This window comes from Momordica charantia, assembly GCF_013281855.1.
Source record: "Momordica charantia cultivar OHB3-1 chromosome 4 unlocalized genomic scaffold, Mcharantia_2.0 BLBB01000004.1, whole genome shotgun sequence".
Lineage (NCBI taxonomy): Eukaryota > Viridiplantae > Streptophyta > Magnoliopsida > Cucurbitales > Cucurbitaceae > Momordica > Momordica charantia.
Window position 1 is genome coordinate 786,967 of NW_028275162.1, and position 494,594 is coordinate 1,281,560.

At 35.1% G+C, this 494,594-nt stretch overlaps 78 protein-coding genes, 2 long non-coding RNA genes, 4 other non-coding genes and 4 pseudogenes across 140 annotated transcripts; 41 read left to right on the forward strand and 47 right to left on the reverse strand.

Moving 5' to 3' along the window:
• The first annotated feature begins 2,362 nt into the window (after nucleotides 1-2,362).
• LOC111016777 (protein LIGHT-DEPENDENT SHORT HYPOCOTYLS 10) lies at nucleotides 2,363-4,840 on the forward strand. The gene is made up of 2 exons (XM_022292291.2): nucleotides 2,363-3,139; nucleotides 4,460-4,840. The coding sequence occupies exon 1, from the start codon at nucleotides 2,561-2,563 to the stop codon at nucleotides 3,098-3,100; it is 540 nt and encodes a 179-aa protein (XP_022147983.1). The 5' UTR covers nucleotides 2,363-2,560; the 3' UTR covers nucleotides 3,101-3,139; nucleotides 4,460-4,840.
• Nucleotides 4,841-7,544: 2,704 nt separating this feature from the next.
• LOC111016844 (trihelix transcription factor ENAP1) lies at nucleotides 7,545-11,163 on the reverse strand. 3 transcript variants are annotated; one of them, XM_022292384.2, is made up of 3 exons: nucleotides 10,077-11,162; nucleotides 8,062-8,240; nucleotides 7,545-7,873 (listed from the first exon to the last, which is right to left on the reverse strand). In XM_022292384.2, exons 1-2 carry the CDS (start codon nucleotides 10,876-10,878, stop codon nucleotides 8,200-8,202), a joined length of 843 nt encoding a protein of 280 aa, XP_022148076.1. In that variant the 5' UTR covers nucleotides 10,879-11,162; the 3' UTR covers nucleotides 7,545-7,873; nucleotides 8,062-8,199. The 3 variants fall into 3 exon arrangements, with proteins under 3 accessions (XP_022148076.1, XP_022148077.1, XP_022148079.1); XM_022292385.2 differs by having other exon boundaries at nucleotides 8,062-8,484; nucleotides 10,077-11,160; XM_022292387.2 differs by lacking the exon at nucleotides 8,062-8,240 and having other exon boundaries at nucleotides 10,077-11,163.
• Nucleotides 11,164-12,761: 1,598 nt separating this feature from the next.
• LOC111016765 (uncharacterized) lies at nucleotides 12,762-16,764 on the reverse strand. Its single transcript, XM_022292274.2, has 5 exons — nucleotides 16,614-16,764; nucleotides 16,348-16,504; nucleotides 14,914-15,847; nucleotides 13,538-14,824; nucleotides 12,762-13,074 (listed from the first exon to the last, which is right to left on the reverse strand). Exons 3-5 carry the CDS (start codon nucleotides 15,835-15,837, stop codon nucleotides 13,045-13,047), a joined length of 2,241 nt encoding a protein of 746 aa, XP_022147966.1. The 5' UTR covers nucleotides 15,838-15,847; nucleotides 16,348-16,504; nucleotides 16,614-16,764; the 3' UTR covers nucleotides 12,762-13,044.
• A 1,181-nt stretch (nucleotides 16,765-17,945) lies between these two features.
• LOC148211613 (uncharacterized) lies at nucleotides 17,946-19,142 on the forward strand. The gene is made up of 2 exons (XR_015790224.1): nucleotides 17,946-18,314; nucleotides 18,880-19,142. It is a non-coding gene; the product is annotated as an uncharacterized LOC148211613 (long non-coding RNA).
• A 1,722-nt stretch (nucleotides 19,143-20,864) lies between these two features.
• MAX2 (RNI-like superfamily protein) lies at nucleotides 20,865-23,529 on the reverse strand. The gene has a single exon (XM_022292267.2). It carries the CDS (start codon nucleotides 23,277-23,279, stop codon nucleotides 21,129-21,131), a length of 2,151 nt encoding a protein of 716 aa, XP_022147959.2. The 5' UTR covers nucleotides 23,280-23,529; the 3' UTR covers nucleotides 20,865-21,128.
• Nucleotides 23,530-30,627: 7,098 nt separating this feature from the next.
• On the forward strand, nucleotides 30,628-33,498 carry MBF1A (multiprotein bridging factor 1A). The gene is made up of 4 exons (XM_022292377.2): nucleotides 30,628-30,894; nucleotides 31,850-31,933; nucleotides 32,937-33,019; nucleotides 33,193-33,498. Exons 1-4 carry the CDS (start codon nucleotides 30,753-30,755, stop codon nucleotides 33,310-33,312), a joined length of 429 nt encoding a protein of 142 aa, XP_022148069.1. The 5' UTR covers nucleotides 30,628-30,752; the 3' UTR covers nucleotides 33,313-33,498.
• Nucleotides 33,499-34,976: 1,478 nt separating this feature from the next.
• LOC111016742 (vesicle docking protein) lies at nucleotides 34,977-40,543 on the forward strand. Of its 4 annotated transcripts, none has more exons than XM_022292240.2 (8): nucleotides 34,977-35,131; nucleotides 35,523-35,726; nucleotides 36,198-36,341; nucleotides 36,605-36,748; nucleotides 36,920-37,450; nucleotides 38,246-39,772; nucleotides 39,851-39,919; nucleotides 40,268-40,543. In XM_022292240.2, the coding sequence occupies exons 2-8, from the start codon at nucleotides 35,679-35,681 to the stop codon at nucleotides 40,394-40,396; spliced, it is 2,592 nt and encodes an 863-aa protein (XP_022147932.1). In that variant the 5' UTR covers nucleotides 34,977-35,131; nucleotides 35,523-35,678; the 3' UTR covers nucleotides 40,397-40,543. The 4 variants fall into 4 exon arrangements, with proteins under 4 accessions (XP_022147932.1, XP_087978848.1, XP_022147933.1 ...); XM_022292241.2 differs by having other exon boundaries at nucleotides 34,981-35,131; nucleotides 35,506-35,726; XM_088122721.1 differs by lacking the exon at nucleotides 34,977-35,131 and adding an exon at nucleotides 35,153-35,265.
• A 615-nt stretch (nucleotides 40,544-41,158) lies between these two features.
• LOC111016831 (Protein kinase superfamily protein) lies at nucleotides 41,159-44,528 on the forward strand. 2 transcript variants are annotated; one of them, XM_088122723.1, is made up of 7 exons: nucleotides 41,159-41,492; nucleotides 42,318-42,559; nucleotides 42,744-42,879; nucleotides 43,092-43,350; nucleotides 43,523-43,655; nucleotides 43,840-44,141; nucleotides 44,241-44,528. In XM_088122723.1, the coding sequence occupies exons 1-6, from the start codon at nucleotides 41,339-41,341 to the stop codon at nucleotides 44,113-44,115; spliced, it is 1,200 nt and encodes a 399-aa protein (XP_087978849.1). In that variant the 5' UTR covers nucleotides 41,159-41,338; the 3' UTR covers nucleotides 44,116-44,141; nucleotides 44,241-44,528. The 2 variants fall into 2 exon arrangements, with proteins under 2 accessions (XP_087978849.1, XP_022148050.1); XM_022292358.2 differs by having other exon boundaries at nucleotides 41,160-41,492; nucleotides 43,840-44,528.
• A 9,109-nt stretch (nucleotides 44,529-53,637) lies between these two features.
• On the forward strand, nucleotides 53,638-56,239 carry LOC111016753 (peroxidase P7). The gene is made up of 3 exons (XM_022292260.2): nucleotides 53,638-53,910; nucleotides 54,586-54,777; nucleotides 55,427-56,239. Exons 1-3 carry the CDS (start codon nucleotides 53,710-53,712, stop codon nucleotides 55,973-55,975), a joined length of 942 nt encoding a protein of 313 aa, XP_022147952.1. The 5' UTR covers nucleotides 53,638-53,709; the 3' UTR covers nucleotides 55,976-56,239.
• Nucleotides 56,240-58,221: 1,982 nt separating this feature from the next.
• LOC111016752 (shaggy-related protein kinase zeta) lies at nucleotides 58,222-63,519 on the forward strand. Its single transcript, XM_022292259.2, has 12 exons — nucleotides 58,222-58,521; nucleotides 59,965-60,057; nucleotides 60,309-60,368; nucleotides 60,452-60,724; nucleotides 60,818-60,892; nucleotides 61,021-61,077; nucleotides 61,273-61,413; nucleotides 61,507-61,557; nucleotides 61,657-61,752; nucleotides 61,925-62,008; nucleotides 62,470-62,571; nucleotides 63,105-63,519. The coding sequence occupies exons 1-12, from the start codon at nucleotides 58,507-58,509 to the stop codon at nucleotides 63,198-63,200; spliced, it is 1,143 nt and encodes a 380-aa protein (XP_022147951.1). The 5' UTR covers nucleotides 58,222-58,506; the 3' UTR covers nucleotides 63,201-63,519.
• Nucleotides 63,520-65,122: 1,603 nt separating this feature from the next.
• ASP1 (aspartate aminotransferase 1) lies at nucleotides 65,123-70,439 on the reverse strand. The gene is made up of 10 exons (XM_022292248.2): nucleotides 70,066-70,439; nucleotides 69,400-69,485; nucleotides 67,991-68,197; nucleotides 67,798-67,903; nucleotides 67,558-67,662; nucleotides 67,302-67,474; nucleotides 66,723-66,882; nucleotides 66,148-66,243; nucleotides 65,939-66,033; nucleotides 65,123-65,528 (listed from the first exon to the last, which is right to left on the reverse strand). Exons 1-10 carry the CDS (start codon nucleotides 70,246-70,248, stop codon nucleotides 65,456-65,458), a joined length of 1,284 nt encoding a protein of 427 aa, XP_022147940.1. The 5' UTR covers nucleotides 70,249-70,439; the 3' UTR covers nucleotides 65,123-65,455.
• Nucleotides 70,440-73,566: 3,127 nt separating this feature from the next.
• On the reverse strand, nucleotides 73,567-79,058 carry LOC111016743 (Pentatricopeptide repeat (PPR-like) superfamily protein). Of its 7 annotated transcripts, none has more exons than XM_088122691.1 (3): nucleotides 76,521-79,058; nucleotides 73,978-75,349; nucleotides 73,567-73,855 (listed from the first exon to the last, which is right to left on the reverse strand). In XM_088122691.1, exon 1 carries the CDS (start codon nucleotides 78,259-78,261, stop codon nucleotides 76,891-76,893), a length of 1,371 nt encoding a protein of 456 aa, XP_087978817.1. In that variant the 5' UTR covers nucleotides 78,262-79,058; the 3' UTR covers nucleotides 73,567-73,855; nucleotides 73,978-75,349; nucleotides 76,521-76,890. The 7 variants fall into 7 exon arrangements, with proteins under 7 accessions (XP_087978817.1, XP_087978816.1, XP_022147936.1 ...); XM_088122690.1 differs by having other exon boundaries at nucleotides 73,567-73,874; XM_022292244.2 differs by lacking the exon at nucleotides 73,567-73,855 and having other exon boundaries at nucleotides 73,869-75,349; nucleotides 76,521-78,292; nucleotides 78,775-79,058.
• LOC111016745 (uncharacterized) lies at nucleotides 74,552-75,273 on the forward strand. Its single transcript, XM_022292247.2, has 2 exons — nucleotides 74,552-74,934; nucleotides 75,036-75,273. Exons 1-2 carry the CDS (start codon nucleotides 74,552-74,554, stop codon nucleotides 75,271-75,273), a joined length of 621 nt encoding a protein of 206 aa, XP_022147939.1.
• A 513-nt stretch (nucleotides 79,059-79,571) lies between the features above and the next one.
• LOC111016813 (large ribosomal subunit protein uL5) lies at nucleotides 79,572-81,443 on the forward strand. Of its 2 annotated transcripts, XM_022292334.2 has the most exons (5): nucleotides 79,572-79,730; nucleotides 79,837-79,944; nucleotides 80,038-80,080; nucleotides 80,358-80,553; nucleotides 81,005-81,443. In XM_022292334.2, exons 1-5 carry the CDS (start codon nucleotides 79,728-79,730, stop codon nucleotides 81,201-81,203), a joined length of 549 nt encoding a protein of 182 aa, XP_022148026.1. In that variant the 5' UTR covers nucleotides 79,572-79,727; the 3' UTR covers nucleotides 81,204-81,443. The 2 variants fall into 2 exon arrangements, with proteins under 2 accessions (XP_022148026.1, XP_022148025.1); XM_022292333.2 differs by lacking the exon at nucleotides 79,572-79,730 and having other exon boundaries at nucleotides 79,828-79,944.
• A 1,201-nt stretch (nucleotides 81,444-82,644) lies between these two features.
• Nucleotides 82,645-87,042, forward strand: LOC111016684 (DNAJ heat shock N-terminal domain-containing protein). Its single transcript, XM_022292151.2, has 9 exons — nucleotides 82,645-82,943; nucleotides 83,324-83,452; nucleotides 83,774-83,903; nucleotides 84,523-84,643; nucleotides 85,123-85,204; nucleotides 85,456-85,509; nucleotides 85,707-85,745; nucleotides 85,824-85,923; nucleotides 86,634-87,042. Exons 1-9 carry the CDS (start codon nucleotides 82,719-82,721, stop codon nucleotides 86,762-86,764), a joined length of 1,011 nt encoding a protein of 336 aa, XP_022147843.1. The 5' UTR covers nucleotides 82,645-82,718; the 3' UTR covers nucleotides 86,765-87,042.
• A 1,816-nt stretch (nucleotides 87,043-88,858) lies between these two features.
• On the reverse strand, nucleotides 88,859-90,085 carry LOC111016778 (DUF1685 family protein). Its single transcript, XM_022292292.2, has one exon. The coding sequence runs from the start codon at nucleotides 89,845-89,847 to the stop codon at nucleotides 89,125-89,127; it is 723 nt and encodes a 240-aa protein (XP_022147984.1). The 5' UTR covers nucleotides 89,848-90,085; the 3' UTR covers nucleotides 88,859-89,124.
• Nucleotides 90,086-97,038: 6,953 nt separating this feature from the next.
• Nucleotides 97,039-99,494, forward strand: LOC111016715 (putative WRKY transcription factor 69). Of its 2 annotated transcripts, none has more exons than XM_022292198.2 (3): nucleotides 97,039-97,386; nucleotides 97,496-97,639; nucleotides 98,595-99,494. In XM_022292198.2, exons 1-3 carry the CDS (start codon nucleotides 97,247-97,249, stop codon nucleotides 99,211-99,213), a joined length of 903 nt encoding a protein of 300 aa, XP_022147890.1. In that variant the 5' UTR covers nucleotides 97,039-97,246; the 3' UTR covers nucleotides 99,214-99,494. The 2 variants fall into 2 exon arrangements, with proteins under 2 accessions (XP_022147890.1, XP_022147889.1); XM_022292197.2 differs by having other exon boundaries at nucleotides 97,040-97,386; nucleotides 97,493-97,639.
• Nucleotides 99,495-99,611: 117 nt separating this feature from the next.
• LOC111016716 (ras-related protein Rab11D) lies at nucleotides 99,612-102,583 on the reverse strand. Its single transcript, XM_022292199.2, has 2 exons — nucleotides 102,137-102,583; nucleotides 99,612-100,233 (listed from the first exon to the last, which is right to left on the reverse strand). Exons 1-2 carry the CDS (start codon nucleotides 102,355-102,357, stop codon nucleotides 99,798-99,800), a joined length of 657 nt encoding a protein of 218 aa, XP_022147891.1. The 5' UTR covers nucleotides 102,358-102,583; the 3' UTR covers nucleotides 99,612-99,797.
• A 184-nt stretch (nucleotides 102,584-102,767) lies between these two features.
• Nucleotides 102,768-102,918, forward strand: LOC148211614 (U4 spliceosomal RNA). Its single transcript, XR_015790617.1, has one exon. It is a non-coding gene; the product is annotated as a U4 spliceosomal RNA (small nuclear RNA).
• Nucleotides 102,919-103,470: 552 nt separating this feature from the next.
• Nucleotides 103,471-108,286, forward strand: LOC111016713 (putative alpha,alpha-trehalose-phosphate synthase [UDP-forming] 7). 3 transcript variants are annotated; one of them, XM_022292193.2, is made up of 4 exons: nucleotides 103,575-103,931; nucleotides 104,401-106,446; nucleotides 106,929-107,202; nucleotides 107,391-108,286. In XM_022292193.2, the coding sequence occupies exons 2-4, from the start codon at nucleotides 104,465-104,467 to the stop codon at nucleotides 107,703-107,705; spliced, it is 2,571 nt and encodes an 856-aa protein (XP_022147885.1). In that variant the 5' UTR covers nucleotides 103,575-103,931; nucleotides 104,401-104,464; the 3' UTR covers nucleotides 107,706-108,286. The 3 variants fall into 3 exon arrangements, with proteins under 3 accessions (XP_087978458.1, XP_022147885.1, XP_022147884.1); XM_022292192.2 differs by having other exon boundaries at nucleotides 103,576-103,931; nucleotides 104,385-106,446; XM_088122332.1 differs by lacking the exon at nucleotides 107,391-108,286 and having other exon boundaries at nucleotides 103,471-103,931; nucleotides 104,385-106,552; nucleotides 106,929-107,068.
• Nucleotides 108,287-108,420: 134 nt separating this feature from the next.
• Nucleotides 108,421-111,078, reverse strand: LOC111016714 (pentatricopeptide (PPR) repeat protein). The gene has a single exon (XM_022292194.2). The coding sequence runs from the start codon at nucleotides 110,766-110,768 to the stop codon at nucleotides 108,774-108,776; it is 1,995 nt and encodes a 664-aa protein (XP_022147886.1). The 5' UTR covers nucleotides 110,769-111,078; the 3' UTR covers nucleotides 108,421-108,773.
• A 710-nt stretch (nucleotides 111,079-111,788) lies between these two features.
• LOC111016750 (ATP-dependent zinc metalloprotease FTSH 2, chloroplastic) lies at nucleotides 111,789-116,106 on the reverse strand. Of its 3 annotated transcripts, none has more exons than XM_022292257.2 (5): nucleotides 115,914-116,106; nucleotides 114,157-115,352; nucleotides 113,734-114,047; nucleotides 112,953-113,193; nucleotides 111,789-112,276 (listed from the first exon to the last, which is right to left on the reverse strand). In XM_022292257.2, exons 2-5 carry the CDS (start codon nucleotides 115,348-115,350, stop codon nucleotides 111,935-111,937), a joined length of 2,091 nt encoding a protein of 696 aa, XP_022147949.1. In that variant the 5' UTR covers nucleotides 115,351-115,352; nucleotides 115,914-116,106; the 3' UTR covers nucleotides 111,789-111,934. The 3 variants fall into 3 exon arrangements, with proteins under 3 accessions (XP_022147949.1, XP_022147950.1, XP_087978459.1); XM_022292258.2 differs by having other exon boundaries at nucleotides 115,906-116,106; XM_088122333.1 differs by lacking the exon at nucleotides 115,914-116,106 and having other exon boundaries at nucleotides 114,157-115,368.
• A 1,383-nt stretch (nucleotides 116,107-117,489) lies between these two features.
• Nucleotides 117,490-119,386, reverse strand: LOC111016663 (uncharacterized). Of its 2 annotated transcripts, none has more exons than XM_022292125.2 (3): nucleotides 119,199-119,386; nucleotides 118,919-118,998; nucleotides 117,490-118,297 (listed from the first exon to the last, which is right to left on the reverse strand). In XM_022292125.2, exons 1-3 carry the CDS (start codon nucleotides 119,325-119,327, stop codon nucleotides 117,733-117,735), a joined length of 774 nt encoding a protein of 257 aa, XP_022147817.1. In that variant the 5' UTR covers nucleotides 119,328-119,386; the 3' UTR covers nucleotides 117,490-117,732. The 2 variants fall into 2 exon arrangements, with proteins under 2 accessions (XP_022147817.1, XP_022147818.1); XM_022292126.2 differs by having other exon boundaries at nucleotides 118,919-119,068; nucleotides 119,199-119,341.
• Nucleotides 119,387-119,513: 127 nt separating this feature from the next.
• LOC111016664 (uncharacterized) lies at nucleotides 119,514-121,463 on the forward strand. Its single transcript, XR_015790496.1, has 2 exons — nucleotides 119,514-120,064; nucleotides 120,935-121,463. It is a non-coding gene; the product is annotated as an uncharacterized LOC111016664 (long non-coding RNA).
• A 4,970-nt stretch (nucleotides 121,464-126,433) lies between these two features.
• On the forward strand, nucleotides 126,434-127,486 carry LOC148211615 (ethylene-responsive transcription factor 9-like). The gene has a single exon (XM_088123480.1). The coding sequence runs from the start codon at nucleotides 126,541-126,543 to the stop codon at nucleotides 127,228-127,230; it is 690 nt and encodes a 229-aa protein (XP_087979606.1). The 5' UTR covers nucleotides 126,434-126,540; the 3' UTR covers nucleotides 127,231-127,486.
• Nucleotides 127,487-133,663: 6,177 nt separating this feature from the next.
• Nucleotides 133,664-143,988, forward strand: ALA2 (aminophospholipid ATPase 2). Of its 2 annotated transcripts, XM_022292234.2 has the most exons (26): nucleotides 133,664-133,803; nucleotides 133,884-133,967; nucleotides 134,771-135,000; nucleotides 135,378-135,591; nucleotides 135,937-136,053; nucleotides 136,392-136,484; nucleotides 136,616-136,790; nucleotides 137,208-137,374; nucleotides 137,575-137,679; nucleotides 137,981-138,078; nucleotides 138,196-138,338; nucleotides 138,475-138,571; nucleotides 138,724-138,833; nucleotides 138,915-139,079; nucleotides 139,511-139,665; nucleotides 139,764-139,844; nucleotides 139,989-140,109; nucleotides 140,281-140,387; nucleotides 140,497-140,628; nucleotides 140,726-140,879; nucleotides 141,982-142,099; nucleotides 142,210-142,383; nucleotides 142,521-142,572; nucleotides 142,892-143,019; nucleotides 143,153-143,303; nucleotides 143,399-143,988. In XM_022292234.2, exons 3-26 carry the CDS (start codon nucleotides 134,873-134,875, stop codon nucleotides 143,711-143,713), a joined length of 3,300 nt encoding a protein of 1,099 aa, XP_022147926.1. In that variant the 5' UTR covers nucleotides 133,664-133,803; nucleotides 133,884-133,967; nucleotides 134,771-134,872; the 3' UTR covers nucleotides 143,714-143,988. The 2 variants fall into 2 exon arrangements, with proteins under 2 accessions (XP_022147926.1, XP_022147927.1); XM_022292235.2 differs by lacking the exon at nucleotides 133,664-133,803 and having other exon boundaries at nucleotides 133,823-133,967.
• Nucleotides 143,989-148,865: 4,877 nt separating this feature from the next.
• Nucleotides 148,866-150,484, reverse strand: LOC148211616 (zinc finger CCCH domain-containing protein 2 pseudogene; annotated as a pseudogene).
• Nucleotides 150,485-152,347: 1,863 nt separating this feature from the next.
• LOC111016687 (putative protein phosphatase 2C 58) lies at nucleotides 152,348-153,928 on the reverse strand. Its single transcript, XM_022292158.2, has 5 exons — nucleotides 153,777-153,928; nucleotides 153,412-153,675; nucleotides 153,060-153,336; nucleotides 152,799-152,953; nucleotides 152,348-152,681 (listed from the first exon to the last, which is right to left on the reverse strand). Exons 1-5 carry the CDS (start codon nucleotides 153,810-153,812, stop codon nucleotides 152,544-152,546), a joined length of 870 nt encoding a protein of 289 aa, XP_022147850.1. The 5' UTR covers nucleotides 153,813-153,928; the 3' UTR covers nucleotides 152,348-152,543.
• A 9,831-nt stretch (nucleotides 153,929-163,759) lies between these two features.
• Nucleotides 163,760-165,783, forward strand: LOC148211617 (serine/threonine-protein phosphatase 7 long form homolog; annotated as a pseudogene).
• A 2,053-nt stretch (nucleotides 165,784-167,836) lies between these two features.
• On the forward strand, nucleotides 167,837-172,631 carry LOC111016793 (protein TPX2). Its single transcript, XM_022292312.2, has 19 exons — nucleotides 167,837-168,147; nucleotides 168,685-168,764; nucleotides 168,865-168,984; nucleotides 169,069-169,136; nucleotides 169,218-169,472; nucleotides 169,545-169,641; nucleotides 169,752-169,976; nucleotides 170,052-170,225; nucleotides 170,326-170,388; nucleotides 170,471-170,551; nucleotides 170,642-170,797; nucleotides 170,882-171,013; nucleotides 171,134-171,214; nucleotides 171,299-171,418; nucleotides 171,511-171,677; nucleotides 171,803-171,911; nucleotides 171,999-172,058; nucleotides 172,147-172,241; nucleotides 172,334-172,631. Exons 1-19 carry the CDS (start codon nucleotides 167,985-167,987, stop codon nucleotides 172,449-172,451), a joined length of 2,364 nt encoding a protein of 787 aa, XP_022148004.1. The 5' UTR covers nucleotides 167,837-167,984; the 3' UTR covers nucleotides 172,452-172,631.
• Nucleotides 172,632-172,956: 325 nt separating this feature from the next.
• Nucleotides 172,957-174,901, reverse strand: LOC148211618 (squamosa promoter-binding-like protein 4). Its single transcript, XM_088123154.1, has 2 exons — nucleotides 173,800-174,901; nucleotides 172,957-173,431 (listed from the first exon to the last, which is right to left on the reverse strand). Exons 1-2 carry the CDS (start codon nucleotides 174,144-174,146, stop codon nucleotides 173,191-173,193), a joined length of 588 nt encoding a protein of 195 aa, XP_087979280.1. The 5' UTR covers nucleotides 174,147-174,901; the 3' UTR covers nucleotides 172,957-173,190.
• Nucleotides 174,902-176,668: 1,767 nt separating this feature from the next.
• LOC111016707 (protein kinase and Mad3-BUB1-I domain-containing protein) lies at nucleotides 176,669-184,338 on the forward strand. 6 transcript variants are annotated; one of them, XM_088123457.1, is made up of 17 exons: nucleotides 176,702-176,841; nucleotides 178,160-179,182; nucleotides 179,334-179,439; nucleotides 180,634-180,782; nucleotides 180,883-181,030; nucleotides 181,401-181,558; nucleotides 181,653-181,743; nucleotides 181,838-181,948; nucleotides 182,059-182,146; nucleotides 182,331-182,434; nucleotides 182,552-182,623; nucleotides 182,717-182,806; nucleotides 182,885-183,042; nucleotides 183,235-183,289; nucleotides 183,375-183,509; nucleotides 183,611-183,732; nucleotides 183,841-184,338. In XM_088123457.1, the coding sequence occupies exons 2-17, from the start codon at nucleotides 178,974-178,976 to the stop codon at nucleotides 184,028-184,030; spliced, it is 1,986 nt and encodes a 661-aa protein (XP_087979583.1). In that variant the 5' UTR covers nucleotides 176,702-176,841; nucleotides 178,160-178,973; the 3' UTR covers nucleotides 184,031-184,338. The 6 variants fall into 6 exon arrangements, with proteins under 6 accessions (XP_087979584.1, XP_087979587.1, XP_087979583.1 ...); XM_088123458.1 differs by lacking the exon at nucleotides 178,160-179,182 and having other exon boundaries at nucleotides 176,669-176,841; XM_088123459.1 differs by having other exon boundaries at nucleotides 178,160-179,479.
• Nucleotides 184,339-185,311: 973 nt separating this feature from the next.
• Nucleotides 185,312-188,647, forward strand: AAC3 (ADP/ATP carrier 3). Its single transcript, XM_088123463.1, has 4 exons — nucleotides 185,312-185,470; nucleotides 186,561-187,049; nucleotides 187,448-187,819; nucleotides 188,012-188,647. Exons 2-4 carry the CDS (start codon nucleotides 186,582-186,584, stop codon nucleotides 188,309-188,311), a joined length of 1,140 nt encoding a protein of 379 aa, XP_087979589.1. The 5' UTR covers nucleotides 185,312-185,470; nucleotides 186,561-186,581; the 3' UTR covers nucleotides 188,312-188,647.
• Nucleotides 188,648-189,453: 806 nt separating this feature from the next.
• On the forward strand, nucleotides 189,454-190,900 carry LOC111016708 (leucine-rich repeat extensin-like protein 4 pseudogene; annotated as a pseudogene).
• Nucleotides 190,901-193,892: 2,992 nt separating this feature from the next.
• On the forward strand, nucleotides 193,893-195,906 carry LOC111016710 (wax ester synthase/diacylglycerol acyltransferase 3-like; annotated as a pseudogene). The gene is made up of 3 exons (XR_015790371.1): nucleotides 193,893-193,976; nucleotides 194,353-194,928; nucleotides 195,743-195,906. The product of XR_015790371.1 is annotated as a wax ester synthase/diacylglycerol acyltransferase 3-like (transcript).
• Nucleotides 195,907-198,497: 2,591 nt separating this feature from the next.
• LOC111016711 (wax ester synthase/diacylglycerol acyltransferase 5) lies at nucleotides 198,498-201,569 on the reverse strand. Its single transcript, XM_022292190.2, has 6 exons — nucleotides 201,425-201,569; nucleotides 201,119-201,329; nucleotides 200,455-201,030; nucleotides 199,391-199,747; nucleotides 199,135-199,272; nucleotides 198,498-198,813 (listed from the first exon to the last, which is right to left on the reverse strand). The coding sequence occupies exons 2-6, from the start codon at nucleotides 201,299-201,301 to the stop codon at nucleotides 198,661-198,663; spliced, it is 1,407 nt and encodes a 468-aa protein (XP_022147882.1). The 5' UTR covers nucleotides 201,302-201,329; nucleotides 201,425-201,569; the 3' UTR covers nucleotides 198,498-198,660.
• Nucleotides 201,570-214,380: 12,811 nt separating this feature from the next.
• LOC111016789 (transcription factor bHLH162) lies at nucleotides 214,381-216,019 on the reverse strand. 2 transcript variants are annotated; one of them, XM_022292307.2, is made up of 3 exons: nucleotides 215,797-216,019; nucleotides 215,322-215,660; nucleotides 214,381-214,738 (listed from the first exon to the last, which is right to left on the reverse strand). In XM_022292307.2, exons 1-3 carry the CDS (start codon nucleotides 215,935-215,937, stop codon nucleotides 214,586-214,588), a joined length of 633 nt encoding a protein of 210 aa, XP_022147999.1. In that variant the 5' UTR covers nucleotides 215,938-216,019; the 3' UTR covers nucleotides 214,381-214,585. The 2 variants fall into 2 exon arrangements, with proteins under 2 accessions (XP_022147999.1, XP_022147998.1); XM_022292306.2 differs by having other exon boundaries at nucleotides 215,322-215,663.
• A 16,262-nt stretch (nucleotides 216,020-232,281) lies between these two features.
• Nucleotides 232,282-233,138, forward strand: LOC148211619 (uncharacterized). Its single transcript, XM_088122498.1, has 2 exons — nucleotides 232,282-232,542; nucleotides 232,612-233,138. Exons 1-2 carry the CDS (start codon nucleotides 232,282-232,284, stop codon nucleotides 233,038-233,040), a joined length of 690 nt encoding a protein of 229 aa, XP_087978624.1. The 3' UTR covers nucleotides 233,041-233,138.
• Nucleotides 233,139-237,698: 4,560 nt separating this feature from the next.
• Nucleotides 237,699-239,161, reverse strand: LOC111016692 (uncharacterized). The gene is made up of 3 exons (XM_022292161.2): nucleotides 238,698-239,161; nucleotides 238,325-238,550; nucleotides 237,699-238,235 (listed from the first exon to the last, which is right to left on the reverse strand). The coding sequence occupies exons 1-3, from the start codon at nucleotides 238,899-238,901 to the stop codon at nucleotides 237,808-237,810; spliced, it is 858 nt and encodes a 285-aa protein (XP_022147853.1). The 5' UTR covers nucleotides 238,902-239,161; the 3' UTR covers nucleotides 237,699-237,807.
• Nucleotides 239,162-244,252: 5,091 nt separating this feature from the next.
• TRNAF-GAA (transfer RNA phenylalanine (anticodon GAA)) lies at nucleotides 244,253-244,325 on the reverse strand. The gene has a single exon. It is a non-coding gene; the product is annotated as a tRNA-Phe (tRNA).
• Nucleotides 244,326-244,508: 183 nt separating this feature from the next.
• On the reverse strand, nucleotides 244,509-246,985 carry LOC111016666 (putative L-type lectin-domain containing receptor kinase VII.2). Its single transcript, XM_022292129.2, has one exon. The coding sequence runs from the start codon at nucleotides 246,767-246,769 to the stop codon at nucleotides 244,625-244,627; it is 2,145 nt and encodes a 714-aa protein (XP_022147821.2). The 5' UTR covers nucleotides 246,770-246,985; the 3' UTR covers nucleotides 244,509-244,624.
• A 2,154-nt stretch (nucleotides 246,986-249,139) lies between these two features.
• Nucleotides 249,140-250,115, forward strand: LOC111016811 (uncharacterized). Its single transcript, XM_022292331.2, has one exon. The coding sequence runs from the start codon at nucleotides 249,392-249,394 to the stop codon at nucleotides 249,884-249,886; it is 495 nt and encodes a 164-aa protein (XP_022148023.1). The 5' UTR covers nucleotides 249,140-249,391; the 3' UTR covers nucleotides 249,887-250,115.
• A 676-nt stretch (nucleotides 250,116-250,791) lies between these two features.
• LOC111016810 (microtubule-associated protein) lies at nucleotides 250,792-251,822 on the reverse strand. Its single transcript, XM_022292330.2, has one exon. It carries the CDS (start codon nucleotides 251,656-251,658, stop codon nucleotides 250,936-250,938), a length of 723 nt encoding a protein of 240 aa, XP_022148022.1. The 5' UTR covers nucleotides 251,659-251,822; the 3' UTR covers nucleotides 250,792-250,935.
• A 1,030-nt stretch (nucleotides 251,823-252,852) lies between these two features.
• LOC111016704 (MLP-like protein 423) lies at nucleotides 252,853-254,131 on the reverse strand. Its single transcript, XM_022292178.2, has 2 exons — nucleotides 253,687-254,131; nucleotides 252,853-253,345 (listed from the first exon to the last, which is right to left on the reverse strand). The coding sequence occupies exons 1-2, from the start codon at nucleotides 253,856-253,858 to the stop codon at nucleotides 253,062-253,064; spliced, it is 456 nt and encodes a 151-aa protein (XP_022147870.1). The 5' UTR covers nucleotides 253,859-254,131; the 3' UTR covers nucleotides 252,853-253,061.
• A 138-nt stretch (nucleotides 254,132-254,269) lies between these two features.
• TPC1 (two-pore channel 1) lies at nucleotides 254,270-272,721 on the reverse strand. 4 transcript variants are annotated; one of them, XM_022292176.2, is made up of 25 exons: nucleotides 272,573-272,721; nucleotides 272,259-272,434; nucleotides 271,011-271,154; nucleotides 270,813-270,920; nucleotides 270,027-270,122; nucleotides 269,234-269,364; nucleotides 267,925-267,985; nucleotides 267,550-267,716; nucleotides 267,090-267,195; nucleotides 266,793-266,870; nucleotides 265,573-265,634; nucleotides 264,265-264,337; nucleotides 263,624-263,689; nucleotides 263,374-263,517; nucleotides 262,897-262,954; nucleotides 261,993-262,100; nucleotides 261,803-261,866; nucleotides 259,668-259,836; nucleotides 259,171-259,235; nucleotides 258,488-258,578; nucleotides 256,434-256,520; nucleotides 255,862-255,939; nucleotides 255,458-255,495; nucleotides 255,265-255,369; nucleotides 254,270-254,757 (listed from the first exon to the last, which is right to left on the reverse strand). In XM_022292176.2, exons 2-24 carry the CDS (start codon nucleotides 272,397-272,399, stop codon nucleotides 255,282-255,284), a joined length of 2,223 nt encoding a protein of 740 aa, XP_022147868.1. In that variant the 5' UTR covers nucleotides 272,400-272,434; nucleotides 272,573-272,721; the 3' UTR covers nucleotides 254,270-254,757; nucleotides 255,265-255,281. The 4 variants fall into 4 exon arrangements, with proteins under 4 accessions (XP_022147868.1, XP_087978676.1, XP_022147869.1 ...); XM_088122550.1 differs by having other exon boundaries at nucleotides 272,259-272,422; nucleotides 272,573-272,713; XM_022292177.2 differs by lacking the exon at nucleotides 272,573-272,721 and having other exon boundaries at nucleotides 254,270-254,678; nucleotides 272,259-272,504.
• A 392-nt stretch (nucleotides 272,722-273,113) lies between these two features.
• On the reverse strand, nucleotides 273,114-276,363 carry LOC111016658 (uncharacterized). 2 transcript variants are annotated; one of them, XM_088122551.1, is made up of 3 exons: nucleotides 276,067-276,363; nucleotides 274,868-275,149; nucleotides 273,114-274,455 (listed from the first exon to the last, which is right to left on the reverse strand). In XM_088122551.1, the coding sequence occupies exons 1-3, from the start codon at nucleotides 276,211-276,213 to the stop codon at nucleotides 273,295-273,297; spliced, it is 1,590 nt and encodes a 529-aa protein (XP_087978677.1). In that variant the 5' UTR covers nucleotides 276,214-276,363; the 3' UTR covers nucleotides 273,114-273,294. The 2 variants fall into 2 exon arrangements, with proteins under 2 accessions (XP_087978677.1, XP_022147811.1); XM_022292119.2 differs by having other exon boundaries at nucleotides 274,868-275,152.
• A 1,014-nt stretch (nucleotides 276,364-277,377) lies between these two features.
• LOC111016754 (uncharacterized) lies at nucleotides 277,378-280,976 on the reverse strand. Of its 2 annotated transcripts, none has more exons than XM_022292261.2 (3): nucleotides 280,664-280,976; nucleotides 279,323-279,607; nucleotides 277,378-278,816 (listed from the first exon to the last, which is right to left on the reverse strand). In XM_022292261.2, the coding sequence occupies exons 1-3, from the start codon at nucleotides 280,811-280,813 to the stop codon at nucleotides 277,650-277,652; spliced, it is 1,602 nt and encodes a 533-aa protein (XP_022147953.1). In that variant the 5' UTR covers nucleotides 280,814-280,976; the 3' UTR covers nucleotides 277,378-277,649. The 2 variants fall into 2 exon arrangements, with proteins under 2 accessions (XP_022147953.1, XP_022147954.1); XM_022292262.2 differs by having other exon boundaries at nucleotides 279,323-279,604; nucleotides 280,664-280,974.
• A 1,758-nt stretch (nucleotides 280,977-282,734) lies between these two features.
• LOC111016698 (CASP-like protein 1C1) lies at nucleotides 282,735-284,054 on the reverse strand. Its single transcript, XM_022292169.2, has 3 exons — nucleotides 283,523-284,054; nucleotides 283,324-283,426; nucleotides 282,735-283,235 (listed from the first exon to the last, which is right to left on the reverse strand). The coding sequence occupies exons 1-3, from the start codon at nucleotides 283,783-283,785 to the stop codon at nucleotides 283,002-283,004; spliced, it is 600 nt and encodes a 199-aa protein (XP_022147861.1). The 5' UTR covers nucleotides 283,786-284,054; the 3' UTR covers nucleotides 282,735-283,001.
• Nucleotides 284,055-286,483: 2,429 nt separating this feature from the next.
• LOC148211620 (uncharacterized) lies at nucleotides 286,484-287,217 on the forward strand. Its single transcript, XM_088122442.1, has 2 exons — nucleotides 286,484-286,671; nucleotides 286,748-287,217. Exons 1-2 carry the CDS (start codon nucleotides 286,573-286,575, stop codon nucleotides 286,856-286,858), a joined length of 210 nt encoding a protein of 69 aa, XP_087978568.1. The 5' UTR covers nucleotides 286,484-286,572; the 3' UTR covers nucleotides 286,859-287,217.
• Nucleotides 287,218-288,528: 1,311 nt separating this feature from the next.
• Nucleotides 288,529-290,094, reverse strand: LOC111016805 (GPI-anchored protein LLG1-like). The gene is made up of 3 exons (XM_022292326.2): nucleotides 289,784-290,094; nucleotides 289,613-289,681; nucleotides 288,529-289,003 (listed from the first exon to the last, which is right to left on the reverse strand). The coding sequence occupies exons 1-3, from the start codon at nucleotides 289,887-289,889 to the stop codon at nucleotides 288,627-288,629; spliced, it is 552 nt and encodes a 183-aa protein (XP_022148018.1). The 5' UTR covers nucleotides 289,890-290,094; the 3' UTR covers nucleotides 288,529-288,626.
• An 8,750-nt stretch (nucleotides 290,095-298,844) lies between these two features.
• On the forward strand, nucleotides 298,845-299,729 carry LOC111016683 (E3 ubiquitin-protein ligase RMA1H1). The gene has a single exon (XM_022292149.2). The coding sequence runs from the start codon at nucleotides 298,845-298,847 to the stop codon at nucleotides 299,544-299,546; it is 702 nt and encodes a 233-aa protein (XP_022147841.1). The 3' UTR covers nucleotides 299,547-299,729.
• On the reverse strand, nucleotides 299,549-302,567 carry LOC111016662 (pentatricopeptide repeat-containing protein At2g20710, mitochondrial). Of its 2 annotated transcripts, XM_088123306.1 has the most exons (3): nucleotides 302,215-302,567; nucleotides 300,358-301,590; nucleotides 299,549-299,685 (listed from the first exon to the last, which is right to left on the reverse strand). In XM_088123306.1, the coding sequence occupies exons 1-3, from the start codon at nucleotides 302,482-302,484 to the stop codon at nucleotides 299,659-299,661; spliced, it is 1,530 nt and encodes a 509-aa protein (XP_087979432.1). In that variant the 5' UTR covers nucleotides 302,485-302,567; the 3' UTR covers nucleotides 299,549-299,658. The 2 variants fall into 2 exon arrangements, with proteins under 2 accessions (XP_087979432.1, XP_022147816.1); XM_022292124.2 differs by lacking the exon at nucleotides 299,549-299,685 and having other exon boundaries at nucleotides 300,033-301,590; nucleotides 302,215-302,566.
• A 1,652-nt stretch (nucleotides 302,568-304,219) lies between these two features.
• LOC111016808 (pentatricopeptide repeat-containing protein At2g20710, mitochondrial) lies at nucleotides 304,220-307,157 on the reverse strand. Its single transcript, XM_022292328.2, has 2 exons — nucleotides 306,123-307,157; nucleotides 304,220-305,662 (listed from the first exon to the last, which is right to left on the reverse strand). Exons 1-2 carry the CDS (start codon nucleotides 306,420-306,422, stop codon nucleotides 304,427-304,429), a joined length of 1,536 nt encoding a protein of 511 aa, XP_022148020.2. The 5' UTR covers nucleotides 306,423-307,157; the 3' UTR covers nucleotides 304,220-304,426.
• Nucleotides 307,158-310,207: 3,050 nt separating this feature from the next.
• Nucleotides 310,208-312,003, reverse strand: LOC111016695 (CAAX amino terminal protease family protein). Its single transcript, XM_022292166.2, has 4 exons — nucleotides 311,765-312,003; nucleotides 311,380-311,538; nucleotides 310,927-311,145; nucleotides 310,208-310,576 (listed from the first exon to the last, which is right to left on the reverse strand). The coding sequence occupies exons 1-4, from the start codon at nucleotides 311,951-311,953 to the stop codon at nucleotides 310,235-310,237; spliced, it is 909 nt and encodes a 302-aa protein (XP_022147858.1). The 5' UTR covers nucleotides 311,954-312,003; the 3' UTR covers nucleotides 310,208-310,234.
• A 2,433-nt stretch (nucleotides 312,004-314,436) lies between these two features.
• LOC111016782 (expansin-B3) lies at nucleotides 314,437-317,201 on the forward strand. The gene is made up of 4 exons (XM_022292295.2): nucleotides 314,437-314,749; nucleotides 315,624-315,930; nucleotides 316,269-316,398; nucleotides 316,835-317,201. Exons 1-4 carry the CDS (start codon nucleotides 314,566-314,568, stop codon nucleotides 317,027-317,029), a joined length of 816 nt encoding a protein of 271 aa, XP_022147987.1. The 5' UTR covers nucleotides 314,437-314,565; the 3' UTR covers nucleotides 317,030-317,201.
• Nucleotides 317,202-319,927: 2,726 nt separating this feature from the next.
• LOC111016697 (ethylene-responsive transcription factor ERF053) lies at nucleotides 319,928-321,972 on the reverse strand. The gene has a single exon (XM_022292168.2). It carries the CDS (start codon nucleotides 321,642-321,644, stop codon nucleotides 320,502-320,504), a length of 1,143 nt encoding a protein of 380 aa, XP_022147860.1. The 5' UTR covers nucleotides 321,645-321,972; the 3' UTR covers nucleotides 319,928-320,501.
• A 2,726-nt stretch (nucleotides 321,973-324,698) lies between these two features.
• On the reverse strand, nucleotides 324,699-326,989 carry LOC111016673 (uncharacterized). The gene is made up of 6 exons (XM_022292137.2): nucleotides 326,949-326,989; nucleotides 326,738-326,870; nucleotides 326,544-326,647; nucleotides 326,313-326,484; nucleotides 326,086-326,217; nucleotides 324,699-325,972 (listed from the first exon to the last, which is right to left on the reverse strand). Exons 1-6 carry the CDS (start codon nucleotides 326,987-326,989, stop codon nucleotides 325,016-325,018), a joined length of 1,539 nt encoding a protein of 512 aa, XP_022147829.2. The 3' UTR covers nucleotides 324,699-325,015.
• Nucleotides 326,990-327,509: 520 nt separating this feature from the next.
• On the reverse strand, nucleotides 327,510-329,016 carry LOC111016797 (NDR1/HIN1-like protein 13). Its single transcript, XM_022292318.2, has one exon. The coding sequence runs from the start codon at nucleotides 328,445-328,447 to the stop codon at nucleotides 327,746-327,748; it is 702 nt and encodes a 233-aa protein (XP_022148010.1). The 5' UTR covers nucleotides 328,448-329,016; the 3' UTR covers nucleotides 327,510-327,745.
• A 1,349-nt stretch (nucleotides 329,017-330,365) lies between these two features.
• On the forward strand, nucleotides 330,366-330,923 carry EPF1 (epidermal patterning factor 1). The gene is made up of 2 exons (XM_022292341.2): nucleotides 330,366-330,501; nucleotides 330,590-330,923. The coding sequence occupies exons 1-2, from the start codon at nucleotides 330,405-330,407 to the stop codon at nucleotides 330,784-330,786; spliced, it is 294 nt and encodes a 97-aa protein (XP_022148033.1). The 5' UTR covers nucleotides 330,366-330,404; the 3' UTR covers nucleotides 330,787-330,923.
• Nucleotides 330,924-334,150: 3,227 nt separating this feature from the next.
• On the reverse strand, nucleotides 334,151-337,111 carry LOC111016657 (uncharacterized). The gene is made up of 6 exons (XM_022292118.2): nucleotides 336,233-337,111; nucleotides 335,942-336,144; nucleotides 335,621-335,846; nucleotides 335,313-335,398; nucleotides 335,135-335,226; nucleotides 334,151-334,680 (listed from the first exon to the last, which is right to left on the reverse strand). Exons 1-6 carry the CDS (start codon nucleotides 336,299-336,301, stop codon nucleotides 334,421-334,423), a joined length of 936 nt encoding a protein of 311 aa, XP_022147810.1. The 5' UTR covers nucleotides 336,302-337,111; the 3' UTR covers nucleotides 334,151-334,420.
• A 4,300-nt stretch (nucleotides 337,112-341,411) lies between these two features.
• PSB27 (photosystem II family protein) lies at nucleotides 341,412-342,430 on the reverse strand. The gene is made up of 2 exons (XM_088122367.1): nucleotides 341,863-342,430; nucleotides 341,412-341,551 (listed from the first exon to the last, which is right to left on the reverse strand). Exon 1 carries the CDS (start codon nucleotides 342,386-342,388, stop codon nucleotides 341,864-341,866), a length of 525 nt encoding a protein of 174 aa, XP_087978493.1. The 5' UTR covers nucleotides 342,389-342,430; the 3' UTR covers nucleotides 341,412-341,551; nucleotide 341,863.
• A 4,866-nt stretch (nucleotides 342,431-347,296) lies between these two features.
• Nucleotides 347,297-351,049, forward strand: LOC111016748 (putative protein phosphatase 2C 52). Of its 6 annotated transcripts, none has more exons than XM_088122408.1 (7): nucleotides 347,297-347,540; nucleotides 348,618-348,740; nucleotides 348,881-349,166; nucleotides 349,259-349,609; nucleotides 349,689-349,806; nucleotides 349,895-350,118; nucleotides 350,363-351,049. In XM_088122408.1, exons 3-7 carry the CDS (start codon nucleotides 348,906-348,908, stop codon nucleotides 350,831-350,833), a joined length of 1,425 nt encoding a protein of 474 aa, XP_087978534.1. In that variant the 5' UTR covers nucleotides 347,297-347,540; nucleotides 348,618-348,740; nucleotides 348,881-348,905; the 3' UTR covers nucleotides 350,834-351,049. The 6 variants fall into 6 exon arrangements, with proteins under 6 accessions (XP_087978534.1, XP_022147944.1, XP_087978535.1 ...); XM_022292252.2 differs by having other exon boundaries at nucleotides 347,298-347,540; nucleotides 348,618-348,718; XM_088122409.1 differs by lacking the exon at nucleotides 347,297-347,540 and adding an exon at nucleotides 347,558-347,716.
• A 698-nt stretch (nucleotides 351,050-351,747) lies between these two features.
• On the reverse strand, nucleotides 351,748-354,303 carry LOC111016678 (uncharacterized). 2 transcript variants are annotated; one of them, XM_022292143.2, is made up of 7 exons: nucleotides 353,504-354,299; nucleotides 352,938-353,078; nucleotides 352,750-352,863; nucleotides 352,494-352,667; nucleotides 352,181-352,296; nucleotides 352,021-352,105; nucleotides 351,748-351,924 (listed from the first exon to the last, which is right to left on the reverse strand). In XM_022292143.2, exons 1-7 carry the CDS (start codon nucleotides 353,918-353,920, stop codon nucleotides 351,913-351,915), a joined length of 1,059 nt encoding a protein of 352 aa, XP_022147835.1. In that variant the 5' UTR covers nucleotides 353,921-354,299; the 3' UTR covers nucleotides 351,748-351,912. The 2 variants fall into 2 exon arrangements, with proteins under 2 accessions (XP_022147835.1, XP_087978536.1); XM_088122410.1 differs by lacking the exons at nucleotides 351,748-351,924; nucleotides 352,021-352,105 and having other exon boundaries at nucleotides 352,197-352,338; nucleotides 353,504-354,303.
• Nucleotides 354,304-354,384: 81 nt separating this feature from the next.
• TRNAQ-CUG (transfer RNA glutamine (anticodon CUG)) lies at nucleotides 354,385-354,456 on the reverse strand. The gene has a single exon. It is a non-coding gene; the product is annotated as a tRNA-Gln (tRNA).
• Nucleotides 354,457-354,525: 69 nt separating this feature from the next.
• Nucleotides 354,526-356,606, forward strand: LOC111016800 (Pentatricopeptide repeat (PPR-like) superfamily protein). Its single transcript, XM_022292322.2, has one exon. It carries the CDS (start codon nucleotides 354,551-354,553, stop codon nucleotides 356,522-356,524), a length of 1,974 nt encoding a protein of 657 aa, XP_022148014.1. The 5' UTR covers nucleotides 354,526-354,550; the 3' UTR covers nucleotides 356,525-356,606.
• Nucleotides 356,607-356,747: 141 nt separating this feature from the next.
• On the forward strand, nucleotides 356,748-358,487 carry LOC148211622 (F-box/kelch-repeat protein At1g16250-like). The gene has a single exon (XM_088122411.1). The coding sequence runs from the start codon at nucleotides 357,290-357,292 to the stop codon at nucleotides 358,346-358,348; it is 1,059 nt and encodes a 352-aa protein (XP_087978537.1). The 5' UTR covers nucleotides 356,748-357,289; the 3' UTR covers nucleotides 358,349-358,487.
• A 2,330-nt stretch (nucleotides 358,488-360,817) lies between these two features.
• Nucleotides 360,818-363,776, forward strand: LOC111016735 (uncharacterized). Its single transcript, XM_022292231.2, has 2 exons — nucleotides 360,818-361,422; nucleotides 363,311-363,776. The coding sequence occupies exons 1-2, from the start codon at nucleotides 361,144-361,146 to the stop codon at nucleotides 363,482-363,484; spliced, it is 453 nt and encodes a 150-aa protein (XP_022147923.1). The 5' UTR covers nucleotides 360,818-361,143; the 3' UTR covers nucleotides 363,485-363,776.
• Nucleotides 363,777-364,527: 751 nt separating this feature from the next.
• LOC111016674 (uncharacterized) lies at nucleotides 364,528-365,530 on the reverse strand. The gene has a single exon (XM_088122826.1). The coding sequence runs from the start codon at nucleotides 365,528-365,530 to the stop codon at nucleotides 364,661-364,663; it is 870 nt and encodes a 289-aa protein (XP_087978952.1). The 3' UTR covers nucleotides 364,528-364,660.
• On the reverse strand, nucleotides 365,373-368,607 carry LOC111016734 (lipoic acid synthase 1). 6 transcript variants are annotated; one of them, XR_015790288.1, is made up of 6 exons: nucleotides 368,083-368,607; nucleotides 367,547-367,758; nucleotides 366,900-367,279; nucleotides 365,952-366,045; nucleotides 365,812-365,862; nucleotides 365,381-365,510 (listed from the first exon to the last, which is right to left on the reverse strand). XR_015790288.1 is itself a non-coding variant. In XM_088122825.1 (5 exons), the coding sequence occupies exons 1-4, from the start codon at nucleotides 368,511-368,513 to the stop codon at nucleotides 365,995-365,997; spliced, it is 1,074 nt and encodes a 357-aa protein (XP_087978951.1). In that variant the 5' UTR covers nucleotides 368,514-368,607; the 3' UTR covers nucleotides 365,373-365,510; nucleotides 365,952-365,994. The 6 variants fall into 6 exon arrangements, 4 of the variants coding, with proteins under 4 accessions (XP_087978951.1, XP_087978948.1, XP_087978949.1 ...); XR_015790287.1 differs by lacking the exon at nucleotides 365,381-365,510 and adding an exon at nucleotides 365,585-365,721; XM_088122825.1 differs by lacking the exon at nucleotides 365,812-365,862 and having other exon boundaries at nucleotides 365,373-365,510.
• An 8,104-nt stretch (nucleotides 368,608-376,711) lies between these two features.
• LOC111016772 (protein STRUBBELIG-RECEPTOR FAMILY 3) lies at nucleotides 376,712-384,914 on the forward strand. Of its 3 annotated transcripts, none has more exons than XM_022292283.2 (17): nucleotides 376,712-376,895; nucleotides 377,327-377,506; nucleotides 378,027-378,153; nucleotides 378,223-378,294; nucleotides 378,722-378,787; nucleotides 378,877-378,948; nucleotides 379,090-379,161; nucleotides 379,236-379,307; nucleotides 379,382-379,447; nucleotides 379,594-379,659; nucleotides 380,067-380,488; nucleotides 380,589-381,001; nucleotides 381,654-381,925; nucleotides 383,273-383,411; nucleotides 383,865-384,001; nucleotides 384,083-384,239; nucleotides 384,449-384,914. In XM_022292283.2, exons 2-17 carry the CDS (start codon nucleotides 377,392-377,394, stop codon nucleotides 384,545-384,547), a joined length of 2,367 nt encoding a protein of 788 aa, XP_022147975.1. In that variant the 5' UTR covers nucleotides 376,712-376,895; nucleotides 377,327-377,391; the 3' UTR covers nucleotides 384,548-384,914. The 3 variants fall into 3 exon arrangements, with proteins under 3 accessions (XP_022147975.1, XP_022147976.1, XP_087978423.1); XM_022292284.2 differs by lacking the exon at nucleotides 376,712-376,895 and adding an exon at nucleotides 377,063-377,232; XM_088122297.1 differs by lacking the exons at nucleotides 376,712-376,895; nucleotides 377,327-377,506 and having other exon boundaries at nucleotides 378,084-378,153; nucleotides 378,888-378,948.
• An 878-nt stretch (nucleotides 384,915-385,792) lies between these two features.
• LOC111016773 (secretory carrier-associated membrane protein 1) lies at nucleotides 385,793-390,825 on the forward strand. The gene is made up of 12 exons (XM_022292287.2): nucleotides 385,793-386,089; nucleotides 386,745-386,852; nucleotides 386,932-386,994; nucleotides 387,339-387,372; nucleotides 387,462-387,584; nucleotides 388,531-388,593; nucleotides 388,682-388,775; nucleotides 389,826-389,871; nucleotides 389,959-390,026; nucleotides 390,139-390,187; nucleotides 390,346-390,411; nucleotides 390,501-390,825. Exons 1-12 carry the CDS (start codon nucleotides 386,039-386,041, stop codon nucleotides 390,585-390,587), a joined length of 852 nt encoding a protein of 283 aa, XP_022147979.1. The 5' UTR covers nucleotides 385,793-386,038; the 3' UTR covers nucleotides 390,588-390,825.
• A 436-nt stretch (nucleotides 390,826-391,261) lies between these two features.
• Nucleotides 391,262-393,680, reverse strand: LOC111016671 (Pentatricopeptide repeat (PPR-like) superfamily protein). The gene has a single exon (XM_022292135.2). It carries the CDS (start codon nucleotides 393,505-393,507, stop codon nucleotides 391,696-391,698), a length of 1,812 nt encoding a protein of 603 aa, XP_022147827.1. The 5' UTR covers nucleotides 393,508-393,680; the 3' UTR covers nucleotides 391,262-391,695.
• A 4,464-nt stretch (nucleotides 393,681-398,144) lies between these two features.
• Nucleotides 398,145-398,677, forward strand: LOC148211623 (uncharacterized). The gene has a single exon (XM_088123173.1). It carries the CDS (start codon nucleotides 398,225-398,227, stop codon nucleotides 398,429-398,431), a length of 207 nt encoding a protein of 68 aa, XP_087979299.1. The 5' UTR covers nucleotides 398,145-398,224; the 3' UTR covers nucleotides 398,432-398,677.
• A 1,172-nt stretch (nucleotides 398,678-399,849) lies between these two features.
• On the reverse strand, nucleotides 399,850-402,353 carry LOC111016806 (protein ULTRAPETALA 1). The gene is made up of 3 exons (XM_022292327.2): nucleotides 401,754-402,353; nucleotides 400,282-400,606; nucleotides 399,850-400,145 (listed from the first exon to the last, which is right to left on the reverse strand). The coding sequence occupies exons 1-3, from the start codon at nucleotides 401,959-401,961 to the stop codon at nucleotides 399,971-399,973; spliced, it is 708 nt and encodes a 235-aa protein (XP_022148019.1). The 5' UTR covers nucleotides 401,962-402,353; the 3' UTR covers nucleotides 399,850-399,970.
• A 3,836-nt stretch (nucleotides 402,354-406,189) lies between these two features.
• LOC111016785 (beta-glucuronosyltransferase GlcAT14B) lies at nucleotides 406,190-409,044 on the forward strand. Of its 3 annotated transcripts, none has more exons than XM_022292301.2 (5): nucleotides 406,190-406,431; nucleotides 406,851-407,561; nucleotides 407,648-407,723; nucleotides 407,819-407,934; nucleotides 408,434-409,044. In XM_022292301.2, exons 2-5 carry the CDS (start codon nucleotides 406,910-406,912, stop codon nucleotides 408,940-408,942), a joined length of 1,353 nt encoding a protein of 450 aa, XP_022147993.1. In that variant the 5' UTR covers nucleotides 406,190-406,431; nucleotides 406,851-406,909; the 3' UTR covers nucleotides 408,943-409,044. The 3 variants fall into 3 exon arrangements, with proteins under 3 accessions (XP_022147993.1, XP_022147994.1, XP_022147992.1); XM_022292302.2 differs by having other exon boundaries at nucleotides 406,854-407,561; XM_022292300.2 differs by having other exon boundaries at nucleotides 406,190-407,561.
• A 463-nt stretch (nucleotides 409,045-409,507) lies between these two features.
• On the reverse strand, nucleotides 409,508-409,579 carry TRNAD-GUC (transfer RNA aspartic acid (anticodon GUC)). Its single transcript has one exon. It is a non-coding gene; the product is annotated as a tRNA-Asp (tRNA).
• An 809-nt stretch (nucleotides 409,580-410,388) lies between these two features.
• LOC111016667 (protein TIC 20-IV, chloroplastic) lies at nucleotides 410,389-413,037 on the reverse strand. The gene is made up of 3 exons (XM_022292130.2): nucleotides 412,459-413,037; nucleotides 411,840-412,000; nucleotides 410,389-411,398 (listed from the first exon to the last, which is right to left on the reverse strand). Exons 1-3 carry the CDS (start codon nucleotides 412,548-412,550, stop codon nucleotides 410,740-410,742), a joined length of 912 nt encoding a protein of 303 aa, XP_022147822.1. The 5' UTR covers nucleotides 412,551-413,037; the 3' UTR covers nucleotides 410,389-410,739.
• Nucleotides 413,038-417,022: 3,985 nt separating this feature from the next.
• On the forward strand, nucleotides 417,023-419,059 carry EMB1923 (embryo defective 1923). The gene is made up of 2 exons (XM_022292117.2): nucleotides 417,023-417,472; nucleotides 418,215-419,059. The coding sequence occupies exons 1-2, from the start codon at nucleotides 417,106-417,108 to the stop codon at nucleotides 418,922-418,924; spliced, it is 1,077 nt and encodes a 358-aa protein (XP_022147809.1). The 5' UTR covers nucleotides 417,023-417,105; the 3' UTR covers nucleotides 418,925-419,059.
• A 3,234-nt stretch (nucleotides 419,060-422,293) lies between these two features.
• NDB1 (NAD(P)H dehydrogenase B1) lies at nucleotides 422,294-427,120 on the forward strand. Of its 3 annotated transcripts, none has more exons than XM_022292388.2 (10): nucleotides 422,294-422,478; nucleotides 423,035-423,296; nucleotides 423,459-423,665; nucleotides 423,826-424,076; nucleotides 424,328-424,547; nucleotides 424,743-424,847; nucleotides 425,163-425,423; nucleotides 425,541-425,662; nucleotides 426,545-426,664; nucleotides 426,764-427,120. In XM_022292388.2, exons 1-10 carry the CDS (start codon nucleotides 422,390-422,392, stop codon nucleotides 426,849-426,851), a joined length of 1,725 nt encoding a protein of 574 aa, XP_022148080.1. In that variant the 5' UTR covers nucleotides 422,294-422,389; the 3' UTR covers nucleotides 426,852-427,120. The 3 variants fall into 3 exon arrangements, with proteins under 3 accessions (XP_022148080.1, XP_087979550.1, XP_022148081.1); XM_088123424.1 differs by having other exon boundaries at nucleotides 426,771-427,120; XM_022292389.2 differs by lacking the exon at nucleotides 422,294-422,478 and adding an exon at nucleotides 422,595-422,750.
• A 2,093-nt stretch (nucleotides 427,121-429,213) lies between these two features.
• On the reverse strand, nucleotides 429,214-432,350 carry LOC111016680 (Tetratricopeptide repeat (TPR)-like superfamily protein). 5 transcript variants are annotated; one of them, XR_002602208.2, is made up of 3 exons: nucleotides 431,964-432,349; nucleotides 429,934-431,079; nucleotides 429,214-429,594 (listed from the first exon to the last, which is right to left on the reverse strand). XR_002602208.2 is itself a non-coding variant. In XM_088122391.1 (3 exons), the coding sequence occupies exons 1-3, from the start codon at nucleotides 432,120-432,122 to the stop codon at nucleotides 430,191-430,193; spliced, it is 957 nt and encodes a 318-aa protein (XP_087978517.1). In that variant the 5' UTR covers nucleotides 432,123-432,350; the 3' UTR covers nucleotides 430,046-430,190. The 5 variants fall into 5 exon arrangements, 3 of the variants coding, with proteins under 3 accessions (XP_022147839.1, XP_022147838.1, XP_087978517.1); XR_002602207.2 differs by having other exon boundaries at nucleotides 429,214-429,693; XM_088122391.1 differs by lacking the exon at nucleotides 429,214-429,594 and having other exon boundaries at nucleotides 430,046-430,247; nucleotides 430,339-431,079; nucleotides 431,964-432,350.
• A 759-nt stretch (nucleotides 432,351-433,109) lies between these two features.
• On the forward strand, nucleotides 433,110-448,602 carry LOC111016841 (zinc ion binding protein). Of its 3 annotated transcripts, none has more exons than XM_022292379.2 (23): nucleotides 433,113-433,438; nucleotides 434,007-434,219; nucleotides 434,319-434,458; nucleotides 434,847-434,942; nucleotides 435,812-435,879; nucleotides 436,057-436,158; nucleotides 436,600-436,744; nucleotides 437,597-437,740; nucleotides 437,819-437,938; nucleotides 438,119-438,175; nucleotides 438,880-438,939; nucleotides 439,484-439,591; nucleotides 439,850-439,992; nucleotides 440,180-440,258; nucleotides 441,954-442,016; nucleotides 442,123-442,253; nucleotides 443,546-443,651; nucleotides 444,187-444,375; nucleotides 445,058-445,285; nucleotides 446,226-446,381; nucleotides 447,043-447,204; nucleotides 447,607-447,723; nucleotides 448,200-448,602. In XM_022292379.2, the coding sequence occupies exons 1-23, from the start codon at nucleotides 433,276-433,278 to the stop codon at nucleotides 448,374-448,376; spliced, it is 2,967 nt and encodes a 988-aa protein (XP_022148071.1). In that variant the 5' UTR covers nucleotides 433,113-433,275; the 3' UTR covers nucleotides 448,377-448,602. The 3 variants fall into 3 exon arrangements, with proteins under 3 accessions (XP_087978837.1, XP_022148071.1, XP_087978835.1); XM_088122709.1 differs by lacking the exon at nucleotides 433,113-433,438 and adding an exon at nucleotides 433,514-433,649; XM_088122711.1 differs by lacking the exons at nucleotides 447,607-447,723; nucleotides 448,200-448,602 and having other exon boundaries at nucleotides 433,110-433,438; nucleotides 446,226-446,428; nucleotides 447,043-447,183.
• Nucleotides 448,603-456,432: 7,830 nt separating this feature from the next.
• LOC148211624 (uncharacterized) lies at nucleotides 456,433-457,138 on the reverse strand. Its single transcript, XM_088123152.1, has one exon. It carries the CDS (start codon nucleotides 456,792-456,794, stop codon nucleotides 456,522-456,524), a length of 273 nt encoding a protein of 90 aa, XP_087979278.1. The 5' UTR covers nucleotides 456,795-457,138; the 3' UTR covers nucleotides 456,433-456,521.
• A 2,272-nt stretch (nucleotides 457,139-459,410) lies between these two features.
• LOC111016790 (uncharacterized) lies at nucleotides 459,411-459,981 on the reverse strand. Its single transcript, XM_022292308.2, has one exon. It carries the CDS (start codon nucleotides 459,887-459,889, stop codon nucleotides 459,626-459,628), a length of 264 nt encoding a protein of 87 aa, XP_022148000.1. The 5' UTR covers nucleotides 459,890-459,981; the 3' UTR covers nucleotides 459,411-459,625.
• An 11,088-nt stretch (nucleotides 459,982-471,069) lies between these two features.
• LOC111007826 (uncharacterized) lies at nucleotides 471,070-471,720 on the reverse strand. Its single transcript, XM_022280345.2, has one exon. The coding sequence runs from the start codon at nucleotides 471,535-471,537 to the stop codon at nucleotides 471,286-471,288; it is 252 nt and encodes an 83-aa protein (XP_022136037.1). The 5' UTR covers nucleotides 471,538-471,720; the 3' UTR covers nucleotides 471,070-471,285.
• Nucleotides 471,721-473,528: 1,808 nt separating this feature from the next.
• LOC111007896 (uncharacterized) lies at nucleotides 473,529-474,132 on the reverse strand. Its single transcript, XM_022280435.2, has one exon. It carries the CDS (start codon nucleotides 473,997-473,999, stop codon nucleotides 473,745-473,747), a length of 255 nt encoding a protein of 84 aa, XP_022136127.1. The 5' UTR covers nucleotides 474,000-474,132; the 3' UTR covers nucleotides 473,529-473,744.
• A 1,308-nt stretch (nucleotides 474,133-475,440) lies between these two features.
• Nucleotides 475,441-475,994, reverse strand: LOC111007890 (uncharacterized). The gene has a single exon (XM_022280429.2). It carries the CDS (start codon nucleotides 475,856-475,858, stop codon nucleotides 475,604-475,606), a length of 255 nt encoding a protein of 84 aa, XP_022136121.1. The 5' UTR covers nucleotides 475,859-475,994; the 3' UTR covers nucleotides 475,441-475,603.
• A 6,315-nt stretch (nucleotides 475,995-482,309) lies between these two features.
• Nucleotides 482,310-485,283, forward strand: PSB29 (photosystem II reaction center PSB29 protein). Its single transcript, XM_022280543.2, has 5 exons — nucleotides 482,310-482,656; nucleotides 482,957-483,224; nucleotides 483,660-483,876; nucleotides 484,483-484,598; nucleotides 484,945-485,283. Exons 1-5 carry the CDS (start codon nucleotides 482,458-482,460, stop codon nucleotides 485,039-485,041), a joined length of 897 nt encoding a protein of 298 aa, XP_022136235.1. The 5' UTR covers nucleotides 482,310-482,457; the 3' UTR covers nucleotides 485,042-485,283.
• Nucleotides 485,284-492,328: 7,045 nt separating this feature from the next.
• On the forward strand, nucleotides 492,329-493,831 carry MYB41 (myb domain protein 41). The gene is made up of 3 exons (XM_022280401.2): nucleotides 492,329-492,582; nucleotides 492,700-492,829; nucleotides 492,960-493,831. The coding sequence occupies exons 1-3, from the start codon at nucleotides 492,450-492,452 to the stop codon at nucleotides 493,708-493,710; spliced, it is 1,014 nt and encodes a 337-aa protein (XP_022136093.1). The 5' UTR covers nucleotides 492,329-492,449; the 3' UTR covers nucleotides 493,711-493,831.
• The last annotated feature ends 763 nt before the right edge of the window (nucleotides 493,832-494,594 follow it).

Below are 494,594 nucleotides of genomic sequence, written 5' to 3' on the forward strand. Positions count from 1 at the left end.
AATAAAAAATAAAAAAATTTGGTGGGAAAGAAAATTAATGAAAACTTCTCTCTCAGATGTTTGGTAATCTTTCAGTCATGAATTCCCTCAAAAGAAAGATTTGGATTAATTTTGGCTACTCTAGGTTTTGGGCATCTTTTATAAAAGATTAAATTATAAATTTCATTATGATTCTTATATTTGATAAGTTGTCAAATTTTAATAAGTATTTAATAAGTTCTTAAACATCTATTGGATTACCTAATAAATTTTTTTTGAACTTTTAATTTGTGTCTGGTTAGATATTAGACTAAAAGTTTAAAGATCTATTAAATATAGAATTGAAAGTTTATGATATATTAAATATTTTTTAAAATTTAGGAATATATTATAATACGACATTGAAAATTTAAGAATTTATCAGATATTTTTTAAAGTTCAAAGAACTTATTAAACATAATTCTAAAAATTTAAGGCCCATGGGATAAAATTTCTTTCTTATTTCTCGTTCTTTTTTTTCAATAAATAAAAATATAACTCTTTTTTAATAATTATTTCTTGTTTCTAGTTTTTTATTTTATTTTATTGGAAAACAAAAGAAAACATGTTTTAAATCAAAATTGTTATATGAAATTTAATATTTTTAGAAAACTAAGTATTACAATATTAGAATGTTTTATGTTATATTTATTTTTTAAACATGTATTTTATAAGTCAAGAATAATAAAATAATACTTTTTATTTCTTGTTTTTGTTATTTACAAAATTTCTACGCAATTTTGAAAACGTTTCTTAAAATGAGAAGCAAGAAAGAAGAAAATAGTTATCAAATAATGTTTATGATTTTTCAAAAACTAGAAACAGTAAAAATATGACTCTGGTTTGGTAATGTCCCTTTTTTTTCCTTGGGTACAACATATAGGAGTGGAGATCAAACTCACAATCTCTTGATTAGAGATATATGTCAATTATCGTTGAACTATGCTTACTGTAGTTAACGTTCTTGTTTCTTGTTTCTGTCTCTTCATTTTTAGTAAATAAAAATAGAATTGCATGGGCTCAACACCCATGAATTCAAGGTTGGTCAAACAATGTTTATATTTATGTTTGGTAACAAAATGGAAATCAAAACAACAAACAAAAAAATTGTTTCGATTGTTTTCAAAATTTCTCTGTATATTTGAAAATATTTCCAACGGAACATAACTAATTGCAAAACACTCAAAATTTTTGATAAAATTGAAAACGAAATACAAGAAACTAGAACATTAACCACAAACGCTATAGCACGTTTTAGAAAGCATATGTTTTTAACCATTATTGCAGCAGTCATTTAATGGAAGGCGCAGCTATTTTTGATGGTTTGGGGCCAAACAGAAAGAAAAACAAGAGAAGAGAGAGAGATGATTGATGATTGGCCAAAAACTACAACACGACAACCTCAATATTTGTTTCTTGTTCCTCCCATAATTATTGCCATGGACCTTCCTCTCTTCTTCACCCAAATAATACTCTTTTTGAGCTCTTCTCCCCCCTCCCCAATTCCATTCTAGGATTCCCTTTACCAAAATCATGACATTTTGATCCATCCACTTAAGTTTTTCACTTTCTATTCAATTTTGTAGTTACATTTCCTACGTTGGTTTGAAATATTATTACTCGAAGGTTTAGCAACATCTCGATATGCTCTTTGACATTGCTAATGAGGTTGAAGAACTATTCGTGAATCTTTTGTTATACTGATTGGAGAAGCGAACACAAATCTCAAATCGATTAGAAGTAGGAAAAAAATATCGTGATGTACCAATAAGGACAACATTTAATTTTCATAAGTCGGAGGTATATATATTTTTGTTTTTTTGACAGAGTTATTGTAGATATATATGAACAATATATTCATTGCCTTTTACTATTATTATTAAAAATGTATGTCTAAAATTTATCATTAGATAGAACTGAGAAAATGGTTCTATAATCTTAAAAGGGAACTTAAATTAGATTATTCCCTATATTTTATGTTATCAATTAACCCGTAGATTTTAATCGTTAACGAAATATTGAAAAATTAAAATTAATGATAAACATATAATTGAAATTAATAATATATATAGATATATAAAATACAGTTCACTTGTGTTGACTAGTCTCTTTAATGATGTGTCTTGATGTCATTAATTTTCTCCGATCAATAATCTATATATTTAAGAAAATAAATAAAACATTTGATTTAATTTAAGTTGGTTTGGTTCCAAATTAAATTAATTGAATGTCACATTCTTTTGTAGGAAAATGGCCCCTAGTCTCTGTATTTACTAATATTTATTTTACATGTGATATGATAAGATGACAAAGCTTCTCAAAATAAAATAAAGTATAACTCAAAAGAGGGGGAGAAAGCAAGTAATGTGGCCCATAACATGTCTTTTCAATAGCTCCATGATTTGATTTGCATCTTCCCTTCCCTTCCCACTCCCACTCTACTCCTATTCATTTTTCTCCAAGGGTTTTGCCTTATTTAGCAAAATTAGGTAGCCTCATTGATCCATATCTCTCCTTTCATCGCCAACATAACGATCTAGAAATGTCTATTGAAGGCAGAGAAGGAGGAGGAAAAGATTTTTCTGAAGGATCTTCATCGGCGCAACCAGTTGGATCAACCCCAAGTCGATATGAATCACAGAAACGTAGAGATTGGAACACATTTTGTCAATATTTGAAGAATCAAAGGCCCTCAGTCCCACTTTCTAACTGCAGCTGCAATCATGTTCTGGAATTCCTCCGCTATCTTGATCAGTTCGGAAAAACAAAAGTTCATCATCATGGTTGCATGTTTTATGGACATCCCGAGCCACCAGCGCCATGTACTTGTCCACTTAGGCAAGCTTGGGGGAGTTTGGATGCTCTTATCGGGAGATTGAGAGCTGCCTATGAGGAAAATGGTGGATCGCCAGAAACAAATCCTTTTGCTAGTGGTGCGATTAGGGTTTATCTCAGGGATGTGAGAGAGTGTCAAGCGAAAGCAAGAGGAATTCCTTACAAAAAGAACAAGAAGAAGAAGCCAGTTCAAAACAATGAAACCGAAGAATCAAGCTCTATGACGATGTTGCACTTTGCCCCTTGACCATCTTTTAAGCTCTCTATCTCTCGAAATTACAATATGGTAATTAATTAACTTGCTTTAGATTATTGAAGGAAAATGATTGAGGTAAATTTCATGTCTTTCCCAATATATTTGCCATAGTTTAATAAATTTTCATGCTTTTCTTTTTGTAGCTCTTTCTTATCTAATTACTAGAATGTAATCTCTTTGATCTCTTCAATTATAAAAGCTAATGTATGATCACAACCAAATCTCGCATATTATATGAGAGACAGACACTCACACACACAATGCTATCTATAATTATTTTATTATTTAATTAATGACCAACCTTTTTTCCTTTTTTTTTTTTTTGGTCTTCTTCAGAAGACCCACAAAAGTTATTTTTATTTTTATTTTTTCTTGTAATTTTACCTTCGTACTATCTCAAGATTTGCTTCTTGTCCAATATTAGATTTTGTGGGACACTGAATTATATTCCATCATGCAAATGTTTGGACTTGAAAGCCTTTTGATATTCCTTCTTCTTTCCCTCTTGTTTTTTTTTTTTAAATTAATGAACTCCTAAAGTTTGCTTAAATATAATTAATGTTCTTGCTACGTTATACGATGAGTATGTAAAAAAAACTAGTGTTTTCTTTAATTTAATTGAATCAAACCCATTAATGATATATCTCATTGGCTGACGGAATTCATATTAATTAGTTTACTTAAGATTTTTAACTTTTTTTTATCTTTTTTTAAGTACAACATGTAGAGTGAGAGACCGAACTTACAACCTCTTAGTTAAAGATAATTAAAGATATATGTTAATTTTATCTGAATTTGAGCATATGTTATAAAGAAATATTAACTCTTAAGTGAACTGTATGTTTTTTAAATTCATGGTGGAGAGTTGGTTTATTTACGAATCAAATATTTTAATTTAAGTTTACATGGCAGCATTATTAAACACAATAAAGAGAGATAATTAAATTCACAAAGATCAATGAATATGATTAAGTTTACCATTCACTTTCACTTGGGTTATTTCTCCAAAATTTTAGTTGTTTAATATGTTTGTTGGAAATAGTAATTCATTATCTATTTGAATAAACAGTCAGCAGCAAAAAAATTTCCTCTAATATTTACCTATGAAATTTTAGTTAGATAATTTCACCAAAGTCCTAGGGTTGGTGTCTTTTGCTTCAATGTGTAATGGTTTTCAGCATATATTTCATCTATAATTGACATTTTCTATGTAATTTTTCTTAAGGTTCAAATTTGCGGAGTCAATCGTGTATATATGCCAATTACTACTAAGCTATGTTTGTTTTAGTCGATGATGTCTTTTTTTTAATTACTATTTAATTGCTCGATCTATTATGATGTATTTGACAGGACTAATAGAGAAGCATTAAGGAAGACGTGAAGTGATCATCGACCGAATCAATCCTTCGATTGAACTTATTTTTATCATTTCAAGAATCAATCGTCTTTCTTTTTCTTCTCTGGAAAAGTTATATATGTGTCGAGAAGATAGAATCTCTATTTTATATTAATATAGATTTATATTTTCCATTAAAGCCAATAGTACTTGTGAATCAGAGAGTTTTCATTTCCTCTTGGCTTTTGAAAATTTCAGCTTTTTAAGCCTTTGGTATCACAAAACTCCCAAATGTACGTAATTTGTCTGAGCTTTGTAATATGTGTGCATGCCTGATTTGTACTATGGTTATATGCTTCAATATAACATATGGGCTTTGTCTCCCTCTTTCTATATATACTCAACTTGCAATACACTATATATCAGATGTTTAATTAGCATTAATTCGAACTATATTAAGTAATCCTAAAAATCTATATATTTTTTGTGTTGTTTTTTTATGCATGTTTGCTTTTATATGGATAAAAAAGATGTAGGGTCATTTGTCTTCTTGACTATTTGGATATAGACCGGTTCATAGATTTTTGGGTTTGATTATCAAGAAAAATAGAGGGTCCAAATTTAGTGTCGGCCTAGGGTTCTTTGTACGTTGTATTTAGTACGAGAGCATATGCTTCAGGAACAGGTTGTTCAGGTCATGTAGCTTAAGGTGTATTAGATCCTACATACTTGTCACAGTGACGAATGCAAAATTGGAAAACAAATTATAACTTCAACTACTTCCATGTCCCAAGATCACGTGTGTTCTTATTGAACAGCAAGGTAAAATGTGAGTTTGCAAGCCCCTCATATACGAGTCAGGTGGGGTACCTAATGGATACCTGAGACTTAACTTAGCTAGCACATACTCGCTAATGACCTTTCATTGAGTCATCTTAAATTGCATTGATCTATCCTAAAGAGATTTCATTTCAAAAGAAATTTGGTTATTCACCCTAAACAAAGATCTCCACTAAACATCTATTGATATGTCTCAACTTGAGTTGGCCATGTTCCCTTTTGAAATATAGCAAATGTAATGAAATGACTAATTTTTCTTATTAATGTTAACGCCAAAATTCCATCATGTCAAGGATTTGGAATTGTCTGATCTATTGAGAAAATGTAGAAGCTATAAGCGTTAATCAAGCTAGACTTTTTCGTGAATTAAAACAGACAAATAATGATTTTGTTTTTAATTTTTTATTAAATATAAGATAATTTATTAATACTCACTTTGTTTTATTTACTTAGCAAAAATTTAAATTTAAAAATGTTGAAAAAAAGCCAATTTCTTTAAGCTATTCTTTTAAAACAATTTGAATGAGATGGTAAACACAATTACTGACATCTATTTCTACCTTAGAGTTGGAGTTAGTTTTATTTATGGGAATATTTTTTATTTTTTATTTTATTTTTATTTTAGAGTTCAAGGGGTAAGGATTCGATCACCTGAACTTTAGTACAAATTTATACTATGGAGAGATTATTAATAAATAGCTTGATTTTTAAAAACAAAATCGTCATCTAAGTCTAATGCAGTGACATAACAACCAAATCAGCTGATATGTGTTGAAATTTTGCTTAAAAAGAATATGAATATGATACAAAAATAATGCTGCTGTCTCTCTGTCTCCCATAAAGCTTTGTGGAAAAGAGATAGAGGCCTATGGAAAACAACAATTTGGACTTTGTAGCCTATAGCATTTTAGGCTTTTATTTGAAAACGACTCCTTAATTACACGCCAATCCACTCTCATTAATTGGATATTCCACCTAAATCATTCATAAACTTTTGTCTGCCGATCTAAAATTGCCATCATTCAAGTGTATTCGTAAGTTACTTGAATTTGTACATCTCAACTAAGTTTGTAAATTCTACCCATCTCAATATAACTCAACAAAAATTGACATATATTTCTTCTTTCAAGATTGATGGTTTGATTCTGATATCCCCAAACTGTTATTTTCAAACTCCACGAGCACCAAGCCCCACCTGTTCGCAAGCCACGCCCCACCTACACCCCCTTGCACGCAAGCCATGCTCACTGCCCCCATGCGCGCTAAGCCCACCAGCCTCATTGTGCACACCACGCACCCCACGCCTGAGTTATAAATTCAAACTTTTCGATCCTAAACTTAATCATGAACCAAACACTATTTCTCTTGCTCCACCAGCCTCATTGTGCACACCACGCACCCCACGCCTGAGTTATAAATTCAAACTTTTCGATCCTAAACTTAATCATGAACCAAACACTATTTCTCTTGCTCCGACCTTGTGTTCAAATTGCCTTAAATTTATCTCAACTAAACAGCTTAAAGGGATTCTTTAAGTAAAGGAAGAGTATGGGGGGACAAAAAAAGTGAAGAGAATAGCTTCAAAGAGATTAAAACAATTTTTCCAGGCATAGTTACTTAAATCAGAATAAAGGCGTGAGATTTTATTTTAAGAAACTACTTTCAAAATAGTTTTTATTTTCTAGAATAAATATACAGTAAAAAGATATTCAAAATAACATTTTTAAAAGTTCAGATAAGGCAATTCACTTGGATATCACTGAGACACCATACTTTCAACTTATTCTAACTAATGGCCTATTTCCCTAAAAACAACTCAATTTACTTTACCTTCTAAAACCATATACTTGTAGAAAGTAATTCATCAAACTATGATAACTTAAAATTACAATTTTAAGAACCAAAAAAAAAAAAAGAATTATCTTAAAAACATTATCCCAACCAACCCTTTAAAATATTATTTAATGGTATGCTTTGTTTTTAAACTGAAAACTGTAAAGGACCGGGAACCTGGATGCATGATTTCTGTCACTATACCAACAAAATGTTTCAAAGGAACAATATATAGTGGTCTCTTTTTCGCATGCATGCACATGTCAAAAGCAAACGATAACACGTGCTTTCTTCCCACGTGAGAATATTTCCAGCATTTACAATTATACCTATTTGCACGCGTAAACAGGAGGCTATATCCGTACTTTTCAGTTTTCACCTCCAAGGAAATAAATATATTAAAAAAAATAAATATGGCCAGAAAACTTATTGGGAGAAGTATTGTATACTCGCTACCAAATAAAACACTATATATTTCAGATGACCAAAATAACAGGTGATTACTGATTATATTGATTGTTACTACCCTCAAAAAACAAAAACAAAACAAAAGATTGATTGTTACTCACAAAAAGGAAGGAGATGCTGGTCAATCCCAGCTTCAAGTTTCAAGCAGCTCCACCAAAAAATCCTCCGGCCAAAACAAGCTCAAAGTCTGGAGTTTATAACCAGCATCGAGGGCGTGTATGTGTGCCTTTCAAAAAAGAGATAAACTTTTCCTAGTCCTTCCTACTTTGTTGGCTACGAGTAACAATCTGTTACAAAATGAAGGATGAACACAAGATTAGTTATGATATAAAGTAAATTATGCAACCAGAACATGATGTGTAGCCAAAACTCAGAAGTCAGATTCAACAAAGAGGGAAAAAAGAACTGGGTCGATTGAAATCTATACAGTTGGCATTGAGCAATGAATTTGAGTTGTCATGGGATGAGAAATTACTATATATGTGCAGCCTATTGTGTTCTCTTTTCTTTTTTTCATTTCAATCCACAGAGAAGCAATCAACTGTCTCACATCCCTTGTCACCAGTACTATAGCCATCTTGCACAATTTTTTTCAGTAGAAAACAAACAGCCCCTATTGAGAATGAACTCGTCCAGAATCTTCTTCCTTTTCTTCTGTCCAGAGATAGAGATGCAATATAGACAATGTTAAACATCAAAATATTTCATCTTGACAACTAATTATTTTGCATTTTTGCTGTTAACTCATGCTCCATGTTAATTTGGATTTAATCTCAAGGAATAACCAGTCGTCCATGGGAACATTAACTTAGCTCAGTGGTTCATTGACACCTATCTCTGATCAATAGGTTGTGAGTTCGAATCCCCACCCCAACTTGTACTTAAAACCACCAATTGTCTGTGATGGAAAAAAGAAAAATATTTTACCTGGTATCAGATTGACAGAAAATAAAATCTACGAATTAGGACTAAACTTGTATAATTTTAACTTGCAGAAATAAGATTATCTGAAGCATCAAGCAACTGATGCTCCTTAAAGTGCCTACGTTTAGCAGTGAGGATTTAACAATAAAGGTTCATAATCGATAGACTCAACTTTTTCCTTACTAGTTTCTTGTGAGTCTTTGATATGCTTGATGCAGACTCATGTCTGTAATGTAAGAACAGCACATAACACTTGAAATGTAATGGTTTCTCTCTTGTTTTCATCATAAAGGCCCAAACTTACGAGCCAGATGACAAATTTCATTCAGATCAAAACCAAGAACATCTCTTCCTTCTAGGTCTTCTCAAAGTCAGGGTAGATAAAAAAAACCCAGCATATGTCTAGAGACACTTAAACGACATAATTGACATAATTAACTTCAATTCGAACAGCAGAATTCTGATTTGTAGAGGTGAATATCTCCGCTTCCTACTAGCTCTCACTTTCTCTTTTTGGCAGTCACAGGAGAAGGAAAGTTCAATTAATACTGAGAAAGATGGTTGTATTTTCGTATACTCTATCTTTCCATACTCACTTTCTTTCTTAACCAAATAGACTTATAAGAATTCCCACTCCCTCTAGCAGCCTTGAATTCCGAGCAGCTAAGTTCCCATGACAGCCACATGGAAAGGGAAAGCATTGATTTCATGGGTGCACCCTAATGTATGGGGTATCACAAGAATCCCCGTATATAGCTTTCATAAGACACCTTCATTCTCCTAAATACAAATGAAAAGGCGGATGGGAGACCTTTGAAGTTTAGATCTATTAAATCCTGTTTCAATCCTTTTAACTTTCACACTTTTTCTACTCACAAATGTTTTACTTTGGACCACCAATTTTACATGTAGAACTACTTTGGTTGCTGCCATTAAGTTTATAATATGCACCAAACAAAAACTTGACATGACAATTTTAAAAGCAACAATGAAATTAACTCTCTTACTTTACGTGATACAATTAAAAAGCAACAATCAAAGTAAATTTTTATGGAAGTTTAAGAACCAAACCAAGATAATTTACCGTATGAGACCCATGATGAAATGAGTGTAGAATTTAAAGACAATTTCTTCAACTCTTAACAGAGAACAAACTTCAACATACTCCTAGAAAGCTAAGCGGTTCCATTCTTTTCTATGGATTTATTACACTGCCAAACTCAAATTTTATGAACACTGAGCAGCAAGTGATTTCAAATTTTGACTCGATTTTTCCCAATAACCAATTGCATGTATAACACGATACTATTCTGAAATTTCGATTAAAATGGGTTCCCAATAAAGTCAAGGATTCATCCAATCCACCCAAAAATATGCTGAAAAAACATACCGCTCTTCCATCCGAAGATATCTGCAGCAGGCATCTATTTATAATCTAATGCAACCTAGCAATTGTAAGAGAATATCCAGACACAATGAAACACCATCTCAAACCTAAAGTTCCCTCTCACTATAACAACTAAAGCGACGAGGGACAGAGAAAGTAGTTAGAAGCTAAAGGCTCACCGGTTCCTGAATCTCGCCTGGCGCGCTTGATCTTTTGAATCTGAAGTTGCATCTCCATAAGAAGTTGCATTCTCTGATACTCCAATTCTTTAACAAACTGCATCCGTTGAATCTCCAATTCTACCATGTGCCTCTGTTTTGCTACCTCCACTCTCTCGTATATATCAGCAATCGTCCCTATTGCCCGAGCCAGTTTTCTATACCCTACCTCTCTGTCGTTGAACCTTGGACTCGACAATGACCTCGAATCCTCGGAATCCGTACCGTACTTTCCTTCATCCTCTTTCGAATTTACATCCCGGCGAAGGTACGAGTCGCAAAAACTCCTATAGACGTGAGTCGAACGACGTTTCTTAGTTCCGGATCGAAGCCCAACCGGAACATTCGAGAACAGTGAAAAACCTGGAGTCGTTACTGGAGCGGTTTTCCAATTAGATACGGCGGCCGGCGTCGAAGGCTTGTGGCTGTTGCCAATAAGATCGTCGAGGCAGGAGAAGAATGGCCAAGCACAGACGTACGAACCACCGGATTCTAGACTTCTCGCCTTCTCGATCTTGTACTTCTTCTTAAGCGTATCGATACGGTTTTGGCACTGAATATTGGTACGAAGGGACTTCCGGTCATGACCATGCCGGGAGTTGACAGCTTCGGCGACCTCTTGCCAGTGTTTGTGGCGAAGGTTGCCGCGGTTCAAGTCGAGATGACGCTCTCCCCAGGCCTCGATGAGAGTCAAAGTATCGTCCTCGGTCCAACAGTCGTCGCGAACCGGTAACGTAGACGGCGAAGGCTGTGACAGAGGCATTACGGGCGGCGGAGCACGGCGGATGAGTCGGCGGACGGTTACCGGCGGCGAGTCCGTTCAGTGGGAGGGGTTTAGAATGGAGTTCGGCGACTGGGTATGCATGCGCGAGGCGGGGCGAGGCAGTGCAGTGGGTGGAGAAAGGAAAGCGGTGAGCAGTGGTGGAAATTGGAATGGAAGGCGAACGTGTCCAAGGATTTGCTTTAAGCGGCACTTGGATCCATTGGCGCGCGACCTCCCTTCCGCATGCTGTGTTTCGTTTTTGGGCCTCCGGCGCGCTACAATTAATGTTTGAATTCTACACATTCCACTCCCTTCAAAACGGGTTAAATTAATTCTATCAAGGAGTGAATTGAGATTCTGTTTCTTGTTTTTCAAATTTATTGAATCTATAGATTCTTTGGTAGATTTATTTTTTTTAATTTGTTTCAGATACCGTATTCAAATAGTGATTTTTTTTTTAAATTATGTTTTTCAATTTTGAATTTAAAACTTTAACAGGGAGAATTACATTAAACAAATATAATAATTTCGATAAATATATTATTTTATGTTATAAATTTATTTAATTTTTGTTAAAATTAGTATGTGTAAAATATAATATATTATAAATTATATAATATTGTAAAATAATCATTCTACAAAATTTGTGGCAAAAATATCAATAAATTAATTAATATAATTTTAGATTCAACTAAATATTTAGTTGGTAACTATCCCTACTCTACATATATATTATTAAATATAAGTTGAACAATTTTTTAAATTGATGTTCAATTTTAAAATTTGCTATTAAATGCTTAAAAGTAGAAATACAAGTTTTTTTTTTTTCCATTGAATCCCTTGTTTATATATTTATGCTTTTAGATCAATCAAAGTCTATGTGAGATATCAAATGTTGTAGAAGATGATTTATAAGATTCTGCACATCGAGTTTAGTGTTCCTAGTTCAAGAAATTTATAATAGATTCTACTACTTATCTTTTTTTTAATTAAATCTCGTTTCTGTTTTCAGATCAATCAAAGTTGAGGTGAGATATCAAATGTTGTAGAAGATAATTTATAAAATTTTGTAAGTCTTAGTTTTGTGTTCATAGTTCAAAAAATTCATAATAGATAGTAAACTTTTTTATTTTTAATATGAGCATATTTATGTAAATAAGACATCGATAGGAAGTTGTGAGTTTGGTCTCCCACCCCATGTTATATTCAAAGGAAAAAAAAGTTTATTCCATTTTTTTTAATGATTTTAACAATTTTGTTATTGTATTTTAAAATTTTAAATTTAAATAATATAGGTCATGTATGGCACCAGTAAAAAATGTTTCAACATGGGCCGGTTGAATTGGGACTATGCTGGGCTTGGCCCAACCTATGAGTCGCTAGTCATTTGGTAAGGTTGAATTTCGTTGTAATACTACATCAAACAAATTTATTATTTTTAACATCAGTAATTAACTGTAATGATTTGTTTTTTTATTTGAGATAATAATTGTAATCGTTAGAATTTAGAAATTAAACTACATAGATGAACTAAACTTATTTTCAAGTTAAAAACAAACAATTTGCACTATATAAACAAAATTAATACATATAAGTAGCCAAAAAAATATGTTAAAAAAAAGGGCTAAAATAAGCCTAGTTTAGCGTTAAGGCACATTACTCTATCTCTTTAGGTTTGAGGTTCAACATATATCTTACTCCCATCTGTAACTGATACGAAATTCTATTTGCACCTTAAAAGATTTATCCTATTCGTTGATGAGTCAGGACCCATGAATGAATTTGGAGAAACAAGGTTCTGAAAAACACAGGTTGAGACAGCAGCACATGAACAAGAACAAGCAGGTCCACAAATAATTATTGTTTCATAAAATATTTCGTACTATAGTGTAAAAGTATCGTATGCTTCCTTTATTCTCCATGTAAATTTATGGATCATCATTGTTTCTTTACAGTACAATTTACAACAGGAACATTATCAAATTTTGCCTAACAGTACAAATGCCCATTTACAGTTATTTTTTACACTGTTTCTAAAGCAAGCAAAAGGGAAAAAAAGTATAAGACTCAAAGTGAGAGATTCTGGAACATTGAAACCCATAAAACCAAGGGGAAAGTAGCATACTCACAGCCAAATGAAATTTGGAGCAGGCTTCTTCCCTTGATCTAAACTTCAGGTATAGATGACAGCAGTTCCTGATGCAAAAAATTGTGAACATTATATCTTACAACTCTAATAGGAATGGCTGTTGGGATGAATTAGGAATATTACTGAGACATTAAAAGGTATATTAGTAATTAGCAAAGAAAGTTGGTAGTAGGCATTTTATTGTTTTTTTAGTACCGTAGAGATTTGTTATAAATAGCGTGGTTAAGACTGGACTATTCAAGAAAGGCTAATATGAGGATAGCTAAGCGGTCTAAGACGCCTTGCTCCTTCCACATAAGACGGAAGTTCAACCCTCAATCCCTACATTTGTTGAACTAAAAAAAAACTTGAGAAAGAAGAAGGTCCAACTTCAATTACCTCGAATTACTTGGGAGTTATTATAACTCTTCTATTTTTTATATTTCAATACTGAGTTCTACCCTATCTCTTGGGAAGTTGAAGTTAACTAACAACGTGTTCAAAACATCAAAGGGAGGGTTACTCCATTACCTTTGGAAACTGCAGATGCTGATGATTTGTATCGGAGCTTTTAACAATCGACTCTGACTTGGGATCAGGCAACGTGGTTATTGAGACAGGGTTTGCTCGCATTGCAAGAGAAGACTGCAAAAACGAAGAGTTTCTCGAAGTCGGTAAAGTACGCTTTAGCCAAGAGTCTGATGGAGATTTTGGTGGAGGTGGAGCAAAAGACAGCCGTGAGTAACCACACCGAGAACTGCCTTCATTGCCTTCCCTCTTGAGAATTTTATTTTTTGAATCTCTGTTTCCATTAGTGGCATCTTCTGAAGTTCTCAGGTCAGGAGAGTCCTCAGCAGGACTATGGAAACTTTCTTGAATGCCAGTTTCCATAAGCATTTTGCCGTCCGACTCAAGCTTCTTGCCATAGTCTGGAATAATAAGGTTATTCCCTTCATAACTTGATTTCTCAGGTTGTTTCCTGTCTATAATCTTCTCATTGTGAGTTCCATCTGAGCTTACCAATGCAGGGGTATCACTAGCAATACAATTAGAATCGACTCGGTTGTTTGGTTTTAAGGGAAACTGATTTTCCAAATCAAACTTCTTGTTCTTGTTCTGAGCAAATTGCAAACTTGTCAACTTCACAGCATCCTGATTTTGTCCCAGTTTGAATCTGGAGTAATTTGAATCCACTTTTACCTCAAAAAATGTTCTATCTGAGGAGGTGGGCAAGTGGGAACCCACAGATACCAAACTATCAGGTTTCAGATTTGTTTTCTCATCTGCAGCGTTCAACTTCTTGATATCTTGGGTGGCAGAATCAAGTAGATATGGTTCTTTCATTTCAGTACTTTTCATGGAAGCATCATCGATCATATCTGAACTGAAACTTATGCCCTTCATATCCCAAGAATTTGAACTTGAATTGGGAGATCTAATCTTATGTACAGAGTCTATGTAGAGAGTTTTCTCAACAGCAGGACTAGCTGAACCCGATTCGTCGTCACCCAGTAATGCTTGGAAGCTACTTAGGCTTCTTCTATGTGGTTCATCATATTCATTTGTTGCTGAATTGGTAGCATTTTCAGTCCAACCAAGATAAGGATTTACATTTGTATGAACAGCTCGGGAAAGTTCATATGGGTAGTTGGATATGCCCTCACCCTGCAAATTCCTGTATAAAGAAAATGTATCTCGCTCCTGATTAAAAGTTTTGCCGTTGCTTTTGCTGGACTTACTTGCATCTTCTTCCATCTGCAGCCGAGTTATTCCCTGACCATTACTCACTCGTCTCTCATTTGCAGCGTCTTTGGGATTCTGTAGATATTGAATGGTACAGATTCAACAGTTAGACTTTTTGACATAGTCACAAGGCAAATTAAAATAATTAGAGAAGAAGACGGTACCCCAATTGAGCTATTCCGAATTTTACGTACTGAAGTGCCCTGCATTCTCAATCCAGGTACTGGATTCAAAAGGACAAATGAACCTTTTAAGCAAAACCGAGGAAGCAAACCACAGCCCCGAGCAGAAGCATATCCAGACCCATAATAGACATCATCTTCATCATCACTTTCTTCCCTGCATATTTCTTGAACATGATGTGTCTGAAGGTGCAGGTTTGGCCGACTCTGCCTACCCCCATTTGTCACCATCTTTATTTCCCTTGGTCGCTCAACGGTAGTAGTTTGTTTTCTGGTAGTATGTGGAGGTGTTTCCGAAGCCATTGCCTTTGCTGCAGGCAGAAATCGATCAATCATGAAATTCCGAGCCTGTGGATCCATGGAAGAAGCCCCTGATGGTTTAATTTCTGAACCTTCCAATCCACTCACTCCACTAATACTACAGTTGAAGAAGAAGGATTCGGATCGAGAAAATCTATCATTTGCATCCCTGAAAACCTCATCATCGTCTTCTTCTTCTTCTTCAATCCCTGACTCACAAATGGCCTTATCTTCTCCTGCCTCTCTGGCATTTTCATCTGATGAAGCATTCATAGAAATAGGAACTTCTTGCTTAACATTTGGGACCCTTCCGGGTGGGAGTTTCGGAACAAGGGGAGGCTGTGTCAAAATCCGAGTTTTTCTTGTGCTTTCATCCTTGGGTTTACCTGGAGTCTGCTCCCATACAAAAGGAACGGTTCCAGGATTCCTCACCGGACCAGATTTCAACTCTGATTTATATACAGGAAGAGGAGGAATTTTGGGTTCAGTGCTGGTTTTTTCTTTAGTCTCTGATGGAGTTCCTGTAGATGAAAAACGCCTCACGGAAAGAAGAGGCTGATTAAAATCCAGTTGGTTGTCTTCCATCAAATTCCTTAATGAAGTCATGTGGTAGTTCCTGCAGAAGACCACGGTCATATTAAAATGCTACACAGAGTAGCAAAGCTGTTCGAAGGTGCTAAAAAACAACCGCAGCTAAGATCTTAGGTTGATCTACTGATCAATGTGACAGAAGAATGTAAAAAATCTTTTTTTGGAATTATAAACAAATTTTACACAATGTTTGAAATTTGTATGACGCACTAGCTCGAAATCCATTTAAAAAAAAAAAAAAAAAAAACCACTTCGAATGAAGCTTGGAACTCAGTGAATCGTTTCAGCAAACACCTTATATTCATTATGGACGCACCCTTCAATCAACTTACTTCGATCAAAAGAATACTCATCCAGAAAATGAGATTGGAATTAAGTATCAGATACAACAATTTGAATTCGATATTTGATCCAGATTGCACAAGAACATCAACATCAACCCAATAATGTCATTTAACAAACAAGTCCCACTCTCTGTTCATATATTTCGAATTAAATGAGCTATGGAACAGCAAACATACTAACCGCAATTACAGATTAAAAGATAAAGCCTTCTTTGAAGTCGGCACCGACCCAGAAACCAGCTCGATCTACTCCTCGCAGACAACAGCAGAAGAAAACAAGCTGTATTTGCAAAAGAAAGGAGACGAGAGAGAGAGAGAGAGAGGTTTTGTCCAAGAATCTGAACCAACCCATGCATGAATTTTTAAAAAAAATCAGAGAGACAATAATAAAGGCAAAGGGACAGATGGGAGAGAGAGAATTAATCAGTGGGTCAGAGTGTAACTTACAGAGGATGGCCATGGGAGAGTTGAATTTACCAATCTTTAATGGAAGAAAACAATTTGTTCTTAAAAAATCAGAAACTAATGTGTGGGGGAAAGTCCTCTTTTTCAATGTGAAGTGCAAATTTTGGTAAATATAAAATGTCGGTCTATAAAGTATTTTAAGAGCAAGTTGCTCAGTATCATGTGATGACACTTAATTCGTACAATATGGAAAGAAACGCGTCAATGGGGTTCTCTCACGTGCTACCATTGGTATGTGCTCGTGTGAATTTTGAACGAAGACGAAGAACTCGAAAGTCAAGGCCCGCATTATTTTATATTTGAAAAATTAAATTAAATAATAACATTTTTGTTAGACATAGAAATAAAAGATAAAAAATGTGTTTCGACCCATAAAATTTTGTCAAACAAGTGAATATTTTTTATGTTTTTCAAAATATTAAATAGTACTCTAAATTCAAGTATTAATTAACTCATCTTCTAGGATGGTATTGTTAATATCTATCATATCTAATTATTACACAAATTGGCCTTGTTCGATGCATAGCTTTTGAACATTTGGATATTCATATATGTGAAGAGATCTCTTGTGGTATTTTATTTTTTGCATATTGCGAACACTGTCCTACAGGCCAACACGAGTCAAAACACTCAATTTTAGAGTTTTTATGATCGAGCCATTGAAAATCAAAAGTACACCTTATTGATATACGCACTAACTATCGATTCATTTAAGCATTTTTTATCATATTCTCATGATTTTAAGATCTCTCTTATTTGGATGTGGTACCGATTCATCAATGTACCCCTCATATATTCTCGAGCATCACAGTTATGGATTCTTCATATCTCGTCCTGTTGTTTTTTCTTAATGTTGTTGGCTTTTGCCCAAAAAATAAAAAAACAACATGTAGAGGGGGTCGATAATATTATCTTAATAATTTTAACAAACAACATAAATGAATAAAAAAACACTTGAATTTAGTCTTTTTGAATATGAACATAGTTTAATTTTGCCCTTACGGTATTAAAAGTTGCAAATTAATGCATATGATTTGGGGCTTAATTGCCACTATGAGTTTAGCTTTGTAATTGACACACTCTTCCAATCAAAAGATCAAAGTTTGAATCCCTCCCCCCATTTCATATATTCCAAAAGAAAAAAAGAAAAAAAATGGGGCTTAGTTTCATGATTATCCTCGTGCTTTAACGTGATTGGGCGAAGCCCACAGACCATGTGTCTTTAGGAACCGCGGCCACGTGGCATATAAGAATTTACCCATAACAATTCGGATTAGGTTTTTGCAGATTAAATTGATACTTCTAAAACTCAAATTTATAATTTAACGTTGCGACTCTAGAACGCGGAAGAAAAGAGCGCGAAGCTACCAAAATAAAAGATGATTTTTAGTTCTTCGCGGGGGAAGTTAACGATGGATTCCGCGCACGACTCTAAGATCTGCCTCTCTCTGCGAGTAAAAGCATTGCAATATTCGTCGATCAGCTACTTCGTCCTCGTTTCAGTCGCCGGTGGTCTGAAAGAAACGACGATACCGACGAGGCTGTGGATGCACGAGGGTTAATGTCTTGATCAATTCACCTTTTGCATTGAGGAGAGAATCGGGATTTACAATTGTCGATCTGTTGGTGCCTGGCGGCAAACTCTAGCACTGCGCAGAAACAGAAACTCAAATATATCTTGAGGTATGAGTTTGGAATTTGTTACTTCAGAGTCAAATCGTCTTGTTTAATATTGGTTGGGAGAAGAAACTAAGAATTTCGGCGTTCGAGGATTGAAGGTGATGCCCAGGTAGTCAGTTTGGCAATCGAGAAGCTTCCACAAAATTTTATGTGATCGGAGTTTATCGACATTCATATTTTTGTTTGCATATTGGCGAGTGTCACTGTTTATTACAGTATATATCCAAGAGGATAGGAATAACAGGTCCACCATAGTTATACTCACCGAGGACCAAGATGTCTATGGTTAATTCTTTCTAAACGAAGCATATGTGATTAACAATTTGAAATTGTCTGTACGCTTGGAACTTGATCTTTATTGGTTGTCTACTACTTTCAGATCGCTTATTAAGATCACTCTTCCCAATGGGTAATATTATAGAACTTCCAGTCTTAAACCCCCGGATCACTACTTAAAATGTGATAACCGATTTCTCTGAATTGACTGGGGGAGTTTGCATCCTCATTCGTTTGACGTATTCTAGACCTTTGATGAATAACTTTGTACTATGTTTACCTCGAACAACAGGCACAGATGTTGGAACTTCGAAGATGTTTTTCCTTCAAGAGTTTTTGAAGAGTTTTGTGATACCACTTCCATTTAGAGGTATGTCTTCCATCTAGAGACTCTGGACGTCTGTCTTTTGGTATCTTCACTTTTTCAATCGGTGTAAGTTTCTGATTTGGTGCTTTATGCGTGTTGCTCCTGGGCATGTATTTCACTCTGATGGTGAGTTCCCTCACCCGAAATTGTATCTATTTTCTTCAATATATTTTTGTATAGTTGCTTAATTAATGGTTTCCCTGCAACTTCTGAATGATGTATTTAACAAGAGCTGAGTTCTACTTCTAGGAATGAATCATAGCTTCGATGCCATAGATTGAACTTAAAAATTTTCGTCCTGTTTAAATCGGTAACTGATTCATTGTGCTTTCTTAGTTAATTTTTATCTTAGGCGTGCACGAAGAAGCTATTATTGTAATTGGTTCTCGAGTGCGTAAAATCAACTCCCTGTATTTACTAGTTCATTTCATCAGCTAAAAAGTGAGGCATAGTGATGACAGTATATGTTGGCACGCTCTATACAACCACAACACATGAGGATTTTCTCCTCTCCTTATTTTGCATAGCATCTGTTTTTTTAAGTTGGAGCTTGTCTTTTATTTAATTTGTGCCACCTGTCTTTTCGAAAAAGACCATTTAACTGCTCTAGTGGCCTTGATAATCATGTCCATAAAACAAGATGATAAATGACCGCACCAATGGCTCACAGTTTCGATCTCCACCTTTACCAAATCATACTTGGTAGATAGCATGAACAATTGATTGGAAAATGATAAGAGATCTGGCACGAGTATCCGGTTCTTTTGAACATCTGGAACTTGAAATATTAATGAATACAAAGATATAAATTTAAGTTTATAAATTTGTAGGTAAGATTTTTTTATTTTTGTCAGTTGGTAGAGACTTGGAAGTTTAACCCACTGTATTCTGGCCCTTGCAAAGATGAAGAAAGGTTGGATTCCTACTCCCTCGTAAATGGTATTTGCTACCCATGTTTTAAGTCATATGTTTTTATTGGTTGATTTTTATTATATTAAAAAGAAAAGTATATATTACTGAAATGACAAATCATATCAAAAACTCTTGTCAAAGTATAACTCAACTAGTTAAGACATGTATTTTCGTCGAAGAAGTTGAAGATTGTTTACACTCCAACATGTTGTCGAACTCAAAAAAAAAACATCAAAAGACTCAAAAAACAATTATATGTTATTCTTTTATATTTGGTCCTGTTGCTACTTGTTTGTTTTTTTCAATTGTATTTAGTAGAACTCAGTCCTTCAATTAAACATTAGTAATTTACCTAAAAATCAGTGGCAGTAACATAGAAGCATTGCATACATGACTAAGAATATTTCCCACGTTTCGACAGTTCACATATTTTTCCTCCCTTTACCTGACTACTATCTGTACTGTGGAACAACAGCATTCAGAATCGACATGCACACATAGCAGATAGAGGAGGTTTAGTTGGCTTTCCATAGTGTCGATTGCTCGGCCCCTAAAAGAATGATGGGGAGTCATCCGTATATCGGATCTTTGAGTTGTTTTTCGGTCGAGGACAAATACTTCTCTAGAATATGGGAGATTATCCGTAGCTGGGAATATATAAGTGGCTACTCTGGGCTCTTATGTGCGAAGAGAGAGCAGGTTTGCGTTAGAGTACTCAACCTCAAAGGTTAGGCTAAGGTCAGGTTGTACAATGAAACCTTGATTAATGCTAGTATATAGGGGTATGAAAACTTCGACCTGGTCTTACATTTATAGCATATCTAGCTATAAATTCATCCTTTCCTTGATCACATATCAACTATCATTTAGCAGGACAATCTCATAGATAGATGAAGGTGATTAGATATTCTCGTTTAGACTCCCATGCTGGATTTGTTTTACAGATATTATTGAGGAGGATTTAAGATTAAACTAGTTCGGTTCTTGAAATTGTTGCATCGTTTCTTAACTATCTTGGTATCTTTCTTCATTAGTGCAGAGTTAAAAAGCCCACATCTTCTGACTAAATCGTTTCACACATCTACATTAGTACTAATTTTGATGGATTCCTCCCATGAAAGTGTCAGAAATCACAAGTGATACAGCTAATCTCAAAGTTACTAGTGATGAGAAAGAAATTACGTGTCTTGATTCCTAACCAGGGAGAAGCCATATGGTTGCCTTCTCTTCTAACTAGCACAAGCATCAGACACTTGTTGATCTCAATCTGGGATTTGGCGGCTGTTAAGTGCAGCTTCAAAGCGACTGCAGGAGCCGGCTCTCATCTCTGTACTCATATCATTCTCTGGTGCTGGGTAGTAATCCAACCTTAGTTGTACGTCCCGCAGATATGGAATATTAAGCAGAAAATTCATGAAGTGTTCATAAGCTGTTCCGTGTATAAATAACTTCCTCAGAGTGAGACACTCTGCTAACAACCCAGCGGCGGTATGTGATAGGCTCCTCTGGTTGAAATTCCGGTCCTGTGGTGGCCAATAATCAAGCTCATCAAGTCCTAGACTACCAACTCCATTCAGAAAGAATCTCTCCCACAAGGTGAGATCCATCTGGCCTGGTGGGCAGGTTAGCGCATAGCCTATTGTGTCACTGCAATCCAACTTCATCTTCGATAGCTGAGGATATTGCCCAAGGATGCTTAACCCAAATGTATCCATTGGTTTGTGCCGCCCCCTACAGTCTCCCTCGACTTTGATCCGAATTTCTTCCAAAACAGGGCAATCCTCAAGACCGGAGGATTGCAATGGACTCAGAAAATCACCAACTCCAATCCAAAGAGACAGGTACTCCAAACTATCCCATCTCTCGCCCCACAAATCACTAACATTGCACTGCATAGAGAGGGAACAATCAGCGCCTGCGGAGTATCTGGATCTCTTCCTCTTCCTTGTATATCCACCATTGTTTTCACCTTCAAAGAGACCATCCGTGGAATAGCTAGTATCAGCACTGTGGCTTGGCATGGGAAGTTCGTCAACTTCGTTGAGATCGAAGTTCCAACCACTCATAGCTTCGTTTTCAAGTTCGTAGTCTTCTCCAGAGCCTTCCCACACACAATCGACATGAAGACGGCGTATCCGATCTCGAATTGGGTCTAGGGCTCGCAAAGACGCTCTGGTATGAAGATTCACACAGCAAGAAATTTTGACATCCACGAGAGTCCTCTTGAGCAAACTCACCATTGTCCTCAAACCCTTCACTGTGATTCTCTTACATCCCTCCACTTCAAACTTGGATAACTTCACACATCCCCTACCAATTTCTATTAAACCCATATCAGTCAAATCCGTGCAGTTCTTGATCGACAGCGACTCAAGCCCTTGACATAAGGCTATCCCATCGAGCTGCGAGCCGACCGCCATACAGATCCCGTGGAACTGCCCAAGCTTAAGAGTCCTCAATTTCCGGCACTTAGTGTTAAGTACCTCTAGTGCCGGTCCACTATCCCTAACATTCTTAGCAACATCCAGAACCAAGTCCTCGAGCAATGGCAACCCGGAGAACAGCTCAATTAGAGTAGTTGTACAAATCCTCGCGTCTTCTGACGTGAAGCCATCGGCGGAAGGGTCCCCTCGGGAACTCGCCAATGTCGAGGTGTCGGCAAGGTGAAGAAGGTTAAGTCTTGGACAGTTAGTAGCTATAACGGACAGAGTTTCATCTCCTACAAACCCGAAATACCTGGGATCAAACGTGCACGCCATTAGAAGCTGCCTGAGGTTGGGGCAAGCCTCGGTTATGGTTTGTATATCCGTCGATTTGAAACCATCAGTGAACGACGTCGTCATCAAATTTAGCTTTGAAATTGATTTGGCTGTCAGAGGGTTGGCTAGGAGAACCGGAGGAAGGTCCTCGATCCAGTAGTAGAATTCCGATAGGTCCAGTGTGGATAGAGATCGACAATGTTCGAATACGGGGGCGAGGTCCTCCCCGGGCGCGGATTGCGGCCGTTGATGCCATCGAACCAGCTTAACATGGCGCAATCCAGGCCATTGACGGGCGAGAATTTGAAGGGTAGTTGGGGATCGCGCATATACGGTGAGAGAGGTGACTAATGGGAAGAGGCCGCGGAGGCGGTGGGCGAGGAGATGGGGATCAGGCGACGTGCAGAGGAACGCGTGTCCCCACGGCGAGAGAAGCGAGAGGTCCAAGTGCGTTACAGATCTGAAGCACGTCGGGATCCCGTAGAGGTCGCGAGCGTTGCCCCTCAGCGTGAGTGAAAAGCGCGTTGCCCTCTCCAAAGACAAGAATTTCCGGCATACAAGAGATAGTGAGTTCCTGGTCCGAGTGTCAGTGACCAACGCCAGTATGTTCGATAAGATAACGTCCGGCAAGTCATTTATCGAAGCTCCGGCCATTTCGGTCGGTCGTATGCTTTGACTCACTCGCTGATATGGCTGCAGCTCGTTTATCAAAGCATCCCTCTTGATTGGTAACTCTCTTCTTTACTGGCGATTTTCCGCACCTTCCCCCTTTTTCTCACCTTCGTGGGGAAGGAGAGACTAGGGGAGAAACAGTAATCGAAGCTGGTGGATTTGTCTTGCAATGGAAACTGGAAAGCCACGTGAATACGATGTATCTGGATCAGGAAATGGTTCTTCACGGACTTCCCTGGCGCGTGCGTGAACTATGGAGGGTAAATTCGTCCAGTTGGACACTTTATATCTTGTTTGCCTTGCCTCCCCTGTCTCCAGGTATGGATGGGACCTCCCTGTCACCGACTCTCCCGAGCCAGACCCACCCAGAAGCTTCAAAGGAAATAATAGTTTTAAATTTTATTTTTGAAAATCTCCCTTTTTATTTTTTTTCAGCATCCGATTTTTTTGGTATAATATATAGGACAGAGAATCAAACTTACCGTCTTTGGTTGGAGATATATGTCAATTGCAAAATTTGTGGTGGAATTGGAGTTTTTTTCTTCTTAAAAATTTGTCTTTTTTAAGACCAAGAGTAATTTCTTAGACTTGAGATGACGTAGGATGAGAGTTCAATATTTTTATTTAGTTAAATGGTTAATTTTAATTAACTAGTTTTTATTAACTTGTTACTTAGTATTTTGTATTCAATTACTTATCTCATTTTCTTGCCATTTGAAATGTAATAAAAAACTTTCAAATGTTATTTATTGAAATGGATTTAGAGAAGTTTTCTCTCAAAATTTTGGGACTTTTCACTTTGTTTGGCGGTGGATTTGGTACAAAAAATCCACTGCATCATGAAAACTAAATCTTTTAGTCAATTTGAATTATGCCTGTTGCTGTAAACTCTCCATCAACAGCAACTTAAATTCCAATGATCCTTTAACAGTCAGGATCGCCCACTTTCATCCAATTCCCTCTTTTTGGTTTTGCTAGTGCCCAAAAATATACTTGCATAATTTGATATTGCACTTCCAATTTCTCATTCTATTCCTTGCCAGGAACTTTGAATCCTACTGTTGCTTTCAACTACTACTTTTGAATTTGATACTTATTCTTTTTTCCTGATTTTCATTCTTTTTTACTAGATTTCATTAATAAACACACCAGGGGGACTCGTCTGCACAATCACGATGATTGCAAGTTGGCTATTGCCTTCTGGGATTTGGATTGTTCTCCTGCTACTGACCAATAGTGTGGTACAGGCAACAGGCAGCAAGCATCTGATATTGAAATAGAAAATCCTTGCAACCTGGTAACATCTCAAGTCCCAATATACTTTTCGCTTGAAAGTTACGGTGCATTTAAATTTTACATGCGTACTTCAGCAAGCGTGTGAATGAGGGAACCTACCTAACTGCTACCACTATCAGTTGAAACTTGAAAGTTCACTTAGAAACCCTATAATTCTTCAGAATTTCATTTCCATTTTCCAACACTAATTTATTCCGTATGTGTTAGTCAACCAAGTACAGGAGCAGCACCTGTGCCCAACTGCTGTTGGTATGTCACTTGGGCTCTTTTTGACGCCCCTGGACTGCATAACCATGTAAATTGTCCCCCTCAATTTCTTTTTCTGTTATGTTTACGTCATTGGAGAGCATCTCACATTTAGTATCTCAAGAACAAATTAAGTTTTGGTTGATTTTTTAGAAAAGAAGAAACGGAAAGTATTTTTTATATAGTTGTATAGTTGTTCTCTGTTCGACAAATGAATAATTGTTTTACACTTAATGACAAGTAGAAATTTAATGGCTAGAGGACAAAATCAAGCAGCAAATATTCTTGCCTATTTAGCACAAAAAATTGTTAGTAACTTGGTACGTACGAAATGTTTCAACTCTTAGGAATATATAGTTATTGGTGATTTTAGACTTTACAGATTAGCATTTGTTCGATAAGAATATAATAGACTTTAAATCATCAATTACCTTTAAATATACGCACGCATTTATCATACTTCAGCCCTATTCCTATGTTGGGCCTGGTTCACTTGGATACGCATCTTGTTTGACATACGGACATATAGTGATATATTGATATATATGTATGTTTTATTATACGTGTTGTATAAAGGTCATGGACTAAAGGTACTTTCTTTGCCTCAATTCTTTTGGCCTGGGAGGAGCAGAGCATCTAAAGCTCCCTTTATAAAGCATCAAATAAATCATAATGAATTCTATACTCATCCATAACAGGGAAAAGTTATTTGAATGATTGGCTTTTGGTGTAGACTAAATTGGGACGGTCATTCGAATAAATCTCATGTTGGGTGGTCATTGCTGGATTCTTAATATTATTTTATGTTATCCAATTGATAGTATGTGGTATATGTGTGTGATTTGTGGGCATCCTCATTGCTTCGAAAATTGACTACTTAAGTTGATTATGTGCTTCTCCAAATAAAGGTGTGGGGCTTACATATCTTTATGTGGATTGGATTATTATCCATTTTTATGCTGGTCAGCTTGCCCCTACATTTGATACTTTTTTTATATGTAAAACATATCTTCTTGACGAATGACTCATCCCTATCAAAACATCACTGCAAGTGACATGATTACTTTCTCCATTGTCAAATCGCAGGTCCCTTCTGTATTTTTACTGCACAGGAAACTTGATTTACCTCATTCTTTAGAAAAGTGCTTTTACACTTGATGTTCTCGGTACGTAGCTTTTGGGTGAATTTAACTGCTTACGAGCTGCGACCAGCACCATTAAGTTATCATTTTCCAATGATTTAGTCAATTTTGATAATTGAGTGAGGGGATTGTTTGGACTCCGTTTTGCAAATAGTATTTCGTTTTATTTACAGAAACAAACCTGTGATCAGTCTGGAAACTGGAAATTAGATTTTCCTTTTTGTCGATGTTTAGTGAGATAGGATAGGACACAATGATAAATATATACAGCATCATTATATCCAGTCCCCATCTTGCTTATAGGACCCAACTTGGTGATATGTACTTACACTGTTCAGCTCGAGTCATGGTTTAGTGATGTTTTTTTTCCGTACAACAAGTAGAGGTGAAGTTTCAAACTCAAGATCCTTTGGATGAAGATAAATGTCTTAACTTGTTGAACTCAAGTTGACGTTTAATGATGCAAGTGACTTAATTATTATTATAATTTTGTGCAAATTTAATAATGATTACATTCGACCATATAGACTTGACATATTAATCATTGTTTTATATGATCTTATGGGTAACTGTTAAATTGGTACATTGATAATTGATCTAACGTGTATATTTTCTTTGTCAACTTGAAGTGGTACTGGTAAATATTCTTCACCTTCCCGGAGTTGGAGATTTGACCAGCGATTGACTTCTCTCCCTTTTGCTGTGAATGAATGTGCCAGATTATTTTAAGGTAATTATTCTTTTATTCTTCCTTCACACCGTAGCCTGCTGTTGTACTTATCCAATCTGATATATATCATCTCGTGACACGTGGCCCAATAAATAGGGCAGAAATCTGATAGAAAAAAATGACACTCATTGATTCGCTTTGAAAGCACTACTTTGAATGGGTAGTTGGAAGGAAAGTTTTGCAACCTTATCCTAAGGAGAGGAGCGTGGGATTCTATATTGGGATTAGGTTCTTGGCGTTGTTGGGGACCCGAAACGGATTGGTATAGTATAGGTGTAGATATGATGTTTTGGATTTTGGTGGTGGCAGAAACTAGGAAGAATGTATATTCGGGTAAAACGACATATTTGTTTATTGGTAAATTAGGATGGGCGACAGAACTAAGTGTCACACATCAACTACTACTCCACAGCCACTCCCCACCTGTTTGTCGAAATATATTTAGGTGCTGTGTGTTTATTTCTTACTGACTACCATTAGATTTTTTTTTATATATAAATTGGATAGAAGACTAGCCTCATTAGACCGTACATCTTTCTTGGTATATCCAGATAATAGGTAGGAGCATAAACTGAAACATTCTGGAGCTACAAAGATAGTTATTAAATCATTAGCACCGCATAAAAACATTCCTCCTAGAGTAGCTGTTAATACGAATAACAGAAACTCTGTTATAGCCATTTCTGTACATTCAATGTACTCTACGGATAGAGGAATACATAGAGTTGAACATAGTAAAATAAGAAATTGAAAGATTTCGTTGAAATTGTTCGTTTGGAAATTTCCCGAAAAGCTAATCATAGGTTCTTCTCTCCATCAGAACAATAGGGCCGTTATGCTCGGTAAAAAAGACCTATCTTGTTTATTTTCTTAAAAAATTATGATTTGTTTGGTATGCAATCTAGATTAGTTGTTTTAAGATTCACTGAATCTAATGGATCGTGTTTTGTAGATTTGTTTTAAAAAATTGTTTTCAGCGTAACAGTGGAAATTATGAACATAGTTTTTTAGTATTTTATGTTTTTAGATTATGAATTTGAAACTTTAAAATACAGAAAAATATAAAAACTTTGTGTTTTTTTTTAAGGAAAAATTTCTGTGTTTTTTAGGGTCAGCAAAAATGTAAACAGGGAGTATTTTTTTTTTAGGAAAGAAAAGTAGGGAGTATTATTCATCCTTTAAATAACTTTCTTGCTCTCTCAAGTCCCAACTGCCACATATTTTTGCCTCGCGTGGCATACGGATTGGCTCAAATAAAGTTGCTTTTGTTCTTGGGCCTCGATGTCAATTCGGCTGGACTTGGACCTTAAGAAGACACCATAAATTATGGAGTTAATCTTCGTAGGACTGTTTTATAAAGTTATTTTTACAAATATTAAAGTTTTCTAAATTTTACTTTTTTCTGCATGTAGTATTTTTTTATAATACGCCCATACCAATTTTCAACCGTAATCCCTTAATTCATTCATAAATTTTCTTATCATGATTTCTTCTCAAGATTTTGCAGTATTAATTACGACCCACGATTTACCAATATTAATTACAAAAAGATACAAATTTTGTTAGTTGCATAAGGAAATTTGAGAAAGAAGTAAAATTCAATAATCAAATTCATTAGTTGCATGTAATTGTTTTGGCTGGGGATTAGAAATTGGAAAGGAGAGGGTGGTAGACAGCATTAGGGTTTTAGCAATTGCATGTAAGAATTTCGGTTGCTGCTTAATAATATGGCTTCTTCTTTAATTTTTTTTGTGTGAAGAATATTCTTCCATATGCTTTCCTTTGATTGTAGAATATAGAAGCATTGATTTAGTAAAAGTTTGGTACTTTACTTTCAAATGTTTTTATTTTAACATGTTCAACATAAACCAATCTTTTGCTTCCTTTGCATTAGTGAAAATAAGCAGACAGATATATTATGAAGTATAACATCACAAGCTTTCAGCTGCAATAGAATTGGATTATATTTTTCAATTTGATACTTAATAATAGATATAAAATACATCTGGATATAAACTTATTTGGTGACATTAACATAGGAAATGCAATCAAATACAATTAAAAATAAACCTATAATATAAATATAAAATATATCCTGTTGATATTCAAAAGTAGAAAAAGGTTTTTCCACTCCACTCTAATAAGTTTCCATAAACATTTTCATTGATGTTTTTATGAATAAATCAACCAGCCAATTAGTTCGATAGTCTAACTATTATTCTCATGGAATAACAACATTAATGACCTTGTGAGATCACAAGTTCTATATCTGCAAAATTATGAAGTTTTAACCATGGTGAAAGCAAATCTCTTTAACTATTCCTTCTATACTAATTGGATATTTGAGGTTATGTTTTCAACTTTTGCTCATCTCCATTATGTGTAAGATACTGTTTATATTTTATTATCCGAATATAATCTTTTACTATTGCATATGAAATATAGCTCAAGTAACAAACAAAACTCAAAAGACTATCAAATATACCTCAAGAATTGACCAAAATATTCTACACATGCATCAGAGTACAAGACAAAATCGAAGACACCTAATATTGAAGGTATACAAGAAATCACGTAACTACTTAAACAAGAAATATAAAATATATCCGACTAACATATTGTGATTACTTAGTTGTAGATATATATTGCATCCCCATATATACAATCTGGTACCAAAATAATTAATCTAAAGGGTTACACCGTAAAAAAAAGTAGAGGGAAACAAAAACCAGTACCAAAATAGAGGGAATATTGTTCAAAACAACACACAAAATCAGAAATTGAAAATACCCATTGAATATATACCGGTATTAAAAATATACCATTATGAAATCAACTAATACTTTTGAACGGAGTAAAGGAAATCCAAGACAAAACAAACATTCACTTTATTATAATGGTGAGAAGGTTGACAAGCAGCCGACGAACACACGACGAATACAGATGGTCTTCTATGAACTGCTACATGCGACAGCTGACAATGATAACTAAGGAGCCTTCACGCAATGAACTACTACGGGTGAATGAATGCAGCAAACGAACGAAAAAAATGGAGGTTGGGGAAGAAACGGCCCGCAACGAGAATGTGGCGGAAGAAGAAATGTTTGTAGAAGGAATTTGGGTGGGATTAAGAAACGGAAAGAGGATTTTTTGGGATCGCCGACTCAAAAAAGAAAGAAAAGATTTTTTGGGATTTGGGTGGGATTATTTGGATATTTTTTAATTTTGGAAAGTTTAAATCAACCTAAAATAAGGGATTTAAATGGTAACTTACCAACTAGACCATTTTGAATTTCATAAATCATAAAAAAAAGGATATAATGGTAAATTGTTCGCATATTCAAGTGGAATGTGATTCTCTTGCACCAATTCGTGTAATTCTATGTGAGATCACAATTTTAAGAGATGAGTTAAATTGGTTGCTTGAAGTGAGGAATCATCCCCAACCTTTACCTCCATCTCTTTCGCTCATGTTTCGCTCATGTTCTTTGCAACAAACTCGTTCATATACGCTGGAAAATTTTGAGTTTCATCTTTAGTCGTATTTCTTAGCTTTCTTATTTCTCTCAGGCTTTCACATATATTAAAGGGAGATCTCCCCTCAACGGTTGTCCAAATGACTCTAATTTAATACACTTTTTTTTTCAAAAAAAGAAAAAGAAAAAAGAAAAAAAGGTCTCACCTAGGCTTAAATATATAAGTAAACCTATAACTTCTTTCTATTAATAAACACTAATCTATTGTTTTACGGAATTATTCCATTGTAATTTTTTACTACATTAAATGTGAAACTAATAACTAACCATTTTAAAAGAACCCTTTGATTTTTGTTTATCTTTGTCAGATAGATATTTTTAGGCTTTTTAATTTTCTGAAAATGAGGGAAAAAATCCATGTGGATATTTATATATATTTCTACCGCTGCCGCCGAGGCGTGGGAGAATATCAGCGTTTTTCATTTCTAGGCACGTATCTTCGAACCCTAAGCCACCGCGGAAAATCGTTATCGACAGCAGAGAGTTGCAGGAAGAGGAGAGGGAAATGTCTGGGATTGGACCGATTTCACAGGATTGGGAACCCGTTGTCATCAGGAAGAAGGCACCCAACGCCGCCGCCAAGAAGGACGAGAAAGCCGTAAACGCTGCTCGCCGCTCCGGCGCCGAGATCGAAACCTTAAAGAAATGTTTGCTCCTATTTCTGTCTCTCACTTCTGTTTACTTTCTCACATTGATGAGTTATGAACAACCTTAATCCTGCAATAGTATTCTTTTTCTTCTTTTTTTTGTTTTTTGTTTTCCTTGTTTCTGGCATGGTTCCTGATCTTAAATTTGAGATGTTATGGGGTTTTTATTTTTAGACTGAAAAGGTGTTCGATTGTGATTGAAGAGTGGATAGGATTTAATAGTGCCGCACATGTGAATGTTTGACGTTTTAATTGTGTGATGTAGCTATATGACATCTCAATAAATCCAAATGGGCATTTGTTTATTGTATTTTGAAGTTTGCTTGAATTGATAGATGGCGAATCAACGCGTCATGGACTGAATGTAGAACTTAGATTTAGACGTATTTTTATGCTGTTTTCATTATTTGTAGGTTGTCTACGTAATTTTCTTATACTTGAATTCTAATAGGCCAGTTAACTCGTCCGATGATGAATGTTGTCTTATCTTTGACAAGTGACAGCGAACTCGTACCATGTTGATTTGTTTGTTGAACTGGAAATTTGATGTTGTCTTCGTTGTTTGAGTAATGACTATATTTTGAGTTATTCTTTTGGTCTATATCTGTGTGTTGCTGATGTACTTTAATTGACTAATTATTTAATTCTTGCATTCACAAGTCTCGACCTTCTTCCCTCTTCATTAGGCCTCAATGTTAATTTGTTATAAAGCTTCTTATCGAAGTTAATATTAGAAATATTCCAGAATACATTCATTTCATATATGTTCTAAAAAGAACAGAACAAAGAAAAGAAAAGCAAAGAAAATCAGTTCACTTATTTCATAATGGGATCTGTTACCTTATTGTCTTCAAAGGTCATAGGAGGTCAAGTACGATGTGTTTTACTATCATCTTGTAACTTCATCAATCATAAGTTTAATATGTCTTTGGATATCTTGTGATTTTTTTTGCAGCTAATGCTGGGACAAACAAAGCTGCTTCAAGCAGTACTAGTTTGAATACCAGGAAGTTGGATGATGAGACAGAAAATCTTACTCGTGAGTAAATTAGATCCTAATGCCTTGTAGAGATTAATGTAGGTGGTGTTTAAATGGCAAATGATGAATCGACCTTGAAACTTGCGGTTTATTCTTTGCTCCCTCCTTACCATACTATACTATTTCTTGCTAGTGTTCAGACTTTTTTTGTTCTCATTGTTTATTGAGTACATTATGCATGTTGGTGTCTTCCGAAGAATATTTAATATGTGCCTAGAGAGCAGTATGTGAATTACAAACTGCAAATTATGTTATGTTAATTTTCAATTTTCACGTTTTCTTGGCATAAATTTTAGTTTTCTGACATGGGATATCTGCAAATTATGTAATTTTGAGATCTGGAAAGTATCTTTACTTGGAAATTTTGGGGCTTGCACTGTTATCTTTTCACATTTGAACTTTATAGTTCTTGGTGGTATTTTCTGACCATACTTATTTGTTTAGCTCTGGGAGTTGATAAATGAATCCTAGTCGTACATGAGGATAGAGGATGAAAAATTGGATAATGTATAGGTTTTATCTAAACAAAAAGGAAAGTAAATATATCGATAACTTGGAAATTAAGTTTTGTAAAAAAAAGAAAAATATTTTTTGAATTTATGGTCAACTCCCCATAACCCTTTTTACTATGTCTATTAGATGCAGCAGCTGTATTTTACCCCTAGTGGTATAAGAACAATCTACCATCATAATCTTTTCACTGTGTTTATGAAAAGACTTCGTTTCTATATATAGAACAAAAAATTAAAAGGTATAATTGAATTGGATCTAAGTTGGCTGAGACAGGGGTGGGATTCCCCTTACGCTTGGATGAATCGGCCAAATCAGTTAATTATACTGAGATAACTTTGAATCAGGGAATGCACAGCATTCTTCTCTTTTATAGTTTCCCATTGCCAAATATGTCATTTCTTAATTATAATAAAATAACAAGGAGCTAAGTTGATGTTATTTCTTTAGTTTTTTTTTTTTTAAATTTATTTCTCGTCTACTTCAACCGCAGATGATCGGGTACCAACTGAGCTGAAGAAGGCAATTATGCAGGCCCGTACCGACAAGAAGCTTACGCAGTCTCAGCTTGCTCAAGTATGTATCTTCGTTTTACATGTTTTTGTGCACCCTTTCACAGTTGTAATTGTAACTTTATTAGTATTTACTCTATGAACCTTACCTATTCCCCCTGCCCTGCTCGCGCTCAGGGGCTTACTGCATATTCTTCTTATGGAGACGTGACTGACATTTTTGTTTTTGTCGAGTAGTTGATTAATGAGAAGCCACAAGTGATTCAGGAGTACGAGTCTGGGAAAGCCATTCCAAATCAACAAATAATTACCAAGCTTGAGAGAGCTCTTGGAACTAAACTTCGTGGAAAAAAGTAGGAAGACCTCCTTTGGGTAGTGTAAGTGGTGAATTTGGCCCAAGAGCTTTGGCTTGAGACAATGACTTATATTGTGTAGTTGCTCTTCGCTGATCTTGAGTGTGTAGTGTGAATGAATTTAGCCTATTTGTCTCTTGTATCTACTTTGACTTCTAATGAATGTCGGGTCGTCCTTTCGGATTGCACACTCCATGGTTTTTCATATTTTTCCCCATCTCGTGCTGTCATGTCTCGCTAAGTTGCCTCTTAATCGAAAATTCGAAATGGAACCATTCTAGGTGATGATTTTCACTCAGTCATTGCTGTTGCTCTCTCTTTTCTCTTGCTCAGTTTAATATCATGCATAATGAATTATTGGAATATCCTTTGAATGTAGTTCCTTCTGATCGCCCTCAGGTGGGTAATCTTCTTCGCTCTTCTTTTTTTAATGAGTAGATTTCTTTAGGAAAATTACTCATTGGCCGTGTAGAAATTCAGTTTCATGTTATTTTGTAACATAATAGGTCTTCAATAAACTTGACTCTCTGACGTTGCATCGGGGTTATGCACAATACTTTCCAAAGAAAAGAAAAAGGATGTCATAGGTTTCATTTTGTAGCTATAACAATTCATGAAAAAAAAAAATTAATACATACAACCTCTTAATTGGAGGTATGGGTCAATCCTATCCATTAATTGATGGTAATATGATGAGAATTAAAATGCATGTAAATCGAACTTTGTTTTTTTAGTAAATGTAAATCAAATATTACTAATAGTTGATGGTAATATGATGAGAATTAAAATGCATGTAAATCGAACTTTGTTTTTTTAGTAAATGTAAATCAAATATTACTAATAGTTTACCTGAACCTTCGTTTAGGTATATGTAGCCGTCAATAACTATTACGATTCTTTTTTCGGAAATATATAATAGAGTTATTCATATTTAGTCTTATATTTTAAAAATTTTTGAATGAAAATTTGAACTTTGATTTTACTTTTTAAACTTCCTTTCTAGAGGAGGTAGGTCTTTGTATTCCTTATATAATATTTTCGACAAAAGAAAAGGGAAGATAAATAAATATGTCTAATCTAATGTACTTTAAAGATATTGTTAATAAATAAATTATATAATTATTAATTTTATGACAAGTAACAAATGGAAAAAAAAACAAATTTTACTCTTAATTTTAATGAAAACTAAGTTTGACATAAAATTAAGTTAAATGAAGGTGCAAAATTTTAAATTTTATCGATCAAAATTCACAATTAAAAAAAAACTACTCTAGTGTTATTTTTCTCTAAAATTATATCCCAGTGATACATTTTTTAAAAATCGATCGGAAGCAATACTCATTCAAATTTAAAATAAAGATTGCAACAATTTTTTTAAAATTTAAAATAAAGATTGTAATATATATATATTTTTTTTTTCTTTTTTTAGTACAACATAAAAGGGTGAGAGATGAAACTCACAAATGGAGATATATGTCAATTCTATATTGGTTTCGACGATTGTACATGTATTCAAAATTTAAGGTGTAATATGACCAAATTAAAAGTTTACAGTAAAAAATGGATATATTTGGGCAGGATTAATTTTTTCATTTTTTTTAAAGAGGAGTAAATTTCAATTGGTTATTCAAAAAAGAAAAAAATAATAATCGAGCTCCTTTGCTGGGAAAAAAAAAATTAATCGAGCTATTCAAAGCATATATTTTCACCCGGGTAACCGGAAGAGTGAGGTACGGATCCTCGGTCCACTTCTAAGTTCTAACCACAGAGGCTTCAGCTGGGTTTTCTTCTTTCCGTTTCCGATCGGAAAAACGAAATTGCAGGTAAAATTCGATTGTTCTTCCGGCGTTAAATTCTGTTATATTTGCCATTTGGGTAAGGCTTTGTTCAGTTTCATATTCTACGATGTATTCAACGAAAACGGAACAAGAATGATTGAAGTTTTTGGATCCTTCAGGTTGTAAAATCTTCTCTTGCTTGAATCTGCAGAAGTTCCATATCTCTTTCTAACGTTTGTAGGTCTAAGCTGTGCTCAATTCCAATGGAAAATTCGAAATAATTTTTTAATGTACTGCTTAATGACGTATATATTCTTCTAAATTTTACCTTTTCAATGTAGGGATAGCCCCATCGATGAATTAGTTCTTTTAACTCTGTAATTTTGTTCCAGTAGAACTAACTTTAAGCTCATTTTTAGGCGATTTTGATGTGCAGGGTTATATCTGATTGAAAATCAACATTCGATGCATTAAGCAGTCGGAAGACAGGTCCTTGTCTTCTGTTCCGTTCGCACGTCTATTAGCTAAATATTAGTAGACTTCTTTAGGTCTGTGGTTTTGCATCCTCTGCTGAGGAGTTTCAGCCTAACGCATGGCTTTGCTTGATGTCACAAGGTCATGCCTTGACTCCATTAACCAGGTAAGTCTATTAATAATAATTGTGGGTACCTTCTCTTTAATTTTGAACTTCAGCAAACCGTTCTTTTTTCTTTTTCTTTTTCTTTTTTTTTTCTTTGAAATCTTTTAGTCATTGATGCTGTTTCAGCTCCCCTCATTTCTGGTCGAGTTTGTGTTTTGGAAGTTTGCATTTTTCCATCTATCCAATGAAGGAGTTTTGTGTTTATTTTTATGAATTGGTTTTATAATCATACTTAAGACGTTTTGCTCAAAGGAGAAGTATGGCTGGTTCTAACAGTAAATTTCATGTTTTTTGTGGATATTTGATTATAATCCTTGCATCCTGGATGCCCATGCTAATTCATCGAAAGTGGTACTTTTTGGTACTGACACTTTAGGATTATTTGCCTTCACGCGCTGATTGTTAGGATGTGAAAGCTCGATGGTGTTCTATCTATCCGGTTTATATAATGTTATCTCACTGTTTTGGCAGATATCAGATCACATTGAGGGCTCAATACTTTATCTCGATGCTGGGTGTGTGGAGAGTTTCCAAACTCTTGGGGGATTCCCGTTATTACTGGACCATGGTGTCCATGTTGTCTGTAGCTTGGAAAATCTGACTTCTCTTGATGCTGTAAGATAGTTGTTCTTGAGGTTTTACAGAAGGTTAAATGTTTCTCATCCTGCGTTTATATTGGAGTTTTTTTATTTTTTATTACCACCCCAAAAATTAAAGGGTAGAAATAAAACTTTTAAGTTCAATAATTTGACGAACTGAAACTTAGTGGTTGATTCACATAAACTATCCATGATTTAGTGGGTCGCATCTATTAGATTGTGTAAAATCTTCTGATTTACCAATGTTGTTTTATCATAAATTGTGGAAACCTCTTTTAGGTGGTTGATTGGAACCCAGCTTCTGCAAAGAAACTTGTGGTGATTACATCCCGTCTTCTAAGTGATGCACATCGTTATATTTTACGCTGCCTGACTGCGCATCAAGGTGTTCATCATTGTACCATATTTACATCTATCTCAGAGGTACTTCTTTTAAACTGTTTATTGTGCTTCATTTCCCTTGCATCTTGTATTTGCTTTGAATACGAGGTAGAACTAGGGTGCTATAACTGTGAAGACTTTAAACTTAAGCAATTAGATCCAAATAAGTAAATTTGATTAATAGCTTCTTCACTGCAATCAAATACTTTGCAGATTGCTCACTCTGCATACCCTGATTCACCTCTGGGACCAGATGCATACCATGAGTATGAATCTTTACTTATCCAAGATTATGAGGAGCTTGTTAAAAAAGGTGAAAAAAAAGCTGTACAGTCAGAAGACAGGAACTTGGAAAAGTATATATCCTCGGAAGATGAAGGATGGTCACGACTCACTTCTAGTGAAGAGGACATCACTCACCTGGAAGCTAGTTCAAGTGGAAGAGATTCGTATGAAGATATTCTGACGAGTCACCGAGAAGATGTAGGGCAAAAGCTCGTTGTTTCCGTGCATCACTTCCCCATGATTTTGTGTCCATTTTCACCAAGAGTTTTTGTGTTGCCTTCAGAGGGATTAATTGCTGAAGCATGCTTGTCAGCAGAAAGTGAGAATTCCCTTAGTCCTGGTTTGCCTCCCTTATACACTGGGTTGCCTCCCTTATACACTGGGTTGCCTCCTGATGGTGATGACGTTCCTCCTGGGGCAACTCTTACTGCACATTTTCTTTACCATTTTGCTGCCAAGGTAATACCTCTGCACATGGTTAAGTCAAAATGTTTCCTATACTTGTTCCTTTTCATGGTTTTTATGTCCCGAGCTTCTATGGAAGTATGTTCTCTCTGTTTTTCGCTGAACAACATGAAAAAGGCTGAACCATAAGTTACTATTGAAGCTGAAGAAAGAAAAATCTTGTTAATACATCCATTGCCGAACTTTTTGTTTCTTTACTAAATTGCGTCTAAACTTTTGAAAACTAAAAATTGGTGTCTGTCTCATATACATGTTAATTCTTACATATATAAATATATTTCCTAAAAACCAGTAGAATGACTTTTACTAGACTTTTGTTAGAAGTCTAAGATCTGTTTTGTTTAGAATATGTAGCCTATTAGTTCTTTCCTATCATTACATGTTTTTGGTCTTTGAATGAATAGAGTAAAATCATTGATTTCAGATTTCACGAGTTCCAATTTCCATTTTCGTTTGGCCCTTTTTTCCAAGTTAAGAAATTTTTTTATCATGGGTTTCCATCTTGATAATTCTCTTCAATGCATTAAATTAAGTCTAGTGATTTAAACACCTCCTAGAGACCTTGCAAAGTCGATGCCCATTTCAGCAACAAAAAAAAAAAAAAGTCGACTTTGACGTATCTATAATTGATTTATTTTTATTATTTTTTAAATGTATGAAATCTATAATAGAAATTCAACACATCTATACTAGATGAAAATAAAATGGTTATTTATTATGTAGACTTGGATGAAAAGTTCATTTTTTCCTTGTAATATTGGCCATAATTATTCTTTCTCAATAATGTAGATGGACTTGAAGATGGAAATATTTTCCATTGGTGATCTGTCAAAAACTGTTGGAAAGATTTTGACAGATATGTCTAGTCTTTATGATGTAGGCCGACGCAAGAAATCAGCTGGTCTTTTACTAGTCGACCGCACTCTTGATCTTCTTACTCCATGTTGTCATGGCGACTCGCTTGTAGATCGCATGTTTTTGTCACTGCCTCGTAGAAAAAGAATGGCACCCTTTACCCATGTAAAAGGTCCAGAAACTTCCCTCAAACATGGTCCACCTATCTGTAGACGAGCGCCTCTTGATGTTCGGATACCATTAGCAGAAATTCTTACTGAAGATGGAAGTAAAGCTGATAAATTTCGGCTTGGAGAGAGAATTGAAGTTTTCCTGTCTGGATGGAATTCTGGAAACTCAACTTCCCAAAATATTGACAAGAGTGGTGAAAGCAACAGAGATCAAAATGGTCAATCACTATTTTATGACCCCGAGATACTTAGTGGCTGTTTTGTCTCTTCCGAGAATTTTCGAGGAACTCCATACTTGGAAGCAATACTAGATAGGAAAACAAAAGATGGAGCTGTGCTGATAAAGAAGTGGCTGCAAGAAACTATGCGTAAGGAAAGCGTAGTTGTGAATGGGAAAATTCGACCTGGGGTTCCTTCCAAATTGGAGTTGGAATCTATTATCAAGGCACTGGCTAAAAGCCAGAGTTGTTTGTTGAAAAATAGAGGAATTCTTCAGCTAGCTGCTGCTGCAACAGTTGCACTCGAGGAATTAAACAGCACTCGATGGGACGCCTTTCTTAGTGCAGAAAAAACATTGCGTGCAAGTGCTGAAGACACTACCCAGGGTCTGGCTGCACAAATTGTTGATCTTATAAACAAAAGTGTCTTGGTCGGTAAATTAGAATCTTCAAAGGGTGTCCTTTCATTTCAAGATTCTTTGCTCCTTACAATTACTGGTTATATATTGGCTGGTGATAATTTCCCAACATCTGGGCCCGATGGTCCGTTCTCTTGGCAAGAGGAGCATTTCATGAAAGAAGCTATTATAGATGCTATTTTAGAAAATCCAGTGGATGAAAGGTTGAAGTTTCTCCATGGTTTAATAGAAGAGCTTGAGACGAACCGAGAAAGGATCAGACTGAAGGGATCAAAAGAGACGTCATCGAGCAAATTAAAAGAGGACGACTTTGACGATCAGTGGGAGAGCTGGGGTGATGAAGATGCTGATATTAACACTAATAATGAGGAAGTATATGATGACATGCAGCTGAAGTTGGAGTTGCGGGATCGGGTGGATAGTCTTTTCAAGACACTTCACAAGTTGTCCAGTTCAAAGACGAGGAATTTACTGTTGAAGGAGACGTTAAATTCGGAAAATATGCTTCATGGTGATCAGTATGCAAATAAAGGAGTACTTTACAAGCTTCTGGCTAGAATCTTAAACAAGCATGATTTACCCAGTTTAGAATATCATTCCTCCACTATGGGGCGACTTTTCAAAAGCGGGTTTGGAAGATTTGGTCTTGGACAAGTAAGTTTTAATTCACGTAAGTGTTAAAACTAGATCTTTCTTATTCAAATGGTCTAAATTTTGGAGTTTGTTTTTCAGGCAAAACCTAGCCTTGCTGACCAAAATGTCATTCTAGTTTTTGTTCTGGGAGGCATCAATGGCCTTGAGGTATCTCTTTTACAAGAAAATGTAGCTAGCACTTTTATACACTTGATCTGTGAGAGAAATTAAAAATCTCTCTTTTTCAAAACACGCACCCACTTAGTCTTTCTCTTTCGAGAAATTATTTAAAGGGTTGGAACAATGCAGCTGACACTTCATACTATTAGAGAAAAATTGAAACTTGTGTTCTGATTCTGCATTCGGTTCAATAGTCACATTGAATAATTTTTCTTCTCTTAACACGCACTTTTTCTCACTCACACACGCGCACATAAAATGCCATTCAAGTTGGTCGACAGATGGTCTCGAGTTGAAACATTCAAGCAAAACATGATGGTTATACTTATTTGCCAGGTTCGTGAAGCTCAGGAGGCATTGTCTGAGAATGGAAGACCAGATATAGAACTGATTATTGGTGGAACAACCTTCCTCACTCCTGATGCCATGTTTGATCTATTGCTTGGGGATTCAGCCTACGTTTGATCCCTTTTGAATTCGACTTTTCCAACCTTCCTGTTTAATCCTTGTGTTAATCATACTCTTTTTTACTAAACATTGTACACATGATTCTCACCCAGCATTACTTTTTATCCTTTGAACCAATTAATTAGAATTTATCATCTCATTTGAGTCTGTTGTTGAAACCAATGTGTTGTATAGTTTTTTTTAGCACGGGAGTGGAGATCTAAACTCATGACTTTTTAGTCAAAAACAGGTATCTTAATCGGTTGAGTTATGATATTTTTTTAGCACATGTGGGGTGGAGATTTGAACTAGTAAAAAACAGATACCTTAACCAGTTGAGCTATGTTCATATTGATTGTTGTATATTTTTTTAAGTTATATTTTTACATTATTTTTTAAATTGGTTAAAAATTGGGAGAGCCACCAAGGGGTAGTCCAGTTGACAAGGACTTGGAAGTTCTCTTTGTTCATGAACTGGCTTAGAAGTCTAAGTTTTTGAACTTTCAGACGAACTTAATACCAAAAACTCTTGATGTCTCTCGGGTCTAGACTTTGGGGCGTCTCTCGGGTCTAGATTTTGGGGCGAGTGCGGGTGCTCTGAATATAGAGGAGTAAAGTTCCGACTTCTGGTTATAAGATAAAAAATATATATATGTTCAAAATTGGGAGAGAGTGAAATATAAACCTGAAGGAGAGGGGTTGGCGGTAATATGATAAGAAAACAGGGACTAAAGTGCAAAGACTTCTCCACTTTACCATTCTCCGCGCCATAAGATAAAAGACGACCACAAAAGGGCACGGAAACAGAGAGAGTGGAGTAGGGAGTGTGTGTTTGTCAGTACTACTCAGCGCTCACGACTGAGCCACTGCTCGCACTCCTCCTCCGCTCTCTCTCTCTCTCTAATTCTAAATCTCAGTTCCTCGTGGCTGGGCTAGGGTTCGCTGTTTGGATCTGCAGCAATGGAGCTGGAAGACGAGTACCGAAGAAAAGAGCAGCTCGTGCTTGTGGCAATTGTGGTCCTCGCCTCCCTCGCTCTCGTTTCTTTGCTCGTTGCTTTCAGCTATTACTGCTACATCAGCAATAAGGTCTCGAAGCGCCTCAAGATCCGCAAAAGTACGCCTCATTTGGTACCATTTTTTTCTTTCCCTTCATTTATGCTTTTCGCTGCTCAGCTTTAGACAACGCTTCGAAAATGGAAGGAAATGCATTATTTCATTTCAATTCTCTCTTCTCGATTGTCTTCTTGAATAGGTAAACGACGAGTATTTCATGCTGTATGTATGTAATAAGAACTATGGGGATTAAGGGTTGAACAAAACTTGTCGGCTCAACGGTGTGGTCCAGTCTATTGGAGCTTCTTCTTATTGTTGTGTAATGTAATTAATGCATTTATTCAAATGATCAGTTGGCATATCAGTGTCACGCCAGTTGTATATTTCCTTAAGCGCAATTCATTAATAGCTAAAATAGAATAATGAAATTGAAACTTTTTGGAAGTACGTAGATGAATATGACACAATCTTAGAAGTATGAATACGAAAGGTGTAATTTAATCTTATTTTTGGAAATGCCTTGAGATACAAATTTTAGAAGTTTACCCATTTTTTTTGCTATCCGTTAACGTTTGAAAAACTCTTAAATTACCTTACGTTTCTTTTTCTCTTCTTGGTAAGTGGTCATTTTCTTTATTGGGCTGGGTCAAGAAATCGTGATTCAGTCCAGGAACTAAACATACACGCATGTTAGATAATGCACTTGAACGACATGCCATCCCAGTCAGTCCAGAACTCTGAAATACTTCGAAATGACATCGTTTATGTCGCCTGTTATTGGTTCCTAGATGAACTTGGTTTTCGCTTTTAAACTTTAATTTTTCTGCATATATCAGCAAACTGATGAGGCATTAGTTGACGTGTGCTGGTAATTCAATTCTTGAAGGGGGTGATTTTGAAGATGGAGGTAGTTTTGCAAATGTTAAAGAATTTTCCACTGAGAAAGGGCTCCAATTGTTCACCTTCAAGCAGCTACACTCAGCAACCGGTGGTTTTAGCAAGTCAAATGTAGTCGGGCACGGTAGCTTCGGTCATGTATATCGAGGAGTCCTCAATGATGGGAGGAAGGTTGCAATTAAGCTTATGGATCAAGGGGGGAAGCAGGGAGAGGACGAATTTAAAGTGGAGGTATTTCCTATGGACTCATTTTGCATACTTTGGCTCTTTTTATTTTGAAGAAATGGGCTCCTTCCGCATAAAAAGCTGTTGAGCTTATTTTGGACACTAATATAATACTCAGTTCCTTTTAAATTTTGATAATTGGGTGATTGTTAATTCAGTTTATGTGATCAGTTGTTAACCTTATGAATAGGTGGAATTGTTAAGTCGGCTTCATTCGCCATATTTGTTGGCATTGCTTGGGTATTGCTCAGATCACAATCACAAATTGCTGGTATATGAATTCATGGCAAATGGCGGTCTTCAAGAACATCTATACCCTGTTAGCAGTAAGTATAGACATTTCTGACTATTTGATGCTTTTAATAGAATAAGCTCATTTTAACGGGACCTTCAATCCACTAGTTGTCCCGCACCCGCATCTTCAAAATGAAGGGAAAACCTCTTTTAAAGTTGAGGCACATCGACCTTGGATTTACAACCGTAGGCGACTAAATTATTAGTTTATTTTTTGTTTTCATTCGTGAAATTTTACGTCCAGGTTCACATTCTGTTAGCGTTAAGTTGGACTGGGAAACAAGGCTGAGAGTTGCTCTTGAAGCTGCCAAAGGTTTGGAGTATTTACACGAACACGTAAGTCCCCCAGTAATTCATAGGGATTTCAAGAGCAGCAATGTCCTGTTGGACAAAAGCCTCCATGCCAAGGTTTCTGATTTTGGATTGGCAAAGATTGGCTCAGATAAAGCCGGGGGGCATGTCTCCACTCGAGTCCTGGGGACACAGGGATACGTCGCCCCTGAGTAAGAACCTCTTATCCCACCTGTGAAATCCTTCAATCGATGAATTTTTCCTGATTGTTGTTGTTTTGTCATGTCACTGTCGTGAAACCTTTGATACTTTTTGGTTTGTGTAATTGAATTTCCTTCTGTACTATAGCTTTTAAGTATAAGGTCACTTTTTTTTTTTCTGCAGGTATGCGCTAACAGGGCATTTAACAACCAAGTCAGATGTCTATAGTTATGGGGTTGTCCTCTTGGAGCTGCTTACAGGCAGAGTTCCAGTTGATATGAAGAGAACTCCTGGGGAAGCTTCCATTGTTTCTTGGGTAGGCTTCTTAACCACTTCAATTTTTGAAAATTTCTTGTGATGAAAAATGATGCTCTATGACCAAAGAAGTTGTAAATGTTGTACCCAATTTTCAACCTACCATCGATGACTCGGAACTTTGATTTCTAGTTTCTTAAACTAAATACTAATTTCTCGTTACATTCGAATGATTGGTGTGTCAGGCTTTGCCAAGGCTGACCGATAGGGAGAAGGTGATGGATATAATGGATCCTTCACTGGAGGGTCAGTACTCCATGAAGGATGTGGTTCAAGTAGCAGCAATTGCAGCCATGTGTGTTCAACCGGAGGCGGACTACAGGCCGCTGATGGCTGATGTTGTCCAATCACTGGTTCCACTGGTGAAAAATTTTAGGACAACTTCAAAGATCGGTAGCAGTTCTAGTTCCAGCGCTACCAAGTCACCTACACCACACGACAATGCCAGTTCAGGAGACTGAATCAAAGTGCAAGTTGTCTCTCGACGGTCGTTTCTTGTTAGCTAATGTAGATTTTAGACTATTTTGAGCTGTTGTAAGAAATCTATATCTGTATGCTAACCGTTTATTGTTTTCGCTGAAGGCAGTTACCGACCACGTCGGTGTCTCGTGGAAGGATCCGAATTCATAGAATGTGCAGTTGATCCCCCATTAGTTGTAATGTAATTAACGTTGGAAATGGGGAAGGCTTTTTTTAGATTGTAGGCTACCTGACCCTTATTTTCAAAATACAAAAGCTTGTATTTGTATTTGAATTCATAGATTGTAGGCTTTAAGTGTAATTGATGGCTCTGTAAAATAACTGTGTTGAACTGATTGTTTGGACCATATAGTTGTTTTTTGTCAAATAATCTTTAAGAATTGTTATTGAATGACGTAGAAATGATCTAAGTTATCATACAACTATTTATTCAAGAAGTTGTTTTAAGAAATGGGTCATATATGAGTGAATATAAGTTATGAACAAATAAGGAAAAGATAAAATTTGAAAAGTAATTAATCAAACTTATTTTGCTTTACTTTTACTATAATTTTTTTTGTTGTTAAAAAATTCGTACACAACTTATTCTTTTGTACTTGTCTCCTTCTAAAGATGGATTCATTTCTCGTTGGTGAGCAAGTTAAAAAAAAAAACATGAGTTTGATTTTCTGATTTGAGCATGATTTTGATTTCTTTGATACTAATTTTTACCTCTAATTTCTTCATCTATTAAATCAGGCATTACTTCGCTCTTGGCCGAACTTTTTTTTTTTTTTTGCAGTCAAAGCACGTGATGGAATGATCATTTAACACTAAATGATGAGGCCGTTGGATCACGTGCCTTAACAGTAGTAAAAACCTTCTGCCAAGGCTAGAGTTTTGGTAATGTTCTATTAAAAACATGTTTGAGAGTGATTTTGACTCTAGCTAAAATCATTTGTGCTATCTTATAAAATCACTTATATAAAATGTATTATAAATTATATAATATTATAAATAGTAATTATATAAAATTTATAATAAAAATGTTAATAAATTAATTAATATTATTTTAGATTCAACTAAATATTTAGTTAATAACTACCACTAGTTTACAAATACATTATTAAACACATCTTGAACAATTTTTTGAATTAAGATTCAATTTCTAAATCTGAAAAAAAAAATACAACTCTGTTCTTTTTAATGAATTCTGTACCATTATCTTCTCTCACCCTTCCTATATTTCTCCCTCCTACTAATTAAAGTCAACATAAGTATTAGAAAAAAATTATAGTACTATAGGAGTATCCCTTTGTTCACACTATTTTTTTCTCTATAAATAACTATTTAATATTGTCGGACACTATTTTTAAATATTATTGACTTAGATGACAATGTACATGAATAGCATGTTTTTGTAGTACTAGAAATTTTTTCGTAAGTATTATCCTCATACGAAACTCATCAAATTCATAAATAAATATTTATTAGTAAATTCAAGTATAACTTAATTAGTTACGACATATTTTTTTGGATAAAAAGGTAGATATCTGAATCCCCACTCCAACCGTGTTCAACTCAAGAAAAGTATATTATTTTTTTAAATTATTTAGAGGAAGAAAAAATATATATATAAAATTGAAAATAACAATACTAGTGGAGACCACCCACGATCTACCTCGCTGTGGAAGTCAAAGTCAGCCGCTATCATCATCCGGCCGTAAAACAGACGAGCAAAAGTTGGAAGGTCGGCGATTTTCGGTCAATACGACCACTTTGCTTACCTGTGAAGCCGGTTCCCGGTAGCAACAAAACAATTACAGCACACATGGCTCGAACTTTTTCGGCCAGCAAATCATATAAATAAAATAGCAATAAAATTTGATCATATAACTTTTAGATCCATCTGCATTGACAGTACAAAATAGAAAGTTAAATCCAACTATGATATATATCTCCGATCAAGAATATGTAGATTTAATAATTCATCCCACGACAAAATAAAATTATATTAATTGATATTTTTATTATATTTAAGAAATATCTGGTTGATTTCTCAATATCCATATCTAACTCTTTTATAATGTGGATCGAAATATCTAAAAAAAAAAATGTGGATCGAACAATTCAATACAATATTTAGTGAATGGGTCAAACTTCTATGTCCATAAACATTCAAGCATATATATCTTGAACCGGGATTTTCGGCTTCATGCCTTCTGTTTTGTTGAATCCAAATTGGAAACTCTCTCTTATTATATTCTCTAAATTTGCCAATTGGGTTTTGGATTTTAACGATTCCAGCTTGCATCAAATGATAAAGTTGAAGGACAAAATCACAAATAAAGTAAAATAAAAGTAATTACCCACTTGATTGAAAACTAGAAAAACAGGGCCACCTTTCTTACCATTTGGAGTTTTAATCTTAGGTTTTTTCCGTGATTGTTGAAGTCAATTTGTGCGTATCTCAGCCAAAAAATTTTGTAAGGATAAAATTTAAAAAAAAGAATTCCTTTTTTTCTTTTTCTCTTAACTTTGTTTGTAACTATTTTAAAATTTTAGGGGATGAATTAGAGGAAATTTTTTTAAAATTAAATTTTTTTTTTTATAATTTTTAATCTACAAATTGGTTAGGTCAAACACATAAAGCTGATTAATTCTTTCATATTTGTCAGTTTCCAGTTTCCATAAACGAAATGGAAGACTTGGTTAGATCATTCCCAGAAGAATGACACATTACAGCTCACTCTATATTGGATATCTTTGAATAAAACTTGCAAATTTAAGGCTTTTTCCCTTTTTGGGCCCACTGTTATCCAATTTTTGGATGCATAAAAATTGTCAATTGTATTATTTATTTATGTACAAAGTCTTTGCCTCTTTGCCTCCCCCAATCAATGAAGAGAAATTTTCTTCCCATTGACTGTAGCAACCATGGCACACGTTTTGGTTCTAAAGATTTTCGACTCAATTTTTTTTTCTTTTTAAAAAGGTGAAAATTTGGTTTTGTACAACCAGACATATGGTGTGTATTTAAACTTTCGACTTCGAAAAAATTACATTTACTATTGAGTTATGTTCATGATAACTTGTGAGATGAGAATTAAAATTTTCAACCAGAGAAGGACTAAAATATTAATTTATTACCTTCCATATTTGGTTTTTAAATATAAACGTGTAACTTAATTTAAATATTAGCTTAAAAAATATAATTTATAGTTGAGTGAGAATTAACAAATCTATAACCTAGACAGATAAATTCCCATATTATACCAAATGTACACTTCATCTCATAATCTCAAGATATAGAAATCTAATATGTGAGTTTTAAAGTATTTCTACTTTATTGATTTAATTTGTATATATATAATATTTTAATGCAGAAAAGCAAAAAGAAGTTTACAAAATTAAGTACATCTAGTTAAGTTTTAAATAATAACGATAATAATTATAATAATAATAACAACCTTTCAAGTTTAATCACACATAAAATTGAAATTATATCATTGACATAAATTTTTTAGTTCAACAACATGTGAGGTAGAAAGTCGACATCTTCCAACTTTTTAGTCGAGAAATATATATGACTAATTGAGATTAACCACTTAGCTAAGTTATCCTTAAAATTGATTGATTCGATAAGATGGCCATCTTGATTTTTGTGTTCATTTTTAATACTATTTGTTAATATTTACCCAGCCGTCAAGAAAGACTGTTTAAAGTTTTTTTTTTTTTTAAATACGTCAAAATCATTTTCGAGATATAGAAAAGTTATATATATCACTACCAGAATATAATGGAGTGTGGAGTATAGTTATTACGAATAAAAATATAAAAAATAAGTCAATGGCTAATTTCTAATACACATGCTTAATTGCATGGTACTATATTTTAGTACAATTGAAATTGAATGGTAATTAAACAAGTCGTAGAAACTAATGGAAGGAAACTCTAATTATAACGGGATAAAACATCTAAATTGACTAATCATTTGATGATGTGTGGGCAAAATGATCAAGCAAAATACAGATATAGATCAATTAATTAAGGTATCCATTCATACAAAAAATATTTTAAAATATTATTATCTAAATAAAGAGCGTAAATTAAAGTTTAGTCTAAATTATATCTATTGCTTAATTATATCAATATTTTAATCCCAACGTTGCCTGTTTTTTAATCTAGTCCCTATTGTTTAGAAAATTATAATTTAATAATCCTTTATGTTTTAACTTTTTTAATTTGGTCGCTGATGGTTAGTAATAAATTTGAATTTATACTAAATTCATAAATCGGTAAAAATATCACATAAGAGGAGACAATTTCTAATTCTTCCTCCAAAATTCTAAAAAGATGGTAGAAATTTTTAATTTTCATATTATATTTTTTCTTCAATAAATTTTCTATTTCACCAAATATTATGTCAGAAAAGTTTATTATCGATTCTTCAATCATTTATTAACAGCGAATGACTAAATTAAAAGATATAAAAATATAAAGAACTAAATTGAAACTCGAAGCACACTTGAAAAAATATATATGTTCCTTTTATTTGATAACTTGCAACGAGTGGGGTCTCGTTTATTTCATTTTTCCAAAGGACGGTCCAATTTGTCAAAATATAGAGATAAAACGAAAAGTAATTTAAAAGTATTGTTTTTCTCCAAATTGACAACACGGATAAGCTCATATAGTAAAGTTTTCTGATGAATTCTCGAACGAATCCTCTTTTTTTTTTCTTTATTTATTATTATTATTTTGAAAATTAGGAATCAAAACTTTGCTCTTTCATATCTAGGAGATATCTAAGTTCATTTGAAGGTTTGAACTTAAAATCTCTCGGTCGATATCATGAGGAGACCCACAAAGATTTAAATTTCAAAACATCATATTCTTAGACGATATAAATTTATTTGTAGATTAAAAAATTTAAACTAACAAAGTGTAATAACTTAATACATTTTATCAGCCATCTTTCTCAAAAAAAAAAAATACTTTTTGTTATGGAGAACAAAACGACCCGAAACGGGATAAGGAGTTGAAGTCTGAGATCATTGATTGGGGGAGACCGGCCCGTGACGTAACGGGCCAGCCCAAAGAACGACCTATTGCCGGGGCAAAGAGCGAGGAAAGCGACTGGCAGAGAACTAACCAGGCCGAGAGGGCTCGTTCCCGACCCGGGGCTCGGCCCCGACCCGGTGCTCGGTCCCGACCCGGTGCTCGGCCCCGACCCGGTGCTCGGCCCCGACCCGGGCCTCGGCCCACGGCCCAGCCAACGATCCCCCATCTTCGATCGACGATTCCACCCAGGCCCTGCAACGGTGAATTAGGGTTAGCTATGGAAAGTTCTGGAACAACTCCACGCTATAAGTAGCGATCCGACCTTAGAAGTAGGGGGAGGCGAAGAAGTGACTACATTTACCTTGTTCTCTTACTAACTTAAGCATCGGAGCACGTGTGACTAGAGTCACACCGGTTTAGCTCAATTTGGTTTTGCAGGTACTAGACCCGGATCAACAAGTTTGATGGGTGCGAGGAGGAGAACCGGAGGACCGAAATCCACGCATCAACACTTTTTTTCAGCCATCTTCAAACAAAATATCTATGAATTCTCATCAACACTGGCATGCTAGTAAACAAAGTTTATATTATTAATGTTTCTTAAAGAAAAAACTTGAATAATCCTCCAAGTGTTTCATCATAATTAACAAAATAATCTCTATAACATTTTTTATACAAACAATTGATTTGACATTATTAATTAGATTTGCTTTTCTAAGACCATATGCTTTGAACATAATTAATTGTAAAACACATCATAATCATCTTTTTGACACGGTCACAATTTTGTTCTTATATCTTCATCTTATATTTGAAAGACAAGAAATTTGATGCAATTTATAAATTTAGACATGCTTAAAAAAAGGGAAAAAAGAAACTTATTTAGTCAGAAACAATAATTCCACAAATTCGACTCATCTCCTTGATATAAGGTATTTATTTGTCCCTACATATATTTGGAGTGCCCCCTTCTTTGATACTTAATTTGTTATTTTGCATGAAAAAAGTCAACACAAGTAACTAACCCAATTAAATTCTCTCTCTCTGTCTCTCTCTCTCTAGAGAATTCTTTGCTGTTAATCATTAAGGATAAAAGTATTCTCTAATTAATTTGTTTCAATTTTTTTTTATATGAAAATGTGGGTCGACATTATATTGATTGATATCTCTGTGATAGGATTTTGAAAGAAAAAAATGTCAATAAAATATTTGGTATTACCGAAAAAGTTTCTTAAATTCAAAATAGAAAAAAGAAAAAAAAAGCATATGTTATATTAATTAAAGATATATATTGAATCAATCATCTAAAGCCTCTCTTGGTGTTTTAAGCTACAAACTAAAAAATATGTTATTGGTGTTAGATATAAAAATAAAAACAAAATATTTAACTACAATAACCTATATGAATATATATATAATTTTGAACCTAAAATAAAATATTAAGTATAGAATCAAAAAGAAAATAAGTAAAGAGTGTGTTTAGAAAATTTATTTTGAATCAATATTCTGCTTCATTTTCGAAACTACTCTAAAAAATTTGGATTATATTGAAATGGTTGACTTTTTAATTCTTAATTTCAATCAATTAATATTTTCATAACAATGAATATGTTTTATTAATTAAATTTTTTATTATTTTAAGATTTGACTTGCAAAGCAGCAGTACATAATATCAAAGTCAAACTGTTTCTTAATTCCGGAGATCAAACACTCTTTACTTGACTAACTATAAACTTTATAACATTTTTTTTAAAGAAAAAATAAAGAAAAATCGATCCCAGGATAAAAACTAATTAATGTCACGAGGATACATATTCTAATAATCATTGAACTATGTTTAGATTAACAGTTTTTTTTGAATGAACATATGAATAAAGTTAAATAAATATTTAGGAATACCACATATTTTTTAAGAGTACATTTTAGTGTAGCTTTGGTCTAACGGCAGCTATCCACAATTATTGTATAAATTTAATCCGTTGAGCTAATACAATGATAGAAATGTTGGTGAAGATATATGCTTTAATTCATTGAGGTAGGTTAAGATTGACAAATTTTTTTTATATAAATATATGAAAAAAGTGAATATGTAGGAATACTTATTAGGAGTAAGGTTTATACCATTAGACTTTATGATGAGTGACATCTTCATGGTTACTCGGATCTCATGGGGTTCGAATTCATTCCCTTTCTATTCACCCTAGTCTCTTTGGACCAATGACCATTCATGAGTATTATTATGGAAAAAGAAAAAAGATCCACGAAAGAATGATGAATCTTGAAACTAATATTTGTCGTTAGATGATATATACTCTGATACTGTATTAATATCTTGAAGTATGAATGATAGAGATGATAAATACAATGGGAAGAAATGAATTCTCAATCATATCTAATAATGAACAATATAGAGGTATTATAGAGGCAACAGAGGCTTTAGGAAAATACATAAGTATAATTTTTAAAACATAAAACTAAAACTAAAATAGTTATAAAACCATATCGTAATTTTTAAAAATTTATTTTTATGTTCTATATTTGACTAATAATTTTTTAAAAATTTATTTTTATTTTTTATATTTGACTAATAATTTAAATGTTCTTTCAACCGAGGAAAAACTTGTCAAACATAAATTTAATTGAACAATAATTAACATCTATTTCTAATTAATCTTTCTATCCCACCCCTTTCCGTCAATTTGAAGGCTCTTATTATTGGTGGGAGATTTTCTTACCAATCTCATAGCTTAGATCGTAATCCAAGAAAATTAATGACATTTTAACACGTGTACTAGTAATAACATTAACATTAGCGGTGTAATGTAGGTTGCCAGACTTTAATAAATTTCGTGTCGTTTCTCCAACCTCTCATATTTAACCGTTACATTCATTTTTGGTTATTATTTATTTCACAAAATTAATTATTAGAATTTATTGGTACTTTTAATTGATATTTTTTGTTTTTCTCAAACGCTATACATTTAGGGGTGTAGAATTTAATTGTTACGTTTATTACCTATCATCATTAATTTTTTTCTAGAATATAACATTATAATTTTATTAAAGATTCCAACATTTAACTTGAAAGATTAAAGCAAAGCATAAATCAATTGGTTTAAATATTCTAGCTAAAAAAATTATTTGTTATGATTTGTTTAAAATTATATCAATTTGTTCAATTTGGTTTAAATTTTTTTTTTTTTGACAGATGTGTTAAATTGGTTTCAACCAAAAAAAATTGAAGTTTGTTTCATTTTACTTTAAGGTCTATTTTAGTCCATTTAGATTTTTCTATTTTGGTCCATCAATTTTTAAATTGTCTATTTTAGTCCCTATAAATTTGTAGTAGTATTGCAGTTATTTTATTGTTAATGTTAGGATGAATGAATAACATGAATTTCATGTGTGTTAGTGCATCATAGACGTGTATTTCAAAGTCACATAGATTGATTGATGCACGTATTTGTCGAGCATGCATCAAATGAAAAAAATAATAGTAAGAACTGAAAATTTGTATACTTTTTAAAGTCCAACGCCTAAAATTAACATTTAAAAATTCCAAAGACCAGTTATTTTGAAAAAGATCCTAAAAAATATTATAAAACTGGAAAAAAAATATCATTCAATTTACAAAATTCCTAGGTACAATTTTCCATCCAATAATTCAAGAATGAATCGTAACTTTGTTTTTTAAACTTGAACATAGCTCAATCGATCGATTTAAGTGTCAAGGATCCCATATTGAAAAAATAGGTACTTACAAAAGTTTGTAATAGATATGGACTATTTCTCTTATACTCAAACAAGCATTCGACTAAGATCGATCAGTCAGAAAAGCCACGATCTTGAGGAGCATGTGAAAGATGACACATTGATAAAGAAATAGAATTATTACCAATTGATTTTGAGATTGTATATATATACAGTACATCATGTGGAGGTGGGGGATCGAACTCAAGACCTCATTGTTGGAGATAAGCTCTTTGACAAATTGAAACATATTAATAGATTCAAGTTGCAGTACTAAAAAAAAATTATTTTTTTCAACTTTTAAAATAAAGTCTGAAATTTAAATCAATCATATTTTTGACTTAACAAAAATACAGTTAGGTTTCTACACGTACGATTGAGCAATAGGGCTCTTCTACAAAATTTTACTTTGTAAGATAAAAATAAATAAATAAAAAAAATAGAAATCAAGTCAACTTGGTTTTCCGTTGGCTGATCATTTCAGTTCCCCGTGATTGAAAGATTCTCTCTTGCTTGCTGCACCTCGGTCTGGGAAGCAAACAAATCTCCAAAGTGGAGAACCGCGTTTCAGCAGCAAACTTTGAATTTTATACCCAAACAGCCCCACGTCTTTGTCACATGCCCCATTTTAATATTTTTATCATTTTTTAAAAATTTATTTAGAAAACCTTTCTAATACTTCTCGTCCTCTATAAATAAATCAACTAATCACCCAAGCTTCACTCATCACACCAAAGAAAAAGCTCATTCTGATATAGCTTTCTCTTCTTCTTTTCTCTCTAATGGCTTCAATTTCTCATCTCTTCATAGTTCTCTCCCTCTTAACCTTCTCGGCCAATGCCCAGCTCTCCCCCACCTTCTACTCGAAAACCTGTCCAAACCTCCAACGGATCGTTCGTTCGGGTATGACCAAAGCTATTAACAAAGAACCTCGCATGGGGGCTTCCATCCTTCGCTTGTTCTTCCACGATTGCTTCGTAAATGTACGAACCAAAACGAATCGTTTCTTACATCTATCTATCTCTCTACGGTTTTTTTTTTTGAATAATTCTTACCTCATGATTGGTCGACCATCGTTATGTTTTTTATTTTTTAATTAGAAAAATAGATGATTGTCATATTTTTAGTGGTTGGTCGGCAATAAGATTATTATTGACTAATCAGGAAGTAAGTATTATTCTTCATCTAAAATAACGATAAGAAATTTTTTTAATTACTCTACTAAAAATTTGACAATCGTTTATTTTTGTTCCCTCTCTCCTTTTTGCATTTTCTTTCCCTCCATACGAGAAACAATCGTGTTAGTATCTTATCTTTGGCTGACTACCACTAGACTCTTGAAAGGTGGAGGAGAGAAATGTAGAGAAAATTTCTTTATGTTTTTTTTCTCTAAAAAAACTGTTAATTATTTTGAAATTCTTTCATGGTAACCGCCATCGTAATTATGATTATCAAAAAAAAATTTGACAGTTTTTAGTTTTTTGAATAACAAGAAAAATATCTTTTTATGTATTTTTTATCTCTTACCGATAATGGTAGTATATTGACCAATATTTTCGACAAATTTATAATGGTGGTAAGCGTTCTTCATATATAGGAGAATTGATCCGATGACTATTATGGGTTTTTGATGAAGCGGTTTAATTTAAATAATGCAGGGCTGTGATGGTTCTATACTGCTGGATGCCTCTTCAAGCTTTACCAGCGAAAAGAATGCGTTTCCCAACAGAGACTCGGCCAGAGGCTTCGAAGTGATTGACGACATTAAAACTAGTGTCGAAGCTGCTTGCAAAGGTGTCGTTTCATGCGCTGATATCCTTGCTCTTGCCACTCGCGAAGGGGTCAATTTGGTAATTTCCTCCTTTTAATTTCTTGCTTATACATCCCTGGCTATCTCTGCCCTTTTTTTCCATTTTTCCTTTTTATTTTTTGAGTTTTAACTTTTACGTAGGATCAAGATTACAGCTATTTTCCCCATAATTTATTATATATTATTATATTGTACGTCGTAATCATATTTTTAACAATATAGGATAACCTTTTCCTATCTTTGTCTATACCGCGTCATCACAGGACAATTTTTTTAAGTCGTGGAATTCAATTAATCATCTTATTTGCGTTCTTTTCCCCTTAAATATTTAACTTCTTGTTGACTTTTTGCTGCATGATATGATTTTACATGCAATACGTAAAAAATAAGATAGATAAAATTAGATAAAAACTTATATGCTGAATTTCGGTAAGCATATAAAACTATACATATACGTACTGAGAAGTTATATTACTAGCGTTTTTCTTAAATGTTTATAGAATAAGTGTTCAACTAAAAGTTTTTCCAAATTATTTTAAATTCAAATAACATTTAAAAATTCACAGCTATTTATTCTCCACTTGGTATGCATCATGATCTGTGTTGGTTGTCATTTTTGCTTAATGAGGTATATATTTATTGGCAAATATCTAAAACTTTTGCTTCGTTTGATTTTTTTTAATTGATAGCTTGGAGGGCCTAGTTGGACACTACCGCTTGGTCGGAAGGACTCGAGGACCGCGAGCGAGAGTGGAGCAAACAACAACCTACCAGGGCCAGGCTCGGACCTATCGACGCTGATCTCGATGTTCAGCGCGCAGGGGCTAAACGCCCGTGAGATGACCGCGCTCTCGGGCGCCCACACCATCGGCATGGCCAATTGTGCCTTCTTCCGAACCCGCATCTACAACGAGTCGAACATCGACCCCACATTCGCCGCCCAGCGGAGAGCCAACTGCCCGTTCACCGGCGGCGACACCAACTTGGCCCCACTCGACGGAACGCCCAATAAGTTCGACAACACGTATTACCGGGACTTGATTAATAAGCGTGGCCTGTTCCATTCCGACCAGCAGCTCTTCAACGGCGGTTCTCAAGACCCGCTGGTTCGGACTTACAGCACAAGCCCGGCCATCTTCACGAGGGACTTTTCGAATGCGATGATAAAGATGGGGAATCTCGGCCCGCCGGCTGGGGCGCCAACTGAGATCAGATTAAATTGCAGGGTAGTTAATTAATTAATAATTATTAAATTTCCCCTGCCGGATCGAGCAACTATATATAATTAGGAACAATATTTATAGTTTATATAATATAATATTTAGCTATACGAATAAGAAAGATATGCTTGCCCACTGCCAAATGTATGGATAAATTAGTTGTTATTTCTCTAATTTTTCTGTTTCTCTACTTGGTTTCTTTTCTTTCTACGTGTTGTAGAATATTTCTGGCTATCAAAGGAATTAATGCCATTTAATGAAATTTAAATTAGCTTTATAGTATCCTTTCGTCCCTCTTTAATTACTCTGACTTTTTTTTTTTCTTTTTGAAGAAGAATTTCTCTGACTTTTTAGTTTCGTACGTTAATCGAGAACCATTCAAAGTAACATAATTATGCTCTCGCTTGTTAAAAGACATTTGTAATTTTTTTTAAAACTTTTTTTTTTTTTTTTATGGATTGTGGTATTTGGATCTTCAACGGCGATAAATAATCTAAAAAGTATATGCATTTGACTACTTTGGTAATTTTACATTTTCAGCTTTTGTTTAATTTTATTTCTATTTTTCTTTTTTCTTTGTTTTAACATATAGTTACAACTTTTTGTCTATTTTCGTTTTGTCCATATTCAATAAATTTTATACATATCTCTTTTGCTCGCACATGTAGAATGTTTTATGTAGTTTTTTCCTCTTCTTACATAGCCAAATGATTATAAAATTGACAAGCATTTGTTTAAATAATTTATGTTATATCGATGACAAATTCATGAGCTGGAAAGTTTTTTTGTGTTGGAACATGAGCATAATTGCACATGAGAAAGATATATTTAAATAAATAAGCCAAATTTTAAAGTGGAGTTAAAATTAAAATTGGAATATTGCATTTCATAGATTTTTTTTAAGTACAATATGGGAGTAGGGGTTCGAACTCATGACCTTTTGATCAGATATAGATGCCTTAACCATTTGAGTTATACTCAATTTGACATTTCATTTCATAGATTTAAGTAAAACGTATTCATAAACATTGGAAAGATACAAGTTTTTTTTTTTAAGATTTAATTGATCAAAATAAAATTTATTAATAAATTGTATATATTATGTTCCACCTATTAAAATAGTTAGTTAATCGTTTGAGTTATAATTTAGAAATACTTAATTATGATATATAATATTGTAATACAAATTGCATGTATAGTAAAACTAATTGCATTACAACATATGTGTATCTTTCCTATTTTAATAAATAATATTTATTAAAGAAACTATATACATGTGCGAGGAATGATCACTATAGTGGTAGGAAAAAATATTTATTTTTACCGTAGGAATAAGTAGAAAATAACTAAGAAATTAAAAATTAATAACAACAGTATCGAGAACACACTCCCATAATTTTCTATCCGACTCAGGCCAATTTCTCAAAATAATTAAATATTACAATAGTGTTAACTAGTATATAAAGACTTAAATACCTACCATAATTTTTCGACGTAGACAACTTCTATTATAATATTTTGCCAAAAATTCTACACATGAATGTTATGGCTAAAAATCATTGAACAGTATAACAATATATTCCTAGACCAGCCTTTTCAAATTTGCCTTTCGGCCCATAGTTTCTGCAAAATTATTTCGAATCTTTGACAATTTAAACTAATCTTCATTATGGTCTAAACTTTTATAACAGGTTTAAATTATCTCTCTCTCTTTAAACGACTCTCATGCTTTTATCATATTTTTCCTTTAAAGTAATCTTAGGCACACCTTTTCTAACTTAACTATATCTTTGTAAAAAATTTGATAAGTTTTTTATCTTTTGAAAAACAAAAAAGTATTTCCTTTCCTACGTTTATTTTCTTTAATCGTAAAAAATTTAATGGTTGTAAAAAAAAAAGTGTTGATCATAAACACTAAGTATTTTTCTAATAACTTTTATACAATTTTTATTTCCTCTAATTTAGTAAAAAATTGGTAAGTCCATTAAAAAAAAGGGTACAATCATAATTTGTACTGAGTTTTTTTTTTCAATTTTAAATTGGCAATACATTATACTATACGGACATAATTAATGTTTAACAATAAGTGATAAAATAGGAATTTGCTCTAAAAAGATGAATCATTGGGTTCCCTTCATGTGACCCTTGTCGAATCTGTCGCCTAGGCCGCAGGTTTACGTTAGTTACCATGTGCCCGCCCGCACAGAACCACCGGCACTGACTCCGGACGTAGATAAGATCATAAGATACCAATTCCATAAAGCTCTCGTTCTGACTGGACCATGCGCCACTCTCTTAATCGAGTGGGTCTACCATTCTCTCTCTCTCTCTCTTCCAAATCTCTCTCACTGTCAAGAGGATGAACAGACCGAGAAATTATATGTAGAAATTGAAATGGCGATGTCACGGTGTTTTCTCGTTCTCGCATTTCCTCCTGGTTCGTAGGGATTCGCTATTCATTGTCGGTTACCGAAGTTTCTGCCGCGACGGACTTTGCTTGGGAATGATCCTCTGAAGCTCTACACAGACTACACTTTCGTGCTTCTGGAATGGACTCCGATAAGGTAATTTTCGTTTTCTTTATTTTGTTTCAAGATTTCTCTGCATCGTGTATGTATGGTTTGATTGGCGGTGGTTGTCGAATCGCGTTCGATTCTCCTCTTATGTTCGGCTACGAACAATTCGAGAGCGATCTAGTTGCTCTTTTAGAATGCTTACGCTCTCTGATCGGAGGATTACGCTGGATGCTCTTGCGGTGTATTTTCTGAATGAGTATGCGATCGGAGAGGTTTTGTGGATCGAGTTCTTGAACTACTTTTTATGTTTCTTTGAAACTGTATGTTATTGCTGCTGCATTATCCTGTTTTGGAACGTTTGACTGAGATCATGATCCTGTTTACTGGCTTAATTTTCTCAGGTCCTTTTAGTTTGACTACTAAAATTAAGAGTAAATAAAACGCGTATTATCTTGTTAGCTCGTTTCGTTTCTCTCGACCTCATAAAGAAAACAGTGAATGCAGTACGGATCTCTTTGCATGATTTTCCCTTCAAATCTTATCTTCTTAGTTGCCAAGCATCAAATGAAGATGCTTCTCGTTCTCTCTCCGCTCCTCGATTTTGCATTGTTGTGACAGCTCAATTTGACTTAGACCTGCGATTACTTGGTTTGAGTCGTTTGACTGAGTTTTAAGCTTGAATTCCGTTGATAGGTTTGATTGCTTCAAAGACGTTATATAATTGCTTCATGGATGATAAGTCCCTGATGCTTAAATATATATACGCACATATCGGTTTGAGTACTGTACTATATTTTTGTTCTCAGATTTTCATTCTTCTTTATATAAGTGAGGTACAATATATGTAATATTTCAACTATTTGAGCCTTTTACCTTTTTGTTGCTTGTGTTTTAAACGCTTGCAGTTTGCTTGAGGATGTTGGTGATACTTGATTCCATATACTTTAGTCTTTTGGAATATTGCTCGGAGTCCGGACACGCAATATTTTTTTTTCCTACTCTTCTTTGTGGAGGAGGGGGTCCTAGTGCGTTTCTTAAGATATTTGTGTTTCAGCTTTTAATTATTATATATTTTGAAGACGTTGAGCTTTTTCTTCAACTTGCTTCTCATTTTTCATGCATTTCCTGACACATCCTAATATAATCAAGCATTCCAAATACTAGCATTGACTGACGCAGATACTTCCCAATCCTTGTCATTGATTATTCGTGTATTTTAGTAAAACTTTATTATATATGGCACGAATCAGAAATCATTTCACTGTGAAATAGAGAACTCATATGTATCAATGAAACATGATCAGCGAAATAGTTAGTTTAATGTTCAAGAGGCATTGTAGATGTCTTTTGCGTTTTTATCAATGCCATTCAAGGGTAACTAATATCAATTTTATGTTTGGAGGTGTTATTTGCCAAGTATTCAAAATTCTGGTCATCCATATAGTTTAGGAACTTGCTCATCTTTTGTTATATGTTGCTTCAAAATTGCAGGAAATGACATCAACTATTGTAGAAAGCAAGGATACAGTAACTGGTCACATAATCTCCACTACTATTGGAGGGAAAAATGGCGAGCCAAAACAGGTTATAATTTTCTTTCTGACTTATTAACTTACGCATGTGTTGAATTTATCAATTGCGAAGATTTACTTTATTTTTTTCCTACTTAGTTGTTATAATAAAATAATATTAGTTGGCCATTTTTGCTCTTCTTGTACGAAAATCAAGATCTGCAACTTGGTCCTCAGACTCACTACTAGCATTTTAATGTTCTCTAAGGTTTTGAGTTGCTAAACTGCTTATTTTTTGTTTCCTTGATTTTCACACTGCTCTAGACTATTAGCTATATGGCGGAACGTGTTGTTGGTTCCGGATCGTTTGGAATTGTTTTCCAGGTAAATAAAAAAAATTAATTAATAATCTGTCAAATTTATCTTTCCATTCTTCTATTTCAAAATTTCGTCTATACTCTCCTTAGGCAAAGTGCTTGGAAACTGGGGAAACTGTTGCAATAAAGAAAGTCTTACAGGACAGACGTTATAAAAATCGTGAGCTGCAGTTGATGCGCTTGATGGATCATCCAAATGTTGTTTCCTTAAAGCATTGTTTCTTTTCTACAACTAGTAAAGACGAGCTCTTCTTAAATCTGGTTATGGAATACGTTCCTGAGACTATGTATCGAGTACTGAAACACTACTGCAGTATGAACCAGAGGATGCCGCTCATCTATGTGAAACTTTACACTTATCAAGTATGAACTGACACGCCCAGATACTTTGTATTCAACAAGGTTCCTTTGTCCTTTTCCATCTTTATTCCGAAACTAAATAATTTTTTTTATTAGATCTTCAGGGGGCTGGCTTATATACACACTGTTCCTGGGGTTTGCCATCGAGATGTAAAGCCTCATAATCTTTTGGTATGTAATCTATATGTCTCTTATTATTTGTGAGCTAAAATTAGTTTTGTACTTAATCTAATAGATTAGCCTCTTTTAATTTGCATGTTAATTATAGTTTCCTTCTAAACCGAAACAAAACTTTACAGGTCGATCCTCTCACGCATCAGGTCAAACTTTGTGATTTTGGAAGTGCAAAAGCTTTGGTATAATTTTCGTTATTCCTATCTTATTTATTTATGTTCCCAACTTGGCCAAATGACTTTATTTGTTAGAATAAAAGAATGCATAATATTTGCTTAAGCTATCAAGTTAGAGTATTGACAATATGTTTAAAGAGTAATTTATAACACATATACCTTCATCTGTAAACAATTTATTTATAATAATTCTTCCGTCAGGTTAAAGGTGAAGCAAACATCTCTTACATATGCTCCCGTTACTATCGAGCTCCAGAGCTCATATTTGGTGCAACAGAGTATTCTACATCCATTGACATATGGTCGGCTGGTTGTGTTCTGGCCGAGCTGCTTCTAGGACAGGTTGACAACTTGTGGCAGTTTCTGATTATTTACTTGCTATGAGCAAGAGGTTATGAAATTCATTCAATTTAGTTTTCTGTTATCTCTTTGTAGCCACTGTTTCCTGGGGAAAATGCAGTAGATCAACTGGTTGAGATAATCAAGGTGAAGCCTAATTTATGGTTCAATTAAAATATGTCTCATGGCCATGGAAGTATGATTATTACAAATTTTTTTATTATTTTTCTTTTCTTAAAATTTCAGGTTCTTGGCACTCCAACTCGAGAAGAAATTCGATGCATGAATCCAAATTATACTGATTTTAGGTTTCCTCAGATCAAAGCCCACCCGTGGCACAAGGTACAGGATGCAGCATATTTCGAATATATATCACTCATGCATCATCTTCCCCTTGTCTCGCTTATTTAAAGCGGCACAAATTTGTCTGATTGAATCTGTTCGTGATATGTTGTCTCATCTGTGCAATGTTCTCTGCTTCTATAATTAACATATTTACATAATATCCATGTAGGTCTTCCATAAACGAATGCCACCTGAAGCTATTGATCTTGCTTCAAGGCTTCTTCAATATTCACCCGGTCTCCGGTGCACTGCTGTGAGTTCAAACTTTTCATACTCTACTGTTGATATCTAATAATATATCTTAATGACCTACTTTAATTGGTTATCTACTTGCTCATATCCATGAAATTTTTCACCATGTTGGTATCTTTGGCCATGCTATAGGCTGCATTCTTGAATTCCTGCCATCTATTTGTGCGTTATATAGTTTGTTAGAGAGATAAATGTTGTTTTCTTTTTGGGACATTTGGAACCTTGTCAGATTTAATACCTTTTCATAGGTATCGGTTTCTAACGATTTTTGTAATTACGTTGGGTATCATCTTTTTGGATTGGAGTTCCTACTTGTGGGGGTTTCTTTTCCTTTTTTGGGCTTGTTCTTTTTACAGCCTTCGTATGTTCTTTCATTTTTTTCAAATGAAAGTTCGGTTTCTCATAAAGAAAAAAAGAAAATTAAATGTTGTTTTTCTGACCAACTACTTCCCTCCCGGGCAGCTTGAAGCATGTGCGCACCCCTTCTTTGATGAGCTTCGGGAACCAAACGCCCGCCTCCCCAATGGTCGTCAGTTGCCACCACTCTTCAACTTTAAACAGGAAGTATGTCTGTAGACTCTGTACTTCATTTACGTTTCTTTCCCTACTACTAGCCAATTAAAGCAAATAAGATATTACGCTATCCATATGATATAGCTGCATCTGAGTAATACTTCACATCAAGTAAAGGACAAAGACAACCTCATAGCTTACAATTTGTGTACAAAATGAGTTTTGAGCTGTTTAAGAGTTATCCCGTCCAAGGGCGCTACTTGAGGGAAAAAAAAGTTCGTACAGAAAAATCACAACAACATGCTGTTATTTCTTTAGACATATTTTTTATTTTTTTAAAAGAAACTTTGAGAATATATTGAACAGAAGTGGGAGGGGAACAGCCTAAAGGCCGGGTAGAAAGAACTAAACTAAAAAGGCATTTTAGTTATGACATTCGGAATACACACAATCAATTCACCAACTTCCGTAAGGTTATCATCCATGTAACCATTTGAGGAACTTGAGAACATTCATCCACCTCAAGAATCATTTCTCTGCGTATTTTGATTGATTATTTTTCCATAATTTAATTTACTTTACAGCTATCCGGAGCATCCACTGAATTAGTAAAGAGGCTCATACCGGAGCATGTTCGGCGGCAGATGGGACTGTCATTCCCACATCAAGCAGGTACGTAGATTAACTCGAAAAGAGGGACACGCTCTTCTTCCAGCAAAAAGTCGTGAGGCGAAAGCAACCATTCTGGAGAACTATACATATTGCCCGTCCAGCGCCATCCTTGAATGGTAAAATATCAACTACTTTTGCTTTAGCTAATATGATGGTATATTTGCTACGTCTGTACATTATTTTTACCGCAAAAATTTTATATAGCTAGGTGTATAGAAAGGGTAATTGTATTGTATATCACGTCTTGGCTAGGTAATCCCATTACAAGCTCAAGTGGTTTACTGTAGATTGTAATTCTGTTAGCTTATAATCATCACCGTTATCTCATTTGTGTTGTTATGCTCTTCGTTTGTATTTATTTAGATTAGGAGAATTATTATTTCTTCTCGTTGTTGATTACTGTTATATCATAATGTAGTGTGTGCCTTTAAGCTTTTGAATGTAGATTCGTTGCCGGAGGGGGAAAATGCCAAAATGGAAAAAGAATAAGCAATCAAATGATTGATCTCCAGACGAACCAATGATGCCAAGCATGAAAAGTTGGCGGGCGACGTTAGCGTAAGAATTTGTTTGGTAATTTTGCCATTTTTAATCTAATTTTCGCGGTTTGCCATCAACGTCTGGATTTTACTGAGGGTGTGGCCGTCGAGTGGATTTGTTTTCGGATTTTTTTTTTCTTTTCCCCTCGTTGTCCCTTTTTCACCAGGGTTTTTAAAGTTGTCTAGATTTTGTTGGATGACTATTTAGAATTTTTTTTTCCATTTTGAAAACAAAATTATTTGATAGTTCATCCAATTTTCTGAATTTTGAATTTTAAAAAACTTCAAAATTGCAAGTCAACTTTATAAACAAGAAATACAAATTCTTAAAAATATATTTTTGTTTTTAAAAAATTTACTCCTTTTTTCGCGTCCACTCGCTAACTGGATGTTTCTCTCAAAATTTAATAAAATTTAGTCCTATAACTTTCTTCCCTCTGCATAACTCTCTACAAAAAAAATTTCTTACCAACTTCACCGCCCTCAAAAATTTCTTTATAACGTCTATTTCAGAACCATATTTCTCAATTATAAATATAATGTAAATTTTTAAAACAACTATACTTCCATAACGAAAATAAGATCATAACAATAATTGTATGGTCGTTTAACATTATTCTGACTTTTTTATTAAAAAAACAAAGCTTTATAAAACATGTTTCGCTTTTTTTCTTTTCCAATACGATAAAATTAAGGCTATGTTTGAAATCATTGTTTTTTGTTTTTCCAGTTTGGTTTTTGGTTTCTTAAGGAAAAAAAAAAACATGATTTGCATAATTACTTTTAGTTTTTTGCGTTTCAAACTGGAAAAAAAAAGTTTGATTTTCTTTTTTCAATATTTAAACAAGAAACTAAAATTTTTCTTAAAAATTAAAGTTAAAAATAATACTTTTATTTATGTATTTCTTTAGTTTGTAATTAATATTTCACAATCAAAGTCAAATTTAAAAATTAAAAAAATTGTTTTTTTAGCAGTGAAATGAGATCATTTTGTAAAATGTGAAAAACATGTTAAAGAAATTATGAGAAAGCAAGCATAATATATATATAAAAAATAAAATGGTTACCAATATGTTTTTACTTTTATTACCAATACGTCTTTTACTTTTAGAAAGTAGGAAATCAAAAATATATACATAAAGTAGGAAATCAAAAATATATATATATATATTAAGAATAATTAATTTAGTAATAAATTTAATTTAAACATTTTAAGTAATTAAGTCAAATAAAATAAAGTAAATAATTACATTAAAAAAATACAAAATCCATGGACAAACTCAAGGGATTTTCCCTTATCTATGAGAATAAGTTTTTTCTCGGATTTTTCTCGGAAAAGTTCTTAAATCTGTGCAACTAAACTCAAGACATTAACAAACCCTCCATAGAAGTTAACGAAAGCAAATGGATCAATGATGAATTATTTGGCAATGGAAAACAAAATGTATCCTAAGACAAATTTGACAATGCAAACATGTCATACTTCATGACTTATGAATACAAGATAAATTACATCTTGAAATTCCAATTCCTCTAAAAATGCTCGAGAAAAAAGGGGAACAAAAATTTACGACAAAAATGAATGTTTTAATCTGTGTAGTGTAGCTCCTTGCCTAATTCGTAAAAGGGAGGATGGAAGAAATTTTTTAACAGTTTGTAACAATACCTTTATTCACCAAGCAGAGACTCTCCAGTAGTATCATTAGAAGTTTTGTAAGTAGCAATCAAGAAGATTTTGTCACCTCATGAATAGCGTTTGCCAGATACGGTACATTCCCGGTTGTAACACCTGCCATGCTGTTGTACAAATTGATTTTGTCAGCAAACAGATCACCAAGGTTATGTTTGATAATATTTTGATAGTGTACTTTTAGCTGGGAACATTTTAATATAAAATTATTGTTATATTTCAAGAAATATATTGAATGTAACGATGAGTTGAAATTGTGATAGAAAAAATAAGTACAGAGACCAAAATGAATAAAAACTGAAAGTCCAAGAGACTAGCATTTTAACCTATTTTTAATTTTCTGTTTTTGAAAAATTTTGAAAATTATACTTTATTTTCCGACAATTTCTTTGCATGTTAGTAACCTTTTTTAAAAATACATTTTTGAATACTTAGTCAACTTTTAAAACACAAACAAAGTTTGTAAAAGTAAAGTAATGTTTTATAAAGCACAGAAAACTAAAAAGAAAATGGTTACCTTATGCGGCCATTTCGAGTCATGTAGATGTGATATTCATTGGTCAAACGATCGACCTGTTCAGGGCTCATTCCACTGTAACAGAACATGCCAATCTGTTGCCATTGAACCAGCAAAACTAATAAGATTAGCAAATGGAATATAAAGTAGGATAAAATTGACGAAGCCAAACAAGAGATTAGTATTGGAAAATTGAGATTTGTAAGTACCTGTTTAGTTATATGTTCCCACGATAATGGTGATCCCAGCTTTTCAAGGTTTTCTCGTAGAGCAGTTCGCATACCGATGATTCGATCTGCCATGACCTGAAGAGAGAAAACAAGATGACAATAATTGTAGAATTGAATATTAAGATACGTAAGTTTCACCTGAATGTAAATCTTCCCCATCTGAAGATTTGTCAAAATCATTATTAAAGTTTGCCCGTCAAATTTGTTCTCAAGGAAAAATGAACATATTTCCCAAACTGATGGAAAAATTTTTAAAAAAATGATATGCTGTAATTTTCTAGAGTTCGAAATCCGAAGTGTCAAAAAATATCAAATTATAAAATGTCTTGTGAAATTTATAGATGGCAAAAACTTCTCCACATATGTTAAAACATTTCCAACATTTGGAAAGTGAGACGTGTAAAAACACAAATCAACACTTCATGAATTTCTTAACTTACAAGCAGATGTGCACTCTGATTTTAATTTGGTGATGAAATCGAGGTAGAATACAGAGAAGTTCTGAGATGGTACGGCGTATAAACATATGGATATTGTCAATCAATCACAGTTACCTTGACTTCCTTCAGCCATAACTTCTTCAAATCTGGATCCCCAAGGATGATTGAAACAACTAGTGCTCCATGAACAGGTGGATTACTGTACATGGGTCGGGCAAGCTGCTGCAGCTGACTTTTCACAGCAACTGCTTGTTTTTCATCTTCGCAGAGTACACTGCAATCAATTCAATAAAGCATTTTTAATGTCAGAAAATACTGAAGGAATCCTTGAGCTTAAAATATAAAGTAGAGCTAAATGCATAGTAAAGAGAAGCCGACATAATAGCAATTTATCAACTTAAAGACTTAATTGATTAAAGAAGGAATTCTATATGAACTGAAGTTGTCACACATGCTTGCCTTCTAATGACATCTTATGGGCAATGGGCATCTTCTAATCTGTGATGGGTAACCATAAGACCTAATGAGCACTACATCTGGCCAAGGAAACTAATATCTGACTGGTGATCAATATCACATCAAAGTTGACAACTTAGGAAAAATGAACCAGATGTATATATCACTAGGAGATAGCAGGTTTGTACACCGAAGAAAAGGTGGAAGCGGAATTGTGATGTTCAGAGGGGCACATACCTAAGACATCCTACTCTCTGGCCATAGAGTCCCATATTTTTAGCGTATGACTGAGCAATTCCAATTAGATGACCATCCTCGAGAAAGATCCTGATGGACTTTGCATCTCTTTCTGGATCACCACTAGCAAAACCTTGGTATGCCATGTCAAAAAAGGCAAAATGACCTTTTGCCTGAAAAAATCGATGCTCAATATCTGGCAAAGAAGAAGTGACAACCAGATAAGATACGAACCAATCATCTCCAAAATTCTAACCTTGAACTGGGATGATATTTCTCTCCATTGTTCCTCCGAGGGATCCACTCCAGTAGGATTGTGAGCACATGCGTGAAGTAGAAAGAATGAGCCATTTGGAGCATTCTAAACAGGGTCATGCAAATAAAACAAAAAAGAGCATCAGCAGAATGCAGTGTGCCCATGAGGCATTATTAACATGAATATTAGTGTTAGATAAGCTAGATAAGCCAGCATGGAAATATCAACATGCTTTAGTACCCTAATGTCATCCATAAATGCTGCAAAGTCTAATCCCCTAGATTCTGGATGGTAGTAATGGTATGTCCTTTGAGGAACTTGTGCATCTCTCCAGATGTTATGGTGGCTGTCGAAAATCTTCAAGTAAGGAACAGCATACTAATGAAGTATCTTATAATTTAAATGATTTGTGTACAGATCTAACTATGCTTACTTGGACCATGTAGGGACTGGTATATAGATTTGGGAGTCGGGAAGGAAACGCTTTTGAAAGTCAGCAAACAGACGACATGCTCCAGTTCCAGAGAGAGATTGTACAGCTGCTATCCTCTTATCTTTGATTAAATCAGAATTCTCTCCATAAGCCAGCTTCAGTGTTTCTTCCACCATCTTTATACTCCCTCCCATTGGAAGATACTCCCTGGTAGAACAGACAAGATGTGGCCATTCTTTTCAAAGACTCAAAATAAAAAATTAATTTCATGAGTGTGGACAATCAAGCAGGTGAGATGCATTACTTGTAGTTTAGATGTGTGCATTAAAAAGTAATCGAACACTAAAATGAACTATTGTTCATATAAAAACAAGTTGGCAGTTGCCATAAATGGTAAAATCTCTGCTGCTATGATGTAATGTGCAAGAAAATCCATGGTGACATACACCAACGGAAGTTCTGTTCAGGTGAATAAGCAGAGCTTCAGCTTTGTCAGTGACCGTACTCGATTCAATAGTCTTTATTTTCCTAAACAGAAGAGAATAAAGAGCACTCAATTTTTAATGTAAAAGGGAATGCTCAATTCTTATGCCAATAGGTTCCTCCTCGAATTCTGTTACTCTGTAATCCAGAATAATTGGCTCTTATATTATTGTATCATGGATCTACAGGGCACAATATTTTATCCCAAGGCAACTGGGATAAAATAATCAAGAAGGACAACAGAACGCCACAACCACAACAAAATTAAATTAGTAGATTGAATATCCACTGTTCCTTTTGATTATTCTCACACTTAGACACACCACCAAATAACATCAAGTTCCGTGGAAATGCCAATTACCTTCAAATTGTATTCTGCAGAATCTACAGAATCGTTAGGTAAGGAAATAATTAAAAACCTACGTAGTTATGTTATCTTAAATTACTAAAGAAACATGATGTCAATTCACAAGTATACTATCATCACTTCAGTTTCCAAGTGCCAAACTAATCCAACAGTCGTAAATTTAATGATGCAGGACGAGATGAATTTCAACAGTTATTTGTGAGAATCCAAATTCATGCAGTTTATAGTCAACATTTAAGCACATCTCAACTCTACGGACATCGAAATGTCAAAATCTGAATCAACTTTAAAATAGGGGAAATGAAAAACGAATGTTAACAAAGGCAAATATTCCAGAAAGTATGTACTGTGGTCCAGTTCCACGGAATAAAAAAAGAAGTTGATCTAGTTGGTGAGAGTAGAAAAATAAACTTGGTAAGACGACGATAAAAAGCTGGAATCAGAGCAGCAAGTGGTAAATTAAATAATAACATGAAAATACGGTTATATATTCTATTGGAACTACGATAAAGGAAACTGCTCTCTCTCTCCCTCGGTGAGATATGAGACACCGTCTTACATGTTCAGGTTTCCTGCGATCCTCCGTTCAGCTTCTCTCACACATTCCAGGACCACTGGCTTTCCGTTATCATCTCGATATGCACCCTGAAGGTGAGAGAAAACGTAAAGATAAATGTAAAGATTCCACTGAAAAAAGTCACCACGAGATCAAAAGAGACAATGCTTTGCCTGTATAATAAAAAATATATAGAAGGAACTTTTCGATCAGTGATTTTGAAGAATGTTTTTAATGAATTATTGAACTAATCAAGATGGCCATCGAATTTCTGAACTAATATCATAGGCAGAAAAATTATTAAAATAGTAGCTCATAAAGACAAATCTCCTGTTTGTAGATCCAACGATCAAACTTAAACAGGTCACGCACATGGAATCTCCCAATAATCAACTACTTGACGAAATAAAAGCTTTATTCGGAAGCTAATCGCATGCGCGCGCAGAGAACAGCACGGCTCAAATGACAATTCAATAAATATACGGAATACGGATGAAAATTTTGCATCAGTCGCATCGGTAACTTCGATTTTTCAATCCAAGCTTAATCTCAGTAATAAAAAACGCAAGAGAAGCATAACAAACAGAAATTATAAAGACTATACCAGCAATCGGACTGTAAACGAAGCAAAATCCAAGGCGTACAAGGCAAGAGGAAGAAGAAACTCACGACTCCAACATTGACTTTGCTCGGACTCGGATCGGCAAGAAAAGCTTCAGTAACGCCGAGAATCGGATCTTTAGGAGCCGGTTCCACGCTCTTCCACCAAGAAGACATGGATCTAGTTCCTATACCGAAGCAGCTCAAGCTGCGGCTTAACACCTTCCTCGAGATCGCCGCTTGCAACGCCATGAACGCTACTGCACTGCTATCTCTCTCTACTCTACAGCTTACTCCGACGGAAATGCGAGAGGAGATGGAGAAGTGGCGGAGATTTTGTGGAGGCGCGAAAGGAAGTGGTCCTCGGCTCCGATTCCGACTGAATAAATAGACATGAGAACCTCGAAATGCGCACCCGTTCTTTAAATATTCAGCTAATATCTCACCACTGACATTTACTTAAGTGCGCGTCCTTTTAATTTCTTCGTTTTGGCTAAATATGTGCGGCCATTCTTTCGGTTTAGTTTATATTATTTAAGAAGTTTGTCTTTTACATTTTTATGATTTTTCCAATAAAATTATAATTGACGATGACATGTGATTTAATAAGTTTTACCACAAAAATAATAATAATAAATATGTAAGAAAGTTTCCAATTTCTACTCCCAAGTTTCAAAAAATAAAAAATGGCAAAATTTGTAATTTATTTCCCATCTAAATTTGTATCGATCCACTAAATATTTTAGTGTAAATTTATTGTCTAACTAAATTTAAGATTCGCGAATAAAAGAAGTATAATAAATAAAGTGCTAAAACATAAGATAAATAATTTAAAACTTTTTAAATAATAGAGACAAATTTATATATAATATATATCTTTAACGTTCAACTTGTTATGGGTGTCAATTTTAACTTTAAACTTTTAAATGTGTTGCAATCCTTATCCGTTGATAGGTTCTCATTTGAAATTTGTTGAAAATGCATTTTCATATTTGTCAAATAAATTACAAAATATATATTTGGTATGAAATTATTAGGATTCGTAAAAAACAAATGATATTATAGTGTGTTTGATCATGATTTTGACCAACTATGCAAAGCTTGGGCTCAGGTAGGGCCAACGAACAAAGAGACAGACACATAAAGAGTAAACAACTTCAACATTTAAATCAATCTCGATCTGATATAAACTTAATTTGATAATAGTTTTGCGTACTTTAAGAATGAGACATAACTCTCTATTTATAGAAATTAAGTGTCTGACGATATTAAAAGACACGTCAAGCCACATAAATCATAATATCACATAAGTAGTTGTTGGTTAAAGTTTTTCACATCATTTTTTTATTTTTTTAATTAGTTGATGAATTAGAGAAATTTTGAATAATGGGTAAAAGTGTAATACTTATGTAGGTTTAAGTTTAACTTAGTAAAATTAAAATTTTTAGGATGAAAATTAATTCAACCTAAACAAATAATTAGCATGATGGAAGAACCAAAAAAGCGCGAAATGTCAGTTTGCCAAAATAGCGTTTTCGATAAACACTTTCTTTAAATTTTATCCACTTATTTAGACTAATCTTTGAGTTTAAAATATTTAGGATTATTTGGTTGGTAATTGAGAATCTGTTTATTATTTTTTAAATTCATTGAATCAAATAGATGAAATGAATATGCATTCGGTAAATTTATCTTTTAAAATTATTTTTGAATTTTATGATTTAAAGGTGAAAATTCTGAAACAATATTTATGTTTGCAATATTTCGAATTTGAAATTTGAATTTTTAAAGTGCATATTTATATTAAAAAATGATAAAAACTTTAAATATGTTATTTCATATTATAAAGTTAACGTTAAAACGTATAAAATATAATATATTATAAAGTATATAATATCGTAGGATAATAATTATACAAAATTTATTACAAAAATGCTAATAAATCCATTAATATTATTTTCGACTTAATTAAATATTTATTTAATAAATATCATTGGATTATAAATATATTTTTCAATACATATTGAATACTTTTTTAATTGAGATTCAATTTTAAAATATGCTATCAACGCTTAAAACAAATAATACTAACTATGTTTTTCAATCAATTGTTTCATATCACCAAGTAAACATACCCTTATTTATTATTCTTTGAACTTCTGTTATTGATTTCTTTTTAATTTTAATTATTATGTATTTTATCTAATACGAAATTCAAGTCACTTATATTTCAGAAAATATAAAATGTAAATATATGTGCCACAGCATGAAATTTCCATTAACTGCACCGTAAATTTTCAATTGTAAATAATAATGCAACCTAGGAGAGGATAAATAAAAATATCATGTACAATTCCCCACCAATTGCTATTGTCAAGAATATATTAAGATGCAAATAAGAACATTTATATATATTTTTTTAGTAGTTATAATTTGATTGATTAAACAATTGCTAGATCAAACGATAAATGGTACCAATTTGGCAGTGATAGCTACAAAAATCATATTTGGCAGTTGTTTGTTTGTTTTTTTTTTTTTTGGAGATGATATATCTGAAAAACAATTAATCTAGTTACAAATACAACAGGTATATTTATATCTATTTGTTTGGACAATTTTGTCTAGTACAATACAACATAGGTGAGTTACATATATAGATGTGAAGATTTGAAATCACAACATTTTAATCAGAGATAAATGCGTTAACTAATTAAGTATGCTCAAGTTGGTATCAAATATTAAACTTACGACCTAAAAAAATGTAATAAGAGTTTTGATCATTTATAAGCTATTATTAGTTATCCAATATATTAATTATATAGAGAAACGATGGAGTGTCAATGTGACCTAGAAACTTGGTTGATGTATTTTCAATTTTTGTTCATTAAAAAGGGATCATGGTTACTTTATGTTATTTATTGTCTAACTTTTTTCTAATCACAAATTCAATATAATTTTTTTATTGCAATTTCAACGCAACATTACACCCAATAAAATGTAATTCTAATTTGTCTTAAAAGGCTCCCATTGTGTATAGAAATGTCTTAAAAGATTGCAATAATGACGAAAATGGTACTTTTTTAAAACTATAAGGACAAAAGCAGAAGTTTTGAAATTACAACGACCATGACATTTTAAAATTACAATAATCAAAATTAACCTTTTTTAAAAGTACGGGTAAAAGTACTTAAACCTATTTTGTATTTAATTAGTGGAATTGAGTCAATTGACCGCACAAGTAAATTAACTGTTCATATCTAACTTCAATTAATCAAATTCGCGTTTAGTTAAGGTTTTCATTCAAATTTACATCTGTCGATATCCTTGAAATTATTATTAAAAAAATAAATTGATTTCCAACAAAAAAGAAAAAAAAAGGAAAAGAAAAGAAAAAGATATTCGATGTGAAAAGAAAATGGGGAGTATCAGGATTCGATCCTCTCCTCATTCGGCAGCTGTCTTCGGCATAGGTCCTAAAGTGATTATTCTATATCCTTTAATTTATTCCAATCAATAATCATATACCAATATTTTACTTTTATCAACAAAATACGCTACTTCATTGTATGGTTAGGCACAAACATAGAATTCCAACTTTGCATTTTTAACATATATATACACAAATATTACATATTCCAAGAGTTTCCACACAATAAAGTTATTTCTAAAAAATGATTTTAATTTACTAAAAAGAAATTTCAAACCATCAAATTATACCTTCAAAAGCTTCCAAAATATCCTTTTAAAAACATAAAAATTCTAAAAACAATCTCCAGCTCCATCTTGCTCCAAGTTTTGATCTTCTCCTTCAACTTTTTTTTTCAAAACGTGTGCTCCACAGTAAAAGTTGTTACAAAATCTGAAACCGTGTAGAAGTTCTAAAGCAATTTTATGGCATTTCAACATCAATCAATCAAGTAACTGATAAACATCCAAAGAAATTTGATTCAAAACAACTTTCATAAGAGTAAGAAAGCTTACGAGTCTTGGGGTCCTATAAGTTTGGATTGCTTAAGGTAGGAGCAAAAATTTTGCATTTTCTGTTTGTTCCCATTGCTTTTTCTTCTCTGGTTTTGTCTGTTTCATATTCAGTCCACTTTTTTGACAACATTATGTAGGACTTGTGATGGGGGTGTGCCTCATTGGATAATCGCCCTCTTTTCACAAATTCTTGGCTTCTCTGAACAACCAACAGAGGAGAAGCTTATTTGAGACAGTAAGTTTAAATTCCGTGCAGTTGTCAGTTTCCCTTGCTTCATACTAAAGAAAGATAACAAACAATCTTATATCTCTCGGATTCTCGCCCATTTATTCTGACAACTTTGTGTCATTCATTTCGTACTTGTTTCTTTAGAACCGAGCTGAAATTCATGGGATGCTGCTGAATTTTGCAACCTGGAGCAGACTGAAGCATTTGTAACAGCCTTGGGTTTCCTTCTTTAATTCCGGGAAGTTCATCCACCTGTCACCGTTTTGCTTCAGTAGTATGGTGTCTCGAAATTCTGGGATGCCTGCCTCTGAAATGTAAACTCGTTCTTCGAGACGAAACATCGATATGATCAAACAAGATGAAGGATCAAGCGGGACACCAAATCGAGATGAATCTGTGACAGTTCTTGCATTGCCACCGAGACCTCAAGAAGCAAAAGAAGTAACCGGAGGGGTGGTGCAGAACCACAATGAGAATGAGGCTGGCAAGAGGCATGGAGAGGAATCGAAAGAGAGCCACCATAACTGCATCATTGATATAAAAAGCAGTGGTGAGTCAGTGGATGGTGAAGATTCTAGTGAAGAAAAAGTTTGCAGGATATGCCATTTGAGTTCTGAACATCAGTCAATAGCTTCAGATCTCATACAACTCGGATGTCGCTGCAAAGATGAGCTCGGAATTTCCCACCGTGACTGTGCTGAGATTTGGTTTATGCATAGAGGCAACAGGTAAAATTTCTATGATCTATATCTTCTTCTCTCTTCACCATTCTCACAACAGTTTATGATGACTTCAACTCCAATCCAATTTCATCCCTTTCTCATGATAGACAGTGTGAAATCTGTGGTCAGACTGCAACAAACGTAAGGGGAATCAGGAGCGGCGGTTTCATGATACAGCGGAATGAAAGGAGGTTGGTAGCAAGCTCAACAGTCTCCACAGTGTCCTTGGACAGCGACGATTCACTATCATGTTGCTGGGGGCAGCGCTTCTGTAATTTCTTATTAACATGCACAGTTCTAGCCTTCCTCCTCCCATGGTTCTTTCGTCTAGATTTCTTTGGATGATGAGTGATGACTTTTCTCGGACATCCCATCATCAAATAAACCAGAAATGAAGTGCCTGACCCATGCTACTGAGGACCTGGGAATAAGGAAAAACAACAGTTTCACACGGAGGAATTGACAGATATATATGTAGTTCTCGCATACTGTCTCTAAATAAATCAGCAGAAGAGAGATCAAAGCCAAACAAACTAGTTCTATAGAAAAGTATAAATGAGAAACGACATTCAGAACCATACAGGCCTGAATGACATGTAATATTCATTTTTCACTAGAAAATTTCACAAATGCAATCTTTACAGGTTGGTGGCTGACATGACATTCACGTTCCTCACAAACAATGCAAGCAAAATGAGAATAATTGGCTAGTACTCCTGAGAGAGAGATCACAATGCAAAATAAATAAATGGTTTTAATTCACTAAGCTAATTACTTTTTCCACATTAAAAATTTACTATTCTAAGGAACGTCTTAGTCGAGTTCTCGAACAAATAAGACGTGCACCAAGTGTAGAGACCACTAGGAAAACCTTGACAAAGTGGATCCAGCTTTCAAGCTTCTACCCATAGTTACCTTGCATCCTAATGAATATTTATATTACAATTCAATAAGTTAGTCAGTTTCAGAATAATTGAAATTTTTGTTGCACTCACGATGTTTTTCTAGAATATTGCTAAAGAGGAAAAAAGTAAGAAGTTAAAGACAAATAAAAGAATATACAATACTCCTGTCTGATTCACAAAATCGCATATATGATCTCAGAAATTAAATGAAGATGTTATGCTGAAGCCTGCAATAACTAAAGAATAAGATTGTAAATTATGAAAGGTATTGTTTAACATTTTTCTTTTATAGAATATAATAGCAAGCATAGTATTTCAAGTCGAGAAAATATACCAAACTCTAGAAATTTCCCCTATTCACGTCCTCCTTGATATAAATAGCATTGACAATGAGCAAACAATACTCGTGTCTGATTTAAAAAGAATGATGATAAATAAAAGCAAAAATGTAAATACATGTGCGTAAACAGAAAAGTTCTCAATCTGAATTTGTAAGAGGAGCTGGAGGCCATAAGATTATCCACAAACCACTCTCAAGAACATGCTGAAATTTTTGCAGTATGATGTGATAAAATAAACCTGCTGACACAAAAGCAAAATTCAACCACTTGTCCACAGGTGGGATCCTTGACTTTCCAAAATAACATACAAATAAAAGAAGTAGAATCACATATGACATTGCTTTACCTGGATGTCCAACCAAAGCAACTAAGGACTTGTAGTCAGCTTTGAACAAGGTCAACAGGACCGACATGCCCTTCCAGAAACTGCATCAGTTTAATTGTTTGATAAAGGCAGAGTCCACCAATCAAACACATCCCATATAATTTTCAAATACATAACTCAGTTTCCATGATACCATTTTCGGTGATAGCCAATCAATGTCCTGAGATCTTCAAAACATTCGTAGTGTTAAAGTTAAATATCTTAACAGTGAAGCATGCAGCTGAAGGGCGAACTAATGGCACTTGATGCTTGCATTACCCTTGAACCAAATCATTTGGTTTCCAAAGTTAAAGCCATTTTTGGATCTGGTATAGCATTCAAATTCAGGCAGTCAATGAAAGAGCCGAGCCAGATGTAACTTTGATTTAAGCTTCCTCGCTTCACTTGTAAATCCTGAAGAACAAAGACCATCAATAACTGCTCGTTGTGTGGACTTAAGAACTTTCATGCCACCTCTTATACACGAAAGCAATAACTTTGATGCACAACGGAATCTCCTCGCCTTGCAAAGATTGTGCACCAAAGAGGTGTAGGTAAAAGAATCCCTTGTTTCCATTGATTCAAACAATTTCATTGCATGGTCAATTTGTCCAGCCTTACACAACCGGTCAATTAGACAATTTAAGGGTACCAAGTTTGAAGCTAAGCCTGTTGTATACATGTAATTCAAATGTCGCCGGGCCCCATCAATATTGCCAGCCCGGCACAGCCCATCAGTTATTATAGTATGTGTGTAGTTGTCAAATTCTAGTCCCCGTGACTCAATCTCATCCAACAACTTATATGCTGCATCCAACTTACCCTCTTTACAGTACAAATGAATAAATGTGTTATAAAAAACTAAATCAATCCCCATGCGATTCCTTATCATTTGTTCCATGCAAACATTTGCCTCTTCGAACCTACCCAACTTTAAAAAAGCACCAATAACCGTGCAGTAAGCAAAGCCATCAAAAGCATATCCTTTGTTCTTCATCTCAAAGAAAATCTCAAATCCATGTTTATATTGCCTAGATCTAAGGCAGCTTTTCATTAATGTAGTGTATGTTATAGCATCAGGCTCAAGACCCGAATCCCTGGCCTCATTGAGCATCCTTCTAGCAGCCTTCAACCTACCCACCTTGCAAAGACCATTAATAAGAATATTATATGTAACTAATTGAGGAACAAATCCATGGCGTTGTAAATTTCTGAACAACATTATGGCATTGCTTGTATATCCATATTTACAAAGGCCATTAATCATTGTATTAAACGTAACCGGATGAGGAGAGAGGTCTTTAAGTATAATATCCTTGAAAACTCTATTGGCTTCGTCCGGCTTTCCTAATCTGAAGAAACAATGCATCAAAGTGTTGTAACTCCATATATCAGGAGTGATACCTGATTGAAGCATTTCTTCGAACAGATCAAGGGACTGTTCCAATGAGCAATTCCTGGTTGCCCCAGCTATCAAAGAATTGTAAGTAATGACATCTGGGCTTATACCAGCTTCTCTCATTCTATAAATAACAGAATAAGCCGCATCCATGCCGATAAACCGACAATATCCATCAAGCAACGTATTGTAAGTCACTACATCCGGGAGAACTCCTAAACGTATACCATCTATTATGACAGCTTCAGCTTTCTGCATTTGCCGAGATTTACAATATGAGGCGACACAAATATTCAAAAACTTTGTGGAGAATTTACAGACCATTCTTCAAACTGCCCTTGGGATTTTAAAAAACCTGCCAATCCAGTAAGTCAACAAGAGAATAATCATTTTGCACATAAAAATATGAAAACGCTTAAATAAGACCATTGAAGCAAAGAAACAGTTATATCGAAGCGATAATGTGAAAGGCAATCCTAACCGGAAAAACAACCAGAAACTTCAATAACTCATGATAATCATGGTGAGACCTCAAAAGACATGGAAGTTCAGGAAGACGAAATCCAGCTTGACTCTAATCCGGAAAAATGAGCATTTTCACCAAATTAAATCAAACGATCGGTGCCTTAATTAAATTAAATGAAAACACAATCCACTTCCGCGAAATTATTACTGGGATTAGCAAATAACAGCAATAATACAAGAGAAAACTTACTCGTCGGGATTTACCAGTACGAAACGCAAGAAATTTCACTGTTCTTACGAATGCAATAAGTAATTGCCACCAAACCTTTGGAGAAATGTAGAAAAACAAGAGTATTCGGTGAAATATGTCACCTCTCGCAGCTTCTGCTCGTCGCTCAGATCATAAATGGAGTCGCAGATGGGCGTTTCCTACTTTCCTCCCACTTCTAGCGGATGGCTGATGACATTGGCAATGTACAAATTTCCATTCGCGAAGTAGCCAACAAGACTTGAATTGGATGGCGTCAGTGGAGAAATGGAATTCGGGAATCGAAGGCGATTTTGAAACAATTATTTAAAAGTTGATTGTTCTGGTCGTGCAGATTAAGTTAGAAATAAAAATCGAAGTATTATTTGTCCAAAAAACAATTAAAAAAAAAGAGAGAGAGAGAAAAGAGAACTCTTCTTTTTAAGATTTTCTAAGAAAATGGTCTGTGATATATATATTTTCTTAGATTAGCTCAAAAGTAATGGTATAATTGAGTTCAAATTTTTCCATCTCTAAATAAATATTTTTTTATTATTTTTTTAAATCTTGGACAAGTATTATCCACGGACATACGAATATTTTAAAAAGAAAAATGATAGTAAAAATGCAAGGTTTATTATCTTGACAGGTTACCTTTCAAAACAATTTGGGCATCATTATTTTTTAATAAACTTTTTTTCTTTGAACTTTGTTTTTGAATAAGTTTGGTCTTGATATTTTTTATTTAAAATTTATAACTAGTAATACTAGAAAAATTATACATTTTTGCCACCCGTTAAAAATTATAATTTCACAATTTTGACGATGTGGGCTATTTACGAAATTTCACAAATTTAATAGCAATCTTGTAGGCCCACAATTTAAGCCCATAACCTCCGAACTTGAAATCCTAGCTTCTTCTACTTTGGAGGCCCACAATTTAAGCCCATAACCTCCGAATTTGAAACCCTAGCTTCTTCTACTTCAACCCATATTAGGGTTTCTTCGCCCCTCCCTCGGATTGAGAAGCAGTAGCAGGAACAGCGCAACAGCCGCAGCCGCCCGCTAGGATTCCCCAATGGTGGTTTCTCCGATTCGTGTTTTTCTCTCCCATTAGATTGTTAAAACTTCTATAATTGTGTTTTATTCCTGCTCCCTAATCCTCTGCATCTGTTAATATGGCGCAGGCTTCGGAGAAGAAGTTATCGAACCCCATGAGGGACATTAAGGTGCAGAAGCTCGTCCTCAATATCTCAGTCGGCGAGAGCGGAGATCGGCTTACAAGAGCCGCAAAGGTAGTACAAACTTCACCGAGTTCTGTGCATTTTGTCTGCTGATTTGGTTGCTTCTAGTTTTTGTTTCCGCGATTTATAGTTCACTTTTCTTAGGTGCTCGAGCAACTCAGTGGACAGAGCCCCGTGTTCTCCAAAGGTACAACTTTTTTTTCCTCATCTCGTACCCGCTTGATTAAGACTACAAAATGGTTCGGATGAAAACGAGTAAATATATATTTGAAGAGAAATCTAGAGTCGCACCTTAGGGCTGATTAATCGTGGGATTTAGGTTTATGAGATGCAAAACTACTTATTTCGAGTTTATGATTTTATGATTCAGAACTGGAAATAAAGTTATCTTTGAAAGTCATATCACAATATTGGATCTGATAGAATAATTTGTTGGTGGGTTTTTTCTCTCTTGTGAACAATAGCGAGATACACTGTACGATCTTTTGGAATCAGGCGTAATGAGAAGATTGCTTGCTATGTCACCGTTAGAGGTGAGAAGGCGATGCAGCTTTTGGAAAGTGGGCTGAAGGTTAAGGAGTACGAGTTGTTGCGAAGGAACTTCAGTGACACTGGATGCTTTGGCTTTGGTATTCAGGAGCACATTGATCTTGGAATCAAGTAAGTTTAAGCCCAAACCCATCTGAATCTCCCTTCAATTATGTTCAAATTTTTTGTCTGAAACTTACTGCCATGTGATCAATTTCCTCAGAGATCTGTAGTCTAATTTGCTTAGGTGATTCTGTTTTGATTTGTATGCCAAAATAGTTATATTCAAATGCAACATTCATTGGGTTGAGGTATTTGTCAATGTTAAATATTTGATTAAGTATGACAACTTTTGCTGCCCAAAGGAGATGGTGATCGAAATTCCCGGTAGTTTTGGAAACAGGGAACAGGATCCCTAATCCCTGTCCTAACTGATGTGCTTGTCGGGATTGAAATGATCTGGAAGGACGGGAATAGGGGAGGGAGGGACATTCCTGACCCTTCATGAGTGATGACATCTCTATCTATGAAGTTTACCTTTAAACAATCTTGTTTGTTTATGTGCTATTGTATGACATTTCAGGTATGATCCCTCCACCGGTATCTATGGTATGGACTTCTTTGTTGTTTTGGAGCGACCGGGGTACCGTGTTGGCCGCCGTAGGAGGTGCAAGTCTCGCGTTGGGATCCAGCACAGAGTCACAAAGGAGGATGCCATGAAGTGGTTCCAGGTGAAATATGAGGGTGTGATTCTTAACAAGTCGCAGGCAATCACTGGTTAAGCCCTAGAGGGATTTCCCAAATAGTTTGAGAGCTATTTGTGTGCAAGTTATAAAATTTTGTGCTTTTGAAATTAGCCTGACTGAAGCTCCTTGTTTTCTTTTCTTGAATATTTTTGGGGTTTAATGGAGATTATTAGTTTCAATTTGGACAACTTTTTTTAAGCCGTCGGTAGTCATGTTTTAGTAATTATATCCTTCAATACTCTGAGATATCAATCTTCTTCGTTCTTATTCCTTAAAGCATCAGCTTCAAGCACCGTTTGTCTGTGACATTCTTATTGCTGATATTATTAATTGTGTTTCATTCTAGACGTAAATGGAAGATCGAACCATCGATACTTGATACTTTATTATTGAGTCAGTACATCGATCTTTGATCAACGTACCTACCATTAAAGGCTTTAGAAACAATTTGAAAACATCTATTTTATTGCTCGTACTGCTATATATTTGAATTATACAGAGGTTGATTTTGTAAATCAAATTTTTATTAAGAGAGGCAATGAATTTCATACATGGACTAGCATGTTCATTGCTTAGATATGTAAGAGGTCGTTTTCTCTCCTGTTTTGTGACGAAGCTGTTTTTCTTTAATACGATTCTACTTGATAGCTTTTGGTTTTCAGTTCCTCGTAATTTCTGAAAATCATTATTCTAAGTTTTCAAGGTATGTGTTTTCATCAAATAAACTAGGTTTTTGACGTTGAACTACTAGATAAATTTGAAGTTATATACACACCACTTGAAGATATGTAATGAGGTTCAAGTTGACTATTTTCTTAATTATTTCAATCCAAATTTATATTATTTGATTGACTATAAAATGTTACTTATCCTACCAAACACAATCCTGATTTTCAAAAGATGATTAGGTCTCTTTTTTTAGAAAAATGTATTTAATTTTGTTTAATGAAAATTATATTGAATGTGGTACTAAAAGTAAACTAAATTTATAACAATAAAAATAAGCTTGACGGGTTAAGGCACATGGATCCAATAATGAGATTAAAAGTTAGAATATCCACCATCTTTTATGCCTAAAAAAAATAGTCGTGATAATTGACCTATATCTTTTATGTCAATGTTGTAGTAAAGGTAAAAAGAGAGAAAAAAAAGTTATTGTAAACAAACCGAAATATTTTAAGAAGAGCGAAGAGGAGTTGGTCCATACTCCATAGTTGGTCATTCGGACAAAACAGTAGTCTCTTGAGATCACTGGAAACGGCAGCCAGGCGCGTGAGGCAGCCATATTCCACAAGCCGACACGTGCCTTGCTTCTGCGTGATGTACACTTCCGCTTCTTCTCCCGCTAGATTTTTCTAATTCCGTCCAGATTCACAGGAGCCAAGTGGCTCAGAATTCGCCACGTCATCATCAACCCTTCCACGTCAAAATTTCTTCGTCCTCATAATTTTCAAATATTCGCTCAACGCCCCCCCAAAAAAATCCAAATTGTTTGCATTTTCACCCCCTCCTCCCCTGTTTTTTCCCACCAACTAGCCCAGTTACTCTCCAATGGTTCAGTTGCTCTCTCCCGTCTGCACAGAGACCATCAAACTCCAAAATCCGATTCTCGGTTCGTGCCCAAGAAGCTCGTGGCGCTCGTTTGCCAAGTCCGGCGGCTCTTCCGGTGCGATTGGGCGCGGCGTCGGGAGACGAAACAGCAGACTGAGGATCGCAGCAAGAGTTTCGGCCTCAACGGAGGCCGTTGCCGATGACTATTACGCCGTATTGGGACTCGTAAGCTGTTCCGATTCGATCTTGATTTTGTTTAGATTGAATATGAACGTTTAATAATGGCTAATCCCTGATCAGTTCGGTATTTTTATGTGCTTGTTTGGATTCTTTCTTCTATTGTTCATGATGAGTGTGGTACTACTTTTAAATTGTTCAATTGATGATGTGTGGTTTATGATTCGTAGAGTGAGTTTGATGAATTTTTGAATGGGAAGTCTTCTGTGTGTGTTTCTGATGTCACATTCTCATGGTGTTTGTTGTACTGACCTCGTTCTGGCAGATTATGCTCTCTTTCATTTTTTAGTGGCGAATTTTTGTTTCTGATCCAATTTGTTATTATTTGTGTAATGTGTCTAATGAACTTGTTCTATGCTTGTTCATAGCTTCCAGATGCCAGCCCGGAACAGATTAAGAAGGCCTATTATAATTGCATGAAAGAGTGCCATCCAGACTTGAGTGGCGATGATCCAGACACCACAAATTTCTGCATGTTCGTTAACGAAGTGTATGAGGTACGAGTTCAAATTCAAAGGATGCTAAATTCTGAGCTTCCTATTACTAAAGCGACAAATAAAGATGGATACATAAATTATGAATAGGGTAGAAGAATCTACTATATTATAACAGAAAATGGCTAGAAGAGTTTTCAATTACAAAGAAGTTGCCCCTCTTAGAAACTACTTAGGCCGATTGGCTACCACCATCAAATTTAGTTTTTTATGTCATTGGTGGGCTTCTCGAATCGAACTAAAAAGAATTTGGGTGATCCATATTTAACTCCTAGAGAAAATGTTGCTTCCAGACCTTTATCATAGATGGCTGCTAAATGGCAGGTGCTTAGTGACCCAGTGCAGCGGATGGTTTATGATGAAATTCATGGGTATGCTTTGACTGCAATCAACCCTTTTATGGATGATTCAAGCACAAAGGATCTTGCTTTTGTTGATGAATTCAGCTGTATAGGTACGTGAGAAAATCTCCCTGTTTTATTCTACCCACATACTTCTCTTGACAGATTCAGCTGTAACATTCTTGTTTCTTGTTACTAAATTGCAGGTGCTTAGTAAATTGCAGGTGCTTAGTAACATCATGTTTCTTGTTTCTCGTTTTCCGTTTTTGAGAAATATAATTGTTTGGTAACTATTTATACTTCTATTCTTTTTTCAAAATTGTATATAAATTTTGGAAACAACAAAATCAAGTTTTTGCTTCTCATTTAGAGCGAGAAATGAGAAACAGTTACCGAATATAGTTATCTTTTTATTTCTTCTAAAATAGAAAACAAGAAACAAGAAACAAGAGCATTACCGAACAGATCTTTAATTTTATTATAAAGTCCAATGGACTTGCTAGCATCAGGCAAAGAGAAAAGAAAACTGAAAGATCATAAATCAAATGTTGCTATCCAATATAGGTTTCTTGAAGGAGCATTATATTGCCAATGATTATTTAGTTTATTATGAGAAAAGTGAGGAATCATATCATTTGCCATCTGTTCGTGGTTACCTTACGGTTCTTCAGAAACTGTTGCTTATGATGAACTGACCGCAAATGATCTAAGATCTTCTTAACCTACTTCCAGGCTGCAAAAATTGTGCCAATGTAGCCCCTGATGTCTTTGGGATTGAAGAAGATTTCGGAAGAGCTCGTGTCTACAGCCAGTGTGGGAATGCTCAACGAGTTCAAGAAGCAATTGATAGTTGGTAAGCTCACTTTATGCTGATTGAATCTGAACTTAACTGCCTTTGTTTTTGGTCTCCAGTTCTTGTTGTTGGTAGCTTATGAGTATTTCTCGGTTCAAGACCGTTGTGTCTCAAGCATCATAGAAAATTCTTTTGTAATTATAGCATTTTGATGATTCAGTCAATTGGGAGGCTTTTTTTTTTTTTTTGTAAGGAGTTCAATTGTGGGGGGCCTTCTCGTCCCTCAGTCCATAGGATGTTCCTTACCATATCATAAAAAAATAAAATGATACTTGAAGAATGTGCTTGAGATCATATGCCTTGACCGATTTATTTCCTTGATTCTTCCCACCAGTTTGTGTCCAACAACTCATTTGAAATGTTTGCTTCTTTTATCGGGCATTCAGTGATCTATCTAATTTAAATATTGATTTTTCATATTCGGGATTATTTATTTGCCTAATGGTACCATGGACTAACGTCTTCTCCTCCCTTGCCAGCCCAGTCGATTGCATTCACTGGACTTCAGCTGCACAGTTATCTCTGCTTGAAGATGAAATGCGCAGGGTGGAAAGAATCAATGTATGCAATGCAGCAATAACCATAACTTTCTTTGTCCCAAATTTTCTATTTCTAATCCGAAAGGCCTCATTTGACAACATTTTTTATTTTTTGTTTTCTGGAAAATGAGCATTTAAACTTAATTTGTTTTGTTATATAGTTTTAATAAACATTCTCAAAATCTACGCCAAATTTTGAAGAAAAAATCTTAAAAGCTCTCAAACATGATCATGGCATGGCATAAGTGGGCTTTTGTTTTACATGATCACCAGGTCGCATTTATGCTCTCTGGAATGGGATCATCAGCTGTGGATGTTTTTAGACAGGTAAGAACATTTTAAATTGCTGTTCATTTTTTTTAACTTACCTTACATTGGAATACAAAGAAGAAAATGGAAAGAAGGTGTTTAATTTAACCATCCTTTTGCTGAGTACATGAATTATACTTCCCTTCCCTCGCTGCTACTAATAGTAATAGGAACTGCCCTTCTGATATTGAGTGTTGCGTTATCTAATTTTGCAGGCAAGTTCTCGATGGGAAAAGAGGCAAGCGAAAGTCTTGGTAGGCTCTTTATGCTGATGAGCGCTCGACTTTCTGTTTTCTAATATCTCAAGCTTTACAATCCTTATTCTTTTTCAGCAACAAGCAAAAGTGAGGATGACGAAGAAGAAAAGTTCCGATAGCAATGATTCATACTGGAGCAATCTTTGGGGCAGGCCTAAAGATCAACCAAATTCAGGTAATGAATACTATACTAAGCTTCATTCAACTTTAAAGTGCTTATGGCGGACTGAAAGTGTTTTTTGTTTAAAAGTTGGTAGTGCTTAGTTGAAATTTTAAGGAGTGCTTTTTAAAATTTACCGAAGTAGTTTGATAAATTCTCAGAACTGGTAGTATCTAATCAGTTTTCTGTGCTTACGAAATATACACTCCATCTATAAATGCAAAAAGAATACCATTTAGGTGCTTATCCAGTTAATAGGAGATGTTGACCATCATTAAATAAATTAACAGCTTGATGCATAAAAGAAAGAGATATAATAGATTTTTTATTTTTATAAAAAATAATAGTCGTAAATTTTTAACGATGGTAAGTAAGAAGATACCTATTGACTGGTAAGTACTTAAATATTATTCTTTCAATTCAAAAGATATCCTCGTCCTAATTGTATTTTATAGCTCTAATTTGTCTATTATTATTACCCTTGCATGGAACATACACTTGATGAAATACATTAAAAAAACATAAACTGTATTTGAGCCAATATTTTAAATTAGGTTAAAAATCCTTATTATAATGTATTTTGTTGATATTTTTGATATATTATTGAACTTTTATTCATCTCCTCAGGTCTATGCGGAATTTTGTTTTTAATTTCCAAAAATATTTACAATGGAGGTTTAATTTAATTCATAACATCAACTAAAACTGGTTTTAAATTTCTGCAGAAGAGGAAGTAAACGAACGGGCAAAACGGGCAGCAGCTGCCGCTCGACGATGGAGAGAGTACTCTAGACGGGGTGCTGACAAGCCTCCAACTTTCAAACTTCCAGAGTCAATCTCCAGCAACGAAAACTAACTAGGTAAATAAAATTAAATATAAAACAAAAATCCAATAGCTTTATTGTCGTACATAATTAATCCAATATCATTGCTGGAAAAAGTTAAAAAAATCCCATTACTTCCATCCTTCTTTGTAACTATGTAATTAAAAATAAAAATCAAATCATCACCAATTTATGTAATTATTGTAAGAACATCCAACGCGACGAACCGATTCATGGAACGAGTTGGGATTTATTTCAGATCTGGGATCAAAAATTGTTTTTATTTATATCTACTGAATAGTTCATGTTACTTTCTCCATTGTTTATAGGTGACTTGTAATTTTCCTTGCATGTTCTAAGCCAGTTTTTGGCATATTTTGTGTGTGGAAATCTTGCTTGTTCTGCGGCCTGCGATAATATTTTTTTAGGTAAAGTCAACTTAATGATTGATGAATGGAAATGGGTTATGATTATAGAGAGGAAAAATAGAAGTAATGATTTGATGGTTTCCATATGAAGTGTTTGATTGGATAAGTAAAGTATTGCAAATGGGACTTTTTTAGTGGAAAGAGTTTGGTTATGACTTATGAGTATGCATTAGAGATTTATAATGAAAAAAAAAAGTAGCTCAACAAAAGGGCCTCAAAATAAAGAACAGGTTTAAAGTAATTACAAAAGTCTTTAAAAGCCCAAACGTCTTCTCAAGATCTCTCAATCCCTCTCAAAATTTTGTTCTTTCCATCTGCAAAGTCTAATAAATAGCTAAAAAATTACTTGCCACGAAAGCCTAAATTGCTCTCCTGAAGGGTTGTGAAGAGCATCTTCCATCACCATAGTTTTAAATTTCCATCGACATGTCTATGTTTCCATAGATTCGACATCGACGTAAGGAGTGAATCGACATTTCCATCATAGCACAAGAAAATCGATAAAATATGAAAAATATAACAAAAAGTCACTAATATATATATATAATATAAATATTAATTATTTTTAACTAATTTAGAAATGTGAAAATGTTTATCGGTTAATTTAATTACTTTTTACAATTTTTTTTCTATCTTTTACATAAATATCCATCGACATCGATATTTTATCGATATTTTTATTGATATTTCCATGAAATTGAGATCTCGATATTTAAAATTTTGTCCATAACTACATTTTTCTGGTGCTGAGAAAGGTGAACTTTCAAAAATCTAAATAGGCAATTCAAGATCCTTAGCAGCATCCCTAAAAGAATACAGCACTGGCCCACTCCGAGAAGCCTCTTGTTTAATCAGTGCCCTGCTTTAGAATCCACTATTATGAAGTGCAGTTCATATTGTATTTCCACTTGCTGCAAAGACAGGGAAAGGAAATGCTGATTACAGGAAAGAAATTGCATTTATTATCGAGATTACTCACTATTCTGATTTAGTTTTTCTTAATACAGAGGTATCAATTAATTATATAGTGTTTGATCAAGGACTTCTAAAGTTTAATTTATGTTATTGTTATTAATTAATTTATTATTATTATATAATAAAAGTATGATACATCAACTACTTTGGTTGGAAGTTTGTCTTAATTGAAAAAAGGGTTTCATTTGTTTGAAAAAGAATTATCCTCCATTTATTTTTAACTCTCTTAATAAATATATATAACCAACTTGAATAATGCAATTAGTTAGCATATATATCTTTGATCCAAAAGTTAGAGGGTCGAGTTCGCACTCCTACATGTTCATTTAAGTACCACTCTGTCACGTAGAATTATATATATGTTTTTTTTTCTTTAACATTGAAATGTTGACCAATGATGAGAGGTAATAAAATATAAAAATAATATATTAACATTATGAATATAATACTAATAATGATAATTTGTAACTTCTAGCAAGTGTTATATCTTCATACTTTTCTTCAAATATCCTTCAACATTCACCTGTCGAAATTTCTATGAATTTAAAAAGTTGACCTTTTTTTTTTTTGTTTTTTGATTTATTGTCCTGATTTGACATAGCTAAATTATTTCTTTAATTTCAAGTTTAAATATTTAGCTGCATTCGTTGTATTGTACTAAAAAAACATTCTAACTCGTGTAAAATATAAGCAAATTTGCACTCAACAGGTAAACATCAAGAATTGGCTGAAAGAGAGGAATTTTCATAAATATTAACACTTTAAGCAAATTTACACTTATTTCCTGCCGCTAAGAACACACTATAGAACAAGTGAACATCCAATAATTTTTTGGAAAGGAAGTTCTTCATCTGTCTATTTATCTATCCATTCCACATAACATGACAACAGCCAAATTTTCAAAAACAACAATCAAAACCCACAAAATTGCACTCTAAAATGAGAAGTAAAAAAAAAAAAGGTTATGGTAAGTTTACAAAGATGGTGTGTTATCTCACAGTTGAAGCAACTGTATGAGCCCAAAACTTGAGATGATCTTTCATGTCCATTTCAGTGGCAGCACCCAAATCTGGAACTCTCCATTTCATCAGAATTCTCTTTTCATTTTCTTCATCATCAGCCTCCCATGCTTCAGACAAATATGGCCTCGAAACCCCAATTTCATTCCCTTTTTCCTCTCTTTTTTCCTCTTTTTCCTCTTCATTTTCCCCTGTTTTTCTCCCCAATCTCTGCAGCCCAGGAATTATGGAAGCCAAGCTTGAATTCTTATCTTCCTCGGAGAACACAAATCCCAAATCCATAAACCCCTTCAATTCCTCAAATTCAAGGTCCGACAAGCTCTTACTCAACCCCCTTCCTCTTCTCTTCCTTAATTTCTCTTCATTCCCTCCCAATTTCTTCTTCGCCGGCTTCCCCCCTCTTTCGCCGGAAAATTCTGTTACTTCGCCGGAAAGAATGGTTTGCAGTTTTCTATTGGTCGGAATCGAGCCGGTGGAGTAATAAGCGGTTTCGGGAGCTGGGAAGTCCGAGCCCAGAAGATACTCGCTCTGAGATCTCCCCTGAATCACTTGCATTATTGGACTCTCAGAGCTGTTTTCCGGCGCATTGGAGGGTTTTGTTGCACGTTGGGTCCGTAAAAGCGGTTTTCCGGCGAAAACTACGTGCTGAAACCAGAATTGGTCGAAAAGGGTGAGGATTTCTTCGGATGCCATTAGTGGTGGGAGAATTTGAGAGGCTTTGAGGAGAAACTTGAAGGTTTAAACAGTCTTATAGATAAGGAGGAAAAAAGAGAAAAATAAGAGGATGAATTAAAACAGTGAGATCGAAATTACGTTATTGCCCCTGGCTTTAAGCAAATAGTGCGGAAATAATAATGCAGCACGTTTCTTCAATTATTAATGTATTGTATTCAAAGCTACAATCATTGGAGGGCCTCATATGATATAATATATGGTTAAAGGAATTAACCATGAGGGAGTTAATGGTAATTATATGGCTTTTTTTCCAGCTTAAGTGGAATGATTATATATATATTTACTAGTCAAATGGCACGTGCTGGAATTTATTTGCCCCGTGAGAAACCGCGAGCTAGCATTTGGCAATTGGCAGTGCGTCATGCGTGCGATATAATGCCTTTAAATTTTCATGATTTATTCAAATTTTAAAATGAAAAAAAATTAAATTAAATTTGGTTCATGTAGTTTGGTCTTTTGCATTTTAGTTTCGTTTTCTATGCTTTTACGAGTTTCAACAGAGTCCATATTATTATGATTTAGTTTCAATTTTATCAATTTAGTTTCAATATGATTTTTTTTTCTAAATTTGTTTTTTACAATTTGATAACTCAAAAAATTTTCTCTTTTTTTACTTAAGCTTAAATCTTAATATACTCAACTACCAAATAAAAAAAAATACTATTTTATTCTTACGTACGACTTGTGAAATTTAACAAAATTATAAGGACTTTGAAAGTTCTAAAGTAATAATAAACAAATTGAAATTGAACTCAAATCATAAGGATCAAATTTGTAATTAGATATTTTTGTAACTTTTAATTGTGATTTTAGGTACTCATTGTCATTAATATAACTAATTAAATGATGATGTTACATGTCTATTAATAATCTTTTATTGATTTTGCCACAATATGATAGATAAAAGAAAAGTATGCAATAAACGAGATAAAGTAATTCATCCGAACATAATCTAAATAGATAAGACATTCATTATCATTCAAAAGTCGATTGATTCAACCTCTCAAACCATAGTTGTTGAACTCAAAAAATATAATAAAATAAAAATAAAGTGACATGTAGGATCGATTTATATATATCCCTCTATTTTGTTTAATTTTCCATTTTCTCATCATTTTTATTCCTTATTTGATAATAAAGTTACCTATCATTTAAAATTTTCTAGTTTCAATTATTCAGGGAAAAACTTTGTTCATCACATAATTTTATTAAAAATGTGGGCAACCAATGAGAAGGCATCAACCTTTTGTGGTGAATTTTGAGAGCGTTTGTAATTGGCCCACCACCCACTAATATTGAAGCGGGCACGTGATGCACACATTTTGCATATACAAAATAAAAAAATAAAAAAACTTTTTTTGAGACACGAAAATAATATTTAATCAAAGCAAACTAGTCCCCCAAAAATTAAATATATAAAGCAAACTTTAAATTTTACAGGTGCCTCGTGACGTGACAGGGAATCGGAAACAAACCCCAAGTGGACCCCACCGGAGACAACCCAGGGGTTGCGTTCTTCCAAGTCCAAGCAATTCTCATGGGTCTGAAATGTATTAGTGAAGTGTGAACCATATATCATGAATTTGTCTCGATTGTAATGGCAACTTTATTATATGGTCGAATATTTTTGCTTTTGTCTATTCTCGAAAAATAATAGTCACATGTTTTAAACTTTGTTTTTGTAGAATGTTACTTTATAATATTCTATTGGTACTTTCATTTTTTTTTAGAATATGGAAGATTTTGTCGAAATACTCGTAAATGAATTAAAAATTTACTCAATCTAACAACTTAAGTTTTTTATCGAGTGGTGGTTTATTCATCTTTAAACAAGTTTAAATTCAAATTTACAATTTTTTTATCGGAGACAAGTACTTTAACAAATTGAGCTTTTTTCATATTAGCTTTTTTCGGTACACTTATAATGTTATCTAGGTATATGAATGGTTAAAATCGTCATATGGATTATAGCTTGATTAATAAAAACATTAATAATTGAAGTCGAATGTTTTAAACTGCATGAGTTTGATAAACCAATTTATATGACAAATACGACATCTAAATTTGAACATACAATTTTTTATTGGAGATAAAAATGTCTTAATTGATTTTATACTCAAATACTAAATAACTACATTTATATCGTGTTGGACTATGAATATGTTTTTTCCTTTTTAGAACAAAGCATCAATAAATTAAAAAGGATTTTAACCTCCACTATTTGAGTGGAAGAGTCCATAAACTTAAAAGCTTAAGTTAATAAGTAATTTATAGAAAACGAAAATCTACCATTTTATTTTATTGATGAATAAAAATAAATTTTAAGAATTATATGTTGTACTTAAAAATATAATAATTATATTAAAAATAAATAAAATTTCAGAGGTCTAAACTATAATCCGACTTTATTATTTTGTATTTTCTTGTTGTGAAGTGTAACACGTTGGAACGTTAGATCCACGTTGAAGGGCTTGGGAAGTTAGTCATCCGACTTGTCGTTCAGCATGAGAAATCGAGAACGACAAGTGACCGGCATTGGTTTCGAAAAGTACCCTCCTTAAGCCCATTAAAAGCCCATTACACGCCGCGGCCACTTTATGGATGCTGGAAAGCCCATTCAGATTGGTCATGTTGGGGAGGACGATTTTTTTTTTAAATATTGATTAATTAATTGAGCTAACTCTCAAATTTTCATCCTTGTTTAGGAAAAAATTTTCCTCATTTAATTACTTATCTAATTAAAACACTTATAACTTTCGTTTTGGGCATAGCCACATCATATTATTCCCTTGTCAATATAGAATTTTGTTTGTATTTTTCTTACAAATCCAACAATTCTCCCTTCTGACAAAGTATCTCTAACGGTATGATATTGTCCGCTTTAAGTACATGACTTTTTTTTTAGTTTTACCCAAAATACCTCATAGCAATAGATATAATTCTCCTCATTTATATACCATTGATCATGCTATTTTCTGGACAATATAAAACTTTGTTTGCATTCCCCTTACAAATCCAACAATACACTTCATTGAAATATATATATTTCACATTATTATTTATACTAAAATTAAGTTTCAGTAATATTTCCTCTATATGCCATCAACCATGTGATTTGATTGAGACACAATATCGGGATGTTAGTTGATTAATTCAACTATTTTGATATTTTACAACTTGAGTAGATGAACAACAAAATTAATATTTATCATCTATAACTTAATTGAATCAAACAAAGTTTAGCAATGTCAAATAAAAAATTTTCACTAAAACTCAATTTGATGGCCATCGAAATATCATGGAAAATGATCTAAATTTCTAAATTCTTGCATCATTCTCAAAAACAAATAAAAAAAATAACAATAATACATTTTTTGTATTTTTTATAAACAGACATAAGCTTAAGCTGGACGCTAACCCATAGAAAAACTGATTATTCTAACCCAAATAACACCGAATATGTCAAAATAAAGCATAGTTTATAAATAGTCACTAGATTGGTTGGTTTTTTCAAACAGCTCAAATGTGAAAATGGCCTGGTCCTCTATCTAAAACAAAGAAGTTAACTTAATTTAAGAATCGGTCAACTTTTTCCTCTGACCAAAATATTAAATTAATATTAAGAAATTAAATTAACTTATCTCCACCATTTTTTATCATTTCCATTTGGATAGTAAATATCCATTCGATCTGTTGTAATTAATTAATATTATTTAATTGAATAATTGATGAGCGTTAAATAAGCCGCGGAAAGAGTCAGACAGATAAGGTTTTATTTTTCATAATATATTAAACAAAATAATATAATTCTTAAAAAACCCATCTTTTCTCCTCTACTTCATTTGTTTTCCTTTTTTTTTATAGTTTTTAATTTCATACTTTTCTACAATGCTTACGTTGATTGGGAATCTCTTGATTTGAACGACGTCATTTTGATAGAATCATATAGGGAAAAATAATTGGAAAGGGAAAACAAATACCCTCCAAATAAAGTTCAATTCCTTTAAATAATTGGTTTTATCTTGATTGGCAAATAATCACCCCGGGAATGGAAATAAATAACACGTATATTTAATATGAGCAATAACACTTGACTCTTTTTAACCAATAATCAAAATACTGTTCTTACTTCTCTTTATAATGTCAACAATCTCAGATTTGTAGGAATATTGGGGAAATATCCTGGAATTTTATTTTAAATGTCGGTTTGAAACTTCACTTCAAGGTTGAAGCTTCGTTAGTAAAAAATGATAGTATACTATTCTGATTGATTTTAATATAGGTTAATTTTAACTGGTTCCTTATAAGAATCTCACGTTAAAATGATAAGAGATCTAACGAGAGTTTTTTAATCACAGTTTATATTACAAGTGAGTTACTCCTCTTATTGTCAATTAATTTTGAGATGAAATTTAATGAATATAATATAGTATCATAGTTCAAAAATTAAAACGAATAATCAATCCAAAAAAGTGATATATCCAACCATGATTGGTGAAAAAAAACATCACCTTGAGGGGACATATTAAGAATAGTTTGAATAATTATGCATGACTATTTCACGTACTTGTTGTAATATTTTTAAAATTATAAATTTTTTTTTCTAATACGAACATTTATTTTAGTATGTGCAAGATAGTGTAAAGTGAGCTCACATGTACCGAAGAAGAAAGGCTCGAGAAAGTCTGAAGAGTAACACCTTGTTCTAGAAGTCCGAGGATTGTGCCTCAGACCTACTCAACATAACCTAAGATAATTAACGGTCAAATCCAAGCCAAGATGTTTATAAAAACGACCTACTGTAAATCGTTTCTCCACTCTTACAAACCTATGTTGGATTTATGTGATACTGTATGATGACCATTGGATGAACCCCACTTATCAATATTATAAATAAAGAAGTAGACTTCATACGTAGGTAAGTGCGTTCCTAATTGCTAGTCCAAAGAATATTGTGTACTTTCGATTTTACTAATTTGAGTGTCGGAGTTTTGCTTCTTCTTCTTTTACAAGTCTTACAATTACATTCACTCTCAAAGTGTTCACACAACAGTCATAATATTTTTTTTTTTACCACCAAATAATAATTGTAAATTTTAACAAGATTTTTCTTGTTTTACCGTTGCCTATCCGAAGAGAAAAATGCAAATTTCTTAACAGTTTCAATGTAATTTTATAATTATTTGAAAAGTATAAATACTTTCTAAAAAGTAGATTAGATAAATCGCAATAAATGTTGTAGTTCTACTGGCCAACCCCACTTGTCACTCCTACCAGACACTTGCGCTGGCTGCTTGGATTTCATTATTTGGAGTTTTAATTATATTAATATACGCGAATTAATGGTAACCCAATTATTAAGGAGAGAAAAAAAATTAAAATATTTATTTTAATTTATTTATTTTGATAAACAAAAAAAAAGTCAACACGTGCCAAGATTCCTCTGTCATTGGCCAACCATTCAAACGTAGTTTTGTAGAACATTAAGCAAAATTCTGCCAACTTGGTGGCGTCCGAAGCTAAATGACAAATTGCCATTTTTTCGTTGGTCGCCACCATTCAAGAATCAACTCTTTCCCTTCAAAATTTTCATTCATCAGTTTCTTTCTAAGTTAGGCATATTTGCATGCCGCTTGACTTAATAAAACCAATCCCAATGCCTATTCCATTCAACAATCTCAACAAATATATTTAAAGGTATTAGAGGAATTATTATAACTCAACGATGGCCACATCTTATGATATTGTCAATTTTAGATATAAGTTCTCGCGAATTTATTTTTCGTATTTCTAATATAATTATTATAATATATGATAGTTGTCATTGAATCGAATTGTTTGTTGGTTAGTTGTGGTTGGATGGTCTTAACAATCTCATCTTTGTTGATGTAGGATCTTTTTAACATTTCTTTTCAACTTCACACACTTTAACTACTAACCATGTTAGTAGACATTTTTGTGTTATAGTGAATCACGAAGTTATTAAACATCAATGCTTCCTTTCCCACGTAGGCTCTTCTTATTGAGAAAAAATCTACCACTACCGAAGTATAATTATAAATGTTACAGTTAGAAAAAAGCTCTAATTTCTCTAGTTTTAATTCCCTTAATCTAAAGAATTCGAATGGTCCTAGAAACTTGAATTCCCTTTATCTAAAAAATTCATCATGGTCTTAGATTTTTCTCCTATCTAGAGAAAAGATATTTATGGGTGACCCTAGTTTTCCCCCCTATAAATATAGAGAAAACATACTCATAATCAAGTTGACACTACTAAACTAAACTTTTTTGCTAATGCTTTACCTAAAACATCAATTATGACTTAAGCATGAGAGTGTGTGTGGCCAATACCACACATGTGTATAATTTTTTTATTTTACAGTTTCATCGAATATCCTTAGTTTAGAAGATCGGTTGAAATTTAGTAATTTCGATAGGTCAAATGTATGCCTCAATAATCAATACAATCGAGACTTTTTGAACTAAAGAAACTAAAAAAACATACTATTAAAAAAAAGATTTATTATCTTACTTTTATTTTTTATCCAATAAAAATAAATGATGTCTTCATCCTTATCGCTTTATCTTATTTTTTCTCTTTTAAAAGCCGAAGCAAACCTAAACCATTTTGGCTGTAATATCTTGGTTCCTGCATGCAGCAACAACGCCGCAAATCGGTGGTATCGCCCTCAAAGCTTGAACTAGTCTCTACATAAATAGATAAAACTTTTACCAAATAACAAGAAAAAACTATTAGCTATTAATCAAATCATAAAAATTTAATTATGCAAGCATTTATTCTAAAAATCAATATTGACATTATTTAAACATTTCTTTGCCACAGTGTGAACTGTGAGTGTGCAATCCGATTCCTATTAGGTTCAAACTGGAAAAAGGAAAATAACACAATACGACAACCAAGTTAAGTAGAGAGATGATAATATAATAATAATATTATTATTAATAAATTAATTAATACAAAAGCATTGGCTTTTGTTTGCGCTTGATTTTGATTGAAAAGTTAATCCATCTAATAATTCCACGGCTCCACAATACATTACGGTGCAGCTGACCGTACCCAAGTAAACCCCTCGCTCTTAATCCTCAACTAAAACATTATAATTTAGTGCGTATTTGCTCGCACGTCCCTAATAAACAAACATAGTTTGCCAATCTGTCACAATGAGCCCCCGTATTAAACCTCATCTAATTCTCTCACTCCTCCCTTCTCCCCATCTCTCCGGCCAATTCTTTCCCTTTTCTCTCTCTACCCTCCGCCGCACGATTGATCGTCATCCGAAACCCGCTGCCGCCGTAACTCTCTCTCTCTCGTCACCTTTTTGCCACAATTCCGGCCATGGACCGCCGTGTTCGTACAAACCCATTTGTCTCCGAGCAAGAAGATCCCGAACCCACGTCGGACGATGGCCTCCCGCTGGAGTCACCCTCCGACGGCAATGACTCCAAGCTCGCCGCCGGCCCCGCCCCCAAAAAGAGGTCAGTTTAATTTCATCACTTTTTATTTTTTCTTGATTTATAATTGAACTGTTTGGATGTGTAATAATTCAGTTTTTTAACGGTGTGGATTTTGTATGATGTGCAGTAGAAGGGGCGTGCAGAAGCGAGTGGTGTCAGTACCGATCGGCGACGTGGACGGTCCTAAGAGCAAAGGGGAAGCATATCCACCGTCGGATTCGTGGGCATGGAGGAAATACGGCCAAAAGCCCATCAAAGGTTCTCCTTATCCCAGGTACTAAATAATTGGGCATTTTTCGCAATTCTTTCTTGTTTTTTGGAAGCTTGATTTCCATTTATTTCCACTAATACAATATAATTGAGCTATAATTGATCCAAAAATTGCATTTATTTTGATGCATTTAGATAATAATTTGGGCTAATTATAGTCGAGTAATTGAAGAAACGCTTGAGATTTCGACTTTTCTTCGTGTTGTTACCGCCGGCCGCCTGTCTCTAACCAATAAAATATCTAAACCGCCGGCTGCTATAGGATCTGGATTGAGATTGGGCGCAATTTAGCACAAAGGCGGCTTTTGCTACTAAGCGCTGGTTTTTATTTTCCGTAGTTGGGAATCATACTCATTATCCAATCGCTCTCGCAAAGCGTGTACTGCACGCGCTCTTTTTGAATTTTGATTTTTTTTTTCCTCTTCTTTTACCTAATTATCGCCGTATTTGCGCCGAATTCCTGTTTTGAATTTTGATGAACATGGTTTCTCAATACTTGTTGTTTTTAAATATTTTTAAACAGTCTTCAAATTTTAATTTATTTTTGAACAGACGTAAATTACGAAATTATTTGAAAGATGCCTTTCACATCGAGGGCATACCGGTGAGTGGCGGCCAAACGATAGGACTTGAAATAAAAAAGTATTATTTATTGATTTTGGCCGGCATTTATAAATCAAATTGCCTAATTAATAATTATTTTTTCAGTTTTTAATAGAAAATTAATTAAATGAATTGAAAATAATTTTTAAATTATTGATGGAATATTGAATTAACGATTCTCAAGTAAAGAAATGATTGAAATTTTTAACTTTCGCATTCCTCTATGGGGACTTGTTTGGTTATTGGCTAATGGGCTTATCTTCTTTCCCGTTAACTTAACTCTTTTCTTTTGGAATATTTGTATTGAGAGCCCACGTTTTTTTAATTATTATTTAATTATTATTTTATATTTATAGGGGATATTACCGATGTAGTAGCTCCAAGGGCTGCCCCGCAAGAAAGCAAGTAGAGAGAAGCCGTGTGGACCCCACCAAGCTCGTTATCACCTACGCTTTCGACCACAACCACCAACTCCCGGCCGCCAAATCTCACCACCACCACCACCACCACCATTCTTCGCCGTCTCCCGCCGCGATCACCGCCGCTTCCGCCGCCGCCGACGACTCGTCCCCTGGGAGCACTACGACGTCGTCCTCCACGTCCTCCGGCGACCACACGAACATGACCCCCACGTCGCCGTCTCCGGCGGCCAAGTTCGAGGAGGCGGCGGCGGTCTTCGCGAGTCAGCCGGAGCTGGAACTCGGCGGCGACTCGCTGCTTATTAAACCCTGCCTCGGGGATTTCGGGTGGTTGGCTGACGTGGCGTACGATAGGATCCTCGAGGGCCCGATTTGCGGGGGAGGCGACATCTTCGACGACGCCGACGTCATGGTTTTGTCCACCAGAGTGGATGACGTGGACGAGTCGTTATTCGCGGATCTTGGGGAATTACCCGAAGGCTCCGTGATTTTCGGCCGGAGAGCGGTCCACACGGATGGACCGAACCGGACGCGTGGCAGAGTTTTAAACTGCTAGTTTTAGGCTTTGGTTCATTTGTTTACAGGAGGAACAGAACCGTACACTTTCTTTCGCTTTTTGGCTCCACTTTGCAATTGCCAATTGGTGATTACTTTGGGCACTTTACCAACGGAGAAAAGAGAGAAAGAGAGGATTTTTCTATAATATTTTACTTTTTTTTCCCTTTTTTTTTAATTTTTAAATTTAGTTTTGAAATGGATTCGATGGGTTTCTGTTGTACAGTGAAAACTAGTCAAGAATATTGAGAAATAATGAAATGCTGTTTCCTTTGGGGTTGAGCTTCTGGGCCTATCTGCTGCAGCAAAAATTTACAAATTTATCTCTGTTTTTGAGGTTTGATAGTAAGGAGTAAAGACTACAACAGTAAAATTTTTTTCTTAATGTTCCAAGAAAAATAAGAGCAAACTCCACAATATATGGAGAGACTATAATATGAAGAGAGGAAATTTTCCCTTTTAAAGAAGGGAGCCTTTCAAACAACCACCATCCACACATCCAAGCTCTTATTCTACAGGAAGAGATACAAATATACAGAAGAAATATCAGTTGCTCCATTTCTGAGTTGATGTTTGAAGCTTATCTTAGTTTGAGCAACACCCGATCCTCTTCAGAACCGACGAGTCATCCTTGACATCGATTGTCTGACCTTTTGGTGGAACGGTCGAAACATTTCCACTGTCGCCTGCCTCGACTGATCTCTTGCTCACGATTCGGTAGATTTGAGAGAGCACCTCTGTGAAAGCATTTTCAACATTTGTTGCATCCAGTGCTGAGGTCTCCATGAAGTACAAAGACTCCCTCTCTGCAAATGATTTTCCATCTTCTGTTGGAACTAGAATGAGGTGCTGTAAGTCGGATTTGTTGCCGATGAGCATCACTACCATGTTCGGGTCTGTGTGATCCCTCAATTCCTTTAACCATCTTGCAGCATTCTCAAATGTTGCACGTCGAGTGACATCGTACACGAGCAAAGCACCTACTGCTCCTCGGTAGTAAGCGCTGGTTATCGCCCGATACCTAAATAGAAAAAGGTTGATCTGAATTGAAGGAAGCAAAAAAGGAGCTTCTAAGTGGTAACTACAAATCCAAATAATTGCTAATACAAAGCTGTCAAAACAAAAAATAGCTACCAAACTACTCCTATATCATAATGTCCTCACCAACATCTAAAACAACTCCAACATCAACAACTTCTATATGAGTGTATAAATCCAAGCATTATGAAGTATGAACGTAGCCAGATGATTTATTCCCACAGAAAGTTTCAAAAATCAAATAATGTTGAAGAAAAAACTCCCATTGAATTTTCAACCACCTGCGAGTTAAATAGTAGGAAAAAGGGTACCAAGTAGAAGAGAAAAGGCTAAGGCTCAGTCAAGGTCCACTTTGGCTAGTTGAGCGACTAAAATTATAATGCAAATTACAAGTTGAAGTTGTTTAGTCATTCTGCAATGACAAGCGGACAGAGAACAATTCTGTATTTCTATTCATTTGCATACAACAAATTGGGCGACAGCGACAAGGTCCAGAATTATATTTTTCTAATCAACCCCCTAAGACTAGTAAACACGCCATCAGACTCGGCTTATGTCTTAAACAATAGGAAGTTAGACATAGTTGTGCACTAACTATGACAGAGCGAAAAAATAAAAGAAAGCGAAAAAAATTTGAACCCCAGCTAGGAAACGCGGAAACACAAAAGAAAAGAAACAAAAGGTTACTGGTTAGCCAGTGTCAAAAACTATCTGTTAAGGGCAGCGACAAATGTTCACAGTAAGAATCTCCTGTAGTTTATTCATATATCAGGCAAGTCACAAACACCCCAAACACAAACAACTACCTGAGCTCAATACTCCTACAGTGCCATGGGACCTTCATACAAATGTAACAACTAATTAGGTGCCAGTTTCAACACATATTTCAATACATGATCTCTGTTTCCAGTGACAATTCAGCTTTAGAATCATAAAACTTCAGTATTCTATGATTACACTAAAAAATTGTATGTGTTCTGACCCAGTGATCTAAACCTCCAACAAAGCACGTGAGAATAAACTGTATAACAACAAAGCATATAACTATATAAGGGAGCAGGTATGCATAACTTCAATGATCCTTTTTTCAAGGAAATAAAAGTAATCTACAGATTCATACAATCTGGACAATTATGACTTGTCAATATTAATCTAGAAGGAAATATGAAGAATTGCTTATTTCTATAGGATTATCCGAAAGGGTCACAAGTTTTCATGTAAGGATGCAGATTGATTATCACCACAAGTTTCTCCAGTAGGGAAGCAAACTAAAACTAGAACAAGTACTAACAAAACCAAGAAAGGCAATCGTTCCTAATGGGAATTTCAATCTCCAATAGCAAATATACAGTCCCTTGAAAAGATAAAACTAAAAATTTGAAGCCATCAGATTTCCAAGAATAAAAGACCCTTCAGATAAGATTTAAGAATCAAAGCAACATCAAACCAACCATATAAAGCTCCAGTAATTATCCTGCAAGCATAGTAACACGTTCGATACAATCAACTAATGGGGGAACTTCACTTATCATATGGATTCACCCTCCCTTTTTATAGAACCAGCTTTAACATGACCATCAGATTCTAGAGGATGAAAATAAAATCAGGGGAGGCCTTCCGTTGCCTCATATCTTATGATTTTGTCCAGAACTAATTCAACCCTCGTCCTTTCTTCAATCATTAAGCAAATTTCGAGTAACTGTAATATGTATTTGATATGATTCATATTCAATTGATATAGATAACATTCTGGCAGAGAAAAGATTGATTAGAAACAAACAAACCAAGCAACTGTAATCGGAATTTTGAGAGATACCCAAAAATTTAGTTTGACTTAAAACTAAAATCAATTAGAACTTCCAAAAAGAACAACGAAGAAACCAAACCTTTCTTGTCCAGCAGTGTCCCAAATCTGAGCCTTGATTACCTTCCCATCAATTTCCAAACTCTTGGTAGCAAACTCAACCCCAATAGTAGACTTCGATTCTAAATTAAATTGGTTCCTCGTAAACCTCGAAAGCAGGTTTGATTTTCCCACCCCAGAATCACCGATCAAAACCAACTTAAACAGGTAATCATATTCATCTTGACCTTTATAACCAGCCATATTACTCTTCCTCTAGACTTCCCTTTCTTCTTCGACGGAAAGAAATAAGAGTTCCCACAACCAGAGGATGCTAAAATATATAATATAAAAGCAAACTATTCTCTTCGTTTTAGTGGAGGTCTTTGTTCGGGAGCGATGAAAAGTAATACGCACAGAACAGTGAATTTAAATTTTGTACTAAACCTCAAGAACAAACTGCGTATTCTAATTTTTGATTAATAATCAATATTTTGAATCCCAAACTTTGTCTCAACTTTTAAAGTTCTCGATGACACTATTTTGACTCGTTTCTACTAAGTGAAGAAAGTGGCCACTGGCCAGCCACAACTAGGAAATCCCACATCGAAAAGGAACCAAAAGTAAGTTGTGATGGGCTAGTATAAAAGGAGAAGAAACAGATTGAAGCTTTCATCATTGCGCTTGGGGCAATGACGCAGCTAGTGAGGTTCTAACCGAGGCGCGTCAATTGCTGGTTGAAAACTATTTCCAAACCCCCTCTTAGGCCTGGGTTTGGCCCAGGCCCAAGAGAATTTCTGGAAGGGCTCCCTTCGGGGTATAGCCCTACATTTATAAAGCCCAAATTTTATACATCCCCTCCGGCCCATTGGGCTGGTTTAAGAAATCCCAAGCCCAGTGGGCCCATTGAACTGGTTCTCCAGATATGATGGCAATTCATTGATTATTTTTATGTTCAAGGTTAATTCAGTCTTTTGGGAACGCCTGAATACAAAAAAATGTATTTAGAAAATTACATTTCGTTAACTTCTAAGCACGTCTGGGGGAAATGCATCAGAGTCGTACACGTGTCCTAGTTGGGCCCCACAGCTATACGATAAAGGGTTGTAGGGAAATGGGGGGATGGGTCCGTGCGTCGTACAGAGTTTTTGGCAATAATAACGCGTGGTACGCGCGTGTCCTTGTGGCGAACGATGCCAGCTTCTGCTGATTCAGACTCCGGCTGGCTGAATCTTATCCAATTTCTTTAATGAATGTGATATTTTAACGTAACAGTGACAGACCTATGATATTATTGGGTGTGAATTTAACATGCTATAAGTCTACCCTGTAGGAGAGTTTCTTTTACCGACCCGGCACGTGCCAATGCTGGGTCTTATTGGTTAGTTTGGTAACTTTATCACCGGATGGTAAAGGTATCAAACTTCCTCGTTAATTTCACGCTATATTTTCCCCTCTGTATTAAAATATTATTTTACGTTTCTCTCGCTATTTCTTTCATTTTTTGTTTTCTTTTTAAATTTTAAAATTTTACGTTCCGTAGAAAAAGATTTATATTGCGTCGTGAGTCCAACGAACGCCACATTTTGCTCCTGGATCATACATTGTAGACGTTTGAGAAGGTCCTTAGCTAATATTTAAGCCGTTTCAGAATCCACTTTCACGAAGGATCGAAATTTTCATTTAGCTTAGAGGGAGGTCAGCTTCAAATCTTTAAATTTAACCCAATTCTTGCGCTCCGAAGTAATACGAGTTCTGCAGCATTTTTGTTTTCTGGATTTGGTTCATCATTGCTGTTGTTACCCATTCGGGATCTGGCCGCTGCTTAGATTTATCGGGTACGCCTCAAAATTCATTGGCTCAGATTTGTTCTTGTGTTTTCGATTGCCATTTGATCTTTCTTTCAATGTTGTACCGTGTCGGTTTCGACTAAAGAATGGATCTAATTCCGTAATTCTGGAAATGAGGGCATTGGTTGCTGTTGCTTTTTATAAGAGGTTGGATTCTACTATGGGTTAAAGAGAATCTTTTGAGGTTTTGCGCTCGGTAGGATTAGAATAATAGGAAAGATTTCATGTACATTGGATAGGAATCCGTTTTTCTTCGTGTTTCTCTTTAACCTGGGTTTTTTTTTTCTTTTTCTGTTTAATACCTCTGCCTAATTACTTGATTGGGTTATAACCTGCTATTTTATTAACAACCCGCATATTCGTTATGCTTTTTTGTAACTTTTTTGCGTTTTGGAACGTTTAGGGTTTTGATTGTTTTATTGCGTATTACGAAATTGTTAGGCGCTGCGCTTGTTAGGTTGTTCGAATTACCTCCGTGGTAGAAGAATAGGCGTTTCATCTGGCGGATAAAGGGGAGAAACATGATTTCGAGATCGTATACAAATCTTTTAGATTTGGCTTCTGGAAATTTTCCAGCAATGGAAGTGAAAAGGAAGCGGTTTCCACGAGTCATGACTGTTCCGGGTAATGTAGCTGAGCTTGATGACGATCAAGACTATAGTGTGACATCCGAAAACCCATCATCAATTTCCTCAGATCGGATGATAATTGTCGCCAACCAGCTTCCTTTAAGAGCAAAGCGAAGGGAAGATGATAATTCCTGGAGTTTCAGTTGGAACGAAGATTCACTGCTTTTACAGCTCAAGGATGGCTTACCAGAAGACATGGAGGTTCTTTATGTCGGTTCACTGAAAGTCGATATCCAACCAGACGAGCAAGATGAGGTCTCCCAGATTTTGTTGGAGAAATTTAAGTGTATTCCTACATTTTTGCCTCCTCATATTTTGGAAAAGTTTTATGATGGTTTCTGCAAGAGGCATTTGTGGCCTCTTTTTCATTATATGTTGCCATATTCTGCTGACCAGAAGGGTCGATTTGATCGCTCCATGTGGGAAGCCTATGTATCAGCAAATAAGTTATTTTTCCAGAAAGTAGTTGAGGTCATCAACCCAGATGATGACTATATCTGGATCCATGATTACCATTTGATGGTACTGCCCACTTTCTTGAGGAGGCGCTTTAACAGAGTTAAAATGGGATTTTTTCTTCATAGTCCATTTCCGTCATCTGAGATCTACCGCACGCTTCCTGTCAGAGAAGAGATTCTCAAGGCATTACTTAACTCTGATATCATTGGGTTTCACACTTTTGATTATGCTCGCCATTTTCTTTCTTGTTGTAGTCGAATGTTGGGTTTGGAATACCAGTCAAAGAGAGGCTATCTTGGATTGGAATACTATGGCAGGACGATTGGGATTAAGATAATGCCTGTCGGTATTCATATGAGTCGGATTGAATCCGTGATGAAACTGGCAGACGAGGATGCTAAGACTAGGGAGCTAACACAACAATTTGCAGGGAAGACGGTATTGCTTGGTGTTGATGATCTGGACATTTTCAAAGGCATAAACGTGAAATTGTTAGCGATGGAACAGCTACTTAAGCAACATCCAAAGTGGAAGGGAAAGGCTGTACTGATCCAAATTGTAAACCCTGCCCGAGGCAAGGGCAGAGATTTACAAGAAATAGAAGATGAAATAAAAGAAAGCTGCAGCAGGATCAACAAGGAATATGGGCATCCTGACTACGAGCCAATAGTACTTCTCGACAGGCATGTGCCAATTACAGAAAGGGTTGCTTATTATAGCATTGCTGAGTGCGTAGTTGTCACTGCTGTTAGAGATGGGATGAACCTTACTCCTTACGAGTACGTTGTCTGTAGACAAGGAATATCTACCTCCCAAAAATGTTTAAACTTCAGCGGACCAAGAAAGAGCATGCTTGTCATATCCGAATTTATTGGGTGTTCTCCGTCACTGAGTGGAGCATTTCGTGTCAACCCATGGAATGTTGAAAGGACAGCAGAGGCTCTGAATGAAGCTATCTCAATGGCTGATTCAGAGAAGCAGTTGCGACACGAGAAGCATTATCGTTATGTTGCCACCCACGACGTGGCTTATTGGTCTCGTAGTTTCTTGCAAGATATGGAGAGAACTTGCTCAGATCATTTCAGGAGACGATGTTGGGGAATTGGTTTTAGTTTTGGATTCAGGGTTGTAGCTCTTGATCCCAATTTCAGAAAACTTTCAATAGATGCCATTGTATCGGCTTACAGCAGGGCTGAAAGTCGGGCCATACTTTTGGACTACGATGGCACAGTGATGCCCCAAAACTCCATAAATAAGTCCCCAAGTGAGCAGGTTATCTCTATTCTTAACACGCTTTGTGCAGATGCCAAAAATGTAGTCTTCATTGTGAGTGGACGAGGGAGGGACAGCTTAAGCAAGTGGTTTCGCCCATGCAAGAAGCTTGGAATTGCAGCAGAACATGGATACTTTTTGAGGTTTGCTCCTATTATCTCTCTCATGGTTACTATCCTCTCCCCCACGTTAATGGTGGGTGATGCTATTTCATTGAGAATTATGTTGCGCGGTGAACTGTAAACATTGGTGAGTCTCTGCCGTGTAACTTGTTTCAAATGAACTTATAACTCTAGTTGTACCCATTTATATGGATTTCTATACTATATGATGAGGACTATATCTAAAGAATAAATACTTGTTTCAAATGAACTTAAAGTTGGATAATTTATACTGTCTGATATTTGATTATTTGGATTTGTATCAAGGGGAACAAGTGATTAAGAAATTTTGACGTCTGGATACTACACTGTAATTCAACTCGTTATAGTTAGGCTAGGTTATAAGAGATGCTGAACAATGGTTTTCAAAGGCCAAGATACTGCAGAGTTGTCATGTTTGGTCTTATTGCTAAACTATTTTCTTGTGTTCTAATTCTACCATCAACTCCGTTCAAAATGACCAGGCAATCACAGAATGAGGAGTGGAAGATATGTGGCCAAAGTTCTGATTTTGGATGGATGCAGATTGCCGAACCTGTTATGAAATTATACACCGAGGCTACTGATGGTTCTTCTATTGAAAGAAAGGAAAGTGCTTTGGTCTGGCAGTACCGAGATGCAGATCCTGGATTTGGATCTGCCCAGGCAAAGGAGATGTTGGATCATTTAGAGAGTGTTTTAGCAAATGAACCTGTTGCAGTCAAAAGCGGCCAGCTCATCGTTGAAGTGAAACCGCAGGTGTGTTACTGTTCATTTATCTACCTCCTGCAGACAGATATAAATGATAATCTTGATAGAGCATGTTGTTGATAAAACCTTAACGAGCATTCGACATATTTTCTCCTGCAATTTATATAACTGTACTCCGGGCTTCCAGCACCACTATAAACTGATTTTCCTTTCCTGCTTTCTTGTATTTGATCCAGGGGGTTAGTAAAGGCCTAGTTGCTGAAAAGATATTTTCATCAATGGCTGAGGATGGAAAACTTGCTGACTTTGTGTTGTGTATTGGCGACGACAGATCTGATGAGGACATGTTTGAAATAATTGGTAATGCATTGTCAAGTAATATTCTTTCTCCAACAACATCAGTTTTTGCCTGCACAGTTGGACAGAAGCCAAGCAAAGCCAAATATTATTTGGATGACACAGCTGACGTGATAAGCATGCTAGAATACCTGGCCGAGGCTTCTAGTCCATTGCCATCCTCTGACGACGAAAAAGGTGAAAATGCTTCTTGAAAGTTGAAACAAATCCCGTATCGCTGTTTTGGGACATGAAGATCGAAGATCAAGTGGGAATTTTTGTACAAGAAGCTGGGTCATGAATTGAGATAACACCCCTATTCCCCTGTCCTTTATTTACTTTTTATAGTTCATTCTCCTTTCAGCTTTCATGTTAGTTCTTAACTAAAAACGAAGAAATCATTGACCCTGGTTTCAAATCGACAAGCTTTTGAAGACAGTGGAGGAATTCTGTGGAAAGAAGTCAATCTGCGTGGCTCTGAACTTAAACTGCTGGAAGGGAAGAACTCGTCGGGTTGAAATGCTATGTTGACTGTACTGACATTGGAAATATTATGTGGATAGTTAAATGAGAGAGAATAAGTAGCTAATTTTGCTGCGTCATTGTGGTAGAATAGGTCATTTAGGCCGAGCTCACTCGGCTTATTTGAGAGGGTTTCTAATATGAAGAATATAATTTCATTTTGTACATGTTTTTCTTCCTAATGTTTGCTGGCTACAGTCATTCTTAAGTTCGTTTTCTAATGTAAACCTTGTCATCTGCTACAAAATAAGACAGCCCATTGTGTTTTTTCTGATTAGAAGATATTATATAACTGAGGATTATTGGAAAAAAGGGAAAAAGAATACATCAAGTTATTGTGCTATTTGAAGCAGAAAACCTTTCAGAAGCATGAACCAAATTGTGCAGGAATGGACCAAAGAATTCATGTCACAGTTGAATGTAAGCTTTACTGACAAGAGGGAAGTCCCAACACATACAATGGAGAAAGAAGTACTAGTAATCGTATGGTTAGAAATAGAAATATCCGTAAGGATACAATAGCGGAATTGACCTGAATATACTGATCCTTTGGGAGTTCTTCAAGCTTTAAGAGAGTACCAAACAACTTTTTATAGAAAATCTGACACTGGTATTTGTCCTACTGTCCTGCCTTATGAGCATACTCGTGTGTCTAGGCTCAAGTGAAATGTTGAATAAATGAATGCTTTCTGACTATAGTTACGTTCGGAAAAGAGACAAGAAATGGCCCCGACTTAGTTGAGGCAGCAGTAAAATTTTCCCTACCAATAATTACCACAAGAGCATTCACCGTCCCTGAAATGGTGAAATCTACTTGCATCTCTTACAATAATCTCTCTGTTTCTGATCTTTGAAATGCACTTAATGGCATCATGACAGTCACTGCAGACCCGCAAGTTCTTCATCACCCTTATCGGGGCACTCTCGGGAGTGTTCATCAATGCAAAAGCAATTGCTAACTTCTCGCTATGATGTGCCAGATTATACTCTTTTTCTTCGTTGTCCATGTCGTGCAAAACCGAGCCTATATCTGGCACGTACCCTTGCAGTTTCATTTCAGCCATTAGTTCTTTCAAATACAATTCGATCTCAAGATACTTTGGATGAGACTTGTCACTCATGTTGAATTGATGAACCGTACTTTTTAGTTCTAACCAACTTATGCCGGGCTCCTTCCTCACTTGTCTATCTCTCATGGCTTTCCTAATCTCTGAAACGTCGGGCCAATTACGAGCAGAAGCATGGATGTTTGAAAGCAGCACATAGGAAGCAGCATCCAGAGGATCAAGCTTAAGAATATCTTCAGAAATTCTTTTTGCCATTTCTGCTTTCTTGTGGATTTTGCAGGCCGATAATAAAGTCTTCCATATGATGCCATCTGCTTTTACAGGCATTGATCTTATTGTAGCCTCTGCTTCCTCCAAGCGGCCGGCCCGACCAAGCAGATCTACGACACATGTATAGTGTTCAATTCTAGGCTTGAGTTTATACTTCTTCACCATCAAATCTAAATACTCAGTCCCTTTCTCCTTCAATCCACAATGACTACAAGCATACAGCAAACTCAAGAAGGTCACTTCATTTGCCTCCATTTTCAACTCTTCCATTTGGTGAAACAGTTCAATAACTTCCTCTCCTCTCCCATGGAATCCATAAGCTGCAATCATAGCACTCCATAACACAACATCAGCATCTTCACGATCCAAAAACGCTTTCACAGAGTCGTCTAGACACCCAGACCGAGAATACATGCTAATCAATGAGCTGATAACTGCAACAACTGAACCAGCTCCGGCCTTGATTGCTTCAGCATGGATCTGCTGGCCTTGTCCCAGCGTCGCCAGTTCTGAACATGCACTTATTACGCTCACGAAAGTTATTTTATCCGGTCGAAAGCCAGCCATTTTCATCATGTTATACTGATTCAACACTTCTTCTGAACACCCATTTTGAGCTTTTCCAGCGATAAGCGTATTCCAAGCAACTACATTACGGGTTGGCATTGATTTAATTACCTTTTCTCCATCAGACAAACTACCAGACTTCATATACATATGAGCAACAGAGCTGCCCACCACCAAATTCAATTCAAATCCACATTTCATCAGACAGGCATGAACCTCTTGCCCTGCACGTATCGATCTTAAACCAGCGCAGCCTCTGAGTACACTGCCTAATGTGAACTCATCAGGCAAAAAACCCAATCCATACATTTCTCTAAACAAACTTAAAGCCTGCTCGTTAAATTCAAATTGGGTCAGACCCGTGATCATCGCATTCCATGTAGCAATGTTTCTTTCAGACATTTCATCAAACAGCTTCTGGGCGCTTTCCAAATCTCCAAGCTGCAAGTACCCATTGATCAAAATGTTATAAGACATGATATTTCTACGTGGCATATGACTAAACAGCACCAAAGAAGTCTTAAATTGTCCTAATTTGGAGTATAAATTCAGAAGGTGATTGGAAATGAACTTGTCCTGGGAACACCCAGATGTAATGACCAAAGAATGAAGCTGCTTCCCTCCAAAAATTGAGCCTATTTCTATGCAAGATTGGAGCAGATGGGAGAAGAGAGATGGGTCTGACCATATCTCGGATTTGAAGCTCTCATAGGCTTGTCTTATGCGTCCGCCATTGCATAGGTTGGTAAATTCTTGTAAATAAACAGAGGAAGTCTTTGTGGAGAGAAACCGCACGGCTGGTGCGTGTAAAGGGTTGAAGAGGGCATGGAAACTGAGAATCGGCTTGCCCATGCATAAGCCTGTCTTCAGTGGCTGATGGTTACGTTGAAACGAGGGGAAAAAACGAGAGAATTTATGGGTTTAAGTTGGGTGATTTTGAAGGCAATGGCAAAGAGCGATTCGATTGGCTTTAGCTCGCAACTCCTCGGTTTTAGTTCATATCCTCTGTTTCCTCCTGCGATTAACAATTGTTGATGCTCAGTGTCGCGGTTTCCACTACATTGTTGGTTCTAATTTCGTCACACCAACCCCTTTCCTTTTTAAGTACACAGGAAAGGAAATTCAAACTTACTGCTTTTTTTCGAAAATATATCCACACCAACTCCTTCATTTTTAAGTGCATGTGACAGTAGAAATTCAAACTTACTGCTTTTTGTCGAAAATATGTCCGCACCAACCCTTTCGTTTTGAAGTACATGTGACAATAGAAACTCAAACTTACTACTTTTTGCCAGAAATACGTCCTTTAACCCTATGTTCAAATTGCCAACACCACATCTATTTAAGAAATATAAAGAAATTATTGGTCCAAAGGAGTTACGGTAAAGTGAGAGGGAATGAATTCAAGTTTTCCTATATGTTTTTCAATACCAAATGTTATAGGATCGGACGGTTGTTTCGTGAGATTATGTAAGTTGGTCCGGACATTTACGAATATTATAAAAACATATATATATAAAGAAATTGCTAGCAAAACCAACAAAAAAATTTAACCAAATCAATTAAAATCGAAAAATCTATTCAAACCAAACCAACTAACCATGTGATGAATTTTCGTTATTTTTTCGACTTCAAACTCCCAATGAGTACAGTACACTCTCACATGATACTCTGAATTTCTATAATACATGTTTTCTTATCAGTTAAAATTAAAAAACAAAAACAAAAATCAAGATTATTGGCAAGCTGTTAGAGAGGTAGTATCCAGCCATTAGTTTGCATGAGAAATGTGTTACTTTGAAGCAAATTACTCAATCTAGAAAATATGGAGCAAAACATGTAACAAGTTTCGCAAGGGAAAACACCAAGGCGAGGCTTCAAATCTACTGATGTTTCCTAGAGATTAAATGACTATTTTAAACTCTCTTAATTACATGTCACCGAAAACTATATAGTACAGTTCAATACATACAATGACTTGTCAACGGTAATTAGATTACAGTATGTTTTCAAGTTGTTTATACAGTAACTGGTGTAGGTGCTGCAGCAGCAACCCTGTTTTGAGCTGGGATTTCAACAAATTCCGAGAGAATAGCCCGAAATTCGTCTCCTGATATTGTTTCCTTCTCGAGTAGGACTTCAACAATCTTGTCGATGGCCTCGCGGTTGTTCCTAATGTGAGCTAATGCAATTTCATAAGCTTCGTCGGATATTCTTTTGATGGCTGTATCGATATCCTCGGCGAGTTTTTCAGACATGGAGTTCCTGGCCATCATTCTCATGATAACATCACCACTCTGAGCTGCAGAGTCCATAAGGGACCATGGGCCTATATCAGACATCCCAAATGCTACAACCATCTGCAAAGAATCCAAGTGAAACCATCCCTCTCATTACATTTTTCAATGTAACAGACAACATTCAGAAACAGTTTGAAGGAAATGAATATGGGAACTGACATATAATGAACTGTTAACTGTTAGGCTCCAATACCGAAGGTTTATTTATGACGTTTAGACTTGACTGTTTTAATCAGTTTCTTTGTAAATATTGCAGTTTCTTTGTGAACTTTGTGTTAGGTAACTTATAACTCCCTTGGATAGGTGTGGCTTTTTTTTCCTTCCCTTGTTATTAATTTAATGAGAAACAAAGAGATTATATTCAAAATCCCAGAAATCCAAAAAAGGGAGACACAACCAGCGGAGGGTAGAGAGAACCCTCCCCTAAGGACTATACAATCGCAGCTTTTTAATTCTGTATAATCAAAAGAAGACCGTAGTTAAAAAAGAATTTAAAAAAAAAAAACTTTCTTGTGGATAGAAGTCCACCAAGAAGTCGTATACTTAATATTCACACAAAAAAAAAATCTACCCCTTTGGTAGTTGTGGCTTTTGTTTGTGTTTCTTTTATATGCTCTTTATCTTCAGTATTTTGGGTGTTTTCTTAAAAGAAGTATGGTTGATTTGTATTGTAGTTTCTAAGGTTATTCTTGATGGGTAATCCTATCATTAACATGGTGAACGTGTTCAAACTTGCCTGTTTGGCTAAGCCAGTGATCTGCTGCAGGTCACCTGCTGCACCAGTTGTCACCTCAGGCTCACCAAAGATCACTTCCTCCGCAGCCCTGCCGCCTAGTCCACCGACAATTCTGGCAAATAGTTGCTGCTTGGAGATCAGAGTTGGATCATCAGAAGGGATAAACCAGGTAAGGCCACGTGCCTGACCACGTGGAACTAAGGTCACCTTCTGAACAGGGTCGTGTCCTGGAGTCAAAGTACTGCATGGAACAGGTTATAAAAGTTTTAAGTAACTTTGCTGTTAGCTGACGGCGAGAAACTAAAGTAAATGTAATTGAAATCAAACAAGGGAAAAAAAAGTGAACGAGAGTAGGAAAGTAAAATAAGTGGGTGGAAAATTGTAGTTGCATGCAATCCAAGCACCAAGGGAACTAAGAATATTTGAAATCGTAGATTGGTGAGGATACTGAATGAAATACTAATTAATAAATTTTTGTGCAGAGTAGTAAAAATATGGAAGAACTAATCATCATAGGAACTCCATTTGGCTGTCTAAACATAAATAATAGCTAAAATTAAGCTTTGAACAGGTTTGTTCAAGTCACATGACATCTTAAAGCTAGCCCTCACGCTTTAAGATAGTGATTTTAATCAAAATAGTTTAACATCTTGAAGTCAAGTAGATAAAATTAAATGAAAGAGCATAATCATAATGTGCTTGTTACAAGTTACGGATGATCCACACTAACTGTACATAAAAAGCTGATTTCGTAATTGCAATGAAAAAAAGAATAACTTACCCACAAATCGCATGCCCAACTTCATGATATGCCACAAGGCTTTTGCTCTTCCCATCAGTCATTACTGTTCCTTCCATACCAGCCACAATCCGATCAATTGAATCATCGATCTCTTTGGATGAAATAGCAGTCTTACCGCGCCGTCCAGCCAATATGGCAGCCTCATTCAAGAGGTTTGCAAGATCAGCCCCACTAAAACCAGGTGTTCTCATGGCTATAACATCAAGAGAAACATCAGCATCAAACTTCTTGTTATTAGCATGAACCTTTAAAATTTCTGTCCTCCCCTTTACGTCAGGGACATCAACGGTTACCTGCATGCATTATAGTATTATACTCGGAGGTTTTTTTTTCTGGTAAGTACTAACTCAGCACGATCTTTAGTATAAGAAATATGCCTACAAATAATGGAATAGTTCTCACCTGTCTGTCAAAACGTCCAGGCCTCAATAAGGCAGAGTCAAGAATGTCTGCCCTGTTTGTGGCAGCAATTACAATAATGCCAGTGTTTCCCTCAAACCCATCCATTTCAGTTAGAAGCTGGTTGAGGGTCTGTTCTCTTTCATCATTCCCACCACCAATTCCAGTACCTCTTTGACGTCCAACAGCATCAATTTCATCAACAAACACAATGCAAGGAGCATTTTCCTTGGCCTTCTTGAAGAGATCACGAACACGAGAAGCACCAATACCGACAAACATCTCAACAAACTCGGAACCTGAAATGGAGAAAAATGGGACACCTGCTTCACCTGCAATGGCCTTGGCTAGCAGAGTCTTCCCAGTTCCTGGAGGACCAACGAGAAGAACACCTTTGGGAATGCGAGCCCCAACAGCAGTGAACCTCTCAGGCTTCTTTAGAAACTCCACCACCTCCATGAAATCCTGTTTAGCTTCATCTACTCCAGCAACATCATCAAAAGTCACACCAGTGTTTGGTTCCATTTGGAACTTTGCTTTAGATTGACCAAAGGCAAGAGGGAACCCAGGCCCTCCAGGACCACCCATCCCTCCAGATGAACGCCTTGATAGTAGGAATAGCCCTCCAATCAAGATTAGTGGGAAAGCTAGATTCCCAATCAAGTTGAATAACAGAGAGCCAGAATCCTCTTGAGCATTATGTGCAGCAAAGTCAATGTTTTTCTCCCTGAACTTTTGAAGAAGTTCCTGGCTCAGTCCCGGAAGCTGTACACGAACACGTTGCACCCGATTGCCCAATTCAGGAGAGATAGCCTCAACAATCGCTATAGTTCCATTTTCAAATAGATCTACTTTCTTCACTCTATCCTTGTCCAAATACTCCAAAAACCTAGAATATGACATCCTAGATGAAGAAACCCCTTGGTCATCAGCATTAGCCCTTCCACTTCCCAATAAAGCGGATGTACCAACTCCAACATTTCCAAGCAATAACTTTAGGAAGTCTCTTCTTCCTTCGTTTTCCCTTGGTTCCAGAGATGCCCTAACCACACCGGCCTTAGCCCTTTTACCCAGTGATTGGAGGCTTGTAGAAAGGACTAATCGCCTGCTGTGTAAAAACTTGCGTAGATTTGATTTAGCACAGTGAGTGGACATACCATTCCCCACAAGACATGCAGATGCAGAAGAGGCAGCCATCTCTGGAAACAGGAGAAAGACAGCATCATATCGTAAATCCCAAACAAAGATGTTTCGAGTAGAAACTCCCAACAAGTTTATGTATCACGATCTCTAGCTCGAGGCTATTCCCAAACTGAGCCATTTAAATCTCAAACAATGAATGAATTAACCATGATAACGCCTCCCCAGTGCTAATTATGAAATCAATAACATGGAGGTAGAAAATTTGCTCATGAAATATGATGATGCAAATATGACAGAGCTAGAAACAGCTAAAATAGGGACTGCACCTTCAAGCCATTATTTCTACGAGGTAGTATACAGTTCATTAGCTATAGAATCAAACGACTAAAATAGCACCGTACTAATGAATAACAACCATAAGCACCCATATCAATCAGTATTTCAATCATTACAATGATTTAAAGGTGAATTTTGAGAAAATTAAGTCGGCAAATTACTTTAGCTACCGCTAATTACCAAGTAAATGTCGGCACAGATTACAAAAACTTTCAGCTCCAGAGAGAATACAGCAAAACCATTAAAGGACGAAACTACAGAAAAGGAGCATACCTTGTTACCTCTAAGAGAGCAGAATTTCAGGAAAATTGAATAGTAGCTAAGAAGTATGAGTGAATCAATGCAATGGAGGCCACTGGGATTGAATGGCGGAGACCAGAGAGGATCCTGCGACTGGGATCCGACGGAAGATGACGCCGGAGTTCTTAAAGAGTGCAGATGTGGTTTGGGAAATGAATACGTGGTCTTCTTTTAGTGGTTGCTTCGTCGCCGTTCAATTACCCAGATTTTTGGGTATTTATTTATTTCTTTCTTAAAATTAAAAAAAAATATCTCGAACTAAGATTTTAAATTAGGGCATTAGTTGTGGTTGTCATAATTATTTTGATTTTATTGTCCGAGGTTGAGAAAATTTGAAATCATTTTTAAAAATATTCAAAAACATGTATTTTCATATAAACAATTATAAATATAGTATGAGTCTATCAATATGTATTACTTTCCAAAAAAAAATAATAAAAATAAAAATAAGATCTATTTCCGATCGAAAAGGCATGAATTCGAATCATCATTTCTACATGTTGTCCTAAAAAATTGATATGTATAAATATTTTTTATAACAATAATTATAAAGATTCCTACTTTGCACAAAGGAGGCTTGAGGGCTTGTTAAGGAAGATAGCAAAGACTGATGAAGGGAGGAAAACGAAAGGCGTTTTTCAATCCTCGAGCCTAGTGAGTGAACTTGTAAGTAAAATATTGTTTTAGTTATTAACATTAAGTTTTCATAAATAATTTAATAGGCAAGAGGGCAACCTATAGTTAAACTATATTGTTGAGAATTGCAAAGCATAAAAATTGTAAAGCTAGTGTATGGTTATTTGGAAATTAGATAACCAAATGGAGAAGTAAGAATGTAAGTGTATTGATTTACTTATGCACTTGATTGGACGATTACCAAAAGGCAATAGTGTTAGTTATATCGGAGTATTAGACGAAGGCCTCATCACCCACACTCTCACAATATTAGTAGTAGAGAGATAAACATATTGCTAACACATTATCTACGTAGATTGGTAAAGAGTGGAGTTGTCTTTATGAAGATCAAGTGACAAGGTCAACCGTTAGTTGAGAGTGGAGTTGTGTTTATGAAGATCAAGTGACAAGGTCTACCGAGTGATCAAGTAGCTAGTCTAGATAAGGTATAGGTTTTTTTTCCTACTGTTTAGTACAACTAAGGCAAAGTTTGAAAAAAATTATAGTGTTAAATATAGTAGCTATTTCTTCTATTTATATTAATATATCATTAAATAATATAGTACTTTATTTAATACACTCATATAGTTAAAACCTTATATACATAGAGAGAGAATTGAGGAGGTTCAAGGCGTAACATATATAATACGTTTTTTCATTCCACACGGCTATTTAAAATCAAATTGAGTAGTTCATCCATGGGATTGGAAAATGAATCGATATTTCTGAACAAATAACTAATAGGAAAATTAACATCAATAATTAAAATATTTGATTAGTAAAATTCGGAATTAAGATAAAATACCCCAAAGTTTCAAAATTCGTAACATTTAAAATTTCGATGAATAACACTGAGTAAGGTATAGAAATTAAGGCGCGAAGGATTTAATATTTTCTTTTAACCATAGCATGATTCGTGAATCGTGATCAGCAATTATACAAGTCTAGAAGACATTCAATCCATGGGCGAGAGGATGCTTCTGCGGGCACAACGAGCTCTATCGAGTCTCGAGTTATTTCATGTTCATAGCACAATAATATGTTTAGAGGTTGTGTTTCATCAATCATTTGTTGAGATTAAGGGCATTGTTCATGTCGATTTGGGGGGCAAATCGAGAGGACGCTTCATGCTCCCCAAAATCCGGCGAGATTTCGCAGCATCAGAGCTTCTTCCATGGCTCGTATTAAGTACACGATCTCATCGTCGGGTAGATTATTGGTCAGAACATTTGATGCAGTAGCGTTGTTGGATGAAGCCGCCCTTCGCCCTGTTCGCTCGAACAAAGCGAATCTGCAGACCGGACATTGGCCATTGCTCTTCACCCACGGCACGATGCATTCTTCGTGGAACATATGGTTGCAGGGCGTCGTCATCACCTCCTCTCTCGGCTGGAAATCTTCAAGGCAAACGGAGCATCTCTTGCCGTCTTCATCGCTCTCCCCGTTGCTCCTCTCCTTGTAATTTTCTCTGTAGTAGAAGTTAATTCTCTTACCTAGGTTCTTCGGAGGATCATAGATCTTTTTCTTGAGCTTATTCAGTGCCATATTTTGCTCTTCAGATGTTAGCGTCGAGTTCCCTTGGGATCTTGGAGTTGGCGTGTACAGTTCCGCAGGTCTTGGACTGGATTCGAGCTGTCCCGGTCTGGAGTGGGTAATGATTCTGACAATGGTAGGTGTTTCTTCCGGAGGGCTGGAAATTTCTCAAAAAATGAATGAAATATCAACACAGTTCGGAGGACATGGATTTTACTTACAGGTAATAAAAGCAATGTAAGTTGATTCTCTGAAACCAACCGGTATTCAAAGGGGATTAGTTTGTTATTGCAGAATTTGATGCTGCTCATGACAAAAATTGAGTGATGTTATATCATAAGCTATTCAATCAAATGAATGAGAACACATGTTTCTTTTTCCCTGCAACTTGTAAATAGAGGTGGTTCTTGAACAAATTTTTGCTTAATGAATTGTGTTGAATGTCGTTGAACTGTCTTGTGTTAACCAATCTCCAACTAAGAAGGAACTGGTGCTCAACCCCCATTTTTGAAACTTCATGGTTTGCATGATTTGTTTCCTCAAATTCTCCCATTAGTGAAATTCATGGACTTCTGATTGCTCTGTCGAGTTATCTCCCTGAGTTACATACTAGTTCATGTTTTGAGAAACATACAGCAAACTTAGATTGACCTCTAATTCTTATAATTTCAGATCATTTAAGAAATGAATCTGCAATATCCACTTCTATGGTATGCATATAACTCTTCCAAAACACTAAACAGCACATATAAAACTTCAAAGCTTTTGTGTTATTTACCTTCCAATGTCCAATATTCTTGCAAACATTGCCTCCCCTGCAGGCCGCCATGGAAATGGATCTCTCTCTATATAAGAATTCTGACAACACATGCATAATGAGTAATACGCTTGTTATCATCTCTTTAACTTCGGGACTACTAACATATTTCTGAGAAAAATTAGGAGAACTCTCATATTAATAAGGAATTAAAAGTGATCTGCAAATTCTGTTTTGCTGCCCGCAAATTCTGTTTGAATCCAGTTCGTTGCGGAACAATATAATTTGTTAACCTGCTGACCTGAAATGAATGGGAGTGTGGCGGCGTGGAGTTCACATGGTCTGAATAATTTATGTTATGTCTCTGGCGGCCATACTCCCTTCTAGCCTGCCAAATTCCTGGAGGAAAATTAGTAGAGCGTCTGCTCATCTCCCAAAAGTTTCTTCTCTCTTAATCTTTTAGATACTAATTTGTTGGTTTCAAGTATTTGGGATTTTATAGTTCTTTCACTGCATGAAGATGAATAGATAATCCGAGTGAATATATACTCCCCCATTCCATCATCTTTTATCCGTCCTTTTTTCTTCTTTTTGGCATGCTTTTTTCTTTGCTTGGTTATTGTATTCTCACGTAAAAGACTAAAGTCAGATTCCCACTCCATTAGAGATTTACTTTTTCCAGACGTAGGTGCTTGAAGTTTTTAAATTAGGGGAAAAAGTATTCATTTTTTATATTAAAGAAAGGAATCTTATTCTGCGGGAGCTTTCACTTTCATTCCTGATTTTTCACTATAAGATTATTGGGATATCTACATTCCCAAAAATCAATTGGCGTCTTTGTTTCTGTAGTAAAACCTCTCTCCATCTTTTAACTTTCTTCTCCTTCCTTCTCTTTTCTGTATGTTTTGGTGAGTAGTAATCAACCAGACAAATAGGCAACTTTTCTGGAAACATTCTAATGAAAAGTTAGTTATCTTTGCTCTGCAACGTCGAAGATGGGGCAATTTGCTCTCGACATGATTCTCTAAACTTTATTCGACAGCCTCAACGTATCAATATGTCGAGTTTTTCGGCTCATTTGCTTTATTCAAGCAAAAGATTCTCTATGCATTTTCTGTCTTCCATGCTTAGCTTAGCAGCATAACATTTTCAGCTGTATTCCACACCGTAAGTTTTGTTCATGTTTCTTAATCAATGCATTTTATGTACCCATAAGCAAGAAAACTAGCATGGCAGGGAGCTTTTAGCTAGACTCAAGTTTTGATCCATTGAAACCTACACATCATTTTCATTGTTTGGCCTGACTTCCCAATAAAAGTTTTACTGGAGATGGGATTAGCAAACATGAAATTTCTATCTTAAATTTCGATCAAATCCTAATATTGGCAAATTTGTGAGTACTGTCAGTTTCCCATTTGGATGCCTTTGGCGGAATGGATTAGCCTCCCAACAATATCGTTCAGAGACACATATCATACTTGAATCTACTTCTATTTCTTCCAAGGCATGAGAAGCAGATAGTTTATGTAGTAGTAATGTTAGAGACCAGAAAATTTGAATCAAATTTTATTTGATGAAATGCTGTAAATGATAAAACTTAGCCCCTTTTATGTACTTGTATAGTTTTATAGTGAACTCATTGCTTTGCTTGCACCAACAGACTTGCTGTAGATCTTTTTTCTTGGTTTTGGGGTTGTATCATCAGTTGGATTTGTTAGCTATTTTGTTTTTATTCCCCAGTTTTTAAAAAAATAGTTTTAGTCGAGGGGTGATCTTCATATCATCATATTGTCTCGCGACAATTTCATCGATCCATTTAGATTTATTTTTTTAGTTCAATAATATCAAGAGGAAGACTCAAACATCTAAGTTTTAGGAGGTTGCTACATTTGAATAAGAATTTCAACGTTTGATTAGGTGTCTTTTTTATTTATTGGTATTATATTAATCATATTTAAGTCAACAAATTCCTGCATAAATGACTGTATAACTTGTTAGATGTCTCAACAATCGGGCTGAAATTTGGGCCGTGTGTAGGTTTTGACGAAGCCCACAAATGAGCCCAATGGGAGGCAGCCCGGTTTGGAAACCCCAAAGTCCAAAGATACCCTCAAATTAGGGGCTATATTCTTATTGAGATTTGAGACTTTTGCTGGCCACGTGACCTATCATGGCAGACATGTGACATCTCCATCGGTTTCGTATTAAATTTGCTTAGCTGAATTGAATCTGCAAAAAAGGCAGTGAAAGGGCCAAGGGGTGGCGCCTAATAATGCCCACTTGTAGCCGACTACACCTAACTTGCGCAGCACAACTCCGGAGAAAAAGGCTTGTGAGTTGCGACTCCTCTTGCCTCTTTTTAGATTTACATATCTACAAAATTAATTATTACTAAAAAAATATGCTATTCAATTTTTCTTAAATTTTATTTGAATTCTTTCATGGTTTTAACTTAAAAAAATATATGTAACATTCTAAACTGGTGCAATATGTTAAGGATCCCACGCTGATAAAGGAAGAGACCTTACATCACTTTATAATAGACATGAACTACTCTTTCAATTGATTTTGAGATTGACTCCCGTGAATATTGATACAATAGGTAACTTCATCATATTAGTAGTAAAAAAACCATAATGATTTTACTAATCCACTAAAGTTTTCTAGAAACAATTTAACATGACTTTTTTTTTGAATGTTTTATTATTATATCTAACTGTAAGTTTCATTTGAATTGTAGTATTTTTGTAAAATTTTAGCTTTTCCTAATATATTTAAAAATAAATCTTTATTTTATGCTGTATTTGTGTAAAAACACGTCCATGTACAACCAGATAATTTAGCAAGATTTTGGATAATTTGCATTCAATAAAGTTGAGGAGTTTGAATTTGGCAATACTATCCTAGTGATTGGGGAGCAGCAGATAGAGAAATGTAGAGAGGAAGAGAAAAGAGTGATTTGTTATGTTTTCAAAATAGAATATAGGAAGGGAAAAGAGTGATGTGTTATTTTCTCAAATAGAATATACATGGGCAGCATTGTTCTTTCTCTAATATATATATTTTGATATGTGAACATGTGATTTATAGAAATTTAAACCATAGTTTTGATAAAACTTTCTACGTACTGATTATAAATCCAACTATTTTTTATTTAGTACACCATATCATGGTAGAAGATTCAAATTCATGATTTTCTAATCGAATATAGATATCTTAATTCGTCGAATTATGCTTATGGTAGAATAAATCCAACTATTGGTTACACCTCAAAAGAAATTGAATAGTAAAAATTAACTCAAAATTAAATTAATATGTATTTAAATACCGGTTACTAGGTACCTCAATTTCAAATTATATTATCAGCATCCTATTGCTTTTATTCAATACTTAAATCCAAAAAATATTTAATCTAAAGTAGGCAATATATAAATGAATAGACGTAGTCTACAATAACACTAAAAGATTTTGGAATAAAAAATTGATATATGAATTTAATTATTATATATATATATATATATATATATATATATAAAAATATGAAAGCGGCAAATGTTGTGAAATGGAGCGAGAATGGGGCAGTTAAGAAAGAAGAAGGCGTCAGCATCGCAAATCAGAAGCAGCGGGTGAGTACACGATATCTCACACGTTGACGCGACTAGAGAAAAAAGAATAGCGTGAGAAAGGGAACAAACGAAGAAGAAGGACAGAAGAATTTTAATTAATCAATTTATTTATTTATTTATTTTAAAAGAAAAAGAAAAAAAGGAAAAAAGAAATATAATGGATTCGAAACACAGACGTACTTAGGTGATTGCACCGAAACAAATAAATGTGGGCGCGTACGACACGGCTCGATCTTAAAGACGCGTAAAGAGGAGAAAGAGGACACGTGGCGGTGGCTTAATGGTGGGATTTGATACTGTTTACGAACTGTCGGTCTAACCGGCATTTCACAGAGAGAGAGAGAGAAAAGAATGCAGAGTGTGGTGACAGTTGTACAAAATCGGCAGCCGAACCACTGCTTTAAACCCAATATCCATTCATCGCGCGTAGGAACCACGTTCCTTATTTGTTTTTTTTCTTTTCTTTTCTCTTTCTTTTATTTGTAAATTGTTTATTTCTTGTATAATCATAAATGATTTAGGTAGGTGTATTAAATTTTTCAAAAAAAAAAAAAAGATCCAACTATTTAAACTCAATTTTTGTCTTCAAATTTCATCGTTTTTCCATTATTTTTCTAATTTAGTTTGAAATACTTTTTTTAAGTCCGTGTAGTTCCCATGGTTTTAACTTTTATTAATTTTCGTTTATATACATTTTGGTTTTTTATTTTTATCCATTATTTTAATAAAAAAAATTTTTGATCGTAATTTTAGCATGAATACTTCATCAACTAAATTTATTGAAATAGTCATAAACTTGTATTAATGTTTTCTAATGTGCATATTAATATTTTTGTAAACAATGACAAAAATAATCACTTTTTAAAAATAAATAAATCAAAATAGACATTTTGAAGACTAAAATAAACAATAATAAAAATATAGGAATCAAAATAAATATATTGAAAGTACGAAAGAACAAATTAATACTGAATTTTCTTTATTTTGGTATTGATATTTTCGATACCACTATTTTTTTTAACCATTATCCATTTAAACATTCAGTCATGTGGGTTTAATATATATGTCTAGGCCCTCCACTAGATTGTATGAGACAACCATTAAGTAAATAGATATAAGGTAATAGTAACAACGACCAAATTAATAATTGATCAGTATTCACATTTTATAGACCGTCATTAAATTTTTGACAAATAGAAGAAAGTAATGCATAAAATGATACATTTTTCTGTTACTTTTTTAAACGAACACCTGTTAAAATTTCAGTGGTGATCAAGAAGATGAATGTTGAGCACACAAGTATTCTTGTTAATAATTTTTAAAATATGATACATTTAACCATGATAATTAAGGAAATTTTATGAAGTTTGATTAAAAAGATTAAAAACCCAGTCTCTCAAATCATAGGGGTTAGATTAAAATTAGTCTCTAACTATCCATGTACAAAATGTAGATAATTCACAGTGGATCACAAATAAAAAATCAAGAAAATAAAACAATGAAAAATAAAATAAAATATAAAACAAAAAATTAGATTTGGGAGGGGTGGAAGGCACGGTCTGAGAGGAGAGCGTGAAGGGGGTGGGGCCAAAGAAAAAGGCGTAAATGTAATAACGGCTCGTTAGGCGATAAGCCGGCAGGCGGCAGGGAAAAGGAAAACAAAAACAAAACATAGAAACTGGAAGCAGTGAGCCTTGAAATTTCCGCGTGCCACGTTGTCATTGTTATTAGATTTAGGACAACATTATCCCCATTATATGTTGTTTCCTCGTCCTTTTCTCGTGCCCTGGGCGGCGCCCTTTCCCCTCGGTCAAATCTCTCGTTGACCCCACTACTTTTTTTTCTTTTTCTTTTTCTTTATTTAAGTTAATTTTTGCATATAGTAATCATAAAAAAAAGTTTAACTTAATTTTTGATAAATTATTTTTTTTAATGGTTGTTTATTTGGATCTCCATGCCTTTAATATAGTTACAATTTTATCAATATTTTTTTTAGTATCTGTTACAAAATTTTAACACTAATTTTATAAGCAACTAAATCCTTTGATACAAAACTATAACTCTATTTAACGAAATTTATTAAATTTAATATCATGTTGGATTGAAATTGTGATACATACAACTAAGATAAAAATAAAATAAAATAAAGGGACAAAAACTACCGTTTTTCAAACGTATAGATACCAAAGTAAATGTTTCAATATAGTGATCCAAATTGACAAAAGCTGATAGTATAAATACCACAATCTAAATTTTCAAAGTAAAGGACATCTCAAACAAAAAAATAAATAAATAAATGAACAACAAATCTAAATACAAAATAATACTTAACCTTAATAATAATAATAGATTAAAACTTCTTTACTTAGTTACACTTATTTCACTATGTTTTCTTTTCTCCTCATAATAAGTCTTCCTTAATTCATGGTTGATTATAATTTAGCTTTGTAATTCTGAAATTTTAATTTTGCTTCAATAGTTAAAGTTTTTTTTTTTTCAATTTGGCCTCAATTTTTTATACAATATTTTATTTTATCTCTAACCAAGAGGTTGTGAGTTTGATTTTCACCTTATATTTTACTAAAAGAGTACAATATTACCATCCCTTCAATAGGACAAAGTGAAAAAAAAATCATCACTTAAATAGCACAGGTCGCATATTTGATTTATTAATAACTCGGATGATTTTAAATTTTAATTAAAACCATAATCAAGTTAAAAATTTCAAGAAATAATAAATCGGAACTAAATTCAAATTGTATATTTTTTATTTCTACCGCTTGACCTGGTTAGTATCTCGTCGGACTTTGTTTTTGTTCAAATGAATCGTATTAAAACTATTTATATGATTTCAAAACACAAAATGTTTTAAAAACAAAATTAATATGAATACTTTATACCATAAATCCAAAATTATATATAAATTAGCTCGTTCCTTTCAGCATAAAATCTCGAATCTGCCAAAATTTGGAACAAATTTATATATTAATATACTTTTTATTAAAATTTTGAATTGCTTTTAGTATGATATTTTTCACTAGGCTACACAAATTGAGATAAATTTTTATTTATCGGGTACTTCTAAAAAACATTTTTGATATGATAAGTTAAATTTTATTTTATTTTTTGTATTTTACCATTTTCATGTATTATTTTGTAAATCTATGATGTATAATCATCATTTATAAAGTATACTGTATATATACATAATCATCAATTTTATTTTAAAAGTACTACATAATTGAATTTTAAAATAAAATTTCAACTGTTATAGCTGTGAAAATTAACAATTAAAAAACATAGAAAAAATAAAATAAAATGAATTTGCTGGTTTGAATTGCCATTTAATGGAATTCTCTTATTTAATTAATTTGAAAACACAAAATATTTTTCAAACAAAAAGATTGAAACGACAAAAATCAAAATCCCTAATATGATATTTTTTTAAATTTTGAATTGCCGATATTTTTCACTGAACTACGAAGATTGAAAATTTTTTTTAGGAAACTTCTAAAAAACAAGTTTGCTATGATAAGTTGAAAAAAAAAACAATAGAAAATAAATTTAATATTTTACCATTTTCATGTATTATTTTATACCATCCAAATTTCAGAAAATTTATAGTAAATAAATTAAATGAATAACATTTCCATGATTTGATTATGATATATATCCTTTTGGGTTAAACGGTGCTATAATAAAACTTAAACGTTATAGCAGAGCTGTGAAACACAACAATTAAAATAAAATAGAAAAAATAAAATAAAATGACTTTGCTTTTACCTTTTTATAGAATTCTCTTATTTAATTAATTTACGGTGCTCGTTTAAAAAAATGAAAAAAGAAAAAGAAAATGTGATCCAAGGATGGGCCCACCATCCGTCTGGTTCGCGGTGCTATAAAATAGCGTTCCACCGCACCAAAAATTATCCCCAATTCGGTGCAAACAAAACAACCCACAGATCCTCCGCCTCCAATCACTCTCGAATCTCGATCTGAAAAATTCTACCATCAGCCATGGTCGCCAGGGAGAAATCCACCGCCAAGAAACTCACGGCCACCTCCAACAATGGCAGAGAGCTTCATTTCAGAGGCGTCAGGAAGAGGCCATGGGGAAGATACGCCGCCGAAATCCGAGATCCCGGCAAAAAGACGCGTGTCTGGCTCGGAACCTTCGACACGGCGGAGGAGGCGGCGCGTGCCTACGACACCGCCGCCCGCCAGTTCCGCGGCGCCAAGGCCAAGACCAATTTCCCTCTCCCCGAAGAACTAATCGAAGTTTCTCCTCACAAGATCAACCACAGCCCCAGCGCCAGCAGCACCGTCGAGTCCTCCTCCTCCTCCAGCCAAGAAAAGTCGCCGTCGTCGGAGATCTTCCGCGGCTATGGCGGTGCTCTCAACGCCGGACGGACGTTTCCGTTTATTCAGCCGCAGTTTCAGCCTCAAGTAATGGTCGGTTGCAATGCCTCCGCCTCCGCCGCTGCCGCAAATGCCCGGCCAGTTTTATTCATGGACGCCTTCGGTAGACCGGAGTTTGTGGCTCACGGCTACCCCTTACGATTCGATCCGGCGACGGTGGATTTGACTGCGAGGTTCGCCGGCGGGATCCACCAGAGCGATTCAGACTCATCGTCGGTGGTGGACTGTCGTCCGGCGAAGGAAATCCTGAATCTCGATCTTAATCTCGCTCCGCCAGTGGACGCTTGATTTCTTCGCTTCCTTTTCTTTTATTGTTAATTAGAAAATTTTTATAATTTTGATTTCTCTTTAGTTAGACCTTTAGAACGTAAAAAAAGAAATTAACGTTTTGAGCTTCGAGATGATTCGTTGCTTCTTCTGTAAAGAGAGACCCAAAAAAAAAAAAAAAAAAAGAAAGAAATAGGTTCTGTTTTTTTTTTTCTTTTTTCTTTTGTGGCAGCTGAGAGATGTTGTAATCCAATGAAATCTCCTAGGTGTTGTAATATTTTGAAAGCCTGTAACCTTCAATTCTAAAGCTGGGACTAATCAAATGTTCCTTTTTACTCAAAAAATTGTTCATAAAATTCCCTGTTTAATTTAATCCTCCACGACCGGACAGCCTTTTTAACAGCGAACGGAAACGGTGAAAAGTCTTCATCTTGGAACTGCCACGTGTACGTCCGGTGGCGGGAATCTGGTGCTGGTGCAGCCCGGCGCCGACAAGGATGGTGGTTTTTTAATTTTTGTCCGGCCAAGGAATTCCGTGTTGGCGGTGCTATATGTCACGATCGGGGTGGACGGCACGTGTACTTCTTTTCTTTTCTTTTTTTAATTTAACTTCTGCCGTCCAAATTAAATAATTATATATTTTAAAAATTTTAAAAACATTGGAGAGCGAGAGGGATAGTGTTGTGTGGGTTCGAAGCAAGTGACGAGAAATTGTGGGTGGAGGCGGGGGAGGGGGCAGGAGGTGGTGGGGCCCAGCGTGGGGAGATTGAGACGGCAAAGGGAACCGCCTATTGAATTTTGTGACCGTGAGGTGGCGGTTTCAGGTGGTGGGGCCGGTGATATCTGCGTCGGCGGAATCTGTGGAGATGATTTCATTCTCTCTCTGTTTTTTTTTTCTTTCTTTTCTTGGAAACACGTAAATGCATCGGGATGCATGCATGATGAAAATATGGACTTTATTGCCATCATCATCATCAACATCCAACCCCTACTTTCTTTTTCCTTTCTCTCTCTTTTTGTTTTCTTCTTCGAAATTCTTCTCCCGTACGAAATTACGTTCATGTCCCTACCAAAAATGATCACATCCACAACCCTAAGTTTATTTTAGGAAAAAAAATATATATTTGTAACTATGGTTACTTGTGGATGGATCAAGGGTTAAATGAGGTTTTTGAGCGATCAATTCCTTACATCTACCAACTTTGTCATCGTGTCACTCTCAAGTTTTAATGCCCCTTTTCCCGGAAATCCATTTCCCTCTTATGGGAAACTATGGGGAATTTTTATGAAGTAGCTAGCACCTATAAATTATTGACTCGAGTTTAACAATATTTAAGAGTTAAGACATCAACAAACTTGTTTGAGTCGAAAATTTGAATTATCACCCAACAATAATACTATAATATTATATTTCAAATAACGAAGATATATTCATATAAATAAATAAATATATATATTTATATTTATATTTTAAAATAGCATACAAATACTCTTTTATATATTTATTTTTTATGTTCTCTCTTTTCAAAAGTGACACAAAAAATATCAAAAGTCGTTAAATCACAACACGATTATAAAGACGGGTGAGGCGACGCAGAGGAGGACCGGCTACGTACGGTAACGGCGTAGAGAGAAGCCGTGTGAGAAGTTGAGATCAGATGGTGAGAAGGCCAAAAACTCCGCCGCCACGGCGGCCGTATCAATTTATTCACTTGGATTATTGTGCCGGACCCACAACAAAAATAAATAAATAAATTCACACAGAATCGTTGACACGTGTCCCAGGTCATCTATCTAATCTATTCCCGGAACTTGTACTTGCGCCTCCTTTCTTATCTTTTCAGTATGAATGCAACTATTTATTAAATTTTGATTAAATATTTGTTTAATCTCATATATTTTAACATTTAAGTTATATTATCAAACCCAACGTAGCTCAAGTGGTTAAGGTACCTAATTCTAATTGGGAGGTCACTTTTCTACGTCATTTATATCTTTTTTTTTATCTTTTTAATTTGGTGTATGAAAAAAGAGTTTTCACACAAAATTTCACTTTTCTACGTCACGAGGTTGGAAATGGCATACAAACACCCCATCCATTTTTCATAACTTGGTATAGCAATAACAAAAAATCACATCAACTAAAATGTTGATATAAAAGTTTGATATGAATTTGAGGGATTAATCCATTTCATCTACCTTGAAACTATCAATCAATTATACAAAGGTTTAAAAAATTACAAACCACCTTAATTTGTAGTTATATTTTAGATTTCGTTTAACTTCAATAAATTGAGATGATCAAATCGAATCATAAATCCTAAAAAATATAACAAATAAAGAGACGACACACAAAATGTCATAAGCATGATAAGAGCTCAAATGTTAGACTACTTATCCATATATTAAATAGAGACAAGTAGGGGTGAGTAAGGGGATCTGAAAAATCGAGCCAACCGATCGAAATCGACCAAACCAATCGATTTGGTGGTTGGGCCTACTACTGGTGACCAGTGGATGATATATTATTCCCTCTTGGTTTCTCCCTCCCTCCCCCTCTCCTTTACCTTCTCTCTCTTTCCACCTCTCTTCCTCCTTTCCTTTCTCCCTCCCAATATTCAAATATCTTGTTTCAATGTTTTCCTTTTTAATACAACATGGGAGGATGATGATCGAATTTACACCTTTTTGGTTTGAGATATATGTCAATTACCGCTAAACTATATTCGTTTTGACTTGTTTCAATCTTATTAATTGTATTTAATTAGATAGATCTAATCGTTGTTGTTTGCTTATTTATAAGGCTTATATCTTTAGTTTTGGATGGGAAATATATACATACCTGTACATATCAATTGATGTCTATGATTATTGTTTACATGCCTTTCATATAGTTTATGTAGTGTCATGATGATTATTATTTACCTGCCTTCATATAGTCCATGTAGAATAAATTAGCACAAGGAAATAGACTCTTGAGTTAAAAAACTTTTATTTGAAAGGTACGAAATTGAGACTTTTCAAGATAAGACAAATTATCCTAGAAGCGTGAACAAATAATTCCTTATATTCTATATATTTCTCGTGTAAATGCAATACTATCTTAAAAGAACTATAAAATTCCTTGGAGTCCTAGAAATATTACTATGGATGGATCCTTTTAGAACTTTTCTTTATATATTTATTTACAATTTTCAAAAGATAAATCTATAAATAACTATAATTTTGCAAAGATACTACAAGAAACTTGTTTAAAATTAATTTTTGAGCCGCTCTAAATTTGCTATCAAAACAAATCTAACACCAAATATCAATGTATTTTTTTTCTTTTGTTTCGTGGGGTACAAGTTTGAATGCACGATTTTTTAGTTAGAGATACATTCTTTAACCAAATATCAATGTTATGTTTCATATTCTTACGCTTAAAAAAAGACCAATAAATATTGAATAATTTGATTAGTTAAGATATATAGTATTATTACTATTTTCGTAACAATATTAATATATATATATATATATATATTTTTTTTTTTTTTTTCATAAATGATTAGTAAAGGTTTGAAAAATATTATGATATTTCATGTTAGTTAGTAAATGTCATAAATAATGGAAAGGTTTGTAATTTTTTTCGCCAAAATCCTATCACCAAATAATAATTTTTTATCTGTAATTGAATCAATAATTTTTTTTTTCTCCTGAAGTATTTATGACAGTTAAATTAGTTATTAACTTGTAGGAAAACAGTGCTTCAAATTGACCCACTTTTATTTTAAGTACAGATTTACTCACTTAATTTTGCCTCAACCATTAATTTAAGATTATAATTGTATTTATAATACAACATTACACTGGTTGTAGGTTAGATACTGAAATATGTTATTAATTTTTTTTTTACAATATGTAGGGATAGAAAAGGTGATTCAAATCTGTTTATGTGCTATAATTATTAGTTATGTTTGTGTTAGTTTTAATGTAAGTGATTATTTAATTTATTATCAATGGCTTAAAACTTTTTACAAGAATGACTTATATTCTAAATTTATTATTATTATTATTATTTAATTAACTTAGATCCTACATTTTAACATTATAAAAAGAATTTTAATTTACAAATTTATCTTATTATTTATGTTTGAATTAAAATAGATCACGTTTAAAATTCAGGTGAATTTCTGAAACTGATACCAAAGCCCGTGAATGTAAAAAGTTGGGCCGGCCTCAGCTTCTGAACATGGCCAATTTCCTTTGTCCAGAAGTGATGGGCTTTTAGTTGGATTCGGATGACTTATTTGGGCTTTTTTGTGGACTTTTTCCGTATATACCCTAGAACTTACATTTTAAAAAATGCCCTTTATTTACATTTTTTTAATCGTTTTTGTCCCTCTAAATTGGGTATCCAAACAAATCTAATAACAAATATCAATGTTATGTTCTATTTTCTGAGGGTATAAAATATATATATATATATATATATGTTCTATTTTATAACATAATTTAATTAGTTAAAACATTTATCATAATAATATCAATAAATAGTAGATATTAAGAGCATGTATTATTGTCGGAGATCTCGAGGGTGTTGAAGCACGATTTTTTGGGAAGTTGTTATTAATGTTTGTTGCTGTTTTTCTGGGTTCCATTAAAATAAAAAAGAGAAGAAAATACAGAGCATGTATTATTGTTTTTATTTTTATGATTGAGCTAGGTTTATTCAAATTGGAGGTTGAAATCGACTGCCTACAGATTTGCCAACAAGCTGAAGCTAAGAAGTGCAAATGATTCTGATAGTGAATTAAAGATATTATCGAGTTAACAAATTACCTTAACTTTGTGAAGTTCTTCTGCTGTCCTCAAACATGTCATAAAATTGGGTAAAAATGACAAACAAAATTAAAATTAAAACTAACTCAAACTACAACGGTACGATAACAAATTAAAATTAAAACTGCAATTAAAATTTGAGCTAAAATGACATTTTTCTTACCAAACTACCAGTAACTTAAACATTTTACATTACTTAAAAAAAAAAAAAAAACTTCTACATTTTACATGAACCATCTTTTCATTTTTTCTTCTCATTTATCTATAAAATCATCTTTTAAGTTATATATTTACTATTATTTTTTTAATACAACAAATTGAAAATACATTAGTTTTTTTTTTCTGATGTGGGTTCAAACTTCTAACCTCAAAGAAAAAATCATGATAGATACTAATTACTGTTGAACCATATTTATGCACTAAGTGAATAATGATATACTTTTTTTTTTTAATAAGTGATATACTTCTTATAAACATTAAATTTTATTAAGTTTGCATCATGTTATTAATGCAATTAACCTTTTTATTTTATTTTGTTTAATGTGATGTGATTAGAGTTACTCTATAAAATAAAAAGTGAAGAGAACATTATTATAAAATATAATGGTCTCAGACCATCATGGACTTGTCGTCCTATTTTATGGACCATCCTGAAATGTTCCTACTGATCTTGGACATTCCATGGCCCCTCCTAGATTTTAGTATTCTATGGTTTATTCATTTTTTCCCTCAAAATTTTAATATTCTGGGAAAGTAATTAACAATAGTTATTATATTATATTTTAATAAGAAAAAATATTGTAGAAGGGAAAATTCAAATAAATAAAAATAAATGATACCCATAAACCTTGCCTTTTTTTTAAAGGATATTTCTATTTATTTCAAAACTTTCCTCTGTTAATATTTTAAAGAAAAAGCTTACGTATTAAAATTTGGAACAATGTAGTAATTAAAGTAGAAGTTTGTCTGAATATAAACAGAAAGAAGATCTGGAAGAATAAATTATGGCAAAATTTGATAGATAATAGAGGAGCCAACTCTACTGACAATGTAGAAAAAGCCTTTGGACAAAATTAGGACCTATAATACTACGTTAATTATCATATCGTTTTAAATTATGTTAAGTCAACTTTTCATTAAACAGTATAAACAAAAATTTGATCAAATTAGGACCTATAATACTACGTTAAGTATCATATCGTTTTAAATTATGCTAGGTCAACTTTTCACTAAACAGTATAAACAAAAATTTGATCAAATTATGTTTACTAAACATCATCATTGAAATTTTTGAAATAAGAGAGATTATTATAACAAAACGACAAAATTGAGGAGTATTATTTTTAATTTTTTTAATTTTGTAATTTAGCATGAAAAGAGAAAATAAAAGCATAGGTCGGATTTCCCGAAATGGGAAGTATATCATTCCAAATTCGGTCAGGATGGGAGAGAGAGAGGGGCATATTGGTCCATATGAGGGCAAAATTTGTGTAATTCTGGTAATTTCCACAATTTAATTTAATGTTTTTAAATGGCATATTTAGAAATTAGATCAGTGCGATCAGAGTCATCAATAAAATAAAATAAAATAAAATAAAATAAAAAGCTTGAAAACACAGCGCGAACTTGGAAGGGAAAACAGGAAAGAAAGGAAAAATCGACTGCAATGATACACCGAATTACAGTGTTCCTCTGATCTCTACCGTTGAATTGTTTAATCACGGAGTGGCAAGACAATCCAACGGTGCGTGATCCGCTCACACCGTTTCTCTGGTAAGATACATTTACCGAAACCGAAAAGAGTATATGTCAATGTTTATGTATGATCTTCCATGGACGTTCTTCAATCTCAGGCTGGTAAGAGAAATGAGTAATCAACGCGGCGACTAGAAGAACAGGATGTGTAAGAATTGAGTGAACAACACATGGCGATTGAGGTACGATATTGATGCTTTTTCTTTGAATCTGTAACCGAGACGATTCGCTTTTGTTTCCTTTAAATTATTCTCAAATTTGGATCGAATTTCATTTTTTTCCTGGGGGTTGCTGAGTTATCTTAATTTCAATGCGTCTCCGATGTTCGATTCGTATATTGGCATTGTCTATAGCGTAATACATCCATAGTTAAGGATACTATTCTTGGGTTCGTATTTTTTGATGTTCAGGAAGCTTTGTTATTAGGTAATTGGTAGTGGCGCTCTGCATTGTACCTTTTATCAGCCTCTGTCTGTTATTCTTGTAGGCTATTGTAATGATATTGATTAATTTCTGCTAGATGAGAGAGAACAACGTTAATGGTCTAGAGAGCTTGACTTGCCATTAGATGGAGGCAATGTTTATTCAGCTCAACTATAAGCTGTTTTCATCTCAATTGAAAAAGATTAGTACTTATTTTCGATTAGAATACTAGTTAAACTCATCCGTGAACTTGTTTGGTATATAGATAAAGCCATATCAAGTTTGATTGGAAGCATCGCCGTAGGTCTCCCTCTTTTTCTCTCATTCCTTTTTTGTTTTAAATTTTATTTCAACAATTTTAAATTCAATTTTCAAATATATGTAGATTTGGTGCATGTATATGTGAGAGAGACATGTTGCCGTGTGTGTATGCTAGTCTAGACATCCATGATTACACAGGGAGCAAAGTGCAATAGAAATGCTTGGTTATTCGTTTCATATTTGCATTTTAGGAATTACAACAGTATTTGAAATTGAAAATTTTACTCCCCCTCTCTCGCAGGATGCCAAATTCATAAATTACTGCAGCAGAGCTTATCGAAATAGATAAGGGCCGCATTGGACTTGTAACAATAATTGAACTTGATTGAAAGCTTCAAGATAAATGATGAAGCGTTATGTTTACATCAACGATGATGAATCATCAAATGATCTTTACCGTGATAACCGCATTTCAAATCGAAAATACACATTATTGAACTTTCTCCCCAAAAATTTATGGGAACAGTTCAGGTGATTTCCCATCATAGTAGTCCTTATTAGATCTTATCAGAATTTCTGTAGTTCCTGTAGAATTATATTCCGAAACTGATGTGACACATGATCTCAAGAATTACCCTACGCAATTGCTAGAGAGAGACCATGGATATTTCATTTTCTTTCAGACTGGCTCTATCTTTCCTCTTCATGAAGTTTTCCTTAATCTTCTAGAATTTCACTATTGATTCATTATGAAGTTACTTCATTTGTTCCTCCTCAAAAAATAAAAAAAAGTTACTTCATTTGTTCTCTTTTACACATTTGTATTATTTATAATACTTAGAGTAGATGCGTTAGAATTCTACATGCATTCCTCTTTCCTAACAAATTTCTATTTTGTTTTCTTTCAGCCGCTTCATGAATCAATACTTTTTGTTGATTGCTTGCCTACAGTTATGGCCGCTCATAACTCCAGTAAACCCCGCAAGTACATGGGGTCCTCTTATCTTCATTTTTGCAGTGTCTGCAACAAAAGAGGCATGGGATGATTACAATAGATATTTGTCAGACAAGAAAGCAAATGAGAAAGAAGTTTGGGTTGTGAGGCAGGGTACCAGAAAAATTGTAGGAACCTCTCTCAATATTTTGATAAGAGTGTGATTTTATTTTCATATTTGAAAAAGGGAGCATATTAATTTGCTGCATTTCTTCTAGTAGGTTGTTTAGTAACAGCAACTGATTTCTCAAAAAATCTTCAAATATATTTTCATATCATGTTAATCAGTAGTTGGATCATTTATGAAGCTAATGATATAGCAAATTGTTATATAACAGAGTTAGAATTCTACTCATAGTTTTTCAGGTTAATGTAATTTCTTAATTGTCAACTAGATTGATAATCTGTTTCTTCTGTTCCTCTGGTTAGCTTTGCTGTATTTTTTTCCTTGACTTCTTGGCTTTTACTTGCAGATTCAAGCACAAGATATTCATGTTGGTAATTTAGTATGGCTCAGGGAGAACGATGAAGTGCCTTGTGATCTTGTTTTGATTGGTACCTCCGATCCTCAAGGAATTTGCTATATAGAGGTCAGCATGTGTTTGCTGAATTAGTTTAAGTTTCTAATCACTTGTCTCATATGATATAGGATCCAAGAGCCATTTCAATACTTCCTTTATTTCTATTTTTTGTCTTTTGTCTTATTAAATGAAAAAAAATGGAATGTCAAATCCACGTTATCAAAAGACAAGGTCATTATTTCTATTTTTTAAATGTATTAGCAGAAATGAAAAACTATTGATTGATATGACAAGTTTAACAATAACAATAGTAGTTGATAGCCATTTTTAACTTCTTCAGAAATGATTATTTTACATGTGGCTTGTTTCTTATAAAAGTAAATAAATAAAAATTTGACATGTTGTAGACATCTGCCCTGGATGGGGAAACTGACTTGAAGACAAGGGTCATACCCTCAGCTTGCATGGGAATAGATTTTGATCTACTAAACAAGATCAAGGTTTGGGTTCTATCCAATTATCAATGTTTATGATCTGTAATAGGGTTTTAATTTGGTGGAAGCAGATGGTAGATTTGTAGGCATCTCCAGCGTGAAAATGACAATAATTTGTTTTTCACCTTCATTGGCAGGGTGTTATAGAGTGTCCAAGACCAGATAGGGATATTAGAAGATTTGATGCAAATGTTCGGTTATTTCCTCCTTTTATTGACAATGACGTGTGCCCTTTGACAATAAAAAACACAATTCTTCAGTCATGTTACTTGCGGAACACAGAGTGGGTCTGTGGAGTAGCCGTCTACACAGGCAAGTTTCTTTGCATGAGAGATTCCAAGTTTTATATAGACTACTATTCATTGAATAATTTTTGTTTCCTTCATGATGATTGATAAAAAGGTTAGAGAAGGATAACAAGCAGCAACTTTGCAGTTGATACCTTATCTATACAAATATGTTAGGAAGAAACTAGATGTTTATAATGCCGGGATTATAATTTACATAATGATAAGACTTGCTTAAAAGGTAGTTCAGCTTTGTTTGGTATCTTCAAACTTCTGTTGGAATTGATTATTTGCTAGTGTTTTTCCCTTCTTTTTTGGGTGGATTTGAGACGTAGTAATGGACAAATCTTTTGCAGAATTGCATAGATGTATGAGCCAAAATTTTTACATATGGCAATATCCAATTTTCTTGTAGTTTACTTTCTATGTTTGATTTTTTCAGGCAATGAAACCAAGCTTGGAATGAGCAGGGGTGTCCCAGAACCAAAACTTACAGCTATGGATGCAATGATTGACAAGTTAACTGGTGCTATATTTGTTTTTCAAATTGTAGTGGTTGTTGTTCTAGGTATTGCTGGTAATGTGTGGAAGGATTCTGAAGCCAGAAAGGTTTGCTACAATCTGTTTGTTTCCAAAGCTTTTGTGTGACATCTTGATTTTTGACTTTGAATTAACATGGAGCTGTCTGTTGTATGTTGCTACTGAGTTTATAATCTCTCTCTCTCCCATCTGAGTGAAGCCGTAGTATTAATTATATATATTCTTTAGTATTTCTGTCAATTGTAAGCTGATCTTTTGGTACTTTGTAGCTATGGTATGTGCAACATCCAGATGAAGGTCCGTGGTATGAGCTACTGGTCATCCCTCTTCGGTTTGAGCTTCTTTGTTCCATCATGATACCCATTTCAATTAAGGTATGCTGTGCTTACTGATAGACAATATTCCCCTACCCGTGTTTGCAGCTTATTGGCACAAAACAATAGTTAAATAGCTGCAATTTCACCATTGAATAATTGCTCAGGTTGATGGTCATATGATTCATCCAAGTCAAAGTTGGTTATTTAAATGATAAAGTTTATAGGAATTCACGTACATCATATTACTGCATATTTGCTTTAATTATTTGGTTAATCTTTATCTTCTTAAAGCAGTGGAAAAAAGTTGGGAAAAGTTGGCTGTAATATTGTTGTTGACTAAAATATTTACATTTGTCAGGTGTCTCTGGATCTTGTAAAGAGCTTATATGCAAAATTTATTGATTGGGACTATGAGATGATTGACCGTGAGACTGCCATTCCTTCCCATGCCACGAAGTAAGTTATAAGGAAGTTGGGACAAGAATGCGAAAAACTATTGTGGGTTCTGTGTAAGGACATTTAAATGTCAGATATCTTACATACTTTCTTAGAGGTGTATTTTACATGTGGCAGTACAGCAATAAGTGAGGATCTGGGACAAGTTGAATACATCTTGACAGATAAAACTGGTACCCTCACTGAAAATAAGATGATCTTCAGAAGATGCTGTATTAGTGGTATTTTTTATGGAAATGAAAGTGGAGATGCCTTGAAAGGTTTGGCTTACTGATTGTTGTCAAAAGCATCCTTCTCATTGCATTGTTTTCTATGACCTATATATAATTTATTTTTCACTTAATAGATTATAAGCGTTCATTGATCTGAACTGTTAATTTTTTCCATTGCGTGCAGATACAAAGTTGCTCAATGCTGTTGCAAGCAGCTCTCCAGATGTTATACGATTCCTCACAATTATGGCAATATGTAATACAGTGGTGCCTACAAGAAGGTGATTTTATGGTCAAAGTCTTTTAAGTGGAAGTGGGTTGGTTCTTAAAATTCACCTAAAATTTCTTGGTCAAGTCAGTTTATATATATGCCGTTGCATGTGCAGATTTCAGGTTTGAAATAAACGCTTCTAATCTCTCTGTTCTTTTTCAGTAAATGTGGAAATATCTTGTACAAGGCACAGTCACAGGATGAGGATGCTCTTGTGAATGCGGCTGCTTATTTGCATATGGTATTTGTCAATAAGAATGCTAATATTCTTGGTGAGAGTCATCTTTCTGAAGGCAAACTGGTTCAGATAGATGAACTGCTGGAATAATGCCCTTGTTTCATTGTGATTGCAGAAGTTCAATTTAACGGATTGCTACTTAGGTATGAGCTCCTGGATACTCTGGAGTTTACTTCTGAACGAAAAAGAATGTCTGTAGTTGTTAAAGATTGTCAGAATGGAAAGATTGTCCTCCTGTCTAAAGGAGCTGATGAAGCTATACTTCCTTATGCTTATGCTGGTAACCTTAAAATTTATTTGCATTTTGAAGATTGCATGAGAAAATTATTTTATTCATGTGTTTCTATTTTGAAGTTCCTTGTTTAGTAACTGTTGGTACTATTATCCAAAAATCTTCTTTTTCCTTTACCTCCCTAGCACTTTTTTCCCCTCAGGCGAGACTTAAGGAGATGAGTTGGCAATTTTACATTAATTTCCTGTATGCACAGTTTTTTAACAATTACATTGAGAAATGTCGTTGAACTGTATTTGATTAGAACACTTAATAGAAAAAACGTGAAATTGTTGCACCATTTACTTTTGGCTAAAAAAAATCTGCCTCCTGATTAGAGATTGATACCTCTTGATATTTAATGATGTCAAATTGGAGAATTCTATTACTTCCGTTTCACAAGTTACGTTGATGTGATTATTACTTAAATTTTACTTCAGGCCAGCAAACAAGAACATTTATTGAAGCCGTGGATCAATATGCACAACTGGGGCTCCGCACATTATGTATGGCTTGGCGTGAACTAGAGGAAGATGAGTATCGAGAATGGGCTTTTATGTTTAAGGAGGCTAATAGCTTATTGGTTGACAGGGAGGTAATTGGTACACCCATATTATGCTATTCTTTTTCCGTATGGACATCTTTTTCTGGATGTTGTATTTTTATGTGGCTTATCTACTTCCTATGTTGTAGTGGAGGCTAGCTGAAGTTTGCCAAAGGTTAGAGCGCAATTTGGAAATCCTTGGAGTTACTGCTATAGAAGATAGGCTACAGGTAAGTTGCAGTTATCCAATTTCTGAACTGTTGTAGGAAAAATAGTATTGAAAAATGATAACAACATGCACATGCTTATGGCAAAACATCATTGTGGAGATCAGAAACTGAAATGTCTACTCTTTATCATATAATACCTTTCAGGATGGAGTCCCAGAAACAATTGAAACATTGAGAAGAGCAGGAATAAATTTTTGGATGCTGACAGGAGACAAGCAGAATACTGCCATTCAGATAGCTCTTCTATGCAACTTTATTTCACCAGGTAGCCATATATGTGTCAAATTTATATTGTAGCATTGACTCTCTTTCGAAGAAGATGCATTTTTTAGTTTTTTGCCTCATCCCTCAGTATTATTATCATTATTTTTCCTTCCATAATTTTGCATGCAATTCCTATTCATCTTCTTTCTCCTTTGCATTTACTATGTCACAGAGCCCAAAGGACAATTACTGTTAATTGATGGAAAAACGGAGGATGAAGTTTGCAGAAGTTTGGAGAGAGTTGTTCTAACTATGAAGACAACAACTTCAGAACCCAAGGTAAAATTTCTGCGCATGTCCAATCATTTGATGTTGACTTCTTTTTAAAGGCCCATTGGTAATGCAAGAACACCTTTCATTTCTCCTTGTCGGCTTCTTTTCTCAACAGGATGTTGCTTTTGTCGTTGATGGCTGGGCTCTTGAAATTGCTCTAAAGAATTATCGAAGGGCTTTCACTGAGTTGGCAATATTATCAAGAACTGCAATATGTTGTCGTGTGACGCCATCACAGAAGGCTCAGGTGGTCCTCTAATTTCTATTTCTTTTATTTATCTGGTGGTCCATCGTTTTATTTTGTCCTGTGGGTCGTTGAGCATCACATAATTGGCATTTTGCAGCTTGTGGAACTCTTAAAATCCTGTGACTATAGAACACTGGCAATTGGCGATGGTGGGAATGATGTGAGGATGATACAACAAGCTGACATTGGTGTTGGCATTAGTGGAAGAGAAGGACTGCAGGCAGCTAGGGCAGCTGATTATAGTATTGGAAGTATGTATTACTGTTATTCACTCTACATTTGAAGATGATTTATTTTCTTTGAGAAACTCCAATGTTGAAATCTTGTTTGACAGTGCAGTTGACTGCTAGTTCTAATGTCAATCATGTTCTACAATTTTTTTATGCCCTTGTTTGAATGATGTATACTTCTTGTTACATCTTATATGAAAGAGATTTTGGAACCCCTAATGATCTCAACCTCTCTTTTTGATACCTTAATGTGTTGTCCGGAAATATTTAGGAAAAATAGAATTAAGCTATACGGTGCACCTTTTAGTGATTGAGGAGTTAATGACGACATATTTAGATTAATTGTTCTGAGAAACTACATCACATTTTGGCTTGCATATTTTATATATTTGTATTAGAATTAATTTCTTCTGAAAATATCTCTCTTTTAACCAAATGCTGCCTTGCTATGTAAGGGACTGATAACTGTGGCATCAAGATGGATTATTGATTCCTTAATGGTTACTTTTGCCATGTATAGTAAGAATTACTCTCTTATGTCAGAAAATACAGTACTTAAAGTATAATACTTCATGAGAGTTTGATTTTTATCGAAGATTTGTCCGGTAGACTTAGATAAAGTTCCATGATAACTAGCTTTGCAACATTTGTGAAATATAATCTTTTTATCCACTATACTGTCTAAATGATCGTCTTAATTTTTTGTTTGTATTATTCATTTCTTATTATTTGCAAAATTTGCAAACCCCCGAAGGGTATTTGTTGTTAGCTCTTTTTGCCTTTCCCATGTTTTAAAATCTACTTCTGCAGCAAGTAAAATGCCATCATCACATCATCTCGTAAGCTTTTGATTTAATAACCTGACTTGAATTTCATGTACTTGTAGTTATTAATCCTTTGCTTTAGGTATGTAATTCAATACCCTCATTTCTGCTGGAATGAACTCACCGTTTCATCTGTTTATTCACAATAACTCAGGATTCAATCCTACAGAGATGACAAATATTTTGCTTGTAAATTCAATGGGATGCATTGCGATGATATCAAATCGTATTAAAATATCATGAATTGATTTGTCTTCTTAGCTGACACCCAAGGTTCGTTGGCTTCTTTTGGTGTGCAGAGTTCAGGTTTCTGAAGAGATTGATTCTAGTTCATGGACGATACTCATATAACCGTACAGCATTTTTGTCACAATATTCATTCTATAAATCTTTATTGATATGTTTTATCCAAATCTCGTAAGTGTTTCTAAATTGATTGTGACACTTGAAAATAACAAATATGGATGTGATTTCTTAATTTTCTTGACAACCATGTACAAGAAGCACTGACTTTCGAATATGTTCAGTTTCTCTTTCATTTCAGGTGTATCTGGGACCAGTCTCTTTAATTCTGTTAGCTTGATGGCTTACAATGTTTTCTACACCAGCATTCCTGTTTTGGTTAGCGTCCTTGACAAAGATCTCAGTGAAGAAACAGTGATGCAACATCCCCAGATTTTATTTTACTGCCAAGCTGGGAGGTTAGGATTTCAAAATCTTTCTTGTTTCTTAAAACATTTTTTATGTCGGATATGTTCCTTAAGTTATTTGGGTTCTGTAATGCTACATTTACCGTATTTTAATGGTTATTAATCACACCTATTGTCATGTGAAACAGGCTTTTAAATCCCAGCACATTTGCTGGATGGTTTGGTCGATCTCTATTTCATGTAAGTGACTATATCCGAACACTGATTTGTTTTCGTGAAGTAATTTAAAATTTCAGTTCGAAGATGATCATTTCAATCCGTTTTGGATGATCCTTCAAAGATGGAATATCCTTCTTTTTTTTTCCGTGTTTAACCAATTTGAAGGAAGGTCGAAAAACCATGTAAAAGAGAAGTTCTGACGTTTTAATCATGGTTTCAATTGATAAAAATATAATTGCTTAGTAACAATGACTGAAATGTTTCCTTCAACAAGAAGTCATGTTTTATTTTTATCTTTTTTTAAAATGTCTCATCTCCCTTATGGGCTGATATTTTTCAGGCTGTTGTCGTGTTTGTAATTAGCATACATGCCTATGCTAATGAAAAGAGCGAAATGGTGGAGGTTTCAATGGTGGCACTCTCTGGGTGCATCTGGTTACAAGCTTTTGTAGTGACTTTAGAGACCAAGTAAGCTCCCCTCTTGTCGCTCATTTTGTTTCTCGCGAGTCTCGTATTATATCATCGACCAAGTCCAAAGATCATCGAGCCGAAATCTCATGCCTTCTTCCCGAACCATCTGAGATTTTATTGATTCTTGCAGTTCATTTACGATGCTGCAACATATTGCCATATGGGGGAATTTAGCTGCTTTCTATGTCATCAATTGGATCTTCAGTGGCATTCCTTCATCTGGGATGTATACTATAATGTTTCGATTATGTAGACAACCATCATATTGGATAACCATATTTGTAAGTCTACTCACTGGCCAATGTTCCTTTTCAGGACTTCAGAATCAAAATCTGGCCCTCTCCTTCCTTATTAATCTCCTGTTATATGTTCACAGTTGATAATAGGCGTGGGAATGGGCCCACTTCTGGCTATCAAGTACTTCAGATATACATACAGACCAAGCAAAATCAACACTCTTCAGCAGGCTGAACGATTGGGTGGGCCGATCATGTCGCTCAAAAACATCGAGCCTCAGCCTCGGCCCATTGAGAAAGAAGTTTCCCCGCTCTCAATAACTCAGCCCAAAAACAGAAACACAGTTTACGAGCCTCTACTTTCAGAGTCTCCAAGCGCCACTAGAAGGTCAGGAGCCTCATTTGATTTCTTTCAGATGCAGCCTAGTTATTCAAGAAATTGCAAGGATAACTGAGCTGTGTATAAATAAAAATCTGCTGGTATAAAAATTAAATTATGGGCTTTTAACTCAGCTCAGATTTTTTGGACCATTGAAGCTGAAGATAGGAGAGTTTTTTTTTGCAGTGGCACTCTTAATTTCTACACAATATTTTTGACAATCCCTGCAACAGTGCAGTCAATCTTCTCTTTCTCCTCCTTTTCCTTTCCTTTTTGGGTGTAAATAACTGTTGATTACCAACACATTGAGAGATAGATAATAAAAATTTGATTCCAACCATGAAGAAACAATTACAGCTCTCTTAATCACTCTATGTTCAAAGTTGTCACGGATTTTGGATCCTAGAAAGTGGGGCTAAAAGAAAAGAAAATGTACAGATTCTTTAGTTGTCAGGCATACCTTACAGAAGTATGGGGCTCTCGCTCCATAATTGTACACAACTTAAAACGCTTCCAATAAATGAGCTGAACCTGCAAAAGAAGAAAGAAAAAAGGAAAAAAGAAATGATAAGAAAGGGACCTCAAAAGTCAAGATGGTGGAGGGTGAGGGGCCCTTAAACCATATCAATGGTCAATTTTAGCATGGGCTGTTGCAGGCCCACGCCACCTAACCCTGCACTGAACCTAGCCTACAAAACCCTAACAATGGAGTTTAATTCCAGACATGGCCTAATGGCTAATGGGTCTTTTCCCCACCATCCTAGCTGTCTTTCAGATAAGTTTCCCTCCGAGGAAACAAATCATATTCCATAATTCAGCTGCTACACCATTCCTGTACCCTCTTCTATTGCCATTTCTTTTGCTTCCCCCTCCAATATCAATTTGTTTTCTCTCGAGGAAACTCATAAAAGTTTATAATATACGGAGACTACTTCTTTCATTGTTAATTGATTATGAGATAATTCATTAGGTTTTGACGAAATATTAAGATTGAAGTTTGTCCCACATTGGAAAGTACTCATAAAAGTATGAGGGAGTGTGCTCAAGTACTATAAAAGGACAAGCGGTATCTGCTTTGAGGGAGCTATGTGTAATTGGGGTCGGAGAGAAATTTGTGTGATTGTAAGTTTCCACAACCAGATCTCATTTTTTAAATAAGCTCATTGATCGTGAGAGGGCGTGTTTAACCTAATAATTGTTTATAATATAAGTGAGACTTCTCTTATTGTCAATTGATTTTGAAATAAAACTTCATGAATCTTGATACTTCCGAGTCATGATCAGCTTCGGAGAGCTCTTTCCTCGACATCTTTATTTGATTCTTTGTTTTTATTTCTTTCTCCGTCCTCCAACCCCTTTTCATTTTCCATTTTTTGGAGCTTTAGACTCCATAAATAAGGCGATGAAGCTTCAACAGGAAGAGATGTCACACGAATAATGTTATTCTGATTTACTAGATAGGAAAGAACGTCCATCTGTGTAAGTACATCTGCATTTTGGCAGAATCAAGGAGAGATGAACAATAAGATTCTTATTTGCTATAAATTGAATCTTTGTTTGAATAACCTTTTTTGGTAACTCTTTCAACATAATTTTCAGGTGAAGTGTATTTGGCACCGACAGAAAATGGTGCTTCACAATATGAACATTACTTAGGTGGAGTTGGACCAAAAAAAAAAAAGGAAAAGCTGGAAATATTATTTACAAGCAATTCCAAAAAACATTCTTAGTCAATGTAATTTCGTTAAAGTAACAATTTAGGGTTTTTTTTTAATATTGTTGTAAATGAAACTTATTTTAAAAATATAGTTGTTTAATTAAAAATATTATAGGTTTTGAAACTTTTTTTTACAAATATTGTAGTTTTAAAAAACAGAAGGTTGGTAGTCTCTTCAAGAGACGGACTATTTAGACAAGGCGCCATGTAAATTTTTTAGAACATGGTCGTCTAAAGAGACAACCATCCGGTCGGTTCATTTCTAGAAAAAAAAATATAATTTTTTATATTATATAGTATTTAGTGGTGTAGTGGGTGTATTACTACCCTAATATCTTTTCAAACTTAGAATGGAAGTGATATTAGGGTAACAGTATACCCACTACATCACTAAGAAGTTTTTTACATTAAAACTGCTAAATAATATATAATATAACAAATTTTATTTTTATTTTTTCCAAAAATGAACCAACCCACATGGTCGTCGACCACGTTCAAATTTTTTAAAAAAATTACGTGGCGCCACGTCTAAATGGTCGTCTCTCGCAATCTTTTGTTTTTTAAAAGTACAATATTTTTAAAATAAATTTCAAAATATAACATATTTTTAATTAAACAACTATATTTTTAAAATAAGTTTCATTTACAACAATATTAAAAAAAAACCCCAACAATTTAGTTCCTGAATTTTAGTTTGTAACGACTTAATTCTTGTACTTTCAAACTGGTAACAATTTAGTCCTTAAATTTTAGTATGTAACAATTTAATACTTATAATTTAAAATTGGTAACGATCTAATCATTATGTATAAATTGATAAACTAAAGAGGGACAAAATATATTTATGAATTAGGAATATTAAATTGTTATATGATAAAATTTGACACTTAATTTTAATAAAAGTTTTTACAACAGGGTTTAAAATTGAAAGGACTAAATTGTTACAAATTAAAGTTTAGGACTAAACTGTTACTTTAAAAAACGTGGAATAACTAAATCGTTACGAAGTAGGGACTAAATTGGAAATTAAAAAAATCTAGGGTGGATTGTGAACTTTTAAACTTGTTTTAACGAAGTCTGTAACGATCCTAATCTCTTGAACAGAACATTTTTAGCGATATTACCGAAGAATTAGGAAAGTTATTTAGAACAGTGTATCAAGACGATGAATGCATTTGGGATATCCACAACTGAAATATTTAAAAGGAAATCAAGTACAAAAAGTGGATAAAGTGCAAGAAAATCCACAAACCAAAAGTTCAGAGTATTGAATTAACCAATCTCGACAAAATTTCGAGAAAATCATGAAAGATGAACTAAAACTGATAGCACCGAGACAAATTGCTTGCATCAGTTGAGAAAAGTTGATTAAAAGAAGGCGGAGTTCTAAAAAATAATCAGCTAGTTGCTCCGATCCTCTAAAGATAATCGCAAGAGTTTTTGAGCGCCAAATCCGATCGAAAATGTTTCTAGCAGATGAGGATTCGAACTGGTGAAAGCAAAATTGGGGATCAATTTCAAGCTCCAGAAAACAGCAAGAACGAGAGAAGATAATGAGCAAAATGTTTGAGTTGAGAGGAAAACATTCAGCGGTTCTACAAATCAGAGAAAACGATCGTCATCGAAGAAAAGTATGAATAAGGAAATTTTTACCTTGATTGCGACTGAGAGGAGACAGAGAGCAAAATCAATTTAGGGCTGCATGCGAGGATGCGTGAGTTAAAATCTAAAATAAGGCATTAAATATAGTGTTTTTATAATGTATTTGATAACATATTTAGGAATTGAGTAATTATATGAGTGTCAACTTTTATTTGTTTGATTAAAGAAACACTCTATCAAGTAACAAAACCACTAAGATTACATCTGAAAAGTGGTATCCATTCATAAGCCATGATGGAAAATAGAAGTGTCAAAGGATAATTACACACTTGGCTAATAAATCTGCTTGCATGTTCAACGATTGGAGGATAGGAACGAATTTCAGTCCACTGAAAAATTGCAATCCAAATTGCTGGTTTAAATCTTCGCCCCCTTCACCAACTGCATTGCCGAAAGATAAGCTAAATATTTAATTTAATTTTAAATATTATAAACAAAATTTAGTAGCCGGTCGAGATTTTAATTAACATATATTTATTAATTTATAATATATTATGTCATACTGTTTTAATTTTAACCCAATGGAATTGAGTTTATAACATAAAATATAAAGTTTTTAATTTTTGTATTTTTAAATTTCAAATTTAAAAACTAAAAATATAATCCGTTCCATTTAATTTAGTAAGTCTAAATAAATTCCGAATGACTTACTTAACGTCCCTAAACTTTCATGAGAGTTTGAAAACACTAAAGTGTGTTTCCAAAGTAAAATTACAAGGAAAAAAATACAGCTTATCAAGTTTACAGTTAAAATTTATATTTTCTCTAAACTTAAACGTTAAATCAACAATTGCAAAAGTAGAGATCCAACCATGACTCAATAGTTAACAAATTTTTTATTTAGCTGCCAATAAACAAAATTCATATTTTTCTCTCTTATGTGAGTAGAATAACAATTTGTCAAGTATTAATAACCTCTTTAAAAGCTATAAGTTCGAATCTTTGTCTATATCTAAAATCTCCATTTCAATTAAGTATCAATAACCTCTTTAGAAGCTATTAAGTTCAGATGTTTGCGTAGGTTTGAAATCTCCATTTCAATTATGTCGACAAAATATTATGATCTACCTCATTGCACATGGCAAACTAGAGCAAAATAAGTTCCGTTTGGTACAAACAGTTCAAATTCCACCTCTATTAGAATTATATACCCATAAAAAAATTGGTTATATATATATATATATATATATATACACCATTCCATGAAGCATGAAAAAATTTCATGATTTAGACAAACAATAAGTTTCAAAAGATGCACGATTTATTTGTGTACAAAGCTTAGAAGAAAAAAAAAAAAAAGAACAATGAGATCTTTTTGGAGATAGAAATTTAGTACTAAAATGTGGAAGCGAGAATTCGCAATTTCTTTGTGTAAAAAGAAAAAAAGCAAAGAACATTGTTGTTGAGATCTTTTTGGAGATAGAAATTTAGTACTAAAATGTTGAAGTGAGAATTCGCAATTTCTTTATGTAAAAAACTTAAATAACAAAAGTGAGAATTCGAATTCTGGCCAGCATTTGTCCTAATCAAGGAATAGAGGCCTGAATTCGTCCCAGAAGAAATAGAGATTAAAAAAGGTGGCACAATTGTTTAGTTATAACAAAGGAATTGATCTTGTTCTTGTAGCCAAACCCCAAACCTACCACGTCACTACCAACAGAAAACGTGGCCTTTACGACTTGGCCATGGCCCCAACAGAATCCCAGAATATCAAAAGCATGATTTTCAAACCCCCACAATCTTTCTAATTAATTACCTAATATATAGTTTCTGATTCATTTTATTTAACCCATATCGTACTTTCATTCAACATATATTCAACCCAAAAAAAAAAAAAAACTTAGAAAAATAAGAAATGGTCAAGAAACTTCCATTAAAATACCTTGAGAAATTAGAATACACAACAAAAAGTACTGAAAATTTGCAAACCAGACCCTTACTATCTCAGTTCCTAATACAAACAACAAAACAAACACATAAATTCTGAAATGGAAAATCAGCAGGCAGCTTTTTCCCCCAACAATTTGCAAAACAATAATTCACAATGATTATTAATGACATTTTTTTTTACACCTTATCACCATATATATAATACTGCTATATATACGGACGGTGCAATATTTACAGTTCTCTCAAAAGTGTGTTGTTTTTTTTTTCCCTGATCTTCAGTCTCTTCTTCTCCGACGTCGCTTACATCAACAGCTCATTCACCCATCCCAGATCCGGCCCGGACGCGCCGCCCCACCCGTTGTCGGCGTTACCCCTATTCTCGCCGGAATGTGTCGCCGACGCGGCGGTGGAGATATTTGGGGTGGAAGGTGAGAGAATAAACTGCAGTTGATCTTCAGCGTTGAGGGAGGCAACATCGATCCAAGGGATCGTCGGCCTTGGGGGGGCGGCGGCGGCGGTGGGCAAAGTGGCATTAGCGTCGTCGATATTCATGGACTCGAAGGAACTCATGAGCTCGGTTAGTGCATCTTTATAGCTCAAAACTCCATTTAAATTACACTCAGGATTGTACCTTGAAATTGGGGAAAATCCGTTCAGTGACCGGGGCTTTCCCGGGGAGAGCGGCGGAGAGTGCGGCGGCGACAGATGAGACATTCCGAAAAGCGTCGACGTCGGCGAGGAGGTGGCTCCGCCGCAATGACAGAACATACAGCAGTGATTCGAACCGGCGGCCGAACCGAGAGGGCTCTTCTTGTTCGGCGGCGAACAAGAGCCGCTGCCTTGGTAATTGCCCACCGGCGGCAGAAGACGGAGCTGACGTGGCGTATGGGCGAAGAAACAAACCTTCCTCTTACAGTTCTTCCCATCTTTACACGCCTCAGTCCGGTACCTCGCCGGATGAAGCCAGCACTCAAAAACTCCGTGAGCGAACTCACATCCATCCCCACGGCTGCAACCGCCGCGGCGAAACTCCGGGCACATCGTGCCTGAGTAATGAAACCGGCGAGGATCCCGCCGCCGCGCCTTCTCGCCGGGATGCGCAAACGGACAGTCCGTCCAGTCATGGCTCCGGCTACGCGTACACCGCCGAACCTTAAACTCGTACATCCGAAAATGATCGGACGAATACGGATCGCCGTCGTCGTCCTCCGCCTCGTCCTCGCCGTTGAACGGCAGAAATTTCTGCAACAGAGAATCAACAGAGAACGAAAATCGCGGCGAATCGGAACACATCTCAGCGTTCTCAAGGCGAGCAAGAAGCTTCCTCGGCGGAACGTTAATGTCCTTCAGAAAGGGGATTTTCTGAGAAAGAAATTGCGAAGACGACGACAAAGAAGAAGAAGAAGGAAATTGAAATTGAAATTTCTGCTGCTCAGCACAAACACCGCTCATCGAAAAACTCTTGAACCAGAAGAAATTAGGGCAAGAAAAATTGGCGTAGAAGAAGAAGAAGAGAGAAACGGTATTTATATAAGGGGAGGAGAGAGAAAGAAATTGCAGGGGATGAGGGGGGCGGTATGGGGGAGAAGTTGCGTGGCTTCACTGCATTTGGGGTAAGCATGCAAATTTGGGTATGTGGCAGCACCATAGGGCTCAAACATTTATATTATTTTGTCTCTATTATAATATATGGTTTTTTGGATATTGTTTTTTAATTAATATTGTTAAAGTATTCATATGCTAATTTAATTATTGCAAACTATTTTCCGTCTTCTCGTCTGACCCAAGTTATTTTGGAATTTTGCTTGCTGTGTTAGGATGTGGTATTGGCACTACTCGTAATATCTCCGCAGCTTTCTTTAAATTAATGTGTGAAAAAGTATTTTTATTTTCAAACTTATCTAGGAGATAAATACGTTGGTAATATGGTAATTAACCCTCGAATTGTTTCTCGAATCCATAGTATAATTATATATAAAAAAAATGTTAAATTACAAATTCTGTCTGTATTGTAGATATAGACAATGTGGATTACTAAAAACTATATGTATCGATTGAAACATAACTTGATAACCATTACAAATTCTTACAACGTTTGTATAATTTGTTGTATTCAAATCAACGAAATGAAATAGGAAACAAATTTCTTTTATCTTTGTAAGTTTGTTATTTTTTGTTTTTTAAATTTGACAATAAATTTTATAGTTCAAGTTGTTAGATGGTTGAGAAATTAATTGAGGGTAAAAATTAAATAAGAAAATGTTGGATTTGATTTATCTATGTATGGCATTATATGGGCAAAGTATGGCTAGTGAAATAATTGGAGGATGCTTGTAATAAAAGCCAGTAATGATATTTCTCATTAGATTATGCTAGAAAAATTATAGGCTTGTAAATCTCTCTCTCTAGGCCTTCAATTGGCCCAACCATAAAAATTCTTCATTTAATGTAGCCAATTGTTATGTATTTCATTTTACCTTACTATATAGTAATGTAACAATGCTTTTTACTTGCCTAGTGCCTACGTTATCAAATTTCTTTCTACACCCCATGTCACGTACTTATTACACTTTTTTTTTTCTTTTTACCAAAAACTTATTAAACAATCTCTACTGTTCTCCCTTGTTAATTTAAATGGCTGAAAACTCTTTTTTTTTTCTTCCTAGAGGTAATTCTAAGCAGGAAAATATATTCTATTCAAGATAAAAATTCTAGAGGCTTCATTTTCCTATTACACCTCATTTCTAATTTTAAGCTTTTTTTTTTAAGGTGAACTTTTGTATCTTTGAAAGTTTTTTTTTCCATGTCTTTATAGCTGAATAACCTTAGAAAAATTGAAATAATCATATAATAAAGCCTTCAACATCGTGAAGGGTATGTTAAGATCATTGTCAATTAATTTTAAGATGGAACCTTGTGAATGTTGATAGGATCCAAATTTGGTCCAACGAAATAATATTAACTAAAATTGAGATGGTTTCTTTTTTTATAAATTTTCTATTTTGAAAAGTTAAAGCTTGTTAAATTACTCATATTTATTATGTTTTCTACACGAGAACAAATAGAAAATGAGTATAATTTTAAACTATAGAAAATTAAATCTGATACAAAAGGAGTTCTCAGACTTTTACTTGATTGGGCTTAGATTTCCCTCTCTCCCTCTCTAGGAGTGTGGGTAGATATGGTTATGGGACCAAGCTGCATGCTATTTCACTTTGATTTTCTAGGTTAGTTGTCTCACACTTATATTACATCAAATTTTAGAATGACTTTTATAAGTAATTTGCATTTAATTCCATTTCATCCCATTCCTATGGGCCCAACTGTTCGAGTCCAAACAAACTAAGCCTTACTTGAAGCCCACTGTGATCCAGGCCCATAATGTAACCAAAGAATCAAGCCCATAGCACGAACACGAAGAGTGCATGAGACATCAAAATGTACGGGCAAGCCAAATTTTATACTTGAAAAATAATATTTATAAGAGAAAATTATCTACTCAGGTAGCATCGAACCTTACAGACAGCAGCCAACTGGCAAAACAAATTTACTGTCGAATAATATCCACACTTTGATATTTAACACTCTATTTAAAAGGGAAAAAAAAACAAAAAGAAAAAGAAAAAGGAAAAATAAATCACTGAAACCTAACAACAATGCACGATATGTCGTCCTTGCTTTTTCTAGATACTGCTTCGTCGATGAGTCGTTTGGCCGCTAAGTTAGCGTCTTTTATGTGTCTAATAGATTCCACTGCCTCTCGATTAGTCATTACCTGTAATTATAAATAAAATTTTATTGAGTTCCGAAACAATTTTCAGAAAAATAGGAAAGGAAATAAATATTAGAGTTTTTTTTTCTTTTTTTAAAAATAAATTTGTAATTAAATTACCTTCCATATGCCATCACTAGCCAAAATCATGAACTCTGTAGTTTCATCCACCGTTTTCACTTCAACGTCAGGCTCTGAGCTGAGGTGGAGTTTTAAGCTCTTGTCCCCAAACGCTCTTGCCACGGCCAATTGCCCATCGACACGTGGAACATCTCCTGAAATAGTCAACATTTCACAGCTCAATTTAAAATCTTTTTTATTTAATAGGAATTGAAACATTTATTTTTGTTCAGAAAACGAAAGCAATAATGAAAATAAGACCTGGAATATTTGATACGAAACCACCGCGGCTCTCAATCTCCCTTTTTTCTTTGGAAGGTTCATGATCAACGGAAAGCTGTTCAGCGACACCATTTTTGCACAGAACAGCTCGAGAATCTCCGACGTTGGCAACCACAAGTTTTTGACCGTCGATTAAAATGGCAGTTACAGCCGTGGATCCCCCTTTTCCCAATTGCTTCACTTTATCCAATATTTCGTCGTCCGTTTTCTTGTAAGCTCTCTTTATGGCTTTTCTTGTTTCGCTCCAGAAGTCAGCCTAAGGAAAATTATTAAAATTAAATAATTTATTTTTGGTTTATAAAAATGAAATATTTATATGTAGTGTGTATACCTCTTTGAGAATATTGTCGAAGAGATTGTTTTGCAAGAAATTAGCGACATCGTGGCCCAAATGGCCATCGAAAATTGCAAATAAACCCAGGTCGTGTTCTTTGACACGCTTGAAATCGGAGACCAAATAATCTTCCATGGGGTGGTTGGTTTTGCCCTTCACCAAGTGACATCCATGAGTTATATTGCTACAATTCTTCGACGACGCTTTGGCTTTGCCTTTCCCAGCTGCATCGCCTGCCGAAGAACAAAATCCTGCCTTCACCTAAAATAACAAACAATTAATTAATCACCACAATAACAACATTGAAATTGTTGGAAAAGGCAGATAACGAATTATATAAGCAGAAATTAATTATTGGAGACCTTCATCTTGTGGAGGATTTCTCTTCCGGTGGTCATGGATTGGATTGGGTTTGTAATTTGGTTGAGAGAATTGTTCAGAGGAAAAGCGAGTTTTAGGGAGAGAGAGATAGAGGACAGGTGGATATAAATAGGTGGGTTTGACTTTTGGGCATTATCTTTTTTTTTTTTTAATATATTTTTTTTCCACTTTACAGACCGTGTTGGTGTTTCTTTGAAAATAAAAACGCGTGTACTTGCCGACGATTTTTCCTTCTTATCCTTTTCCTTACTTCCCTCCCAGTTCCCAGTTCCCACTACCAATTCGTAGCTAAAAATGCCTTTTATCAGTGGAACAAAATATATATTCGATCCTAAGTAAAATTCCTAAGTTTGTATTTAAAAAACCAAGTTCCTTCGTTCTTTCTGGTTCTCGTTCTCGTTCTTGTTTTCTTTTTTTTTTAAGGAAAAATAAATCTTTAATTTCTATATAATTTGTGTTATATGAGGCAAAGTACTCGAGGAGAACGCATGGTCCTCCCCCACTACGACATGTGTATATGAGTCTTGGTTTTCATATTTTGAAGACAAGAAGGGATGACTCATGTTATTGGAAGTAAAGCTCAATTGTACTCCAATCTGGCGAGAAATTTACTACATTCCAGATGATACAAAGTTCGTCGAATGATGGGTATGGCTGTTGTAGTGATAGAGTCACGATTCCTAACGTTGATTTCATATAAAAGATAGAGTCACACCTTCGAAAATGTCCGTAATCTATTGCGTTATACATAAGCTCAGGGTACACCAATTCATACAAGATTCTAACTTAAACTTAATAGAATAAGAAACTACTTACTTAATTTGTATTGAAGGTTATCTAAGGTGTTTAGTAATCTAATATAAGGACGAAACTTTCACCGAATGTCTATACTAATACAAATATTATATTATCAAATTTAAAAATAGGAGTTTGAAATTTTTCATAAATCTATTTATCCATATTTTAGTGAAAATTTAGATGTATTTATTTATTTTTAGTTACTAATGTCTTCCAATTTTGTATTTTATATATAGTTATATCTCTAACAACCTTTATTATTACTCTTCTTTATTTATATCCATTGGTGCCCTAACTGAAACAAATTAGATAAAGAATAAGACATATCTTCTATTTGTTGCATTTTGAATATATTGGTTTCATCCAAGATAAAAGGCACATGCATTAAAACTTTCAAATGAAGAGAGAAACCATAAAAAAAGAAAAGGATAGAGAAATAGGAAAGGACCACAAGACAACATCCACATGTTCGTCATTATAATAAGTGACAAATAACGTATACATTTAAACTTAGATTTGTGATCAAATTTAAGCAATATCGGCACAACTTAATGAATTAAAACATATATATACTCGACCAAAAGATCAGATGTTCAAACCTCAACGTACGCAATTTTGAACTAAAAAATAAATATCAATGATTTTTTTTCTTTTTTTTTCAACGATTTAGGAGGGATGGATCAAATTATTAATCTTTTAGATGGTAATAGATGTCTTATCTACTTAACTATGCTTTGGTTAGAAAAGCACGAATTTGTTAAATATGGGAGTTGAAAATATAGAAATTTCAATTTGAATAAAAAAATCAATATAAATGTTAACAAAATATCTTGGGAGTTTTTTTTTTTAATGAAAATGATTGCATTTGTAGGATGGGGTTTTAGATCTTGATATGTTGACAAAAATATGAAAGGTTTCAATTCTATGCAAATATGGATAAAAAAAATTATACAAATAAAAAATATTATTAAAAATTAGTCTTCCACTCTTTTGAAGTGAGTTAAAAATTTATACTAGTATTACTATTATGTTTATGTTAGGAGTCATTTTTTTAATTATTTTTTGTCTTATTGATTTTTCAACTTTTACGGTATAATAGAAATGTTGATTTATTTTATATGTCCATGTTGTGTATAATATGTGAAAATGTTGATATCGACGAAAATTTAATACCACTCCTATTCAAAAGAAAAAAAAAACATCAAAAAGACAGAAAAACATGAAAACTAAAAATTCATAATAAGTACATAAACTGATAATTTTTTTTTTTCAAATCCCAAACTCCCTAAATAAGTTATAAATTCCCCGCATTGGTACTTATATTTATATTTGCAATATTTTTGTCAACATTTTGATGGTCTTACGAAAATTTATATGCCAACATGAGTGTAGTTCGGTAATTGGCATATATCTCTGACCTAAAGATCATGAGTTCAAATTCTTATATATATATATATATATATATATATTTTATTATTCGGAGTCGGTGCTCGTTGGCCTTGGATATTCCTTGAAGCCTCAAGCCACTCAATCTATCTTGGGGACTGAAATATATAAATATTGGATATTTTTGTGTTTGATCCAAAAAATGGTCATGCTTAAAATCCAAAAAGCTCAAATGAGGGATGCTGACGTTCGAAGTACCTGCAAGCCAAGGTTAACACTTCGAAGAGTAAGTTAGTACTCAATCAATCTATTGCTCAAAGTGAGAATAGTTTCGCGTACCTTGCATGAGAGGTATTGAGATCTATATTTATAGAGATGAACTTCGTTACAGCTTCCGATAGCGTTCTAATGGCTCTCCAACACTCCGAAAAATACGATATGTTGTCGGAAAATATCTTTGTTGCCTTTGCACCCATTGGTGTTCTTCAAAGGTCGGCCGATAGGTAAAATAAGGTGGACTCGACTATTGTCAGCCGAGTTATCGAGACTTTGTTGAATCTCTTTATCATTATTATACGTAATAAAGCCCTTTAGATTACAAAATTCATATTTCTAATGAAATGTATAATTATCTTGCATGAACATAATTTAAGCCCAATAATTTACTCCCAATCACATTACTTTATATTTTTATTTTTTTTTGTGTGACAATCACATTCATTACTTTATCAAATATTAAACCAAATAAACTAATACGTGTGGGAATACAAAATTGGTAGGTGACACCAATCCCAATGCATTTCCTTTGACGTGGTCCACCAAAAGAGAGCCACTTGGCTTTTTAAAAAGAAAAAATAAATAAAACGAATAAAAACGACGAAACCAGAGATGTCACATTCCAAGTCAAATTATTAACGTGATCAAAAGAAAGCAATATCAATTCAATTTTTGTTGGTTTAAGGCTTAAGCATATATAAATAATAATATTCATAAAAAAAGCATATATAAATTATAAATTTATACATTACATAAATTGTTTTTATTTTTATTTCGGTGAGGTTTAAAGGTTGTGGTCATCCATTATTGGACCCTTTCTTTAACATTCCTCTATGTCGATGGACAATTTTGTACCTACTATTTTAACTTTTATGTAAATTAAATATGTTAATTAATGTTACCAAACCAATTTTTTCTTTTAATTTTCTTACTATGCAATTATGTAAGGTTTTTATTGTTTTGTTATGAATCAGCCGTAAATACTCTTTTTTAAGAAACAAATTAGTAGCTAACCAAAATATAGTCAACCATGAAATATATATGAGTATTTACAATTTTTTTAGTACAAACATGTAGGGTGGGAGTAGAACTCACAACCTCTTAATTGGAGATATATGTCAATTATCGTTAAGTTATGCTCGCTTTAACGGATATCTATACCTTATATATGTGATATACATATAGTATATTACTGATATGAATGTCTGATATACAATTGATATGAGTAAAAATTCTGACTATATTTGAAAATTAAAAAATAGATGACATATTTTGAAATACATAAAAGATTTTTGTTATCTACGTGCTAAAATTTCCCATATATATATACACACAATAAATCTAAAATAAATATTTGATCGTACAACTTTTTATAAAACAAATATAAAAGTTTGGACTAAAATTATAATATTGTTTTGGCCGTACCTAATTTGCCGGAGGCATTAAATTACGTGGACGTTAGAGTCAAACTTGGACGCCGGAAATATCTGCTAAATATTTATTACAATAATGACCCATCCTGCGATTTTCTGTTCATTTGACAGCGGTTGTTAATTTGCCATGGCTGCTTGGGAGTTTCTTTCAAAAATAATAAAAATTTTGTCGTGGACGTATTTTGATAATAGTATTCTATATTAAATACGGATTTTTTATTTATCAATTTTCTCTTTTTCTTTTTTTCTATAATTAAAGATAGATTTATAGATAACTATTTCGAAGCCACCAAGCAGCCAAACTAGTTTTTTTTTTTAACCTTTTGGATTTTCTCGTTTGCCCAAGTTTGATCCCTCCCTCCAAACTCTAATATAATATAATAAAATAAAATTGTTTTAAAAAAATTATTTAAACAATATAATCTTCACACTAGGTCACAAATAACAATTTATAAGAATTAAAATAAATTTATATCTTTTATCTTCCTACTTTAATTTTCAAAGAATTGAACAATACTATCGTCCAAGGATCAATAAACCATAATTTAGTGATTATTTATTATTTAGTGAAAAATATTCCTAATTTATTTTAGAGTCAAGTGGGTTGAAGATTTATTAGCCATATTTATCTCCGATAGAAATCTTATATTCACCATTTTTTGAGGTAGACCCCACTAAAACTATTGCAATTATTGTCAAAACGAGCATAGATCAGCGATCATTGGTATATACCCATCCCAACATGTACTAAAAAAACTATTACAATTATTTTAGGAGTTTTTATCTTACCGATTTAATTATTATAGTTCTACCATCTACTATAGTACTATTAGTATTTGTCTTTTCTTCAATTTGTAGAGGATGGCCATTTTTATTCTATGCTTTTTAAAGAGTGTCCATTCTTTTTAATATTAATAAAATATTCTTTTTTAATCGATAATCTTGAAAATATTTTGACTCAATGTAATTTAATACGGAGTACAACGAGAGAAGATAGACTAACTAGAAATGATAAGGGTCTCTTTGATAACGTTTATATTCTTATTTATTATTTTTCGTTTCCTATTTTTTGTTTCTTCTTTTCCAATCAACAAAACAGAAGTGCATGTATTTGATAGCTTTCTTATTGTTTTTCTTTTGTATTAATAAAAATAGAAACATATTTTATAACTATTTACTGTGTCTTAATTCTCTAAAATTTTAAATTAACAAAGCATATATTTTATATGATAATTATTTTTTTCAAATTAAATATTCAAATTTTTATGTTCTTTTTTTATATTTATTACACATTTTATGAGTAAAAAATGATAAAGTAATTTTTTTACTTACGTTTTGAAACAAAAAAACAAAAGACTTACAAAATTTATATATAAATTTTAGAAATATTTCTTAAAAACGAGAAAGATGAATCATCGTAAAAGATTAAAAAGAAAAAATAAACAAACAAAACAGACCAAACGAGTCATAAATTGTTTAATTGTCAGAATGTATAATTTCGATATATATTGTTCACATATAAATCAACTGAGTAGTTGTATACAAAATTATTAAAATTTAAAATTTGTTTAGACTATTCAAATAGAGAAAAAGATCACTCTAATAGTCAAAGGTGATCCACATGTTTTGTAATTTTCAAAAGAAGTTCGATTGACTGTCAATATTGATGTACGGTCCAAATTGCCCATGACTTATTTTTCGGATTTTTTTAAAATATTATTATGTATTAATTTTTTTTAAAAATATTGTTATTTAATTAAAAATATTTGAAACAGGTAGTTTATCAAACTTTTTTTAAAAATATGGTTGTTTTAAAAAACCAAAGAATGTCTTCCAGAGACGACCATTCCACGTGGTCGTCTCTCAAGAGACGACCATGCAACGTGGCGCCATGCAAGAGACGACCATGCAACGTGGCGCCACGTCGGATGCCACGTTGCATGTTGGTCTAATTTGACCAATTTTTGAATGTGGTCGTCTCTTGAAGAGACGACCATCTACCAAACCCTTTTTATAAAAAGCCTACCCCACCACCATTATTTTATTTCCCACTGCGGCCGCCGCTTCGCTGCTCCGTCGCCGAATCCCGTCTGCCCCGCCGCCGGCGTGCGGCCTCCTCCGCTCTTCCGTTGCCGCCGCCTCCTCCGGTGAGCGGCTGCCTCTTCCATTATTTTTTTTCCCTTTTTTTTTTGTTTTTTTGTTTGTTTTGTTTGTTTGTTGTTTTGTAATCTAGTTTTATTTGTTGTTTTGTTTGTTTGTTGTTTTGTAATCTAATTGTATTTGTCCTTTTTTTTGTTAGATTTGGGACCACTCTATTTTTTTTTTTTTGAATTATAAAGGATAAATGTACTTTTTCTTTGTTTTCTTTTATTATTATTATTCAATTTTATTTATTTATTTGTATTTTGTAATATATTTAATTGGTGAATGTATCTAGTATTGCAGTGTTAATAGTATTACAGTGTTAATAGTATTGCAGAACACGAGTCCATGTTGCGACCAGTGACAGTTGAAACTGATATGTTGTACAAGGGGTTCATGTGTAATGATAAAAGAACTATGCAACATATCGTCAAACGTTTTGCTGTAAAGAGTCACCATCCTTACGAAGTTGTAGAGTCGACACCATTTGTATGGACAATTAGATGTAAGAAGTGGCAAGATGAATGCAATTGGCGACTTCGTGCGATTCTTAAGAAAAGTACTAACTTATGGGAGATTACAAAGTACGTGGACCAACATTCCTGCGTATATTCAGAATTTAATCAAAGTCATTGTCAATTGGATTCAAATATGATAAGTAGAGAATTTTGTGATGCAGTGAGAGCTAATCCTTCTACGAGTATTGCGGCACTTCAAGATCTGATCAAGGAAAAATTTGGATATCATGTTCCTTATGGGAGGGTCTGGGAAAGAAAAACAAAAGTTTTGGCTCGTATTTTTTGTGACTGGGATGAGTCATATCAACTTTTGCCAAAGTGGATGTACATGCTGAAACACACTAATCCAGGAACAATCGTTGAATGGAAAATTAGAAACTATGGACAACCGGGTCATGACATTCTTCATTCTGTATTTTGGTCATTCGGTCCTTGCATTGCAGCCTTTTAGGAGTTTCACCTCGTGCTTCAAATAGATGGTACTCACCTTTACGGAAAGTATAAGGGGAAGCTATTGATAGCAACATCAGTCGATTCAAATGGACATTTGTTACCTCTTGCGTTTGCCATTATAGACGAAGAGAGTCGTCAGACCTGGGGATGGTTTTTAAAAAGCCTAAGAAAAGTTGTTACGCATGAAGAGATATGTTTAATTTCAGATCGACATAGTGGTATTATCTCTGCGGTTAATAATCCAGACAATGGTTGGACCGGACCTAAATCGCATCACAGATTCTGTCTACGACATGTTTCTAGCAACTTCAACAAAAAATACAATTGTAAAGAGTTGAAAGATTCGGTATATCGTGCCGGTGCTCAATTCCAAATTCGAAAGTATAACAAGGAGGTGGAAAATATTAAATTACTGAATAGTTCTTGTATGAATTTCTTCCGCAACATTGAGATTGAGAAGTGGAACCTATCACATGATGGTGGATATAGATATGGGTGGGCGACAACCAATCTTTCCGAATGCATAAATGGGGTGCTGAAAGGAGCTCGGATGTTACCTATCACTGCCTTGGTATAACTTACATTCTACCGATGCGTAAAATATTTCGAGAAGCGGAGGGAGGAGACAAGAGATGCTTTAAGTAGAAACGAAAAAATACACCAGGTATTTTTTAATGCGTTGTTTACTATCCTTGCATTATGTCAATTTTGTTAACTTACATTATCAAGCTTAATAGGTATGCTTACGATAAGCTTGTTAGATGGGCCGCGAGATCCAGCAAACACACTGTAGTTAGTTATGATCGAGTTGTAGGTGTGTTTCATGTGAAAACAGGGCTTCACTATTACAATTCGAAAGGAGGGAACACACAAATAGTGAGAATTACTGTCGAAGAACGTTCATGTACATGCAACAAGTGGCAAACGTATGGCATGCCATGTTTTCATGTAATGGCAGTTTGTTCACACTTAAACTTTAACTACGAGGACTACATTGAGGAGCCTTACAAGCTTTCGAGGAATGCTGAGTCTTACGCTCCTCAATTTTAGCCAATCCCGCATGAAGATTATTGGATCGCTCACCCAAACTTACCTATATTGCACCATGATCCAACATTATTGAGATTGCCTGGACGACCAAGGAGCTCGCGTATTGTTGGGATTTTCTCTACCTTTAAAAAAGATTAGAGACTCGTGTAAGCGCACACGGTCACAAGTAATACTCGGAAGTAATCCAAGGTCGAATCCTCAGGGACTTGTTGCTTTTCAAAATCAAGTAATGCAGTGAAATAGTTCAAATATGCAATTGTGATTTAGGAAGAAAATAATGGTGAAATGTTGTTGTTTGGGGTTTTAACTATAAGACAATTTAATGAAACTCAACCTCCTTGTCTCCTACCTTAGTTTTGATGCAAAACATGGAAAACACACTATGTTGGGAAAATGCACCAGGCGCAATTCCTGACTTTTCTTGGGATTTGAGTTCTACTCTTTCACTACCGCTTTTGGTTGCTGCAGAGACTAGGGTAACCTACAATCATATTCCTATGTGTGATTACAATCCTAGAGAATATCTACCAACTCATTTGCATTATGGGTCAGAGGGCCTATTCCTAGGACCATGTTTTATGCGCTTATTCCTAAGTCACATCCCATATTGGTTTCCTATTATTTTACCTAACTCACCTTTCTCAAGGTTGGGCTTTAGTGTATAAATCAAGTTCCCACCGGCCGAATGGAAAAAAGACGTAAAGAAAAGTTTTTAGAAACCAACCCAAAAAAGTGCCAGGCGCAATCTGGCCAAAATCCCGAGCGTGTTGAAAATCAAATCTTTTGACTAAGGCATTCCACAAGGAGGTTGATAACTAATTTAGAACATAATTAAATGAAAGTAAATGCACGAAAACATAAAGAAAGTATTTTTCATTGAATTTATATGATTAAATGAGCCGTACAAGGAGTTCTAGCTTAACCCTCTTCTCTCTCGAGCGTGAGGGGAGTTGAAACTCGCTAAAGAACTTTAAAAGAACAGAATGAACAAAGAACGGAAGTAAGAACTCGAATTAAAAGCACTACGAAAGGTAAAAGCGTGAAAAACAAAGAAATGAACAACTAGAACATGAACATAAACCCTAAAAACGTGTTCTACAACTAGAGAACATCTAAAAGAAGATGAAATGAAGCTTGGAAGAGATGATTTGCTGAGGGATGGATGGCTTCCTTTTATAGCACCATAGGTTGGTTGAAACTCCCCTCCATTTTAGGTGGAAAAGGGTTGAGATTCACCTAACCACCTCTCTTGGACTTGGACTCACGGTTTTGAACATGTGGGAAATGTCCTCCTTGCCCTTCATTAATCAAAACGTGCGTTTTGACAAATTGCCCTCCAAAAATGCGCCGGGCGCAAATCTGCAAAAGACAGAATTCTGTTATTTTCTTCCAACTTTGACCGCATTTATCTCATATTTTTCCTAAAATACCATAGTTTGACTTTTATGCATAAATAATCTATGTATGTTCTACTTTAATAATATGTGGTCTTTTTTGGCAAATAATAATGGGAAATGGGTAAAAAACGTGGTCAAACAGGGCTACCGACACATGTTTCTACAGTAAAAAGTCCACTCTAACACGTATTCATAACGAGATGGATTGGAGAGAACCAAGTGTTCAACAGAGATGCGGGCTTTGTAATCAACTTGGTCACAATCGAAGAAGTTGTCCCTCGAGACGACGGGAAACACCTTCTTAGATGTTGATGTAATTGAAAACTTTAGTCTGAATCATTTATGTTAGTTTAATTGTCGATGTGATTGTACTCTGTGTTAGTTTAATTGTCGATGTAATTGAAAACTCTATGTGATTGTACCTTTAGTTTAATTGACACTCTATGTTGTGACTATTGTTTTAAAATTTATATTTAATATTCCAACTAATGATTATCTATTGTATTAGATTATGAAATTAAACCCAGGTCCTATCGATCGATCTGTATTGTATGACCAAACTCGACATCGATCAGAGTTAGTGTGGCAAGGTCAGTGTAACGAGGAGTTGCACTGCCGACGTAGAGAGGCGGTATTTGATCGTACCATCCCATTGCATCCTTTAATTGAACCTGCATTACGTGCTTCTGGATTTTACGGATTCGCCAGATTGGGATTTATCCAATTAGATTGGCATTTCATTACTGCGCTTGTGGAACGGTGGAGGCCAGAGACTCATACATTCCACATGCCTGATGGAGAGTGTACTATCACTTTACAAGATGTAGCGGTGCAGCTTGGGTTACCAGTAGATGGCGAGCCTGTTACTGGTCGCGTTGATTATGATTGGAGAGGCACCTGTCAAGCATTACTTGGGGTGACTCCAGGTGCTGCGCACATCAGAGGCTCTAGGCTGAGTCTACCTTGGCTAGCTTCCCAATTTCGTAATCTAGCCGACGATGCTGATGAGGAAACCATTGCCAGATACGCTCGTGCCTATATTATGCAGCTTATCGGTGGTAGTCTATTCGCCGATGAGTCTAACAACTTGGTGCATTTAATGTTTCTCCCGCTATTAGCCGATTTCGAGGTAGCTGGACGTTTCAGTTGGGGTGAAGCGTTTCAGTTGGGGTGGAACATGTTTGGCGTGGTTGTATCGAAATCTGTGCAAAGCGTGTCGCTCTGACTCTCGTGACATTGCTGGTCCAATTATACTTCTACAAGTATGGGCTTGGGATCGATTCCCCACGATGGCTCCACAGCGTCATCACATCTCAGATCACGATCTCGTGGGTCGACCATTAGCTGCTCGATACGTCGATATAAATATTGTCCTATTTTTCTCTTAAAAATTTTTTACGCATTCAATTGTTGTACTAACCTATAATATTATTGTAGATGGAGAGATCAATTTTGTGTTACAGAAGTATCTACACATGTTTTGATACAGTACAGATACATGTTGGACCTCTTGCCACCAGCCTCGGTACGTTTTTTAAATGTTATAATGTAAAAATATATATTGATTTATAATTAATTACACGATTTTTTTATTACAATTTCAGATGATCTGGAAGCCATATGATAACGAATTTGCCAACCTACCCGACTTCTATATCAATGGACATAACATCTGGTGCACTGTGAGTCCACTCATATGCTTTCATATTGTGGAGTGGCATCATCCTGATAGAGTTACAAGACAATTTGGTATGAAACAAACAATTCCAGAGGTGCCATGCTGGGATAAGAAGATACATGACATCGACATTCGGGATAGCACCTGGCAGGATCAGATTGCACATTTTGTGGCGAGGTGGAACATACGTAGCCAATTTCTTGTTATCAATCCTCCAGTCGACAACGACGGTACTTGCGATCCAGGATACATGAGCTGGTATACGTTAATCACCAGACAATATATAACTCGAGAAGGAGCAGTATTTGGTGCTACGTTACAATCTTTTATTTCATTATAACAATTATTCAAATTAATAAATACATATTCATTAATTTTTTTTCATGTAGGCTGCGTGTTTCGAGCAAATCAATATTCTCTCATCATCAGACGAAATTAATAGGTTGTGCAACGTTGGCGGGAGGCATCTTCAGAGTCTTCATCAAATGTACAAAGTACCTACTCCTGCTCGTGGCCCTAGGCGTAGAGGACGACGTCAAGTAGATCAAGATGCTCCAGTAGGACTTGACGATCCCGTACCTGAAGTTATCTATCATAGGGTTGAAGACATTCCACCATTTACACAGACACAGGATGATGCTGGTCCGTCCACGCCTGTGGTCATGATACCGACTCCTGGTTCTAGTCAGTATCACACACCATCTTTGCCGCCACAGTATGGCTATGGAGGGGGCCATGGACATAGACGTGGAGAGCATGAACAATACTTCAACCCTACGGAAGATCGAGACCCTACAGAGAGTCAAGAGACACCAGCGGCACCACTAGTTCGTCGTCAGCCACATCGTAACCGGTGACGTCCCCATTGTGGAACGGATTAGATCGATAGACTGTAAATTGACGGACTACAAACATTGTTCTCTTATTTATAATATTAATTTCCAATTTTGAACTAACATGGATAACTTCATGATTATATAAGAAAATCATAAAATCATAATTTTTGTTTACACAGCATAATATAGATAATAATAAAACTTATTTTAAAAATATAGTTAATAATATATTTGAGAGGATTTTTTAATTAATATAGTTAATAATAACTAGAGATTAAAGTGAATTTTTTGTTAATAAATAAATATACCCAATCATTTGTATTTTATTTAAAAATATTTAAAATACTAAACAAAAAATAATGTGAAGAGACGACCACGATTAATAAAAAAAAATAAATGAGATGGTCGTCTCTAAATTGAAAACAAATTACGTGGCGTCCAGGGTGGCGCCACGTTGTATGGTCGTCTCTTGAAGAAACGACCATCCTACATGGTCGTCTGTTTAAGAGACGACCACCCCTCAATTTTTTAAAACCACTATATTTTTAAAAAAGGTTTCAAAACATACCATATTTTAAACAATTTTAATTAAAATACAATATTTTTAAAATAACTTTTATTATTAACATTATTAATTAAAAACACCCCTTATTTTCCAACTTTTCATGGGTCTCTTAATTTACCTTTTGAATGTGATATTTAAATAATGTTATTTTCATCTTCTTTTAACTTAACATTGATCATTTTCAAACATAATGATAAATTATCTAAGAAAATCGGTTTTGTTTTGTTTTATTTATTATTATTATTATTTTTATTTTTTTGCAAAGGCTAAGAAATAGTTATTAACAATGAAATATTACTTGTCTATAATTTTTTTAATAAGAAAAATCTAGAAAATTTATATTGTCGTGTTTTGACAATTGAAAATTGTTGAAATATTTGGTTGATGGTAACATGTGTCTGCAAGAGTGACTTTGATGATATGGACCGATTTTAATTGACACAAAATTCTTCCTCGAGGTAATATTATGGTTGATATAGCTTTTTTTTCATATTGATAGAAAGTTACCGCTGTGGGAAAAAAAAAAAAAACCCAAAAGTTGATGGACAATTAAATATTATTTATAATCAAGCACTACTTCAATTTTATAATTATATTAGGAAGCACAACAATTACATGTTAATAATTTGTTATTCATCAATTAAAATTAATAAAGAGCATTGAGTTTATATGATCCAGGGTATAGAAGTATCGATGTCTCATTTTTTCTTTATCGAACTGCTTCTTTTAACCATTTGATGTTACACGTGTCTTTTATTTTAAGAACATACATAGGCGTCCTCCTTCTTCAATATTAAAAAATACCATAAAGAATTGTTTATGATTTAGTTGGCTGGCCCTAGGAGAGTTTACTCGACCTATTCTCCTATCTCTCGTATAGTTCGAATATGTGTGCGGCTCTATATGAAGACATCTTTTCTTTTGCTGAATGATGGATACAAATTATAAATGATAATTATCTAAACCTCATCTATATTTTTTTATTATTTAAAAAAATGAATTTTTTTCTTCACTACAAACATTGGAATTTATCACAACTCACCCTAGTAAATAATATTCTTTTAAAAAGGTCTTCTATTGATATTTAAGAAATGTCATAACAAAGAACAATAAAATTTCTGATTTCTATTTGAATAAAGGCATAAACTTCAATTTTATTTCTGAACTAACCATTGTAAAAAGGTTGATTTGAGATTTTTTAAAATAAAAAATTAGATTTTGAAAATTATAAATTGAGGGCATACTTGTAAATATTCGGATAATTTGATATCAACCATGTGGACCGTTTCGTGTAGTTGGGCCTCTCTGAGCCCATTTTGTAGAACTAATTTATGCGAACGTCGTCGTATAATATTGAGCAGCAGACTGCAAAGAGTGAATATAGCCGTTAGAGAGCACAATGCATATGTTTCCAAAGAGCCCCCTAATATGGCCGTTGGAGCATTCCCAATATTTGAAATTTCCAACCGTTAGAGATGCCAACGAACGTTTATACTTCTCTCTTCTCCTCATTTATCACTTTCACTTGTGCTTCCCTAAGACAATAATTCCTCCTCCTCCTCATCTTTCTCCTCCAGACACGAGAATTTAATATTTTCTTCCAATTCTCCGGCTAGCTCCTAAATTATCTCTGTTCTGGAAGGAAAATTGGATATCGATGGCAACGGTTGATGATTCGAACAGCGATCTAGCGATCATGATCGACGAAACGTACGAGTTCTCTGCGCCTCGGTTCTTTGATTTCGTCCATGGCGAGTCCGAGGAGGATAAGCGCGAAGCTGAACTCTGGTTTGAGACCGCTCTCACCTATGCTCCTTCACGTATGTTTCTTTCTCTCGCTTCTTGCCTTTTTCTTCTTCTTCTTGCGTTTCGTTTTTCTACGATTCTTTTTGGTTTCTTGAAGTGGATTCAAACAATCGAGCGGATCATAGGGAACGCAATTTTCTTTTTTCGAAAAAATTATAGGCATCTGCAGGTTGCTGAGAGAGTGTGGGAATTATGTGTGATTATGATGAGATTCGATAAATTTTATTACAAGTGATGGTGGTTACGGTTTGAAGAAATCTTGGCCCAAAATGGATCATGGATGTGGTCTTTTGCGATGCGATACTCGGTTCTTCCCTCTTTGTTTGTTCAGTGTATACAATTGAGAGGGAAAGAAGTTCAATTGAGCTGCATATTTTAGTTTGAATTAGTAATAAAAAGGAAACATGCACAGAACTTGAAGCAATCAAAGCCAGCCCTAGGGTTCTGAATCTTCCAATCTCGTGACTTCAGTGAATCATGGTTATTTTGTCAATTAAACTGGATTTTCAATGAGTTTATGTTTATCTTTAACTATGGTCCATCTTTTACAGCTTGTATGCCAAAAATCAAGACTAGATCGGTTACGGTTGAGAACTTGTGCGATTTCGACCAAGCCGAAGAAATGGAGAAGGTAGCGATTTCTTCTATTCTGTTTGTCTCACGGCGTCACATGTGGACATATTTTTAAGGCTCTCTGATTTATATTTTTTTAATTTTAATTCCTCACGCAGAACTCAGATCAATCCGGTACAAATTCTGTTGATACCGTTGAACCAACCACATCTCAATCTGTAATCGTGCCAAGTAAAACCAACAGAGAGTTAAATCCTAACAAGCCCAGAGAAGAAAAGGTTTGAAGTCTTGTCATGGTAGTTAGAGTCATTGAGCAACTTGTTACTTGTTCTTCGGTTCTGAACATTTTTATATCTTTTCAGGAGTCTACCAAAAACGAAGTTACTGAAAAAGATAACCTGAACATGACTCGAACTTGTGAAGATGGAAGGTTCGTTTATTTGCTCGACGATTGGTTCCTTCATTCATGTCTCTGCTCGTTTCTTTTGGCTAATTTTTGTACTTCGTGTAGAGTGACTTCTTCTAATGAAGGAATCGAACGGAAGAAGAGTGATTTTGATTCTCAAAATCAAACCGATGCTTGTACTCCCCTTCCAACTTTAAGTACTTATAAGGGTGAAGTACGAACTAAAGTTGCCACTTCCAAGAAGCACGAGACAGCAAAAAAGATTGCCGGTATGGTAAAAAATCCTTCGGCTCTGAAAGCCAGAAGTCAATTGCAGTTATCACAACCCCCCAAAAACGTTAAACCAAATAGCGTGAAGAGGTAGATGTTTCTGTTCATCTTCTCTGATATTAGACTTTGATGGCAGTGGGTACTGAATAAACGATTCTACAGGGAAAATAACGTGAAAAACACAAGTGGAACTTCGTCTTTGGTTCAAGAGAATCAGGCAATTAAGCGGCAAAAGTTGGATGGCGGTTTGTCTAGACAGGTGAGTTCTGTTAACATAGTTTCTCTCCGTTTCTTAAATTGTGTGTGGTTTTTGGTATTTCATTGTGTTGGCGATTGATATATAATTTCCATAAACCATCTCTGTTTTAGATTCTCAATGTCAAACCCCATACTTTGCCCCACAAGTCAAAAACGGGTCTTAAAGTTGGCGCCTCCAACTTGAGTTCTTCAGTTGCTGTTAAAACTAACAAAGAAGAACGGAAGATTTATGTTCGAGAACCAGCACCATTTGTTTCGATGGCTGAAATGATGAGGAAGTTCCAGTCAAGTACCAGAGATTTATCATTGCCTCATGTCAATAGCTCTCAATCTCATGTAAATAACTTCAGTCCTATCTTTTCTCCTCTGATCTGACTTTCTTTGAGAATAATTGATCACTTTTCTTTTCAGGATGGTGGTGCTTTTACCCAGACAAAGGCCAAACTGACGTTGACTAGGCCAAAGGTTCCTGAATTTGAAACAGCTCAAAGAGTTCGCACAACCAAGGTGAAGAGTTCAGCTGAGCTCGAGGAGGAGATGATGGCTAAAATACCAAAGTTCAAAGCTAGACCACTAAACAAAAAAGTAATTACTGGGAACTTTTTCACGATTCCACTTATCTTTTTACTTGAGTTGATTGATGACAAACTGAATATGAGTTTCCTACTCGTTAATGCGTACATAGATCTTGGAAGCTCCCACATTACCTGCAGTACAGAGGAGCACACCCCAGCCTCCTGAATTCCAGGTGAGCTAACATTAGAAAGAGTGATGGCGAATTATAGAGTTTCACTTGGATTTTTTACTAATCGGCTACGTGATTCTTGCAGGAATTTCACCTTGAGACAATGTCTAGAGCTAACCACCATGCTGATTCAGCTTCAGTAATCTCTACAGAATCGTCTCGTCAGGTTTGGAGAAGTCCATTAGTGTATTTTCTTCCACCACCCACACCTTATTCACTCAACTGAATTTTAGAGGCTTTTCAATTTTCTGTTCAGAATAATCAATGGAAACCTCATCTTACCGAACCTAAGACCCCTGTTCTGAAAACATCGCTAAGGGCTCGTCCACCGCGGGCGAAGAGTTTCCTTGAAATTGAGCAGGAGGAATTAGAGAAAATTCCGAAGTTTAAAGCAAGGCCATTTGATAAGAAGGTGTGTGCTTGGGCTACGTAAAAATAGCACATTTTATTCTAATGTTCATAGGATTTACTTGTTTTGATTTTTAAATTGCTGCAGATACTTGAAAGTAAGGGAGAGTTGGGGGTGTTCTGTAACATGAAAAAACATGTAACTAAACCGCAAGAATTCCATTTTGCAACAAATGAGAGGATTCCACCACCAAGTGCTGTTGCTGATCTCTTCGACAAGGTAGTTGTTTAAATTTTCGAAGTTAGAAGTGATGGAATTATTAATATTTCAAACACATTATCATCTTTTGTTTTTACTAGCTTCAATTCCACTTGGTTCTTATTAGTTTTCCCCTTGCAGCTTTCAATAAGTTCTGAAACTCGCGGCGTGAATCCAATTCCAAGAAACACCAAGCCCAGTCCCTTTCATCTTTACACAGAGGTAAGTGCCATCCAATCTTACAATAAGCAGCAATAGCATAATTGGAGTTCGAATTTTTCACCTTTTGCTCCTTTATGGTATCAGGAAAGGGGGGCAAAGAAAGAAAGAAAATTCTTCGTGGAACTTGTGCACAAGCAATGGGAAGAGGAAAGAGCCGCCATTCCAAGGGCTAACCCATATCCTTATACCACCGATTATCCTGTGGTACGTATAGTAAGCCAAAAACTTCTTGTCAGAAATTATGCGTGCGTTCTATGGGAGATAGAATCATGCTAATGAATATTGTGTGTGAGCAGATTCCACCAAAACCAGAGCCCAAGCAGTGCACCAAACCGGAACCTTTCCAATTAGAAAGTCTGGTGAGGCACGAGGAAGAAATGCAGAGGGAAATGGAAGAACGACAGAGAAAAGAGGAAGAAGAAGCCAGAATGAGGAATTTTAAGGCTCAGCCGGTCCTCAAAGAGTAAGTAACACTTCGTTAGATATAGTGAAGAGTCTGTAAACACTTCATTACTTTCATATGAATTGTGAAGATACGAATTTAAAGCTCAGAATGAGGAAAATAAGTGCCTGCTACCAATTTTGCAGGGACCCAATTCCATTACCGGAGAAATCACGGAAGCCCCTCACACAAGTTCAAGAATTCAATCTTCATGTTGATAATCGAGCTGTGGATAGAGCAGAGTTTGATCAAAAGGTGGACATGGTTTGAATTTAGTGTCAAATTCTTCTTAATATTTCAAATATACTTTCTGTTTACTAAATTTTGAAAGACCCTTGACAGATCAAGGAGAAAGAAGTGATGTATAAGAGATACAGAGAAGAGAGTGACGCAGCAAGAATGGTTGGTTATCATTTATATTTTTTGCAATTTCCGTTGCAATATGTTATATCTGTTCCCAAGAAATGCTGAACAGTTGAAATGTTTCCAGGTGGAGGAAGAAAAAGCATTGAAACAACTGAGAAGAACATTGGTTCACCATGCTAAACCAGTGCCCAAATTTGACCATCCATTTCACCCCCAAAAGTAAGGAAACGAAAGCCAATAGATTCAAATTCTTGTGATTTCCCATTTCTTTTTGATGACTGATTTTGAGTTCATCTACGTAAAATTATTAGGTCTTTTAAGGAAACAACAAAGGCCAAGTCGCCAAACTTGCGAGTCCTTCAGAGAAGAAAGGAGAGGCAGAATTTGATTAAGGTTGCAATGTCCAGCCCCGCAGCTCAATTAAGGTGATCTATCCACCATAAGAGTCAGAAGAAGGTTCCAAGACTAATGTTCAAGAACTCTTGAACCCCCAGTTGACGAGATCGAGATTTATTATGATGTGTACTAATTTTCTATTCTTTTTTCGTAGTAACGTGTAAAGAATTAACTTTGGGAAATTAGAGGTAGAGAGATATATTCAATCTTCCATTTTCCTTGTCTGACGAAAAATACAAGTAACAGGGACCAGAAACCTGAAGTTGGTGAAATATGGACGAAATTCTTTTATAAATCATCTGGGGGGGAGCCCATTGTTTCTTTTTACAAAAAACCATGTGCAGATTTTTGTCAGCTAGCCGAATCTGGTTATATGGAACACGTGACATTGCAATTAGAAATTGAATTATAATCATCTCTCTCCAGTATTATTGAACGATCCTAGTTTGAGCAGTTAGAAGAAAATTACATGACACCATCATCTCAAAAGATCTGATTTTGTGGTTGTGTGAACTCTTAAGGTAACAATTTCAGCAGCTGACAAATAATAACCAAAGTTTCATAAAGCAGAAACAGAGCTAGCTCTTTACATTTTATGACAGATAATATTCAAAGTTTGGCATAATATGATCTTGAGAATGGCTAAATCCTCTAACAAGGCCATTTTTTTTTCATGTAGATGTTGTTGCTCAGGCCCAGGCTACACGATTTTGCACCCCTAGACCTGACAGAAGAGAGAGAGCATGCTGAACAGATACGTTATGTTTCTAACTTATCTGATCTGGAAGTGTTGTTTAACATATGCAGCATTTTCTTGAATAGCTATTTGAATTCTCCCCTTGTCATCAACTTGGCCATACACACTGTCCTTCATCTGTGATCCAGTCCCTTTGCGGATTGAGGAGCATTCAGCATTGGACTCAGCTGAGATCTTCCTTCGACGCTCGTTGTGGCCGGCCAGACGTCTCCGGCAACTCCTTTTCGTTTCGTCGAATTCCGACAGCTCGTGAAACCTATACCAAATTCCAAAAGTAAGAAACTTGTAGCTGTCTTACTGCAGGAATTTCAGGTGTTTGATTGAACCATCTTCCAAATGGAGATTTTATTGTGTCAAAATGGCAATACAATACAAGAGTGCAGAGTGTTCCCAAACGATGATGTGAAATCTAGGATGAAGAATCTGTGCACGAGTGTTCTTGTTTTGAAGGAATTGAACAAGAAAAACAAGAAGACAAGGCCAAAATGGAGAACCAACATGTTGGGGAGTTATGGAAACCTCAAAAAACAGAGAGATTTGATGTGAAAATCACGCACAACTGACAATACCAATATCAAACATAGATGAAAAAAAAAAAAAAAGCAGAGTTGTAATTGTTCCAACCTGCTGCATTGCTGACAAAACCTCTGCCTGAACCCACCCACAACCACAGCCTGAGATTTGGCATGAATCTCACAGACCTTGTGCCTCCTATGGTAAGGCTTGGCCTCACTCAGATCAGCCGTACACTTCTCAGCCTGACAACACCGCATCCCTCCGCCCCCACCGGCCGGCTTCTTCCCGGAGCCACCGCCACCGCCGCCACCACCACCCACGATTACACCCTTCCTCCTCTTGTCCTCATCATATTCCCCCTCTTCATCCCCCACCACAGCCTCCTTCTTCACCCTCTCCTTCTCCATCTCCCTCTGCTTCTGCTGATGGGTTGCTTCAATTTTACCAACATCCATCAAAGGAGGCCCCCCGAGAGAAGAAGAAGAACACACCGCGTGGTGGGAGTGGTAGAGCTAGACAAGATTCCAAAAGGGGTGTGAAGAATTATAGAAGAAAAAAGGGGGGAAAGCAAGGACCACAAGCACAGTTGCGCCTTTTATCTTTCTCTGGCTTTGTTTCCCTGAATCCGTGTCTGTATACGCAGCTGTTGGTAGCGTCGTACAAAGGGGGAGTCGATGAGGAATGTTCAAAAATCAAAACCCAATCTCTCTCTCTACACCTACACATACCTAATGTATGAATTATGATGCGTGAGCTTTCTCGTGAGTGGTGGGGGCCTGCTGCAACAGCGACTGAGGCTGTGGTGGTAGGTCCGAAGAGAAGAGGAGGGGTTCGGCGCTGTGATTGGGTCGGAGTCAAACTATGGAGCCTTGAAGCTTTTGGACCACTACAAACTCGATACGTTTGCCGGCGCATTGTGGATGATGGTGGTGCTCCGTTGAGCGTGTGATTCTTGGGCACAGTCCTGAGTCCTGTCCTGTCCATCGGAGCGTACGGGTTCCTTTGTTTTTTGTTTTTTTGTTTTTATCGCGGGCGGGAGGGACGCCCCCTTGACTCCACCATCGTGGACGCGTGTGTGACCCGACTTAAATGATGGCGTTACAGCCCAGATGGAATAATACAAGAAGAAATAATTTGGGTGCTTTGAGTCAGCCTCGTCGTCGGCCCAAATTTAGCCCAATCCCGAACCTAAATCTACCGGCTCGATATTTTCATAAAGGATCAGTATGCATGTAGACCATTTATAGAACCTGATTATATAAATGGTTAAATCTTTGTAAGTTACACTTTTACATATATGGCCTCTGTGTAGTCGTCCACACTATGCTTCATGGTTCCTACATGGACGTTGATAAGAAAACATCATCTAATGCTAGCTTTATTTATCTACCCAAAACATCTTTCAAGCGGTATAAATTACCATTCTGGCGTCTTTAATTGTCTGTGTTCTGGTTTTTCTGTGTCCTGCAAAATTGAAAAAATTATGTTGTGCTTAAATTCTGAATCACATTCAATAGGTATTGGAACATTGAACTGTGGAAGAATCTCTTCACAAAGTTGCTTAATATCACGCCAGGTGATTACAACCAAAAGTTGTTGCAGAGTATAAGGGTATCTTTCCAAGATTACATGTGCTCCAACCCTCACCTTATAAGGAAGTTAAAGGAATTACTTGTAAAACAAAGAGCTTCCTTGTGTACTGCTTAATCAAGAACACCCCCTCTGAGAGATGTAAATCCCCCCAGCTACAGGCAAATTTAAGGTAGTATAAATCAGTGCTTACATTCCAATTGGTATGGTTTCATGTTTGCCACTTGCAAACTTAGACTTCTCCTTTTGCTTTTGACGAAATGTTAGTATTTTCTCTCGCAAGTGTGTGTCAAAGCAAAGCCAAAGTTTTGAAGAGCTGTAATCTAAGTCTTGTAGGCTCCATTGTTGATCTGAGAGGTTCTGCTGTAATGCAGCAGGTTGCAGATTTATATGTTGCTTATTTGATTTCTTTGTGCTTTCTATAGAATTTTACTAGATCCAAATTTCGTTGAACTCATGCGAGTAGAGAATCATTTCATATAGGTTCGAATTGTTCGCTTCAATCAAAATAATCTTATTTAAGTCGTTTTATATTGAATGATTCTGATTGAAAGTAGATGTGTTTGATGGCAGTAAGAAATGAAACAAAAAGAATGATTAAATACTTATGTCCAAAAAAAGCAGGATTAAGTCTTGATGGTAATATGAAAATATAAACGAATTGTTCACGAGTATTTTTGCTTCTGTTTTATCAATCTTCCGAGTAAGTTGGGGCTTCTGACCGTCCCGTTTCTGGTCCATTTGACCAACAAATCCAAACGAATTTCAGCTCCAGAGTAAGTTTGGGCTTTCGACTGTCCTGTTTCTGGTCCATTGACCAACAAGCCCAAACAAATTTCAGATATGAAGTTTGAGCTTTTGAACGTCCCGTTCGGCCTATTTGACCAACAAGCCCAACCATCGAGGACCAACACTCTTCAGCTCCCAAGTAAGGGCTTTTGACCGTCCCATTTCTGGCCCATTTGACCAACAACCCAACTACCATGGACCAGCATATTTGGGGTAACGGAATGGCGAAAAAAAAAAGTTTTTTCTTAAAATGGCAAAAAAAGATTAAATATCACCGAAAGGGCCAATTGAATTTTTTTTTTCCGCAGAATCCAATAATTTATTTAGACAAATTTATCCCTCATATAGGGAAAAGATGACAATAAATAAAACAACCAACAAATCCAGAAAGTGTAAATGCGCTTGTGTATAATGAAGGGAAACAAAACAAATTTCAGCTCCCAAGTTTGGGCTTTTTAACGTTCGTTAGTGGCCAATTTGACGAGCCAAGCCCAACCTTCGGCCCACTATGGTACCGACCGTCGGCGCCGCCCCTTGGCTCCACTGTCCATTTAGTTACAGCTCGTTAATCATTTGAAACAACGAGTGGCATATTTGTCATTTCAGGCGCGAGGAAGGGCGAAAATGTCATTATGGTTGAAACCCTAATTTTCTCGAGCTCTCTGACTATATGCCGATGCTTCATTTCTGCATGAAATCGCATTCCGCGAGGCACCTACTTGGTGATCTCTCAACATTTCTGTCTCTTATCACTCTCGGCGGCCATTGCAGGTTGGAGTTTTTTCCTTTGATCTTGTGCAATGTTTCGTTCTTTTTCTGTCTAGACTTTCTCACACCATCTGTTTACTTACTGAGAATATCCTAGTTGACTGGCAAGAACTCTAGTTCCTTTTGCTACTTAACTCATGATGTGGTGATCTACGTTGTTATTCATGGAGACCATGGCGTAATTCTACTATCATGGTTATGTTGACCTTGTTCTGTCTCTGGCTTTACTGAGATTTGTTGTTGGCATAAGGTCCTTTATTTGTTATTGCAAATCATTGTTATTGCTTTATTAGTACCTTGTTTAGTCAGCTTCAGAAAGGTTTTGCGTGCTCTTAGTACTTCTGAAAAGTGGAATTTCTGCTTTCTCTTACCCCTTGGTTTTGTATAGAGAAATGAGAATAGGAAACCAAAAGTTAGTATTTTACATTTTTATGGTTTGACATATGTTGCATTTCTACTTCTACTCTGTTTTATATGATTCTTGGTATATTCCTTATCATAATTTTCTGTGCTAAATGTGGTTGGTGCTGAGTGAGGAATCTCAAAAGTCGACTCCTAATGGTGTGGTGGTTAGGTTCCATTTGTATGCTTTGGGAAATTTGGCATATCTTAACTGAAATGTTGGCATGGGTTTGAAAGTTACTAAATGAGCTTAAAACTCCCTTTATTGTTATTTTTTTTACCATGCTCCAATGCTACTGCCCTTAATTTAATTTGTAATTCTTCAGGTGTTTTGGTTTATATATTTTCTATTTTTTTAGTCAATATATTATTTAAATTTATCACATTAGTTTCTGTTTGGGGAAGCTTAATTGTGTTGCAGATTTGTTGTATTTTTTTGGTTATTGAGATCTTTTGTAAAGTTTAGGGCTTTTATGTAAATGTCTTAAATAGTTGTATCCTATAAATACTCTAGGATCCAAATGATTTTATGCGTGGAGAATCAATTAAAACTTCTGTGTAAATTTGTGAAATTTTAGCTTTTTCTCATCGTATCAGAGCACATGTGACCTGCGTCAGAAAAAGTTCTTGGGCTTTTCTTGTTTTTGGGCCCTGCACAAATGTTTCTCCACAAAATAGATTTCACATGCCTTTCTTGAGATCCTCATCATTGCCATGGATCCTTCGTTTTTCCTTGGTTCTTCAGCGTCTTCATCTTCTGTAACTCAAAAATCAGATCAAGAATTGTCTCATTCTCCGATCTTTCTCCTTTCGCACATCTGTACCTTAGTGTCCGTGCGTCTTGATTCATCCAATTATGTTCTTTGGCGTTTCCAAATCACGCCGATTCTGAAAGCTCACTCTCTTTTTGGCTTCATAGATGGATCATTTCCTTGTCCAGAACGGTCTCTCAAAGAAGACGATAAAATCGTTCCAAATCCGAAATTTATTCTTTGGAACGCTCAAGATCATGCGTTAATGACGCTTATCAATGCTACCTTATCACAAAAGGCATTATCCCTTGTCGTTGGATGTACGACTTCTCAACAAGTTTGGAAGTCACTAGAGCGGCGCTATTCTTCTTCAACCAGAGCTTGTATAATCGACCTCAAATCTGATTTACGGTGAATTTCAAAGAAGAGCGCAGAATCAATTGATGATTATATCCAGAGAATTAAAGGTATTCAAGACAAACTTGCTGCAGTTTGTGTTCATTTGGAAGATGAGGATGTCATGATCTACACATTGAATGGTCTCTCTTCTACTACAATGCCTTTCGAACTAGTTTACGGACGCGATCTTCCTCCATCTCTCTCGAAGAATTACATGTTCTGTTGAAAGCTTAAGAATCAGCCATTATTGCTCAAAACAACTCACAGGATCCTTTCTCTCAACAAATTGCTCTTATTGCTCAATCTCGTGCATTTTCTTCCAATAACAGAGGGAGAGGTGGTCGACTTTTTAGTCGCCACCATAGTGGCAAAAATTCATCTCCTGGATGTGGACATTTGTCTTCTGGTCGTGGTCATTCGGGAAGTTCTGGTTCTTCTTTTGGAAATTCATCCGATACTCTCCACTATTCAAATAAGACTTCTGGCTTTCAATCTACTGGTTTTGGTGATTTTTCTTCTAACAAGGTAGTGTGTCAAATATGTAAAAAATTTGGACACAATGCTTTGGACTGTTACAACCAGATGAATTATTCGTTTCAAGGTCACCATCCACCTCCTCAGTTAACTGCAATGGTAGCCTCTTCTAACTCTGTTTGGCTTACAGATAGTGGATGTAGCACACACTTAACACCAGATTTAGCCAATTTAACTATCTCTAATGACTACAATGGGGGAAGAAGGTATCACAGTAGGCAATGGTCAAAATCTCACGGTTTCTCACTCTGGTTCAGGCATGTTAACAACTCCCCATCAATCTTTTTCCTGAAATAATCTTCTCTGTGTCCATGATATTTCCACCAATCTTCTTTCTGTTCATCAATTCTGTGTTGATAATCATTGTTATTTTGTGTTCCATGCTGACTCGTTTTCTATCATTGACAGAAAATCCAACATAGTTCTTTTCAAGGGACCGTGTCTAAATGGTCTCTATCCTATTACTGCTACGTTGGATGCAAGAAAAGGATTTGTTGCACATCTAGTCGCTAAGGTGTCTCACCTTCTGTGGCATAATCGTCTTGGGCATCCTAGTAATAATGTTTTACATGCTCTTTGTAAACAGTCATGCATTTCTTTCAATTTTGCCTCTGATTCTTGCATTTGTTCTCATTGTTTACATGGTAAAATGTCTAAATTGCTTTTTTCTTTGTCTCGTTCTATTTGTGCTAAACCACTATCTTTGGGGACCGGCTCCTGATGTTTCTGTTCATGGTTATCGATATTATAATTCATTCATTGATGATATGTCTCGCTACACTTGGATCTTTCCTCTAGTAAATAAATCTGTTGCTTGCTCTGTGATTCGTAAGTTTAAACCATATGTTGAAACTCTTCTTGATCATCGTTTAAAAATTTTTCGTAGCGACGGGGGTGGTGAATTTGTTACTCGGTCTTTATCTTATTCTTTGGTGAGGAGGGTGTTTTTGACGAAGTGCTTGTAGCTTGCGGGTTGTTGAACCGTCTGACAACTGACCATACAGTTGAAACTAGGATGGGGATCTCTCAAACCATGATGGAGCAGGTTTGGGTACACTGCGTGTGGTAATTAAACTGCCATGGATTCCTGTACCATGACCACTATGGCGCCTCTTCTTGCAATGGATTGCAGAGTGAATTAGAGCCGTTGATTTGGTCTACTAGAATAGATGACATTTGGGTTTCGAAGGCATTTTCAATTGATTCCACTGTGGTGGTAACCATATGGGCCGTCGGGATGTTGCGATAGTTGGAGGTCGTCGCGATAAGGGGACAATCAGCGGTCGGGAACAAGGCGGCTGCTTGAGAAAAGAGAAAACAGTCGATCTAACTAATTATGTACCAATGACTTATCTTGAATAGAAGTATCGAAGAAGACCTTTTATGTACAAAAATTACCAAATATGCTGGAAACTTTATGCACTAATTGATTTGCCACACTCGAAAAGCTACATTTTTAACATATATAATTTTTTTTATAGTTTTCTTTAAGTACAAGGATGAAAATTCGATCACGACCTATTCTAAGTACCTTAGTCAATTAAACTATATTTCAGGTTGCAAAATTTTCTAATAGAGTAATGTTAGTTCAACTCGTTGGCATTGAACTTAACACATCTAGAATTATAACTTAACACATGTCTGCAAGCAATATCCCTATTATTTTTTAGTTTCCAAGTAAATAATTATAAAAATTTTGAATTTCAAGAAAGGCGCGTCTTCTTGGAGCAAATGTACAGTCCGGGTCGGCATCTTTCATTTCCCATTGTTCAAGCTACTTGCCATGGCGATAATCTTCCCCGATTCTCAAAATACATCTACAATATCCGCTCAGGACCCTTTGTTGCCTTGGCTCTGGTACTCCTCGCTTTCTTTTCTGTGACCGAGCTTATTGACAATCTTGTTCCAACATTCAGTTTCAGTAAAATTTTTTATGGCACTTTTGTTCCGATTGTAGGTCCATCAAGGATGCTCTTGAAAATTCGACATCAGGCAATGCTTCTGGGCCAGATCTCGCCAAGCTTCTCTCTGATTGCATTAAAAATTTCGGCGGCAATGTCAAGTACAAAAACGACATCAGATTTCTCAAGATTTGGTTTCTCTCTGTACGTAACTGTCTTGCCTTAACTGTTAACTTTGTGCATTTAAGAAATTTGTCATCTCTGTGTTATTGTAAAATGCGGTTGATTAAATAACTTGTATGTGTTATGCTTTTGATGGAATTATCTTTTGATGGTTTGTTTTGCCTGTGTTATGCCCACCCTTTACTTTCTATAGCCTTGCTCACTTAAGATTATTGATGCGTCTGTTTCGGTTCTTAATGAAATTGGTTCCTCCTCTAACTTATAAATTTGGATAATTTTGTTTTATGTGAGTGCCTGGATCTCTTTTAAAACTTCGCCATTGACAAATTTTTGATAATTGCTGTTTGTTGATTTTGAATGATAATTAAGGTTATGTTGTTCGTGTAAGTAGATTGGTTTAAGGGAGGATTTTGAAACCGGCTTCAAAGAATTGTTGGAGCAGGAGATATGCATTGGCAATTCTTTGCTTTATATTTGGTATGCAGCGTTCCTTGAATCCAAGGGGAAGTTACATGACGCTAACATGGTTTATGAGCTTGGCTTGCTGAGGTATCTCTCTCCCTCTCTCCCTCTCATGGTAATGTTTTTGATTCGGTTGAGTGTTCTGTGCTTTTTTGTTCCTTACATTTTTAAGTGATAATAGGAACGCTGAACCCTTTGAGTGGCTGAAGAAGGCAAAAACATTGTTTATTGACAGGATGTCCGAGTTAGTCAGTATTCACTCAACGCAAGTGGTGCGTGATCTTAACCACAGAGCAATTGAAGTTGATGTTCTAGTTCTAGTATATAGTGCAAGAATTTTGACACGTGTGGATTTTGTTTTTGCAGAATGATGGTGGCGAGTCCAATAAATTTGCAGAAACCTACGTTAATCCTTGGTCTCCTTCCATAATGAAAGATCTATTAAGCAAGATAAATCCAAAGATTTTGAAGTATGAGGTAAGACAGTGCAGTTTTCTTTCGATAAATGATGAGAGCAATCTGGCTATTATTTGTTTGAATAAATTACTCACTAACTACCTTGATTATGAATTTAATGCATGCTTCAGGGTTACCATTCAAGCAGTAAAGCTTACTCTAGAAAGATGGCTCTGAATTCGTTGCGGAATTCATCAAGGAATAAGACTATTGAGATTGGTAAATTTTATATTATTGATTATAGTCAGAATCTTCACCTAAATGTATAGAAGTAGAACTATCTTCACTCAATCCTTCAAAACAACGAGGTTTCTTGAAACGTTGAGAGTAAGAAATGTAGGAAAAAGTTTTCCCATTTCGCAAATTTTTTCTTTCATTATAATACCTTTGCCAATACTTGCAGGTGGCAAGAGGTACGAGATCAAAGGTTGTGCAGGTACAGGTGGTTTTGCTCAAGTATATAAAGCATATGTTGACGGTAACCCAGAAGATGTAGTAGCCCTAAAGGTAAGAAAAATACTCACTGATTGACATGCAACTGCATACGCTCTTCCAGCATTCCTCATAAGTCATACCTGAATGTGAACTAGTTGGATATTGTGATTCCCTTCAAATGCTTGTCAGATTCAAACACCTCCTTTTCCTTGGGAGTTCTATATGTATCGTCAACTTGATCAACATGTCACCATGAAGGAAGTATGTAGAGCCACCCTCTTTTTCAGTAAGCATTTTCACTTCTCAGTGTTAGCAGCTCAACTTAAACTCATTTTCTATCTCTCATAATGTCAGAGGTCAAGTTTTGGTTGTGCTCATGCGATGTATCACTATTCCGACTACAGCATACTTATTTGTGACTACTTGGCTCATGGCACATTACAGGTGAGTTTTCAGACTCTCAACCGTTATATACACTATGGTCCTTGAAAATACTCACTGTCCAGTTAAAACCTTGCGCAGGATGCCATAAATTTATATGTAGTCCTTGGGAAGACTATGGAAGAAGTTTTATGTATTTATTACACCATAGAGATGCTCTACATGCTTGAAACTTTGCATGGCTTTGGCATTATCCATGGTGATTTCAAACCTGACAATCTACTTATTCGTTATGCAAGGTAAAGATACTTTTGTTTTAAATCTTGATTGATGACATCCATATTTCTGAGAGTTGATTCATCAAATAGCTCACTCTAGTTGCCATTCAACACTTTGTTTGGCCAATCAATAATGATTAGCACCCGACTGGAAAATGTTCTACTTCAATTCATTAGTTCTGTACTAGTTGAATTTAGTTTACCGTTATGCAGAGACAACCTAACAGAAGATGGATTTCGGGAACGTAGTGGTCCTTGGCAAGATCAGGTATTTAGCTTCACTCCCTTGTGTTTGTTCCAGGGTATTACATTGGCTGAGAGCGGGCAAGATTACTTGTAGCTTTCTCTTGTAGGGGCTTTGCCTAGTTGATTGGGGAAGAGGTATAGATCTACACCTCTTTCCTGAAAATGTAGAATTTAAAGGAGACTGCCGAACTTCTGGCTTTCGCTGTACAGAAATGCTAGAGAATAAACCCTGGAAATATCAGGTTTGTCTCTTCTGAGTTTGGTTTTCTATAACAACTCAAGTGCAAACCCACTGTAAAAAAGAAGACAAAAGTGCTATCAGTAACTTTCTACCTTTGTACAGGTAGACATATATGGCCTCTGTGTAGTCGTCCACACTATGCTTCATGGTTCCTACATGGACGTTGATAAGAAAGCATCATCTAATGGTGGCTTTATTTATCTACCCAAAACATCTTTTAAGCGGTATGAGTTACCATTTTGATATCTTTAGTTGTCTGTGTTCTGGTTTTTCTGTGTCCTGCAAAATTGAAAAAATTATGTTGTGCTTAAATTCTGAATTATATTCAATAGGTATTGGAACATTGAACTGTGGAAGAATCTCTTCACAAAGTTGCTTAATATCACGCCAGGTGATTACAACCAGAAGTTGTTGCAGAGTATAAGGGTATCTTTCCAGGATTACATGTGCTCCAACCCTCACCTTATAAGGAAGTTAAAGGAATTACTTGTAAAACAAAGAGCTTCCTTGTGTACTGCTTAATCAAGAACACCCCCTCTGAGAGATGTAAATCCCCCCAGCTACAGGCAAATTTAAGGTAGTATAAATCAGTGCTTACATTCCAATTGGTATGGTTTCATGTTTGCCACTTGCAAACTTAGACTTCTCCTTTTGCTTTTGATGAAATGTTAGTATTTTCTCTCGCAAGTGTGTGTCAAAGCAAAGCCAAAGTTTTGAAGAGCTGTAATCTAAGTCTTGTAGGCTCCATTGTTGATCTGAGAGGTTCTGCTGTTACAGCAGGTTGCAGATTTATATGTTGCTTATTTGATTTCTTTGTGCTTTCTATAGAATTTTACTAGATCCGAATTTCGTTGAACTCATGCGAGTAGAGAATCATTTCATATAGGTTCGAATTGTTCGCTTCAATCAAAATAATCTTATTTAAGTCGTTTTATATTGAATGATTCTGATTGAAAGTAGATGTGTTTGATGGCAGTAAGAAATGAAACAAAAAGAATGATTAAATACTTATGTCCAAAAAAAGCAGGATTAAGTCTTGATGGTAATATGAAAATATAAACGAATTGTTCACGAGTATTTTTGCTTCTGTTTTATCAATCTTCCGAGTAAGTTGGGGCTTCTGACCGTCCCGTTCCTGGTCCATTTGACCAACAAACCCAAACGAATTTCAGCTCCAGAGTAAGTTTGGGCTTTCGACTGTCCTGTTTCTGGTCCATTGACCAACAAGCCCAAACAAATTTCAGCTATGAAGTTTGGGCTTTTGAACGTCCCGTTCGGCCTATTTGACCAACAAGCCCAACCATCGAGGACCAACACTCTTCAGCTCCCAAGTAAGGGCTTTTGACCGTCCCATTTCTGGCCCATTTGACCAACAACTCAACTACCAAGGACCAGCATATTTGGGGTAGCGGAATGGCGAAAAAAAAAAGTTTGTTTGAAAAATGGCAAAAAAAGATTAAATATCACCGAAAGGGCCAATTGATTTTTCTTTTCCGCAGAATCCAATAATTTATTTAGACAAATTTATCCCTCATATAGAGAAAAGATGACAATAAATAAAACAACCAACAAATCCAGAGAGTGTAAATGCGCTTGTGTATAAAGTAGGGAAACAAAACAAGTTTCAGCTCCCAAGTTTGGGCTTTTGAACGTTCGTTAGTGGCCAATTTGACGAGCCAAGCCCAACCTTCGGCCCACTATGGTACCGACCGTCGGCGCCGCCTCTTGGCTCCACTGTCCATTTAGTTACAGCTCGTTAATCATTTGAAACGACGAGTGGCATATTTGTCATTTCAGGCGCGAGGAAGGGCGAAAATGTCATTATGGTTGAAACCCTAATTTTCTCGAGCTCTCTGACTATATGCCGATGCTTCATTTCTGCATGAAATCGCATTCCGCGAGGCACCTACTTGGTGATCTCTCACCATTTCTGTCTCTTATCACTCTCGGCGGCCATTACAGGTTGGAGTTTTTTCCTTTGATCTTGTGCAACGTTTCGTTCTTTTTCTGTCTTGACTTTCTCACACCATCTGTTTACTTACTGAGAATATCCTAGTTGACTGGCAAGAACTCTAGTTCCTTTTGCTACTTAACTCATGATGTGGTGATCTACGTTGTTATTCATGGAGACCATGGCGTAATTCTACTATCATGGTTATGTTGACCGTGTTCTGTCTCTGGCTTTACTGAGATTTGTTGTTGGCATAAGGTCCTTTATTTGTTATTGCAAATCATTGTTATTGCTTTATTAGTACCTTGTTTAGTTAGCTTCAGAAAGGTTTTGCGTGCTCTTAGTACTTCTGAAAAGTGGAATTTCTGCTTTCTCTTACCCCTTGGTTTTGTATAGAGAAATGAGAATAGGAAACCAAAATTTAGTATTTTACATTTTTATGGTTTGACATATGTTGCATTTCTACTTCTACTCTGTTTTATATGCTTCTTGGTATATTCCTTATCATAATTTTCTGTGCTAAATGTGGTTGGTGCTGAGTGAGGAATCTCAAAAGTCGAATCCTAATGGTGTGGCGGTTAGGTTTCATTTGTATGCTTTCGGAAATTTGGCATATCTTAACTGAACTGTTGGCATGGGTTTGTTGTGTACTTGTATTATATGGTCTAGAGAACCCTTACATTAATTGTTTTTAAATGTTTAACTATATTTCTTGAGACATGAAGTAACAAATGTACTTTAGAATTCACAAGTTACATTAAATTTTCTGTTGCTTGTATTCATGTCCCCCGAGCAGTGGTTTTCAGTTCACACTTTATGGGGTGTGTGACTGGAATATAAGGCTTCGACTAGTTAGCTGTTCTTGCTTTTGATGTTTATATTAGATAAGTGAAAGTATTCCTGCTAGTTGCATGAATGCCTTCTGCGCTTAAAAAATTGTTTTTCAGTTGTATGGGTCATGCTTGAGTAGTCTAGTTTTTAATATATAAAACAAAGTTTTAAATGAATGTTTTTATTAATTCTTGTTTTCACTTTGTGTTATGTATAAATGGAGGGATATGTTAAGCATGTTTTTCTTACATTTATCTGGCACTTATGTAGGTCACCGTCTGAGTCACTACAATGGCAGATTCGTCACAACATCCATCAGTGTTTCAGAAGATATATGGTCGTTCTTACCTCACTTCTAGGCTTTCCCCTGGCTTTCAGACCAGGAATTACAGTACAACAGGTGTACATGTGAATGGAGGTCTGGTGAGTCCCTTACAGGCGGCTTATTATGGGACTGGCTTTGCTGGAGTTTCACCTACTCATTTTCTTGTACAAGCTCCTTCTGAAAAAGGTGCAGCCGGCTTTGCTGTGGATTTTCTAATGGGAGGAGTATCTGCTGCTGTATCCAAAACGGCTGCTGCTCCAATTGAGCGTGTCAAACTGCTGATTCAAAATCAGGATGAAATGATTAAGGCCGGTAGGCTATCTGAGCCATACAAAGGAATTACTGACTGCTTTGCCCGAACAATTAAAGATGAAGGAGTCATTGCCCTATGGAGGGGGAACACTGCAAACGTTATCAGATACTTCCCCACACAAGTCTGTTTCTTTTGTTTAGATAATTTCTCTTTTAAATATAAATCCTCATGTTTTTCTTGATTTTTTTGGTCTCTGTGTCACTACTGGTGCACTGATTGTCTATGAATTGCGCATCTGAAAGTGTTGATTCTTCTTTATTTTTAAGCTTGGATATCCTTCCCTAGAGATACGAGTAAATAATTTTGCCATTGCAGTGTACCCTTCTTCCCTAGTAGGGTAGTAGGATGGGAGTAGAAGTGCAATTGTGAAAAACTTTTTAACATGATTTTCCCCCTGTATTTCTCATTTAATCTCAGCTAATTGAAGTTCTGCACCTTGATTCTGTTTTTCTGATTTTTCTTCCCTTTTTTCTGTTAAAAGAATTATGCTGAAGCTTCTGGAAATTTCTGGTGCACCAGGCTTTGAATTTTGCCTTCAAGGATTACTTCAAGAGGTTGTTCAACTTCAAGAAAGACAGAGATGGTTACTGGAAATGGTTTGCTGGGAATTTGGCTTCTGGTGGTGCTGCTGGTGCATCATCTCTTTTATTTGTTTATTCCCTTGATTATGCTCGAACTCGTCTGGCTAATGATGCTAAGGCTGCTAAAAAAGGTGGTGAGAGGCAGTTTAACGGTCTTGTTGATGTTTACAAGAAAACCCTTAAATCTGATGGCATTGCTGGGCTGTATCGTGGATTTAACATCTCTTGTGTTGGAATTATTGTGTATCGTGGTCTATACTTTGGAATGTATGATTCTATGAAGCCTGTGGTTCTGGTTGGCGACTTGCAGGTTGGTAAATTTATTTCCCTTAGTTTTACTTGTTTTTTTAGATTTCTGTAGTGATTTTTAGACGTAACAATGACACTCAAATATAATATATTCTGCTTGTTGAAAAGATAACATCATAATTTTCTTCACTTGCTGTAATATCCGGAGTCATCCCTATGTGTGTATTAACATGGGTTTTGTTCAATTTGACAGGATAGTTTTCTCGCTAGTTTCTTGCTTGGATGGTGTATCACAATAGGAGCTGGTTTGGCCTCTTACCCCATTGATACCGTCCGAAGAAGAATGATGATGACCTCGGGAGAAGCCGTCAAGTACAGTAGCTCCTTGGACGCATTCAAACAAATCATCAAGAATGAGGGTACTAAATCTCTCTTCAAGGGTGCTGGAGCAAACATTTTGCGTGCCGTTGCCGGTGCTGGTGTGCTGGCTGGGTACGATAAGCTCCAGCTCATTGTTCTCGGCAAGAAATACGGTTCCGGTGGTGGCGGTTAAAAGAGCTTTTGAAAAGACTGCAGGGTGAGTAAAAATTGTGTAGTTTCTGAATAAGTTGTAATGAACGAATGTTTCCTTCAGCTTCTGTAGAGTCACTAGGAGGAATCCATTCTATCAAAGCATCGCCAAAATTCTGAATGTGTTTGTGCTTGAGCTTGAAGATGTAATTTTGGTCATCCGAGAATTCTTAGCCATAGTCATTGCCTCGAACCGAAATGTTTGTATTTCGAGCATTGCTCATTCGTTTGGCATATCGACACTCTGTTTTTAGCAGACTGTCAGTCTCAAACACTGTCTTGCTTAGCTTCTTCTATAATATTATTCAAGTTTGCTTTCTGCGAGCAGCAGTCAAACCCAAAACTAAACATTGAATATTGAATATAGCTCGTACATGCATTTACAATCCAACTTTTGGATCAATTTCTGCGATGATTTTATGAGGACGATGATGGTTTTAGAGATTCTCTGTTGAATTTGTTATCTTAAAATCCACGTTTAACTCTACAGGTGAACAGATGAGAGATACCTATGTATCATACATAAATTTTAACTTTGGATACAAATCTTTAGTGAACTAACTTGATCCTTAAGAAACATAAAATTTTCCTAACTGATATTCAAATAACAAAGTCTTGTAAATACAGAGCCATTAAAACAAAAGACAGCCATGATATAATTATCCCTTCAGTTCCAAGAAACCTCAAGAAATGAAGGAGAAGAGTCTGAAGAAGCCGTCTCTCTCGAGTTCCACTTCAAACAAACTGCGAAAACAACCGTGAGGAGCGAAGTCCTTATCAAGCTTTTTAAGCCATTTTGTTGCTCTCCCATAAACCATAGATCTTCAATGAAAACTTCACCTCATCAAACCCAATGTTCCCTCTTCTCTCAGCTTTCTTTAATACCCCATTCAAAATCTGTACTTTCAGGCCAATCGTAACGGTTAACTGTCGCTGTAATAAACATATGCCATTGGGAAAATACTTTCTTCCTCCATTATCATCTCCATAAGAAATTAAGCTTCTTATTGGACATAAACAGCATGATTAAGCATTGGACTGAATATTAAGCTGCAATATGCAGCTGCTTATATAAACCAAGAAGCTAACTAATCACTCCCACAAGACTTAAACCTGTTCCAAACAATGGCTTATCCATTCTCATCCTTCTCTGCCAAAGCCTTAATCTTGTTACTCCTCCAGTTATCTTCTCTATTTAACAGCCTAACCGCTAAACTTGAGGGCATCACAACCCATAACAGCCACCACCACCACCGTACCCGATCTTCGGACACGAACCCAAGACTCCATCAAGCTTTCCTTGCCCTCCAGGCGTGGAAACAAGTCATTTACTCCGACCCCAAAAACTACACCACCAACTGGGTGGGACCTTCAGTTTGCAGCTACTTTGGAATATACTGTGCCCCATCTCTCGACGACCCAAAACTTCAAGTCGTCGCCGGAATCGACCTGAACCACGGCGACATCGCCGGATTTCTCCCAAACGAACTCGGCCTTCTCACAGACCTTGCTCTGCTCCATCTCAACAGCAACCGTTTCTGTGGGATTTTGCCTCATTCTTTGGCCAATCTCTCACTTCTCTTCGAACTTGATCTAAGCAACAACAGATTCGTAGGCCCTTTTCCCTCAGTCGTCCTCCTCCTTCCCAAATTAAGCTTTCTCGACCTCCGTTTCAACGAATTTGAAGGGCCTATTCCCCCTCAACTTTTCAACAGAACCCTCGATGCCATTTTCATAAACAGCAACCGTTTCACCAGCATTATCCCTCAGAACATCGGCGGAAAATCGGCCTCCGTGATTGTGTTTGCGAATAACAATTTTGGGGGCTGCCTTCCGCCGACGATTGCGAGCTTCGCGAATAGTTTGGAAGAACTTCTGTTGATGAACACCAATTTATCGGGTTGTTTGCCGCAAGAAGTTGGGTTTTTGTACAAATTGAGGGTTTTGGATGTGAGTTTCAATAAATTAGTTGGGCCGCTGCCTTATAGTTTGGCTGGGCTGGCCCATTTGGAGCAGTTGAATTTGGCCCACAATTCGCTGAGTGGGAATTTATACGAAGGATTATGTAATCTTCCAAATTTGGATAATGTGACGGTTTCTTACAACTACTTCTGTGAGGAAGAGGGGATTTGCCGGAACTTGACGGTGAAGGGCGTGGCCGTTGATGATCGCCGGAACTGTTTGCCGGAGAAGCCGCTGCAGAGGAGCAAGAAGGAATGCAGTGCGGTGGTTGATAATCCGGTGGACTGTTTTGAGCATCCCTGCGGCGGCGGCGGTGGCGGTGGAGGTGGTTTTGGTGCTAGTATTGCTGCGGTTCCGGCGTCGGCGCCGATTTCTTCAACTTCTTCCGTTGTTGCCCCTACCCACTCGTGATTTGATGTTGTAATATAAGGGTTTGATAAGTCATTTTACAGCTATAATAAGGTCCATTGTTGGTTTGTATTAGAAATTATGTGAGTTTGTGAATATGCTTTGTGTGAGTTTTTTGTTGCATTGGTTGTGAGCAACTATGATAATACATAATGTAAATTTTTTATATAAAAGGATTTATTAAATATATAGATGAGATGTTTCTTTGACACGTTAATAAATTGTATGGTAAATAAAGACAAGGATAATCTTTATAAAAATTAAAAAAAAAAAGACTGTAAGGGCCACCCACAATATATACATACAAATAAATAAAGGATCCGTTTTGACATGACATGGATGTATTCATATATCTCCGATTTATTTTACAGTTCCATCTATCACTTTATTGTGAAAGACCAGATCAGTCCGTTTCGCCATACCCATACCAATAATCGGTTCATGTAAAAACGGATGTATTAGCTCACGTAAAAGTATGCGTAGAATACCAAAGGGCATTATTCAAGTTCAAGTAGAAAAATCATACCCAAACTATAATTTGTAAAAATTAAACCCCTGAACCTTCCTAATTGAAAAAAGTTGCACACTTAAAAATCCTAATTCAAAAAATTAAACCTAAAAATCTAATTTTAGTGGCCCTGTGACTAGTTCCTCTAATTTTTGCTCTCCGCAAAAATACTCATCAACGTTCGTGACTCTTTCCCAATTAGCTCACAAGGGGCATGTTAAGGAAAATAAAAGGGACTTGGTTTATAATATACATGGACTAATTCTTATCATTGGCAATTGGTTTCGAAATGGAACCTCACGAATATTGACATGTATCATAGTCCAAAACTTTAAAAATTAAAACACCAAAAAATGGCAAAAAAAGAAAGCATTCATTCCCCTTCTATATCTTGCATCTATAGTATTTTTGTTCCGGCGGATCACTCTTCCATTTAATAAAAACCTAGAATCTCGGTTACTAATGGGTGGAAAATACTAGACAATTGGATTTTTTTTAATGATATTCCAGAAAAGGGTATTACAAGAAACGCTAAGAATTAGATGAGCTTTTTCTCTTGGACGAAATGCTATACGAAATACTCAGAAACACATCTACAAAAGCATGTCTTGAAATCTACAGAGAAACTATCCAATTGATCAAGATGCACAATTAGGATCATATCCATAAGAATTTTGCACTTCTTGACAAATAATATAATTGTCCAATTGATCAAGATGCACAATTAGGATCATATCCATAAGAATTTTGCACTTCTTGACAAATAATATAATTTGTGTCGTTATTCTAAGCGGTTATTCTATTCTTAGTAACAATGAAGAACTTGTTATTACCCGAGAGTTCCTATACAACTTAACCGACACATGTGAGATCTTTTAACAGTTTCAATAGAATAAGAATCGCCGCGAGCTGGTTAGACACGTATAGGCACATGTTTTTGCTAATTTTTTCAAGAAACTAAACCCTATATACTACTCTCCTAATTGGCCCAATTTCTGCTATTATTCCAAGGGGAGAGTTCCTTCCTAATATGTAGGAGAACTCCAGCCATAAATAGTATGCATATAATGATTAATCAAAGAAATGAAAAAGAGAGTGTGGGTGAGAAGAAATATAGAATTGCACTACTTTCAAAAAGTAATTAATGATGTTTAAATTGAATAGGGATTGCTTTTATGGTAGAATAAGTTCCAAACTTTAATTTTTAGCCCCTTTTCTTGTGTTTAATTTGGAGATTTGGCAGGTACTCATGTGGGATGAGAAAGCCAACCTTTTTTTATGCAGGCATTTGCCTACTACTTTGCATTTTGTGTGAGGCATATTAAAATGTGCTACTTTATTCATTTGTTGCACCATTTACTTATATACTCTCTCTATCATTTAGCTTTGGAAAGGGAGAGATAACAGACCAGAACAAGAAGATTTCTTTAACTCTATTGTTTTAATTTTAAAAGGTTTTAGTTTAGTTTATGGTCACTACGATTCGGTTAAATCTCGTGAGTTGTCCTGCATAGTGACGTTTTTTTTTTAATTTATAGGGTAATAAAGCTAATTTTACTTTTCTAATTTCAGTAGCTAGTGTGTTAGGTAACTATATTAGAAGTTAGATTTGATTAAAAATTAGGAGGAAATGAATGGATTTTCGGTGGATTCGGTTTAAGTACCGTGCATGAGATTTAGCTAAATTATACCGTTCAAATTGAAACTTTAAAATCATATGAACAAAATTGAAACTTAATAAAACTTTTTTTTTGTCTGCATTTGACAGCAGTTTATTTTAGGGATTTCAAGTTTTTTAATATATATTTTTGACAAATGGGAAGAGAAGAGAGTGCATAAAATTTTCAACAATATTTAGGTGTTCTACTCTTCATTGTTAGTATTCATGGTGTGATATTGTCTGAGCTTAACCCTCACGACTTTACTTTTGATTTCAGGAGATCTCATACCAATGGAATAATTGTCCTCATCTAATATATCATGGATTTTCCTAGCCAAGATAGAACTTTGTTTGTATTCCTCTTACAAACCCAACAACAACAGAAATAGTCCATGTATTATAAATTTTTGACAAGTCGTTCCTCTATCTTTTTGATATAAGATTGAATTAAAATTGAAATACAGTTGAACCTTCTACTAGAGGTGTTCCATAAATAATGTCAGTAAACAAGTAGATAGCTCAACTAAGAAATGGACCAGATTCGATTAAAAAAAAGAAAGGTTTTGTACATGTTATACCTTTCGTCACCATCGTGGAAAATCTAGGTATGAATATGTCGTAGCCCACGTATATTATAATTTTTTTTTTTTTTTTGTTAAACTCATCTTTTCTCCTGCATCGATATTCTAAGGTCATTACTTATACACATATTTTTGGTATATTTCGAGTTCATTAGGTATCATGAGACTAAAGTTTTGAAGAATGATTGGTCCGTTAGAGAGGAAGGATCATGCGCGTACGTGTAGTGTAATACTAAACTAACACCTTTTTTTGGCCCTATAAAACGCCACTCTCACCGTAATATGAATTTGTCCTTAATTATAAACCATTATAATCTCTCTTCAAATATAATTCATTTTTGCAGGCATATGCAGATGGAGATTTTTGAAGATTGTTCAGTCCCCCCAATGAGCCCTATGAGCCAATACTTCAACACCTCACAAATGTCTGTTTCAATTTTGGGTGTTTTCGAACTCCAAACTTCAATCTCTCCATCCCAAGCCATTTCAATCATCACTGGTTCTCTCCTTCCCACCAACCAGCGCTATGGTTTGTTGAAATATCCATATAATTTTTTAGTACAACATGTGGGAGTGAGGGATCGAAACTCACAACTTCTTGATTAGAGATATATACCAGTTACCATCGAGCTGTGAGTTAAATTTATCCAACCCATCAACTTGAGCTTCTGGATTTAGTGGTTGTTTATTCATCTTTAGGATGATATCAAAGTGGGTGGTTCTGTATTTGAACCTTTGAAAATTGTTATTTCCTTCTCATTTATTATGATTTTCACTTGTTAGGTTTTGTTGCAATTTTTCAAGCCCACGACTAAGGAGGAATGTTGAAATATTTCGTATATGAATTAAATCAGAACTTTTAGATTGAGTGGTGATTTATACATAAAATTCGGGTTTTGAAACAGGTGAAAGATACAAACGGGGAGAGAAAATGGAAGAAAGTTGAAGTGGATCCAGAAGAGCATGTTTTCGTGCCAACTTTTCCATCAAATTGGTCGCTTGAATTTGAACTCTTTGATGCATATTTCGACGAGTATATGACAGATTTGGCTCTACAACAGCTACCCCAAAATAGACCATTGTGGGAAATTCATGTAATTCAGTATCCCTCGAGTAATGTAGCTGGAATCATAGTTTTCAAGTTTCACCACTCACTTGGCGATGGCTATTCTCTTATGAGTCTTCTGTTTACTTGCTTTAAAAGGACAGATGATCCTTCATTCCATTAACATTTCCTTCGAGGAAATTCTCTGAGAAATCATCAGGCCATATTCTAAATCGCATGTCTCGAATTTTGTCTTCGGCTATGAACAGCGTAACGGATTTTGGATGGAGCATAATCAAAAGCAGTGTTCTTGAAGATGACTTGACACCCATAAGATCGGGTGGTGATCATGGAGTGCAGTTTCGGCCAATTGCAATTTGGTCAATATCATTCTCTCTTCATCAACTCAAACAAATCAAATCCAAACTTAAAAGTGGTATGATTGCTGGTACTTGATTGCTTTCACCGTCGGTTTTGTCTTTAAAAGTAATCGTTTTTGTCCTTATTTACAAAATTTTAACGCAACAAAAACTTTTTATCACGCAGTTGTGCCAATATATCAAGCAAATTGTTGATGGTAAAGTTGAGTGTTTATCAAGATCCATCAGTTCCATCTCAAAATCAATTGACAATGGGAGCAGTAGTCCATGTATATTATAAATTTTGTTAAGTATCTTATCCTTAATCTACCCTCTCAAGATCGTTGCTCTTTTGACTTGTCGATCTTGGTCGGATTCCATTTTTGAACTGGATGCTTGTTTGAGTGTTTTGGACTATGATATTTCATGGGATGGTAAGTGTAAAGAGCCAACTGGTTTAGAAATAGAACTCATGAATATTAATATGGTATCAAACACCAAAAAAGTCAAACGAGTCCAAAAATGGGATCCGACACAAAATTGGTGAACCCAAAATAAGCACTATTTTGAAGGACATGTTAAGGATACCATATGATAATTATCATCTGATAAAGACCTAACCAGAGTTTATAAAAATAAAAATCATAACAAACATTTAAATTAACCAATAAATATTCCACTTTTTTTGGATGAGTTAAAAATTATAATATTAATATTTACATCTAGAATGATATTTTATTGATATTTTTTTATTTTATCTTTTTTTTTCAGTAAAATGTTGATTCACAGTTTCAACAATTTCACCTAAGTCATATTGACTTATATTGAATTGATAGATGTATAAAATTATCGATGAAAATATTGACATGTCCGCCCATTTGTTTGTTTTAGGAAAGGAGCCAAATATGCTACGAGACAATGAAAAATTCAAGCGTAATAATTTCAAATATGATTGGGCCAAATGAGAAAATGGCTTTGATGGGTCACTCTGTAGAAGGAATCTATTGTCTATGTGGCTGGCTTACCTCAGGTACTCTTAATATTTATTTTTCTTGTCATTAATTAAATATATACATGTATTTAAATATATCAAAGTTCAAATTACAAATTATAGATCTGGATCCTTAACATGTATCTTCAAGATCGTGGCTTTTTGACTTATCGATATTGGTTGGATCCCATTTTTGGACCAGATGTTCGTTTGAGCTTTTATACTCTGATATCATATTAATATTCATGAGTTCCATCTCAAAATCAATTGGCTATAAGAGGAGTAACTAGCTTTTATTATACATCTGGATCCTTAACATTCCTCTTCAAGATCGTGACTCTTTTGGCTCATCGATTTTGTTCCATTTTTTGGTCGAAGGCTCGTTTTGACCTTTTAAGCTTTAATACCATTCATGGGGTTCCATCTGATCAAAACCAATTAGCTATGAGAGAAGTAACCCACTTATATTATGAACCTAGATCCTTAACATGCATCTTCAAGATTGTGGCACTTTTTAGCTCATAGAATTTGGTCGGATCCTATTTTTGGACCAGATACTCATTTGAGCTTTTGAGCTCTAATACCATATTAATATTCATAGAGTTTCATCTCAAAACTAATCTCACTTATATTATAAACCTAAATTCTTAACATGCATCTTCAAGATCGTGACTCTTTTTGGCTCATCGATTTTGATTTAATCTCATTTTTGGACTAGATGTTCATTTGAACTTTTAGAATCTGATATCATATTAATATTTATAGAGTTTCATTTTAAAATTAATTGACTAGAAAAAAATAATCAACTTATATTATAAACTTATATCCATCAAATATTTTACTAGTATTTAACATCTCTCTTGTACGTACAACTTTGGGAGTAGAGCTCATATGAATGGGGAGATTTCTTGGACTCTAGTGTAATTGTACCACAACTGCTGTGGAGAGCAGAGGAAGCAGGTTTTTAATGTGAAAACGACGAAATCAACCATAGACCCGACATAAAAGGCAGTAGTTAGGTTCAAATTTCAATGTCGTTGGGAGTTCGAATTTTATGAAAATGTAAATGAAAATATTCATAATTCTTTTGAGAAAATTATAAAAATTAAATATTTAAATTAACAAGGAGGCTTTTCACAATGTCAAATTAATAAATATATGAAAAATATGATAGTAAAAATATTACTAAGATCCACATCGATAAAAGAAAAGACCTTATACAAGTTTATCTCATGGGGTGTTGAAATTTTATATATTGTTTGAGCAACCAGTCAAAAAATGGAATCCGGTCAAGATCAATGAGTCAAAAAGAACCACGATCTTTTTGGTTTTGAGATGGAACCCATGAATATTGATAAATATCAACATGTCGATGAAAATTTAATAAATTAGAACTTGATGATGATTCCTGTTTTTATTTTTTATTTTTTTATTTTAAAAAAAAGCAATCATATTTAATATATTAATATTCATTGGTTTTATCTCAAAACTAATTCGTTTTGAGACGAAACCTTATGAATATTGATATGATATCAAGGTCAAAAAAATTAAAATAATTATTCGATAAAAAGAAAATCCAATTAAAATTGATAACCCAAACGAAGCATCACGACATGTCTAAGAATCTCAATTTGAAAAAATAAAGTTTCATTATCAATTAATTTTGTCACAGACACCTCAAAAATATGGATACAGAATTTTAAAATCTTGTGATCTGACCCATATTTATTATACCGCATTATCAACTCCTTTGTTCCTGTCCGGTGTGCAAGTAAGTCAGTCCAATCCAATAATATTACTTTATTTCTGCTTCCTTTCTTGATGGAAATTCTCAAGGCTCTTTAATTATGATCCGGCTTATGTCAATTCAATCTGCCAAAACTGGAAAATTGAGACTTTTAACCGTTTTTTTTTTTTAATTATATTTGAAACTTTTGATCTATTTTCTTAAAAAATTTTACCTCTTTTTACTTTTTGCTTTTGTAGAATTATCAAAATATTTCCATTTTTCAAAAAAGCATGGCTCCTTTGATTCCCTCCACCAATCTAAATTTACATAATCCCGACATAATATTGCATATTTAATTTAAAAAAATCAAGATTTGATGAAACTCGAATAAAATTGCATAAGAACTCCCATTCCCCAAGAGGAGATTTTTTCTTTCCAACCCTGTTAACCTTCCACACCTTCTACTGCTAATTTTTAGCTTAATTGATTGATGTTTAGTAATTGATGGGACTTTTTCTTTTAATATATAATCTAGAATTGGTAGGTTTCTAGTTTTTAACACCTATCATCGGACACCTACGTCTATTCGGTCAAGACCCAAATTCAAGAGACATCAAAGATTTTTTTGTATTAAATTCACCAATAAATTTGAACACAAGATTTCATAGGTAAGTGATACCACAAGATTCATGTCTTGGGATTTAATTGATATGACTTTTAAAAATAAAAGTGAGTTAATCGGTATTTAGCAATCTAACCTAATCAAATTTTGACTTAATGGGCCAAAAATCGAACATAATTTAGCAGTGATTGACATATATTTCAAACTAATATGTTGAGTTCAATTCCTACCCTATATATTGTACTAAAAAGAAAAAATTCAACTTAATGGTTGATTTACCATAGCTAGTAATTGATTTATTAAGTTAAAAAAATTACCTATATAGAAATAGGTAAAAAATTATTACATTAACTTTGTAATTTAGTACTACAAACCAAATTGAACATAATGTCTCACAAGCACGCACTTTTGGTGGAATTGAAATACATAAATATCTGAGTAAAAACGTCTTGAAGCAGCTTCGAAAATTAGATCGAACTTCTTTTAGCAGCTTTCATCAGTGTCCTTTTGAAGGCATCCTCAATACATACTTTCAATTTCTGTTGATCTATGAAGCACTTCTCACCTCCAAATACAATCCTCAAGTCTCCCATGTAACTCACAATTGTTATAAGTAGACTCTACAAACAAATAAATCAGATACACGTTAAATATATACACACACGGTTAAGTATCTCACATTGAAAAAATAAGAGACCTAACAATAGTTTATAATAGACATGGACTACTCATCTTCTAGAAGGAACTCGATGAATATTAATATGGTATCAGAACCCAAAAGTTCAAACGAGTATCCGATCCCATGATCTTGAGAGGATTTGAAGGGAGTAGGTTTAGGATACTGTTGAAACCCATGAGTTTGTTTGATGAAAACGTGGAAATACAAATTCTTGCCCTTACACCCTCTTAAGCTTGGTGAGAAAATAGTTGTGATTGGATACCTGAGGCATGCCTGGGACAGTGAAGTATAAGCCTTTAACAGGACGATTGGCCAAAGCCATTTTCTCCAAAGGCCCAATCATACTTGATATCATGATGCTTGAATTCTTGAGCTTCCTTTTGAACAACTTTGCTCCAACCTAGCACACAGTTAATTAGCATTATATTATTGATATCATCATAATTAAATTGAATTACCATGTTTAATCAGCTGGAGATATTATAAGAAATTTGAAATGGGTTAAGTTAAATATTCACCTCAGGGCCTGTCACGTGGTTTACTATATCAAAAACTTTGGCAGCCATGAAAACGGAGAGAGTGTTTCTCTGCAACATGATTTTTTCTTTGGCTTCCTTGACAAATTCCAAAGGGTTATTTGAAAGGGTAGAATCAATTAGTTTAGGTATTGGGACTGGCAAGAAGGCGATTCGGTTTCCCCACGGCGCATCGGTGTCGGTTTCGAGCATCTCTTTAACTGATTTGTAAGCCTTAGCCTTCCTAGTATTGAGGAGAATCAATGCACTTGAATTTTTCTCACTTGACTGAGGGTTGTGTTCTTGCATGTATAGTCGAACTCCGATGAATATGATTCCGGTGAGGACATCATTAATACTCTGTTAAAAAACCAAAATTCCACACCAGGGTTAAAATATCGATGTGAATGGAGATCTATAGCTAGAACAAGTTTCATCAATCTTATGAAAATAAGTCATGAATCTACCAATTTGCAGTTCATATAATTTAATCAAACCTTAAAAATTATCTTTTTATTGCTACCATTTGTTTTAGTACAACATTGTGGGGGGAGGTTTGAATTTGTGACCTTTTAGTCAAAGATAGATGTCTTAACCACTTGAGCTAAACTCGATTTGGCTTTATTGTTACCATATTAAATAAGTGACATTTTTTATTTTATTTTCATATGACTATAAGTTAATGTTTTCAATAAAGAAAAAATTATTTGGTTTTTCAAGTGGATAAGAGATAATTTAATGATGATTCATGCATAGAAATCAAATTGAAACTCTGAAGACTATGTAGACTAAAATTAAGCTCAACCCATACGTACCCAATTAAATTTGAAATTTAACCATCTTATAATTGTTAGTATTTCTATTGGTAACTTTTTATTGATACTTTTTTTTTGTATGTTTTATTGATATTTACATGACACAAGTATTGGTTGATCATATCAAACTGTCAAATCAAAATATATATATCTCGATGGTATATTTTTAATCTTGATCCTATATTGATTATTAGAAAAAGATATCAAAATATATCACGACCTTATAAGTAAATAATTAAGTAATATATATACCACGTTAAGGTTGTTCTTGATTTGTTTGATTTGATCAAGGGAAAAGGTCATGGTGGATATGGCAATTGGCTTGACAAGCTGCATGCAATCTCCTTCTGGCTTGATGGGTGTTGGGTCGTCTTCAACAAAAGTGTTTTTCATCACACTCCATCCAAAGTTTGATACGACGGAGGAGATTCGACGAGGGAGATGGCTAAGGAGCCCAAAACGAGCATCGTTTTTGGGTTGTTTTGAGTGTTTTCGAGACGGGAACGTGAGAGGAAGAGAAGGATCGTCGGCTCTCTTAAGGCAAGATAAAAGAGTGTTCATAAGACAGAAGCCATCGGCTATAGAGTGATGAACCTTGAAAATTATACTACAAGCTGCATGGCTTGTAGGGTAGTTGAAAACGTGAATTTCCCACAAAGGAATGCTTTGGGAGAAGGGTTTAGTGGCTGTTTTCGTGGCATATTCGTCGAAGTAAGCATCGTATTCATAAGGCGAGAGGTCGTTTGGAAAAGTCGGTACGTAAATGTGGTCTCTTGGGTTAACTTCAGCTGTCTTCCACTTTCTTTCTCCCGTTGACTTCTCTTTTACCTGTTGATTGGAGAGAAAATGACATTACAGTAGTTTGAATGAGTAATTTTAACTTTTTATTCGTATTTTTAGAGCAGAGTGGAGGTACCATGATTGAAGTAAAGCGTGGGTTGGCAGGGAGGAGAACATCAGTTACAATTGAAATGGCGTCAGGGGGAGAGATCGGAGATTCGAGTTCGAGGACTCCCAAAACAGAAACACACATTTCAGAGGTGTTGAAGTATTGGCTCAAAGGGCTCATGGGAGTTGTTGAATCTTCAAGAATCTCCATTAATGAAAGATGTGTGTTGATTCAGTGCCTGCAAAAAGTAATTAGAAAAACAAAAGTTCTAAAAAATCAAAGAAATAACTGAAAGATGAAAAAAGAAAAAAGTTAAAAAGAGTTGAACATTACAAATGAGGGAGGTTCTTTGGAAGTTAGAACAAGGAAGGATTGATCTTGATGGTTTGTGAGCTACTGAATCTTCCCATTTTATAGTCGCAAAATCATCTGAAAATTGACAGAAAAAAATTTAATTAAATTAATGTATCTAAATTCTATCACACGTGCGTTTTTGAAACCCTTCAAAATCGACGTGTTCCTCCTTGTTTTTGGGAGAGTTTGAAAATTCAATTTTTTTTGTTTCTTTTTTGAGACACAAATTCCAAGAGTATATTTCTTTGGCTATTATCTTATTGTTTATTTTATGCCACTACATTTGTGTCAAATCAATCTAGGTCTAATTTAATAGCTTCGTCGCCAGCATTAATTCGTTGATAGAATTAAAGGACACGTAACTTATAAAATGGAGGCAAAATATATATGTGGTCCAGCTCTTTTAGATTTTTCTCAATTTAGTTATTTTATCGTTTAAAACTTTTGAATTTTATGTTTAATATGTTAACAATTTTATCGTTTAAAACTAGTTAATAAAAAATTTATGTGTCATTTAATGGTTGTTTTACTAACCTGACATGCGTGTCAACATACCAAATAAAAAAAAATAAAAAAAATGGTTCAAGACAATGACCCCGCTTTAGACATAACCCCATGTGGTTCTTTGGACTCATCAATCTTGTCTCCATCTCAAAACCAAATATATTATTAACTTTTGTTAGTTGACACCTCTCAAATAGTCATTCATCCGTCTAACAAAAGTAGATTTTGTCCACCATACATTGGTATATGATATTGTTCACTTTACGCATAAGTCCTTATAGCATGGTTTTGCTTTTAGTGTCACTCAAAACGCGCGTTTTACACCAATGGAGATGTTGTTCCTCACTCGTATACTAATGAGATCTTCGATCTTCTTATCTAACAAATGTGGGACTTTAATCACATTTGTTCAAGTGAGGCACCGCAGTCAAACTCTCTTCTTTCCTTTTTTTTATTTAAGCGCAAATGATGAAAACCAGATCCACCATCCCATTTCAACCAAAAAGACAACCCGGGTTAGGGTTTTATGTCTCAAAATCAGCATCCGAGTGGTCATAATAATAGATTCAAATATGTAAATAAAACAATAATTTAACTATACGGCCATCTTTTTTTCATGAAACCACCCCTGTACTTTTAGGGCCTTTTCTGTTAATAAAGTTTGATTGAATAGTCTGATTTGCAGAGACTAGCGTCCAAATTAAAAGAGACAAATTTGTTTTCAGTAATTAAGGATTCCACCATATATATCAGTACAGTTGAGGTGATGTATCAGCACAAAAACGATTAATTTGTTCTATGTTGAACCGCGCATTGAATTTGACTACACATCTATAACAATGCATGAATTGAAAATGGTTATATCTTTAGCCACAATTTAATTACTATTTGAAAACAAAATTTAACTTCACAAGATTTAAATGCTATGTATCTAGCTTATCTGGTATATATGTGGCTGTTACATATACATATCCAATGATATAAAATTAATTCTAGTAGGTGGATTAGTTCTATCTATTTATGAATCACCCAATCTATTCAAAACCACCCATCAAATAAGGTGTTCCATCAAATTCTCGTCAAAAAAAAAATAATAATGAATATATGACAATGTTTTGGTTATGCACATCAATCTTATAATTGATAAACGAAGGTTTCTATGATATGAAGGGTTTAACGAAGGCTTTTAATATTGCTAATTTCGACCCTGTTAGAAATAGTTACAATTCTTCAAGGAAAAGGGTGAAGATAATTAGACCTTTAAAAAAAAACCTATTAATGCTATTAGTTAGGTGTGAAAGAAAGCCAGTAGAAAATAGTACAACAAAACAGAATTAAAAACAAAACATAAAAGTAGCAAAATAAATGTTGTAGGTGGAATTGGAGCTGCCTGGTCAAACACGTGTTGCTTCAATTGGTGATGGACAAAACGGGCCAAGTCACCTCTGATTGACATAATGAAAGCTAAGCGCAGCAACGTAAGCTGGAAGAGAGGTTTCTAATTTAATCTCTTCTAAATTTTTAAGAAATCGGTAGAAATTATTCGTTTAAATTTATATGTCAATTTGCTAAAGTATCATATCATCTAACTTTCTAACCTTATTATTAGACAACTTCAACATTCATAACTGGAAATGGTGTAATTGAAAAGTGTTAAAAAACATAAGATAAAACCTTTTCATAAAACTAAGTTGAAAACTAAAATATATATATTTAGCCTAACCTATGTATATAATGTGGTCAAAAACTTTTACTGTTTTTCTAGCATGTGTATGCTATCTATTTCTTCATTTGCCTAGCTGTGAATAAAAATGTTGGAATAATGGCTATGTTTAACAGAGAGGAGCAAGGTTGTTGTTGAAGAGGAAGTTGGATAACTCAAGCATTTTATTTCATCTCAAATATGATTAGGCCTATTGAAAAAAGTGGCTTTTGCAATTAAAGGGTCTATATTTTAGAGGGTGTAGTATATCTACAACTATACTTTAATTCTTTCCATCAAGGAGAGACTGATCTCGACTGAAAAATGTTTACCAAATTTGTTAGCGTTGTAAGTTATACGGGAGATTCGAATCTTGTGATTGGAGTAGAACAATGCTTCGATTGATAATAAAAAAGGCTTAAATCATCGACTGCGATGCCTTTAATAACCCTTCAAAAAAGGAAAAAAAAAAGTACTTGTCTTTAACAAGATATCAAAGACTACAAATATTGGAAAAAAAAAATAAGGTTGAAATATTGGCAATTGAGGATGAACTCGTAAATAAGGTTGTCCCATTGGTGAAATCTATTGGCTCAGTTTCAATGAATCAATACAAAGGCTTAAAATATTGGCCATTAAATAGGGATCCAATTCATAAATAAGGTTGTTCCATTGGTGAAAATCTATTGGCTCAGCTTCAATTGATGAGTACAAATGCTTAAATCACCAATTGAAGATGCCTCTAACAACCTTTTCGAAAAAAATAAATAGTTGTCTTTAACAAGATATCAAAGGCTACAAATATTAAAAAAAAAAATTTGGTTAAAATATTGGCAATTGAATAAGGATCCAACTCATAAATAAAGTTGTCCCAGAAGTGAAAATCATATTGGCTCGGCTTCTCACTTTTTATTAAGGATGAATAAACCGCTACTCAATCTAAAAGCTCAAGTTGATAGATTGAATAAATTTAATTTATTTACATGGATTATCAATATTTCTCTTTTGAAGATTTCATATAGCAAGAAAATCAATGCTACGTTTAACAACATTCATCGATTTATGATTTCATTGAGCAAGAGAATCAATGCTACGTTAACGACATTCATCAATTTTCTACATTAGTTGGCCTATCTATGTACAGACAGCCAATCATTACAACAAAGAACAAATAAAAGACAAGACAATCAATATTGTAGTGCGGATTAATTAGGCTTGGTTTGGTGTAGCTTCGAGTAAAGAATCCAAGAGAATTGTGTTTAATATGAGGGTACGGTTTGATTTTTCTATATTCCAAGTTTGCCTAATCTTCTGGATTAACTTAAACCTATGTTACTTGAATCTTTTATTACAAATTTAACTTATAAAATTAATAATTAAACAAAATCTATCAAAATTCAAATTATTTAAATTTATAACTTGTTTTCTTCGTACAACTCAAACATAGATTTTACGATAACAGGGAGACATGTTAAATGTATGTATGTGTATATATCACTATCCTTTTAAACTTTTAGGTATAGAGAGAAGGTATATATCCGATCCATACACTCCCTTAGAAATTTAGGGAAAGATTTTAAGCATTTCAATTTATGGAGAGAAGCTTGTAAGTTCATAGACTAAATTTTTAGGGGACATTTGGGGCATAGATTTGGTATACTAATTCTAGGAATATTAAATTTAGAGGTTTGAAGGAAGGGTTTTATTATTATTATTATTATTATCACTCTCGTAGTTAGATGATATAATTCAAGGTTTTGTGGAGATCTTATCTATTTAAGTTGAAATTTGCCTTCTAAAAAAATGTGTTTTAAGTTTAAAATGTTGATTTCTACAGTGGAATAAAATCTCCAATTTTCCTTTTATGTCCAAGCAATTTATTGTGGGGATAAGAAAGTAACCATGTTAAGGATGAGTATAAACATGTGTTAGTATTTCCAATATTTTAAGAGTTATATTTGATGGTTAATTTTATTGTTGATTGTTAATTAATTAATAGTTGGAGTGAATGAATGTAAGCTGAAAAAAGCTCGTAGGGCTTAGTAGCTTAGTGATTAAACTAGTGGGTTAATAGTTGATTATTTATTTTCCTATAAATACAGAAAGGAAGAAGAAATTCGTATAATTTTTCTATTACTTCCACTCTTGAGAAATCGAGACCTAATCTTTGAATGAAGGGAATTTGAGATCATGAAAATATGATTAAGAATTTGATAGTAACTTATTTGTACATATTTTTTTTGTTTTTCATGACTCAATCATTAGAACTTCAACTTCAAGTTAAGCGTATTTTGGTTGAAGCAATCTTAAGTTAGCTAACTCCCTAAGCAACTTTAGTAAAATTTTATCAATTCTTAATTCTACGTTGGGATGAGAAAATTCCAACTATTTTTAGAAAGAACGTCAACTTGGTAATTACCAATAATTAATCACTAAATTTTTCTATACTTTCTCCCCTTAATTTTCTAAGGCAAATTTAATGCCTTTGTTGTACCCACGTTAAACATGTTCTCAAATAAGTGATGATAAGTCAATAATATTTATGACGTAAGATAATCTATGGTGGGCCAAATTAATATATGGGACTACGATATTTCTTGTTAGGTTTGGCTATATTATATGATGTTCAATTTTAGATGAATTGGAACCACACATTTTTTCCTCTTTGTCATTTAGTGAATGATTTGACATGGGTAACTGAAAACAAGGACATTAATTTGAATTCATAGTATATGATTATAATTATAGGATTGTGTCTGCACCTCAATTTATCACTTTATATATTATGTTATTGTAAATTAGCCAATATTAATATAAAATAATATATTTGACTAAAATATATTATATCATCATTTTAGTTATCGATGTTAAAAGATAAAAGTCATGCAAAATCACGATTTAAAATTCGAATACATGATTGAAACTGTTTAAAACATTTATAATTAAATAAACGCAACATCTAAAATGTAAGAACTCAATTATAATTTGTTTTTAAATAAAATTCAACCATGATATATCGATTAAAACTAATTTTGGATATGCTCAACCAACAAATAAAACAAAATGTCATCATGGTTAAAGAAACAATAGCTTGTACGTTAGAGATACCCACTCAACAAAAATAAAAAAGAAAATTATGTTTAATATAAATTTTAAATAGTCTAAGAAAATAACTATATACCAATCATATTCCGATAAAATTATATACTTTAATTTAGTGAGACATATTGTATTAAAGTGTTTGTGGATATATACGAAATGTATCTAGTTTATTAATAACATGTTAACGTGAAGATATATATGTCAATTATCGTTGAGCTATGCTCGTTTAATAAAAAGATTTTACCACCATTAAAATAAATTTTCATTCAAAATATCATATTTGAGATTAACTTAAAATTGCTTTAAAACATTAAAGCTCTGAGTGTTTCTAGTACAAATACTTCACAATATTTAAAAGCTTGATCCCAAATTCAAAATTAATGATAATAAGGTAACTTCAAATTCAACTACACAAATTTGTTAGTTAAATCAATAACCTCTTAAATTGTCGGACTGAATTATATAAATAATTAAAAAAAATTATTCTACAACTTCCTTGAAATCGAATACGAAATAATGCCTTTTAGAAAATCAATAGAGAGTAAATTTAATGAAATCGAATACAAAGTAATGCCTTTGAAAAAATCAATATAGTGAGTAAATTTAGTATAAATGTAAGAGAAATTATTTCGGGTCCTAATAGAAACTATATTTCACAAATAATTTGAGTTTTTAAATTTTTATATATATAGATTTCGAGATTTTAATTTTTTATTTATCCGTTCTCAATTATTACTATTTTATTTAATTGAAATTGCGTTTTATTGTTCTCAATTATTACTATTTTATTTAATTGAAATTGCGTTTTATTATTTTATTTTTTGACACGAAATTGTGTTTATTTTATTTAAATGATAAGATTTGATTTGTCCCTTATCAAATATTAAATAGAATATATTCAAATTTAGAAAAATCAATATTTTGGAGGTCCATCCAATTATTTATTCTCATATTCTTCTTCCTCCCATCCTTTCTTGTAGGGCAAAGCATTCAATTATTAGTAATTTATTTAATTTGATTTGTGTTTTATTAAAATTGTTAGATTTGATTTTTCATTAAAAGTTTTCATATTTGGTTTCCTTATTAAATACGATATATTCAATTTTTAGAAACCTAGTCCCATCCAATTTCTTCCCTTTTTTTTCCATTCAATAATAATTTCAAAATCCTTCTATTTATAACCAAAAAAAAAAAAAAAAATACTCAATACTCTTTTAATATTTTCAATTTTTATTGGTTGAATTTTTCGACATATATTATTTTTTATTCAATATTGCTTTTCCAACGTTTTTTTCCATAATTTTTTTTCAATAGTTAGATAAATATATATTCCTCCAAAATGTTATATAATATAACTTTTATTAATTTATACTAAACTATTAGATTCCAACGAAAATAGATTTTTCCTTTTAAGTTTCTAATATATAGTATGATAATATATACTCATCATTAAGGTTATATAATATATAATTTTTATCTAACTTACCATAATAATAGATCAAAATGGGTTATATAATATATACTGATATATACACTTTTATCTTCTCTGAGTCACATCTCTATTTCCAACACTGTGGGTGTTGCACCGATGTAGAGGTAGCTGTAGATCTAGTCCGAGTTTGTAGATGTTGCATCATCGTGGGTGTTGCCAACGTTGTTTTAGACGGAGGAGGGAGGAAGAGGGCAGCTGATTTTGGTAGGAGAGAAAGAGAGAGATTATGATTTTAGGACAAGGCGATTATCATTTTAAACAAAAGTATAAAATCTTAAAGATCAAATCATTTATGTAATCAGGTTGTTAAAAGATTATGTGTACCGATCCTTAAAATGTAAAAGTAAAATAAAATTCAGTAATTAAATCGTAATGACTATATAGCCAGCGCAGCTATGTCGCGGACAATTGGGCCTAGTTATCCATAGCAAATGGAATATGGGATCTGTTGAAGAAAACTCCAATGTGTTTTGGGCCATGGGCTTAAAGTTTAGGTGTTTGTGGCCCATTCGCTTTTGGGCTTCTGATACATTTGTTTGGGCCTCGGCCTCGGCCTTTAAAAATTTATTTTGTTTGCAAAGTTCTCATTTCATAACCATAGTGTTTCAAATCATGATCATAGTCTAGAAAGGGGCATTGACCTTGACTATTCGTACTTTTCTAAAACAACTTATTAAATAATTCTAAAAAATAATTAGCCACTAGTCTCAAATATATCTACGTGCATAAGACAAAAAGACAAAAAAAAAATAAAAATCAAATGTTACATATATATTGTAATATTAATCGAACTTCTTACTTTTTTTTTTCTCCATTTTAGTTTTTTTTACTATAAAAATATCTATTTTCGTAGGTATGCTTTTAGATAATTACTACTTCCAAACCTTTAATTTTCTTATTTATCTCAATTTTTTAATACAATTCCAAAACATAGCACTATGCTAAATAAATTTTATGAAATATTGCTACTAAATAGATCTTATGAAATATTGCTGTGGTACATATAGAATCCCCATAAAAAATTTGTAAATACCGAAAAAAATTAAAATATCATTTTAAAAAAATATAGATATCAAAATAGACATTTTATAAGTACATGTAAGATGAAAATAATATCGAAATTATTGAATACTATCATTTTTTTTACTTACTTTGGTATTGGTATTTCATATTGGACAATTGAATTACCTTTGTGAGTAAAAGATAGGAAAATACTTTCAATTCGATAAAAGATAGTTATATCATATTTAGACTATCTAGACGAGTTAAATCGAGGGTAACGTTGGATTTGATACTACTCCAATTCATAGTCAACTATATCAGCATTATTTAAAAACGAGATATGAGTCTCAATACAATTAACAAATTTTTTATTATAAAAACATAGAGAAAGTAGATATTTTGTAGTACTATAAATTTTTCTTCACCATAACGGTAAGACACTTAACTCAAAACAAAAGTTTGAATTTTTATAAATACTCAAATTAAATACATTAATAATGTCCAGAACTATCAACTAACCACGAAAGGTTATTCTTATTACAAAATCTCGAACTCAACAACAAAATACTTGAATTCAATTAAAAAGCATCGAGAGTGTAAGAAAATTAATACCCAAATAAATAATTTCATTAAACCATAAAATTACTCCTTGCCTATAAATTTACTTTTTGAAAAGAAAAAGTAATTAACTAATTGAGTAGTTTAATTTCACCACTTATTTCAAATTGAAATCATACATTAGACTAAAATTTTAAGATAGAATTAACTAGAAAACAAAATTTCCCTAAAATTCAAACTTGAAAGTTAAATTTGAGTCACTCAAAAGTAAAAAAGAAAAAAAAAAGGAATGGAATAAGATGAATATCGTAGAGGAATAGCTTAACTCCGCAACCAAACACCAAAAACATTTAGGGCATCAGTTTCCTTCCCTTTATAAACCTCTCCGTCTTCCACACTCCCATTCTCTTCTTCCGCCCAACTTCTCCATTTAATTTCTCTGTAATTTTTGTTTCAATTTGTTCTCTTTTTGTCGGTGAATATGATGAAGGAAAATAGATGGATGATGAACCATGATCTTAAACATCCTCTATATCGCTACGTTCTTTCTGATTTGTCCTTCCATTTTTCCTTCTGCTTCGCAGTATTTTCATTAAATTTACCTTCGATTCATCATTGGGCTGCTTCTGTTACATTTATCCTTTTAAATTGAATTTATCGATGTTTCCCATTTGGATTTCGCATGCTGATTATTGAATTTGTTAGGGCTCTGTTTTATTTATTTATTTGGTTTTTGTTGAATTGAAGAAGCTTCTAGATGTACTTGCCCCAATTTTTCTACTTCGTTGTACCAATTTTTTGCCCTAGATTTTGGGAATGTAAGCAGAGATCGAGGCCTTTCATGTTTTTGCAGTGCCTGCAGAGCTTCATAGCTGTGCGATTGGATTTAGCTCTCTCTCTCTCTCTCCCTCCCCCTCTTTCAGTTCATCTTCTGGAGTCTAGACTGATTCGTAGTTCGGGCTTCTAGAAGATTTGGGAGTAGAGGTCGTACATTTTCCTACTAAACTTTCAGTTTTTTGTTGCTGGGGTTTATTTGATTTTCAATTGTTTATTAGGGTGAGATAAGCATGGAGATTTTGTTTCTGTTTTTATGATTCTCAATGTGATCTGATTGCAATTGCTTTTTTAGTTTCATAATAATGCTTTCTATTTTGACTATTACTTTTTATTCTTCCTCGACTCTCGAGAATTTGTCAAGATTTGGCCAATTTCTTTCGAGCTTGATTCTGCCTTTAGACTCGTTATTCAACTGAACTTCTCGTTGGCTTTGACCCATAAATTGACATTTGGGCATTCGGCCAGATATATTTATCAAGGCATTTAGCCAGATAAATTTGTTGGTTAAATATATACAAAATATGTTGTATATTTAAAATGATAATTATTTGCTTTGCTGAAATTGTTAGAAGACTACTGTGAAACAACAATCTCATACATCCCGACTAATTTCAATAGGTATAAAAACAACTTTTCAATTAAGAAATATGTTGATTTAATATATACTAGATTGTTGTGTGGGAGTATTAAAATAGGAAGATGAGACATCAATTGTTGTATTGGGAGCCTGAACTCTTTGACGAAGGTCAGATTCAACAAATGGAAGGGTAGGTTAGCTTTCTCGGTACAAATTGACTTACTAAATTAGTAATAATTAATATATTAATTATAATTAATTATAATTCTCTAATGCAAGAAAAAGATTAATTTACCTTTTACATATACTATAGATATTAGTGTTTATGAATATATATGTGTTTTTAACCTATGTAATTTTAACGCAAAATTAAACAAAATTACTGAAAAAATAAATAAAGAATATTATTTAGTGCATATTGGAATAATTTTTTTAGTTCACTTTTTTTCACGTTAAAATCCAATGATAAGGGCATTTGCGCCCAATTATAGAAAAAGATTATTATTATACTCAAAATGAAAGATCGTCTACAATTTGTTGACCCCTAATCTTAATGCCACTAAAATTATATTTGATGTTTAAAAATGGCCCCCCAATAAATTTTCGTTTAGAAATCGCCTAAAGTTCCTCCAATTTTCTCCTGACAGCAGATTTTTTTTTTTGGATTAGTTTAATTTCCTCAAAAAAAAAAAAAAAGAATCAATTTCTCCCTTGAGCTGTAAAAATAGATGATTGAGCGAACCGAAAGGCCGAAAAGGAAGTTTTTGTTGACCAGCGGCTAGTACACCAATAAGGCAAAAACCAATTGATAAGAGAAATTATCACGAAACTAATAAGGAAAAAGGAAGTTAAATGATAAGGAAAAAAATATGCTCTGTTGGGATGATGGTGCCACAACATAATTTGTAGGATATTGTTGTTGTCGATATTACAATATTGTTTTCCCAAGGATCGAGATATATGGCATGGGTATAATGATGGTATTTTGAATTGTATAATCCAAAAATTGGACGTAGTCTCAAGATAAAGAACGAACTAATATAACTAATTGAAGAATTGATCTATATTTTTTTTCCAACATTCAATTGCTCAAAATTACTGAAAAGTCAATAAATTTCGGCCGGAACGGTGGTGGTGGCAGCGGCGGCATTGCAGGCAGTGCAACTACAAGGTTCGATCGGAATGATGGTAGCGATGGCAGCGTATGCGAAGGAGAGAGAGTTGGGTTTCGACAAGTGAAAATCGCAGCTAATAGCAACCATTTTCAGTCATTGAATGTAAAACAAATTATAGAAATGAATGACCTAGAAAGTCTCGATTTTAGTTTTTTTTTTTATAATTATTTTTGTCACTACATTATTTCTGTAATTTTTTTAAATGCATTATTTGGAAAAAAAAATGCCTAAATTGGATTGAAGTTTCGAGAGCAAAGAACCTGTTTTTACGGATAACTTTAGACTATTTAAAAAAGGTGGCATCTATTCATTGGCTTTTTTTCTTTTTTTCTTTTTTCCTTTTTCAAAGCTTTCCATCTACTCAAATAAACACGTTCTTTCTAAGTTTCCTTTTTTGAACCAATTATTAACAATAATTTGTTTTATGTACAGAAACCGTTTCCATTTTTATTACAAATTTTACATCATAAAATGTCAAAAACACTAAATATTCTTAAAACGATGGATTGTAATACATATTCTTAAATTAGTTAGAGTACATATTTTTGTTCTTAATTGTCGGATAGTTTTTTTATTTATTTAATTGTTATTGTTTAAAGAGTTTTTGTTATCTTTCACTCATATTTTAAAGAGTTTTTTTTTTTAATTATACTACATGATATGATATTTAATGAGTTTGATAAAAATTAGAGAAAGAAATTAGATCAATTCAAATACTCGAGCACGTAAAGGGAGATACCTTCATCGAAATGATGTTTGTAACATGACATGACCCATTTTTTCACCGGACAACTTGATGTGTGAATTTCTTTCCACCGCTCTCTTTTTTTTTTAAAGAAAGAATTTTGGTGTACCGTTAAGAGGAAGTGTCTTTGGTATCTTTTCGTCAGACACTTTTTTTCTCTCTTTTTTTACACTAGCTAGTTATGAACAATATTTTGTTTTACGTGCAGAGATTGTTTCTTATAATTACAAATTTTACATCATAAGGCGTAAAAAAAACGATAATAAACATTCAGTATTATTATGTCTTCAACAATTATTGAAAAATTTTATAAAAATGGAAAATAAGAAAGTTACTAAACCATGTATAATATCATATGCTTTACATCAAGTCTTAAAGGAAATGAGATATTTGTTGTTTTAGAGGAGAAATTAGACTTCCTCCACCACAATTTCCTTCTTTAAAAAGAAAGAACAATACTGAAATAATTAAGTGGGAGTGTCTTTTGTTCTTTACTTGAGACATGATATTTCAAAGCCTTTTCATTTTCCTTCTTTGAGACATGATTAATTATGTAATCCTTTTAATTATAATTTTTACATAAGCTTGTAAAAAACACTCAATCATGTGCCACAACAATTATTGAAGCATAATAACATAGAATGATTTAAGCTAAGTCTTCATGAGGAAATAAGATATTTATAGTTGTAGAACGAGTTAAATTATTAGTGAAATACATACATATATATATATATATTTATATTGATAGCGTATTAGCAAAATATTTACCCAATAGTTTATTTTTTAAATGCTTATGTAAAATGGTGGATTATAATATATGAGCCAAGTGTTAGTACTTATTCTTGAGTTCTTTTTTTAATTTAGTTTTTTTTTTTCGTTTCAATTTAGCACGGCATGTTTTAAGATTTTTGAATTATATAATTTTTGGAGGTAAATCTTAAGTTGGCTATAGTAAATGACACAATGATCTAGCCTTAGTTATCTCATCGTAACTATTCGAGAACTGACACTACCCTTCTTTATTTGTCTGATGCATGAATCTTGCTCTCAACACCTCTTCTTTTCTTTAAAAAGAAAGAACTCTAGTGCCTGGTTAAGAGGGAGTGCCTCTAGTATTTCACCTCCAACGTAATTCATAGCTATCCTTAAAAAGTGTACAAGAATTTTAAAATTTTCGAGTGTATCATATCATTCAACCAAAAAAAAAGTATAATTGAAAATTTTTAGAACAACCCGAGAGAAGACTGAAGAAGCAAATATAATTAAACAACCAACACAGTCCCTTAACACTAATGGTTCTTTCTTTTTCTTTTCAGCTTTTTTTCCTTCCTTATTACATGTTTTGTTTGCTTCAACATATATTGGTTTTTTTACTTCAATATCATCTTTTTAAAGGCCTGCATTTGGAAGGTGTGTTTGCAGTTGAATTTAGTTAATGGTTATTCATTAGAAATTCCACGTGGCGTCAGGTGGGAATTCGAACTCCCACCATGGCTGCTCCTCCTTCTGCAACTCCACGTCGCTGCCCGACCCATAAACCAAACCCTTCAGTCTCTCGCTCACTTTTGCCACTCCAAATTCAACCATGGATTCCCCAAGCTGCCCAAAAAAACAAAACAAGTTAGTTAGGGATGAAATTATTGTACTCGGTCCAGTTGTAGTAAGGTCAAAGATGGAAGGCGAGGAGACACTTGACTACCCAATCAAAGTTATGCTAAGAATTCCAGGTTAAAAAGATAAGAAACTTAGTCTATATCTATTATAAACCTTTTAAGATTCATTTTCTTTTGAAAGCATCCTTAACATATCCCTTCAAATTCATGGCTCTTTTGACTCGTCAATCTTGATCGGATCTCATTTTTTGACCATATGCTTGTTTCAACATTTCAAACTCTGATACCGTATTAATATACAAGGAGATGAGAGGAATAATAATTGTCTGTTATAAACTTTTGTAGGATCCATTTCTTTTGAACGTAGAATCTTTAACAATTAATCTTGAGATGATACCCATGAATATTGATACGGTATCAGATAGCCAAAATGCTCAAACGAGTATCCATTCCGAGATCTGACTCATCCTTAATAAAGGTTCAATTGAACGGTTAACCCAGTTGTGTGGGTCCACTTGAAGATTAAAAAAATTATAACATAAAGTTTATTGTTTTGATGATATGGTTACTTGGGCATGGATTGTGTGGAGAACAGAGTTGGCGGCGGCGGAGAAGCTGGCACTGACAACTTCGGCACCTTCTTGTTGAAGAATGCGAATAGTTTCGCGGAAGAGGAACTGATTGTCGGATCCACTGCTCAGAAAAATCTGCAGACTGCGACCAATCTCCTGAATTTTCAGCTGAGGCGCCGCCGGAGAAGAAGAAGAAGAACCCTCCATTGTTGCGGCCGTGGAGCTCTGCTTCCCCATCAGCCGCTCCTTCTTCTCCTTCGCAGCGTTCACTTTCTTCTCTGCCTCTTTTATGTACTTTATCGCTTCGTCTATCTGCTCCGGCAGTGTCAGTGAAATCTGCTGCATGAAATAACACCTAAATTTTATTTACAAAACATCTAAATTTCTGCACAAAACGCAGAAACAGAGTAAAACAGAGTAGAACAGAGATGACCCTGTTGCGGAAATCACATAAAAATTGTAAAAAAAGGACCTTTGAATCCTGATTTGGGAGGAGGGAATTGAGCTGAGAGCAGAGGTTTTTCATCTCATTTCTTCTGTTTTTCTCCACAATTCTGCGTTCGACCTTGGAGGAAGAGGAAGAAGCAGCAGACAACTTGAAATTTCGATCCATTATTCGATGAAAATGTTGAGGAAATTTAGTGTAAAAAGTGATTCTTCTTGTTTGTTTGTTTGGCGACAGAGAGGAGCTGGAACCCAGGTGTGGCTTTATATACCTTCTCGAAAAGTGGCGAGCAGAGAGGGGGCGAGATGACGTCATGTATGGCTACGTCAGCAAGTTATGTCATCACGCAGCCATTGGAGAGACCTGAGGTTGAGAGTTGGAATCTTGGACTACATTTATCAAATCAAGATGTACTAACATTGGATGAGCCACATAAATTGATTAAGTGAGAGAATATTAGGTGACTCAATAATATAGCGCGCCAGAATGGTTACTTATTGAAAATTATGAGCCTAAAATAGATATTTTGAAAGTTTGATAACTAAATGGAATAGTCCAATTGTTTAAGAGCTAAAATAGATATTTTGAAAATCCATTAACTAAAACAAAATAGAGTTCGAAAGTTTAGAGCCCATTTGGTTGACAATCGTGAATATGCTTCTTGTTTATAGATTTGCTGAATCTAAATATGCATACCTTTTGGTTTGAAATATATGTTCATTATCGCTGAAGTATACACTTTGGCGTTTTGTTAAGTATATTATTCTATGTTATAAACTAATTTTATTTTTATTAAAATTGAAACATGTGAAATATAATAATTATAATTATATACAACATTGTAAAATAATAATTATAGAACATTCATAAAAAAAATGTTCATAAATTAAGTAATATTATTTTAGATTAAATTGAGATTCAATTATTCAAATATTCTACCAAACACAAATGTAAAAACACTTAAAACAAATAATACAATTATGTTTTTCATTGTGTTTTTTGTTTCCAATTAAACATACCATTAAAAATTAAAATAAAATTTGAACCTTTAAAAGTTTGCAGAACCATGAAAATTACATAAATCCAGTAATGTTAGCTAATATAAACATGAAATTTTGGGGGCCAAATTAATCAACTACAATTCTAGAGAGAGGATAGAGAAAATGAGTCAATAGCCAGCTGGGATATCAGTGAGCGATGTGTGAAAAAACGTTTGGAAGAAAAGATTTTATAAAGATCTAAAATGAATTTTCAAGTCAAATATAATATATATATATATATATATATATATATATATATATATATATATATATTTGTTTTTTGAAAAATTTCAAGTCAAATATTGCTGGCAAAATAATTGTCTATTTCAATATATAATATATTTATGGTTGTTAGTACAATCCACGCTATTTGATTTCTCTTTTAATGATGCTTTAATTCAAACTTATATTAAATATATATCAATCTCAAATTATTTTAAAAATTAATCCTTAGAAAATTATTAATCGTCTCTCTCCACCATTTTTGAGTTGCATGTGTTTTTCTTTTTAAATTCTAGCATGTCACAGAAGACATATGCCTAAATGGTACCAAAATTGTCATTTTGGTACCGTAGTAATGTGATTGTTTTTTAACTAAAATAAATGTTATATTAAAATTATTTTCTCTTTTAACTAAATTTAAATAAATGTTACCAGTTAAAATTTATACTAAAATAAAATAACTACTGATTCTAAAAAAAATATTATGAAGAAAAATATATTTAGGTGTTTTTACTAAATACTATAAATACTACATTAATATAATTCATTTAATTTACTTTTATGGTAAAATAAAATGTATCTTTTATTCTAAAATATTTTTTAAACAATATATTTTTAATAATGTTTTATTTTTATTTTTAGAATGAGCACTTGTTCCAATAATATATTTTTAGTAGTAATTATTTTACTTTTTATAATTAGTAGTTGTTTTATTCTAGAAAATAAAATTTTAATAAGTAATATTTATTTAAATTTGTTTAAAAGATAAATAATTACAATATAATTATTTTATTTATTTTTTAGTACGAGTAGATGTTAATTATCGTTGTGTTATGCTCATGTAGACAAAAATAAATTTTATATTTTCTTCTAAAATAATTTTTTAAAATAATAGGATCTCTAAATTAAAAAATAGGCCTACCACCACTGTACCAAAACAGTAATTTTGTATAATTTAGGCATATGTCGTTTATTGAAAAGACGACATAGCAGAATTAAAAAACAAAAGAACACCCATGGCACCAACGAGACGTCATGTAACTCGAAAATTGTAAAGTGACATAAAGAGACGACCTATAATTTTCCAAGTATTATTATTGGAAATAGTTTGGAAGTTAATGTATATTTGGAATAAATTTGAATTAAAGCATTATTAAAAAAAATCTCATCCACTCTCTCTATAATTCCTTTTATATTTTCGGTATGATATTAACCTGGATCAAAATATAGTTTTTATTTATATTCGAGATTTTTTCCGTTGTGTGCATCCTCTCCACAGGTAGGAAAACAAGTATGCAGACCTTTTGTCTTTTTTTTTTTTATTTATAGGTTTTAACTTTTTGATGGAGGGAAAAAAAAAGAAAAATAAAATAAATTCAACAGTTCATTAGGATAACTAAGGAACTGAGCAAGGTTTTCATTGAATGAATTTGAAATTGTTCTTTTATTTTCTTCCGAGTAATTTCCCCCACAAAAATAATGAATTTTATTCTTATTCTTTTTTCAGGTACACGACCGCTTTTTTTTTTTTTTTTTTTTTTACAAGTGGTCCACCGTCTTTTCCTCTCTCCACTTTTTTTATCGGCCCCACTCGTATATTAATTTAAAATTTAATTTACAACTATTAAATATAAGTTAAATTACCAATTTAGTTTTTACCGTTTAAATTTAATTTCAATTTTTTCTCTATACTTTTAATATTTTGTTCATTATAATAACCATTTTTTTTTAGTACATTTCGTTTAACGACTCTGGTTTCATAAACTATTCATAAACCATTTTTTATGCACCTTAAATCCCATAGTTTTCCCCATTCTTTTAATAACTTAAATTCTAATATAGTCCATTAAAATAGACTTTATTGTCATGTGAATATAAAACTTGTTAAGTTGATAATGACGTTAACTATTTGAAAAATCTAAAGTTGGACTAAATTGAAATTTTTTAAACCATAAACGTCACATTAAAATTCTTATATTTTTTTTATATTTTTTTATTTTGGTAATGTGTGAAAGAAAGTGATGGTAAATCGCTATAGTTTGCTAACAACTTATGCAGAACAAATATTGTGTTTAGATCAACATTCTTGAAGCGTGCGTCAACTATCTTACATTACTTTTTTAGTGATCATCAAGTAATTATCTATGACTGTATCAGCTTTCGTATTTCTCTTCTAGTTCAATTTTAATTCAGTGTATTTCTAAAATATGCACAGTATTGAGTCAGATTTATGCTGGCAAGATCGGTAGTTGTTTGTAATCAGTTACATTGCAATTTATCTATTGTGTTCAGTTTGTAAGGTGAATACGTCTCATATTGGTTAGGGAAGAGCGAGGACAATTATCTTCATTGGTATGAAGTCTTTTAAATAAAACAAAAAATAAAGTCTAATAATTATATCTAAAACAGACAATTTCATACGTGGAGATGACTGTTATCCTCGACACATTAGAATGCTAACAAAAGTTAAGTCCAAATACAAAAACAAAATTGATAGTTTAAGCTTTAAATATAACTATAGAACAATAAACATCGTGGTTTGGTCAACAAATTTTTTAAGTTTCAAAGTTTTGTGTGCCAAAGAAAACAAAACTTTAGAAAAAAGAGAGAGATTGTGTCGATGTGACACAAAATTGAAAGCCTTTAACTCCTCGCACTGTGTCAATTGCGGCCACTCTCACTTCCCTTTCTTGCGGTCGTCGTGGCCCCATTCATTTTCCCCTCTTTTTTTTTATAACTGGGGCTTTCCCTTTTTTTTTTTTTATAGAATATAGGACGGGATTCCAACTCATGAATTTCTGATCAGAGATAAATATCTTAACCACTTGAGTTAGGTTAGATTTGGCATAATGGAAACTTTCCCTTTTTACGGTAGTAGTTTATTACCACATCTATGTATTTACTACGAAACAATCTATAGATTTATTAATAACTAAATTAATTCATCTCATTTTCATTCATTCATAAAACTAAAACTGTTAATCTCTTATATTAGCTATTCAAAAATCATAGTTATATTTAAGGGTTAAAAATAATTTTTTTTAAATATACTTTAATGAAATTTTATGGTGCTTTATCAGAAATTTTAGTCTTGTACTTAAAAAAAGAAATTTTAATGAACCCATAAAAAATTTGAATATTTCATTTTCAACTAAATATTTTTATCTAATATTTATCTCAAATATTATAAAATTTTAGTTAGAAAATCAATTAAGAAAATATGTTTGATTTATTGTTACTATTAGGAGAAATTATTTTAACAGACAAGCTAAGTTTCTAATAAAATTTGACCTTGGACATTTTAGTTACCAATTAAATTAAAAATTGCACAAAACATTATAAATAAAAAACAGAACAATACTAATTATTAAAAAAAACATTAGCAAATAAAAAAACACAGTAATATAACAATTATAAAATTAAAAATTAAAAACCAAATCAATTCACACATTTCTGGAAGATAGATAATTTGTCTTGTTAGATAAAAATTAATTATTATTTAACTTCATCAAAATAAAATTGTAATTACAAAAATTTACTATCAAGAATTATCTTTAATATATAAATTTTGTGTCTAACTCGAACTTAGTTATATCAGAGAGATTTTAAGAGCGAGAGAGAACTAAAAATAAAAATAAAGTAAAAAGTGTATCTCAAAAGTGTTGGTAAAAAATAGTATAAGAAAATGTCCTTTTTTTTTGAAACTTAAAAGTGTCTAGTATATTAGTAGAGGATGAAAAAGAAATAAAATCTTTTGGAATTCTAAAACATTTGAAATTCTATTATTAGTTATTATCCGTCTCAATCATTATTCTCTTAGTAACTTTCCTTTACATATTCCAACTTTGTATACTAATTTTGTTTTTTTTATTCCATGAAATTGGTAGGGTTGATAATTAATTAATTAATATATATAATTAATAAAAATCAATTTACTATTTATTATTAGTTTTCTCTGACATGTCTTGTAAATCAATAAATTAAGAAAGAGTACAATAATAATTTTTCTCAAAAAAAAAAAACATAACAATAATAATTATAAAAAATATTAACAAATACAAAAATAAAACATAATAATATAGCAATTATAAAATAACAAAAATAAAAAACAATAGTAACAAAAATAAATATAAATATAAATCAATATACACATCCTTGAAGATAGATTTGTTTGTTTACTACAAACATCATTATTTAAATTGATGAAAGTAAAATTATTAACGATACGAACTTACAAATCAAAATATAGATTTGATATATAAATTTCATGCCGATTTGAACGTATCATGTCTTGAATTGAGAGAAATTTTGAAAAAGTAAGAAAGTGAGAGAGAACTAAAAAATATGTTGCGGAGTGTTGGTGAGAAATGGTGGAAGAAAATACTTAGGAAAAAAATAAAGAAGTTACAAATTTTTGGAATTCTATTTTAGAAAATCTATTTAGAAAAACTATTTTTAATTATTATGAGGGAAAATCATTAAACTCCTCACAAATTAAATAACAACCTTTATATATTCCAAATTTTTAGATTCTATGTAATTGTTATGGTGGATAATTAAGTAGTTATTTGTTATTGATAATTAGTTAATTAATTTAGTACTATTCACCCTTAATAATTTTGTTTGGCATGTCTTGTAAATTTTAAAGTTAACTAAAAGTATTATTGTCTAAAAAATCCTCTCATTTTAATATAGTATAGATAAATCTTTTTTAACTAACTTAAATTACAAATTTAGTATACAAATTTCTAACTTCTAAAGGTTCCTAAATATGATTTTAAAAAAAGTTATACTAAATCTACCTGCTTCTATTTTTTTTAAGTATGTAATAAATTTCTTAACTTTCAATCATGTGTCGAAATTTTTTAAATAACACATCTAGACATTAAATTGTGTAGACTTTTAATTTTGTGTCGAATAGTCTTGTGAAGTTTTAAAAATGTCAAATAGGTCAAGATTTATTAGACACCCTGTTGAAAGTTTAGAATTTTGTGAAATATCAAATTGAAAAATTCAGGATTTATTGAACATTTTTTCGAACTTATTTTAGAAAAAATTGAGAACATAGAGATCTATTAGATATTTTTTGAAGTTTAACTAATTAGACAAAACTTAAAAATTTAGAGATTAAATACGTCATTTACTTATAAAAGAAAAAATATACCCTAATGAATTAGTTAGAATTTTATGGTTTAGTTTATATATATATATATATATATATTCTAGAGAGATTAATTTATCAGCACCTTTGTGAGTTGTAAAGTTGATTTAGCGTTGATTGACGTCACTGGCCCATCTAAACACGTCCCAAAAATAGTTAGTAGGTACACATTCGATTATTTATTTGTTAGGAAAAGAAAATAAAATTGAAAATTATATTTTTGTTCCTTTACCATATTTATACGTTATTATTTATTATTTTTCAAAAGCAGTTTTTTTTTTTCTTTTTCGACTGAGTCAAAGGATGCCTTTCGAATCTTCCCATTCATTAACACGCAACTTCGTTAATAAGAATCATCAAAATTGTTGTAAAAAAAAAGTAAGAAGAAAAAAAAAATCATCAAAATCGAAGGGGAAGTTTTGACCACTAATGTTGACCCAAACTTTATCGGTGCAAATTCAAACTAATTATTATGTCACTTAAGTACCATCGCAACATTTTCGAATTAGGTGTTCACATTTGGTGAAAAGTTGCATATGGATAATATACATATTCATCCAAAAAGCTTAATAAATCTAAGAACTCACATTTATTACCATCTTTAATGCATTATGTACCATTTATATTCATGTATTTCCAATTAAGAACGTCCACGTTTGGATTTGAAATGGTGTGGCTTAGTTTAGACTATTTCAACCAAGAGTTGTATATTTTTTTTTGGTTGTATTTTCAATAACTATAATTTAGGGACGTATATTTTGTTATTGGAAGGCAACATTTTGATGAATGAAAATTTCTATTCAGCTTGGTCTCTCTCAAATTGTATTATTTCTTTGTTGTATTAAGAAGACACATTTTAGAACGTTCAATCTAGTTTGATTAATTGGATTGTGGAGAGTTCAAAATCTTGAAGACACGAACAAGTTTTCTTTCTTCTTGATCTTCAATCATTTTTCCAAGTAAATTTGTTTAACTTTCTTGGAGTTATTTTATCATCTAGTTAGTAAGATTATTCTTATTATTGTTATGGGGGTTCACCGAAAATAAGAGAATTCTCAAGTATAATTAGCGTAGTTCCTTTATCGCATCCCTACATAAAATTACTTCTACCTCCAATTTGAACTAAAAAAGAATGTTTGAAATTTAAGGCTAAAGATTGAGCCATTTTATGAAAGTGATTCGTTTACAAAGTCGTGTTTATACGAGTATAGTTCATGTGGTATTCTTTTATAAAGTCGTGTTCATAGGTGTAAATTTCTAGTATTATTTTGATTAGAGGTAATTGTTAATACTTCCAAATGTTCAAAATGATGCATTTTTCTCTGCAACTAAAATTTTCCTTAAACATATAAGTATAATGATAAATAGGTGGTCCATTATTATCTACCTCTTTCGTTACTCTTGTTGGACTTCAAAGTATGTGTTTAAACAATATCATATTCAAAGAGACATATATACTATATTGACTCATGAATGGTGAATTTTCAAAAGAATGCTTCCTAGTTGGATCAAAACAAAATGATTCTCACACTCCTTTGTGGATTGACTATCCTTCCCATTTGTTCTTCTCTTTCAATTTTCATTCTTAATTTTTATGTGCTTTTCTCTTTTTTTAATGGTGAGAAATGAAATGGCATCCACTCGTAATTTGGAAGAGTTATTATTATTATTATTCTTTTGAAGATGGAATATTGAGAAGGAAACCCATGTAGAATATCATAAGTAGATATCAAGTTGACTTGATTTATATTTAATTAAGTCATAGTTTCTAGACAAAGTAGAGGTACAAGTAATGCCGCATTGGTTGTTAGAGAATGTCAACGGTGGAAATTGGTTGTTGCTTTTACCAATGAGTAATATGCTTTTTTTCCTTTAATTTTGTTGTGTATCATAACCCATAAGTTCATATCCCTAATATTTGTGGTATTATATTCTGTACCAAAAAAAATTAAGGCAAGTTTGATAACTATTTTGTGTCTTTTGATTTTGGTTTTTCTGTTACGGTTTTCTGTTTTTAAAAAACAAAAACCTTATTTTTAAAAAACGGAATGTTTTCTATTTTTAAAAAATTCAAAAAAAAAAAATTGAAAGTATATGTTAGAGATAGAAAAATCAATAAAAAATTCTAGAGATGGTAACGGTGTGCCGTAGTAGTCAGGATGTCCTCTTCCACGAAATTTTTAATTCTCGTCTCCAACTCGTTCTCCAATTTTGGGAATCGAGGTACGGGTTCAAGAATCATCATTTGGGGGCGAGGAACTTCACGAGAAAAATTATTAGTTTAATAATTAATTTTAATTATTTTTAGAATTTTAAAAAACAGAAATTAATAAAGACATATAATTTATATTATTTAAAAAAAAATTGATGATATATATTCTTAAAGAAAAAATGGATTAGACTAAGAAAGAAAAATTATAGAATGTTAAATTTTTAGACCAAGAAAGAAGAAAGTGATATGTTAGAATAAAAATAAAGAATTATAAATATATATAAATCAGAATTTTGAAGAGGGAGAGAAATATTTGATAGATGAAAATTTTAGAGAAAAAGATAAATTTTTTTTAGAGAGATAAATTTAGGTAGAAAATATTTTAGAGCCAAAAGAGAATTATTAGAGATAAATATGTGAAAGAAAAAAATTGAACGTTAAAAAAAGAGAGACTTTGAAAAACAAAATCCTGTTTTTAAAAACTCCTTTTTTTTTTTAAATTTATAAGAATTTCATAAATGATTTTTAAGAAACAGAAAATTGAATGGATTATAGCTTGTTTTTTAAAAATTAAAAACCAAAAACCAAAAACCAAAAATTGAAAATGAAATAGTTATCAAACGGACCCTAAATTTATTAATACAGGTTTCCTCACAATTTCTTTGATTTTTTTTTTCACTTTTCCTTAAAAATGTATTTACATTCTTAGCCAAGATGTACATACACACTTAAACAAACTTTTAAAATAATTATTTTTTTCAGTTTTAAAATTTAATACAGATTTTGAAAATATTTGAATAAAAAGTAGATAACAAAATTTTAAAAAGAGATATATATATATATAGGAAGGCAACATTCATGTGCTCGGTCCCACGTCTATTTTTTATTTTAAAATTCTTCCTAAATTATAGGAAGGCAAAAAACAAACTTTTAAACATTTCCTTTCTCCGTCCATTGTTCAAAGTCCCAAAATCAAAACAAAATACTAAGCTGTTGAAAAAGCAACTAGACGACAGTGACGACAGTGGACTGTCTGGGCAGATCTCAACGGCGACGGCGTGCCGACTGTTCAGCGACGCACAGACCAGAATTGGGCGAAGCCAAAGTGCTAAACGGAACGGGGAGAAACTGTTGGAATGGGATGAAACTGATTGGTATCGGACAGAGGCAATTGACCAATTAATGGTTGACCGACGACCGAGTGGGACGGAGGACTATAGGTGAAGATGAAAGTTGGAGGAGAGATGGAGATGTGGGACAAAAAGAGGGGTTGCTACATACAAACTCTATATCAACCCCTTCAAACACAAGGTTAGCATCTTAAGTTTTCATAAATTTCACTAGAAAAATTCATATTTACCTTTTTATTTAGAAATTATTATATATTTTAAATTTATAAATTTCAAAATCTACGTTAACAAATTTTTTTTATAATTTTAAAATCTATTTTCAGAATCTCCTCCCAAATTTAAGTGGTTTAAATTTGATTTGTCAATTGTTTTATTAAATACAGTTAATTCCCTCCCTATTTATTCTATCAAATAAATTCCTAAAATTTAGCATATATACCTAATTTTTGTTACAGAGGTGTATTGGTCTAAAATATTAATTCAGGAATTTAAAAAAAATGTGATTTAGCCATTTATGCAATATATCTATATGTTTGGTCATTTTTTAAAAGGTATTATTTATTTTAGCCCTTCCTACCATTGTACGGGTTTGTGATTGGGCTGGGGTTGGTAAGGTACACATTTCTTGGGCTATTTAGAATAAGCTCAATCCAACAAAATAAGAATCTATATATAATTAATCTTAACTCAGATTTTATATAAGGTCATAAATTTATTTTTATTTAAAAAAAACTATTAAAGCTTTTGAACAGGGTACTCAATTTCGCCCGACACCCAAATGTTGTACTAAACAAAATATTCAATTTCAAAATATATTACTTTTCAATTTACTTGGATAAAAAAATGTTGAAATTCTCCGTGGATATGTTATTTTTTGGTCCCACATTCTTATTTTCATATTTGAATTTTTTTTAGTACAACATAAAAAAGGAAAATTTTAAAATCGAAGAACTTTTTTTTTCCTTCTCAACTTCTTGATTGAAGCTCGTGAACCTAGTAACTTAATTATAAAATATAAATATATCGACAAAAAATTATAAAATATAAATAATTGATTGATGTAAATATAATTCCGCTGCAATAAATAATAGACCGTAATTAATCACATCATTGTTGCAATAAATAAAGCAGATTATTAATGCCCAAAAAAACCAATAAAGATTAGAAGACAGGCGAGATGTAATTAGAGAAATTAAAAGTTTATGCCCAAAATAGATGAATTGAATATCAATTTGAATATATTTATCAAAGCACAACTTAATTGTAATTAACATACATCTTCAACCAAGAGACTGTGAGTTCGATCATCAACCTTGTTATGGATGATTTTCTACAATTCAGATTTCCTTATTTAAGGAATTCAAATCGAAGATATCTTGATGGCCTTATGATTCTGATATTCTATATTCAAGATATATTGATTGCCTCAATATTCTCGCCAGATTCAGATAACCAGATTTCCTAGATGTATCAAGATTTTTATAGGGAAATAAGCCAAACCCTAAAGGTATGCTCACAACACTCTACACTTTATACTCAACTACTCTGATTCTGACTTAAGCATCGGAGCCTGTGTGGCAAGAGCCACACCGGTCTTTAGTGTTATTCTGTTTTGCAGGTCTCCTCGATCCCTTTATTCTAGTCAACAATTGGCGCCGTCTGTGGGGAAGACTAGAGATTGCAGACTTGTCAACATGAGTTCGGGAAGGAGTCCACGACATTCTGATGAAGAGTGCCACCACAGGAGGAAGGTTAAGAGGGACACATCTCCGCCCAAGGCAGTCGAAGGAGAGATTGACCGGCCAATTCTCGGAGATGCCGACCGATCAGTTCTCAGATCGAAAGAAAAGTCGATCGAAGGTCTGGATCAACTGGGCGACAAGATGGTCGCTTTAGAAGAGAAGGTAGAAGGAATGCACCGGAGCGTGTCTCTACTTCTACAAAAACTCGAGCAACATGAGGTGGAACAACCAGCGTTTGTTCGTGATCCACGAAAGGGTAAAGCTCCGATGAATGAAGAAGTTGGGGAGACAACCAGCCATGCACGAAGAAAACTGAAGATAGGAGCAAACGACAAACCTCGAACCAATGTCCCCGACCGGTCAGGGCGGCAAGCAGATGTACGACAACAGAGGTTTGTCGCGCCCAACGAAAACAAGAGCAACCCAGTTGACGGAGCCGGCCTCGGGCATACTGTTGTCGACAAAAGAAGGCCATCCGGTCAGACTGTGCGATCAGGAGGACACCAAGACCAGGAGTTTGGTCTCGAAGAGCTGATGAACCAGGCAAACTCTCCTTTTACGGAGAAGATAATGAAGGAAAAAGCTCCTTCGAAGTTCAAGCTACCTGCCATCGCTGAATACGATGGTTCGGTAGATCCCATTGATCACCTTGATACGTATCGAGAATGGGCAGACATCTACGGCATAACAGAAGCCATCAGATGCAGAGTGTTTTCTTTTACTCTGACTGGCTCAGCGCGAAGCTGGTTCCGACAGTTGAAAAGAAAGTCGATCTCAAGCTTCAAGGAATTGGCGAGGGCATTTGTCACCCAATTCGTCGGAGGGCGGGTTAGAAGCAAACCAGTAACGTACCTACTGACTATCAAGCAAAAGGCGACAGAGAGTCTCAAAGATTATGTAGCTCGATTCAATGAAGAGAAGCTACAAGTGAAGGGTCTGACAGATGCAGTGGCACTGATAGTCTTTGTGTCTGGTGTGAAAGATGAGCGATTAGTATTCTCTTTTGGGAATAGAACTCCATGCACTTTCTCGGAGGCTTTAAGCTGAGCCCAGAAGTACATGAGTGCTAAAGAATTAATTCACCTGAGTCGGGACCCTGAAAGAGAGCGGGCGAATTATAGTGCAAAGAGAGAGAGACGGGGAGAAAAGCGACATAGATCAAGCTGTGAGAGATCAGATAGCGGACATAGTCGACTAGTCCAGCGAGACCCGCAACAAAAATTCGAGAGGTCTAGGGTCATTCCAGACAGAGATCGAAACGACAAGTCACCCGTTAGGGAGATAATGACCATATTAGGGGGAATAGTGAGGACAAAGGAAAACAACACGAAAATATAAACTCACCTCACTAAGAAGCAACTAGGGAAGCTCGCAAGACTCACACTCTAGGGTTATGTTACATTTTCTATTTCCGCAGATAGGACGATATTAATTGCATGATTAGCAGAATAAGTTGTTTTTACTTTCTCCTTATATGATAATTGCATGTTTGCATTGAAATAGGGTAGATTTTAATTTTATTTCCCTTTCAATAAAGTCGTTAGATGCTTTTTATTTACTGACTTCTACTTGATGGTTATCTTTATTCTAAACATCAAACCCTCAAATGGGGGCATGGGTAAGTAAGTCAACAGCTGATCAAGGAGCTCGAACAGGGACAGACCTAGAAGTAGGCCGATAAGCTAAAAGCCAATCAGTGAAACCACGGAAAAGAATCCCAAGGTGCTGAAGAAGGCATGCGTACAGGCTCAGCAAGGTTAAAACAGAAAACAGGCAGGCCTAACCAATCAATGAAACCCACGGGAAGAAAAACCATATGGCAAAAGCCAAAATAGGTTAAAAAACCGACAGAAGCCAAATATGTTAGAAACCTAAGTGTGCCGATTAAACTCAAGGTATAAAAGTCATTGGCAAAAGCCAAGTGGGTTAGAAACCCGAGAGTAAACCCTGAGGTATAAAACATGGGCAAAAGTCAAATAGGTTAGAAACCCAAAGGAAATACCACTGGCCCTGTTAAAAGTTAGATCCCAAGGCTAAAATCTAACGGTTAAAACTAACCGTATAGCAGTGCCTAAGAGACTTGATCGCAGCCAACGGCAACAATGGAGGCTATGACAGCCAGCCCATTAAACGACAACCGACTACAACAAAAGGGTACCGACTGGATTCAAGGTATAAAACCCAAGAGTAGACCAAGAAACTTGACTACAGTCAATTACGACAAAAGGGTATGAGGGCTATAACAGTCAGCCCATAAAAGGCGACAATTGACAACAACAACTGCTCTTAGTATTAAGAGACTTGATGAAGATCAACAGCGACAAAATACTCTCAAAGCAGAACTTTGACAATCTTCAACCTTGAGAGTGGGGGCTATTGTTATGGATGATTTTCTACAATTCAGATTAAATAAGGAATTCAAATGGAAGATATCTTGATGGCCTTATGATTCTGATATTCTATATTCAAGATATATTGATTGCCTCAAGATTCTCCCCTTGAGATAACCAGATTTCCTAAATGTATCAAGATTGGAATTCCATAAGAAGGGATCAGGATTCAACTCCTATAAATAGGGAAGTAAGCAAAATCATAAAGGTATGCTCACAACACTCTCCACTTTATATGAAACTACTCTGATTCTGACTTAAGCATCAGAGTCTGTGTGGCAAGAGCCACACCGGTCTTTAGTGTTATTCTGTTTTGCAGGTCTCGTCGATCCCTTTATTCTAGAAGATTGGTGCGAATTTGGCGAAATCCCAAAAGGCCAAATTTATGCATCAACAAACCTTGTACTAAAAAAAACTTAAATATATCTCAATAAATAAGTATTTTTTAAAGTCAAAAGTTGGATCTCCCAATCCCACTATGATCTTAAAAATAAATTAAATAAAAATGGTTATTAAGCTAGACACCTCACGGTCACATTTGTTATATTAAGCTCTCATTTCTTTTTCTTTTTTTAATTTTGATTTTCTTTCAAATATAAATATATAATTGAATCATATGGTCTTTTTCCTTATCTCTGTTGATGCGTGGATTTCGGTCCTCCGGTTCTCCTCCTCGCACCTACCAAACTTGTTGATCCGGGACTAGTACCTGCAAAACCAGATGAGTTAAACCGGTGCAACTCTAGTCACACGGACTCCGATGCTTAAGTTAGCAGGAGGATAATGTGAAATGTCGCTAGTTTTAGATGCCCTTACCTCTAAGGCTGGATCGCTACTTATAATCGTCAGGTTGTTCCAGAACATTCTATAGGTAGCTAACCCTAATTTCGTTGGCGGGCCTGGGCGAAACCGTGGATTGAAGACGAAGGGCCACTGGAGGGCCGTGGGCCGTGCCACGGGTCGGGACCGAGCCCCGGGTCGGGACCGAGCCCATCGCAGCCCAGTGGCTTCCTTCCGATCTTCACCTGTACCTCGACTTTCGGTTTCCATTGCATAACAGTTGCCTCCTGCTCTCAATGTGATGCTTTCGATCTCATTGGGAGTATAGCTTTTGTAGTGATCTATCTTGTCATATGGGCCCGAGTCGAATGAATTGTCGAATCATTGCGGGGCTCATGGCACCCTTGTCGCAGTGAGTGATCTTATCTTCACGGGACACGAGAAAGTGAAAGTGTATGTCAATTTTCCTTTTCCTTGCAAGACCCGATGCAGCCTGTCATGCAACTGTCACATCTACAGTAGACCCATGCTTTGAGATCTCGAGGTGTTGGGGCCGAGCCGAGATGTCACAAGTGTGTTGGGTACTGTGCCAAGTAGTCACAAGGGTGTTGGGTACCGAGCCGAGTAGTCACAAGAGTGTTGGGCCTTGTGCCGAGCACCCTTTGGCCTGCTGGGTAAAGACCTCTGGACCGTGAACTGTGCTATGAGTTGAGGGCTATTTAAACCCCTTCATCCTCATCAATTCTTGCCAACCTCCCAACAAGGTATTCATTTCTCTGCCCTGTTCTTTGTCGTATTTTCTTTTTATATGGCCGGCCTTGATTTCGAGTGGACTTCCTCGGATGATGGGTCATCATCGCATCCTTCGTCAGAGTCCCAGTCTTATCGTCCATTTTGGATGGATAACTCCACTCTTACGGCGAAGGACCTGCGCCGCTTGCGTTCGAAATACCGTATCCCGAATTCGGTTAGCCTTCGTCTTCCGAACCCGGGAGAGAGTATTGACGGTTCTTATCCCGGTGAAGTAGTATTTTATGCTGCGATGTTCCAATTTGGAGTTCGCCTACCATTGCCTCTTTTCCTTCAAAACTTTTTAGCTTTTAATCAAATAGCTCCTTCCCAAATCGTCCCGAACGGGTGGTCTACTTTGATTAGCTGCTTTATTTTGTGGTCGCACCTCGGGGGTGAGCAGCCTCTAACCGCCGCGGATTTTATGTCGCTTTATTATCTCAAACACAGCCCCGAGGATAACTTTCATTTTTATGTTAGTTCCCGGAACCAAATTCTGGTTATGAGTCCCTCCTCAGTGAAGCATTGGAAGAACGAATGGTTCTTTGTTGGCGGTGACTAGCTGGCCCATGATGTGAGAGGGTTGTATTTTCCTTTCCCGACCGAGTGTAGGGAGTTGGGTAAGTAGCTTACGAACTCCGCCGGGACTTTCGCAAACGTCAATTCTGATATTCCTTTTTGTTGGCAGTTTCCTGCAACTGTGAGCTCACCGCCGAGGCAACCACTTTCTATCACACCATTTTCCAGCTACCGAATATCGAGCGTTGGGGCCCAGATTTGGTTACGGAGCGAAACCTAGTGGATTTTGGCTTGGCCCTTCTGCGTATCCCTCCAGGTCCTTGTCGAAATCCTCTCTTCACTTTGCATGAACGTCGCTTTTTACCTTTATCCTTGTTTGTAGACATGTCAGACGGAGTGCTTCCTTGTATGAAAGAGAGCGTCGCCGGAATACCCGGGGTTTGGGGGCCAGTTCCAGTCGGGCTTCGAATATCGAGGTAACTGATTTGACCGAGGAGGGACCCCCTTCACAACACGCTCGATCTTTCATGCCTCCGACAGCCCCGAGGCGCTCTGCTCGACTTCATGGGACAGCTACCCCGTCCTCCCCCCGAGGTCACCCAGGAAGCTCCTCTCAAGTCCCAATTTTCCCTTTCTCTGGCCCATATAAGTCTGATGCTGACGGGACAGCTTACCTGGAAAGAGCATTTAGTCTCTGGCAAGGCCTCGGCGACTCATCAAGTGGGTCAGACTTTGGTCTGTCAAATCCTCAGCACAGCATCAGCACCTGCCTTAGCGATCTCCACCAGGTGAGTGCTTGGTAACCTCCAGTACTTGTCATAGCTTTCTCCCCTAACGTTAAATCTTATCCTTGGCAGACTTTCAACCGTCTGGTGGTATTCTCGGGTCGAATTGCTGACAAAATTAACCACCTCCGCTGCCACTATGCCCCTCGGGAGGAGCTGGAACAGGCCATTTCTTCCTTCAACCAGGCCACCAGCCTTCTGGAGGGTACCCAACGTGAGTTGGAAGCAGAGAAGAGAAAATCTCGAGACGAGCTAGCTAACCTGCAGAGGAGACTTGACGAGGCCAACGCTCGACTCTCTAATTCTGAGTTCTTGGCCAGGGAATTCAAGAAAACTCAGGAGTATGTTGACTTGCAAAACTCTGCCATGGAGTGCGGTGTTTCCTGGTCTCTCCGTCAGGTTTCTACTCAACACTCTGACATTGACTTTTCCTTCCTCCCGGAGCGTTTTAGGGCCGAGCGTGACGCTCCTGACGACATGGATGACGACGACGACGAGTAATAGGGTAGCTTGAGCGAGTAGTTCTTACGGTTGACTTTTATGTGCTTTGTCACTATGTTGCTTGTATTCTTTTCTTTGGAATCATCAATTAGCCCTCTTACCAGTCACTTACTGGCTTACGGCTCTAACCCTGATGGAGTTTTGTTGCTTTCTTTTCGTAGGTTTCTAACTCATTGGTCATAGCCAATGGTTTTACACCCGCTGTTGTTTTTGTATTTTTACTCCATCTCATGTTTTTACCGTGCTAGGCCAATTGACCCGCTTCTGGTTTGGCCGTGTTGAGATTGTTTAATTGTTCTTTCCAAACATGTCCATTAAAGTAGATTCATGCTTCGTCGCACATGATCGGCATCGAGTGATGGTCGGACCCGAGCAGTGGTCGGTCCACGAGCCGTGTTTAGTCGAAAATAAGACCTATTACCAAACATAGGCTATCTCGTAAAATCGCCAACTAATGTAGATCTGTGCCTGTTCGCACTTGGTCGACGCCAACAGTGGTCGGACCCGAGCAGTGGTCGGCCCCGAGCCCTGCTCGGCCTGCTCTGTATAGCTGGTTTTACCGTCACCGTGTAGGATTGGATTTACCAAGCTTACGTCGTTGAGTAGCCGTAGTCGGTACTTGTTGCCCCCTACTCTCAATTGTATTGTCGATATCCTTTGAGAGTACGCTTGTAGACGAGACAAAGTATTTTTTCAAAAAGTCTCTTGGTATCTCGTTTTGGATTTAAGAGATACAGTTGACAGAGAATCAAATAAATGAGTACTTTATTGAACACAAGGAATTAGAAATCTTGTTAAAAGTAGAAAACAACCATATTTGAAGGAAGAAATAAAAGGTCAACAGCCCCCCTTAGTAGAAGTTTTGCCGTTGTCCCTCATTGAGGTATAGTAGCATTCCCGTGACACTCGTTGTTCTCCTTTGATTTCTCCTACCCCACCCGGTGTTGGGAACTTCATGGATTGGTGATATGTTGATGGTATTGCTCTGAGCATATGCATCGTCGGTCTTCCCAGTATTGCGTTGTAGGAGGATGTGTAGTTAACGACCAAAAAGTCCACCATCTTGGTGACACTCTTCGGCCCACTTCCGAATGTTACTGGCAACTCTATCCTCCCTTCGGGGATGACCCGTTATCCCCCAAATCCTACCAGTGGTGCCGGAGAGGATATCCAGGAGAGGATATCCGCCGAGCTGCCCCCATCCACCAAGACTCGATGTACTTTAACATTTGCTATCTTCAACGTGATAACAAGTGCATCGTTATGAGGGTGAAGGAGGTGAGTTGCTTCGTCTTCCGAAAATTCAATTGTCACCGGCCGGTTTGTAGTATGCGCGTGGTAGACCTCATTTTGCTCGCGACTCGTCCTAGCTTCACGCACATATGCTTTCCTTTTTCTCCCGGATTCTCTTTCTATGGGCCCCCCATTATAGTTCGAATCTCTCTTGCGGGAGACTTGTCGCTTTCGCCGTTCTGGGTCGTTTTAGGTTCCTCTACATACGCCTTGAGGTAGCCCCTTCGGATTAGTCCTTCCACCTCTTCCTTGAGATCAAAACAATCCTGAGTTGCATGGCCGTGATCCCTGTGGAAAAGACAATACCTGCCTTTGCTGCGCTTAGCTGACGAGGCCTTCATCCTCTCCGGCCATTTAAGCAACCTTTGGTCTTTGATCTCCATCAGCACTTGCTCGATTGGAACGGTGGTCGGGGTATACTTTTCAAATTTTCGGGGTGGATCTTTCTGGCTACTCCGATCCCTCTTCTCCCATCTCGACCCTTGCGGTTTATCTCCCGACCTCTCCCTCTTTGGGTCGGTTCGCTTTCCGTCAGGTTCCCTTTTTGAGTAAAAGAACTCACCAGCGCTCATGTACCTCTGAGCTCGGCTCAGCGCCTCCGAGAAGGTGTTCGGTGTTCTCTTTCCGAACGAGAATGACAAATGTTCATCCCTGACGCCGGACATGAACGCCAGCAGAGATACAGCGTCTGTAAGGCCTTCTACCTGCAACTTCTCCTCGTTGAACCGGGCTACATAGTCGCGTAGACTCTCTGTCGTCCTCTGCTTAATGGTTAAAAGATAAGCCACGGGTCGGCTCCGACACCGCCCCCCTACAAACTGGGTCACGAATGCTCTGGCCAAGCTCTTGAAACTCGAGATCGACCCTCGTTTTAATTGTCGAAACCATATTCTGGCCGACCCGTTTAAAGTAGTCGAGAATACCCGGCACCTGACCGCTTCCGACACTCCGTAGATATCCATCCATTCCCGATAAGCATCTAGATGGTCCACTGGGTCGGTCGTCCCGTCGAATTGCTTCACCGTGGGTAGCTTGAATTTTGGAGGGACCTTTTCTCTCATGATTTCCTCCGTGAATGGTGAGTCGGCTTGATCCAGTAGTTCTTCGAGGTCGAATCCCTTCTCCTTGTGGCTATGTCGCTTCTCCGAGGACTCTGGCCGATCTGCCGGTTTGCCTTTGTCGAGACTTATCGGTTCAGAGTTTCTGTCATCATGGTCGCTCTTGCCCCCATTTGGTGCCGGGGATTTATGTTGCTTTTTCGTCTTTCGAGGGTCGAAAATTCGGGTTCGTTGCCTGGTATTTCCACCTATCCGCAACTTGCTCCCTACACTGTTCGTTGACTCCTCGGTATCGCTTTCCGTTGGGCCCTTCCCCTTTTTCGGGTCTCTGACAAGGGGCACTTCGTCGGACTCCTGTCACTCGAATTGTCGAAGGACTTGGGTCATGCGTTGAAGCATGCCCTCTACCTTGTCTTCCAAGACCGCGAACTGCTTTTGGAATGGCTCAGGGGTCGTTAATGCCTACTCCTCGGGCAACCCCTCCTGACGCTCTTGGTTTGGCTGGCTGGTCCCATCCTCGGGTCCTCCAACCTGGGGGTCGCCCAAGTTCAGCCTCCTCTTGGCAGAGCAGTCATCATCAGAGCGTCGTGGACTCCTCTCTGGTGTCATGTTGCTCAACTGGATGCTTTAAGTCGTCCCCACAGACGGCGCCAATTGTTGATGCGTGGATTTCGATCCTCCGGTTCTCCTCCTCGCACCTACCAAACTTGTTGATCCGGGACTAGTACCTGCAAAACCAGATGAGCTAAACCGGTGCGACTCTAGTCACACGGGCTCCGATGCTTAAGTTAGCAGGAGGATAATGTGAAATGTCGCTAGTTTTAGATGCCCTTACCTCTAAGGCTGGATCGCTACTTATAGTCGCCAGGTTGTTCCAGAACATTCCATAGCTAGCTAACCCTAATTTCGTTGGCGGGCCTGGGCGAAACCGTGGATCGAAGACGAAGGGCTGCTGGAGGGCCGTGGGCCGTGCCACGGGTCGGGACCGAGCCCTGGGTCGGGACCGAGCCCATCGCAGCCTAGTGGCTTCCTTCCGATCTTCACCTGTACCTCGACTTTCGGTTTCCATTGCATAACAATCTCAAATTTTAAATTAAAAATTAAAATTGTATATAAAATTTACTTTAAAAATAAAATATATAATTATTATGTTATAATTAGTTTTTTAAGATCATTTTTGGTTTATTTATAAAATTAGGAATAGAAAAAAATAATAATAAACCATATATGATCCTTTGTCGATGTTTAGTAGAAGCACCGGAGAGAGCTGAATTCAGATGCCCCTGGTTTGAGGACTAAGGATTTTTTTATTTATTTAAAGAATGCTTATTTTTCAAATTTATTTGCAAAATAATGTTTTTTTTTAAAACATGTTAAATGTATAATGCATTGGTTAAAATTTATTCTAGAAATAATTTTTTTTTAAATTCTTTCGCCATTTAGTCGTTTTTTTAGGAAATAACTACACAATTTTTAGCATTTGATTGTCTCTCCAAGGGACGACTATAAAACATGGCGTTTCATTGACATCCCGACTAATTTTTTTTTTAAAACATCAAGATATGATCGTTTATTGTCTCTTCAAAAATATCGTCTGGACCCACATTTGTGGTCGCCTCTACTAGAACGGACATATATCGACAGTTGGCTTTTTGAAGAATAAATTAATTATATTATATATTACATAATAGCATATAATATTTCCAAAGTCTTTGGCAGATGTAATACTCACTTCTAAAATGTTGATAAATCCAAGAGCCAAGAGAGCAAGAAAGTAAGGTAGGTGCTACATCCATTGCACCAAAATTAACTTCACTAGTATTCTACTTCACTAATATTATGCTATTATGTAATATATAATATAATTAATAATTTGTTTTGAGAAAAATTAACATCAATAAATGTGATCTTGTGTCCAAATAGTTACCTCTTCATATCTTGAGATGACATCAACATAACATCACGGTCTTATAATCTGAAAATGATATAGTCGTCAGAGACAATTAAGTGGTGGAAGAATTTGAAAAAAGTTTCTACCAACGTAAAAATGAATATTATTTAGAAAAGGAACCAAGTATTTTCATTTTCTTTTATATACTACTTTCTTTTAATTCCAAAACTCTCTTATTTTAACTCTGAAATTCTTTAAAGAATTTTGTTACAAAAATCTATCTTTACAAGAATTTAGTTTGGAACAGCAAAGTGGAAATTGAAAATGTCTCACATATAACAGACCACCGTGAATCTCATTGTCAATTGTCATCCCTGTTCTGATCTGATGCACAGATTAAATACAAAGCAAATATATAAACAAATCTCACAATTGGCATTAGAATTTATACACGATATTATTTCATTTTTAATTTTATACACATTTTGATTTAACTAAAATGTTAAAACTCTATGTGAAAATTCCTCAAACAACTTCAACGGCAGTGCAATGCAGGCCCGGTAAGTTGTCCAGTAGATCGAATGTTAGCATCGACGCCTTCGGCTTCACCGGCCGCCCGGAGAAGTTTCCCGGCAGCGGCTCCGGCGCCGGCGTCGCTCTCTCCCTCCTGCCCAGCCACTTCGATTGCATGTATTTCTGCTTCCTCCATGGCGCCAAATGCATCTTCTTCTCCGTCGTGCACCTCTTCGCCGCCGAGCAGAGTATTTTAATCAAACTCCATAATCTCTCCGATTTCCCCACGAAAACCTCCGGCAATCGGCGGATTAATTTGTTGTATTCTTCACTTGCTCTTGCCATCTCGAACTCTGCCCTAAAATTCACCTCGATCACCACCCGAATTTCCCCTCTTCTCGAACTCGAATTGTCCAGAACTTCCAAATACGAATGTTCGCCTGAAATTTTAGGGCTTATGAGATTCTTCGGATCAGATTTCTCAACGGATTCCATTTTGAGTTCTGGTTAGGTCAATTTGTTTAATTACCTGATGGAATGTCCAACGAGCTTCTCCATTTAGATTTGCACACCGCAGAATTAAATCCGGCGAGTTGCAGCCGATTGCAGATCTCTCTCCGCCAGCAGCTCCGGCAGTCTCCCGCCGCCGACCTCCCGCACTCGCATATCGTCGACTCTATATTCAACTCCCTTACAATCTCCACCGTCGCTCGGCGGATTCTCAACTCAATCGAACTCGTTCTCCGTATCGTTGCCTGCAAATCAAATTCAAAAAATCGCATCACATAAATCCCTCACCGCCTCACCTCTGTATCCGGCATTTCCTCTGTTTCTGACCTAATTCAAATCAAAATTACCAGATCAAGTTCAAAATCGATAAGATCAGAGACTACGGTGAGTACCTGGAGAAGTTCTTCCTGAGAATTCCAGAACGCTCTACTTTCATTCACGTCAAAAGAATTCTCATCGTCCTCGTCATCGGAGTAACTACTTCTGGTCTCTCCCTCCTCCATGAACCGAAAAAACAAATCGGAAAAACTCGCCGTCCGACACATCGAGTCGATATCCTCCCCGGAAGTTCGTTCAGTCACCGGAATCCTCGCCATCGCTCCGGTCAGTGGTGGAAAAAAGGTAGATTCACGTGTTTTGTAATTCCGGGAGGAAAATTGTGGGTATTTATAGGAGGAACTTTTGGGTGCCGGAAATGGGGCCCACTAATCCCGGCTGGACGAACGAGCCGCCGCGTGAATGAAAATTCCGGCTCCACTGCGTGGTGGATTAGACAGCAAATTCCACGTCAGCTCAACAAATTTTAGTTCTGCACAGAAAAAGAGTTGGGAATAATTATCTGAATATTCAAAAATGTTTAAAAAATAACTCTAAAACAAACTAACCACTGCTTATGTATCACTTATAATTTATATTATTATATATATATATATCACAGTTCACACACACACCCGCACGAAAAATGCTCACTTCACCCACGTCTTTTTTTTTTTGTCTTCATCCTATACAAAAACTAAAACTTATCGGCTTTCATGGAAACTATTTCGAAAGAACTGTCCGAATCACGAGCGAAACGTGGCGGCATTCATCAATCTGGTGCAATTATCTAGGACAGCTGGCAGTATAGCTGACACGTGGATTAATCTACAAACATTGATGTGTGAGCTTTATCCAAATTCTCAGATTGGGGCCCTTCGCATTAGTGCGCCACATGGGATAGTTCTCTCTAGTGGATATTCCCATTTATTATAGCAAACCCAACAACCTTTAGAAATTATGTCCCGTAGTATTTAAGAATTGTTTGTGGAAATTAATTTTAGTGCGAAAAGAGGGAATATTGGTGTCGCATAAATTGGCCTAACAGCACCAAATAATTGATGTAAATGAAAACACAGAGATTCGAACCTGGATGCCAAAAACTCGTACAATGTATTAGTAGAAACGTCTCTTCCTTTGATGCAGAATTACACACCGATGTAGTGATATCCTAATGATTAAGTTGGAATTGATATGTTATGTGAAATGTAGCAAAGATTAAAATTTTGTGGCGTATGTTAATTATGTGTATTTTCTTTTATTTATAGAGGAAAAAACCGAGAGTCAAAGTTGGTAGGATGTTTTTTCCTACATAGGTAGAGAAAAATCTAAAGTCACGAGAATATCTTTTTTTATTATTATTATTTTTTTAAAAGAAAAGCATTCAAATTCGTTTGAGAAAATAGAGTTTTTTTTCTAACTATAACATCCCGATGCATAAATAATTGAGAATTCACATTTTTTTATTTTGGATTAAATCGAGTTCATCGAGTGGACACTTTCATAAATTGCTCTACTGTATTTTTTAAATGATGACCTCAATTTTAGTTAAATGTACGTTCAATAGAGCAACACAATTTCATGTTAGTTAATATACATGTTCAACATCTCAACATGAACATAACTCAACAAATAGAATAACTTATTATTTTTTAGAAGTTGTAGGTTCAATCTTGTATTTCTATATTCGTTGTATCATTAAAAGAAACCGTTACTCAAAATCATAATATTCATTGTTTAAATAGTTCATGATAAATTAATAATGAGAATTAGACTGATTACTTTTTAGTTTAAAAATTAGAATAGACATTTCAAAGTTATACTAAAATAAAATAAACTTATAAATTTAAGAATTAAAATAGATATTTTAATAGATCAAAAGAAAAAATTTGAAGGTCAATTTTGTCATTTTGCAAACCACATTATTGGTTTTGTTTACTTTAGTGGCCACCGCTCTCGTAGTATGGGACCAACCACACAAAATGCTAAATCCCAAAATTTGTTATATTTTCATATATATTATCAGTATGCTGACGTGGCCATCTGCGTTTGGTCATCATTAAAATTCGTGGTAATTAGTTTATATTTGAGTGAACACATATTTCATTAAAATTATCTACTTTTAAATATTACATATTCACAAATAATGAAATTAAGATCTAATAACCTATATAAGAAAAGATATATTATAGATGCAAATGGACTATTCCATAAAGTTTGTTAAATAAGAGATAGAAGTAAGTTTGAGCTTGAAAAATAAATTTAAGTTTTTTTCAGATTTAGAGAATGATTAATAAAATTAGAAGAATTATTTATTTTTTCTCGTTAATAATGCGTCCAAACACTTTCAAATAGTTTCTTAGATTTAAAAAATTGAAACAGAAATTTGATCAAAATTTTATAGGATTCAAAGTATGAGCATGACAAAGTGGAATTTAATTTTTAAATTAAAGGTTGCAGCATAGTATTAAACAACTGAAAAATACATTTCAAATATGACCATAGAACACAATTGAAAATTTATATGGATTTTTATTTCATTTTTTTGACCATAATTGATCGACTTTATCATTCAATTCCACGTTCAAATATTTTAGTTAAGTTTAATATAGAAAAACAAGTATAATAAATAATTAAAATTTGAACCGTTCATAATCCTATTAGATTATTGGTTTTAAAACGATATTGATCACAATATTTTGGACTTTGGTTCATTTTGGTAATCTTTGTATTTTGGTCATCGTAACTTAAAATTTTATTAATGTTAGTTTTGTACTCTTAATATATCTATTTTGGTCCATGTATTTTTTTTAAAGGTGACCATTTTAATCATTATTGGTAAAATTTTAACTCCAGTTTTATGTATAATGGACGCTTCTTAATACAAATTTATGGCTATATTTAAGTAAATTTAGCGAGTTAAGTATATGTGAAAATTTTAATAAAAATAAAAATGATAACTTTTTCATAAATTATTTATTTTTTGAGACATACCATATCATAACTCTTTAGTCTTTATATTTATATTTAAAAAAAAAAAACAACAAAACAAACAAAAGAAAGCCCACAGGAAAAGACTACCAAGTGGCTAGTGGAATAACTTTTAAAACTAGCAATTATAAATTAAAGAAATTCACTCTTAAAAAGACATACTAATTTAATATTTTTTAAAGTATTTTTTTTAAGATACTAACTATATAAAAAAACATCATAAAAATTTTAAAACTCTTCAATATTCTAAAACATTTTGATTAAGTGTATTTTTAAAGAGAAATCTTACACGAAAAAAGAATGAACAATTTAAAACAAATTTAATATTGATCTAAGCATAGCTCAATTATTTAGATATTTATTCAAAAGAAAAGAAGAAAATCTTATCCATTTTTCATGTGGGTCTCGTGGATATAAAAATAAAAAAATAATAAATAACAAAAGATATTAGTATAATAATAAGAGTAGGCCTATATATATTTAGTGAAAGCATGTGGGGTTTGGAATATTGGATAAGGTTGGATGATTTGAAACAACTATGAAAATATTATTAGTGGTTTCCACTTTTTCCAACTTTTGTTTTTTTTTTTTTTGTTTTCCCTTTTTCCTCGAGATTCTCAAAATTCCTAATCTCAATTATTATTGATTTTTAATTTAATTGATTAGTTTGTCATTTTATAAACCATGGTTTAGAATTAATACCCCTTTTAAATTGTAACCCCAACTAAGTTGGGTTGAGTTAGGGGTTGATTGTGATTAAGTAGAGGATGCTTCCTAAATTATGGTCCAAAATATAAAATATTGTTATCGGGTATACTATATATTTTTGTCAATAAGGAAGTTTCATAAATTATTATGGTTCTCACTATTTTAGAATATAAAATTTTGTTATTAATTACTACGTGTTTTTATCGTGAAACATTGCAGAATTAAGAAATGTACCTAATTGATATCGGATACTTACAAATTAGTGTGATGGATTGAAGTATTAGAATTGATGCAGGGATTTGACCTGTAAACTTGGTGATCTAAATTGAAGTTATTAATTTATAAATTTAAATGGAGCTAAAAATTCATTTCCGAAAGTTTATTGTCCTATTACTATAAAGTTACTGAGAGAATGCTCGAGAGTTTTCTTTTTTTTTTTTCCCACAACTCCAAGAGTAATATTGCTTTTAGAAAAAATCAAAACTAAGCATTTATATGGTGTCTAAATTTGATTGATAGGACTTAACAAATATTTTTAAGTATTTTGGCAAAAAAAACACAGTATTTGAGACCAAATATCAAATTGTTTAGTTATTAAGTACTTAGAAAAAAAAAGTATTTGTTTTATTATTACTGAAAGCAAACATTTATTTAAAAAATTCGTTTGAAATTAATTATAATTTTAGGTAATATAAAGTTGGGGAGATATTTTAAAGCCAGATTTGATGTAATGAAAAAGAACTCCAAATAATGATAAAAGTAACCCAAAACTTAGTTTTTTTCCAATAATAATATATATTATAAAGAGCCAATAATTCCCAAAACAAGGAATTTTTTATTTGGACAAAGTACCAAAACTTAGTTTTTTGTAATAATATATATATATATATATATATATATATATATATATATATATATATATATATATATATAAGCAATAGCTTCATTAGGGAGAAGATAAAATCTTGCAAAATCAAATTTAAAATTAATGGGCAAGTTGGTTAGTCATATCAAATTAGGCAAATATATTAATAAAATGATGATGGTTTATCTCTAAATTCCTAATTTTGTGCATTAGCATCATCATACACTTCAAATAAAAATTTTCAATTTTATTTCCTCTGTGGGATCCATCATCCATCTAGATATGCCCCTTTTTCCCCTTTATTTCCTTTTTTTTTTTTATTCTAGAAGAGTTCTTCCATTTCCAAATCAAGATTGAAGGATAAAAAAAGTCAACATATTTCATCACTTTCCCTAGATTGAAAGTAGAGGATTTTCTCTTTGGTTATTACTTAAACAAATTTTTTTTTCATAATTGATGAAATGCATTTTTAGCTAGTTAATTCCGTTAGCTACTTGGTTCGATATTCAAAGTGGAAAAAAGTGAAGTTTAGAGTCACAAAATTTGAAGGATTGGATCAATGATGTAACGAATATTAGCGTAAAACACTAACCCTATTGGATTTTGTTACTCGAACAACGATCCAACCATATATAGATTAAATGATATATATCAATATTGTATAGAATTCCAATCATAATATTAATGAATATAGTACTATTATTTTTTATGTTTTTTTAACTCAATTTCTGATAGATTACTTCCAATTGACAAAAAATTTACATCCTATATTTCTTCATTTTCCAAAATAACAAATGAGATTAAGCCTTAATATTATAAAACACAACTAAATTTTTAATATAAATTTTTTCTCCAGTTTTTCAACGGTTGAATTTCTCACGTTATTATTAAAATGCTTAAGGATCAATCATGGAGAAAAGACTTCCGGATTGAAACGTTGATGCAAGCGCCAGAAGGCCCAATACCCAAAAAGGCCAAATTCAAATTGGCCCACTATTACACGAAATGGGCCGGATTCCGCTTCATAAGCCCAATAGAGTCTTCGGTTAAAAAAAAAACCAAAAGAATTGCGGTGAGCGTGGATCGAACACGCGACCTTCAGATCTTCAGTCTGACGCTCTCCCAACTGAGCTATCCCCGCATCTTGTTTTGAGACATAATAAATTTTTATTTATCTTAAACCAATCAAGATAACAACATTTTTTTAATTAGATTATAATTTTAAATAATTGTAAATGTCACAATAGTATTAAAAATGTTTAAAATTTAACTCCTCCGCTCCAATTATCTCTTGGGAAAAAGAAATTAAAGTAATCAAAATGAATAAATAACTATAATGATCAGATACTCTATTAAACATAGTATAGACAATGAATAATCTAAATAAAAATTAAACCACATCTCTTATCCTTGCATGAAAATGACAAAATTTCTGTCAGCTCAGCGGCCACTCTTTAAAATATCTGATTCTGGAAGTGATGTTGAAGAGGAATAATTTTTGATTTCTTCAAACGTTGGATGCTGCTGAAAATTATTGCCTTGGTAAATCTCAGACAATAGCCTTGTTGTTCTTAATCTGTTTAACAATCCATCATTTGAACCACTTTCCGTTCCCTTTCTGTCATCCAAAATGTTTACAATTTGGTGCATAGTTGGCCTTGCCCCAGCCTCAGGATGTGCACATAATAATCCCAAACAAACCATTTTCTCCACTTCATCAATCTTCACATTCCCACCATTCTCACCTTTCAATCTCTCATCAACTGCAGTTGTAAGCTCCCCTTTCTCCATTACCCCTCTTACCCAATCTATCAGCCATGGCTTCCCTTCTTCTGTTGCTCTCCTCCCACATACCACCTCTAAAACCAACACCCCGAACCCAAATACGTCGGCTTGTGTCGATACTCGCCCTGTTCGAACCACCTCTGGTGCCATGTACCCGACGGTTCCCACCACTTGAGTTGTGTCCGCCTTGTGCTCGTGGGGGTGTATTCGAGCCAACCCGAAGTCTGCCAATCGAGCATTCATGTCCTTGTCGAGTAACACGTTGTTTGTCTTTATGTCTCTATGTAGAACCTTGTAATCCCAGCCTTGGTGCAGATATAACAGCCCTGCGGCTACATCTTTTAAAATCTTCATCCTCTTCTCCCAACTCAGAATTGCATTCTCTTCTTCGCACTCGAATAGTTTCTTGTCTAAACTTCCATTTTCCATATAGTCATACATTAAGATTAAGCTTCCTTTTTCTTTCTTACACCATCCTATAAGCTTTACTAGATTTCTGTGTTTTAATCTTCCTAAGCTTGAAATCTCAGCCACAAACTCCCTCATTCCAAACTCAGCTTCAACAGAGATTCTCTTCACAGCAACTTTTGATCTGCCTAATGTCCCTTTATAGACCTTCCCATTGCGCCCAAAACCAATCACATTGGCTTCTGCGAACCCATCAGTTGCTTCACAAACATCTCCATAAGTAAATCGATGAGGCCAATATTCTAACTCCCAGTCTTCAATTTCTTCATCCTCTGGTTTCTTCCGTCCCCTCCTTGTGATAATTACAACATAGATTACAATGCTGCAGACAATTACAAGCCCACCACCACCCACAGTTATCCCCACAATGAATGCATTTGAATTGAAAATGGAGGTTTTGGGAGGAGCAAAAGATGGCAAATCAGTTGTCAATAAAGCATCAGCAATCGACAAATTAGTGGTACTGAAACTCCAAGATAATATCTTATGACTTTGAACTAATTGCCCTGTGGCTGCTGTAAATCCCACATACATTTCATCCAGAAGCAATCCAGAAAAATTCACAAAGTGGGTTATTAATGGCCTTCGTGGTTTTTTCTCCCCCACTTCAGCCATTGTAATATTAACCAAAGAATTTAAACATTCAATCCAAACCTGGTAAGTATCTCCATTATTAATCTGCAAACCCGTGAATTCATCTTCATCTTCCCCACCCCAAAACCCTGCAGCAGAGGAAACAATAGACACGAGAGAATTCAGGTCCACGCCCACATGGTTATCGTTGGTGTCGTTGAATTCTTGGTTCTGGAAGGAATCGAACTCAACAGCGAAGACATGGTTACTGGGGCTGCCATTATTCGTGAAATTGAGAAGCCCCAAATTCTGGGCGGAGCTGGTGCCGTTGATTCCAGTAGAGGGTGTGAAGAGAAAGGCGAAACCATGGCCGGGGAGGAGATTCCGATACGGAACGACGGAGAAGATGAAGGAGGTGGCGAAGGAAAAAGAAGAACCGGTGAAACGGATCGGGATTTTAGAAGGGTAGAGGGCACGGCCGATGGTGAAGGGGGTGTTCTTGGTGAGAATAAGAACAGAGGATTCGATTGTGGCGTTGCCAAAAAGCAAAATTTCAGTGGAAGTGAAATTGGTGTTGAAGACGAAGTCTGTGGAGGAAACTGAGACGGAAATGGAGATGAGAATCAAAATAACGGCAGAGAAGAGAGAAGAAGACATGATGGAGGCGATTTGGGAAGCAAGTCTTTGAGGAACAACAATCAACAGCAACAGCAACACAAGGGTATGGAATTTGGATTCATGGACGAACAGTAGAGGCATAAATCAATCGACGGATGATTTGATTTTGGTCAACAAAAGAAGCCATCAGATCGTCAAAACGGGAACGAACAGGATTGGTGGATGCTGGATTTTTCAGTCAATTGTTTTATCGTCGAATTTTCTTTTGCTTTTCTTTTGCACAAAACACTTTTTTGGGCGATAATTGTGAAGCATGACTCAAAATGGCAACCGTTGTGTAATCAATGTGTACGGATTAGACTCCATCAGATGTACTCTAAAGCATGAGTTAGTAACGTATTTGAAATAGCAAATTCACCAGCCAAAAGTTGCGTGCAAGATATTGAGAGACGAGTCTAGATGGTAAATATTTTGTACATGTCAATAAGAGAATATTTCTGCTGGTCATAGAGATACTTTGACAATCCGATCGTCCTTCTATTGAATGTCAGTGGATATTTTGCTAGCATGCTCTATCCGAGGTGTGATCAACTTGAACTAGATGATTCCAACATAGTCCCTTATCCTAAGTTTGGCGGACTTGAATTTCGATCTAGGACTACGCGTTTTGATGGGAGCGGTCCATGTGTCGTTCTCAATTTTACCCCATAACAATAATAATTAAATCTATGTAGTTTCTTTAAATTTTAATTTGTAATAGTTTACTTGATTTAGTCTTAATAGTTCAAAATTTTTTTTATCTTTTGAATCAATTTATTATCTATTTTCATAGGAAACATGTGTGGTGTTTTAAGGAGATATTTCACGATGAAAGCTAAATCATAACATAAAATTTAAGAATTAAATTATTACAAATTTAAAGTAGATATGATATTTATTAGATCTCGTATTTGTTGAACTAATAAAACTAAATGATTGTTTATAATTATTACTCCAATGAATTCATTGAAACAAAGTGGTTTTTTTAAACCTATTTTATTATGAATTATGAATATTAATATGGAAAGTTGTGTTATTTAAGTTGTAACTCGGCTTAGGGGATATCTAGTTGTTGTATATATGATGAGTCATCATGCGTTGCACTTGGTAAAAGAATAATACTTTATTATTAATCTTTTGTGACATTTTAATTTTCAAGACAAGAAAATTGCATATTATTTGCATTTCAATATAATAATTATCATACCTTTGAAATAGGTTTTTAATTTGACAAAAACTAACTCTTTTTTTTTTTCCTTTTATAATAAAGAAAAACTCCAAGACCAACTTGTGAAAGAAAAATCCAATAGCCAGATTCTTCATCCATTGGAAGTTCCCTAATCTATGAAGAAGTCAAAATGATTCTCATTTTGATTTTACCCTTAAAATCTTAAACAAACTCGAGTCAACCCTACTTTGAAGACTCGTATATTGTTAAAGCTTCAGTCTCATTAACTCTTCCCTTTGAAATTGAAGGTTAATAAACATCATAAACGAAGGTACCCATATCTATTGTGCTAACAAAATCTTGTTAAACGTAAATAAACATCAATATTAATCCTCGTTCTCAACCAAGGTATCCATTTGTCATTTGTGAGATAAACTCCTAAATCACCCAATTCTTCTTTTTCTTATAAAACTCTTTGAACTAATTAATTGAGTTCAATAATTATGGGTGAAAATTGAAACATCAACCTTTAGAATGGTAATAAGTGTCTTATCCCACTAAGATTTGCCTAAACTAATTAATTATTGAGGTGGCTTTGAATAGTTGTCATTTGTATGTATCAATACAATTAAATTAAATATAAAAATGGAAAAAAGATTGGGTTGAATTACAAGTTTAGGTAGTGAATCTTTTTATGTCTGTGTCTAACATGTCTATGAAATAACATGTCTCTAAAACTTTCATCTAAAATGTCTCAAGACTTTCAAATTTATGTCTAATAGTTCCTTAAGCTTTTAATAATGTATGTAATAGATTATTGACCCAATCGACATAAATTTAAAATTCAAAACCCATTAATTCTAAAAATATCGAACATATTAGTGACTTATTAGATACAAAATAAAAAATTCAATGATTTATAAGATATTTTTAAAGTCAAGAGACTCAATACACATTTATAAGTTTTTTCTTTCTTTCTTTGAAATAAATAAAGCATTAAAAATTGAGGAACCCATTTAGACATAGACATGAAACTCATAAATTAACCTTCTAATTTAACAAGTTAACATGAATAAAATTCCACAATTAAGATACATTGTTATCTTGTAGAAAGTTGGAAGTTAAATCTTTCGTCCGCAATTTATTATGAAAAAAAGAAAAAAAATATATAATTTAACCAAAAAAATATAATTAGTTTCATTTAGAGGAGGTGAAAGAAGGTCACAAAATTACAAAAGCTGAAAGTAGAGCCTAAAGCCAAACTGTCATTCGGGACAATCCCTTGGGTTCAGCTATTAAATTTCACCCACCAGTTCTTCTCTTGGCTCGTGTACTACACGTTCCAATCACAAAACCCATTGGAATGAACCCATTGGAAAGTTGGCGACACCGCAGCAGAAGGGAGCGTGGAGTTTGAGCTTCTTTACCTTCACCATCGCTAGCAAATGCATCTGCTTTTTCACCTTCTCGCTGCCCTTTAACACCGAAAGAGGAAGAAACGCAGAGCAGACTGCCCAGAAACACAGCTTACATATTTGGAAATCAAGCTGATTCCAATGGCAGACAACAAGGAAGAAGACCCAGAAACAGCCCCACCTCCATTTTACTCGCTGTTTATGAGAGTTATGAGCAAAAGAAGGACATGGGTATGTCTTTTTGTTCTGGTTTATGCCCTTATTTTGTCTTCTTCTTGGAATTTCCTCGCTTCCATACTCTCTTGGTACAAATCCCAAGTGGGGGTTTCTTCTGCTTCATTTGGGTGGCCTGCGATTTACGCATCTCTGCTTCTTGGGGCAGTTTTTGGGGTTCTTTCCATGGTGGCTGCTCTGGCGGTGATGGTTCCGGCCACGCTCGTCACTTGGATCACCATCGTCGTCTTGCTTTACTTCTTTGGGAAGCCGCGGAGGGCGCTGGTGGTGGAGGGGAGGAAGATCACCAGAGAGATTTTTGGGGTTGTGCTCAGGATTTTGTTGAAGGAAGGGAATGTGGTGGCTGCTGTTTGTGCTCTTCTGGGTTACTTTGCGCTCTTTAGGAAGACTAATGACAGTTAAAAAGTTGCTTAATTGCCTCACTTTTGATGGCTAATTTTGGTTGGGGGAGGATTGAGGAACAGTTTGGGGTTTTGGATCTAATGGGTATATCTGAAATTTCTGTGTAGCTGAAGCAATGTTATCTGGTGTTCTGGATTTGGGAAATTTGTTTCATAGGGGTTTTTCTGGTTTACCTCTTCCTTGTAACTGTAGGATTGTTGGGTTTATGTAGATTACCACTTGTTCTTCACTTTTTTGGCGTCAAGTTCATCTCCTCAAATGCTTCCCAACTGCAAATTTACACTTGTCTTTTTTGTAATGGATGGAATACAGGTAAATCTGAAACTAATTGGTTGGAAAGAGTGGTCTGAAATTGTGTTCTAATGAGCATCGCTGTACTGTTTGACTAGATCCAGGAGAATAGTGAGAGAATTCAATGAATTGTAAAAACTAGATATCATTGTATTTTCTGTCAAGGAACAAACTTTCCTGACTAAGAACAGTTAATTTGTTTTATAAAGCTAAGGAAATTGAGGCTAGAATGCTTGTAGTAACAGAGAGACATTCTGAAAGTGAGATCTTTGAGAAAACAGAATGGGTTTTGAAGATCTATCAGATGGTTTGGCGGCATTCTTTCAAACACCTTATGTGCAGTACCGTTGAGTTTCAGTTAGGGTTCTTTCTCCATGTTTACACTCAAAAGCAATGGACTTTTTTTATTTCCCTAAGATGCGAATAGAGGGTTTTGATTAGAACAAACATAGGCTGAAAAGGGGTTAAATCTTTGGGGTTATTTGGCTCTTCTTGTGAAGAAAAAATAATTGGGCAACCTACTGAAAATTTCTTCATCCAAGAGATGATTTGTGTTTTTACTGGTGTTCTTTTTTCATCTTGGATCGTACGCAGAGATTATTTAGACCTTCAAATTGCAGAATCCACATTCCATTTTCATATTTCCATAGCCAGACGAAGAATTCAACAATATTACAGAATTTGGCCACTTTTGAAAAGGAAAAAAAAGGTAAAAGAAAACCAGAAATTAATAGCCTACACCGTACTCCTTTACCAAATCAATTTGATCCACGCTTATTGGCCAATCTTGGAGAAGTTCTAGTCCGAGAGACAGAACCCGACTCCGATTTTCCGACATTCTTCCCCTTTCTTTCGCTGTTCATCTTCTTACCCTCGGTATCTGCTCCGTTAATTTCCTCGACGATCTTCATTACAGATTCACCGATCCCATCGACCGGTGAAATTCTGTCCCTCGAATATTTCAATTGATTCCTCTTACTCTCCGCAGCCACCCGATCGAAATCGTCTCCCAGCTTCTTCACCAACCTCCTCTTCACGACTCCGATCTCTTCCTTGTACTCGCCGCCATCATCATCCTCATCGTCAAACAAAGCAATTAATCGCCGTCTCTTCGTAGCAATCGGCGCCGGCGGTGGAGACACAGACTTCGACTTGCCCAACCGGCGAACCACGTCGGCTCCGGCATCCAGATCAGATCTCTTGGAAGCAGAGTCCTTCTCTGCTTTTTTCTTCTTCTTAGCAATCTTCTCACGCTCTACTCGGAGCTTGTCGATGTTGCCTTCGATTCGACCCTGAAGCCTCAAGCGATTGAAGCTGAGGCCGCCCATTGACCAGTGAGCCTCGTTCGCCCACAAGAGGAGCGGATCGAGAACCGGCGTCGGAGGATCGACACGCTCGTCGTTGAGCTTGACGTCGGTGTAGTAGCGGGGACGGGGAAGGCTGCTGCCGTAGAACTTGCCGGGGCCTAGGGCAACCACCATGGTAGAGAATTCGACGGAGAATTCAGGAAACGAAGAGAGAAACTTCCGAAGAATTGACCGGAAAATAGAGTTGGAATCCGATGGAAACTGATGATGAGCTTTTAGGGTTATATAGAGGGCGGAGATGAGGGAAGGAAATTGGCGGGAACTGTTCTCTTGGCGCCAATGTTGTGGCGCCAAAATTTGGAATCGGTTTTCTTTTGGTAACCCTAAATCCAATGATTTTTGTTCAAAGGCTTTAAATTTTATACGGACGCTGAGTTTGGATTTGAGAGATCACGTTCACGTTGTGAATGATGTGTCGATGAAGTAAAAATAGTGGTGGTAAATGTAAATTTAAAGAAACAAATGCACCACAAACTTTGGAGTGAACTTGTGAAAATGAAGAAAAATTATCTTATGTTTGATTGATGTTGAATATGGTTAATTGGTGATTTAAATAGAGTCGTTTAATGTAAATAAATTTACAATTGTCGGGGGAATAAAGGATTAATATATTCGATATGAACAAAAAAAAATGAAATTAAAAGAATATTGAATTTTTAGAATCTAGTACAATGTAAGCCATATGGTATCGATTTTGGATAATAAAATTTAGAAAAAATAAATTACAGCATAAACCACGTGACATCGATTTAATATACACATACGTTCTTTATGCTCATTTTCAATATTAACTTTTTTTTAATAGGTTAGATTTGCAATGTTATACAATCTATCTTCTCAAAAAGTAATACCATGATGTTGAAAGAATGGACATGCAATCGATTACGATAGCGGAAATTTCAAATAAATAGAAAATGATCCCTTTCCCTTTTTTCTAAAGGGGATATGAACTTTACACTAGAAATAGGAACAGGAGGATTTCTATTTTTAGAACAAATCACAAAATGCTGACAAAATCTGGAAGTCAAATAATATAGATGAATAAGGTTCTAAATCTTAAATAACAAATCATGTATGAAAATAAAACCAACATTTTGTGCAACAAATGAACAAGATTTAGGTGACCCATCAGCAACTTCTATTTCCTTTTTTTTTTCTTTTTTTTTTTTGGGCATATTTAGCTTTGAACAATGTCATTGCTGATGGAAACTACAATACTCTTTTACTGGTAGAAATGATATTTTATCTTGCAAATACTAATATATGTGAAAAATATAAAATAGCTTGGTTCAGAAAAGCCAACCCACATAAAATAACATGACATTCTTCTTGACTTCACCATTGGATTTACATACAATACATTAAATTCACAGATAACACTCAACTGAACTGACAACTCCAACTGGTTTTTCACAGGAGAGGAGACACAGAGAGTTCATACACTGCTCTATATATCCATTCATTCCTCTCCATTGTTATTTTCATACATAGAAATTCAAAAGGTGTTTTGAGTTTGGCTAGTAGCTGAGCTGAAACTTGTCAAAGCACTGGAGAAATTGCAAGGCAGCATCCCTTGCCTTCTCCGGCGGAGGAATTGTGGGAGTGAGTGGCTCGTATTCAGCTTTCCACTGCGCAACACACATTTCCTTCTCTTTGCCCTCCACTGGAGTGAATGTGAAGGTCACTTTGTAGGGATTGTACATCTTCCTCAGCTCTCCTCCCACCACGTCGTAGCTCACTGATCTACCTGTCTCCACCTTCTCTATCTTCTCCACTGATTCTTCCACGTAGCCTCTCACAGCTGCACGTGTCATCATCATAATCACAACACCTTTTTTTAACCCAATACGGAATGGACAATATACTTCCCCATGCACAAGAGAGAGACAACAAAGAACAGAGAAAAATGTCTCTTTTCTCTTCTCTGCATTCAGGGATTGTTCAACAAAGACTAAGAATTCAGGTACAGATTCATGGCAAAGACTGAGACTGTGGCTCTTACCTTTCGCTCACAACTGCCCCATTAGTCATGGACTCATGGGGTAGTGGTACAATAAGAAGATTACAGGTTTCTATAAGTACTAAGTAGGCAGGACAAGATATCGAAACAAGGAATTTTTAGAGTGAGAGAGAGAGAGATACCTGGGCCAAGCTTGAAAAGCCTGAGAGTACCAGGACCACCATCTCCGTGAACATATTCAGCTCGAGAAAGCAGCTCAGGATTGATTTTACTGACCACATCGTTGTCTCTGTACATCTGCCATGCTTTCTCTGCGGGCAGGTTCAGTAACACCTCTCCTTTCATGCTCCTCATTTCTCTCTCTCTTTCTCAGAGAGCATCTGGTTTCTGGTTTTCTGCTTACCTTTGCCCGGGGAGGGAATATAAATAAGGAAGCAGAACGTGGCAGATGCCTTCTTTCAGAATCAAGGAGGGAGTTCTCTTGATAAGAAACAAAAAACCACATAATTTGACTTCACAGATAAACATATAAATCTTTCTCTCTCTAGCTTCGACCCCCACGATCTGTCATCATCCATAAAAATTTTATATGAGGAAATATCTCCACTTTAGAAGTTATTCGTCGATTGGACCCCCTAGCACTCTATTAGAGGCGCCTGTAAATTCTTCAATTCAATCAATTACAGACCATATAATAAACAATAGTAATCCAACATGTGTGTGAATTTAAATAAAATGACCCATTACAAAAGTAGAGATGCTCGATTCCACAAACATCACATTATTTTATTACCAGCAAACGTCTCGTACCTTGTGAATGGAGTGGTAAACAATGGACTCCATAGTTTAAAAAATCAATATTGGCATATGCAAGAGACTACAGTTATCCAACAAAAATCAAACTACCAGAGTATATAGCTTAGTTCTCTCTTTTAAAGGAGGTCGAGTAAATCAAACTTTGGAAAGTCACCTAAATGTACTACACAATTCAGATAATACACAACATTAAGGTTCAATGCAGACAGCCCATCTTCAAAGTTTCCCCCTTCAAAAACTTTCCACTCCCATCAGGATTACAGCAACTATGATGTACAAGGACCATGTACATACGCTCTTTTTCTGGTTTATTTGGGATTCTCTCCATCACAGGAATGGACGAAACTGAAACTGGGATCTGGGAGTATTATACACGAGCAGGAAGAAAACGAACAAATATCAGAGCTTCATTTGATGAAAGATTCCTTATCTGCAGACTGTTTACACAGGCACACAAATATATGGTGAGTGTCTGCATGTGCTGGTTACCTAGGGAACATTTACAATTAAATAAGAGTTTTTTTGTTCTCATGGAGTAAGTTCGCATTCTTTGGTGCTATTGGTTCCTTAAGCGCAGTGATATTTTGTTTCTACTCTCCTTTTTTTTTTTTTTTTTGTCGTTGTTTGGGGGTTTTTGGAGTATCAGCATGTCGCTCCACATTTTTTTATTAACAACAATATTACCAAATGATCAAATCGGTTAGCATTTAGCAGCAGATAAAGATATATGGACAAAATGAAGTGTCCGGAGTGCGAGATCAAAAAAAGTATGAGAGATGGATTCTGGCAAATGAGTCTATATTCTTAACTCTCGTTATATATCTGGCAAATGGGCAAATGTAGTCAAAATATCAAACCAAAGGAAGGATATGCAGCTTTCAACTAATCAAGTTATTTGGAAATGAAGGTTGGCCCTTAACTGGAGAAAAAAATTAGCCACTAACCTGGAAAAGAAACAGGACTATGAGGATCCAGAATCCTTTTTATCCAATTCTGCACTCAACATATGATGGAGAAGAATGTCAACTTTGCGGCTCCGAGTTTTAGTGCTGAAACAAACCACAAAAGTTGGTCACGTCAACATTTGAAGACAACAGGAGAGGATGGATATATATTAAAACTAGTTAATTGTCGTACCCAACAAAACGTCGACGATCCTTTCTATTATCTCCATCCTGAACCACAGAAAAGATATAAATTCATTTGCACAGTTAGTCGGATTTACATATTGTTAACTAGTACTCAATTCTCAAGTCTATTACTCTCCTCGAAAGAAAGAATAGATAAAAATGAGGGAGAGAGAGGAGAGAGAGAAATTCAGTAAATCTTCTCCCCCAAAATTTATGACCGATTGCTAGAATAGAACTTCAGTAATATCAATCTGAAAAACAGCATACATCTCTAACTCCACATACCCTTTTTTGAAATCATTATAAGAGTTAATATAAATCATTAGTTCGCATGAGGTCTCCCTTTCTACTTTCAGTTGAAGTTCAAAATATGTCAATATCCATCTTTCTTAAGGATCAGAAGATACTGACCTGATCCTGTTCTTCGCCATTTTCTGAAGATTCAATATCCAATTCAGCAAAGAATGCTTCCAAGACAAAAGCTACCACCTGAATCATATCACAATATTATAAGTACTTTTAACTTCGCTACATGTTATGATATGCTTAGCATGCACTCAGCATAAAAGAACGGAGTTCCATTGACGAGTAACACTGGAAACTTATCTAATTAACTAACAATCATGTCACTCACCATTTACCAGTGAGTGCATTAAACCATTAAGTAATTACCAATTAAAAAAGGTTATTTTGAATTCTCTCATTAAAGAAAAAAGAAAAGAAAAGGTACGTGAACGCTCTATTTGTTTCAAGTTCAACATTAACATTCATTTCCAACAATATGATCTTGCTTGTTGGTTACAAAAGTATTGTGTCAACTAAAAGAAAACAATATAGCTTCTAATCTTAAAGGGGAAAAAGGCCTGGTGAAATCAGATTCAATTTATTTATTATGAAGCATTTCTCAGGACAAGAAGTCCATTTATTTGCAGCCACCACATCGACAAGGTAAAAGCATTGCATAAAACACTAAAGAAACTTACCAAATTCAAGAGCAGCAAAACGGTTATTAGGTAGAAACTGATAAAATAAACGAGGGTCCAAATGCTTCCTGTCAACTCCTTGTAGCTCTGGAAGATAAATTTATATTCAGCAACAAATTCCAGAAATGGTAAAGAAAAGTTTTAGGTATAAATCAGGGAAAATGAAAATAATGACTCGAAATACAGGGATCGGGCGTCCTGCGAAATCCAAACTCAGTTTATGAGGCTAGAGTACATATGAATACTACTTTGTATGCTGCATGGCTGTCTTACAAGCGTAAAGCAGCCATCTTAATCTTGTAGCCATAAAATAATACAGAAATCTTTAAAGCCAAAGAAAAGATGAAAAAGATAACGAATAATAGAATAAACAGGAATTTTAGACATCTGATTTCCCTGAAGTAAAAGTGTGATATTATAGTACCCTTCTCTCGTTTGAATTTGTGTTCCAAGAATAAGCTTAATTTCTTTTAGTTTTTATCCTTCATACTGAACCAAATACCAAAATCACTCATTATTCAATAGACACGTCAAGATATTTTTTTTTTTATAAGAAACCACTCTTTCATTCAGAAAAATGAAAAGATGAACAAGAAGGGCATACAAAAAAACAGCCCAAGAAGAGGACGCCCATTAAATAAAAGAGCTCCAATCCAAAAGAATAACACCTAACTGATAATTACAAAAGGCCTTAGAGACCGAACCCCGCAAAGAAGGATTAAACCGTACAAGGTCCCAAACAGTATCCACAGATTGCCCCTTAAAGACATTACTAAATATTAGTTCATTATATGACTCAATTTCAGAAAATAATTACTACGACAATAATATGGCATCCCTTGGGAAAAAGAATGAAGTAACACGTTCATAACAGGATGTGCCCCTGATTCATATTGCTTATAAAAGACCAAGGAGGAGTAGGGTTCAGAGTCCAAATTAAGAGAAATCCAAGGAACTCTATAGTTCTTAGATTGGATGAGTTAGTCGATGATTGGGGATTGGAGGGAGTGAATTAGCTGATGCAATCAAGATAGAATAAAAGGGGGGTGTAAGAGTGAAGAATATCCTAGATGAATTTCGTACATGAGAGTCAGAAGTCTTATGGAAACTCCTAGTTGTATTGTTTTCCTAGATCAATGAAATTCTTTTAGCCAAGACCTATCAAATACAGTTCATAATGTTCTCTTGAAGCTGCATGACATGATTTCTTGGTTTTACCAATGTTCACAACACCAAAACAGAGATGTCGATCAAACACTCTTTAAACAGGCTACAGAGTAACACTAAAATAGGAAAGTATCTGGACCATTTTAAAGATTTATTAACCCTCAAACATCTCAGGTACACCAATGATATTGAGCGACTAAATCTAACTTCAATGGACTGAATAAGCATGGCCAACTTGAGTCTTCCAACCCAATGGCTAGAACTTGCAACATCTGGTAACCATACACTGAAGATAAACAAATCGTTCCAACCTTTTAGCATCCAACGAAAAGGAAATTATTTCAACATTTTCACCTCCAAATCATATTTAAATAGCTCTCACATCCATTATCCCTTCAAACAAAAATTTCTACATCTTGCGACCAACTAACACATTTTTGTAATAGAACTTGTATACATGTAGCTTCCGTTAGGGACCATAGCTTGCTTGTGGGTGGGATTTGTTTTTGCCTAAAAAATTTGATAGCCATGCTAACTATTGCATATAACATATATCTAAAGAGAGGGTGTACGTAACACTTTTTTCTTTTTCTTTCTTTGTCTTTTTTTTTTTTTTGGTACTTCAGTTAGGGTGTGTTCTTTTGGATTGGAGCCCCTTTATTTAGGTGTATACATTTATCGGGCTTTTTTTTATGCTCATGTATACTTTTTCATTTCTCTGACAGCTTGGTTTCTTATGAAATGAAAAAGACAACATATATCTAAAGATTTCAACTTCATTTTTAGATGGCACATAACCATACCCCAGAAGGGAATAGATAGATATAATATCGCTTTATGTTTAAAGGAGTCGGAAATAATAAGAAAAATTATATAAAAGAAGGTACCTGCATCCATGCTTGCCAGTTTCCCATAACTAGTAAATTGAAGAGTGTCACCATCCCATTAGGATAGTCGTTGAAATTAAAAAGTAGGTAACTGATTCAGTGAAGGAAAGTTAAACAGAAAAAGCTTTACACAGGGACAATAAAGAAAACAGTTAAAAGAGTGTCTGCATTAACTTTCCAAAGACATACTCCTACAGGCTGCAGCCACAATGGATTCCTACTTAGAATGTGTTTGGATTAACTCCTTAAGTGATTTTGGAGGGCAAAAAAGTATTTTTATTGAATGTAGATTGTTTGGTAACAAATAAAAATAACTTTTGAAATAATCAAATTGATTTATAATCATTTTTTGAATCACTTTAAAAGTTCATTATCCAGAAAGTGATTTTAAAATGATTGATCAAAAATCATTTTATGGTAATTTAACGTTTGTAGAATCACTTTTAGATATAATACAATAAACTAAGGATTAAAATTACTTGTACGAAAATGTAACCAAACACACAACTATTTTAATTAAAGCTATTTTTATAAAAAGTGTTTTAAGAAAAACATTTTTTAAAAAGTGATTAAATTGGAAGGTATGTCAAACTCACTGTTAGAGGCCATAAAAAATCAGAATCTACTATCAAAGTACTCAGAAGTATTACCAGCCAACAACTCAAACAAACTTCCAAGGATACTCATTATCATCCAGATCAGTCTCATACAAAGTGGCATTTCCAGCATTAACAAGTCCTCCAAAGACCTAAAAATGAATGAGAGAAAAGAAAAGAGGATTTTATTGAAGACAAAGCAAAAGGATCCAAGGAGGAAAGATGTGCAACCACGTTAGACTATGATGACTAGAAACATGCACAGCAAGTAGTTACAAATCTAAAGAATTTGAATGACCAACCAACATATAAAAGATACAATTACAAGGAGATATTGAGAAGAAAACAAAACCCTTCCCGAGAATTAATTGTAAATAGTAAAAAATATGTTAATACAAATCTGAAAACATAATACAAAACTTAGGATTAAAGTTTATGGTCTGCAAAATTTACAAAGACCTAAATTAGTTTATATGTTACAGCAAGATGCAATTTAGAACATAAAGAAAAGCTAATAAAGATGTACCTCATCAGATTTATCATTATACTATTATAATTTATAGATCATATAGATCGACTCATACCTGCACACCAAGAGTGCAATAAAGACAGAGAACGCAGAAAATGGTTCCTAGATATGGCATCAAACTAGGGATGAGGGTTAAGAAGGTTGCAAGAAATGCTCGATATTGCTGGACATGCATTAAGAGCCTTATCAGACGTAACATTCTTGCTATCAGAAGGTAGCGAATCCTGTGTCAAAGAAGAGAAAGAAAATATAAATGTTCCTTTGTAATGAGATTAAATAAGAATTACATACTATAGATTAGAAGAAAAAGTATCAGGCTTGATTGTAATCAAGCTAAGTAAATGCAATGTAAAATTCAATGCTATCACTTCTATAATGTCAATCTCCGCAACTAAGGAAATTAAATATTAAGACCTCGTTTGATACACTTTGTTTTTGAATTTCTGTTTTTAAAAAACTTGTTTGATTTCTCATAATTCCCTCGATATATTTTTCACATTCCTTAAAAACACATTTAAATTCTTACAAAGTTCAAAAACATAAACTAAGTTTTTTGAAAACTACTTTTTTTAGTTGAAAGTTAAGCCTAGATTTTGAAGATGTTTTTAAAAGGTAGATAATAAAACAAAGAAACACATAAGTGGAAGTAGTATTAGTAAGCTTAGTTTTTAAAACGGAAAATAAAAAACGAAAAAAGTTATCAAACGAAGCCTAAATAACGAGACAGGATAGACATGTCACATGTGAAACCCATTGCTAACAACATGCCCTCTTATTAGTTTATACTTTACAGTCATTTGTAGAAACATTCTGCCTATAGTACAGAGTCTATGTTACCAATACAATGAAGGAGAATCTTAATTCATGTTAGATAGACAGGTATTAGTTGCTACGAATATACCTAGTTAATTCATACATACTTTATCATTTTCAAAAGAAGTCAACCTCAATAAACAGATCCCACCACTCTGCCCTCACACAAAACAAAAAACAAAGAAAGAGTGGGTCTAAAACTTGTTGCTAGAAATGTGGACTACATAATCAATAATACCAAGAATGAAATTTACAGTAAAACAATAATATAATTCTAGTTCAACCGTTTTCTTTGGTAAAAACTAAATATTCTTTTATTATGATCTTTTTTAATTATGATTTGTGGATGTTTGTACTAGCTGATATGCACCTCAACCAATCTTATAGAACAACCATTCAACCCTAATCATTTGGCATCAAAAAACTTGTAGAATATCTACTATCTAGGTGACCACCATAGTCAAACTCATTAACTTCAAAAATATTTGCATTTTACAATATGCACTTGTTTCACAAACCAACTCATGGTGTTTAAAATCTAAATATATTAATTTTATGAATTCTCGATATCAGTAGTTAAATCCATAATTCGATTGGGATCATCAATTTTGCTCCTAAAAGGAGTTTTTTTTCTCTCTCTTTAAAAAGTTGTAATTTTTCAATTATCCACAAAATGTTATCTCTTGTTATAAAATAGTTAAATCCATGAAAAGGTTAATGATCCGTGTACCCCAAATTAGGCATATCATTTAGAAATCTAAGACACCCTCCTCGCATTGCTATAAAGGAAACCCCTATCTCAATTCAAGGCTTACTGGAAAACACACGCAAACACAAGTCTCCCAAAAAATTTTAACCAACATATGGGTATGAATTTAGAATAGGAGTCCAAATCAAGGAATCAATCTATCATGTAGAGTTGGTCTATATACCATAAGGCCAAGTTTTAATCTTCCTATTGATTAAAAAGTTAGCCCAATACTGTAAGTTTCAAAATCGTCATCTTCATGAAGATTTAGTCCGGCTCTACCACTCAAGTACTTTGTAATTTTTTGACAAGGTTTATAATAAAATAAGTCCAAAACTCCCATCATGTTCAATCTCTCTCATCCACCTCCACCGATATCATTCAACTACTGAAATTGTAAACCAAAATACAGAACTTTTAGGTAACAACTTATAAGAGCATCATTCAAAAGCAAGGCAGGAAAATACAAGGGAAAGCCAATATCATTAACTCGATAGATATGTTCTCTACTCTAAAAAGAGTCACAATTTTTTTCACACATTCCATAAGGAAAAGGACCTTAAGAGACTATATTTATGGAAAAATAAACAATATTTTGGTCGAAGTAGAATGGACAAAATTATTCTTACCATTCTCCATTTGAAAGAAAAGTTAGCCCACTGGGTGCCACAAAAGTTAGAGTTTCTCCAATCACTGTCAAAATAAAAATAATACCAAAATTATTGATTATAAAATAATAATACACAATGAAAAACCAAGAATTTTAAACCCCCCACACACATGCAGGCTCACACACAGATGAAGGTTCATAGTACTTACCTATAATCCAGGTGATCAGGAAATCAAACTGATTTTGGCCATCTCTCCAATAATTAAAAAATCCAAAGGAATAGATTTTTAGAGCCATTTCAACTACATATAACCAACCTATTGGCAAAAAAGAAATAGATTGTCTTAAACAATATAAAAGATAACCATAGTAACAATCAATCACATAATTTATTCACATCGCATGTAATATTTATGGTGACAATAGAAAGGTAGGTAAACACCTGCAGATCAAACTACTCAGTAAAGAAGTTGCTCGCATAATGAACCGATATTTATAATAGACAACGTTACTATAATGCTGCAGAATGATGAACAACCATTGAGCATCCAGTGCTTAGCTACATAGCCCAGAGAGCATTTTAATGCATAGAATAATTCATTTCATCCAGAATATGTGATTTTTACCTTTCAATAACTAAATATTATCATTTTCTGAGAGAGTATGGAAATTATTAGTTCTCTTTTAATCATGTAATACTTCAATTTTGTTAATTGTTAGTTGTTGGCTGCACTGGATTAGAGTTTGTTAATTGTTAGTTGTTTGCTGGACCGGATTAGTTTGTTTGTTGGTTGCTTCGTTAGTAATTGACTGTTCCTTAGTGGGTTAGCATCCTATGTTATAGAGGATAGTATTTTGTATAATACTTTTGGATAATAAATAAAGATTTTGTTTAATTTTTCTTGGAGTTGATTCCCTTTAGATGATATGTCGCATTATTTTGTCCAATCTAGAAATGACACATGTACTTAAAAGCAAAATAACCATTATCAAATTTTCGAAAAGGTAGAAATAGAACAAGAATTTCGTACTTAATAATAAGAGACGTGCACATATTTGGAACCTATTATGTAACTATCTGGAGAATAATATATCTCCTTATCAAGACCTTACCAAATACAAACTCGAGTTCTTGCCATGCTTTCTGACCAACATTATTTTCAATATCGAGCTGCAACAAGAATAGCAGAAGTTACACATCTCATATGCTGCAGTGAATTTTTTTGAAGTAAAAAATAAATGTCAGATTAATAAATTGAACATGGCTGCTATTGATTCTCTCAAAATAATTTCAACAAACATCAAAACGGACAACTCAGGTCATCACTTAATAGACATAATTCAGAATCCGACAATTAATTGTGTAAGAAAAAAAAAAGCTAAAGCTGAAAAAGTTAATTTCTATAATTTAGACAATTTCTATAATTTAGACAAAATCTGTGGATCATAGTCTCCATGGTACAAGTGCAACGTAAATTACAAAAGATAATAAATACTATGTTTGCAAGATCAAATAATTTTCCATTCATTATAGATTGCCAAGAGAAGTTAATTACATAAATAAAATTATAATTTAAGCTTCAGCCTTACTGTTGTTTCAATAATAACAGCAACCAGGTTCAGTATGAGGATGAAGGATACAACATATCCAAATGTGGGGCTTCGCACAAATGTTTTCAACTTTTCTGATAAAGATGAATGGTAGATCCAGGGATACCCTTCAAACCAAGAAGGCTGCAATCATGATAGTTTCAGATAAGAAAAATAAGCCCTTCCTCATTCATTCTGTTCACTCCTGGGTAATTTATTAAAATTATAGGGTAAAACTATGAAGACTTACAATGTCCTCTTTCTGGAACTTCAAAGCTATAGCATTGCAGAGGTCATCAAACTCATTGATATTTATCTACATATGAGAAAGAAGTTCAAATAAAATTAAAGGACAGAAATAAAACATTCTTTTTAAATTCAAAATTATGCTCCTCTATGCATGACTGAAAATATAATCGTTCAGTATATTTTAATTGGGAGCCTTTTTGTAAGCTCCTTTTGGGCATAGGTTTCCTACATGTAGAATTAATTGTTCTCGGTGTAGTTCCACATCCTTTTTTTTTTAATAGCTGTTCTCCATTTGTACATAACCTTAATATTGGACCTTTCTTTTTCTTTCCTTTTTTTTTTCTATGGGAGCCTTTTTGTAAGCTCCTTTAAGAAATAGGTTTTTTGAATGTAACTTTTTACCATATGAGAAAAAGTTTTTGTTTCTTGTTAGAGAATTAAAATAATAAAGAAAAAAATTTTCATTCAAGGTCCGGTAGCAGTATATTTCACATATTCCGGTAACTAATATGCCTTAAAATTATAACTACCACCCTCATCTAATACGATCACTTACAAGGGTGTAGATGAACATAAGTTATGTTGAGAACGAAAATCAGAAAAATTATATACTTTTTAAACAAATCTAAGGAAGAAATGTACCTTAAAATCATGACTATCATCCAGCTCATCAAATATTAACTCATAATCATCCCTTGATATTTTTGGCAAAGTTCTGTGCATAAACATAACAATCTTGATAATGTAAGACCAGTCAACAAACAATAGAAAAAACTAAGATGTCTTCAATAACAGAACAAATTATAAACTGAAGTTTTCATTCTTTCCAGCGACAGTTCCTATGAGGGAATTGTCGAGGAAGTAAAGTAGTGGTTTCAGCATCACCTTCCTTCCTAGCTCCTCAATTCTAGCTCAGCATTGTTTTCTTCAACGACTTATTTTTAAAAAATTAATAAATCAAATAGAAGCCAGCATCATGAACTTTTAAGAATATTCTCTCTCATGGTAAGAGAACAGTATATAAGAAAACATGTTGACATGGTGTCTCATTTCAAATTCAGAAAAATTCAAATACTAGAAGAACATAAAACAGAAACTACGAATAAAAGCTTGAGGCGAAAGTGTCCCTTTGGGAACATATGAAAAACTAAAGGCACACAGAAAAGGTTATTTTCATGTGCACCACATTCTTAAATGCATTTAAATTAGAAATATGTAAAATAAAGAAATAGCTGATGACATGGGCTCGTTCTTATCCAAGAAAGTCTGGCAAAGGAAATCATTGAGGATGTAGACAAGAACACGCTAGTGAGACTGTCAAAGGAAGAACACAGAAAGAAAAACGGGAGTTCCAATCCTAGATATAAGAATGCCGTGGGCCATATATTAGGTCTTCAAAAGCCAAAATATAACTTCAATTTATTTCCCGAAGTGGCATTTTCTTCTAATTACATGGAAGATGGTGAAGGCACCGACCAATTGAAAGGGAAAAAATCATAAGAATCCTTGTATTCTTCTTGTGCAATGCAGTGACACCTGAGAAGAATTCAAGCAATCACATACATGCACCTGCAACTTATCTTCCTAACTGGATGGGTCATTTTGACTCATGAACATGTAAAAGATAAAACTCTGTAATGTATGCCTTTTTATTTACTGTCTACTTCCACGCTTTATCTGCAAGAATAAGATGTTACCCACCAGTTCTCATCACGTAAGATTTTGAAATGTGATCATAAGAAGCAAGAATAACAATTGCAGCAGGAATTAGATCAGAAGAAGAAAACAAAAACCAACAGAAAGAATTATAAGCTTTGTAGATACATTGGACACCACTGTGAAGGATCGTTAGTTTTTCAACAGGCACCTTTGTTACTATTCCTGACTTCCATGTAACAAATTTAAAACTAACAAGATAAACCTACAGAGAGGTAGAGAAGGAAGAAAAACCTGTATCTGTTAAGTTCTTCAAGAAGTGTAAGGCACTGGTCTTTATTGATATACCCCACGTTCTGTAAAGGCATGAGAAGGTAATCAACATGCAGTAGATTTTCCTGACCATGAACTTTTAAAGAAAACACAACATCGTAAACTAACGAAGACCATATTTACCACGTTAGTATAGTCAAGAAATAATTAGAAGAGGGACAGAGACTATAACTAAAAGTCCAAGTATGAAATATTTTAATAAGCAGAATTATGACACTGAGGACATCAACTTCTCAGCACAACCTTTATACACAAACAAGCAATGTTGAATGACCACGTACAAGAATTTTTATAGACCAACAATAGATGCAATCTCCAATATACCAAGTGTTTTGAAAGTAGAGATGTGGAAGGGGAGCGGATGCAAGTAAGATCCAATTAGTCAAATTCTTAGTGGCATTTTTACAGATTACAGATATAAGGGTAATGATGATCTACACAGCACAGAGAAAAATGAAAAACAAATAGCAACACAGCATCAAAGAGGATTTTTTACTAAGTCCTCCATTCTCTAATCTAAAGTCACACTACCTAACTAAGTTAGACATCATGATACCAGTCCACTTCAAAAATGAACTTTATGAGCTTAGATGTTATCAAATAATCACAATCTTTTCAGATTAACTCAAATAGGTACTTAGGAAGCCCGTACAGTTCCATTTACATATCATAAAAGGGATATATTACTATTTTCTTCCAACAACGGGAATTAGTTATCTCCATACAGATCTACCTTCTGTAAAATTATCTACCGAGTTTTCTCACCTGAATTTAATTTTATTATTAGATGCCCAATGAAAAAGAATAAGAAGCACTGTTCATATCTAACTTTGGATAATAATAGCTATGTTCACTTGCTCAGAACTAATGCTATCATTTTGCAGCCATTTATCTGTAGTTACAAGCCCCATGTATCTCAATCCATCTTATTATTAGAATAAAAGGAGAGAAAAAAAAACCCCACTGATCTCAACACAAATTTATATATCTGATAGAAAGTTCATTAAGAGAAAAGTTTCAAGATAAAAACAAATGTCTAGTACACAAACAAGAAAACAAGAATCAACCAGAAAGATAAAAACTGAACAACTGGAACAAGCAAATAGAAATAGAATCTACAAGCCACCCAATTAAACCTTCAAAAAGACCCGAGCAAGATGGTAAGTGAAAACCATACTTACATTAATATCCATAAGATTAAATGCTTTGGCCAATGTACTTTTCCTCGAGCGATCCATCTCAGAAATTTGTTTAGCAAGCTAAGTCAAAAAATAAAAAAGTGAGCTTTCGGATCCTTATCAAGAATAAGGAAGAAAGCAAATAAATGCTTGTTGATGAACAATGGATGAAGCATTTTAAAAAAAAATGGGAACTATGGACGAAGCAATAAACAGGCAGACAAAACTGAAAAGTAATGCCACCTGAAGCCATAGATTACTATGTGCACTGGTGGAAGTGCATGATGCAGTAGCATTTACCTGACTTTTAAAGCTATCGTACACAACAGCAAGAATTAAGTTTGTAACGAAGTAAACTCCCAACAGCACGTAAAGAACAAAAAACAGGCAATACCAACGCGATGCCCTGTAAAGGACAATATAAGTCAATGTAATGTTAACTTTTGAATGTTGGAGAAACGTCTTTTAACATTTTTGTCCACATTCTTCAATTAATAATTTCAAGAATGTCATCAATATAATTCTTTTACATTTGATTGATCAATTAATAACAATGATACTTCATGCCACATAATTAATAAATAAATCATGTAACCTCCAGGGTAACATTTAACATCTCAAGGTCATGAATTCTATCAAAATCAAGTGATTTTTTACTCTAGAAATATGGTAAACTTGTGGTCTTGTGCTATGTTATGGATGAAATTGAATGCTCAAAAGCGACGAACAGTATTTTGATCATTCTAAATCACCCACTTACTTGTAGGCAGGTATCCAAACATCTGGACTGTTGGATGTGGTGAACAGAATAAACATTTGATATAATGTGGTTCCAAAAGAAGTAAATACTATTTTTCCTTGCTGTGTATCCTCAAAAATAACATACGCCAACCAGCTGGAAAACAGAAGAAACAAAAACCCTAGAGCCTGCAATTAAGAAAAGCAAGAGAAGTGGCAATATAGTAAGAGTTGTAAATTGCTATAATAATAACATAAATACAATAATGTAGTCTTAGACTCATAGTTTATCAACTTTTTGAGTAAAGGAGGAAGTTTTGATGTCATGTAGGTGTATTATAAATTCTACCGCAACAAAATATGAACTCTAAGAGAGATGCAAAAATTATGCACGAACCAAGACATTCAAGTATGTGCCAAGCATCCCGGCCAGGATGATGATGCTCTCCCGTAGATGCCTAAGAACCAAATGAAATGATTAAATTTGTTGTAGTGGTTCAAAAGTAAAGAACTATATCGTAAATAGGATGGACACCCACCAACAAGAAACAACTATCAGATATAGAGGGAAGAGATAAGTCCATATCAGAATAGATATTGCATTTACTTTTTCATAAGCAATTGATAAAGCTAGAATATTAGGCTACTGAACATCAAATCTTAACCTTTGGCCACTAATACATATCCTCAAGCGTACTTTCTTGAATCAGTAGAATGAGAGAGTATTGTTGATGGTTGTTTTCTTTATTTATGTCTTTTTCTTATTCTTTTTCTTTTTGTGTGTGTCCGTGTTTTCGGGTTGGGTGGGAGTCCATTACCCTTCTGTGGTATTCTTTGATTAAGCACTCCAAGTATCAGAACAGGTTAAAACATACATTTCTAATATCAAGAGACCCATTAACGAAAAAACATTGATGTTACACAGAAATTTTATCTTCAAATGAAATGTAGGAAGCTCCCTTCTCTGAAATTTCCTAAATGTATTCATACCGTAAAATGCTTACTTACTCCTAGGATGATTACCTGCCAATTAATATGAAGTATAAACTAACTAGTCCATGTTAACATGCCAAACGGGCTGGAATTGGGCGATCAGTAACAATCTTGGCCAACTCAGGTAATATGTTTTGGTTGCAGCCAAAGCTTAACAATGGCACTTAGTAGGTTCATGCATAATGCATTATATGAAGTGCTAGTGCAGGTGAGCATGTAGGATGACAAACAAATGATAAGGCATGATTTCCATATGTTGCTGTGCAATTTTGTTCTAAATTTTTTAAAAAAATAAAAAAAATTATGGAAATCTGAGTTATTGTTTCCCACTATACATCAAAAGTGAGTAATAGTAATCCAGCTAGTCTCAGTCAATTACTTATCCCATGACAAGTGTTGACTGAAATACATCGGTATAAATCATGGTATGGTGGAAGAAGTTAAAGTCTTTTGAAAGCGCTTCCTCACTTCCCCACTCTCCCACCTCCCCAGTTTCCTATGTTAGTTTGAGGCATGGAGGTAATAAAATTAGCACTTCAAACAATCATTTGCCAGAAAGCAGTATAAACTTGTTTCCAGAAATTAAATTACTAGCTTATACGAGAGTATATGAAATACCTTCCTTTGGATTAGATGCTACAAATATCTTTAAGGAACACGATGTGGTTCACATAAAAAATGACAAGTGAAATAAGAGTCCTGTTAAGAAATACCTAATATTCATGATGAAAAAGACAACTCGAATATATGGTGCAACTCTGAATGGAAGATAATCAAAGGCCACCGGGGACAAATATAGAGTATAAATGAGTAAATCGGCAACCAAAATTATTGTGCAAATGACCTGAAAAACAAAGACTTAGAATTAATTTATTAAAAATCACAACATCTGGTCACCGAAACCCCATGGGGGTATTAGCAATTTCATAAGGAAGAGATTCCAATTATTAGTAATTTAGTACGCTGACTTGCTCGTTCAAAAGAATTTATAAAACTACCTATAACCGAGGGCAAGAGAAATATATAGCCATGATTATAATAATAAGATGAAGCGCACTATAAACCAAATGTGTGAGTGATGAGATAAGAAAATATCATAACCCACCATTTTACCATTACGGCAATGTGACTATGATTGTAATGTTCAACCCTATCTAAATATTTCAGCGAAGGCAGTAAATATTTACATTTCTACTCAAGCTTTTTAGTCTCTTAAAAACTATTTAAATAGTTTAGTGAAGGCAACAAAATGTTAACATTTCTGCTAAAAGACATCTGTCCATGCGCTATTGCAAAGTTCAAGTTCTCGTATGGATTATTTCCATTTAAGAAGAAAATTATTTATATATGGACTTTTGACATTAAGGGCGTAAGGGAGTTGCCGTTATGGACATATTACTCGAAACACTAAAAAATTAAAGTTCTACAACTACCAAGTATAGAGCCGTCAAGTCCATTTGTAATGCCAATTGATACCTACCAAACAAAAGAGACACTGGAAAGTACCTTCAACTTGTTCAAGGGATTTTTCCAATAAAGCTGGAGACCTTCATACGAAATCGGGAAAAATGTGTGTATCATGAGTACTATGAGAGTCACAACCTGCATTTAGAAAGTAGAAACTCAATAAAACAGACAATGACCAAAGTGGAAACTGGGAGCTTAAGTAGACTGAAAAACTTCCCAAGATTGTTTCTCCATGCATAGTGATTCTTAGAAATATGGATAAACTGGAAAATTAATATCCCTTGCACATGGAACCATTTATGACTGTCATTTAAGCAAACCAAGAAAACTCATTTCCATCAATTAAAACATAAAACTTAATTAAAAAATATACACCTAACTGCTTTTTACATGTAGTGAGATTTAATATCACAGTCACTTATATCTAAGGTTATCTAAAAACATTGCACTTTCAATGAGTGAGATTCTGCAACAGTTGAATTTTACATTAAAGCATTTGGTTAAAGTGCTAAGTATACAGCATCTACAAGCAGCATTTTCCTGCAAATTTCTATATTTGTGAATATATCAAACACCTCATCCTCCTCCAATATAATAATTCAGTTTTCTCTACCATGCCTATGTTTATAAGCGTTCATAGGTATAATTTATAGTGCAAATTGCAAGGACATGTATGCATTGAAACTGCTGTGAGGATGCAGTAACATAATTGTACCACATAATATATCCTGACAAAACCTTGACATGAGCAAGTCCAAGTTGGTTGGAGTAACGGTAAAAAGATAAAATAATAATAATAAAGGAATGTATTTAGGTTGTTCTTACCTCAAATATAAGAGATTCGGCAGCTGTTAAGTACGGCAACTGCCCAAGAAAGAAATACTCCCTATCATTACAAGAATGAGTCTTGTATTTGGAGCACCATAAGGGTTTCTGCATATGGTTATGTATATACAAAAATTAATAAAATATTCTTTTACAACTAAAAACAAAAAGATTTAAAAAAAAAATGGAAGAACAAACCTCCAAGAAATTTATGACAACCAGCGCAAAGAAATTTAAGGACCAAATAAGATCAAATTTAATAAAAATGAAGTAGAGCCTTGCTGCATTCTGAAAGTTTGACTGATCAAGGATTTTCTCAGGTATACCAACACCATCTTCAGCCTGCAAAATTAATTCTCCATCAGCAATGACAAAAATGTTTCATTGGTCAAAGGTTCAGAGTAAAACTATATGCCTTTCTCCATAACCTCCATGAGAGAATCCTTGTTTCATAGACCAAGTTAGTGGTTATCACCAACCTTGAGCTTAATTAATACATATTTTACTCAAACTTGTACCATTTCTCGCCATAAGAACATGCCTATTGAAGAGAGATGAGAACAGACACTAACGTGAAAAAAAACAGAGTCAAAGAAACAGAGTGGAGGTAGGGGACCACATTTTGGAGAAACTTCCATTTTTCTGTTTCTATTCTAGCATTTATCAGTCCTCGAGCAGATATTAAAAATTTATTTAGTTAAAGGAATTCGTTTCTCAATAATAGAGCATATGTAGCCAAAAGCACAAGATCTATTTCGAAGCAATCCAAGCATGTTTAACAGGAAAAATAAGTTGAATGTATCCTCAGCTAAATTAATGAGATGTAAAGACGCCAACTAGAAACCATGCTGAGTTTTAAAAATATAGAAAAGTCAAATCACTGATTTCGTAAAAAAAAAGTTGATAATGGGAATTTGGAAATAGGACTGGAGAGAGATAGAGGGAGAACTTTTTTTTCTCTTACTTTTGAGTTCAAGCGACATGGGGTGGAAATTCGACTTTTTAGGAGAGATTTATATGTTTGAACTGTGGTCAGATTGAATTTAATATACGAGCTAAAAGTAGAGTAGAAGTAGAATACAGTAACTCGACTCAGCAACAGGAAAACTAATCTTGAATGCAAAACTACAACCATTTCCATGACAATCCCACCGCCAAACCACTCCAGTCCAAAATCATAACGAAAATTGCTTTGAACTAACTTCCGGGTCCCTGAGTCAAAATTCGCATTCGCAAATTCATAATCCGAAGAAAGAAACATAAGATTCGGATTCCGGAGACCAAATTCCATTAAGAGAATCAAAACAGATCCCAACCCACCATACTTCAGAGACACAACTATACTGTAAAGCAACCAAACAAGGATCACATTCTTCACTCATTTCCAGCACCGGTGAAAAGAAAAAAAGACGCGGGCGAAAAGAAAATGCAGCAAAAGGGTCTAACCAGATCCACGAGAGCAGCTGCTCTTTGATATGCAGAGCCATAAGCGATGGCGTCGGAACGGCGCCTGAATCTCAAATGGTGAATCTGACGCCGAGAGCTGGAGCTACTGCTACTTTCTCCACCCAGCAGAGACTCCTCCATCTCCTTCCCGTCCCGTGTGTACACTTCACAACAGACTGAATTCTCACACAGACGAAAATAGAAAGGAAGTTGATGCGAAATCAATTGGCAATTGACATGAAATATTATATTAACACACAAAAAAAAATTGTACGACTGAATTAGTGTAGTGGGCGTTGAATTCTGGAATTTACAGGAGTGCCATCAATCCCAGAACGATGGTGACATGGCAGAGACAGGTGGCCGCCACGTGTAACTGGAAAACGATGTAGATATTTTCCTCAAATGGTTGAATGAGAAATTCTTATCGGATTCATTATCCATTCCGTAGCTCCCAGAAAGATGGACCGTTCCAAATGCATGCTTTTTCAGTTTATAAGATAAGGAAGCTGATAAACGCTAAGGAAAATAATGCACTGAAATTATACACTGATATTGGGACCGGTAGCGACGCAGAAGACGGGGACAGTTCAACTACTAGTTTGTCTGAAATTTATTGTTAATTGAATTACAGCAATCCACTGCACTGCACGTTTCTAGAAATGGAGTTTCTTTCTTTGACTCCTAGCAAGGGGCCCCCCATCCAGATCCATGGGGTGTCGGCACGAATCTATCGGGTGCGGATTCGGGTATGCAAAAAGTAGAAAAGTAGCAGTAAAACTTGAATGATACAAGTGAACATTAAGAGAGAATCAATCATATGGAAAGATTTGAAACTGAGAGTAGAAGAAGATATTCACACAAGGTTTAATCATACAGTCGACATTCATTTTTCAAGTCTCACAAACCATGACAATATATGTACGAGGACACAATTGAATCATAAACCAGTGTTTTATTCAGTGCATTAAAAAGACGCAATGTGTGGCTGGTCATGGCCAGTAGCTGGCGCAAACAGGGGATGACTAAATAACTCTCACCACGCTCTTTGTGGACCTGGACCTGCAGAAGCACTCAACCGGTCCAGAACTGCGTTGAAGTCAACAGGTTGGCCACTGTCCTCCATTCTCTGAATTACACTGGCAACGTGGTCGCCCCTGAAACCCATGCCAACCAGCTTCTCGATTAAATGTGAATGGCTTGGATTACGGGATGAAACATGGGGGCCTGTTGGAGCCTGAGGCATCTGAAGAGATGGATTGGCGGGAGAATATCCACTTTGATTGAAGTGTGGTTGTTGGGGCGGATGGTGTGGTGGTTGCTGGGGCGGATGGTGGGGTGACCTTCCGCTTTCCCTATCGTACATCATGTATGCACCTCCTGAGGAAAGTGCGGATTGTTGTCCAGGAGGAGGCATATATCCCTCACCTGCTGCTGGTCCAAAAGCATTTTTGACTTGAGGAGGTTGCTGTGGAGCAGAACCACCACTTGGGGCATACCCATAAGGCACTGTATCCACACGGCTCGAACCAGGTTGAGGAATCGACGCAAAAGACATTTGCATAGGCATGCTGCTTGACAGAGTCTCTGGCACAGAAGTCGGTTGACTTGGTGGATAAGAAGGATAGACTGAAGAAGGTGGTGGTCTGATCTGAGGCTGCATAGAAGGCTGTTGTGGTGGTTGTGCCTGTTGAGACGGCTGCTGCGTCCATTGTTGTTGATACTGGTTGAACTGTTGGAGCGGTGGAGCTTGACTTAGCTGGGGATTGGTCATCTGTGGTGGCAATGAAGAAACATCTTGAGGTTGTGGTGCCCGGTGTTGAGAATCAGATGAAATATATTGGCCCTGAGCATGCTGTTGTATATGGGGTGGTTGACCAGGCAATTGGGTTGAGGAGATGTAATAAGATTGCTGCTGTTGAGGCACATTCTGAGGCAAAGCTGCTGAAGGGGGTGTGATGGGATTTTGCTGTGGGACGATCTGATGTGGCAAGGCTAGAGCTAATTGCTGGTTGTGAATCTCAGATGCATTTTCATTCTTTTTAGGATCAGAGGCAGCTGATGAAGCCCTCTCCTCATTTGACTGTGGATGGCTTGACGAAGATGGTTCTTTCTGAGAAACCTGAAGTTTGGCTAGGTCTTTTTGAGTCTCAGCAAGTTCTTGCTTGTCTCTTATAATCTGTACAGACCTATGGACCTACAGAAATGCATCAAATACAAATTCAGTTCACAAGACTTCCCTTGCATAGGCATACTCGACACTAGCAATACGTGAAAATTCAAAACTTGCTAATCCTCCTGGTCGGTATCAAATTTTAAGAAATACAAAATGATAACAACAAGGGGCTTGGAAATGGTAGTCCATTGTTCCATCAAGTGCATGGTTTCAATAGGCAACAAACAAGTGTTGAGTTTAAGCTGCAAACTAGTTGAACATTTCTCCACAATCACTAGAAACAATGCATGCCTGTGTCTATAAATAATCATATACCATCAACCAAAATAATAAAAATAAAAATAATGTTACTATTTTAAAATCATAAATTATCAAAGAAGATCCTCAGCTGTACTACTTACAAACTCTTAAAAGTTCTGGAGTTGTAGCTCACCTCTTGTAGATGCTTCTCAATAGATTTAAGCTTTGAATCTGACTCTTCGTGGTCACGAGCTAATTCAGATCGCATTTCTCCAACAGATTTATCAAGGTTGTAGCAGTATAGTTCAAGTTGTGATAGGCGTGAACTTATTCCCTCGAGAAAACGCAAAAGGTTATCAGAATGCTTTTTCATGCTGTTCTCAACAGTAGAAATCACATCTTGTTTGATGGAATCTTCTGCTTGACCATAGGCAGAAGCAGGGAATACAGAAGACATTCTACCTTTGTGAAAATCCTGCTGAGATTAACACGCACAACACTAATTACTCATGATATAATGCATATTGAATTTCTTATATAACATAATTCGATAAGACATAAAACCTATTGACAGTCATTGTTTAATAAAAATTGATAGGAGTAAATCTAAATATAAACCTTGGGCAAATAGAAAGCACAAAATCTCGTCAGGTCAGATTTTTTAAGGCTCAAGCTGCAAAAAGACTAGAAATGTCATTTGTTGCTAAAATTAGGATTAGCAGCCAAACCATCTTACTGCTGTTCCTCCTCAGTGATTCCAACTTTAATCAGACTCGCGATTGAGGAACCATTATAACAAATATCAATTGCAAGATGGATACACAGAAAGATACCAAACCGTAAACCAAGTACAAAAAGCTAGCGTTCTTCCCCACTAGGACAATTATTCAAAACTGGAATAAATTCCTCGCACATAATGAAAAAGAAGAAGCTTTGTAACAACATTTACAAGCTCACAATGATTTTTCAAAATCTAACAGGGTAAAAACGTTCACAATACCAATGACCGAATTTTCATAGTTCAAGCTAGATTGGACAACTAATTTAATTCCGGAAATCACCAAAAATTTCACTAAATTGTAAATCAGACAGGCGTCTTATGTAAACTTCAATACTGCAAAATGGCTCGGCAAAGATCTTCATCCCCTGCTTCGAATACTCGTTTCTTAAGCCAAAAATAAGCGCTACCCAATGAAACTTAGATGTTAAATAGCGAGTTATTGACCTTGACAGGGATAGAGGGCATTATCACACAATTGAAAAAGAATAATACAAAAGATCACAAACCCTAATCGTACCTAACAATGACAAATCTAAAATCTCTCCCAAACATCCATAACCCACAACAGATAGACCAATCGCAGAAACGTAAGAACGGCTACCACCGCCTACCTTGCTGGAATTCGTAACGGGATCGCTGTGGCTACCGTTTGAAGAGTCCTTGTTGGCGTAGTCCTCGTATGAGCAGAGAATATCATCGGAACCAAAATCAAAGGCTTTGGGGGCGGAGTTAGGGCGACCTGCTGAGCCAGACGCCATAGATCGAAGTGAGTAATCGATAGAATGCGAGTGAAAGCTGCGATTTTTAGGGGGAGATTTCCGGATATCGAGACCAAAATTTTCTTCGGATGCCTTCAAATCCAAGACTGTGTTTATATGTAGGCTTATGGATTAAGGTTTTTTTCATTAAAGAAATACTAATTATAAGATGCCTGCTCAGTATTCATTTTATTTCATTCAAATTCAAATGATTCTCTTTTTATTATTATTTTTTAAATCAATATTACGACCAAACTTGAGATCTTAAAATAGATTGTACCTTACAACTCCGAGAGTGTACCACATGGCTACTTCTTAAAGAATAAATTCAAATTATTCTAAAAATATGTCAATATTTCTTTTCTACATGTCGGAAGTTCGATTTATCATCTTAAATTTGTTGTACTAAAAAAATTATTTTAAAAAAATATATTAAAATATAAGTTAACTTATGATATATATATATATATATATATATATATACTTTATATAATGATTGAATATAAAAAATTAGTTGTATGAAGAATTTTCATTTATAAATTGATCTACATGATAAATGAATAACTTAACTGAAATGAGTTGGAGGGATTAAAAGATTGAAAAGGTGAGAAAATTTAGATAAGGGAGAGAGGTTGAGGGAGCGATTGAGGCAAAGAAAAGTCAAGACTCTAATGATTATAAATAAGTAATTAAAAATTAAAAAGAGATTCCTTACTTATGAATTTTCTTTCATGATACAAGCTCGTATTATAACACTTTTTTTTTATAGAATGATTTAATTATAATAAAGTATTAACTAATGATAAAACCAACCTTTTTTTTTCAATAACAACCATTTTTTTTTAATTTAGTAAACCCTACAAATTTTAAAATAATAGCAACTAAATCAAAAGAAACATTAGAGACACGTCTGTACATTTTAGTCATAACAAATGAAATTGAAAAATCAAAGAAAATGTCATGAATAGAAGATTAAACACCGTTTTAGTTGTAAATTTGTGTTTTTTAGTTTTTATGGGGCGGATCAAACCATCAAATTTGCAGATGCTAATAGTAACATGTGAGTTTAGTATCAATCATCATATGAAAATCTATGCTCTATTCTTCGTTTTCGGGTAAATGCAGAAGAAACAGGCACGAGCGACAAAAGGAAATTCAAGAATATGCAAAAGTAGAAACTACATTCAGAGGGGAATCATCTGAAAAGGTTTGAAACTGAGGGGTAGAAGATATTGATACAAGGTTTAAAACTTAAAACATACAATACAATCAACTTTTTTTTATATCTCCCAAACCATATACATACGAGAAGAGAGAACACAGTGGAATCATAAACCAGTCTTTTATTCAATGCATTAAAAAGACGCAATGGCTAGGCTGGTCATGGCCTATATGAGCCTCAACAAGCAGGCGACTCTCTACTACTAAAGTTACTGTCACCATACCCTCTGAGGAGGACCTCCAGAATTACTCAACCCGTCTAGAACGGCATTGAAGTCGATAGGTTGGCCGCTCACCTCCATCCGATGAATTACACTGGCAACATGGTCACCCCTGAAACCCATGCCCATCAGTTTCTCGACTATATCACTGTAAGGATGGTTTTGGTTGCGCATAAAGTTCCTGGCGATAACTTCGGAGCCTGTTGGGTGCTGAGGAATCTGAAGAGATGAATTGGCCGGAGGATATCCACTTTGGTTGAAGTGTGGTTGTTGAGGTTGAGGAGGATGCTGTGCTGGTGATTGTTGAGGTTGAGGATGATGGTGTGCTGGTCTTCCGCTTTCCCTATCATACATCATATATGCACCGCCCGACGAAAGTGCAGATTGTGGTCCAGATGGTAAATACCCCTCACCCGGTGCTGGTCCGAAAGCGTTTTTGACTTGAGGAGGCTGCTGAGGTACAGTACCACCACTTCCAGAATATCCATAAGGCAAAGCGTCCATACGACTCGAACCTGGCTGAGGAATGGATGAAAATGACACTTGCATAGGCATGCTGTTTGGCAGAGTCTCCGGCATAGAAGTCGGTTGATTCAGCGCATAAGATGCATAGACTGAAGTAGGAGGTGGTCTGATCTGAGGTTGCATAGAAGGCTGTTGTTGTGGTGGTTGTACCTGTTGAGGTGGCTGCGGCGGCGTCCATTGTTGTTGATACTGATTGAATTGCTGTGGTGGCGGCGTTTGACCTAGCTGGGAATTGGTCATCTGTGATGGCAACCGAGAAGCATCTTGAAATTGTTGATATTGGCTCTGGGCATGCTGGATATGGGTTGGTTGACTTGGCAATTGGGTTGAAGAGATGTAATAAGATTGCTGTTGGGGCACATTCTGTGGCATAGCTGCTGCTGGAGGAGGTGGTGTAATAGGATTCTGCTGCGGGACAATCTGATGAGGCAGGGCGAGAGCTAATTGCTGATTGTTATTCTCAGACAGATTATCATTCTTTTTAGGATCAGAAGCAACTGGTGAAGCTCTCTCATCATTTGAATGTGAATGGCTGGACGAAGATGACTCTTTCTGCAAAAGATGAAGTTTGGCCAGGTCTTTTTGAGTCTCAGCAAGTTCTTGCTTGTCTCTAATAATCTGCACAGACCTGTGGACCTACAGAAGGGTATCAACAAGGACAAATTCAATTCAGAGACAATACTAAAAACTCACTGCCACTTAAACAATGAAGTAATACGACAAAGTTACGTTGAAGTTATGTTGGCAATTCGAAAGGAATGGTCCAAGCACCCAAAAGAAAAACAATGGACAACAACCTAAAATCAATATTTCAAATATTGCTAACCCCCTGGATGGCATGATCAGCATCAAGTTATAAGAAACTAAAATGGTGATGACAACAAGAGCAGGCTTGTGAAGGGCAGTCTCTGTTCACACTAAGTGTGTAATTTCAAGATCCAACAAATAAGTCCTGAGTTTAAGTTGAGACTAATTTAATGCTTCCGTATAATCATTAGAAACAGTGCATGCCTTGTGTCTATAAATGATCATGTAATATCAATAGGAAACGATGTTACTATTTCAAAATGATCAGTATAAAAGAAGATTCTCTTATTGTACAACTTTAAAACTCTTGAGAAGTTCTAAAAGTTGTTGCTCACTTCTTGTATATGCTTCTCAAGAGATTTAAGCTTTGAATCAGACTCCTCATGGTCACGAATTAAGTCAGATCGCATTTCTCCAATGGATTTATCAAGGTTGTAGCAATTCAGTTCAAGTTGTGATAGGCGTGAACTTATTCCCTCTAGAAAACGCAAAATGTTATCAGAATACTTTTTCATGCTGTTCTCAACAGTAGAAATCAAATCTTGTTTGATGGAATCTTCTGGTTGACCATAGGCAGCAGCAGGAAAGACAGCAGACATTCTACTTTTGTGAAAATCCTGCTGAAATTAATAAGCAAGACTCAATTAATCATGCAATAGTACACATTGAGTTCTTAATATAATATTATTGAATAAGACATAAAGCTGATTGATGGTGCTCGGTTAATATTATTTATGAAACAGATAAATATAAAACTAAAGACAAGTACAACTAAACAAAAATTATTGTCTAGTTAGTTTTTTCAAGGCTTAAGCCACGATAGAACTAGAAACATCATTTGTTTCCACGGAAGCTAATAAAATAATGAATCATTGCAGCCAAATAATCTTATGGGTATTCTTCCTCTGTAATTTCAACTTTTATGAAATTCGGTATCGAACCTAGAACAAATAACAGTGTTCAACTAATTCTTCACGATGCCAGTTCATGAACCCATATACTTGTAAAAATTAATAAAAAGTGCAACTCGCAAATATGTTAAACTACAATACCAAAAACCTTGATTAAAAGCTAATGTTCTTCTCTTCTAGGACAATCATTCAAAAATGAATTAAATTCCTTGCAAATCTAATGTGAAACAAGGAGCTTCGTAAGAACATTTCTGAGTTCACAATAAATTTAAATCTTAGGGGAAAACACTCACTAGACTCAGGACCAAAATTTTCATAGTTCACGCTAGATTGACCAACTTATTTCATTCTGGAGACCGGGAAGCACCAAGAGTGTTGACTTCCGGCGTCGAATTCGAAGTTAATACAAAATGGATCGACTCAACTTTAATACAAAAAAATTAACTAAGAATTAGAAATACTACATCATCGCAAACTGAAAACGTCTCATCACGGATCTTTATCCCCGGCCACAAATAGTCGTTTCCCAAGCCAAATACAATCGCCGCCCGATGAAACTTAGGTAATAAACAGCGAGTTATTTAGCCCGACGAAGATGAAGAACTACATCACGCAGCTAAAAAGGAACAATTTCAATAATCACAAACCCTAATCGAGTACCGAACAATGACAAATCGATAATTTTCTTTCAAAAACGTCCCACAAGTCATACCCCACGACAAACGCACCAACCGCAGAAGCTCAAGAACAACTAACACGACCTACCTTGCCGGAATTTGCAACGGAGAGATCACTGTGGCTGCCGTTGGAAGAGTCCTGGTTACCGTAGTCCTCGTACGAGCAGAGGATATCATCGGTACCAAAATCAAACGTTTTGGAGGCCGAGTTTGGCCGACCAGCCGAACCAGACGCCATAGATCGCAGTGAGTAATCGGAAAAACTGCGATTTGAAGGAAGATAAAAGAGAGAGAGATGAAGGTTTTGGCTTTGCTTTTTTTTTCGGTTATCGAGAAGGGAAATTTCTGCTTATGGCTTTTCCGCGAAATGAACTTCCATGGATTTGTTTCTTTGTATCTTATAGAAATGGATTTCGATTTTTCTTTTTTCTTAAATGAAAAAATAAATGGAAAATGGAAGAAACGTTGGACATGAGGAAGGACTTTGTTTTAATTTATTGGTTTTTTTTTTTTACAATTTTTAATTTATTGGGTTGATTTGAAGTGTACGGCCAGATATGAAATAAGTGATATGGGCTCGCCGACCATCTTCCGATTTTGCAGATAAGTCCTCATATTTTTATGCATTTCCAATTACTCTCCTATATTCAAATGAATTAATCAATAATCTACCTCAATTATTCTTTAATTTTGCGTTTATCGCAAGGTATTTTTTGCATTATTGCTTTTCTGCACTTTAGTTCCATCCTCTCTTAATTTTTCCGTCATCAAATTATCATTTTCGTATCGTGGCTAATTTATCGGAGTAACAATTAATTCTTTATATTTTAAAATTGATAATAATTTAATTATTGAATTTTAGTATGTAATAACTTCATTTTTTAGTTTAAATTTTGTAACAATGCAATTCTTAACGAAAAGTCTCATCAAAACTCATTTGGTTCTCATTATTTTATCGATGTACATATATAATAAAAATCATATTAAATTTTAAAAATATTTTCTATATAAGAACTAAATAATTACAAATTTTAAATTATGATAACTAAAATTTAATGATTAAATAGTTACAAATTTTAAAGGATGATAACTAAATTATTACCTATGTCAAAATTGTTACAAATTTTAAGTACAAAGACACTAAATTACAATTAAAATCTAGTAACTAAATTGATACTTACTCGTAATTTTTTACTTTTCCTTTCAATTCTTGTGTGGATTTTTTTTTTTAAATTTATTTGACATTGATTTTGTTTGATCTTCTAATTGCATTTAAGCACTATAAAAAATAATTATTTATACATCTTTTATAATTAAAAAAATGACAAATTAATGTAAAAAAGAAACGTCAATAAAGGAAAATTATAAAATAAAAAAATAAAAAGCAAACTTGGATTGTCGATGAAGGAAGACCAAGGTGTGAAAGTAAAAATAAAAGTTGAATGGTTCAAATTTGATCACGTGGTTAATTTAGTCTTATAAAATTTATAATTTTATATTTTTGTATTCTCATGTTTATTTGAATAAACTAACAATAAAGTGTCTATTTTGGAAAACGTTTCAAAATTTACATAACTTTAACAAAATTGGACAGCTGAGGGAAAGAAAACAAAATTCTAACTCACCATACGTTATAAACCACCTGCAACAAAATGGACAATACGAATTTTACCCATCTTTAAAATCTACAACATCTTGTTTAGTTTGTTTGATAAAAAAAAAAAATGATCAGATTTGGACTCGGTAACCAACGTACAAAGGACCTGTAAAAGAAAATTAACACTCTGATGTTTAAGTCAGTACACAACTCAATCAATACTCAAACAATATTACTTCACGTATTTGCGTGAGAAACAGAGTTATCTATTTATAGAGACGAACTCCGACAGGACTTTCAATAACTTGATATCAAGTTGTCATGTCAGATAACACATATGTCATATTTGTGCTGCAAACACTCTTTAAAGTCGACTTGTACCTAGCATAGGTCGGTCAATAGACAAGATATAGATCAACTCGACTTTGGTTGTCGAGTTGCTTAAACTTGTTTCACACAAGTTTCTTATTTGATTCTCATAATCATCCCAACCGTTGATGATCTTTGTTGACACATGGTAGATGATAAATCGTTCTCCAACATAGTTAAACAACATGCAGAGTGGAGCTTCAAACTCTCAAACTTAACTAATTAAACTATGTTCAGATTTAAAATACATACCACCGATGATCTTTTTTTATAGCCATTAAAAAACGCACGGTTCCAATGCCACAACTCAACTAACAAAATGGAGTAGATCTAAGCATTCAAGCTAAGGTCCTATAAAACTCTTATTTGTCACCATGGAAAAATGGCCAAGTTTCAAGTTTGTGTCACAACCCATAAGCCATTTTTCCAAAACAAGTCCCAAGTTTTTTGTTTGTTTCGTCTAAGGCTTTTTCAAAAGAAGAGGATCCAAAACAGAGTGAAGTGAATAGAGAAGAAGCAACAAATAGAGTAAGAGGCCAAGGAAGGCCGCAGCCAGAGCTCCCGTCACTTGGCTGCAGTACTTCGCCACTTGGTCGCATATCGGAAGCCACCCTGCGTATGAGTTCCCATTCTTCCCAATTTGAGCCACCGCCATCGCCGCCGCAATACTCGAAGTCAGCAACATCGTCAATACCTGAAAACCCAACAAACCCATCTGAGTTTCACCCCAATTTCCACCAACGAAAACAGAGCTCTGTTTTGCCCTGTTTTTTGGCAGTTACCACGTCGAAACAGAGCACCAATCGCCAGAGCAAGCTCTCCTCCGGGAGAAAAAGGACAAGAAACCCATAAACGCTGGCCACGGCATTTGCAACCACGAAATACCTCGTGAAGAAGAAGAAAAAGGGTTCAAGCAGAAAGCAGGAACAAAGACAGGATTGAGCAAATTAGAGAGAATGCAAATATGAAATGTATTCTCACTTGAAGGATGGGGTGTGGGTGTATTTGGCCTCGAAGGACAGAGCGAAAAAGGTGGCCTCTTCGCGACTCGTGGCCATGACAATGGCGGCGGAGACGGTGGAGCCCAAGGCGAGAAGCCGCAGGAGGAGAAGGCAAATTCTCTTGGCAGTGGCCATGGAAATCAAATGGGGGGTTGCTGATTCTGCGAGCGGATCCTCTGTTTTTGGGAGAGATTTTAAAAGGGGTCTGTGAATTTTGGTTAGTTGAGAATTCTCATCTGTCATCACCGCCGTCCATTTCCATTGGGTGGAATTATTGAGGAAAATGGAGGACGAAGGTTGGTGAGCGGTGGCGTTTGTTCTTCGATTTGGGCCTTGGCTTCACTCCAGGTGAGATGGTTCTGTTCGGCTGTTTTTCACCTACTCCTACTAACAAAGAAGATTTTCTAATGTTGGGTCTGTTTCTAAAAATGTGTAAAAATATTAGACATATAATTGAAAAGTCTGGATCTTTTTTAGTACAAACATGTGGAGTGTGAGATCGAATTCACAAATTAATTACTGCTAGTTATGTTTGTTTTGACAAAAAGTTGTAATCTTATCAAATCTTGAATTGAATTTTTTTGTCTAATAAGACTTGAATTTTGTAAAATGTCAAATATGATAGATATCCACAAATTTGAAAATGTATAACACAACATTGAAAGTTTAGAAAATAGGCTTGTAATGTAACCTTACGCAATACATTTACATTTGATCTATAAATATTACAATTTACTTTTTAATATTTAAATTTTTAATAGACAGTAAAAACTAAACTGTTATAAAATTTAAATTAAAATAATTATATTTAATAACTAAATCATTACTTTACTTTCAAGTGTTTTAACATTTTGTTGATTTTTTCCCCCTAAAGATGTGGAGTCGGTCAATCTTCGACTTTGTTAGACATTCATTTAAATTTTGGCTTGAGTATTGGCATTTATGTGTTGGAATTTGTGTAATTGTATTGTTAGGCTGGTAGGTTTTTACCCGATTTGCACTATTTTGTTGGTTACTTCATTTTAGTTTTTTATTTTTTCACGATAAAAAGAAAGTTATATTACATTATTTTTTAAAATATGATATATTGATTGTGTCAATTATGATTGAGCTAGTTTCAAGTTCAATATTGAATTTCGTAGAATTAACATTAATTATCCTAACTTCATATATATCCTTAGTCTACATGATGGTTTCTCTCTTACTTTATATATTATATATATATTTTTTTTATTGAAATAAGCAAATGTTCCCCATGAGTTATTACCATTATTCAAAATTTTCAGATTTGACTTTTTTTTTCCCTAAATACCATCACATCCCATTGATTTATATGATTTATATGTTTATTCTCTGTTTCACGACTGTATCTAATAAATTTTTGAATTTTAAATAATTTATAATTGAGGTAATAAATTTTAAATTGTGTGTCTAAGGTTTAAAAACTGCCTAATAAATCTATGAACTTTCAATTTTAAAGCTAATAAAGATCAGTCATATTAAAAAATTTTAAATTACAAATCTATATTAAACATAAAATTGAAAGTCCTAATTTTATAAGACACAAAATTCAATTTTGTGTTTAATAGTTTCTTGAATTTTATAAAATGTCAAATATTGCTAAGTACCTATTAAAATATACGTTAATTACCGTTGAACTAGCTATGGTCCTTTTGACCACTTAATATATAGATTAAAATTTAGAGACTTTTTATCCATTTTTTTAAAATTTAATTACCTATCAAACAAATATTGAAAGTTGATGGAGTAGACAAAAACAAACGAAGAAAAAAAAATCAATTTCAAATTTGTTCACTTAATTTATTGTTTTTCCTACCATAGTAAATGTCTTGGAATGAGGAAAGATCCCATGGTCAAGGGTCACACATGAATTCTTCCTTCAAACGTGGGGGCTTCAAACTTTAGTTTATCTAAATTATGATTTTAGTTTATTTATCTCACTAATTATAAGACATAAATTTAAGCTTGAAAAACTCGATTTTTACGATTAATCTAAATCCATATTATATAAATTCAAGCTTTCGAGATCCTTCTTTTTATCAATTCGAAATTATCTTTTTAGGTCCCCAATGGCTAAAGTTTTTACGAAGATATTCAAACTATGCCTTTTCCATAAAGATGCAAATGGTGGCCTATACTTTTTCTTGATGTTGGAGATGCCAACAATTTCTCCAAAGACGACCATTCAATTATAAATTTATAATTTCCATTTTATATATTCCCTCCCTCTCATCATATATACTTTCATATTTTTCACGCTAACTTTAATAATTGTTTTATCTTTAAAAATTAAAATCTAGATACTACTTTCATCCCGATATTTATTTGTTTTGTTATTTATAGTTTGAAAATATTTTTAAAACCCAAGCTAAATTTTAAAAATTAAAAAAAAAATTTAAAGCAGGAGAAATGGCTTTGTACTGTAGCACTTTCGGATTGCCCAAACTTTTTTATGAAAAAAATAATAATAATAATAATAATAATAACTGAGGGAATTAATTATAAGACAGATGTACTTAGAGTTTTGTGGTGGTTGAAAAAACAACGTATTAAATTTCAATTGCTGGCAAATTGCAAGTTGTCAACTTAAATTTCCAACTCAGCCGTTCTTTGCCACGTGTTATTCCCACGATTCATGTCTCGGCCTAAAATTACCCAGCTGGCCATGAAACCACCATCACTAATTACTTCTATTACCAAATTACCCCCCTTCCTTAAATTACCAATCTGGACACTCTAATTTAATTTGATAAGGGATGATATTCTTTTTAATGGACAGAAAAATTTGTAATTTTGAGGTAACAAATTAAATATTATCCAAGGGCATGACCGTAAATTAGAGTAAGATAGAGGTATAGTTGCCGCGTAGGAATTTAATTGGGATATGACCACTCAATTCTAGCTTTCCCATTGCCATATAAATATGGCCTATGGGATTCGTTTGGTGCAATTTCCGCTCCACAGAAAGTCATTTTATTTTCCAGATTCCCGGAAAAAACGCCGCCCCAAATGAAGAAAACAGGGCTCTTCGCCGCCGCCGCCTCCGCCGCTGCTCTGTCTGCTCCGCCGTCCTCCGCCGGCTTCCCCAAGGCCAAAACTCAGCAGCAGGTACTTAATTTAATTCAATTAAAGATATGTTGGTTATCTGATGTGGAGAAGTGAATTTCCGATGTGGGAATTTCAGGAAAAGATTAGAGATGAGGAAATTAGTTCGTCGCGAAGATCTGATAATAAATTTGCTCCCAGGTTCGATGGGTTGCGATTCATTGAAACTTTGGTCACTGCTCATAGATGATGATAAGCTTTGGAGTTGGCGATTATATCCATCTTCTCTCCAAAAGTCCATATCTTTTTTTTTTTTTTTTTAATTTCTTTTTGTCTCTGTCTAATTATCCTCATAAGAAAAAAGAAAGAAAAAGAAAAAAACATGAATCACTGTGAGGGGAAGAGCCCAATTTGGTGTATTTTCCAATTTCATTTCCAAGTTGGTGTGGTGGGTTTCGTTTTTACTCCTTTTTTTCTTTAGCCTCTCCCTTACCTTTCAAATGTAATGTATTTTATTTATATTATATGGTCATTTATGGATATTTATGCAATATGACCAAAAATCATGATGTCACTATATACAAGGACAGGTCCACTTTGGTTTTTCAACTCGATCGGTTTATTAAGTGGATATTTTGATTGATTTTTTGATGTAATTCAACACCTCTCGAAAAGGGGAAATTGGGAAAGTCGTATATATTGTATATGGTGAGTAGAAAGTGGTTTCCAAAAAGTTTATAATTGCATCGTGGTGTGGTATCTTTTTCTTTGGGTTTCCACAAAAAAAGGCTTAGGCAAAAAGTAGCACAAAACTCCAGTCTTTTCCCGACTTTAAAATTGTATCTAATAGATCACGAAAGTTGTCGTATCGAAGGTAAAGATTAAACTCGTAATTTAACGATTGGTTTTTTAAGTGTATTGTTGTTGAGTACAGTTCCTCTGTTTTGTCTTTTTTTCATCACCATTTTGTGGCTTTAAGTTGGGGACTCGGATTCAGATGCGATGAACTGTGGGGTCTCCATTAGCAAACAAAAGAAGGGGAGGAGAAGGAAAAAACAAGTCTTTGCCATATATAAAGCATCCATGTGACAAGCATTCACAGCAAACGAAAAAGGAAGAAATTAAAATCCGCAATTCAAAATTTTAGTTCTATCCATTTACAAATTACATGCAATTTGACGGAAATGGCCAATTGATGACATATATCATGTATATCTTTCTTTCTAACTAAACACATGTCATTGATTTAAAATATAAAATATTAAACATCTTTTCGTTTCTAACTTTATTAGGAGTGACAATTATTTATATTTATCGATTCTCATTTCTCATAAACTTTCTCTAAATTGTATATAAATTTTGGAAACGATCCAAACAAGTTTTTTTTTCCTATTTCTAATTTGTTCCAACACATCCATGGGTGTCAGGATCGCACAATTCTATTTTTCTTTATTAAACAAGAGAAACGAAAATTTTAAGACTCGTTAGATAACGTTTCCATTTCTTGTTGTTTGTTTCCTATTTTTTAATAAAGAAAAATAGAATTGCATGGTCCTAACCACTAAAGATTGAAGAATGATAGAACAAGATTTAAACTTGTTTTTTGTTGTTTCCAAAATTTCTATACAATTTTGAGAATATATTTCTAAAAAATTAAAACAAAAAACATAAACAGTTGTCCAATGCTTAGATTTGTTAATAAAATTAGAAATGGAAACCAAGCGACTCCTTGTCAAATAGACTCTAAATATCCTCCTTTTTCACTCTCCGTCCGAGTTAATTTCAATCTATAGTTTCTATGATTTGGACTTATGGTTTAGTAAATTCTCACATATTTATCTGATCCATCTAAAAATGCACTAACTTCCCTATATTTTTTACCACCTAACCTAATATAAAATAGCTGTTAAAAAATGCGTCTTACAAAACACAAGGTATAGATAGAAAACATGTCACATATTCAATGTATGGTAGCGAGACAGACAATTCGAAGAACGAAATACAAAATGAGAGTGGTTCTACAAGAAGAAATAGATGAGAGGAGGAAGGGCGAGGAGAGGGAGGGCGGCGGCGACGGCGGGAGGAGGAGAAGCAGAAGAAGAATTAGAAGTTTTGATGCCATCTTTCTCCTTCTGGGCAGCGATGGAGTCACAGGAAAGGCCATCTTTTCCATCTTTGCATTGGTTGGCGAACAGCCCAGGTGGGTACTGCCCGTACAGATTGATGTAGCTGAACATCGTCTCGGCGCAGTTGTTCGACATGTCGTTTAATTGATCCACAAAGTCGCAGCAGAATTCCAGCAGTGCGTTGCAGCAAACTGAGGGAGGGTAATTCGGTCCTTTGCACTTGCTTGTTATGATTGTGTAGTTCTTCCCCTCCATGTCTATGGGGCAATCTGTAAATCCATTTCTGTCGTCAGTAACTTTATGTTTCTTGTTTTAATAAGGTTTTTGTTTCTTATCAGTTTTGGCTTTTTTATTCTTAATTTTGATCTATTTTAATTTATATACATCCAAAAGGTTTGTTTCAATCTTTGGTTATTATATATAATAAAGAGTTCGCATGATGTGTAGAATTTCATTTTTTCTATTACAATTTCTAGTGCGACACTAGATTATAATAAAAAGTTTTCGTTAGGTGTAAAATTTATGTTAAAATTTTGCAGGAAAAGACTAAAATAATAACTTTTTTAAAATACAGAGAAATAAACATTTATAAAGTATAGTAACTAAAATGAACCAAAATAAGAAAAAAATATAAGAATCAAAATGAAAATAAATGAGGTACAGAAACTCAGATAAACCAACAAAATAAAGCAGGTGTATCAAAACAGTATTTTAACCTGCAATTTAAAAAAAAGGATCATTTTGAAAGGACAACAAAATTATTTTTACATTTGAATTAAAACTAGATTTTGTTCCTTAAAAAGAGAGAGAAAAAAAAGGTGTATTATTGTTTGTAAAATTTGTGATACAATTATGTGTAAATAAGGGTAATGGGTTACCTTTTTTAGCCTGAAGAAGGGAACGCAAGCGGCCGGCGCCGGAAAATTTGCCTGCTGTGAGCGCGTCGTCTGCCAAACGGCCAATCCAATCCAATCGAGATATATAAATTGAACAAAAATCAACGAAACTAAAAAAAAAGGAAAATAGAAATGAACAGAAATTATAATTACAGGAGAGGAAGGAGGAGGAGGAGGAGGCGGCGATGGCGATGAGGAGGAAGAGAAGGGCGAGACAGAAGAGGCAATGTTTATTGGACGACGACGGCAACGACGCCATTTTGTGTATTCTCCGGCGGCCGGTGGCGGTGGAGATTTGTGTGTCTCCGCCTTGGGAGGGATGGAAAGCAAAAATTTAATTGTGGGAATTTTGGAGGTTGAATAATGAACTGATTTTGTGAGGAAATGGATGGGGGAGAAACAGAGAAACAGAGGGGTTATGGTTAGGGATGGGAGGAGAGCCAAATTCTGCATGAAAAGTGGAGCCTTTTCCTTTCAAGCTGCCTTTTAAATTTAAAAGGGTCAACGTTATGAATCACTTTAGTCCAATCCTTTCTTTCTACGTTTTTCTTTTATTAAATTACAAGTGAAAATATCTCCTTATATTACCTGTAATCTTGGAGAAAGCGTTTAATGTACTAAAATTTGTCAGTGTTTATAGTCCTTTCAATAGGTAGGTAAGTTGTTTTATTGGTCTGTCATTTCTGTGTAGTCTGAAATAGTTGTTTTCCTCGTAGATTCTTATTGTGGTGTATTAAAATTTTAAATCTCATGAAAACAAATAAAATTTAATTTTTTTTTTTGAAGAATAAATAAAATTTATTATTTAAAGCTTGACTTCCAAAATAATAAAGTTACAAATAACTCTCCCCCATGTTTAATAAAGAAACTTACGATTTTAATTAAATAATAGAAAAACGAATTTTCTTAAATACTAAAACGTTACAACCTAGGTGATCTAGTACTTGTCGAATCCTTGCCCATTTATCATTGTCGATGGAAATGTAATCTTCTGGGTGAATATTGAATAGCACCGAATTTTGATGAAAAATATAAAGGGATTTTTTGGGGGTAAAATGTAAAGGGAACTTGAATAGGGTAGGTAAATTTTCTAATATATATAATATTTTTTAAAAATTATTATGTTTAGTTCCGTCGTTAGCCGCCATGTGTGTTCTAATCCATTGAATTTGTTTTGATGGTGGAGAATTAGCTCAAAAATAGTAATTTCCATTTAGTAGAAGGTATTAAGAGAGCATCACTTTTTGTACTTCAAGGTATGGAACCACCGAAGTAAAAATTTTAGGTACCATTCTCATCCTCTAAATTAAAATTAAAATAAATTTTTTTGTATGAAAATTTACTTTTTAAATTAAATATTAAAAAAAATATATATATATATATATATATATATATATATATATATATATATATATACATGCAGGTAAGTCAAGAATAATAAAATAGTATTTTTATTTATATTTTAGAAAAAAAATTAGAAATAGATCCCGAAACAAGAAATTTTATTTTTGTTGTTTTCTACATCATTTTAGTAACAACATTCGCGTTCGTGATTATTGTATATTGTTGTTTTGACCCTTTAGTATATTAATATATAATTTTATTTAATTATTTTTTATAACACGAAATTTATAACTTCTTTAAATTTGTTCACAATTTATGTAATAAGCCATTAATTGGATGCAAGTTTTTATTTGAATTTCTTGCCACAATTCTAAGTTTTTGTGTCAAATGCATGGTGATAAGATTCCATTTCACCAAATCTTATCATTTTCTCTCTTCTATTCTAACATTCACTATAAAATCAATTATTTTTAAAGAAATTAAAAGGCCACTAAAAACAACAAAACAAATGGGTGATAATAATTTAAGCTTCTAATTTTCTTTCTATTTTAATTTGGAGCAATTCAAAAGTCAACTTACTAACCCAAATTTCTGACTGTTTCACACTGAATAATTGAGTGTTGAGGCATACCACTTATATATGTACAAATTTAAGTTACCTCTTCTTTATAATTAAAGATTTAGGAGTTGACTTTTCTCTCTTTTTAAGTTGTTACGAATACGACAACGATCATTAATCAATGGTTCATAAATTTTTTGGTCGGTCAACGTACCGATAGTGGTTGATAATCAATCTTTTCCACACAAATTGTCAAGTGGGAGTCTAAGGTGCATACATTTTTTTTAATATATATATATATATATATATATATATATATATATATATATACACATTGAATAATCAAAATAATATGATGTGGAGATTTGAACCTCCGATCTCGAATAAATGAGTTTTTTGTCTTTATCGTTGAGTTTTGTTTATGTTGACAAATGTTCTCAAATTCCTTATATATGTAAGGTTCTTCTAGACCATATTTTAATATTCGATTTTTTTTTGTATATTAGATAGATACATCATATGAGTTATTTTTTTAATTCAAGGCAAAGTGTGTGAATTAAGGTCAAAATTGAACACTCGTGGAGGCATTGTCCCTAAATTTTAAAGAAGCCATATTTTAATTTTTGAGATTTAAAAAACAGTTTTAGTTGATTTATGAATTCATTTTTATTTTGTTAGCGATGACCAAATAAGTTAAATAATAATGCAAACTTTATGAGAATTAATATAAAATAGCGAAACTTATTACCTACGTCACGTGAAATTTATATATTCTAGTCATAGATATCATCATTTTACTTGGTCGATTAAATTTTTTGAATTTATTAATAACCGAAAGATGCATATATACTAATTCGAAGTGTGAATTATTTTTTAAGTTATAAAAGATTAATTAAAATGGCATTTGTTAAAATAATGTAGTTAAATGTATAATTTTGAAAATAATAGAAATGGAAAAAACAAAAAATCAAAGTCAACGTCACAGATAATAAATAATAAGACTTTATAATACTTTTGATCTTATTAAGAATTAACATTTGTCTAGAAAAATACGAGCAGTTAGATGACTCCAATAATCTCTAACCATGGTTCAAATAATACCAAGTTTCTAGAGACATATTGAATTGTCCTGGCCAACTGCAATTTTCTTTTTCATTATTATAATAAAAGCTCCCATAATTAATTTAAAACTATTTCATTAAAATTAATATCCTTGAGTAAAATAATTGGTCAATAGCAATAGCATAATTATATATCGCAAATCTGTTCAATCAGTTAAGACATCTATTTCTGATCAAAATATTGCGTGTTCGAATCTCCACCCAAATATATTTAAAACAAAACACAATTATATATATTATAGGTTTAAATGTTATTTTAGTCCTTACATTTTTAGGTATATTCCATTTTATCTCTTTAGAAATATTATTTTGGTATTTCAATCAAAATGATTTAATTTCTAAATTTTAATAAAATAATCATTTTTATTCCTACAGTTATTTTATTGGCTTAATAAACTTGGCAAATACCTGACTCAAATAATATATATGACTTTAATATATGTTCACTATTGGACGAGAAATTTAAATAGGAGAAAACTCGAATTGATGAACTTGAAGTCGGGTCTTCTTTTTAGGGCAATAAAAAAAAGGGCTTAAATGAAAGGGGCGGCAAGAGTCTTTCACAAACTCGAGTTCAAGACCTCTGATTCAAATCCGATCGACTAGATCCGATCACATGATCAAGGAACTATTCATGAAGAAGAAGTTCCAGCCAATTTCGATTTCGATTTTTTTAATGTGGGCCTTATTTCTAAATTTGTGTTTATGTATGTGGGTGTTACAATCTCTAATGTATAATCTTCTGATTAATTCTCAGCTTCTTGCTTGTTAAAGGATCTTTGAAGTCTTCGGTTTTGAGCTTGTTGAATTCAACAAGCTCAAAGCCGAAGACTTTGACTTGTTGATGAAGATTTTGTGAGGTCTTCGACTTTGAGCTTATTGAATAATCTTTGAAGTCTTGGGTTTGCGCTCGTAAAGTTCTTCGACTTTGCAACTTGTGAAGTGCTTCAGCTTTATAGCTTGTGAAGTGGTTTACAATGTTCTTGAAGTCTCGTACTCTGAATCTCCAATTCTTCTTTATCTCTTCCAGTCTTTCTCCTTATCTCCTTTCTTCTAGCTCTTCTTATTCCTTCTGGTCTTCTTCCCCCCTAGTGACCCCTCTATTTATAGAGTCTTATATGGGTCATGGACTTAATGGGCCACGGGCTTGAGTCTAGCCTCTTCATGAGTTTTGATCTAATTAGTTGATTTCATCGGACGGCAGACACGTTGTATGATTTGATTCATTGATTTTAAAATTAATTTAGGACACGTGTAATTTTATCATTAGTCCTAAATATATTTGAAATGTGTGACGTGACCTTTAGTAATTAGCCGAAATTTCTCCTTCAACATTCACATTAACACATATTCAAACGTCAATAATATATTATTTATTTCTTAAATCATTAACATGGTTAATGGCAAAATAACAACCCGAACTAAAATAATTATTTTATTAAAATTAATGGAATAAAATAAAACGAGTCTGAAAATTTTAAAACTAAAATATACCTTTAAAAAATGCGGAAAAAAAGTGGAATAGTTTAAATAGTTTTGAATTCAAATAGAATTTAGGTTGAAATATTATTTTGGTTCCCTACTTTCGGTTTTGGTTCAATTTGGTCATTATATTTTCAAAATGTCTATTTTAGTCAATGTACTTTAAAAATGTCAATTTTGGTCCCTAAACTTTTAAATTTTGTTTATTTTAATCGTTGTATTTTATAAACGTTCATTTTAGTCTTTATATACTTTTAAAAAGGGATCAATTTGATTTCTATTAACAAAATTTTATACACAATGAAAATCCTTTAATACAAATTTATGACTAAAAATGAGATAAAAATAGAAATATGATGATAAGAATAGTCATTTTTTAAATTACATAGATCAAAATGTACACTCTAGAATTATTGAGATCAAAATAAAAAAAATAAAAAGTTGAAAATACATCGATTAAAATAATCTATATCTTTTTAAAACCATAGAGACCAAAATAAACTTAAAAAAAAACAACGATCTAAATCCATTATAAATAAATATATACATATAAAATTTATAACCCATATATATTGTGTGGCCCACAGAACGTGGGTGAGAGGATGCAGATTATAGAATATGATTTTACTATTTCAATAAATAAAATTGTCCCAATCTTTTATCAAAAAATAAAAATAAATGTCCCAATCTAGCACTGAGAGGCCACATCCGTAAATTACTGCTGCCCACAGCCCTCGTATTTACTAATCTACCCCCACAAATAATTTTATTCTTTTTATGTTCAACATCACAAATAAAAATAGGAAAATTCCTAAGTCTTATAAAAATGAAAAAAACAGGGTTTTCTTATTATTATGAGCAAATCAATGATATAATATAATACAAAGAGTAAGTATCTAGTAACCCTTCCTTAATTTCCTTAAATAATTAAATAACCCTTTCTTAATGTTAGACAGCAAGTTGCACTTAACTTAGTAACAATTTATTCAAAATTAAATCCCCATATTTATTATGATTCTTGAACAAAGAAAATTTTAGCAACATCAACTAGTACTCACAACACAATTTTCATGGTGGAATCCGTCTTGCAACTAAAATAAAGAATTTCATATGCAGTATTATTCATAATGCGTTCTCGATACGAAAGAACTTATAAATATAATATTTTAGGGTGCGTTGGAAAATGTTAATATAATTAGTGATTTTGAAAAAATATATTTAAGTGTAATTAATTTTTCAAAATTACCATCTAAATCATACGATTTAAAACTTTCCTAAACATATGATTTTGAGAATGACAGAAAGTGATCCAAATACACCATACCATAAATCTAGATTACTCTATTTCTGTAGTTCAAGTTGGAGTTTACTCGTATTTAATAGAGTTAACTTAAAAAAATACATCTTAAAAATAATCATTATAATTTTTAGATTCGCAATTAAACTTTTTATTTTTTATTTTTTTTATGACATGTTCCTAATAAATATTTCTTATTCATAATCGGAGTAATTACAATATTGGCAAAGAAATTAAAAATGAAACAATAGGCTGTTTGCTAATAATTAAAATCGTAAACTTATTATCAAATAAAAAGAATCAACGGTCAATTTATTTATTTTTTAAGATGGAAACTCCATAAAGAATATAATAGTAAGAAGAAAATTATTGGGTTGGACCATTTTCTCAATTGGGCAAGGAAAGTTCACATCATAATTTTGAGGAAATTTTAGGGTTAATTAATAATAACGCTTTGAAAATAGGCCATTTTTATTTGGGATTGGAAAAGAATGCCATTTAGATTGAGAATTGTATGCATATCTTCTAGAAACCCATTATTTTTATTAATTATTAAATACCTTATGCTCTTTCATCATTGGCTTTACTTGGCTTTTGAAATTTATTTATTTCCTTTTTTTTTAAATATCATATCAATATTGATGATATTTAATACCTCAATTTTATATCTTTGATAATTAAATTACCTAACATCTTTTAATTTCAACGATACTAGGAAGTGATGTATCTGAAACTTACATTGTTCTGACTACAAATCAAACAAAAAGTCAGGACTAAATACTCGAGTACAATCTATAATTTGTGATTTATTTTTTGGAATGTAATTGGGCTACTTGTTGTGGGTGTTAGACACTGTTTAGTCAATTCTAATTCAAAAATTAATTTAAGATTAAAATTAAAACATACAATACAAAAATGTAATTAAATTTATTTTTAGTATTGTGAAGAAAAACAGAGGACCACTTCTAAGAAGATTATGGTATAATTCACTTACTTTTATTAGCTTTCCTTTTTTTTTCTGTTTTTTTTTCAAGAAAAGGTATTACAAACAATGCACATGGTCCCTTTTGCAAAATAATTGCTCTTATTCTCGTAATTTTTTAAAGAAATATTTGTAATGTTGATACTCATTAAATTTATTAGAAGGATAGTTTACTCAAATTTACGTCTCAACAGTAATTAATACATATTATTAAGACTAAATTTATTTTTGTTAAATTTCATTGTGTTTGTATTTTCATGAGTAAAATAAATAAAAACTTCTCTTAGGAGTACACAATAAAACATATATTACTTAATTTCAACATACATAGTTGAATCTTCTAGAAGGGATCAACATCAGTAATTAAAAAAATAAAAAATAAAAAAGTAATCTTCTAGAGACCAGAACCCAATATTTATTTGGTGAGGCTAATTTACCATTTTCTCCCATTTCTCAATCAAATGAAGAAAAAAAAAAAAGAAAAAAGAATCATAATTTCTTATTTAACTTTCTTATAGAGTCAAATTCGAATTATTACCCAATTAATGATGATTTGATCTTAAATAGGCACTTTCAACAATTAAAAAGAAAAAAATCAAAAGCTGTGAGAAATAATCCAAACCTAACCTAACCATCATTATTATATTTTTATCTTCAAAGTTTTGTGTAAGAAAAAAATAATAAAAATATTAACAGATTCGAACCAAGTTCATTTCAAGAAAACAATTATAATTTTTTTTCTTGAACGATATATATATATATATATATATATATATATATATATATTGCTTAATAATATTAGAGAAGAAAAATTATCTTCTTGTTTGACTACTGCAGTTTTAATATTGGGGAGTGGTCTTCAAGTTTGAAAAAAATGTCTTCACTCAATAAATACAAGACAATAGTAATGATATTAAACATTATTTAAATTTCATAATACTGAAAATTCAAAATTAAATGGATTAAAATAAGTTAAAAGATGAAGAATTGTACAAGGGTTGGTTAAATCTGGAGGGAAGGGCTGGGATAGTGACACGTAGCAGTGAGATTTTTCGATTTTATTTTTCTTTATTGGAAAATTAAAATAACAGAAAAATGGTTCTTTTGGGAGTTAGCGCCTTTATATAACTCTGCCTCAAAAATTTTCTTTCCTCTCAAACTTCACGCTCTCCAACGTATTCTTATTCTTCTTCTTCTTCAATCTAATTTTTCTTACAGTTTTCTCTGTTTTTTTGATTGATTGCGATACTTTTTCATTGGATCTCTGCGATTTAGCGGCCGGAAGTTTCGTTTCCCCAAATCTTACAAATATCCAGTTACTTGGAACGTTCTTCTCAACTCCAGTGCGTCTTCTGAATCGAATCGACTGATTCCTGGTCTCAAATTTTGGTACGTTTGGAGCTTCAGAATCTGGAATGTTGAGCTTGCTTTTTCTTGTTCTTCTGTGAAACAATCATGGCAGATTCTTGATCGAAAAGGGTTTTTTCCTTAACTTATTGAACAGACCGGGCTATGGCTTGGAAATAAAGTTGGTTTCGTAGTTTTCGTTCTGAATTTCTAGTACTTTTTCTTCGAAAGAGAATTGAATGACTCGGAGTTCTTACAGGACCTTTGAATTTAACATCGATATAGATTTAGCGTTCTATTTGATTGTTTGCTTGATTTCTCTGTGATTTGTCTGTGAAATTCATTTTAGGTTGTTGGAGATCTTTCAGAAACCGGGCTTCAGATAAGGAATTTCCAAATTAGGATTAATTTAATGTAACGTTACGAATTATGCCTGTTTCTGAAGAAAATATTGTTTGGAGGTTGAATCTAATAAAGGCAGTTGCCCAGATGATGAAGAGTTCTTATCTCATGTCTTTATCAGCTGACTCATGCGTGTATTCAAGAATTAGCTTGAGCTGACACTACCATGTTTCTTTATTTAATTTTTCAATTAATTAACATTCGGGATAACTCAAAACATTTTTTTATGTTGCATCTGGATTTTGAGAGTTTCAACCCAAATATCTTTCTAGAAGGTCAACTTGCAAATAAGATTTAAATATTTGATTGGGCTTTCGCGTTAACTAGTCTGCAGGCAGAAGAATTAACCATGGGTTTGTCTTTATAATATTCTAATTTCTAAAAAGTATTATAACTTTAGCTTTTATCTCCTCGATCTCATCTTTTCTTGAGCTTCAAGTATTCATTTTTGTGAAAAGAAGAGAGGGATTCAAAACAAGTTCATCTTCTTCATGTACATATTGACTCATCATCTTTGTTATTCTGTTTCATTTATGCTTTCTCTGTTTCTTCAATTATCTGGTCGTTCTTTAATGTAGTAGTTTTCTGGGTTATGATCCAATATTGATCTAAAAATTTCAAAATTGTGATTTGGCAGTTTGGGAATCTCATAAGGGTGTTGTAACATAACAACAGAGCATATGGACATGGAGCAATACTTTGAGGAGGCCAGTTTGCAGATTAATACCTTTGGAGAGAACAAGTCTTCTCTGGAAAATTGGAAGTCTGTTTTGGATGCCATGGCAGAAACTCATTGTGACACCTCTGGGCTCTTCGACTGTAACATATGCTTAGAGACTGTGAAAGATCCTGTCGTTACACTTTGTGGCCATCTCTTTTGCTGGCCCTGCATTTATAAATGGCTTCATTTTCAGGACAGCTCTACAGAAAAACAAGGCCAGCAACCTCAGCAATGTCCTGTTTGTAAGGCAGAAGTTTCTGATGCTACTCTAGTCCCACTCTATGGCAAAGGTGAAACTCAAGATCCTTTCGAAAGCAAGAATTCGCAGCTTGGAGTCGTCGTCCCTCGCAGGCCTCAGGGTCCTGGTTGCTCTGAGACATCAAGGCCTACCTCTCACTCAGCTCCTCAATTTCGGCGGGGAAATTCTTCTGATCAATCATCAAACAATTACTATGCTCAGATGACAGGAGTGTTTGGAGAGATGATTTACGCAAGAATGTTTGGTGCAATAACGAATCACTATGCATATCCCAACTCATACCCTCTTGTGTGGAGCAGTAGTCCTAGGATCAGAAGGCATATTTTGGCGACCGATGAATCACTCAACAGAATCTGTATTTTCCTTTTCTGTTTCTCAATTATCTGTCTTCTTTTGTTCTGAACCATAGATTTTCATACTACTCCCTGAGCCACTGTATAAAAATTTTGAGCTGAAGAACGCTACATGATGTGCGGATTCAGTCTGGTGTAGGGTGTGGGCTGAGTGTTGGTGGCTATGTTGCCCCTTTCTCCCCCTTGTTCTGCAGTTCATGTATATAAGAATTTTGCTTACAGCCCTTCTGTATGGCTTCTACTTTTATTACATAGTTCACTCTTACACACAAAACAGGAAAAACGTAGCCAATTTTCTTGAAATCAGTTCAAGATTTTGCATTGCATTCATCACAGTTTTTATTAAATTATGATCTTTCAAAATAAATTTACAAAATTGAGTGGTTTTGTCCAGCAAACTGTAATGGGTTCGCTTACAAAACGACTAAAACCTTTATTTCCTTCCAACCTTAGAATTTCGCAATTTGTAGAACATGTTTCAAATAAACTATATGTTAAGACCTCATATCAATCAGAAGAGGAGAAAATCGTATGATAGGGTAGATTCTTAATAAATATATTGGAGATTATTAATAAACATTTCTGCTAAAAGCTGTGGAAATGAGTCAGTTCAATGTCGGTTCTGGTTAACCAAAATTAAGATTAAAAATTTAACCGACCACCCAATCAAAATCTAAATTTTGTAGATACAAATTCCCTGTACTCTGACTATTAGCAGATGATAAGATTTTATAAACTACTAAATCCAAATATCTGGGCATTTCAAGAAAATTGCAAAACATTAATACCGTACTATAAAAAAAAGAAATGGTGAGAAGAAAAAAGCTTCACATACTATCAGAAGTCTCTTCATACTTTACCTCAGCTATGTCGAGCTTGTTCCGATCAGACGCATGATTGTGTCTCTCAATCTGACCATCCAGCCCAAGCTGATCAAGGGCACTTGAAGTTTGGATTTCACTGTGAACATAATCTACTAATCCATCGCAAATACGAATGGAAACAATGTCGTGTTTTCTAAGGAGCCTTATGATTTCCTCTGCAACCTCCACATTTTCATTTGTTTTCAAAAATTCAAGACATGCAGCCAAAGTATGGTCATTAGGCTTCCATCCTGGTTGACTAGCTGAAATCGCTTTCTTAATAGTTTCCACTGCCTTCATTGTCTGACCATTAGCATGATATCCAGTCGCTAGTCGATCCCAAGTATTTGCTTGTGGTTCCTTGCCACTCTCCATAAGCCTGCTTATATATGCTTCTGCCTTGTCCACAAGTCCCTTCCTACAATAAATATTTATCATCATGTTTGGAATTTTAAAGTCAAAACATGTATCTCCTGATTCCCATTCCTTCAAGATTTTCTCAGCACCCTCAATATCATCCAGTTTCATCAGCGAACTTATTATACAAAGATATGCCGTATTGTATCTTCTTTTCAGATTAGTGTACAAGTTCCAAACCCGATACACCTCGGCCTTATTCCCAATCGCAGCATACAACGTAATGAGACATTCATATGCAAACCACTTTTGCTTATCACCAATGAGTTGCTCTGATCTCTTCAGCATCATTATACTCTTTTCAGAAAGACCAGCTTTGAAGTATCCATTTGCTACAACATAATAAGCGTGCCAGTCCATGGTAATTAGTCGATCAGCCTCCATCTTCAACAAAAGCTTTTCCATATTTGTTATATTTGAAGTAGCTGCGTGAGCATTCATTCGAATGTTATATGTAAATCTATCATGAGCGATTCCCATCTCTTCCATCTCTTCCATTAATGCATCTAGTTTCTCATGTTTACCCAGATGAGCATAAAGGCTTAACATAACATTAAAGGACAGTGGAGTTTTCATAAATCCTAATTCCCTCATCTTCTGCATGATTTCCTCTGCCTTCTCCAAATCTCTATCCTCCACATAACAGTTTAGAAGCGCTCCATAGACCCTATAATCTCTTGAAGATTCGTTGATGCTGCTAAAATACTTCTCTGCTTGTTCCAAACCATAAACTTTTGAAATTAAGTGCAACCGAATAGCAATGTCCCCAGGCGATGGATCATGGTTCATTTCATTACTTATCCATTCACACAACTGTCGCAACATAGTAATCATAGTGTCAATTTGTGGATAACTACTTCTATAGTTTACCATACATAGATGATCCAATTTTGAAGCTTTAGTACAAGTGAAGAAGGCAAGCGAAAAAGGAAAGATGGTCACATCACAAGGAACCAGGCAAGGTAATGAAAATAGTGACTGAAGATGCTTTGCTAATGGTGTCCTTAATTGTGGTCAAAAGCAAGCTGGAGAAGTTTAAACATACAAAATGGCTAACTAAACTAAAAGCTCACACAACAGAAACACTTCGACTATTGTGATAGATCATGAAGAGTAATTGCCCTCAACAATGATGCATCTTATTGTTGTTTAAATGCATATATGCTTCTTATTATTGGGTCAAAAAAGAGTTTTCCTCAGCAAGTTGATCGCTTAAACTTACTCAACTTCCAAGCTCCACCAAAATTTCCATTCATAACGATCCCCAGAAATGTGGGTTTCCATTTCCAATTAATCCATAATGTATAGTGGTATATACCACTAAATGAAGTTTTAAACGTCATCCGTTTCCTCTCTTCAACTGAACACTAGTTACAATATGAAAGGGCCAAGTAGCAAGCAACAATGGCAGGAATTTCATCAGAAGTGGGTACCTACCTGGAGAGCATGGTTGAAGCGACGGAACTTCCTGAGCTGCTTGATAAGCTTTTGGAGGTCAGATATCTTGACTAGTCGGCCTTCTTCGACCCACTGGTCCAGAACGCGACGAATGGAGATTCGAGGATCGCCTGCCTGAGAAACCCTTCGGTACAGAGAATCCTCAGGGCTTGGGGAAGAAGTTAAGGCTTTCGTTGAGTAGAATAGAGCCCGGAAAGCCTTGGAAGTGCAGCAACCCCGCCATGGCTGCGAGCAATGGAGCTTCATCATGGCCAGACTCAGCTCTCGAGAGTCGTCGGAAAGTTTTATCAGAGGGTTTGCAACTGCAACTTAGATGGTTCCATGGGCCTTCTCGGGCCCATCAACTCCAACTTTTATTAGTCTTTTCCGAAAGAAATTAGAGTTTAGTCCTTCAAATTATAAAATTTAGGGATTGATATGCGATCCTAATTACATAAAAGCATGTATGGAATTTACACATTTGTCATGTATTAACCCGGATCATATAAATTACTTAAATAGCTTATATTTACAAATTAATTTTAAATTCATTTTAATATGCAAAATTGATTAATTGGAAGGTTATAATTTAGACCCCATAATTTTAGGTTAACGATACTTTCCAAAACAAATTAAAACACCAAAACATTAAAAACAAAACCCTAGATTCCCTAAAATTGAAATCATAACCTCCCAAAATATCTCTAAATCCCGTCCAAAAATCTCTCAAATTCAAAATCGAGAACTTTTTTTCGCTTCATCCATGAGACGTTTAAAACTTAAATTTTGGAGAACCATTTCTATATTACTATAGAATATATGCGTTTATATGATAATTTTTTTTAGAGAAATGGTTTTCTCCGCTATTTGAAGAATTTCGTTTGCATCTTTTGACGCATGTTCTTTGTAAAGCCAAATCTGGTTTGCGCAATATTCTAATCTCACCATCCATTATTCGAGTTTCAATACAATGATCGTCAAAATTCATTCGAAATCCCATATCGCTAATAGCTCGATGAAACTTAAGGTACCACTGTCGGGAAGACAGTTTCAAGTCATATAAAGAAAGACTTTCTTAGCTTGCAAACCTTATCTTCTTCTTATATACAGCTATAATATATATACACATATACAATATATACCTATATATACGAATATAATCAGGAATACTAAGAATATGAAACAATTAGAACTTCAATTTTCTATACACATAAACAAAATATATCCTCATATATACCAAGGAAGACTAATAATTACAAATGGTATGGAGGACCCTTTCTACAGAAGTATAAGGTATATGTATATATTCACATATACAATATATACCTATATATACGAATATAATAAGGATTTAAGGATTCCAATCTTTAAAATTTAAAAATTATAATAAAATAAAAAACAATAAATAAGGGTAGAAACGGTACTAAAATAAAATCCTAATTGCAAATATCTAAAAGTGTAAATTTTGAAAACTAAAGACATTTATGTAATTAAGATTTCAAAATAGCACTCCCAACATATTATCTCTGAAATTTATAACAAGTCCTTGATTCATGATATATTTAAAATATTATTAAATTGTGTGTATAATAAAATTCTAAATTTTCACTAATAAATAATACTACATCTAACGTCTTGTAGAATAGCGTTGTGAGACATTCAATCATGTCCAAAATGGAGGAATAGATTTATACAACTATCTACTTTCTTTTTTAGTCAAAGCGAACATCAATTAATTGACATATATTTTCAATCGAGAGGTTGTGAATTCAACGTCCTATCTCACATCAATTGTACTAATATATATACACTTTCTCTTGTCATTTGTATAGTATACCAAATTAGTTCATATTTGACTAACAAACATGTCATACCATCGTTTAGTTAACAAAATGAACGGTAGGAACGATGTAAAATCACACATTGAAAGTTTAAAGGTTAAAATGTGTAAGTCTCCCGTTGCTGAGCCCAAGAAAAGAGAGCCTTGATTATAGAGATTCAGAAATTAAAAAATAAAAAAACTAAAGCTTTAAAATTGCTAACAGAGGAATAATCTTGGCAATGCACTCTCGAGTCTCAGATACAAGCATCTTCCTTCTACATTATCTCTTGAGATATAAATAAAGAACCAGGTTGAGATGAACAGACAGAAAAATTGGCTACATGACATTTTCTTTTCTGATCCTGCAGTTCATCTATAGGCATTGTAAGACTACAAGTTCGTCTTAGTTGTTCCCATGATTTTGTCTATTTCTTCGTCGGCTGAAAAACCATCCATCTTCATCTGGTCAAGAATGTTGAGAACTGGTTTTCCACATGCGATGGAAGTTCTCAGCAATCTATAGTACGTCTCCTTCGTTATTGTACCCGAGCTTTTGCATAATTGTATTAATTCCTCCATTGTTTCTGCATCTCCTCGTTCTTCCAAGTACTCTAAACACGATTCCAAAGTGTCGAGGTTTGGTTTCCAATCTTGCCTTCCGACTAGCATAGCTTTCTTTAACATCTCAACTGCTTTGCTCATGAGTCTGTGTTCCGCATATCCCATGGCTAACACACTCCAAGTGCTGGCGTATGGGGTTCTTCCTACAACCGCTCGGTTAACAGCCAATTCTGCCTTGTCGAAAAGACCTTTCCTGCAATAAGCAACCAGAAGTCGATTTAAGACTCGAAAGTCATAGCCAGTGCACTGTGATTCCCACTCCTGGAAGATCCTTTCAGCCCCTTCAACATCATCAAGCTTTGCAAGAGATGTGATCATTAACGCATATGGCACATCCATTTGTCTGATTGATGGCTTGAAGGTACTCCAAACTCTGTAAAGATCATCCTTCCGACCCGTTCTCTCGTAAAGCGAGAGAAGAAACTCGAACGCAGATTTATTTTGATAAGGTGGAATCCTCTCCTCCATTTTCTTCAGCATGGAGAGAGCCTCTGTCTCCAACCCAGCTGATAGATAACCACTGGCAGCAATTGAATAAACTCTCCAATCAGCATTGAATTGTGAATCCTCCTCGATCCTTTTCAGGATCTTTTCCATACCAGAAATATCCGACTTAGAAACATAAGCTGCACAAAGATTTCTAACTGTGTAAATATCTTCAGCTATTCCCTTCGTTTCCATTTCTTGAATCAGTAGATCAATCTTATCGTGCTGTCCGATCTGCGCGTAGAGGTTAATTAGCACGTTGTAAGGAAACGTCGAAGTAGCAATACCCATCTGTCTCATTTCTTGCATAATGGCTTCAGCCTTCTCAACTGATCCCTCTCGCACATAACTACAGAGAAGAGCACCATAAGTATTAGAAGCTTTCAACCGAGAAGATATACTATTGAAGTAATGTTCTGCGTGTTCCAGACCGTGAACTCTGCGGATTAAATCCAGCCTCATTGCTACATCGCTCGACGATAGACTGAAGTACCTCCGATCGGTCATCCACTGAGATATCTGCACAAAAAGAAAGGATGAAACGTAGAACTGTTTGAAAACTGTTCTAATTTCTCATGTTTTCTTTCCAGTAGTTGAAGTAGTTTTCCTTTCAAAATCAAATATTAATGACTAGTTATTACAATATCCTTACAAGTCAGTCCAATCACAAATCTCACAAATCTTTATACGCAGTCATGAAAGCAGAAACAAACAATTTCTAAACAAGCTTTTAGGAACTTCACTGTACGGACCCATTTTCCGAAATTAGGGCAAGAAAAGATATCAAACTGCTACAAATTAATTTCAGAGAGAAGACAAAAGATAATTGACGTTTCATTTCTGAAATCAGCTTGTTGGTTTTACCTAATGGAGAAGGCTATAGTTACAATGCTTCTAGTATTTCGTAATAGACGAACAAAGAAGAATACTATTTCGTAAAGAAATTTGAAATCGAGGACAAATTAGAGGAAGTGAGAACCTGTAAAGCGTGATTAAAGCGGCGAAAGCTCTTCATGAGGCGAACCAGCGATTGAAGTTCCTGCTTCCCAATCGCTCCGCCATCGCCGACCCACTTCTCCAGCACCGGAACAGCAGAGATTTTCGGGTCTCGGACGGCTAAGATTTTGTCGAGAAGTGAAGATGGAGTCGGCGAAGCGGAAGAGAAGCGCGGGGAAAGAGATTCAGTACAGAAAAGTGAAGCGAATGCCATGGAATTGGATTGCTGAGAGCTCCGAAGCAGATTGGTAAAAAGCTTATTCCAATTAAGAAGCTTCATCATCTTCCTCTTGGTAGTTGATCGGAAAACGGAACTCACAGTTCCAATCGTCGATAACAGAGTTTCAGAGATGGAAATCAAGTTCGTCGTTCGATTCTGGGCGCAATTTTAAGGGAAGGGCATAAATGCAATGTAAGCTGAGGGAGAGGGATTACTTTCCAAATTCTATATTTTGGAATTTCTCCTATAGCGCCCTCGATTTTCGAAATATATAAATTTGCCCCACTTATTTCATAAAATAATAAATTACATAATCAATTTCGTCGATTAATTTTGCCTTTTCCGTGCACATTATTTAAGATAAAAAAAACCCAAAATCCAGAATCCGAATGGAGGGTTGGGAATCTCAGTATCATATCATTACTGTAATTTCGATTCCTTTGAAGAATTTTCGGAATTTGACGAACTTTGTTTATTCGGTTCATCCAACAGCGTGCAATCTTATAAACAAAAATATAACACAATAAAAGAAGAAGAAGGAAGTCGAGATTTAAGATGAAGAAACCCAGCGATGAACACAGCGAGAACGAGAACAAGAAAGGAAAATAAAGAATTAATGGCGAATCCGGAGAAAAATTAGGGCAAGTAAGAATCCAGAAAGCAAACAAGAAAGCATTGGAACAACAAATTGAAGCTAGAAGAAGAGAAGGAAACCCTAAATTATACAACAGAAGAAGAATGAGAGATGATTATCATAAGAAAAGAAACTAGGTTTCATCGTCCGGTTGAGGATTCAGCGTTTGAAGTGCTTGAGTTTGTGCCAGCCTTTCTTGCAAGTTTCTTCGACGATCTTGGCTCCCTTCTTGAAGAATTTCTTCAATTCCGTGGCCCTCTCCTTCACCTGCTTCTCGAATCCACCCATTGTTCTTCCTCTACAAAAATGGAGTCCACAGAGTGGGAGATTTTTAAGTCCGTTTCTGCCTTTTCCAAGGATTCCGCGCCGCTGCTGCTCTTTTTATATAATAACTTTTTAACACGCAACAGATTCTTGGATTTTTTACTATTATCTATTAAACCTTTTTTCCTTAATTTATAAAGATTAAACTAGAAAAATAGTCTTGATCTTTGCTCTTTTATTTCACAAATATCTCTTCAAATTTTCAATACTATCCTTATTTTCATAAAGATTTAAAAAATATTGTAAATTATCAATTAGTATTTTGAACGAGAATTGATATGGCAGAAACAATTAAAGTAGAAGTTCTGACCAATTTTATCCTAAAAATATTCTTTCTTCAAATGTTAACCGATTGTCTACCCAGATTTATCCTAATCCCCTCCTAAAGAAACCGGCTTCTTCTAAATTTATTTTTTATCAAAATTTAACCCAAGCTAGCTTTTATATTAATTGTCACATTGTTATTCCAGTTTCTACCCGTTTGCCTTTCAAACCAATATTCCAAAACATTTTTAATGAGAATTCAAAGCTAACAGATAGAAATAAATACCTTAACCAATCGAACTATGTTGGATTTTTTCTTAGCTCTGGGACGAGGTGGCAGGCATGAAGGGGTGGGATATATTCTGAAGACTGAGAAAGCTGACAGGAGAAGCAAAGACAGACAAAAGAAACAGCTTTCTGAATGGACCACTGTGGCTGCCAACGCAACTTTCAAAATTCTCTTCAATTCAAATTTAAAAACATCTCTCTTTCAACTTTTTGTTTTACAACCGCCGTGGAATTCGGAATCCAGCCCCAATTTCAACCGGAGATAACGGTGCTTTGATCGCCTCCGCCACCGCCGCCCACTTTCTGCAACCAACGGAATAATATTATTTGCCCAGCCTAATAACCTTTTTTTTTTTACACGTGGGATTCGGGAATCTGCTTCTCTGGCCTCCAAAAGATAAAGTATCTTATTTTAAAAATTTATTTATTCTTTTCCTTTATTCTGGCCTCAAATGTCTATTGTAATCTTTTTTTAAAACATAATTATATTAGTTCTTTTTTATTTAGTTTTTAACAAATTAACTTCGAATATGAGCATGTATTTGAGACATATAGGTTATGAATGACAAGCGGATATAAGATGTCAAAATAATACCGCAAGGACTAAAATATATAGGTTGAAAGTTGAGAGAGACATTTTAAAAGTTGAAGGTCTAAAATGGTATTTTAAATTTTTTACGAATTTTCAAATTATCTTTTTGAATTCTATTGAAAAAGTGTGGTGGTCACTGGTCATAAAGTGGGGGAAAGATATTTGCCAGCTATGGATATGTCTGGACTTTGAAGTTAATGCTAGATGACCTATGAGGCAGATGGATTGAGTGATATTTCTTAGTTTAAATTTTAAAAATTCAATCAATCATAATGATTTGGAAAATCTAGAGTTTTTGGGTCTTTATAACATATAGATGACGTCACATGCAATCAATATACAGGGTCAGAAATCGAACTCACAACTTTTTGATTTGATATATACGCCAATTATCGTTAAACTATGCTCAATTTGACGAAATGGATAGGATTTAGGTGAATTATTATTTGCTAAGTAATAGCATAGGGAGTGCTTTAAACATGTTACATAGTAGTACCAATCTAATTGAATAATAATTTTGAATTTATGAGCATTTTGATTTTGGTATTTCTATTAAATATGCAAGCATGAATAGCATAGGGAAACAGTGAGGTGAAGAATTGAGACAGGTGGGGCTAAGGATGTAATTCTAAATGGACCCCTTGGGATGTAGGTAGAAAGGTGGGCAGCATTGATGGTGGCAAAAAAGTTTGAAATTTAAGGTTGTATTTGGTTGGTATTTCAGAAAACAGAAATTTGAAGACAAGTGATTCAATGAAAAGTTGCAGATATGTGTTTGTTTAGTTTGTAAACTAGAGGGAGTTATAAACTAAATTTTAACTTAATCTAAACTTATATTAATTAATTTATTAACATTTTTTTTTATGAATTTTGCATGATTATTATTTTACAAGGTTATATAATTTAGAATACATTATATTTTTTTCAATTTTAACGAGCATGAAATGAATTTATAATATGAAGTAATATATTTTATTAAAGTTTTTATCTTTTTAATGTAATTCTACATCTTAAAATTTTCAAATTCTGAATCTAAAAACACTGAAAACATAAAAAAATCATTTTTAAAATTTCTATTGTTTTTCTACCAAACACATATTCATTGAATCAACATTTGATTCAGTGAATTTGAAAACAAAAAACAGAATCCAAGTTTCCAACCAAACGGACCTTAATATCTTCAGTTGAAGGGTTTTAAGAGGGAACGCCTTAAAAAGAAGTCATTTCAAACAATTTCAAGTACGTATAGTTTCAAGCTCGATCGACTCTTTGTATTTTGGCATAATACCCCAAGAGTGTGTTTGAGGCATAGGTTGGACATCGTAAACGTAAGGGTATGAGAGGAGGGTTAAGAAAATTGGTTTTCGAAAGCTTGTGTTTGAGACGTAAACTTGAGTGTATTCGAGCTCAAGTGTATTTTTATAGACTCTTCATATTTGGCATGAGTCCAAAGAGTGTGTTTGAGGCATAGGTTGGACATCGTAAGCTTGAGAATGTTAAACGTAGGGGTTTGAGAAAATTGGTCTTAGAAAACTTGTATTTGAGATGTAGACTTGACACGCCTGAATTTTAAGAAAACTGTACGAGGGAGTGAGTTGAGTACTCTAGAACCTATGGATTTGTCCAACAAAATTCAGGCTTGTAAAATCCACGGGATAAATGAGTTCGACATCTTAAGCCAAACTCACTCAAACAACCTAGTATCAATGACAAGGCAATAGAGGCTACACATCTCCCTGAGTAATATTAGGAAGAAATGTGTGAAATCAATCATTAGGATAAATAAGTTAAAAGAAGGGTCATTGCATTGTACAAAGAATGTATGAGAATTGAAGACCTTAAATTTCCAGTCCAACAGTATGAGCATCCGAGGACACACCCAATGATGAATAGTTGTAAAGAATTTTCGACCGATAAGTGAGCTGCGCTGAAGACTGCCGAGCTGACGATAACTGCTTGCTGCCATTGCATCTCAGATGAGATTGATGCTAATAGAAAGCCTCTGTATAATGTCTCTTCCAATAAGGGAGTCACAACACAATATGCTATGAAGCATGCTGCTCTTGAGATGTTGCTGCTGTCAAGGATCTCCTTCAGCACAGGATTGTTTACAGCCTGGAACCGAGTGGAACCCGTAAACTCATAGACACAAAATCACATCCTTTGACTAAAAAAAGTCCATGAAATTTGCAAGTCACAAGAAAATCTATATCTAAAGATTCTTCAAGATTGACAGTGATGGTTATCGTTATCATTCTGATATGCAGCAGTAAAAACCACTTGAAGAGAATCCCCAAAATGGTTTACATATTCTATATATGTGATCAATAGAGAGAAAATAGCCATCTAGTCCTGTAAACTATGGACTTCTAATAGACAACAATGCTACTATTATCAAACGTTTCGCAGTGATTTTGGAAAATTAGATGGCAAAAGCAAAAGGAACAAAAGTTCGTCATTCTAACCTTCGGTCCGATCGCTCTTTCTACAAGAAGTGATGTAAGGAAGACTAAGGTGAAAAGGAACCCGACTCCAATAGCCGATGCCAAAAGCCAATTCCTCTCACTGCCCAACTTGTTATCTCCAAAGAAGTTTCTGAATCTATAGTTTGGCTTAGCAGTGACCTTAAGTATAAAAAGAGTCACAATGAACTCTATAGTTTGAATTGCAAGTCTGGATAGTGCCTGCATTGGAAATGAACAAACTAGAAATGAGCAAATAAGGGTAACTGAACTGCCACTGCAATTAGAAAAAGACCAAATGCAAGCATCTGATGAAACTAAAGAATCAGGATAAACACAAAAATGCTAATCCAATGACATAATCCTCTATTTCTTAGAAACTGAGCCCAACCCATCAGTCAAAAAACGCTAATGATTGCAAAAGAAGTATCTGGATAAAGATGCATCAGAAATCACCTTAGTCTGGGGGTCAAGAACAGGTTCATGCATTAGTTGGGAAACGAAAGACAAGCTTCCAAAGCTCAAAGGAATGTGCAGACTGAAAATGTAGAGCGCCAGTGTGCTCCATGCGGTACCATTATCCCAAGTGGCATACCGTGGCAGAGCAGAGAAGCCCTAACCAAAACAGGAAGAAAACAAACCTAAATTTGGGTTATAAAGCACCCACGCTGCATAAATTAAACCCTAAACATTCACAGAACAGAGAATTCATAACTCGACGAACAAAACTGAACACACACAACGCCCAGCCTCGAAGTAAAAATTGAACTCGTGAGGTGGAATTTCTTAACATTCATAGATACCCAAAAGAAGAAACACGAAAATCTTTTTGGAATTTTACCTGAGAGGCTTCATGGGTAGTTTCATTCTTGTTGCAGAAACACTTCAACGAAGCTTTAGAATCGAAGCTGAACCTCCAAAGCTGGGGAACGGGGCATAATTTTATTTTCGAATGTAATCTTTCGATGAATTCTCCCGGCCTAGCGCCTGGAGGATGAAGACGAGGCCGTTGCTGTATCAATAATATCATTGCTCTCACAAGTCTTCTTCCACACTCCAGGCTTTACGAATTTTAATTTGTAGATCTACTTTTACATATTTGAGGAAATGGACCTTGTTAGGTCTGATTTCCAAATATATTATTTGGTGCAAAATCCAAAATTTTCGTTGTTTCGGATGGACGAAGAATATAATTTTTGCATGTTGAAGGTAAAAAATGTCAAGACAATAATGTGGCCCATTTACAGTGGGCTCTTCTGAACTTCACCGTCCAAGTCCAGAAGCTTCGGTTCAAATGTTTGGACATGGGCCAGATTAGCTGGACTTATTTGGGCCTCAAAATAGTATTCTAAGTTTCATTTTAATCCGGTTATTTAAGGTTTGTTTGGCTGGATCTGAATTATATGCTTTAGTAACATTTAACATATTTATCTTTTAAAACTATTTTCAGTTTCGGTAATTCAAATAGTGGAAATTTTGAAAACAATATTTTTTAAATTTGATTTCATTTTCAAATCTGCTACCAAATACTTATCTGAAAATACTGTCAAACACACCCTTAATTTTTTTGTCCATAGTCCATGAAGTATGAACTTTTACAAAATAACCAAGTTTTCAAAGTTATTTTATCTTTATTTTTTTAGTACAACACGTTGGATAAGAATTCAAGCTCTTGATCGAAACAGGTACCTTATCCCATTGAACTATGCTCGAAGTGGCAACATTATTTTGTCTTATCGATATATGTCTATGCATATGTGTATCAAGTACATGTTTACTCATGCTCATTTCGACAACCACATAAATTGATTGGGACTCGTACTAGAGGTGAGCATATAACAAAATAATAGCAAAAACTGTTAACTAGCGTTCACTATACTCATGTTGACTTGTATATAATAGGATTAGATATTATTTTTGCCCCTTTACTTTTGACTTTGGATTATTTTAATACATCTACTTTCAAAACATTCATTTTGGTTCATGTATTTTTAACTTTGATTCATCTATCCTTGATCAGAGAGATTCGAATTCAAGAACTCTTGATCAGAGGTATAGGTGTCAATTACCACTGAATTAAGCTTATACTCACGAAAACACATAACTTAAAATGAATGGAAAGTACATGAACTAAAATAGTATTAAAATTTAGCTGATATCTCTATTTATTTTATATTAAGTTGGGAACAAAATAACATTGATATAAAGATACTCTAAAGGAAGGAGTAATGAAGAAGAAATAAAAAGGGGCACGTGCCAGCCAACTCAACCCGATGGCACACCACGGTGGAACTCCTGGAAAAAGGGAGCCATAGCATATAGTGGTACGTGTGGATTAAAAAAGAAAAGAGAAGGGAAAGAAGGAAATATTGATTAGTCTGTAAAGTAAAGTAAATGATTAATTAGCATTAAAATGAAGGGTTATGTTCCCCGTTGAATAGGGTCACATGATAATGATAATGATATTATTATTTATTAGTTTTACTCTCTGTAGCATATATGCTTTTAACTACCAAATAATTAACATAATCTCTAATCGAATCATCATACTGCATTTATATTATATTATATGGTAATAATAAAAAGCAATAATTGGAGAAATCTGCGGTTATAAAGGCATAGCATGGCACGTGGGAGATTGAGATTTTAGAGTTCAAATATTCTTCCACATGCTTTCAAAAGTAATTAATATCCTTTTTTCTTCCACACATCACACATGGATTGCAGAATCAACTCTCCTTTCTTTTTTCTTTTTTCTTTTGTTTTTAAACCCTTTTTTCCCATTTTTGTTACTATGTATATTGTTATATAATCTTAAACTATATACTTTTTTTGTTTCTTCAACTTCCATCCAAGAATCTTTGTTTTCAAATACCATAAGAATTTTGGTGAAATTGAATAACATAATTCTTTTATCAATAGCATAATTTAAAAAAATGATGACGTGACATTTTAGAAATATCAATCTTATATGGAAATTTGTAATTTAACTTTTTATTTATAAAAAACTCAATAATGGAAAGAAAGTAATACATCATTAGTGGGGAGCCAAAAAAAGAGAGAGAGAGAGAAAAAAAAATGGTGCACGTGATCGATTGGGGCCAAGGCAAAGCATCACAATTCACAACCTAACAAATAATTGCTTGGAAGGTCAAAAAATTCGGCGAATCACAATTTCAAACCCACGCAACACAATAAAAAGCAATCTACCAAACCTACAAAACGACGTCGTCACTAATTCCGTTGCCTTCCCAACCGCCACTGTTCTCTTTAACTTTTCGACCGTTACCATTCCAAAATTAAATAACGGTCGAGACAAAACGACGACGTCATAAAAGAATCTACGCCCAAACGGGCACCCGAAATTCTTGCCATAACCGACGGTGGGCCATGAATTATTGTATTCCATACCCCCCAACGTAGTTAAACCCAAATCCCAGGGGTCAAATCGTCATTTCACAATTATATAATATTATATTTACACGCATTACATTATAAAATAAAGCTCCTGATTATAACTTCCTTGGCTATCTCAAAACTGTCGGCAAAACTCTTTAGTCTAACTATTTCAACTGTTTTTCTTGGGGGTTGCGCTGATCGGAACCTGATATTTTCCGCCGCCGCCCACCGCCGCTTTTCGCAATGCAGCTCCGCCGTGGCCCGTCATTTTTCCGGCTGTGGACGGTGATAATGTCGGTGAGCATGGTTATGATGGGGAAGTTTGGGCTGGTTCAGTCAGCCCGGCTCCGTAACCGGACGTCAGCGCCACATTGGTCCCCGGCCACCGCCACCTGGTACGGCAGCCCCGAAGGCGACGGTAGTGACGGTGAGTCTAATTAATTACTACCTTTTTTTTTTCTCAAACAAGAGAGTAAATTTAACTAATATGTTAAATAACTGAATTATTATGTTTAGTTTTTTTAGTTTAAAATTCTACTTTATAAAATTATGAAAGTTTCTTCCTGCAAAAATTACTACAATACTCACCAACATAATACAGTTAGAACTCTACTCTCTTTCTAATGTAACATATTTTTATTCTATTCTTATTACATAAGTGTATGTCATTGGACGGGTAAATACTAATCTCTTAACTGATAAATATATATCTATATTTTTACTATTATTCAAAAATTGACAAGCTTGTTAATATTTAAAAATTTTACCTATTTTTATATTTATTTTTTAATTGTCAAATATTTAATAATGGTAAGTACAAGAGAGGTTATTACCGATTAGGATGTAAGAATTTTTCAATATGGCTAGACTTGTAGGAAATTTCATTCAATAAAAAAAGGAAAATATTTGTCTCTTAGGAGGAATTTTATCCTCAACATCAAATGTTTGACATTATTGATATAATTTTTGAAAATACTTTCTTTTCATTAGCAAGAAGGAATGTTGTACTTACCACCTTTTAAATATTTGACAACTCATATTTTTTAAAAGAAAGAAAAAAGTTGTTTTTGCATTTAGCTCTCTTAATTGTCAGTGTTTAAGGATGGTATAAGATTTCTCCGGAAGCCTAAGTATATTTTTTATACTTAAAAAGAAATTGAAAATAATATCTCACACCCAATTGGTAAGTATTGTTTTAAAATAGTTAATTTGAGATTAATGAAAGGAATTGAATACATAAATGTTTTGGTTAGTACATGGCCGATTGGTGTGTAATTATGGAAAAATAAATATTGTGGCAGGTGGGGCGTGTGGGTACGGGAATTTAGTGGACGTGAAGCCGTTTAAGGCGAGGGTGGGGGCGGTGAGTCCAGTACTGTTCAAGAACGGCGAAGGCTGTGGCGCCTGCTACAAGGTCCGCTGCCTGGACCCAACCATATGCGCCAGACGAGCCGTCACCATAATAGTCACCGACGAGTGTCCCGGCGGCTACTGCGCCAGTGGCCGCACCCACTTCGACCTCAGTGGCGCCGCGTTCGGCCGCATGGCAGTAGCCGGTGCTGGCTCCCGCCTCCGTAACCGCGGCGAACTCTCTATCCTCTACCGACGGTAAATACGTTATCTTTTTAGAGTGCGTTTGGAACAAAAAGATAGTAAAATTAGTGATTTTGAAAAACCAAATCACGTGATATTTTAAAAATCAATTTAAAATGATTTTAAAATTTTAGTAAACCAAAATTACTCCCAAACACATTTTTTAATTATCTCTGCTTCAACCTCGTAGTTAGTGAGTAAAGTAAGGATGTGTTTGGGTAGTCAAAATCACTCTTTTTTATCATATTTGTCGGATTAGAAAATTGATTTTAAAAAAATTTAAAATTTATTTTTAATTTATCATTTAGATAATAATTTTAGAAAATAAATCCTACTTCAGTACCTTTGTTCAGGACTCCCTGTACGTATCGTGGGAAGAACATAGCCTTCCATGTGAATGAAGGTTCTACAGATCATTGGCTCTCGCTTTTGGTGGAATTCGAGGATGGCGATGGAGATATTGGGTCAATGCAAATTAAACAAGTATGCAAATTCCTTCCTTTTTAATTTTTTTTTTATCTCCATCATCATTCATATAAATATATAATTTAAACACTGCTTTTAAGGCCAGCTCTGTCCATGTGACAAAGGGGGCCCCCAAACAAAAATTAAAAAAGAGCAACAGACATCACATTGGTGAGCACGTTGAAGAAACATGATTTATTTTATCACTTGGTTTGCCATCTCAATTTGACTTTTGCATATATTGTCAGACTGTACATATTTGTATATTGAAAATGCAAACAAAATCTCGTCCATACAATATCTTTAAAATTGTGATGGTTATATTCAAAGCGGACAACATCATATCACTGTAAAAATGTAGAATCGTAGCCCCTGACAATATATAAATATGTATAGTGTGACATTAATTATGCATGGTTTAATAATGTAAGAATATGTATAACATATGGGACAGGCAAGCTCGAACGAGTGGATGGAGATGTCACATGTGTGGGGGGCAACTTGGTGCATAAATGGAGGGCCTCTCCGGGGCCCATTCTCAGTGAAGTTAACAACATTATCCACAGCCAAAACCCTATCAGCCAGAGATGTTATCCCCAAGAATTGGTCTCCTAAGGCCACCTACACTTCTCGCTTAAACTTCTCCTAAGAAGATAGAATTATAACAATAATAATGTTGTAATTTTTACACATATATGGTGTGTATTGTAGCCTTCTCCGAAGGGAGAGAGAGCTTAGTTTGTATTGTCTTAATTTCTTCCCATCTTTAACATTGTTCAAATTATATATATATGCTTAATAATATAACGTGTCCATAAAGATATATGCGTCGAGATTAACAAAGAAACGCCAATTTGGAGTATAAGCTTATTCTTTTAATCGAGATACTGGAGGCTTGTGTTGCGTTTGTTAGGGAAATGCAAACGAAATCCTACATTGACTAGACAAGAGAATGATCATGAGGACAATTATCTTCATTAGAGTACCGTTGTACTTAACCGTTTGAATCTTCGTCCCCACGGGAAAAGTAAAACAAACATCGCCCACATGCAAGTATATGCATAGTTCGAGTGGGGGTTGGGTTGATGAGAAGTTTGGGCCTGGGAGTTGTGTGTGTGTGACCACTTAAAATTTGGAGGGTGCGACATGGCACATGGCTTGGCATGTGACTCTTCACAATGTTATTGCTTTTAGATTAGATAAAACTTCTTTGTCCAACACAGAGAGTACAATTGTCTCTTTTGGATGGGAAGAAAAACAATTATATATAGAAGTTTATAAGATATATTTATCCCGATGTTTCCTTCTCGTTTACGCTCTTAATTTTGAGATAATTTATGGGCTCACTAAGCGCAATCGAAATTGATGTCTAATAAAATTATGATTTTTAATTTTATTTTTAAAAAATTTATTGAGCCTATTAGACATATAATTGAAAGTTCAATAACCGATTAGGCTCAATATAATGTAATTCATAGAGTATATATAAAGTATTTAAGATTTGAGAAATTTAATTAGCTCTAATTTGTTCCATATTAGTATGTAATATTTTTCCTATCCCTTTTAGTTTAGTCAAGGTACAATTGGGAGTGAAGAGTCACATATTTATCTTATTAATCACTTCATTATTTTGTAATGTACAATGAATTCCCTCTATAGAATGTAAAAATAAAAAATGTAAAATGATATTTCGGTGAGCTATCTTAATAATCCCTAAGAAAAAATCTCTAGTTTCGTCCTTGATTAAAGCTTCGATCAAATTAAGTAAAGATTTGAACTCAAGTGACAAGTAGTGTTGAAGCACGAGCATACGAAGTGCTGCTAGTATATTTACAATATCTCTTTTTTTAGTACAACAAATAGGAGGTATAGGAGTTTGAACCTACAACCTCAAGGGGAGGAGTAAGTACCAATTACAGTTGAATTATGTTCGTGTTGACATAAATATCTTGTTTAAGTTTTGTTGTTATCCAAAATATATTTTATATTTTCAATTGGAGAAGCTTAGTTAAACATGGGCTTGGTATTGGGCCTAAATTGAAATTTGAAAGTGATGAGTAAGGAGGAATTTGGGCCTCGAATGATCCATAACAAAGGCATCTTTCTTGTTTACCACATAAAGGGGCCGGAAGCCTCAACCACAAGAAGCTTACCATTTTTGCAGTCCTTTCTTGCAACTTCATCACACAAATTATTATATTAAATATAATGATTTTCCGGTCCACCCAAAATTTATAGCTACATTTATAAAACACACAAAAGAAAGAAAAAAAGGTCCAAAATTTATGAACCGGTAATGATTAGATATCCAATATATGAATTAAATTTATCAAATCCATCAGCTTAAGCTTTTGGATTTAGCTAGTGACAATTTATCCATCTTAACATGGTATCAGAGCGAAGGTACCGTGTTCAAACTCCTACGATTTTCACATAAGATCCTGTGTTCAAATTCCGACGTATTAACAACAAAATTTAGCTACCATTATCAGAAAACGGTAGGATTCTAACTGTTTTTAAGTTAGAAAAGGTTGTCCACTGCTAAAGGGGAGAGCCGCCATTCCAACTGAGGAAAGGAGAAAAATAATAGAGATTATTGATAAGGAAGGGAATTAAGAATTGGATTAGGTTTAATTGCTAAGACTGCCATATTACTTAATTGATGTTTAACACTACATGCCAACAATATCATTAATTATTTTAATTGGGCATGCAAATTTTCTAACCCTAACACTAAAAATTCATCACGATTCTGCCGTCAATGGACGGCGTTTGGCCCCACCTCTCCCTATCACATTCATACCCTACATATTTTAATCAAACTCATTTCTTATTTTTCATTAATTTTTTATAAATATGCTAGATACCATTAAATTATTAGTCACAATTTTTTCCTCATAGTTTTTTTAGTACAACAAATTGAATGAGAAGAGTTGAATCTTCGACCTCAGATGTCAAAATTTTTCCTCGTAGCATGTATTTCTATTGTTGTATTGCGTATGCTGTGATTCAATATCCAAGAAAAAGAAAAGTTATTTTTTTCCTTTTAGCATGAGTTTGAATCCTGAGGTCAGCGCTCATCTTTTAACACAAATTTCATTTTGATCAAACTTTAATATTGTTTTATTTCCATCAATGAACTTTGAAAATGTCTATTTTAGTCTCTGAATTTTAGTAAAAATAATCATTTTAACCATTATATTTATTTTTTTATCAAAAAAATATAAGGTGGCAAACTAATAGAAATCATCAAAATTAAATCACTATTTGTTTTGAAAGTACTGATGATGAAATTCTAAAAGTTCAGACATTTTGAAAATTCAAAAACCAAATTAAAATAGAAAGATATGAAAGCAGAGCCCAAAAAATGGGCCTTTAACCAAAATTTTATTAGCATCTCCAAATAAATATTATCTCAAGGAAAAAAATGCTCCCAAAAACTCCATCCTATGTGGTGTAATGTTATCATAGAGCGGATTAATAAATAACATAAATTTTAAACTTTTTTTAGCACAACAAAGGCTAGTGGAGAAGTGGGTGTTTGACCTCAAACAAGATAATTGGTACTTTATTCATCACAAGAACTAAAATAAGAAGACAAACACGAGTATATCTCAATGATAATTAATACATACTCATTTTCTCGAGTCGAACTATCGTATCCTAAATTTGTTGTATTAAGAAAAACTAAAATAAGAAGCAACGGGCACTAGAATACACATAATTGAAAAGGAAAACCCTAAAAACTGTATTTTACAAAAAAAAAAAACGTAGAATATGATTATAGAATACAAAGAAAGGGAAACTAAATTCCACCATAAGAGCCCAAAAAGAATGGCTTTGATGGATGAAACGACGACGCACCAAGCTACCAAGGCGAGAGATCCCAAAAACGTCTCATCCCCTCCTTCGCTGGTTCTTTACATTCTACAATATTGCACTAAAACCACAATCACACTACATAACATATCCTAATCCCTTCCATTGGATTGATCTTCAAAAAACATGCGACCAACTCAATGGACTCAAAAAATTTAGAACAAAAAAAGAAATCCCAAATGGGTCGTCTCATCTGATCTTCCTTTGAAATTACCTATTCTGTGATTTGAGTCAAATTTGGTTCAATCTTCATGTTTCCATAAGAAGAGCTTCATGGGAGGAGCAGAAGAGGAGGAAGACGAAGCCGACTCTGAATTCTCTTCCTTGTTCTGATCATTATCACAGTCGTTAAAAAACTGCTGCTGATTTGAAGAAACGAAAGGGATTTGAGATTGCATAACCAAATTGTTTGTTGGGTCCAAGTGATCCCAAACCGGGCTGCCCGGTCCCCACCCCGCCGGAATCGCGTTGAACCAAGCCTCCTCCATTTCTCCCCACACCATCTCCGGCGGGTTCGTCTCGCTCGAAACCACCTCCGGTTTCTCCTCTTCCGGCGGCGGCGGCGGAAGAACGGTGCTTTCTGCTTCTGCGTTTGGGTCGGCGGAGGGCTCTGGTTTTCTGGGTTTGTCCTTGTTGAGGAATCGATCGGGAAAATTGAGGCGCGCATTTTCGCCCCGCAATCTGAAGGCCTCGCGATCGTAAGCCATGGCGGCGTCCTCGGCGGTGTCAAAGGTGCCGAGCCAGAGCCGAGTCCTGTTGCGAGGGAGGCGAATTTCGGCCACCCATTTCCCCCAATGCCGCTGCCGCACTCCCCTGTATAGCTTGGTGGCGCTTATGGGCTGCAATTGGGGTCGAAACAAATGGTTCCCATCTGGGCCTAATCGGCTCATCATCATCGCTCTCCCTCTCGGACTCAGATGGAACGCGTCGCTCCAGTACTTGAAAAGCCGCCGCTGCTGCTCCGCCGCCGCCGCGTCGCTAAGGAAGTACGGCGGAAAGCCGACGCCGCCCGGTTGTTGCTGGTTGGAACTGAACGAAATCATCTGTTGCTCCGGCGACCCAAATCCCGGGAAAGGGGAAGCGGATCTTGGGACTTGAGAATTTTGGGTGGTGGGTTCGAAATCGAAAGGAAATGGGATTCTTGAAGAAGGGGGAGAAACAGGGGAGGGGAACGAAACAGAGGAATAAAGTGGGTTAATTTGGTGGTGTTCTGAATCTGGGCTGCAGATTTTCTTGAGAGGTCTTCTGGACAAGAAAGCATCGTCTAAAATTGGCTTCCATTGCCGTCTCTCGGAGCTACTTTCAACATCTTTTCCTTTGCCAATCTTGTCAGTTTTTTCATCGATAATCATCTTGGATTTCCCTGTTTTCTTATCCTCTGCCATGGATACAGAGCTCTGTAACTAATTATGCTCACGCCTCTCGCTCAAAAAAATCTCTATTTACAAGGTGAAGGAGAGAATTTGAGATGGGTAGGAATAGGATGATGATAAACTGGTTTGATTTATCCGATTGAACTAAAAACAGAGTCGGATAAGAAACCCATGTAAAATCTATCGGAAGGAGAGCGAGCGGCGGAGCGGGGAGGAGAAACTGAAAGCGACGGTGGCGGATGCGGCGGCGCGTTGGGATTCTGAGAGGGAGAAATTTTTTGGTGGTGATTTGTGAGAGATTGGGAGGGGAAGAGTGGGCGTTTATAAGTTTAAGGAGAGAAGAGAAAAAGATTTGTGTTTTTTGATTGAGAATATGTTGAAGTGTCGTGGTTGGTCAGCTACGATTGGGGCCCACCCCACCGATATAATATTCTAATTTTAGTGTCTGTCGTTGCTTGCACTTCAATTCTCTCAGATATTTTATTAATTATTTCTAAATTGTTTTATTTATTTATTTATTTATTAAAGAAGTATTTTTTTAAATTGTTATGGAGAAGGGTGCGTAGAATTAGAAGGATTGGATTGATATTCTTGAGATGAGATAAGATATGTTTAGAACTTTGGCATAATAATAAGGATTAAATCTGTATCACCAATATTGTTGGTCATAATTGGAATTAAAGATACTTTAACGTATCATTATGTTGCATTGTTGTTTATTTATACGGAAAAAAAGAAAAAGAGTAACTACATTATTAGAACTGAGATCTAACGTCTATTTAATTTCTACACTTAGAAAAAGAAATTCAAATTACGTCTTTGGAGGTTTAGAATATATTCATATTTAGCTATTATTGTTAATATCATTAACGGAATGTTAATCACAACAATGAAGAATTTTCCTACCTTTATTGAAACATTCCATTGAGATTGCAAATTTTGTTGAACCTGTGAAAGTTTTGACCTTACGAAACTGTGGTGAACGATTGAAGGAATTCTAAACTTGATACACGACACAATTGCAATATGTTTACAGAAACGATTGAAGTATGTTTTAATGAAGTTGCAGTTTTCAATTCTGATTATTTTTTATTATATATGCACTATCTTATTTGAGAGTTCATGGGAGTCTCTCCTCTCTCTAAATTATAATTATATGCATGCATGACCAGAGGTACAATAAAATTAATTTTGGCGAAGGACAGTGGTCTAACTTGGATTAAATAATACTCATTGGACATTCCTTGTAAAAATGAAAATGCATGGTACTGAATTGAGTTGAAAACACCGCTATTCTCTTCCAACGAAATACCAAATCAAAATAGAATACTAAACCACCAAGAAAAATCAAGAGGGGTAAGATTTTTAACATAATTTACTTTCTCGTGAAATATTAAAACATATCTTAACAAAGTTTACTGGAATATAATTGAATTAGTTAAAAGTTTATTTATTTTTTTATATATGGAGAATACTTATTTTATTTAAAATTTAGTCGTGTTTGAGTGGTTTATTTTAAATAAAATTGAGAATAAACCTGAGTTTAGAGGAAGTAAATATTAATGAGTGATGGAAGTGCTTCCACGCGCCTCGCCCCCCCGTGCCACTTTCGGCGTAAATGCTTCCGTCTCTCTCTCTCTCTCTTTCTCTCTCATAATATAAATTAATTAAAATAATCAAAGTCAAAGGTGGTATTGTTTGTGGAGGCAAAAGTCAACAACATGTCGGTGACTACCGCCACGTGTCGGTTATTCACTCTTGACCTTTTCTCTAACCCAACAAATATCTTCCCCTTTTCGAGGATGCAGCTAAGAACAAAATATATATATATTATATATTTTTTTTAAATCTATACACAAAAACATTAAAAATTTTGTATTATTCTTCTCAGTTTATCCCACCTAAAATTCTAAGAATTAAATATTACATCTATAAAATGTTAAAATACAAAGTGCTGCATCTCTTATTATTACTATTTTTATAAATTTTTATAAATTTGAATTCTCACATTCACATGTTACATTAAAAAATCTCGACTTATTAATTAATACACAATAATCTCTTTTAAAGATTAGAGATTCAAATATTAATGATGTGTTTCAACAATTAAATAAATATAGATTTATCTTTGCTCTGGTCTATTTTCTCTCTTTTTGATTTAATTTTTCTAGAATCTAAACGAGCCTTCTTGGAGGAAAATCTCTATTAATTTTCCAACAAATAATGAGATGAGATTCAAGATTTGAAAGGTTGACTTTTTACCTCCATTATAAAATCTTGTTCATTAAGAATCATCTTGATATTATATAATTTGTCTTTACAAATATATTGTAGACAATATGCCCACGAAGAAAAACTTAATTTGCTTTCATATCATCTTTAAATTATCGGAGTTGTTGAGGGCCAACATTAGACAATTTCGACAAGTCAGATTACACATTTTCAAAATCAAAGAAAACAAATAAGTCTTCCCCCAAAATATCATAACTTATAAAAGTAAACTCAATGCTCAAAAAATTGGTTTTCTTTTTCTTCAAATGTTATTGTACAACGAACTTTTGGATATTCTAGAACTAAGTATTTTTGTTTGAAATTTGAATAACACATTAAAAAACATATATATGCAGCTGTGTTCTTGTCCAATTGGCCAAGCTGGCAGAACAACATGAATCTCCTCGAACATTAAAAAAAAAAAAAAAGAAGAAGAAGAAAAAACAGAACAATGATGGCCACTGCTACTGGGGAGGCGCAGAACAAAAAGTCAAGTCAACCCCATTTCGGCGTGGAAAGCTTTAACTTTAATCCATCACAAACATAACAACATTAATATACTTATCTTCTTATTGACCCATTTCCATTAAAGTATCTCAAATTCCTCTGTTTTCTCTTCTTCTGGTTTGCCTTCCAAGAAATTCGTAGGTTGCTTCTTCTTAATCTCAGTTCCTTCCACTACTTCGTGGGTTGAAAAAAGGCATTAATCTTCTTAATAAAGATCTGAGTTTGGTTTCTGAACATTTGTAACTGAGAATTGATATTCTGCTTAAGTGGAAGTGGGGATTTAGGAATTTATACTTGATTGAGTGGTTAGTGGAGTTAACATAAGTTCATGAATCTTTTGGGGTTTTTGTTTACAACTAAAGCAACTTCAACTACTGATTCCACCCCATCAATCCACCAAAACTTGCTTTTTTCTACAATGGGTCACAGCTGAAATTCTGATATTCTTTGGAGCTTTCTTTTTGACTCCTCTTGAATGAAAGCTGAACTGCTTTAAAGAATTACAAGGGAGGTGGAGAGTTCTTTTGTTTTGAGTTTGACTCCCTTTCTCTCTGGATGTTAATAGAAATAACAGATTCTTTTCCTTTGATTCTGAAGTTGCCTACTCATTGGTGCTGCTTTCTCTGTGAATATTCTCTCTTCAGAGCTATGAATTTGGCTGCGATTTCGTCGTAGTCGGGCAACTTCGGATGAACATGGCTCGGATACTTATCGGCAGCTTTCGTACATTTTGTGAAACTACTTTTCATTCCATTGAAACCGAGAGAAGATTCATGCTTACACTTTGTACTGATTTCTTCTGGTTTTGCATTAGTTTCCTTGTTCTCAACTGGCTGGCAATGAGAATAGACAAAAACATCATAAACTATAGTTCCAACCTCACAATTTCTTATCTTTTCTGTCCTGGGGAGCGTATCGAATTCGACTCGATGGCGGTCTTTGCCAGACAAACTATTATCTAAAATAAAATGTGGATCAACTTTCTTCTTCTCTGATATCAAAACTTCAGAATACACATAACTTGGCTGCTCCAAGCAGTAGTTTTCCATTCCAGATGGCAACCAGGAGCTATGGCATGATAGGCAGCAACACTTCATTAATCTCTTCTTTGGATGACTTAAACTATCATCCTCTTGATGCGTCGATCTTCTCATCGATCTTTTCGGAGATTTATTCATACTCTGGCTAGATCTTTCCGAGACTGATCTCTTCTTCGAGTTGTTGTGATGTTCTTCTATGAGACCTTGACCATTGCCATATTGAACGTTTTCTCTCATTCCCGTAACAGGTGATTTGAACTTGAATAATCTCTGATCCCACAAGTATCCTTCTTCCATCGAGGGGTTCGGAAGCTCAACTACATCATCGAGATAAACAAGAGTTTCTTCACAAAATGGAGAGCATTCAGGAGAGGATGCATCTTCCAAAGTGGCAGAGCTGCTACACACTTCCTGTGATGGACTGACACACATTACTTTTCTCTCGAACTCTTCAGCATTTGAATCCTGAATGTTTGGTTCTTCTTTGCTCTCACAATGAGTTTGATCTCCATTCTCCAGTACCTAAGGTTTACCAAATCTCATTCATTTCTAATGGCATTTCATTACAGAATTTCTTGAAAGAAGAAAAAGGAAGAAAAAATGGCAGAGCTTTTCATTTCACATCAGCAAATCACCTGTTTCTGATGCCAGTCAGGACAGTATTCAAGAGCCAAAATTGCTGGACGAAAGCAATCTCTAGCTATTTCACTGATCAATCCTTGCTTCTCATGATCTGAAACAGGCTTCACAAGAAGCTTCTCTTTAATCTGTAGAAAGTTAGTGAATGTTTTAATATTCACAACCCAACAATCTGAGTATAGCAATCTAACAAAACAATCATTGAATCCCCATAATTTTCTACCTGTGGATTCACAAGATTTCCAGGGCACAATTCGACAGCAGTCGCGGCGAAACTCCGACCAAATCGCTCCTCGAAGAGCTTCCGAACCGATTTAAGTTCAGGCAAGTCCCCACATCTTGCAGAGGCAAATATGAGACTTGAAATTGCTTCAATAACATCATCTGGGCAGGTCCTGGAACCACCAAAGTTAGTAATAATTTGACAATAAGAACCAAGAGGTATCTATCATACTTGTGTTTTCTGACATGGGAGAAGTTCAGGAGGATGAATTCACAGAAATTCTCAATCAAATCGTACGCCTCCATAAGGCTTTCATCTCTAATAAGCTGCTCCACCTGATATGGAAAAAAAAAAGAATGAGATTAAAGTTTTCTGTAGAGATGGAAAAGAAGTAGTGAATCAAAGAGTATTCAGTTCGAACATACCCTGTTGAAGGCAATTTGTTGATAGCCATTACTAATCAGCTCAGCCAAATCTTCACGCAATTGCCTGAGGATTGAATATCTTTTCTTCTTGAGCATCTTAAGCCGGGACAGAGCTCGTTTGATCATCTTCTTGCTGCACCAAATCACAAACAAAAATCAAACTTTTTTAAAGATGAGATCATTTTAGAACGGGAAGGATGTGAAAACCCACCATTTTGAAGCCTTTCTCCACCCAAATAAAATGCAAAACATGATGAATTTGGCTGTTAACTAAACGAGTTAAGTTGAAGCATCAATAAGAACAGAGCCACCGCTAGAAATGGTTACACTCTATTGGGAGTTATTTAGAAGAAGTGGGTCTGAAAATTTAGAAACAGACAGAGAGAGAGAGAGAGAGAGGAGGCAGTTTTTAGTTACTGATTACGTAAAAAAACTGCTCCGATTACTTGGGTTTTGTTCTTCGGGACAAATGGAAAAAATAAATCTGATTGAGAACAGAGAGGACGTGGGATGGACTTGGCCGAAATTCATGGCTTATTAAACGCTGCAAAATGCAATCTTTTTGGACCCCTCAACTCTTGGAATATACTTGAATTGGAAATGCATGATCTGCAGAAATGGTGGAGTTCTGTTTTGATTCTTGAACCCTTTTTAGCAGATTCATTTCCTTACAACCCTGATTTTTCTTCTGCTCATTCGCAAATTTAAATTCAGTGGGTCTCTTTGAAGTTCCACAACAATTCCAAACAAAGAATTTGATAAACTGATGACTTAATGACTTGATTGAATCCATCAAAACTTCCAATTCGGTGAATTACAAACAAGGAAAAAACCAGAACATCCACGGCACTTCAAAAAAAAAAAAAAAAAAAACAAAGCAAAGAAAAGAGACAGAAATTCCTAGGTCCTATTTTCACTCACGACACAACATAATTACGTAGAAAGAAAGCAAAAACAGAGTAATCAAAATAATCTCCCATTAACCCACAACCACAAGCTTTACAAATTTCACAAAGTGGCACCATAAGAGTAATTAGTCGATAAAATCCCAGCTTTCTTATTCGGGGACAAATTATCCACCACCAACGAACAATTCACCAACACCGTGATCTTCCTGAACGAGAATCCTCCGACGACCACCGTGACCGGCACCTTGACCTGGACGAACAGAGGAATTTTGCCGCTGTGCCGGTTCTGCATGAGCGCCTCCTGCAGCCCAGATCCGAATTCGCTGTTCCCGCTCAGCAAAATGTTGATATCGGTGACATTCTTGGAGGGCTGCCGGAAATTTGGAATCTTGCCGGCGCAGAGCTGGGATTTGGAGTAGAGGACGGAAACAGAGCTGTCCTTGCCGTAGACGAATTCGATGTTGTTGTTGGGGTTGTCGGCTCTGACGATGACGATGAATTCAGTGTGGAGGCTGAAATCGGGCTTCACATCGAAGGCGTGGACGCTGAAATCGCTGACCTTGTAGGAAGGGATTTGGGGCGAGTAATAAGACCAGAGAAAATACCCAAATCCGATGAGGGCGAAGATTAGGAAGAAGAGGAAGCAGTAGCAGCAGCAGATGCATTTGAAGCAGCAGCCGCAGCCGCCGCCGTGGGACTTGGAGTGGTAGCGGGGGATGTTGCGGCGGTACGGCGGCGGGCGGAGGCTGGCCTGGCTGTCGGAGAGCATAACATATTTGGGTTTAGGATGACCGGAATCCATGGAAAGGGATGGGAAGAAGATTGTAGTTGAAGGGCGTTGACTGAAATTCGATGGGCATAGTTTGTGGAATTGGTTGAAGGTGAAAGATTGTGTGTTTTTTTTTTTGGTTTTGGCTGTTTGACGATGGCTTCCATGGCTTCCGGAAACTGTTGAGTGTTTGAGGACGAGAAAGAAACTGGGAACCAAATCAATGGCCGCCCATGGCTGCTCTGTTTTTCTTTTCTTTTCTTGCTTCTTTGGTTCCCCTCTTCGTCTCTATTTTTGATGCACCAACCAAATTTTTGTGCTTTTTAAAGAAAATAGCCTTTTCTACGACAATCTTTACAAAATATTTTTTAAAAATTTGATTACTTTAAATTTTATTTTACAACACAGTTGAGAGTTATCAAGAAAAAAAAAAAGTTCGAAGGAAAACACAAAAAACGATTACATCAAAAAAACCCAAGCATTCCACAGCTAACACATCTGAAGCCTCCGTCGGTCGGCCATTCCTCTAGCCAAACTGCATGTTCATGATGTAATGATGCTCTTGTAGTTGTTGTAATTTAAACACTCGGGATATGATGTTAAGAGCAGAAAAAGACAAAAAAAGATATTGTAAATATGACAATTTTTTAATATACTTATAATTATTTTTGTAATCATTGATAAAGCCTATCACTAATGTATAGTACATCATTGGTACATTATTTGTTTATTATTAATAAAACAAATAAGTAGTATTCTTGATATGAATTACATTATTAATACTAATACGAATTCCTATGTTTGTGTCATTTTTACAAAATCTCCCACCATTAGTTTTAACTAAACTACTGTAAAGAAAAAAAAAATATTTATACAAATTTTTATATTAGATCATAAAAATAATCAAGTGTGCGAACTTCAGCTCAGACCGAAAGATGATCAAGAGGACGAGCTAGAAACTAGTTGAGCAGGAGACTTGCAAAACAAAACTCTGATGTCTCAGGGAGTAGTGGAACTATATTCGAAAGAATATAGTTTTCGCATGCATGAGATAGAGGTGGGTGGTCTCTATTTATAAGCGAGATCTCCAACATAACCTCAACGGCTCTTTTAAGATAATCGTAAAACGCATAGCATTTCCGTGGAGTGTGTTGGAGAATGAAATTGAACCGAGACGAGAAGCAAGGGTTAAATAAGACAGGCTCAACTGGACGATAAGCATTAAGACCGAGATGATAACTTTTGACCTTATAGACTCCACTTGTAGTTCTCTTCAAAAGTTAAGATGTGCCACTTGTGTGAGGTAAAAATCCACCTCCAACAGCACAAAACACCCTTTGATCAACCATTGATTTTGAAAATTAGGAGTGAATCCAAGGCCACCATTAAATTGCATAGAAACCAATCTGTTGAAACAAACGTCTCCTAGTTTATTCCCTGCATCAGTGAAAGTTTCAGAGTACAAGCTCAATGCTCTGCTTCTGCGGCACAATAATGTTCATTTTATGGGTACCATTACCATTTACCATGGCCACAGCAGTAGAATAAAACAGAAGGAAAAAAAAAGGTATAGATATAGAGATGGTCCATGGATAGATATAGAGGGTATTTAAGAGAGAGACAAAGATCCATCACGGCCCAGGAAGTTGCAGAAGAACATTAATGGCGTTCACATCAGTCTGAGGATTCAAATTTATTGGCAGCCGCAGCCCCCTCTGGCTCTGCCTCCAACTCTAACATTTCAAAATTTTCATTTAATGGCTGGTGATGGTTCACGTTAAGGAGGCAGTTTCTATTCTGATTTTGAGCTGCCTTTCACAATCAATCCCATTATTTTCCTTTCCAAGCTCGGATTCCCTGTGACTTCATCACTAATTCTCAACAAAATCTACACCCTTTTGCCTGTGACTTGCTTCAATTCCCTCCCCCTTTATATACCCCCTTCACTTCCTCTGTTTTCCCAAAAAAAAGACACCATTTTTACCCAACAATGAAGGCTTCAGCTTGGTTTTGTCTACTCCTCGTCATTGCTTTCTCAATATTCCCACCACCCATTTCCTCCAGACCCATTTCCCACCAAAACTCACGTAATAACCCCACTTTACTTGAGTTTTTATAAAGCTCTGTTTTTTCTTTTAAGATGATTAATGTCTGATGAGAACTTTGTGCACACAGAGAAGCAGAAGACGGCGGCGGCGGGGACGGTTGCAGTGGCGGGGTCGAGATTGCCGGATTGCTCCCACGCGTGCGGCTCGTGCTCGCCGTGCAGGCTTGTGATGATCAGTTTCGTTTGTGCGGCGGTGCAAGAGGCGGAGACATGTCCCATGGCTTACAGATGCATGTGTAATAACAAGTCATATCCTGTTCCTTAGTTCTTCATTTTTTCCTCTGCCTCTCCATTGTAAAATATATTAATTCTACTCTCTGTTTCTTCTTTATTTGTGCCTGTTAGAGTTGTAATCACAGAGCTTCTAGTTTCTATCAACATTTTGATAACTTAAACACAAAAGTATATGTTTCTCATAATTCATTCTAATGTTAACCTTCCATCCACAAAATTAACTTTAGGGTATCGATATATTTTCAGCTTTCGTTCGTTTTACTACTGTACTTTCAAAATTTCATCTATTTTAGTGTTTAGTGTTTATACTCTAAAAAGAACTCATCAACATAGCCTCTTACTTTTCATCTTTATGTCATTTATTTCGATCACAAATTTAACACGACACTTCACTTGAAATGTGACAATTTTTTTTTTTCATATTTGTGGGTGTTCGGACTCACAACTCAACCAGCAACAACCTAACCCTATAACATTTGGTGTCAGGAAACATCTATAAATTAATTTCTAAGGTAGATAACTATCATAGCATTTGAAAATATGTATTTCTTTGAGTAGTTTTTACCTATTTTTTAAAATGCCTTCAAAATATAAGTCAAGTTTTGAAAAAGAAAAAAGTAATTAATTTTAAAAAGGTAATCTTTACTTTTAGAATTTAATTAATTCAAATGTATTTTCAAGAAAAGCGGAAGTAAAAAATTATTTTTGAATAAAATGGAGAAAAGAAATTAATAAAGTTAAAAAAATAAAAAATTAATTTTTTAATAAAATGGAGGTGCTACTAATTAAAAACATATTTTGTCCACATAATTAAAATATAAATAATCAAATCTAATAATCATAGAAAATTAATAGCGGCTGATTGCATAACTATACTTTTTAATTTTGAGAGATATAGTTATATAGTATACAAGAGATGATCAAAGTTGAGGTATTAATATACATCAAATCGGCATACTACGGTTGTATTAAGAAAATAATTTATTCCCTTCCCCCAAAAAAAAAAATAATAATAATAATTTATTCCACATTCATATCAATATTGGGAAATATATTTATCGAGAAAAGAACAAAAGGTAAATGAGGGGAAAAAAAGGAGTGGGCCATCCAAGCGAGCATGCACAAACTCCACTAGATTCCTTTTGACTTTTTATTATTTTTATTTTTATTTTTAAAGGACTCCTTTTGACTTGCTTGTACACATTTTTAAGTTTTAAATTAGTTTTTTTTTTCTTTAAATAATATTATAAATGGTTGATGAGAATTCAAATCTAGCATTTGGGCTTGTTTAGTAATATAAATATAACGCAATTGTTTTTTGTTTTTTGTTTTTTTTAATCGAACAAAGAAAGAGAAACATATTTGGTAACTATTTTTTTTATTCCCTAAAATTTTAAAATACAAAAATTAAATTTTTTGTAAAAATTTATTTTTTAATGGATTATATGTATTATGAATTTTGTGGGTAAAGAATTATGAAATAACGTTTTTATTAATATTTTGAAAAAAAAAAACCAAAAACAAAAAATGAGAACAAGACACAATAAACTTGATTGTGTTATTTTTAAAATTCATAGTTCATACGCAACATTTCTTAAAAACGAGAAATGAGAAACAAGAACAGTTACTAAATATTTATATTTCTCAAAACCCAAAAACAAGAAATAAGAAAAGAGAACGTTATTAAATGGTTGATAATTTTATAATATTAGATATATGGGAGAGAGATTAAAAAAATATGTTTCCATCATGCATTTCACGATTATGAGAATCATAGTCGTTACAAAAAAATAATTTTCATATAACATAGCATTGATTTTCTGAGTTGAAAATCACTATGTAATCATGTTGGTTTTCTTGTCAAATTAAGATGTTCAACTTATATTTGATGAAAAGTCGGTGCAAGCAAATTTTACCATTCGAGTTAATGGTAGAAACGCGTAGGAGTGCAAGAATGTAATTATTTATGTGGTGTGGGATGACGTAGAGACACATAGTACTGGATATCATATGCGTCGGGTCGCTTCCTAACACTCCTCCAGAACGTAAAGACTCAAAGCATTCGATATCTTATATTAGCTCTAATGGAAGAATTGAAGAATTAAGCTAAGCTCATCAATGAGTCTTCAAAGATAAAGAATACCATATGGTTCAGAAGAAATTGTCAACTTTATCTTTCAGCTGAAATACCTAAAAGCAAAAAAGAGTTCAAAGTTGACAATTTGCTTCTCTCATAAAAAAAATTAATTTTATGTCTCCGGAACTATTTATTAGGCATTAACTATTGGGATCTTATTAAGTTTATTAAATTTCTCCATCTTTAAGTAATATTAATTAAATAATTTTGGGGCTTGAATGGGATGCATATAAAAGTGAGTAGGATTTTGTAATAAAACTTAATTTAGTTTACCTAAGGGGAAATTTGCCGAGGTCACCACCTCTCAAATTTAGAAATTTTATAATACTACTAAACTTATAAATTTGTTACAATTAAATAACCCAACCTTATAATAATTTTATTAATGATAAAGATTTAATAACAACAATTTTAGAACTTCAAAAATTATAGTGGGCTAAAATTAGAAATATATTTAAGATATACCAACTCTCCTAGTTTAAATATAGTATTCATAACTTTATATTTAATAAAATATATGAAAATAATTTTAATTGTTTTATTTATTTTTTATATAAAAATATACCTCGAAGACATGTCTCGTCGCTTTAGACATGCACAACAATGTACTCCTACCTTGTTTTGAAAATTTTGGCTCGTAATATTTAAACATGCATGACAACATATTCTTACCTTTGTTTGGAACTTTTTGGCTTAGATTGTACAATGAGTCTTATCACAAGTAACATTACTATTGCTGAATTTAAGAGGTCGCAACTTGAACATAACTTAATGTTCCTCGTTGGTCGTTGAAAAGTTTTCCTACACAACTATAGAGGACAACCATTCTAGTGGCGTTCATCCCTCTAGTGGTTATAGCTAGCCTAAAAAGTAGTACTTACTCTCCCACTACTAGTTGTCAATGTCAGTTCTACCAACTCGAAAACAAATTTTATTAACGAGCCAATCCTTATTTTCTTTATAAAACAACTTTAATTTCAAGACTAGTTATCATTGCCGCTATAAACTCGAAAACAAACAAGTATTGAACCAACTCCTAATTAATAACTCTTTTACGTAAAATAACAACTTTAGTTTCTATAACCACAAATCTCTAGTATTATAGGTTTAGTTGTAACCGTGACATCCTTAAGATCGATAGTTTGATCTTCCACTCTTGCATGATTGAACTAAAAAAAGAAGAAGAAATTGTAACAGGTCTATAATTACAACTTTGAAAACATTAATTAATAAAACATTATTTGAAAGTAGAGATAGATTGATGGGATGAAATAATATATTCAGCCTTAGACCATACAAACTTGAAGCCATTTTCCATGGCTACGAACCATTGCTTTTCCACTACAATTCTCGAGTCACTCTCTCTTTTCTCATTTTCTCTATAATCCCATTATGTCTAATATATCTCAACCAAAGTTTATGAAGCATTTTGAAGGACCCCACGAAGAAGAAAAAAAGAGAAAAAGAAAAGCTTCAACTTTTCAAAAAAGAAGTGACATCATTCATTGATTGTGTTTTAGTTTTAGTTTTAGCCACGGTGAAGGCCTCTGAAGTAGTTGAAGTCATGGTGCTGGACCCTCAGCTGCTTTAGCCATGACTCCGCCACGCTCGACAACGCCACCAGCCTCTCGTGGTCCCGCCCACCGTTCCCCGCCACCCATAGGCTACCCTGCATCTTGTATGTTGCCACCCCGAACGCTGCCACCGATATCCCTTCCCCTGCCTCCCTTTTCCGTCGCCTCGCCATTCCACCCCTTTCCATCTCCCCCTCCTCCTCCGTTTCCATATCTACAACATCATCCACCACAAAATAAGAGATCAAATTTATCCTAACCTATCAACTAGAAATTTATTACGATATTCAAACACTCAAAATCATTTCCTCTAAATTTTTGCAACAATCACTCGTTCAATTTTGTACGAATTTACATACCCACAAGTTAAGGAAACATTTAAAAATACGAATAAAATATGATACGCACAAATCCATCGAACACCTTCTTTACTCACTACCCCTAAGGTTTGACAACTATTTTTTCTAAAAGAAATAGAAAAAAGATCTCTTTCTCTTTTTCTCTTTTTTTCATTTTTCCTTTTTTACATTTCTCTCTACTATTTGTCAAAAGTTTACTCGTCGTGACTCTTCGGGTCCATGTATAGTTCATTAAAGATTACCTTCACACCTTCGCCTTCTACTAAGTTGAGTGGTAATTTAGCAAGAGTGAAAGAGAAAACAGAGTACCTTGAAATGAAGATGAGAGAGTGTGATAATTGAGGAAGCAAGTGGACAAATCCTTGATTGTTCTTCCCATAGGAATATGATATATTGGGTACCTGAAAAAATTGTTCCAAATCATCATATATTCATCATCCAACGCTCCACAGTACAAAACACAGAAGAAACAGAGTGAAACAAGTACCACGACACAGCCATCCAGCTTGCTGGCGACAGATCCACACTTCTCAGTGTCATCAACCCCGGGTATCTTCGAGCTAATCCATTGATCTAAAAAGGGTCCAACAAAAAAATTTCAAAACATGCTCCAAATTTGTTCCTTTTTCACAGTTTTCGATGAACCACACAAGCCAAGAACATTTCCCACAACATTAAAACCATCAAAAAGCAGAAAGATTGTCTCCTTATTTAATGCACACCAAAGTTTCAAAAGATTCTCTTGGTTTATTTCTTTAAGAAGGGTGTCTGAGAAAAAGAGCTTCAGAGAGGGACCTTATCCAGCAGAGGAACTCTTCCATAGGGAGTGGATTTCTCAAAGAACTGAAAATACAAGTTCCCCAATCGATCATTCAGATGCAAAAGTGCTTCTTGTTCAGATCCTCCATCTTCAGAGGAGCAGCTTCCATCCCATCTCCATAGCTTCTCGCTCTCACTCTCTTCACTGCAACAATCACTGCACGAATCCCTCATATCTCCATCCCCAGACTCTGTTTCCTCTCTGAAATTCATTCGAAACCCACTTTTCAATTTCTTTCAAATTTCCCCTTTTGGGGTTTGAAACAAAAGATTAGCAAAAGAGAAGAACATATGAACCTGAGGGCAGTGAAGATTTGGATGGCGGAGAGATAAGGAACATAGTACTGAGTCAGAGTCTCGCCGTTGCTTAAAGTGATTGGAACTTTGGCGCCATAAGCACTCCATTCATCGTAGCACTTCCACAGATCTCCAAGAGTGAAATATTCAACACTTTCTCTCTCCCATGGATGCCATAGCCGATTCAGATTCCTGGTCTCCGTCTGCAAATTTTGATACAACCCCATCAAAATTAATGAAACGAATTGGAGATTAGAAACTGGAAATGGGAAATTCGAAACAGGGGCGAACCTTGGGTAGGAATTGGGATTGGACCACTGGGGTTGTGCAGTGGAGAAAACAGTCCAAATTGGACTCCATTGACCCTTTATTAGAGAGAGATTGAAGGAAAAATGCAGAAAACAGAGAAGAAAAAGTGAGGAGAGAGATAGAGAGAGAGATTGGATTTGAGAGAAACAAGGGGCGGAGAGAGAAACAGAAAAAGAAAAGAAAAAAATGCTAAATGGCAGTGCGAGGAATTCTGTTCTCTGACGTTTGGACAGCAAAAAATAAAAATAAAAATCCTTTCTTTTTTTCTTTTTTTCTGCTTCTTCCTCTATTCACTTAGATTCCTCGCTGGTAATGTTGTCAAATTCAATCTTTTTCCATCCTCCATTCAATTCAATTCCCTCCAAAACAAAAACCCATTGGACTTTTCCTCGTTTTTTTCTATTTTCTATCTTCTCCCCCACGTCAAAAAATCCAACAAGATTTCTTACAACCCAATAAAATTCTACCCTTTTGATAACAACCCAGAATCAAAAACCAGAGAAACCACCCGAATACAGCGCAGATTTTGGTAGAAAAACGAAGCCCAAAACCAGAAGGAAATGAGGAGACGCTACGAAACCATGAACATATTATTTTACCTTTATTTTCCAACGGAAACCCATAATTTCTGGACGAATGATTAGTTTTTTTTGGAACAAATTATGACGAAATGAAGCTTAAATCTAACAGAAACAAAAAGGAAAACAAAAGGCCGACTCCCCGAAGAAAATTACAGCAGAGCAAAACAGAGTAGAGAGACAGAAAAACAGGGGATTTCTCAGAAATTTCCGAAACTGAAAAACAAAAAGAAAAAAAAAAGAAAAGCAAAGGAAAAATTGTGATGCTAACAAGAACAAGTAGAATTGGGTGCAAAGTTTATCATTTATGTAGTAATCTGAAGAATAGGGGACGCATTATACATAGTTCTATGACGTCCTTTTCATTTATTGACTTTTTTAAATTGCAATAAATATATTGAGCTCATATGGGAGACATTTACATGTCTTTATTTTCTTTGGAAAAAATAAATTATTGAGGATATCATATGATATTTAATAAATAAATTGACTAACTTGGGTGGTTTGTTCAATTATTTATGGGATAATTTGGAAAGAACCAAGATCTTTTAATTTTTAATAAATTGTATTTTAATTATTTTCGCAAGAAATTTTATGAGCAGAAAGAATAATATACTTCCATTCACGTCACCGATTTATGGCATTGGGATGGGCATTCACCTGTTTTTAGTTTTCACCTTTTTTTAAAACAGTCGTAACTAAATTTTGTTGAAAATATAAATACCCATCCTTTTCTTTTCAGTAAATACTATTTTTTCTTTTTGAAATATAGTAAATACTAACGAGTGTAAAATAACTCATCGAAAATTTAAATCTATAGGGCGAGGGATGTGTCACCTCGTGGAGATATATGTCACATGGTATAATAATCGATAACAGTTAACACTAGTATTTATAGGTCAATAGTTTAGTGTTAATTGATATCTACTCATTTAGGTTGGAGGTTCGAACTCTCGTACTTTTAATTTGTTGTACTAAAAAAACACAGCTTATAAAGACTAAGACTCCACGTTTACTATTCACTACCATGACGTAAGTTCACCTCGATTTCGACTTGAGGAAGATCCCAACAAACAAAAAATTAGCTGACAGTTGGTTGAACGATAATTCTACTAGTAATAGGATCTTCTGACTGTTGGTGAAAGATCTATTTAATAATAGGTATGAGCTTTGGCGCCCCGATCGTAGAGCCACATTTCCCATTGCTCTCCCATAAAAGGTTAAGTCTCACATTCTTAAAGGTGTATGTCTCTTGGATTCAACTAAGCTTCACTCTAAACCTACAACTTGAATTAAGTTCTAACTTAAATTTCGAAGCGTACTTGGTCGAACACCACGCCAGCTCAATGTTTTGTTTGAAGAACCCATGTTTGATCGCTTGCTGATGGGTCGCATCGACCAGAATCCTGCATCAACGATACCCACTCTGCATTTTCCTCCATTTGTCTGCAACTTTGATCAAACATTATCTTTAATCAAGAGAATAAGATGGTTGAAGTAGTATAAACCACAAGCTCTCCACTCCTAATTATAATTTAGTCAAAATAGAATATACTTTTTATGCTAAATTTAAGGACAAAAATAAACTATTTAGAAAAAATCTTATTAATCGTCTCTTTTTTAGTACAACATGTAGGGTGAGGATTCAAACTCACAACCGAAGATTAATGCCTAGACCAATTGAGTCATGTTCAGTTTGAGAATCTCGTAATTGGAATACTAATCAAACAAGGGAAACGTTGAGGCTGAAAAAAAATATGGGGGCAATATTATAGAAATAGAACTACAAAATCTTGATTTTTTTAAGTATAAGATAATTAAATGAGTCAATTATCCTATTTTCCCCTTATTTTGGTCTGCCTTGATACGTGATTGGTTGAGTGTGAAACATTATTATATATTATCATATTGGTATGCATATTCAAATGAAGCATCATATCATATATCCATATCGCAAAGTAATTAATCAAGAGCTAAGGTAATATTGAAATAATGGAATGCAATCAGATAGGAATTATGGTAAAATCCAGAGAGAGAGAGACAGGTGTGGGAATTAGACAGCTGAGAGAAATAGGAAATTATTGAATTTTACATAATTGAGATCCCAATATTAAATGGGTTTTGATTTGGAATTTGTTTGGCTTTTTGGTTACTTTGAGACCCAAAAATTTCAGAAATTAAATAGTGTGAATTTGCCCTCTAATTTCCACTTCTCCTCTGCATTAAATTTAAAACTATGGTTTTCTTTGAGTAGTAAAATGGTGGTTGGGGGATGGGATATGTGGGATTTCAATAAAGAAGATGATGAATATTCAAATGCCAACTTTTGTCTCTCCTTTTATTTATGTTCCATCTGTTTCTAGCTGCACAATCCTCTCTCCCTCTCCCCTTCAATTTGGACTTGGTTATGGAGAATCCTTGTTTCGACTTTCGAGGTCCAATTTGGATCAAGTTCGAGAATCGTCCATATTTTTAGGTCAGGGTCAAGTAAGATTGAGATTTATTCCAATCTATCCCTACAATAATAATAATCATAATAATGAAAATTTTCTCCCATCATGACTCCATTTTGAGTAAGGATGTCGACACAAATCTCACTGAAATTTTCATGTCAAAAAAAGGTAAGAAAATTTTCTCATTTCAAGTAAGGATCTTTGGACGAGGACAAAATCTCAATGGCAACTTAAATTTCATGGAGATCTCCTAATCAAAAGTGGCTTAAGTTATTTAACCAAGGGTGGATCTTATATTAAACGCTTCAACTAATTGATTTGAAAATTAAGAAATGGTTGACTTTTCTCAATCGAATTTTAATGGGAACTGTTGTCTTCTTCTTTTTAAAGAAAAAGGGTATTATTATTATTATTATTATTATTATTTTAAGTTTTTGCTCCGTATGTGTTATATATGGTGTGTGTATGTGTTGATTGTAATTGAACAAATCTGAATTTTATATTACCTTGTTTGAAATTTTGTCTTGGGTGAAGATTCGATGAAAGTGACAAAGAAATATAAATATTTAAAAGTGGGGAAATTTATACAAATAATCTTTTCAGAAAAAAGAAATAAAAAAAAACCACCATAGGATAAGGAAATTATTACAGGTGTTAAGAGAATGAGAATCTTTTTTTTTTTTTTGGTAAATTAAAACATCAATATCTGGAAATAAACAAAAGCAAGAAATTAGAATATGAATTGTGGTGAAAATACAAAAATAGGTGATGTCGTTTTATGCATGAAACGACGTATTCTTTATGTTGGGATTCTATTGAAAGTATTTGGTTTTGGTTTTCCTCTTCCAATGGTGGAAATTTGTTTCCCACAGATTCGTCGCCCCATTTTCCCAGATGCAAAGCAAAGCTGCACAAAAAATAAAAAAATAAAAAATAAAATAAAATAAAGGTCTTACATAATTAATTATATTTGCCAAAATATGTACACACAACACTCTACTAAAACTAAAAAGTCAAATGTATTTCCAAAGAAAAGCTAAGTGGATTTATGTCTAATTTGGATAAACTCAGACCATTGTAGAAATAATGGAGGTCTCTTTCTTCTAACAATTTCTTATTGTGTTCTTAAATTTTAAAATTTTTAGGTTAAATTACCATTATAATTTTTATCCAAGTATCTATCCTATTCCTTGTGGTCAAACATAAACGCCTTGTCCATTGTCCATTGAACTATGTTCCACTTTTCAAACTTATAATTAAATTAAAATTTTGTTTTAGTATTTTTCAATAAAACTTAGCATAATAATAAAGACATAACTATAACTCATTTAATTGAAATAGGATAATCAAATCTTCATACTACTAAAAAAACTATATTTTATATAAATATAAATATAAAAGTATAAGACACCATATTATATATAAATATAAATATAAAAGTATAAGACACCATGTGTCAAGCTCCCACGCGGACGCACAACTTAGATGCAAATTTGTGCCCACGGTCAAGAAGGCCAATGAAGATTCTAGCGCATTAGATTGAAGTGTCAAACACACCAAAATGACTCGAGTTGGTAGACAGTTAGTGAATTCTAACGTGTGTTAGGATTCCTTGGACACTGTTGTGCCTCTCTGTGGCTCAAAAGACGCATCAGAATGTTGGTGGGTTCAAGACCCCTCTAATCGTCTCTCTTTCTCTCTGCGTATAAAAGGAATATTGGAAAGCTCATGCAAACAATTTCATCCATAAGAGCGTAATTGGTAAAGCACCACGCTGGATTTATTGTTTAGCCCAAACTTGAAAACGAAGGCATACATGGCAGTTATCAAAATTGGCATATTGAAGACTCTGGAGGAAGAAAGCCGTGAAACGACATCGTTCAAGTGAACAGCTCCTGGAAATTAGGACGGAGATTGTGGTTAGGCCCAGTATTATCGGACCGTATCATTAGCTTGTTGCACTGTTTTGGGCCCAACGTCAAGGGGGCTTCTTCTTAGCCCACCATAAAATTTTGGGCTCTTAGAGAGCATCATCATTCATCCAATATTAAAGAGAATATATTCTTCAAAAAAAAAAAACAATATATTGTGTTTTTGTAAATGTTTTTAAATGTAAAGTACGTTCGAAAATAATAAAAATTGGAATGATTGGTTGATTTGATAATGACGTGGCAAAGCGAGAACGCCTAATTTCATACCTAGACAAACACTATACCAGTTACAACTACACATCTCTTTCTTTTAGCACTTCTCAATGTCATATTGCCTCTCTGTCAAAAAAAAAAAAAAAAAAGATAATTCTTAAAGTTATTGGTTTCCCTAAAAAAACCAAATAATTAAAGTAGAACTTGAACTGAACATAATTGCTATGAGCATATAACAATAATTAAAGATAAAAACATTGTGAGAAATTCTAATCAGCTTGTATTAATCTCAGCATTTATCACCGAATTTTAGAATTTTCCCCTCTTGTAAATTCACAAAATGTGAACCTCATCCTCTACTTACAAACCCATAAATATCAAAAGAGAAAAAAAAAAAGCAGAAAGAAAAAAAAAATGCAAATTATTAATTTCCTCACTTCATCTTCCTCTCAACAGAGCCTTCTCAGCAGTGTCCATCTCTTCCAAAATCCTGGCTTTCCTCTTCGCCGGAATCGGCGCCGTCGGGCCAAAGCTTATGTAATGGCCGGAGACGGCGTTGAGCGCCGAGTACATGTCCCTGAAAGAGGCCCGGGCCAACAGGGCCTTCTCCTTCCGGTACTTGGCCACCCACGAATTGGAAGTTTCCCTCAGCTCCGCCACCGCCGCCGCCACATTGGGGTCGTTTTTGTCCATGTTGATCGTCGTTCTCACCTTCCCGATCACCTCGCTCGTGTCCTTCACGTACTCCTCGTCGGACGAGGCCAGCGCCGGCGCCGGAGGGAACAAGGCCCACGCCGGAGCGAGAACAGAGGCCGTCAGGGACAGGAACTCCCGGCGGCGGGGCTGCTGCGCGGAGGTGGTGACGGCGGAGGCAATGGCGGCGGTTGCGGCGGGTGATTTGGGTCTGAGGGGGACGAGAACGTGGGATTTGGAAGTGGGAGTTATCAATGTTGGGGAGGCCATGATTGATTGATTTTGGAGGTCAGGAAAACAGGGGAGTGGCGTGGGGAGAGTGAAATTTAGTGAGAATTTTGGGGAATTGGGTGTTTGCCACGTGTGCTTATCATCTTATCTTACTCCGTGGACTTTTGGATGAGACACGGACCAATGAGGTATTAGTTTTAGATCTTCTCTTTCTTTCTGTTCATTGGGAGAATTGGGCTGGGCCGAGGTTTTTACAAAAAGACCATGTCAAATGGAAGTCCAAATTTTCCGAAATTTGGGCCGATCTGGTTCAGCTCGGCCCAACTACTGGCCCGCTTACGTTCAACCCAAGAAAATAAGGTGAGAGGAGAATCATGGGAAATTTTGGTATATTTCGATTCAAATCCCATTCTAGCCTTGAACTTGCACGTTCTATCCATTTTCACCTTTATATTTTCTTTTTTTAATAAAATTTTGTCCTCATTTATGAGTGATAACTGTCTTATTCATTAAACTACGATCAATTTAATTTAGTGTTGTGATTCTCGCTCTTGTTTCCACAATATATAAAATATTGAGAAATTTTATTTCTTAGTGTAAAAAAGCAAAATGGTGATACTTTTGTAAATACAATATATACTTTCTTAGTGGTATATTTTCCACAATATATACTTTTGTAAAAAAGCATATATTTACAAAATTTTTCTTTTTCTTTTTAAATATAATATAAGTGAGACTTTTTTTAATTATATTTTATACTATATTTTCATATGACTTCGATTTGAAAATAGATATTTGTTTTATGCTATTTTAAGTAAATGCCTCTCTTTATTTTGAGTCACATGTGTTAGAATATGAGCTCTAGATTTGAAAACAAGTGTGTTCATGTTGGTTTGTAGCTATTTTCTAACTTGATTTTTTTTTTTTTTGTCTAACATAGTATATTGATTTGTAAATATAATAATTGTTGTGCAATCATTCACTGGTTCATAATATTCAATAAGAAATTGGGGTTACAAGCTAATAACAACAAAGAAAACCAAATTTTAAAGACAATTAACCAAACGTATTTTTATTTTGAAAAATGGAAATTACTTTTTTGAGATTCTTTTGGTTGGCCCTTCCTTTGAATCAAACTAGCACTAGTAATTCCATTACAATAGGGCCTCCCCCACTTCATACCAATTTGGTTGACCTAATTTAAATCATTTGCTTCAAATACCCGCAAAATTATGGTGGACATATTAATTAATTAATATAACTAAACTAATCAATAAATCAAGTTGACTTGTTTCTGAACTCACAAGCTTTTGTTTGAACTCACAAGCTTTTGTTGGAAATATATGTCAATTATATTCCAATTGAACCATTTGACATAAATTTAATGAGCTAACACAAAATTAGAATCATCTATTCAACAAACCATTAAATATTATAAGTGAGGAATTTTTCTTTTTCTTTTTTTTTTTTTGGTTAAAAATGAAGAAAACTTTTTGTCCATATGAAATCATATATTTGAGCTCATGCGTCTCTCTTTGTAGAGAATCTAAGTTGAAAACTTTTTGACAACCTTTCAATAATGTTATTTTGTACAAGCATTGCCTGATCTTTTTGACCAACAAGTAGAAGAAAATAATAATAATAATAATAAAAAGGCAAAAGCATTCAATCTCTTTCCTCCTTTTTATTTTCCATTGTCAGTGAAAATAACTTTTCACATCATTTTATCCCAATGGGACCAAATTCCATGAATTATCCTTATATTGAAGTTTTCTTTTTGAGAGATTTAAGCAATTCCAAAAGGGAATAGGAAGAGGAACAAGAAGAAGAACATGGCTTCTCCTTCTCAAACTTAGAAAATGAATCAAAACAACTGACCACACAAATCAAGTGACAGTCTTTTTTTTTTTAATGGTGTAGCAGCAGCAGATGGGGTTGTTTTTCTTCTTTCATCACATAAATGATTAAATATGAAAAAGATAAAAGATAAAATAAACTTTTTTTTCCCAAAATTTAGAGTATGTGTACGTGATGCTTTTGGTTCGTGAGATTTGATAAATGATTCTAAATGGTCATAGCATATCGTTAGTTGACTAACATTAAAGATAATGTGATTTTAAATTATTGATTATATTGGTTGATTTGACGAAATATTTTAATTTAATAAAGTGTAAGGTGATTAGATTTTCTCTCTTTCTCTTTGTTTCCTTCTTGTTCTCCCCCTCCAACGACCCTCGTCATTGCTAGCCCTCTATCTCCTTGCCAACGGCTTGCTCTCGTCAGCCCTCGCTTGCGCCCTTGAGTCGTCGCCCTCATCATCGTCGTTGTGGCATGATTCTCACCCTCACTAGGGGATCCTCATTTAGATTTGGAATGAGGAATGTTTCAAGTTAGATGTCAGATTTGGATGAGGAATCGTTCCTCGTTCCATGAAATGAGGAGTGTTCCCAATTCGATTCCAAATCTGGAATGAAAAATACCTCATTTCTCATTCTTGTTGATAGCGGCAGCGATCGACCGTCTACGATGAAATTTGTCAACACAAGAATAAAAATGAAAGAATATATTTACGAAAAAAATATTATTATTAACCCAACATGTGTGAAAGTACCGGTAGCAATTTAGTCGCCATGTCATCTTACTGTTGGTCATCCACTAGTAAAAAAAATTAATAGCCTATTTAAGAACATCTTTTTAATCGGATTAAAAGTATTCATTTTAAAATTTAAGAAATTAAATAGACACTTATACCAGAAAAAAAATTTATTCTTCCAAAAAAAGTAAAAGAACCCCACAAGAAGAAAAAGGTTCCTGAAAGCTCTTTTTGGGTGAGGCAACCTTTGTACTCGATCAAAACGTATTCCATAAGTTTTCCCTCAGTTTCTTTTCTTTTCTTTCCACCTATCAAATTTTTCTTAAAGTAGAAAAAAAAAAGATTTTCAAGAGAAACACAGTCGTCTAATCAACAATCAACAATGTTGATGCAAGATTTGACCGAGGTATGTAACGTGATCTCGGAGGTCGACCTCAAGCACTTAAGTGGTTTCTTAGGATACCTGCAAAGAGATGACTACTCCGACGTCCAATTAGTATTCAAACTGAGCCTAATAGGTAAGCATCAGGTTTTTTCATACTTGGAGTCAGGATCTAAGGGTGTATTTATAGCGGTTGGTGGGCAGATATACGTCCATCGAGGTGTTTCCCTGCTCGACGAGGTATCTGGCTAGGGACCGCTGGCTGCTGGCAGCAACCGGTCAAATCCCTGCTCCATTGCGCACTATCGTATGGCTCCTCTACCCGTTCGTCATTGAGGCCGACCTGACAGGTCGGTTTTCCCGATGTAGCCATGCCCAGATCGGCCGCATGCAGACCCCCAACAAACAAACTAAACTCTGTGGGGGTGTCTGGCTCAAATTTGACATCTTGAGCTTGAGGCTTTCGCAGAGAGTTTAGGAAAATTGCACAAGTAGATCTGGAGTAGTTGTCAAAATCTATGGATTAGTCCAACGAACTTCAAACTTGACAAATTCACAAGGATCTTAAAAAACACAAAACCCAAACTCTTGACCCAATCACCCCATTTATTTTGCTAATGAGCTCATTAAAGTTCTGCTGAAAACCCCATTTCAATTTTGTTCAAGTGATGCTTTTATCATAATCATTAGGCCTTTTACGTCCCAGTGTGTCTTGGAGGGGAGATCAGATTCAGCCCTCCAAGTTGATTAAAAAAAGAACTGTCTTTTAAGGTTAAAGCTACAGAGGAGGGAACTTTAGAGAAGAAACAGATGGCTTGTGATAAAAGCAACCAAACAATAACACAGTAGGTAGGAGGAGGGCGTGTGAAGGCATTTAAAGTGTCACCCATCATTTCTTCCACTGATTTGGCTTTGCCAGTTGGGGGATTGAATTAATATATGGCCCCAATGAAAGATCCCTTGACTTTGGTCGGTTTCATTATTTCATCCACCCCCTACTTGGATTGGACACTGTAACAAGTTTTGAAGTTTCTTTCTCTTACACACGGGAACTATACATATTCTAAAAGTCAAATGCCCCAAAAATCACTGCAATAATGTGAGATGATGATGGTTCTCTATACTGATGTGAGATGCTGGCTAATCTAATATAATCTAATCTAATCCAATAATCTGCCTTATTCTTTCAAATGATTAAACTTAATTTAACCATGTCTCCTGTTTGTTGGAAAACAGCAGCTTTCTCTGTGGTGGGGCTTTTTTACTCTTCTTCTTCTTGGGCAGCTTGTTTTTATGCTACAAAGATCATTCTTTTAACCAAAGGCTGTCAACCAACATGAAAAGAGCCATTTTTTAATGCACCCATTTCCAGAATGGTGGAACAAGACAATAAGAAAAAATCAAAAAGACCCACCAAGCTTTCTCTTGGACCCAAGTCCCAAAATTGTTCTGAAGAGATCAAGCAATTCAGATAAAAGGAAGCCACTTGAAGAGGAAAAACAGGAATGGGGAAAAAACAGCATAGCAAGGCACGGGCAGTAGGTGACTGTACTGAGAGTACCGTGAAGTTTGGCCCTGTGGGGAAGGCTTAGTTTAGAGGGGCATTAAATTTTTAGCCAAGAATGGTATCTCTCATAGCCGGTTGCCTGTTATTTGTCAGAGTAGCGTGCCCTGATATGATATGCCATTGAATCCTTGGCAGAGGATTCTCATCCGTTCGATCTGTTTTCTGCTTTGATTTGATTGATTTAGGGGTTACTTTAATTATATAAATACCTCTGAAGATATGGATGATAATTTTGAAATGTCAAGCAGTACAGTTCAATTATGATGTTGGCCGGGGCCAAATGAAGAAACACTCTTCTGTGTTCTGACCTTATCCAAAATGGTGGTGTTTTTGGACAATAAACGCTTTATTATCTGGTATAACTCATATGAAATTAATGCACCACCCCTTCAAAATTAATTACCAAACTCTCTCTCTCTCTCTCTTTTTTTTTTTCTCTCTCTCTCTCTTTCTGACTGGTCCATTGTGAAACTGTGACTTCAAAAATCAGGCATTTGACCTAGAAGCAAAACCACACACCCAATTTTTGGCTTTCCTTAAACTTTCTTCCGTTTCCTATTAGGACTTTTGCTCACTACTTCTTCATACAGTTGTTAAAGCCTCCCCCTTTTCTCGTTCGTTTTGCCATTTGTGCAACATTGCTTTGTGGGTATGTTTTTTATTTGCTTGAATTTGGTATTCTCCAAGTAAGAACGACAAATCGTTTCTGCCATGCATTTCTTCTCTGCCTTGCCTTTTTCGTGTTTTCTGTTTTGAGTTTGGGGAAATCGAGAGAGTGAGAAGTATAACTTTGGACTGCACTTATAAAACCAAACTGATTCTAAGGTAGAACTTGCAGATTTTTCTGATTTTTGTTTGTGTTTTTTGATCAGATTATTCATAAGTGCTTTTCGTGACTGCTTTACACGTCTGCTGCTTTTCATTGTTGTGATATCTACGTGACAATCTGGGTTTTTTCACCCCCAATATTTTTGTTTTCTTTGTAAAAAAAGGGTTTCAGCCACTGTTTACTGCTTTTATGTTAACTATTATTATTGTTATTGCTCTGTGGTGATTTTTAATAGATCTCTTCTGCTTTCTCCTTGTTCTATTTGGCTCTCCACTTTGACAGCATCATACTTCTTTTAGTCCTTTTCTACTTTGCTGTTTCTTGCTTTCTTGGTTTTCTCTCAAGTGGGGATTGAAGATTACAAGTTTTCTCGGTTCTCTCTCCTTCTGTTCTGCAATATAGTTTGAAAACTACGTTTGATTACTGGGAAAACGGTGGAAACCATGGAAATTTGAACTTGTAAGTACTCGATTCTGGATCTCATGGATGAAGTATAAACTCATTCAAAGTTTCCAGCTATTTTAAGCTTGAAACCGTGTAAAAATAAAAACTTTTTGCCTGATTCTCTTTTGTTCATAGATCATTTGAATAAATTGGGGTGGGTGGTTCAAGGGGTTTTCTGTAAGACCTTGAAATTATTTTTAAAACAATGTCCTGAGAAGCAGCTCTTAGTTTCTTCCGACGTGTGTCTGACGATGGACAAGTCACAACTCACAAGATCATCAGGACATTTTTTTTATTATTTTCTATTCTTGCCTCACATGGCAGCTTATTTAATGACCTTTTACTGCATTTTTTTTCCTTTCCCTCCTGAAGTTTATGTGCATCATTTTCTTGGTTCGCTAAAAACTATGGCTTAAATCATTTGTTTAATGAGCCTTTTTTTGCTTTGTTCAGCTGGTCTCCGTCATCCATATTCCATTCAATCTCCAGCGAATGGATTGAAGTTTGACTAAAAGAAAGGAACAAAAAAAACTCCAAAGTCTTAACATATTGAGGTGTGAAAAAACCTTCCCTCAGGTCTCTCTGTCTCTCTGTTTGGTTTTTGATAAAGTTTGGTCTTTTGGTTGTTCTTTAGGCGCTTGAATTTGCTGTGTTTCAACGTGTCATTTGAGATCTAACCTAAAAGAAGGATCTTTTGTCATTCTTTTTCACATCAGATGGTGCCCTTTTGAAGCTAAGAAAATGGGTGGTTGTGTCTCTACAAGCAGCCACAGTACATGTAGTAGCCAGAGCAATGGGGAACCAGTTTCTTCCTCGTGTCTGAGAATTGGATTTCGACGGCAGAAGCGAACGAAAAGAACATTCTCGGACCATGTTTATGCTCTGCAGAATCTTCCTTCAGCTCCCAACAGGATCTTCATGAATGGAAAAAGTCGTTCTTCTTGCATATTTACACAACAAGGTCGCAAGGGCATAAACCAAGATGCCATGATCGTGTGGGAAGTATGTTCTGTTTCTGATCTTTTACATACAGCTAGATGCATTGAATTATTGTTCATAGAGGTTTTTTCTTGCTGGTTTTTCTCGTGTTATAGGATTTCATGTCGGAGGAAACAATATTTTGCGGTGTATTCGATGGTCATGGACCCTACGGTCATCTCGTTGCTCGAAAAGTGAGGGATACACTGCCTATAAAGTTGATGTCGTTCTTCGAGTCTCCTCAGTCGAAGCAAAATGACTCTGGTAAAACCTGTTTTCAGAAGAATTTGAAGAAACCACCGGATTGTGATGGTTCTGAGAAGGATGGTTTTGTAGAGGATGGGCTAAATTCGGTATGGAGAGATGCGTTTTTGAACTCATATAAAGCTATGGATAAGGAATTGAGATCACATCCTAATCTGGACTGCTTTTGTAGTGGTAGTACTGCAGTCACCATAGTTAAACAGGTTTGAGAAGAAGGATTTCCTTTTCAATCATTTTGGTCTTCTTTTGTTCTATTTGTTTCTTATTTGGTGTTGTGTTTAGGGGTCAAATCTCTTCATGGGGTATATAGGGGACTCTCGGGCAATCCTTGCTTCCAAGGATGCCAATAATTCGACTGTGGCGACCCAATTGACCGTAGATCTTAAGCCCGATTTGCCTAGTATGTTGGTTGCTGTTTTATTCTTTCACTGACCAAGTTGTGCTTGATTTACAAAGCTAAAATGTGACCGTTGATCATTGTTTTGTAGGAGAAGCCGAAAGAATAAAACGGTGTAAAGGCAGGGTCTTTGCATTGCAAGATGAGCCTGAAGTGCCAAGGGTATGGTTACCTTTTGATGATGCGCCTGGTTTAGCAATGGCTCGAGCATTTGGCGATTTTTGTTTGAAGGAATATGGAGTCATCTCGATACCCGAGTTTTCTCATCGAACACTTACAGATGCGGATCAGTTTGTTGTTCTTGCATCAGATGGGGTAAGTTTCCTCTTCCTCTTCATTCTGTTCTTCAATTGTTTCAGCTTTGTATTTCAATTCTTTTAGGCACCAAGTGGGTTATATTATTCATCACTTTCCTGCTCTTGGACTTTTAGAACCTAAATGTGCCATCTCAAAGGAATTATTATCATTCATCTCTCTGAAGTGATTCCTGAAATGGCCTTACTGCATTACCTTATCAGAAGTCTTAGTTAAAATGGAGGATAATATAGCATTGTTGCAGGTATGGGATGTGTTGAGCAATGAAGAGGTGGTTGACATAGTGTCCTCGGCCCCAACCCGGTCGTCAGCTGCAAGGTTTGTGGTTGACTCTGCTGCTCGCGAATGGAAACTCAAATACCCCACCTCAAAAATGGATGACTGTGCAGTCGTCTGCTTGTTTCTGGACAGGAGGATGGACTCCGAATCCGACTGCGAGGAACAAGGCTTTTTGTCTGCAACATTGCGGAGTAATCATTCGGGTACTGCTATTGAGTCGGATGATGGCCAGAGGTCTGAGCCATGTCTGCAAAGGAATAACACTGTCAGATCATCCGAAGAAAAGGATTCTTACACAGGATTACCTGTTGACGATATGGAAATTGGCGATGCTGTAGCCGCAGAAGATCAAAACTGGTCGGGTTTAGAAGGAGTCACGCGAGTAAACTCGCTTGTCCAACTTCCTAGATTTTCAGAGGAAAGGCCAGTTTCGTAGATCTTATAAAATTCTAGGATTGTGGATTTGAAATGAAAGATAAATCTTTCCAATTGCTGCCATGTTAAAGGTTTGTGCAGGTACATTTTTGCCACCAGTGTACGTTGAATTGCACAAAACTTGACTGCTTTCATAGATCAATTACTTCAAAGCTCTCTGCCATCGCAAAAGTTTGGCTCAATGGATTTATATAATCTAATCTAACTTATATTTCAAGCTGCTTCTAATAATGCTACTGATCAGTTTCCTCTCCTCCTCTCATAATGAAAATGGAAGGCCACAAATACCAGATTTTGCTGCCTGATCTTATGGGTCAGTGGAGTCTTATTTAAGTATAGGCAATGTGGTCAAAACTGAAATTCATAAATTTTTCTTTTATTGCAAACCAACAATTCTATCAGCAGAAGAGTGCAAGTAGTGCAAACAAATGAAATATATTGAAATATAAAAAGATATACGAACTAGAACATAACCCCAACCCTCCCTCTCTTGAGATATCACTCAAGCCTAAACCATTAAACCAATATCCTTTCTCATTTCCCACTCTTTCTATTTAGAACAAACTCTGTAACTAATTGCTAATATATTTTTACTATTCTATTAATTACTCTAATTGAATAATGACTCTAATTACCCTTGAGGGTCATTCCTATCACAATCAAGAGCTGTTGCTGCAGAGAAGTGATTTTTTGGTGTGCTTCATTAGTAAACATGTTTATTCACTCGGCCAGAGAAAGGAGCGCATCAGTAAACTCAGCATGATGCATTCGTCTTTCTTCCTTCTCTGCTGCAGTTGTTTCTTGTGAATGATAATGAAGAGGAAATTTAAGATCAAACGTTCAAAGAAAACTATGTTTAGGAACACAAGTTCATTTTAGTTGATGATAGCTTCTTCATCTTCTCGGAAAATGAAATGCAGTAAATTGTACTCTTTATATGTATGTGCATATTGTTGCAGTTTCTACAACAAAAATCCAACAGAGATTTAGCAGATCTGTTTCAGGAATAAAACAATAACTACTGTAATGATATTTTGCAAATTTAGAATCTGTTTTCTGCCTGGCTAACTCGGTCTTCCATCATGTTTGGTCCTGAAAGAACAATCAAGGTTTGCATCATTCATATGTTCAGTGTTAAAGTAAAACTCTTAATAAAGCAATAGTTTCAGCATAACCATTATGACTTGCCTTATCTGGATGACTGCTCGATGAAACTTTGTTTTCTCCTGATGATGCCTCGGTTATTCGTTCTTCGGATTTCTCATTTGAATAACTACAATGACAATAACTAAGTTAAACTCTAAGCCTCATTGTATTAAAATAGCAACATCAGTTCCCTCGTACTCACGTTGAGAGGATGGTGACCCAGATGAGCTCCACACAGTCCACCCATAGAAGCCTTTGCTCAACAGGAATAACACCATAAGTTATCAGATGAGCAAATGGCCAAAGTTTCCAACCTGCCTGTGAATTAAACTATACCATTACCGCGTTTCCCAGCTGATTCTAAATATATAAAAACTACGATATGAGAATGAAAATCGACGGATATGTATCAATTCAAAACAAACGCTGCAAACATGAACATGCTGACTTAAAAAAACAATTGGAAGGAACAAGCTCTAATATTGATTTCAGACAAAGCTCAGAGAATTTCATACTGTAAGCATTGGCCAAAAAGTCGACTTTAGTTCGCTATAAACATTAGTCGGGGATTCTGCACGAAGAATTCCCAAAACCACGTAGTAGATGCTATTCCACACCGCCGACCAGATAGTTTGATCAAACGCAACTTTCACGGGAACCACCCACCAACCCTTGAACGGGAAGAGAACCTAAAAGTGTTTGGAAGAGTCTCAGATATACATAGAAATGAAGAAACTGGACTAGGAAATACAACTGAACCATAATTATCACCTCGCAGAATTGGTAGTAGTAATGAGAAAGGGATCCATGGAGCGAAAACCCAACAAGACCTGATCTGAACATGCGTGCCCGGTCGAACTCAAAGAGAGGCTTTCCTTCATAACACTGTAGGTTCATGAACAAGTTGTTACTAAGATAGAATTCGAGACGACTTACGAAAACAATCTACGGTCACTTACTTGGGCAATCCAATCTCCAAGAAAATAGATGATTCCACTTATCATCATTTTGGCTAAAACTGGGTTCGTTTTGAGAGCTTCTTCATAGGCAGTCCAATTGTGCTCAGGTGCATATCTTAGCACCTCATACAAGGTCCATCCCTGAGAAACAGTAAATATCTTCTGCACATAAATCGATTGGATAGAAATAGACTAAAGTTCCAGCTTTTCACCAATGTCCAAAAACAATGAAGCATTTATGTTCATCATTTTCTCACCTGAATTTTCCCAGGAAAAAGTAGATTCTATCTCAACTCTCCAGTAAATTGGAGGTTTTCCCTTTCATATTACACAGCATAATCAAGCAGAAAAAAGTGTAAACAAGGTTGAATTCCGTACATGAACCAATTCTGAGAATGATTTAAGCAAGGAACAAATTTCTAATACTTGGGGGACAAATAATTGAAAACAAAATCTTGGCAACCCGCAAATATATAATTGATAGGCTGAAGGAAAAGGCAGTGAGGAAAGAAAATAAATGGCCAAAATGAAGAGCTAATAAAGTTGCAACATGCAAGAAAACTTACATGCCATAGCTCGTGGTCAATTGTGAGCAGTTTAGTGACTACCAAGGTTCCAAATCCCAAAACAATGGTAGCATTAATAGCTCGGCCGCTGAAACCCTTGAACACTTCATCTGCTCCTTTCTCTTCGGAGAAGGAAGAAGTAGAGGAAGAATATGACTCAAATTTCTCAGACCCATCAATGGATAAGCCTTGTTCTCGATCATCCGAATAATTCTCCTCCAAACGAACCAATTCTTGGTCTTCACTAACCGACCCAACGCTCCATCTTCTTCTTTTCACGACCGAGAGGATCAAATTATCCGATGGGTTGTATTTCCTGATGTTCTTGGCGGGATGAAGAACTGGAAACGAGTAGGGTTTTTCGGGTTTCGTGTATGGAGGGAGTCTTTGAGCGACAAAGCTGTTGACTCCCGCCATGGAAAGCTAACAATCAGAGATTACAAATGAAGATTTTATAAACCCATTAATCTCTTTCGTAACAATGACAGATTCGTCTCTGACCGTCGTGTCCCGCTCCTGTTTTGGACCTCTGCAGACAATTCCGACGAAATTTAATCTGCAGAAATGCTTCCTTCCAAAAGTTTCGTGAATAGAACGTTTCCCACGAGCCATGATGTGACGGGCAAATGAATCATTCCCATTAACAAGGGGTCAGCTCATTGAAGAAAGTTCTCGATTGTCTTTGTAATGGACGTAGAGAACTTACTTGGCCGACCCAGAAAGAGGAGCAATCTCCTTTGACACATATTCTGCCGCCATTTCTCTTCATTGTTTTCTTTCCTTCGTCCATTTCGCGACCTCAAACCGTCGGTAACAAAAGGAAAAATGGTGAATTTTGAACTACAAACAATTGAATGGGAAAAGAATATTGAAAAAAAAAAAGGTCCCACCGAGATTTGAACTCGGGTTGCTGGATTCAGAGTCCAATGTCCTGACCACTAGACCATGGGACCAACCGATGATAAAATTTATTTGTAAATTTATAACAACAACAAACTAAAGTCCTTAATTTTAATCTCCTTCTGCGCCTAGTAGCGCAAAGCCCCGATGAGAAGAACCCTACTCAGACCTCCATTCTTTTACTCCTCTTCCCGTCCCCTTCATTTAGTCGATCCCAAATCATGTTCTTTGTATCGCAATGGCAAATTATTTCCAGAGAATTCAGAGTCCAATGTCACCTGCGTTTTCGGCGCGAATTCCAGGTGTGTGTTCACGAACACTCTTCTCCCGCCTCCCGAATGGATAGAACCTTTTGTGGATGTCTCTGATGTAGTTTCAAGCTCCCAAGGCGTAGACCCATCTCCATGGGTGGCCCAAATTTTGAATCTTCTAGATGGGTCTCCGAACATGGAAGCCAATTTAGATTCTTTTTGTCGCAATTTTTTGATTAAGTTATCGCCTAATTTCGTTTCGTTTGTTTTACAATCCGTTGAGCTTCGCGAGAAGCCTGAAATTGCTCTGCGATTCTTCTATTGGACGGGTAAGCAGAAGAAATATGTTCATAAGCTCGAATGTTATGTGTCTTTGATTGAACTCCTGACTTTTTCGGCGGATTTGGTCAGAATCCGGTTGCTATTCCGTGAACTTAAGGATAAGGGTTTGTTGATGAGTCTATCAGCGGCGAATTCTTTAATTAAAAGCTTTGGGAATCTTGGACTTGTTGAGGAACTGCTGTGGGTATGGCGACGAATGAAGGAAAATGGGATTGAACCGAGTTTGTTTACTTATAATTTCTTGGTTAATGGATTGGTGAGCTCCATGTTTATTGAATCTGCTGAGAGGGTTTTTGAGGTTATGGATAGTGGAAAAATTGTGCCAGATACTGTGACATATAACATTATGATGAAAGGATACTGCAGGGCTGGGAAAACTCAGAAGGCAATGGAGAAATTTAGAGATATGGAAATGAAGAATGTGAAACCTGATAAGATTACATACATGACATTGATCCAGGCATGCTATTCTGAAGGGGATTTTGATTCGTGTTTGAGTCTTTACCTTGAAATGGAAGAAAAAGGGGTGGAAATTCCTTCTCATTCTTATAGTTTGGTCATCGGTGGGCTCTGTAAGCAAGGAAAATGTATGGAAGCTTATGCTGTTTTTGAGAAGATGAATCGGAAAGGTTCTAGAGCAAATGTTGCTATTTATACGGCTTTGATTGATTCGTACTCGAAAAGTGGGTGCATGGGAGAGGCCATGAGGCTCTTTGAGAGGATGAAAAATGAAGGGCTTGAACCTGATGAAGTAACTTACAGTGTTGTCGTTAATGGATTGTGCAAGAGCGGTAGATTGGAGGATGCAATGGGATATTTTGATTTCTGCCGAAGTAAAGGAGTGGCAATCAATGCCATGTTTTATGCCAGTATAATTGATGGACTTGGAAAGGCTGGGAGAATTGAAGAAGCAGAAAATCTGTTTGAAGAAATGTTCAGAAAGGGTTGTGCTCGAGATTCATATTGTTATAACGCCCTTATAGATGCTCTAGCCAAGGATGGGAAGATTGATCAAGCTTTAGCACTCTTTGGGAGAATGGAAGATGAAGGTTGTGATCAGACGGTTTATACATACACAATTCTTATCGATGGGCTGTTCAAGGAACATAGAAATGAAGAGGCCATAAAACTATGGGATACGATGATTGACAAAGGAATTGCCCCAACTGCAGCTTCTTTCAGAGCTCTTGCCATAGGGCTCTGTCTTTGCGGCAAGGTGGCCAGGGCTTGCAAAATCTTGGACGATCTAGCACCAATGGGTCTCATTCCTGAGACGGCATTTGAGGATATGATCAACACATTGTGCAAAGCTGGACGCATCAAGGAAGCCTGCAAATTGGCAGATGGGATCGTGGATCGGGGTAGGGAAATACCGGGAAGAATCCGTACTGTTCTCATCAATGGCTTGAGAAAGGCAGGTGATGCTGATTTAGCCATTAAACTGATGCATAGTAAGATTGGTATAGGATATGATCGGATGGGTAGTATCAAAAGACGAGTCAAGTTCAGAACACTTATTCAAAATTAATCTTCCCTGCTCTCATGCTATACACTTATTTTTTATCGTTTCTTAAACCCTTACAATGCCCATCACAAGTTTTATTTTGTTATTATCATTCTTTGGCCTGTTTCATGGTTTGAGTTTAAGATCGTAGTTAAAAAAGTAGTACTGACTCCTATCCGTATCTGGGTTTTGTTTCTTCTAATGATTGAACAAAATAAAGAACCTTTCATGTAAACCTTTCCAAATGCAGTCACTAATCCAATTCTTCCACACATTGCGACCAAAAACATTGTCATGGCCCTATTACTTGGCTTTGACATGGATGTCTCTTTCCCATTTCTGGCACTAATCTTAGGTATCTTACCTCTTATTTGGTCTTCGATTGTGTTAGAACATAGAGGAACAGGCAGTGTTCATATTTCCACAAGGACAGGTCAATATTGTCACGTTTTTTAATTCACTAGCCAATGAGACATCCTTCCTTGGTTTACTCAGACCACATCTGTTTGCTTGGAAAGAAAATAAAAAACAATATCAGTATCGCTAAGGATGAACAAGAAATTTTCCTAGTTTTTGTCATCAGTTGAACGAATCCCTTCTTTTGCCCCACCTCTCTTTTTTCACCCAATCTCTTAACTTCGATGAAAACAAATTACAGACATTGGAATTATCCGACTGGTCTCCTGCTATTTATCCACCATTGTTCCTCGTTGTTCAATTCCCCCGCCATCACTTCAAGTAATCCCCCACTAGTAGCTTCTAATCACCGAAATCTTTTGCTTTATCCATATGGGTTCTCTTTCAACTGCTTCGGCGTCGCCTTCCCGGCCGCCGGCGGGAAACCCACCGGCCAATTTTAAGATCTGTGTCTCCTACTGCGGTAAAGATGCTTCACAGGGCACGAACGTCTCCAATTGGATTGATTGTTACGACCCACAAGAGAATTCGTGGAGTCGCGTCACTACGATCCCTGGACTTGTGGAAAATCATGCCCTGAAAGGGTTTTCCATGGTGTCGATCGGAGAGTGCTTGTACGTCATCGGCGGCCGCCTCTGCGAGAAGATGGCGCCGGCCAGTCACCGGGAAACGAGAAGCGAACTCGAAGTCCGGCGACACGTGTTGCGGTACAACGTTCGAGAAAACATGTGGTCCAAATGCGCGCCGCTCAGCGTGCCTCGATTCGACTTCGCCTGTGCCGTCATCGGCGGCAAGATTTACGTCGCCGGCGGGAAATACCGGATGTGCCCCGCCACCGGGATGGCTTCTGCAGAAGTGTACGATCCGGCGCTCGACGAGTGGCAATCGCTGCCGGACATGAGCACTGCCCGGCACAAATGCGTCGGAGTGACGTGGCAGGGGAAATTCCACGTCATCGGTGGATTCGCCGGAAACAGCGACTACATCGGCAATTTGGAGAGGAGTTCCGCTGAAGTGTACGACGGCGAAGAATCCAGGTGGAATCTGATAATCGGAATGTGGCAACTGGACGTTCCCCCGTATCAAATCGTCGCGGTCGACGATAAGCTGTTCAGCTCCGGCGACTGCCTCAACTCTTGGAAGGGGCAGATTGAAGCGTATGATTGGAACCAGCATATTTGGAGCGAAGTCGACGGATCTCGATTTGAGGCCCTGTCGGCGACGAATTTCGTCACAATGGCGGCGGCCGGAGCTGACTTGTACTTCTTAGCTGGGCGGAGGATGCCAGATCAGCCGTCTAGGATGACGTCGGTTGTCCACGTGTTTGACACGTCGGCGAATGATGAAGCGTGGAGGAGTATGGAGCCCAAAGAAGAGGAGGGCGTAAAGGAGCTCTGCAGCCATTGCTGCGTGGTAATTCTAAGAGACTAGATAAAAACATTAAAAAAAAAAAACATTATTTATCTTTGTGCTCATATATTTATCATTAAATTTTTAATTTCATCACATTAAACTATAAATTTGAATAAAGGGTAAACTTAAAGATAAATCACAGATGATTCTATCAATATTTAAAAGGCTATGGGCAAATGGCACAAATATTAATCACAAATATAGCAACTACTTTAAATTTTATCCAAAATATTAATCACCTACTATTAATAGCAAAATAAGAAAAAACCTAGAGAAAAAAAAAGAGAATATGAAAAATTTTAGAGAGAAAAGAAAAACATATATTAATATTATTGTCTCTCCAAGGAGGCTGTTTTGGTTATTACCCTCTTTTTGGTTGTGCGAGGCGAATTTTAAGTAAGTTAATACTTGTTAAATTTTTGTATCGTTGTAATATCTTTTTATGACTTTCCTATAAAATAAAAGTTTATATTATTATTATAGAATTCTATCCAATGCCCAATAAAGTTGGTTGAAAATTTTATATAGAAGTACAAATGAACCAAATCTGTAACTTTTCTATTGTAAGAGTTTTGTATTTTTCTTTTTCTGGAGAAACAAAATTTAAATGTTAATCTATATTAAAAAAGGTATTAATTTAAGAAAAATGGGCCAAAAGATGATGAAAAGTGGGCCCAATTATGAATGTGAGAGTAACATGAAGCCCAATTTGGCAAAACAAGCGTGAGAGAGAGAGAAAGTTGGTAGTTTCACGTGAGTCCAAACTTTCAGAGCGGGGCCCACCGTTCCACGTGGTCCACTTTTCTGACTCACACCTGCTCCACTTCTCAACCCATCCTCGACCCGCGCATCATTATTACTGTAACCAAACAGTCAACCACCAAAGCCCGGTCAAATATCGACGGTCGTTATCCACCCGCGTCCCACAATCTCGACCGTCCACGTTCTGGTTCTCGGGATTCGGCGCGTGCAGCATTACAGTTTGTCCAATGACAGAGTGACACGTAGCGAATGGTAATCCACGTTGGCGATGTGGTCCCGGTTGGGGAGTGGGGTACGGTGGCTTTCGACATGTCGTACGCAGAGGGCACGTGAAAGGCTGAAAGCTGAAGAGGGTAAGTATAAGTTGACGAGTGAAAGACCGCATCTACTGAAACTACAAATAAATTTCTGCACTGACACGTGTTTGGTAGCACGTGCCATTTACCCCACCAGATCCCAATATAAATAAATATATATATGGCCTTGTGGAGTTATGGTTGAATTAAAATTAGATTAACACCTTTTTGGTGGGTTGGATTCGAGATCAGGTTTCAAAATATTACATTTTTTTTTCTTTTAATTCAATAATTATGGGGTGAAAATTCAATTTTAAAGATGATAATAAATATCTTTAATCACTTCCGCTAGATTCAAATCAACCAAAATACTACAATTATGCCTATAAATTTAAGTAATACTTTATTAGTCCTGTAAAATGACAAAGGCGTTGTCTAGTTTAATCCTTAAATTTGATTGTTTTTTTCAATTTAGTACCCATCGATTAAAATGTTTTAATTTAATTCCTTATATTTTAACATATATTCAATTATCTCTTCTTTTTATATTAAAGTTGATAATAATCTACAAGAAAAAGAATTGATCTCTTAACAAAAATGAAAAATATGTCAATTCACACATCACATAAGCCTATTATCTATTACTTTTAGCATTTACATTTGAAAATAATGGAATTGAAAAAGTTGTAACATGGATAGCTAAATTGAAAATTCTTAAACAACAAATTTTTTAGTACAATAATATGGACATATGGAGAATTGAATCTCTAATTTAAAATAATATATGTCAATTACTGCTGAACTATATTAATATTGAAAGTAAAAAACATTGAATACTATAACATATATTTAGTCTGTACTTATGTATTAAATAGGTGTCACTCATCTTGTCAAAATCCCTTTAATATTTTCACATGTTTCAAAGCCACTAAGTTAATCCATAATGATTTAATTTATAATGATTATTAAACCTCATCATAACTACCTATTTGGCAGCAAATTGAGAGAGGGAGGGAGAGTCAAATGTCAACATTATTGCTTATACCAGACTTAAAAGATTATAATCAACATCTTAATTCTTAAGTGAGACTCCATTATTATAAATAGATAAAGAAATAAGTTCAATTCTCAATGCAATCAATTAAGCATGACATTTCCAATCAATTCCCATATTTTATTTTCCTCTTGATTCAATTATACTCATTTATATCTCATCTTCACATAACAAAAGAATAAAATATCAACCCATGATCATATTATATCTAAACATTCTCTGCATTTCATTAACATAAACACAACTCTGAATGTATACATATATTCAAAAATCTATTTTCTTCCTTTTTTTTTTTTATAAAGAATTATCACTCAGCCCAACAAAAAGTATTTTGTTTTCTTTTTGAAAGTAACGTTAAAAGCAATTGAGACACACACTCGCATTTCGCAAATAAAGCCTGCAACTGCAACCGATTTTCTCTTCTGCAAAATCCCCACTCCCACTCTCGAATTCTTCTTTCTTTCTTTCTCTGATTATTTCATTGGCACATGGGGTTTGATTCATCAGTCTTGTTGTAATCATATTAGCCATCTCCTTTCTCTCCCTCCACCTCCTTTTTCCACACCCAATTCCTCTCTCTAAAACCCCTTCTCTGCAACCATGGCCCTTTACTATTATTAGCAAGTTCCAGCAGCAGAGGAGAAACAGGGCGTGGGTTATTAGTAATTAATCAGGTGGGGTTTGGTTTGGTTTGAAATTGAATGGGCGGTGAGCAGAAATGGGGCGCCATAGCCCCTGCGCTTCCGGCGGTGTCCCCGTTAAACCCAGAAAGAGAGGAGTACTGGACCCGTTTTGATGATTCGGTCAATGCGGTGTCGTTTGGGTTCGTGGCCACGGCCATTCTCATCTCTATGTTCCTTGTCATGGCGATCTTTGAGAGGTTTCTCAGACCCAGGTCGCCGCCGGCCATCGGCCGGCCGCCTTCCGATCTTGAAGCCCAGATGGTGTTCGACGGAAAGCCCCGTTACCCATCTCCTAAGGTTTTTGTCTTCTCTTCTCTGCAACTGCATTTTTTTTCTTTGGTTTGTCAAATTACAGTCTCTGCTTTCAAAATTCTGAACAGTTTTTTGAGCATTTTTTTAGCTGATTTGAGCCTTGAGGGTAAGCTGAGCCTGAAGCCCACTTCTTTGTGAAAATGATTTCATTATCTTCAAGAATGGCATTGATTGTTACAAGTTATAGCTTCTCTAGTGGGCTGCATTATTGGTCTAACTAATTATAAATTGTTTTGTAGTATTTCACATCTAAGCATGGAGCTGTTTTTAACTTTTAAGACTCTGGAGAAATCATGTTCTCCATTATCTTGCAACATTACAACTTCATGATCTTTTACCACCCTTTTGAATATTTAAATCCCATGCCATGTTCTCTGAGCTTTAGACTTTCAGATCAACTTCTTCCTTTAAGTTGCTACAAGAGTTATTTTGGCAAGGTGATAAGATCATGACCAGAGTTTTATCTCTCACTGTGCAAACCCAAAACTTAGGTGTCAATTAATAATGTTTAAACTATTTCCAAGCAGTTCTCCTATGAATTTTTTTCCCTACATTACCTCTGTTTGCTAACATTAATGCAATAGTTTCTCTCATTCTAATTTTTAAGGATAGTGGGTCCACAGCATGTATGTAGCATGTGTTTTTGTCTCAATTGTCATAGCAATCCAACCAGAATAAAGTTCCATAGGCAAAACTCCACAAGGCTTTAAAATGTGTCAACCTGCTCTCCATATTTTAAGCATTAGTTGCTTGTGAAGCTGTGCCAGATGACATTTTAAATGAAAACAGATTATTCAAAAGTCACCTCGATTTAACAAGCTTCGTGGAAAATTTGTTCCTACACCATTAAATGCACTGTTCATATCAAGAAAGGTGTAGCACAACTGTTCATAAGGCTTAGGTGCAGTAGCAAGTTAATTAGAAACACAATCACATGATATGTTTCCCTTTTTGATTACAATATAGAAATGTGCACATATTTTGAAGTATTTGTAGCTTTCTCAAAGTCTCAGCTGTCACCATTTCCAATATCTTCCCTACATTCTATATGATATGGTATACTCGTACCATACCAGCATATACAGCTCAGTTTGGTAGGGGGAGGGTAGTTAAAGATTTGAGTGATATTTTCAATTTTATTGTGTTGGAAAATATACTAGCAGAGTGGAAGGGTATTGAAATAGGAGGTACTGGATCACTCAGAATCTACATCCACTAGTTTGTGTCCTATTCTTGCATCTCAAGTATGATAAAGTTGTCCTCCTTTTTGCTCATAGGCCAGCTATTTTCAACTGAAAATCAGAATGGTGATCATTATTATGAGTTTTTTCTTTGTTGTTTGAGGACATTTGCTTTTAGTGATCATCATGTTTGATCATGTGGCTTTTCTTTCTCCTCATATGGGGAAAAAAGGCAAAAGAAAAAGGGAACAAAAGTTCAGACAGGCATTAATTGTTCTCTTGGAGTGAGGTTTTGATTCATCTATCTTTTAATCAAATTTATAATTCCATTCAACTGTGGCTCTACAGTTTTCAAGTTATTAAAATCTCTCTCTTTCTCTCTCAATATGATATTGAAATGTCATGCATGAGAACTTGTAGCAACAATCAACCAAAACAACCTTCTTTATTGCGTCTGTCAAACATGCTTAATCATTTTCTGGACTAGGACTTCTATTGCATCATTTCTACTGAATCCATGCAGCAATCTCAGAACCATGATAATATTAGCTAGGTGATTCCTATAATGTATTATACCTTTTTTTAGAGATGCTTTTAACGATCATTAGAAGAGCAAAATTGGAGCAAATTTTAACTTCCTTCTCTTTCATTGGAATTTACTGATTCAATTTTATTTTTCTTGATTTCTGTAGATGACAGTTTACGCCCGGGGAGTATCGGTATTGATGCCCGGTGAGGAAGTTCCTACCTACATAGCTCACCCTGCTCCTGCACCTTGTCCTCGGGAGCCCATTTTGAAGCCTGTCCACCAACATAAATTGAGCATCAGTAGCATCAGTCCATCCTCAAGCTCCAACACCAGTTGACCTGAAAAATAACACCATTATAGAACACGGGTCTCATTCTGACTTGCAACTTGACATTCTAAAGTTGAGAACATGGTGAAAGTCACATCAAACTTCAGTCTCTAACTTGCAATATTATTGTAGAGCCTTGTAGGTTATATTTGATGATGTGGATTTGGGGCCTTCTCCAGACCCCACCAAATTAAAGAGAGGATGAAAATGAATGATTGTTGCAAGCTGGGTCAGCTCCTGTAATCCATGATTAGTACCCTGATTGTTATGTTCACAATGAATCCCATGCCTCTTTCACTGACATCAAAGTTTACAACTCAGTAATTATTGAACTAATTCAACCGCCAACTGGGAAAAGAAGTAAACATCAGCATCCAAAACACAAATAAGAAAAAGAACAGAGGATGATCATTTAAAGCTTTCAATACCGCATGATCCTATATAATGCCATTACTATCACAGAGAAAGACGAAAAACTATAACGGGATGATGATCATTCTGGCAAGAGAATTGCGTTGCAGTTTTAGTTCCTCTTTTGGCATAAACAGGCAGATCCACAGAGATGGGCTCAAAATATTAACAGCAATCTTCGTGCGAATTCTCCTTGGGCTCTGCGCTACTTTTGTTGACCCCTTTGTCCGGAGTGCTCGGGACAGCACAGTCCACAATGCAGCACAAAGAGAAAAAGAAAGGAGAAACGTTCCAGAGTCAGTCCCACCAGGGAAGACTAACCTCTATTCCATGCATATTCAATACAAACAAAGAAAAAAGAAGGGGAAACGAAAAAGATTTCACTTTTCCCCAAAACAATAAAAGAAAGATGCCAACTTGAAGTTGGAGGACCATTTGAATTTCAGATCCCCAGACAAGTTGGAATCTCGAAACCAACGAGAAATGAAATTTTATTCAGTCGTGGGGGTACGGTAATTTTGGTTTTGTATTGTCCTTCTCCTGCTGTACTGGGTTACTGTTTTTAGAGTCAAAACAACCACCAGGTTTGGTTACCATTTACAAGAAATGCAGTCCAAGCAAACGACAAGAAATCAAACAACTACAGTAACTAACCAAGTCTTGTATGCAACACATTTCCAGAAATTAGACACAACCAACGGACCAACACCAACACCAACCCATCACTAAACAGTTCTAAAATCTACAGATCCCATCACTAAACAGTTCTAAAATCTACAGAAAGATGAAACATTCAAGTGAGACAAGTGGGTTTTCTATTGATTCATTTGGGGGCTGAATTGTACCGTCCGGCGGCTTCTCCGCCGTTCCTTCGTCTCTTTTCTCGGCGGTCGCTGCCTCTTGCTGGTCCCCAGCTTGTGCAGTCACTTTCATGGGAGTCATGGCACTGCTTTTCATGTTCCCCTGGAACTTACTCATTCCTCTGGCTGTTCGAGTAGCCGGCGACCTCGAACGCCGGACATGGCTGACTCCGGATTGTTGCTCGTTAAGCTTCCTGGTCCTCGCCTTTCTTGATTCCGTCCCCTGCGTGTACCTGCGAGTGACACGAGATTTCTTCTCCGGTAAAACTTCAGCACTCTTGGTCGGACATTTCTCTCTCTGTTCTCTCCGCCACGACGGGTCGCCGGCGTATGGACGCTTTCTGCGAATCTTTGGTTTCGTACTCCGACCAATTTCTCTACTCTGTTTGCTCGATGCTTCGTCGCCTTCTCTCTGCTCCGAAATGGTGGTGGCCATTGAAACGCTCTCGCTCATATTGCTACACCATTCTGTAACCTGAGATGTTTCTGAAACTGAAACTGAAACTGAAACTACCCCTTCCTCCGCTTTGCTGGGCAAACCATCCATTGGACTTGGCAAGGATTTTACTTTCATCTCAGGAGTTTTGTTGTTTTGCTCTGTTTGTTGTACCTGTACGCTGCATGGCCTGGCAATGGGCGTCTCTGAGAGGACCTCTTTAACAGTTTCTTCTTCCGGGGTCCCGTTGCCGGAGACGTTTCCTACATGGGTGTCGAACGGTCCCGGATTTTCGTCCGGGACACGAGGCCGACCTCCGTGCAAGGCTCTGCTAAAGCAACAACCCATGAGAGTGGTAAATGTAGAAAATGGAGATGGAGGCTCAATGGAGTGAGATATTACAATTTGAAAATTTGAATTTAACGGTTTAGGGTACTGAATGGGTGGGAAAGCCTTCCGGGCGAGACACTATAGAAACAGAGGGAGGGAGAGAGTGGAGCAGTGGCAGAGCTGGCAGTGAAATGGCTCAACGCCCAGTACTGGGGAAGAAGATACTGTCATTGGCGTGTTTAATACAGGGCATGGGATTGGTTTAAGTTATAAATCAGACAGGGGAGACTGGAGAGTACCCTAAAAAGATGTTTCATGTTGATCACTTCACGTTCCTTTTTAACGTACTTCTGTCAAAAAAAAATATTACCACTCATACAGATACAGGGCACTTTATATCTTTTCCCAACCTTATCTCTGGTTGAGTAGAGAAAATTACCTGACTTTATGTTGACTCGTAAGCAGTTGAACTCGCTTCTGCACTAGAATCCAATGACTGAGGCTGTTGTAGGAACAGGCAAAATGGCATAAACCTATACAAATAAGTAACCAAATACAAGTCCAATTTCAACATTACAAGAACAAAAATACCCTAATGTTCAACAGCAAGAACAGGAAGAAGGGTAGAAATACAGAATGCAGATATTATTATATAACGAGTAAAGAAAAATTAATAGCTACAGTGAATGATATACATCTGCAGCGAATAAGGAGCAAAAAATATGAGAGATGACTAGACAAACCCGTCTAATCATAAGTCCATTTTTCCAACATTTCGAACTAAATGAAATGTGGTTAATTATGTAGGGAAGTTTGGGGACAGATAACCAATAATACAATAATCAAGACTGGGTAGGCTGTGAATTAGAAGCTGCCCGATCTGATTCAATCATTGATTTGATATAAAATTCTCCTGCTTTGTATGAGGACCTAACCATTGGGCCAGATGCCACATACCGAAAACCCTGTTGCAACCAAACACAAAATGGATTTTCAGATAATTGTTGCACCCCAAGACATGACAAGTAACACGTAACTGGAGACATTGGCAAATGAAGGTTATGCAATTCAACATGAAGTAATTATATGTCCTAAAAGGTAAAACATCGACTCTGTTGAAAATTTTGAACAATAGAAGAGGTAAAAGTACAATGGTAGAAATGCAATGGATGGAAGGTATAAGGAATGGGAAAGAAAATTATTCCCCAGCTATCCTAGTTTAGAAAGCATGGTTATGACTTATCAGCATAAAAGAATGATGAATAAAATGATAGAATACTAATAATAGAATTTCCGATAGCCTTAAGACTTGATTAACCAATCACTTGCGGAACAAAGTAAACAATACACACAATCAAGTTGTATGAATACAAGAAAGAGAGAATACCATTTTCATGCCAAGATTTTGATACTTCTCAAAAGCCTCGGGAGTAATGTATTCAGATACAGGCATGTGGCGCTTTGAAGGTCTCATGTATTGACCAAATGTCATCACATCAACTCCAGCTGCTCTCACCTTCTCCATTGTTTGCACAACCTGATCTGGTTTTTCCCCACAGCCTAACATAATGGAAGTTTTTGTAAGTGTTCCAGAAGGTGCAAAGTCTTTGGCCATAGCTAGAACATCTAATGATTGCTTAAAATTAGCACGATGATCCCTAACAGCTCCCTGAAGCTCTTCAACTGTCTCTATATTATGAGCAAAGACGTCAAGGCCTGACTTTGCCACTTTCTCTACACAGCCAATGTCTCCTCGAAAATCAGGAACTGCAGAATCAATAATTCAAGCAACATCAAAGAACAAATTAAATTATACAGGAGAAAAGTAACCAAGGGCAAATGAGCACAGTCATATGATGCTGATTTTTGAGACTGCATTAATACAGGGCAAAATAAGTAGCTTTCTCTAAATTTCTAAGTTGGATCAGAACCAGATAGAATACCTCTCTTTAAAATCAAGTGTCATACCAAGAATCCTTAAATGAAAAATAAACATGACTCTGTCATAAGTAAGGAAAACTAGGGAATTAGTACCCAGTGCCTCAATCAGCATATTTGGCTTCAACACCTTTAGTGTCTGCACTGTCTCTGCAAAATGACCACTCCCTTGATCTGGTAAATCATCGCGATCAACACTAGTGATAACCACGTAATCCAAACCCCATGATGCTATTGCCTCAGCAACATTTTTAGGCTCATTTGGATCTGGTGGAGGTGGAGTTCGTGACGTCTTCACGTTACAAAACCTGGAGTTCAAACAATCCCAAAATAGCAATGGAATCAATATAACTTCTGATGCACTGACATGAAATGTAAGTAATTAAGACGGTCATTACTATAACATAAACAATTTGTTCTAAATCCATTAACGCTCCCCACTAATTTACTTTATAAATGGTTTCAAAGTTGAAAAGTGTTCGGTCGGATGAAACTGCTAAAGGAACATTTTGGTCGTTAAGTACGCAATGGTGCACAGTACAAAAACCAGAATTATCACTCTCCAATCATGAAACACATATAATAAATTGACTAAACAGCACGAAACCGAATCAATAAATCGAATTACTAGCCTGCAACCCCGGGTACAAGTGTCACCAAGAATCATAATAGTAGCGGTGGCAGTGCCGGTTTCCCCACCAGACCAGCATTCCCCCAAGTTAGGGCACTTGGCCTCCTCACAGACCGTATGAAGCTTCAATTCCCGGAGCTTCTTCTTGATTTGAACGTACTTCTCGCCACCGGGTACCGATTCCTTCATCCATTTAGGTTTAGGAAGGGGCTTCTTCTTCGTACCCACCTCCACAGAATACGAATCAGTGGATTGCAGGCCAACGAAGTCGGAAAGTGAAGGCGACTCCGCCGCAAGTCGTTCGCGGAGAGCAGCCAAAGTCCGTGGGAATTGGGAGGAGGTAGCAGAGGCGGAGGTAGAGGAAGAGGAAGAAGAGAAGGATCTGCCGAAGGATTCGAGGATTCGAACAAGGCTTTGGCAAGGGGTCTTCATCGTGGAGACCGGCGATGTCGGAGAAAGCCTTCCCGGAAATTCGATGGCGTCGGGACAGTTGAAGAGCGTTGGTTGGTAGGCGTTTTCAGCCACGGATTGATTGAGACGCCATACCAATGGCTCACTGGGCTCGCTGACGGATATTTACGGCCCAAATTCGAAGTGGGCTTCAGTTTGGGCTTGGTCCAATAAAAATAAGAACACTGACGAAGGGGGTTTTTTCTTTTTTTTGAAATTTGGGATCTAAACATATCTAACTGAAATAACCACAAAAAAATAAAAAATCAAAAATCAAAAGATCATAATGTTTATAAAACTGGTCTAAATTCTATATCTCATGTTCTCTCTTTTTCCTTTTTAATATAAAAATAAATTAGAGTTGGATTGATTTTGATAAGAAAATTGAAATGTAAAAAATAGTACCTAAAAATAGACTATTTTTTTTATTTCAAATTTATAATATATCTATAAACTTTTATCTATGACTAATATTTGAGGGTTGTTTCACAGAGAGATCTCTTGGTGGTCCTACCATGTAGCCTTAATGTTAATGGTGTGTCCAACTATTCTCCTATTATATTAGTATTAGGCGCCAACAGTGAGGGCGAAAGCATCTTATCATAATTATTAGTATTAGGCGCCAACAGTGAGGGCGAAAGCATCTTATCGTAATTATTGGCTTTGATGCTTAATGCCGTTATCAACCATCATCAATGCCAACGCGAGTCGATTATCGGTTTGAATCTCTACTTCACATACTATTGAATTTGTTAGGGGTGAATTTTCCAATCGAATTGCCTCGATACACTTGACCCCTTTATTGTACTTGAGCATCAAAGTTTATAAGTCCCAATCATTTATTTTTATAATCTTGAGAGAGACCTGTCTTAGCCTCCATTTGAATACTCACCCTCCTTCTGTGGGGTAATATATATTTGGTCATAAAGGTTTACATCATCTTTTTATTTTATCTTCATTATTATAAAAACTTCAATTTTGTCTCCATCATTTTAAAAGGGTAGGTTACGTCATTTAATGACCTGTGACAATATCGGACTAAGTAGGTTTTTTTCCCTGTAGTTGGGTGAAATATGATACGTTCTTACAATAATTACCTTACAAAGTAGATTTTTAGATTGTCTTTTTAGATCAAGTAAGAGTAAAGTTGTATATATTCTTAAAATAAAAAGTAAAAGTGTATATTTTAAAATGACAGATTAAAAAATGACATGTTAAAGTCATCATCGTTATTCACTTTCAAGTGTGATTTGTTCGAAAAATCTTCAAATATGACCCTAAAAAACGAAATTGAAAAAATGAGGCGTACTTTTACGAGTAAACGTACAAGATTGTAATGAGGTGACTCAATTGAGACATGTTGGAAGAAGGTCCAAGTTTTTGACTGAGAGTGGGGTCAGAAGATGAAGAAAGAAAACATAGTTTTAAGGTTCAATTCGTGTTATGTATGGGATGTGGCAACCTCAGTCACCCATGAAAGTTGCTGACTAGAATTGTTCTATGATTATCCAAAATGTCTTAATCTTTTAGAATCATCATACCAAACCTTATCCAAACCTATATAACTTTTGTTATCAAATCATCTTTCAATTTTTTCCCTTTTTGTTTGGTTGAGGAAACTTTTGTGCTTATGCGTTATCAATGCCAATTTTCTTTTAGGTAAAATAATATAAGTACCATGTTAAAATAAAAATGAAAGAAAAGAAATAAAAAACTGAGAAGATGACCCTCTACGTACCTAGGTGAGTGAATCTCGAAAGGACGAGATTCATCACCTCAGACCTCATCCATGACTTCGGTAACTACCAAAGTCTGCTTGAGAATGTTGAGGGGATGACTTCCGTCAACTACATAGTTGACACCATAGTGGTATAGCGTACACCGTAATTTTCGACGATGTGAAAAAAGTAACCCCCAATTGTGTCTAACCTACTGTTAGTATATATATGATGACTTATATTTCATATTCAGGTACGAACGTGATTGATAGTTCGTCTTGAGGCAACTTTGAAAATTATTGACTTGAATGTTTGAATGTAGTTTTCCTTTTTCCAGGTCATGCAAACACTTCAGAATATCCTCGTGATTTATCTCGAGATTATACTAATTTTCACAGAGCAACATCAAACTAGACCTATTTTCTTGTCTGGGAAATATTCACATTTTTCCTTTTAAACTAGCTTGCTTCCTATATTTTAAAAACTGAAACGTCTTTGATTTCATTTGCTCCAATCATTTAGACACATGCTTAATAATTTAACGGGTAGAAATTATGTTAACTCAAAACCCTTAATTAGTTCAAGTAAATAATTAGTGCAAATAACTTTGATCAAGTCATCTGGATAGTAAAGCCAAATGGCTAAAATATCACCAAAAATCATCCTTAACAGTGTGATGAAATATCACATCTTAGTTGCATAGGACAAAATTTAAAAGGGAAATGTGAAGATGTGTTCCATGTCTAGAAATGTCCAACTTTTTATTTTATGGGATTGAAGATGTCCTCAAACTTTAGTCTTAGTATATGTGGCAAATTAAATAACTTCTATGTTGTTCAAATTATTCTGCCCAAGTGCCAAACTTTGTTGGCTTGACTAGAAATTGGTGTGGTAGGTCAAGATATTATATAGCCACTTTTCCATCAATTGAAGAACAAATATTTTATTGTTATTCAAACCTAACAACCTTTCTTGTAATAAGTTTGTACGTCGTAAAAATTACCTCCTGTCAAGTCGAAAGAGAAATATCTTTTTTTCCTAAAGGAAGGAAAGAAATACTTATGCAAATTAGTTTCAAGATCGTATTTTACATTTTGCAAATAAGTTATTTTATAGGATAATCCTTTAACTGCTTACATTAATGGTAATTTGTAAGATATTATATAAAAGTTATTAAGGAAGATTTTAAACTGATTCTAAAGGTCCAACTTCTGCCCAACATTATTCACCAAAAAGTCTCAACTTTCCTCGATGCTAGATCGAGCAAGAACATGACTTCTATAAATATATAATAATAATAATAATAATAGATATTAAGTATCATTGTATCATACAAAATTCAACTCTTTGTCAATAATAATAATATAAAACAGTAATAGTAACCTAAACGCATTTTTTCAACGAAATGATACATAGTCCGACTAAATCAATTCGAAAGTCGACCGATTCGAGTAGCTCGATATAAGTGTTAGGCGCAAGATACCTGCACAAGGGATCTGACGTCCATGTCAATTTTAGGTATGACTTAAATGAAAGTCAAGCTAGAGAACAATACATGTTCCTAGGGTGCGATCCCTCATTTATAGGTTTATGAATACTTAGTTGTCTGACAAGTAGTTGGGGAGTAGGTGTATCGAACCATGGATCGCTAGAGGTGTTGTAAGTGATTCTCACCTCACACGTGGTGTATGTTGGTTGGGTAGTGAAAAGTACACGTGGCCCTCATCAATAATCTTGAAGTTTCAGTACCTTGGTTCCATGTATGTGGCCGAGCCGACGTCTTGCGTGGCCGAGCTGATCAAACTTCTTCAAGGCTCATTCTCATCTATTAAGATGAACTACCTAACTTCTCATCGGCTCAGTCGCAAACTTAAAGAGCCGTTGAGACGCCATCGGGAAGATTGTTGGAGAAGTTGCTTATAAATAGACTCATTCACTTCATTTCAATGTATGCAAATACTAAATTCTCTCACGAGTTTAGTTCGGCCAGCTACTTTAGTATCAGAGTATCTTATGTTTTGCAGGTCACTCTTCCAGCTCATCCTTCGAGTAGTCTTCAGTCCGAGTCGGGCTCTCTAGACTTGATCATTTTCTTGATCAAACAAGAGGCAAGTACACCTAACCACTAGTCGCTCACTTATACGGTCAGAAGGCCGACTATGGCTTCCCTCCGAATTGCTTCTTCTGGTTATTCCGACCTTAGGAACCAAAACCGTTGGCTCCGGTTCTCTTCCCCTTGTGACACATGGCTGTTCTCGATCATTCCTCTCCCAATATATAAGATGGGCTATAGGAGAAATTTTTTATTTTCTTATTTTACCATTTATTTTCCAAAGTAATTTATTTTGTTCTTTAATTTACCATTTTAGTTCATTTATTTGTTTTTTTTATTTTATCCATTTAATGTTTGAAACAATAAATAAATTACCATTATTTTATTTCCAGTATTATATGTTTAAATCTGGAGACCGTATTAAAATAATTAAAAAGAAAAACAGCGAATATTATCAAATATGCAATCCGCCAACAATTGAAAAAAAATGAAAATATTAACAAATTATCACAAATATTACATATACTATTTATTTAAATTCCCATCTACCACATAAAAATAGTTGCTTATGATTTTCATCCCAATGTTAATAAAATAGCTTGAGTATCACAAGTCCTATTGAAAAAATATGGAAAAAGTAGGGAATTTTATGTAATTTCACTTTAGGTAGATTCGGTAACAAAGGAAGTGAAGCGATAGGGCGACGATAAAAAGTAAAGAAAAAGTCCCCCAAGCCAATTTCTCCAATTCCTTTTCTGAAAAGTCCTTTTTGTTAATTAATTAATTTTTTTAACCTTTTTTTTTTTTTTTTTAGTTTTAGTAAAGCCACTTTTTTCACCAGCTGGATAACCAAATGACAAAAACTCCCCAATCTTCGCCCGTTACCAGAAAGTCTTGCTATTTTCATCTTTATTCTCTCTCACCCAAAAAAATTAAAAATAAAAAGGACACGTGACAAGCTGGAAATTGGAATATTGTTAATTTTTCTTTTACTCCCACAAAATCAGTCACTTTTTGACCAAAAGAGAGGTAAAATTCAAAAACCATATTTCTGGAATGCAATACCCATAAACAAAATAATCCAGTTCATTAATTTCAAATTATTAAAAAAGTTCACCCAAATTACTGAAAAGTACTGATTGATTTCATTAAATATATAAATATATATATATATGTTTCTTTTTGGTTGAAAAATGCTGATTTCTATTTTTAAAATGCAGTAAAAATATTTGTCTGATCTTGATTTTTTTAAATAATATCTTTTTCCAAACTTATTTATAAAATAATACTGATTTAAAATATTTTAAATGGATGATAGCATATTTTGAAAATAGTTTTTTAAAAAATTCATACGTTCAAAATGGCATGGTAGAGACGATCAAGTAGTCGATAAATTTTTGGATGCATTATTTTTTAAAATAGTTTAAAATTACGTATTATTTATTTAAAACGTTTTAAATCAACGTTATTTTGCAAATAAACACATTATTGAAAAAGAAAAATCCGTTTTAAATTGGAAAAAAGAATGACGTAAAAAATTGGAAGTTTTTATTTTTTTTGTAAGGGCGTGGTGGGCCTTAGCGGGTTCTGACAAAGAGCCCATAAGTCACAGTCGACCGACCACGTGATAGCCCATAGTAAGTAAACACTAGCGTTCCGCCTTACCCTCTCCGCAACGGTTAAAGCTTCTTCATTATTCACATTAAACACCTCCACGCGCCACTTTCCTGCGCGTCACTTTCATTTCCCTAAACTCATACTATTCCATATTTAAAAAAAAAAAAAAACTAAATTATACTAAATAGTCTCTATCATTTAAAATTCTCGAGTTTGGCTTTTACGTATTGGAAATTCTCAATTACTTTTTCATAAAAGTTGAATAATTATAAATTTTTCATAAAAAGTTTGATGTATGGTTAAATTGTTGTTTTAATTATATATATTTCATACTTGGATATGCTACCTCATATGTGTTGTCCTTAAATTTTGACTGTCTAGTTCCAACAGTTTAAGAAATATTTAATAGGTCCATGAACTTAATGCATAAGTATATGCTAATTGTGTTATTTAAAGATGATATGACGAGCTTATTTTGTATAGATACATACTTGATGGTGTAAAAGTTAAATTAATGACACTAACATATTAGACACCTAATGAAAGTTTAAAGTCAAAATAGACACAATCAAGTTAGGAACTTATAAGTCAAAACGAGCATAACTCAACGATGATTGACATATATCTTCAATTAAGAGGTTGTAAGTTTGATTTCCGACCATACATGTTAGTACTAAAAAAAAGTTAGCAACCTATCAGAAAACTTTTAAATATCTATCCAACTCTAAAATTTAAAAGGTAAAAATTATAACTTAACCAAAATTTATTTACGTAATAACAGATTTAAGTTATATTGTCCAATGGCTCTTCAATTGGGAACCTTTTCAAATATTCTTATAGATTATTCAAATCACGAGTCATGGACAATTGGAAAAAACAAATATTTTTAAATATATATTTTATAAAAACGTATTATAAATTTGTTGTCTTTAGAATTGCTTGAATAAATGAATGAGTTACGTTTTATTTATTTTGATTAAATATCACTTTATTGTGGAAGAGACCCTGAAGTTGACTTCCATTTTGCCAACGGGTTCGACCACTTTCCATTTTTCTTATAAAATTCGAAAAGAGAGACAAAATTTCACTTAGATATCTAAAATAATTCGATAGACTTTGTACAAGAAAAGTATTAGTCTTCCTAATAAGAATTAAATAATGGAAGTTAACATATCCAACTTAGCTTTTATAATTTATAGTATTTATATGTTTCTAAATCCATAAATTGTATCACTATCTTTTTTTTTTTAACGCATAATTCAACTGATTAAATAAATTAATACGATGTCCTGATATATTCAAATAAAGTCAAATTAACACATTCAACAAACTGCAACCCAAAGCAAACCATATGCTCCAACAAGACAAATAGTATATCAAATTACAATTGCTGATAATTTTCTCCAACAACAGTAAATAAACCATCAAAATTAAGGGATAAATAGAATGGTGTAAAAATAAGTACTTATTTACAATAGAGAGAATATCAGTAATTTATTATTTAGCTCACAACCTCTTCATTTGAAGTATATGTCAATTACATGCTCGCTTTGACCTCACTTTCTTTATATTATTCTTTACCTTTCCTTAAAATTTTAGGAAAATTGGCATTTTTTAGTACTTCAATTCTTTTTTCAAACAACTTGTATTCATGACTCCTCTACCTCTTTTTTAAGTACATCTTTGTCCTTATGGTATAAATTCTTACCAACCACACAAATCATGTAAATTTAAATGCATAAATTTTGGACATCCTTTTGTATTCTTTTAATTTTATTTTATTCATAATTTTCTATAGTAAATTTAAGAACGATCCATAAATTTTAATCACTATCAAACCATTTTGGTTAAATAGCACTTTTGGTCTCTATATTTTAGTTGAAATAACGATTTAATCTCTTAACTTTTAGAAGTAACAATTTAAACTTTACACTTTTAAATTGGTAATAATTTAATCCCTAAAATCGTTAGTTTAATGAAAGTATAGAGCCAAATATATTTTTTATTCGAACCTTTTTAATAAAGGGATGAAATTAAAATTTGGGATTTGAACAAATTTTGGGCATAAATCTAGATTCCTATTTTGAATGGCCTTGTCTTGTTCGCCATTCCTCAATTAGCTTCGTCATTCTCTATTCCTTCATCTTCTTATCTCCACCGCGACACTATCTTCTTGATTTTCATCCTTTGCCTTCATCTTCATTATGTGCAATGGAGTTTGTTCAGCTGAGCCACGATTGTTGAAATTTAAAAAAAGAATTGAGATTGTGCTCAAATCAAAGGGACAAAATCAAATGTTATTGTTTCTTTGTTCAATTTCAGCTTGTCGAAATTTTGGACAATCCACGATCGGGATAGCATTTGTATACCATACCGGTTCAGAATCTTGGTTCAATTTTCTTTTATTAGATTTACTAAAAAAAAAATCTTTTATTAGATTTTTTGATGGAAAAATGTAGAAAACAATTTTTAAAATGCAAAAGTATAATTATAAATTTATAATATGGTTTATGATTATCTCATTATGAGAAAATGAATTAAGAATATAAGAAAAAAATAATGAAGAAGAAAAAGAAAAAGTCTACATTATATTACTTAGAAAGCAAAGTGGAGTGGAACATCATCGCTTCTCGAGCAAGGATGAGAGTAACACACGCGCTCCGGGAGCGCGTGGTGCACGCCACTGCATTGCTTTCTCTAGACATCTAAAACGATATGCATGACAAATCATAATTCATATATTCACACTCACACACACATATCCTCGAAATTATTTATATATATTTTTTAATGTTTTAGAGAGAGAGAGCACAGACGAAACCGGAGAGAGGAGAGAGAAAAGCAGAGTTTAAAAGAAATTTCTGACTTTGCCTTTTTACTTAATTTGCCAGCTCCATAGTTTAGGGTGTTCAGGGATTGAGCTTGAATTGAATTGAGTTGAATTCAGAGTTCTCATTGTGTTTCAATTTGTTAAATGTAAGTTTTTCGTGTTCCACTTCTCTTGCTTAACTCAATGAATCCCAGTTCATTTCTAGCTTCATTTTGCTGCTTAAATGGTTAATATATGTAATTAAGAACTCCGGCTTTTAGAAAGTTACTTCCAGGCTTTTTTTTTCCCCTCTTTGTAGTTCGCTTTCCAATGTGAATTTTGTTCTGCATTTTCCTAAGTTTCATGCTTCTCCAACTTCACAGCAAGTTTATATCTCTCTTTCTGGAAACCATTATAATAGATTCAGATTTGAATCGTTTTTTCTAGTTCTTGAACTTTGTACCTACGGCTCGGTCTGTTCAACTCCTGACTTGGGTTTTCTTGGTATTGAGTTTAATCTTTGTTCTGTGGAATGTTGAGCTTGAATTCGGTCGGTTGATGCGGATTTTATTGTGCTCTTTGTGGTCGGTGCTGTCAGGTTGGAGGATGCTTGCGAGGATTGAGTTTTTTCAGTAAGAAGAAATAAAGGTGGGTTTTACATCAATGGGTTGGAAGAGATCTTCGAGTAATGGCAATTTGAGGATCTGCGTCCAGATTTTAGTCGGATTCGTGATCTGCGCAGCCCAAGTTATTTTTGGAGTAACGAATCCAGGCGATTGTAAGGCTTCGTTTTAATTTTAATGCTTTGCTTTTAGTTTTGCCATATACTCATTCAGTCATTTGGATGCTAAGAAAATGCGGGAAAAAAAAAGTGAATCAGAGGTGTGATTTATATGTTCTGTATCATCTTTTTGCCACATTACTAAATCTCTTTGAGTTTATCCACTGCCACTGATTGTCATGCTGCGGGACTGTGCCAAAATCGAGTTTAGTAGAGAGCTGCTCGCTTTCTCTGTATTGCCGTCAATGTCATATCATGTTGCCATCCTATTAGGTCTTCCTTAAGGGAAAAAAAAAGGAGAAGAGAAAGAAGGAAAGAAGCCTTGTGTCATTGTTTTACTCGAACAGAACTTCTTGGTTTTAGCTCAATTGCGATCTTTTTCTTTTATTCGTTCCAGAGTTGGTGGTCTCTACCGTTATACTATTTTAATGTTTTTTTTTTGCGCATTTAATTACTGATGTTTCAACAATAGAATACATCTCTATGGCTGATCATCTGCATTATTTTATGTTGATAGTTGCTGCCATTAGCAGCTTACATACCTCACTGGGACTCCCCATTCTTCCTGGATGGGGCACTGGGCAAGACCCATGTGGAGATGCATGGCAGGGTGTCGTATGTAATGATTCAAGCATCATTAAAATGTATGTTAATTTCCTTTCTGTAATGTTTTATTGTGTAATTCTCAATTAACTGACAGCTTTCTGATATAGAATTCTTAATGCTGCTAATTTGGGAGGTGAACTGGGTGACAGCTTGGGATTGTTTTCTTCCATCCAAATAATGTAAGTGATTGTTTATGTCTCTGCGTATGAAGGTATTAATTACCATTGATGGTGGCTGCATTCTCGATTGAAATATCCCCTTTCCAATTGACTTATTTTCTCACATAATAAGTCATGACATGCTAGAGCTGGCAGTACTTGTGTTTTTCTATCATCTAGCTACATTGCTAAATGACTGTAAGTTGATCAAATTTTGCTGCTCTTTCTTTTTCTTTTGGGTATCTATATAAAGTCAATAAGTTGTTCGGAAAGGGTACAGGCTTAGTTCTTGACATTTGTACAAGGAAGGGAGAAATTCAATATCTCCATTCAAAAACTATTTATAAAATATCTCCATTCAAAGACTATTTATAAAATCATCTGGTACTTTTCTTTCTCTTTCTATGTTAGTTGCTGACACTTATAATGTGACTGATGCTTGTGGCAGTGATTTAAGCAACAATCATATAGGGGGAAGTATTCCATCCAATGTACCCGTCACAATGCAGAACATGTATGTTCTGCTATTCTCTAATGCTAATTGATTTGTTATTTTCCTTGTGGATGGCATGGAAATTTTTTGATAAACTTTACCTTTCTCAGTTTTCTTTCAGCTAATCAGTTCTCTGGAAGCATTCCGAGTTCATTATCATCTTTGGTTCAGCTGACAGCCATGTAAGCCACTGTTCTCTGTTTTTGTTTTTTGTTTGTTTTATTAATATTTTATTATTTTATCACTTATGCCTAATGGGATCACTGCCTTCAGCTTATGAAATTTGAATTTATCCTGAGATTTTGATTTTTATACCTTTATAGGTCGTTGAATGATAACAAATTAAGTGGTCAAATACCCGATTCCTTTCAAGCTATTACCGGATTGGTCAATCTGTATGTCCCATCTCCTAGTGCTTTGTGTTTATGCTTTAGTCCTTGGTCTGATGACTGAAGCCTAATTTCTGTAGGGATTTATCCAATAACAACTTGAGTGGGCCACTGCCCCCTTCCGTTGAAAACTTATTGGCATTGACCACCCTGTGAGTATTTTGTTGCTCTGGACCCATCCAAACTAGATATTTTCATACATGCACTAATTATTTTTAGTTTGCAGACACTTGCAGAATAATCAACTATCAGGGACCCTTGATGTTTTACAAGACCTTCCACTGAAAGACCTGTACTTGTCTCCACTATTTTTTCATTCAGTTTTCACATAGCCATCAGATTCAACTCAATAGATAGTTTTGGGAACTCGCAAAACTTTGCCTGGTGCATGCTATCTTTTGCTTACTTCCTAAATATTTATTTCCTTATGTTGAGCAGGAATATAGAGAACAACCTTTTTTCTGGACCCATACCTGAGAAGTTGCTGAGTATCCCTACTTTTAGGTGAGAGGGAGGAGATGCTATTTCTCTTTTGTTGCATGTTTTGAACTGGACTATTTTAGACATAAGACCTAAGTGTGTACCTATTGCTTCAACTTATAGATATGAATTCCATGGAGAGAGTAAAATCTTGTTAATTGACACGCTTGCCCTGTAAAAATTTTACTGTCTTGATAAATATGACCACTTCTTCATAAGGAAAGAACAAGATAGAGACTTAGAGTAAAGTATTATTAATAGGAGGTGTATTTAATTCTCGAGGATTTGCCTAGTCATTTCAAAAATATATTGCCTTTTGTTCCACAATACTAAAAATAATGTGAATTTTGTCAAGTATTTCACTGAGCTGTTACTTGGAAGTTCTCGTCTAAACTACTTGGGTCTCATTTTGGTATGGATCTCTGTTGCAGAAAGGATGGAAACCCATTTAATTCTTCTGTTTCTCCAACATCTCCGACATCTCCGGCATCTCCTCCTGTATCTCCATCAAAGCCCTCACCAGCACCACCACTTTCTGGGGCACCACCATCGCCACCTTCTCAACAAAAACCTAGGAAACAGGCTGATGGACCATCTGCACCTGAGGAATCCAGTACTGGAAGAAATAAGAAAAGCACTAAAAGGGTTGTTTTGATAACAATTGCAGTGATATTGTCATTCGTAATTTTGGTTTTGGCATGTGTGCTTTTTATGCCAAGGTGCAGAAGGAGGAGAACGGTTGATAGTATTTCCAAGCGACATCAGCGACATCAGATAGGTGCTTATAGGGGTGAGAGAGAGAATGCTGGAAATGATGGATCCATGCACCAAACAATTGATCAGATGCCTAAAGGTAAAAGAACACTTTATGAGGATTAGATCCTAGTTGGCACATTTTTTTTCTAAAAATTTATTCTTAACTATGTACTGAAATGTGAAAAAATTATCAATAGTTCCAAAAGAGGCAGTTGTAAGGCCGAAGCAGGAAAGTCAAACAGAGGCTCAGAAGGTTCCAAAAGCTCATGAAGAGAGAGAAAGAAACAAACTGAGAATGAACGCTATTCCAAAGAAGGATGATCATGAAATAGATATGAGTGCACTTGATGTCTATCTAATGCCTCCTCCACCACCACCTCCTCCTCCCCCTCCACCACCACCTCCCGTTGAAAAGCTCACTGCCGAGCCCATTGTTCCAGCTGATGTTACTCCCATGAAGCCTCCCACCAAACGTAAAATCACCTCAACTTTTGCAAAATCTTACACCATCGCATCCCTCCAGCAATATACAAACAGCTTTTCACAGGAGAATATTCTAGGAGAAGGAATGCTGGGGAGTGTTTATAGAGCACAGCTTCCCAGTGGGAAGGTAAGTTTACTGCCATTAATAACTTCATTTCATAGGAATTTCTTGCTAATTATTTCTGTTGAATGAAAACGTTTTTAGCAGTTCATTTTCTGCAACATATTGTGTTTTATCCTTCCTGTGTCTCATCATTTTACTGGGTGTTATCTGGTGGTCAACATATGAAGTCATATTTAGTAAGAACTGCAGTTATTAATTATTATTACCAACCATGCTCAGATTTAAGGGATAATATTTATTATTTAGTTTGAGTTGGACTAGAATGGAAAGAAGTGTATAATGTGTTGATCAGTTTTATTTGACAACCTATGTAGCCGCTTAATTTAGCTTTTTAGTAGTTCTTGACTATAAATTTTGTGCAGCAAATGAGATCAATCAGCACATTCATATTTCCAAATGCCAAAAAAAGGTCAAGCATATAGATTTTTTCAAGCAAACTAGGATAAAACGGGGAAGGGTTTTGGGGACAGGAGAACTGTCTCTCTATATAATTGGATGTGCAGTTTGATTGTGAAACGACTATTTTATTGCTCCCAATTTAGGAAAACAATTTGATCATCTCAACCTCATTTTCTCCTTACTGGCACATATCATTATGTTGTCTGAGTTTTAATGACTCCATATCTGACATTTAACAATTCTAATGATTTTGTAGCTACTGGCCGTCAAGAAACTGGATAAGAGAGCATTCAGTCAGCAAAAGGATGATGAATTTCTCGAGTTAGTGAATAATATTGATAAAATCCGGCATGCCAATGTGGTTGAGCTCAGTGGTTACTGTGCAGAGCATGGTGAAAGGCTTCTGATCTATGAGTATTGCAGTAATGGAACATTGCAGGATGCACTACACTCAGACGAAGAGTTCAGAAAAAAACTTTCGTGGAATGCTCGCATTAGAATGGCTCTTGGGGCTGCAAGAGCCTTGGAGTAAGTAAACTACTCATATGACCATTTTTTTTATGCAAGTTTGAGCTTTGCTGCTTCTTTTCTTCTCTCCCTAAAAAGCAATTTAGGCCATCAGTTCTGGCTTCCCCGATCTGAAATCTGTAACCTTTTAAGTTACTCAGAATATATTTTGTTGAATTTTCATGATCAAGGTTTGGTATTGAGGTTCTCAGTGTTTATTTTATTGGGAAATGAAATGTTTAAGTAGTTCTTTTGCATTATTAATTGTGTAGTTAAGCTATTAAAGTCTGATGATATAGTCTTATTCTGAGTGTATCCATGCATTTTTGGGCTAGTGCTTAAAGTATCAATTTACCGAAATAGGTATTAATTGGGAATTAGATTTAGTAGCGCCTATCAGTCTCCTATGCTTGCCTTGTTTAAGATGAGGGAAAAATATTAGTTTTATATTATCACAAATTTCTTGGTCTCCTGGCTAATCGCTCACAAATAGCATGGTTTTTTTATTCTTTAGTTTACAAAGTTGTTCACAAACAGAACGTATATTGGGAGTGTGAAAGCTGTAGTTGGGTATTCTCGGATGTTTCAAGCTTTTATTTTCTTCTTAGATCAGTAGAGCATTTTATTAAACCTGCAGTTGTCAATATGTATACAAAGAGGGGCCATAATGTTGCTTCACTCACTAGTAGTTTTTTAAGGGACTCTGGCTTATTCTTTGCATAAGGATCAACAACTCGATAATGACTAGAGCAAGTCAAACCAGGCTGACCTATGCCTTTTCCTCACTGTTAGTGCAATCTCATGACCTGCCCTTTTAGTAGATTGTTACTAGGTATTTCATCCTCATTATGATCCTTCTAAAATATATCATTTTGTTGGATACATCCTCTCACCTTAATAGTCCTATGCCATTAGTCGGTACCTTGGCCTCAATCATGGCAGTATAAAATTGGACGAAAAACCAGATGAAACACTGGTAGAAAGTAAATTGCAAAATGTTTTCAAATAGTCCAACGTTGTAACTTGTACCTTTCCAGCATAAACTATATGTCTGATAGAGGTGTTATTTCTTTGGGTTGGCAATCATGGGAAAGTCCATAAGTTAGAGTTAGAAGAGAGAAAGGGCCTTTTCGAGTAACACGGGGTCAATGTAAGGGAGGTGTTGGGTACTTTTGAAGTAAGTGTAGTTGAGGAAACTAGTTATGATTCTTGAACTGGCTAACGAGTTTCAGGTAGGGAGTTGAATGTGGATCGTTTCATCTGTTTAATAATTCTCAACCGATCAACAAGTCAATATGAAAAATGGTGGTGCAAAGGGAGAAATTTGTGTACTTCCGTATTCATTTGGTTTCTGTCTTATGTTTGAAGGTATCTACATGAGTCCTGTCAGCCACCTGTCATTCATAGGAATTTCAAGTCTGCAAATGTCCTACTTGATGAAGATCTGTCAGTGCGTGTTTCAGATTGTGGTCTCGCTCCATTAATATCAAAAGGAGCTGTTAGTCAGGTAAGCCATAACTTGGTAATTTACTGACATTTACTATTGGACGGCTGTTTCTTCCTTACTTGACGGTAGTAATTCTTGAAAAATATTGCATTTAGCTTGGTGATAGAAAGAAGCAATTTATGAGTTAAAAATAATTTGATTGACTACTTCTTGAATTAATATAATCGTGATATGCTATCTTACCAAAGTGGAATCGCCGCGCTTACCATTGATTATAATGTATAATTGACTCTGTTAAATATTATTTCGTTGACGTTGGTTGGAGGCTTGGAGCTTCAAACAAAAAATAACAAGAATACAAAAAAAAAAAAAAACAAGAACCCTCCTGCAAGGAAATGTGTCCGACTCTTCCTAGTTTTTCAATATTTTAGACTCTATACGTTCACTTTGGTCAAGTAGAAGCTTAAACTATTTTCCCTGTTGCATTTGGCACTTAATTTTCCATACTTCCAGCTATCAGGTCAGCTTCTAACAGCATATGGTTACGGAGCGCCAGAATTTGAGTCGGGAGTTTATACACTTGAGAGTGACGTTTATAGCTTTGGTGTGGTTATGCTGGAACTTCTAACTGGCCGGATGTCTTATGACAGGTAAGTAGTTGAAAGAAAATGATTCATCATTATTTGGGCCATTTCTTGTGTATTCATCAATATTTTCACGATTTTCAATAGAACAAGGACCCGAGGTGAACAATTTTTAGTCAGATGGGCGATTCCACAGCTTCACGACATAGAGGCATTAACGAGCATGGTTGATTCTTCCCTCAATGGTCAATATCCTGCCAAATCCTTATCATACTTCGCGGATATCATATCAAAATGTGTTCAGGTGAGCAGCTTCATGAAATTGGTGGTGGAAATATTGTTCTCGATGGTGCTGATTGATTGTTCATTTACTTCTATTAATTTTTCTAGAAGTATCATGCTGGAAGAGTTGGACTGTACATTTCTTAGTTTCTGATATACATGTTAATAATTCTTCCATCCACCTCAAACGATTAAGGATTGTCTTGACCAAACCTTGTGTACATTTTGCAGTCGGAGCCTGAATTTCGGCCTCCGATGTCATCGGTTGTTCAGGATTTGCTCAACATGATAAGGAGAGAACCCCATGGCAGTGGTTCCAGTGAAGATTGAAACATGGTTTTTGATTAGGGGTAGCCAATCCTTTCAGCTAAGAAGTAAGGAGGTGGTGAAAAATCCGCCACATTGGTTTTAGAAGACGATACGAGGGGCTTCGAGCGAATTCCCATGGTAGCATGCTCAAGTTTAGCATTTCGAGCTCGCAAGCTGGTAGTCATCTTCTTTCTGGTTTATCTAAGAGAACACTACTGTAGCAACAGAGCTCCAATTCTTGAGGTGAATCATTTGTAATCAGTCCATTGTTTATTAAACTAGGAATTGTAATGTGTATTCTGAAGAAATATATGCTAACCCATTATTGGTGTCCTTTCAATTGTTTAGTTACCTTATAATTCTTAATAATGAAAAAAAATATTTCTTATCTGATGTTCATGTGATTCGGTATTCTACAACGTGCAGGCAGGTTTCATAGCCTATACTAAAAAATGTCTTTAATGAGAACCATCAACACTAAATTACTGGCTCCTCTTTGATTGATTGTTTATACAGAATGATAAAATTTTATAGTATTACAGTAAGACTTGGTGAACCAATAATATCAAGATTTTAAATAAGTTAATATCGATAAAATATTGAAGTCGATAGATATTCTAAAAGGGTTAATATATATATATATATATATATATATATATATATATATAACAAATATTTAAATTAACAAATATGCTGTTTATGATTTCCAAATAAGTTAAAAATAATCAATACTGGTATTACATTTATATTAATGATATTTTATTGATGTTTTTCATATTTTGTCGATTTCTTTGCAATACTATAAAAATGTCGATTTATTTCTTATATTGATGTCAAACTTATAGACAGATGGAAATATCGACATATTATCTTAGAGAATGTTTCTTTCTATTTTATGGATTCCATTTCATTAGAAATGTTCTTGACATGGCAATAATGAATGAAATGGAAGTAATATAAAAATTGCAGTACAGTAAATAGATTTTAGAAAAATTAGTAGTTATATCAAGGCTGGATAACCTCAACGTTAATCTCGTCTTAAAATTTTGTTTAAAAAAAGAAGATAAAATACTAAAATAGAAAAAATATTTCAATAAAAAATGATAGATACTTCAAGAGACTTTAAAAAGGATTTTCTAAGAATATTAATTATATTTTAATGGGGGCGAAATACAGAAATCAACAATATAGGGACATTTTTCGTTGTGGGACCCACTAAATGGCTAATCACTGAGATTAGGCTTTAAAAGGATGTACAATAACATAAACTTTTTGACGCGCCAACATTTTTCGCTTCGGTTTTTGTTGGGATAACAAACGAAAACAAACCACAACGAAACCCAAAAACCAAAATTCCAAACAAACCAAAAGGAAGAAAAAGGGATTTTGGCAGATTCATTCATTCTCCGTTGCCTTCTTCCTCAATCCACATTTCTGTAAGAGGGCTCTGATTTCAACCCATTTCTTATTTAGTTTCTTTTTCGCTTCACACCACGCATTTAGATCTTCCTAATGAGTCGATACGATTCCAATCCTTTCGACGAAGACGTCAATCCCTTTTCTGTAAGTTCTCTGCCTCAACTTCTGTGCTTTCTAACATTCTGGTCACAGATTGGAGTTTCCAATTTATGGTTATCTGCATTTTGGCGATATACGTGATGAATATTTTCATTTTTGTATTTATGGTATCCCCTTTGGTACATTGGACTGGCAGATCTGCAACCGGTCATTCACCTCCGGTCGTTTATAGATGATAAAAAAATTCAACTCCTGCGCTTTGTTGGTTCATTTTCGCCTAGCCTTCCTTCGTTTGAGAGTTTCCATCTTTTAGTGCATGTGCGCTATTTTCTTCTGATCAGACGCTAATGTGGTTATTGTGAAATTTTTGGGTTTCATAACTTCCTGTGACCGTTTTCTGGGAATGGAATTCAAGAGAGCTCGATATGACTGAGAGAATGTTGTTATCTTTTTTAGTTTATTGAATAATCATGGTCTGTTCATGATTTATAATAATAAATATGTGCTTGGCCCTCTTTTTAAAGGAGAGTTTCAGTTTGAGTTCTATGATCATTATCAAAGTTCTTTCGAAACGTTTGCCTTTGCAGCAAATTCAATGTTACCTAGTTTGTTCGTTCTCCAGAAATTTGGAGTAATTTTTGCATGATTTCACAACTGATGTTATTCTTCCTCCACATTTTACTGTTTGCCTTGTATCTAGAATCCTGGAGCTGGAAGTGTTCCACCTGCAAACTCGAGGCTCTCACCTCTTCCCCCTGAAACTTATGATCGTGGTGCAACAATTGACATTCCTCTTGATAATTCAAAGGTGGATTTCATTATTTAAAATGATTCCTTTCCTCAGGGGAAATGGTATCACTTTCTTTACTTTTCCTCTGTATTTTTAGGATTTGAGAGCTAAGGAGAAGGAGCTTCAAGCTAAAGAAGCTGAACTGAAGAAGAGGGAACAGGTAACTCCTTCAGCACGTAGTATATGCATCATAAAGTCATACTCCAAAAGGTTATATTTTATGTCAAGTGCATTTCAATTGTGGGTGTGTCGTAATTGGCTACTTATTGAATGATAATTATCAGTCCACAATTGAAATGAAATAATTATTGGCCATTCTTTCTCATTCAAACATTTGTTTGAAGAATGTACTCTTAATTTTCTCATACCAGTAATAAATTGTTTGAACTCTTATTCTAAATTTCCAGATTGGCATTTCATTGTTGTAAGGCTAATATGACTGAGCTGGTCGTGCTTTAAAGAAAGATTTCTTTATAAATGATTTTGTCCTTTATTGATGCTCAGGAATTGAAACGGAGGGAAGATGCCATTGCACGAGGTATATATAAAATTTTTTGTGCATTAAAAACACAAGCGAATCATAATTCTTCCTTTTCTAACCGAAAGATTTGCAATTAATTTTGGCAGCTGGAATTGTTATAGAGGAGAAAAATTGGCCACCATTTTTCCCCCTTATCCATCATGATATTGCAAATGAAATACCGATCCATCTACAAAACATTCAGTATGTTGCCTTCACAACATTGTTGGGTGAGTGGACGTGATGCCCTGTCATGAAAGCTATATGCTTGTTTGGAAGTGCACATGTTGCTTGCTTACCATGCTAGTTTGGCCAACTCCATATGATAGTCATGTTAAAAGTTGAAAGTTAAATAGAAAATAAACTTTAATCATGATGAAGGTGAGCACCTATGTCATGTTATTGATCAAACCATTTCCCAATATTATGGCTCTATTTATACTGGTTATTATATCTGAATGTTTACTTCTCAATTCTTCACATGGATGCATTTATTCTGTCAGTTTCAGAGTGTGGCATCTAGGATATTATATTTGAGGTTTCTGTTTGACATGTGAGTACTGGGCCATCGAAGTCTATCATCTGAATGAGAGTGCTTACTAATTCCAAGATTTTTTGTTGTTATCAAATTTTAGTGACTAACCTTAATTCACAACTTGCGTTATGATCCTTACAACTACCATTAGACTTGAATTCCTCAAAATGTGTTCTGAAGTCCCTTAACTGGACAGTATGTCTAGCAATTATGTAATGGAAGCAAAATTATTAGTGCTGTTTAAACAGTGTTGATTTATCGATTTTTTAAATTGGTGGGTGAAGGAAGCCTTTTTATGACGAATTATTAATGAATAGGAATACGCTCATGTTGTGGACCTTGTTGATGAAACTGAAAGGCATGTGCTGAGCTTTATCATTCTGCCCCTATTCCACATGATCCTGCAGCACCCCTCACCTCCCCACCATACACCTAAGAAAAAGAAAAAAGGACAAAAAGGGAGATGGGAAATTTCAAATGGATAGCACTTTTCATCTTTCCACGAGTGAATAACTTTTCTATATAATGTGATTTTGCTGCTTAATCTTATGCAATTTCCTTCTGTTTTATATGTATGTTCCGTGTGAATCAGTTTTGATGGTTTGGTGTACTTCATTGTATTAAATTTATTTGTTGTCCAGGTTTGGTTGTGTGCCTTTCGTGGAACTTTGTGGCAGTTACGACTGCTTGGATCAAAGGTGAAGGTAAGTTGATCTCCCTTCTATATATGCCGTTGTCCTTTTAATTATGTTGTCTTACATGATCTGTTACTAATAGTTGTTCTTTGTATAGGTCCAACAATATGGTTTCTTGCTATTATCTACTTCATATCTGGTGTTCCTGGAGCATATGTTGGCTGGTATCGTCCTCTCTATCGGGCTACAAGGTACAACTTTATGGAACTACATCTTTTCTTTCTCCACCATGAAAGAAGAATTCCCCAAATCCCAACCTCAACTGTTAATTGTACTTTCTGGGATTTGTTCATTGGAGACGTTAATATTGTCCATATGAGTCAAGGAAGCTACAGGAACCTATACTATTGATAACTGATAGGAACATATTTTAAGTACTAATGTAGGCCAGAAAGCATGTTGCTTATCTTGGAGAGAAGGGAAGGGACATTTGTTAGTCCAAAGTCATGAGAACTCTATTAGTTAGTTGATGAACGGTAGTATTTAATTAATTCATCTGAGTAAAAGTGTACTTTCAGTCCCTTTAGTTTGATAAGTAGATCGATTTGTGTCTCACATTTGAACACCATGGTTTGGTTCCTGTAGTTCGAAAAATAGTTATAGATGGTTTCCCAACATCACTTTACCACTAGTGTCACTGATCAAAAGATGTGGCAGTTTACGGCTTCTTTTAATTATTATGACTATCACAGGTTGCTTTTTTAGTAGTTTTTTTTTTTTTAAACCCTAAAAAAACTACACAAGAGGTGGCATAGACCCACTGCATTGCAATGGAAGAAACTCGGCAAGATGGGGGAAGCCACCCCGATTCCAGGGTGAGATAGACTTAAGAATCTGATGATCACCAAGAAGCAAACGATTCCCAATAGGATTAAGCTCTTGGGGGAGAGAAACTCAGTCTTTAAACTTATTTTTGCCTCATTTGATTCAAGGTCAACAGAAGTCCTGAAACAAGCATGTTGACAATTCAATGGTTTTTTTTTAATTCATTATATCTGTGAACCATTCATGCTAATAAACCTTCAAGATGCCATTACATAATAAATAATGTCTTCAGTATGGAGATTTTTCATATAAGATACAAACACAAGTTCTCGTGTTACTGATCTGGCAAACTGATTCATAACTTATGTGTGAGCTTTAGCTATTTGGCTCTTGCATTTCAGTGATTTGTATATTGATTTGGTTGGCTTATCCATTATGGCGACACTTATGACAAGTTAGATTATTAACATATACAGGACTGATAGTGCTCTGAAGTTTGGGTGGTTTTTCCTTGTTTACTCGGTAACCACACAACTTCGCATTCCAGTTACTTTTCCAGCCTTGAAGATGTTTTGTTTTTTACCTAAGCTTACAAATTTCTTCTTCCAGATTCATATCGCCTTCTGCATCTTTTCTGCAGTTGCTCCTCCCATTATATTCAAGGGGAAATCTCTTACGTAAGTTTTGATGTCCTCAATATGAAAATAGAGGGTTAAATTCCTGTTGAATAACCAATATTTTCTATTAATTTTCTTAAGAGAAGTTGATAGTTTTTGATATTCTTTACAGAGGGGTCTTACCTGCGATAGACTTGTTGAGTAGTAATGCTTTGGTTGGGGTAAGTCCTACTTGCATTTTCATGTCCACTGTGTATGTTTTGAAATGCCATTCTGCCACACGCCAGTCCATCTGTTATTTGTATGAGCTTAGTAATTTTACTTTCAGTTCGTATACCGACTTCGTTTTGAAGATTTCTTCTAATGACACTTGTCACAGATATTCTATTTCATTGGTTTTGCATTCTTCTGCATTGAATCATTAATCAGCATATGGGTTATCCAGGTCTGTATCTCATAAAGAAATTTAACATCTTTCTGTTCCTTCATTTCTTTCTGATCGTCACTGAAAAACTTCATGGATCCAATTTTCAGCAAGTGTACATGTACTTCCGTGGCAGCGGTAAGGCTGCAGAAATGAAACGTGAAGCCGCCATGGGAACCCTGAGGGCAGCTTTTTGAAATGAACATTCAAACTTGTTTTTACCTGCTGACAAGACTCAAAGATCATCACCATCCCCCACCTGAAAAGAGTGTGTAAGTTCGAGGAAAATCCATCATTTTAGTCACCATCTTTTACATCAACAGTTCTCATATAGTGAGGTTTCTTATAGTGTTACTTCCTTATTAATTGATTAAGTGTTGTCTTAACCAAAAACCAGCGAAAATTTAGTAGCAAATACCACAAATATTTTCAACAGCCTGAATTCTTGTTGATCCCTCCCTGCTTACTCTCATGTAGATCCGTTCACATAATCATTCTGCTGTACTGATATTTTTGTGTCCATCCATGCCATGGCAAGTGGATGTTATTAATGCTGTTTGCTGTTAGTTTGGGATCGAAGATGAAAAAATTTCTAGTACTACTTTCTTGTCGGTCACATCAGCTTTATTTACGAAAGATACAGGGTCCAATCATCATAACGTGGACCGTCATAACGTGAACAAAGGAAGTACATTATATTACAACTAAAAACGTACGGAAAATCAAACCATTGCTGTCTCACTGGTATCTACCAACAGGTTCATTTACACTTAAACTCTCACTACTCATTTTAAAGCAGTAAAAATGGAAATGAGCTTTTGAGACATCATTTTACAGCCAGATTAGGTAAAATAGACATCTGGACGATTAATGGATAGAAAAAACAATACAATTTCCCAACATTTTATTATTATATAAATAGACCGTTGTAAAAATGTATAAGAAACACATGTAACAAATAAACAGGTTAGCTTTTCCAGAGGAAAGAAAAAAAAAATCAAAATAAAAAAAATTCAATTTCTTGATGTCCATTCCGGCAAGTACTTATATCTCCCTCTCTAGTCTAATTGACTGAAAGTGTAACTGATTATCTCCACGGAAAATTCACAAATTTGCTCTCTATAATCCATCAATTGCGTCTTAATAACCTTTTCGACCAGAGTGGCAGATTCTCGACACGTTCTTAGGCTCTTTAGTGCTGTTGTTCTTCATCTTGAAAGAGCAAAAAAGTTAACAGCTGACCTGACACTCGATGCCATGCCATCGGCAGCCTTGAATTAGGGTTTGATATGACGTTTTGGCACTCTAAATCCAGCTCTGGCCAGGCATCTTCTTCACCTGTCTGTTTTTCATCAACTTTCTAATCTTTAACGCGTCATCCCATCGGCCTACTGCTCTATACACATTAGCCAAGAGAACATAACTTAAATGGTGTCGAGGCTCTAGCTCCATCATCTTCTTGGCTATGCGTTCTGCAGTAGCAGAGTTTGTACAGGTAGTGCAAGCTCCTAAAAGAACCTGCCAAAGAGACGAATCATTTCTACAATCTGCATTTTCTATCAAATTTTCAGCTTCTTCTAGCAGCCCAGTACGGCCTAGAAGATCAACCATACAATTATAATGCTCAATTCCTGGTTTAATTCCATATTGCTCTGTCATTAGAGCAAAATAATGTCGCCCTTGATCAACCAATCCTGTGTGACTACAGGCAAAAAGGACACCAATAAAACTGATATAATCGGGCTTGATCCCTTCCTTAATCATCTCTTCAAATATTTGAAGAGCGATCCCACCTTGTCCATTTTGAGCAAACCCACGAATCATCGAATTCCATGTTATCAAATTCTTTGATGGCATCTGCTCAAAGATTCTATATGCAAAATCAATACAACCACATTTCGCGTATAAGTCGACTAGAGCTGATTCTACAATGACATCTCGCCATCCACCCTTTCTCACATACTGACAGTGAACCTCCTTCCCTTGAGTCACAGCTGCTAACCCGGCACACGCGCGAATAACCGTTCCAAAACTATAGAGGTCAACCTCCTCCATTTCCCTGAAAAGATTTATAACCATTTCAAAGTCACCATTTTGGCAATACACTCCAAGCAATGCAGACCATGAAACCGAATTCCTTCTCGACATCCTATCGAATACGAGTTGGGACTTATCAACGGCTCCACATTTTCCATACATATCTACTAGACTGCTCTCAACAACCACATTCCCACCAAGCCCATGTGCAATCACCTTAGCATGGACCTCTTCACCCTGCCTCAACCTCCCTAAATTACCACAGGCAGTCAATACAGTTCCAAATGTAAACCCATCAGGAGACAATCTATAAGTCCTTTGCATCGAATAAAAGAAACCCAATGCTTCCTCATACAAATCATTCCTTGTAAACGCTGAAATGACCGAGGTCCAACATATTGCATCTGGTTCAAGCAATTCATCGAACAGTTGGCGTGCATCGTTTGACGCACAGTTCCTCCCGTACATATCAATCAAAGAACTCACAATGACATGATTTGAATCAAAACCATGCCTAAGAACTAGCCCGTGAAAGCACCGACCAAGCACCAAATTCCCAATCTCAGAGCATGCCTTGATCACAGCCGATATAGTAAAACCATTCGGCTCGATCCCCAAATCCAACATATCCCAAAACAACTCAATCGCATTTCCAGGTTTACCTTCTCGAACATAGCCCGTAATCATTGACGTCCACGACACCACATCCTTGACAAAAAGGCCATCGAACACTCTTCGAGTCAGCAGATAATCTGAACCCAATTTAAAGTAAAGGGAAAGTAAGCTATTTCCGACAAACCTGTCGGTCTCGAGGCCAGATTTAACCACATGGGCATGAATTTGACGGCCATGGCTGAAGGAAGCAACCTTGATGCAGGTTTGTAAGAGGGAAGCATAGAGAATTGGTTTGTTGGTGGCGGTATCGAACAAATCAACGGAGTTTAGGATGTGTAGGGCATCATGGAGCAGGCCTGACCTGCAATGTTGGAGAACTTGAGACCCTTTTGTCGATGCGTAAGTAAAATTTTTGAGATTGTGAAACGTAAAACTACTGCAATGGCGTTTGAAGAAGAGTCTCATTAGACGAAGAGGAGAGGCTGTGATTTGAAAATTTTAGCGGCTTTTAGCAGTTGCTTGCGGTTCGAGATGCCATTGCAGTAATCTTACCTCACACTCTTCAACGAAGCCATGACAAAAATCGATTGCGTCACTCGCGAGACCATAAATTTTGACCAAGAATTTTGAGGTCAAGTGAAACCTTTAGCGCAGCTTTACCATATTTTTTTGTGGGTTTTTTTTTTGGTAACATATATAATTATATTTATTTATTTATTATTTTTTTTAATTACAAATTTACTTCGTCAACCTTTAGAATTACGTGACATGTTGATTGTATTCTTTTCCCCTTCCGGGATGAGGGATCGAACATACCAACTCTTAATTTGAGATATATGTCAATCATCATTAAGCTATATCGCTTTGACGACATGCTGATTGTACGTTGATCTATTAAATAAAACTTATCATATAGGATAAATACATCAAGAAAATAGTAAAATTATAAATTTATTCCTTGAACTTTTTTTACTACTGTGATGAAAAGGATCTTAAAATTTTAAATTTTAAAGTTATATTTAATAGGCCCTGCCTCTTTTAAAGTGGTAACAAAAATAATTTATGTATTTCAAAAAATGTCACCAACTTTTCAAAATTTCAAATATAACAAAATTTTTGAATTTTTATTTTCGAAAATTTTATTATTCCGATTTTACCTCTATGATATCTGATTCTGATATACATCTAATGTATATTTGTATCTGATATATATCCAATGTATATATGTATCTGATATATATTCAATCTATATCTAATATAGTACATTTGATGTAGCTCTGATATACTTTCGATATACATCCGATGTACTCTTGACGTGCATGATCCACATAAATATTTTATACAATAGTTTTATATTTCAAATTTTTTTGCACTATCGTTTTCATATAAAAAAAATAGTGGATATAATAGTATTATATCAACACACATGTATCATAGTTATATTAGTAGATATCATGGTTACATAAGAGGTATATCAATAATAAATTAGAAGCATATTAAGTATATATCAAATATATATCAGTATTATATTAGTGGTAAATCATATATAAGAAGTTATATCAATAGAAATCATAGTTATATCAATAGTATATCATTTGTATATCAATGGTAAATTAGAGACATATCAAGTATATATAATAGATTTATAAATGTTGTATCAGCATGGTAAATCAATGGTTGTCATACGTATATAAGTAGTAATCCAAATTAGAAGTTCAGTAGATATCATAGTTATATGATAATAAATCAATTGTATATCCTTATTATATCAATGGTATATCAGACATATATCACTAGTCAGTTATGTTGAGATAGGTAAAATTGGACCTCCGTTTTTTGTTGAAAAAAATACTATATTTGAAAAAACTAGATGTGGTTGCTATTTTGCTTATTTTACTAAATATTTTTGTCATATTTGCAATTGTCCATTTTTTTCCTAAAACACTTAACAACATGAATCTATTTGACATAAAATTAAAATTCAGGATCGATTTTATACTTTTTAATGGTTTGAGATCTACTAGACACAAAATTGAAAGTTCATCAATTTGTTTTAAACATTTAAAATAAATGTATAATATGTTAACTAGTTTAGTTGGGATAGTAAAAATTCAATAACCTATTCAATAAAACTTTGAAAGTTTAGTAACTTATTATAAACTTTTTAAAATATATAAAGACCTATTAAATACAATTATAAAAGTTTAAGACCCAACTTGTGATTTAAAAAAGTTTATCAGATAAGAAATATTAAAAAAAAAAAAACTTAGTAGATAAGGAATTTGTCTCCCTCAACCGTCACTAGCACCGATTGTCCCCTCCAACAGTCTGCCCATTGCTAGTCCATTCCTACGACATAAATTGTTCCTATCCTATCAAGAATGACCACATTCATGAAAATGATCTTGAATTGCAAAATATAATGCTTAGATTTTGTTTCAATTTCATCCAAAATATTTTTAAATTGATTTTTCTTTTGTCCTTATAAAAAGTTTGGATTTTATTTTTACTTCGACCTTCAAATTTGAAAAGTGACATTTTTGGTTTATAAAGTTTTAATTTAATTTTTTTTTTGGATTATGAATTTTCAAAAGTGATGTTGTTGATCTATGAGGCTTCAATTTGAGTCGAGTTAACTTAACAAAAGAATAACAGGTAGATAATATATTGACATGTAATAATATTGATTTTTGCCTCTCTCAATCCTATCGAAGATATTCCAAAAGAAGTCAATAGTCATAGGGGGCCAATCAAGACCCCCTAATAAAGCTTTTTCGATAAAGTAAACGATTCGTTCCGACAACTTTGGACCAAATTAACTCCTTTGCATTAGCTGATCTTACAAAATCAATAGGGCGGACTAGTTAAGAAGGGGTTATTAGTGGAGAAAAGAATCGCTGAGAGATAGATTCGACTATTTGGTCAGGACGAATGAGTGGTTGTCCAGCATGCTCCGGAGGAGATTGACCCTGAGAGTCAGCCCAGTCAGAAAGGGGAGGGCTCGTTGTCACGATGGGCAGGGCCCGACCTCCACTCTCTTATGCAGCATTTATTAGCTTAGAACGGGACTGTGAAGACTCGCGAAGTAGACAGCAAACAACAGCTTTTCAGCCCCCTAACCTTGTATAGGATTTCCAAGATCTTCAAAGACGGATCTGAAACAGGTTCCACTAAAGGGATGCAATAGCTTCGGTTAGAGCAAAGTCCAAAATGGCATAACCAAATGATTGTTTAGCCAATGATGGATTTCGCGCCACGGAATGGATCAAAGAACTGAACATGTTGTGCTGTAGACGAAGAATCTTTTGTTTCCTCTATAAATTAATTGTCATGTCAATGGTGAACTCAACTTATGGACCAAATAAAAACTAAATCTAAATATCAATAACCAAAAGTATCGCTTATGAAACTTAATAAAAAAGAAACATAAGCTAAATTCAAATCGTTTTGAAATTTAAAAGAAAAAAAAAAAAGAAGAACTAAAAGAAAAAATTCAAGATAATTTTTGTATAAATGGAAGGTTGGTGGATGATGACGACATGAGAGATGAAAAAGATGAGAGCGGTGGAGGGTTTTGAAAATGAAGAAAAATGATTAATTGGGCTGTTTGAAATTTTAAGTTCCATTAATTTTGGTTGAAAATCTAATGGTTTTTAGTGGAGACACGTTTCTACAAATTGATTGTGCTTTGACTTTCTCAATATTTTATATTTCTACAATGTCAAATGTTCCGTTTTCTTTTCCTTCCCAACTAATTTCATACCTTTTATCTAACCATTGTTTATAACATTTGCTAATTTTGTTTATTTTTCAAATTATTTCAACATTCTTTAAGAGATTAGCTTATATATGCCCATACATATTATCAATATCTATTAAATATCCCTAGGCCTTACTTTTTACACACCTATCCCCACAAATTACACATTAATTAAAACCTTCTTATATTGTGTGATTTGGTGGAGCAATTTTTTGTCACCATAACATTTGTATTTAGTCATGTACTTAAAAATTGTTTTAATTATACTTATATATATATATATATATATATATATCTCTCTATTTAATTCTTCTTCCTTTTAATAACATTAAAATATTTGTGTTATTTGGATTTAAACTCTCGGCCTTTAGACATGCTGAGTTATGTTGAGATCATTAAATAAAATATAAATATTAAAATTTTACGTAATAGTACAAAATAGCGTGAAAATTTTGAGGAGTACAAGTTGTGGGAATGCCCATACTATAAATATTGACCAATGAGAAGCCGCCACCCACATGCAGTGCACCTGCGCAGCGGCTCATCCATGATTAATTAATAGCCATTTAAATGTATTCCAGATGTACGGCCACGATTTTATTTCGAATTCCAACATTTACCCTTCAACTGTATTCTAATTCCTAACATGACACGCCTCCTCCAATTAATGCCCACTCCCATCACCCATCCTTCCCAATCTCAATTCGTGTGACTTAACTAACTTCCCTGTACAATTCCGTCTTTTCACACTTGTTTCTTTTAAAGTTTAGTTTCACTTTTTTTCTTTGAAGAAAGGTTTAATTTTATTTTAGTCCTCTATGCTCTAAAAGTTTTAATTTCTCTTCCAAATATAAAACATAAATTTATTGCCGTATAAATATTTTTAACCTCGTTCTACTAGTTTTTTTTTTCTTTTTTGATATTAATTTTTAACATAAGAGAGAAGAGAAATTGTATTACTTTTTTAAAAAATATATGTAAAAAATTAGTAGTGAATTCCTGCCCATGTCTAATAGGAAATTATTTATTCTTTTTCTCTTTTATTATGGATTTTGAAGATTTAATACAACAATTTGGAAACAGGAGAATTAAACTTTCCACTTCAAAGTTGATATTAATCATTGCTTAACTATGTCCATATTGACTGAATTGTGAAAATTTGACTGGACAACAAATTAAAATTGCAACATTCAATCAAAATTATATGGTTAAATTGAAAATTTTTAAATCATCTAAGGCCATAATGAAACTTAATTAAACATATTTTTTTGGCACAACCATTTTGTTGACCATTGCCAGTGGGTGAGGTTCAAAATCTTTATATAAAGGCTCCACCTTTAACGCCAATCATATACTTCAAACTCCAAACTCCAAACTCTCTCTCTCTCTCTCTCTGTAACTTCAATACTCTCACAACTCCTCATGGTTTGCTTTTGTTTTCTCGTCGATCAGACCCGTCAGGTGCGGCGGAGCAAACCGGCCGCCGGATTTTGTTCCCGGTGCGGCGGCGGGGCCAGCGTCGCCGACATGAAGACCGCCACCAGATTCTGTTACGTCCCGTTTTATTGGAGGTCTTGGAGGGCCATTATCTGCACCTTTTGCGGCGCTGTCATCAGATCCTACCGTTGATTGTCATCCCAAACATAGCCTAATTAATATGTTCTAATTTTTCTTTTTTTTTTTTTCTGGGTTTCCGCTAATTAATCTCAACGGTCGTCGTACGTAGAAGTAGAACATGAAAATTCTCTGCCCATATATTGGCGTGAATTCTTCAATCTTTTGACGTGTTTTGTAACAACCATGTTGAGATATGTTGTGATCCATGTAAAATTTTCTTGGTCAATTTCAATGCTGTTCATATTCCTTTTTTTTTTTTTTCATGATCTACTTCTTTGAGCCATTGCTGAAAGAGAATAATATTCAATACAATTTTTGGGTGGGACAATGGATTTTGAGCTGAAAAGGGAAGAAGGAAAAATAGACCATTCAATGAATGTTGAAAGTTCTGTCGGACACAGAAAACAGAACTTCTCCGACCAAAAAATGAAATGTAATAATGGTAGAATGCAGCTTTTTTTTTCCCATTTATTTGGTAAATTTTTGGTGGGTTGAGCCGTTGAGGTATTGAATTTTTTACTCCAAAAGATCACTTTTTTACTGACCCAATTCCTCTGTGCTGGAACTGTTATATCTTCCTTCATGATCACGATACAGGAATTAAGAAATCAATGCCATGTTCTACCTTTTCCTTTGAGAACTTGGTTTAATTTGGCCGACCATATTAATGGAATTTGAACTTGAGAGAGAGCATTTAAGGATGTTTTCGTAAAGCTCTTAGAATTCACATAATATATAATATAAACAAAACGTAAGAAAAGATATTTGTTAGAAAACATGTCAATTTGTCTGCTCATTATCAAGTCAATCACTTCATGGAATGTCAAACAAACTCTTGCCCCACAACATAATTTATAATGGGAACTATAGAAAAGGGTGACATAAAAGCTTTCTATCCATAAAGGACATTCCTATTCCCAAAACACCAACGCCACAGCTACCATTTTCCATTTCCATTTCTAAGCAGCTGGAATTCATTTATTATGATGAATGACGGTCTCTGGCACAGGCAATTTTGCCTCCCAATCCAACCACTGCATTCAATTTTCCCCCACCTCTGTTATGCAACTTGAATCTGAGAGCGATTGTGGCTTTGTACATGCAAATCATGGTCTGTTTTTCTGTAAAGGAGGTGTCCTCTGTCGTTTTAATATCCTTCTCTTTTTCACAAGTTGAGAGATCGACATATTGCAGTGTCGTCGACTTGTTTGATTGAACTATTTTCTGGTAAAAAACCATGGCATTAAGATGAAACGTACTGCTCCTCGTCGTATGCAGGATACAGGATTTGATAGCGCAAAACAGACTCAGGAATTCGTTTGTTAATACCATGTAAACTTATCAGCTTCCTGCTAGAGCATGCCTCCAGAGTCCAGAAGGCATAAAACTACTGAATCTAAAAGTGCTTTAAAGGTCGGCAAAGACAGACAAGGTTAAATTTAATCTAATTTCTTTTGTTCAACATGTTTGTCGTTAAAATATTGTATGGGATGAGCATCATACAAAGAAATGAAATGGGAATAATCAGGGCAGAAGGATTGTTCTGCAGAATCAAGTTTTCACGTTCCTTGTGAAGTCAGTGCATGTTTGGCAACTGCAATCCGAAAAGCGACAGATATCACAGCCGAAGCAGACACAGGAAGTGCAGCCCTTGCATGTTGGCGAACGGCTGCATCCCCTATAAACTCTCCGACTTGCTCGCTCTTCATCGTCACCACACATTATTCTGCAAAACAAAAGGGAGTAATACGTAGTTATCAAACTTAAGGTACATAATCTGCTGATGTCTTTGTCGTTAAAACTAAGATCAACTCCGAGACTTACTCGTGTGAGGGTAATGCAATCTTAAAGTGAATACGTACTTGTCATATGGTAGATCAGCACAAGTCCAATTACTATCTGCCAGAGCATCGTGGTGTATTTGGCATTCCTCTTTTGTCCTAAGCCGAAACCTACGTTCCTTGTTGCATCTACTGCATCGAACAAACTCATCACGGTGACAGACTCGTCCATTTTGGGATCTACCAGATCCATTGGTGCTTTTTAGCGCCTGGTTATAGTACTTGAGGAGAACAGTCTTGTACAATGGAACCTTATCTCCATCAACTATGACCCATACATTGTTCTTCCATTTTCTAGCAGTTTCTCTTCCGGAATGCTTCTCGAATGCAGCAGGAGTCAACTTGTCTAGTTGTTGGTTATAACTCAAGTTAGGAATAATTGAAAAAAAACGAGAGTAATATCGAGTATAATGAACTTTTCACAGCCCCCATAAAGAAGGGCAATCAAATTAGAAGAGCAATCTTGATAGAGTAAAAAACAAATGCTAGGTACTTACAACAATAGTAACTACCTAAAAGACGCATAAATAATGGAGCAAAAGTTACTCTCTTTCACTAAGCTGATCCATCCTTCAATTCATATGAAGATTAACAACTAGCAAATCAAAAAAATTACACAAAAAAACTGACCTGAGAAGTCGGGATCTTGACAGGCTTATTGTTTTGTGTTCTATATTTGTATCTACACTCAAACTCAGATATAAACTATTAATTCTAGCACTTTCCTCGAGTGTTAGCCTGTTTAGGTCCTAGTTGACTAGATATACAAAGTCATTAACGAGAATAACGCTTTCATTTCTTGGGTGGCACACATCAGTGAGTCAAGCCAAGGTGAAAAGGTGAAGTTAACTCAGTGAAATATCAAAAAATAAAACAAGCCATGGAATAACCAAAAGAGAAACTTAGCATTGGGGTGTGATGTTCTAATTGATCTGCCCAACAAAAAATAAAAAGAAAAAAGAGAAACAGAACCTTGTAGAACACTTCAAGCCACATTCATATTCCATTTAAATACTACTTAAAGCTATAAAATCTTCGTTGTAAGAAAAACATGTTTTACTCATAAGATTCTAAAAAGCCCACCACTGTTTGAAGATTAGTATAGAAGAAGACGCGTATTTTCGTGTGCTCCATCACCAAAAAAAAATTGTTGGCTCACTCAGACATAACAACAAACACTTAAACTGTGCACCAAAAAGATAAGGAACACACTTGCAAAACTAAACTTTCCATCCGTAGTACCAGTTCTCATCTCCTAACCCTATCCGCAACCCCAACGAATGTGAAGGGATCACAAAAAGTGACGCCCATTCACGTCAAAGCTTACATTTAAAAATCCACGAAAAGTCAAATACAAGTACAGACCCACTAAAGCTAAAGCATGCAAAATCCAATATTCAGAACGAGGTAGTATTTTGAATCCCCCATCACAAGAATCCCACAAAGATCGAGTAAATAGAAAGGGGAAGGAGAAAAAACAAAAAACAAAAAACCTTCATGACAACCAGGAGTGCATTCGCAGGTGATTTCAAGTTCACCATTAACAAAAATCCTTAGCCTCCCAACAGAATCGCCATATCTATGACTGGTACAGCCACAAGTTACCTCCACAAAATCTCCACCGCACTTAACCCCACTCATTTCACTCAGCTCCTCGCTAGAGAACAATACCAACCCAGTTTCATGAACCCCACTAGCCATTTGGGTGATTTACTCTGTAAATCAGAAAACTGGATTGAACCCAGAAGCGGGAGGGGGGAGAAATCGAGGAAAATGAATAAAGACCCAAAAGTAATCAAGTAAAAAACATGGATTATTGGCACAGATAGGTGGGGTTTTCAAGGGAAGAAGAAAAAAAAGAGGAGGAGATTGAAAGAATGAAGGAATGAGAGATGGGGTATAAGGGAAGGGGAAGCGGGAAGCCAATGACGTGTGGCGAAGGGGGTTAGGGTTTGGAATTCTTGCATGATATGATATGACATGAGAGAGAGAGGAGAGAGAGAATGAAGAAGCCTTGGTTTTGGTTGAGGTTGATGGCTTTGTTTTTCATCTTTGGTTCGTGAGGGAGAAAGGAAAAATCGCACCCACTGGGATGTGAGGTGACCGACGTTCCTGCCTTCTGAGTTTTGATTTTTCAAAAAATGTCAACCCCTTTATATTTTAATATTATTATTTCTTTTTATATTTATTAGTGTTCGGATCCACTCATTCACCCCTCGATTAATCTCATGTGACAGCTATGTGATCCTATAACATTTGGTGTTGGAAAACACATATAATTTATTCTTAGAGTAGATGACCAAAGGATTCGAATTTATTTCTATGTCAACCTCATTTCATTAAAACATGAGTTTTAAAGGAGTATTTCGTCCATCAATTTCTTTTTTTTAAAGGACAGTAAATTCAAACTTCTCGATAACTAATATCTTCGACTAATTAAACTATGGGTTATTTTTGTAGTGTATCATATCTATAATAAGGACAATCCATTATCTCCGTATTTTTCATAAAAACATGATATTGTCGATTTTAGATATAAGTTTTACTAGAAACGAACTTTATGATGATTGTCCATGTTAATATATCATAAATATTTTTATTTCTTTGTTGATATGAGATTTTGGCTGCATTTTTAACCATCTATTTATGTCAGCGAGCATAATTCTATAGATAAGGACATACATTTATGGTTCACGCTTATGTCAATGGTTTGATTTCTTGTAAACTAAAAAAATGATAGACATATTAATAAAAATTTAATTATCAAAACATAATAATTGAAAACATCGAGTCCTTCATTGGTTCCTTAAAGAATAACTTTTAAGGGAACTTTAATGCCACTCCACATGGGATTAAGTTGGATTGTTCTTAAATTATTAATTTTAATAGATATAGATGGTAAAATATGGATAATAAATTTAATTATTAGAATGTTGGCACAGTGACAAGAGATTATTTCAAAATATCTTGATGAAAGTTGTACAAATAAAATTAAATCTAATGCACTAAGTAGACTATTTAAATTTTATTTCAGGTGTGATAGATTCTATTGTTCTTTCCTTAAAAAAAAAAACTTTATTGTTCTTTTTTAATAGATAATTTGATATAATATTATACAAATAAATACTATATAACACATTAGAGACCACTTTTGTTGGTTGATGCCATTCAATTGCACTATTATTTTGCCCATGGTTAAGATAATTATTGGTGATGGATATTGATTCCCCTCCTTTTATATGGGCTTTTGGAATTTGCTATGACTTTTCTCTTTAGCACTATGCACCAAAATTATATTTGCCTTAAATGACCAAAAGCACACATAAAAAGCAATTCAAAGATGCACTATTCACAAATAATGTCACTTTTTTTAATCATATAAGTTACATTTGTGTACCATACAACAAAAGAAGATGCAATGCTAAAATCAACTAATATGAACTATTTTAAATTAATATATTTTATTGCGGTGGTAGAGTCTGATTATTAGGGTAGATTTTTTCTTGATAATTAAGAAGTTATTTTAAAAGGCTTTCTTACAAAGGGGAGTTACACTATTTGGTATAAATAGAGTGTGAACGATGTTGATTGCATAAATAGAAAGATTTAGACAAAAATAATAATAAAGAGAAATAGGAATATGCATAAACGAAAACAAATAATCACTAAAAATAAAATATTAACAGCAAAAATAAAACAAAGGTTTGAAAGCAATTATTGAGTTATACCAGAGCTTAATAAAGATAAAATAAACACGATAAGCGATAATTAAACTAATATTAGGAGAGATTAAAGTACTAATTCGAAAAGGAAAAATTCCTTCCCAAATTTCAATTAGAACCACAAGCCACCTTATAATTTCATGAGCCGTTGAATTCCCGAAGATTTGCTTTATTTCGAGCTTCTTCACAGGACAAGTTCACTTCTGTGAAACTTCTCTTCACCGTTGATGATTTCGAGGTTGTATTGAACTTACTAAATTTGATCCGCGATAGTCCAAATACAAAGTAGAAAATAGCTTCCAATCATGGCTTATTATTAGTATTATAGATATTAATGTCAAAATTGGTTGCAAAATTTAAATATTGTTTCTAATCTTGCCATCATTCCATATATCCAAATTGGGCGGTGCCTAACTCCTTGTAATAATTTTGCCCATATTTTTTGACTAATACATCTCGTTTTTCTGCCCTACAAATTTATTATTCAACTGTCCATCTACAATACTAATATAAGTCTATAATTCTTATCTCAAACTTACAGTTTCAGTGCCTTACTCTTTCACAATTCTCTCGAGATTTACTCACTCTAAAACAGGCCAAAGCCCAACTATTTTTTTATTGGACTTTGGGCCTCAAGGCTCTTTAAAACCGAAGTTTAACATTTTTCAATTTTCTACCATCATCATAATAATCCAAGAAAAATATTGTTACTTAGGGTGGGTTGCAGTGAATATTGAAATTTGAATAATTTGAATGAATTATATATTAATATTTGTGAGATTCCATTTCATTTCAAAATTAATTGACAATAAAAAAAGTAGTCCATGTATATTAGCTCATCAACTTTGTCGAATTCCAACTTCGGATTGAAAGCTTTTTGGATTTTTATTTCAAAATTAATTGATAATGAGAGTATACTTTTGTTAAATATTTAATTTTATATTATATAAAAAAAATATTTTAGGAGCTCAAACTGCAACCGACACCCATCTAAATTTCTATTAAAGCTGAAAACAAATAAAGAAAAAGGGAAAAATAAAAATCCTTCAATTAATGTTGGTGTTTTCCAGTCCACCTGAACCTTTCGGTGTCGTATAAATATATAACTTTTGTGAGACCTACAAAATTCAATTTCCTTTTGCCAAAAAATAAATAATAATAAAAAATCAATTTCCACGCGATGCGAGCGCGTGGTGGAGTCTGACTTTAATATTTCAGTTTCCTCAAATACAAAAAAAGTATTGGCACTGCCACGCCGCATTCCACAAATGGAAAAATTATATAAAATAATAATAAGTTTGAGTTCTTCAAATTATTTCTAACGTAGGATAAAAAATTCATACGTGCATATTTGTGCTTAAATACTTGGTATTTATTTTTATTCTATCAACAATTAACAGCAATAAATATAAATAATTTAATCCAATAAATATATTTAGAAAAATTTTAAAATATTTTTTTAAAAATACAATCAAACATATTTTATCAACAATTAACAACAATGAATAGAAGATATAAAAAAAAACAATAAATACAAATAATCTAATACAATAAGTATAAATAAATAAATAACATTTAAAAGAAACATATTGATTTAAGAATATTTTAGAAGAAATTAACAAGTAATTTTAAAGTAGTTGACCAATTGAAAAATAAAATATATTTAGAGGTGTTTGAGAATGATTTTAGAACGAGTAATTTTAGCAAAAGAAAGAGATGGGACAAAAAATTTATAGAGATATTAGAATAATTTTAGAGAGAACTACCGGAATTATACATAAATAGAGTTAGAGAGGAAAGACAAATATTTTTTAAAGGAAATTTTTTTCCCAAAAGTTAAGGTAAAAATAAGGTTGAGTAGAAACACAAATTTAAATCTTAAAACAATAACTATTTTAAAACTAATTTTCTAATAATTTTTGACAAAATAAAAAAACCACTTGAAGAATTTCTGCCAAGTGAAATGGGAGTGAGTTTGAGGTGTGATTATGGCAATGTCAAAATTACACATTAAATCCGTAATTTGAAAAACTTGTATTAAAAATATTAAAAAGAATGCCTAATCTGAAAGATATATTAAACTCATTCTGGTGGTGAACTAAACGCGCTTAAGTGCGGCGTGGGGGAGTACAAAGGAGATGAAACAAGTAATATCATGAATATTGTCAGCAGAAAAATCAAAATGCCCTTCTCTTTAATTCAACAGATCGATTAAGCCGTGTTCTTTATTCTATATTTTATTTCATTTTTTTGCCAACATTTGAAGCAAACCAAATCCGCTCAAATCGGCCATTTCTGTACGGTCAGCTCCTTCTCCCTCTCCTCCACCATCTCTATTTCTTGCCCTACCTTTACCTTTTGTTCCTGACCCAGCAACCCAAATTTCCTTTGCTTTCCAGTTCTTCCCTCTTTCTTTTTGCCCGCTTCTGATTGATTCCCTGAATTCCCAGTAAGGATTCCCTTTCTTTTCCCTTTTCTGCTTCCCTTTTATTGGGTTTCTTTTGTCTCTCAACTTCTGAACTCTATGAAGCTTTCATTTCGAGCGTTTCCCTCTCTCTCGCTCTGTAGTTTACTTCAATTGATTTAGATCTGCCTCTGCCTAGAAGATGCGCCGTTGTTGATGTTATTGCGTTCGGGAAATCTGGCTGTTATGTGTTTTTGATTAATTGGAGGTTTCGACTTAGTTGCAGTTACTTGGTTGCCGTTTTCTTCTTCTGGGTTTTTATGAAATGGGTTTCAATTCTGTCTTTATTCTGGTTGTTTCTGAGCAACATTAGTGTTTACTTCGAATGATTTTCATTCTCTCTTCTTGTTCTTACATAAAGCTAGTGAGTGCTCTGACTGATCTGGTGTCCGTCGTCTTAATAGCAGAATTGGAGGTTTCTGCAGAATCGTAAATCAAATTGTGGTTAAGATCATTGTCGGTAATGATTGGGCGTAAAGGGAATGTGGGTGGCTTTTTAAATCCGCCATGGATGAGGAAGAACATAAATTCTCATTCAGGAAGGATGTTCAGTGATAGAAAATGGATTGTCCCATTCTTCGCCAGTCTGCTCATTTCAGTTACCCTGATTCTAACAGCTGCTTTTGGGATGTTCACTCCTTCACAGAGTGAAGAGCAACTGCCATTTGATGCTATATCGTATGTAAAAGAGGAGGATTCGAGCGGGTATTTCATCGAGCCCGAACTGAGAAGTTCATTGGAAGAATCGAGTGGTGTTCTGAAGAGGGAACCTCCAAGATTGGCCTATCTAATTTCAGGTACCAAGGGCGATAGTCGCAGAATGATGAGGACCTTGCAGGCTGTATACCACCCTAGAAATCAATATGTTCTGCACATGGATCTCGAGGCTCCGCCCCGTGAAAGATTGGAGCTCACGAATCTGGTGAAGGCTGATTCAACATTCAATGAGGTAGAGAATGTGCGTGTAATGGCTCAGTCCAATTTGGTTACTTATAAAGGCCCCACAATGATTGCTTGCACGCTTCAAGCGATTGCGATTTTGTTGAGGGAGAGTCGGGATTGGGACTGGTTTATAAACCTTAGTGCTTCGGATTACCCATTGATGACACAAGATGGTTAGTCACTAGTTCTGTAATAAGTTCATCTTGTCCAGTCCCTACTGAACATATTTCCATGGATTAAATTGTCTTCAACTGTGCAGATTTGCTTCATGTGTTCTCCAACTTGACTAGAAATTTCAATTTCATTGAGCATTCGCAGATCGCTGGGTGGAAATTGTAAGTAATAGTTAGTGTACTGGAAGTTTTATTTTGATCTGGTAATCATAAGTATTTTTCGTGTTATGATATCCATTATCTATTCATCATTTCAGGAGTCACAGAGCAAAACCGATCATCATTGATCCAGGTCTTTACTTATCAAAAAAATCAGAACTTGCTTGGACAACTCAACGACGCTCGCTTCCAACATCCTTCAAGTTGTTTACTGGTCAGTATGTACTCGATTTTTTCGTGTACTAATCTGAATGTTGATGCAATTGTTATCTGATGTCTTTTAACAAGGATTTTCTTTCTCTGTATTTTAGTATAGTGATTCTTTGTTCGGTTGAAAAGGTAATATCAAAAACTTCAGTTGAACTAACTAGTTATGTCGTATCACTAAATGAAACTTGGCTCCTTAGAATCATTTGAACATGAACTTCCACTCATGAATGACCATTTGCTAATGAAAGTCGTCTTGTTCATACTTCCTGAAGGAAGGAGCTTTAGATGTTTGTTTGGACGAGTATTTTGGATCGTTCTCATCTAAAGTAGCTTTGTGTGAAGTCCTTTGAGATACCTGTGAGAATCCAGTGTCTTTTGTGAGGCTTCATCCTATGGAAATAATAAAAAAAAAAAAAAACATGTCATATTCTTATGATTTGAATGGAAAGTTTGTTCAAACATATACTTCTATGTTAAAATTTGTGCATCGTTACTGTTTGCAGGTTCGGCATGGGTAATGCTGACACGATCATTCGTCGAGTATTGCATATGGGGATGGGATAACCTCCCTCGAACCATCCTCATGTATTACACAAATTTTCTCTCATCTCCAGAGGGCTATTTTCACACAGTAATCTGCAACAACGAAGAATTTCGTCACACGGCAGTAAGCCATGACCTCCATTACATTGCTTGGGACAATCCTCCAAAGCAGCATCCGCTCTCTTTGACAATGAAGGACTTCAGCAAAATGGTCAACAGCAATGCCCCATTTGCTAGGAAGTTCGCCAAGGACGATCCAGTCTTGGACAAGATAGACAAAGAGCTACTTGGCCGAACAAGCAGATTTTCGCCAGGGGCATGGTGTTCTGGAAGCTCAGAAGGCGGGGCTGACCCGTGCTCGGTGCGTGGGAACGATTCGGTGTTCTTGCCAGGCCCTGGTGCTGGCAGGTTGCAGGAGCTCCTTCACTCACTGTTGTCCGAAGAAATTTTGAAAAAACAGTGTACATGACAGATAGGTAAAGTTCACAAATACATTTCAACAAGTGTATATTAATGCATCCATAGGAATACCAGGCTGATTAAAAATGAAGAAATTTTGTTTTCTCGTTCATCCAAATTCTCAACATTGAATCCCATCCCACTTTTCATGGTTTAAATCTGCTGTGTTGACGTTTTTGGTGCATGATCCAAATCACATCAAGAGAATAAGATTGGCATTCGCCAGATTATTTTTCATCATTTATTACCGACGAACAAAGCTCCAAATCTCAATACGATGCTCCCACCAAAAATCTTTCCCGAAGTAGAAGTTCATTTCAAAACCTAAGCTAATTTGTCGTACTGACCTGAAAAAGTTATTGGTATCTGAAGGGAAGGAGAGGAAATAAAATCGTATTCCTCTGGTGACCAGCAATCCAATCGCCATGAGCGCTGTCGACCCTTCCTTTTAATTTGCGTATCTGCCGCTTGTATTTATTTAGATCCCCAAAATTGCTCCAAAATCACGGTTGACCCACTGGTGAATAAATTTAGCAAGCAACTTCATGGAGAAAAAAAATAATAAAAAATCAAATCGCCGTTGCCGGGGATCGAACCCGGGTCACCCGCGTGACAGGCGGGAATACTCACCACTATACTACAACGACTTGTTGAGATTTGGAACTCTATCTTATATATTTATTAATCTATCTTGCACATCACGCTTTCCCCCCAGCCCCATCGACGATGCGATTATTTCTTTTTTCTTTTTCCTTCTTTTCTTATTATAGTATTACAAATACATGCAGAGAAAGATTCCAAACCTCAACTTGTGAGCATAAGCTATTTTGATGTTGGCAAAGTAGCTAGTTATTTGCAAATCATAGTATATTAAATTTTCATTGATATATCATCATTTTTATATGCCATCACTTCAACATCGCCATGAGAAATTTCTCAATAAAATCTCAAGAAAAAACTGACACAATATAAAAAATATTAACATAATATTATTATGGACATAATGTTAATATTAATAATTTTTAATGAAAAAAATTGAAATATTTATTTGTTGATTTAAATATGTGCCATAAATTTTTTATTTTTATAATTCTTTTTTTTTTTTTTTTGAATATCTATGGGGACATTTAAAACCTTGTTTGCAACTAAAATAACCTTCTTGTTCTTTGTTCAATTAGACATTCCATCCCTGAGTGTCTCAAGCACCTTTTTGTGTTTAGTTTTAGCCCACTTTTTACTTTTATACTAAAGACGAGTTTGAGATAGATTTTAATAGTAGTAAAAAGTACATTACGCCAAAAAAATTATAATTATACTTTACTGTCAAACACAATCCCTACCTCTTCCAAAAGTATTCATAAAAGAAAGCACTAATCTGAAAATTTATCACAAACTAGTTTACGTTCATCGGCTGCTCTTTCCTGAATATGGTTTTCCAGTCTCAGTAAGAGGGCTCTTCACAAGCAAACTTTTCCGCTGAGAACCCTTGAAAGTCACAGAACTTATACAAACTACAGGAATTCAATAAGTTCCCTGCTCCCTAAACATAGATCAATTCTGCAGTATGTCATTCTAAACAGAAAAAAATTACTTCGAGAGTATTTTGATGACCACTAATTAAAGCCATAAAAAAATGGCAGTCTCAGTCTGGGTTGTTAAAAGAGCTATAGGATCTTAAGCCCCAGTTTTGCTAACATAAGTATACTCAACAATAACAATCCCAAAACAACATCAGATCAAGATGCTCTGGTCTTTGATCCTCTACCTCTAGGACTCTTCTAACTCATATAACATATGTTGCTGCAGTCTAGAACGGCCGATAGTATCGCCCTATACTGAAAAAAGTATGGATAAGTGCGTTATCGAAAATGAATGGTATTCTGGCATAAGTGCCCAAGAGAGAACTCCTTATGCACACCAGCAAGATGGAAATGTAGACGAACCCCACTGCTGCCCAGTATTGCATAGCATATGTACCATTGTAATGTATAAGTGGCAGAAAATTGCTCGTGCACCATACGATGTTGAGCGCTGTTTCTAACAACATCCCCATCATCACATGGAATCTTAAGAAATGTGGCCAATCTTTATTCCTCACGACTCCAAAGTATGCGAGGTTGAAGTACAGCATCGGAAACCACCATGGTAAATTTTGAACAGATCCAGGGACGTAAAATATTAAATTATCAATGTCCAAGTGTTCCAGCAAGGGCAGGAGATAATATGCTGTATTAGACATCTGCAAAGCCATCAAATATGGAACACAAGCCAAAGTCCTCCACCACCATTCTGGTTTTGTCTTTACCGTAGAGTAGAGTTTTGTACGGTAAGAGTCATCTCTGAATGCTTGAGGACTCTTTGAAGCAGAATTTCGTGGAGGTAAGAGTGGAAGTTTGTGAAATAGACTGCCTTGTTCTCCGGACAGATGTGGGGATGACGCTGCAGAAAGGTGCGATATTGGCGTTCCTGGAAATCATAATAATATATAGAACGATTACGGTACCAACATTAGAAGGTTCTTCTCCAACTACAGACATGGTTACACTGGATTAAATAGCAAAAGATGGTTAAAATATCATGAGAAGTGAGAACTATGCAGTCTATCCTGGCTGAACAATATGATCTACACTCTTCTTCAAAAGCCCACCAAAGTTCCATCCAGTTATCCAGTATATGTAGAGTAGAGGCAAGGTTTTGGGATGTTCGAACACTGATTCCCAAGCTAAACTCATCCCGTTATATTTTATCGACTATCAAGAGTATGATCCCACAGACAGAGCAAACAAACAGAAAGAGTTTTTACAATTCATCTTCACAAAATTTGCGCACACTGCAGGAGTTGAACAATATTTGTGCAATTCAAATCTTCATATCAAAAGAAAAATGCAAAGTAAAAATTGTTCATACCTCTAGAAGAAAAAAATGTCAGTTCCTGACCAGATTCCTGTTTAGCATTTCTAATAGATAACTTAAGTTCTCTGCCCATATTAGCATAACCCAATCGAGGACATTGGGGCATAGCTACTTGGCTGGGCTTGGAACATCTTTTCAGAACCACATCCTTGCACCTAATCAAGATTAATTAGTGTTGAAGAACAAAATCAGAAGCAGATTTCTGAGAACGGCAATCTCAACTAAAATTTACATGGAGAACAACAGAGGTCGCAGCAGGAAGTATTGTCAAGTAATGCCAAATACCCATTACTTGAAGTGATTCAGTTAATGATTAACATAATTATCATAGAAAGACCACCAAATCATCTTCAATAGGTTTCCCGCAGATAATCCCAACATTTCTTCAAAATTAAAACACAAATAAACAGAAAAAGATACAGTTTGCCAAGCCAAATACACTCTATTTTCAGTAATTAACGAAAGAAATGAAGCAGGGCAAGAAATGAGAACATAAATAATTAAAACGCCAAAAACCAATAACTGTAAATATGATCCAGTTTCGGTCCGACGAAATAGCAACGAACGACAAAAATACGGAAAATTAAAGAAACGATCGAAAAAGACAACGTACCGTACGGAGACTGCCGTCGACGGCGGCGCAGCCGCAGGGAGGAGCGGATTCGGTGAGCGGAGTCGAGCGATGCTCGGAGCACCCGGAACCATCGTTTCTGTTTTTTGGCGTAAAGCGATACAAGGGAAAAAAAAGAGAGGCGGAGGGCAGGGCCGTGTTACTTTGCACGCAAGAAAGGGCCACAACTCTAATTTCAGATTTTGTTGGGCATTTTCTGCAAGAAAGACTAAAATTTTGTTGAAATAATAATTTTAGTTGATTAATGATTTAAATAAAATCGTTTGACTTTATTTATTCTAGGAAAATCGAACAATCAAAGAAATGGTCTTCCCATCCTAACAACTCTCTAGCAAGATGATCGGAAAATCCCATTAAAGTCCCTGCAGACATATTTAAAGGATTATGCTTGAAAGGAAGTTGCTAGAGATCTGATGTCACCAATCGAAGAAATTGCAGCTTTATTTTGGCAACTTTTTCACCGTTGATCAAATTTTATCGCATCCATAGAATTTGATTCGATCGACGCAGTCTTCAACCCCATCCTCACTGTTTACTGAACCACTTCCCAAATAGCTAAAGTTTCCGCTAGTAATAGGCTCACGACTTCATGCATTAATATCATCGCTGCTTCAATTGCAGTATTATCCTCTTGAATCAAGACACCAATTCCAAATTTTTTAGAAAATATTAGAGAATGAGAGACTTTTTCCAACATTTTTTAAAAAACGTCCGGAAAAAATAATTTTTTTTTTCACTTTTTTATTGAGGAGGGGAAAACTTTTCAATTTTGCCGATGTTTTTATAGAAAATCATTGGGAAGATTCTCCCATTCCCCCATCCGAGTTCTAAAAAACATCGGGAAAGTTTGCTCTTTTTGTGACGTTTTTATAAAATGTCGGTAGACGATGATTTTTATAAAACATCGGTATAAGTTGGCTTTTCTTGATGGTTTTTATAAAACGTTGGTACAAATTGACTTTACCTGACGGTTTTCACAAAACGTCGAGAGAAGTTGATTTTTCCCGACCTTTTTATATGCGTTGGGAAAATTGATTTTATGCGTCGGGAATAAAAACGTCAAGAAAAGTCATTTTTAGTTCTTAAATTCTCTTATACATAACGATAGAAAATTATTCTGGAGAAATCAAGGTTTTAAATGTCGATGTCGATTGAAATGTCGAGGTCTTAATTTCATGGAAATATCGATAACATGTAGATGTCGATAGATATTTTTGTAAAAGTTAGAAAAATTAAAAAATCGTAAAAAATATTTAAATTAACAAATAAACATTTTTCCATTTCTAAATTAGTCCTAAAAAATTAATATTAATATTATATATATTAGTGACATTTTGTTAATATTTTTCATATTTTGTTGATTATATTGTACTACGATGGAAATTTCGATTAACCTCTATATAGAAACATGGATATGTCGATGGAAATATCGACGTATCGACAGATATTTAGAACTACGGAGAAATAGAGGGAATCTAAAAGAAATAAAATCTTTGGTTGCGGTTGAATTTATTGAACGTTTTATTTATTTTAGGTAATCTCTAATTTTGTCTTTAATCTATTATTATTCTCAAACTTACCTTAATTCATGTATTAATAGAAAATTGATATATTTTTGTTTAAAAAAAAATAAGAAAACTGATATGTTTTTTTAATTATAATCTGTGTTAACATATTTGGGAATAATTGAATTTGTGAAAATAAAAGTAGATGTAGAGCTGTAAATTTGTGTCCTATACTTTACTTCACACTTCACAGTTCAATTTCATTATTATTTGTTTATTTGGATTTTACTTTTTAGTCGCGGAGGGTCGCATTCTCTATCGGTTGGAGAGACATTATCTAGTCTCTATCCATATCAGTTGGTAGGTCAACTTCAACCAAAAAGTTAGATGTTGGAAATCAGACACTTCCTCGCCAGACTCCTCTGGATCTCCAAAGATTGAAAAATTGAATGGCTCCCATGTATGGAATTTCCACAATAGCTGCAACCCCTTATAGCAAGACTCGCTCAGATCTTTGTCGATAATATCTTCATTGCATGGTCCATCCTCCCCTCGTTGGTTGACTGGACATCCTCAAGACTTGGTTGGATGCGGGATCTACTCCACGAGTAGCAGTACGACGCCCAGCAAACTGCGAGCCTAACTCGAGATGTCGAGAGGAAGAAGCTGTGTCCAAGGGAAGATAAGAGTAAGACACATTCTGCCCTTTTATCTTAACTTTATCTTAAGTTATATACTTTGGATAGCCTTCAAATGACTTATGCCCTGCTACTTCTTCAATCTCTTCTTAGAAAAAGGGATTGATACGAACATTTGTCTCTCCCGATTTTCTTTATATCGTTATATTTCTCTATAAAAATTGCGAAAGAAAGAGCATGTTTTTGTCTTGTGTTCAGGCATTTGTTGTCCTTTATGCCGGTCAGTTTAGTGACAGAGCCACCATCTTTGGAAACATACTATCGCCCCAAGTAGCGAAAAGCCGACATAGAGATGCCCAAACCTTCCCCGACATCTTTTTCTGAAGTCTTTTTGTTGCGTCCCTACCTCTAAAGGTATCACCCTAAGATGATCATCACATGTACTTGTTAAATAAATAAATAAAAAACTTTGATAAATTCGGTCTCACTCCTTCCCTCAAATAATCATTTTTTTTATTAAAAAAATCTTCCTTATTTGGAAATTTTTTTAATTCATTTAACTCAACTCGATTAAAGTCGAACCATTTAATTAATATTTTAAAATCATACATTATTTTAAAGATTTGATTAATTAATGAGATCATATTATTATATTTGAATTGAATTGTTTGATATTTTCCATATTTCAAATTCAACCATAATTAAAATATTTTCCTTGCTACTATTAAATATTGTATCACTGTGAATTAAACCCCTTCCAAAATAGTTAAAGTTTATGCAAGTAACGGACTTACGACTTCATGCGTTGATACTATTGCTGCTTGAGTATATTGTTATCGTCACGATAATCAATACATCAATTCTAGTTTTTCGATGTTATGGGTCACAAGCTGTATCTAAATTGATATTCACAAAACCTGATGGAGGTGGCTTCCAATACGAGTGCGAGGTACTTTCTCCTGTCTCGTCTCTCCCCATTTCCTTTCATTTCTTGTATGAAATTCTTCAGCATAATCGTAGATAATTTTACTTTTAGCTCTACCTATTTATTATAACTAATTTGATTTATTTTAATTTCTTATATTTTCAAAGCATCTGTTTTAGTATAATTTATACTTTTAAAATGATCATTTTAATATTTGTTTGCAAAATTTTAATATAAATTCTATACACATAGATATTTATTACGAAGTTACGGTTACATTTTAAAAAATTTATTAAGTGTAATATCATGTTGACATTATAATCCAAAAATGAGATAAAAAGAAAATAGAGAGTGATAAAACAGTCATTTTATTAAAATAAAGAAACTAAAACGAATGTTTTGAAATTATAAAAACTATAATAAATTAAAGTTAAAAATAAAATGACGAAAAAAAAATTTAAAAACTGTTTTAAAATATTAAAGAACAATATTATAAAAGAAAAAAAGCAAAAATTGCAGGATAAAATAATATTGAAACCTTTCAAATGAATGCTGTTTTCTCTTTCAAAATAAATAATAATAATAAAATAAAGATAGTATTGGAACATTGATTAATAAATATTTCATTTGGTGAACAGACTATAAAAAATACTGACTTTAATGAATATAACCAGACAAATTAAATTGTATGCACAAGAAAAAAAAATATTTTGCACAAAAAGTTGTAACACTATTTCAATATGTTTTTGTCCATTTTCCGTTGTATTGATTTCGGGGTGTAGAGTCTTTTGATTCAGATCGTTTGCAGGGACAAGGTGAAAGACAAGTGCAAGATGAGAATCCAAAACTATTATAGTTGTCACAGTTAGTATTCAAAAATTATTTCTTCTTAAAAGAATTATTTTTGTTTTCATTTTGTTTTTTTTAATCCTATCAATTTCGTATGAAATATATATGTTATAATTTGTTTGATACGTATAATAATACCTTTTAAATAAAATCAAAATCCACCATAAAACCTCCCCACTTTTTAAATTTTAAAGAGAATATTGCAAATTCTTTAACATGGTGTTCTTGAGATGAATTTCCATCGACTACTGTTAATTATTGAATATTTGAAGGTTTTTTTTCTTTTAGGTAGATGTTCTTTTTTTTTTTTTTTAAATACAACGGTAGGAATGGTGATTCTGATCATTATTGACAAAATGATTGAATATTTGAAGGTTTTTTTTTCTTTTGGATAGAAGTTCATTTTTTTAAATACAACGGTAGTAACGGTGATTCGAACATATATGTTAATTACGGACGTTCAATTTGATCCTTTTGGGGTGGAGTTAATGGGTTTGGTTCACGAATTTAATGATATGCACTGAATGAAAAAATATATTACTTTTTTTTAATTCTTAAATTGCAAATACAGCCAAATGTTTCAGTACTAATATAGGTTCGGATCTCGTTTATGTCGGATTCGGATTCAGGGTTCGGGTTCGCGTCGCGGTGCAGGTTTCCCAAAACCCTCCAGCGGCTGCTCTAACCTCTGTAGCTGATTAATTTACCAGCCATGTCGACGGCACTTATCGCCGGCCTTTCTTCAAATCTAGCCCTCAAGCTTCCTCTTCTCACGGCCATTTCATCTTCCCGTTTACGCGTTCGACCCCAAAACCAAAACCAAAACGTTCCATTTTCTTGCTCCCCCCTCAAAATTCAGTCCCTTTGGCACAAGCCCGCAAGAGATTGCAATGTGCTATCGCATAATCTAATCGCGTCTCTAATTTCGAGGAAATTGGGAAGTTTCACCGTGTCCGCCGGAGATGCTGCTGCTTCTGAAGCTCAGAATGACGAAAGAGGGGAGAGTACTATGCCTGAGCGGTTCAGGTACTTGACCAAAGAAGCTCCTGATCCTCCCGTGAGGTGGCCTTTCTTTGTGGGTAAATTCTTCTACTCTTTAGGAATCTTTTCTAGGTTGCTCTGTTCCTGTTCTTCTGTTGAATTTTATGAGTCTAATATTCAATACTTGCTGGTTAATGGTTAATGAAGCACAGAAGTTTCTACCTGATGTCTAATTTGTTAAACTCCTTGAGTTCCGAGTATTGCCTAAAGTTGTTAATTATAAGCTTTTTGGAATTCTTGTCATTTTAATCAGAACATTTGCATCAGCAATGGTTTCTGCTCAGGTAACAGATTTATCCTAAGCTCTACTGGCTTAGATTTCATTGCATGGGTTATGATTTTTAGTACGGGACCTATGGGTATCTGTTTGAAACTTTGGAACTTGGACATTGACTCTCATTAATATGTGATTAGCCCAAATCATTCAGTAAGTTTATGAGTTTTGTGTACTTTAATCATTTATAGTAATGAGTTCATATTGTTAGTAATGAAGTATCTGAATCTTATTCATTACAGTTCCTTTCTGATGACAGAAAAATGGAAAGCTTATCGATTATCTTACTGTTTGTTAATGAAAATGGAAGAGTAAACCACTTTGATATTGACTGTTAAACCTTGTGCAGATATGGTATTTGTGTTTTATTCCAAATCACATCCTCCCATAATATTCAACCTTGATTATATAAATGCTTGAGTTCTTTATCTTTTGTACCATTGATATCATTATTGGAATATGAATTGCTGTTAAAATGACAACTCTTACCTTTGATTACTATGCAGCTCTTGCATTTATAATCTATGCTTGGAGAGCTGTCTTGTTCGAACTTGCTAACTGGAGAAAGCTCGTTCTTGGCATCTTTCGTTTTGTGGGATACTTATTGAAAGGTTCCTTGGCCCTCGTCTTCTATGTTATTGGGGATCCTATCACTTCTATGATTAGAGGCATGGAGACTGCATTCTACACGATTCGCTCTTTCTACTCAGGCATAGTTGCATATGCACCCGTTCCAGAACTGACCACGATAATTGTACTGGCCTCGGCCGTGCTTGCAATTTCAGAAGCGAGTGTCCCAGATTCTATTAGCAGTCAGCCGTATCTTCTAACGATATCAGGCCTTGCTGGGTATGCAGCCGTACGAGGTTACATTTCTGAGCCTTTCTTCTGGACGATTCTGTTGTGTGTATACAGTTTCTCTAGGTTCATCAAGAAGAGAGACGACGTAACTTCTGCATTGCCTGCTGCTGCCACATTTGCGGCCATTGGAGAGCCATGGGTAAGAATCTTAGCTCTAGGTTCATTTATGGCTTTGGCGATTTCTCACCATTGGAAGAAGCTTTCAGAAGGAAAGAAAGAAGACAAAGTTGAAGATGAAGAGGCTGTGAATCAGAGGGGCGTTCCACTGCCCCTTCTGGGTGTAGCTTTAGCTATTGGAATCCGTTCTGCTGCCAAATGGGCCGGATATAGGCACTTAACATGGATGATTGTATGAACCCAAAGAACTTCAATTTTGATTTCAGATCTTGAATGAAATTAGTTACTCATGTGTATAACAGTGGAGCTTATGCTCATGTGGAAGTACACAATATTGAAGATTTTGTTAGAAAATATCTCTTATATCCTCCAACTCCAAGTTTCTCAGATTAGGCCAGCCTATAGAACTGACGTAATTTGAAAAGCTTCGAGTCGGAAGGTATTGCAGGGTTAGAAAATATTAGAATTTTCTCACGACACCTTTAATCTTGTATACTTTATATGAGTAGGCCACTCGAGAGATCATTCTTCGAAGTTTCGAGTTTATCTTCTTCCACAAGGATCACATGAGATTGGATTGAACAAAATTTGCCTAATTTTGTTTCTTGGAATACTTGACATTGAAAAGATGCAATAGGCTGAATTCGATCGAGTTTCCTCTTGAGATGATCAAAAGTTTGAAATTTTTGAGTAGCTCAAATAACATATTTGATATAAAACCGAAAATTCTAGGAACGACGCATTTAAAGTTGAGTAACATATTAGACATTCTTTTTAAATTTAAGGATATTAGATACCAGCTTCAAAGTTCATGAGTTAAACTTCTTTTTTTTTTTTTTTTTTTGTGGTATGCCATTTGAATACACTAATTTTAAAGAGGAAGAAGAAGATGGAACATCATGCAGCCTCTATTACTTTGTGAAAAGCTGGAGACACACACAGAAGAGAAGCCTTCGAATGAATAACTTCAAAATTTCAGAAAATAAAAGAGAAATAGTGAACTTCTTTAGAGAAATTCATGATTATTCTAAATGGAGTAAGCCATTTTAAAACTATCTTGAATGTTGAAACCACTTCTTTTTAGTTCCTTTTGTCCATTTTTGTCCTATTAATTTGAAGTGCTAACTGTTTTGTTGGAATAGTTTGAATGATCTCTGATGTAAAAATACATGGCGGGATGAGAATCTAAAAGTTGTATAGGACATGTTTGGTAACGTTTTCCCTATTTCTAATTTTATTAAGAAATTTAAGTCTTTGACAACTATTTTTATTTCTTGTTTTTCATTTTCCAGAAACATTCTCAAAATTGTATACAACTTTTGGAAACAACAAAAACAAAATGAACAATTTTAATCAAATGTCACACTGGTAAGATTTTGTAGTTTAAGTTATGAAAATAACCGTATAATTGATATTACAAAAATTGAGTAATAGTAAAGTTAAAAAGCGTGTTTAATTATTTTAAAACACATTTTTCTTTTTAAAATTTAAAGGTAAAAGTGGTTAAGGATCTCACATTGACCTAAAAAGGGTTTATAATAGGCATGAGCTATCCCTCCCATTGCGAATTGATTTTGAAATGGAAATCATGAATATCGATCGAAGTGACTTTTTTTAATTTATTTATTTTTAATGTAAACAAAATTTATTTTTGAGAATAAATGTAAGCAAAATTTTAGGAATAGAGGCAAACTGAGAAAAGTTGTATTTTTTTTTTAGCTTAATTACTTTTGGGTCCTATAATATACCAACATATCGCTCGCTCTTTTTTGTATTCAGTGAATTTTAATTTTTTTTTTTTGAACAAGAATTTTAATTTCTTTTGTCGAAAGCAAAGGAAGATCTCTGACAATTTTAATATTCTTTCTGTCTCTTGTTCTTTCACTTTTTTTTTTCCTCTCTTTCAGGCAAAAGATTATTCTCTCACCTTAAGGATTGGCTAATGTTAATACTGCCACACCTTATCTCTTGAATTAAGATAAAGTCGTCTGCAACAAAAACAAAAACAAAAATTATTTAAGATAAAATAATTTAAATTAATTACAAATCATTTCATGCCTTTCACATACGAGGCAGACATTCAAGTTGATAAATGTTAAATATCTATCTTTCATCTTTATTTTATTTCATTCTTTTTGGGTGTAATAATAAACTAGTACAACATATTGGGGAGGAGATTCGAACTCACGACCTCTTAGTTGGAGGTATATGTCAATTACTACTGAACTATGACTGTATTACAATACTGTTTGTTCTATAGTTTAGTAATTATATAATTATACTCTTAAATGAAGTAGTTATATCTTGTGGGTTTAGGATCCCTCATAAAATTAGAAGACTTTGAAGACCATAGTACTCCAAAGACAAGTTGAAGGATTGGAAGCTCTAAAGATCAAAGACTTCGAACTATTAGATTCCAAGTATTTGAAGGTCATACACTTTGAAGATTAAAATACTCCAAAGACAAATTCAAGACACTTGAAGCATACACGACTTCAAGATATTGATCGAGCTAATCCAAAAAGGTTGACAAGTCCATAGAATCGCTACAAAAAGATTGACAAAATCAAAAGATCAATCCAACAACAACTCCAAAGCCTGATCCAAGAGATCGACAAGTCAAGAGGCTGATCCAAAGAAATCAATAAGCCAAAAATCGAATACCTAAAACGAATTAGAAGTCAAAGACTCTAACCTCTTTGATTCGAGAATAAGCTTTCTAGTCCTTTAAGTCAAGTTTACCGTATAAAAAAAGAATTAAAGAAATATATACTAGAGATTGTATATACTATATAAATTAATACAAAATCAAGTTCAACTTCATAAAACAAAATTTTCTGTCAACAATCATAAGGAGTAAAATGCGCCTATCATTGATACCCAAATCCTAACTTTTCAATTTTTGTATTTTTTCATTTTTTAAAAAATAAAATACGTATCATCATGGGCACTATTGTTATAAACTAATTTTATTGTGGTTAAAATTAAAACATGTAAATTATAATATACTATAAATCATATAATATTATAAAATAATAGTTGTACAAAATTTATAACTAATAAAATATCGCTAATATTTTAGATTGAACTAGATAACTACCACTAATTTTTAAATATATTATTAAATACACCTTGAGGCTTGAACACTGTTTTAAATTGAGATTCAATGTCTAAAAATCTAGTATCAAACACGTATTTGAAAACACTTGAAATATGAAATACACCTCCATTTTTCACTAAATCTATTATTTTCAAATTTATATTTTCATATTACCCATCGCTAGTTTGATTTCTTTTTTCTGCAAAGGAAAGTTAGAATTTTTCTACCCCTACTCATAATACTATATTCGACAGTTCAATATTTATGTAGTTACGCTCTTTAATGGGGTAGTTAAAAACAAAACCATTTAAATTTCAGTTGTCATTGTCTTGTTGGGTTAGGACAGCCCTTATCCATTTATATAAATCTGGAAGAGAATTTACACGTGGCATGTGGAGAGCACCTACCTGGCGCTGCTTACGTGGACAAAATGACAAGGAAACAGCAGAAAATCTGTAATTTTTCATTTTTCATTTTCCTTTTCCTTCTAATAATATCCCTTGCCTGTATTCTCCCATACTGTCAACTGATCGAGAACTCTTCTTCGGAAGTGTTGGGTATTCGCTCGCTCTCTTGGAGCTCTTATTGCATTCTTCGGCTGAGATGACATTTTCCTCCTTCTTCACTAGAGCTTCAAGAGCCTTTCATGGCTCCCACACATACTCAAAGCTCCTGGTCATCAGCACCCTCAGGTTTCTGCTTCTATTTTTCTCTAATTCCAGCTAACTTCATCTACCATAGAGTAATTTTTTTCTAACTCTGATTTCGGGATGGAAGGGATCGAGGACAATGCCAATTTCTTCTCAGAGTTAGTACATTCGTTCGACCTGATTTGAGATTTGTTGTTTTGACTTTTTAGAGCTCTAATATCGCTTTGTTTTGAGTTTCAAGAAGCAATGGATAATCGAGTAAGGGTCAGGGAATAGATTATTTATCTTGGTATGACGACCGACGTGACGGTAATGTATGATCATTGAAACCAGCGCATAGATCTCGGTTTTTTAAGATCTGATTTCATGTTTTAGCTCTCGGTTTCTCCATCCATGGCTGGTTCGCATATTTGTTTCGTCATCTAGCATATGGAATGAGGTTTATTGTCGAACTGGATATACTAATTGTTTGTGGTGATGAGTAAAAATGAAATGAAATCTATAAATTGTGGTTTGTAGTATTAAATGGAAAAATCTGTTAAGAGGACTAATCAAAATCTTTAGTTTTGGGCTCTGAAGTGGTTTGTCTTGACTGCAGTAGCGGAGGTCTATTGGCATATGCAGAATCACGATCAGACACTGGCAATCCTATTGAGGAGTGCCCAAAAAAGAGAGTTCTGGTGCTTGGAACAGGATGGGCCGGTATCAGTTTCCTCAAGGATCTGGATGCTTCAATATATGATGTTCAGGTTGTTTCGCCTCAGAATTATTTCTCATTTACTCCTTTGTTACCTAGTGTTACATGTGGAACAGTTGAAGCACGGAGCATTGTCGAACCAGTTCGAAACATCGTGAAGAAGGTAATTTGTGTGATACAACTCAATTTGATCAATAGCATAGTATGTACTTAATTTATGAGGAGATTTGTTGTTTAATTTGTGTTAAAAATATTGTCCTGTTTGTAATTACTTAATTGGAAATTATGAAGCCGCCTAATTACAACTGTATTACTTCTGCAACAGAGAAAAGGTGAAATTAAATTCTGGGAAGCTGAATGCATTAAGATTGATGCTGCAAACAAAAAGGTTTTCTGCCGGTCTAATGTTGACAATAACTTGGTTGGAAATAGGGAGTTCGATTTAGAATATGACTATTTGGTAATAGCAATGGGAGCACAAGTAAATACTTTTAATACGCCTGGTGTCAAGGAGAACTGTCATTTTCTCAAGGTAATCAGTTTTCTTTCATAGTCCGACATACATCTCTTTGGGCTTAGCCATCTTTCTGAAATTTTGTTAGGCAATTTTTCTATCTCGGTTCTTGCTTCTTTTGTTGATAGCCATATATTCCCATGTTATGATGATTGGGAAACCATTCCATGTCATGCAGGAAGTGGAAGATGCTCTGAAGATCCGCAGAAGTGTTATAGATTGCTTTGAAATGGCTGTTATTCCCAGTCTTAGTGACGAAGAGAGAAGGGAAAATCTTCATTTCGTTATTGTTGGAGGGGGTCCCACTGGGATTGAATTTGCTGCAGAGCTTAATGACTTTTTGGAAGAAGATTTAGTTAATCTATATCCTACGGTTAAAGATCTGGTGAAAATTTCAGTGATTCAATCAGGAGATCACATCTTGAATGCGTAAGGAAAGAATTAAAGTTTACACTAAGCCTGCCTTTTCTGGCACGCGAGAAAATTAATTCAGAACTCACAATTCTGTCAATCTTTTTGGAGCGTACAATGCTTTTGTGTAGCAAGAGAACCTTGACAAAATTAATGCATAAGATACATGCTGTAACCTTCAAGACGATTACTTTTAAAAAAATCTCACTGTCGATTAATATTGATCTATTGGTTAGACAAGTTGATGTAATCTTGCTTGCTTAATGCAGGTTTGATGAAAGAATTAGTTCATTTGCGGAACAAAAGTTCCAAAGAGATGGTATCGATGTGTACACAGGATGTCGGGTTGTCAGTGTATCTGATAAGGACATTAAGATGAAGGTGAAATCAACTGGAGAATTCTGTTCAATACCGCATGGACTAATTGTGTGGTCTACGGGCATCATGACTCGTCCTGTTGTGAAGGATTTCATGGAGCAGATTGGCCAGGTTTGTTGGTTTGAGATTATGCGTTTGTGAGTATGATGGGCATGGAAGAACGGATAAAAACAAAATTATGGATTTCGCTAGACTTGACATGCATTCTTTCTAACTGGGCTTGTATGTTTCACTTGATGCATCGCTTTTCATGGGTTGTTATTCTATGCTTAACTATTTATGTCGCAAGTTCTTTTTGACATACAGGGCAAGAGACGTATTCTAGCTACTGATGAATGGCTTCAAGTGAAGGGCACTCAGAATGTGTATGCCATTGGTGATTGTGCTACAATTGACCAACGCAAAATTATGGTATATGATACTATCACTGCTCAATTATATTTTACTACAAGGTCTGTCTGACAATCTGATTTTGATGAGAGCAATTTTTTACAGCAGTCCTACACTTATCAAATTTGATCGATGTTTTGAAGCTCTTAAATTTTCAACCATTTTATTAATTCACTGAGGCTCTTAAATTCTGTTCATTGTTGAAGTACTTGACTTTTGGGAATCTAACCTCTGGATTTCTCTTTGGCTGCTGAGGAATTTCTCACAAGAGTAGTTTTGTAATTAGTAACTTCAGTTCTTGATTACTTAGTGATTTTAATATAATGTTTTCATTAGGAAGATATCTCCACCATATTTAAAGCTGCAGATAAAGATGATTCTGGAACCTTGACAGTTAAAGAATTTCAAGATGTTATAGATGATATCCTCATAAGGTATCCTCAAGTGGAAATATATTTGAGGAGCAAACATCTACGCGATGTTAAAGATCTGTTGAAAGATTCTCAGGGGCATGAGAACGGTGTAGATATTGAAGGATTTAAGTCAGCTCTTTCTCACGCTGACTCGCAGATGAAAAGTCTTCCTGCTACTGCACAGGTAAATGCACATATTTGTTAATGTCGACTTGTGACATGTTCAACTCAGCTCTCATGTGAGCTTGCAATCTACATAGGAAAGACTCTCAAGTCATTTAATGAATCCTTCCCCGTTCAGGTTGCTGCCCAGCAGGGTGCGTATCTTTCCAGGTGCTTCAACCGCAGGGAGCATTGCACTGAGAATCCTGAAGGCCCACGACAGTTTAAGAGTTCTGGACGTCATCTATTTCTTCCCTTTCGGTATGCCTGCAGCTTCAATCCTTATCCTTTCTATCCCATGTTCCATGCCGGATGAAGTAGTTTAAGTTAACATCTTAATGAAGTTCAATTGTTATGCTTTAAGTGTGTGTGTGTGTGAAACCTGCTATAAATGAAAGTACGAAAGACAAGGACATCAAAAAGAGCCCATTGAACTGAAACCAACAAAGAAAGAAGCAGAAATAAAAATAATTTCATTAGGACTCTTCAATTGTTTAGGATCTTGGATGAGTGACAACTACCAAAAAAGAAAAAAGAAAAAAAGTCGAAGGAAGCACCCAAAAAGAGGCATGGAAGTGAGCTGCGCTCTAAACCTCCGCCCAAGAAATCTAACCCTCATCGAGATTATTTTATCTCTCTATCCAGATATATATCAAAAAATGTTGCTACAGAAGTGTCCTCCATTACAAAAGATGTGGTGAAGAAACACCTCCTCCATACTATCCCAACAATCCCTATTAGAATTCAAGCAAACGCCAAATGTTAAGGAAATCTATCCCAAAATATCAAAACAAAATGACAAAGTATGGAGAAAGGACAATTAACTAAGTTTCAAATCTCAAGGGGCAAGCACTGAGGTATAAATGCCATAAGTGCTAGTTTTTAGCTAGACATAGTAGTTGATGCCAAATTCATGTCTGAGGAACTCAATTAATCTGTTTAAGAAACACCTTCAGAATTTCTAGCAAATAGATCATCCTTTATGAAACTGGTATTTAGTACCTTCTTTGACATGTTATAAAGAGATTTTATATTGCTATCTCATGGGGCACGATTAGATAACAAAAAAGTTCATTAATAGTTGCACCGTAACCCTTCTCTCTGCATCTGGGCCAAAGAGTTTGCATTCACCATGACTTACAGGTACAAGCACTTGGGACAGTTCGCTCCTTTAGGAGGAGAACAAGCTGCTGCAGAACTCCCTGGAGACTTGGTTTCCATGGGTCGCAGCACTCAGTGGCTCTGGTATTCTGTATATGCAAGGTGATTTAACTGCTGCTTTTCATCAGAAATTTTCAACTTATTTACACAGTTTAGTTGTAACTCAATGCTTGATCTGAATTCTTCTGTTTTCGTACCCAGCAAGCAGGTCAGCTGGCGCACAAGGTTTCTAGTAGTATCAGACTGGACAAGAAAGTTTATCTTCGGGAGAGACTCAAGCCGCATCTGAAACTAACCACCATTTAAAGGGCTTCAACATATCTTCAAGTTCAAGGCTTTTGAACAATCACTTCTGCGTGTTCGCTCGATCTTCGGTGGCCCTCACTATTTTAACTCTACGCCTGATTTCCATGCTTGGTTTCAACGTAATTGTTCAGTTTTTTCTTTTTGAACAAAAATAACTTTTTATTGATAAAAAGTTGTAATTGTTCATTAGCAGATGGCAAAGGAAATAACAGTTCGTATTGGTACAAAATGTTATTTAGCTTCACGTTTCAATTGCTGAGTGGCTCAATGAAAGATAATTTTTTAAGATATTTTCACCAGTGAAGCGAGTAACAGCAACGCCCTTTCAGAAGATGCCGTGTAGCCATGGATGTTAGATTTCAAGCTAACCCTTCACAATAAGTTGCAGGTTCTTCTCAGGCTCTTAACTCTGAACCATTATTATTCTCTATCTTAGATATAATTAAATTTATCCAACTCATCAAGTTAAACTTTTGGATTCTATAGTAGTTTATTTATTCTTAAGATGATATTAGAACGGGAGATTCTATGTTCAAACTCCTGTCTTGTTGTTTCCTTCCCATTTGCTTTTGGGTCGAGGGATAATTTATTCCTCTTTTTAACATCTTTAGAGCTATCATAAAGAGAAATAGTGGAACATTGTTGGAAGCACATCACTTTACTTAAAACACCTGAGTAATATCTTACATGACAGTCAATCTATCAAACTATTCATCCAAGGTTTTCACACAGTAATCCTAAAATCAACCCCAACTCCATGTGGATGTCTCTACTAGAAGTTTTGTATATCATGTCAGAAATGAAAGGGAACGATAAATGATTAGAAATAATCAGTTTTGCATATCAGGTCAAAAAATACGGAAGCACGGGCACAACAGTAAAAAAGAAAATGAATGAAAAAAGAAGCATGGGCACGACAATAAAAAAGAAAATGAATGAAAAGGGTAAGGAAAATATTAAGATATTTATTAAGTTAACGTGATTAAAGGATTTCATTAGTTGGCATCACTATCTCATATTAAGATATTATATTATTATTATTCATTTATACAATATGATACAAGATTAAGGACATAACATTGCTTTCATTTTTTGTCAACATCCAAATAAAATTTTTTAATTTATATTAATTTGAAATTCATTTGGTTGAAACGTAATTAATAATTTATTTTCATCTTTTAAAATATTGAAATTTGAAATCATTTTAGTCCCATTCTAAATGCTTAATTTCTTCGGTGCACAACAATTACCAAAAATCAGATGTTTCTTCTAAATAAGCAAACGTTCTATCTTCGGAACGGTTAGTGAGTTGAAGGAAAAAATATTGCTCGGCAAAAGAGTGCAAAAATGCTTATGACCTATATCTCCATTTTCATTGTTGTCATAGTGCTTCAATTCAAGCTCCCGCAAATTGTGTGATGTCAAAGAAGAAATCACACGGAGTAATATTTCATAAAAGTCAAATCGCCTAAAATTAGCGCAAATCCTTAGATTTCCAAGAAAATTTCTCTGAGTTATTGAACGAATCTTCAATGTGTTCAAAGAAATCTCTCTAATTCATGTTCCTCCCCACTTTGTTGGAATTGAATTCATAAACTTGCATGAGCGCATGTGTGTGCATGTGTGTGCGTGTGTATTGACCAACTAGGGTATCCTTTCTTTTTCTTAGCTGTCTCCCTCGTTTTCCTTGTGGGCTTGGATAATTGCACAAGATCCCAAAAGTGGAAATCATTATAAATGGGAAAGAAATAAAATATAAGGATTCTAACACAAGATCTCCTGCTCATAGACAAATATATAAGGTTGACATAAGAATGTAAAAAGACAAATTAGAAGATTACTGCAATAACATAAATACTTTTTGGAAGTTGTAACTCAACGCTTGATTTGAATTCTAACAAGGAGATCAATTGGCGCACAAAGTATCTAGTAGTATCAGACTGGACAAGAAAGTTATAAAGGGCTTCAACATATCTTCTAGTTCAAGGCTTTTGAACAATCACTTCAACGTGCTCGCTCGATCTTCAGTGGCCCTCGCTATTTTAACTCTTCGCCTGATCTCCATGCTTGGTTTCAATGCAACTGTTCAAAATTTTTTTTATGAACAGTAAATAACTTTTCATTGATAAAAAGTTGTAAGGGTTCATTGGCAGATTGCAAAGGAAATTACAGTTCGTATTGGTACAAAATGCTATTTAGCTTCATGTTTCAATCGCTAGTGGCTCAATAAAAAGATAAATTTTAAAATTTAAACTCTCTTCTTACATACATATTATCATCAGTACTTATTATTGTAAAACAAACGATCTTTGTCTATCTTTTTTGACCTTTTGCTAAAATAGTAATTCAACTAATCACTGTAACTTCATAATTTTCCACAGCAAAACAAAATGAAGCAAAATTGATTTATAAAAAATGTAATATTACAACATATTCATACTTTGCTTGGAATGGTAGATTACACCATAAGCTATACACGAACATGGAAAATCTGCATCAGGGGCAAAGGGTCCCTTCATTGGTTTGGTTTTGGAATGACTACTCAGTGAATCTAATGGACCGATACAAGCAAAAAATCAGTTGTGGTTCATACAGCGCTCCTTACAAAACTAACCCCAGCGAAGAAATCTCCTGACCTCCATGTTTTCCTCCGCCCACTTCATCTCCCTCTACTGAAGATACTTTTCACCGGTGAAGCAAGTAACAGCAACAACCTTCAGAAGATGCTGTGTAGCCATGGATGTTAGATTTCAAGCTAACCCTTCACAATTAGTTACATGTTTTTCTAAGGCTCTTCAACCGAACCATTATCATTCTCTGTAGATCTATCATAAAGAGAAACAATGGAACATTGTTGGAACATGACACAATTTTCTGCACATCACTTTACTCAAAACACCTCAGTAACATCTTACATGACAGACAATCTATCAAACTATGGTTTTCATACATTAATCCTAAAATCAACCCCAGCTCCTTGTGAAAATGTATCTCTAGTTCTCTACTAGAAGTTTTGTATATCATGTCACAAATGAAAGTGGATGATAAATGATTAGAAATAATACCTGCAGATAGAATCACCTTGGCACATCTCCGTTTGAAGTCTGAAGTCATACACAGGTTTCTCAACCTCGAGTCACTATGGAAAACCTTGTTATTGGTTATCTTTTTCTTCGTTTGAAATCCTTTGGATTGGCAAGATTTGAACCACTTAATTTCAACTCGTTAAGAAGGCTCATAGCCAACTCCACCTTACCAATCTTCATCGAATTACTGATAAGGGATTTGTAGATATAGTTTGAGGGATAAACATTCTTAAGCTTCATTTCCCTAAGGAGTCCCAAAGCCTCCTCAATGTTTCCGGATCGACCAAAACTCTCTATCATAGCAGTGTAAGTAAGCAGATCAGGTTCAATTCTCATTGCAACCATTTCCCTGAAGTAAATCAAGCACATATCTAGTCTACCCACCTTCCTTAAGCTATTTATTAATGTATTATAGGATACAATATCTGGGGCAATGCCAGCTTCTTTCATGGAAACAAACATATGAAGAATTTCATCCATGCGACCTGCACGACCTAGCATATCCAAAATGATATTATATGTATACAAATCTGGTTTACATGACAGAAGCTTCATCTGATTAAATATCCGAAGGGCTTTTTCAATCTCCCTACATTTGGAGAAGGCAAAGATAATTTTGTTTATAACTATTAAGTTTGGAAAGGTCATCTCAATTACTTCTTTGACATATTCCAGTAGCTTGCCAACATCATTTGTGCTGATAAAAGCTTTGGCAAGATTCATGTAAGTGGCTGAACTCAACGACTTACAGGATACCAGGCAATCTTTAAAAACTTGACAAAAAAGGGAAGTGTCTCCCCTTTCACTTGCTGCAAGCAGAACCATATCATATGCCTTGGAGGCGCTAAGTGATATTTTTCCATCGCACAAAGATTTAAGTAATTGAGCAGCAGCTGCAAGATTTCCAGATCTACACATCTTATAAATGCAAGCATCAAAGGTTTCGTGGCTACTCCTTGAGGCATTATCCCTTGTGGCAACAATCTGATTCAAGACTTCATCTATCACTTTCTCTTCATCAGGAGAGGTATCTGTAGGATATGACTGATGGCTAAAACGTTTACCCATGTTGGCAAAAAACAGCCAGATCTGAGGATCGCCAACTGGGAAAGATGCAATGCAATTCTGTATTAGACATGTAGAGACAAAATTAAATGTTTACTTTGCAAAGCATAACTCATGCACAATCATCTAAAACATATATGCAGATAAGATGTGAAGAAGAAGAAGATTCAATTCTGTACCAAGTAGAATAGTAGAATTTCTTAAAAAAGATGAATGGGCATTGATGAGACATTAAATGACTATTAAGTTGCCAAATTCCGGGTTTCCAATAATTGATATGAAACAACATAATTTTATTAAATAAAAATTAGTGAAGAAAAATTGGCTATAAGATACCACACGGCTCCACCTAAAAAATAATGGCTATAAGATACAGAAAGATAAGATTTATAGCAAAACCCAGTCAAGATTTCCATATCTATACCATGTATATGCCCAACTTAGATTTTATTTAGAAAAAAATCCAAAAAGTATTCATAATGGGGGCATAGAACAGATTCTAACAAATAATCTGGATTCCACCTATCTACAACATCTACAAATTATGCTCAACAATTATGATTGGATCAGCAGGCCAGAAGCAAAAAATTTATTGCAAAAATTTCTAATTTGGACATGTTTACACATAGGAACGCAGCGTAAAAACACTTTATAAACGAACAGAAAGCAGCCTTGAAGTCAACCGAGTAATACAAAACTGTGTGGACAGCAGAAAAGCATAATTGAAATAATGCTCAATTCAAAACCAATCGACAAACTTTCGTTTTGATAATGTCATTGTTTCATTCAACATAGCAATGGTAAGACAAAACTCTTAGGCAAATAAAAAAGTTTCTCGGTTTAATCTAATTGGTAACAAACACAGTTCATTGAAAAACCATCAATTGATCGGAGCAGTATAAAAAAACAAAAAGAAATGAAAGAAATTGAAAGGTTCCACTTACAGTGTAGGGGTAATGCAGGACCTTCCTGGTCGACGGCAGGTTCCGAAACCGACATGACCCGCCGGAACTGAAATCAGAAATATATGAAAATGCGGATGCGGTTCGGACCTCACAATTGGTCTCAACAACAAGCCTCAAGTACCTGGACATGGTTATCATGCTCGATTCCAGGCAGCGAACACCGCCGTCAGAGCAAAACTATAAAGAGTTCTCAGAAGGACTAGGGTTTTCGATCTTCTCCAAGTCTTGTGGGTTTGTGGATTTCATGCAATTGGAATCGAGGGAGAGTTTGAAGTTTCGAGGAACGGACTTCTTGCCGCGATTAAGCCATGACTTCCAGGAGGAACTATTTCCTTTCCTAAATCCTATTGGGGTTTAAGCACAGATGACGACATGTCGTTTCAAATAGTTTTATTAGTTGCCGTCCGCAAAGCGCCTGAAAGGGGTTCGGTCCGGTTTTTAAAATTTTCAATGATCTCGATTTATTTCTTTAAAACCGCAAATTTTCGACCGTTTTGAACCGAACCGTCTGCAGAAGGTGGATACTCAGCCCATCCTAGTTGTCAGACACAGGAAAAACCAAAATAACAAATAGGAAACTCAAATCTACTCTCGCCACATTCCATTGAACCTCTTGTAACAGACCATCGTTTATTTTTATAATGGTATATATTATCTATTTTTGACCTAAATTCTTATAGTCTCGTTCTTGATCTCATCCAAAATGCTTGATACTAACAAAAATAGTATCACATATTTTATTATATATTCATAATCTTTCCATTATCCTTCTAGTGTAAAGATTTGATTGTATTCTCAACGTCTCTCACTCAAATCTTCTCTAGGCAATTTATTCTCTCTCACAAATGCTCGTAGTTGGGACTTAATATTTCTCATGAGCTTGCATTCTAATAACAGTATCTCTACGGTTGGATGATAATATTTTTCTTATTTAATTTTCAGACTTGGGATGAATTATGGAAAACTGTAACAGACCGAATTCGATTCGGTTTGAACCGGTATTATAAAAATCAAACAGGGGGCAAAAGTACGATGTGCATTTCGAAGCACAATGTTCGACTTTTTATTTTGGAGAAAACCGAGTCGAACCGCGCCAGAAAAAAGGGGGCAAAAGTACGGTGTGTTTCGAGTGGATATGGTCAAACAGTGAAACTACATTAAATTCCTTCCCGCAAACAAACGGTGCGATCGCCGATGGCCTGCTCGTCGGAGTAGAAATTTCCCGGCAATTTGTTTAGGTTTGTGTTCCGAGTTCTGTGGTGCGGCACTTGCACTCGCTGAGCTTTCAGAAATGGAATCCGGGAGGCCGGTGTTCACGGTCGATCTTCTAGAAAGGTATGCGGCCAAAGGGAGGGGAGTTGTCAGCTGCATGGCCGCTGGGAACGATGTCATTTTGTTAGGCACCAGCAAAGGTTGGGTCATCCGCTATGACTTTGGAGTTGGAGACTCGATCGGTATGATTCTCCATCCTGTGTAAATTACTTGTACGCAATCCAATCTAATTACTTTTGAACAACGAAGAAAAGATTAGGCCCGATCTTTTATATATTTTTTTTTGTCTCGGAATACAATTTCGCCCGACGGGAAATGGCTCGTGAACTGAGTGATATTGCTTATAGAATTGAAATCAAGTAGGAGCTGCAAACTGAATGAAACCGGATTCAAGTAGGTTTTCAGTTCTAATCTACTCGAGCTTTGGGGATAGTGATGTCCCGTACAGTACTAATCCCTTGCCTCATCTTGGTGGTCGTTATGGAGTTATGACTCTCGCTGTAATCTTATTATGTCGAGTAATTAAAATGAATTCTGGTGTAGGTGAATCTGACATTTCCACTCTTTAATTGAGTCATTAGCTCAAATGTCTAAATATATTAGACTAGTTTGATCAGGAAGTTCTTTAAATCAGAATCTTGCTTTGAATTTTATGTTTACTTTTATCTGACCATAACTTTGTCGCATAAAAATTTCAGTGAAACATGAAAGAATGATTGCATGATAATTTATTTATATTTGGAAAAACAGATTTTGATCTCTCTGTGGGTCGTCCTGGAGAACAATCAATCCACAGCGTATTTGTTGATCCAGGAGGTAGTCATTGTATCACAACAATTGTTGGTGGTGGTGGTGCTGATACTTTTTATATGCATGCCAAGTGGTCTAAACCTCGACTTTTAACCACATTGAAAGGTCTCGTTGTAAATGCTGTTGCCTGGAATAGGCAACATATAACTGAAGGTTCCTTCCAGATCCCACTATTGTTCGCTGGTTGACATTTGCATTATAGTTGGCACTAATTAACTTACTCTTGCTACTACACACCAATTCTAAGAGCAGCTTCTACAAAGGAGGTCATTCTTGGTACTGAAAATGGACAACTGTTCGAACTTGCGGTGGATGAGAAGGAAAAAAAGGAAAAGTATGTAAAGTTTCTTTTCGAATTAGCAGAACTTCCAGAAGCTTTTATGGGCTTGCAGGTACATCGTGCTCATTAGTATTTTTCTTCTGGTGCTGTAGTTTTCAATGTTTTTAGTCGTTTCTTCCTACTATACTTCCTGATATAATATGACTATTTTAATTTTAATTGAATGTCAGAAAAAATTATGATATTTCTGATCATAGTCCTATTTTTCTGGGAACTTCATCATTTATTTTCTCAATAAGCCATTACGAATAATTAGCTGACAATTCCACAAGTTTGGCTTTGAATAATTTTGCAAACTTTTCAAAGTATTAGATGAAGGTTGAAACATCCTTCTCCCTATTCTTCTTTTTCTTCCGCTTTCTATTCTGGTTGGTGAGGATACAATTATATGTCTGCAATTTTAATCCTGTCAACTCTCACTTGACTTTCTTTTCATGCAGATGGAAACAACTGGAATGCTAAATGGAATGAGATATTATGTAATGGCTGTTACTCCAACACGACTGTACTCTTTCACTGGAACAGGATCGTTGGAGGTAATTTAATTTTTAATCCCTGACCTGTTGATAAGTTTGGAATTCTATGGTTGTGACTTGTGAGTTTCTCACTCTGGCCTTTGGAAATATATGTTGTACAAATGATTCAAAGGGGGAAAATCCTATTATACTCTTTATGTAGTAATTCATTGGTCATAGTCATAGACAACCAGTTTATATTTTTATTACGTAAGATGAGCTTGTGTACATCTATAGAACATTGTTTGTTCCTTATATACCTTTTACTTTTCTGTAGTTAGCTCAGACTTATTAGTTTTTTGTGCAAATTTTTCTAAAATATTAATATAGATTTTGAAACAAGTTTGCAGACTAGTAATTATTTTCTAACGTTATAATATCTGTGCTAACCTTATAAAAAATATCTTTGCTAATGAATGGATACCAACTGAAATCAGTGTAAATAATCATTTCTTAACCAAGGCCTTTTGTCTTGACTTATGTGCTAAGGCCATTTTATGCTGGCAGCAGACATTTGTGTGTATTCGTTTTCTGCATTCTGTTGTAAAATATAAAAATATATTGACTTTCTATTTTATCGTTTTGAGTCTTGTAATTTCGTAGCTTTTCAAATGACAAACTATTTCTTCTTTCTATATTGATCCTGAAATTTTATTGGACTTGTATGTATGGCACATTATATTCTTATTTTCACTATTTTCCCTCTTTGAAGCACCATATTCTCTAACTTTCTTGCTATCCACGAACTAGTTCTTCTATCTAATATAAGTTGACTATTTCTTATTTTCAAAATACTTCCATCTGTGATCTGAAGAATTTGTTACTTCCCTTTTGTCCTAATATTGTATTTTTGTTAATAATACTGTTTGTTTGAAATTATGCCTTTCCAGACTATCTTCTCTAGTTATTTGGAACGTGCAGTGCATTTCATGGAACTTCCTGGTGAGGTACCTAATAGGCAAGTGCAGTTCTTTTGTGTAGACTGTATGTTACTAACCATGTATTAAATAGACAATACTAGCTTGTTATTTTCTTTTTACCATCTAATAGTTGGTAATCCATACTGTTATAAATTGATGAACAATAATTGTATGTGGGACATTTTTGTGAACTTTGAGACATTTAATTGTTTCAGTGAACTGCATTTCTATATAAAGCAAAGAAGAGCAATACATTTTGCCTGGCTTTCTGGAGCTGGCATTTATCATGGAGGGTTAAATTTTGGATCACAACATCGGTAAGAGTTGGAATGTTCTTATTTTATCTTTGAGGATATTAATTTAATTACATCTTGGACTCTTGGTGGCAAATTACGTAGATATTGATATTTTATGAATCTCTTGATTACATAAAAAAAATATTTGAATAGTTTCTTGATTCCAAATGGAAATTTTTCAAAAAAATCCAAATGGTGTAGCAGGATCTGGTTGTTTGAAGTTCAAAAGAGCTGCGTAAGCTGACTTGGAAGTTGGACCTACACTAGTTGATAATGGAAAATGTTCCTTCTTTTTGTTTTAATAATCCAATGACTAATTGAATCCTGTGTTTAGTGTTTTAAACTTAGATGGTGCTGCCCCCACTATATCAAATGTCTTTTAATATATCAGCACTGGTTCTGAACGATATAATTGATTACATTGTTTTAATAATTAGCCTTTCATGCTAACATTTTGTGCAGTTCTTCAAATGGAGATGAAAATTTTGTTGAAAATAAGGCTCTTTTGGACTATTCTAAGTTGTCTGAAAGTGCTGGAACAGTTAAACCAAGTTCCATGGCAGTGTCTGAATTTCATTTCTTGCTTCTGATTGGTAACAAGGTTAAGGTGTGTTGTCTGAGCAACTTGTGTTAACTCGTATGTTATGTTTCTTGTTAATTTTTCAAGGGAAATGATCAATTTTTATCCTAAACTTAGCAAAGCGTATCAATTTTTAAATTAAATTTTCAATTTCATCAAATTGAACCTTAAACTTTGATAGGTGTTGCAATATTCACCTTACAATTTTTACACTTCTAAAAAATTTTCATTTGAAGAATTGCTGAAAAAAGTATTCTCGTGTGCGTCAAATGAATTATAAATATATATTTTGTATGAGATTGGTATGATTGAGACAAAAGTGATGGTAGAGCTAGTTTTTTTTTTCAATTTTTTTTGCAATTTTTAAGTTTTGGAGAAGTTATTTAACAGTTGATATTGTCAAACTTAATTTAAGCTTGATTTTCATTAAATTGGTGAGTTTTTAATGTTTTTTCTTTTTGGTTAAAATTAGTGGTGAATAGTGAAAATTGAATAGATGGTAAAAATTGCAACACTTATCAAAGTTTCAAATTTTCAAATCCAATACAATTTGATGAAATTGAAAATTTAAGGTGAAAATTGATACTACTTGCCAAGTTTAATGGTGAATATTTTTTTTCCTTCTTTTTAGTAAAGGTCTGTTTTAACTATTACTACACGCAACCTCACGGACTGAATATTTTAGTACTCAGTGAGGGAGCCTTGGTTTTCGTGTGTGTGTGTTTATAAGATGGTTTGTATGGGGATTCATGTCCTTGGAATTTAGATGAGGATTCCTTTAGTTTCCCACAAGGTTTCTTCTACCTGATTCATTTTTTGCATTCATGAGTTCTCTTGTTCTAGCTTTAAAATTCATCTTGAATTATTTACTATTTCTAGGTTGTAAATAGAATTAGTGAGCAAATCATTGAGGAACTCCAGTTTGATCAGACGGCAGAGGCAACCTCAAGGGGTATCCTTGGTTTATGTAGTGATGCCACTGCTGGTTTATTTTATGCTTATGACCAAAACTCTGTTTTTCAGGTATGTCTTCTTTTTTCTTTTTCTTTGGGTTTCATTTCACGGCAGTATTATAAGAGAATTTGTTTCCTTTAAGCATAGGTATCTGTTAACGATGAAGGACGAGATATGTGGAAGGTTTATCTGGACATGAAAGAGTACACTGCAGCACTAGCCAATTGTCGCGACTCTCTTCAGAGAGACCAAGTCTATCTGGCTCAGGTACTAGGTAGCTGGCTTGTAGGCATTGTGAAAGTTATTTATTTATTATTTTTTAATTCCAGTTTCTTGCAATAATATTATAAAATTTTAGGAATTCTACCAATTTGGAGGTTGATTTGTCTCTAACATGTGGTTGTGTTTTGCACCATTCTTCTTTAACTAGTGTAAGTAATGATGCAGGCTGAAGGTGCATTAGAATCCAAGGATTATCTCAGAGCTGCGTCCTTCTATGCTAAAGTGAAATCTCCTTCTCTTATTCTATTTAGCTTGCCTTTTTTTTTTTAATTTTATTTATTTATTGTATATGATTCCTAAATGGTTATTGTTTTTTTGATAAGAAACTACACTTTTCATTAAGATAAATGTAAATGGAAAACAAAAACACTGGCATACAAAAATAAAAGCCTATTGGGAGGAGCCCTACCTAAAGGAGTGCTTCCAATCCAAAGAATAGAAACTAACTGGTAATTACAAAACATCTTCGAAACAAAACCCCATAAAGAAACATTAAATCTAATGAGATCCCAAACCACCTCGCTATCTCTCTCCACCCCCTAAAAATTCTGTTGTTCCTTTCCAACCAAATCCCCCACAAAATTGCAAAGAAACAAGCTTGCCACAAAAACCTCCATTTCTCTCGGAAAGGATGAGACAAAAGAACTTCCTCCACCGTAGCCCCCGAACTCTATGACGAACCCAAGAAACCTCAAAAATCTTTAAAGAACCGGCTCCAAATATTCTGGGAAAACTTGCAAGTGATTGCCTAATATTCCTAAATGGTTATTGTTACACCAAGTGATTGCCTAAGAGCAAACTGATCATTGGATATGTCATATTGATCGAGTATCTGCAACTTACTATCGGAGACTTTCAAGATTAATAGTTTTCTTTGGCTTTCATGTAGATATCAATGTTGTTACTTAGAGAGCATTTTTGTGCAGATCAATTACATATTATCATTTGAAGAGATCACTCTGAAATTTATAAGTGCAAGCGAACAGGTAAATAAAACTTCTTATCGTCATTTAACCTTTGCAGCTTAATGAATATGCGTATGACAATTTGTCTGCATCATCATCTTGTTTTATTTGTTGGACAAATGACCCGTGCTTTTTCCTGTAGTCTTTATTTTTCTTTTGTCGAATTTTCCCCCTTATACTTCTTGTTGGATGTGCATATTTTTTGAACTGGGATTTTTTTAATGCTTGTATTTCTTGATCCCGTCATGTAATTGGATTTTTTTTCTTTTTACAAATTGTTTCCAACTGGCAAAATCCTTGACCGAGATTCCATTGTTCACTTTGACCTGGTTGATCTGTGGGAAGACATTATTCTGATAGACTGTTACTTACAGCTGCCACCCTAAAAAATATGCATGCAGTTATAGCTACATATAATTAAATCTTAGGTATACTCTTAATCATTGTTGTTATGAGACATTCATTACAAGCCTACATGAGATTGGATTTGCATGTGCTTTGTAGATTGACTTGATTTTGATCTTTTACCTCTTACAGCAAATTTATTTTGATTTCTCACTTGCAGGATGCTTTAAGAACTTTTCTGTTGCGGAAGCTTGATAATCTTACCCAGGATGATAAATGCCAAATAACAATGATTTCCACCTGGGCAACTGAGTTGTATTTGGATAAGGTTATTACTTTGGTCTGACACGGACTCCTGAGTGGAAAATAGTGACACTATTTCTATTAGGACTTTTTTTCCATTAATTCTCTAGCGCTCTTTAGATGCAATAAGTGAAAAATTGTATGATATACAACATGATATGAACAGTCTGAAATGTCTGTCTGATATAAATTCTGACCGGTATTCCAATTTTCTCCATGATATCATGGAAATGAAATTCTCTTTTTCTAGGTTTCAATTATTTTCTTTGTTTTTTGATCTTAGATAAACCGTCTACTCTTGGATGATGACATTGCATCTGATGGGCATAGTACAGAGTACCAATCAATCATTAAAGAATTTCGTGCTTTTCTTAGTGATTGCAAAGATGTACTGGATGAAGTCACTACAATGAAACTCTTAGAGAGGTACTCTGTCATGTTATCTGCAAAAAATTTTTGTTTCACCGTATCAGTATGCATCTTCTGGTAAGAAAGTGAAAGAGATAATGATTTGGATGAAGCGTAATTGTTCTCAAATCTCTGTTTCTATCATTTTCCGTTGAATAATTTTCAATACAATAACTTTAATTATCTACAAGATGATATCTTGCAGTTATGGTCGCGTCGAGGAGCTAGTGTTTTTTGCTGGTCTAAAGGAGCAGTATGAAATTGTCGTCCACCATTACATTCAGGTGCCATATTACCACCAATATGAACTTATGATGAAATGTTTTGTATTGTTTTCATCTACCAATTGGGTGAAGACCATCCTTTTGGAATTTTTCTTTTATATTAGAAGCAGAGACTTTTAAGAAGACAAATGACCTAAAGCCCAAGGAGACGATGCTCCCTTGCCTGAAAGACAGGACTCAGACAAAACACCCCCTATATAGATTTATTGAAGAATGTAATTACAAAATTCTTTGCGAAGAGCCCTCCTACCAGTTAGAGGCATTAAATTGTACTATTTCAAAAAAGTCTTCAAAAAGTCTGTACTTATCTCTGAAAATTCTGTTGTTCCCTCATTTCCAAAGCTACCACAATATAACTCTTAAAGCATTAGCCACAAATTCTTGCTCTCCCATGCAACCACTGGTAAGAGAATTCCGTACAGCCAAGCACTAATTTATTTAGGACTGCACCTAAGAAAACCAAAAATTTGACTTAGTAAATTTAATCCCCTTTCAGCCCGTGACAGTGAACAAATAGATGGTCCACGGGTTCTTATTTGGATAAACAATCAGAGCAAACAGCAGGCAATAAGGCCATGGAAGGATTTAACTTCTGAATCTTTATGGTTTAGACTTTTGTAAGCCATGAACAAAGGAAGAACTTGGTCATCTCAGGGTTCTTAGCTCCTAAAATCAGATTAGAGTGGGGGCTATCCCACCTGCTACCTCTATTATTCAGCTGGAAATTGGCAGATTTACAAGTAAAGAGGCAAGATTCAAACTTCCAAAAAGAAGAAGAAGAAGAAGGGAAAAAAGACCCTTATTCTTGGTTTAGGTGAACATTTTCCATCTGTGATATGAAGAGCAACCTTTCATCCAACTATCTATTGAAGAGGAGAACATTTGGGAGAAGCTGGGTCAGAGAAGGATCTAGCCAAGCATCAGTCCAAAATTTAAGCCTCTCCACCCATTTCCACTCTTAAAAAAGATGCTTCGTTCAAAGATATATTTTGTTTTTGCAATATCAACCCACAGAGCAATAAAATTCTTACTAGTAGAATCTTTTCTTTACCTCCCAAGGATATCCACCATTTGCTCTTTATTAAACACCTACGTAGGGCATTCTTTTTGTGAGATTTCTCAACATCCACTTAGGCAAGGACCCCGTGGTGTTTCTATACCTCACCTTACCAACTACCAAATCGGAGTTTAAAGTATGTGCATGATAGAACCCGAACTAAAAATATATTGAAATATAACAAAATATAAGAACTACAAGTACTACCAAGTAATTCGAGGTACTTGGACCCTCCCCTCTTCTCTTGAGTATTCTTACTCAAGCCTAAACCATACTACTAATTGCCTACCTTCACCATTTCCCCCTCCCTCTATTTTTTTAACTAAACCTCCTAAATCCAATTACCAATATACACTTAATACCCTAACAATATCCCTAATCTATCCTAATAGCAAACCTATCAGTGCATTAGACAATAAGTGCTCCCATTGAGGTGTACACTGCAGTGTTCCTTAGTTTTTTTATAATTATTCTTAAAAGAAATAAGAAAATATGTTACATAAGTTTTCATTTCTCTAACCAATCTTCCCTCATTTCTTAAACTTTTTATTATCTCATTATTGTTCACAGTACTATATATTTTTATAACTATGTATATATATTTTTCCATACTTCTCTCCTTTGGTCTTTTGATGTAGCAAGGGGAAGCAAAGAAAGCATTAGAAGTGCTTCAAAAACCTGGAGCGCCTGCTGAACTTCAGGTATTGGTCAAATTTTAGAATTCAGCGTGCTGCATTTACATATTTACTTTTCATTATTTCACCTTTATATTCATTAAAATCAAGGTATGGAATTTATATGTTGCAGTACAAGTTTGCCCCAGAGCTTATCATGCTTGATGCATATGAGACTGTCGAGTCATGGATGATCACAAACAATCTTAACCCAAGGAAGCTGATTCCTGCAATGATGCGTTATTCAGGGGAACCTCATGCAAAGTAATTTGAATTTATCACCACCTTAAAGTTAATTAATATGTTATACTGCTTTCTAATCTTCTCTTATTAGTTTAATGTTTTTAGTTATTTATTACATGGAAAATGGAACAAATTTGAAAAGTATTTTTCATTCTGTTTTTCAGTTATTTTCAAACAGCACGATCTTTTTTTCCATTTCCATAATTTACATTTTATCTCAAGTATCTTTTTCAAAATGAGGATGGTTTTCAAATTCACTTGGATTTTAACCATATGAATTTGATAGAGATAACTATCCTGGGATGGACCACCAGGATTGACCTAGTGGTCCAAGGGGACAAGTAGTGAAGTAAACATATTTAATGCTTCCAAATTCACTCAGATTTTAACTATATGAATTAGATAGAGATAACTATCTTGGGATTTACCACCAGGATTGACCTAGTGGTCCACAGGGACAAGTAGTAAAGTAAACATATTTAAGTTATGGGTTCAAAAGAGGGTAATCACCTACCTGGGATAGTAGGTATTCTATGAGTTTCATGAAATGTTGCAAACTCAAGTAGTCCTATGATATTAGCTGAGGGTCTTGAAAACTAGATTGCACTTCCAAAATTATCAAAAAGAGAGAAGAAAAAAAGGATTGAGGTTTGGATCAGGATGATAGCGGTGGGGGGCTTGAAACTTCTTGTTGGAAATCTATTATTATAAAATGTTTAACTAGTGGAAATTTCCAAAGAATGAAGATGTGTTTTTGTCGGAACTATAGTTGGAGATCCATAGAAAGTTAAAATTATGGAAGGATGTGGCAGTTGCAATTAATGTCTTAACACTGATATTATACTCCTATCACGTTTAATACTCTTTTCTCCTCTGGATTCTTTCTTGATGTGGTTGAGTAATCTAATATCTTTAGGTAGTGAGAGGTGGATTTGTGGGCGTGGGCCACATGAAAAAATGATAATAAGTTATGAAAATACTAAAATAGTTTGTCGAGCAGATGTCCAATTTCAACCAACCACGAGAAATTCTTTTGTAACTATAGCCTCACTATGATTATATGTGATTGTAATGCTCTTATTTCTTGCTGCTTGGGATAGGGTGATCTCCACCCTTTGCCCCTTGGCTTTATCCTCTTTTTTGTGATTAATACACATCTGTTTCTTATTAATATATATATATATATACACACACATATATATCTTTTGGAGTTAGGAGTAACTTATAATGCTTAGAGAGTAATAGTTCAAAGTAAACATCAATTTTTTAATTGGTATAGCCAACTGTGAATTACTTGTTTGTATAACTTTCAGGAATGAAACTCACGAAGTCATCAAATACTTGGAATACTGTGTTCATCGATTACATAATGAGGATCCTGGAGTTCACAACTTGCTGCTGTCTTTGTATGCCAAGCAGGTTGATTTGCATTTCATATTAGAAATAGAATTTGGGATTTTTTTGTTCCTGTTAATAGATTGATTAAGTAGTCTTTTTAGTGAGATTTCCTTTCTTTTAGAAATGGTGTAGGCATGCACCTTATATGGATATCATATATATCTCCAAGAAAGTCTTCAAACATATAGTTAATCTGTTGTTCTGTGGTTTCAGTTGAAATTAATAACTGACAGCAAGGTTTGGAGTGAGTTACTAAACTTGTATTGGAGAACCAATTCTAGACAATGTGTGGCAGGTTAAATTTTGATTTAGAGTGGCTTGAAATTGTGATTAACTTGAAGTACTAATTATTATTTTGATAAGGAACTAAACTTTTTGTGGCTGATATGAAATGTACGAATGGAAACAACAAGAGATTACAAAAAGGAGGCTCCCTAATTGGAAATACTAATAAATAACATTTGAGTTTTACTTATGCATATATTTTTACTGTTTTTATTGAACGTGGAGGAAGTTATATACAAATTCATTGTTGGTTTTCTTTTTATTATAATAGGAAGACGACAGTGCACTTTTACGTTTCCTGCAATGCAAGTTTGGGAAAGGGCAGGAAAATGGCCCCGAGTTCTTCTATGATCCAAAGTATGCTTTGCGTCTTTGTCTCAAGGAAAAGAGAATGCGAGCCTGTGTTCATATATACAGCATGATGGACATGCATGAAGAAGCAGTTGCTCTTGCCCTACAGGTCACATTCACTGTGAAGTTGTTCTATTAATTCATGCTGTTTACTTTATGTATTCTAGCACAAACTTGATGTTGAATTTTTTTTCCCCCTAGCCAGGGGGGATAGAAAAAATTAGTAAACCAGACATCAATAATGCCTATAGCTTACCTGGATGTTTATTTATTTATTTATTTATTTTTATTTTAAGACTAGCACCTGAAAAACTAGAACTCGAAGAATACCCCTGACAAGCTCTACGACCTTGGAATTTTAATAATGCCTACGGCTCAACTGGATGTTTATTTATTTATTTACTCTTATTTTAAGACTAACACTTGAAAAACTGGAACTAGAAGATTACCCCTGCAAAGCTCTACAACCTGGGAATTTTAATTTCCCTTTTAGAGAATGTTAGTGTTCTTGATCAACTTGTTACAAAGTCAGTTATTTACAAGCATATTAAAGCTGTAGACATCAATAATGCCTACAGGTCACCTGGATGTTTGTTTATTTATTTATTCTTATTTCAAAACTAGCACCTGAAAAACTGGAACTAGAAAAGTACCCCTGAAAAGCTCTACGACCTGGGAATTTCAATTTCTCTTTTAGAGAATGTTTAAATGTTCTTGGTCAACTTCTTATAAAGTCATAGCTATTTACATGCATATTAAAACACATTTCTTGTGTTATCTTGGTGCATTAGGTTGATACTGAGCTTGCTATGGCTGAAGCGGACAAGGTTGAGGATGATGAAGACTTAAGAAAGAAGCTTTGGCTCATGATCGCCAAGCATGTTATTGAACTGGAAAAAGGAACTAAAAGGGAGAACATAAGAAAAGCAATAGCTTTTCTAAAGGAAACTGATGGTTTATTAAAGATTGAGGATATTTTGCCCTTCTTTCCAGACTTTGCTCTGATTGATGACTTCAAGGTGCAATTATTATTTTTAACAAACTCCTCGTTCCAACTTTAGGGATCATGTTGATTTCTTTTCTCTGTTTACCAACCTCTTTTATCATCTTAAAAATAATATTTTGTTAGATTAGATATCAAGGTTAGCTATACCACAACTAGTTAGTTTGTATCTTAGTCTGTTAGAAGTGAGGGGAAGTTTTGGGCTGGTGCATTATAAATTGATGGAGGGAGGGAGGGAATAGTGAGGAATTTTTGTTGAGCTTGGCTCATAGGGAGCCTTAAATTTTTCTTGAATGACCTGGGATTTTGTTAGATTCTTCAAGTTTAGCTATACAAATTATTTAGCTTGTCTGTGAGTTTGTTAGAAGGGGAAGTTTGTAAGCTTTACTGGAGGATTAAAAATTGGAGGGAGGCAGGGTATAGTGAGGGGGGAACAGTGCGGTGTTTGTGTTAAGCTTGGCTTATAGGGAGGCTTCTAAGGATTTTGCCCAACTTGCTGGATGTTTCTCTATTCTATACAATGTAGAATTTCTTTGCTGCTGGTCTTTATCCAATTTCTACAATTGTTATTTTTGTTTGATTTTGATTTTCAATTCAAATTTTTTAAAAATGAGTTGTTTGTTGCTGGTTGAATGAATGACTTCAACATCTAATGAGCTTGATTATGCTTAGGATGTTGGGGTTTCTATTGTAAGAGGACATGATCAATCTGGATTTAGGACCATATGGTCCTGGAGATAAGAAAATGGTCCTGATACAAGATATTTTTAGTTTCATAGGTGTATATGAAATTGAATGAACTCTACATTTCCTTTAACTGTTTATAAAAAGATGGCGACCATGCTATAATATTTCATTTGTAGTAGCGTACAATAATCTTCTTTCTCTCTGCTTGTATATTTGGAGTTTCAATAATCTCTTGCAGCTTCCTAAAAATTCTTTACATATCTATGTAGGAGGCAATTTGCTTGTCATTAGAAGATTATAACAAGCAAATTGATCAGCTGAAACAGGAGATGAATGATGCAACTCATGGTGCCGATAATATTAGGAAAGATATCAATGCTCTTGCTCAAAGATATGCTGTAATTGATCGAGATGAAGATTGTGGGGTATTGATCATTCTGGTGCTAGCCTGATAGCATTCTTTCAGTTATTAGTATGTAGTTGCGAATCACACAGCTTAACTACAACTTCCTAGTTTAAACACATTATTACTTGCCATTTCTTTAGCTTGACATTGCACGCCACATGAACAAGTATAAAATTATATGCAAGATTACAAGTTGGGAGTGTAGAAGAACCATCTAATTTCTGGTTGGGATTGTCTATAGAACATCTCACATTTTTAGATCTTAGATATTAAAAATTAATATTTGATGTTCTTAAATCTTAGCAAAGTGTATGATGGCGGTGTCTACCTTCTCTCTAAATGAAGTGTAGGGTGATGGTGCAGATGTATGCTGTTCTATGGATAGAAGCAACCATTCTCTTCACTATAGAGCATTATAGCATTTTCCTTTCCCTCTTTCTCAATAGTTAATCCATGTAATAATGGTTACTCTAGCCGACTCCACAAACACCTTGAAAACCTGCCTTGGACTTCGTGTTCATGTGAAATAATCAAATCCTTAGTTTTCTATTGTTTAAATCAATTCTACCTACAGAAACGATATTGTAATACACCTTTTTCCATCTCTACTTGATGTTTTTAGTTTAGAGCGAACTTCATTTCTTCATTTAATACTAAGACCTAGATTTGTGTTTCACCAGGCTTGTAAGCGTAGAATATTAACTGTGGGCAGAGACTACCGGATGGCTTCAAGCTATGCATCAGTAGCACAGATGGCCCCATTCTATGTCTTTCCATGTGGCCATGGATTCCATGCTCAATGTTTGATCGCTCATGTTACACGTTGCACAGATGAAGCTCAAGTAAGTCAGCAATTGAAACTTCTAGGGAAAAAAATTATACATGGGCGTCTAACTTGTGGCAGCATTTTTTTTTTTGTTAACTAATGTAGTATTCTGTTCCATAACATGGTGGCAGCATCTTTCCATGACGTTATCCATTATTTGATTGCATGTGGGAAGTATATTTTCTTTAAATTAGATTAACGGAAGCTTGTTGTGTGTGTATGGCGAGGTTGGGAGATTGTAACCAATTTTTCTGGTGGAATGCATCTTATGCACTTCATATGATGGGCAGAGTTACAATGAAATGGAAACCAATGTGATGTAATAGCTTAGTTCATGGTCATGAGTTGGGTTTTGGGTTCCTAAGTTCCATAGGGTAGCAATGGTAATTGCATCTAACTTCTAGAATTAATTTTACAGGCAGAGTATATACTGGATCTGCAAAAGCAAATTACTCTACTGGGTGGTGAGACAAGAAAGGACTCGAATGGAAGCTCTGCTGAAGAATCCATCTCTAGCATGACTCCTGCAGATAAGGTTATCTTTTGGCATTAAGAATAAGCATTTTGGAACATATTGCTGGGAATTTCAGTTGATGTCACTTGTATATGCATGCTCATTGCTCGATAATGCATATTGTTATTTCACAAGGCATCTTAACCAAGAGTGATTCTATTAGGACATTGAAGAAAGAGAAAAACTTAATCTTTCGGAAGGGCTTTTTTCTCTCCCACTCTCCTACTAACGCATTAGTTCCATTTTCATCATTTCGTAACCTCATCTTGGGAATCTTTGGACGGGAACTTTTATACTTACTCTACTTTTCTGTTGAATATCAACGGGACCTTGTAAATTCATTCACTGAGTTCGGCAGATCATTGTTCCCCTTTCCTCTTTTTGTAATATATTATTCAGTTTCCAATTGAATAGTCGCATATTATCGAACTTAGCTTGGGCTTTTGGTTACTGTTATCTTGTCTGTACCTAACTTTGTGATGTCGATTTTACCGCAGCTCCGGACGCAGTTGGATGATGCCATAGCGGGAGAGTGCCCATTTTGTGGCGAGTTGATGATCCGCGAGATCTCTTTGCCTTTTATCTCACCGGAAGAAGCGCATCAGGTCAGTTCATGGGAAATTAAACCCCATAACAACCTTGGAGGACAACGGAGCTTTTCTTTACCTGCGTGATTCTTTTTCCATCATCTTCTTAGTAAACCTAAAATTGGATTCTAGGTCTGGTGTGTGTATAATAAGCTTTCTCCTGCATTGTTTGGGAGTTGCTTTTCTCAGTTCTCGAGCTCCAACATTTTTCTATTATCGGTTGAGTTGTGATCATGATTTGAAGTGATTGAATTGAACCATTGTGGGATTTGTTGTTAATGGAATTTACTCAATGTGCGGATAACTTACAAAACTCAAAGCTATTAAGTGATGCATTAGGCTCGTGCCTAGATTTATTAAAACATAGGACCGAGAAGCTTGGATTTATATAATCTAAAATAAATGGGTTATGGATGCTTAATTTGTCATATGATTTTTAGCAAATAGGTAATATCAAAAGAGTTCCATAGACGTGAGTTTATTAAACTGGTTTAATTCCGCTAAACGCAACGATGATAAACCATTTTTACATAGTGAACCCCAAAATGAGCTTTATTCATCCATATATGTTTAATAAGAGTTTTTCTTTTAGGAGTCTACTTGTACTAAAGTACTCTACAGCTCTATTCATGCATATATGTTTAGGAGTCTACTTGTATGTTTCGAACTACTTCTCTACTGACCGTGTTCATTATCAAATTTTTGACTCGAGGGAAGGAATGTAGAGGAAGAGAGAAAAAAAATACTTTTTAAAAAGAAAAATAAAAAAGTACTTGTACAAAATTTAGCGGTTCTTTGTTGCCCAATAGAATTGCACAGATTGAAACCTTTTTTTTCTTTTAAGTTAAACGTGAGGGTGGAGATTTGAACCTCTAACTTTAATTTTAGACCCGTTTACTTACCCACAATCGTAACGAAAACTTTCATTCACTTTGATGGTGTTCATTCACTTTGATGATATTTATCAAATTGTAGGAATGGAATCAAATGGTGGGATCCACCTAAAATTTTGTAATCTCATACCTCATTACACTCCTACAACCTCATCAATCATTCTTTATTACGTGATCTCACATATTTATTACAATTACTTTACAACTTTTACCTTTTCTCTCTCATCTATTAATTACGCTCATGCAATTTTTAATTAATTTTTTTATAATTCTATAACTTATTCAATTTTCATTAGTTGATGTGATTTTATTATATAATATTATTAATTTATATTAATTAATATCAATAGATACTATTTGATGTAATTTTATTTTAATTATTAATTATTAATTTGATATAATTTTATTTTAATATTAATTATTTATTAATATTAAATAAATTGTTATAATAAAAAATATTTACTATCAATAATATAGTAATAAATTAAATTAAAATTCATTATTATTGTAATTTTACAATAATATATTTGTAATTAGCTAAAAAAAGAGAAAGGAGTATAGTAATTGTTATATATCTTATTCAGATTCCAGACAGTACAAACAATATGAAAGGAATAACATTTTCATTTCAATTGATTTTCATTCCGAGCTAAGTAGATGGGACCTTAAATCAAATTTTTGGTAGATGGTCTATGTATTCAGTTGAGTTATTTTGCATGGGTGCGCGAGTGTTTGAAATTTGAAGTAAATAATGATGAATGTGCCCCTAGCTAGAAAAAGACAACCCATTGTCTAGTACTGAAATTAATGGTCCAATAAATTAATTGGTTGGGATTGAGACTACGACTTCAAAGAAGTTGGTGGTTCCTGTATTTATGACCACCAAAATAACTAGAGGATAACAAAGACTCAAAGACTCTTGCAACATTTTAAGTAACAAAGACTGAGGTTTCAAGTTGTAGAAAATGGATTTTTGGGTTCACACATCGCATTCATTTTCAGGATTGATCTTTCCAAATCTTATTCAAAGGCAAAGCTTACATTTGCAGACATCAGAAGCACAAATTCTAAGTGATTTTGTGTGGTTATGTACATCTAGACTTCAATAAAATTTGGAAAAAGTGCAGTAACCACCAAGAGGCAAATGGATTTCATATAAGGAATGGCTATGTTTTATGCATATAACACTTGCACCTCCTCGAGAAGATTAAACCAGTCGTGTTTCTGTTTCGAACATGGATTTTGGAACCGAAACCAATTCTGCACTCAGTTGCAAATTTTCCTCGGTCAAAATTTTCTCTATTTCAAGTTCTTGAAAGATTGATGAAGTTTTGGCGGTTGGGAGTAAAAGAAACCGGTCATGTTTCCGTTTCGAACATTTGGAACTGGAACCAATTCTGCGCTCAGTTGCAAATTTTCCTTGGTCGAATTTTTTCTTTCTTGAAAGATTGATGAAGTTTCCGCCGATGAATTCGGTAGTAAAAGAAAGACAGAGAAAGACAGAAGAGGAAATTAATAGAGTTTAGAAATAAGTGAGATGACAGAACTGGATTCGGAATCATCTGAAAATATGAACAGTGACTCCAACGGCCGAACTTCTAACCACTTGACATGGAACTCACTTCGCTACAAATCTCGGCTCCAAGAAGTTTCTGTAATTGATTCTGTTTATTTGGCTTCTTTGCCCACTTGGTAGCCTGATCTTTTACTGCAAATTAATGGCAGGTTCTTCAATTTTTAGTCTATGAACTTTCTCCGTGTAGTGGTTAGGGATCTGAAATACGAGGGTTAAGCATTCAATTCATGAAACTAGTTGAACGGATCTGGATCTGATCTATTGATCACCACGAGTTGCTGCAGTTTAGTTAGGGTTGTGCTCTAATTAGTTGCATATGAACACTCAAAAAGTAATCAGAACCAAGATTTTCTTTTATTCAACGAAACCATTCCCCTTTTTTTCTGTACAATTATCTCAAAGCTACATAGCGATCCATTCCGAATAATTTTCAAGCTATCGATCAATTCATCATCCTCATGGCGTCGTTTCCGGATCAATTACCTTGAATTCCAACTCGCCTTTGTAGCCCCGAGAATCCGATCCCGACCACCGATCGGCGATCAGATTCCTTCATACATCACCGACGATAACCTTCTGGTCAAATCAACCCTGGCCCCAACAGTTCAAGTACATGACTCGCCGGAGCGAATCCTCGGTTTGCGCCCTCCTGTCGCCGGCGTCACAGTTCTGGACGGCTCCGGGGCCTTCCGATCCCATCAAACTGGACAGTGGCCGGAGATCCGCCGGATTTTCACCGGAAGACAAAAGTCTCCTGCCTTGCCGGAGAGATTTAAGGCCAGATTTCCACTTATGCCCGATCTCCGTGTGGCCTTGAGCCACAGCCACGCTCGCCGCCATCCCCACTCTGTTCAGGCAACTCATATTTTACGTTTTATTACTCAAAGTTGAGAAAATCGTCCGCCGCTACTGAGTCACTCACTCAACTCGTTCACCAGATCTTCGTTGCTTGCCAAAACGGAGGAATTGCAGTGATATTTATAGACAGAGCAGCTGGGTCTAGTCTGCAAACCGGAAACAGGATTTGCAAGGCGGTTTTAAGATAAACCACCGGTTTTTTCTATCTCCCATTTTCCGTCCTCCGTGTCCGTTAGATTTAACGGCCCGAGAAAATAACTAAAGGCCAAAACCCGCGATAAATATCTGACATATCGGAGAGAATTTGCAGCAATCAATCGGAATTCGGACCAGAGGATAGGGGTTGCGTGTCACTTATCCATACGATGTCAGATGACTCATCTCTTACCAACCAATGAGAGTCCGCCAAAATTTGAACTAGTTTTTCCGGAGTGGGTCCCAGTGGTTACTTTATTCCAATTCAATCCCGGAGGGGAGTTTTTTGTCGTGACGTGGTGATTTAATTTCTAGGAAATAGACAGGTTATAATTTAGCCAGTGGCTTTTTCGGATGTATCCGGTATCCCTACGAAGGGGGAAATTTTTCATCCCTAAGGTAGTATGCTGGCTCCGTTCTACCGCCATTTCACCATATTGTAAATTAATATTAAAAATAATGTGGGTCCCAATGGGATTACATGTCATTGATAAGTGGCGGTAGTATGGAGTGGCCGTGTTACCGTATGAGTGGAAAACTTTTTCCGGGTCAGTGATATCACGTGACAGTGGATGGGCACCGCGTGCCTCCACAACACTTTTTTCTTTTGGATTTATTTAAATAAATATTTGTCACATTTTCCACGTCGGTTCTAGATCTCATGAAAACATAGTAATTTGGGTGACAATGTCACAAATTTAAAGTCCGGTATGGGTTATGAATAGTAAAGATAATACTTTCATTGAATTTTAGTGATACTCAGAAGTATTCACGTGAGTTATAGGTAAATTATCGTACGCTGAACAAAAAGTGGTGAGCCTTAATTAATTATCTCAATAATGTGAGTCTATGAAGGATATTTAATTGATTGTAGTATAAGGGAGCGTGTGCAATAAAAAGTGACAATAATATCGATTATCCCATAATTTGGATGTCTATAGTAGAGCTCCTCTTAATAATGAGCAGGGTATTCTAGAAAAAAGAGAATGTTCACTCAAATAAGAAAAAACTCTTGATTTACTTGAAAATAGATGAATAAAAAACTAATTGAATTTAAGATGGTTGGAGATGTAAACAATATAGCCTCACATTAGTTAAATTATTGATATAAAAAATAAAAATAAATAAGATAACAATATCTTTATTGGTACCAAGTCTCTCAGAGTTCAAAAGTAACATCATTCAAATTTAATTTAACATGAATCATATCTCGTCTGATGACTGCAAGCTTGATCGATGATTGGAGATATCGGAGAGGAGGGGTGGAGGAAAAGGTTTGGAGTAATTAATTTATTAGAAAAATATTCTTTTGCAAAAGAAAAAACCAGATTAGTAAAATATTTATGAAGAAGTTAATATATATAAGTGCATTTACAAAATGAACATGAATTGTTAATACATTAAACCCTTAAGTGGCTGTCCTTTTCTCCATCCTTTTGAAGCTTGTTTGTGGTGGGTTCTCTTCCTCTATTTTTTAGCTCTTTTCCAAACACCACCAATTTTTTGTCTCTTTTGGGTCCATTTCAAGTGTGGTCCTCTATCAAACCATGCCAAACATTTTAAATTAAGATAAGATCTTCTCAATTTTCTTTATCTTTACCATTTGAAATCAAATCAAGTAATCCCTATTAAAATATATAAGTATAATGTAGCTATGTGCAAATATATATGTATATTATATGGGGTAATGAGCTGTCTTCGATTGAGATTGATAAAAAAATATATATAATAATAATAAAAGATAGAAAAAAAACTCATTCAATTATAAGGACGTTAATACATAAATAATAACTTCAACTAAGAGATTGAATATGATAGTTATTAGTTTTTTATATAAGAGAATCAAATGATATCTCAAATGATCTTTAAAACTCTACTTTATGTTCTTTAAATCAACCTTTCTACTTTTTTAAGATGAGCAAAACTTTCTTGTACTGTATAATAAGATGGCAAATCTATCTCTAAAAATAAATAAGATGGCAAATCACAACCAAATAAGATGATCAGACATTATTTCAATGTCTCACTGTTGTGTAATAACGACCACACAGTCCCGATTTCCCACTTAAGCTGTCTTTATTTTTCTTTTTCTTTATTTTATTTTATTTTTTGCTGCAAAAGTGTCTTTATTTTTCTTTATGAGAAACTTTTCGGCCTTGAACATATATAAGAAGAGAGGATCGGATCATCCAATTTTGAAGATGTAAATAAATTGATTTTCATAGTAATTATTGAGTTATGACTCGTGTTGGATAATAATTAAAGTCAGAGTCCGATTATTTGAAATTTTAATAATAATATCGCAGCAGAATTAACAATGGTAGGATAATATAAGTAATAATTTTAAAAGAGTTCTAAATTTGTAAAAGGATCAACTTGCAAGGTAGAGTAAGCAATAAATAATTTAAAGAACTGTACTGAAAAAAACTACATAAATAAATCATTTAAAGAAGAGTTTGTTGGATACGAATCCCGACTTGCCACGTGTCATGGTTGAAAGGGAAAGTTGAATTGACGCGCACGCAAAATATAGGAATTAACTCCACAGTACTCAGGTCGGCGGTTAGGGTAGGACCTGTAGAGCCGAGCGGACCTTAGGCAAAGTCCGTAACAATGTCTCTCCCGTACCCGAAAACGCGCCGCGTTTGTAGGGTGTGTCAGAATTCCTGTCGGGCCCGATTTCTATAAATAGAAACCCTTGCCTTAAATGCAAGGTACGCAATCCTAGATAGACTCGGCAAGTTAGCTCGGACTAGAACTGACTTGTTCGTCGGAGTGCTAACTTTGTTTTGTAGGTCTCAAGTGTTCTGGGAAGGTATTGGACAGTTGGCCGAAGCTCATTCCGTACTATCCGATCTACTTTGCACCGAGCTCAGCAATTTCGAGCTCCAACACAGTTGAAATGAAAGGGATAACCTAACAACGAACAACTCTTTAGTTTATTGGGGGATTGGTTGAAAAATACGAAAATTTTTAGTATTTTAATTTTACGCTTGCAGTCAGTTTTCTGGATGGGGTTTTTGATGAACACAACTCTTCTTAAAATCTGACCAGGGAAATTGTCATAGAACATAATCAATGATTTACGAGAAATTAAATACACATAATTGTCCGAAAAAGGTTTGAATATTGTCATGAATTAGGAGTTAGGACCAATATTCAAAGTACATGAGTGATTCTTCACATATTCTTTGCTCAATTTTAATTCGCTTGAAAAGAAGTTGATGTTTGTTATAAATCCTGATTAAAGATGATAATTTTTTAATTCATCGATCTCAATCAGATTCTATTCTTAAATTAGACCATGTCTATTATAAATTATTATTAGGTTTTCAGAAGGTGGGAAGAAAAATTTGTAAGTTTTTAGAAGAAAAAGGTTTTTTCTTTTTTTTGTTTGTACAACCACAATTAATATTGGTTTCGTATGTTCATGGCCGACGGAATGTAGGAAAACCCAAACCTCAGGCCAGTTGTTTTTACTTTTTAGTGGGTACAAACGGTGACCAAATGACTATATAGCCCTTGTTGGTCTGATTGCTACGCAAATTCTAGGTTGGACAAGAAAGAAATTTGGCATTTGGTTAGATATGTTGTTAATTTTCTGAAATAATATATGTATAATTACAAAAAACTTTTATCACAAACTTGAGTTAATTTATAGAAAGAATGAGAGTAGTTTGATGGAATGTCCCAAATAAAACAACTTTCAATCAATGTTATGGAGCCCATATAGCACCCACAATAATGCAGTCTTGTCGTGTATTAAAGTATAGGAATATAATGGGACATTATGATAGGGGAGATGAACTTGGAATTGATCTGAACCCAACCCATTTTCTCTCTCTTTCACAAAGGGAAGAAAGTGCTTTCCTTTTTGTACGATGGTTTTATTAACATATTTGGGAGGTTTCTGTTCATTATTGGAAGATATGGGGAAGGCCCTCTTCTCAAATTTTGAGGATGGAATTAGGGACAGCATAATTTGACCATTAAGTACATTACACAACAAATTTAAAGACCAACCTTCGATCTTGTTTAGTGTCAAGACGGGACAATTTGGAAGTAATATCTTATCAAAATCAATAGGAAGGTTCTTGTAATTTCATCTTAATTGGTGTAACATGACTCGAACTTGCCTTGATTAACCTAGTATCCACTTAATTTAACCCTAAAGTCAAAGTTGTCCATTAATTAGTCAACTTGATCTCAATATGTCTAGTCATGAATTATTTGAATTATAGTCTAACCTTACCAAACTATCAAGTAATTCAACTCACATATATTGAGGCGTTTAAAGTGGTCGTTTATTTTCACGTGTTAAAAAGATTGACCCATTGTAAAGTTATAATTGTAAAAGTAATTTAACCACTCATAACTTATAAATGAATCAAGATTATCTAAAATTATCTTGTTGAGAATAAAAAGACACTCTTCTTCAAAAATCCGCATGAATTTACTTGAGATATATCCTCGAAACAAACCATACAAATGTAGATATCTCAATTTAATATACTATAGACGATGCTCTTTTTTCCGAGATTCGAGGCTATATTCACATCTCAACAATATTCTTTGAAATATATGTAGAGTAAAAGACGATTACTTTATTCTGTATTCCGAATTGAATTGTGTAAATTTCTGATCGTTATTCGATTTCATTGATGAAATAAACTCTACAAAAATGTTACACACGACATTATTGAAAAGGAATCAATAAGGTCCCCAACAACTCAAATACATGACGGTTCTAAGAGACTCCTCAGACTGCTTGGCTTTATGATCTTCCCTTTTAACTTCACTCGAATCGCCGCCAACAGAAGAAGAAAAATTATTGGGTTGAGAAAGAGTTCTCGCCGCCGGGTGGCCGTTGCCATAATTCCTCACCGCAGAATTCCACCGGCACAAACCTTGGTCTTTCAGTTTCAGGGCTTCCACCGCCCCAATACTCGCCGCCGCCGCCGTCCAACTTTTTCCGGCACACATCTTTGTGTAGTACGTTAAGGTTCAGTTTTGGTTCGAAAATATATGTTTGATGAAATTGAGGTAAACGCTGGGGCTTCTAATTTATATACATGAGTTATTGGGTTGGGTTTGTTGTGAAGAACGTGGAATGGGGTCCGTGGCCGATAGAATACCCAAAAACCTCAGGCAAATGCTTATTTAACAAAATAACGTCAAAAAGGCCAGTGGTTTCTGCACTTTAATGCGAAATGACTGGGTTGCCCTTGCTGATGCTGAGCAGGTTGGAGATAGGGTAGGGATACAAATGAGAAAACTGGGTCCATTTCTCCATAAATTCAGTTGGTTTTGTTATGAGCTCGAAGTTTGGGACGTAAACCACTCGCTCCCACCCACTGGTTTGCAAGTGTGATCGCGTGTCGGTCTTAACTGATCTAGTGCCGCAAAGAAAACAGAACTCAACGTATATTAATTAGCTCTTTTTAGGAAATAAATAATGAAGGTGCAACAATAAAAATTAGAATTGTATTCCTTATTTTTAGTGTTTTTTCAAATATTTATTTTGACAATATATTTATAATTGAATCTCAATTTAAAAATTTATTTGAGGTGCATTCAGTAATATATTGGTAAATCGGAAATAGTTACCAACTAAATATTTAGTGTAATCTAAACTTATACTAATTAATTTATTAACTTTTTTTATGAATTTTGTATGATTATTATTTTACAAGGTTATATAATTTAGAATACATTGTATTTTATCTGTTTTAATTTCATTTTATCATTTTTAATATAATTCGGCATCTTGAAATTACACTGAAAATATAAACAAGTCGTTTTTAGAATTTCTACGGTTTGGATCATAGAATCCGAAAACAATATTAAAAAACGAATCTCTCAAATCACTGAATCTACTGAACTATATATATATAATACGAATTTGCAATCAAACAGACCTAAGTTTCACCAATATTTTTATTTTTCTGAATCACACTGAATATAAATCAGATTTAAAAAAGTGAGAAATTCCTTTTCTTTTTCTTTTGCAAACGTTACCTACATAGATTATCTCACCCCCTAAAATGAAGCCACAGTAAAAAAAAAATGGAACCTCTCATAACAAAACATGAAAAAAAAACGACACAAACATAACCGACAGAGCCAGAAAAAAAGAGAAATTATTTCAACAAGATTAAAAGGTGACAAATTCATGATCAAAAGAAAACTCAATAGTCCATTATAAAACCAATCCATGAGAGTAGTATTTATTTGGTATTTAGTAGACTATTAAGAATCCATATAAATGAGTTAAATTTATCCAATCCATAAACTTAAATTTTTTGGTTGAGTGGACTATCACAAAAAAAATATGATAATTAAGAGAGAGAAAATAATTTTAAAAAAATAGTTGTCCATTTTTAATTGGTGGTAGGTAAAATAAGTACCTAAATATAGTTTTTAATATTATTAAGAGAAAATCACATGTATAATGTAAATCCCTCCTAAATTTTTATAGAGGGTGACAACTAATTAAATAAATATCTCAAAGTTTAGGTATTTATTTTTTATCAAAAGATTGTGAGTTCGAATATTCATCTATCTATATTGTATTAAAAAAATAGAAATAAAAATAAAAATCATATATCTTATTTTTAATTATTATTTTTATTAGTTATTCTTTTCCGATGTTTTGTTCATGATCCCTTGTACTTTTAATTTATTTCAAAGATTGTGCTTTTAATATATTTCAAAGATTGCATTCGCCGTCAAAAACAAGAAAACATTTACTAATCAATAATATATTCCAAAGATCTTACAAATCAGAAACAAGATAACATTTACTAATCAAGTTTAGTTTAATTAGTAAATATAGGCTTGTCAAAATCGTTGGGCTTCAATTGTAAAATTTAGTGCCTTCACACCTAAAACATCATGTTTGGATTATACCTATAAAATAATTGAGAAAATGTGTATCAAAAAAGAAAATTGAGAAAATGACTCTAGATGACATTTTTAATGCCTAAAACTTATCCAATTAGATGTAATCCAACCATTTTTAACAAGGAAAATAACAAATACATCAACATTCAATCATTATCAAACATACTGTTAATGAAGAAAGTTCAAACCAAATACGAAGAAGACCAAGTCTAGTGATCATAAATAAGTTAAAATGTAATTTGTCTAAAATTGAAATTAAAGTTCTTCGGTTGAGGATAAGGTCCATTCCTTTGGGTGAGGACAAAAACGTATTAATTGCTCATTAAATGAAAGCGTAAATTTAACATCTCAATATTGATCAGTATAAAACTTCATCTATTCATTATCTGTCATCTATTGAAATGACGTGGAGTCAATATTAAAAAATTATTATAAAAACAAAATTTTCAAATTAAGTATATAGTCTAACCTTTTATAGTCTAATTCTTCAAATATTAATCTTTTTTAATTTATTCTCTTACTATTTATAAATATTAAAATGAACTGATAGTGCAAATTTAGAGAGAACAAAATTAATTTGAAAGAGGAATCAAAAAGTTTTCCCCAATTTTTTGTCGCTCTCCAATTTAAATTTATTATCGGCGAAATTGTAAAAGAATTATAAAAACTAAATTAAAACTTTTCAGAACCCAAGCATTAAATATGTCATCAGAGATCAAAGCTCTCCAATTAATTTGGAATTGGAATGGATATATATGTACAGTACAATAACGCTTGCAAATTCAACTGCAAGCGCCATTATTTCCAATGCTTTGTTTAATTAATAACTAATAAAAATTATAATCTCCCTCGAATCGCCGTTTAGGCTAATTAAGCTCTACTTGGACCGGCGCCGGCACCGTCGACGTGGGTCAATTATTTGGACCCCAACAGCTCAAGTACATGACCGTTCTCAAAGATTCCTCCGACTGCTTCAGCTTCTTGTCGGAAACGGAAACCGCCGCGGCCGACGGAGAAGAAAGCTTCTTGGCCTGTGAAACAGATCTGACGTGGCTTTTGGCGTACTGCTGCGCCGATCTTATGGCATGATTCCACCGGCAAATTCCTTGGTCTTTTAAGGCCTCCACCACACCCACGCTCGCCGCTACAACCCAACCTCTTCTTCCGGAACTCATTTTTTTTCTCTGTTTTGAATGTTTTGCGTTCTGAGATTTTGATGGAGAGGAGGAATTGGAGATGGTGGTTATATAGAGAGATTACACCGGGGCAAAAAGGCCCCTGGTTTTCTTTGTTTTCAGTGGTCGAGGTGGTTGGTTATTTTTATTACTGGACATAAATGCCCCCTGTAAACCACGCGTCGAGGGAAGAGGGGGAGGGGTAGAGTTGGGTTTTTGTAGGAGCAAGTTGTAATTAATGACTAATGAGTGGGGAGTGGCACGTGGTTTTAAGTTTGATTAGACGTTTCAAATCCGGGAATAGAGGAGAGTAAACCAGTGGGAGTGGGAGTGGGAGCGACAAATTTCCTCCTTGCAAATTTTCAATTAAAATTTATTTTCTCACCGCCCGTCGACTGTATCTGGAATTGGATGCGCTTTACAAATACGTTATCTCATATTGTTAATTGTTTTCTCTGTCTTATTCCTAGAGATTACCACTAAGCTTTGTGCTATATTACGGGGGGTTTATGAATATTAATTGATATAGAATTATATTATATTATTGGGAAAAGATTACACAAAATCTAAACTTTCTACTCCAAATCTACCATTTTTGTACTTGGGTGGGTTCGGATTTTACAAATTTTTTTATGATCCAATAATCTAGCTGGTTTAAAGAAGAATGGGGAAATTATTATGATAGGCGAGTTTGATTAATATAGTTCAGTGGATCCTAAATACTTAAAATATTAATAGTTTAATTTCATATAACAACAGATTAATCATCCGCCGTTTATTTCTTTTTTTTAGTATACGACCCATTCCTCCCACTAATTGGAAAACCACGACAGCAGATCAGGAAATTAAAGGTCGTTTACGACAAACAAATAAATGCTGTTTGGGGAAGAGAATACCCTGGACACGTAGAGGACCCCTATTGGTGCTCCAAGATGACTCATGAGTCATGCCCAGCTCGGACCGCCGAGATCACCACCACTAGCGTTGACAGATGCTAAGTATGAGGGCCGAGGTGAACCTGGCCGAGGTCCGATACCAGGAGCTCGGTGGGGGCCGAGGTGAGCTACTGTCAGCGGCGTGATTATCGGGTGTAACCGTCGGTCCCGAGATTACCGGGTGTAACCGACGGTCCCGAGATTACCGGGTGTAACCGCCGCGAGATTAGCGGGACTACCACCCATAAGTAGAGGACCTCACTCCGCGATCAGGTACGATGATTTTCTGACCTCGAACTAAACTGGGAATCCGACCTATACTGACTTGATCGTCGGAGTGCTCACCTTTTTGTGCAGGTCCGCCCAAGTATTCAGATCGGTCCGGAGGCCGAGTTCGAGCTGCAATCTGAAATACACTGTTGTGCATATCCTTGCATAAACATTTGGCGCCGTCTGTGGGGACGACAATCTAAGTCATCCCAATTCTTTTAAACCAACACGCAAGCGAAAATGGTTCAACCCGCAAACTCGACCAATACGGCAGATCGAAGGACCCTAGCTGCCAGCGATGCCCACCAGAGGGAGGTCGGAGCAGCAGTGGTAGAGGGGCAAGGTCACGACGGCCTAGCAACAGAATCCCTCCGCAGGTCGGCACGAATCACCGCGCCTGTTCTACCACCTGCGCACCCCCCAAGGACATCCAAGGCCACCCGTGGCCGAGGTGGAACCTCTAAGAAGGGCGCCCGGGATCCAGCCCCGGCCCCGACAAGTGAGAACTTGGACGCACTCCATAGAGAAATGGAGGCAATGCGCACGAAAATGCGGTCCATGGAGGAAATGTATAACGAAATGATATTAGCTGCAGGCGCAGGGTCCCGATCTGAGAACCGAGTGACGCGCGTTGGCATACGCGAGCAAAGGGGTTCCCACCTCGGCCCAGTCGAGGAGGAACATCCCGAAGACAACGAGAGCGAGGGACACACTCGCCAGAGAAGAGACCTCCGTGAACACCTCAACAGAAAGAGAGGCTCATCTCTCCGAAAAGGACAGTCACCATCCCGCTCACACAGGAGCTCCAACCAGCAGGCTGAATCCTCTCGCAACCCAGCAACTCCTGCAGGAGTGATTACAAGGGAGGAGTTCGACCAGCTGAGGGGCCAGCTCGACGCTCAGGTGGAGGCCTTAAAGGCCAAATGTGAGCAGAAAGAAGGTTCACTGAACGATGGCGACTTGGGAGAAAAGCCCTTCACCTCGGACGTTTTGGAAGCACCGATCCCTCCGAAGTTCAAAGCTCCTACCGTGAAGCCTTATGATGGGTCGAAGGACCCCAAGGATTATGTTGAGGTCTTTGAAGGCCTCATGGATTTCCAGGCGGCATCAGACACAATCAAATGTCGCGCCTTTTAGATCGCGCTTACTGACAGCGCGCGATTGTGGTATCGGAGACTGCCAGCCAGGTCGATCTCGACCTACTCTCAGCTGCGAAGGGAGTTCCTCGCCCAGTTCTCTTCTCGGCATTATTACAAAAAGAAAGCGACCCATCTCGCCACCATCAGACAGAAGGAGGGTGAGACGCTGCGAGAATATGTCACCAGATTCCAGGAGGAGCAATTGAAGGTCGCACACTGCTCCGATGACTTGGCCATGTGCTATTTTCTCACCGGTCTAGCCGACGAAGCCCTCACGGTGAAACTTGGAGAGGAGGCCCCGGCCACCTTTGCCGAAATGCTTCAGAAGGCGAAGAAGGTCATCGATGGACAGGAGCTCCTCCGAACCAAAACCGGCCGACCAGAACGAAAGATCGGCCGGGGCAAAAGTGGAAAAGATATAGAAAAGGCAGATCCCAAGTCCAAGGACAAGGGATCCTTTTCCAGCGGCCGAGCTGAGTATCGAAGGGCGGAGAACGGACCTACCAGGAGCCAACCTTACGAACGCTTCACCCCGACCACGATTCCAATTTTCAAGATCCTAACGAACATCGAGGAGTCTGGAATGGAAAAATCAAGCGTCCTGAGAAGCTTCGGGGAGCCCCGGAGAGGCGCAGCAAGGACAAGTATTGCCGCTTCCATCGGGAGCACGGCCATAACACGTCGGACTGCTGGGAGTTGAAGCGCCAAATTGAGGATCTAATTCATGATGGCTACTTCAAGAAATTTGTGGGAAAGCCCAGGACCAGCTCGGCAGAGAAAAAGGAAGAGCGGAAGCGTTCGAGGATGCCGCCCCGGCGCACTGACCGACCTGCGGTCATCAATACCATTTTCGGAGGGCCAAGCGGGGGTCAGTTCGGACATAAAAGAAAGGAGTTAGCTCGTGCAGCCAGGCGCGAGGTGTGCATCATCAGGGAGCAGAGGCCGACCTGCCCTATCACCTTCGACGGTGCAGACTTGGAGGAGGTCCACCTGCCCCACAATGATGCACTTGTGATCGCTCCCTTGATTGATCATGTGGTGGTCAGGAGGGTGCTGGTAGACGGAGGCGCATCTGCTAACATCCTGTCCTTACCGACCTACCTCGCCCTGGGATGGACGAGGTCGCAATTGAAGAAAAGCCCGACACCGCTGGTTGGGTTCTCTGGAGAATCGGTCATCCCAGAGGGTTGCATCGACTTGCCGGTCACGCTTGGGCAGGACCAAACTCAGGCCACCCAAATGGCCGAGTTCGTGGTAATTGACGGTAGATCGGCCTATAACGCCATCTTTGGGAGACCCATCATCCACTCATTTCGGGCCCTTCCCTCGACACTTCATCAAGTTTTGAAGTATTCCAACCCCAATGGCGTGGGCACGGTCCGAGGAGAACAGACCGCTTCGAGGGAGTGCTATGCCTCCGCACTCAAAGGCTCATCGGTCTGCGCCCTTGAAACTCTCGCCAGTAGGGATGGGACGCTCGAGTTCGAGGCCGACCTGCTGAGGAGGGAGTTTGCCGCACCCACTGAGGAGCTCGAGCTTGTTCCTCTGCTTAGTCCCGAGAAGCAAGTAAGCATAGGAACCAAGCTGGGGGCCACCGACAGAGAGGAGCTAATCCACTTCCTCAGATCCAACTCAGACGTCTTTGCGTGGTCCCATGAGGACATGCCTGGCATTGACCCGCGAATTATGACGCATCGCCTCAGCATAGATCCATCATTCCGACCTGTAAAACAAAAAAGAAGACCTATAAACAAGGAGATGAGTGATGTAATTGTTGAGGAAGTTAGCAAACTTTTGAAAGCTAAGTACATAAGAGAAATTTCGTATCCCGAGTGGCTCTCCAATGTTGTATTAGTTAAAAAATCTAACGGAAAGTGGAGAATGTGCGTAGATTTTATGAACTTAAATAAGGCATGCTCGAAAGATTGCTTCCCACTGCCGAGGATTGATCAGCTCGTGGACGCCACAGCCGGGCACGAACTGCTCACCTTCATGGACGCCTACTCTGGGGTACAACCAAATCAAGATGCATGCCCCAGATCAAGATCATACCGCATTCATAACAGACCAATGTCTGTACTGTTACAAGGTCATGCCCTTCGGTTTAAAGAACGCAGGAGCGACCTACCAGAGAATGGTGAACAAAATGTTCGCCGAGCAGATCGGCCGGAATATGAAAGTGTATGTGGACGACATGCTCGTCAAGAGCAAGCGGTCTAAGTCGCATCTTTCCGATCTGACCGAAGCCTTCGAGGTTCTAAGGACATATCAAATGAAGCTCAACCCAGCTAAATGTGCCTTTGGAGTCTCTTCGGGAAAATTCCTTGGCTTCATGGTGAACCACCGGGGGATCGAGGACAACCCCGAAAAGATTAAAGCCGTGCTCGAGATGGAGGCACCCAAAACGCTGAAACAGCTTCAGTGCCTCAATGGCAGGATTGCAGCCCTGAACCGGTTTGTTTCAAGATCGACAGATAAGTGCCTCCCTTTCTTCAAAGTCCTGCGAAAGAAAGGGCCGTTTGAATGGACAGCAGAGTGCGAACAAGCATTTCAGCAATTGAAGAGCTACCTCTGTTCGGCACCTTTGCTCGTCAAGCCCCTGCCAGGGGACAAGCTCCAATTGTACTTAGCAGTGTCTGACAGTGCCGTCAGCTCGGCCCTAATCAGGTAAGAGGAAGCGCGGCAAAACCCGGTCTACTATACAAGCAAGGCTATGACCGAAGCCGAGACTAGATACCCTCAGATGGAAAAGTTGGCTCTCGCTTTAGTCACCTCGGCCCGACGGCTTAGACCATACTTCCAAGCCCATACTGTGGTAGTGCTCACTAACTTGCCCCTGAAAAACATCTTCCATAAGCCAGAAGCTTCTGGACGCCTGATGAAGTAGGCAATGGAGCTAAGTGAATACGACATCCAGTTCGAACCTAGAGCTGCGTTGAAAGGGCAAGCGGTGGCAGACTTCATAGCCGAGCTCACACCACCCTCCGAGCCTGGCGAGTCCGACCTACCGTGGACAATCTATGTCGACGGATCCTCCAATGAGAAGGGGTGCGGGGCTGGGGTCCTCTTGCTCGGACCAGGAGGCGAGCGATTTGAGTATGCCTTGAGGTTCGGCTTCCGGACTTCCAATAACGAGGCTGAGTATGAAGCATTTATTGCCGGTCTACGAATCGCCAGAGCATTGGGGGCCTCTAGTGTTAAGATCTTCAGCGACTCCCAACTGGTTGTGAGCCAGATCACGGAAGAGTACGAAGCCAGGGACTCCCGAATGGAGAAGTATTTGGGAAAGGTCAGATCGTACCTCGTCCAATTTCGAACTTACGAAGTAAGCCGGGTTCCCCGAGCAGAAAATTCTAATGCCGACGCCTTGGCCAAGTTAGCATCAGCGTACGAGACCGACCTGGCCAGGTCGGTCCCCGTCGAGATCTTAGATAATCCCTCGAACTCAGAGCCAGATCTGATGGAGATCGACGCTCCAGAATCTTCATGGATGGACCCGATTGTGGACTTTATTAGGGGCAATTCACCACAAGACCCCAAGGAGCGCAGAAGGTTGGCAAGGCAAGCAACTCGGTTCGTGGTCGAAAGTGGAGCGTTGTACCGACGCGGCTTTTCCCTGCCTCTATTGAAATGCCTAACCCCTGAAGAGGGCCAATACGTCCTCAGAGAAATCCACGAAGAAGTGTGCGGCAATCACTCAGGCGCCCGGTCGCTGTCAGCCAAGTGATCCGACAAGGATACTATTGGCCGACCCTCAGCCAGGACGCCAAGAAGTTCGTTAGAACTTGCGACAATTGCCAACGCTACGGAAACATAATCCACCAGCCTCCCGAGCTGCTCACCTCCATCTCGACCCCGTGGCCATTCGCGCAGTGGAGGGTAGATATCATTGGTCCTTTTCCTTTGGGCAAAGGCCAGATCAAGTTCGCTGCGGTTGCTGTGGATTACTTCACAAAGTGGGCCGAGGCCGAGGCGCTCTCCCACATAATGGAATCCAGAGTCACGTCCTTCGTATGGACACATATCATATGTCGCTTTGGTATACCGCAGGCCATTGTGACAGACAATGGGAAGCAGTTTGACAACGCCAAGTTCAAATATTTTTGCAGCAAGCTTGGCATAAGTCACCTTAGCTCGTCCCCCGCACATCCGCAAGCAAATGGGCAGGTGGAGGCAGTCAACAAGATCATCAAGCGAGACATCAAACTTAGACTGGACTCCAAGAAAGGCAGGTGGGCCGAGGAGCTACCAGAGGTTCTATGGTCGTACCGGACCACCCAAAGAGAATCGACGGGTGAGACCCCGTTCTCTCTGGCCTTCGGCTCCGAAGCTGTAGTCCCGGTTGAGATCGGCATGCCATCTGACAGAGTAGAGCATTACAAGCCTACAGCAAATGAGGAAGAGCTGCTCATCAACCTCGACTTGTTGGAAGAAAGAAGAGCGATGGCCCAGCTACGCCTGGCGGAATATCAGGGCAGAATGGCCAGACATTACAACGCCCGCGTTCGACCTCGGACCTTCCAGGTCGGACATCTCGTCTTAAGGAGGGTCCAAACCCATGTGGGTGCCCTTGACCCGACTTGGGAGGGGCCGTTTGAGGTCAAGGGCATAGTCCGATCTGGGACGTACATATTGGCCGATCGAAAGGGAGACGTCCTCGCGCACCCGTGGAACGCGGAGCACCTGAAGCGTTATTATCCTTGAAATGCCAAAAGAGTTTTCAATGGATCTGTAAAAACTGTTTCAAAAGAATTATGATCGGAATAAATGTGATGATTTAATTTCATGATTCCGAGTTCGACCAGATATTAAATGGGGGCCACGGACTCCCACACGATCACATTCCAGCAGTCGGTTAAAATCCAATCCTCCAAAACCTAAGGGTACGAGGTGCGATGCCAAAACCACTGACGAACTTAAAATTCAAACCTTCAAGGTAAAGAGGCGATGTAAAAAGTTCAAAATGATCAAGTCTCCGAACTTGAGGGTACGAGGTACGATATGAAGAACAGCTACAGACTTATGATTTTAGCCTTTTAACGTTTTTAAGTTAAGGGTGCGATGTTAAAAAATCCAGAGTTGGTGCAATGCATTGAACACTAGACAGAGATTCAAATTCAAACTTTCAATTATTTTAATTGAAGGCGCGACCTCAAAAGTAAGAGGTGCGAGGTGACATTGGCTGCAGTTCGAAGAAAAAGCAAAGAAAGGAAAGATGTTGCCAACACCAAAGTAAAAACGAACAAAGCTTCTTCATTAAATGGAGAGCAGAGCCAAGGCTTATAGACCTTGCAGCTCTGCCCTGACACTTACAAACAAAAAAAGAGAAGAGAAGAAAGACAGCGAAAAGCCTCTTGAAGGGTGGTCGCCTAAGAGCCTGCTTGAGGAGCGCCCTCTTGAGTGGTGCCGACCTGATCCTCTTCGAGGTCGGAGTAGTCAGAGTCCAGATCTCTGACGTACTTATCCACCAACGCTTGGGGGCCAGGGGTGCCGCTAGGCCTAGATGCCCACTGCTCAGCATACCTCTTCTTCAGACCACCGAGATCGATCTGAAGGTCAGGCATGTCGGAAGCAATGCCCTTCATGAGAAACTTGAAGCCCGCGTCAGAGAAGTCTTTGGCAAATCCATCGAAGTCAGGATGTTGCCTAAACGATTCCTCCAATAGGGCTCCATTGCTGAGACGCTCCTTCACCGTCTCCAGCTCGGCAGTCGCATGCTTCAGCTCCTCCTCCTTCGCTTCAAGCGCCTGGAGTATGTCGTCCTTCTCCTTCTCCAAGCCCCTGGTGATAGCATGGGCAGCTCGGAGCTAGGCCTTGCGTCTATCCTCTTCTTTCTTCAGCAGCTCGGTCTTGGCTTCCACCTCAGCCTTCAAAATTTCCACCTCAGAGTGAGCTTTCAGCAGCTCATCCTTCATGGTGGAAGAGGCAGCCTCCAAGGCAGCAGAGAACTCCTCTTTCTTCCTCGCTGCCAGAGCTTCCCTCCCATCCAGCTCGGCCTTCACGACTAGAGCCGATTGAATGGAAGCAACAAACGCCTGAGAAAAAGTACAAAGAAGAAAGTTAGACCGAGCTACCTGTTAGGTAAATTGAGCAAAAATGAAGACACCAATCTTACCTCGGCGGCGTAGTCGATGGTCCTCTACAGGACGGACCCCGGGTCACTTACAAATTTGGACGCTCTTCTGAGGCAGCGGTCCAAACTTGCAGCAGAGATGCGGGACACCTGGTCCCTCACCCAGAACTTGACGGCTCGATTCTGAACCGTGCTGTCTCGTCGGGCGTCCCGCCCATCCTGGCCTCAGGATCGTCCACCCGATCTGCGAAGCTCGCAGGCAAGACCCCACGAGCTCCGACCTCCAAGGGGGAGGTGGTCTTCTTCTTCTTCCTCCCTCACCTCCTCGCCCAAGGGCGAGACGTCCACCGCCTCGGTCTGATCCCTGGGGCGCTTCTCCCTCGAAGGACCCCAGAAGACTCCAGCTCGATCACTGGGGCTGGATTTTCCGAGGCTGGCCCTACCACAGCAGGAGTGGCAGATTCCGAACTCTGGGCAGCCTCAAGAGCATGGGCTCGGCCCTTGGACTTGCGTTTCACGATACTCGCAAACCCGCAAACCATGGCTGAAAAACAAAGGAAAGAAATCAACACAAAGTTAGAGGAAAAGGAAGGGGTAGCAAGCTCGGCATAGCTAATTCGGAGTTCGGCCTTGAGGATTCAATAGGACGAACTGCAGGGTTGTAATCTAGCAGCCCGGACTTAAGCAGCAGCTTGTCGGTCACCAAGGTTCCGACCTTCCTACCCCTCGGAAAATGCTCCTTCTAATATTTCAACGTGTCGAAGGAGGCTTGCGTAAGCTCGGGGACTGGTCGGATTGAAACTGCACGAAGACAAAATCCGAGTTAGACCTGAATGACAGGAAAGAAAATCACAAAAAGTAAGAACTACTCCGTACCTAGGTTCCCAAACCTAGTGGGAACGTCAAAGAAGGAACGACCTGACTCGTCCTTTGCAAGCCATTCCCCAGAAGCGTAGAACCACTTCCTCACCCATCCCTCGATGGAGGTCGGCCCCTTAACTATACCGCCTGCGCCTTTCCTTGCGCACATATAGAACCGACCAGGCTTCTTAGCTATCCTTTTCGCTTCGAAGCACGCGAGGAGCTGGTCTACGTCCAACAGCTCCGCCTCTTCACTATCCCGAGCTCATAGCCAAAAAAGGATGGCCAAAATGAAAATGACACCCCACCCATTGGGGGCCACTTGAGCCGGAGCCAGCCCAGTTCGGAAAAGAAACTCTTGGATGAAAGGGTGAAGGGGAAGTCTGAGGCCGTACTCAAACATTTTGAAGTAGAGAGTGACCCATCCCTCTGGAGGATTGTCAGCTCTCTCCCCCTCCTCCGGAATCCTAATGAGGATGTTCTCAGGGATAGCGAACCCCCTACGAAGGGATCCGAGGTAGTGCTCAGGTATCCTAGAAGGGTAGTCCAAACCCTGACCCGAGGTGGAGGCATCACTATCCTCCCCGTCATCGGAGAACCTAAAGTTTTCTATCTCCTCGAGCTCGGACTCTAACCTACGAGCTAAATCCTCATCGGACCCTAAGTCGCTGCTAAAAGAGGACGACATGGCAACTACGTTCGAAAGAGAAAGTGAGGGAAGAGACCGACCTACCAAGGGTTCGAGCTGCCTTCAGATCGAACTCCAAGAATTCAGGGAACGTAAGGTATGACCTGAAGGATTGGGGGTATTTATAGCTCGTCGAAAAAATTTCCCCACCGTACATGTGTAATCAACGAGCGGCTAGGATCCTCCCGAAGATCGGAAGCGTCGGAATATTTGAATATTCCGACGATAAATCTACCGCAACGGTTATATTTTCCCACGAATAGGAAGTCGCCACGCGTCCTAAGCAAGTCAAATGAACTTCTCTGCCAGGTCGAGATCGGACCAGACAGAGAGGGGGCCAATGTTTGGGGAAGAGAATACCCTGGACACGTGGAGGACCCCTATTAGTGCTCCAAGATGACTCATGAGTCATGCCCAGCTCGGACCGCCGAGATCACCACCACTAGCGTTGACAGATGCTAAGTATGAGGGCCGAGGTGAACCTGGCCGAGGTCCGATACCAGGAGCTCGGTGGGGGCCGAAGTGAGCTACTGTCAGCGGCGTGATTATCGGGTGTAACCGTCGGTCCCGAGATTACCGGGTGTAACCGACGGTCCCGAGATTACCGGGTGTAACTGCCGCGAGATTAGCGGGACTACCACCCATAAGTAGAGGACCTCACTCAGCGATCAGGTACGATGATTTTCTGACCTCGAACTAAACTGGGAATCCGACCTATACTGACTTGATCGTCGGAGTGCATACCTTTTTGTGCAGGTCCGCCCAAGTATTCAGATCGGTCCGGAGGTCGAGTTCGAGCTGCAATCTGAAATATACTGTTGTGCATATCCTTGCATAAACAAATGCAAATTTGGTAAGTACAACTATCAACAAGACGACCATTAACGAATTTGTGTGGATAGCCATTACAATTATAATTTAGTTAAACAAGTTATGATTCTTATGGGCACATTTATGCATTACATATCGATTGGATTTTTTTTTTTAATCTCTTCTCTTGGAGTTCGGTTGAATTTGAAATATATGGTGGTTTAGACTTTTTATTAAAATTTAGTTCATATGCATAGTTGTCGTCTCAAATTCTTCTTGATAATTGTAACAATTATTTTCTTTTTCATAATCGAGGTTTTTTGACGAACAAAAAATATTTGTTTTCCGAAACCAGAAATGAGTCTAAAAAAAAAGAAATAATTTGCAAAAAAAGAAGCGAAAGATAGAGAGTAAGGGGAGATTGTTTAACTTTCATTAACAGTAAACACCCAATTTAGTTTACATCGCTAAACAACAATTTCCCAGAGATTCGACCGGCGGTATTTTTTGCCGGACGACGAACCGCCGGCGATTGAGAAGGCAATTAGAAGCTCTGGCGGCGGCTCTCATCGATCAAAGTCTGTATCAATAATATATCCATCCATTTACATAGCAGGGGTTTAATTGTTGGGACCCCAGCAGCTCAAATACATGACAGTTCGCAGGGATTCTTCGGACTGCTTGGGGTGCTTGGCGGAGGAGGAGGCACTCAATCTGGTGGCCTGAGGCAGCGACCGAACATGGTTCTTGGCGCAGTGGTGAAGCGATCTTATGGTATGGTTCCAGCGGCAAATTCCTTGATCCTTTAGGGCCTCCACCACGCCCACGCTGGCGGCCACAACCCAAGCCCTCGTTGATGAACATGAACTCATTTTTTCTTCTTTCGATCTGTGCTCTGCTTTTGATTTTGATGAAGGGCAGGGCGAGATGGGGCTGTTTATATACCAGAGGATGCAGCTTTCGAAACTGCCCCTGGTTTTTTTGTGTTTCAGTGGTCGGTCTGGATCCGGATTTCCTTTTTTTTCCTTTTTCCCCTCCCCTCGATTACTCCTCAAAACCGGACTTCCCAATGAAGATAGAGGAGGGGTAGAGTTGGGTTTTCGCCTTTCAGGTAGTCTCCAAGAAGGTTCGCACGTGGTTTTGTGTCCACGTGTCGTCAAACCGGATGGGAAATTGGGATTTGAGAGGTGGCAAAATTCTGTCACTCTTGGCCAAACAGGGAAACAGTGCTCAGACTGGGTAATGTTGTCCATTCCTACCTTTTTGTTTTTTTGTTTAAATTTTATTTTCGTCAAATAAGTATGATAACTTCAATATTTTTATTTAAAATGTATTACATTATAAATTTACTTTCTTTTTAAGTGCAAGAGTACGTAGAGTGAGGGAAAGGTCTCTTGGATCAATGGAGCCAAAATAAGAGGAAAGATAAAACACTTGGGTCAAGAGGCCGAAGTTGCAACGCCAAGGCGTCGTCCCTAGACGCAACACTACCATAGAGTGTCACGGTGCTACAAGTCCAGAAGGCAAGCTGTCGAGAAGGTAGCACCATGGCACTGTGACTTCAATTCCGCCCAGTATTTCATTTTCTGAGTCCCTTTTTGTTTAGGCTTTTCTAAGTCACTTTCTTTTTTTAAGTACAAGAGTACGTAGAGGATTAAATGGTTGTGGTGTCAAGGATTACAAGTTTTATAATAGACATGAGTTACTTCTCTCATTACAAACTTCATTAATGTTGATAGTATGCAGTCTATGAAAAGAAGTTTGTATCCCGTATTTTTAATGATGGTATTTTCAATTGTATAATCTTAGGTAACTGTTGTTAGGGTACTTAGAAGCAAGATAGTCATTATATAATTGTATAGTGATATTTTGCATAAGACTAGATGTAGTCCAAAGATTGAGACGAAACTATATAATTCACGTGGTGTTAAGTTTTTCTATCTCTATCTCTTATTATTTTGTTATTTACTTATCTACTTTTAACATGTACTAGAAAGAGGAAAATCAAATAGTTTCAATTTGAAAAACTTATCGGAGGATCAATAAGATTTATTCGATCTTTTTAATTAGCGTCAAAAGATAGGAAAAGAAAAGAGGGAGAGAAATGTTTTTGGCAGGAGAAAAATTTCCAAGGTTATATATTTTATTAATTGTGGTTTAGTTTACAATCAACAATATAGGTAATATATTCACTAATACTACATAAACTACTAACCATAATTAGCTAAAACCACCGAGTCAAATTCCCCGAAATTTTCTTCAGTATAACTATTTCGACCAACACTTCAATTAGTTGCCTCGACAAGAGATACATACCTTAACACCTGAAAATTTTTAAGTAAAGTTGTATTTAACTTTTAAACTTTGAAATAATTTTAATGAGAAAATTTCAAATTACGTGTGGTCAAATACTAGATAAAGTTCTCTCCCAAAGATGGGAATTGAAACAGTACGAAATTATGCTATCATTTGAGATTTATTAAAATGAAGAATCCTATATTGGACTTAATTAACTATTTAAATTTCCAACAATAACTTTTGTTTTTCTCTCTTTTTTTAGTACAAATGTGTGGGTGGAAAACTTTTAATCTTTCATCTTTTGACTATTTTTCTTTGCCTTCAAAAATTAATGTTATCTTATTTCCACTTCTAGACTTGAGTTGATGGAAACATTCAGCTAAGATTGACCTAATTTCTGATATTCGTGTTCTTCAGCCATTACTAATATATATCTACAGACTACAATTTTGGTTGGAAAAAAAAAACATAATCCAACAACATAGCTATATTCTTATAAAATGGTAAGAATAATAAAGCCTAAAATTCGAGTCGTCGAAAAAGAATTGGTCACGGAAAGATCATGTAGTGAAAAAAGCTTTGGTTCAATTCTCTTTAATAATAAGAAAAGGAACTGCCTTTACAATTCTTCAAAGAATCCGTCGCCCAACGCCTCGTGTAAATTACAATTTCAACCCAGTGGGAGAAACAAGAAATAAAGAGATCATAATCATCTATTTCAACCCAATCGCCGGTTGCTAAACCTGAACCGCCCCCGGTCGAACCGGAATATATTGTGGGTTCAATTAGGACCCCAACAGCTGAGGTACATGACCGTCCTCAGAGATTCCTCCGATGGCGACGACTGTCTCTGGTGCTTACCAGAAGTCACGGCGGAGGACAACTTTTTGGCCTGAGAAATAGACCGGACATGGTTTTTGGCGTAGTGCTGCGCCGATCTTATGGCATGGTTCCACCGGCAAATTCCTTGGTCCTTCAAGGCCTCCACAACGCCGACGCTGGCCGCCGCAATCAAAGCTCTTGTTGACGAACTCATTCTTTTCTCTCTGAATATTTTGCGCTCTGAATTTCAATCTTTTAATTTGTTGGTGAAAATGAATCAGTGGGGTGCTCGTTTTTATACAGAACAAAAAGAAAAAAGAGTGTGGATTAGACTGCCGCAGCTCTTCAAGTGAAGCCCCTGGTTTTTCTTGACTTAAGTGGTCTATATAGGATGGGACCCATGGTTCTTTTTGTGTGTGGACTTGATTACCCCTTCAACTGCGTCTGCAATTTTTGAGGTGAAGGGGTAGGATTGGGTTTTCGTGTTAGATTCCAAAACAAGCAAAAATAATTCCCATTGGCACACGGTTTACTCCCCCTGGATATCGGGAAAGCAGCGGAATTTAAGAGATGAGAGTGGATTGCTCCGTTCGCAACTTTCCATCGGCTTCCACGTTTAAATTATAATTACTTCATAGGTTTTATATTAATTTACTATTTACATTTTCTTTGTTTTCTCTAATAATTATAGACCACGTCAATTAAAACAAATATAAATCAAGTTAGGAAAATCACCTCCCTTCTTCCATTTCCATTTCACTCTCAAGAGTGATCCTAGATCCATTCAGTCACGTTTCATTCTTTTAGAATTTACAAAGTCTTTTTATTTACTTATTTTTCTCTTTTCTTATTCCCTTCTATCATGTTCTATGTCCGACCTATTTTTCTAGATTGATTTATCCATCAAAGTACTATGTAAAATGTCCCCTTTTTTCATTAACATTTTTTTGGGTTAAATATTTCATATATAAGTTGAAATATAGATTGATGTTAGTTTGTTATCAGAGCTGTTCAGTTAGTAAAGTGGTTGTGATTTTGGTGTATTTGTAATTTTAGTGATGGGGGCTCCAAATAAACATCATCACTCTTGATGAGAGCATTTTGTCATCAATTGCTTAAATTTGTGAATTCCTATCCAGCAAGTATAGGATAAAGAAACTTTTCTTCTGTATCTACGTCAGATATATACTATAACATTATTACATTTCAATTCTTTCTCGAATACCTCCCAATTAAAACATAAATATAAATTCCAATATCCATGAGAGTATAATCATTTCGTAAGTAATGAAATTTCATTAAAATTATAAGTACGTAACTAAAATTCTAAAAACTATAATTCAACTAATTTTATTTTTCTTCCTATTAGTATAGTTTCTGAGGATTATATTAATGTTATCAGGTTAATCTCTTTCTTCAGGTGGACTTTGTTTTTCTTCCCTTTTTAGTTCTTGAAGGAAATTTCACTTTTTTTTTAAAGGGCATTTTTTTCCTGAAAAGTTCGGAAAAGAAATACACATAAGTCACGAAGCTTAATTATGTCAGATAAAATTAATTATATGTGATTAAGAAAACATTAAAATTCTTGTTCGTATACATAAAATTGTGCTTTATCTTCCTAATTATACGTCAACCAAATTAATTAAAGAGAGATATCGGGAAAGGATTGAACAGAGGAATACTTGATAAATAACACAAGGGCAATTGTCCATATCAAATTCATTTAAACACAGAAATATTTACAAGTTTCAGCCCCCGCAAAAAAAAAAAAAAGGATTCTGACTAAAATTTGCCGATTCATGTACTTGATGAGGGGGCTCAATTGGGACCCCAGCAGCTTAAATACATGACCATTCTCAGAGATTCCTCCGACTTATTGTGGTGGCGGCCGGAGACGACGGCGGAAGACGACGGCGACAACTTCTTGGCCTGAGAAAGAGGCCTGACGCGGCTCTTGGCGTACTGCTGCGCCGATCTTATGGCGTGATTCCACCTGCATATCCCTTGGTCCTTCAGCGCTTCCACCACTCCCACGCTCGCCGCCACCACCCAAGCTTTTGCCGCCGAACTCATTAATTTTTTTCCTTCTTTTTTCCGTTCTTCTTCAACAGTTGCTCTCGTTTGCGATTTCTGATCCGGAATCGGAGTTGGCGGTGCTGTTTATATAGACGTGTCACGTGTCGAATGACTTCCATTAAGCGCGCCCCTGGTTTTTTGTTTTCAGCGTTCCATCCGGATGGAGGGTTTTTTTTTCTCTGGACTTAACTACCCCTCCAAATAGTCTTGTAAACTGGGAACTGAGGGGATAGAGTTGGGTTTTTGGAATCTTGCTGACGAGGTAAAATAGACCGCGTCCGGTTTCTTTAATTTATGATATCGATTGGTCTAGAACTGACACGTGTTCTATTTACTAACTGCGGAGCAGAGCCTGTTGTTTTTGTATATTTTTTAAAAATTTATTATTCATATTTTTATTTTGTTCTTACAACTAATTTAAACATCGCGAAAAATATATCTTTTGATTATGTGTTTTTTTCCCTTTCATTTCAACTTACATGAGAGGATAATTAATACATATGCTCAAGTTAAGATTAAAGAATATATTCTCTCTCTCTCTTATCAAATCGTTATTTTAGTAAAACCATACACAGGTTTACCTGAAAGCAAAAAGAAGGGAAAAATGGAAAATTCCAGGTTTAAACTCATTTTGCCCTTATAAAATTTAATTTTTTTTAAAAGTAAAATACTATGTTTCAAATTAAACGAGTGAACTCAAATCTACCCATTTGTAATGAAACATTAATATTCGATGATTTAGATTATGCTATTGATTCAATATCATTTATTTTAGTTTATTGATGTGTTTATTTACTTGAAATAGCCAAGTATTTAAATTCATGTGTGTTAGGATAATATTAGATTTTAAAAATAAATATAGTTTTTTAGTAAGTGATTAATGGAAATCAATTTTAAAAAACCAAGTTAAAGTTTGACTCTTCTTACTCCTATACTTAGCTAAATGATTTTTTTTTAAAATTTTATTGGGAGGGAGAGTCAAACCTTTTGGTTGAGGATAGACATATTAACCAAAATCACTCGTCATTTTTATTATTATATTCTCCTATGCTCTAGCAATTGCGCTCCCTAGGCCACTACCATGTAGTTAGGCGGCTCGCATCGATACAGTTCTTTACCTCTAGATGTTCACTTAACTGTTGCGCCTCAACGCATTTATGCCCACCCTCCCTCCTCTACTTTGAGAACCATGCGAATGGAGAGGGGGCAGAAAGGAAAGAGGTCCTAACAAGTTTTCAATATTCCATGCGATTGATTCATCGTCATTGTCCATACAAAGTTTCCTGACTTATTCCTTTTATTTAGAAATACAAACAATATCTCACGTTGATGAAAGATTTATGGTTATAAGTAAGATTTATGGTTATAAGTAGTAAAATACAACATGATCTCCGTTCGCACGATACCTTCGAGTAGATTAAAAGTAAATCCATGAAGATTTAGGTCTAAAATAGATAATATCATAGAGGGGAGAATTTCCTTGACCTTGTTTGCGAGGTAAAAAATGGTGAAAGGTCATGAGTTAGGTCCCCAACAGCTCAAATACATGATGGTTCGAAGCGACTCTTCGGCCCTTTTAGTTTTGTCCCCCTTGCTGCCGTGTTTGTTGCTGGAACCGGAGCCATTGCCGGAAAACTTGGCAGCCGGGTTTGAAGAAGAACAGCACTTGCCAGACGTACGAGAAGAATAATCTGTTAGAGGTTTCATGGAGAAAGAAGTGTAGTTTTTGACTTGTTCCTCACCAGTCGTTTCTGCAGCCATTATTTCACAGAGAAAATTTCACAAATTTGTTTAGAGAGAGAGAGAATTAGAAGTGGCAATTTGGCTCCAAAACTGGTTGGGTATGATGAACTAAATAGCTTCAGTTCTTTATTTATAGACCCAAAGATGAGGGTCTGAAGAAATATACTACTTTTTAAGTAAAGCATCTTCCACACTTGCAGACATACTAATATCAATCTCAATATAGTTCTTTAAAAAATAAATTAAATATTTTAGAATTGATTGCTTTGAATATAAATTACATTTCAGCAGTCAGACCTATTTCTGACTAATAAATTTTAAAGATATTAACTAAATTTAAGTTAAAATTTTAATTTTCTCGTAGAAAATTATTATTATATATGAAGAAGAGCTTTAGAACTCTACTAGGAATAGTAAAAGTTTCTTAGGGAAGAATCAAATAAAGATAAATAAATAAAGATTATAAGATTCCATGATTAAAAAGGCTTAAAGAGTTTTGCATTTCAAACCACTCTCAAATTAATTTTAAGAAATTAAACAGCTATAACATATATCAAGTGTATTAGTTGAATCTTATCTCTCCAACAATGTAAATATTTTCCCCTCATCATTGGGATGACTGATCTGATAAAAAAAGGAAAGATTTGACGAGGAAAAATACGCTTTATTTATTAAATTTAATGATAAAGAGTTATCACTTTTAGTCATGGTTCTAAATATCCGTCGACACATCAGACATTTCCATCGACATATCCATGTTTTCATTGGTTCGACATCGACATAAGGGATAAATCGACATTTCCATATCATAGAAAATCGACAAAATATGAAAAAAATCAACAATATATACATAATATTAATATTAATTACTTTAACTAATTAATTTAGAAATAGAAAAATGTTTATTTGTTAATTTAAATATTTTTTACGATTTTTAAATTTTTCTAACTTTTACAGAAATATCCATCAACATCGATATTTTATCGATATTTCCATAAAAATTGAGACTTCGACATTTCCATCAACATCGATATTTAAAACCTTGCTTTTAGTTAGTTTGACGTTGAAATTTAGTTTTAGTGAGTTGTACTTGTAATAGGTAGGTGTAGGGTTAGGCAACACCAAATGTTGTTAGGATTAGATGGCTATTTCATGTTAGGTGCAAATTAATCTGGACACTTATGTGTATTATAAAAGAAAAAAAGAAAGTTGTACTTGTAACAGATGCCACCTTTTATATATATAGTCTATTTATATAATTTCTTTTCACTAACAAAATATTAATTACCAAAGCATTATATACATTCAATCTCAATATAAAGTAGATTAGATCATACAATAAATAAGTATGACAACACAAGCCTAATTTAATCTTCCAAACGGAAAAGAAAAAGGTCAAAAAGAACAAACTTTGAGTTGATGAATTTAATACAATTCACGTGGATTCTTAAACCCTAGAGCAATAATGGGAAGAAGATAGATCTCGAGCTTCCACTTGGATTAAACCAAAGCCATTCAAATATATTTAAAAAATAATAATAACGACCTTAATAAGTAATTAACCAGAGGAAGACAACTTTCCCACGTCCCAAAGGCATTTAAAAAAAAAAAAGAATAGGCCAAGCACTCAGCCAAAGGACAGACCAATGGATTATTAGATCATATAGGGCCAGTTATATTGTTGGTTAATTTTCCTCGATTATGGTGAAAACTTAGCCACTCAGGTTTAATTAAACCGAATATAAACAACACAATTAAAATATAAAATACAATTTTACCTAAAAATTCTACCGTTCAAATTCTATTCATAGTGCTGCTTTTCCCCGTTGCATGTGGACTCTACAGCTCTAGGTCTTTCAGTAGACAAATGTATTGAAAATCAAGATTCTATTTTCTAAAAAAACAGACATATAATCTTGTAATGATGACTCATTTCTTTGAGTATATGTGAGGCAACGAGTTCAACTTGAAAGTAATTTTAAAAATAGACGTGAAGTAGCGCTTAAGTAATCTCTGATTAACGAAAATAATGTTACTCTGTTCAATGTCGCACTCCGTCGTAATTATTATCATAAGATAAACTTTTATCTTTTAACTGAATTTATAGTATTGAAATTAGTCATTTATATTTAACATTGATAAATGATACTAAACTTCAAGTTATAATATTTTTATTGGAGGTTCCTGCCGCACAATATTTTAGATTTTTATCGAGGAATTTCTCTCCCTATCATAAATGTGAGTTCGTTAAATTTATGTGATTTACCTTAAAGTTATCTAGATTTTACTTCATTTATTAAACTTTCTATATATGCTTTAATTCAATATATATATAGAACATTCAAACATAAGATGTGCTTGTTGAAATGCCAACATGAACATAACTCAACTGGTTAAAGACACCTATCTTCGACTAGAACATCATCGAGTTCAAATCTCGACCTCTATATATTTTATTAAAAAAAACAGTATTTGTTGGAATTATTTTACACAAAATGTAAAAAGAAAAAAAAAAAGGTTTTTGAGCATCAATTTTATTATGTTTTTGTACGACTTTTTTGTTATTGAATCAAAATAAATAATAAAGCTGGATTAGAATCAGATGATATCTGGGGGAAGCATATTGGCATGTGGAATGAAAGATAGGAAGGACACGTTCGGGTGAATTGGATAAGATCAAATCCATTAATATAGCAAATTTAGCACTTTCAGATCTTGTCTCCTCTCTTCTTTCTACTTCCCTCCAACTTTCCCTTTATTCATTTCTACTATTTCAATCCAAGTTATGGGAACGAGGAAAAAAAAAAAAACTAACTAAAAAACAAACACACTTTAGTGAAAGCTAATGTTTAAACCCTACTTGCAACTGATTATTATATTGTGAAATGAAAGGTTTAGAATCACTTTCTAAACTTTTATATAATGACTCATTCTTTTTTTGCCGTTAAAATTTCATATTACATTTAACATAAAATTTTAAATTCAAAACTAGTTAAGTATCATTTTTTGTGGAATTACCGTACACAATTTACGGTGCGTTATTCAAGTAAATGATCTACTTATCATGAAGTCAGAAGTTTAAATCATCACTCACATTTATTATAATAAATTGAAATAAACTTAAGAGTTATAGCTGAAATTAAATACTTATCTTGCAAACATCTAACATAATTATATAATAAGTTTCTTTATAATATATAACATAAATATGGTTTAACTAGTTTGCTTTTCAAGATGTAGATTAGAATCACTAGAAGTACCCTGAAAAATCGATTCGACCTAAAAAAACTAACCAAATCGATGTCAGTTTGGTCTATCTAATGAAATTTTCGGTCAAAATCTCCTGTTCGAATCGGGGTTTGAAACCAAACTTCTCCTCAAGAGGATAAGCAGAGAAACCAAGATGCATGAAATCTTTTAATTACTTGGAGAGGTAAATTTGGGCAACAAGAAGAGGACTTGGAGGCCTAATCGGTGAGTACCCGATTCACACCCGGATCATTTTCATTGCATCTCTGTACTCAATCCAAACTTTTATCTGTCTCCCACTGGTCAAATCAATCCCCCTTGAAACAACATTAACGGAAGCTAAAGATACGCCTTCACTTATATACCTACCTATATGGTTGACTGACATCAATACCTATATGATTTCCATTGATGTCACCAAATGAAGGGTCGAAATTGGTATCAAATTCCACAGCGATGAATGAATCTTCCCCATCTAAGACCAGTTTTGGATTTTGTAATCTACGAAACCGACTAAAAATCAGTCAAATTAAATACTATTATTTTTAATAAATAGTGCGACTGGCTGACTACATTTAATGTAGTTTGCATGTAGATTGCAACACCCTTAAAAACCTACGCCATGATGGCAGCTCGTTTTCAAGTTTTTGCTAATTGTGTGTCTTTTTTAATATTTTTTTTTTCAAAATTTTCCTTTCTTCCCACACCCTCCCTCGTTCTTTTTTCCTCACATTTTATTTTCTTTCTTTCCCCCACTTTTTCTTCCACCTGCGTCTCTTTCCCTCCATCTCACACCTTTGCTTCTTTTTTTTTCCTTTCAAGTCTTCCGACTTCTTATTACCCGTTCACTCACGCTAAACGCAACGACCATAGTAAGACACTTTTTTGGATTATTTTTCAATTATTATTATTATTTTTTTGTTATTTCTTTAGTTCTTCCTCATGTTCTTCAATATTTTTCTCCCTATGTTTTTCTTCTATTTCAAGAAAAACAAATTATAATCGAAAATTGATCGATCGGTCCGTCGGTCCGCGCATGAAAGGAAATAAAATTTTTCGGTTTCTATTTAAACCAACACGGTCAGTTTGGTGTCGATTTTGGCAAAAACCGATTCCGACCAACTGAATCACTACATCTTTATTTGAATAGCTAGAAAAATAAAATAAAATAAAGTAAAATATTTACAAATCTCTCTAGAGCCCGGCCCAATTTCTAAGTTAGCCCACAGCAATAGAGCCCAATTCATATCCCATATGCCACTAAAGTCCAAACTTACAACTTTTTTTTCTTTTTTGAATAATTCCTTTTGAGTGAAAAAGAGGGCATGTACTAATGATCTGGTCCATGCAAATGGAAAATCGAAAGTACGGAGTCCGCCAGGTGTCGATATTCTACTGGCTTGTTGATGAAGGCGTAGAAATTAACACTTGGGATAAGCCTCTCTATCATGGCCTCTCAGTCCCACCCTCTCCTCTTTCTATTTTCCGACAAAATTCGTTCGAAACTCATATTCTATATGTGTTTTCTCCCACCTTGCTCCGATATGAAATCTATTTTCTCCGGAAGTTCGTAAGCTTCGCAAGTTTCTTCTCTATCTTTGCCAATGGCGGCTGTTAATTCCGTGTCATTCTCCGCATTAAGTCAATGTTCTGAAAGAAGATTGCTGGTTCCTTCGGCTCGTTCACTAGCCTCGAATTTCGACGGGTTTCGTTTTCGTACAAGCGTTTTCTGCCATTATTCGGGAGTTCGGACATCGAGTTACAGTTCTCGAATGGTCGTCCATTGCATGTCTGCCGGAACAGGTATTTTCTGGTGATTTGTTTTCCTTGCTCGCTTATCGGACAGTTTCATTGCCACAAATGATTGCAGAGAAAACGAGGCTCGTTTCGCGTAGTCCGGTTGAGTTTGATTTTCAAGCTGAATTTGTGTTTTGGCTTTTCCTCAATTGTAGAGATTTGTGTTTTGTTATTTTGGACGGAATTAGGCTTTCAGTAGTTCGGTTGGATTAATGCTAACTTCGGCAATGTGTTTAAGAATTCTCTAGTTCGATTTTTTACTACTTGAGTTGAGTCTAAAAACTGATCATTGTTTTGACGGCTCAGATGTGACCACCGTGGCCGAGACAAAGGCGAACTTCCTCAAGGTGTATAAGCGGCCTATTCCTAGCATTTACAATACTGTTCTGCAAGAGTTGATTGTGCAGCAGCATTTGATGAGGTATAAGAGGACATACCGTTATGATCCTGTTTTCGCCCTTGGTTTTGTTACAGTATATGATCAGCTTATGGAAGGGTACCCTAGCGATGAGGATCGAGAGGCCATTTTCCAAGCATATATTAAGGCATTGAATGAGGATCCAGAGCAATATAGGTTTGGTCATGTATTCCCCTTTGCTTTTATCATCCCTGGTCCGTATCTCTTGCCAGCTAATAATTTCAATAGCCTTATTTATAGGTAGACATTGTTAAACTAAAAAATCATTACATGATTCCATTTATAGTAAAAGAACAGTGATTCCGATTGGAACTTTATCCTCTTTTCCAGCATTCATGTGTTAATTTGGACTAGATTGATTGGTCAAATTACCTGCTATCAGATGTTAGGGGAGGGTTTAAGTAGTCTTCATGACTTTTATCTGTATCTGGAAATCAAACTAATGAATGTTTATTTTATTCAATAACTTCAAGATTCTAATGTTCTTCCCTGGAAATAATATTCCAACCTCTGAGTCTTGGACTATTCTTCCAATAATTTCAAGAAGGTTTTTTCCTTATTATAACTAGTCTTTTCTGTTATACTGTCCAGAATTGATGCTAAAAAATTGGAGGAGTGGGCTCGGTCTCAGACAGCAGCTTCATTGGTTGAGTTTGCATCAAAAGAAGGAGAAGTTGAGAGTATTTTAAAGGACATTGCAGAACGGGCAGGGGGTAAGGGGAGTTTCAGTTACAGCCGTTTTTTTGCTATTGGGCTGTTTCGACTCCTTGAATTGGCCAATGCTACCGAACCCAGTATCTTGGAAAAGGTATGAATATTTTTATGTTACAGTTCATTGAACTTATTATTCCTAAATAAAGCGATAGAAATCCCCTCTGATAGGACCTTTACTGATAGATTATATTCTTTTCTCTGAGTGCTGCCATTTGTGAAGTATAACTGCATTTCTTGCACATTACTTATCTTTTAGAGAAATTGGGGTCTTGATCGAATGGTGCTTAACCTTATTCTGTTTGAGAGAATTAAGTTCATATTTGGTTGAGGAGAAATATAACAATTTTTTAGATAGGTTTCTAGGGAGCAGCAAGCTAGTATTCATTTCAACTTGTGGAGGGTGTGCTGATCTTTCGAATGTAGTGTATGCTCTTTATTAGTTTCTGCTGGCCCTCTTCATTCAGTTTATTAGCTCTTGTGAACGGAAACATATACCTGTTCCCCTGCCCTAGGAACAACAGTTATTGCAAATGATTGCCTTAGTTGGCCGACTCTATTTAGCAAGCGTGTCTATCACAAAATATTTTGTTGTTTCAAAACATCTAAAGCTATATATTCTAACATTTTCCAAAACAGCTGAAGCCATGTGATGGAGATTTGACCAAATATTTGCATCTAACTTTTTGCTGCTTCTGAACAGCTCTGTGCTGCTTTAAATGTCAACAAAAAAAGTGTGGACCGAGACCTAGATGTCTACCGCAACCTGCTTTCAAAGTTGGTTCAGGCAAAAGAGCTCCTAAAGGAATACGTGGATAGGTAAGAGATTGTTAAGTTCCTAGTTCCAGGCATGTAGATTAACATACTCAGCAATATGCTCTTTCAAACTACCTTATTTGCATCGATTTTATGAATCCGTAATTGATTCGAAAATTTTCAACCTTGTACTCGTTAAATCTCCTGCAAGTCACTGTCATAGCATTTATAATCACTGGATATCTACAACTTCACCATCCTTGATTCTACACCTTGCTTTTTCACATATGGATCTTGGCTGAAGTCTAAATGATGTAGAATTTGGTGGATCATTGTGGGTCTAGAGTAAAGTTTTAACAATAAAGGTTCTATGACTAACCAGTGCTTTGGATTGCATTTTTACCTATAGAGAGAAGAAGAAAAGAGATGAGAGGGCTGGATCTCAGACAGCTAATGAGGCCATAACAAAATGCTTGGGAGAGTACAGCATGCAGACTGGTTTTTGAGAGGTAATGACATCAATTGAAGTACTGCCTAATTTGAGATAGACTTGAGTTTTAGCAATATTCTAAATACCTGATAGATGTGCTTCTGTAATGTATTATTGGGTTTTACGCATTTGGTAAATTTTGCATTCATATCCTCATTTGATATAACCACCTTAAGCTATTTTTTCATCATTTGTATTTTGTATTACATAGTTTGAGTGCAATTGTCAATACAAATGCTTTCGTACTCTGTGCAGTAATCATAGTTTTCAGTTCCTGTCTATTGTCATTTTTAATGTTATCCTGTAAAAGATAAAAAAAAAATGACATCTCTTAAAGAGATATTTGACCCTTTGATTTTGTACGTGCAATCATTTCGGATTCACATGGTATATTTAGTCATCAGCTTCATACTATTTTGAGATCGAGATACCTACACTGACGGGTATATAAGAGTAGATTTCAGATATGTAGCCTACATTTGGTTTATAGGAGATTTCTAAAAGTCAATATAAATAAATATTTCCAGAATATTAGGTGTGCACTCAGGATTGGTCACAAATCACAATTCCATTTTCGGTTTAGGCTATTACCATTTTGTTTGTTGCTTTACCAATCACGATTTTTTTTTTTTTTTTTTGGGTTCTAGATGTTCCCCTGGGTTGTCTCGTTCTTACCTGACCTGTAAAAGTGCATCAGCCACAGGCTTTCTATTACATTATTCCCAGGAGCAATGAAGTTTACATCAAGTTAAAACTAAATATTTTCATATTAACTTAGTTGAGAAGTTAACTATTATTATCTTGAAATGAAGAAAATAATTTATTACCAACAAAATATGGTCGATTATTTATTTATAATAATTATAAAGTTCAACTCAATGAATTTAAATTAAGTTAAAACTATATTTTTTAAAATGATGTACCTTTAACAGGATATGGAAAATAAATATAATAATTACAAGAGTATAGTTAATTAGTAAGTTTTGAAACCAATGTATTATTTAGTAGAATGAAAATGAATGAATATGAAATACATCAACTAATGTTGGAAATTATTAATTTTGTGGGCTTCAGCTGAAGCTATAGCCCACTATGATACGGCTATGCGGAGGCCCACTATGATAAGTCTAGGGACGGCGGCCTACTATTATAAGGAAGATCATCATGAAGCTACAGATATGGACCGAGAATTAGTGGGCCTATGTCGTCAAGTTTACGGAAGGAGGTTCAATGGGCCTATCCAATAGGTCTACGGATGGAGATCCAATAGATTCGATGGGCCTACTATGACAAATCAATACACGGAAATCCAATGAGCCTACTAATGGTGATCCAGTTGTCCAACTATGACAAGGCGGACAGAGATCTAATGGGCCTAAGGCTAAAGACGGAGACCAAATTGGGCCGCTGAAGAAGCTAAGGACGGAGACTCAATGGATCTACTATGACAAGGTTATGAAGTGTGTGCGTCCAAGCCGAACTTCAAATTTACAAGAATTTAATAAAATTCTATTTTATGTTCATAAGAAATCTGAAATATATCTATACATTTTATCTCTAGTTCTATCAAATTGCAGATCTTTATAATTCATATTTATTTCTGTTAACCTGTCTTCTTTCTCATTCTCGACCTTTTAAAAATAGGTGAAAGTAACCAATTTTTTAATTAAAAAAATTTGAAAACTACTATTTTTATTCATTATAGAAATCTTCCTAGAATATAGATTACAAAAAAAAAAAAAAAATTTAGGGACAATCAAATGATCATATAAATATTCAGAACTATGAAAATTGGAAAAGAAGTGATTAGCCCCAATGTGGAAAAACGATAATACGGCTACAGACAGAAGCCAACTATGATACGGCTATGCATGGAGTCCCACTATGACAGGGCTACGCACTGAGGCCCACTAACGGAAGCCCACTATAAAGATTTGGACCGAGATTCAATGGTCCTACTTGGACAAGACTACGGAAGGAGATTCAATGGGCCTAGAGAAGGAGATATAGGCTACGAAAGGAGATTCGATGGGCCTACTATGACAAGCTACCGATGGATACCTAATTGGTCCTTAACGGAAATCCAATGGGCCTCTCCATTGGGCCAACTAAGAACGAAAATCTAATGTGCCTATGACAGCTCGGTTTGATGTATTCCAAGTCCAACTTAAAATTTACAAGAATTTAATAAAATTCTATTTGTATTCATGAGAAATTTTTGAAACATAACTATAGATTTTATCTCTAAGTTCTATCAAATTGCAGATGTTTATAATTCATTTTCATTTTCGTTTACCCCTGTCTTCTTTCTCATTCTCAACCTTTTAAAAATAGGTGAAAACAACCATTTTTTTTTAATTTGAAACAAAATTGAAACTACTATTTTTAGCATTCAAAATTTAACTTGCATTATGGAAATGTTCTTAGAATATAGATTATAAAACAAAATAGTTTAGGGACAATCAAATGGTCATATAAATATTCAAAATTTTGGAAAAAGATAAAAAAAAAAATGGTTAAACTCAATGTGGAAAAACTCTTATTTTAAATATACTTTTGAATTATTACAAATGTACCAATATTGTCTCTCCCTCCCTTCTTCACTCCGCTCAGTGATATAAAAGTATCGAGAAATTGATGTGATATCCACATAATAAACCCCAATATATCTGGTGAAAAGAAGTATTTAAATAGAAATGCTTAATCAATAAAATATAAAAGGCAAAATTTAAAATTTAAAAAATGTAAAGATTAAATGAATATAAATGGTAGAGGGTTTGTTGGAATTTTATGTATATAATATTATTGGAAGTTTGTGGAGCTTTTGTATATACGTAGTGGAGTTTAAAGACATGTTATTGTATTTTAATTTGTATTTGGTGGAAGGGCATGGCCATGTGGGACAATGAAGCGCACCAACCAAACCCAAGCATGCCTTAAACTTTAAAATATTTAATTAAAGGGACCTTCTCTCACCAAAATTGATTAAATTAACCTTTTAATTTGGAGATTAATAATTAATAGTATCTATTTCTTTAAACAAATAAAATTTCTGAGTCAATTATGCAGGCATGATACTGTCATCAAGCTACCAAACACGGAGTCACCATATATTATATGCTGCCTTACTTTTCATGTTATTTTTTCTTCTATTTTGAAAATAAAGGCATTTTCATTTGAAGTAATCGAGTTTAAGAACTATCTTAGGGTTGATTTTGATGTATTTAAATTAAAAAAAGACCAAAGTTGAATTACAAGTTAGTTTTTCAACGTTGAGAGGATCTTTTTTAGCCTTTCAATTTTTGTATTTAATAGGTTAATAACTTTTTTTAAAATATCGATGAAGTTAGAGATCTTGTAGACCCAAGTTCCTAAAACCTATTATATATTTTAAAAAGTTTAGTGATTTATTTAGAAAATTTAGAGTTTTATTAAATATATATTTTTTTAGAATTTTGGAACTAATTAGTTAGGGATTGTTTGATAATCATTCTATTTTTTATTTTCTATTTTTTTTTATATAAACACTATTTTCATCCATGTTTATTATATGGTATTTGAAAAATAATTCAAAATCTAAGCCAAATTTTGGGAAAATAAAGTTTCCAAAACCTTGTTTTTGTTTTTTAAAATTGTCTAAGAAGTCATATGTGTACTGTTAAAGAAAATGACAACATAACTAAAAGCTAAAAATAAAGCTAAAACAAAGGAACAAAATAACATATTTTAAATTTTTTGGAAAAATGAACTCTTAAATTTAGAGTAGGAATCAAATTTTGTTGTGTAAAAGTGAAGGAATAAAATAGTATTTGAATGAGAGTTAGATAGGAGTGGATGAAATGTGGCAGCTGATTTTCAATGACTTTGAATTTGATTGCAAAGGCCAAATCCCACACCCATTTTGAGCCACATGATTTTAGGGATTATTGGTCTGTTACAGTCGACAAATGTCAACACGACATAAGCTTTAGTTCATGATTGGTTGACTTTCAACTGAGTGCTACGTGGAGGAATTATAGTGGTCTGTTACAGACAAGGCTCCAGCTTGGAAATTTTGGAGCCTTGTAGGTGAACATGAGACTTGCACGCCACCGTTTCGCTGTGTGTAAAAAGGCTATGTTTATACCATACAGTCATTTAAATAATATTTTGTTGCTCAACCATACAAAATCAACTTAGATACTCTTTTTTCATATTTTAAACTAAATTCCAAGTCACAAACTTGATGACTCATCATTGAATTTTGACTCATAACCAATTCAATTTGAAAAAAACCCTAAATAAAGTTTAGGCAAGTTTTTATTAACTGATTTGATAAGTTTTAATACAACAGACACGTGGAAGATGGAAATTAGAACTTAGCCAATTGAACTAAGTTTAGGTTAGGTATGGAGTTTATACCACATGAGTTTATGTAGTTTATGTAATTTATGGGATTAAGATTAACACATCCATAGCTTGGGATAAACAAATTCAAAGTATAAAAATAGAGGTTTGACCTCTTTTAACCTGCTATTTCTTTTTATGTCTTAGTCAAAATTTTAAAATTAAAAGAGTATTCAAAAAGTTATATTTTATTTTTGAAACTTGTTTTTGAAAATGGTGTAAAATCAAAAAGAAAAAGAAAAGGTAAAACATAGTTTTATTTTTAGGAAACATAAAAACATGATTAATATTAAACTATATCTAGAATATACTGTTCAAACCGCCTTGATTATTGAAATTTCAACACATTAAGGATAATTTTTGGTATAATTAACATATTTGTTGTGGTAATATAGACAAAAACTCCCTCTAAAATTTGATATAAGTAACATATTTCTTCTGGTAATATAGACAAAAAGATATCTTTTTATTTTTAAAATGATAATTAACATTCAACTTTTGTAGAATAACCAAAGCGCTCAGGAAAACGTAACAATATTATATATGATGTAACCCTAATTGGAGTGATAACAATTGTTTATATATATGCAAGAATAACTAACAAAAATGATTCAATAATCATGCAAATTAGTTTAATAGAGATCCAAAGAAAAAGAAAAAAAATTCAAAATTTATCTCTCTCACTTGTTTTTTTCTTTTTCTCTTCTACTTCTATTTCTTCCCCCTCCTTTTGAAAAATGAGTAACTTCTCCTTTAACAGGAAGGAAACTACTTTTCAAGGCAAGTTTTCTTCTCATACAAGGAAACGATAAAGGGTGCCATTTAACCTCTTTTGGTCAAAGGATAAATAAATTGTGTATTACACCACAAAAATTTTTACTTTTGCCGCTTAAACATTTTCCAAACTTCATCTTCCAAAGTTATATATGAAAAAAAAATTATTTTTCACTCATCTTGCCTCGTCGGAAAAAAGAAATTTATATGCAACGAAATTTAAATTTCGTATGCATCTTACCACACTACTAGTACTTAAACTAAATTTCATCAATAGAAACTACTACTGTCAACGAAATTTGAACTTTGTTGGAGTAACTCTTTTTTCCCAACAAAATCAGATTCCATCGGTATAATTTTTTTTTTCCCCAGAAAAATGAGAGTTTCAATATGCCATTTCTTAATTTCGCATACTAAATCAAACCTTCAAAGTTTTTATATTAATTCGAATTCATTTAGGAAAGTTAGAAGACATTGCCTCGTCCTACTTAAAATGCTATCTTTTTCACATATGTCACGGATATTCGTCTCTCTTTCTAGTCAATGTGGAACTATGTTCACAAATGATCCATTTACTATATAGATTCAACGACTTTTTCTAATTTGATGTTATAAAATTCTAATATATGGATGAAAGCTATCCAATTAGTTGGCTAAAGTCATACACCCTACAAAATGGTGACGACAAGTAACGTATAGTGAACACATAGCTTAGCAGAAAGCAAAATGGTTAAAAAAGGTTGAAAGGCAAAAGAGAGAAGCGACAGAACGAAATGTAAAACATATTTTTCGTCGATTTGGATGAGAGAACTTAACTACCGTGACCGTCCAATCATTCTCATAAGTCCATATACCAAATATAGACAAATGTCACAATTACCCCATCATCTCTCTCTTCCCTCCACTTTTTCCTCACCTTCTATGTCAACCCAATGTGCATCCCCATAATAGATTGTATGTATGGGTCATACATATTCAAGTCAACCAATTATTCAAAATCTAGGGTTCTTGGATGGCCGACAACTTTCTTCTTCTTCTTCTTCTTTTTTTTTTTAATTGGGGTCGTGTGATTATGGATCCCTATAATGGGAGTTTGTTGCTTGGGCTGACCAATACTGTGACTAGCGTAAGATTTGAACATGCAGACAACTTTCTTCAACAATACTTATCTGTATACTAGTCAGTAGGAATTATTATTGACTTTCTAGCGTGGCGTGATTTTATTAGGTTTGTTCTCATTGCTTTCAATAGATAAATGAGTTTCAGCTAAAATTTTTAGTTAAATTTAAAGTTTGACTCTTGAAGGATTGTGTCTGTTTGATGGATTCTTAATTTCTAAAATGTAAAACAATCCCTAAACTTGTAGTAATATTGTCGTGTTCGGTAATGTAACTTTAGAAAATGTCTAATATGTACCTAAATCTTAGCATATTAAACAGAAATGTTGTAAACACAAAACTATTAATAAAAAAAAATTCTATGTATGACAGATATGACAATAAGGTGGAGTGGGAGTTGGGACGATGTCCTCTCCATCCTCGTCAAGGCACTACCTCGTTCTCTGATTCGGAAAATCGAGATTCAGGTCGAGGAATCCTTGTTTGAGGACATGGATTTTTTAAGAAAAAATTACCCGTTTAGTAATTAATTTTAATTATTTTCAAGATTTAAAAAATAGAAAAGAGTAATATACATATAATTTATATCGATTTTAGTGAAAAATTATTAAAAATACACTATTGAAAGAAATTATTTAAACTGTATTTCTAATCCTGTTACTATGTCAAGTGATGTGGATGTACCAAATCATGTATGTATATGTAAATGTAAGCATGATGCATGGTCAATTTCTAACAAAGTCAGCCCATTATACCCAAACTCAAGTTTCTAGAAAATAAACTAACTTTTCACCTAAACTATGACTTCAATAATCTCTAGCCAATCTTGTATACGTATACATCTTCTGCCCATACATACATACATAAATCATACATGCATGCATGCGTATAAAGTAAACACGTGGCATTAAGGACGGCACCAAATACATTTGACTTCTAATATGTCACATTTCTGCTTCTTCCACCCTTCAATGATCTGTATATAAGAACCTCATCTTCTTCCCACGATTTCAGCAGCAAACGCTTCTACGCTTTCTCTTCCATTTTTTCCTCATCTTTTTGCACTTTTTCAAGTTTTAAGTCTCTGATATACAGTTCCTCAGCCTCTGCCTTTTTAACATTAATTTTTATTAAAGTGCAATAATTATGGGGAGAGCGCCATGCTGTGACAAAAATGGCCTCAAGAAAGGTCCATGGACTCCTGAGGAAGATCAGAAGCTCACTAGTTATATTCAGATTCATGGGCCTGGAAACTGGCGTAATCTTCCTAAAAATGCTGGTAACTTCTTCTTCTTCTTCTTTTTTTTTTTTTATGATGGGGTTGTTGAAATTTAAGAGCTTTTGATAGAGAAGAATAAAATATAATTGCTAAAGTGGAGTTGTTTTATGAATTCAGGACTTCAAAGATGTGGAAAGAGTTGTCGGCTCCGATGGACTAATTATCTGAGGCCTGATATCAAGAGGGGGAGATTCTCTTTTGAAGAAGAAGAGACCATAATTCAATTACATAGCGTCTTAGGAAACAAGTAGGATTACTAAAATTAATCTAATAATATATTAAACTATAATTCAATCCAAAAACTTAATAATTATTATATTTGACTACCCTAGTTTATATTCGTAACGAGGATTGTGAATATATTTTTGCTGTCGCAGATGGTCAGCCATAGCTGCTCGCTTGCCTGGACGAACCGATAACGAAATCAAGAACTACTGGAACACCCACATAAGAAAACGACTTCTTCGAATGGGAATAGACCCGGTGACCCACACACCTCGGCTCGATCTTCTCGACCTCTCCTCGATTCTCACCGCGGCCCTACGCAGCCAGTCCCTTCTCAACCTCTCAAGCATATTAAACAATCAAGCCCTATCCCTGAACCCGGACTCCATAAACCTAATCTCCACCCTCTTAGCTCTCAAACAAGAAGACCCAACAAGTTTACTTCTCCAAAATCTGCATCAAAATCATCAGGCTCAAGTTCAAGCGCAAATGGATTCGTTATCACACCTATTACAACCCAATAGTGGTAATGTGGATGCAACTTCTTCAATGCCCATCGCGAATTTTGTTAATAGCTGCCCAAATTCACAAGAAAATCTGAATATTTTACCTTCAAATTTGAATGATATTGATCATGTTTTGGTGAACCAACCCAATTACGTGTACTGTGATGGCTCCAATCCGACGGCTAGTGATTTACCAGAAATTTCGAATAATAATAATGTTCAGAATTTTGGGTTGGATTCGGTAATGTCGACGCCGAAATCAAGCCCCACGCCGCTGAATTCTTCATCAACGTATATCAATAACAGCAGCAGCACTGAGGATGAGAGAGATAGCTTTTGCAGCAACTTATTGCAGTTTGAAATTCCTGAAGGTTTGGACTTTGCAGATTTCATGTAAATATTTGGATAGTTTAGGGGTTTTTTTTATAAGTTTTTTTCTTTGGGTGTATTTTATGGTATTTGTACTCTTTTGTTTTCCCCAGCTTGTAATTTTGTTACAAAAGAAGATTGATTTTTTATACTATATCTACTCACAAACAATGAGGGATGGTTTCCTACTTCTGGGAAAATATTTGGCTCCTCAAAGACCGAGAAGACTTGTCACCATTAAATTCTCTAAATTAGATATTCAAATTCTAACTGAGGTAGAAAGTTTCATTTGATTTATTTCCGATTTTCAAAATTATATTTGAAATATATTAATTAATTCATGACAATGAAAATGAACTACTATTTGTTAAAAAGTATTTCCCATTATTGTGAAAATTAAATAGAATAAAAACGAGTGTTATGGCAGTTGATTGACTTAATGAGGTTACTTGTTCCTTAAGAAAGTAGTGAGATAATTCGTTGTAAAAGTAAAGATAAAGAGAAAAATATAAATTTCACTGCTTAACATTAGTTTAATATGCATTTTTAAAAATGTCACAACTTTTTTTTAAATATAGCATAAATGTTATTTTTTAGGATGCTTTCATTATGAGTTAGAGTTTAATTTTGGATTTTGCTGTTTTATAAAATTTTCAAACTTTACATAATATTTTTATTTTTATTATTTTTTAATATAAAATGTCCAGACATTACATTATATTTGAAAATACATATTTATTTCATGCTATTTAATTTGAAATGTCTAGAAGAATAAAACAAGCAACAACACAAAATTATAAATTTATATTATTTTGATGTGGATGATCCGGAACAGACAAGTTTTGATTTATTCTAAAATTAAAAATAAATTATCTACACTATCTTTTTTTTTTAATTCTTGATAAAAAAAAT

Excerpts from the sequence above, each read along its gene's own strand:
- LOC111016844 (XM_022292384.2), bottom strand. The coding sequence starts at position 10,878 with ATGCCTCTGTCACAGCCTTCGCCGTCTACGTTACCGGTTCGCGACGAC. Across the intron at positions 8,241-10,076 it reads CAGGCGAGATTCAGGAACCG|AAGAAAAGGAAGAAGATTCT; the intron begins GTGAGCCTTTAG and ends ATCTCTGGACAG.
- LOC111016841 (XM_022292379.2), top strand. The coding sequence starts at position 433,276 with ATGGAATCCGGGAGGCCGGTGTTCACGGTCGATCTTCTAGAAAGGTAT. Across the intron at positions 435,880-436,056 it reads CCTGGTGAGGTACCTAATAG|TGAACTGCATTTCTATATAA; the intron begins GCAAGTGCAGTT and ends TAATTGTTTCAG. Across the intron at positions 438,940-439,483 it reads TTATAAGTGCAAGCGAACAG|GATGCTTTAAGAACTTTTCT; the intron begins GTAAATAAAACT and ends TCTCACTTGCAG.
- LOC111016765 (XM_022292274.2), bottom strand. The coding sequence starts at position 15,837 with ATGACTTCATTAAGGAATTTGATGGAAGACAACCAACTGGATTTTAAT. Across the intron at positions 14,825-14,913 it reads TTCGGAATAGCTCAATTGGG|AATCCCAAAGACGCTGCAAA; the intron begins GTACCGTCTTCT and ends CAATATCTACAG. Across the intron at positions 13,075-13,537 it reads AGCATCTGCAGTTTCCAAAG|GAACTGCTGTCATCTATACC; the intron begins GTAATGGAGTAA and ends TTTTTGCATCAG.
- LOC111016813 (XM_022292333.2), top strand. The coding sequence starts at position 79,828 with ATGGCGCAGGCTTCGGAGAAGAAGTTATCGAACCCCATGAGGGACATT. Across the intron at positions 79,945-80,037 it reads GGCTTACAAGAGCCGCAAAG|GTGCTCGAGCAACTCAGTGG; the intron begins GTAGTACAAACT and ends CACTTTTCTTAG. Across the intron at positions 80,081-80,357 it reads GAGCCCCGTGTTCTCCAAAG|CGAGATACACTGTACGATCT; the intron begins GTACAACTTTTT and ends TGTGAACAATAG.
- LOC148211620 (XM_088122442.1), top strand. The coding sequence starts at position 286,573 with ATGAAGAAAACAGGGCTCTTCGCCGCCGCCGCCTCCGCCGCTGCTCTG. Across the intron at positions 286,672-286,747 it reads AGGCCAAAACTCAGCAGCAG|GAAAAGATTAGAGATGAGGA; the intron begins GTACTTAATTTA and ends TGGGAATTTCAG.
- LOC111016704 (XM_022292178.2), bottom strand. The coding sequence starts at position 253,858 with ATGAGGAGCATGAAAGGAGAGGTGTTACTGAACCTGCCCGCAGAGAAA. Across the intron at positions 253,346-253,686 it reads GCTTTTCAAGCTTGGCCCAG|CTGTGAGAGGCTACGTGGAA; the intron begins GTATCTCTCTCT and ends TGACACGTGCAG.
- LOC111016754 (XM_022292261.2), bottom strand. The coding sequence starts at position 280,813 with ATGGCGTCTGGTTCGGCTGGTCGGCCAAACTCGGCCTCCAAAACGTTT. Across the intron at positions 279,608-280,663 it reads CCGTTGCAAATTCCGGCAAG|CAGGATTTTCACAAAAGTAG; the intron begins GTAGGTCGTGTT and ends TATTAATTTCAG. Across the intron at positions 278,817-279,322 it reads TTGAGAAGCATATACAAGAA|GTCCACAGGTCTGTGCAGAT; the intron begins GTGAGCAACAAC and ends ACCCTTCTGTAG.
- LOC111016797 (XM_022292318.2), bottom strand. The coding sequence starts at position 328,447 with ATGGATTCCGGTCATCCTAAACCCAAATATGTTATGCTCTCCGACAGC.
- LOC111016680 (XM_022292146.2), bottom strand. The coding sequence starts at position 432,122 with ATGATAACCATGTCCAGGTACTTGAGGCTTGTTGTTGAGACCAATTGT. Across the intron at positions 431,080-431,963 it reads TCCTGCATTACCCCTACACT|AATTGCATTGCATCTTTCCC; the intron begins GTAAGTGGAACC and ends TGTCTAATACAG.
- LOC148211623 (XM_088123173.1), top strand. The coding sequence starts at position 398,225 with ATGGTTTGCTTTTGTTTTCTCGTCGATCAGACCCGTCAGGTGCGGCGG.
- LOC111016790 (XM_022292308.2), bottom strand. The coding sequence starts at position 459,889 with ATGAGTTCCGGAAGAAGAGGTTGGGTTGTAGCGGCGAGCGTGGGTGTG.
- EMB1923 (XM_022292117.2), top strand. The coding sequence starts at position 417,106 with ATGTCGACGGCACTTATCGCCGGCCTTTCTTCAAATCTAGCCCTCAAG. Across the intron at positions 417,473-418,214 it reads GAGGTGGCCTTTCTTTGTGG|CTCTTGCATTTATAATCTAT; the intron begins GTAAATTCTTCT and ends ATTACTATGCAG.
- LOC111016748 (XM_088122408.1), top strand. The coding sequence starts at position 348,906 with ATGGGTGGTTGTGTCTCTACAAGCAGCCACAGTACATGTAGTAGCCAG. Across the intron at positions 349,610-349,688 it reads CAGTCACCATAGTTAAACAG|GGGTCAAATCTCTTCATGGG; the intron begins GTTTGAGAAGAA and ends TGTTGTGTTTAG. Across the intron at positions 350,119-350,362 it reads TTGTTCTTGCATCAGATGGG|GTATGGGATGTGTTGAGCAA; the intron begins GTAAGTTTCCTC and ends GCATTGTTGCAG.
- PSB29 (XM_022280543.2), top strand. The coding sequence starts at position 482,458 with ATGGCGGCTGTTAATTCCGTGTCATTCTCCGCATTAAGTCAATGTTCT. Across the intron at positions 482,657-482,956 it reads TTGCATGTCTGCCGGAACAG|ATGTGACCACCGTGGCCGAG; the intron begins GTATTTTCTGGT and ends TTGACGGCTCAG. Across the intron at positions 483,225-483,659 it reads GAGGATCCAGAGCAATATAG|AATTGATGCTAAAAAATTGG; the intron begins GTTTGGTCATGT and ends TATACTGTCCAG.
- LOC111016678 (XM_022292143.2), bottom strand. The coding sequence starts at position 353,920 with ATGGCGGGAGTCAACAGCTTTGTCGCTCAAAGACTCCCTCCATACACG. Across the intron at positions 353,079-353,503 it reads TTGACCACGAGCTATGGCAT|GGATGGACCTTGTATGAGGT; the intron begins GTAAGTTTTCTT and ends ACTGTTTCTCAG. Across the intron at positions 352,297-352,493 it reads CTTTTTGGCCAATGCTTACA|GCAGGTTGGAAACTTTGGCC; the intron begins GTATGAAATTCT and ends TTTAATTCACAG.
- LOC111016671 (XM_022292135.2), bottom strand. The coding sequence starts at position 393,507 with ATGAGACTCTTCTTCAAACGCCATTGCAGTAGTTTTACGTTTCACAAT.
- MAX2 (XM_022292267.2), bottom strand. The coding sequence starts at position 23,279 with ATGGCCGGAGCTTCGATAAATGACTTGCCGGACGTTATCTTATCGAAC.
- MBF1A (XM_022292377.2), top strand. The coding sequence starts at position 30,753 with ATGTCTGGGATTGGACCGATTTCACAGGATTGGGAACCCGTTGTCATC. Across the intron at positions 31,934-32,936 it reads TGAGACAGAAAATCTTACTC|ATGATCGGGTACCAACTGAG; the intron begins GTGAGTAAATTA and ends CTTCAACCGCAG. Across the intron at positions 33,020-33,192 it reads CGCAGTCTCAGCTTGCTCAA|TTGATTAATGAGAAGCCACA; the intron begins GTATGTATCTTC and ends TTTGTCGAGTAG.
- LOC148211624 (XM_088123152.1), bottom strand. The coding sequence starts at position 456,794 with ATGTGTGCCGGAAAAAGTTGGACGGCGGCGGCGGCGAGTATTGGGGCG.
- LOC111016687 (XM_022292158.2), bottom strand. The coding sequence starts at position 153,812 with ATGACCACCGGAAGAGAAATCCTCCACAAGATGAAG. Across the intron at positions 153,337-153,411 it reads TCGACAATATTCTCAAAGAG|GCTGACTTCTGGAGCGAAAC; the intron begins GTATACACACTA and ends AATTTTCCTTAG. Across the intron at positions 152,954-153,059 it reads TTTCGTATCAAATATTCCAG|GAGATGTTCCACGTGTCGAT; the intron begins GTCTTATTTTCA and ends TGACTATTTCAG.
- LOC111016684 (XM_022292151.2), top strand. The coding sequence starts at position 82,719 with ATGGTTCAGTTGCTCTCTCCCGTCTGCACAGAGACCATCAAACTCCAA. Across the intron at positions 84,644-85,122 it reads CAAGAAGCAATTGATAGTTG|CCCAGTCGATTGCATTCACT; the intron begins GTAAGCTCACTT and ends CTCCCTTGCCAG. Across the intron at positions 85,205-85,455 it reads GCAGGGTGGAAAGAATCAAT|GTCGCATTTATGCTCTCTGG; the intron begins GTATGCAATGCA and ends CATGATCACCAG.
- LOC111016697 (XM_022292168.2), bottom strand. The coding sequence starts at position 321,644 with ATGGCAGAGGATAAGAAAACAGGGAAATCCAAGATGATTATCGATGAA.
- LOC111016707 (XM_088123457.1), top strand. The coding sequence starts at position 178,974 with ATGAATTATTCGTTTCAAGGTCACCATCCACCTCCTCAGTTAACTGCA. Across the intron at positions 181,031-181,400 it reads TCAAGATTTGGTTTCTCTCT|ATTGGTTTAAGGGAGGATTT; the intron begins GTACGTAACTGT and ends TCGTGTAAGTAG. Across the intron at positions 183,733-183,840 it reads CCCAAAACATCTTTTAAGCG|GTATTGGAACATTGAACTGT; the intron begins GTATGAGTTACC and ends TATATTCAATAG.
- ASP1 (XM_022292248.2), bottom strand. The coding sequence starts at position 70,248 with ATGGCGTTGCAAGCGGCGATCTCGAGGAAGGTGTTAAGCCGCAGCTTG. Across the intron at positions 67,663-67,797 it reads CATTTATGGATGACATTAGG|AATGCTCCAAATGGCTCATT; the intron begins GTACTAAAGCAT and ends GACCCTGTTTAG. Across the intron at positions 67,475-67,557 it reads AAATATCATCCCAGTTCAAG|GCAAAAGGTCATTTTGCCTT; the intron begins GTTAGAATTTTG and ends CGATTTTTTCAG.
- LOC111016673 (XM_022292137.2), bottom strand. The coding sequence starts at position 326,989 with ATGTTTTGCATTTTATTTGGGTGGAGAAAGGCTTCAAAATG. Across the intron at positions 326,485-326,543 it reads TCCCATGTCAGAAAACACAA|GACCTGCCCAGATGATGTTA; the intron begins GTATGATAGATA and ends TGGTGGTTCCAG. Across the intron at positions 325,973-326,085 it reads CTGACTGGCATCAGAAACAG|GTACTGGAGAATGGAGATCA; the intron begins GTGATTTGCTGA and ends GGTAAACCTTAG.
- MYB41 (XM_022280401.2), top strand. The coding sequence starts at position 492,450 with ATGGGGAGAGCGCCATGCTGTGACAAAAATGGCCTCAAGAAAGGTCCA. Across the intron at positions 492,583-492,699 it reads TAATCTTCCTAAAAATGCTG|GACTTCAAAGATGTGGAAAG; the intron begins GTAACTTCTTCT and ends TTATGAATTCAG. Across the intron at positions 492,830-492,959 it reads CATAGCGTCTTAGGAAACAA|ATGGTCAGCCATAGCTGCTC; the intron begins GTAGGATTACTA and ends TTGCTGTCGCAG.
- LOC111016658 (XM_022292119.2), bottom strand. The coding sequence starts at position 276,213 with ATGGCGTCTGGCTCAGCAGGTCGCCCTAACTCCGCCCCCAAAGCCTTT. Across the intron at positions 275,153-276,066 it reads CCGTTACGAATTCCAGCAAG|CAGGATTTTCACAAAGGTAG; the intron begins GTAGGCGGTGGT and ends TGTTAATCTCAG. Across the intron at positions 274,456-274,867 it reads TTGAGAAGCATCTACAAGAG|GTCCATAGGTCTGTACAGAT; the intron begins GTGAGCTACAAC and ends GCATTTCTGTAG.
- LOC111016778 (XM_022292292.2), bottom strand. The coding sequence starts at position 89,847 with ATGGCATCCGAAGAAATCCTCACCCTTTTCGACCAATTCTGGTTTCAG.
- LOC111016666 (XM_022292129.2), bottom strand. The coding sequence starts at position 246,769 with ATGCCTCTACTGTTCGTCCATGAATCCAAATTCCATACCCTTGTGTTG.
- LOC111016735 (XM_022292231.2), top strand. The coding sequence starts at position 361,144 with ATGGGCGGTGAGCAGAAATGGGGCGCCATAGCCCCTGCGCTTCCGGCG. Across the intron at positions 361,423-363,310 it reads CCCGTTACCCATCTCCTAAG|ATGACAGTTTACGCCCGGGG; the intron begins GTTTTTGTCTTC and ends TGATTTCTGTAG.
- LOC111016750 (XM_022292257.2), bottom strand. The coding sequence starts at position 115,350 with ATGGCTGCCTCTTCTGCATCTGCATGTCTTGTGGGGAATGGTATGTCC. Across the intron at positions 114,048-114,156 it reads CTGGACGTTTTGACAGACAG|GTAACCGTTGATGTCCCTGA; the intron begins GTGAGAACTATT and ends TAATGCATGCAG. Across the intron at positions 113,194-113,733 it reads GTTGGGCATGCGATTTGTGG|TACTTTGACTCCAGGACACG; the intron begins GTAAGTTATTCT and ends TGTTCCATGCAG.
- LOC111016806 (XM_022292327.2), bottom strand. The coding sequence starts at position 401,961 with ATGGCTAGTGGGGTTCATGAAACTGGGTTGGTATTGTTCTCTAGCGAG. Across the intron at positions 400,607-401,753 it reads CACTCCTGGTTGTCATGAAG|ACAAGTTGACTCCTGCTGCA; the intron begins GTTTTTTGTTTT and ends ACCAACAACTAG. Across the intron at positions 400,146-400,281 it reads GCTGATCTACCATATGACAA|AATAATGTGTGGTGACGATG; the intron begins GTACGTATTCAC and ends TTTGTTTTGCAG.
- LOC111016777 (XM_022292291.2), top strand. The coding sequence starts at position 2,561 with ATGTCTATTGAAGGCAGAGAAGGAGGAGGAAAAGATTTTTCTGAAGGA.
- LOC111016785 (XM_022292300.2), top strand. The coding sequence starts at position 406,910 with ATGATTGGGCGTAAAGGGAATGTGGGTGGCTTTTTAAATCCGCCATGG. Across the intron at positions 407,724-407,818 it reads CAGATCGCTGGGTGGAAATT|GAGTCACAGAGCAAAACCGA; the intron begins GTAAGTAATAGT and ends TCATCATTTCAG. Across the intron at positions 407,935-408,433 it reads ATCCTTCAAGTTGTTTACTG|GTTCGGCATGGGTAATGCTG; the intron begins GTCAGTATGTAC and ends TACTGTTTGCAG.
- LOC111007826 (XM_022280345.2), bottom strand. The coding sequence starts at position 471,537 with ATGAGTTCATGTTCATCAACGAGGGCTTGGGTTGTGGCCGCCAGCGTG.
- LOC111016808 (XM_022292328.2), bottom strand. The coding sequence starts at position 306,422 with ATGATGAAGCTTCTTAATTGGAATAAGCTTTTTACCAATCTGCTTCGG. Across the intron at positions 305,663-306,122 it reads GCTTTAATCACGCTTTACAG|ATATCTCAGTGGATGACCGA; the intron begins GTTCTCACTTCC and ends CTTTTTGTGCAG.
- LOC111016714 (XM_022292194.2), bottom strand. The coding sequence starts at position 110,768 with ATGGGCAAGCCGATTCTCAGTTTCCATGCCCTCTTCAACCCTTTACAC.
- LOC111016657 (XM_022292118.2), bottom strand. The coding sequence starts at position 336,301 with ATGGAGTCCAATTTGGACTGTTTTCTCCACTGCACAACCCCAGTGGTC. Across the intron at positions 336,145-336,232 it reads AATCCCAATTCCTACCCAAG|ACGGAGACCAGGAATCTGAA; the intron begins GTTCGCCCCTGT and ends CAAAATTTGCAG. Across the intron at positions 334,681-335,134 it reads TCTCTCATCTTCATTTCAAG|ATATGGAAACGGAGGAGGAG; the intron begins GTACTCTGTTTT and ends ATGATGTTGTAG.
- TPC1 (XM_022292176.2), bottom strand. The coding sequence starts at position 272,399 with ATGGAGGAGTCTCTGCTGGGTGGAGAAAGTAGCAGTAGCTCCAGCTCT. Across the intron at positions 266,871-267,089 it reads ACGATAGCTTTAAAAGTCAG|CTTGCTAAACAAATTTCTGA; the intron begins GTAAATGCTACT and ends TTTTTGACTTAG. Across the intron at positions 256,521-258,487 it reads ACTGGCAAGCATGGATGCAG|AGCTACAAGGAGTTGACAGG; the intron begins GTACCTTCTTTT and ends TTTATCTTCCAG.
- LOC111016752 (XM_022292259.2), top strand. Across the intron at positions 60,058-60,308 it reads AAAATGGCGAGCCAAAACAG|ACTATTAGCTATATGGCGGA; the intron begins GTTATAATTTTC and ends ACACTGCTCTAG. Across the intron at positions 61,078-61,272 it reads TTGGAAGTGCAAAAGCTTTG|GTTAAAGGTGAAGCAAACAT; the intron begins GTATAATTTTCG and ends TTCTTCCGTCAG.
- ALA2 (XM_022292234.2), top strand. The coding sequence starts at position 134,873 with ATGATGAAGCGTTATGTTTACATCAACGATGATGAATCATCAAATGAT. Across the intron at positions 138,572-138,723 it reads ACAGTGGTGCCTACAAGAAG|TAAATGTGGAAATATCTTGT; the intron begins GTGATTTTATGG and ends GTTCTTTTTCAG. Across the intron at positions 140,880-141,981 it reads AGCTGATTATAGTATTGGAA|AGTTCAGGTTTCTGAAGAGA; the intron begins GTATGTATTACT and ends TTTGGTGTGCAG.
- LOC148211615 (XM_088123480.1), top strand. The coding sequence starts at position 126,541 with ATGGTCGCCAGGGAGAAATCCACCGCCAAGAAACTCACGGCCACCTCC.
- LOC111016793 (XM_022292312.2), top strand. The coding sequence starts at position 167,985 with ATGGCAACGGTTGATGATTCGAACAGCGATCTAGCGATCATGATCGAC. Across the intron at positions 168,985-169,068 it reads ACAAGCCCAGAGAAGAAAAG|GAGTCTACCAAAAACGAAGT; the intron begins GTTTGAAGTCTT and ends ATATCTTTTCAG. Across the intron at positions 169,473-169,544 it reads AAACCAAATAGCGTGAAGAG|GGAAAATAACGTGAAAAACA; the intron begins GTAGATGTTTCT and ends ACGATTCTACAG.
- LOC111016667 (XM_022292130.2), bottom strand. The coding sequence starts at position 412,550 with ATGGTTCCGGGTGCTCCGAGCATCGCTCGACTCCGCTCACCGAATCCG. Across the intron at positions 412,001-412,458 it reads TCGACGGCAGTCTCCGTACG|GTGCAAGGATGTGGTTCTGA; the intron begins GTACGTTGTCTT and ends AATCTTGATTAG. Across the intron at positions 411,399-411,839 it reads GACATTTTTTTCTTCTAGAG|GAACGCCAATATCGCACCTT; the intron begins GTATGAACAATT and ends TATGATTTCCAG.
- LOC111007890 (XM_022280429.2), bottom strand. The coding sequence starts at position 475,858 with ATGAGTTCGGCGGCAAAAGCTTGGGTGGTGGCGGCGAGCGTGGGAGTG.
- LOC111016773 (XM_022292287.2), top strand. The coding sequence starts at position 386,039 with ATGAGTCGATACGATTCCAATCCTTTCGACGAAGACGTCAATCCCTTT. Across the intron at positions 387,373-387,461 it reads GGAAGATGCCATTGCACGAG|CTGGAATTGTTATAGAGGAG; the intron begins GTATATATAAAA and ends TAATTTTGGCAG. Across the intron at positions 387,585-388,530 it reads TGCCTTCACAACATTGTTGG|GTTTGGTTGTGTGCCTTTCG; the intron begins GTGAGTGGACGT and ends TTTGTTGTCCAG.
- LOC111016753 (XM_022292260.2), top strand. The coding sequence starts at position 53,710 with ATGGCTTCAATTTCTCATCTCTTCATAGTTCTCTCCCTCTTAACCTTC. Across the intron at positions 53,911-54,585 it reads TCCACGATTGCTTCGTAAAT|GGCTGTGATGGTTCTATACT; the intron begins GTACGAACCAAA and ends TAAATAATGCAG. Across the intron at positions 54,778-55,426 it reads CTCGCGAAGGGGTCAATTTG|CTTGGAGGGCCTAGTTGGAC; the intron begins GTAATTTCCTCC and ends TTTAATTGATAG.
- NDB1 (XM_022292388.2), top strand. The coding sequence starts at position 422,390 with ATGACATTTTCCTCCTTCTTCACTAGAGCTTCAAGAGCCTTTCATGGC. Across the intron at positions 422,479-423,034 it reads CTGGTCATCAGCACCCTCAG|TAGCGGAGGTCTATTGGCAT; the intron begins GTTTCTGCTTCT and ends TCTTGACTGCAG. Across the intron at positions 423,297-423,458 it reads TTCGAAACATCGTGAAGAAG|AGAAAAGGTGAAATTAAATT; the intron begins GTAATTTGTGTG and ends CTTCTGCAACAG.
- LOC111016674 (XM_088122826.1), bottom strand. The coding sequence starts at position 365,530 with ATGGGTTGTTGCTTTAGCAGAGCCTTGCACGGAGGTCGGCCTCGTGTC.
- LOC111016810 (XM_022292330.2), bottom strand. The coding sequence starts at position 251,658 with ATGGTGGTTGCCCTAGGCCCCGGCAAGTTCTACGGCAGCAGCCTTCCC.
- LOC111007896 (XM_022280435.2), bottom strand. The coding sequence starts at position 473,999 with ATGAGTTCGTCAACAAGAGCTTTGATTGCGGCGGCCAGCGTCGGCGTT.
- LOC111016711 (XM_022292190.2), bottom strand. The coding sequence starts at position 201,301 with ATGGAGATTCTTGAAGATTCAACAACTCCCATGAGCCCTTTGAGCCAA. Across the intron at positions 199,748-200,454 it reads TCAAGAACAACCTTAACGTG|AGTATTAATGATGTCCTCAC; the intron begins GTATATATATTA and ends GTTTTTTAACAG. Across the intron at positions 198,814-199,134 it reads CTGTCCCAGGCATGCCTCAG|AGTCTACTTATAACAATTGT; the intron begins GTATCCAATCAC and ends ATTTGTTTGTAG.
- LOC111016662 (XM_022292124.2), bottom strand. The coding sequence starts at position 302,484 with ATGATGAAGCTCCATTGCTCGCAGCCATGGCGGGGTTGCTGCACTTCC. Across the intron at positions 301,591-302,214 it reads GCTTCAACCATGCTCTCCAG|TTGTGTGAATGGATAAGTAA; the intron begins GTAGGTACCCAC and ends ATGTTGCGACAG.
- LOC111016831 (XM_088122723.1), top strand. The coding sequence starts at position 41,339 with ATGGAGCTGGAAGACGAGTACCGAAGAAAAGAGCAGCTCGTGCTTGTG. Across the intron at positions 41,493-42,317 it reads GCGCCTCAAGATCCGCAAAA|GGGGTGATTTTGAAGATGGA; the intron begins GTACGCCTCATT and ends CAATTCTTGAAG. Across the intron at positions 43,351-43,522 it reads CAGGGATACGTCGCCCCTGA|GTATGCGCTAACAGGGCATT; the intron begins GTAAGAACCTCT and ends TTTTTTCTGCAG.
- LOC111016782 (XM_022292295.2), top strand. The coding sequence starts at position 314,566 with ATGCAGCTCCGCCGTGGCCCGTCATTTTTCCGGCTGTGGACGGTGATA. Across the intron at positions 314,750-315,623 it reads CGAAGGCGACGGTAGTGACG|GTGGGGCGTGTGGGTACGGG; the intron begins GTGAGTCTAATT and ends ATATTGTGGCAG. Across the intron at positions 315,931-316,268 it reads CTCTCTATCCTCTACCGACG|GACTCCCTGTACGTATCGTG; the intron begins GTAAATACGTTA and ends ACCTTTGTTCAG.
- PSB27 (XM_088122367.1), bottom strand. The coding sequence starts at position 342,388 with ATGGCCTCCCCAACATTGATAACTCCCACTTCCAAATCCCACGTTCTC.
- LOC111016695 (XM_022292166.2), bottom strand. The coding sequence starts at position 311,953 with ATGATATTATTGATACAGCAACGGCCTCGTCTTCATCCTCCAGGCGCT. Across the intron at positions 311,539-311,764 it reads CTACCCATGAAGCCTCTCAG|GGCTTCTCTGCTCTGCCACG; the intron begins GTAAAATTCCAA and ends TGTTTTGGTTAG. Across the intron at positions 311,146-311,379 it reads TTCTTGACCCCCAGACTAAG|GCACTATCCAGACTTGCAAT; the intron begins GTGATTTCTGAT and ends TTTCCAATGCAG.
- LOC111016800 (XM_022292322.2), top strand. The coding sequence starts at position 354,551 with ATGAGAAGAACCCTACTCAGACCTCCATTCTTTTACTCCTCTTCCCGT.
- LOC111016715 (XM_022292197.2), top strand. The coding sequence starts at position 97,247 with ATGGACCGCCGTGTTCGTACAAACCCATTTGTCTCCGAGCAAGAAGAT. Across the intron at positions 97,387-97,492 it reads GGCCCCGCCCCCAAAAAGAG|TAGAAGGGGCGTGCAGAAGC; the intron begins GTCAGTTTAATT and ends TATGATGTGCAG. Across the intron at positions 97,640-98,594 it reads AAAGGTTCTCCTTATCCCAG|GGGATATTACCGATGTAGTA; the intron begins GTACTAAATAAT and ends TTATATTTATAG.
- LOC111016743 (XM_088122691.1), bottom strand. The coding sequence starts at position 78,261 with ATGGTCTGTAAATTCTCCACAAAGTTTTTGAATATTTGTGTCGCCTCA.
- LOC148211619 (XM_088122498.1), top strand. The coding sequence starts at position 232,282 with ATGCCTCCGACAGCCCCGAGGCGCTCTGCTCGACTTCATGGGACAGCT. Across the intron at positions 232,543-232,611 it reads GCCTTAGCGATCTCCACCAG|ACTTTCAACCGTCTGGTGGT; the intron begins GTGAGTGCTTGG and ends TATCCTTGGCAG.
- LOC111016811 (XM_022292331.2), top strand. The coding sequence starts at position 249,392 with ATGGCAGACAACAAGGAAGAAGACCCAGAAACAGCCCCACCTCCATTT.
- LOC111016742 (XM_022292240.2), top strand. The coding sequence starts at position 35,679 with ATGGCTTTGCTTGATGTCACAAGGTCATGCCTTGACTCCATTAACCAG. Across the intron at positions 37,451-38,245 it reads TTTACCATTTTGCTGCCAAG|ATGGACTTGAAGATGGAAAT; the intron begins GTAATACCTCTG and ends TCAATAATGTAG. Across the intron at positions 39,773-39,850 it reads GAAGATTTGGTCTTGGACAA|GCAAAACCTAGCCTTGCTGA; the intron begins GTAAGTTTTAAT and ends TTTGTTTTTCAG.
- LOC111016663 (XM_022292125.2), bottom strand. The coding sequence starts at position 119,327 with ATGAGCAGACGCTCTACTAATTTTCCTCCAGGAATTTGGCAGGCTAGA. Across the intron at positions 118,999-119,198 it reads CACACTCCCATTCATTTCAG|AATTCTTATATAGAGAGAGA; the intron begins GTCAGCAGGTTA and ends ATGTGTTGTCAG. Across the intron at positions 118,298-118,918 it reads AGAATATTGGACATTGGAAG|CCCTCCGGAAGAAACACCTA; the intron begins GTAAATAACACA and ends AGAAATTTCCAG.
- LOC111016734 (XM_088122821.1), bottom strand. The coding sequence starts at position 368,513 with ATGAAGACCCCTTGCCAAAGCCTTGTTCGAATCCTCGAATCCTTCGGC. Across the intron at positions 367,759-368,082 it reads ACTTGTACCCGGGGTTGCAG|GTTTTGTAACGTGAAGACGT; the intron begins GCTAGTAATTCG and ends TTTGAACTCCAG. Across the intron at positions 366,478-366,899 it reads AAAATCTTGGCATGAAAATG|GGTTTTCGGTATGTGGCATC; the intron begins GTATTCTCTCTT and ends TGGTTGCAACAG.
- LOC111016805 (XM_022292326.2), bottom strand. The coding sequence starts at position 289,889 with ATGGCGTCGTTGCCGTCGTCGTCCAATAAACATTGCCTCTTCTGTCTC. Across the intron at positions 289,682-289,783 it reads CTCCTCCTCCTTCCTCTCCT|ACGACGCGCTCACAGCAGGC; the intron begins GTAATTATAATT and ends GCCGTTTGGCAG. Across the intron at positions 289,004-289,612 it reads CCTTCTTCAGGCTAAAAAAG|ATTGCCCCATAGACATGGAG; the intron begins GTAACCCATTAC and ends ATGGATTTACAG.
- LOC111016745 (XM_022292247.2), top strand. The coding sequence starts at position 74,552 with ATGATCAAACAAGATGAAGGATCAAGCGGGACACCAAATCGAGATGAA. Across the intron at positions 74,935-75,035 it reads TTTATGCATAGAGGCAACAG|ACAGTGTGAAATCTGTGGTC; the intron begins GTAAAATTTCTA and ends TTCTCATGATAG.
- LOC111016789 (XM_022292306.2), bottom strand. The coding sequence starts at position 215,937 with ATGGATCGAAATTTCAAGTTGTCTGCTGCTTCTTCCTCTTCCTCCAAG. Across the intron at positions 215,664-215,796 it reads TCCCAAATCAGGATTCAAAG|CAGATTTCACTGACACTGCC; the intron begins GTCCTTTTTTTA and ends TATTTCATGCAG. Across the intron at positions 214,739-215,321 it reads TCCACACAATCCATGCCCAA|CTTGGGGAATCCATGGTTGA; the intron begins GTAACCATATCA and ends TTTTTTGGGCAG.
- LOC148211622 (XM_088122411.1), top strand. The coding sequence starts at position 357,290 with ATGGGTTCTCTTTCAACTGCTTCGGCGTCGCCTTCCCGGCCGCCGGCG.
- EPF1 (XM_022292341.2), top strand. The coding sequence starts at position 330,405 with ATGAAGGCTTCAGCTTGGTTTTGTCTACTCCTCGTCATTGCTTTCTCA. Across the intron at positions 330,502-330,589 it reads CATTTCCCACCAAAACTCAC|AGAAGCAGAAGACGGCGGCG; the intron begins GTAATAACCCCA and ends TTGTGCACACAG.
- AAC3 (XM_088123463.1), top strand. The coding sequence starts at position 186,582 with ATGGCAGATTCGTCACAACATCCATCAGTGTTTCAGAAGATATATGGT. Across the intron at positions 187,050-187,447 it reads TCAGATACTTCCCCACACAA|GCTTTGAATTTTGCCTTCAA; the intron begins GTCTGTTTCTTT and ends CTGGTGCACCAG. Across the intron at positions 187,820-188,011 it reads TTCTGGTTGGCGACTTGCAG|GATAGTTTTCTCGCTAGTTT; the intron begins GTTGGTAAATTT and ends TCAATTTGACAG.
- LOC111016698 (XM_022292169.2), bottom strand. The coding sequence starts at position 283,785 with ATGACAGATGAGAATTCTCAACTAACCAAAATTCACAGACCCCTTTTA. Across the intron at positions 283,427-283,522 it reads ACCCACACCCCATCCTTCAA|GTATTTCGTGGTTGCAAATG; the intron begins GTGAGAATACAT and ends CTTCTTCACGAG. Across the intron at positions 283,236-283,323 it reads TGGTGCTCTGTTTCGACGTG|GTATTGACGATGTTGCTGAC; the intron begins GTAACTGCCAAA and ends TTGGGTTTTCAG.
- LOC148211618 (XM_088123154.1), bottom strand. The coding sequence starts at position 174,146 with ATGGATGTTGGTAAAATTGAAGCAACCCATCAGCAGAAGCAGAGGGAG. Across the intron at positions 173,432-173,799 it reads TTTTGTCAGCAATGCAGCAG|GTTTCACGAGCTGTCGGAAT; the intron begins GTTGGAACAATT and ends AATTTGGTATAG.
- LOC111016683 (XM_022292149.2), top strand. The coding sequence starts at position 298,845 with ATGGACATGGAGCAATACTTTGAGGAGGCCAGTTTGCAGATTAATACC.
- LOC111016713 (XM_022292193.2), top strand. The coding sequence starts at position 104,465 with ATGATTTCGAGATCGTATACAAATCTTTTAGATTTGGCTTCTGGAAAT. Across the intron at positions 106,447-106,928 it reads GAACATGGATACTTTTTGAG|GCAATCACAGAATGAGGAGT; the intron begins GTTTGCTCCTAT and ends CAAAATGACCAG. Across the intron at positions 107,203-107,390 it reads TCGTTGAAGTGAAACCGCAG|GGGGTTAGTAAAGGCCTAGT; the intron begins GTGTGTTACTGT and ends TATTTGATCCAG.
- LOC111016692 (XM_022292161.2), bottom strand. The coding sequence starts at position 238,901 with ATGGCGAGGATTCCGGTGACTGAACGAACTTCCGGGGAGGATATCGAC. Across the intron at positions 238,551-238,697 it reads CTCAGGAAGAACTTCTCCAG|GCAACGATACGGAGAACGAG; the intron begins GTACTCACCGTA and ends TTTGATTTGCAG. Across the intron at positions 238,236-238,324 it reads CTCGTTGGACATTCCATCAG|GCGAACATTCGTATTTGGAA; the intron begins GTAATTAAACAA and ends CTAAAATTTCAG.
- LOC111016716 (XM_022292199.2), bottom strand. The coding sequence starts at position 102,357 with ATGGCTGGTTATAAAGGTCAAGATGAATATGATTACCTGTTTAAGTTG. Across the intron at positions 100,234-102,136 it reads GACACTGCTGGACAAGAAAG|GTATCGGGCGATAACCAGCG; the intron begins GTTTGGTTTCTT and ends TTTTCTATTTAG.
- LOC111016772 (XM_022292283.2), top strand. The coding sequence starts at position 377,392 with ATGGGTTGGAAGAGATCTTCGAGTAATGGCAATTTGAGGATCTGCGTC. Across the intron at positions 381,002-381,653 it reads CACAGCTTCCCAGTGGGAAG|CTACTGGCCGTCAAGAAACT; the intron begins GTAAGTTTACTG and ends ATGATTTTGTAG. Across the intron at positions 381,926-383,272 it reads GGGGCTGCAAGAGCCTTGGA|GTATCTACATGAGTCCTGTC; the intron begins GTAAGTAAACTA and ends TTATGTTTGAAG.